Source organism: Podarcis pityusensis (genome assembly GCF_964106645.2).
Source record: "Podarcis pityusensis genome assembly, chromosome: 2".
NCBI classification, from domain to species: Eukaryota; Metazoa; Chordata; class Lepidosauria; order Squamata; family Lacertidae; genus Podarcis; species Podarcis pityusensis.
Window position 1 is genome coordinate 69,435,587 of NC_138029.1, and position 567,623 is coordinate 70,003,209.

At 45.8% G+C, this 567,623-nt stretch overlaps 6 protein-coding genes, 7 long non-coding RNA genes and 1 pseudogene across 41 annotated transcripts; 6 read left to right on the plus strand and 8 right to left on the minus strand.

Annotated features, from left to right (window-relative positions):
• Positions 1 to 20,784: 20,784 nt before the first annotated feature.
• On the minus strand, positions 20,785 to 25,540 carry LOC308468730. Its single transcript, XR_013981829.1, has 3 exons — positions 25,084 to 25,540; positions 24,576 to 24,749; positions 20,785 to 21,989 (listed from the first exon to the last, which is right to left on the minus strand). It is a non-coding gene; the product is annotated as an uncharacterized lncRNA (long non-coding RNA).
• A 9,494-nt stretch (positions 25,541 to 35,034) lies between these two features.
• On the minus strand, positions 35,035 to 40,429 carry LOC308470760. Its single transcript, XR_013982636.1, has 3 exons — positions 40,193 to 40,429; positions 37,705 to 37,778; positions 35,035 to 35,282 (listed from the first exon to the last, which is right to left on the minus strand). It is a non-coding gene; the product is annotated as an uncharacterized lncRNA (long non-coding RNA).
• A 9,455-nt stretch (positions 40,430 to 49,884) lies between these two features.
• LOC308467740 lies at positions 49,885 to 63,631 on the plus strand. The gene is made up of 2 exons (XR_013981276.1): positions 49,885 to 52,297; positions 63,389 to 63,631. It is a non-coding gene; the product is annotated as an uncharacterized lncRNA (long non-coding RNA).
• Positions 57,789 to 58,988, minus strand: LOC308470818 (peptidyl-prolyl cis-trans isomerase B-like; annotated as a pseudogene). Its single transcript, XR_013991592.1, has 2 exons — positions 58,669 to 58,988; positions 57,789 to 58,481 (listed from the first exon to the last, which is right to left on the minus strand). The product of XR_013991592.1 is annotated as a peptidyl-prolyl cis-trans isomerase B-like (transcript).
• Positions 63,632 to 89,318: 25,687 nt separating the features above from the next.
• On the plus strand, positions 89,319 to 181,716 carry UNC5A (unc-5 netrin receptor A). Of its 4 annotated transcripts, none has more exons than XM_080987998.1 (16): positions 89,319 to 89,811; positions 162,586 to 162,807; positions 163,255 to 163,398; positions 163,659 to 163,762; positions 164,212 to 164,392; positions 165,296 to 165,463; positions 166,219 to 166,383; positions 168,453 to 168,641; positions 171,224 to 171,523; positions 174,205 to 174,292; positions 175,901 to 176,069; positions 177,297 to 177,530; positions 177,922 to 178,071; positions 178,463 to 178,627; positions 179,943 to 180,121; positions 180,604 to 181,716. In XM_080987998.1, exons 1-16 carry the CDS (start codon positions 89,709 to 89,711, stop codon positions 180,767 to 180,769), a joined length of 2,727 nt encoding a protein of 908 aa, XP_080844124.1. In that variant the 5' UTR covers positions 89,319 to 89,708; the 3' UTR covers positions 180,770 to 181,716. The 4 variants fall into 4 exon arrangements, with proteins under 4 accessions (XP_080844124.1, XP_080844126.1, XP_080844125.1 ...); XM_080987999.1 differs by lacking the exon at positions 89,319 to 89,811 and adding an exon at positions 159,767 to 160,401; XM_080988001.1 differs by lacking the exon at positions 89,319 to 89,811 and adding an exon at positions 160,635 to 160,766.
• Positions 181,717 to 181,945: 229 nt separating this feature from the next.
• On the minus strand, positions 181,946 to 206,648 carry HK3 (hexokinase 3). The gene is made up of 17 exons (XM_080987947.1): positions 205,683 to 206,648; positions 203,684 to 203,832; positions 202,234 to 202,353; positions 200,373 to 200,471; positions 200,170 to 200,269; positions 199,577 to 199,760; positions 197,957 to 198,112; positions 196,775 to 197,008; positions 195,698 to 196,002; positions 195,023 to 195,171; positions 194,723 to 194,842; positions 193,946 to 194,041; positions 189,614 to 189,713; positions 189,020 to 189,203; positions 183,827 to 183,982; positions 182,759 to 182,989; positions 181,946 to 182,300 (listed from the first exon to the last, which is right to left on the minus strand). The coding sequence occupies exons 1-17, from the start codon at positions 206,311 to 206,313 to the stop codon at positions 182,174 to 182,176; spliced, it is 3,141 nt and encodes a 1,046-aa protein (XP_080844073.1). The 5' UTR covers positions 206,314 to 206,648; the 3' UTR covers positions 181,946 to 182,173.
• Positions 206,649 to 207,454: 806 nt separating this feature from the next.
• LOC308467780 lies at positions 207,455 to 247,096 on the minus strand. The gene is made up of 3 exons (XR_013981285.1): positions 246,991 to 247,096; positions 209,214 to 209,305; positions 207,455 to 208,344 (listed from the first exon to the last, which is right to left on the minus strand). It is a non-coding gene; the product is annotated as an uncharacterized lncRNA (long non-coding RNA).
• LOC308465644 lies at positions 221,324 to 224,483 on the plus strand. Its single transcript, XR_013980525.1, has 3 exons — positions 221,324 to 221,457; positions 221,928 to 222,006; positions 223,473 to 224,483. It is a non-coding gene; the product is annotated as an uncharacterized lncRNA (long non-coding RNA).
• A 9,523-nt stretch (positions 247,097 to 256,619) lies between the features above and the next one.
• On the minus strand, positions 256,620 to 343,150 carry UIMC1 (ubiquitin interaction motif containing 1). 3 transcript variants are annotated; one of them, XM_080988107.1, is made up of 14 exons: positions 342,728 to 343,150; positions 332,187 to 332,326; positions 305,585 to 305,675; positions 299,830 to 299,954; positions 298,321 to 299,454; positions 291,733 to 291,797; positions 288,614 to 288,702; positions 287,037 to 287,116; positions 282,040 to 282,205; positions 269,456 to 269,534; positions 266,884 to 267,010; positions 260,060 to 260,123; positions 257,959 to 258,001; positions 256,620 to 257,084 (listed from the first exon to the last, which is right to left on the minus strand). In XM_080988107.1, exons 2-14 carry the CDS (start codon positions 332,316 to 332,318, stop codon positions 256,871 to 256,873), a joined length of 2,409 nt encoding a protein of 802 aa, XP_080844233.1. In that variant the 5' UTR covers positions 332,319 to 332,326; positions 342,728 to 343,150; the 3' UTR covers positions 256,620 to 256,870. The 3 variants fall into 3 exon arrangements, with proteins under 3 accessions (XP_080844233.1, XP_080844232.1, XP_080844231.1); XM_080988106.1 differs by lacking the exon at positions 342,728 to 343,150 and adding an exon at positions 338,401 to 338,467 and having other exon boundaries at positions 305,585 to 305,672; XM_080988105.1 differs by lacking the exon at positions 342,728 to 343,150 and adding an exon at positions 338,401 to 338,423.
• LOC308467824 lies at positions 272,587 to 275,845 on the minus strand. The gene is made up of 2 exons (XR_013981319.1): positions 274,972 to 275,845; positions 272,587 to 274,601 (listed from the first exon to the last, which is right to left on the minus strand). It is a non-coding gene; the product is annotated as an uncharacterized lncRNA (long non-coding RNA).
• Positions 343,151 to 343,188: 38 nt separating the features above from the next.
• ZNF346 (zinc finger protein 346) lies at positions 343,189 to 372,094 on the plus strand. 6 transcript variants are annotated; one of them, XR_013981142.1, is made up of 9 exons: positions 343,189 to 343,835; positions 348,357 to 348,460; positions 348,555 to 348,650; positions 349,230 to 349,416; positions 349,829 to 350,065; positions 353,289 to 353,374; positions 358,945 to 359,038; positions 368,473 to 368,515; positions 369,096 to 369,191. XR_013981142.1 is itself a non-coding variant. In XM_080988580.1 (8 exons), exons 1-8 carry the CDS (start codon positions 343,382 to 343,384, stop codon positions 369,168 to 369,170), a joined length of 1,290 nt encoding a protein of 429 aa, XP_080844706.1. In that variant the 5' UTR covers positions 343,189 to 343,381; the 3' UTR covers positions 369,171 to 372,094. The 6 variants fall into 6 exon arrangements, 4 of the variants coding, with proteins under 4 accessions (XP_080844706.1, XP_080844708.1, XP_080844707.1 ...); XM_080988580.1 differs by lacking the exon at positions 353,289 to 353,374 and having other exon boundaries at positions 369,096 to 372,094; XR_013981143.1 differs by lacking the exon at positions 368,473 to 368,515 and having other exon boundaries at positions 343,191 to 343,835; positions 369,096 to 372,094.
• Positions 372,095 to 395,726: 23,632 nt separating this feature from the next.
• Positions 395,727 to 442,055, plus strand: FGFR4 (fibroblast growth factor receptor 4). Of its 3 annotated transcripts, XM_080988078.1 has the most exons (19): positions 395,727 to 395,984; positions 396,265 to 396,389; positions 421,802 to 421,942; positions 428,445 to 428,711; positions 430,136 to 430,225; positions 430,713 to 430,879; positions 432,365 to 432,488; positions 433,310 to 433,500; positions 434,457 to 434,595; positions 435,730 to 435,923; positions 436,366 to 436,511; positions 438,018 to 438,139; positions 438,259 to 438,369; positions 438,598 to 438,788; positions 439,259 to 439,381; positions 439,866 to 439,936; positions 440,694 to 440,831; positions 440,950 to 441,055; positions 441,196 to 442,055. In XM_080988078.1, exons 2-19 carry the CDS (start codon positions 396,368 to 396,370, stop codon positions 441,340 to 441,342), a joined length of 2,490 nt encoding a protein of 829 aa, XP_080844204.1. In that variant the 5' UTR covers positions 395,727 to 395,984; positions 396,265 to 396,367; the 3' UTR covers positions 441,343 to 442,055. The 3 variants fall into 3 exon arrangements, with proteins under 3 accessions (XP_080844204.1, XP_080844203.1, XP_080844202.1); XM_080988077.1 differs by lacking the exons at positions 395,727 to 395,984; positions 396,265 to 396,389 and adding an exon at positions 396,229 to 396,249; XM_080988076.1 differs by lacking the exons at positions 395,727 to 395,984; positions 396,265 to 396,389 and adding an exon at positions 419,989 to 420,331.
• Positions 442,056 to 500,228: 58,173 nt separating this feature from the next.
• NSD1 (nuclear receptor binding SET domain protein 1) lies at positions 500,229 to 566,756 on the plus strand. 16 transcript variants are annotated; one of them, XM_080987645.1, is made up of 24 exons: positions 500,844 to 500,985; positions 501,649 to 502,673; positions 524,876 to 525,011; positions 529,102 to 529,274; positions 532,009 to 534,163; positions 539,398 to 539,519; positions 541,040 to 541,328; positions 543,133 to 543,239; positions 545,616 to 545,691; positions 546,908 to 547,026; positions 548,809 to 548,952; positions 549,426 to 549,549; positions 549,819 to 550,019; positions 550,225 to 550,404; positions 551,456 to 551,612; positions 552,212 to 552,417; positions 553,413 to 553,525; positions 554,488 to 554,757; positions 555,857 to 555,973; positions 556,246 to 556,387; positions 557,245 to 557,351; positions 558,049 to 558,250; positions 558,903 to 559,094; positions 566,496 to 566,756. In XM_080987645.1, exons 2-24 carry the CDS (start codon positions 501,669 to 501,671, stop codon positions 566,564 to 566,566), a joined length of 6,408 nt encoding a protein of 2,135 aa, XP_080843771.1. In that variant the 5' UTR covers positions 500,844 to 500,985; positions 501,649 to 501,668; the 3' UTR covers positions 566,567 to 566,756. The 16 variants fall into 16 exon arrangements, with proteins under 16 accessions (XP_080843766.1, XP_080843779.1, XP_080843778.1 ...); XM_080987650.1 differs by having other exon boundaries at positions 500,845 to 500,985; positions 501,649 to 501,686; positions 501,963 to 502,673; positions 558,903 to 566,756; XM_080987640.1 differs by lacking the exon at positions 500,844 to 500,985 and adding an exon at positions 500,229 to 500,393 and having other exon boundaries at positions 501,963 to 502,673; positions 558,903 to 566,756.
• LOC308467763 lies at positions 554,034 to 558,036 on the minus strand. The gene is made up of 3 exons (XR_013981282.1): positions 557,912 to 558,036; positions 555,074 to 555,131; positions 554,034 to 554,304 (listed from the first exon to the last, which is right to left on the minus strand). It is a non-coding gene; the product is annotated as an uncharacterized lncRNA (long non-coding RNA).
• Positions 566,757 to 567,623: the final 867 nt, after the last annotated feature.

The following is a 567,623-nucleotide window of genomic DNA, read 5'->3' on the forward strand; positions in this document are numbered from 1 at the left end:
GGGCAGTAAAGTTCAATTAAAGCTCCACCTCGGTTTGTGGGCCACTATGCTTGGACGACTTCTGACCCAGGTGCTGTGCCTGTGAGAAAGAGACTGCCATTATCATGCTAATCCCTGGCTTGGCGACTGTAATGACCCAACTTCCCCATACTTTCTAGAACTAGGAGAGAAATTCTATAAAATCTTCAGAACCTGTGAAGCCATCTATAACTAGTGTTACCTATTGTCTAGTTGAAAGATTTACACCGATGTTATTGTCACGTTGTGGGAAGGAGACTCTGTTCCAAATTGAAGAGTTCTGTATAATTAGTTGTTGCAATTAGTTGATGTTTATCAAATAGACATGTCTGGCAAAGGAACTCTGCCTCCTCGCTGCCCCCTCTGCTGCCCTCCCCTCCTCATCAACTGGTTATTTGTAGTCGTTAGTGGTTGTTATCAAGCAGAAAGAGCCTCTTTTAATTAATGAAATACCTAATCTCTTTTCTCCATCTGCATGCCTTGGGGAGATCTGACCCAGCTTCCTAGGTGTGGCAGCCCATTTGGGGGCTTCCAGGAGGGCAGTCAGGTATTTGGAATATTTCTGAAAAATAATACCTAGCCTGTTCAGAGGGCTTGATGTATAGTGTCACCGCAATCCTTACAGTTGTAAGGTAAGTCAGTGTCATTGAGTATGGCAGGGCTGAGAAGAGAAGAAGAGTTTGGATTTGATATCCCGCTTTAGCACTACCTGAAGGAGTCTCAAAGCGGCTAACATTCTCCTTTCCCTTCCTCCCCCACAACAAACACTCTGTGAGGTGAGTGGGGCTGAGAGACTTCAAAGAAGTGTGACTAGCCCAAGGTCACCCAGCGGCTGCATGCGGAGGAGCGGAGACACGAACCCGGTTCCCCAGATTACGGGTCTATTGCTCTTAACCACTACACCACACTGGCTCTCAGGAACTTTTTTGGCCCAATGGGTCAGATCTTTACTTCCACCCACTGCATGGGCCATGCTGACTGGTTGAGGGTCCTGCTCCTGCCTCTCTCCACCTAGGGCAGGGCCTGACAGCATACAAAAGGACTGCTGCTGCCCAGTTGAGAGTACTGTTTACATTCTTTTAAACTGCTTTTTATTGTGTTTTTCATTTTTAAAAAACATTAATTGTTTTTAAATGTTTTTATGTTTTTTGGGGGGGTGTTATTTGGCTATTTCTGTTTACATTTAGGTTCTGTATTTTGTGTTCTTATATTGTAATTTTATCTTGTTAACCACCCTGCGATCTGCAGGTATAGGGCAGTATATATATTTTATTATTATTATTATTATTATTATTAATAATAATAATAATAATAATATAACAACAACAACAACAGCAACTTTGAAGGGTGGGCAGGATCACCCACCTGTCAGTCATTTGACATCATAATGACACCATGTGACTGACAGGTGGGTTGCCCCACCCACCGATCAAAGTTGGCCTGAGGGAGTGAAGGGAGATAGCCATAAAGCAGGACTGAGCTCGCCATGCACCAGCTGATGTGTGGGAAGTTTGGCCCTGCTTGCTGCAGGATTTGGGTGTGCCAGCAAGCTCTTTGGAAGTCATCTAGTCCAGCCCCCTGCTCAATGCAAGAATCTTGCACATCCAGCATCCCTGAGAGAGAGAGAGCTGCCCAGTCTCTGCTTAATTACCTCTAGCAACGTAGAGGCAGAGGCAACCAGAAACTTCTGCCTGTTTGACAGCTGCTGGAGCATAGAGGCAATGTTGCTCATTTCCCTTAGTAAACATGTTCTTAAACAAACAAGATGCAGCACCCAATGTGAATCTCAATGTGCTCCCTCTTTTTGTTTCTGGCCACCTGAACGACTTGATGATTGCTGCTGTGATGCGTGATGCAAGACTAGCATTAATGAATGACACCTTCTATAAATAAAGTTAACCCAGAGGCTTCTAAAAAGCTAGTTTGTTTGTGTGTGTGCATGCATGCGCACTTCTGAATTGAAAAAAAGGGTGGTGGGTGCCCCTTTGAAGGACCATCTCTTGTCAGGCCAAGAAACACAAAAGTTCATAGTTAGCCATTACTGAAGCTCTGGGTTTGGGGATGTGAATGGTTGGGGGAAAGAATCTGTGTATGCCTTCAGGGGGTGGCTGTTTCCACCTGCCCCTTGCCCCACCTTCATAAGGGAGCTGCTGCTGGAGGAACTGTGAGGGGGCTTCCTGACCTCTTGCATCTAAAAGTTGGGTGGAGGTTGCTTGGCACTCATGCCACCAGCTTTGGCTCCGCTTTGGAATGTGGATCTTCTGAACTGGCCCATAGATAAGCTTGATGCTCGCTTATATTTTCTTGTATATATTAACTGTTCCTTATTCCACTGCCTCCCTTTCATGGTACTGATATTATGATAGTTATTTGTGTACTATGATTATTGTATTTGGCTGTTCATTTTCTGTGAGCCCATGCGCGCACAAATGCTATTTGCAGACCATGTGGCATATAAATAATCTGACTTCTGTGATCAAGAGATGCGCTGAATCTGCTAAGGGCTGGCTGAGTGCATTGGTTTCAGGTGTCTTTTTGCCTCCTGCGTTGTTCCCAATCCCCCCTCCCCACCCACCCCTCTTTGGCCGCGGAAAGGAAAAGGGACAGGGATAGCACTAAGCCCTAGGCACCTGCTCTGGCATTTTGAAATGTTAAGATTTGCTTGTGAATGCCATGTTACACACCGTCTCTGGTATGTTATTGAAAGATGTCCTTTAAGACCCACTGAAGTAGGCAGGCATTGCCTTGTAATTACAGGGTTTATTCTAGCATGCTGGAGTAGAGAAAGACACTGCGCTGTTATTGTATGGCTGCTTCGGGGATAGCAGCTGCTATATTACTCTAGGTCTCTTCAGGGAAATGGATGTTGCCCTCTTTCAATAGGGCTTGCTCCAAAGTGCTGGAGTAGGCAGGGCTCCATTATTGTTTGTGCTGCAGGTGAAGGGGCGGGTGGGGGTGATAATCTGTAATTATACGCGCGATCAGGGAGGGGTAGTGCCTGGCGATGCCTTCTCTTTGCAGTCTGCTCCGGCGACAGCTACTGGAGGGGATGGAGGAGTGGAGGGCTTGCATGCTCTGCTATCATACAATAGCTTTTCGGGTGGGCAGCACTACGACCAGCATTGCTACTGCTAAGTGGGCAAATGGATGTGTTTGTGTGGAGTGGATGGAAGGAACAGGGTGTAGGAGGAAGAGGATGGGAAAATAGAGCTGGAGTGATAGTTGGAATGGAGAGAGTGGTCAGCAAGGAGAGTGGGGCAAGGAGAAGTCTGGACAGGAAGTGACTGGGAGTCGCTGCAGCTGCTATAGCATCTTCCCAACCAGACTGCCAGTTTGTAACTCATCAATACTAGATGGGCCAATGGTCTGACTCAGAATAAGGCTGCTTCCCGTGTTCGTATGCCGCTGTGCCTTCCTGCTCCCTGCCTGCTTGACCTGCATCTTTGCACATAGGCTGATATTGAAAAACACCATCCAAGTCTCTGGAACTCTTTCCTCCAGCAGAAACAAAAAACACCTGCCACCCTGCAGCCTCTTACAGAAATGCAGGACTCCCCCTGGCATAGGAACATAGAACACTGCACGGGGAAGGGCCATAGCTCAGTGGCAGTGCATCTGCTTGGCATGCAGAAAGTCCCATGTCCAATCCCTGGCATCTCCAGGTAGGGCTGGGAATGTCTCCCTCCTCCTCCTCCTCCTCCTAATTCTATTATTTGCACACTGCCCATCTGACTGGGTTGCCCCAGCCATTCTGGGCAGCTTCCAACATATATAAAAACACAATAAAGCTTCAGCCATTAAAAACTCCCCTGAACAGGCCTGCCTTCAGGTGCCTTCTAAAAGATAGTTGTTTATCTCCTTGACATCTGATGGGAGGGCATTCCACAGAGTGGGTGCTACTACTGAAAAGGCCCTCTGTCTGGTCCCCTGTAACTTCACTTCTCACAGTGAGGGAACCGCCACAAGGCCCTTGGAGCTTGACTTCAGTGTGCAGGCTAGACGATGGAGGTGGAGACGCTCCTTCAGGTTTACAGGGCCAAAGCTGTTTAGGGCCTTAAAGGTCAGCACCAACACCAGGAATTGTGCTAAAAAAGGTAGCTTAAAGCACTACCTTGGAGAGCTCCTGCTGTCCAGGCCCAGCAATACTCAGCTGGATGTCCTCAGAAGAAGACGGCTTCCTAGGGTCCAATAGTGCTGCCTTGCATAAGCCCATATAGCCCAATATTGTTAACAGCAGCACCGCCAGTTTTTTGAGCAGCAGCCCTTCCCCAGTCCTTCTTGGAGATGCCAGGGAATTGAACCCAAGACCTCTTGCACGCAAAGCCCTAGCTCTGCCCCTAAGTTTGGATCCTTCCTCCTCATCCCATGACGAGCCACGAGCTGCCGCCCCTGCCAAACTGATGGGCACAGCCAACGGAAGCAAGGAAGGGGCTGAAGGCTGCTCTGCAAACATTGTACTTTGTTGGGTACTTAATAGCTCTGGATGGATGATGCTGGCTGCCTGGCAAGCAGGCTGCCTCCCTCCCCCCTCCACCCCATCTGGGACAGAACAGGTGGCAAGGCACACACAGAGCAGGGGAGGGGAGGGGAACGGGGCTGCAGCGCTGACGACTGTGCAGTGGTACCCATTCATCAGCCAAGCTATTTATAGGCAATATAACTCCACATGTGCTACCTGGCCCAGCACGGCAGCTGCAACAGAGAAGCAGCCATGAGAATGGGGAGAGCGGGGAGCTGAGCAAAGCTCGCAGCCACCTCTCCCCCCTCCTTCTCCTGTGGCTTTCCACTATGCAGAACAATGAGTTGAAACCTCTTATTGCTCTCCTGCCTCTTGTTTCCTGCACTTGCTTCTAAGGAAATAAGGAGACTGGGCTTATCTGTGTGCTCCATGAAAGTCTTCAGCTGAAGGGATTCCTTTTGGTGGCATTATCGGCATAGCCAGAGCTACCGCACAGTTGCATGTTGAGTTGGAGTCTTAGAGGGCTCTCTGGCCCTTGCCAGCAGGTTCCATGTAGGCGAGAAGGACAGAGCATGGCTTTGCATGCTCCCAGTTCAGTCCCCAGCAACTTGAGGGGTTGCCTGGAACCCTGGAGAGCTGCTGCTAGTCAGAGCAGACAATGCTCAGCTGGGTGGAGCAATGGTCTGACTCGGTATAAGGCAGCTTCCCCTGTTCCTGGCTGTAGGATTTATGAGCTTTCCCTTCCGCCCAGGTTTCTCTCAAATCCTTTAGTAATGCCAGTTACATGTAGGGAGGGAGCAATATTGCTGATTCGGTTTAATGTGCTGAATGTTTAAATTGCTCATTGCCTAGCCAGGCAGAACTGTGCATGTTGCAACACAAGGCTCCCACCCGAAACGGCATCCCTGTGCCAAGTCCTTGGCCCTCTTCCTGAAACATTTGGCCACATGTACCCATGCAGTGATGTCATCATGCTGTGCATTCCCACACTTCACTGGCTGACTTATTGATCTTTAAAGTTGTTCCCCCCCCCCAACCCCCTTTAAAAAGGAATTCCTTCCCTGAACCCAGCTGCAAAGAATAAACCCCAGACAGGACAGTTTTAATGTGGCACTGGAAAGGTTTTTCATTTTCACCATAGAGGGAAATGACAGTTCTGGGGGTATCCTAAGTACACCATATGCAAAACTTGGTAGTTGATTCCCTTCTGCTAAATATATTTATTTATGAACTTATAAGCTGCACTTTCATAAAAGATAATAACAGCAGCAAGGCAGAGTACAACATATAAACACAAAATCAACAGCTCTATCCATAAAAATGTCATTAAAAACATCAATAGATATTGGCCAGACTAAAAAGAAAATTCATGTTGCAAAGGCCTGTCCAAATAAGAATCTGAACGATGGGAGGGATGGTTCCTGCTGAAGTTCTACTGGCAGGGAGTTCCATAGGGCAGGGCCTGCCAACCAGACCTCAGGGGCATTGGGAACCACCAGAAGTGCCCCATCAGAGCATCTCAGTGATCAAGGTGGAGCATAAAGAATTTTGAGCCTGAGTAGTTTAGGGCTTTGTACCTTGAACCTAGGGACGCAGGTGGCACTGTGGGTTAAACCACAGAGCCTAGGACTTGCTGATCAGAAGGTCGGCGGTTCGAATCCCCGCAACAAGGTTAGCTCCCGTTGCTCGGTCCCTGCTCCTGCCAACCTAGCAGTTCGAAAGCACATCAAAGTGCAAGTAGATAAATAGGTACCGCTCTGGCGGGAAGGTAAACAGCGTTTCCGTGCGCTGCTCTGGTTTGCCAGAAGCGGCTTAGTCATGCTGGCCACATGACCCGGAAGCTGTACGCTCCCTTGGCCAATAAAGCGAGATGAGCGCCGCAACCCCAGAGTCGGCCACGACTGGACCTAATGGTCAGGGGTCCCTTTACCTTTTTACATTGAACCTGACCTGGTAGCAAACTGGCAACCAATGCAGCTCTTTCAGCAATGAGGTAACATGTTGCCAGTAATCTGCTCCTATGAGTGGTCTGGCTGCTGCAACATGAAGCTTGAAGAGCAGCCCCACAGAAAACATGTTGCAAGAAACAAGCCCTGAGGAAATAGATGACACCTTGCTCCAAAACTCCTAATGACCACTCCCAAGGGCTTCATATAGATGTTAAATACCACTGGGGACAAAATGGTGCCTTGAGACAGTCTCTGGACACAACCCTGCAGGTAGGACTGGAGCCATGCAGCATGGGGCCATCAACACCCATCCTGCAGAGTCAATCCAGGAGGTATCAAAAGTCGATGAGAGATCAAGCAGGGTTGCACCCTCCATCCTTCTATCTATAAAAGTCATCCATCAGGGCAACCAAGGCTGATTCAGTCCCGAACCCAGACTGGAATGGATCCAGATAGACAGTCTCATCCAGGAATGTCTGTGCTTGTTCCACCACAACCCTCTCAATCACCTTCCCCAGAAACTGGCCAGTGTTTCAACTGGCCAATAGCTGCTCCAATTCATTGGGTCCAGGGCTAGTTTTTTCCTGTAGTGGTTGCACAACTGTCTCCTTTAAAGTGGCAAGTCCTCCCACCCCACTAATGCAAGACATATTTACTGCTCCCTGGACCCACCTGATCAACCCCCCTCCCGGCTCAATTTCACCTGTCATAATGGGCAGGGATCAAGAGGGCATTTAGTTGGACATGTCCCTGCGAGCACCCAGTCCATATCCTCAGGCCCCGTAAACAGAAATGGTTCCCACAGCCACAAAGGCATAGCACTGGAGTGTGGCCAGAACAGTAGCATCTAAATTGCTGTGGAGTCGAGTGACTCAATCCTCAAATTAACCACAAGTCTTTTTTTAAAAAAGCAACAACGACACACTATAAAATGGGGATCTGGGAACCAGGATGAGTGTGTACCTGTGGCTCTGCTGCAGGCGCTTCCTCTGCTCCCCCCCATCCCACCCAGAATGCAAATACAACATCTCCCCCCAACTCCACAAACACACATTTTCTCGGTTCCCTCCAGGATAGCACTCTGTTCGGTCACTGCAGATGATGCCGCTGGAGCTGTCAATAAAAGAGGCACATCCCTGCAAACGGCACAATTGTCTGCGACGTTAATTAACTTCGGAGCCAGTCCTTCGTCTCCAGAGATACAGGTGAAGAGCTGGGATTTAGGTCACCCGTGAGATGAGTTTGGTGGCCTCTGCTGCTTTTTCTTTTTCAGATGTGGCTGTTAGAGGGTTTTCCCCTAGAATTTAACATCGCAAGGCATCCTGATGCAGGATCATAGTCAGTGGTAGGCTCTTCGCTGGCACCAGAATAAGCACAGAAAGGTGTGTGCGTACACACACACACACTGGGTTCAAGAAGCAAGGGCAGCCCTTGATGTGGCGAGAGGAACAGCAGAACTAGGACAGCCATGGCCCATAGGTGCTGAGCCACTAGTGGAAGGTGTCAGCAGTGTAGCCCTGCAAGGGGAGAGAGCCTGAGGGTAAGGGGGGGAGTGTTGGCACTGAGCTCAAGATGAAGCAGCTTAGCTCTAGGTGTTCTCACACTAGAAGAGATAAAAAATTACGAGCAGGGCTGCCATCTGCATTTGAAAAATACACCATTGGTACTGGGCACAGAAGTCAGGACCCAAAGAAGCTCAGCTTTTTATTTTTTAAAAAGCCAGTTTCTAACACTGAAGGCTGTGAAATTAGGCTGGAAAGCCTAATAACATTTCAGAAGGGGGAGAGGAGCATTTCCAGAAACCAGAGAACAGGACCTCAGTCTCTCTACAGCCCCTTGTCCTTCCCCCGTGATGTGCAGAAGCAGAATCAATGCTACAAAATGCCTGCAGATTGGCTTAACTTGCGTCATTTATTGAAGTCCCAGAACTCACATTTTCCCCCCTGCACCTTTTTTTTAAAAGTTCAAAATATACAAAGCCCAGGAGTGAGGGAATCAGAAAGCAGAAGAAAAATGACCCAACGGGGTGAATATTGAGCATAGCACCAGAATCTGCCTATTGGTCACTGGCTGAAATGAGCACCTGGGGGAAGCCACGTCTGGGGCAGCTGAAGAGAAGAGGGCAGGAAAGGGCTGGGGGTGGTCACTGGGGGTGCAAGCGTGTGATCCTAGCAGGGGTGCTGGAAGAGGCACAGCAAGCCGGGATTGATGTGCTGAAGCAGAGCCGTTTCTGTATGTTTGGAGATGGCAAGACTGGAATAGTAAAAAGTGCTGCATTGAGAAGTGCATTGGCAAAGCTGCTTTAGGGAGGGGCTGGAGTGTGACAAGGTGTAGCAGCAGGTCATGGCGCAGACGGAGCCGTGTGTAGGCTGCAGCTGCCAGGGTCCTGCCCTCAGGAATGTTCAGCCTCCTGCCGTCCTGGCCGCTTTTGCTTGGAGCTGGGGGACTTCTCGAAAGCAGCATCTTTCTCCATCTCTTCTCCACTCCCAGCCTTTCTCTTTTGCATACCACCTGGTTATCAATAGGGTTGCCCTCGGAAGGTGCCAGGCAGCAAGTGCCACTTTGTGTTTGTCAAAAAATAAAGCTTCTGCACAGCGCAGAGGAAAGCAGTTAAGGCTGCTGGGTAGCCAGGAGGGGGATAGTTGAGGTAGCTACCTCTGATGAAGGAGGCACCAAATGCTCTAGGTGTTGTTGGACTACAACTCCCATTAGCGCCAGGCAGCATGGCCGGTTGTTGAGGATGATGGGAGTCATAGTCCCATGACACCTGTGGGAGGCGGGCACACAGGGTCCCTTGTCCCTGTTGTACGGGATACTGCCCTCCATCGATCTAAAAACTGACTGAGCCAGTTACTCCTGAATCCTTCCTCATGCACTTACCAAGTTATTTAGGCCTCTTTAAAGGGTGCCTTTAAAGGGAGAGCCATCACAAGGCAGTTTACATAAAATGCATGGTACAATATAAATAATCACAAAATGCTATATTGCATTACAGTAAAGCAACCACTTCAAACAGCAGTAAAAACCAACAACAAGCTTGCAAAATACTGCTGTAGATCAGCTAAAAATGCTTAAAAACCATTTCAAAGCAGCAGTATTCTGAAACGTTTAAGAGAAAGCAACCTGAAAGAAACAGGTTTTTAAAACTTTTTTAAAAGTCTGTATTGATGAGGCCATATGTACATTGATTGAGAGGGAGGGCTCCACAAATGTTGGGCCATCACTGAAAAGCACCTGTCTCTAGAGCTTGCCAAGCTTATTGATCTGATGGGCAGGCTTACAAGCAGGACCTCTGAACTGATCTTCAAGCACAGATAGGTTCATACATGTGAAGGTGACCCTTTAAGTAAATTGGCCTTACAGCACTTTGAACCAGTCAGGAAATGCATTGGCCATCACAAACCAGCCAGCCTCATTCCTTTCTCTTGTGTGAGAAACTCACAGTGAGGGAACCGCCAGAAGGTCCTCAGAGCTAGAACTGCGTCTGGGCTGAATGACGGGGATGGAGACGCTCCTTCAGGTATACTGGGCTGAGGCCATTTAGGGCTTTAAAGGTCAACACCAATACTTTGAATTGTGCTTGGAAACGTACTGGGAGCCAGCGAAGATCTCTTAGGACCAGTGTTATATGGTCCTGGCAGCCACTCCCAGTCACCAGCCACATTCTGGATTAGTTGTAGCTTCTGAGTCACCTTCAAAGGTGATTAGCTGCTCTCCCTGTGCAAAGGTCAGAGGGGGCAGGGTTTCTGTTGAGGCAGGTGATTAGCTGTGGGAGGAGCTTATCAGAGCTTGCAGGGCAGCGACGCGCGCCTAGTGGCGCGCACAGTTTGATCCATCTTTTAGATTTAGGGGAGCTAGTCTCAAACGTTTGTTGGGGGAGACCTAGGTTTTTTTGGGGGGGAGTTATTTGTCCTGTCTTCACGCTTTTTATGATGGAGGACCGCTGTAACCACCCCCATGACACGTTCTCAAGACGGAGGGGGAGGGAATAGCTGCAGTCGCCTGCGGTTCCTGCGCAATGTTTGCCATCTTGCCAAAGGTTGCAGGCAGCTTTACCTGCAGCAATTGCATGTTGATTGCCCTCTTAGAAGACAAAGTCCAGCAACTGGAGGAACGTGTAGCTACGCTCCAAAGAATTAGAGAGCTAGAGCTCTTCTTGGAAGCAACAGAGCACAGAGTTGGGTTTGGAACTTAACTGGTTAAGTTGTTCCCATGATGCCTCAACATTCTGACGTCAGCTTTCGAAGCTGGGAGGAGCTGGGAGGAGTTTCGTTTCTGTTTCCTCTCTGGTCTTTGAGGGAGGAAGGTTGCAGTTCTGTCATGGCTGCGGTGAGCCCAGGAGATTCCTGGGGAATGTCGGAATAAAGAACTGATATTAGACAAACCTGGACTCTGTGTATGTTTGTCTGAAGCTAGGTGAAGCTACGTGACAGTTTTCACCGCTGTGTTCAACTCTGCTGAGGCGTGACTGGAGAGCTACTGGAGACGGAGCTGAGTGGCGCAGCTCGGAGGAAGCGCGCCGGGCATAAAGAGCTAATTGGGGACCGTAAATCAATTAGCGGGGGTCACGCCAAACCAATAAATCAATTCCACAGGTTATGGACCCTTAATCACCGATCGTAAAAGTGTCACAGGAACGCTTTGAAGTGCCGGAATGCGTTTGAAGTCTGCGGTCTAAGGCAGAGAAAGCCGGCAGGACGCAGCGGAGATTTTTGCCTGCTGTTAAGAGGCAAGGAGTAGCTGCGGAGCTAAGAGCAGCTGGCTGAAAGACGCAAAGTGTTTGCCTGTGCTGAGAGCTGAGTGCTGGGAGCTGAAGAGCAGCTGGAAAATCGTTTCCCCACGGATGGGTGCCGGAGGAGCTTGTAATCTGTGAGTACAGCTTGGGGCCCCTTGGGAGAACGGAAGACAATGGCAGGCAGCCAGGTCTTAGAGGACATTGCGTTTCAAAGGCTCACTCTAAGAAGTTGAGCAAGGGCTATCTGGGGATGTGCTGCGTGTGCTGTGAAGCTTCAGCAGGAGACCAGAGCCCTGGAGAAAGTATTGAGAAAAGTCTAGAGATGGCTGGTGCCCCTGTTCCTGATGCTTTAGCCTCAAGGAGTGCTAGTGAGCAGATCGGGGGGGCGAAGGATTCCAAAGGCAAGTGTAAAGGCTTGTCCACTGTGCGTGCTGGAGTGGAATGTCAACAAAGCAGGTTCCCAGAAAGCCGCAGTGGGAGCCAGGCCAGAGGGGGCGGAGCTGGCAAGGAGTGCTTTTCCGGAAGAAGGAGAAGGAGGCCAGCTGGGAGGAGCCCCGGGCAGTGTTTTTCCACTGGAGTTCGTCGTTGCTATGTGTGCAATTTGACGCGACGCTTGCTACGTGTGCCCATGGAGAGCGGAGACAGCTGGGCAAGGAGGTCCCAAGGTCAACCAGCTGAGTTCTCATGGGAACCAGTCTCGGAGAGGAGGCCAGCGTGGGAACGCAAGGGAAAGACGTGGCTCAGACACTGGGGAGGGTTGTTTTCTTATCACTGCTTCTATGGCAACTGTGAAGAACAACTCCAGCCAGGACACGGTGACGCGCTGGGTTTTGAATACTGCTGTTGGTCAGCACCTGCTAAGCGAGCCTGCTGGCGAAATGCGGAACTGCAGGGCTGTTTCAACAGGAACAACTGTGATGTTAGCAGACGGAATGAGAAAGTCGGTTTCTGCTGTGGCTAACATGTTTTTTTCTCCTTTACAGGAGGAGCTAGAGGTCTACGTTGTGCCGGGACTGAATTGTTGTTTGTTATCTGTATCAGCTCTAATGAAGCAGGGATACAAAATTTGCTTTGAAAATGACACCTGTTCCATTTTCAGAGGGGGGAAACAAGTGGCCAACGTGAAAAGGGGGCAGAACAATCTCTTTGTTCTGGAGTCACCTCTGGAGGGTGGTGGGAATGCTGGAAAAGCACAGGCGCAGTGTGCTAAGGTTCCCAGTCATGTGCAAAAGCTGCACAGGTGCACAAAAGGGTACAAACTCCGGAAATGTGGGAGGTCCCTAGGGTGCAGGGCATGCAAGGGTGCACAGGTACATGGTTTTCCCGGGTTTGGGAGGGTAGCCAAAGAGCCCTTTGAGCTCTTTGAGGCAGGTGGTCCAAAGGTTCAGGAAATGATCTTCTGTGGATATGATCCTGCAACCAATAGGTGGAAGTTTGCATACCCAGAGGGTGATCAAACCAAGCTGCTGGTCAGTAAGCAGGCTGAGTTCTGTGAACAGGATGGGTGTTCAAGACTCAGGGATGGTCCTGATTTTCTCTCAGAATGTCTGTCTGATTCTGAGGAGGAAAGGGAGGCAGAGGCTGATCCCGGTGATGGGGACCAGGTCCAGGATCAGGGTTCAGAACCCGGTGATGGGGACCAGGTCCAAGATCAGGGTTCAGGGCAGGTCTGGGCATCTCCAAAGGTTGTGAAAGGAGTGTCCAGGTGTGAGGCTTCATCTCCGGTTAGCGTAATGGAGAAAGCTCACAAACAGGGTGTCAAGTCAGAGGGGGAAGGATCTGACGGAGAAGACACAACTGCTGGCCCAAATGGGTCAGTAGGGTTTCAGGTCACAAGTGCGTGGAAAAGTGTCGCACAGTGTGATTCTGGGAGTGTTGAAGGGGTTCAACAGGTGCCTGGGAAAGATGCCGGGAAGGGGCACAAGGAAAAGGGAAAGGTGTTGAACTCAAAAAGGTCTTGTCAGAATGGTTCGGCAAGAGGGGGTGTTGGGTTTGGAACTTAACTGGTTAAGTTGTTCCCATGATGCCTCAACATTCTGACGTCAGCTTTCGAAGCTGGGAGGAGCTGGGAGGAGTTTCGTTTCTGTTTCCTCTCTGGTCTTTGAGGGAGGAAGGTTGCAGTTCTGTCATGGCTGCGGTGAGCCCAGGAGATTCCTGGGGAATGTCGGAATAAAGAACTGATATTAGACAAACCTGGACTCTGTGTATGTTTGTCTGAAGCTAAGTGAAGCTACGTGACAGTTTTCACCGCTGTGTTCAACTCTGCTGAGGCGTGACTGGAGAGCTACTGGAGACGGAGCTGAGTGGCGCAGCTCGGAGGAAGCGCGCCGGGCATAAAGAGCTAATTGGGGACCGTAAATCAATTAGCGGGGGTCACGCCAAACCAATAAATCAATTCCACAGTCTCCACCAAGGAGGAGACAGGGGACTCCCCTGAGAAGGAGGCTAGTTCACCAACACAGGAGCCAGATATATGGAGAAACGTGACTCAAAGAAGTAGGAGGCCCAGGGTTCGCTCTGATTGCTTAGAAATACACAATCGCTTTGAGGTCCTCTCCCCTAGCATGGAAGACGAAGAGCAGACTGCATTTGAGGATCTCTCCCTCATTACAGTCGATCAGGTATATGAAGACGAGCAGCAAAGTCAGTCCTCAGGGAATGTGCAGGCGACCTTGGAACGGACAGCTCACGGAAGAACCCCGACCAAACCTAAGAGGAGGCGTGTAGTGGTGATAGGGGATTCCCTACTGAGGGGAACAGAAGCAGTGATCTGTGGGCCTGACAAGATGTCTCGGGAAGTGTGCTGTCTCCTCGGGGCTAAGATCCAAGATGTAACTGAACGACTGCAAGGAATCATAAAACCCACTGACAAATACCCCTTCCTCTTGGTTCATGTGGGAACCAATGACGCTGCAAGCAATAGCCTCCAGAAGATCAAAAGAGACTACGAGGCTCTGGGCAGGAAATTGAAGCAATTAAATGCACAAATTGTCATCTCATCTGTCCTCCCAGTTGAACGGCGTGGCCCAGGGAGAGAGGGGAAAATAGTGGAAGTGAACAGCTGGCTTCGCGAATGGTGTAAACAGGAACGGTTTGGATTCTTAGATCACGGACTGCAGTTTCTTGAAGATGGACTTCTGGCAAGCGATGGGCTGCGCCTCACAACGGTTGGGAGGAATGTTTTTGCCAAAAATCTCAGAAACCTCATTAGGAGGGCTTTAAACTGACTAATGTGGGGGAGGGAGACAGTGCTCCTGAAGGTAGGAGTCTATCAATTGATGAAGATGATCATCCAAATGTCATAGACCAAATGGAGCAAACAGCACGCAGACCTAGTGGTGGGAGGAAAAAATCCTTAAATAAGAGCCACAGGGGAATGCTTAATGGACTTCAATGTCTGTACACTAATGTGCAAAGCATGGGAAATAAACAAGATGAGCTTGAGCTCTTGGTACAGCAAACTAAATATGACATAATAGGCATCACTGAAACCTGGTGGGATAAGTCCCACGATTGGAATGTAATAATGGAAGGATACAATCTATTTCAGAGAAACAGACCAGACAAGAAAGGAGGAGGAGTGGCGTTAAATGTCATGGATGTGTATACCTGTGAAGAGATCCAAGATTTAGAACCTCAAAGCCAAAGTGAGAGCATTTGGGTCAAAATTAAGGGAGAGAAGAATAACAGTGACCTCATTGTGGGAGTTTACTATAGATCCCCAAGCCAAATGGAGGACATAGATGATGCCTTCCTGGAACAGATGGCCAAGCATGCAAAAGGAAGGGAGATAGTAGTAATGGGGGACTTCAATTACCCAGATATTTGTTGGATGTCAAACTCAGCCAAGAGCATAAGGTCAAACAGATTCCTCACTGGCCTTGCAGACAACTTCATTGTCCAGAAAGTGGGAGAAGCAACAAGAGGAACAGCCATTTTAGATCTGGTCCTAACCAATGTTGATGACCTGGTTAGTGGGGTAGAAGTGGAAGGATCATTAGGCGCGAGTGATCATGCTCTTCTGAAGTTTACTATACAGCGGAAAGGAGCAGCCAAGCATACTAGGACTCAATTTCTTGACTTTAAGAAAGCCGACTTCATAAAACTTAGGGAAGTGCTGGGTGAGATCCCATGGACAGTAATACTAAAAGGAAAGGAAGTTCATGATGGCTGGGAGTTTGTTAAGAGGGAGATAGTAAAAGCACAACTTCAGGCAATACCAATGAGACAGAAACATAGAAGGTGCCTAAAGAAGCCAGGGTGGCTATCTAAAGAACTTTTAACTGAGTTAAGATTAAAAAAGGAAGTGTACAAAAAATGGAAAAGGGGGGAAACCACCAAAGAGGAATTCAAACAAATAGCCAGCACGTGTAGACAAAGTCAGAAAAGCTAAAGCACAGAATGAACTCAGGCTTGCTAGAGAGGTTAAAAGCAACAAAAAAGGCTTTTATGGGTATGTTTGTAGCAAAAGGAAGAACAAAGAAACAGTGGGGTCACTCAGAGGAGAAGATGGTGAAATGCAAACAGGGGACACAGAAAGGGCTGAACTCCTCAATGCCTTCTTTGCCTCAGTCTTCTCCGATAAAGAAAACAATGCCCGACCTGAAGAATTTGGAGCAAATGATTCAGCAGAGGAAACACAGCCCAGAATAACTAAGGAGATAGTACAAGAATACTTGGCTAGTTTAGATGTATTCAAGTCTCCAGGGCCAGATGAACTGCATCCAAGAGTATTAAAAGAACTGGCAGATGTGATCTCAGAACCACTGGCAGTCATCTTTGAGAATTCCTGGAGAACAGGCGAAGTCCCGGCAGACTGGAGGAGGGCAAATGTTGTCCCTATTTTCAAAAAGGGGAAAAGAGAGGACCCAAATAATTACCGCCCAGTCAGTCTGACATCAATACCAGGGGAGATTCTGGAGCAGATCATTAAGCAAACAGTCTGTGAGCACCTAGAAAGGAATGCTGTGATCACCAATAGTCAGCATGGATTTCTGAAAAATAAGTCATGTCAGACTAACCTGATCTCGTTTTTTGACAGAATTACAAGCCTGGTAGATGAAGGGAACTCAGTGGATGTAGCCTACCTTGATTTCAGCAAGGCATTTGACAAGGTGCCCCATGATATTCTTGTAAAGAAGCTGGTAAAATGCGGTCTTGACTATGCTACCACTCAGTGGATTTGTAACTGGCTGACTGACCGAACCCAAAGGGTGCTCATCAATGGTTCCTCTTCATCCTGGAGAAGAGTGACTAGTGGGGTGCCACAGGGTTCTGTCTTGGGCCCGGTCTTATTCAACATCTTTATCAACGACTTGGATGATGGACTCAAGGGCATCCTGATCAAATTTGCAGATGACACCAAACTGGGAGGGGTGGCTAACACCCCAGGGGACAGGATCACACTTCAAAATGACCTTGACAGATTAGAGAACTGGGCCAAAACAAACAAGATGAATTTTAACAGGGAGAAATGTAAAGTATTGCACTTGGGCAAAAAAAATGAGAGACACAAATACAAGATGGGTGACACCTGGCTTGAGAGCAGTACATGTGAAAAGGATCTAGGAGTCTTGGTTGACCACAAACTTGACATGAGCCAACAGTGTGACGCGGCAGCTAAAAAAGCCAATGCAATTCTGGGCTGCATCAATAGGAGTATAGCATCTAGATCAAGGGAAGTAATAGTGCCACTGTATTCTGCTCTGGTCAGACCTCACCTGGAGTACTGTGTCCAGTTCTGGGCACCACAGTTCAAGAAGGACACTGACAAACTGGAACGTGTCCAGAGGAGGGCAACCAAAATGGTCAAAGGCCTGGAAACGATGCCTTATGAGGAACGGCTAAGGGAGCTGGGCATGTTTAGCCTGGAGAAGAGGAGGTTAAGGGGTGATATGATAGCCATGTTCAAATATATAAAAGGATGTCACATAGAGGAGGGAGAAAGGTTGTTTTCTGCTGCTCCAGAGAAGCGGACACGGAGCAATGGATCCAAACTACAAGAAAGAAGATTCCACCTAAACATTAGGAAGAACTTCCTGACAGTAAGAGCTGTTTGACAGTGGAATTTGCTGCCAAGGAGTGTGGTGGAGTCTCCTTCTTTGGAGGTCTTTAAGCAGAGGCTTGACAACCATATGTCGGAAGTGCTCTGATGGTGTTTCCTGCTTGGCAGGGGGTTGGACTCGATGGCCCTTGTGGTCTCTTCCAACTCTATGATTCTACGATTCTATGAAAGGTAGGCCCACATAGATTGCAGATAGCCAGAGCATGTACCACTCTGGCAAGATGGTGTGTGGGCAGGCAGAGTCTCAGCCAGAGTACCAAATGGAGATGGTAGGCAGCTGCCCTAAACTTCCTGACAGTACAAGCTATTCAACATCAGAGCAGACCTGCTTTGGAAGATTATTTTTTGCTAGGTTTTCAAGCAGGGGGCTGGGCGGCCACCTATCATCAGGGGTGCTATAATAGTGGATCTCCCGCATCAGCCTACAGAGTGAGACTGGACTTTGTAGTCTCTCTCAAGAGCAAGATTAGAGAGAATGTCGGAAGGGGAAAGCCAGCAGGATTGAAATGTGCCAGGTGAGCGCTACATATCAAGAAAGCACCAAGACTCCAAAGTGAATAGATCCAAGTGGGGAGAGATGGAGGGCAGCAGACCCAACAAGTTCTCCTAGTAGGCACTGAGCCACTTATTGTGCCTGGGAGCTGTCTGTCATGGCAACAGCAGTTTCCCTGCTAAGCCCACCCCCTCTTTCGTACGCACAGCCCACCACTTCAAAATCGAGATCATCACCCTTGATGGGCACTTGCCTCGCCTCACTGTTAGGGGAGTGAAGCAAGCTGCACTCTACCCTGGGATGTGTACTTTTCCTGATGTTCATTTGAACTCAGAGCCTCCGGGTCCTCCTCAGATTTCCTGAGTGATTCAAGCCAGCTTTGTTAATCACTTTGCATTCAAGTTTAAGTGGGGTAGTATGCCATGTTCCCATGGCAACCTCCCCAAGCCATATGAGAGATGAGGAGCTGAGTGGTTTTGCAGAGAGTGTGTGAGAGAGAATTATGCCAAGCCTGCAACAAGGAAGTCTAGGGAGAGTGTAGGGAGGGCCAGGACAGAAGCATAACACTCTGTACAAAGGTTGGGAACAGAATGTGCAGGAACTTCAGTTTCTTCTGTTCACATCTGGCATCTACACGGAGAGGGAGGGAGGAAAGAGCCTGCAATCTGAAACAGGAGTGGAGTACTGGGCAAAGTAGGTAACAGAGGAGAACATGCGGGTCCCATATCAGGACCATGGACAGTGCATTGCATGACCCAGAGAGAAGAGTCTTTGGTGACCACTCCTGGCTGAGTAAGAATGTCTTCCATGAACATGGTTTTAAGTGACTGTGAAAGCCAATTCTGGACCCTCATGTCCTTCCACAGTGGGGACATAGGTTTGCAGGCAGGAGTTGATCACGGTGAGGGTTTGTCAAACATGCCTTCCTTAGCTTGTTTCTCCTCTCCACTGAATGATTTCAGCCAGTTTACAGGGCTGTGAGTTTTAGGGGCAGTGTTTGCAGGCAGATGAAAAATTAAAAGCAATTTGCCATGCAGAGGTGGTAGGTTTGAAGGATGCCCTCCCTGAAATACTTAAGCAGAGCAATGATACTGAAGTTGGAATGAGCTCGGGGAGTCAAGCCTGTGGTCAAAGACCCTTCCTGGCTCACTTCATTTTCACCCATGGGGAAAAAAAGAGGCAAGATTGCTTTCTCCAGTGGATGAGAGTACAGTGTACAGTTCCATGGAGAAACACAATGGCTTGTGAGTGACCAGAAAGCGTTAGCAAGAGTTATGGGTTGAACCCCCGAAATTCCTTCTTTCTATTGACAGGGTTTGTTATCCAAGGCTAACAACCCTGGGAGAGTAAATCTAAGATAGCAAGCTCTATATCTTTGTAGAGTAAACAAGCCCCTCCCAAGTCAATTCTTTCTCTTTGCAAGCCCTCATGAAAGCAATTGTGTGTGTGTGTGTGGGCGCGCGCACACACACAGAGGGAGAGAGAGAAAACAATTCCACAGGGATCATAGACAGTACCCCTGGCATGGATATATTATCAAGCTGAATTACTGGGATCTCTTTGTGTGTATGTGCATATTTATTTCTAACCTTCCCACATCTACATGCCAGACAACTCACACACAATATTTCAGACATATATTGTTTTTGTTTTAATTATAATGTAGAAACATTTACCTCCTGTTAGAACTCTGTTCAGTTCCTAAACGCCTTCCTAAAAAGACATCCATGTTGTGCTCTTGCTGTGGCCAATCTAACCTCAAACAATGGGGGTAACTCAAAGCAGGGCGTCCAAACTAGAACTTCACTGGTGGTGAGTGGATAAATAGGGGGAGAAATTAACTCTGGGCTATGCAGAATTTTGACACCAAAACCATAGCATGCAGATTTGGGCCTGGAAACTAACCAGCAGCCAGTGCAGTTTCCACAAAACTAGTTGCATATGCTCCCTATTCTCAAGAGGATGGGTCTCTGCTCACTTTTCCATGCCAGCTTCAGCCTGCCTGGCATTCAAAAGCCAAGTGGCAGCCCTCCTGCCATAGCATCCCACCTGTGTGGAACTCTCAAATTGCTGTATCATCCATACACGATATCCCCGTCTTCCTTTTCCACTTTTCTTCATTGTATGCAGGCCCCAAGTCTCCAATCCTTGGCTCAGCATTAGGTATGGCAAATCGCCATTTCCCTTAAAAAGGTAGGAGATTTATCCAAAGGACATTTCCCAGCTTGCGACCGTGAATCCATCAGCTGCCTTCGCTGGCCCACTCAATCTTTCATAACTCCCAGTTAAGGACGTGGCATGACAGGTGGATAAAGGATGAAATAAGAGGATGATAAGTGGGATTTACAGGGATCTCTCTGTGTGTGGCTAGGGCAAAGTTGTTTTTATGCATTGAGGAAATGTACTGCACCCACAACATACTTTTCCTTGGGCAGAATCACAGCAGGTGGGTTGACCTGGATTAAATATGGAACTGGGGCCTTCCTCATTTAGCCCTCTCCACAGGTTCTACCCACCTGTCCCAAATCTCAGTGGGGAGGCTCCAACCCCTCTTTCCCAGCCCTATAAGGAACATGGCCAAATACCCCCTGTCTAGGGGCCACCAGCCCTTTGGAATGCTGAGCCTGAAACCATTTCCTTTGACACAAACCCAAGTGAGGTGTGTGTTTGTTTGTTTGTTTTTAGCAGGAAGAACAGTGCAGGCCTAGAGTTGGACACCTCATGCACTGCACAGGTGTCTTACCTCTGCCCTGCAGAAGGGGCAAAACCTTGGGCAGTGTGGAAACCAGGGAGTCTGACTGTTCCACCCAACTGCCTTTCCTGGCTCCCACTCAGATCATGACAACAGAGGCTCTTACTTGAGAGAAAGGAAGCGATATTTACCGAAGCTTGGGAGAGACACTTATCTACAATCCTGGAGAGCCACTCTCAGTCACTGTAGACAATACTGAGCTGCTATGATGATGATGATTTATTAATTAAAATTTCTATACCACCCTTCACCCAAGGATCACAGGGTGGTTTACAATGTAAAAACACAAAAATACATGCATACCGTAGTAACAAACAAAAATATCCCCCCACAGTTTCATTGGCCTGACAGTTATATGAATGCAGCCCAAGGGAAGCAAATTTAAATTCCTAACTCTCGATGTGGAGAGTTGCCATTGACAACTTCCATCTCCCCTGTTTTTCTGATGCTTCTTCAAAATCACATGGTCATCAATAAATCCTGCATCAGTGAATTCCATAGGTTATGTGTTAGGTGAAGATGTTATTTTGTCTAATGTCTGAATTGGTGGCTGCCAGTCAATTTCATTGAATTACCCTAAGTTCAAGGAGAGAGAGAGAGAGAGAGAGAGAGAGAGAGAGAGAGAGAGAGAGAGATCTCCCTGTCCAGTAAAGTCAAGACCCCACCTTTGCGGTCCCATTCTTTTTATCCACTCTTCATATCCAGCTGCACGATGTAGTGTAGCCTTTGACTGCCTCCGATGTTTCTCTTCCTTCCCTCAGGATCAGACACAATCCTTAACCCCTCCCCTTTCAATGTGAAATCTTGTACAACCACCGATAGCATCTCCTGGCTTTTTCATACATGGGACATTGTGGCAGACAATGCCTCTGTGTTTCAATCTCCTCTCAGTCACGCTGATTGCACAGCCTCTTCTCTCTGGGTATGCTCTGTGTCTGCGCTCGTCTGGCTTCTGTCAATGGATTGCATTCTGAGTCTGTTAATCATTTATCCTGTGTTTCCAGAATGTCTGTCTAAAGGACGTTCAGGTACGTGGCACACTCACAGGGTTCCCCAACTCTTCTGTGAATTTTGTGTGAATAATATTTCCCACTGTATTCCCTTCTTAGCAAAACAGCTTGGGTTTCACATTTCACAGGAGTGCACCTCCAGAACCCGGATCAATTTCCTCTGTAAGATCCAGTGCTTGGCATTCTTAATTAAATCTCCATTTTATTAGACAACTGGCCCTCTCCTTTATTAACAGGTTGGCTCTATGCAGTTTTATTTAGAAGGAAGTCCTACTGAGGTCAGCAGGGCTGACTCCTCAGCAAGTCTGCATGGTGCAGCCTAAAGCAAGTGCAATGATATAGCAAGACCTTTATAGATGAAGGGAGGGGTCTGATAGTGCCAATGACCACAGTGGAGGAAAAAAACAACAACCCTGAAAGTGAATAGGCTTGTTCAGGAATGGAGTTGCTCCACCAAATATGCACAGCACAGGTTGGGTGGTGGTGTGAGGCCTTGGTGCTCTACAGACCTGCAAAATAAGTGTGTATTGTATTGGACTTTTTGTTCCCTTGGCCAGTTCGTATCTTGGTCCCATGCAGGTAAGACCAAATAGTATGGAATAATACACTAAAAACCAAACAACACCAATCAGGAGACAGATGTGATTTACCCATTGCTATTCTGAACCACTTCAAACTGCAGGTGCAAGTCTGCTGTTTCTCCTATCCTGAATGTGGTGGCTCAAAGATTACTTGATCTTGCTGCACCCCTCACCAACAAGTAATGACTGTTTTGGTGAGCTACAAGGGCTCCCTCCCTACCAAGCAGCATCAGTGCTGCCTGTACCTTTAAGACAGCATCCATTGCTCCTGCCAGATCCAATGGGGTTGGCCACATTGGGGTGTCACCAAGAGACATCACCCACAATCAAACACCAGGCAGTAAGGTGCTTTCTCACATGCCTGCCTGCTGGGCAAGTACAGTCTCAGCTGGTGATTATGGGCTTGATGAAGGGGGAGGAAGCTGGTTTAAGCAGCCCTGAGTTAATCAGGAAGGGGGAGAGCTGAGTCTAACATAGCCTACAACTAGTGGCTGAACTCCCTCCAGGAGAGAAAGCCGCCCTTCAAGACTAGCCCTCACCTCATAGACCTCCCCGGGGAAGACTGAAGGCAGGCACCCTCCCTATCCAGAGGGTTCTAGTCTATTCCCTCCAGTGATCCCATGGCCACACCTGGACTGCCAGGGAACAATGAGAGGCAGTGCTGGATCTCTCCCTGAGGAAACCCTGGGATCAGTGTTGCCCTGCCTCTGGCTGAGGTGGAAAGGGACACCCAGGCGGCATCACTCACAGCTAGGGGTAAACCAGCCTTACCTCCCCAAATCCCAAAGAGGAGTATGAGATGCCGACTTTAAATACCTCCAGCTGGTGGGCCTTAGACCCAGGTGCCAACTGGGAAGGAAACTGTGTGATGAGAGCAGGGCTAGAATTGACTCAAAAGCACTGGTGGACCTACATTTCAGGGCCCTGAAGCTTAAACTCTTATGGGGGTCCCTTTGCAATGAGGTCTGGGTAACCACTCTTATCTTCTTCAATGGGGTTGTTCCATGACAGAGCACCACACCTTTACAACATCTGTGCTACTGACTCTCAAACTTTGGTATTGTTGAAATATATACAACAAAAAATTAATCAATTTGAGCCATGGGACTCAAATTGGGCCTACTAGACCCAACATTTTTAAGTAATGTGGACTTAAGTCGCTTCTGGGGCCCCTCCAGGATTAGGGGCCAATAAGTTTAAGCTTCATTAGTTTCATAGTAGATCTGCCCCTGCTGAAATGGAGCTATCATCTGAAATTACCTGGCTGCTATGGACCTTTGACTCACCCAGGCTTCTGTTCCAAGCACAGAGAATGATTTTATGGAGCTCTGGGGCTTATGTACAAGGAACACAGGAAGCTGCCTTGTACGTTGGTCTATTTTACTCAGTATTGTCTACTTCAACAAGCAGTGGCTCTTCAGTGTAATCTAACCCTAACAAAAGAGACTTTCTTTGAGCAAGCCTGGTCTTTTGGTATGGATCGGAAGAAGTGGGCAATGGAACTGAAGGATCAAGGGGCGAATCCAAAAACTGCACGTGGAACAGCTGTCTGGAGAAACCTTAAGCTGAAATCCTCAACCCACGTACTAGCAGGGAAGTCCCATTAAACGCCGTGGGGCTTAGCCCTGAGTAAACATGACTCTGATGGTTCTGTCTGGCTCCTAACGATCGCTTCCCCTGTGCACACTCCATCCCCAACTCCTTGTGGAACGAAAGCAGCTGCTGCTGCAGAGTGGCATAATTAAATGCTGCCATTAATCCCGGCTCCGGGCTGGAGATTGCTGCTGTTCTTTTCTGCTAAGACAAGGTGGGGGAGCTCAAACATGTGGGGTGCATGACAACCATTGCTTTTGTTTGCAGAGCAAAACAAGTGCCTGCTTTCCCTTGGCTTGTAAGGCTCTCGCTGCAGACAAGTGTGTTTAATGGCACTCCATACTGCGGCAAGAGTGTCCAGCCTCTGTTGTTTTCCCCAGCAGAAAGCGCCATGGGGGGCATTCATCCACACCACAGCAGAGTGTGTCTGCTTCAAAGGATGAGTTTGCCCCCGACGGGAGCCAAGTGTGGCTTGCTAGCCCAGTATTTCCGTGGTCCCTGCACTGGCTTTCCTGTATTGAGATACCCAGTTCTGGTGACAACTGGGGTGTCTTTTAAAACCTCCAATTTACAGAGCTACCTGACCTTCTAGAGGCAGCTGCCTCGATTGTAGCAGAGAGCTGAAACCAATATGCTCCCTACAAAGAATGAATATCACAGGTTTGGTTGCAAAGGGTAGAGTTTTCTGTGGAGGCTAGCACTACACATGCAGGGGATGACGTAGGAAGGATGCCGCTGGAATGCTAAGTACCACTTCAGATTGCAGGGGGCAGAATGCCAATCTGAATGCTCCCCAATTTGAAAAAAGCCTTTGCTGCAAGTAGGAAGCTAACATGTAAAGGAGGAAGTTTCTAGTCAAGGCTCAAGCCTGTTGTGCTGGTTTCTGTTTCAAGGGAAGACTGGAAAAATGGAGTCACTCACCTTCTGTCTAAGACGATCCAGTTTATTCTTTTTCTTCTGCAGCATCTCACATCTGAATTTGGATAAATGCCTCTTTGGGTTCTCTCCATCATTTCCTGTTGCATGCTTCTTGCATCCACATAAGCCCCACTGCATGCGTAAGCCAGGCCTCGGCGACCAGAATTTGAAGAACAACTTTAAAATAACAAAAATAATTTGTCAGCTGTTACAGAAAATAAAAGTATGGGGGAAACTCACAATTTCCAGGTCTCTCTGGCCTTCAGGACATATCGCTCCTCAGTCCCGCTCTCCACACACTCTGGAAGTGCTCTTGCCTGCCTGGAATATGTCCTTATAATAATAATAATTTATTATTTGTACCCTGCCCATCTGACTGGGTTGCCCTAGCCACTCTGGGCAGCTTGAATTGAATTACGCTAAGGGCACAGTCCCTCCCCAGAGTGGCTGCATCCCACAGTTTTGGCCAACAGCAACGGCCTACTCTTGGCAAACAAGCTCCGTGACTCACCTGCCATGAGCAGAAGTTGTGATGTTGCACTGCACGGATCAGATGCTCATGCTGAGGTTTGCTGTCATGCTGCCACAACCGCAAGCTGCTTGTTGCAAGTGGGAAGCCACTTTGAGGAAAGGAGGGGGAAAAGGTGGCTGTGCGAGCAAGGCCACAGGGTATTTGTTGGCCTTGTATGTTTTCCCTATTGCTTTTGGCACAAAGTGTTGCCTGATCTGAGCAGGAAGCCCATTTTTCTGTCACCCAGACTCAGGTAAAGAGAACAAGGGGTTTCCAAGCCAGCTGGCTCTGAAGCCCATAATAAGATGTCTGCAAAACCAAAGAGGAGTTTCCAAGCACACGCTCGTTCGAAGTTAGAGTGGACCCTTCTCCCACAAGCAGGACACAAGCGCAATGGCATTCCCTCGCTCGTGATCACCAGTGTGTTCCTCAAGCGTCTTCTGTCACTGAGCTATAGTTCTTCCCATTCAAATGGTTGCCAAGTACTGCTTCCAGAATGCAATACGCCCATTCCTTGCTTAGACTTAGGTCACCAAGGCTGCAGTCCTAAACACACCTCGTCAAGTCACATGCACTTCTGAGAAAACATGGGAATAAAAACTGGCAGCAGGACAGGAGAATCATATACCTAACCATTATTAAGACTACTCAAGCATGGTACTCTTGGTTTTAATCATATGATCTGACTTGGCATGAGGCAGTTTTTTATGTTCCTTCATGGTCAGCCATTACAGTGCCAGGCAGTAAGTCAACTGAATATCTATCTATCTTCTATCTATCTATATCTATATCTATCTGTCTGTCTGTCTGTCTGTCTATCTAATTGATATCCTACCTTTTCCTCCAGGGAGATCAAGGTGGTGAACTTGGTTCTCCCCTCCTCATTTAATTCCCACAACAACCTTTTGAGGTTGGTCAGACAGAGAGGCATTGACTAGCCCAAGGCCACCCAGTGAGCTTCATGGCCAGGTGGGGATTTGAACCCTGGTCTCCCAGGCCCTAGCCCTACACTCCAAGCACTATGCCATCCTGGCTCTCAGTATAAGGAACAGAAAGACAGGGGAAACGTATTGGTTACACAGTCGCTTTGTAAATCAAATCTGCATAACCCTTGGAGATTCCCTTACCATCGATCAGCATTCAGATTCCTCACAATAGCTCATGTCCTCCCTGGTGCTAATCAAACACCTTTGTAGGTTACTTTCTCCAACCCGGTAGCACATTCACAGAGAGGAGCCTTATGGATTTCCTCTCTCTTGCTTTGTCACTTGCAGTCGCATTGTTCTTCCCAAGCTGGGGACTCAGCATTGATTCTTCTTTGTATTTTTAGGCTGAGTAGTTAATGCTCTGTTGGTCCCACAAAAGGAGATGGAAGAACAGCCCAAAATCATTCTTTTTAAATGGGCATACTCTCTGTTATATTCAGATGATTGTTAACAAAGCCCTGACATTTTTCAAAATGAAAAGCATTCTTGGGAAGCCACAATTTTGAGTGGAAGAGCAGCAGCAGGGAGGGGTGCTTAACCATTTCCCGTTAGCCATTTTTCCTTCCAAATTGCCCCACTAAACAGCTTTTCTTCCTATGGCAGAAAAAAAAGCAGCTTGGGGAGGGAGACTTGAGCAGAAAAACAGGTGGTGGGGAAAGGGTTAAGTGCCCCTTTCCTCTATTGCTACTAACCTTAAAATTAAAGCCTTCTGGTGTTGCTTTTCATTAAAACAAAAAACAGGGCTTTTTTATTTGCATTTGCATGTAGTTTCTCTCTAAATTCCCTAATCCAAATGTATTTTATTGTATCTGCACAGTCAAATACCCAGTCAGCTTGGTGTGTAGGAGGACTTGGGAGAATTCCTAGACTTATGAGTAACTTTTGCTAAATTTAACTGTATAATCTTTGCTTGGCCACCATGGACTTTCAAAGGAAACTGGTTGAGCAGTTTGGGAAGCTTTCCATAAAAAGAAAAACACTTCTTTCCCCCCCCCCATGTGATTCTGAGTAAGAATCAACTCCTATCATTACAGCAATGTCCACAGCCTCATTTCCTGTTTAATGATGTCACAGGTGTCTCTCTTCTTGCATTTTATAGTTTGACTATGGGCAATTACACACAAACAGCTGCCCTGTAGTGCAAGTGCTAAACTCTGTTGTGTAAGACTGTACAATATAGCGGCTGCCTTGTGGTGGGGAGCCTTTCTTCTGTTACAGTCCACCTCCCAGAAAGACCCACAGTTGCCACCGCCCCACCCCCAATCCACCTGTATGCATACCTTTGTGGATCACTTGGGAAGAATGGCTTGCAACGCAGTGATTTAAAGTGGCCACACACGCAGCGTCTGCTCAACATGTGTAGCCATCCAATTGAACAACCAGGCCACACTTGGCAGAGCAGCAGGCCATAATCTCCACTGAGAGCTCTGCACTGGGTCCTGCTGCATCTCCATCCCTTTCCACCCCACAACATTGCACACACCATGCACTGGGAAATGCACTGGCACGGCTCTGACACAACCCGCCTGGCTGCTCCTCTGGCTTCTGTGGTGTGAAAACACAAATGAGTAATTGGTATCACTCTGGAAACAGCCATTGCCCTCTGACGCTTCCCTAATGACAGTCCTGAGTGGCACTCCAGCGTGTGCCAAAGAGGGCTTTTTGTGTCCACATTCCTGCTTGCAAGGAAGCTAAGTGGAACTCTCCACCATGCCAACAATTCATAATCCCACTGGGATTTCTCTTGACATTTGGTCATCCATCCTTGTCATCGCTCATGTGCTCAAACTCCTTGGCGTTCAGTACTCTGCTCCCATCTTCCTCTTTGGGAGTATCTAGGATACGGTAATGCTCTTGGGCATCCCTACCCCAAAAGAAGACCCTCTTGCATCTCTCATGAATTTATCCCATCCCATCCCTTCCAAGCAGAGTTTTGTCTCTGGACATTCCCTCACTGCACCAGCATTCAGTCTCATGTGTTGGTGGAATTCCCCTTTCTGTGGGGGGGGGGTGAGGAACACTCTGTTAGCGACTTATAAGACTGCCCTCCATTCCAGAGCATAGCCCAGCCCAGCTCCAGGACACAGTTCCTACAGCCAGAAGCTGGTCCTGTATCTCTACGTAAGGTCCTCCGACCAATAATATCACCACATAATAATCAGTCATCCTGGGGACCCTGCACCAACAATGAGCAACAACATGGCAGAAATCTTGCTAAATTAAACCTGCTCCCTGCTCCAGTGGGATGATGTGGCTGCTCTGAAATAGTCATCTATCTATCTCTCTCCACCAAGCAGGAGCAGAATGCCCCACGGGAATGACACAGATAGTACCTAACTGCGTCATTTCTCAATTTCATCAAACTCAGGAGAGGCAGTGGATGTGCTAGATCAGCGGCAATCAACTGAACAGGACCAATACACTGGACAAGATGGGCTACTGTGCAGAGGGTGAGGGATTGTCAGTCTGGCCAGGCAGTTTTGATGGTGGTTGCACTCTCCCTAAATTCACAGTTCAGGGGTGCTCATTGATCCAGCACTGGCACTAGAGCCACCGGCTATTTTTATTGTAAGCTGCCCAGAGTACCTAGTTGTTGTGCAGCATATAAAGATTGTAAGTAAAATATATATAGGCCCTGCCTTTGTAGATAACAATCTCCTCTCCCAAGAGGATAGAATCTGTTGGAGGGTCTCCTTGGACAATCTAAGAGCTCTGCAGTGTTATTTGAGAGAAGGCTGCATAGGATCAGACTATGCAGGGGTCTAAAGGACAAAAGCAGAATGTTACATTGCGCCTCAAAATGAACTGGCAGCCAGTGCAAATGTTTCAAAATAGGTGTAATATGTTCTCTCTGACTTTCCCACTTAGCCTTGCATCCAGTCAGAGGCTGAAAGGTTTTCTTTGGGCATACACCACAGCCCTGTTCAGATATTCATCTGGAAGGGAGGTGAGGTAAAGTCTCAGTTGCTGGCCTCTCCCTTATGTGACTGTGCCTTGAAAAAACCTCCCTGGTCTTTGCCAGCACAATCCTGACCCTGGCTATTCAAGGATCTGAGACTGCACAGGCAGAATGCACATGTGTAGGATCTCTGATGAACATGAGAAAGGAGGCACTGGATTAGTGGGCAAAGAGGAATGCCTAAACAGGGCTTGCATCTTTTCTGCTTCACAAATAAGCTGCTTATTCTGCTGACTTGCTCTGCACTGATGTGGTCACAGTGACTTTTTGTTAGGGGCAGCGTTGCTGGTTTTCTCTGGCCAGTAGTGAGGAGTCCGATCAGCATCCCTCCTCCGTCTTCATCCCCACAGCCTGCTCACTTTTTAGAGTTCTTCCTGGATGCATAGAACCAGCCTGATCATCATCCTGCACAGCCGCCTGCCTCCCAAACCGAGTCCCCTGCTGTGTCTCTGCCTGGCTGCACTCAGTGCTGGAGCTGTGCATATTCCTGCTGGCTCCCTGGTTATGTCGCACAGCTGGCACCTGTCCTCCTTCCCCATTCCATATGCCTGTCATGGTCTGAGATGAGCCTGTGACAAGTGGCTGTGTGTGCAAATGTCTCCCTGCCCACACTCCACAAACACACACAAACAGCCATGCCCTATCATGTGTAATCTCTGTATTCCTGTACCCATTCTGGGAGCAGCTCATGCCCAAGAGAATTCAGATCTGAGCAGACTCCTCTCCAGATCACGTCATCTCATCAGGCCAGAGATTTGAGCCTGGTTCCTAGACCAGAACAGCTATTTTTACACATGCACACACTGTGTAAGGAGAAACCTCCCCCAAATTAATGAAAGCAACCCTACACAACAATATGAGGTGCAGAGATATTTCTACAAACATTAACCAAAGCAACAAACTGGTCCTCTCTATTTCTGTCTACAAATACTCAGTGACATGTTCACTAGCTGGACCAAGTGAGGATTTGTCCACGCTTCTGCTTGTCCCCTGCCTAGAAAGCATGGGTCCGAGTAGTTCTGCATTTTCCCCACTGCTTTCGCATGGAAAGCATACTCTTTTCTGCTGAATTGGAACAAACAGCAATCCATGGAAAACCTGACTGCTGTTTGGTCCGATTCAGCAGCAAACCGTGGATTTTCCCGGGGTTAAGTGGTGAGGCAAACAGAGATTAGACAAAACATGCATCTCTTCACCAGCACAATTATGACCCTGCCAATTCATTGATCTGAGATTGCATGGACATAGCCTACATGTGGACAGTATGAACATGCGCTGGTTTTTCTGCTGAACTGCTCCTCTCTATTTCTTTCCATATATACTCAATGATAAACGTTCACTGTCTGGACCAAATGAGACAAGACACCAAAGATTGTGTATTTTTAAAAAGCATCTAGAAAATTGGGGAAAATTGGATCAGGACTCTGGTGTGGTGCTGGGATAAAGGAAGATTTAGCCCTTTCCTCCCCAATCATCGTCTCAATTTAAACCAGCCTCTTAACCTGCTAGATGCCTGGAGGGGGAATGTACAGGTACCAAATGAATAGATATGTTTCCTCCTTCTCATGGGGTAAGTAGCAAGTCATGGGGGTGTGGATGAGGACTAATCCTAGATATGTTGGTGTCTGAAGTGGAGCACAGATGGTGCTGTGCCCACACAAGGGTTATCTCTTCAGACAGATATGCTGTACCATTCAGACACCAATCCCAGCCTTTATCTATGACACAAACCTTTGTACCACCTGAAGCAGGTCATTTCATCCTGCTCCATTGTAGAACTGGCCCTGAACAGTGCATTTCGAATGGGGAATATGGCTAACACCTCCTCCCCCAGCACTATTGTCCCAGTCATATGAAGTCGGGGTCAAAAGAATCATAGAATTGTAGAGTTGGAAGGGACCATGAGGATCATTTAGTCCAACCCTTGCAATGCAGGACTCCTTTTGCCCAACAGGGGCTTAAACCCACAACCCTGAGATTAAGAGTCTCACGCTTTACCAGCTGAGCTAGTTGCTATTAACTTCTTTTGAAGGAAAAAAAGATAGCAATCAGGAGTCTCCTCACACCCAAAGGATTTCTTATCTGGTTACTAAGTCAGCAGTTTGTTATTCAGGTGTGTCATTTTCACTTTATATTAATGAACAAGACAGTCAGGCATGGAGCATAGCTTCCTAAGATCACTAAGTAAATTCCGCTTCAGAAACAGCTAACCATTTTTTTGCTACTTAGAACCCATTTGTAGAATAAACAAAGAGGAGTTTCAGGTCTTGCTGGACGTAAGTGGAATAGACTCCCTCACAAGATGGTAGGGTCTCCTTCATTGGAGGTTTTTGGGCAGAGGTTGGATGGCCGTCTGTCATGAATGCTTTAGTTGAGATCCTGCCTTGCAAGGAGCTGGACTAGGGAACCCACAAGGTTATATAATTCTATGTTCTCCCTTGGACCGTTCCCTATCGCTGGGGTTGCTAATGTGTCACCAGTGGGTGCTCTGACACTCTTGAGGACCTATCCTCAGGTGCATGAAGCCTATGAGCCCCTCTCCTGCTCCCCACATATACACTGCCCCCTTTGTCATGAGATGGCAAGGGTGATTACCACCAGCCGTGCCCCCAAAACTACATAGAGCTGAAGAAGGAAGTCAGAAGAGCAACACTTCCTCTTTCATCTGAATGTGCTTTTCCCAGGCTCAGATCAGCACCTGGGCTGGTGAAAAAGTGTATATTGGACTCCAACTCCCTATCAGTCCTAGCCAGCACGACTAGTGGCCAGGGAAGGTAGGAGATAGAGTCCTATGGAGGGTCACAGGTTCCCCATCCCAGATGTCATGTTTTACTTACTTCTCTTCCTGTCCTGTCTCACAGTTTCAGCCTATTATCTTTATCCTCAACATTTTTGCTTGTGTATCTTTTATTCCCTGCACTTTAAACATGTTACGTGTCTCTGTTTCCCTTCGCTGACTTCCTCTATTGTTCCATTTTAAATTTAAACTTTTGACCTTTAAGCCTCCTCGCGGTCTTGCTCCTTCTTCTTTATCTATCTTCATTGCTTTCTGCCTCTCCTCCTTCTTAGCTGCTCAGTCTATCAAATACGCATCTTACTAACCCTCCTTTAAGCGTCCCCACTTTTGTGGCTTGGGTTTTTCTTGGCCCCTTGTGCACTGAATTCTCTCACTTCAGATACTCAGCTGGCCTCTTTGCCTTGCTTTAGGATATTATTAAAACACTCGCCGTGCTCTCTCTTGCATTTCTGTGTGTTTTCTTCTTTTCTTATTGTTACGATTATTAATTGAATAGTTTTTAACTCTGTCTTGCTTCCTATTGCTTTCATCCAGCAAAGTTCTTTCTTCCCCTCCTTACAACTCCCCTCTCCTTTGGTCTCATGTATTTTAAATTGTGAGCCTCAGGGAAGGAGCTCTGCTCAGGTACAGTTCTTAGTATATATTAGGCATTTTATAAATAATAAACAATGACAACGCTATGTGAGCACTCGATGCAAATGGCTGCAATGGTACAAAGTGGGGCTGGGGCAGAGGGGGTGACTTGTTCCAGGATCACAAAGCCCATATGCACAGACCTCTTTGCTTGAACATGGGGTATTCTTCTAGGTGTGCAATGGAAATGAGGCTGTGTGGCCTCAGAAGTATCAAGCGGCAAAGTCCCAAACCCAGTGCAGAGCTCTTTGGTGGGGTCTTCCAGGTGCAGGCTGCTAGACACAGGGCCACCAACCGAGTGCTGTTACACTGAGACAGAGGTCCCTGTTTTTCCCTGCTCCGAGGCTAGGCGTTTCCTCCGCACCCCCTTTTCCCTGGCAGGGACTTCTTTCCAAGCCTGTCAGAATTATTTTGTCTGATTGTACCTGCTGCAGAAAATCAACCTGATTACCTTCCTTGATGTAGATCTATCTGAACAGCTGGGGGCGGGGGGACTCCATTATCACCAGCCCAGCTCTCCCAGAGTGCATGTAGCTCCTGACAGGTGAGAAGCTGTGCACTGCACAGCGCCTGCAATGGCTGGGAGCCAAAGCCCAGCAGCGCATACAGAGAAACGGAGAGGGAGCTGCATGTGAGAGCTGGAGCCATCAAGGCACGCAAAGGCCAAAATGCTGCTGGAGAGGAGCCAGTCTTGGGAGAGCTTCTACTGGGCACACTGCATGCTGGCATGGACACCACGCAGCCTGCTTTTTGCACACCATCTCTCTTTTTCTGGCCCCATAGCCCATCAGAGGTTCCATGTGGATAGCTACATCTGAGCAAGGGTCCAACACATGCTAGGAGACCACCTGGCTAACTCTTGACTATTTAGCATTGTTAAATGGTAATGAGCTAGTAGCAAAGCCCCACCATGACAGCCAGTAGTTAAATGTGCTACTTACGTAATACCAAAGCAATGCCATTGGAAGAATCCCCAGCCTCTGAGTGAGTAGAGGAAGGCATCCTGTAGGATCGGAGGTCTTCTAGTAGGCAGGGCACTTCCAGGGGTGACAGCTGAGTGTGATGTGTTCTGTCATGCCTTTGGATGTGGGACACCAGTGTGGCTGCCCCATGGATGAACATCTGCTTACAGAGGCTTTCTCTGGAGTTCTAGCCTTCCCAGTGTGGAAATTAAATTTTAAAGAAGACTTCATTAGCCAAGAGAATGCTTTTCATGAGCCTAATTGTGGTGCAGGGAGCAATGGGGTGCAGGTGGGGAGGGGAAAGCTGTGACTCATTTGCGGTGCCCACAACAGTTCCTCCAGGTTGCAGGTGCACCCATGGGCCCAAAGGGGTTAAAGATGCCAGTTTTAGGGGTAGGAGTGTCCTGTCCCCCTGCCTTCTTCCTACCACCAAGAGTCAGGGTTTGCCTTCTCTGGGTCATCTCAAGGGCTTTTGTAAGATAAGTTGGGATTTTTTTTTTAATTTCTGGGCCAGGAGAGCTTACTGCTTGAAGTGGGGCAAGGAGGTATGAGTATTTATCATAGAGCCACAGGCAGGCATTTAATCGTGTTACAAGAGCAGACAGCAGCACTTTATGGGGTAGGTGTTGCATAGCCAGTTGTCCCCCTGGGAAACAAGCTGCAGTTGGTCTTTATCACAAGCATGACCTGCTTCTTATCCCAGCCAGAGACAAAAGCCTGGGAGGGAGGGAAGAGTGTATGTTTGTGGTAGGCAGTGAGGGACAGGGACTGGGGTTAAGCTGCATGGAAACAGGCCAGCTTTGGACTCTGTTAAATGGAAGGAAGGAAAGAAAGAGAAGGGAGGAGGAGTGGAGCACAAAGGGGTACTAGCATCCAGCTGAAAGCACAAAGTGGGGAGGGTGGTATGGTTTGGGCTGGAACAACCCTTTCGCTAGCCTCATTTGCACTCCTGAAATCCTTCCCTTCTGCTGCTCTGCATCTGTATGTTTCCCTCCACCTCTTCCCTGCCACCTCCTGCAAGATCAGGTGCACTTGCTTCAGGGATGGAGTCTTTGTGTTGAACTGTAATGAGATTTCTGCTTGGCTGAGTGGAGAGACGATCCAAAGCAGACGTCTTGCACTGTCTCCCCAAGCCATGCTGCAAGCCTGCCCATTGTAACTCTCCCTCACAAGCATTGGCCCAGCTTCTGTGAGATGAAAAACCATCCTTCCTGATACTGATGTAGGCTGGTGTCAGGAGCAAGCACCATGAGGCTGGCTACCCTAAAAACCTATCAGAAACACTAATATGTTTCAGACGTGATGCTACACCATAGTTTACCATTACCTGCATGAAGCTGCTCCTTCCTCGCACAGCACAGGCACGAGGAGGAATCATCCATTTCCATTTTTCACTAACCACAGGTTCTTGTTGCATCCACACTGCAAACTGCCTTAAGTTTAAAGTGGTTTATTGAACAAACCAGGACCATAAACCAACATTTGAAGGTGGCTTGTTTGAACCAATCACAGTGAAAACTAACTAGCTTGTCCTGGTTCACACCAAACACCACAATGGGTGGGATTCATCTAAGTTACTGTCAGAGCGCATGCTGGTCAGTAAATCACACAAAGTTCAAAGTTGGAGTTAACTCTTTATTAGCAAAACCATGATCTTGGCAGACTTGGCTGAGCATCACACCTAATGAACACAACAGCTCATTCCCTGTGGGTCTTACTCCATGAAATCAGTTGCCGATGCTGAAAGTCCCTGCCTTCCCACAGCTTGTGTCTCCTCCTCTCCAGGGCTTTTCCCAAGCAGTCAGAGACCACGCCTTCATGCAGCCTATCATTGTTCTGCTCTTTTCAGCCCTCTTCTTGTTCTGGGAGACAGGGGGGAAGGGAGCTTCTTACAGCAGGAGGGGGAGACATCTGTGATACTAGCCTGACTCATCTCTTCCTCTTGCCTCTTGGCCTCCCTCCCTCCTTCCACTCTCTTGCTTCAGCATCTGCCTCTGATTCTGGACTTATCTTTGCCACCGACTCTCCCAACTCACTCTCCCAAGCCCTGCTATCTCTTCAGCTTCTGAACCCTCCTCTTCCCAGTCTTCTCCCTTTTCTCCTTCTGACCATTTATTGCTGTCCCACCACCACTCACAGGGCTCTGAACCTTCTTCCCTTGGGTGTTCCCCAGCTGGCTCCTCTCACCATTCCTCTGTGTCCAACCAGTCCATGACAATTACTGTGTGCACAGATTGAAGTCTAGTCATGCAATGGCGCTTCCCTTCCTCCCCTCCCTCACCCCCTAAATCTGTTCTGGGGAGGTGGGGTTGGGGAAACACCAAGAACAGATTTAGGAGGTACACAGGGGGAGCAAATCTCACTTTGTGAATGGACTTCATTCTGTGCACCCATATCCCACTGAGCATGACCCTGAATTCCACCCAATGTGGTTAGCTGAAAATGGAAGAACTTGCCTCTGATTTCTTCACAGGAACTAGCATTCAGAAGCATATTGCTGCTGATACTGGAGGCAATATATATCTAGCCTTTGTGACTAGCAGCCGTTGACAACCTTATCCTCTGTGAATGTGTGTAATTCCCTTTTAAACTATGAAATTCATTACCAAAAGATGTAGTGATAGATGCCATCAGTATAACTCGTGGTGGCAAATTCCATGATTTAACTATGCATTATGTGAAAGAGCTCTTCCTTAATCAAATTTTGACAATATGCTCTGTCAGGGCCTGCCTGTTGCAATGCACACACAAATTCCCATTGCTCGGATGTAGCTGCAAGAATGGGGGTGAGTGGGTGGGGGGAGGTCCTGGTGAACTCCTGCCTGTAATCAAGCATGACATGCAGACTACTATGACTACTCAGCAAACTTAATGGCAGAATCGGGATCTGAACTCTGATCTTCCTGTTCAAAGTTTAACACTATCCACGCTGGCACAGTTTGTCCTTCACTGGAGTCTGAGCAGGGACAGCAATGGTCAGGGATATATTAAGTCAATGTGACAGACAGCAGTATATCTCACCTCCATGTAGTGGATTGGACAGATGACCTGGGATCACTTGCAGCCTCACAATGCTTTGATTCTGCTGTGACTCAGTGCTTGTTAAACTAAAGGGCAATTTATATGGCCATGGTTATGGCTTAATTCAATCTGTGCAGCCACTGTTTTCTCCTAGCACGAATGGAACATGCACATGGCAAACTGGTCATGTGCATCAGACCTCCATAAGCACAAACTGACAGCATGCCATCGATAAGCTGTGGGAAAAAATCCACATAGCTCATTGTGAGCACGCCAGCGATTTGTGCTTGTGCCAGGCCAGTGCACATGACCAGTTTGCCACAAGCACATTCATTCAGCTTATGCAGGATTGGGATGGCAGGGAAGGTGGTCTGCACAGTTTGCAAAACAAGCCCCCAAAGACTTGAGCAAATATGTGTAAAGATTGTTTCTCCCTACACAGTGCTCTGCTGAATTTTGTACAGTGATAAGCAACATGGATTCCCTCTGTCACAATATAATTTCTTTTCTGACAGCCCCCAGGGAGGCCCTTCCATCTGCACGCCTGCCCAATAGGCTTAGGGTGTTCTCACAACTGATGCTAAAAATGGCTTCCAGTCTGGAATATGTCATTTGTGAATGTTATTAATGTGGAATATGGGGGGAGAGAACCATTTTAAAAATGAATGTACATTCTAGCCATTGTATGCTTTGCATTTGTGTTACGGGTGCTTAAACTAAGTGAAGTGAATAGCATCTGTTTTTTTAAAAAAAATTAGCAAAGAGGATGGATTTTTGCAGATACCAAGGAAGAGACTGTAATCATCACTGTGTGTGAGCATGCATGCGATTTCAATTTAGGGATCTGCTCAGATGTGTTTGTGTACTTGTGCGTACATTTATCATTTTCACCCTTTCACTAATTTTCCTTCAATAGAAGCTAAACCAGATTATTTATGAACTGTCAGTCCAGCTACTGCATGATCCCCCCCCCCCAGCTGCTTCCTTCTTCTTTTGGGGTTGGGCAGGAGACATAGGAGTGAACAGGTACATTTGCACAAATTCATAGAATCATAGAATGGTACTGACCTGCCGGTAGCGGGTCCCCCCCCCCCTTTTTGCCCACCTCCTGTCTGCAGGGACCTCACCTGTTCTCCAAGAATTCTCAAAGAATATAGACAGAGGCTTTGAGATTACATCTGCAAGCTCCTTTAGTACCCTTGGATACAGCTCATCAGGCCCTGGAGATCTGAATTCATTTGAAGTAGCTAGGTGTTCACTTACCACCTCTTTTCCTGACTTTGGCTGCAGCTCCCTCTTTGCATTATTCTGTTATTACCAGGTTGGTCACTGCTTTCCTTTTGGGTAAAAACAGAGGCAAAGTAGGTGTTGAGCAGTTCCCTTTGTCCCCCAACAGCATTTCTCCATCTTCTCCATGCAGAGGACCACTTGTTCTTGCTTTTGAACATAGCCAAAGAATCCTTTTAACTTTATTTTTAACCTCTCTTGCAAGCCTGAACTCATTCTGAGTGGCCCACCTGACCTTCCTGAAACTGTTGGCTACTTGTGTATACTCTTCCTTCATGATTTTCCCTTTCTCCCATTTCTTCTACATGCCCCTCTTACATCTGAGCTCATATGCAAGCTCCTTAAGCAACCACACCACTTTATTTAGATGCCTTCCACTTCTGTTTCTTGTTGGAATTGTCTGCATTTGAGCCTTCAATAATTCACCTTTAAGAAACTCCCATCCATCTTGGACTCCCTTCTCTTTTGAGTATTTCTGAGTATAGGATCTCATCCACTAACTCCTTAAGCTTTTTGAAACCAGCCTCCTTAAAGTCCAAAGTATAAAGAGAAGATCCAACATCTTTGATTCAGGAAGGAGGCAGATCATAGGGATAGATTGCCCTCTTTATTACTAAACTGGCATCTTTGGTGAATTTTACCTCATTTCTGCATTACCTCTGTATATTCAGTAGAAGGATACAAAACTAAAATGAAGTGAAGGAAGCACTCTTAATAATAGGAGTGCAGTGCTGGCTGCAGACTTGAGTGCAAAATCTGAAGTGGGGAAACAGGGCCTAGAGAAAAGATACAAAAAAATCTTGTCTGGACTTTGCCACAAACACGGACCCTGCTAATTGTAGCATTGGGACAAGGAAGTCAGTAGCACTGGGGTTGATTTACGGTATGTGCTTGGACACCCACATCCAGCCGGCTGGGTGTCAGCAAAAGCCTTCACCTGGAAATGCCTCCACATCCCAACCCAGCCAAAAAGAACTGCAGGCATTGAGTCAGTGGTTCAAGCATTCATGAACATCCTTTGATTACTCACCAGGATGATTTGCAGCTGAAAGTGAGAACCAACTCCATAAAAATGCAGAGCAACTGATGTGAAAATTCTATGTGGCTCATTCACATGAGCAAGTCCTCATTTGATGCTGCAGTAATGAAGAATAACCATATCTATGTGAACTGGCCCTTAGTTTGCATTTTATGTCTTCATTCATCCAATATTCACCTTCCTGCTATCTTTGCAAGGAGCCCCTAATAATAAATAAAAGGGCGTTGCTTCTAGCTGCTCTTTACACTGCTCTCTGGATTTCTCTATACACAATCTCTGAGCTCAGTGGACAGCCTTTCACTGCTCGCTCACATTTCGGATGCAGCTAAGGCAGGTCCAATGTAGGATTTCCTCCAAAGAGGTCAAAATAGTTTTCAAGGTCCCCACTCCACCTCCTTCATCCTCACAACTCTGGGAGAGAGTCAGAGAGTGACGGGTTCAAGGTCACCAGCAGATTTTACAACAGTGCTGGGATTTGAACTCAGGTTATCCCTCCAGTACCACCCCTGTGCAAAGCCAAGGGCACTGCGCGACTGCCTCAGCCAGCAAAGCATGAGACGTTTAATCTCAGGGTCGTGGGGGTTGGGCAAAAAGATCCTTGCATTGCAAGAGGGATGGGCTGGATGACCCTTGCGGTCCCTTCCAGCTCTGACATTCTATGATGCCAACCCCAGCACCACACATACCAAGCAAGGTATACCAATCCTCTGCAGAAGTACCGGCAGTGGCGCAGTTAGGTACTTTTAAACTCTGGACGCAATTGGGCTTTTTCAGATGTTAAGGATGTGTTCCTTCAAGTCACTTCAGAACGTGACCTACAACGTTTTTGTCCCTCAGGAGTGAGGCTGCGGACAAGGGCCGGATTTAGGTTTGATGAGGCCCTAAGCTACTGAAGGTAATGGGGCCCTTTATATGTCCAGCTGTCCTTTGTCAACAGCAAATTGTCGCTGTTTTTCGTGTTGAATATATGTTATATAGTAATTTATGGACCTGATAGGTATCTAAAGCCATTTTGCACATAACAAATAGGAGCCTACACAACACAAAACACTGTTGCTGTATGTAGGTTTTCTTTTATTTGTTTTTTTATCTTATATTTTGGACATGTACATCCAGTTGTTGTTTTCTGCTTTAAATTTTTGGGGGGGCCCCCAAGAGAGTGGGGCCCTAAGCTATAGCGTGTTTAGCTTATATGTAAATCCGGCACTGCTGCGGACTTGTGGCCCCAAAGTCCTGCGCTGACGCTCTCCCTAGTTAGCCCAAGTGAACTCTGCGAGACGGGCGGGCTTTTCCATCCCTGTAAATTCACGTGCCCCGGCCCGCCAGTCCCTGCCAGCGCGCGAGCTTGTCATTGGCGGCGTTTCCTTCCCCCAAAGCGGGGAGGCCGGGAGGCTGCTCGGGATAATTGGCTTTGAATCTGTTTACCTCAGCACTCGACGTCTCTCTCGCTCTCCGCTCCCACTTCGCCGCGGCGTCTCGGAAGCCACCTGGAGCTGCGCCCGCGTCCCCTTCTTCGCGCGTCGGGGGAAGAGGCAGCGAGGGACGCAGGCAGGCAGGCAGGGAGGAGGAGGAGGAGCCGCCGGGCAAAGCCGCCTCGGGCAAAGCCGAGCCGAGCGCTTTAATTAGCGGGCGCTCCCCGAAGAAGAGAGGCGGCAACGCGGAAGAAGAAACGCCCGGCCGGCAAGGCGGCGTCGCGCAATTGCCGTGTATTTCCGTTCTTACGATTGTTTCTATTAACCCGCCTTGCACCCAAACGCCCCAGGGCGGCCGACAGCAGTAGAACGAATGCAAATTAAAACCCAACCCATCTTGCTCGATCCCGCATATTCCTGCTTTTCAGAGGGTAGAGCTAGATGATCCTCAGGGTCCCTTCCAACTCTACAATTTTATGATTTTAAAAGGGAAGAGTTTATCGGGGTCTTTTCCCCAGCCGTTTCGAACAAAGCAGGCGGTGGGGGAACCCCAGCAAACCACCATGTCAGTTAAATGAACAACACTCTTATTTGTGGGTTCTATAAATTGCCTTTTTTATTTGCGGCCTACAAGAACAGGCGTTTCGCGTTAGACTAGAGGCTCCCTCGCGCCCCCTGCGAGCGCCACGTGCTTCATTAGGGCCTGGAGTGTAGAAGAGGAAGAGAGCAGGGGGAGCGCATCCCGCTGCCAGCGCCGGCCCTCCGCGCGCTCCTAGGTGACCTCCTTTTGAATACCTCGTGGAAACTGGGCCAGATTATATGCTCATCAAACCATCAGTCGCCGCAGGCAGCGAGGGGAGGGGGTGGCTTTCTCGTCACCCAGTTTCCCACCAAGCACACACAGCTCGCCTTGCACCCGCCAACAGTGTCACCGAGCCTCCAAAAAGCTCTTCCCTTTCCTGGCACTTTCTTACTCCTGCGACGGCGTTGCTGGGCATCAGTCCGGCCTGTGTGATTTAGACGGTGTCTTGGCGGGAAGCGGAGAAGAAATGGATGAAGAAATCGCGAGGGTTTGTGGCTGGAGCCCATGGATTCCTCCCCCCCCCCATCTCGAAACGCTGGATGGGCGGCGGCCAACCTGTTGCCGCCGTCGAAGAGCCGTAAAGGGAGGCGAGAGAGGGGCTGTTTCGCCCCTGGCAAGTCTTTCCCTGATGTAAGCCCTCTTCGGCCACTTTTCTCCCAGATCGGCGTATTTCTGGACACGGGCCGGGGGAAAACCGCGGCCGGATGGGCAAGGGAGTGAGCGTGCGAGGTGTGCGAGTAGACAGTGGATTGGGGGCATCTCGGCGTGCTCGCGAGGAAAATGTTGCTGCAGCTGCTTGGCCCTCGTACAAAACCCACGCGCTTCAAAGCGATGTGTTGCACGGCAGACTGCTGTGACCATGTTGCTGGAAGCCAAGGAGGCGTCCTTAATGGAGCCTCGCTGTGTGGCAGGTGCAGGCAGGAACAGGATGATCAGTTGCCTATCTGGGCGTAAGGAAGGAAATGAGACTGCGGCTGAAATCCTGTAAACACACACTTACCTGGGAGTATGTGCCATAGAATGCCACCACACACAAGTCAGCATCACTCTCGGGGTAATGCTTCACCAAACAGGAAGCTCCTTTCACCTGAAGGGGGGGAGAGAGATCAGTGAAAAGAGCATGAGACTCTTGAGCTCAGGGCAATGGGTTTGAGCCCCAAATTGGGCAAAAGATTCCTGCATTGCAGGGGTTGGACTAGATGACTCTTATGGTCCCAGCTCTACAATTCTGTGACTGTGAAACCCAAAGGAAAATCAGAAGAGTTTCCACTTCTCCCTTTGGGAACTTTCCCCCACATTGGTTGGTTGGGTCAGTTTGCCTTCATGAACCAAGAGTTTGCCCTGGAATGTGCCCACCTAACCTGCCTCACACACATTGCAGAGAAGGATGAGTTACAGAAGACTAGCTTTCCAGAAGCTTGTCTTCTGTCACTGAATGTTAAGTCCAGAGCCAGGAGCTGGTCAGTAATAAAACACCTGGTGCCCGTGAAGTTAACTCTTTATTCAAAGAAATCAAAACAGCTCAGAAGTAGTGATCACAGCAACTCTTCCCAGTAGGTCTTGCCCCAATGAGGCAGTTGCAAGGGCTGGAGGACCCTGCCTTCCCACAGCTCTCCGAGTTTCCTCCTTCCCCAGCAACCTGAGGCTCCTTCGTCTTGTTTCTCTTTGCTCTGCCTTCTTCATTTCCCCTGATTTCTAGAAGACCAGAAGGGAGGGGAGCTGGTCACAGCAGGAGCAGGAGACTCCCTGGCTTCTTCAGCAGCCTGCCTCCACTCTACCTCTTGCCTCCCCAGTCTCTGCTTCTGCCTCTGCTTCTGGACCTCTCTCTGCCACAGCCTCTTCCTGCTCACTAAACCCTGTTGCCTTTTCAGCTTCTGACACCTCCCAGTCTGCTCCCACTTCGCCCTCTGACCACTCATCTTCGTCCCACCACCAATCCCCTGGCTCTGAGTCTTTCCCCCTTGGGGGTTCCCTCCCACCACTCCTTTGCATCCGGCCAGTCCATGACACATTCCCTGATAAGCTTCCAAGGGGCCCTAGGGAGGAAGAATTCACTTTCCCTCCCCTCCCCTAGGAGCCAGAGAAGTACCCAAGTGAGATTTCCTGCAAGAGTTGGTTTTGGAGACCCAGTTATCACCGGAGGTTAATTCAGCCATCCAGGCTGTGCTCGAAAATGGCTTCCTGTCTTTAGGAAGTCCCTGGACCTCACTTGCACAGATTGACTTGCCCATTAGTTTTCTCATAGACGGCTTCCCCCACCCTTTTACCCTTTCATGGCTCCCCCAGCTCTTGGAAAGCCTGGACTGGCCACATGGGCTCCACAGCTGTCAGAGCCAGCAAGAAATTTCAGGCCTGATTGATTTAAATAAGGAAAAAATCCCTACCATGTTGACCGAGTGACACAGCATCGATCGCGATGGAGGGAAAGTGGCCATCAATCACCAAGCTGCCTGCCTACTCTGGGCAGTGGGGGGGGGGAGAGGACAGAAGGAGGCCTCCTTCTCCTCTTGAAGGATGCTGCTAAGGGAACAAACCACAGCAGAGAAGGAAGCACACTGGTGTTACCTGAAGATAAGCAAAGCTTGGCATGACATGACAGGGGCAGTTCTGTGTGCTTCGACCCAGAACTGTCCCAATTGCTTAGGAAGAAGGAGGAGTGATATTTCCAATTAAAAACAAAACAAGAGGGGTGTGCAGGTGAAAATTGGACTGTGGAAACTTTTCTCCATATATGTTTTTCTCAGCCAAACGCCAGGTCCTGGAATGGCTGGGAGAAAAGTGCAGAGAGATGCCAGGGCAGAGAATGGAATCAGAGTCCAAGGCCACAGTCTGAGATGAACCAGGAGCTATGGGGTGAAGAGTAGGTCACAACTGAAGGCAAAGTCATAGTGGGGTGGGGGGGGGGTGCCAAACTGGGTCTTTGACCCTGGGGAAATAAAACCTAGTTTTGCCCCTGGTGAAGGTCAAATACAGGGTACAGCCAGGAACAAACCAAAGGCCAACCACAGGATACAGGAACCTTAATCCCTTTCAGGCATTCTCTAATTGTGTGTGGGGAGAAGAGTGGGAGGACCCACTGGATCACCACCCCGTGTCCATGCTGGATCTCCCCATGCTGAGGGATGACAGGATCATCCGCATGCTGGGGGAATGTCTGGAGGAGGAAACTGCTATAGACTGCAAAACACAAACACACATACACCCCACATGCATGAAATAAGGCCATCAGCATATTACCTCACAGGTCACCAGTCAATGTGAAGCACCCAGGTCAAGAGCTGAGCCCAGCAAATGCACAACAAAGTCTGATGCGGTCTTCTAAAGTCTGTTTAATGGTGTGTGTATATAATCTTTTTATAAATAAAAGTAAAAAATCTGAAAGTTTATGTTCCTAAATATCACTGTTGTTTTCTGTTAACCCAAGTAAAAAGATAAACAATGATACCTGAATTCTGCACCAGCTGAAGTTTCTGAACTGTGTTCCAAGGCAGCCCTGCATATAACACATTGCAGTAATCTAGATAGGCCGGTCCCGCCTTTTAAAAATAAGTAGGCAGGCCAGAGATGGGCCTGAACTCCCCCACTGTGAATACAGTGGAGTAGAGAACACCTGTAGAAGGCTCTTGTTGCTCAAACAAGGCTTTATTGGGACAGAAATCCCCCTTCGTGTCCAGGGGTGTGTGTGTCCTATGACCAGCATGGGTGTGTGGGATCAGGCCAGGACCTGAGGATACAAAGCTGCGAAAGGAAATACTATCGTTCAGTGGCTCACCACATGGAACAGCTGCATACAGATCCAAAAGTTCTTAGCTTGAGCCCCACCCAGAACATCCAGACAGATGTTCATGCGTGTGCGCGCACACACACACTTTTTTTCTGGCATGATGGAAGTCATGTAACATTTAATGTACCTCCACACCTAGACTGGTCCTTTCCTCAGGGCTCCCATAAATTCCTCAAGCAATGCCAACCGCCATATTGGCGGCCAGTGGGAGCTGGTGTCCATTGGGGCTGCCTGGGCAGAAGGCAGGGAGGTCAACAAAAGGCAAAGCCATTCTAGTTTTGTCCCCACCCTCCTCCGTGCTGAGCCCTTACAAGAGGCTTAAGTGGAGGAAGCTGACAGACGGTGCACCACCTGAGCTGCTTATAAGGTGGGGTGGGACAGCTGGCTGAAGGCAGACTGAGCTTGGTGGGGCAGTGCCCCCATTTGCCCAAATGGGCCAGCCTCCCCTGCCTGCAGCTTTTGCTTGTGGGCTGCATGGACACCAATGCATGCGGTTCCCTTTATGCCGCCTCCCTTCTGCAAGATGTGCCCTGCTATGCTGCCTTAAGCTGCCTGGAGCAGAAGGGGCTGTGACGGGAGAAGGGGCCACTTTCATGCAAAGCTCCTTGGTGTTCTGAACACAGTCTGGATGATGACTGGTATCCCTGAAAGGGCAGGTCCTTCAACCCTGCAGGCCGTAACTGGGGCCTCCCATTCCCCTTAGCTAGCAAAGCCCAACCCCGCATTATAGCTTCCTCGCTCTGTGTTTCTCAAAGATCAGTTGCTGCCCTATGCTTCATCGTCCTTTAAGGAAGTCCTTTGGTATTCTATCTCACATGGTGAACTGAGGGCAATTCTGGACCCTTGCCAGCAGCCGGCTTGTTTACCAGCAAGACAACAGTAAATTAGTGTCCTCAACCAACATTGAACACCGAGCCAACAGTGTGTGCAGAGGGCAAAACGACTGGGCCGCATGGAAGGGCTGCAGCGGCATTTGCTGCATATTTTAATAGTTGCTTTCCACCCCCAACATTAAACGTATTTAATCTGCTCTTGCAAATGGCTAATTTTGAAAATCCTCTTATCAGCATTAGCTCCTCAGCACTGGTATTTATTTACTGTTCATTTTCATAATCTCCCCCCCACTCCCCTCTACGTTTGTATGACTGAGTTCTCTACTCAAATGGCTGGCTCCATTTCGGAGAATCCTGGTGGAGGAGAGAGGTGGGAGAAGAAAACGGGCTGGCGGAGGGAAGGCATCGTCATGGACTGTGATGTCATCCCAGAGACGCAGAGAAAAAGAGGACAATGGACATAAAAGAAGAGACCGGTTTCTTTTGTGCTGGATCAAGCCAGAAGTACAATGCATAATGGCAACCTTGAATGCACTTGGGTTGCTGCTCACGAATGTGCATTATGTAAATGGAAGGGTGGAAATGCAACATGTTGTTCTTCATGAACAAGTGCATTCATTCTAAACTCTCCCACCCTGTGAGTTTTCTCCTATAGAAATATAATGTAATTCAAGGACAAGCATACTGGCCTTCAGTCTATACATTTCTTCCAGCAGTGGGGTTTCAGTGTATGGCTTCAATGGAAGAAAAGTGGAATGCCTTCAACCAGTTCTCCACGGCAATGACATTCTTTCCTTCTGGCTTAAAAAACCCCCAATCGTTCCTTTATTTTGAATGAGCTAATCTGGACCAGTTTGCTGTAGTACCATTTTTAAACCATCCTTTGACAACTGGGGTGTTTGAAGGTACAGCACTGCTGTTTCCTCACGTGTTTCTGGGAGCACTCTCACAAAGCGCGCCGTTATCAGACTTTGGTTCACTTCATCAGGAGAGTCCTAAAGGCTGATTTCATGGAATATAATAGGCAAGTCAACCTAAATCACACAACAACACTCTTCATTTTGCCATTCTTTAACCACTTTAACCAGAATGCGGGTGGTGCTGCGGTCTAAACCACAGAGCCTAGGTCTTGCCGATCAGAAGGTTGGTGGTTCGAATGCCCGTGACAGGGTGAGCTCTCGTTGCTCGGTCCCAGCTCCTGCCAACCTAGCAGTTTGAAAGCACATCAAAGTGCAAGTAGATAAATAGGTACTGCTCTGGCAGGAAGGTAAACGGCGTTTCCATGCGCTGCTCTGGGTTGCCAGAAGCGGCTTAGTCATGCTGGCCACATGACCCGGCGGCTGTACGCCGGCTCCCTCGGCCAGTAAAGCGAGATGAGCGCAGCAACCCCAGAGTTGTTTGCGACTGGACCTAATGGTCAGGGGTCCCTTTACCTTTACCTTTACCCACTTTAACCACTGCGTGGATAAAGATACTGATTGTCGTTGGGGGCAGTAGACAAGTGTGGCACAATCCTATGCATTAGGCAGAAGCAAGTCCCACTGTACTGAATGGAATTTACTCCCCTGTATGTGTCACAGAAGTCCTATAATCAGAGTTGGAAGGGACCCCGAGGGTCATTGAGTCTAACCCCCTGCAATATATAGGAATCCTGCCCACAGCCATCCCTGGGTGGGCACGAACCACCTGCCTTCTGGTTAACAGCCAGATGCACTGACCCACTGCACCACCTGACAAACAAGATTGCAGCCCAAAGGGATCTTCCGAATGTTTCCTGTGTCTCTGTCCCAGCCAGTTCAGTCCATTCTGGTTGAGTCTTGGGTGATTATAACAAGGTATTCACCCATATGCAACCTACTCCAGTCCTTGTATTTCCTTCCTGGGTAAGTAACCTGGCTTACTGAAGTTGAGCCCCTATTCAATTGTTCCTGCTCAAAGAAGGAGAAGAAAACTGGTAAGTGGCAGGTATACTTAGTAAGAGGCGAGAGTCTATCGTAGGCCTGGCTCTTCTCCTCACTGTCTTGCTGGAGCCCTGCTATTCTGTCTGTGGAATTCAAATGAATGGCAGCACCCATTATTTATTAACTCTCACCCCATGTAGCTTCCTCTCCACTCCTGCCTTGGGTTAAAAAAAAGGAGAAGGTACACCTTGCGTTTCCTGCTCTATTCTCAGTCAGCTTGAAAGAATCAGCCAGTTCCCTGAGCAGCAGAGTGGATTCTGAAATATTAACACATAATCCGGTCAAAGGCAGATCACAAAGTGGTCAGTCAAGTCACCACCAGGCAAAGCAACAACAGCCAGGAATCTGGGGGTTGGGTGGGGAGACAGACACTTCTAAAACATTCCTTGTTCCTTATCTTTTGCTTGCACGATCCCTATCCTAAAATATGCATTTCAGTCAATGAACAAATGCTGCTACTGCCTGCTTTGGGAGCAGGATGATGAGAACAGGGATCAGAAGGCACAAGCCTTACCAAAGCTCCCTAGCTAAGCCATTGGTAATGAGCAATGGTGTGAGAAACACTCTGGCTAGGCAAGTGGTTTAGGAAGGAGCACAAATGATTATTCCAGTGCAGAATATTAACTCGCATTTTCTGCCCCCATCCATGCTATAATTTTTTGAATTTCAGCTGTAGGCCTAACAATGAGGCCAGGGGCTTTCTGGAGGTGGATCTGGAGTTGCATTAAAAGTAGCAGACTGGGAGTCAGATCTGACCCAAAAGGCAAAATATAAAAGGGTTTTCTCCTGCACATGCTACATACATAGTCATAGTGCAGTTGCTATTCGTTTCAGTTAGGCTTGTGCAGGAGAACTTCCATAAGAATATAAGAACCACCTGTTGGATCAGGCCAAAAGTCAGCATCCTGTCCTCACAGAGGCCAGTCTCGAAAACCCATAAGCAAGAACCAGGGTGCAATGGGTCTCTCCCCATGTACTGTGACTATTGTTGATTTGTGTGTATGTGTTTTGTGGGTGGGGCTGCCATTTGGATTTCCACTTCAGGTACTATGTAAACTTTTGTTATTGACAAAATGCACAGATAGACAAACAAACAGAAGCAATTCAAAAGTATTGTCTTTCATTATTACACATGGGTTTTAACAACCTCACATAATAGAATGACTGTTTCTTCACCTTCCTGGTGCCTTCAGCACAAAACAAATTATTGCTTCCAAAAAAAAAAAAAAAAAAAGCTGTGTTCCTTCTTTGCAGCTACCATCAATTCTCTTACAAAAACACACAGCTCTTAGATGTGTCTATAATAAAGCCACGTAGAGGCTTATTTAACAAGGTCTTTGATAAAGATTCAAATAGCAGTAAGCAGAAGGATTGGAAACAGATGGTTACAGAGAAAAGAAAAGGGAGGAAAAGCACCATAAAATGCACTTCAGAGCCCCTGCTTATTAACAAGATTCTTTCCTGACTAATAAGGTATGTCTCATCCAAATGGTCAACTCATACAGAGCTTACTCAGCCAAGTGAACTGGAATCCAGTTTCCCCCGAGTCACGCATGCTGGCAGCCACAACAAGTCAAAACATGTTGTCATCCCACCAGCAAGTGATATCAGATATCTGCAGGCCTGATCCTGCCCACGGCGTCCAACTGAATTCAGTGGAATTTCCTCCCTGTGAAATGTGCATAGAAATTCAGCCTCTGCCTTTTTTTAAACACGAGTGTTTTGTTACAATTCAAATAATCTGCAGTGTGGCTTCACTTCCAGAGTTTGCCGCAGACTCATTTCAGCTTTATAGCTAGGGCAGATCCAGCCCTGTTTAGAACGTAACAGAAAGTAAGAATGCGAGCTAGGAAAACTCAAGGTGGAAAACCCAAGTGAATGGAAAGGGTAGATCCATAATAAATTTATCAGGGCTTAAGGCAGGGGAAAGGTATTGCTCCATCCACAGCTTGCCTAGAGTAGAGCACCTGAGTTGAAGTGATTTGGCTGCCCTATGCTGGAAGACAAAAACTTCTTACTCTACTTTTTACTGTGTCGCACATGACTTCCTTCAATTGCAACAGAATTTTAGATGACTCATCTTTTAAAGAATTTTCATATAATACCCTCATATTATCTATGTCAAAGTGTTATTGATCTTTAGCGGGGGGACGGGACCTCAGGCCCAGGGGCTACAAGTTGCCCTCCAAGCCTTTATATTTGGCCCTCAAAACTTTCCAAGACCACTCTCTCTCTCAATGCCACATCCCTTGCCAGCCCAGCTCTCTGCTCTCCTTGAGTGCTTTCGCCTGGTTGGAATGTGTCCTTGAGCTGTGATAATGACTCTTGCTTACCTGGAGGGAAGACAGACAGATGCAGGTGGCTGGGAGTGTAGAAACCTCTCGGGGATTTTTTTGCAGCTGAAATGTAGCAATGAAAACGAGGTTCTTAAATTGCTCCAACGGGCAAGTGGGTGGTGACCAGACAGAATTTGAGAGGCTAAAAGCTGTTTAGAAACTTTTATTTTAAATACATTATAGCAGAAGACCAGTGAAGGAAGTTCAGTTTATGAAAGATATAAGCATAATAGTATCGAGGAGAAATCAACAGCACAGTATACATGAGTGACTCTTGGGGAAGAGAGAAATAAGAAACAGAAGAACATAGCTGTCAATCCAGAATGAAATTATAGATAACAGGCTCCCATGGATGCATGTTACTAGATGTCAGTGGAGTTTAGGATATGGGATCCAGCAAAATCAAAAGAGAAAATGTGTCCAGGTAAAAATTAAAGAAAAATAAAATAGTGAAGTCTGAACTGCACTGGGGGGGGGTGGGATTATCAGAGCTGTACAAAAAGTATGTGGGAAAGTTATCAGAAAACACTTAACTCAGTGTAAGATTATTACAAGCAGCAAGAATGGAATCTAAAAGCAAAATTTTCTGTTTGTGTGTATGTGTGTGCTCCAGAGAAAAGTTTCAACACAAAAAAGATCAGAAAAAGCTTCTTGTATAGAAAAGAGATGAAGCCCAGTGAGACTTGTTCCTTCTGTTTCCCAGCATCACATAAAACATTTTCTTGTGAGCTGATTGGTTCCTTTTAATTCCCCCATTGTTTGCAACTAAAATTGGTTTTGTACTGGCAAATGGCAGGTCACAGGACAAACATCGGCAGAAGCAGTCACCATTGTTTTAGGGGTTAACATGACCCCAAGCCTTTTTGAGGTTCAGAGAGACTCAAGAAGGTCACCCAGCACTGCTAGTCACATAGAGTAACACATCTTGTACCTTCCTCACACTGGTGCATTGCCTTAGCTCGACTAAGGCCTTGTGCACATTTCTGCTTCTCACACTGCTGACAGAAAAACAGTTCCACCCTCACGACAGGCATTCAGGCCTATTTTCATAATGAGCCAGAGTCTCTAGACCAAAGTTTTATTCTGTTCCATTCCATTCCATACCTTCTGGGGAAATCATCTTCACCATGAACACAGATATACCCCCCAGCAGAGCTCATTAACATAGTGCTGTACCATCGCTGTGCCCCCCATTTTGCTTCTGGCTTCAATTTCCTGATAAGTTCCTGCTCCAAGGAAAAGTGAGAGCATACCTTTATTTATGAAGGATCATCATCGCTCAGTGCTAGAGTGTGTGGTCTGCTAGACCACTGGGTTCAATCCTCACCATCACAAAACGAGACAGGGTTCTCAACTAGCAGGGCTGGGAAGGATCTCTTCTGCAGCGAATTCTGCCTGTCAGATAAAACAACACTGGGCTATGTGGACCAGTGATATGATAGTGTAAGACAGCTTCTTGTATTTACCTTTGGTTCTCATCAATACATAACTCAGTGAGAGAGGTTTTAAGATTCACAGAACTCTTCCTCAGCTTAATGTTCAGTCCAAGAAAAAGCTCTGTGGAATTCAAAAGCTTGCTCAAACTTCTAAAACTCATTCTCTCTAACAATGTTCCATTTTTCATAACCTAAGCCCTTTGCAGCACAGGACATTTTACATACTGCTAAAGCACTAACCTCCTTTGGCTGAATAAACCCACCTCAGAAACTCCAGGAAGATCATTATTATAACAGTATTTATTTATATCCTGCCTTTTTCCCTGTTAGGAACGCAAGATGCACTTGATAGTTTGCAGACCGCCCTCCACAACCAGGGCCAGGAATAGAATCACAGAATGGTAAATAGGGAGGACCCAACGGGTAACTCCCTGCAATGGACAGTGTCTGGTTCCAGCACTGCTTTGATTTGCAAATAGAAACTCTCCCCTATTACCATGCTGGCCTGGCCGGATGAGCCTGAGCATAATTTAACTGGGAAGACGTTTCAGCAGGTAGCCATAGTCATTCCTTGCCTTTCCTTGATGAAGGAGATTCTTCCCTCGCCTCGCCTGCCCGCTCGCAAAGCGGCAGCAGGAGCCGGCGGCCCGTCTGCCCGCATAATACGTTGTTTATTAGCCCGCGCGCCCTTCTCCGCCTGTAACTCCGTCGGGCCGCCTGCAGCAGCTCGGCTAATACAATGGCGTTTAATAACAATATTCCACTTCCTTAAACACCACAAGTGAGTGAGTGAGCGAGCAGGCAGGCAGGCCGGCCGGCAGGCGCGGGGCCGAGCTATTCATTATACATGAGCGCAGATACCTAGTTAAATATTTGATAGGAGTTTAGAAAACCCTCGGCGCTCCGCGGCCCCTTTCTGACCGCCGCCGCCCGAGGGAAGGTAACGGAGAGAAGTCGGGGGGGGGGGGCTGAGGACTTTTCATGCGCGCCCAAGATGCTGAAGTTTGAGCCCCGGCGAAGCCCTGAAGGCCGACATGCGCCTGGGACTTCTCCTGGCTGTCGCTGGCCGCCGAGCGGCGCGCTGCAGAGCCAACCTCCTCCCCTTGAATCCGGTGCTTTGCTGAGGAGGAAGCGGGAGAGGAGACTTCGCGCCATCTGGGCGTCGTGGATGTCGCAGCATTTCCAGTTAAGCGAAAGTGGCAATGACTGGGCCTTGGGACCCGGGGACCCGTCCGCCCACAGGCTGCGCCCCACACAGTTCTGGGGTCTCTGGGGCTGGCTACTCCTTCTTTCCGCTCTCTCTGCCTGCGTGCTGCTGTGGGAATGATAATGGCCTCCTTCTTCAGGGATGAGCGCCACACTTTGCAAATGAGGAGTTCCACATGCATGATTAATAGAGGCTAAACTAGTCAAAGGAAAGGCCAGGAGGAAGGGGCCGCGCAAGACGCGCTAATGAAGGGGCGACCTTCCAGGTTAAGGAATCAAAGGCAAATATTGCTCTAGATTTAAGTCTCGCCCGTAGTCTATAGACTAAACCCAAACGGAGGCATATGTAAATACTCGGCCGCCGTTTCGAAATCAAAAGGCCCAGAGGGAAGTGGCGCCGGTTCAGTGGGACCGGCTCAGCGGTTCAAGCGGAGATGTTATGTTCTGGGGGTAAGTGGGCATTTCACCAATATACTCAAGGCTCCCGATCAATTGAAGGGAGGGCCGTGGGGGTGCCTGGGAGTCTCCAGTATGAGGTAGGCATTCATCCTCATTTAAAAATCCCAGCACATATTTGTGGATATATATTTTTAATCTACCCTTCCTCCAAGGAGTTCAGGCTGACAGGTGTACATTGCTCTCTACCCCCCACTTTTCATCCTCCCAACCTGTCTGGCTGTGCGTGTCTGTGAGTGTGTAATTGTCCTCTTCTCCACCAAGTCCAGTCCAGCATCCAGACATTGTAGGACAGTCAATACTGTATTCTGTTCCTCACTCTTATTGCATTTATTTATTTGGCGCATATTATATCTTTCTCTCTCACCCCTACTTACTGCTACATGGAGTTCCAGGTGGTCTCCCACCACCTGGTGACATTCTCTCACCAGATGGGAGGGGGAGCCACAGCGATAACAGCGGCGACGCGTAGCAACAGCTCTCACAGCTCTCTCTTCAGCCATTCCTTTGTTCCCAGATCCCATCCAGATGCTTACCAGACCCACATCTGCTTAGCTTAGCAAACTGGTAGAGTTACATGTCCTCAGACTTATTTCCTGAGACTGTCACCTGGGAAACCAGCCACTTCTTCTTTGACTTGTGACAAGGGAGCAGCCACTAGGAGAAGCAGCATGCTGTAGTGGTTAGAGTGTTGGATTTTGACTGGGATGGGCTCAGTTCAAATTCCAGCTGAGCAGCAAAGCTTGCTAGGTGAACACGAGCCACTCACTCTCTTCAGTGGTTTCATGTAGATGTCAGACTGGGTGCGGAACAAGATCCTGTCCCAGTTTCTCAACACAGCAGGTTGCTAGTGCTTACCAAGAAGAGAGGGGAAAGGCCTAGGGAGCTTGGCACAATGTGGTCCGTAATGTTGGCATCACTCTGATGGTCTCAGAACCAAATGCTGCACTGGGTCAAGCTCCTTGTGGGACTTCCGGGTTGGCGCCATCGCCGAATGGCGGACTCCCTCCGAGCTCCGGAGGGAGCCTGCTCGGCAGGGGCTGGGTCCTACCGCACCGGCGATGCGGGGACCCTTAAAAACCACGGCCACGAGGGCCGTGGACATGGAGACTCGGCTGGCACCGTCAGCGCCCTCCCGACTCGTGAAGGAGCCTTTTTAAAGGCTACGGATCGGGTGCCGGGGAGAAGCGTGGTGCTTTGAGTCCTCTGCTATCCCTGCCGAGCGCAGCCGCATGCCATCCGGCGGAGAGCGCTGACTTCTTCCATTGAAAATTCGGACTTTTTAACAACAACCCGTGAGTAATTTGAAAATTGGGTTTAAAAGGAGGAAAAAAAGAATTTCTTTTTGAATTGGACACGAGCGGGGGGGGATCCAAAAAGGAAGTCAGTCCCCCCCCCTATTGTAAACCTTCCAAGACAAGGACGGGGAAACCAAGGTCCAAAAAGATTTGTATTGCTGATAAAAATTAAGAATTCCACGATGGGGAATCATAAGAACTGTGCTGGAGGACGAATTGAGGGAGAAGAAACGTAACCCCCCCCCCTGGGAACCGGGGTGATTGAAGAGAGAGCCTGGTGAAAAGAGTCGGAGATTTTGACAGCTGTCAAAGTAGCTGTCAAAGTCGGAAAGCAGAGAGGATTTTATTATGAGAACTTTGCTGGCTAAATTTGTTATAATTTGCTACAACTTGTTAAAACTTGGATACAAAATGGCGAAAATATGGATAACAATCGGACTTTTGGACTAGAGAAAACAAAGTTACAACAATCCCCCTAGAGGAGTTTCGGGACATTACAAAGATGGTCGTAAGTGGAAAAATACCATTGGAATTTTACAGAACTGGTTATCTTCTGGGAAAGCTGCAAAACGGAAATAATATTTTGTCTACAGGGTGTTCAGCTAAAGGAGACAATAGAATTTTCTATTGAAGAAAGGAAGGGACTGAACGCAAGTTTTTGTTCCTGAATAACAATAATCCCTGCAGGCTTACTAAGCTTCTGAATTAGAACGTTTCAGCAGCGGAACAAGAGGAAACTGGACTACAATTTGGAAAGAACAATGGGGGGAGCTTTATTAAAGATCTGAAGTTAAGTGTTTTAAAAATAATTATGAAAGGAAAAAAAACAAAAAACAAAAAAAAACAAAACAAAACCAGCAAGGAGTTGGGGGAAATAGGCGATTTATGGATTGTAAGAATTCCAGGCGGATAACATGGTTTGGTGGTCAGGGGGAAATTAAACCGGGGACAGAGGGGGAGAACTAAAATCCAAAGGCTTGTCAACTTCTTTTTTTTTGAACTGGCTTTGTTTTATCTATTATATCTTTTATTTCTTATTTCTGATATTTCTACTATGTGGGGTGTCTTAATTACTAAAAAAAGGGAAATTGTGGAATGAAAATGGGGTGGGCTCTGGGAAAGAAATTTTTGGTTTTTTATTAAGGGTATTGATGAGGAGTGTAGAAATCTTAAATTCGAATAATGGTTTAAACAAATTATGTTTATAATCAGAACCGAGAGCTTGTGGAGCCAACAACATGAAAAAGGAATATGGTAGGGGTGGGGGAAGGGGGGAGTCCCAGAAAGTGGATATATGAAAATAAGGATCTGAATGTATTTTACTTTTTACTTTCTGTATTTTTGAAACTTTTAATAAATATTATTTAAAAAAAAAAAAAAAAACAAGCTCCTTGTGCCCCTCTCCTTCTTCTCTTGGTAAGCACTAGCAACCCACTGTGTTGAGATGCCGGGAGTGCCCCACTGGCCATTAGAATAATAGAATTCTAGAGTTGGAAGGAACCCTGAGGATCATCTAGTCCAACCCCCTGCAATGCTGGAATGTGAAACTTGTCACATGGGGGATTGAACAAGCAACCTTGGTGTTATCAGCACCACACTCTATCCAACTGAGCTGTTAGTGGGTGGGGGCTTCATTAGTGGTTGTTGCCTATCTTCCGTTATGTCTGCATATTATGTCCCCAGAATATGATTTACCTGAGGCCTCCCACCTATGTTCATTAATTTGGTCCCATTAATAAGTGTGACATTTACATTTAATGCTGCCTGGCTACTCTATTAAAGCTACAAAATCAACTCAAATATCTGCCACTCTAATCTGCAGCACTGCATGGCATCCCAGCATCACATGTGGAGCTATATTTGAGTTGCTGGCTGCATCTGATCAAGTCATTCTCTGTGAAGATATGCCTGTAGACATATGCAGACCTAGGAGGTGAGTTCAGCCTGGAAATCCAGGTTCCAGTCGGAGCACAGTGGTTTCTGGAACCAACTCAGAACCTACAACATTTTGGCAAACTCTGTTTCAATAATAATAATAATAATAATAATAATTTATTTATACCCCACCTATCTGGTTGGAATTCCCCAACCACTCTTGGTGGCTTCCAGCAAAATATTAAAATACAATAATTCATCAGATATTAAAAACTTTCCTAAACAGGGCTGCCTTCAGATGTCTTCTAAAAGTCAAATAATTGTTCATTTCTTTGACATCTGGTGGGAGGGCATTCCACAGGGCGGATGCCACTACCAAGAAGGCCCTCTGCCTGGTTCCCTGTAACTTCACTTCTCACAGTGAGGGAACCGCCAGAAGGCCCTCGGCGCTGGACCTCAGTGGCTGGGCCAAACGATGGGGGTGGAGACGCTCCTTCAGGTTTACTGGGCCGAGTCCGTTTAGGGAGGAGCATGGGAGGAGAGGATGGCCTTTGGCCATGGTTGCTAGGTTTTGCTTTGCAAGCCAGGTGGCTTGATAACGTCGCTGACTCCTTGTCATCTTCATGGTCTCAGAGCATGAGCTGAGAGGGCTTGTGCAAACTGAGAAATGTCACCCAAGTACATGATGCTACTGCATGTCCCTGACTGGAGTGGATTGCTGATTGCATTCTAGATTCCATATTGCATCCCACTCCAGAGAATGAATCAATTCCCAACTCCAGCAAAGCTTTTTAGAGCAGAGCTACAAGTGGTGGCGCTCATCTCTTATGTAGATGAATAATCATTGCAGCATATATTTTAAAAAACCATCAAAATTCCGGGCCAAGAAAGCTGCATCCTGCAACCTGTATGTATTATGCAAATCCAGCACAATTGCAAGGATTTGCTTTTGGGCAAGATTTATTTGGCTTCTGTTCATCATAGAGTAAAAGAGCTATGTGGGGCACTGAAGATGTGCTCGCTGATGACTGAAAATCCTATTCAGATTTTGTCAGATGATTGCTGAAACGATGACGCAGGGCTTCTTTTCTGCGCACAGTGCCTGGCTACGGCACTTAGTGCTGCAATAATGGGCTGGACTTGGGTGAGCATACTGAGGCTCAATCCAGAAAACAGATGAAGGCATTCGGGCGCAATTCTGGGTTTCGCAATGAAGCTGAGGGTGTACAAAAGAAAGCACTTCTCTTCTGGATAGACAAAAGAAAGTAGATTGGTGGTTGCCAACTTGGATGGCTTTAAAAGAGGATTCATCAAATTCATGGAGGATAAGGATATTCGTGGCTACTGGCCATGATAGCTGTGCTCTGCCTTCACCCTTGGAGGCAGTATGCTGAATATCAGCTGCTGGCAATTGCAAGTGGGAAGATGGCTGTTTTGCCTAGGTCCTGCTTGTTGGCTTCCTGGGAACATTGGGTTGGCCACTGAGAACAGGATGCTGGACTAGAAGTGCCAATGGCCTGATCCAGCAGGACACATCTTATGTTGTAACTGTTAGGAGGTGATTCATCTGCTCAGGCAAGTCATGTTCTGGAGGAGGTTGCGCTCATCGTGGACAACCAAGTTTGGAGGTGCTCGTTGATCCATCTTTGTCACTCAAGGCTCCTTCTATCAGCGCCTTCTATCAGCTGCTACCCTACCTGAACAGAGAGAGTGATCTATGGCCTGGTCACCTCTAGCTTCAATTACCACGAGGCATTGTTCACAAGGTTGGCTGTTTTTTAAAATGATTGGTAAGTTTCAGTCGGTATCAATAGGTCTGACTGGGGCTGTGTGTGTGTGTGTTTTACAAAAACACAATGGTCGCGTTTATTGGTCCATGTGCTTTCTTACAAAACGGAATGGGACACCCATTGCCCCACCCCCACCCCTCAAAGCCACTTGGATGACCAGTGGCTGATGGAATGAGTTGTTACAAGAATGGAGATCCCACCCCACCCCGAAGCGTGTAGCTGGGGGAAGGGCGGGCAGAAAGGGAGCAGCAGTGGTGGCAGTTGACCTGCTGTGGGACAGTGATGATGCGAGGCCTCCGTGAGTGTGTAGCCCCCTCGCAGCCCTTTGCAAGCCAGAGTCTGACCCTCCAGCGGCCACCCGGTTATTCTTTGGCAATGGCAAATGGCTTCTCCACCTTGATGACGTTGCAGTTGGCAGTGGTGATGTCTTTGAGAGGCTTGTCCCGACTATCGGTCTTTGTGTTCTCCACTTTTCTCACTACATCCATCCCTTCCAGGACTTTGCCGAAGACAACATGCTTGCCATCCAGCCATGACGTCTTGACGGTGGTGATGAAGAACTGAGAGCCGTTGGTGTCCTTGCCGGCGTTGGCCATGCTCACCCAGCCAGGCCCATAGTGCTTCACCTTGAAGTTCTCGTCGGGGAAACGGTCCCCGTAGATGCTTTACCTCCTGTTCCATCTCCCCGGGTGAAGTCTCCTCCCTGGATCATGAAGTCCTTGATCACACGGTGAAACTTGCTGCCTTTGTAGCCAAACCCTTTCTCTCTCTTTTTTTTTTAAATGATATTTATTAAAAGTTTAAAAATTACAGGAAAAAAACAACAATAAGAAAGAGAGAAAAAAAATAAAAAAAACATATAAAAGCAATACAACAATACAGCAAAAAAGAAAAACAAAGAAGAAACTAAAACAGACATCAAAGAAGAAACTAAAACAGCCAAACCCTTTCTCTCCTGTGGACAAGGCGACAAAATTCTCAACCGTCTTCGGAACTGTCTTTCCAAAAAGGCCGATGACCACTCGGCCCACATCTTCATCCCCGATCCGCAGATCAAAATGCACCTTGGCCGTGACCTTGGGCCCCTTCTTGCGCTCCTCCGTGTGAGTAGCCAGGAAGAGCAGCAGCAGCAGAGAGCCGCCCAGGCCCAGCAAGGCCGCGGCCGCCAGCAGCTTCATCTTCCTCCGCTCACAGCCCCAGCAGCGCCAACCCGGCCACAGAGCCCGCATCCGCCCCCTTCCCCTCTCGCTCGCTCTCGTCCTCCCCTCACTGGGGCTGTGTGTTATAAACATATTGTGCCAGTAGTTTGCTATCTTTGCTGGCTCCCAGTCCATTTTCTCCTGGGCCATGTTCAGAAAGTGGTGTTGGGGGATGAGTGTTCATACCCCCAGGTATGAACTTGTGGGGTGCCTCAGGGTTCCATCCTCTCCCCCATGCTTTTTAACATTTATATGAAGCCGCTGGGAGAGATCATCAGGGGGTTTGGGCTGGGTATTCATCAATATGTGGATGATACCCAGCTCTACCTCTCCTTTAAATCAGAATCAGTGAGGGCAGTGAAGGTCCTGTGTGAGTGTCTGGAGGCGGTTGGAGGATGGATGGCGGCTAACAGATCGAGGTTGAATCCTGACAAGACAGAAATACTGTTCTTGGGGGACAGGGGGAGGGCTGGTGTGGGGGACTCCCTGGTCCTGAATTGGGTAACTGTTCCCCTGAAGGAGCAGGTGTGCAGCCTGGGAGTCATTTTGGACTCACAGCTGTCCTTGGAGGTGCAGGTCAATTCTGTGTCCAGGGCAGCTGTCTACCAGCTCCATCTGGTACGCAGGCTGAGACCCTACCTGCCCACGGACTGTCTCACCAGAGTGGTGCATGCTCTAGTTATCTCTCTCTTGGACTACTGCAATGCGCTCTACTTGGAGCTACCTTTGAAGGTGACTCGGAAATTGCAATTAATCCAGAATGCGGCAGCTAGACTGGTGACTGGGAGTGGCCGCCAAGACCATATAACACCGGACCCAAAAAACCTACATTGGCTCCCGGTACATTTCTGAGCACAATTCAAAGTGTTGGTTCTGACCTTTAAAGCCCTAAATGGCCTCAGCCCTGTTGGAAAAACGCTCTGGGGGTGCCTGCAAGCCCCTGGATCTCTGAGTGTCCTCTGGTACGCGCAGCTCTGGAAAAGGCATCTCCCTTCTCTTCCAGTGCACTTCTAGCAACATACATCATATTGATGCATGTACACTAATCTTCTGGCACAACACAGCAAGAAGAGTGAGACATTGTAGAGCTAATCTACTTATTTACACACTATGTACAGACAAAAGCATAATGGCGTCCATTCTCTCCAGCTCTGAGAGAACAAACAAACAAATAAAAGCGAAAGTACAGTGTAATAGTACCCTCAGCGGAAGAGATAAGTGTATTCCTTTCCCAGAGTCGTCCCAGACAGGCATGTGATTTACAACAATCTCATCTGCAGCACTGGATGAGTGAAATTGCTAACATCCCCTGTATACCTGAAGGAGCGTCTCTACCCCCACTGAGGTTCAGTGCTGAGGGCCTTCTGGCAGTTCCCTCACTGCAAGAAGTGAGGTTACAGGGAACCAGGCAGAGGGCCTTCTCGGTAGTGGCACCAGCCCTGTGGAACGTCCTTCGATCAGATGTCAAGGAAAGAAGCAACTATCTTACCTTTAGAAGACATCTGAAAGCAGCCCTGTTTAGGGAAGTTTTTAATGTTTAATGCTGTATCATGTTTTCAATATTCGGTTGGGAACCGCCCAGAGATGGGTGGGGTATAAATAATAAATTATTATTATTATTATTATTATTATTATTATTCCCAGATCAAAGTGTTGGTTTTGGCCTTCAAAGCCCTTCACAGCTTGGGACCACTGGTGTATCTGAAGGAACACCTCTTCTCTCGTGTAGCTCCTTGAGACTGTCATCCGACAATCTACTCTAAGTGGCCCCTTAGTTGTGGAACGCTCTCCCATCTGACACCTTATTAATGTCCTTCAAAGTGCCATGCAAAGACCTTTTAATTTTCTTGGGCTTTGAAAATTATGTTTATAGTTTGATACTACTTTAAATCTCTGGATTTTAATTTTTCTTCACCTTAGAAGCATATTATCATGGAGTTGGAAGGGATCCTGAGGGTCATCTAGTCCAACCCTCTGCAATGCAGGAATCTCAACACATGGTTCCCCATCAAATTTGAAACCATACCGGACTCAGTTTAGCTTTGCAAATGTGCTAGCAGTTTTAGTGCTTCACCCTTGTTTTAATTGAATTTTGCAGATTCTCTCTTAGTGTTGCTCTAAGGTTTGAAGAATTTTTAAATAGCGATATTGTATTAGCTGTGTTTTGATGTAGTTTTGTTTGTTTCAACCCCTGTAAGCCTCCCAGAGAACTTTGGTTATAGGATAGTCTATAAATCATTAGAATGAATAAGTGTTTCTTTGGCTATTGATTGCTGTTCTCAGGCAGACCTTGGATCCCTGATGCCCTAGTTTTGCCTCATAAAGGCTGATAGGATGTGTTATAGTAGATAACGTCCCACTTGGGCCAAGAAGGCATGACTACACCATAAAGCCCAGACAAGGAAAGGATGGTTGCCAGCCAAATAAAGAGAGGCCCCGCTGAGTATCTCATCAGACCAAGACATCTCAGTCCATGCTCATTTCTCATGCAAGTCCTTTAACAGGCGGTTAATCCCCGTCCAATCTCCCCCACCCGACACAATCCAATTTAATTTAGAGAAAAATCACACAAAGGCTGTAACATCCAGCTTATCCCTTGAAATGCAATCGCTCTGTAGAAAAGAATTAATTTTTAATTCCATCTTAATTACTCGGAGTAATAATCCATTTACACAGACCAGCGCGGTCAGCCACATGCATTCCATCGCTCCGGAGGGCTGGAGTCATGTGACTAATGCCCTTGTCAGCTGACCAGCTGAACTAATCAATCAGAGGCGATTATTATGCCAGGTGCCCTGAGAGAGTCTGGAGCCTTCGATTAGTCCCTTCGGATTGTGCGGCTGCCTCTTCCCCATTGCTCACATTTAATTAGTAATTATTTTGGCACTAAGCAGCCCTGTGAAACTGCCTTTGCTGTGATGACCCAAGCTTTAGCTTTGGACAAATAAACCTTCTCCCTTTAATAGGAACCAGGATTGGGACAATACTATTTCTCTCCTCATCTATCACATCTCTCTATATTGCTCTTTAAACTTGACCACCAGCCTTTGCCATTCTGTTTTTGGATCCTCCAGCTGACCACCTCTGTGAATGTTCTCCCAGGTTCCCTCTCATTCTGCTCTCTTGCTTCTTTGACATGCCGTATTTTGGTTCCTCCAGTTCTCTGCTCACAGACAGGCTGGTAGCTGTGAATGTGATGCAGGCTGATGATTAGGGTCTAAACCAGAACTTTCCAAACTTTTCACGTTAGTGACACACTTTTTAGACATGCAGCATTTCGTGACGCAGTAATTCAGTTTTACTAGCAAACCAAACCAACCCCCTTCCAGCCCCGGGAGGAGCTTGGGGAGCGTTCACGTGACACACCTACACACTGCAGCCTATACACTAACGTGTCACAACACACAGTTTGGAAAGCTCTGGTCTAAACTGAGCTGGACCTTGTTGCTATAGTTCACACCGGCAGGCCTTCGCTCTGGCAAGCAGCCCTTACCTAAATTAATTGTTGGTGGGCCAGGTTCTGACAGCCATATCTGTCAGATGCAAATGCAGAAGGTGTCAGTGCAGCAACCAGTATGGAAGATGTAGCTTTGCCCATTTTTACTTTCTGCCAAGGCTGCTGCAGGCATCTCAACTATGATCCAATCAGTGCAGACTGGAAGTCTCCAGCCCCAATACAGGGGGTTGGTTTAGTTCTTCTGACCCTGTTCTTCAATTAGTCTTGCCCCATGCTTTCCTGATTCCACCTGGCTGTTTGCCAAGGGAGATAAATCACATACAAAATGTGTTGGTGCCTTGATCCCACATCCCCATGCATGCTGACAATAACAGTGAAGGGTATCTTGTTAAGGGAGGAAGGGGGCTTGTTCACTGCTCCCCTACCTGGCCTTGCCTGCTCCATTGCCCTGTTTGACACTCTTGGGTATAGTCCTTAGAGCCAAAGATAAAAAGCAGACCCACATAGGGTAAAAGATGAGAGGTGGACACAAATCTATTCCTGTGACTGCAATTTATTTTCAAAGTTTTAAATGCTGAATTTTAAATTCCTCCGACGTGCCCTATGACATAATAGTGAAGGGTGGGTAATCAATTGAATCATCACTATCATCTGTGACTAGTATTTCCAACAACACCCCTCCCTTTGGAGCAAGCTGGGGGGGGGGTTAGTTCAGGGCTGTGGTGGTGGGAGGAGATTTAACCCTTTCTCCACACAGCTTTCCAGTTTCAAAATTTCCCCTAAAGCTACTTTCCTCACAGGGGCAAACATAACCAATAGCCGAATGTGGCTTTGGATGGGGTGAATTAGATCAGGAAAGTACTCTGTGCAGCATTCTCCAATTCCCCCCGGGGGTGAGAAGTTCAGCGGCAGTGTTACAGGGTTTACTTTCCTTTGGATGAGAGACAGAGCCCTGGAGAGTAGTGGTGTCTTTGTAATATTTCTGTTATTTACAGGAATACAAGCTGCACACATTGTGGAAACAAATAGCCTCCTACAGCACCAGAGCTACAGCTGTACCTGCACCAGTTGATCTAAACAACAGTGTGGATCTCTGCACTCCCACCAGTCTGATTCCAGGCCAACTAAACCCACAACTCTCTCTCCTACCTGACTGAGACTTTCATAGAACTCAGGAGCTTGCTCATTACATTGTGAGGTTTTGGTTGTTGCTGTTTTTAAAAAAGAGTACTGTCCTAGTAGGTTGATTTTGGATTTTCTAATAGACCAAGCAGCTCTGCAGCTTTGCTCTCTGCATCTCTCATATGTCTTCTTCTTTCCTTTCTATCCATGCCTGAGCACTGATTTCAGACCTCCTTGCCATGCAGATAAATTGCCCATTAAGGAAAACATGTCCAATCATTAGCTCTCATTGAGGAAACATTAACCAATCATCCCTGACTAGCAACAAGCAATCAGGTTAACAAAGGATGGACACCCAGAGGCCACAACAACACTAATCCCAGGAACTGGTCTATGGCTGGAAGCACTTTTTCCTGTTGAATTAAAACGTGCTCTGCACTTGCTATGGGTATGTGCATGCAGGAGCAGAGCTGATAAGGGCCAGGAAGCTGTCACCTTGGGTGGCACTGCAAGCATGTCCTTCCCTTCATCCCCACTCCAGGCTGCTGCACAAAACAACTACCTGGATTTCCCATGCATCCCACTGATAAGCCCTCTGAATGCTCTCTGTAAACAGGCAGGCCTTGCTACCAAGGGGGAAGGAAGGTGGGAAGCAGCAAAGGGAGGCTCAGAATGGGCAATAAGGACATAGGGCTTTTGGCCCCAGACTGAAAGTTCCTAAAGTTGTTTGGGGCTGGCAAGGAGCACCCATCTCCTCTGAACTGTATTTGAGCCAGGCTGCCATAGACCCTCAGAGTGCAGTAAGACTGGCACCAGGAGGCCGAGGAAAGAAGATTAAGCATCATTGTCCTCCCCTCTTATAAGAACATCAGAAGAGCCTTTCTAGTTCAGGCCAAAGGTCCATCTATTCCCCACACTCTTTTCAGTGGCCAACTAGATGCTCTAGGAAGTGCCCAAGCAGAACCTGAGCACAATAGTGCTCCCTCTACTGGGATTCCCAGGTATTCAGAGGCAGAATATAGCCGTTGTGGCTAGGAGCCACCATAGTCTTATCCTCCATGAATTTGTCTAATCCTCTAGTTTGTCTAATCCGTCCTTTTTGCTTGTGTCTGTGTCTTCCACAGGAGAGATGGGATGTGGGGGAAGCCAGCTGTGACTCATCTGGCCTGGTCAGGAGACCCCAGTCTGAGCACATGTTGCGGAGGCACTCTTTTCCTTAATTCTAAGACTATGTTGTCCCACCCCTGTTTTGCACCTGGCTGTGATAGGTGTACTTAGGGCTTCTCGTTCTAAACAGATCCCACAAACCTGAAACCTGCCTGCCTCTTGTAAGAAGCCAGAGGAGGAGAGACAGGCTTCTCTGTGCTTGGCACAATGCACAGATCAACAAGTGACAAGAGTCCTGGGCATTGACTGCCATAATGCTAATAAAGAGAATAAAATAACCATGGCGAGAGTTCGGGTAGGATTCCCAAAGAAGCCACCAATTACAGTTTATGGCTGCAGTGGGGCTGGGGGAGTCAGCTGCAATGGAAAAGATAAAAGCCTTCTGCCTCGGTGGATCAGTCTGAGTTGAATTGGTGGACCCAGAGGGAGCTACCAGAAGTGGCCACTCAGGACTTTTCCCACATTGCATGCTGGGACGCTGGATGAAACGCTCCAGCCCTGATTGCGTCTGAGCTATGTGAGGAGGGGGTGGTGTTGGTAGCTGAGTAGTAGTTAATGCTAAACGTTTGCGTAGATCAGCCACTCTGCTGTTTCCATGGTCATGCGCAATATCTGATCAAAATGGATGGCTGCAATGGAGCTCTGCCATCTAGCAAGGTCCATCTGGTTCCTGGCACACTAGATGCAAAGAAGAGTCTCTCCATGGTTCCCCCTCCCCCCCTTCTTCTGCTCACTACAGGGGAGGCAACTGCAATCTGCGAATCTTAGACAAGGATGTTGTTGTTAAGAACAGGAGCAGAGAAAGGAAACAAATTGGAGTTTAATGATGACCTTCTTCGTCATCAAAGTGCCGTCTAGGAACTGCGGGAAAACAGAAGAATTTAAGCAGCCTTTTCACTAAAGGTTTCCCCCCCACAACCTAACACAGGCCCATGGGCCAATTATAGCTCCCTCCTTGCCTAATTGCACCTCACTATGGGAATTCATTGTTTGTGGCCCTTTCCTACAGCTGTTGGCTGGGAAAATAGAAGCTTCTCCAAGGGGGAAAGTGGCTGCACCACTATGTCTGCATTGATTCAAAGGCACATGGAGAATTGGCACCAGTTTATCCAACCTATGGCAGTGTGTGTGTCGGTGTGTGTATTGGAGGAATGGAAATCTTGTGGGCTGTTGCTGCCAGAGAAGTGAAAGTGAGGAGGAAAAGGAGAGATAAGGGGCAGAGGTAAGAAATAGGACCAAAAAAAGCTGAGATAATGCGGTGCAGAGAGACCGAAGGCTAGGGAGACAGCACTATTCATCTGTTTGTTGGTTTCATAAAATTTATATGCTACTTGATTGTAAAAACAAAAGAAAAAGAAAAACCTCAAAGTGGTTTACAAAAATAGGATGCAGTGGGGAAAGAGGGTATTTATTGTGCAGAGACTGTTTTTTTGTTTTGCTGAGCTCCTTCAAATAAACCACAATGTGAAGTTGACATTTGTTCTTGGCATGCCAGAGGAGGTGCAAAACCAGAGGGATCTCCACATTTGTGGTAAAATGTGCCCTCTGAACTCAAGTTGAAGGGATTTTCATTGAAATGTGCAATAAATTTGTGCATTCCCAAAATCTCAGGAGTTTTAATTTCTATATGAATTTACTCTTTTGGAAGAATGGGCTTCTGTACCAGCACACAAATTAGGTTTTAAAGGTTTGTGCATCAAAATTTTTACACTCAAAACATCCTAAACATGCTTAGTGTTAGATCAGTTATGAAGAACTGTCACTGATTTATTTGGTGAAATTTGCCTGTCACTGTGATATTCTCATGAAGAAGTAAAAAATGTTAAAAAGAAATTCTCAGACTTTTAGTTTGCATAATTTACTCATGTAAGGTGTTTGGAATATTTTTGTACTAGATGAAAAATAAGCATAAAGGAAGTGTGGAAGCTGCCTTATACTGAATCAGACTATTGGTTCATCTGGCTCCGTATTGTCTACCCTGGGTGGCAGTGACTCTCCACGATTTGAGACCGGAGATTTGGACCTCAGACCTTCTGCATGCAAAGTAGATAATCTACCACTGAGCTAGAAAAACCCTCAAAGGGAAAGCTTTGGAGAAGGAGGGATTCTTCAGGAACTGCATCATGGTAATATTCTAATCTTCATAGCTCTGTGTATGCCTGCCTATTGTTTAGCCTTCAACATTTTAACTATGACAGATTATTAGTGAGAATGCATATTTGTTTCCTTTCACTCCTGAATTTGTGTCCTGTTTTCAGTAAATAAACCTCTTTTGTCATGCACGATTATCCACTTTGCCCCCGGGAAATTCACAAACTCTGTCCTAAATCCACATAAGCTGTAAACTCTTTGGTTTTCCCTAACTTCAGTAACAGTATTTGACAGGGTGGGTGGTGCAACAGAGATCCCTCTAGGTTAAGGGAGAATGAAATACTTAGACATCAGATCAATTCGGCTCAAGTTTTTAAAGGGAAAGGCTGTATTATTATTATTATTATTATTATTACGTAATTAAATTCAGCAAATCAGTGGTGGAGCATTTGCTTTGCATGCATTAAGTCCCAGATTCAGTCTGTAGCATTTCTAAATAGGGCTGGGGAAGACTCCTCAGTGAAATTCTGGAGTGCCACTGCCAGACACTGTAAATACTGATCTACATGGACCAATGACCCCATTTATTTAGACCAGGGATGGGAAAGCTGTGGCCCTTCAGGTGTCAATTCTGTGGGAAAATTTAAACCTCCCATCCCATGCGTGTGGGAGAAATACAAAAGTAAACAAGCATGTGAAGCCTTTCTAGCTGAGTAAAAACAGTTATGCATTTTGCAGCTTACAAAAGCTAAGGAATTAGGCAGTTATACTTTTTTTTTATTCCCTTTTATATGTGGTCTGCTGACCTTCCCCTCTTCATCCCCCGTTGCGCAGAATAAACCACACCTTTTTAGTAAGATAAACAAAAAGGTTTACTTGCATTTCAATGCAGACAGCAAATACAACAAAGTAGTGTGCAGAAAAATGCTTCTAAGTTACAAATAGAAGTTGGTAGTCTTAGCTAACATGGCTGAAAGCACAAACTTTAGCCATGGCCATCTGGTCAGCTTGGAAGCATAGTGGAAAGAGAGAGTCTCCTCACAGATGGAAGGAAATATAAAGGATTGTCTTACTTGTTACATCAGTGATGGCCAAACTTGGCCCTCCAGCTGTTGTTGGACTGCAACTCCCATCATCCCTAGCTAACAGGACCAGTGGTCAGGGATGAGGGGAACTGTAGTCCCAAAACAGCTGGAGGGCCACCCAGAGGAAGCAAAGGAAGTGGCCATGCACAGAGGGTCCTCTCTAGAAAGTTTAAGAACTCTGTGTACTAGCCCTGTGCTTATCTAGCAAAACATGCATTTGTGATTTGGCTGCAAACCCCACAAATTGGACTCCAGTGCCCATCCTCCCTCACCACTGGCCATGCTGACTGGGGCTGATGGAAGTTGGCATTCAGAAAGGTCTGGAGGGCCTGGATAGCTCACTTGGGACTTCCGGGGAGACGCCTCCGGCAATGGCTGGATTCCTCTGATCGGGAGGAATCCGCTCCGTGGAAATTAGGGTCTGGCCGCCACGGCGAAGGCGGAGACCCATCAAAAACCACAGGCGGGAGAGGCTTGTGGACGTGGGATTCGGCTGGCACCTTTTGCGCCCCCCCCCTACTCACGGGGAAACCCGGTTTCGGGGATCCGGAGCGAGGTGGGGGTGAGTGGCGCAGTGCTTTGAATTGACTGCTTTTTTCACGGAGTGAAGCCGCATTGCCGTTGCAGGAGAGCGCTGACTTTTTCCTGTGGACAATTTGATCTTAAAACAACAACCCGTGAGTAGAACGGAAAATTGGATTTTTAAACGTCTTAATTTGGCACTGAAATGGGGAGGTTTCAAACAGGAAGTCCGCCTCCCCCTTTTGTAAATAGATTGAAGCAAAGAGGCTGCAAACTAAAGCCTTGGAAAGTCTCTCATAAAGGATCAAACTTCCATTGGTTAAATTATTAAACCCCCCCTTGGAAGCAGGAGAAGAGGGGGGAGATTTAAGATCGTGTAGGCCTGCAGGACAGAGTGAAGAAAGTCAAATTACCACTGCTCTGAACCTGGAAACGGGCTGCTAGTAAGCATTGAAGTTTTGGATATGCTCATTGACTGTGACTAGATTGTTTGTTGACAGTAAGTTAAAGAAGGAAAATATCTTGTTTCCATTGTCTCCTTCTGCGTTTAAAAAAGGGTAAAAGTAACTGAAAATTGAAACTAACTTTATTGTTTGAACTGTGCTTAAAAGAATTGATACAAATAGAAACTGTTTCCCCCTAGAGGAAGCCTTTGAAATTGTTACAAGAGCTGAGTTGGGGGAATTTTCCATCTGCAAGATACAAACTGTGAGAAATTGGATTTGACCTTGACTCGCTAAGAATGTTGACAGAAGAAGCCTTAGTGGTTGCATTTTGCAAGATTAACGACTCACTGGAACAGCTTTTCAAGAAGACGGATGCGAGGACTATAAAAATTGATAATTTGGAACAAAAAGTGACTAATTTGGCACAAAAATATTAATACAGAAATTACTCAGGAATCGATACAGGGATCTATTTCGACATGGCAAATCGAGGAGAAGGCGGGGGAGAAAGTTTTTGCTGTGGAACCTAAAGTGGCACAAGTGGAGAGGGAGAGAGCTCCAGCCTTTCAGTTGCAATTGGATGATTATAAGTTGATGCCTTCCAAGACTGAATTTAGAGAAAGTCAGACTTTTAGGATTGGAGCCCCATTTGGAATTGGAATGGAGATTGACCTCTGGGACCCGGACTTGGGTCAAAAGGAGATTGGAGTTGTGGGGACTGCCAGACTCGGAGGAACTTTGGAACACGATTGGAAATATCTTTTGAATTTCAGTTTTAATTATGGAGATTTGGTTGACTTGTTGGGAAGGAATAAAAACATTGCTAGATGGGAATTCCCCGGAGATCTACTTTTCAGCATCAAAGGAAGGAAAATAAGAACAAGATCAGGAGAAGACAAAGTAAAGTGCATGTATAAATATGAAGAAGATCTGCAGAAGGGACCTGGAAAAAAGTTAAGAGCCTCGGACAGAAGATCACCAGGTTGATGGGCTATTCGGAATTGACGGAAATGACTGGCAGAACCCGAGACCAGGGAGAAGAGACGGCGGAAGAATATTGGAAAAAGTTTAAAACCTATATATGGAAATAATGTAAAATTAATGAGTGTTAGAAAAATGTTGGAAGTGAATTATATGGCTTTAGTAGAAATATCTTAAGTAATTAAGTATAAATAAGTATTATAGTATTAATGGAAAATAAGGTTAAAATGTTAAGATAATTATATGACAGAAAATAGAGAAAGATGGAAAGGATTTGCTGAAACAATTAATAGAAATGGAATACAAAAAGGGAGGTGAGAGGAGGTCGATGAAACAAGGGAATGAAAGAGAGGATACTGAGATGATACGATGTGTTTTTTTTTGAATTGTTTTTGTTTTTGTTTGGTTAATGTGTTAATGTTAATGTTGCATTCTGTATTGTTTATATATTGTATTGTATTGTTTTCTCTTTTGCTTTTTTCTCTCTTCCTTTTCTCTTCTTGTCTTTCTTCTTTTTTCCTTTTTCTTTTTGTAAGGTATAAAAGCAATAAATATTATTTTTTTTAAAAAAATGGATAGCTCACTTGGTTGAAGTGTGGTGCTGATAACACCAAGGTTGCAGGTCGAATCTCCATATGGGACAGTTGCATGTTCCTGCATTGCAGGGGGTTGGACTAGATGAACCTCAGAGTCCCTTCCAACTCTGCAGTTCTATGATTCTATGAAGTCCCTGTCCCCTGATTTAGATGCTTTTATTCTGCTTCTCCAGCTAAAAGCCATTAAAGCCAGCTTACAGTTTAGTTAATATTTGTTTACCTTTCCTGGAAGTGAAAGTTCATTGAGCGACGCCGAATGAGGTGCCAATGTAAAAACTCCATACTCCTATTGTTTTAAAAGTCACCCTTGGGCTGGATCAGCTGCTGGATCAATGAGAGCTACATTTCCAATATTTGCTTAATTTCTGTTTGCGTCTGATTTCTAGATGACTGCTCCAAAAGAGGGAAGAAGCTCCAACTTAGCAAGGACAGAATGAAGAGATGCACCACATCTAAGGGCCTCGTTTTAGAATGGCTAGGGAACCTGTGGCCCTCCAGACATTTTTGAATTACGGCTCCTATCATCCCTGACCATTGGTCATGCTGGCTACAGCACTGGGAGCTGAAGTCCTGCAGCATCAGGAGGTCTGCAGGCTCCCTAGCCTGGTTCTGGAGGGAAAATATTTCCCCTTCCTGTCTTGGATGCAGAAGAGGCTCCATGCTGCTCTTTCCCCATAGCCTGGTATTCCACCTGACAATTTCATAAACCAGACTTTTTTCCATGCACTTGATGTCCAATCTCTTGGCAAGAGCAAGTGACACGGATGCCAGTGATGTGCAGGACATCTGACCTTCTCACACAACCTTGGGCAGACAGACCTCTTCTGTGGCCCTTGTGAAAGCCAAGAATGCAAGACTAGGCTGAGTGAAGAGGGCGGCCTAGTTACGCATTGAAGCCTCTGCAGACACTCCAGCCAGCATCCTCTGCGGCTCTTCAGTAAGAGGGAGAGCTGGGGAAATTGAAAGTGATCTCCCCAATCTGTATTAATTAGAGTCTATTAACTCATCAGAGCGCACACAGGCGGCTGCACGGGCCGCTTCTCCCATGAAGGGAGCTGCCACCACCATCTATTGGCAGAGGGGGGAGCTGAGCTGGAAGGAGAGCGCTCGTGGTCATGTTCAGGACAGGGCCTTGCTCTCAGTTAGAGGCAACCTGGACATAAAGCCCCTAGGTGGACTGCAGTGGGGTGGAGAGGAGCCTGACAGGTTTCATTGCCCTATTGCTGTCCACTTCCTGCCATTTGGCTGGTGGGGAAAATGAATGAAGAAAGCAATCTGTGTGTGCATGTGTGTATATACTGTGAGAGAGAGAGAGACAGGAGAAAAGAAAAGAGATGTGCAGAAGAATAGTAGGGTGGGAATGACCTCAAGGTGTGCTGGTCCTCCAAATGCCACCTAGTTTTGCCCAGATGAGGGCAATACCTGAGGCACGAGAGAACATGGTAGGACTGGGACACATTTGGCCCTGGAGAAGTGGATGCAATGGAAATGTCTTGGACAAAAGAATGAAGCAGGTAGCTGGGGGCGGGGGGGCCTAGATTATGAGTCTGGCCTTGAGGAGAAGATTATGGTGTAAATCCACTGAGCATTTTACCAAGTAAGCACATACGTAGAGACCTGCTGGGTCATGCCAGTGGCCCATCTAGTCCAGCATCCTAATGTCACAGTGGCCAACAAGATGCCTGTGGGAAGCCTGTAAGCTGGGCATGAGCAAAACAGCAACCCTCTCCCAGTTGTGATTCCCAGCTACTGCTATTCAGAGCCCATGTCCAGTTTTATGTAGCCCTTGGATTTTTTAAATGAAGGATTTCAGGAACTGACACACAGCCAGAGTTATCCGTCCTCCAACTTCTTTGCTTCTCTTCCTAGGTTTATTTCCTTGCCTCTCCTCAGCCACTTTAAACTAAGGGTGGGAGAGGAAGCTGCCCCCATTGTTTCCTCTCCTGTAGCTTCCTAGTGCCTCCACAAGTAAAGAGAGAGAGCCCGTCCCCATAGAGCTGAGCGCCTCACAGAAGGTACAAAACGCAAGGCCTCCTGAGCAGTTCAGGCCCTCCTTCCTCCTCCAGGCACAAGGGCCCTTGAGAGCTGCTCACAAGGAGCTGGCAAAAAAGGAGAAGCCTCCCTGTAGGCCTGGTTCAGGCCCCTTACAGGTTCTGTGGTGCCTAGGGAAGAGCAGTAGGGATTCAATCTGCCCACAGGTAACCTCCAGGCAATAATAAGCCAGCAGGGCTAAACCTCACATTGAATAGAGTAAGATAGCTGCCCCTCAGGATGCTGCTTTTGGGTGCTGCAAAAGGGCAGCAAATTCTTAGTTATTTAATTTATTAGTGCTGTATTTTTACTGGCAAGGAGCAAAGGAGAAGGCGTTTGTGAGATTTTCTGTTTCAGGGTCCTCGAGCTCATCTGCTGGCCTTGCTTACAATGCAGCCTAACTGTGATTGCTGCTCTGCTTCAGGCAGAAAAATAATAATTCTTGGGCTGGCCCTGGTGGTAAGGAGAGCAGGAAGTCATTTGGGAAGCCACAAATGCAAGCCTGCCACCTAAAACAGAACCAACCTGCTCAAAAATTGGGTTGAGAGCCTCCCCAACTTTTATTAAAAATAAAAAATAAAAAATGGGTTGAGTCAGTCATCTGATCTCATTTATTAGACTATTTTCTAATGGGAGAGGGGAGTCTTCAGCTCAGATCCTCTTACAGCTTTTGTGTCATGCACTAAGGAACAATTCTGTGCCACTTGAGATGCTTGCGTGTGCTTGTCCACAGAAATTGGGAGTGAGAACATCATAGCTTCCATGCTGATTTAGACCAAAGGACCACCTAGGCCACTGGTGCTGCCACTAGGCCCTAGGGGATAGCAAGACGGCCCTGGCAAAATTACAAGGAGGGCGTGAAGGACACATTTAGTGCTAACCACTGGTCACCAGGCACACTGCATCTTAACCCTGGAGTTCTGTTTTTATTGCTCATAGCTAAAAGTCATGGCTGGGGCCCATGGATTTGTCTAGCCCCCTTGAAACCCAGATATCAAGTTGTGATCACCCTATCTTGCAGAAATGGATTCCGCAAGTTAATTGTGTGCTGCATGAAGCTTGCACCTACTTAAACGCCAGCTCCCTTTCTCTCTACCCTCTGCCCCTTGATCCAGTCAGGACTTCTTGGGGGGAACGTCTCCTTATCCCAAGTGTTCATGGCCAGCGAGATTGTGCTGCTTTCCAGCAGACGGAGAACAAAGGTTTGGTAATGGAGCTGTCAGCCTCCAGTGTTGTGTGTGGTAGTGAAGGAGAGCAGGCATGCAGCCCCATTAAAGGCGGTGGTAATTATGGTAACGAGGGGAGCATAAGTGTTCAATTTTCTCGATCAGACACTGTGCTGTCAGCACAAAGGCCTGCTTTGCTGCCCATGCACTCTGTCCTCCTTTCACTCTCTTTCTCTCTCTCTCTCTCCCCCCTCCGCCCACCATTTTCAATGCTTAAAATGCTGGCTCCTTGTCTCCCGGGTTGCCCGTTCAATATGTAGGGAATGAGGCTGGGCATTCAGAGGCATATCAGAGGGGCATTCCGACTTGGCCTGTGAGAAGTCTCAAGCCAGAGGGACACAGGAGGTTGGCGGTGGTGGTGCAGTGCGCACCTTTCAGAGAGCAAGCTTCAATTGCCAGCCCTGTGCCCAACAGTGTTGGGGACAGAAAGCCTTGGCTTTCAGAGTTGCCAGGGTAACAAGGATGGGGTCAGACCAGAATCAAGAAAGGCTATGCGGAATTGACTAGTTTCTTGGCTGGCTGGGCTTTTTCTACCCCTGCCATTCTTGATTCAAAGAAAGAGAGATTAGCTCTCTGAGTGTTGCTTCTCTCCAAGGTAAAAAAATATATATTAAAAATTTAAAAAGCAGAAATAGAGCATGGTTGGTTTGTTTTTAAAGAAAAAACAAACCAGACATGAGTTCCAGTTCCCACGTGAAAATCTCTCTCTTTGTAAGTTCCGAACTCGATCTACAGAAATCTACAGAAACCGTCTGCACAGAATGGAGAGTTTCCTCTCAAAGTCCCCTTTTTTTTTAGCCCAAAGACGGATTTCTTGTCTGAAAACTCAAGTTTCATTGCCTAGAAAGCAACGGTTTGCACCCCAGACCCAGGATTCTGTGAAAGTTGTGATCATTTGCAAGCGCTCAAAATTGAATTATATGCTTGCAAATGAGGGGAATTCGCTCAATTTCCCTTCCTTGCGATGTTTTGTTCAAGCACTAATATAAAAAGCCACACACTTTATCAGTTGTCGGCAAGACGCTGCTCCCGGCGCCCCTCCCCTCATCCCCGCGTGGGGGCGTTTGGCCAGCTCTACACTTTGCTGGGTGTGTTTTTCTTGGCATCGGATTGGCAGCACCAGAAGCCAGAGCGGGAGATCATCCTGAACGGGGGGCGGCGGCGTGCGGAGGGGGGGGGGCGGCGGGGAGAGAGAGAATAATAACAGAGGGGGGAACAGATGGAGTGCTTGAGCGCTGGCCGCTTTGGCAAAGAAGAAACATACCACAGCGCTTTGCCCCAAGATAGCCCCATTCCGCAGTTTGCGTGTCTGCGTTTGGGTGAGGAGCGGGGTATTATGCATGTCGGCTTGGGTGCCCGATGTTTGCATGCAAAGTGTGGACTTTGGGCACGTGTGTGTGAAAAAGCTTTGATGAGTGTATCTACATGCAAAGCCTGTTTCTGTTTATCCTTTTATGTCTGCATTTGATGTGTATGCATTTGCGGGGAAATCTATCCCTAGCCGTGTTCCCTGGTGCCCCCTAGTGGGCGAAAGAAAGCAGTGGGATTCCGCTTGCCCTCTTCCAAGGGCGTCCGGGGTGTGTGGGTGTGTAGCTCGGAATGCTGTCGCAGGACACATGGGGTTCCCTCGAAGAGGTGGCCCACTGGCTCTGGGTTGGCTGCACCCTAAAAAGCACCTAGCGCAGGCCAACCCGACTCTGTCCCTGCAGCCACCTGTTGGCTGAGTGCAGGAGCTGGAATGCTGAACAGCTGCTTGCCTCCCTCCCGCCCTTCCTCAGCTCCGTCGCCTTTGATGGTGCTTTTTCAAAGGCCAGGCTCAGCTGCGCTCAGCAGGACCAAGCCCGGAGGCCAGCTGCCTCCCCCTGTGCACCTTCTGTGCTCGAAGATAGCGAGGGGCTCAGTCTTCGTGCTACGCAGCGTCTTCGAAGGCGGCTCCCATCTTCCCTAGTGCTGCAAGAGCTTGGCGCTAGGACTGGTGAGATAGGCAAGCCAGGGTGCTGGTGAAGCGGGGAGGAAGGTGGTGCCCACCCGGCAACGAAGAGTAATGGCAGGGAACTGTGGCAGTCTGCGACCGTGAAGGAGAGAGCTCTGACGCTGGCTTGCAGGTGGGAAAGAGGAGGGTGAAGAGAGTGAGCAATGGACAAAGAAAGGGCAAAGTATATTTTGAGGGTTCTGACTCACATGCATGATGAGCTGGAAGGGAAATGGCACTCGGCAAGGAGAGCAAGGGAGGATTTTTTTAAAGAAAAAGATGGGGATGGAGCTTGCCTGTTGTAACCACCACCCATGCCCTCCACTACAACTCCCATTGGACCCAGGCAGTCCCAGAAGCAGGAACAGCTCCTACAGTCACCTCTTTCACTCTGGCTCTGGTCAAGTGCAAAGGAATGACCTGGTGTGCAATGAGGCCTGAACAGAAACTTGGAAGCTGCCCACATAGCAGATTGCATTCCCCCTGTGCTTGCTTTTTCATTATATATGTGTGTGTGTGTGTGTGTGTGTATTACATAAGAGAAAGGTCAATGCGAGCTTTACTGGGGAGAGAGTTCCATGGCTCTGGTGCTACCACTGAGAAGGCCCTGTGCCTCATCACCACAATGTTGACATTTTTTGAGCTTTGATCTATAATTTATAATGAAGGGCAGAGAGTGGCAAAATACAGCAGCCTGCATAGGTTTGGTGGGTGCCATTTTGTCGTGTTCCAGTCTACATGAGCATTGGTGTTCTCAGTTGGCTCAGTTGGCTCTGGCCAGATGTGTCTACTAACTCCCCCTTCCTGGTCGAAAGCTTCACTCCTGCACATGTGAGATCACAATTGTCACCATGGCAACCTGCCGTGAGCTCATGCGCAGGGGCTATGACTTCAGCAGGAGCAGATGGAGCAGAGAGCTGCAAAACATCCTGTTTTTATGCAAATGCTGTTAGTAATTCCCCCCCCCAAAAAAATGGAGCGAGGAATGTGCCAGGAGAGGCTGTTTTTCCCTGTATGCATGGCATCTGTGTAGATGCACGCTTGCACACACGCATGTGCAGAATAAAAGAACGCTGCCTGTCACAGATTCCCAAAACTGCACGGGCAGATACATGAAATCTTCCATGTAGTTGGATCTCAGCATCCATATCATGATGCTCTCTGCCTATCACTTACCCAGATCAGCACCCTTCTTGCTCTACATCATTCTCTGGCAGTCACCTCCATCCCACTTCCCACCTTCTAAGAGGGGATTTGGCATCGTTGGCCATCTCTTATTCCAGCTTCCTCCAGCAGTATTGTGACTATGCACCTGTTACCAGTGGGTCGGTGCTGAAGCTGGAGGGATGCCATGCATTAAAGGAAAATATTATGAAAATGATCTACAGGTGGTACATGACCCCAGTCAAGCTAGCAAAAATTTATCATTTGCCTGATAATAAGTGTTGGAAGTGTAAAGAAACTGAAGGTACTTTCTATCACCTTTGGTGGACGTGCCCAAAGATTAAGGCTTTCTGGGAAATGATATATAATGAAATGAAAAAGGCACTTAAATGTACTTTCCCGAAGAAACCAGAAGCCTTTCTCTTGGGCATTGTCGGCCAATTGGTGTCAAAGAAAGATAGAATCTTTTTTATGTATGCTACGACAGCAGCAAGAATACTCATCGCAAAGTATTGGAAGACACAAGACTTACCCACTCTGGAAGAATGGCAGATGAAAGTGATGGACTATATGACACTGGCTGAGATGACTGGCAGAATCCGCGACCAGGGGAAGGAGACGGCGGAAGAAGAATGGAAGAAATTTAAAATCTATCTTAAGGACTATTATAAACTTGATGAATGTTAGAATGTCGAGGTTTTGAGAAAGAAAGGGTTACAGCGATATAAGATTAGACTGAAGGGAAGATTAAGAAGACATATGTTTGACAGAACTATTTAGAAGTTGCTGGAAAATTTTGGACATTGGGATGCAGAAAGGGGAGGTATGGGGGAGACCGAGAAAGAAGGTTTATGAAAAAAAGGTCATGAAACTATACGTGTTTGTATGTCTTTTTATATGTTTGTATTGTTTTAAAAATTTTGTAAAACTAATAAAAATTTATATATATATAAAAAAAGAAGCTGGAGGGATGCCTGCATAGGGGCATCTTATTGCTCCTCCTCCTCTTTTTCATAAGGTGATCTCTGGGCAATCCATCCAGGTGGTGACTAGCATGCCTTCCCTTGCAGAAAGATGGCACAACTGTGACCTGCTAATCAGATTTGCCTTGGAATCTAGGAGCACTTCATTACATCCTTTCTTGGGGGAGGGAGAGGCACATGAGTTTCTGTCTGCCCTACTCCCCCCACCCCCACAACACATCTTCTCCTTGAGCATGGCACAGGCTTCATTGACATTCCATCCTGATAGGTTGTTAGTGATCAGATAATTTTAGGAGAAACGCCTGGTTATTAAAATCAGACACAAAATCTGTTGCAGCTGACCTGGTGTCAGAGATGCTATCCTGTCCTCTCAGAGACTGCATTGCTTTCTGGCTGTGCTCACCTAATTGCTAACACCTTGCCTGGTTTTCTAGTGGTTCCTTCCCATTTTGTTCAAAGCGGGATGCTTGTTGCTGGGATCTTGGTGATAGTTTTGAGAGAGTGTCTGTGAGCCAGCCGCTGCGTGTTTCCACTTAGCTGTGAGAATGGCAAGAGAAGCTGGTTGCTTTACTAGTAAAGGCCAAGTGAGCAGAGGCTGGAGATGAACTGTGGATTGATGGATTCCCCCTGTGAGGCCAGAGAGCGTGAGGAGAGCCCCCCACTCCTCAGCTGCCGCATGGATCACTGTGACTGTAGTGCCCTTGTCTAGAGCGGAAATGGAACTTTGTGCAACTGTGAGTTTGCAGAGGTGGGCCTGGAGATTTTGAAGTGGTAATTTCTGTATGGAAATTAAGAGAGACTTTGGAGCTCCTTTGTTTCAACTCTGATCTGCATAATATGGAAGTGCCAAGCAGATCACAAGCAAAAAGAGACACCCTCAAAGAAGGTCAGAACTATGATAAAGATGGGCTTTCTAGTAACATTTGGTACTTAATGGCAGAGTAAGTGAATACCCCTACTGCTGATACCATTACACACACACACACGTACATAAATCCTTTAAGAAATGTCAGATTTTGGCCTTGAAGTGTGAGCTACAGATAATCATTACAATCTCAACATTTGGGAATGTGAATGAACACCCCCTCTATCCTAAGTGGATTTATTTCAGCTCTGCCCTCCACTACCACTGAACTCAAGCAGTAGGGAGAGACAAATTGTACTCATTGGCCTTGCTAAGGCTAGACACTACAGAGTTTCTGCCTTCCTTTTCTGGTGAATAGCATGCAGGAATTTTTTCTCAGCCACAGTGTTCTTACTGGTGGGGTAGCCTGTAGAGGCAATGTCATGGGCGTTTCTTTTCACCATATCCTCAGTCTGCTGAATCAGGCTCAGGAAGGTCAAGTGCTGATGGCTTTTGCAGTCCCCCAGGCTCCTAAATATCTCCTTGCTTCTTCCCCAAACATGAAGGGGCTGCCCATTCACTCCCGGACCTCACAGTGGCTGGACTAAATTGGCCTTCCTCCTAAGCCAGTTGGACAGGGTTCTTTTTTCATTAAAAAAACTTTTTAAAACAATGTCTGTGAAGAAAACAGAAGGTGAAACTTGAATGGAATCACTAATATTTAAATTGTTGGCCTCTGTCTGTCTCAAGAGACAATGGAGTGTGCCTGGGGGTGAAGGCAAACCGCTGCAGTGGCACCACAGCCTGGGCAGTCTGTATGGAGGGAGGTCCTGGGCTGCCCAGATGCGTTGCTGATGTGGTCCAAAGGAAAGCAGAGCAATACATTTGGCACCACTTGGCTGCAGGAGTTGCTGGAAGGAGGCATACAAGGTGCCTCCCACTATCTTATGGACTCCACTCCTTTGCTTTTTCTTCTCCCAAAGATGTCCTGCAGGCGGTGGAGGTTTAGGGCCAGAGTTTTCCTTCTAGATGAGCTACCTTCCTAGGTGGATGAGCCCCATCTGCCCCTCGCTTCCCTCTACAGCACATGCAGAAACTGCCTTCTTGACCATTGGACCCACTATTGGTCTTGTCCTCTCAATCCACTGGAGCCTGCCTTTGCATGCAGGGAAAGGGTTTGAGACCCATCGGCTACCCTCGCCAGCCAGTCGAAGTCGTTCCCAGGGTGTGGCTGCTGTCGCATGCTGGCAGTTTTAAGGAGCCACAGGTGGGGACCAAAGGTGGACAAGCTACTTCAGAAGGAGCATTTTGTGTCCCCCACCAGAGGTACTACCCCTGAGCTAGCACCCCATACACCCTGATTTAAATATACCCCTCTGTTTTCATGGGAAATAGCTGTGTGTGTGCAAAGGGTGTGTGAGTGTCAGGGGCGGGGCAGGTCCAACCCCTATCAGTACTGGTATATGGCCCAATTCTGGCATGATGCCTCTGGCAACTTTCCACTGGGGTTGTGTGTGTGTGTGTGTGTGTGGAATCTGGCCCTTAGCCTGAAAAAGCTCCCCTCCCCAGCTGCATTAGCTAATCCTCAACAAAACCAGCTGGTTTCGCCCTGCAGTGTTTTGAGAGGAGCTGCCTCTGGGACAAACCGCTTTGGAGAAGGAAGAGCTGGCAGTGGCTTTCTCCCCCTCAAGAAGCAGGCAGAGGGGATAACTGCGCGAACAAAGCCAGTGGGGAGTAGCTTGGGAGTTTGGTCTTCAAAGCAAGTCAGAGAAGTGTGGTCTTTTCATCTGGAATAGTTGCTGGGCTGCCACCTTTGTCATGAAAGAAGAATCCCATCTCCTCCCCTCAGGTAACTACTATATTCTTTGTCGAGCCTGGAAAAATCATGTGCTGGCTGAAATGGCTTCACATTCATTTCCTCTACAACCTTGCCATTCCCTCCCTTCCTTATTCAACTGTTTCCCCTATTGATTTAATTTTTTATTATTGCAACTTGCACTCTGCCTTTTTTCCTTTTCCCCTTTTTTACAAGGAGCTCTGGCTGGTGAATATGGAGCTTTATCCTCACAACAAGCCTGTGAGGTAGGTTAAGCTGAGAAGTGCTGACTAGTCTGACTGAGTGCTTTACAACTGAGCAGGAATTTGAACCTCCCTGGACCACATTGAGCATGTTTAGCTGTCCATTTGGCTTACCGTCATTGGATGTGAAACGCTGAGTGGGACCTGAGGTACACCAGTAAATACAGGAGAAGCTGAATTTAAGGAGACATATCAGTCATTCTCTAATTCTTCTTAAGCCCCCTGAAGGGCTCTGGACTTACAGACAGACAGACAGACAGACAGACAGACAGACAGACAGACAGGAGATATGATAGCCACCTTCAAACATCTCAAGGGCTGTCACATGGAGGTGGAGCAAGCTTGCTTTCTCCTCTTCTTAAGGGTAGGACCTGAACCAATGGCTCCAAGTTACAAGAAAGGAGATTCTGACTAAACACCAGGAAGAACTTTATGTTGGTAAAGTGACCTGTTCGACAGACTCCCATGAGACGAGGTGAACTCTTCTTCCTTGGAGGTTTTTAAGCAGAGGTTGGATGGTCATCTGTCATGTATGATTTAATTAAGATTCCTGCATCACAGGGGGTGGAGCTATATGACCCTCAGAATCCCTTCCAGCTCTACAGTTCTCTGATTCACGAAGATCAGATGAGGGGGGAAACAAATTTTCAGAGAAGTGTCTATTGAAGATACTAACAATTTCAATATGCAAAGAAGCAAAAACATTTTGTAAATAACTCCACAGTCAGACTGTTCTGGAATCGGGCAGTCTGTGTTTCCCATCGGCATCAGTGGGAGCTTTCCTCTCAAGGCAAATTGCAGCAACATACCTATGCACATACCCAATCTGGATGGAGGTCCTCTCCTCCCCACATGCTACAGCTCCAGTCCCTTGCAGCTGCTATTTCAGAGAACAAAAACAGGCATGATGGGCCAGCGACATGATTTACATCCTCTCTAGCCTGGCCCTTAGTTTTGCCATTTTCGCTGTGTGCTAAAGCTTTAACATCCAATTGTCTGTGGCTTCAAGCTAAGTCTAGGTTGAAGTTTTAAAAAGTGTTTCCAGCATGAAGCTTGAAACAACTGGGGTCAGGATGCTGAAACTCAAAGGAGAGGATGCGCAGAGGCTTTTTCAGGCTGGTTTTGGATGAGCAGCAGCTAGTCTGACCTGGAGATGGAGTACTAGACAGACCTGTGGTGGCACCAGATCCTCAGTGGGAAGGTCTAAGGTCCTCTGCTGGCGATGGAGGGGACCTGTATGGAGCATGTGTTATGATAGGGTGAAGGAAGGCAGCAGCTGGCCCAGGCCTTTTCTCGCCCACTTCAGCTTTTAAAGGCATCAGAGCATCTTGTTAATTGTTCATTTCCTGGAGCTACAAATGAAATTAGCTCTGCAGAGCATGCTGGCACATGGCAAGGAGGAGATCATCTCCCATCACAGACTGCAAGGCCTGCCTTTTCTCCTCCACTGTCACCTGCTTCTCCTTAACCCTCTCGACTCACTGTTTCCCCTTTTGCTGGCTTCTTGGCTTCCACCTGGCCCATACTGAACCAGCAGTATGACCGCTGGTCCTGCTGTATGACCACTTGGCCCTCTAGCTGTTCTGGGACTACAACTCCCATCATCCCTAGCTAACAGGACCAGTGGTCAGGGATGATGGGAGTTGTAGTCCAAAAACAGCTGGAGACCCAAGTTTGGGAAACCCTGGTCTAGTCCCAACACTTTAACCACTGTGCCACAGTGGCTCTTTCTCCTACTAACCCACAGTGTGAGTTGCTCTCCAGCACTTGTGGTCCTAAGTAGACTCTTGCTGCCCCAAATGAGCAAGAAAGAGCTTCACTTGCCCTCCAACACACCAGCAGTCCTAGACGGCAAGCAGATTCTCTTGCGCTACCTCAGCCTTAGTTCTGTTTCCCCAGGAATCAGAGAAGCTGTTACATATTGAGTCCTTTTGGATCCAGCTTCTTAGGGCTCAGTTCTCTTGCTTGAGGTTTGAGACTTAATGCTATCATGGAGTCACTGCACCCAGAGTCGGCTGGTCTGCCACACTGCACTTCAAATAGAATTTATAGTGCAATATCAATACGTTTATTAAGGGAAGACATGAGGTAATCTGAGGTGGAAATGAGGTTTGTGCGAAACAAAATGGCTGTGCAGAAATAAAGTGCCAAACAATTTCTAATTTAAGATAGAGATTCCTAATTAATATTAATTTCTCAGAGATGCTCTAAGATTTCCTTGGGCGCCTTCTTGAGTTGCCTGCTGAAAGATCAACTCCTCATACTCCATGCAGTTCAGAGCTTGTTTTTGGTCCTTTGAGGATGCTCCATAAAATTCTTTGTTCTTTGCTGAAATTGGATAGGAAATCCCCCAAACGGGCTACGTCTTCATTCCATGATCAACCACATCAGCCAGATGTGGTGAGAAACTGGTTGTACCTTAGAAGCTCTTTGAGAAGAGGAGATGCTCAACTGCAAAGGACCATGAGCAAGTCCCATGGTCACAGCAGCTGCATCCACACACTCCCATTTGCCGACTGATGGAAGCCCTTAGGGACCACTGTTGGCCCACAAAGCCACTTGTTGCTGATTCCCACCTTAGACCCTCTATCAAAGTCCTTCCTCTTTCCCCCCACAAGAAATTGACAATCAGAGCCTAGTCTGATGGCATATTAAACCAAACCATTGCCCCCCTTCCTGAAGCTAAGCAGGTCTGAGCCTGGTCAGTGCCTGGATGGGAGACCATCTGTACACTGCCCTGGGTCCTATGGTGGAATAAAAGTGGGATTAAAATATATGGAAATTTCAGTAATAAGAGGAACATAATAGAGCTTCTTTAATGGGCACTAAATGAGCTACTATAGCAAGATCAATTTTGATCAGAGAAAGGAAAATGTAAAAACTCCAGTTTCCAAAGAGCCAGGCTGATACAACTCCCCTGCGGTGCATTGTGAAAACCCGTTAAATTTTTTGACTGTGAGCTGTCAGATGAATTGCCTGCACCTATACCACCCTGGAATATTATGTCGTTATCAGAGTTTTTAGTCTGTTTTTATTTTTGTAATTCTGTTTCATTATTGACTCTATATGGTGATGGAGGGGTGATATACTTGTAGCTTTCATTGTTATAAACTACTTTGGATGGGCATGCCTGGAAAAGTTGGCATATAACTATTTTAAAAGAAAAGATATTTTGAAAGAAGGGGAGAGAGAGGGAGAGAGAGAGAGAGAGAATGAGGCTATAAGTTTATGGGGGGTGATTAATAAGCACTATATTGCATATGACATCTTGGGATAGCTCAATTGGTACAAGACTAAGACTGTTAATCTCAAGGTCATGGGTTTGGGTACCACATTGGGCAAAAAGCTTCCTGCCTCACAGGGGGTTGGACTAGATAACCCTCATGGTCCCTTCCAACTCTACGATTCTATTACTTTGACTGTCAAGTTGTTGTGACGGTATTCTGCACTGAATAAGTCCTTTTAACAGAGCTGAAAATGGGAGGCAACATGGAACTGCCCCTTACATCTGCAGAAGCGTTTCTACTGGGTCATCTGTTCTTCTGGTTCCCTCTCTGTTCTGGCAGCCAAGGCCTAAAACACAGCAAGTAGGGGAGAGGATAGTGTCATTGCTAATAGGGCACCTTGACTGCAATGTTAACTGTGTCCAGCAACTGGCGGGGACCACTCTGTACTCCCGGGAAAGAGCTTGCCTAGGCAGCTGCATGACTGATAATAAGCCGAGCCAAGAAGGAGCAAGTGCTGCTGGGAAAGACAAGCCCAGATGTGGCACGAGCATCTCCTTTAGGACTATTTATCGGCTTCATGCAAATAGAAGAGGCTAATGAGTCTCCAACTTCACGCTGCCAAGTGGATGTAAATAAATATCCAAGGGACGGGACTAGTAAAGTGGGAGCAAGTATGGCTTTGTCTCATTCTCTCGCTCTCTTGCCAGCCACCAAAGTGTTCCAGAACAGCAGGGACTGTGCCATGGCTGGGGCCTGCCACATTATTTGCAGGAGTTGATTCCTGGCAGGTATATGGCAAGGTCCCTGAGAAAGGCTTGGCAATTGTACATAATGTTGGAGGTGAATGGGCAGAGGAACGGGGTTCTGGGCATGGTGAACGGACACCCAGAGGGAAGACTCTACAGCAGTTGTTGGCTAGGGAAACCCTTCTGGGGAAGAGGGACTGTGGGTCCATCTGATGGGGTGTAAAGATGTCATCTCAGTGCCCAGGATTACATGGAGACAAAGTAGCACAGGAGAGGCCTGTCTCTGCAACCACGTTCTCTGCCAGCGGACCTCATGAAAGCCACTCTTGATCAATTGTGCCCTTGCAGCACACAGTTCCAATTTTCAACTGGTGACATCTGTACTTATTCCAACAGTAGGGATTTGCAAAATTTGGAATATTTTGGCAAAGACTGGGACAGCAGAAAGGACAAAGCTAGAGGAAGGGTTAACCAGAGAGAGTAAACCGGGCTTAAAGATAAGGGAGTAGGGTTTGATGGGGCAACACAACTAGTTTTTGAGAGCACAGAATCCCCATTTCATTCTGACCAGTGGGAGCCCTGGCCAAGGTTTCGTATATTTTTTTTAAGGCAGAGTTTTGCAGGCACAGTCACATCAGTTTTCACCCCTTGGGGCCAAGGAAAGCTGGAGGCTTGCTCTACCATCTCCTATCACACTCCCTTCAGACACACACACCAAGGTTCTCTGGAAGAAGTCAAATTCCATAATATATCTGTGCTACTCAGTGTGGTGTGTGCACATATACGTGATGTGGGGGGAAAGTGTTGCAGTCCATAATGGTTGAGCCATGGGTAGGCAAACTAGGGCCCGGGGGCCGGATCTGGCCCTATTGGCTTTGAAATCCAGCCCATGGATGGATCAGGAATCAGCGTGTTTTTACATGAGTAGAATGTGTCCTTTTATTTAAAATGCATCTCTGGGTTATTTGTGGGGCCTGCCTGGTGTTTTTACATGAGTAGAATGTGTGTTTTTATTTAAAATGCATTTCTGGGTTATTTGTGGGGCATAGGAATTCGTTCATTTTTTTCCTTCAAAATATAGTCCAGCCCTCCCACAAGGTCTGAGGGACAGTGGACCGGTCTCCTGCTGAAAAAGTTTGCTGACCCCTGGGTTGAGCCCACACACTCTATCCTGGCAGAATAGTTTCAGAGGCCCTGACTTCCTTTCAGCCACTAAACAGTTTTTATAAGCAACCCTCAGCCTAAGCTAAAAGATGTGTTTCACCAGGCCTGTTCTGCCCAGTTGCCAGCTCAGCACAACAGTGAATGCCTGCTCCCCAAGTCTCTCTCTCTCTCTCTCTCTCTCTCTCTCTCTCTCTTTCTCGTGTGTGTGTGTGTCTCATCCTATATTTCCTAAACTGCCTCTAACATTATCAGAATGTGTTTGTGTGGGGGGTGTTATCTGTCACTCTTGGGGCCATTTGCTGTCACCTTTCACTGACATCAGAAGAGCAGCCAAGTAACCAGAACATGACCACAAGCAGGGATCAGTTGTGCATTCACATTTACTTGATACTGCTCAGTACCTGAAATTCCTCTCCCCGTCAAAACCATTCAGGGGATGATGAACACCTGCTGGCTCATGGCCAGATCTTCCCCTCAGCCTCCCATCAGCTCTGGTCAATCTGTGTTGAAAAGAGGGGGGTGTTTCTATGGAAACCCCAGTGCTGGGCAGTGATGTCACTACCGAGGCAATGCCTCATGCAAGGGGGGGGGGCTGTGGCTGCCAGGATGGGCATCCCCTCAGAGAGCATCACCCCTTTTTTCCCTCTGACATTTAAAGTGTTCCTGTGCTGCTGCATGCTCTTTGTAGGGTGCTGAGACCCGTGGTGGCAGAGGTCAGGCAGTACTGACAAAACAGAGCAGGCTCAGGCTGGGATCTGTGGTGGGGAAAGCACCCTCCAGCGAGACTCTGGGGGTAGGGCCTGGGCCTGGCAAAAAAGCTCTCAAGATAAGCACACACACAGCACAAGAGCATTCTGTAGGAGGCTGCAGCAGGAGCAGATTTATTCAAACTTCTATAACAGACAATTCCATTCAAAATGCCCAATGCATTCTGGGCCACAGGGGAGTTGTGTGTGTTAAGAAAATGCAAGCTTTAAATAAGCAGAAGAAGGGTGTATGTGTGTATTTAAAGGTTGTGAACTTCTTAACTTTGGCTAGATCTGCCTCCTGCACCTACCTCCAAATTGCTCTTAGGCAGCCCACCCTGCTTGAGGAGCAGTCGAAGGGTGAGAAATTGGGGTGGGGAAGGGGTTACCCTCAGCCATGTGTTTTGCTTATTCCTTGGAGTGATGGGATGACTGTATTACTGGCAGCAAAATGCCTGGCTGGCGCTTGGTGCTGCAGAGAAGCAAACTGTGGCCAGCAGTTTCCCTCTCCACAAAGTCAGGGTAAAAGATGGAAGCCCTTATGCAGCTGCCAAAGAGATTCCCGGAGGCTGGATTTGGCCCCACTTCCCAGAGCCCACAAGACACACAGCAGTGCGTGTCTTGCAGATGAGGAATGGGAGACTCAGGCACAAAGCTCACTCGTGACCTTGGGCCAGTCCTTGCCCCTCAGTCTGCCCTACCTCGCGGGGTTGTTGTGAGGACGGAATGGGACGGGGAGAACCATGCGAAACACTTTGAGCTTGGAGAAAGTGTGGAACATAACCAAAAGGTGGTATTCCGCTCCGCCCTACTCAGAGAAGACCCATAATGAATCTATGCGAGTTCGGTCCAATTCATTCCAGTGAGACTACTTTGAGTAAAACTTAGTTGCAGAGGCACCCTAAATAAACAAACAAAGTGTAAGGGGAAGGCTCCCGCGTCCTGCCCTCTAGTACCATGCGGTGAGCGTGGGACCTTGTGTGTTGAGCTACGAGCCCCGCTCTATACAAAGAGGCAGCGCTGTCTGTGAGGGTTGTCGCCCTTGCCTCGCGCGCGAGAGAGTGCCCGGGGTCTGCTCCTGTTCCGTTTGGTCTTTCTGTGCGAATTGTCTGTTGTTCTTTGTGTTGCTTTGTCTCCCCGCCTCCCTCCCTCCCTCCCTCCCGCTCCCCTCCTCCTTCGGCGCGTCTCCGCTCGCCGTGTTCATATCCTGCGTTGTGTTGACATGCGATGTGCATGCATGCATGTGGCTTGTGGTGCAAGTCTCCCCGCGATGCCATGTGCCCGCCGCCCTCCGTACGTGCGCCGGAGTCTGCCCGTATTGTTCCGAGCCTGTTTTGTCCCGTCTTTTGTGTCTCTTCCTGCGAGAGCGGCGTCTCTCTCCTCTCTCTCCCTGTGCCTCTCCTTGTGTTGCGAGAGGCGCGGGCTTCTTCCTCGCCAGCCCCCTCGCCTGACCCTGGCGCCCTCCTTCCCCGCCCCCTCGCCGGGCAGGGTTGCCCCGCGGGCTCCTTCACACCCTGCGCCCTTCCTTCTTCCGCCCGCCTCTGCTCCCCGCCCTGCTGCGGCAGAGACGGCACCGGGAGAGCGCGGGGGTCCCAGGCAGCTCCTCAGGGGACGTTTGTCCAGAACATAAATGCCGGTGATTGGCAGTCCCTGCTCCCGACAAGCCCAGGACTGGAGTCCGGGCGAGGCGGCAGCCGGACGGGACTCTCTGGACCCCTTGGGAATGACGCCTTGCGCCCTCAGAGACGTTGTGGCCGCGGGGGGGGAGCGGGGGACTGGAGCCCTTTATGAGGGGAAGGGTCCACTCTCCTGGAGCTGGGGGGGCTTCTTCCTCCCTCCCTCCCTCCTCCCCTCCTCCCTCAGCCCTTCTCCCGCTCTTTCCCTTCTTCTGCGATGTGTGAATGCTGCTCGCTCGCCTCTCAGGAGTGCTGTGGAGGTGTGATGATGTCTCCCAGAAACAGCAGAGATGGCTAAGGGGGCGGCGGCGGGATCGCTGCGAGGGGGGGCTGAGAGACCTTTGGCCCCGTCCTGTGTGAAGAGGGGGCAGGGGGGCAGGCTGGCCGTCGGCTGCGGGGCGGAACTGGGGGCTTCCTTCGAGGAAGCCTGCTCGCCTCGCGCTGCTGCTGCTGCCGCCTGTTGCTCCTCCGGGGGCGGGTAGGGAAGCCTGGGGCCCGCGGGGAGGGAAAGTGCTGTGAGGCCGGCCAGTCGAGAGGATTCAGCCTCCTGCCCCCCCCCCCCGCCGCCTTCCCTACCACGCCATATAAAAAGAAGAGACTAGCAAGCGCCGGGCGCCGTTGGCCCCCGAGCCCACCTCCCTCTCCGAGCCGGCGGCGGGCTTTCCCTCCCTCCCTCCCTCCCTCGCCGGCGTTGCCGAGCGAGCCCGGCGCGGGAGATAGGTGTGCTGGGCTCCGCCTGGCGGCTGCGGCTCCCTCTCCCTCCCAGAGGAGGGCTTGTTTGCGTCTCCGGAGCTTGTCAGTCTGGAACCAGCTGTTGCTCCGTCCCTTCCCGTGGCGGATTCCAGTCCGGGTTTTGCAGCCCCTCGCTGGCTCTTTCTTCTTTCTCTTCTGCATTGCCGCGGACAAGGTGCTTGCAGCCAGCCCGGCGCTGCCTGGCAGTGAGTGGCAACGAGGGTGAGACAGGCAGAGAGAGAGGCAGAGAGAGATTGGCATACGCGGAGAGAGAGAGAGAGAGAGAGAGAGAGAGAGAGAGAGAGGCGCGCGCACACACACACGGGCAAGACGCGCCGCCGCCACCGGCCGGCGAGGGGGTCTCTGCGGCTGCCCGGCACGGAGCTCCAGTGCTGGCGGCCGGATCGAGCCCCTTCTCCTGCCGCCGCCCCCTGCCAGCTGCCCCTCGAAGCCCTGGCGGCGGGTCCGTCCGGCCATGAGCAGCAGATGGAGCGCGCAGGGAGCCCGCGGCGGGCTGGGGTGCTAAGTGCCCCCGAGGTGCCTTGAGGAGTTGTTGCGGCGGCGGCGGCAGCGCGGAGCAGACTCCAGCTGGGACACCCCCCCCCTCCAGTGCTCCCTGGGCCGTCCCCATCCCCTCCTCCTCCTCTCTCCTTTCCTCTCTCCCTGGGCCGGATCCTGCCCGTCCTCACACGACGACCCTCTCTCCTGCCGAAGGATGGCTTTATGGCAGCAGCTGGGAGCCGGTGCCCGCCTGGGCACAAGGCTATGGCATGTCCTGCTGGCTGGCACGATCCTCACTAGCCACATTCATCCCAACGGTGAGTCAGAGCGCTCTTTACGCGCGGTGGCGTCGGTCTGGTTGGAGCAGCGTGAGGGGCTCTCGCGCTCTGCTCGGGTGCCTTCCTTGACGGGTGGCAGCCTCGGGGACGGCGGGGGGGGGTGGCGGCGGCGGCGGCATGAGGGGGCGGCTGGAGCGGAAGAGGCATCTGAGTTCGGTTCGACGGGGAGTACGGTGGGCACTGGCGGAGGATGCGGCGCCGTGGCTTCATCCAGGGGGGCACTGGAGCCGCCAGGTGGCATCGTCCTAGGAGTGGGCACGAGGTGTGTGTTATGGAAGCCAGGGGCTCGGTAAGCGGGAGTGGGCGCGGATCGTCGTTGTCGAGGTGCGCGGGAACCCTGGACTCGACAGGGAGCCACTCGGCATCACCAAGTGTAATCACAAACTTTCCAGCCCGACTGCACCCCCTGCTCTGTCTAAAGCAGCCATTGGGCTCGGTGCCATGTGCAACGCTGCCTCTGCCACCCGCTGCCCTGGCACTGCCAAAGTGTGTCTTGCGTCTGCAGCAGAAGGACCCTCTTTTCCGCGGCTCGGTCCTGATCTCTCAATGCTTGCGCTTCTGCCCATTGCTCCCCCCCCCCCCATTGATTGAGTTAAAACAAGAGCTGGGGAGCGTGGGGGTGTCTGGCTGCATCTCTGCCCCCTCCCCACCCACCTTCTTGCCAATCCTCTTGGCTTCAGTGGAGCTCACAGTCTTATTTGTCTTGCTACTCAGATCTGGCAGGCAGCTCTTTTTTTTGCAAGGTGACCGAAAGGGTTTTTTGTAGGAAGGATGTGAAACAGAGACTGCTTGACTGCTCTGGCCTCAGCAGGATAACTGGGACCTCTCTGGAAGTGGGACTTCCAACAACTATGGGGGCAGTTGTGCCTAGAGGTTGGCAGGGGAAGTTTGTGGTTGGGGTAAGGGGAGAAGATTATGGTACATATATTTAAGCTGAAAAGCCCTGGGTCTGTGATGGGAACCCCAAGCTGAGGATTTGACAAAAGGCATGGGGCCTAGTGGTGCATCTGCGTTCAGTTTGCCCTGTGCCAAAGAGAGGAATATTGATGTGGGAAGTGGTGTGCGTGTGTGTTATTAGGATGACAGAGGGTGTCTTCAGAGGGTTGGCTAATTGTTTCACATTCCTCTCCAACAAAGACACACATCTGCTCACCCAGAGTTCACTGTCCGGCTGGGCTCAGAGGCAGTTAGTTTCCTGATCAGAGCAGCATCCAAAGCTTGAACAAAAACCAACAGTGCAGTCCTCCAGCCTCCATGAGGCCTGGCAGGGCTTTGATTCCCAAAGTAAATTGTGGCGAACTGAGGCCCAGAGCCTTCAGGACATTGCCAAGGTCAGCCAGCAGGTCAGTAGCAGAGCGTGGAACCGAAGAAGGACAGCCATTCTCATTCCTACCACCCTCCTTCTCTAAGCAGGGTCTCGGGGAAGCTAACCTGGCATGCACAGGTGTGTCTCTGGAATTGCTTCTGGCGCCTCATCAGCAGAAGGATTTCCAAGCTACAACCCCAGCCACTCCGTCATAATGCACCAAAGATACACACACACACATGCACTCATGGACGCATACTTTTCAGGATCTCTTGAGGATTAGAAGGGTCCTTTGCAAATTGTTTGCAGCTCCCACCGACCCCATACAGCAAGAGGTTTGAACATATGCTAGGCACTCATGTGCACGCACAACAAGCACAGACACAGACACATTCACAAATGCAAAAGATAATGTGCACATACACACACACACACACACACACACACGGTGATTGCATTGTCAGCAAACAACCACACAGTCACACAACTGCACACATGTTATGCTGCCTTTGATTATAACAACTCCTCTCTAGGCAACACGCCTCCTGGCCGCACACTTGTATGTCACAGAGCCCTTCAGTTACACACCTAGCCAGAACACCTGGCAATGAGAAATACATGCCCTCTACAGAGCAGCCACTACCAACTGCACAAACAAGCTGCCTATTGTAGAGCTGCACAGTGATTCTTTGAAAACCCACACATGCCACAGGCTGCTTTGAAGGATGAGGACCTGGACCTGGCAGCAGAGAGGAGCATGAGTGGATACTGTTTTGTCTTTTCACTCTGCTCTTCTCACTGATCTCAGTGCCAGCCTGTAGGGAGACAGCCAACTTTCAAGCCAAGCAGGGGGTAAGTCTTCCCGTCTAGAGGCACAGTCAAAAAAGGGGCCCACATAGAGGGGGGCCTCTTCCCTGCTGAAGATGGTGGGCATTCCACCTGCCTGGAGGCTGCGGCTCATCCTGGCAGCATAGGAAGCCTTTTGCCTATGGATGAGGGCAATTTGACCCCTTTGCACAAATTCTGGCAATTCCAGAATGCAGACAGTTTGTTCTGTGCTCTTCCAAATCTACAAGAGCCCAAGCCAATTGCATCACCCCACATGCCCCAAGTTATTGTGCTGTTCTGAGGACTCGGGGAGCCATGGCGGTATCAGCTGTAGCCAGGCACAGTGTCAGAGCTGAAACAAGCATTGAAAAACTGCTGGACTAATTGCCTCTCCCCCCTACCAATGCTCCATAATGCTGACTTTCTCAGCCTGCTCCCTTAGGATCACACAACTACCTTTTTCATCTCAGATTGTCTTTGTCCCTTAGCTCTCTTTTTGCTCCCATGCATTTTCCCCAAAGTCGTGTCTCTTGGTTTTCCTCACTGGCTTCTTAAGACGAATGGCCCTCAGTTCAGCTCTATGATCCTCCACTGCCTTGATGCCAATTTCCCTCCACAGTTCTGTTTGTGGGGAGTGAGCAAGGAGATCATATGGGGAGAGGTGATCCAATCACTATCAACACATAATACAATATCACCCCATCTTATACTGCTAGCCTATGGTTGGGTGCATTCCCTGCATAGCACCGAAGTGGATTAAAATCTTTTCCTCCATTTCATTTCCTCCAGAACATGGAAGGGGTCCACCCATTGACTCTCTTGGACTGCCCTGATAGCTTGATGGTTTGGTTAAAATAAAAAGTAGTATGGAGTAACTGATCTCTATTGAAATTGATCTTGTGACCCCAGCATGTGCTCCAACGGAGGGTTGATTGGAAAACTCACAGTGGACTAAGATGTCAGAAATCAACAGCTGTAGATGAAGGACGCCTCTGAGCTGTGCCTGGGGTGGGACATAAGGGGCCAGTGGATGTAAGTGAGAGGGATCTGAAGCCTGCTTTTCAGTTGGTGTATTACTGGACTGCCTCTCCATTAGGCAGCCAGGTCTGTGATTTGCCCTGCCTATATGCCAGTAGTGAGATAAGACAATGCATCATCTGTTTATTTTCACAACTTCATGGTGCCCCCAGAGTGCTCCTTGCCTAAGTTAAGCTACAAGTTAAGGAAGCATACAACCCCACTTCCTTTTGATAAGCAAAAGGAAAGGACAGGGTTGTCAGATCAAAATAAAAACAAAGGACACCCTGGAGATGTGCCTTGTGCTCCGCAGGGTTATGCAGAGGTGAAATGTTCTTAGATAAAAGGGGTGACCTGTCTGCTTGGTGTTCTTGATTTGCTTGGCTGTGAGGTGCAACCCTCTATAAAGCCTGAGATTTGGAACAAGTGAGCTAGTGACAAAAGACAACCCTGGGAGAATCCCATGGCAAATGTCATACGCTACCAGGTCTGGCGTGAGAAGATGTGTTCTCTCATTCACTCACTAGAAGATGCTGTCTTCATAAGGACCTTTGAGCCTGGACTCTGCAAAGGCAGAGAGAAGGATGTAGGTGGGGGAATTCTCTTGGCAGAACTAGAAAGGTGAAGGATTGGCAAGGTAAAAGAAAAGACTGTGGTGGCAGGCGCCAGGTTCCTACGTTCCCATAATTACATAATTAAATACTAATGCAGGGATGTGGAACCTGTGGACCTCCAGATGTTACAGTACTGCAATTTCCATAATCCCTGATCACTGTTCATGCTGGCTGGGGCTGATGGGAGCTGGAGTCCACAGCAGCATCCCAGCCCTGGTACAAACAGCACACAGTGGCCATGGGATGCTGATGGACTGTTGGAGGGAAGGAGAAAGAACAACAACAAAATAGGGAAATGGACTGGAGTAACCTGGGAGAGAGAGCAGGGCTCTAGCCAGCCAGCCAGCCATGAACCAGTGCACTCCATGCTGCAATACTGTATTATCAATCTCTCCATGTGATCATTCTTATGGACATAGGTTGGTCATACTTCGAAGCTGAGTCATGAACCAAGGGCCCTGCTGTACAAGTCCTCAGCAATCAGATGCTACCCCAGCCCAGCCCAGCCAGAAAACCTCAGAGGCATGCTTTGTAGAAAGAAAGGGGGAGCCCAAGAAGATTCCTGATCTAGGGACTGGTCTCAGTGCACCAGATGTCCTTCCACAGTCTTTCACATGCCTTATAGAAGCACCTCTGAACTGCAGTGGTTTGCAGGATTTCCCAACCTGGTGCTCTCCAGGGAGGTCTTGGTTGGACCACGACTCTTGCTATCCTTGACCATTGGTTGTGCCAGCAAAGGATTATGGGAGTTGATACTCAAACATCTGGAGGGAACCAGATTGTGGACGCCAGAGCTGTTGTGCCCATGAATACCAGTTGCTGGCAACTGAAGGTCGGCAGAGTGCTGTTGGGCTCAAGTCCAGCTTTCAGGCTTCACCATCTGGTTGGCCATTGAGAGAACAGGATATTGGACTGGTTGGCCCCTTTGGCTTGATCCAGCAGGGCTCTCTTCTTATGTGGAAGGCAGGGGCTTCAGGTGTGGCACAATATATTCATTTTCTCCATGCCACAGAAACAGAGGCAAGCTCCAGAAGGTCTGATTGCAGCCCAGAGCCATTTCTAACCACTATGGTGGTTTCCACAGTTTTGGAAGCCTTGGTTTTGATGATGTCAGTATGGCTTAGGTAGGATGGGGCAGTGAGAATTGTCAAATTTGCACCTTTCTGGAGTGGGAGGGAGGTAGCAGTCCAAAACCAGGGTGGGCTTTGAGAAGCCTTTCCGATGCTGACTCCCTCCCATTCCCTAGATGAACCTCTATGGGTTTTTGTCACCTCCACCCCTTCTTCCAGCAACCTTGGTGGATCACCAGCGTATAACCTTTCTGCCCCCACAGCTCCAAATCAAAGCCAGCCAGCCTACTCAGACTGACAGCTGAATGTCATCTTTCCCAGAGATGGAACTTGGTTGAGAGTTCTCTATGAGTCTCTCTGAGAAATATATATAAAGATAATTTAGGGGAGCTGTCATAAAGTAACACATTTTTATTCCCGATTAATCACAGTCACCAATGTGGATTAGCATCACCACTCTAGCTTTTAATGCAGACGTGAGGAAACTACCTCTGTCCAATGGCCACATTCCATGCAGGTGGTGGGCGGGGCCAGGGGCAAAAGTGGGAGAGCAAGGGATGTAATTTCTAAATTACATCCTGGACAATTTCTAAATACGCTCACACACCCAGGCACCCAAGAGGCATGATCAAAGCTCAAAGACACATTCCAGCCAGGCAAAAACATTCAAGGAGGGTGTGGAGCAGGGCAGAATCCTGAGGGCCATATAGAGGGGTTTGAAGGGCCTGAGGTTGCCCACCTCTGTTTTATTGTGTGTTCTCAAGATTACGTAATGTGTGTTTAATCATCCTTTTGCTTTGCGTAATTGCAGAAGCTAAAGCATAGTAAATTGATGGACTCCTATCGCCTTCTCTTTCAGTGCATCTTCTGGGGAGGGTACTCCCAATCCCGTGCTAATCTGTGTTTTTTATTCTGGGTTAATTAACACAGAGTGTTCCTTTATAATCCTCAACAGGTAGTACAATCACCTTTCCATTCTTGGAACACTCTTTGTAAGAGAAAAGAGGGGTGGTCCACCTTTTTGCTAGTCTTCAAGCATTCTGGTTATAGAGTGGTTTTTCATGCGTTTTAAAAGTGTGTGGAAGGTTAGCCTTATATTATCTTGTAAACAACCCCTTAAATAAGCAGGGGTCATTGCAGCAGGAATGAGAAGATGGTGACGTTACCTTTGTATGAATCGTGAAGACAAACATTGCTAAAACCTGCATCCTGAGCCCTGCTTATATTGCAGTTTTTTATTTTTATTTTTTAAAAAACGTGTCAGTAAAAATGTGTTCATAAATCAGAGGAAGTGGGGAGAAGCTGTAAGAATAACTGGAGGGCAGGGAGCCCTGCCTTACCAAAGCAGTTCGATCTGTTTAGTCTCTCCAAGAGAAGGGTAAAGGGTGACTTGATCACAATCTCTAAGTACCTACATGGTACGGAAGGAGATTTCTGACGGCAGGCGGCTCTTTAATGCAGCAGACAAAGGCAGAATGAGAGCCCCCGGCTGAAAGCTGAAGGCAGACAAATTCAGACAAGAAATTAGGTGCAGATAAGCTGCACCCTCTTAGCATGGGGAAGAAAGAAAGTAACCACTGGAACAATCTAGCTAGGGAATTGCCAGACTCGCCTTGCTGCTGCTGCTGCTGCTTTTTTTTTGGGGGGGGAGCCCTCCTTCACAATAGCCCCTTACGGCAGAACGAGGTATGTGCAAGATCTTTCATTATCTCTGCGTTCCAAGCAATGTGAACACCAAACGCTTCCTGGTGACTTTGGGATGACATCAGCTGGGCAACTTGCACTGAGCCGTTTCATTTTGTTTCTTACCAGCTCATGCTGGGGTCAGGTGCGTTCAGCTCCTTCCTTCAATATTGCAGGAGAAGGAGACGGGAGGGGCACTTTCTTCTTTTCTTGAACCAGAGAGGCGTTCGTGTGAAGTGAGGGTAAATGCCACCCAACCTTTCCAGGAGCTATATGCCAAAGCCCCTTTGAATGTTTGGGTAAGAATCTCCAGCCCAGCAGGTGCAGAAACTCACAATGGACACTTCCAATGTTCTGATATTGGGGTCAGAGCTCAGTGGTAAAGCTTTGCATACAGAAAGCCCTGGGTTCAATCCCTGGTGTCTTCAAGTAGGACTAGGAAAGACTCTGGAATGCCACTTCCATTCAGGGTTTTCACAATACTGAGTTAGCTGAAGCAATTGTGTAGCTTGGAATAAGGCAGCTTCTAAGCTTATACCTATGTCCCTACAGTTTTCTACAGTTCCAGGGTTTGAGATCGAACGACTTTCATCCTACCTGCAGTTCCTTGAGAATGCTCGGATGAGGAGCTTCAAGTCTTTTTTGCCTGTTATGTAGTTCTCAGCTCCTGGTGAAAGGAGAGAAAGAGAAATGCAGGAATTAGTTCCCCGTGGTATGGTAGGGGGCCTCTGTATGTGTCCGTGTGTGTATGAGAGAGAGAGAAGCAATATCACAACTACGTGGACAGGACCAATCATGCATCTCTATCCCATGATACTGAAACTGGCCTGCTACTGGAGTCATAAGCAATGGGGAAAGACCCAAACAATCAGCTCTACCTGCATGCTTTCTCTTGCTGTTGGCATGGCTGGTCCACCCATGAGGCAAAATGAGACAACTACCCCAGGTGGCAGGATCCACAGGGGCAGCAGATCCAGCCTCCAAGGAATGCATGTTGATTGATTGACCCACGACAGTAGGAACATGGGAACCCCAATAGATCAGACCACTATTGTCCACACCAAGGATGGCCACATTGGCTTTCCCAAAATTGTTGTTGGATTACTGCTCCTATAATCTTCAAGTATTGATCATGCTGGCTGGGGCTTATGGGAGTTGGGAGTCCAAAAATATCTGGAGTGTTACAGTCTCCACCCTTGGTCTACCCTGCCTGGCAGGAGATCTTCGGTGATTCAGGCAGCTATATCTAGAGAGACTGCAAATTGAACTTATGCAAGGGCTTTGTTTTTGCACACCAGGTTTTCCTTGTCCAGGTAGATACAGGAAAACAATACTGAGTGAACAACCCCTGCAGCAACTTCAGGCACTCGTGTTAATATAATCACACCAATATAAGAATAACAGAGATCCTGAAGTGCATCTAAATATGAGAATTTTGCCAGTGGTGTGACCCTCAGTCCCTGCCAGCATCTGCTAGTATCTCCATTTAAGATTCCTCCTATTCAGGCCTTTCTTGTACTGTCACCCCAAGTCTGACCCCCCCAGGGTTGTTCTGATTCTGCACCCCCCCACTAATTAATTATCCATAGTTGTAGCTCCCCCACTTCCGCTGTACCCGAACTGAGCTTCAAATGTGACCACAAGAGCATAAGCAAAGACCCACTGTTCCTAACGCTGGAAACTCAAATGACCTTTGGATCATCACAGGCAGGTCATGATGAAGATTTGTTTGTCCCCAGCATGTGTTAATTAGAAGTAAACTGTTTCTGAATATAGAATTCCTTTATTCATTCTCATGGCTAAGACACATTGATCAAACTATCCACCATTAATTTGACTGATCCTCATGGCCTCCACCACATCTTGTGGCAATAAATTCCACATGCTAATGATGTACTGCATGGCTATATTCTTAAGTATCCTGAGTCTGCTGCCAATCAATTTTTATTTGGATGATCCAGAGGTCCAGTATTTTGAGAGAGAAATCTCTCTATTCATCCTATTCACGCCATTCAAAATTTTATAAACCTCTATTATGTTCTTTCTAAGTCATCATTTTTCCTAAACTAAGAAGCATCTCCCTTTTTAGCATTTCCTTTTAGGGAAGATTCTCCAACTTCCTGATTTGTTCAGTTGACTTTTGCTGCATCTCCCCCAGCTGTGCTGAGGATGTCCCTCATCAAGTCCTCCCTATTTAGACCAAGTAGGCTGTCAGAATTTAGGGCATGTTCCCCCTCCCCTCCCTGTAAGCAAATATTGATTAAGGACTTTTTTCACTCATGACTCAACAGTACATGTATGTTCAGATACATCGGGGTTTCCCAAACTTGGGTCTCCAGCTGTTTTTGGACTACAGTTCCCATCATTCCTGACCCCTGGTACTGCTAGCTAGAGATGGTGGGAATTAAAGTCCAAAAATAGCTAGAGACCCTAGTTTGGGAAACCCTGATATACACAGACACACAATGTATTCAAATGGGGGAAAGGCTCTTTCTGCAAAGTTAATTCTACCTCATACCCCCTCATAAGAGCAGCTCTGCTGGATCAGACCAAGGGCCATCTGGTCCAGCATCCTATCTTCACAGTGGCCGACCTGATGTCTATGGGAAGCCCACAATCAAGACCTCTTACCTATTGATAGCCTCATCCTCCATGAATTTGTCTAAGCCTCTTTTAAAGCCATCCAGGTTGGTGGCTGTCACTGCCTCTTGTGGGAGAAAATTCCCAAGTTTGCCTCTGTGCTGTATGAAGAAGTACTTTTGCCTGTCCTGAACCTTCTAACATAAATTGTTTGTATTTGTTTATTGCATTTACAGTATATCCCACCTTTTTCTCCAAGGAGATCTAAGCGGCATGCATGTGAGGTAGGTTAGGATGAGAGGCAGTGACTGGCCCAAGGTCACCCAGTGACCTTTAGAGCCAGGTGGGGGATTTGAACTCTGGTCTCCAAGATTCTAGTCTGACCCCTCTTAACCACTACACCACACTGGTTCTCCATTAGGGGCAGGTTGCCTTATACTGAGTCAGTCACTTAGCTCAGTGTTGTCCACACAGGTTGGCCACAGTTCTCTAGGGTTTCAGATGAGACTTTGTCCTACTGTCCCAGCCCTAACTGAAGATGTCCAGGACTAAATCTGGAGCCTTTGCCATGGGCCAGGAGTCAGCCTCACCTGCTGAGCAGCAGCCTGAAGGGGCAGAAAGGGGAGTGACTCCACCTGCAGCTGATCAACCTTCAAGGACTTAAGAGAAGGTGCTGATGAGAACCAGCTGGCTTCAGCCTTCTTAAGCAGAGCTTCAAGCAGCAGGTGGATGCTGGTAGCAATGCTAGTAGCTCCTGGCCCTACCTTGCTGTTTCCTGCTTGTTGTGACCCTGGACCCCATGATCAACAGGTTCCCTGATCCCTGAACCATCTGACCCCATGGATCACTGTTCATCCAGCCGTAGGACTGGACCTGACTTTGGATGCTGCCTCTTCCTCCAGGCAAGTACACTTCAGAGACTCTTCTTGTAACAAGACCATGACAACCTTCTGTACGCAATGCAGATTCTCCGTGGTGGAGCAAGGGCCATAACCTAAACATTCAGCTTCACTGATAGCCAGGGTTCTGCTATTATGAGAAAAGCTGCTCTCTATCTGCTTCTTCCACACCTTGCATAATTTTGTGTGCCTCTATTATGTCTCCCCTCACTTACTTGCTCTCTACTCAAGTTTCGGAACAGAGGCAAATCATTCCACAAATACAAATGGTACTGATCGCTTGGGACTGAACCACTACTTCAGAATGCAGGACAATATTGTGTTTCAATGCGCCCCCCCCCAACACGCAATCTCTTCTTGCACATAGAAAATGAGGAACATAAGCACATACAGAAGAACCCTGCTAATTTAAATGGTGTTCTAACCTTTGGGAAAGACACAAGCAGAGCATAAAAGCAGCAGCCCATTTTGTATCCCCCACAAGGAGTATTCGGGGGCTTCTGATCTGTACCATTCAGAAACTGAGGGGAAAGCTTGCGAGAATCCTCTCTGGCATCCCCCCCCCCCGGCAAGAGATGCATGGTGTGTTTTGTTTTGTTTTGATGTGGAGCTTTCACTCCTATGAGCCTCTCACCTGCATTCCAAAGTGGTACACTCCTAGGACAGCAGCACCATGTGCTATTTCTGGAGGTGTAGTTCAGCTTGGAACACTTTCCCGGTCTTTCTTAGGCTGGATCGATCTTACTGCCTGAGGGCCCTTTCAAGTGCTAATCCTGTCTGAGTCTTGGATTTTCCTTCATTTGTCCCTGTATTACAAAACTAGTCCCATGGGTTGTGGGGCTTTGCATAATAGGCGGCTATGGGGGTTCTCTATAGGAGAATATAGGAAGTCAGACCATTGGTCCACCTCACTCAGCATTGCCCCTGCTGACTGGCAGCAGCTCTCCAGGGTTTCAGGCAGGGTTGCAAGGTGGTAAATGGTTATCTAAAGCTTCCTAGGGATGCCCTGGGAGCAGCAGAGCTTCCTTCTCAGACAACCTGACCATCGATCCTCATATAGACGTGGCAAGCCTAGCCCCAGGTCAGACTGGGCTCCCAGGAGGGATCTCCTAGGCAGCTTGCCCTCTGATTTCTGATTTCTGGCTTCCGTATGAGAAACCACAGATGTGCGTGCTGGCCCAAATGCCTTGAACAAGGCAAGTTGGTGTGTTTTGATGTGCATCAGAGTAAGGTGTGTGTGTGTGTATTTGTGTTGGTATGGTGCCTGGGGGTCTGTAGCAGCTTGTGCTTCTATCTCTGAACTGGGCTATGGATTAGCTTGCGGTGCTGAATGTCAGCCCAGGAACAGGGACTGAGAAATGGATACTGCTCCAGAAGGGGGGCTTCTATAATTTCCAGAAGATACACCTCCCTCAGTAGCTGACCCACATGGTAGCAAACTAGATGCCCCACAGCCTCTAGAGTAAACCTAAGGGTTCCCACATCCATAGCTGTTCTCCAGGCAAGGTGGTTGGTTGTGCGCACATGTTTTTGAACTCCAGCTTGCGTCAGCCAACAGGGCCAACGGTCAGGGGTGATGAGCACTGTCATCTGACAGCAGGGTGGCTCGTCCCCCCCCCCATCCCTGCTATGTGTGCATGCATGGTGGAAGCAAGGGCCAGGGAGGAAGGATCAGTGACGTTTGAGAAAGTTTCCTGCGGCTGTAATTATGTGCTTGGGTCATCAGACAAGCGCTGGAGCCAACCCAGCCATTTCGTGGAACGAAGCAAGGAGACCCCCTACTGGGCAACTCTAGACTAACTGGCCTGGAGCTCTCTCTACTCAACCTTTAGGAGTTTCCCCCAAATGTCACTCAAAGCCATTATGCTGCTATTTGTGTGCACATGCGGGCACTGTTTATGCAGGCTTGAAAGCGAAAAAGAAGCATTAACACCCCCCAACAACATCTAAGTAGAAATTGCATTTGAATTGCAGAAGAGATAAATACGCACACATCAGATGTGTGAAAAGGGCCACAGAAGAGGCTGGCTGGCTTTTGCCCTGGAATGGAAAATGAATTGTATGTTAGGTCCGTGGCTGGTCATGCCCGTGTCAGAAATCTATCAGAGCTTGACAAGCCCCAGCCACACATAATAGATCTGTATGGTTTTGCGTTTTTGTTACTGTGACAATCACTATGGCTCACAGAAGCGGCAGGGCTGGAGCAGACCACAGAGACAGAACAGCTGAGGAAGGTGCTAATTGTGCAAGGCCTTACCTGCCAACATTTCCCTACTTCACAAGTCTGCTTGCTAAATAATTGCCCCATCTCCACATGGATGCATTTTGTGAAGGAGGCCAGGAGACAGGAAATGTGTGAGGAGCTGGAAATCTCCCTATCTTGTGGGACACACCAGAGGCTGAACTGGGAGAGGGATTGCAGGGGGGATGGGTTTGTGGTGGTGGTGTGGGGGCACCACCACCTCTCAAAATTACATCTCTCCTTCCAGGCAGGGCAAGTTGCATTGCACCAAACACAATTTGCCTCCAGGGAGGAATAGGCAGAGGCACTCTGTGCAGGGCAAGAAGAGCCGAAAGCCCTCTTCCCTCATTGCATGTTCCTTCTAATGTGGGGCAAGCTTGGGATCCCATTGCTGGGCACTGGCTGTGCGTATGTGGGGAGTATACAGTGGCTGCCTCTGCCTGCTGCATCCCCCCCCCCTTCCTCCTCAAGGCCTCTGTCTCCTCCTCTACTCTGCAGCTGGAGGGACCAGGGCTCAGGGTGACCTTGAGGCTCCAGCAGGAACGTTATTGAATCCAAGCGTTTGATCCTCAGTTGCAATTAAAGGAGAGGCAAAGAATTTGCTTGGCCTCCTGGAGCCACCGTGACACTCCCTGCTGGAGCAGCTGCTGTATGTAGTCTTGCCCCGGAGGGTTGAGAGGAAGGGAGAGAAGGGGTTCACAGGAATTTTCAGTAGTGTGGTCCCTTCCTACCCAGAACCTCAGTTTCTTCTCCTCCCCCAGCCCGACAAATGCCCCACAGACCCCAGCAGGCACACCCCTATAGCTTCTCTTCTTCCACCTAGTCTTGCTTTCATCCTTCTGTCTGAACCTGGCCCTCTCCCGCTCCGCCACCACAGTGATTCTGACTCCGAGCTCCATCCCCCTCCCCATCTCCAACTCTGCAGCGGCCCCTAAATCTGGGACAGGTGGAAGTGGCTGTGGCAAGCGGTTGCTGAGGTGAGTGGTTGCTACGGCAGCACGGCTGATGCCTGACGACCGGGGAAGCATCTGCCATTAATCAGGGCAATAAGTGGGTCTCTCAAGGCAGGATGCTTGGTGCAGATCAGCAATTAGCAAGGGCAGCCTCCCTGTAATGAGCAATTGTGGTAACAAGGGGGTGGGTGGGGAGAGGCAGGAGAGAGGCAGCAGGAGGAGAGTACCCGGCAGCCCCTTTCCCTCCCCTCCACCACCCCATGAAATGCCTCTGTGCTGCAAGGGAGCTGTTAGCGGCTTCTGTGCTGAGCTTGTTGGAGCCCAGCTGCCTCTGCCCCAATTAGCCCAGTGCCCTTTCCGCTATAAGTCGATGTTACCAATGTCGGGTTTGTAGTCTGGCCTTTGAAAGAAGCCGCTTTAATGTATTCAGTGACAACTGGGGAGCTGTGTTAAGATATCGCTGTCAGAGCAGGAACGCAAGCTCTGGATCTTTGTTGACCTAGACACTGCCTTGCACCCCTGGCAAAATAGCAGAGAGGTGAGCTGGTGTGTGAGCGAGGCTGGCAGGCTTATAGATGCTCTTATCTGTTCATCCTTCCTTATGTCCAGGCTCCACTGCTTTCTGCTGCTATTCTTGATGCACACTCCCTCCAACGTATGCTCTGCCCCAGGATTCAACAATGAGTGGGTCAGACTATTGAAGTGCTGTCCACGTCCAAAATACTGCCAGGTTTCTGATCCTAATTTAACATGACATGTGTTAATTCTTGGGCCTGATTCTCTTCCTCAGTCAGGTGATAAATTTGTGTTTACTTCAGGCTTCCTCAACCTCGGCCCTCCAGATGTTTTGAGACTACAGTTCCCATCATCCCTGATCACTGGTCCTGCTAGCTAAGGATCATGGGAGTTGTAAGCCAAAAACATCTGGAGGGCCAAGGTTCAGGAAGCCTGGTCTACTTCAAACCGCAGGCGGGAACTTGAGCAACTGAGTGTCACTATTCCGTACAAAATACTCCCTGCACATAGAAAACAAGCTGTCAAGTAGAGAAGTGTTCTAGCCTAGACTTTTCTGCCTGGCTTCCAGCCCCCCCCCCCTCTAATGTGCAGGCAATGTTAGGAAAACACTCCACAATTTAAGTTCCCCCCTGCAATTTGAAGTGGTATAGTCTAGGCACATGTTCACCATCTTGGTGAGAATTAGTCCTAAGAAAGGTTAGTAGGAAAAAAGCAACAGAAAATGGAGTATGGCTGTTCCTTGGGCACAAGCATAGGAAGGAACGATGGGTTAAAAATGGGAAATGACGGCCTCTACTATCACAGCTGTGTCGCTTCAAAGCGTAGACCAGGGCTCCCACAATGAAATGCTATTCCACACAAACAAAAACTCCCTGTGTATAAAATGGTAGTATGTAAGGGAGATTCCTGTCCTTAGTAGACCTGTTGCCTCTGGCAAGCTGGCTGGCCCCAGCTGTGTGATTGGTTTTTTCCTTTGATAGCTTTTCTAGGATCCAGTTACCAGACCCACACCACTTGGGATGATCATATGGGACTTGGCTTCCCAAGATGCAGAACTAACTCAGTAATTCATATAAGACAGGAGCTCAGTAATTGTCACCATCACATTCCATAATGATGCAGATGCATTTTCCTGTATCAGGGATGAAGAAACTGTGCTCACCCCAAGTTGTTGGGCCCTAACTCTTGTTAGTATCAACCAGCATATCCAGTGCTTGGAGATGATGGAAGTTGTTGTCTTGGTCAAGATAGCAAATTTAATTTAAAAAAAAATTAAAACAACATTTGGAGGGCCACAGGTTTGCTACTCTTACGCCATACATACCCCCAGCAATGCATGTTCTCTTATTTTGCCCTGGTATTGGGGAATAGGGTGGGATCTGATTATGCTACAACACAAGCGTCAAGGATTTCTGAGCAATACACCCTCCATTTTGGGATTCTGGGTGGTCTTTGTAGCCCAGCCCTAGCCCTGGGGATGTGCTTGTTGGCTGGAGGGGCGGCAGCAGAGATCTTTGCAGCCTCTAGTGCTTTGCTAATTGCATGTAATGGGAGAAGTGTTATCAGCTGAAATACTTAATTAGCTAAATTCCATTGTGATGCAAAACCGCCACTGACAAATTCATTTATAACAATCACTGACTTAATCAGCACTTGGCCCTACCGTTTATTGCGAGTACAACATGAGGCTGGGTACTGGGAACCAACTTCAGTCTCATGAGCGCAACTGCGTTTGGCTTTCCAGCCGAGAGCCTGGCGGCAGGGAGTGTGCTAGAAGCTGTGTGTGAGAGAGAGGCACTGGCTGAGGAAGGAGCTCCTAACCTCCTCAGGTGGCATGGCATTATACCTTTGAAACATATCCTTTCCCTCAGAGAATTCTGGGCACTGTAGTTTACCCTGCACAGAACCACAATTCCTGGCAACCTTAACAAACTCCAGTGCCCAGAATCCTTTGAGGGAAATAACATCCTTTGAATGTGCTTCAAGAGGCATAGAATATGCAGAGCCAAAGTTGCAGCATCCAAAATTATGACATTTGGGTCTGAAAAAAAATAATAAAAGGGTGGTGGTAAGACAGAATCAGATACACAGTTCTATGATGCTGGGTAAGCCATGAACTGCTGGGTTTTTAACTATGGTTTTAGGGCAGTTTCCCCCAGCCTGGTGCCCTCCAGATGTATTTCGACTCCTAACTCACATCAACCTCAGTTAGTATAGATAGGTGTGATAGAAGCTAGTGTTTAATAACATCTGGAGGACACTAGGTATGGGGAGGTAGATTTAAATGGGCACCTGGTGCCCACTGAGACTGGTATTGTGAAAGGCAGGGAGGCCATAAGCAGGTGGCGCTAGAGTCAATGAGAGGCAGAGCCAACTACCGTATTTTTCACTCTATAAGGCACACCAGACCATAAGGCGCACCTAGTTTTTGGAGGAGGAAAACAAGGGAAAAAAAATTCTGAATCTCACAAGCCAGAACAGCAAGAGGGATCGCTGTGCAGTGAAAGCAGCATCCCTCTTGCTGTTCTGGCTTCTGGGATAGCTGCGCAGCCTGTATTCGCTCCATAAGATGCACACACATTTCCCCTTACTTTTTAGGAGGGAAAAAGTGAGTTTTATAGAGCAAAAAATATGGTAATTCCAGTAACTTCCTCTTCCCTGCTGAATTCTATAATAGCAACACTAATGGTTTACCCACACTTGCCCTACTCTTTCCAGACACAGGGCCACTCTTTAATGCTACATGCATTGAAGCATTTTCTTTTTTGCCCCAAACTTTCCCCGCAAAACCATACTCTTAAAGCTGAATCAGAGCAAAAGTCAGTTCAGGTTTTCCACAGATTGATATTTCCTCTGATTTAGCTTTAAAGAGCAGGTTTTTGGCAAGGAATGCTCTGGAGCAAACAAAAGGGTGCTTTAACACAGAGCTTTAAACCATGGACTATATCTGGAAAGAGCAGAGGAAAGGCAAGTGCAGTGGTACCTCAGGTTACAGATGCTTCAGGTTACAGACTCTGCTAACCCAGAAATAGTACCTCAGGTTAAGAACTTTGCTTCAGGATGAGAACAGAAATTGCGCGGCAGGAGGCCCCATTAGCTAAAGCGGTTCTTCAGGTTAAGAACAGTTTCAGGTTAAGAACGGACCTCCAGAACGAATTAAGTTCTTAACCCAAGGTACCACTGTATGGATAAGTCCTGAGACTAAGGAGGAAGCTGACAGCCAAGGCTGCCCCCTGGATTGGATGCAAGAAACGCATAAGACTTTCCCAATCTGGGTTCCTTTAGAACAGGCATGGCCAAACTTGGCCCTCTAGCTGTTCTGGGACTACAACTCCCATTATCCCTAGCTAACAGGACCAGTGGTCAGGGATGATGGGAATTGTAGTCCCAAAACAGCTGGAGGGCCAAATTTGGCCACACCTGCTTTAGGAGGAAGCTAAGGGCATAAAATTAGTAGCAACAGCAACAATAATTACTTAAAAGGCAGGCAAGCGGAGGCTGCTTAGGGCAGATTGAGGTTGCTGGGGCAAACCAGCCTCCATTGCTGATTTATTATATGACTCCCAAATATAGGCTCTAGCTGGGGTTAATTTATGTCAGGACCCAGCCCTCCCTCTCAATAAATGTTCAGCACCATGGTAGAATAATAAGCATTTCTTGAGCATGTGCAGAATGCCTCCTCCCCATCTCTCTCACCCACCCCAAGGTGTAAAAGATAAGGAGCTGCTTCAGCCCCGACCTCTGTTTCCAGAAATGATGCACCTGCTCTTGCCTGCTTCCATCCTGGGTGGGCCATGCTCACTCTTGACAAGCCCCTCATGGGAAGCTATATTTTGGAAATGGCACATCTTATCCTGTCAGTGATATTTCTGGCTTGATTTTGATAAGAGTGGGAACTCTGGCCTGTTTTGCATCCGACCTCTGCTGTATGGCTGCTGCAAAGCCCTTTCTCTGTGGCTGCTTCTTACGAAGCATGGGTCACATGTCAAAGTGCCACTCAGTTGGACTGGCCCAGGCCCCTTAGGCACCACACATGCCAGGGATCACCCCCTGATCAGGGCTGCAGGTGCCTGGGACTTTTACATATTTCTAAAAGATTGCAAGGACCAGCCACAAGGAAGCTGCTTTGTGGTGGCAATCACACCTCACAGGGACTTCCTGATGACAGTGACAGTAGCAGTAGGTCTTGGGTAACTCAGACACTGTCAGTTTTGGAGTTGTTTGGCACTGGGATTCTCAGGGATTCCTCCAGGCAGGAAAGAGGTGGAGGTGGGTGAGGGAGAGAGCAGCTTTCTGTAAACCTCTTCATGGCTGACATGTCCTCCCACCCCTTTGATGCTCCTGGCTTCAGTCTGGCTTGTGGGCACAGTTCCAGGTCCACCAGCCAGGACCTCCTGCCAGATCAGCTTGGCCCAGGTGTGGTGGATGTAGCTTGCTGCTCATGCAGAGCCAGTGACATAAGCAGTACATGGATCTTGCAGAATGAGGTTCAGCCTGCCCAGTGCTCAGTGCGTAAAAGGACTTGGGGGAACCCAAAGGACCAGGAAGAGGCCCCAGAAGTAGAAAGATTTTAGATCTTTCTCAATTTTTTCAAAGGAAGACCTGTGTGTGTGTTTGTGTGTGTGTGTAACAGAAGCAAGGAACTTGTTGGGAGGTACTCACGTGGGCAGCTGGGTAGGCCTGTAAACAATGTCTTGCACCTCTCTGTTCTGTTTTTTATGTCCAATTTTGCACAGCGTTCATCACCTAAGCAAGTCTTTTAAAAAATAGTAATAGTCCAGATATTGTTTTTCAATCTCACCCAGTTATGACTTCCCAACCTACCTCTACTCATTGGGGTGGGGACATCAGGTTGATGAAATCTTATGTAGAGAAGAGCCACTTTTGCATAGAGCATGATTGCAACACTGTTTAGAAAGAATTAGGAAATGAGTTATCAAGTTCTTTTCTTTTTGCAAAGGCATATAATAGCGTTTGCAAATAGCATTAGACAAACCAACTGTCCCAGAGGCTACCAGTTACCAACCAGTGCAAGCTCATCCCACTTCCAGTTTATGGGACTGGAATATCCAGAAACCAGCTTGCCCTAATACTGCCCTGATATATCCCAATAGTGTGATCAGGTGTAGTCTCTTCAGCTCCAGTACTTAAGGAACCGAGGACCTACCATCAATATCCTCTGTGAAATGAAAGCCTTGGAGATAGCAGAAATGTTGCCCGTGGACTGCTTCTCTCCTTTTGCATGGGGATCATGCCCAGTGCAGAGTCAGGTCCCCTCCTGGGTTCTCTCCTAGTTCTGGGAGTGTTTTTTTTTTTTTTTAATAAAATATTTATTAAAGTTTAAACATTGCAAAAAAACAGAAACAAAACAAAAGAAAAATATGAGCAATAAACAATTACAAAACCTCAAAAACAAAAATAAATACAGAAATACAAAACATCAACAATACAAAAAGAAAACAAAAGAAAACAAAAGCATTAAAAAGGAGAAGAAAAACCCCAAAAAGAACAAACAAACATACAAAAGAACCACATATTTTCATATCCTTATCTTTCACCTGCCCACCTCGACTTCCTCACACCTCCTTTTTTGTATTCTAGTTCAATTAAATATTCCAGCAAGTCCTTTCCCTCTTTCACAAATTCAGTTCCATGGTTTAACTTAACGCAACTTTAAACTTAAATTTACCTCTTTACCCAACGTCAATCCATTCATACTTGATTCTTTAAAATATTTCCACTAAAGTCATATAACTTCTTTCCAGCATCTTTCCAACACCCATTAATTTTGGAATATTTCTGTAAATAAGCTTTGAACTTCCTCGAATCCTCCTCCACCGACTCCTCTCCCCGGTCCTGGACCCCGCCAGTCACCTCCGCCAACTCCATGCAGTCCACCAGCTTCATCTGCCACTCCCCCCCAGCAGGCAAGTCCCGTGTCCCCCAGTGCTCCGCAACGAGTACCCCCGCTGCTGTTGTAGCACACATGAAAAAAACTCTGTCCCTCTTTGGCACCAACCGGCCCACCACGCCCAGGAGAAAGGCCCCTGGCCTCTTCAAGAAGGTATATTTAAATACCTTTTTCATTTCATTATAGATCATCTCCCAGAATGCCTTAATCTTTGGGCATGTCCACCAGAGGCGAAAGAAAGCACCTTCAATTTCATTGCATGTCCAACATTTGCCACCAGGCAAATGACAAACTCCCGCAAGCCCGACCGGTGCCATGCACCACCTGCAAACCACCCCCACTAAATTCTCTTTTAAGGCACCGCATGCCGTAAACTTCACACCAGTGGTCCACAACTGCCCCTAGCCAGCCATCACAACACCATGTCCAACATCCTGTGCCCACCCAACCACAGCAGACCCCACCACCCCATCCCGAGCACTCCACTCCAGCAGCAAGCCACACCCCCCCGACAAATTCCCAACCCCAGGGTCCAACAACTCTGCCTCCAGCCCCGATTCCCCCACTTGAAAACCCAGTCCCCCGTCCTGACCACATGCCTCCATTATTTGACAACAATGGAGCCAATCTCGCACTCCACTTCCCAATCCCTCAAAGCTCTGCAATTCCAATCTGTCCCCCTCTTGTTCCAAGATTTCCCAATACTTCGGCCACTTGGCCTCCACATCGAGTCCCCTCTGGGCCCCCGCCTCCACAGGTGACAGCCATCCCGGGGTCCTACTTTCCAACAAATCCCCATATCCCATGTTCTGGGAGTGTTTGTTCTGCAGAGATCAGTAACCTGGCTTTTGTTTGCTTCGTAAACTATCTAATGCCTTTCTCATTGATGTACAAACAAGAAATCAGTCTAGAGGTCAGTGCAGTGGGGACTAGATGTCAGGACTCCTGGGTTCTTTCTCTGGACATGGATGGATGAAAATAAAGAAGGGAAGGTCTCTTTCTTATCTTTGGCCATTTTCTGTTATGTGGCTTACTTCCTTTGCTTAGGTTGGGAACGGGTTGTGCACTGGATCGAACTGTGTGTGTTTGTGTGTGGCTTCTGACTCATTGTGGGGAGAGCATAAGTGTTTCTGGAGTTTTATAAAGCTGAACTTCTTGCTTTGGGGCACTTAATTTCCCTCATGTATCCGACTAAAAATCACTTGCCCAATGATTGGCTAAGATTTGTCTCAGTCAACAGGGAGGTTTACATTATTTTCATCGGTTATGCCACAAAATGCTGAGATTTAGACATTAGTTTTAGGTCCTGTGGCTCCTGGCCAACTGGTGTCCTCTGATACTGCCCCTTCCCATGAGCAGGCACCTACTTTCATCTCAACCTCCCTCCCCAACTTGAGTTTCCTTCTCCAAAGGAGCACAGGTGATCCCACAAAGGTACCTCATTTCAAATAAATTCGTCCAGAGCCAACATGTCTCAGCAGTGAAAATTGCCAGTCCTTGTTGGCTGGCCCAGCTAGCCTTTCCTAACCTCACTTCCCAGTGGTCTAGAGACACCAGCCAAGGCTTGCCAGGCCTAGCCTGTCTTTGGCTGCTAACTCACTGGAGCTCAGCCCAGGTAGAATTGGTGCTTGACAACTCCAGCTGGCATATCCCAGTTTTCTAGTATTTGCCCAGCTGGATAGCCATCAATATTGCATTCCAGTGTCATTAGCAATAATGAATCGGACTTCCTTCCTGACAGTATGTATCTCAGGATATATCTTCTCAACTGTCGTGCAGATTTCACTCCAGGTGCTCTACAAGTGATCTGTCTTGGGGTTGGTATTATTGTGGGGCAGTGTGGAATTGGCTGCATGAACGTGGAAAGGCATATATTGGCTAGTGACCATGTCATCATTAATGATTAGCAACACCACTCCATTCCTCATGCCATACATTAGTTGTAAGTACATTTAAACACACCCTTTAGAGAAGGGATACTTACAGTTGTATAGTAGCAGTGAAAAGTCCTCACTCTGGGCCTGTGAAGTGGCAAAGGCCAGCATGGCAAAAAACAGCAACAACCTAATTCTACATATGCATTCACAGAGTCTGAACTGGTAGTGACTGAACAGGAACGAGAACCAGGTTGTAGTGAATAGCTCAATGGCGATATTGTGCATCAGTGTGCATCAGCTGTGGAAACAGTGAATTCTGTGCTAAAGGATCGTTAGGAAAGGGATTGCAAACACACACACACACACACACACACACAATCTGCCAATATCATAATGCCTTTACTGTATACAAATCTCTGATGTTACTGCACTTGCAATACTGTGAACAGTTCTGTTTGCCTAACCTCAAAAGGGATAGTGTAGAACTGGAAAATGTTCAGAATAGAGCAACCAAAATGATCAAAGGGATGGAGCAACTCCCCTTTGTAGAAAGGTAGATTTGGATCTTTCTACTTTAGAGTAAGAGGCGACATGATAGAGGTATGTAGAATCATGCATGGTGTGGACAAAGTGGACAGGGAGAAAGGAGAAGTTTTTTGCCATCGCTCCCAATACTGTGACTTGGGGCCATCCAATGAAACTCAGTGGTGCAAGATTCAGGATAGACAAAAGAGTACTATGACCCACAAGAGAGCAATGGCCATAGACTTGGATGGTTTTAAGAGGATTAGACAAATTCATGGAGGACATCAAAAACAACTATCCACAATGGCTCTGTTCCACCTCCACTGTCAGAGGCAGCATGTCTCTGAGTACTAATTGTTGAGAATCACCAGTGTGGAGAACCCTGCTGCACTTGGGTCCTGCTTGTGAGCTTCCCATAGGCAACTGGTTGGGCACTGTGGGAACAGGTTGCTGCTGTGGGTCCTTCTCTTGATTCAGCAGGGCTGTTCATATGATCCAGATGATACTACTCTTTCTTTCTGCACTCCAGTGATTCGGTTACTTGTTCTTTAGTAAGGTCCCGTCCCCCGCCATCTCCTTGATTATGTTAGAAAGGGATATGATGTGGTTGAGTCTGAATCGTAACAAGCCACAAATGTCCACTCAAAATGCAAAACTTTTAATTCTCTAGGTTTATAGACTGTTCACAAGAAAGCTCAAGGTATCTTTGTGTGCTGTTCTCTGTTTCTTACATACCGTACTCTAGATTTTGTGGCTAAGCCTTTGGAAGGTGGGAAATCAAGTGCGGATTTCTACCTCTATTAAAGGTAGGAAATGGGTGTATTTCTTGCCTCTTCCAGTCCTAGAATGCTATGCTTAATATAAATTATGCAAAGCAGTAATATGTATGCAATAATATGTATGCAAATACCTTTAATTAACATAACTTGCTCAATTGGCATATTTTCTTCTTAACCAAATATTTGAGTATTAGGAGAATTTACAGTTCTTTTGGCAGAGAGTGGTGGAATGGCTGGATGGAATGCATGCATGGGTGGCAATAGGAGAACAAAGATGAAGGGCACAAAGGTGGACCAGGAGGCTAGGAAGAGCCACCCAAACGTGCTCCCCTAAAAAGTGCAGCCTTCTGGAGATAAGTGCTCCAATGCAGAAATTTATTATGGGTGCAGGAAACCTGGCACTCCCCTGGGTTGGCATGTTCTCTCGAGCACATTGATCTTTTCTCTCTACTGAAATTAGTGGGGCAACCTGTGCTTATTCGAGTTCTCTGTGTGCATCACATCTCCAGGCTGTGGCTCAGTGGCAAAGCATCTGCTTTTCATGCAGAAGGTCCCAGGTTCAATCCCCAGCATCTCCAGGTATAACTGGGAGAGACTTCCCACCTGAAATCCTGCAGAAGAGCCACTGCCAATCGGTGTAAGCAATACTGAGCTAGATTGACAATAGTTTGACTAGGTCTAAGGCAGCTTCTTGTGGTCTGGATGGGTATTTTTGGATATTCTCTTTGAGAACTAGACACACGTTTTAGAAAAAAGCTAAATTCTGCACCTGATGCCATACATACTTCTGTCCATGCATAACTAATGATGATGATGATGGAGTCATGTTTATAGTGGATCACAAACTGCATGTGCCAGAAAGTGTCATGTGCGATTGCACTGACTACTAGAGCACCAAGCCTTAGATAATATCACTTCACTTGGCACCGGATAGGTTGCAGCTGGAGGATGGTATGTCCAGTTTCAGTCACCAGATTTTAAGAATGCTGCAAAGAAACTGGAGGGAGTTCAAAGGAGGGTAGCTAAGATGATAAATGGTTTGGAATGCGAGGCGTATGGGGAAAGGTTGAAGGAATTGGGGATGTTCAGCTTAGAGAAAAGAAGATTAAGAACATGATAACAGTCTTCAAATATTTAAAAGCCTGCTACAAAGAAAATGGGAAACAGTTGTTTTCCCTCACGACAGAGCAGGACAGCAGAAAATGGCTTTAAGATGCAGGGAGGAAGATTTGAGTCAAATAGTAGGGGAAATGTCTAAGTTGGGCAATTGAGTACTCCCGAGGAAATAACAGAACATTAAGTCCCTATGTAGGGAAGTCATGGAACTGCTTTCATTTGTGATTTATAGAAAGTGGCTAGATAAACACCAATCAAATATGATATATTGGATTTAGATTGCCAAATGTGGCTGATTTCCCCCCCAAGAATAACAACTAACACCCTTATTCTGAAAGATCACAGCTCCATTAAGCTTAATGGATGTGCCTTAAGTTATTCCAGAACACCTCTATGCATCTCTTAGGAAAGAAACCCAGAACTCCACATGCCTCCTCCTTTTTTAGACTCGCATCTGGCAAGTGTAAAATACGCTCTCCTTCGTTGTGACAGGTGGAGCGTAGACTGAGCCAAACAGTAGGCTGATCCTTGAGGTTCTTTGCAGCCCATTGAGTCTGTGAAGCTGTATGTAGGAGCCCACTTCTCCCCAAAAGTGTTTGTGAAGCTGGTGGGGAGACGGGAATCTCCAAGGCTGCCTTTTCTTGTCAGATCACTTGTAGGGAAGGGGAAGCATAACACTTTCCATCTGGTATTGAAGGTGGTGCTGCAGTTTAGCAGATACCAAATGCTGGACCTCCCCTTCTCCAGCTTCATAGGTCACATCAGAGGGGCACCTGGTAAGAGGTAATTTGTGTATTCAAGAGGAAAAGAAGGTTGGTCCATGTGCATTGCCTCAAAAAGATGGTGCTATTTGTAACAGACTGTGTGAGGCCTGCCTCAAAATAAGGCTGCCTCATATGCCCCAATATTCATCATCTTTTCTAAAACATCTTCCAAGGTGCTTATACTTAACCCCTCTAGGTTACCAGCTGATTAGAAAAAGGTTTGTTCTTGTACCTTCAAGAGCAGCTTGATCTGTAGAAATCAGGAGAAGTGAGGAGGTGCTTTTTGATGGTACAGAAATAAGCACCATCACCCTAACGTCTGTAGATGAAGCTGATGTTAAAGGCAGAGGAGCACAGGATGGTAAAAAAAGTTGATAACCTTATTCCCCCACCATTGCCTATGGCTATTCTACCTGCCACAGCAGGTGAGCAGATCTCAGACAAGACTATTTCCCAGCCTTGGAAGTTTGCTTTGTTTCTTGATCCCCGCAGAAATATGTAAATCTGCAATATGTGCAGATATGGTGCCTCAATATAGCATTTTAATCACATCCAAGAAGACAATTGGGGAAGGGGAAGAAAAGTGCAAAACACAGAGCTGCCTTTTTTGGCAGGGGATAACCTGCTGCAGCATAAACACTGGATGCATCTTTAATTTGGCAGCAGTTAAATGAGTCTGGTTGGATGCAAGAGCAGAAGAAGCCCTTCTGAACAAACTCGTGTCCAACTATGTTTTTGCTTTAGGAAAGTAAGATGAAGACATTCCTAAGCATCCTCTTGGGGCTTCAGTGCTGAGGGATGACAGGAAAAAAAGTAAAGCATATGAGCTTGCTAGGTGAAGCCACTGAGTGACTGAAGCTTACGGGGTCTCCTTGGGCCAATCTGTATTCCTTCTCAGCCCAGCCTACCTCACAAGGTTGTTATGTGGATACCAAGAGAGTAACCACCAGGCCACCTTGGAGGAAGAGATGGCTCAAAATGGAATACATAAGTAAATAGAATAGAGCAACTTTAGTTAAGCCAAATTACCCGTCAGGAGTGGGGGCAGCAGGGCTTTCTTGTGATAGTCAAAATTAGGCACTTACTGTATTTTTAAAATATAATGTCACTTGCACACATCTTACACATTCATTTTAAAGGCAATGTTTACAAAGGCAAGCTTTGGGCGGCGGGGGTGTGATATGCAGTTTGTCTCACATATAAAATAAAACGTATGCTGTAACACATACGTTGCTCAGACATCACTGTCATTCAAAATAGAACGGTTTTCGCGTAGATGAAAGAACACACACACACTGCACTTTTTAAAAATACAATCCTAGAGACTCGCGCGCCAGGTTATGATCCCGCGGGGCCACCGTGGTGGCGGAGCCCTCGCATTTCCAACCTCCTCCCCTCCCGGGTGACTTGGCCGACCCCTCCCCCCACCCACAGCCTTTTCGCTCTGCAGGGTTAACACCAAAGTTTCCTCGTTTAGGAAGCGCCATCAGAAGCAATTATTGCTTTAATTACCTGCTGTCGGCGCGGGCCGGGGAGGTTGTAAAGTGCGCTAAAATCTTTCATTGTAATGGAGTGCCAGCCCCGCGGCGGGAACTCGATTTATAAGGCTCCAGATGGTATCTTTAACTCCGCCGTGAAAACCCGCAGATTCTTAAAGGGGCCCCCGGGAGTGGGCGGGCCCGATCCGGGGGGCGAGGAGGGAGGGAAGGTGGCGGGTCCGGCAGAGTCAGCCAGAGGCGTAGCTCGCGGCGGCGGGGGGGGGGGGTAGAGGCAGGGGGAGCTGGGCACCACACCGCAGGGGATGGCGCTTACCGCGGGCCTGCAGCACGCCCCAGCCACGCGTCTCTCCTGGGAGTGACGCGGTGGCTCGAGCGCCTGTAGGCTCTACGCTGCCCGAAAAAGCAACGAGGGCCTGCAGACAGGGCGCCGGGGCGGAGCACGGTTCGGGTTCTGGGATTCTGGCGCGCCCTGTCCCGTCCCATCCCGCGGGCACCTTGCCCCGCATCCTGTGCGCGCCGACGCGGCTACCTACGCCGCTGGAGTTAGCGGCATTGGGGTAAGAAGAGCTAGGCTGGAGTTGGGGGTGGGAAAGCGGGAGGGAATCCCGTTGCATTACGCTGACCAATGCTTTAACTTCTATCCTAACCTAGAGGGAAGGCTGCTTCAAAGCCTTTCTCCGCAACCCCTAATAAAAGCCTGCAGCCTGGTTATTTATTGGTAAGGTAAATAAATGCACCGCAAGTTTTCAGAGTTGATTCCCCTGATTTATTCTTTCGCCGGTATCCATCCAAATAAAGGGTTATAAACGCTTGTGAATCTTGGTCTCAGTTATGCCCCATAGTCAGCGCTGCTTCTCCACCCAAACATGCCAAGCGCAGCCAGCTGTCAAAAGTAGGAAGGTGAGGTGCAGGCCCCAAAATGTTCACATTCAAGAGCGTGTGGAAAAGGCAGAGAGAGATTTCTAGAAGCCAGCCGTTGGGGAGCTTCTGCTGCCCAGAAATGGAAAGGAAGGGAACTGATCAAGGTCATACTGATCAAAGCAGGAGGGGTGCCAGAGAGAAGGAAGTTTGGGGTATTTGGCCAGGAAGAGGAGCACAGGCCCCATAAGTAAGTGTTGCTGTGAGGTGAGGAGGTGCACCTCCCCATCAAGGATGAAGGGGTGAATGAACTACACTGGGAACAAGGGTGCGAGGAAACCAGTAGTACTTCCTATTCAAACAAGAGGCCACTAAAGGTGGCAGTGAGGGGAACTGCTGAGGAGGAAGCAGATCCGGCCTCCAAGGAGTGCTGCTGCAGTTGCCAGTTCCACCTTGACAGCAGGAGCGGGTAATGCCTTCCATGGAGGCCAGATCTTCTGCCCCTGTGGATCCTGCCTCATCTTGACTTATGGGTGGGCAAGCCCTGGGTATAGCATCCAATGTTCAGTCCCAAGCATCTCCAGGTGGGGCTGAGAGATCCGTCTGATATTTTGTGGAGAGCTGCTGCCAATCATAGCGGTTGTCAACCTGTGGGTCCCCAGATGTTGTTGGACTAAAACTCCCATCATCCCTGAGCTCTGGCCTTGCTAGCTAGGGGTGATGGGAGTTGTAGTTCAACAACATCTGGGGACCCACAGGTTGAGAAAGGCTGGCTGAGCTAGATGGACCAATGGACTGATTCATTAAAGGCAGAACCTGTACTCCTAATGTAGTTTATACCTCACTGAAGGCTCAAAAGGCACTCTGAGCTACTGTTTCTGTGCTGAGAAACGCAAAAAAGGAGGCCTTTATTCCTCCTAGGAGGTGGTAGGAACTGGGGGTGTGAGTGGAGTAGGACATGGGGTCACCCCAACAAGGAAACCTGTTATGTTCCCTGCTTTCCATCCTTGGGCATAGCCAGGATTTTTCTAGGGGGCAGGCCTTTTGTTGGGGGGGGGCAGAACCTCAGTTAGCTATGGATTTCTGTTGATTTAGAGGGGGCAGCTGCCCCCCTGGCTATGCCCATGTTTCCATCCCCAGAGTGTCTCCCCACACCCATAGGGTTTCCTATATGGTTACTGAGCGATGTGAGGTTGGAGGGGTGGTGAATAAGCCTACCCACCACTTAAGGCCTTGGTGTGCTGCAAGGGAAGTCAGTGTTTTGTTACTCAGGTGGATCAGTCTCACTTTATATTAATGCACAAGACAGTCAGGCATTGGGCATAGCTTCCTAAGATCACTAGGTAAATTGCACTACAAAAACAGCTGACCATTTTTTTTTCTACCTATGGCCTTTCGTAGAATAAACTGGGGGGGCGGGTTTCAGGCCATTGCTGGACATGTGAAAATGACCTTTGCAAATCTGGAAATGAGAACAGCTGAAATGCATTGTTTAAACTATGTGTCCAACTACAGGGTACTCTTTTTATTCTATGCTTTCTTGATCCAAAGCCATGAAACAGATAAAATGATACATATTAGTAGTCCAACATCTAGTCCAACACATCCTTTTTGAAGGACAAATAATTCTTCCTCAAGCAGCTCCTTTCCTTTCCTTTCCCATATGAGTTTTGTGGTTGAATATTCTTACACTAATGAAACTTGATATGAACTGGATCTGCTGGAAGAAAGGTACTGTATAGCTCAGCAGCTTGCATATTGCCACATCAACATACTGTAGAGTATTTTATGTGGCATCTATTCTGCATCTTATTCTCTGAGACTAACAGAGCAACCAGCAACAATACCAGTCATAGTATTATGTCCCCAGTAGCATAAGCAACCACTTTGCATCATACTGTCAAGTTGTGAGTTGCACAGTTCAGGCTCTATGTTCTCTCTCCTGCCACATTTGGAGGCTAGCCCAGTACCTATCTGGAATCTCGGCCATGGATCTTGGATTCTTTGGTGCATTCCATTGGAGGCACTATTGATTTATTGCTTGTGAATCACTATTGTCAAAGAACAATGGCATCTTATCTTATCCATTCTTTATAAACAGGTGCACACAGATCTTTCTAGCTGTAAACTGCACTTACTGAGAAATCTTGGACTGTACTTCAAAGTCAGAGGCAATGTTATTTGTCTACCTTTAAATTTTAATTAATAACGAGCTGAACCCCTCAGGGCTGTTTCAAGCCTTATTTTTTGCTAGCAGAAAAGGACTTTGTGATGGAGGTGGAGGAGGTGGATGCTGAGAACATAAGTCTTCATAATGTCAGAGTAGTAAGGCACGCATCTGAAAAAACGGATGTTTATGCGATGTGCAGGTTTTCTTTTTGTTTTTTAGTCATATGAATTTATTCTCTCTGCTGGAATTTTTTATTGCAAGTTGTTCTTTTATTATATTGGTATTTTATGACATTGTATTTTAATTGTATTTTCTCACTTTATGTTTGTGAGATACCCAGGGAACAATGTTATTGGGTGGTCTCTTATACATACAGTAAATAAATCAAATCAATTAAGCTGCAAGCCAGATCTGGGGTGCTTCTGTTCGTAGACCTACCTTACAGTGTTGTTGTGGAAGCAAGCAGGATAAAGACAGTATAGTACTTGTGCAAATTAAGGCAAAGGTAAAGGTACCCCTGCCCGTACGGGCCAGTCATGTCCGACTCTAGGGTTGTGCGCCCATCTCACTTAAGAGGCCGGGGGCCAGCGCTGTCCGGAGACACTTCCGGGTCACGTGGCCAGCGTGACGAAGCTGCTCTGGCGAGCCAGCACCAGCACAGCACACGGAAACGCCGTTTACCTTCCCGCTATAAAGCGGTACCTATTTATCTACTTACACTTAATTGTGCTTTCGAACTGCTAGGTGGGCAGGAGCTGGGACCGAAGACGGGAGCTCACCCCACTACGGGGATTCGAACCGCCGACCATACGATCGGCAGGTCCTAGGCACTGAAGTTTTACCCACAGCGCCACCCGCGTCCCCTACTTGTGCAAATTAGAAGTTCTTAAATAGGAACAGTGGCATAGGTCATTTGTTCGAACCACAGATTATATCTAAAGCAACAAGAAGTCCTTAAATAGGAACAGTGGCATAGGTCATTTGTTCGAACCACAGATTATATCTAAAGCAACAAGTTAATCTCCAGGAAACAATCATAATGTGTAATAACTAAAACTGCAGTTCCTTCCTTAAAGCTATTATACATCATAATGCTGAAACAATAAAAATGATAACCACAAATACAGTCAACAAAATTTAAACTGAAAGGCATCAAGTTACAATTTTCCACATACTGTGCCTTTGCTTTAGGTGCAGCAGCAAATGCCACCCAATAAACAATTTTCTGATCCACAGCAATAAGCAGCTACTTGATTATTTCAATTTCTGCCAGATGCTGCTTGTCTTTTTTTTAAAAAAAACAACCAACAACCAGCCTCCCAACTAAAACAGGAGTAGCAGGCTTTGTAAGATCTGCTAGTTCTATGTCAGTTTGACATTTAACTGCTTGAACATTACAAAATCTCATGCCCACTTTCCCCCATTCTCTATGTCCAGATGAGAGTGGGGAAAGCTAGTATCTGGAGAAATGGATATAGAAGTCCACATACCTGGTTGTTTTTTAAATTAAAATGGTAGCAGCAGGGTATGACTGTACAATGCCTTACTCTAATAATAGATTGGCCTCAAGGCTTAATTTGTGCCAAGGCCAGAATCTATTTCTAACCCTAGGATCCAAGAATACACAAAACAATTAGAAAGCAGTCTGATTCTGAGCACATACAGTGCGCCAAACCCTAATCTGTCCTCACATTCTTAGGCTTGAGGACCAAGGTGGGGACTTTCTTTCCAAAAAGCAAGCACCCGCATCATAAGAGCCCAGGATAATTTTAAAATAAACCCACATTTAAAGCGAGGGAAGGCCTGGAAGACACTGGGATGGGGAGGACATCATCCTCTTCATACATTTTGCTTCGGAGTAGAGACACTTCCTGGCATTCAGAGGCACTGGCCTCCAAGACCAGACTACACCAGTGGACATAATGACTCAAAGTCCATTTGAAAGCGTTCACACGGCCTTCCAAAACCCAGCTCCAGTTTCCACGTAGCGAAGCGCGGCAGGAAGCAGGCCAGGCCCGGCAGGCCTCGTTCCCGGGCAGGGCGCCCTCGCTCGCTTCCCGCCCGGAGCAGGGCCGCGTTTTCCTGCCGCTCTATCACTCTTCCGCAGCTCGACACTCCGGCGCGCTAAGAGATTCCCGCGCGCTTGTCAGGGGGCAATTAATTAAAAGCGTCTGGCCCGCGGGGCTGTCCCCGCGAGGGCGCTGGCGGGAGAGGAAGAAAGCGACCGGGGAAGGGCGGGAGGAGGGAGGGGTGGGCGCTGCGTGTCAGCTCCCCGCTTCTGGTCCCGCGGGAGGCTGCGGCTGCGCTAATAGGCTTCCCAGCTCCAATGTCTCCGCTTCCTTCTACCTGTCTGTGCGCATCGCATCAGCCCGTCTCCCCAGGTCACAGGGGTGGGGAGGGGAGGAGCGGATTGCTTTTCTTCTCCCCCCCCCCTCGCTTCCTGCAGGTGGCATCGGGATATTGCTGAGCCTCCAGTTCCCGGCGTGACTCCGGCTCGCGAATGTTTTGGGAATGGACCTGGCCAGCAGGGGCCACCCTCTCAGTAATTCAGCAAAAGGGGCAGCCGGCAGAGAAGCCCCGGAGGCGTCTTCGGAGCGAGTTTCTCCTCAGTTCGTGGCGCCCCCCGCCCCAGTTCAGCGGCCATGGCCTTCATGGGGAGGGGGCGTCTTAGGGGTGACCCGGGTGTCAGGATGCATGCGAGAGGCCCCAGAGGAACCGAAGGGACCCGCCTGGGCAGGAAAGCAAAGGGCAAAGAGGAGCGTGAACGGCAGGCGGGCAGAAGCGCCTTCGCCCTCATCTTCTGAGCAGCAGGCTTTTCTCTCCGAAGCGGCGGCGGAGCTTAGAGTCGACGAACTGCAGGGGCTGGGGAAGAGGCAGGCAGCTGCAGCGCGCGGCGGCTCCGGGGCCTCCCTCGTGGCTCTCGCCGGAGAAAGCCACGTGCCAACATGGCGCTGAGCGGCCACGTGCGCGTCTAGACGGAGGGCCATTTGTTATCGGTGGTACTGAGGGAGGAAGAGCGAGTTAGGAAAGTGCGCCTGGTGGAAATCATTTGAACTAGATTCGGGCTCATCCTCCAGTGAAGGACGACTCTCCGTTTAAACGCAAGACGAGCTTGAGAGGGGAAGCGGGGCGATTCAAGGACGCCAGACAGGGCGAGCCTCAGGAGGACGCATCCAGGCAATTGCTTCCACTTCAGAGGGGAGAAAAGAACTTATCTTCGGCCTTGTCAGTATGCTCACCTTAGTTACCCAATTAAGCTGCGCTGAATGTTGGGCCCAGGCAGAGCTGAGTGAACAGGAAAGGGCCAAGCTGCATTCTTGAGCCCTCCAACCCCAAATTTGTGACCCACAGGGGTGGCCTTTGGGAACATGGAGCCCTGGGCAAGGACAAAAATTGACGCCTTCCCAAAAATATGTCTTGTTTTCACAATAATTCCTTTTTTATTTTAGTATTTTGCACTTCTCTAAATCCAGTACGGGTGGCTGTGGGGGACTAGGTAGAAGTCTAGGGCGGCTTTTTCAATGCCAGGGAGCAAGTGCAAAGCGCTTTGCCAGTCCACTAGTATGGAGCAAGGAATCTGAGAGAGAGCCTGATGGGAGATGGAGCTGAGGAAACATTGGCAGACAGGAACAGAAAGGGATGATGTGTCAGGAAAACAATCAAATTTGGGGGAGTAGGGGCACCAAGGATTAGCTATCATTTATATCCTACAGTGGTACCTCAGGTTACATACGCTTCAGGTTACAGACTCCACTAACCCAGAAATCATGCTTCACGTTAAGAACTTTGCTTCAGGATGAGAACAGAAATTGTACTCCGGCAGCAGCAGGAGCCCCCATTAGCTAAAGTGCTGCTTCAGGTTAAGAACAGTTTCAGGTTAAGAACAGACCTCCGGAACGAATTAAGTACTTAACCCGAGGTACCACTGTAGTCTCTTGCAGGAAACAACTGTCTGGGTATGGCTATGGGAACATCATCAGGGCTCACAGAGCCTGGTGAGGTGACCCAAGGAGTCCAGTGGTTCCAGAAAGTAGTACACAGAATAGATTTTAACATTTCAGCTTGGTGAAACTTAAGACTGGTGCCAACCTCAAACCTTGCATAACCATTAAGTTTCCTCTAGTGCTAAGATCCTGTCTGTATTCCACAGAATAAAAGTAAGAGTTTTTGTTTGTTCAGGCACGCTAGTACATGCTTTAGTACTTTCCAAGTAGAGAGCAGGAGTCAAGATTTATCTTGCCTGAGGTGCCTATAGGACAAAGAATATGATTGTAACCACCACTCTATGTAAGACTTAAGTGGCTAATGCACTTGCCTACTTGATAATGTTTTGTGTTACGACAGCCATGTGTGTAATTCATGCTTCACTTGGCAGTTAGCTGGAATTTGTTTACCTGTTCCCTGTCTCCCAGAATCTTTTTATCACACACCCATATATTCTTGGTTTCCCCTAGCTCTCCTTGTGTCCTCGCTGTTCCCCTATTAATATCTAACTTGGTGGTCTTTTATGCTGTTCTACATCCTTCTGAGACATCCTTGTGGCTTTCCCAATTCTCCCTCTCAAACATTAGGTGTACTAGTATTGAGGGGACTGTAATCAAGATCTCTGTAACAGAATACTCTACAGCCCATTTATTAGTTTCCTTCTTGTTACAGAAGCACAGCTTTGGATTGGAGTGGTTACACAAGAATGTTGCAAGTGGTTATGCTGAATCAGACCATTGTCCATCTAGCTCAGTATTGCCTACACGGAATGGCAGCAGCTCCCCAGGGTATCAAGCTGAGAATATCTACCTGGAGATGTTGGGGGTTTATTCGGGGACCTTCAGCATACAAATCAAATGTCCTGCCACTGAGCTATGGCTGTTTTTTCAACAGCCAGCTTGTTTCATCAAAAATTTTCAGAGTTTTTCAGACAGTTTAGATGTCATACATCATTGGTTCACGGTCTTGCTTCCTTCCACCTCACCTGCTCTCTGGTTTGGCCAGGCAATGTGCAGTCCACCAGGGGAACCCATTTCAGGAAGATCAACACAGATGGTGAACCTCACCTGTGGACAGCTCACTTCATCCATCCACTGTTGGCTGTTAGTAACTGGTGTTTGCTTGGTTCTGTGTTTTAGTGATGAACTGCAAACAGCTTGAACCAAGCTCCATAGAGGCATGGCTTGGAAGCCTCTTTTTCTGGTGCTGAGCCAGCATGCCTGAGCCATAACCTAGAGGGACATCCCCTCTGTGTGTTCTTGGCTGGGCTTACTGTGTATGTCCAGTTGGCTGCTTCCTTTGTCACTGGAGCTGTCATGTGCTGGGGATCTAGAGGTCTCAGCAAGCCACTTAGAGGACAATGGCCCAATCACATAGATACAGTGTGGAGCCTGCACACTGCCAGACCATATGTGCCTGTTGGGGACAATAGCCCTCCAGTTAATATCCCTGCCAGATTTTCAGAGAAAATGTTTCCTCTCCCTTTATCAACAAATTCAGGGCATAACTGAAAGGGCTGGAGTCTAAAATAAAGATTGCACCAAAGAGAGCACACTTGGAATGTGGCGGCTGGCTTCTCCGCCAGCAGAGACTTCACTTGTGTGGGCAGAGGCCAAAAGAGCCCCAGTTACGTAAATGCACCATGGGCCAGTGACCCATAACTAGAGTAATGAGAGCCATATCAGCACCATGGACAGGTCAGTATGCAATTCCTAGTTTAAAGCCGCTTTCTATGAACCAGTGTCTGGGCATGCGAAATCTCTAGGCCAGGGGAAGGCAGAAGGTAGATTGAAACTGACTGGTAAGGCTCTGGATGGTCTGAAGTAGATTGGCAAGGCTTTCAAACTCCCAATTTATTACACTGCTTAAATTAAGGAAGCCTGGGAAGGGGTTTGCCAGGAGTGGAATTTGTGTGTGTGGAAGGACCATAAGCTCAGTTCAATTCTGGTATTCAAAACCAATCACTTCGGCTCAGATTTGATTTTTTTCTAAGTGAATATATCTCTGGTTGGTGGATCTTTAGTTTCAAGAACACAGCAAAATAGATCTTTCCTTTTTCTAGGCGGAATAGGCGGCTTCCTAGGAAAATACAAGGATTCAGTGCTGAGTGCAGTCAGAGTTCAAAGCCGGTGTAGCTAGCCTGAAATTCACTGAAAACTAGAGGGCTGGTAGTAAGGCACCCTAGAAACCTTATTGAGCTCTTCGAAAGGAACTGTACTCTGTGAACACTTTCACACTCCACTGCCCATGGCAAGAGAGTGCCAAAAACCCTTTCCCCTGACTGGGGAAATCATAATCTTAAGCAGTCAAGGGTGATTTTGAGAGAGAGAACCAAGTGTTGCAGGATGTGTCATGAATGAAGTGTGAGAGTGAGCTGCTTCAAGTAAGGATTCCGGAAATGTTTTTTGGAAGAGAAGTCCAGTGGCCCAGGACTCTTTTCTGTTCTGCATCTGCATGACCCCACTTTACATGGACAGAAATTTGGTGTTTGGTACACTAAACAGCATCCAGAGAATCTCTGTTTATATTTTAAAAGCATGTTTCTAGTCCTTAACAGACGAGATTTGCAAGTGTGGGAGTTATTTTGGAACCCTCAGAAATCAAAGAAGGGCTTTGTAGAATTTCCAGTCATCAGAATGCAAGGCCTTTCCATCGCTCCTTGGGATGGATAGAAACAAATAAATTATGCAAAGTAAGCAAATTGATGCAGATTTGCTCAGCTTGCAAAACTGATATAGGATGCAGAAGTCAGCTTTTCTTGACACAGAATTGGGGGCAATTTGGCATTGAATGTTGAACCTTTCTAATATACATAACCTTACCTATGAACCATATGGTAGAATGATGAACCTTTTCTCCGTTTTGGCTGCAGTGTGTTACTACTTGGAAAACCTCCTGGGAAATTAAGAATAGCTACTGCTTTGCTTAGATGGCCTTGTGACATGGGCAATGTCCTTTCTTCCTGGGCTTGAGTGATGTCAGCTTGGGCACAAGAGAATAATAGGTTCCATTTGAGGGTTGAAGCTTTTCTCCACCCCCTCCATTCAGCTCCTCCAACCCACCCCAAAACAGGCTCCCAAGGCAAGGCTTCCTAGCATCTCCTTTTACCCAGCACATCAAAAGTGGCGTAAGAGGAGCTGTCTGTCCATTCATAAATGGAACATTCCCGCAGTGCTTAATTAGGCTCAGCAGCCGAGGCGAGCAGTGTGTTCCAGGCCTGATCTTTTGTTAACAAAGTCTGAGGGGACAGTAACTGTGGAGTGAGTGATGGCCACATGCCTTCAGACAGCGGAATTTAGAGATGCTGCAACTGCTGTCTACATCAGGGACAGGCTTTGGAGGGGCTAGAGAGGCAATTTGCTTTGGAACAGGTAAAGCGCCAGATTTGTAATTTTGCCTTTCTTTTAATGTCTCTGACTCCTCCTCAATGGACACACACAGAGAAATAGTCCTTAGCAAGCATGGTAACTGCAAACTGACTTGGGAAGTGGATAGGATTGGCTTCATAAATCTCTTCTGCCGATGATGCTATAAAAGGACGCATCACATGTTCAGGTCCCCCCCCCCCCACATGCATGCCAGTAGCTCCACAGCACTGGCAGAAGAAACAAAACACCACTCTGCTGTCTCGGCCACATCATAGTCCTATACTGAGCAATATTACCAGGGTCTTGCTTGCAGCAGAAAGGGCTTGATAAATGGTCTGTGTCAGAGTCGCTCAGCTCTGTGCGCTAACATTGTCACTGGAGTGGACACATTGGGCTCGTATGCTGATCTAACCCATCAGAGTAAAGCCCAACATGGTGTCAAGGCCTGTCTGCTCCCAGAAGCCTCACATGGCAAGATCCTCCCTCCCTGCTGGAGAAGTAGGAAGCTTGTTAGACCATTGCTTAAGTGAAATCCCAGGAAGCTTGTTCTTGGTGAGCTCTGGCCACACATACTAAAACCCCTTTTGTGTTCTCAAACCAGAGGTAACAAGTTTGTTCACATTTTGCTGGGTTTATGACTCTCTTTGGAGTTTCATTTCTGGCTTCTCCCTGGATGAACACTACCTGAGTTCTGGGCTCATGGGGAGAGGGAAGAGGGAGGGAGACATTCTGTTTGTTACAAGTTCCTTGCAGGTGAACTGGGACAGTTTTTTCATTCTCTACTGCTACTCCCCCTTAGATGAGAGGACAGGGCAGTACACTCTCCTGCTCTTTCTCAGATCAGTGGGAGAGTTGCTGCCTTGACTCCTCACGGCTGTTTTCTTTCTCTTGGTGGTGCTGGGCTCCTAGCCAAATAGTGTCCTGAGAGCATTATGCAGGTGGGACATACCTTTTGGGGCAAATCATCATGCTTGCTGTGCCTATCGTAGTGGTCTTTGGAACGTAAAGAGAGCAACAGCTAGATTTTCAGTGCAGACTTTTATCAGGAGAGATCTGTTGACAACACTGGATGATGGATGGTGGGTTTATAGTAGTAAGGGACGAAACCCTCCCAGAATTCCACTTCTTAGGCACTCAGATGTGCCTCTGGAGTAACGGTATGTGTGCAGTATTTCAACCCTTGTCGCTAAAGATTATTTTCAGTTCTGGAGCACATGTGAACATAATAGCACTGCTGGATGAGGTCAGTGATCTATCCAGTCCAGCATCCTTTTCTCAGTGACCAACCAGATGCACCAGCAGGACCCAAGGGCATATCCTGCCCTCTTGCAGTTTTCATCCATTGGTATTCAGAAGTATCCTCCCTCTGGAGGAGCAGAGTATAGCCATCATGGGTAGCAGCCTTATCCACCATGAATTTGTCTAATCCATGGGATCTGGAGAAGGGGATAGAGCAGTTGTAGTATCGTGGTTAAGAGCCTGAACCAGGCTCCTGTGAGCCAGGAAATCTCATGTATGGCAAACCACTCTAGCCCTTTTCATGCATTACTTGCAGGTGGGGGCATTACCATGATTACTCTAGAGTGGGGCTGTGCTTTTAGCCCTCCCTTGGTCAGTGTTGCCCATGGTTGTGAAAGTCTACCATGTGAGATCTTGCTCAAGTATGGGGCTCTGTTGATGTAAGGGTTGCTGAGGCAAATATATCTGAAGTGCTTTGGACTCTCCCAAGCACAAGCTGGTTGGTGCAGAGGAACTTTGTGGTGCCACTATTGGAAAGGTCCAACCACACAGGGGCAGCTGCGACACAAATGGGTATATGAAGAGTGAGTTGTAGATGGTTCTATTCTGCCCTATGCTGACAGCAGAAGGTCCTATGTTGAAAAGGCTTCCCTTCTCCAGGGATCAATGGGCTGCACATCTTTTTTAAGGGGCAGAGGACATTGTTCTGGGCTGTAGTGACTACTGTGTCAGGTTAATGTGCTTCTGGTTTGTTAAATCTCATGAGTACAGCTTGGTGGGATCCAGCTGGTGTAGAGTAATAAGCCAAAGCAGCCGCTGGGACTGGAGCACACACATTCATCACCCTTATCCATCCTCCCCCCCAACCCCTGGTCTCTTCCAAATGCTCAGCAGCTCTTTGAAAATTGGCTGCTGCACTGGCTGCAAGCGGGATGTTTCTGAGGATCTGTGGCATTGTGCCTCTTGTCAGAACTGTTGCTATGCGCTACCTTGATTCTGTCAGATCCCTCATTATTGTGACTGACAGCAAGCGATTGGCCTCTCCTGTCTTTCATTTGCCCCACTGCAGGGGGAGACATACACATGCCTACAAAAGCAGCAGCTACTCACCTGAAGGGTGGGGTTAGTTCCAAAGGGTCTCAGTCTCTTTCTGCCATGATAGCTGCAGTTCTTTTGCTTTGCTAGCCAAAGCCTCTACTCTTCTATCAGATTAAGAATGTGTGTGTGTGCACATGTGCATGTAAATGTTTGCTTAAGTGTGTGTGTGCCTGGCAGGACCCTCCCGCAGTGTGTAGCTGCAGATAATATTTGTGCCTCTCTCACAATGCATCCATTTCCCTAAATGAGCTCACACTCTGGATGGCAGTTCTCTCCCCCTGTCAGGGCTGTAATAATAACTAACTGGGCTGGGAAGAGGTGAGCTTTTTGATGCTTGTTTCCCTTGCTCAGATACATACATTACCATAGCCAGAAATAGCCACATTAAGCAGCCCCTGAAGTGGCAGGATCTCTAGCAGTCTCTGGGGGTTCAATTCCTGAGCCATCAGGAGGGCACAGCAGAGGTCTGTTGAACCCAGATGTGCTTGGACAGCGTCTCTCCTGATTCTGAGACCGAAGTTGCATCTTAGATGAGCATTACTACTACTACTACTACCACCCTATTATTATTTTCACTCATGAATCATTTCCCATGAGACAACCTGAAGCAATTTGATATATCTGTTAAAGCAACTGCATATATAAATACAATTTAAAAAGACATATATAAACGACAACACATACATAAAATCAATTCAAATCAGAAACAGATACCAATTGGGATAAATATCTCCATTCAGAAGGCTGGTTGAAAGAGGAACGTCCTTAGCAGTTGAGAAGGTACCTGTCTGGTTTATAATGGGAAGGACACACTAAAGGCTTGATTCTGACATCATGTGGGACAGAACTGAAAGGATGGGTCATAGCCTCAGCTTAGGGCCACAATGCACGTGGCTTGTTCTTTTCCTCCTAGAATTGGTGTGTTTGTGTGTGTTGGAGCAGCTTTATTGGCACCATGACATTAGGCTGTCAAACTTGAGATGATCTGGTTCAGATCTGAGCTGGGTCTTAACTGTAGCATTAGAGAGGCAAACAAGTCGGTCCTTTCTATGCCCCTGCAATGCAGCCGCCTACTTTCCAAAGTATCTCAGAGAGGCTGGCGCAGATGCCTTGTCTTTCCCATTGTGCAATGGTGTGCAAAGGGGAGGGGGTGATGGATGATGCAAGTAGGATGGCAAGGATGGCAGACAATGGTGCATGCCTGATTGGATCCTGCCAGCATCAATCCAGATTTTGTTCTGGAGTTAATCAATGAGTCACCAGGCTACTAGCCTAGGAATAGGCACCAGGTCAACTGGTCTCTAAATACAGTGGTACCTTGGTTTAGGAACTTAATCCATTCCGGAAGTCTGTTCTTAAACCAAAGTGTTCTTAAACCAAGGTGTGCTTTCCCATAGCAGCGGGGGACTCACTTTACAAATGGAACACACTCAGCAGGAAGCGGAACATGTTCTGCTTCCAAGGCAGTGTTCACAAACCAATACACCTACTTCTGGGTTTGCAGCGTTCTTAATCCAAGTTGTTCATAAACTAAGCTGTTCATAAACCAAGGTACCACTGTATCTCTACCACCAGAGCACCTGCATATAAGAAAGAGTCCCCACCACCACCACAAAGCTTTCTATCTACACTATGCATTTAAAGTATCATACCACTTTAAATAGTCATGGCTTCCCTCCGCAAGAATGCTGGGAACTGTGTTAAGGGTGCTGAGAGTTCTTAGGAGATGCCTTTCCCCCTCAGAGTTACAATTCGCAGAGCTCCCCATAAAGAGGGATTGTCTATTAAACCATATTTGTAGCTCCGTGAGGGGAATCAGGGTACCAAGTACCAAGGCAAACAATGTACCATAAGGGTGGGTGGCAGAGAGCAGTCTTTGAGGGTGCAGAGCTGTAGTGAGCACTCTCTTCACTTACGATTTAAAAACAACAACATGAAAATTAATGTTTCCTTGGACTTGAAGTCTGGTGGGGAGGCATATGATTAAGTGATTCACCCCCCCCCCCCCAGTTTTGTCCCAAACAGTGAGGGCCAGAAACCTATTTTCTGCTGGAAGTGATGAGCACATTCAGGGGATGCCAAGAGCTGGCATCCTACAAATAACAAATGCCAGTCAGCATCTCCATGAAGTTGCCAGAAGAGGCAGCTGTGAGACTCAGACACCCACCCACTTCACTGGGCTCAGCACCCTGGAACCATCAGCAGTAAATGAATTTGGGCCATGCTGTTCCCCTTACTCACCGCTACAAAATGCATAAATGAAATGGGCTGAATACAGAGCAAACAGCAGTGTTGATGCCACACTCCTGGTGCTCATCAAAGTGCTATAAGTGGAATCATGTGCTTTCCTAGGGAAGGTTTGTTTGGGGGAAATGAGTTCTTTAAGAGCAGGGGTAGTCAACGAGGTGCCCTTGAGATGTTATTGAACTCCAGTTCCTATCAGCCCCAGCCAGCAGCAAATCGTCAAAGGTGTTGTAGTCCAGAAACCAGTGGTGGTGGGACCGTATTGGCTGCCTCTGAATTAGGGCAGCTGGTAGCCATTTGCAAGGTGTTTTTGTACTTAGGTACAAATACCTGTGTGCAAAATAGATGCATATTTGCATGCTCTGTTTATTGTTTTCATATTGCATACTGGGTGGTATACATGGGTGGCGCTGTGGGTTAAACCACAGAGCCTAGGACTTGCCGATCAGAAGGTTGGTGGTTCGAATCCCCGCAACGGGGTGAGCTCCCATTGCTCGGTCCCTGCTCCTGCCAACCTAGCAGTTTGAAAGCACGTCAAAGTTCAAGTAGATAAATAGGTACCACTCCAGCGGGAAGGTAAACAGCGTTTCCGTGTGCTGCTCTGGTTCACCAGAAGCGGCTTAGTCATGCTGGCCACATGACCCAAAAGCTGTATGCCAGCACCCTCGGCCAAAAAGCAAGATGAGCGCCGCAAGCCCAGAGTCGGTCACGACTGGACCCAATGGTCAGGGGTCCCTTTACCTTTACCTTTACAAATACCTGAGTGCAAAATAGATGCATATCTGCACGCTCTGTTTATTGTTTTCATATTGTAAACTGCTTAGAATTTTTTGAAATATTAAGTGGTTTATAAATGCTTTTAAGTTAAATAAAATGTTTTTTATGGCCATCCCAAGCATTTTTGGCACTTTCAAAGGACCCAACCTTTCTGTAGCTCATAATTCACAATCCTTTATGGTGCCGCAGATTATTGCCAAAGGTGTAGGGGCTTGTGCTGTATTGGATCTGTTGTGTTGGCTGCTTGCTGAAGGTAGGCGCTGCTATTGCATCCCGGCTTGCATTGTAGGCCCCATGGCTTGCTTTTGAGATGATGTAGATTAAACTGAGTTGGCCAAAGCAGATGTCAAAATGGAAGATTGCTCAAAATGGCTGATTGTGGGAGCTCTGAGAGAGAGAAACCCCGATCAGAGGCAATGCTGACGGGTGACGCAAACAAGAGAGACATAAAGGAAGGACAGACACCTGCTTAAGCTGGGAATTTTGCCCAGTTAGTTGTGGTTAGATTGTGGTAAGATGTTCTGAACTTTGCTATTTGGAGAGATTGCAAAATATATTAGTGGTTTGGCTGTAAAACAAAGGCCCTGTACGAGGACGCTTTGAGATGGTGTGGACTTTGACGGGAATAAGGGTGGCCCCTCTCTTGGCAGAAGGACCTCCTGAAGATAAGGTAGCATAATGATGGTTTGGCCTATGTAAGTGTTTCTGTGTTTTATTTTCATCTTTTGGCTGTTGTTTTTTTCCCCCTGCCTAAAAGAACCGTATATTTGTATAGCTGCTCCCAAACCACACTGTTCTCTGGTAACCAGAGCAACTTCAAGAGGTGATGAACTTGTACCAAGGAAGTAGAGATGGGGAGATGCGCTTACCCAAAATTTGCATGTTAATTGAGACTTACTTCAGCGAGATTTGTAAGAACCAGTGTCATCAATTATGGAGGAAGGAGCTATCAAGTGCTCCAAGCCCTAATGAGGGATCTTTACACTCAAAAGGCTGTCTGAGAGGACCCTTAATGGGAAAGTTAGCCCCTCTCCACCCTTCCTGCCCCCTCCTCAACACCCTGCCTCTAATATCTACTTATACAAAAGAAGCAGCCTGTTAGCAGATGTGCTTACGTAAAATTTGCATATTAATTTGAGTTGTGGTTCTTGAGGTAATTAGTTTTAATATCCACCTGACCCTGTGCCAAGATTAGCTCACGAAGGAAGACGCCTTATAGTGAGTTGGGCAATTGGTCCCTCTGGCTCAGAATTGTGCCCCCTGGCTCTCTGGAGTCTCCCCAGCCCCACCTTGAGATTCTGGGGAGTGAACCTGGGTCCTTCTGCATGCAGAACACATATTCTACTACTGAGAAGCACAGTTTATGGGGCCACCGCCATAAGCTCTGCATGCACTGCCTTTAAAAAGAAATGGTTTTCATAATATTGTAGTATGAGTTTGTCAGTGATCTTCGACCTATGTGAGCGTGTGTATATATATATATATATATATATATATATATATATATATAGTATTTGTCTAATCCTGTTCCTAACACAACTAAGCACGTCTGCTGCGCTTGGCGTAGCAGCCCAAATCTAGCTAGGGTACGTTTCATCATCAGTAGATATATTTTGTTTGTTGGCTTGTTTTCTTCTCATCCTAGTATATACGTGTAGTGAACTGCTCTCTATTGTGCCTGCATCTGGAAAAATTCAAACATTCTGACCTTCTCTGAAATCTCATTTAATTGCTGGCTTCTGCGATAGGCAGGAAGCTCCAAACCCCCTGGTGGCTATGGCTAGTGGTGCAGCAGTAAAACTGCTAGCACATTTGCAAAGCTAAGCAAATTGGATGGGGAACGGTGTGTTGAGATTCTTGCATTGCAGGAGGTTGGACTAGATGACCCTTGGGGTCCCTTCCAACTCTACAATTCTAAGATGAGCTTCTCTTGATATGCCCACATCCCCAGCTCTCTTTTACAGGTCTCTTACCAGCCAATGTATTTGTAATAATAATAAAAACTGTTGTACCGTAAGCGTTAATCAAAATTATGATGCAACAATAATATTTATTATTTATAATCATTATGATTTGCATTTGTTTGCCACTTTGAAGCAACTTAACAGAAAGAAGAAATACAAAACAGGTAAAATGAATGAAAACTTAGTAAGAAAAGGAAAACGATGTACAATACAAAATTCTTAAAATGCCCATCTGACAATACAGTATGAAGGAAATGTTCCATCCCATGCATTCTGCAATGGCATGCCTGATTTTGCCACTGTGGGAAACAGAATGCTGGACTAGATGAAGCTTTGACACTGGGCCTCAAATGGTAGCTGGCTATAATTTTGGTTGGTTCAAGGAAGAATAGGTATGAAATTAGGAATTCCTGGGTACCAAGATCCAGGTTTGGAGCAAGTACTCTTTGGTGAGAAAACCCAAGCAGAGATTTAAAATCACAAAACATGCAGTAAAGTAGTGTGTGGAAATATAGCCTGTTAGACCTTTAAAATATGCCCTTCTGAGTTTCCTCGAAAGTTTCCCTCTTCCCTCAGCACAGGAAAAGACCACACATTTGGTAAATTAAAAATTGGTTTACTTACAAACTCCTCAAAGGTCTGGTTCATGTGCTTTTCCATATATCTGAACAGAAAGGTTGCACAGGCAGTAAAAGTTTGGCAAACGTTCCTAAATTATTGGTATAGGAACTTGAGTGGTTTGTGAGAGGCATGTGGCTAAGCCAAAGCAACCAGCTTTAGTCTCTTCACACTCTGAGCTTCTGGAGGGGAATAATGACTTGATGACCTAGTCACTCCCAAGGTGAGCTAAGCCTGGCAGGACAGCTTACTATAGAGTCTATAGTATTAACCCAGGCATAGGCAAACTTGGCCCTCCAGATGTTTTGGGACTACAACTCCCATCATCCCTGACCACTTGTCCTGTTAGCTAGGGATGATTGGAGTTGTAGTCCCAAAACATCTGGAGGGCCAAGTTTGCCTATGCCTGTATTAACCCCTTCATGTATCAGTTAGACTTAAGTGTATTGGTTATATGAGGCTGGTAAGCACACAGTCTTTTTCTCAGAAGGGTCGATGGAAGAAGATTGGAAAAAATTCAAAATATACCTTCAAAAATATTGCAATATAAAAGACTGTTAGAAAGAGGTTGGAAAAAGAAAATTAGGTCGTTTTGGTAGATATGATATAAAGGATTAAGCAAAAATGAGTTGATGAAATTGACGAAACAGAGGAGGTTTAATTACATTATTTTAAATTAAAATACGTAAATGAAAATAAGGTTAGAAGGATTTGCTGGAAATACAATCTGAACTAGAATACAAAATTGGGAGGTGAGAGGAGGTCATGGAAATAAGTAAAGGGAAAAGGCTATGTAAAGGTTTAATCTGTTTTTGTTTCATTTTAACTTAATGCATTTTTATATTTTTTGTTAAGTCTTCTTTTTTTATTCTATTTTATTGTTTACTTTTATCTTTTTACTTTTCGCTTTGTTAAGGTTAAATTTTTCTTTGTATTTTGTATGGTTTTTTTTCTCTTTTTTGTAACTTTAAACTTGGAATAAATATCTTTAAAAAAAAAAAAAAGCACACAGTCTTTTTCTCACCACTGACCTTGACCCTTGTGGCATAATTTCTGATCACCTCCAGGCCCTAGAGCAGGGGTGTTTCCCATGGGCATCTGGTTAGCCACTGAGCGAAAGGGATGCAGGACTAGATGGAACTTTGGCCTGACCCAACAAAGCTTTGGCCCTTTGCCCGATGTTATGCCACTTTTATGGCCGACTTTCAAAGTCCCTTTGCAAACCACCAGTTTCAATCTTCGGCAAGAGCATTCTCTTTCTTCCTTGGCAGCCCACTAAGCAGGCATGGGGGAAAACCTCTGGCCCCCAGATGTTGCTGAGCTACAACTCCCATCACTCCTAGCCATTGGCCATGCTTGCTAAGTCTGATGGGAGTTTTAGTTCCATAAAATCCAGAAGGTTAGAAAGGTTCTCCCCACACACACCTGCACCAGAGGAAGAGGAAAAGAGAGGGGGAGAGAAAGAAGGGAAGGAGGTGTCAGGAAGAGGAAGGGCAAAGAGAGAGAGGGAAGGGGTGGCTGGCTTTGAACCTGAATGCAGTCAGTACGCAGCCACCAACGGGGTACCCCTAAGGGAATGGGGCCATTGACAGGAAAAAGAGAAAAGGTTTGTCTAGTGCAGCCTTTCTCAACCGGTGGGTCCCCAGGTGTTGTTGAACTACAACTCCCATCACCCCTAGTCTAGTGCAATTGCAAGGGCAAGCTCTAATTCTCCCTACCCTGCAAATCCAAGCTGGGTAAGAGCATCAGGGACCCTTCCTGCTGCACTGAGAGAGTTGCACAAAGCAGTAAAATGCCTCTCTGCTTTCTGAGTGGCTCCCTGTGTCAGATGAGGGAGACTTCCCCATTCTCCTCCTGAGCCTAGAGGAGGGCAGCAGAGTTTATTGAAGCCCATGCTGGGTTTGGGAAGGCTCGTAAAGGGCTGAGACCCCTCTCTGCTTTCCTGTCCATTCTCAAACCAGCACTAGGTCCATGAGGTCCTTTATCTTTCTCCAGGCTTGAGAGAAGGGGCAAGGGAAAATGTTCTCACCAGCAGTGGCAGGTGAATGAGCTCATTTGTGGGGTGCATGACTTTTTATCTACGAGGTTCTTACATTGGTATGGACCAGAGTGCGATGGGTAAGAATCCTGCCTCCTCTGCAGCCTAGTAAGCTGAAGCAAAATGATACATTTCCCAGGTGATTGTGTGTCTTGGGTTTTTCCTTTTCTTTTAGAAATAGCTGTGGGGGCTTGATCCAGATCACTAAAATAGTACCTCAGGGGAAGGGATTTACCCCTGAAGGTGACATTTCCTTCAATAGCACCTTTGAGCCAAATTATAGTTTCAGGGGGATTATTTGGGGGGGGGGCTGCATTTACTGCAGCTCCAATCCATTCCACCCCCTCCTGCCCATGGCTATTTCTGAAAGAAAAACAAGCCTGGAATAAATGATCACATGCCAAGCGTATTGTCTAGTCCAGGACTTAAATTTCCCTGTGGGTTGAAAAGATTTTAATCTTTCTCTCTCTCGTACAGATTTGCTCGCTGATAATTTCTGAATTATAACACACCTGTCTTCCATATCAATATATCTGTACGCTTGCTATCTTTGGAGATAATCAGTTGGATTCAGACTCAGGTAGGTAGCCAAATTGAGGCCCAGTTGAAATCTGTTTGGAAAGTTAATGATGACTCATTATGCCCAATGGACTTCAGTGAGATCTAACTAACTTAGTCTCTTTTTTTTTTTAATAATATTTATTGGAAAAAAATAATTTAGAGTTACAAAAGAAAACAAAGTAGAAAAAAAACAAAGAAAGAACAAAGAAAAGGAAAGAACGAAGAAAAACACAAACCACATCCAACAATACAAATTCAAAAAAAAAACAACAAAAATACACCACAAACTTTTAAAAACAAATCCATTATTCTCAAATCCTCAACTGTCATTACCTTCTTTCTTTGACCACCTCCTCCTCCCTTTTTTTGTATCCTAGTTGTTAATTGTTGCAGCAAATCCTTTCCATATTTCATAAAATTCTGTCATTACATTACCTTAAACTATTTTAATCTTACCTTACTATAAAAAACCTTGAAACTTAAAACTTAAATCTTATTTTTACCAACTTCTCATAACCATGGTATTCTTACATAATTCTTTAAACATTTTTACTAAAGCCAAGTAATTTCATTCCAACATTTTTCTAACATTCATCAATTTTATAAAACAATCCTAGTAGTAGAAAAAGAAATAGAAACAATCCGATCTTCATCCAACGTCCCTTCGTCCTGGTCCCGGGTTTTGTCAGTCCTTATTTTCCCATCGATCTAGCGCATTAACCTGGTAACCTTATATCTGAGGCCCTTAAGTCTCTTCCATGTCCCTTCCGCAGCGCTTCTTCATATTTGTAACTGTATTTTCCCTTGTCTCCTGCTCGTTTCACTCGTGGGAACTCCAGCTTAACAATGTTTTTGACCCTTTTCAACAGATCAGCCCCTTTTCCATAGTCCAAACTAAACTCCATGTGGTATTTACAAATGTGTTTCAGAATCCCTCCAAAATTAAGAGCCCCCACAATCCCAGACATCTCACGGCCCATTGCCAGACTTGGAAAGTCCAAAGATCCCTGCATAGGGGGGTCTATCCAGCCCCCCATTTCCAAGCCAAACCAAACTTTTTCTTTCCAAATCTGGCTTTTTCCAAGTTCATTTGTCAAATCCGAAAGCTCATGTTCCTGTTGGGCCTGTTCTGTCAAGGCACACTCCTGATTTAATTCCTGGGTGGGCTCCACATATTTTCCCACTGCCTGTTCAAAATTTCCCACTGCCTGTTCAAAATTTCTAATTGAATCAGCCATCAAATTCGTCTTCTCATGTAGCTGTTCCAATAGGGCATTTGTTTTATAGAAAGCACACAACAGAGCTTCTGAATACATTGTCCTACAAGGTCAGATGTCTATTCCCACGATTGTAATCTGTAACAGCTGCCAGCTCCCTGGAGTTGGTTACAGTTTCACAGTCTCCCTCTAGGGGGAAAACTTCTATTTGTTCTTTCTTTTAAATACAAGTCTAGCGACAAAGTTTCCTTTTTCAGATATTTTGTCAATATTTGTTCCTTTAAGAAGCGAAAGGGAACAATGGAGTCAAAGTTTCTCTTCTTATAGCTATCTGTCAAAAACGTTGTCTCTGGTCAATGAGCTTCAAAAAACGTCAGTCCTAACACCCCGCTCCAGGATCAGGACGGTGGAAAGTTACTTTACTTTACCCTCACTTCTGCAGGTTTAAACAGTCCGAAAAAAACCCCCCTCTTCTCCTGCTTCTGAAGGGGGTTCAACAATTTTAAATGATGAAAGTTAATCTTTTACAGGCGATTTTCTGAGCTCTAGTTTGCCATGTCTTTGCTTTAATCTATCTACAAAGAAACGGAAGGCTGACTTCCTGTTTAGACCTTCCCGTTTCAGCGCCAAATTAAGGTAAACTTTTAAGTCCAATTTTCCTTTCTGCTCACAAGTCCTTATTTAGAGTCCAATTGTCTGAGTTTAGGTACTCACGGGTGATTATTTTAGAAGCCAGATTGTCCCAGGAAAAAGGGAGCGCTCTCCGGCAATGACTGTGCGGCTTCGCTCCACGGAAGAAGCAGTTGACTCTCAGCACCGCGCCACTTCCCCCTCTTCGCTCCGGAGCCCGTTGATGGGTTCTTTTGCGGGTTGGGGGGGCGCTAAGGGTGCCCGCCGAGTCCCATTGTCACAGGCTTCATCCGCCTATGATTTTTGAATGGGTCCCCGCTTCACCGTAGCGGAAAAGACCCGATTCCCGTGGAGCTGGCCCCTCCAGTTCAGAGGGAATCTGCCATTGCCGATGGCGCCACCCCGGAAGTCCTAACTAACTTAGTCTCGATCCAACCCAATATCTCTTCCCGATTGTGAAACCTTCATAATAAGTGATCCCCATTCCAGAGCTGGTCTTCTACCAGAACACGGCTGTAGGAACAACAGCAAATGAGAGAACATCTACCATATACCTTACTGTTGTTTTTGTTAAGGGAGATGTCCTCTGGAACCACCAGTTTTATCACCAAGGCCTTCATGACCAGTTGTGATAGTGAGTTTGTCGGACAGCATTTCTCCACACAACTGATTCTAGTTATGCACAGCCCCTCTTCTCCCTTCATTCACCAGACAAGGATGTACAAGTTGCAAATGCTGGAGCATCCTGGGAGATAATGGAAGCCAATGACTGGCAGGTGGCAATAAATAACCATCTGGAAGAGTGGAGCCATATATGTGAGTTACACAGTCAATACCCTAGGAGAGTAATAGTTTACACCAGGCATGGCCAAACTTGGCCCTCCAGCTGTTTTGGGACTACAACTCCCATCATCCCTAGCTAACAGGACCCAGTGGTCAAGGATGATGGGAATTATAGTCCCAAAACAGCTGGAGGGCCAAGTTTGGCCATGCCTGGTCTACACAGACTCCTTGTATAAGAAGGGTTAACTTTGAGAATTCCCAGCTTGCTGGGCTGATGGGAGTTGTAGTCTAAACTAGCATGATTCAGATAACCAGTCCTGTCTCTGCCTCCCTCTCTCCCTCACCCTGGAACATGGGTCTCTCTCAGAACTACGAAAGCAAAAATGAAATGTTTGAGAATCGGTGTGTCGTGGTTAAAGTGGTAGAGTAGGACTTGAGAGACCAGGGTTCAAATCCCCACACAATCATGAAGCTCAGTTAGGTGCTTCATGGGTCATTGACTGAACCTCAGCCTATCCTATCATGCAGGATTGCATTTGAGGATAAAATGGGGAGTGGGGTGAGAATTGCCTGCCCTGAACTCCTTGGAGGAAAGGACAGATACACATGTAAAATAAAAATAGCTTGCATGCACCATGGTGATTTAAACAATTAATTGGAAAGTCCAAGAGGACATGGGGGTGATGCCCTGATGCAAAGCAAGACAGCAGGGCATGGATTTTGCTAACAACTTCCTCCCATCTGGGAAGAGAGTCAGAATGAGTGCAGTGAACATCAATATTGGTGAAGGTGAGGAGGAAGAACAATTGGTGTTGCTTTATGGATTAGTGTCTGGTGACTACTGGGGATAAGCTTGGTCCTAGTGCAGAGAAACCCAGCAAGCGTAACCTCAGTCATATAGTGTCTCATCTGCACAATATACGCAGCCTCTATGAGGACTGGATGCTATCCATTTATGGCATGCTGAGCACAGCCCAATATCAAAATGGAAAGGCTGACGCCCAGCTGGAAGATACACCAGCTGACCTTGAAACCTCTCCTTCTCTGTGCAGGGGCTGATTATGGGCTTGTTCAGTGGTGAGAGGAAGGCTCTCTATACATGCTCAAAAGCACACACACTCATTTCAGCAGTTTCCATCTTCCTGGCTCTAGAGGCAAGCAGTATATTGGACTACTAAAATAAACAATCCAGCCTGATTAAGTTGCCGGTCTGCCACTAAGGCTGCTCCCCCATCTTTTACCACCACCCCTGCCCTTGAATGCCTGCCTCACTGGCAATATCCCTGTTCCCGTGTTCCTGGGGGAAGTTCTTGCCCTTGGGCTGCTCCCTCCCTCTTTCCACCTGAGGCTTGGGGCAAGAACAGCCAGAAGTCTCTCCCCCACACCCCACCCTGCAACACTTAAAGGCATCACTTTCTCTATTCAACACTGCTGGGAGGGATAATTGATACTAAAGCCCTAGTTAATGCACTGGCTTTGCTGGGGGATTTATCGCTGCCGATAGCGTCTCCTGCTCCCAATTACCCATTTAGCTGCTGAGATAACAGGCTGCTCAATCAGCCCCATCCCCATGGTTATATACTGCAGCTCGATGCTCATAAATACTGTCCAAGCACAGCTGCAGGCACCTCCTTGCAGGGTCATGGTAGGAGCCGCTGGCATCCATTCTGCAGAGTCTTCCTCCCTTCCACCTGGCTCAGCCCTTGCCCTCCCCCAAGGCCTCACCTCCCTTTCCTGCTCCTTGTCTGGGAAATGTGGCTCAGATCCATCACCTAGGTGACTTCAAAAGCATTGAGCCTGTTTCCATGACAATCCTGATGCAGGTGAGCAGGGCAGCAAAGGCAAGAGGGCAATCTGAGCCTGCCTCCCACTGCTCCCAGCGGTGCAGGCCTCCCTTGAGGGTGCCAACCCTCTGTCCTGGGAAGTCTGGGGCACTGTCTCAACTTGGCAGAGGCTGCAGTGCTGGAGCAAGTCAGTTATAATGCTACTCTTATGTTGCAGGGTTCCCTCCCTGTTTAACGCCCCCCTGAACACCACTGGCACAGTCTCAACCCCATCATCTGTAAAATGGGGATAATTGCACTGATTCCCCCCTTGAAGGATCTAATAAACAAATACAAAGGTTTTCTTAAACACCACAGGAAATGCTGCACAAAAGCAAGGGCATAAAATTATCATTGCTGAAACACTGCCTGCCCCGAATTAAAACTGGAGGTACCCTTCAATCTTATAGCCAAATATATTTATTTTTAAAGTGTGGAAGTGTAAGCATTGCTCACCTGCTGAAGCCTACATCTCATGTAGGAAACTACGGTACCTTCAACCAGGTCTGGCTATTTGCTTATCTAGCTCAGTATTGTCTCCTCCGATTACCAGCCGATCTGCAGAGTCTCGGGGCAGAGGCTTTTGCCCCATTGCATGCTCCTGATTGTTGTTTTCAAACTGAAAATGGCAAGAGAAGAACCCGGGACCTCCAGCACACAAACGTGGGAAGTGCTATGGAACGGTGGTCCCCTTCCTCTCTGTTTCTGCATGAGTCACTAGGATGAGAGCGACTCCTGGTGGGATGAAAGCACAGGAGCTGAGGGCAGTCACACAGACAGCTTCTTCTGAGAGCAGGTAACTCTGCTGAGTCTCTGCATCAGGAGCGATTGGATGAACCAGTCACATGTGATGCCAAACTATACCCCTGCCCTGCCAGTGGAGAATGATCAAAATGAGGTATGACTGGAGCAGTAAATTGTTGCAAGATGCAGCAGGTAACGAATGAATGAAGGCTTTGGGCTCACAAGTGACTGTATTTCCCATGGTACATTGTTTGGGGATCACAATGCTAAGGATAGTGGGTTATATCCAATGCCAGTCCTACTCAGAGTAGACCCATTGAAATGAATGGGCATGACTAGCTTGGGCCTATTCAAACTGGTCTGTTTTTAGGAAAACTTAGCTGGATGCTACCCAGTGACAACAGCTACTGTATACCTGCTACCCAGTTCCTTGCACAGAGCTAATTCAGGGGCCCTTTCCCCTCATGGCAACGAGTCTTTCCTGCTGTCCCAGCAAATGCCAGCTCACCCAAAATGGCAGGCTCCTCTGCAGCAGAAGGGCTGTTTTTGCATGTTTCCCTGCCATGTGTTCGTCGCTGTGTCAAGTGGTACAAAAGGAGGAGTTCACTATTACAACCATTAGTGTAATGAAAGGTGGCAGCCCCTTGATGTTGCAGCAGCCTGGCATAAGGAAGGGATTCGCTGAGCTCCCACTCTCTGCCTCCACAATCTGTGCCCCCAACAACACACATACATACACACAGCCACACGGCCACATCCCCAGCTATTAAAGGGGCTGGGAAGATAATGAGCTGACAGGGAAACACAAAATCAAGGCAGCCCCCAAGCTCCCGTTGTGCTCATAGAAAGAAACAAGATTGTAATTACAGGGACAGCGGGCAATTAAGTGGGTTGAGGGCTAATTAGTACCATCAGGTGGAGGCCTGCCACAAGCGACTTTCCCCACCAGCTCTGCAGGGATAACTGTGATCAGGGCAGTTTACTAGGGGCAGGAGGGGAGGCAGGGGGCTGCACTCCGGCTTGTGCTCAAGAGCCAGCCCCAGAGAGGTCCCTATCCCAGCCCTATTGCTGCAAGAATAAGCCAAGGTAATAGAATCTTTGAATTTGTAGAGTTGGATAGGGCCACAAGGGTCATGTAGTCCAACCCTTTGCATGGCAGGAATATTACGCCCTACGTGGGGCTTGAACCCATGACCCTGGGATTAAGAGTCTCATGCTCTCCTGAGTCATACAAATCTTTTGCCAAGTTAATATCAGGGTGTAGGTATGGACCCAGTCATTAGAGCTCCTATATGCAGGTGTACCCTACGCGGGTGGCGGGACGCAGGTGGCACTGTGGGTTAAACCACAGAGCCTAGGACTTGCTGATCAGAAGGTTGGCGGTTCGAATCCCCACGACGGGGTGAGCTCCCGTTGCTCAGTCCCTGTTCCTGCCAACCTAGCAGTTCGAAAGCATGTCAAAGTGCAAGTAGATAAATAGGTATCACTCTGGTGGGAAGGTAAACTGGGTTTCCGTGCGCTGCTCTGGTTTGCCAGAAGCGGCTTAGTCATGCTGGCCACATGACCCGGAAGCTGTACGCCGGCTCCCTCGGCCAACAAAGCGAGATGAGCGCCACAACCCCAGAGTCGGTCACAACTGGACCTAATGGTCAGGGATCCCTTTACCTTTATGCAGGTGTACCATAGGTGTCTCTCTGTGTGTATATGTGTATGCACTAGATCCACATTTGTTGTCACTGAGGATTCTGTTTCCATGCTGGGGACAAGCTACCATATTTTTTGCACCATAACACTCACTTTTTTCCTCCTAGAAAGTAAGGGGAAATGTCTGTGCGTGTTATGGAGGGAATGCCTACGGGTGGCATGCCTACGGATTTTCCTCCTCTAAAAACTACGTGCGTGTTATGGTCGGGTGTGTGTTATAGAGCGAAAAATACGGTATTCATTGACATTTGAGGCACAACCTTTATGAATTCAAACCTTTAGGATGAATGTAAAGTTACTACATATGCATTCTGCCTCCTTTCCCCTAAAGACTTCAGTGTAGCAGCAACAACGCCCCTCCCCATTTTATCCTCACAACAACCATGCAGGATAGATCAGGTTGAATGCTGTGACCTGCCCAAATCCATCCAGTAAGCTTTGTGGCTCAGTGGAGATTTAAACCTGGGTCTCCCTGGTCCTAGTCTGGCGCTCACACTCTGCTGCATTGACTATCAATGATCTAAACACAGACCTCCCCATTCTTAATCGGCCGCTCAAACTAGTACACTGCAGGTAGCCTAGCATTGTCCTGATTCCTGCCTAAAGAGCATTGGGAATGGGCCCAGAAGAACACAACTTGTTCCAAGCCAACATCCCAGTCTTACATCTGTGTTGGAATTGTGGGTTTGGCATGGATTCCTACCAGGAAATGATTGAGGAACAAAAGAAGATCCTCACAGTTAACATGAGGAGGTGTGAAGGGTGCTTGTGGAAACCTGCCGTTCTATTCATTAATAGTTTGGGGGCATGTCACTGAAATCAGGAATCCGACAGGTGTTTATACTGCAGTATCAGGTGCAAAAGTTCTGGTGGTTAAGGTCCAACTCTGCTAAAAGGAAGGGTTATGAACAACCAATGTACAGTAGCATTGTCACTTGTAGGAGGCTGTCCCTAATTTCTGTACTGAAATCCTGAATTCTGCAATTGAAATGAAATCTGTGAATCCAGATCCATATATGCATATGCATGTGCATATCTGATTTTAGGCAGCTGTCCTAATCCCACTTACCTGGGAGTAAGCCCCATTGAATTCAATAGGACTTACTTTTGAGCAGGCATAGTATCATGCTGTTAGTCATTGAGCTACTCTAAAAACAAACAAACTATAACTATGCAGTGTGCATCATCCTCTCCACCCAAGCAGAAGTATGCCATAAGATCTGTTTAGCTGGCCAAGGGTTTCTGTGAAAAGATTTCCCGGTCTCAAAGTCCATCTGCACTGTTTTGCTGCTCCGTACCTCCTACATTAAAACATTACTGTTGCTGCTGTCTTGTTACATTTATACCCCACCTTTCCCCCAAGGAGCTATATGGTTCTGTCTTTCCCCATGTTATCTTCACAACGACCCTGTGAGGTAGGTTAGGCAGAGAAACAGTGTCTGGCCCAAGGTCACCCAGAGAGCTCCATCTCTGGCCCAAGGTCACCCCATCTCCCAGTCCAGCACTCTGGCTCACTCAGGGTGGTCACACACAGTCTCCCTTTCAATACTACCTGCAAAGTTTTGGGAGTAACCACATTGCTTCATTTCCAGTCAATGCAATTCCTGTAGCTTCTTGCAGAAATCCCATAACTTTTTATACCACAAATGTTCTGGTTTATTTTTGTCCAGCTTTTGGTGCGCTATAGCCCCTCTGGACAGCAATAACATGGTTGCGTTGGGGAAGCACTGCAGAACCAACCCAAGTGGGATAAATCCACTACTATGCATTATTATTGTGTCCAGTGCTTTTTTTCTGGGGATACACAGTGGTACGCATGCCCCTAAACACTTTGTGAATCTAATGGGAGAAGAAGCTAAGTTTCTTCTCTAGCACGGTGAATCTTCAGTTCTGTTGAATAGCATGGTGAATCGTCAGTTTCGTTGTTACCACCTCCAATGGCTGCTTCATTTCCTTTCCCAGTGATTTTCTTGAGTCAAAATGAGAGGACCCCTAAACATTTTTAAGAAAAAAAGCACTTATTGTGTCTATAACATGTTGCAGAGAACACCTGCAATGAAACATCTGTCTTGGGGGGGCAAGTCCCTCTCCAGGCCATGCCCCCCACTCTCCTTAAGAACTTTCCCCTGACTCTTACTAGCCTGGATGTGCAGAGGGGTGTAGGGGGTGTGGGTGTACAAGCTGTTGACTGTGCGACTGAAGTGCAGACTATATAATTGTAAGAATCACCTCCCTTGCTATGCCCTCTTTGGCCTCTGGCCCTGCTTGTCATTGGCATGTGGCACCTGCAGGGGTGCCAACTTGAATAAAATATTTTGAGGGGCAGGCAATCCCGACCCCACATAATTAATCATAAGATGCAGCACACACACACCGCATTTGAATGGCAATGCCCATTAACTTTTGGGCCCCGGCTCCCTCAAATATTTTATTGGGGGGACTGAAGGGACCTTGGCCCCTAGGAGTTGGCTCCTATGGGTGCCTGGGAAGTCCACCACAAGAGGATGCTCCCTTGGGCTGGGAAAAGGTTTGCCACACCTGACGTAGCCTGTCGTATGTGGGAATGGTTAGCGAATTAGTCACCGAAGTACTCATCCTAGAAATTGACTAATATGTTTGAAAACATTTGATACTCTGTTTCTGTAACAGCTCAGGAGGTTGGATCTAGGATATTATCATCTTGTTAATGAAAAGGAATGGGGTGGGAACATTTCTATTATGCTTAAGAATCTCAGAGCCTTTTCAGATCATAAAAATATGGAGGATTACCTGTAGCGCTCTCTTTGCAATAGTCCTGATCCGGTGCCAGTTGCACAATCATTCACCCCCACATAATAGAGGAGGGCAGTCGTTTTGCGGCTGTTTGCCATTTGTTTTTGCTAAGTAGAAGGCTGGGCGATCACTCCAGGGCTGGCTTTGCACAGCAGGGGAGCACACAGGCAGCAAGAAAACGGGGAAAAAATAGCTTCCACGCAAAGGTTCCTGAAATGGCAGTGAAAGGAGGGGGCCGTAGGGGCAGATGTCAGCTTTTGGGATGTTAAAAACAACCAAGCGAGTGCTGGATGAGCTGTTACATCAGGGCTTACTTTGTGCATTGGGGAAACACGTAGCCATCAGCAAGATAAATTATTATCTTTTAAAATAAGAAGTGCCTAAAATAGAAGTTGGCAGAAGGACCCAATCACGAGGCAGAGGAGTAGGGCATTTATTGTTCAGCACTGGCACTGGCAGAGACAGGATGACAGAAGGCAGGTTTGTAAGTAGCCACTCACCTGGTTGCCTGTGGTGAAGGCCAAAATGGATGTGGCAATAATTTACACACTTCAGAACATAATACTCGCACAAAACCAGAAAACATCACAGACAATTGGTACTAGCCTCATCAATGCATATTTTATTCCGAGCCTCCAGATTTGCACAAACCCAGAAAATACACAAGCAACTTTGCAATTCCCTGGCTGTGTGTTTTTGCACACTTCTTGGTGGTGGAGGTTGTTGTTTTAAAGCAGGGTGCATGTAGCTATCTGCACACATGCCCTACTGGTACTTAATAGGCATAACAGAATCAAGAAATTAGAAGGCAGCGACACACACAAAATGGAATGCCTACTGGTATGAACAGCAAAGACAAATCAAGTATATGCAATATACAAATTCATGTGGGTGCAGACTATTCTTTTCTAGTTCAAATGGAGAAGCCCATAGTTGTATGTGGGCTCAGCCCTACTATTTGTCCCTCATTGACTGCTCAAGATTGCTTGGGAGGTCACAGTGCTGCAGAGACCATTGAAGCCATGACTGTCAGAGTACCCTGTTAGGGTTTAGAATCCACATCTAGTACCCTGAAGCTCAGGTGTGAGGAACCTGTGGACCTCCAGATGCTGCTGAACTACAGCTCTCATAATCCTTGGCCACCAGCCATGCTTTCTGGGGCTGATGGGGCTGATCTGGAGGGCCAAAAGTCCCACATATCAGTTGTCCTCTCTTGGCCTCCTTGGTCCAGAGTCCCTGTATCTCCTTCCTGCTTCCTTAACACAAACAGTGTTCAGTCCCAGTCCTGCTTTCTCCTTTTCTTCTACTTGCTTGTCTTCAGCACCCTGTGGCGCCCAATGTCTATGTTTGCCTTCCTTGTCTCTTCAAGGGCCTAGTCAGCCCCTTGGTTCTGCTTTCACTGCTTAGGGGCTCCCTGCACCTTAGCTTTTCGATATCTTTTCTTGTACCTCTTGATTCCCAGCCAAAGTAACGGCTTTCCTTTCCTTCGTAGAAAATGGATTGCAAATTGTTTAGTTCCCCGAGCAGGTAAGCAAACATTCTGAGTAATCTTACCCGCTCAACCAATGAGCGTCAGGTGCTTCTCCATCACAAGTGCAATTCAGTATCGATGTGTTAGTTGAAGGGGAAATGCCGTTTTCCTACAGGCAAAATGCATGCTCCGCAGTTTGGCTAGAGCAATTCTGTTTTCTGGAGCGCCGCCATTCCTAACTTCTGCGGCGCATTGTTACCCCGACTTCCTCTCCCTGCCGCCTTCACCTCTGCTAACACCAAACCCGTTCCTGATCTTTCTGCACCTTTTCCTAATCCCAGGTTTGTGTTCCCATATGCACAGCACTGCAGATATTCCCCACCTTCACCCCCATCTCGCAATCCTTCCAAATAAGGATATATGGGCAATGTTTAGTGCTGCCAATGCACCTACTACCAGACAGCAGCAAACTGGTGGCTTGTATCTGGGCTCCCTCTTATTCTGCCTCACCTGCTTTCCCTCCTTCTGCACTCTCCCCCTTCCACCGTCAGCTTCTGCTAGCACCCTCAATCTTCTACCTCCACACCTCTAAACCTCCCATTTAGAGCTCCCTCTCAACAGGGACCGTTGCTTGCGCTACTGTGCTAGATTGTGTGCATTAGTTTTTGTGACAAAGCTGAATGCCCAATTTTAGAGGCTGCTAAATTCACTTCACCTGGTGGGATTAAAAGCGCAGGGCTCTGCAGCAGCAGCAGCAGCAGCAGCAGCCCTCTTGCATTGCCAGGTGCTCTTTCCCTGTGCCAGGCCCAAGAGGCCTTTGGCTGGGGACGGAGAGGAGAAGAAAAGGGCACATTGCACTTTATTGCCATAATGTGGCTTAATGAGGAGTAAATGGAATAAATAAAGTGGTTTCCAATAAGATGATGTTTCTGGCCGTAGGTGGCTTGCCTGGCAATAGATGAATTGGGCAGATGCACAGGATATGTTTGTGTAAGACCATAGGAGGCTGCATAATCCAGGATTACAACCAGAGTATTTGATATGTGAGTGGAGTGGCTGTCTGGCAAACTGATGTGTATATTTTAAGACACATTTTTGAGCATCTCATGTGCATCTTGCATGGCAATTGCATTTTATTTCACAAGCCTCTCACTGGCATGTATACACAGTGCTGTGTTTGTCGGTGCATAGATTCTGGGTACCATTTTTTGAGTTTGCTGCAGCTAAATGGGTATGAAGGAAGGATGCAATGGGTACTTGATGTATTTTCTGTGTGCCTCTACAAGTGCATTTGCCTGCAGGTACAGCGGCATGCTTGCTGCATGTGTGCATTTTATGGCACATCTGCCTGACAGGCTTAAGTGTGCCCAGTAACTTGCACATGCAGACATACCTGTGCTAGTGTTTGTTGGACCCAGATGCCCCCCTGCTTGAGCTGCAGGCAGCTAGGCTAGGGAGTGGGGTGGGGGGTTGAGAGTTGTTAAATCAGTGAGTTATGAAATGCCTTTATATCCAGGACAGGGGTTTTAATTAAATTAATTGCCAGCAACGCTGTAAAAGTGCTGAGGGGTAATAACCGGAGCGTTATGGCGCCGTTTATCTTCCCCACGTAAATTAGCTGCTGCACCGTACTACTCTCGGCAGCTGGACGTGAGCAGGGTGCAATGCCTGGCAGGTTGAGTCTCTGGGAGCCAAGGGCAGGGAGGGGGAGTTCTCCTGCCCCCGGCTCCTCTTTCCCAGCTGCAGTAAGTGGTCTGTGCCATCGCACATCTGGCTGACATGGGGCCAGTTGTGGCGGGAGGGGGGTGCGTGTTTGACTCAGCAAAGGCATTCTCTCCGCACCAGTCCATACTGCCCTCTTCTGGCTTGCTGGGAGGCTGCAGGGCACTGAGCATCCTTCAGGCTCTCTGTGCCAGCCTGACCGATGGGAGAAGTGGGTGAAAGGAATGCTGTTTAGACAGCGCCTGTTCAGTGGCTGCTATGCCTGGGATGGGGCTTGTAGGGCTTGGTGCAGGAGCAGGTGGAAAGGGCCTTGGGACACTTTGCTCAGTAACAACAGGGACAAGGGAGGAAAGAGGTCTCCTCAGTGTTGCAGGCAGGGCAGGAGGCCAGGGACCCCAAAGGCAGGAAGCCAAGATCCAGGGGGCATGAATGAGGCTCCTAATTGGCCTAAGACTGGACTTGGTAAAAAAATATGGTGGTACACCATCATTTTCAGGGCTGGTAGCTGCATTCCCCTGGGTGGGGAGTAATCTAGGGCTGCATACCAGCAGTGGGCAGAGCCAAATCCAAAAACTAGCAGGGACAGCTCTTTTCTGTCTTTCCTTATCTGTCTGTCTTCTCCATTCATGTATCATTTTATGTATTCTCTCTCTCTCTCTCTCTCTCTCTCTCTCTCTCTCTCTCTCTCATACTCACACTATTAACTTGCGCCCATTTTACATGGATAGACACAGGCTCCCCGCACCCTGCAAGCTTGGCTCCCTCCTTCTGGGACCGTCAGTTTTCACTTGCTCCCAGCCTCTCACCCATTCATTCACTTATTCATTCTCCAGCCATCCATCCATCCTCTCTCCACTCCGCCTCACACACACAGGTTCCCCCCCTGCCCACCAGCCTCCATGCCTGCCAGGTAGGAGGAAGAAAGTAATTTTGGGCACTTTTTTGCCACAGAAAACTGTTGCTACTGAAACTCGCTAGCTTGCTGCCCCCAGATCTCAGAGGCTGGATCATTCCCAACTGCCAAGTCACCTCTAGCCTCAAACTCCACAAGGGAAGTTGATGGGGAAAGTGCAGAGTTGCTGCTCTGACTGCCTTCCCTGTGGGCAAGAGGGTTTCCTCATTGCCTTGCCCTCCATTTTGGGCGTCGCGGTTCTGATACACAGATGAGAAATCTCAGGTTAAATGTGGCCCTCAGGCCTCTTTAACTGACTCTGGTGTCTCTCTGAAGCCAACAGCCTTTCCCCAAGACATGCCCTGTACAGTAGCCCTGCTTTCCACCCCCTCGGGCTGTTTTTGCCTATCTGGTTTTGCTCTGCTAATGCCTCCTGTCTGACTGGATGGAGGACAGGCAGGCCCCATCCACTGCCAGCATGTGGCCCCCAGAAGGTTGCTCAATGAGGAATGTGGCTCCCAGACTGAAAATGATTCTCCACTCCTGTTGTAAAAGCATTATTTACAACAGGGTGTGTGGGCACCACAGGGGTGGAAGCTGAGGCAGCTCTGCTTTTGTGGGAGCTGGTCAGAAGGGGAAGGCCTGGGCCCTGCCCTGCCCATGTCCCGGCCCCTTGCCTTGTCCTCCATTGTGTTCTGGGCTTGATGAAGCACTGGTGGCGGCAGGGGGCTGCGGTGGTGGGGCTGCATGCAGCTCCCTGCCATGGAAAACAAAGCCAGCGCTTGATTTGAGATGGAATTTGCCCCTTGTATATTATTCCAGCAGTTCAGAAATAATTTCCACTTACTCACAGATGATGATTCTATATTTAATCTCTCCTCTCTCGGATGAACATAAAATGCCAGTTTCTACATCTCTGCAATTTCTCACTGTTTAGTCAGCCAGTCTTTCGGTGGCAGCGAAAGAGACTTCCTTGCCTTAGCCATGATGTTTTTTTTTCTGCTGTCAAAAGGTTTAATAAACAATTCTTACCCTCTTGGCATGCATCACTCAAATAAGCCAGAGCTTCTTATCTGCACATTTGACGGAAGGTTTTGTTGTTATATTTCCATTGTGAGTCAGACCCTCCCCCTCCAAAGCTCTAACGTTTAGCTCTTCCTCCAATGGACAGGGTTCTCTGTCTTCTTTCTAGCCCACACTAGACTAGGGGGTTGCAAGACTTTCTCTAATTCCCTCTAGCTGGAATTCTAGGGGTTGCCAGAAGATTCTGGAAAATCTCTTACCTTTGCAGAGCCCAGGTGAGGGTGAGTTTGAGGTGGCAGCTCAGTGGGATCCATGGGGCTCAGCTGTGCGGTAGAAGCTTATTTCTAGACAATGAGCTTCTTTCTTTCCCTCCAAGGGAATAACTGTTTGCTGGGGGACACAGTAATAACTGTGTGCTACTTGCAAAATCATCATCCTCTGGATTCAGTCTCACAAAGCCATTTCTTCTTCTTCTTCTTCTTCTTCTTCTTCTTCTTCTTCTTCTTCTTCTTCCAGAAGAACTGTTAGCATATGTCAGTGGATCTGCTAATTTTGACATCATTTTGCCATTTAGATATGGATTTTTGAAGTCTACGTAGAGGTTTGGTTTTGAAAGCAATGAATGGAATGGGGGAAGTCCATGGTGATGGAGACAACATGGTTGCAGAGGCAAGGGCTAATGAATCATGTTCATCTGAGCCATGCTGTTCTATCATGCAAAATGGAGACAGGGCCCATCTTTGGGGGGCTTTAGTATGTCCTGGTCACTGATGGTGGACAAATGGGAAGTAACCATCAGTTTGTCTCAAAGCCCTTTGTTCCAAGCACCTGAAATGTACCTGGAGTTAGATCATCAGCAGAAACTAGTTTTTACCTGGCAGTGTGTGTGTGAAGGAAGACCTGGCGGGGTCATCTTTTGTTTTAAGACTGGCTTTGCTTTCACTTTGGGACTGGTACTACTTGCACTATGGACTTGCTTCTGCGGCCCTGTAATACCCATTCAGCCTTTACGGATTAGTAAATAAAAAATAATGATTACAACATCACAAGTCTCTAGGGCTCTTTTCTTCAAAAGAAGCTGCCTATGTAAAAGCTGCCCTGAGCATTTTTAGACAAAGAATGCTGGACTAGATAGACCTCAGTCTGATAATAGCAGGCTGGTTAAGAACCTGAGGACAAGTACAAATATTATATTTTTGTGGCGGCTTCCCTCTTTATAGCTGTCTTCAGATTGTTTATAGCTCTCTTCAGTCTCATCATTATGCTTGGGGTAGATTCCCATTTACATCTAGTTAGTTGCTTCTAGCAACAGTTTAGCTGCCTATTAATTTTTTTATATCCTACCTTTCCTCCAAAGAGCTCCAAGTGACATATTTGGTTCTCTTCCCCTCCACCGCCTGCCCCTGAGGCTAAGCTGAGCAAGAGTCTCTGGCCTAAGATTACCCTGTGAGCTTCTTGGCAAATGAGGATGTGAGCCAGGGTCTTCCCAGTCCTAGCACAACCTTTTAGCCCAGGGGTACTGGAAGAGATCTCGGTATCTCCCCAACCCCTCTCTGGCCAAGTTGGACAGACGGGAAGAATCACCTATCAGTGATGGCAGGTAACCTTTTTTGCCTACAGGGGTCTTCAGAAGTCCTTATCAAAGCACTCTCTCAAGCTGCACTTTGAAAGAGCTTCAGGACATCTGACAACCAGCTGATTGTTGAGTCTCCAGAAGCTGCTTTTGAAGGGATGGGCACTTTGAAATGGACTTCTGAAGAACTGAGAAGTCAATCTAGTCTAGCACATATTTTGGTGCGGCAGCCCCAAGGAATAGCCACATGATCATTAAGGGGGTCCAACAAATGCCAGAAGTAATGCCTGCAAGGTATGCAAGAGCTGGAGGTGTCTTGGGGGGCGTCATATGAAGGCATATAGCGAATGTGTGCACATTCTGAAATTTGCAGGTGAGAACAGGACATAAAAGAAATGCAAGCACAACAGTTTTGTCTGTGAAAGATGCACTGGTTTATTTAGCATTTATGGCCCACCTTATTCTGCTCCATGATGGAAACCAAGGTGGCATACTTTGGGTTCCCAAGAGGAGTCTCCCTTCCAGGCACTGATCAAAGCCAGAACCGCTTAGCTGCAGCAAGGTGCTCACCTCATGTGCTTTTAGGCCGAATGCCAGGAGTCTGAGAGGTGCTTGGGGTGGAGCATGAAGGGAGCTCAGGAAGTCATGAGCCACTGTGAGACAGGCAAGCGAGTCCAGGGATATTTGCATTGCACATGTGAAAAGTCTGGCAAGGAGAACCTGTAGGAAGCATGTAGGTGGATCGAAAATCTTGGAAGCCTGACAGGGGTGTGAGGGAAATCACTCTACTGTCAGACTTCCAATCCCTTCCGGCACAAGTGGGCTTTCTGGCATGAGGGGTGCATGTGGGAAGCCCACAGATGAGGACTGGATATGTGGGGGGCTTTGTGGGAGGCAAACGGGTGGGTGTGGAGCATGTGGGGAAGGGGTATATGTGGGGAGCAGGTGGAAAGTGTGCAGGTGGGCGGGGAGCAGGCGGGGAGCAGGCTCGGCGTTAATTCCCCTGCATTCCATTCTGTTTAATTGCTTATTAAATTCTAAGCAGCCAATTATCAGCAGCAATTACAGCTCCGCGCAGTGACACAATCGCCGCTTTAGCATTTGTTAATCAAATGCTTATTTAGGAGTCCGCTTTATTAGCTGTTGTTGGAAGGAGAGCCCAGTCCCTGAGGCTGGGGGAAGGGAGCTTCAGGGCTCCCCCCCTCCCCACATTCTCTTGCCTTCCATGATGCGCCTTGACTCTTCTCTCCCTTGGGGTTTCAAATGCCTCTTCTCCTGAGATGTGGCAGATAGGCAGGCCAATCATCCAGAGTGTGTAGAAACCAAAGCAGCAGCCGCCATTTGGTGCCTCTCCATGAAGGCATCGGTTCAGGACACTGGGAATGAAGTGTTCATGCACCCATCACTGGGGACCGTGACTTAGTGGCAGAGTCCATGTTTTGTACATAGAAGAACCCAGTTTCAATCCAAGTGGAAGAATCCGCCATGCAGCAGACTGAAGCAAGCTGATTCTGGAGGCCAAGCAAGGAGTGGGAGGAATAAATGCGGCAGGAATTTAATGTCTGCGTAGCACGACTTTTAAAAAGTGATGGCTAGGGCATCCTTTGGCATCTGCTTCAGCTAAAGTCTTGGTCGAGTGGTGAAGATCCGGTAGCAGGTGATGGGGAAAGCCATTCTTTGGAAAGCTGATGCCAGTCAATGAACAAAGAGTCTGACCTGGTATAATCCAGTTTCCTATATTCCTATGATCTGGAGTAACGCACATGTGAAACTCTGCTTTATACAGCCGGAAGAAAGGGCCTCGGGGATCCTGACAGAAAACAACAACCCCTGCCCCCAGTCTAGCCAATGGCGTTATTGAACATTCACTTTGAGTGCTGTAGCTGCATTGCCTTGGGGAAGGGCGCTGCCTCATTTCAGCCACATCCAGGTAGCCATAGCCAATCAGGGACAAGGAGATTGTCCCCAGTCAAGAGGCAGGAGGATGAGATAGGCAGCTACTGGCAACTAATTGGCTCCCTTTTTGCAATAACGGTACATGTTTTATGCATCTGGGCATGAAAAGAACCATTCCAGATATGAACAGAGAGATGGGTGAAATGTGCAAAGAGATCGTCCTGTGGTGTAGAAATCGAGTGCATGATTTGATGGTACGTCTGTTCCAGGTCAGCACTGAAACGTGTGTGTGTGTGTGCCCGTGTGATCAGAGTGATTAAATACTCTCACATGAACAAAATGTCAATCTAGGAGCCTCTTAAGGGCAAGTGAAGGAAGGATGTCGCTTCTTTTAAACATGCAGGAAATTTCAGTTCAATAAACAAAACTACTGCTATGTATAATTAGAGGGGGAAATGTATTTCTCTTCAGTTTGGCTTGTCTGCCAAGTAATAATCCCTATGACAGCAACAACCTACAGCCAGCGTGGCTTTGGAGGGGGAATTCAAGTCTCATCCATGCTAAAGACCCAAATTTTAGAAATGCATTGGCACTGATATTAGTTGATCACTACCATTTTTTGTGATTACAGTGGTACCTTGGTACTCGAACTTAATCCGTTCTGGGAGTCCGTTTGACTCCTGAAACTGTTTGAAAACCGAGGCACGGCTTCTGATTGGCTGCAGGAACTTCCTACACTCAAGCAGAAGCCGCGACAGATGTTCAGTTTCCGAAAAGTGTTCACAAACCGAAACACTTACTTCCAAGTTTGCGGTGTTCGGGAGCCAATTTTTTCGACAACTAAACCATTTGAAAACCAAGGTACCACTGTACTATTAGCACTAGGTCAGGGGTGCCCAAACTTTTTTCAAAGAGGGCCAGATTTGATGAAGTGAACATGCGTGAGGGCTGACTGAAGTTGTTGAGCTTTTTACAATTTTACCCCAAAGTTGTTGAGTTTTTTTGGATTTTACCCCAAGACATATACTGCCACAGGGGCCAGATTAAATCGACCAGCGGGCCAAAGTAGGCCCCTGAAATGGACATGCCTGCACTAGGTGGAAAGGCATAGCTATGGAGGTTTTACCCTGAAATGCTAGTTTTGGATACGGACTGAAAGAATTTATTTATAAAACTTATACCCCACCATAGGAAATCAAGTCAGCTAATGAAATCAAGCAAACAAATATCATATACACCCTCATTCAAAACAGCAAGAATAATAAACCCCGTGTTAATATAATGAGCCAAAAATAATGACTGTCATTATGTGACCGATGAATAACATAGAATAAAAAAAATATTCTGGGAACAGCAGTCAAACTGCAAGTAGCAATATCAATTAAATCGCATAGTATTTATGAAGATCCAAGTTTCACCAACTGCTGAAAACATTATTATAGCACCTTGGGGGCCTTGGCAGAGAGGTAGTAAATAATTGCAAAAAAACAAACAAATAAGAGTGCCAGGGCCTGACTGATCTCAGCTGGCAGGGTGTTCTACAGGGTGAGTGTCACTGAAGAAAAAGCCGCATGTGCAGCAGCTAAGCTGTTTGCTTCACAGAGTTAATGAATCTGGAGCAGTGTGTCAGGTGATGACCAGAGCATGCAGGGAGAACCATATGGAAGGAGGTTGGTCCTTCAGAAAAAAACATATTGAAGGTTCTTTTTAATCAGCTTTGCTGCAGGGAGAAAGGTGTTAGTATGCTGATGTGGCTGTGTAGTGCATGTGCACTTTGCAGGTTTTTATTCAGAGATGAAGACTGTGAAACTATCCACACCCCAAGAGGGGATGCAGCAATTGAGCCAGCATCATTCCTGTTCCATTACTCCCTTTTCACCTCCCTCTCTTCTGCTGGGGGCGGGGCAGAAAGATCCCTCCTTCCGTGTCAGTAGGAAAGGAGGCTGCATCTCTCAGCCCCACCAATTTATGTTAATCTTCAATTAAAGCTTTTGTTTATTGATCAATTGATCATATTGATTTAAGCTTGCAGAACTAGAGTGTATTGGACTGAGAGGCCTGAGGTGTGTTAGGGTCCCTCTCAGCTGCAGATTCTCTCGTTTGCCTCAGTTCATGATCTGTCCAATGGAAATTTAAAAAATGACTACCTCACAAGGTTCTTGGATGCATATCATAGAATCATAGAATCATAGAATCATAGAGTTGGAAGAGACCACAAGGGCCATCGAGTCCAACCCCCTGCCAAGCAGGAAACACCATCAGAGCACTCCTGACATATGGTTGTCAAGCCTCTGCTTAAAGACCTCCAAAGAAGGAGACTCCACCACACTCCTTGGCAGCAAATTCCACTGTCAAACAGCTCTTACTGTCAGGAAGTTCTTCCTAATGTTTAGGTGGAATCTTCTTTCTTGTAGTTTGGATCCATTGCTCCGTGTCCGCTTCTCTGGAGCAGCAGAAAACAACCTTTCTCCCTCCTCTATGTGACATCCTTTTATATATTTGAACATGGCTATCATATCACCCCTTAACCTCCTCTTCTCCAGGCTAAACATGCCCAGCTCCCTTAGCTGTTCCTCATAAGGCATCGTTTCCAGGCCTTTGACCATTTTGGTTGCCCTCCTCTGGACACGTTCCAGTTTGTCAGTGTCCTTCTTGAACTGTGGTGCCCAGAACTGGACACAGTACTCCAGGTGAGGTCTGACCAGAGCAAAATACAGTGGCACTATTACTTCCCTTGATCTAGATGCTATACTTCTATTGATGCAGCCCAGAATTGCATTGGCTTTTTTAGCTGCCGCGTCACACTGTTGGCTCATGTCAAGTTTGTGGTCAACCAAGACTCCTAGATCCTTTTCACATGTACTGCTCTCAAGCCAGGTGTCACCCATCTTGTATTTGTGCCTCTCATTTTTTTTGCCCAAGTGCAATACTTTACATTTCTCCCTGTTAAAATTCATCTTGTTTGTTTTGGCCCAGTTCTCTAATCTGTCAAGGTCGTTTTGAAGTGTGATCCTGTCCTCTGGGGTGTTAGCCACCCCTCCCAGTTTGGTGTCATCTGCAAATTTGATCAGGATGCCCTTGAGTCCATCATCCAAGTCGTTGATAAAGATGTTGAATAAGACCGGGCCCAAGACAGAACCCTGTGGCACCCCACTAGTCACTCTTCTCCAGGATGAAGAGGAACCATTGATGAGCACCCTTTGGGTTCGGTCAGTCAGCCAGTTACAAATCCACTGAGTGGTAGCATAGTCAAGACCGCATTTTACCAGCTTCTTTACAAGAATATCATGGGGCACCTTGTCAAATGCCTTGCTGAAATCAAGGTAGGCTACATCCACTGCTACACTGACCAAAAAGATTCTTGTTAGTTTCGCTTATTATGGATTTATTCCACCCTTTTCAACCAGGAATTCAAGGTGTCATACGCAGGTTCTCACAACAACCCTGTGAGGTAGGTTAGGCCAAGAGATAACAACTTGTCCAGGTAAGCCAGTAAGCTTAGTGTCTACATAGGGATTTGAACCTAGACTTCTCTGGTCTAAAGGTCAAAGAAGATGTGATAGCAGAAAGACTTTGTTCAGATTTCTAGTGGTCCCATCTCCCCCTTTAAGGGGGACTGATTCTGAAAAGATGATCCTCTCTTGGAAATGGGGCAAAACATACAAAAGTAACATATGCTGATCAGGTGTATGCGCACAGAATTGGGAATATTATTGCTTTATTATTTTGTTTGCTAGTTGACTAATGCCAAATGGTCTTTAGGTGACTCACAACAATTCTAAAGCTTGCAAAATTTTAGAACAACAAAGATAAAGCAACATTATAACATTTCACCCACCCCACCCCAAAACCAACAGCTCAGATTTGAAATAATTACAGCGCAGAAATTGGCACATCACATGCCTGCGAAAAGAGCAGTGTAGGAGCACTGTTCCTATCCCATGTGGTGTGTGGATGATAGGTAGCAAAGGGTAGGTCAATTAAAGCGTGGGAACTACCTACATATTAGAAATAAATCTCTAGCATAGAGACACTAGGAAGCTTAGGAGGTAGTGGTGGTGGTAGTTGTTGATCATGCCACTGCAGATCCTTAAGGCCTGAGTTGGACCAGGGGAGGAGGAAAGCAGCAGACTGGCCTGGGGCCATGGAGTAGAGAAGCAAGTGGGGAGAGAGTGAATCTAAGGGTGGATCCACAACATATATTCAATGAGCATTTAAAGCACACAAGTCCCCCAAGAGAATCCTGGGAACCATAGTTTGTTTGTTTGCAAAGTTTTAAAATAATTATTTCATTTTATAATGTATATAAAACAAGAGAGAACAGTTATAACAACAGACGGAAATTAAAAGATGAAAGACAAAACTATAAAAGAGGCACGTAGAAGGTGACCAGTTGCACGTGGGTTAAAATCACGAAGTCCAAGTAAAGACTATCGGGAATCATAGTTTAAGGTTGCTTAGAACGGTAGCTCGGTGAGGAGGGAAACTACCGTCCTTAGGCTTCTTTGGGGGAAGTCATGTGTTGTAAATGTGCACTGGGTGTGCTTTAAATGTACAGCAACGGGTGAGACGGAAAGATGAGTAAGGGGAGCAGTCAGGTGCCGAGGAGGACAGGACGCTGCTGTGCCCGTCTTCAGTGGTGGTGTACATACAGTACAAGACGGCACTTGGGCGGCTGCAGCTTATCTCACTATTGTAGTGCTGCAGGAGTGAAAATCCCCTCTTGTTGCGCGCAAACCTGAGAGGTGCGGGAGCCTGCGCTGCGCTAAACCGGCCCTTCCTGCTGAAAAAGGGAGGAGGAGCAGCAGCAGCAGCAACAATGGCAGAGCTTCCGAGGGGGCTGTTGAAATGGGATGCAGAAGGGAGCGGCGGGGCAGGCGAGGAAGGAGGCCTGTCCGAAAGGGGCGCGCGTGTTGCGGCTAGAGAAGCGGCCACGCGAAGTCCCCGCGTGTTTTGCTCCGGCTCGCCGCAATCCTGCTCCCGCCAAAGGAGCAGCGCGGGGCCTCCCTTTCGCCGCGGCCGGTTTGCCTCGACGAGCAGGCCTTGGCCGGCCTCCCCGCACGGGCCGCGGGGCCGGAGCTGGAGGCCTCGGGGTTGCCTGCGGTGGCGCTGCCCTTGCGGAGAGAGGCGCCTCGAGGCCCGGCGAAAGCGCGGCTGGGAGGCGGAGGGGAGGGAGCGGGATCAGCTCAGCGTGGCATGACGAGACGAGGCCCCCGGAGAAGTGAGCTATGTCCCTTATTGGTCACACTACATTTCTTTTTCATTAGCAGTTAAATGCAGACATGAGGGATCGGCGCAGGTTCACTGGGCGCGCGCCGTGCGGTATTTCCGGCCGTGATGGATTAGCCCCGGTGGAGGCGGCGGCGGGGACGAGGGCGGGAGGGGGGAAAGCATGCTGTCAGCAGCCCCAGCTGTGGACGCCTGTCATGGGGGGAGGTGGGGGGGGACACCGTGACACACGTCTCCGCAAATAGGAAGGACAGGGAGAAGAACCAGGGCCTCGCATTAGCGTCCAGGGATGAGGGCACAGTGGCGGATGAGGTGGGACAGGCTGGGCAAGGAGTAGGTTGGTTGTATATATCACAGGCAAGTGTACCTATTGGCATTTCCCCGTTGTGTCTGCTAGTTGCCGGCACATTCTCCCCATGTATGTGTTCGGCTGGTGAGCACTACTGGCTTGCTTGTTTTGTGAATGAGTCTGGAACCGTCCTCAGCATACACTTGTGCTTCAGAAATTCTGGAATTGTAGCATCCAGGCACGTGGGCGAAGCAGAAGAAAATGTGGTGCTTTAAGCATTTGCATATACATTTTAGATGATAGGGCAATTGACATTTTGAAGTGAAAGATTCCAGAATCCTTAAGTGTCAGACAAACTGTGTGCTGACCCTCACACTGAAGTGGATTGTAATCTCTATGTTAACACTTTTTAAAAAAAGAATACATAAATGCTATCAGCATCTAGCCCACCCCATTCCCAGGACAGCCAGCAATGTGCTATTTTACTGCAAAATCGCATCGCTTTAACCTCATTTGTGCTATCCCAGCTCAACACAGGCCAGTGACAAATGGGAAGCAGTGCAAACATTATGAAGATTTTTACCTAACACATATTGGAGGATATGTGGGTTGACTCTAGTGAGACAGAAGGCGGAGGGTTCTAGCTCTCCATATCTGGAGCAATGTGAGTTACATCTAATAGCTGGTTTTATCTGAGCCGATCATCAGATGGGGCTTCCTGTTCCTCAGGTGTAGGAAGCTGAATTTAAGGCATAGAGGAGGGAATTTAAACCTGAGCACTGTTCCTATCCATACATCACAGGCTGCCCGCTTGTCCCAGTAAGAAACTAAAAGGGTATTTTTAGACTTAAGTTTGAAGAAGGAACCCCAAGTTCATCCAGGAACAGTATTAACAAAGCAGTGATATGGGGTGTGTGTGTGATTGTAGGTTAAAGCCAAAGGGCATTGCCAGTATTTTGCTTGGAAACATACACACAGGCAAGTATCACAATTGTTAGTAGCATCAGGCATAACCAAAAGTTATTCCATATTGTGAACAGTCAGGAAGTAAAACAAACCTACACACAATCAATGAGCATCTGCTTCGCATGCAGAAGGCCGTGGGTTCAGTCGCGGGCATCTCTACCTAGGGCTGGGAGAGTGTAAGCAGTTTTTAACTAGATGACCCAGTGGTCAGACTCAGTATAAGGCAGCTTCTGACTACCACACCATCTGTAAGTCTGCATTCCTGTTGAAGGCAGTATCTAGAACTATCGCCTCTGATTATCCCTGTTAATACACAAGCGTGGGACGATGTATCATGTGGCATTGTAATGCTCTTAACTTACTCCTCTGAAAGTGTTTTCTGACATCTCCCACCAGCCTCATAAAATCTTAAAAGAGTTACTGGTAAATGTCAAATGATGGTGAGTTTTTGACACTTGCCGGAGCATAGTACTTAATAAAGAGGAAGTACCTAGGGGGGCTTTCTGTTGGCCCTTACGCCCAGTGGTGTTTGGTTGGATGCAGCAGGACTGAGAACATGGCCATCTGAGTTGGCTGTGGGGACAGCAGCATGGCTGAGAGCTTTTGCTGCAGTTGCTTTCATTAATGTTACAGACCAATTAACTGTGTAATTAGCCGAGATCCCCAAAGAGCTGCTGCTGCTCTGATTACAGTGAAGGAGAGTTGAAGCCTTGCCCTTTAACTGAAGAAGTTTGATCTTAGAGGACTGCGGGGTTTGGTGGCCAGCAGAGCAAAGGCATTTTGCATGTACTGATTTAACCTTGAGGTTTGGAATGAAATCCACCTACGCAAGGCCCATGGTGGAAACCTGACTCTTCATGGCCTCTGTGAATGTTGTGGTTGCTAGTGTGCCAGTTTCTAGCCCCTCTCCTCTCTGCCCAGGTGCCCAGCAGAGTGCCACAGTGCCCATCCCTGTGCCTGGCTCTTCCTCCGACCTGCTCCCTCACTTCCTGCTGGAACCGGAGGATGTTTACATTGTCAAGAACAAACCGGTGACACTGGCCTGCAAGGCCACGCCTGCCACCCAGATCTACTTCAAGTGCAATGGCGAGTGGGTGCACCAGGGCGACCACATCATACAGCGCAGCATGAACAAAACCACGGGTGAGTGCTGAAAGGGGTGGGGCATCAAAGGGCAGAAGAGGAATCTTGTTTTGATGGCTGCAGGGCTGATGCTCAGCTCCTGTCGCACTGCTGACCTGGAGTTAGGAGGCCTCATATTTATACTGTTAGCATAGCTTTTGTGCTTCTTTGGTTGCTGTGGTCTCCTGAGATTTCACCATTACATTTTAAAGTTTTTTAGAGATTTCTCACATGCTTCTGAGCATATATTTGCAACAATCAGAGCCAGAGACATGTTTGGGTTGTCCCCCCTCCCCTTTTCTCTTGATACTTGAGCTTCTCTGGAAACTGAACACAGCAGCGTTCTGCACACTTACTGCACTTCCACAGAATTGTGACACCCATTCATGTAGAGCTCCTCCACCCACTGATCTCTCCCCCCTTCCCTGCTTTCCACCCTTGCCTCTTTGCCCCCTGGTGTTTTGGCAGGCCTGCCCCTCATGGAAGTGCGGATCGACATCTCGCGGCAACAGGTGGAGAAGATCTTTGGCTTGGAAGAGTACTGGTGCCAGTGTGTCGCCTGGAGCACGTCTGGCACCACCAAGAGTCAAAAGGCCTACGTGCGCATTGCTTGTGAGTGGCGCCCTGCTTACCATCCTGTCTGCTCAGGGGACCCCTCTAGGACTTCAAACCACCCATCTTCCCTCTCCTAGAGCCTCATTGTCATTCCCCCCACCTACAGCTGAAAATCAGAGCCTGTTCTTTCATGTCTGAATCGACTATGATCAATTGGATGCTCATGTTGGCAGGCAGCAGACAAGGCTGTGGCCTAGTATGACCTGGGGGGTCTTCGATGTCATCTTGACACCACTCTAAGCCTCTCTTCTTTCTAGATCTGCGAAAGAATTTCGAGCAGGAGCCCCTGGCCAAAGAGGTCTCCATTGAGCAGGGAATTGTGCTGCCTTGCCACCCTCCAGAGGGGATCCCACCAGCTGAAGTGAGTACTGGCCCTGCATGCTTAATCCTGGGCAGTACTGAGGGGGCCATTGGGGAGAACGGTTGAGGAAGCCCACCAGTAGCACAAAACCAAACCAAACCACTTCATGGGGACCACCCGATGTTGGAACCTGCATCTCCCCAGCGTTGGCTTTGCCACCCTGCAGTTCCTGCAGACGATCTAGGTTGGGTTCGTGGTAGCCCATTCGCCCTCACCCTCATTGCAGCCACTTGATTGACGCCGGCCTGTCTCTCTGCAGAGCTCATTAACGCACATTTCGGAGCCTCCCTGGGCTGCCCTGGTGCTGAGTGGCCTGTCAATCTCTGTCCCTCACTAGGTCAGTGCCAGAATGTGTTTTCTTCTGAGACAAGTTGCAGTCGCAGTGTCCTTAAAGGCTACGCGGCCTGACCCAATCCTCCTGCCCTATGTGTGGCTTGTGTCTCCTCAAGGTCGAGTGGCTGCACAACGAAGACCTCGTGGACCCAGCACTGGACCCCAACTTCTACATCACGCTGGAGCACAGCCTGGTGGTGAAACAGGCCCGCCTGGTGGACACGGGCAACTATACCTGCGTGGCCAAAAACATTGTGGCCCGTCGCCGCAGCTCCCCTGCTGCTGTCACTGTCTATGGTAGGGCCCCACCAAGCGATGGGATGGGTGGTCCCCAGGAAAAGGGGACCAATGGGCGAACAGCAGGTCTCTCCATAAGTCTTCAGGGTTGGGGGCAAGGGCAGGAATCTGGTTTCTTTGGAGGCTTGGCTGTAGCTCAAAGGGGAAGATGAAGCAGTGACGGGGCCGGCTCTACCATTAGGCAGAGTGAGGGAGCCGTCTCAGGTGGTAGATGCTGGTGCAGAGGTGGGGAGTGGCAGCCTGGTGTTAGGGAACAAAGCTGGGTGTGCCTCTAAGATCACTTGCTGCCCTCAGATGGGGTGGGGGATGCTAGCCCACTGCCAGCACTGAAGGAAGATTTGAACTGCCGGAGCCAGCCAGCTTTCATAAAAGGAAAGGGGAAGAGTTGTGTGGAGGCCAGCTTGTCCTTCCCTTTGGGCAGCACCATTTCTTGGGTTGGCCCAACTGTTTTGGGGTGTGATGAAGAGGGGACTTTGCTAAGTACATGCACCTCAAAATGGGGGAAATATCCATCCTGGAGGGAGAGAGGGGGTGGGCGGGGGAGCCAGGCTGTGTCAACGCGACATCGAGAAAGCGATGCTCCTGCAGAATCTCACAGGAGAAAGTGGCATGACCCCCCCACCCCACCCCCTCCTCCAAGTGTCCGCCCCTCTGCTTGTGACTCCTCCTGCATCCCCCCATGTTTTCCTGTGTATTCTCCCCAAGCTGCACACACATACCAAAAGCAAGAGGGAAGCTGGCACCCCAGAGCCGGCCGTTTTGCCCCAGGAGAACCCTGGAAGCGCTCGGCTCCTTCTCTGGGCCCAGAGAGAGAGCCCCACCTCCCTCCCTGCTGCCAACGACTGGCCCTCCCAGGGTGCACCGTCGTTGGGAGCTCTAGCTGATGCTGTCCCTTCCCCCCAGTGAATGGCGGCTGGTCGACGTGGACGGACTGGTCAGCCTGCAGCACCAGCTGTGGACGGGGCTGGCAGAAGCGGAGCCGGAGCTGCACCAACCCAGCACCACTCAACGGGGGGGCCTTCTGTGAGGGCCAGAATGTGCAGAAAAGTTCTTGCGCCACCCTGTGCCCAGGTACTGCCCTGCCACTGCTGCGCACCTGCTCCGGCGGCTCTGTTTTGCTGTGCTCACTCGCACCCTTGGCCCCTGCCCCACCACCCACAGCAGCGGGAAAAGACTCGAAATCTAACACATAGAAAGCCCAGAGCAGGCTGAGCCACACACGTCTCCCACTCTCAGTCCACTCCAAGCCCCCCCCCCTTTTCTATTTCAGCCCAGAGTTCGCTGCTCACACAGCTTTGCCTATGCACTATCCCATCACTGTTTGGTTGCCCCTTCCTTTCCCCAAAGCAACCTCGAGCCCAGAATGGTGCTGCATGTTCCTGGGACTTGTTTTTTCAGTGCCTTCAGCTCTGTTTGAGCTACTGGTCCCAAGAGAGCAGCTGGCCTTTGCCTCGCCTTCCCCTCTTTGCTCTACCTGTCTTCCCCCACCCATCCATGTGTCTGTGTTTGTCCCTTCCCATCTCTGAGCCCCTTCCAAGGCATGTTACAAATATGGGAGGGCCCCCGTTGCCCCATTAGAAGTGGCTTCTGTGGTGGCCAGCAATGGGTCAGCCCTGAGCTACTTCAGCCCGGTCCCTCCTCTCTGTAGCTGACATCGCCCAACAGTGTCCTCTCGACCCACCAAGCTGCTGCAAGCATCCGGCTAGTGAGATATCTGCTTGGGCTTGGCGGGGTGGGGAGGTAGAATTTATGCTGAGGATGAGAAACCGTTTGAGATTTGGGATTTTGGTCCCTAAGCCTCTGTACTGCCTCCTCCTGTCTGGCAGTGCCTGGCGGTTGGTCAACCTGGAGCATGTGGTCAGTGTGTGGTGCAGACTGTACACACTGGCGAAGCCGTGAATGCTCGGATCCGGCGCCCCGGAATGGGGGGGACGAGTGCCAGGGGCCTGAACTGGAGACCCGCAACTGCACCAGCGAGTTATGCACTCACGGTGAGTTCCTGCTGCTTTGGGGGAAATATAAGACTCATGCCGTGGGTGGAGATAGAGGGGAGAGGTGCAGGTGGTGGCATGAATTTGACGAGCATCTTTTGGCACAGGTGTGCCTCTCCGGGGTGGCCGTGGACATAGGCAACTGGTGCTGCCTCCTGTTGCGTAGCTTCTTTTGAGCGACCTTCCGTTGCAGGCTGATTGAGATGTAAGGGCATTGAGGCCTGTCAGTTCTGGTCTGCCTATCTGTCCACGTAGGAACTAGCAGCCGTCTGCCCAGCACAGATGGAATCTCTGCTGCCTGGTTTAGCGTTGCTTCATAGCCACAGGCTAGAAGGCAGAAACCCACCTTGTCAGCGGCACCCCCTGGCCCATGCGTCCCGCCACAGGCTCCGTCCCGGAGGCCCCAGAGCTCTCCTGAAAGATCACAACTGGTGCGCACTGGCCCAGCAAGCAGGCTGTGTGCCAGCCCCACCCCAAGGCAGGAGAGCTCTGCGCTGGCCCTGCCAGGGCGGAAGAGTGAGTGACAGGCCCCATCCTGGCTCATTAACTATCCTAGCTTGTTAGGCCTCCTAGGGGTTTTCTCTTCCTTTTACATCAAATTAACCATTCTCACAGCTGAAATGAAGCAATGGCCCCCTGCCCTCCCCAGGGGGACTCAGGCTGACGGTTTGACCCAGCTGGCAGTGGGGGTGGGGAGGAGGTGCGTGAGGGATTCAGAGGGACAGCAGGGCAAAGTGCTGGTTCAAAACACACACACACACACACACACACACACACACACACACACAACTGGTTCATTCTTCCTCCCTTACATACAATTCCCTGTACATATGTTGCCTCATAAACCAGACTAATGCTTGCTTCTGTTAACACAGAAGCCTTGTTTGTTCTCTCTCACACACCCACACCAGGCCTGCATTCTTTCTTTCCCCCCTTCCCCCTTCAGCCCCCACCAACCTGCCTTCTTCTGTACAGAGGCTTCATACAAAGGACAACACACGCTCACACTCTTCTGCACAGCTGGGATTTTGGCCATGGAGCTTTGAAGGTTTCTACTTACTCAACCTTCAGAGATCATAAGCAAGATCCCAATTCTCCCAATTAAAGACTGTCTGCCTTTACTTAGAAATTATGAGACAGGAGCAGAAGGGCTCCTTTTAACCCAAGCTGCAGCCTTACTAACCCTGCCCAAACCAACCTCTGCCACAAAACTTTTCCTGCAGAAGCACCCTTTGTGTCTAGTCTGTGTCTAGTCCTCCCGGAATCACATTTCAGATCCCCTTCTGAACTATTATTTCTATAAACATAAAGATTTTTAGATAACACACTGGTTCGACAGACAGGGTTATTGTTCTTATGAACAATTAAATGGGCTTGTGTCCCAGGCATGATCCCACACTTACAAGACCCCTTTTCTGTTTCAGTCCCAGGTTCACCATTCACCCAGCTTTGCCTGTGCCTCAGCACCCACTGTTCCCCAGAGCAGCCCTTTTCTTTGATAACATGCTGGTAACATGGCTGTAGTTATTATAAAAGGGAACCACAACAGATGCTCATAAAATACGCTGCTTGTTTTGAATGTCATCTTGCATTTATCTAAAAATGGGTTGAGAATCTTATCCTGCCACCACCACCCCGCCTAATTCAGACCCTGATTCCCAAAGGAATCTCTCATGCTTTCCACCCATTCCTCTCCAATATGGATTTTGCATCATTTTTAAGACCAGGACTTGAAGAAGGCTGTGAGTTTAATACTCTGCTCAAAAAGGAGGAGGTTGGAAATGTGACTTTGCACTGAAAGACAGGGAAAGGGCAGGGGTTTGGGGCGGGGTTTTTTTAAGGGATCACAGGATTTGGTTATCAATTCCTTGATGACCCTCATTGCAAGAAGGCCAATGACGTTTCATTCAGTGTCTCTTCCATCCCTAGAGACATTGGCGGACTTCCATAGATAATTGCGCACCATGCAGATGAGCTCCTTCTCCAGAAGGGGATGCCATTATTTTATACAGGGCAACAACTGGCTCGGAATTGCACACCTCTCTGTTCTCTCCTGCTTCCCCTTTTAGGAACGAATGGCTCTGAGGATGTGGCTCTGTATGTGGGCCTGATCGCTGTCGCTGTCTGCCTGGTGCTGCTGCTCCTAGTGGTAACCCTTGTCTATTGTCGCAAGAAGGAAGGGCTGGATTCTGACGTGGCTGATTCTTCTATTCTCACTGCTGGCTTCCAGCCGGTCAGCATCAAGCCAACCAAAGCAGGTGAGCATCACACCAGTCTTGGGGCATCCCGGGGATTTTTGGAGTCCTTTGCATTGAGTGCAAGCAGCCTTCCTGGAGCCACGGTCAGCTGCCAGGTCTCGATGTGGAGACGGTGTTTGTCTCTTCCACGACTGCAGAAAGGTTAGGTAAGATACAGCTGCAGTGTGTCTTACCTTGTAGCAAAATAGGATGGTGTCTGCCATTTTAAGAGTCCCGTGACTACTGTGCCAACTCTTAATGTGCTCTTCGGGTTTCCTCCCCTACTCTGTTTCTCCTTCCTGCTGTTACAAGTGCTACAAAAAATAAATATGAAATTGTAGTATTCAACACGTACTAGCTCAAGGGGATTTCCCATCCCTCTATTCCATCTGCACTATTCTCAAATTTATTCCAGAGGGTTGGGGGAAACCCCAGAACAGATTTAGAGGGTGGGGGAGAATGTTTCATTGCACACACACACACACACACACACACACACACAAATCATTTGACTGAGAGAACATTCATTGTAGTGCTACGTTGAACAAAAACCACAGATCTTAAAAGCACAATCGAACCTGGTGACAACTAAAAACAGTGGTTTAAAGAGTTTCGTTGTTTAATAAATGGCTTCCTGGAATAAGCTCAGCTGGTTAAAGCATGGTGCTAATAACGCCAAGATTGCAGGTTCTGTCCCCATAAGAGACAACCGCATCTTCTGCATTGCAGGGGGTTGGACTATATATGATCCTCAGGGTCCATCCCAACTCTATAATTCAATTCAAGTCAAGTGAGCAAATGGGGAAATTTCTGATAACAGAAGACTAAAACTGTTTAAACACCTGAAGGCTTCCTACAGTAGGCAGCGTAAGCAGAGGATATCTGCAGAGGACTACGTAGGAAAAACCACAGAACCAATAAACACACCAAAAATCTCTTACAAAATAATTATAGCCAGAGACTCACCTCTAGCCATGCATCTCTACATTACTGATCATCGCCTTTGCTAAAGAAAGATGCAACACCAGAGGGTTAGAAATATGCCATCTGCATATTTTGTGAGAACCTGCTAAATTACCCTTTCCAGTTGCTTCCTGCCAGCCCTCGCTGGACTACAGGACACCAACCAGTAAGGGCAGCCCAGCACTGGTCAGAACAGGAGCCTGTATCAGGAAGGGTTTTCTAATCATCCCACCCCCAGCTCATCTGCCAGGCATTCTTCAAGTATTTCTGAACTAGTTAATTAAAGTTGGTTCCCCACTAATCAAGAAACATGAACTTCTAGAGGAAAAGTAGTTGCTGGAATGGAAGATGCAAGAACTTGCTGGCACATCTCTGTCACAATGACTGTCACAGCCCCAGGAAGTTAAAAATGTAGGGAACCTATTATGTAATGTAGAAGAAGTCAGTAAAATCAAATGGCCTTGAAGTCATCATAGGTAGTTGTATAGTAAAATGACACTTGTGGATAAGCACATCTTACATCCTAACCAATCCATTTCTGTCATTTTGGAACCAGTTTACAAAGACCCACTAGCCTGGTTGGCAAAGCCATGGCCCAAAGGTTATAGGCCCTAAAACAGACCATGGTTTATTTTGAACACAGAGCCATGGTCTAAAATGGCTGATCATGAATGAGCAGAATGCTAGAGTGTGCTGCTCTTCCTGCTTGCCCCCTTCCTTTCATGTGCTGCTTAGGAGCTGAAAGAAACCAGATCCCTGGCCTCATATTGCATGCAAACCAGCACTTGTGGTTTTGTTTTTCTCCAAGCAAACCATGAGCAGTAACCAATGTTTTTTCTTAGCTTACTGTTTGTGGTTTGCTGGGAGGGAAACAAACCACAACTGTTAATTTGCATGTAAGACTAAGCCAGTGCTCTGGTTTATTTCTACTGCAAGGCAGCCCAGGGAGGAGAGAGGCAGGCACAAAGAGCAAGGGCTGGTCTGTTTTAAACAATAGCTTCACATACATGTGGACTGGGTCATTTATGAGCATCTAGGTGTGGGCGGAAGAGGTACCCTACCACCATTCCATCAGCCACTCAACTTTCTCATCACCTCATGATGCGACCTTTGGCCTTTGAGGCTCACCTCTTTGCACCCTGACAAGTGGTGGGGCATTAAATAGACAACTGTGTCATGCGGCCAACTCCCTTAGTCAGTCTGCATTTGGATATCCTGCCCGGATAGGTTGTATGAATTAGTCCGGACTCCTGGGCTCTGCAAGGGAGACGGTACTGCATCTTTAGGAAGCTGTCTCTGGGAAATAAAATGCATAACCTTATTAATACAAAAAGTGATGGTTTTGAACAGGGATCTTTGTTTCTCGGGTCATTGCAGCAGTCTGTTACCCCTGCTGGTTAATGTATTTTGTGCAACATTATCTGATGAGATGATGTTTTGTGATTAGGCTGCTATCTACCTGAGGTGACTGAAAATATCTGCATTTGCATCTGTAAGCAATATAGGTCTGTATATTGTGCTAAGAATGAACTCTCTTTTCCATTCTGCCTAGAGAAGAGCTTTCAATACGTTCAAACAGCACATGTATTTTGACTGACTCAGTTTGTTGGGTTATTGACATAAATCTCTCTCCTTTGCAGATAACTCCCACTTGCTTACTATCCAGCCTGACCTGAGCACCACCACCATGACCTACCAGGGCTCGCTCTGCCCACGCCAGGATGGACCCAGCAAGTTCCAGATTGGCAATGGGCACCTGCTGAGCCCCCTGGGCAGTGGGCGCCACACCCTGCACCACAGCTCACCCAGTGCTGACCCTGTGGACTTTGTCTCTCGGTTCTCCACCCAGAGCTTCTTCCGCTCCTTGCCCAGGGGTGGTGCCAACATGGCTTATGGAACCTTCAACTTCCTGGGTGGACGTTTAATGATCCCCAACACAGGTGAGATGGGCAGAGAAAGAAGGCTGGGGATTTGGGAGGCTGAGCTAGGTAGGGAAATGTGTAGGTTCTTTATGATGCTCGTAAGGACTTCCGGGGTGGCGCCATTGGCAATGGCGGACTCCCTCTGAACTGGAGGGACTAGCTCTGCGTGAAACGGGTCCTTTCCGCTACGGCGAAGCGGGGACCCTGTTAAAAATCACAGGCGGATGAAGCCTGTGACCGTGGGACTCGGCGGGCACCCTTAGCGCCCCCCCAACCCGCAAAGGAACCCACTAACGGGCTCCGAAGTGAAGAGGGGGAAGTGGCGCGGTGCTGTGAGTCAACTGCTATTTCCGTGGAGCGAAGCCGCATAGCCGTTGCCGGAGAGCGCTGCCTTTTTCCTGGGACAATTTGGCTTCTAAAATAAGCACCCGTGAGTACTTAAACTTTGAACAATTGGACTTTAAATAAGGACTTGCGAGCAGAAAGGAGTTGGACTTAAAGATTTATTTCAATTTGGTACTGAAACGGGAAGGTCTAAACAGGAAGTCAGCCTTCCGTTTCTTTGTAGACAGAATAAAGCAAAGACAACGTAAACTAGAGCTTAGAAAATCGCTTCTAAAGGATTGGCTTTCATCATTTAAAATTGTCGAACCCCCCTTCGGCAGCAGGAGAAGAAGGGGGATCTTTTTTTGGACTGTTTAAACCTGCAGAACTGAGTTTAAAGTAAAGTAACTGTCCACCGTCCTGATCCTGGAGCGGGGTGTCAGGACTGACGTTTGAAGCTCATTGACCAGAGACAAACGTTTTTGACAGATAGTTAAAAGAAGAGAAACATAGTGATTCCACTGTTTCCTTACGCACTTTAAAGGAACAAATATTGACCAAATATCTCAAAAAGGATACTCTGTTGCAAGAACAAATAGAAGTTCTCCCCCTAGAGGGAGACTGTGAAATCGTAACTAATTCTAGGGAGCTTGCAGCTGTCACAGATTACAATCGTGGGAATGGACTTGTGACCTTGTAGGACAATGTATTCAGAGGCTCTGTTGTGTGCTCTCTGTAAAATAAGTGCCCTACTGGAACAGTTAAGTGAGAAGACGGATTTGATGACTAATGCGGTCAGAATTTTTGAACAGGCAGTGGGAAACTATGTGGAGCCCACCCAGGAATCAGATCAGGAGTGCGTCCTGACAGAGCAGATGAGAGAAGAGGATGTTGCTGAATCTTGGGCGCCAGAGATGGAGGGAGCTGCGGCCTTGCAGGAACATGAGCTTTTGGATTTGACAAATGAACTTGGAAAAAGCCAGATTTGGAAAGATAAAGTTTGGATTGGTTTGGAAATGGGGGGTTGGATAGACCCCCCTATGCAGGGATGTTTGGACTTTCCGAGTCTGGCAATGGGCCGTGAGATGTTTGGAGCTGTGGGGGCTCTCAATTTTGGAGGGATTCTGAAACATGTTTTTAAATACTACATGGAATTGAGTCTGGACTATGGAAAAGGGCTGATTTGTTGAAAATGGTCAAAAACATCACCAAGCTGGAGTTCCCACGATTGAAGGGAAAATATGAAGAAGAGCTGCGGAAGGGACATGGAAGTGACTTAAGGGCCTCGGATATAAGGTTACCAGGTTAATGCGCTAGATCGATGGGGAAAAAGGACTGACAAAACCCGGGACCAGGAGGAAGGGACGCTGGATGAAGATTGGATTGTTTTTATTTCTTTTTTTCTTATTACCAGGATTGTTTTATAAAATGGATGAATGTTAGAAAAAAGTTGGAATGAAATTACTTGGTTCTAGTAAAAATGTTTAAAGAGTTAGGTATGAATATTATGGTTGTGAGAAGTCGGTAAAAATAAGATTTAAGTTTAAGTTTTAAGGTTTTTTATAAGATAAGATGAAAATAGATGAAGGTAATGTAAAGACAGAATATTATGAAATATGGAAAGGATTTGCTGCAATAATTATTAACTAGGATACAAAAAAAAGGGAGGAGGAGGAAGTCAAAGAAAGAAGGTAATGAGAGTTGAGGATTTGAGAATGATGGATTTATTTTTGTCTGTTTGCGGTGTATTTTTGTTTTTTGAATTTGTATTGTTGGATGTGGTTTGTTTTTTCTTTGTTTTTTCTTTTTTCTTTTTCTGCTTTGTTTTTTCTTTGTAATTCAAAAAATTTTCAATAAATATCATTAAAAAAAAATAAAAATATGATGCTCGTAGTTCCCTTCTGGACCAGCATTCAAGCATACACATGCAAGAGACTGAGGCTTCCTGTTTGGCCTGTATAGGAATACGATAAGTGATTGTTTTGTGGATAAATTCCAGATATAAACTGCATATACCATTTCCCCACTTTACGGGGAAATTGTCCTGATCCTGAGCAGCCCCTTATTAATGCCCAAGGGTCAGCATGCCCAAGAGAACACGGAATGTTTCTTACAAGCCTGGACCCATAGGAAGGTCTGACAAGGGCTAGTCCACCCACGAGGCGACTGCCCCTGGGGTCAGGATTCGCAGGGGCAGCAGATCCTGATATTGATCTTCCCCCCTTGTTCCTGGAGCTGGCTCTTCCCTCACATCTTCTTCTCTGTTGGGGAGCGGGACATCATTTTGGGGTCTGCCTAAGGTTCAAAAATGTCTTGGGCCATCCATGGACACTGTATATTGCACCCCCTTGAGCAATAATGTCTGTGTCCTTTAGGTGTCAGCTTGCTCATCCCACCTGATGCCATCCCGCGAGGAAAGATCTATGAAATCTACCTGACGCTGCACAAGCAGGAAGATGTGAGGTACCCCTCTTACCCCTGAAATCCTTCAACTACCCCGTTAGTGGTCAGTGGGACCCCTAATTTCTCATATACCAATTTGACTCCAGTCCACTCTATGCCTGCCCCATCACCTGTGGCACATAAGGGCTCTCCTACAGGTTCCTGTAGAATCCACACGGAGTTCTTGGACAACTGCATCCCTGTAGACCTTGACATGCAGATGGGCTGCAGAAATTTGCCTCCACTCATGAGGTGGAGGGAGCAGCATGAATTGAATGTCACTGTGGAAGGTCAGCTACAGCATCCAGGAAGGAAACAAAGTCTTGACATACACATTACTCCTCTTGCTGGAAAATTCTCAGTGTAATTCTATCCCTTCAAGATCCACAACTCCAGATTATCCCATTCAGCATTTCAATCTCTTACCAGGCACACACTTGCCTGAAGGAAACAAAACTGATTGGAAATAGGCAATAGGACTCATCTACTTGTTCTACATGTACAGAGGCTACAGGGCCAGCAGCACCCCAACCCTGAGCATTTTACATCAAAGTAATACCAGTCTAGCGCTTCCCACCTCATGCTCGTAAGATTGAACTATATAATCAACAGAGATCACCCACCATTTCTAGGCAGATTTCTCTGTCGCAATCTTAACTACATCCTAAAATGCTACCGAGCATGTTTCTGATTTAATGTTTTTGTGCTGGCCCTTGACAGCCCACTCTTGCCCGCATCCCTCTGCTCACAGCTGCATCAACAGCAAATGGAGAAAGCATGCTTCTGTCATGGCACATTTAGTGTCAAGAATCCCTTTGGTGCTGGTTGAGGATTGAGGTGGGAGATTTGATTAGGACATCTAAAGCAACCTGGCCTGGAGCATGAAGGATAAGTCATGTTAGCTAAGCGGGTGAGATCTGCCAGCCAGAAAGGACCTTGCCAGGCTGCTCAATGGAGCATCACCCTCTGGCTAGTCATCCTCTAAGGAACTTGACTGCTGCACACTTGTACAATTCCTGCCCCCGCCTTGTCCCTGCTCCCTTCCAAAGAAGGATACCTAATGCAACTTATTCATCGTGGATATATTCTCAGAAACATTTTTGGAGTTCCCACTTTGCAGATAGCTCCAATAACAGCTGTCTGCCATAACTGAGGCATTTCCACTTTTCCCACGAGCCTTACGCCAATTCACACATCTAGCTCAGCACTCAGAGTCCCATCTAGCTCAGCACTGACTACACTGATGGGCAGCAGTTCTCCAGGATCTTCCTGGATTACCCAGAGATGCCGGGGATTGAACCTGGGACTTTCTGCAAACAGACGCTGTGCTATTGAGCCATGATCCTTCCCCATTCCCTTATGTCAGCATCCATTTCCAATGCACTTACTGAAGACTGCCAGCTCCAATTCTCTGCTTGGATTGCCAGTAGTACATGCTGACTATAACCCCACCCAATTTCTCCACTCTGCTTCCACCGCCCAGTGGTGAGAATGCAGATCCTGTTTGCTTTCTGTGCCCATTGGAATGATAACCAAGGGAAACTAGCTCATGGCAATAGTCAGAAGCGTCTGTGCTTGGCTTTGTATGCCCCTTCTCTTTCCAACTCATGGTTTTCTCTCTTTTTTGAGGCTGCCCCTGGCTGGCTGTCAGACCCTGCTGAGTCCCATTGTCAGCTGTGGGCCCCCCGGGGTGCTGCTCACCAGACCTGTCATCCTAGCTATGGACCACTGTGTGGAGCCAAACCCGGAGACCTGGAGTCTCCGCCTCAAGAAGCAGTCATGTGAGGGCACATGGGAGGTGAGTGCTTGGCCTCAGGCAGTTGCAAACCAACCCGAAGGCTTTAAACAAGGCTGTATTGTACTTTTTGCTTTACAAAACAAACAACCTTCCAGGCCAAAGTAACCTAAATTCTGAAACCTGCTTAAATTATGCAAATCAGTCATATTGTTCATAGCTTTTTTTGCTTGCTTTGCAAACTCTATACTGTTTCTGCTACTTCTGAGAAAGAGGAGGAACTATGCGTGATGCTGAAGTCTCATCCTTGGGAAACAACGGAAGTCTTATTCAGCTATCCCTGTAGCTTTCTCAGGGCTTCGCCATACACTCTCAAGCATATCTTTGCATCCAAATGTTATAGAAACATGCTTTGTAATATATATATGGAAGCTGGATTCTGCCTCCAGTATTACAATCTTACATTTCCCCCCAGAATTGTAGAATATACATTGCCCTATTTTCAATATTAGCAGAATCTGATGGAGTGTTTACTGCCCAGCACTGGCACATTTGATTCTGATTTGTGTTCTACAGTAGAGGCTGTGATGGATCCCTCAGACTAGCTGAAAATAGCTCAGTCAGTAGAGCATAAGACTCTCAATCTCATGGTTGTGGGTTTGAACCCCACCTTGGGCAAACAATTCCTGCATTGCAGGGGGTTGGACTAGATGACGCTTGTGGTTCCTTCCAACTCTACCATTCTATGATTCCAGCTTGAATGTAGTGCAAATGTTCCTATATGTGTCCAAAGAGCAACAATCCTCCTACCCTCTCAAGCTCAGTACTGCATCCTTGGTCCTATATACTAGCTGTTTCCTGCTGATACCCCACCCATACAGATTCATTCTCCTTGTGTGTTGGCCAGCCATTCTTGCTTTATTTTTTTTCAGAATTCATAAACTGCTCTGGATTCAAGGAACTACCCAAGCACTGTACTTCTAGCGTATTAGTCAGCCTTCTCCTTCTGACACTTGTTTGTTTGCCAACAGACCTTTGCAGCTGCTTAATTTTTGATTAGCCGGTCACCTTAATGATTATTTGTTCTTTTAAAATGCAATTTAATTTTTTTAATTGATGCTTTTGCAGTGTACACCACCTTGTACGGTACAGAAATGCTTCTAAAAATAAGCCATAATCTGCACTGGCTCCCTTGTGCTGCTGCTTCTGCGCTCATTGTGCCAATAACGGTTGATCAGGGTGGTTTTTCTCTCTCTGCCCACCCCTCCACCGCCTTTCCCGTTTCCTCAGGATGTGCTGCACCTGGGTGAGCCCGTGCCCTCGGAACTCTTCCACTGCCAGCTGGAGCCCCAGGCTTGCTACATCTTCACAGAACAACTAGGCCGCTTTGCTTTGGTGGGGGAATCGCTCAGCATGGCGGCTTCAAAGCGCCTCAAATTGGTCCTTTTCGCACCCACTACCTGTACTGGGCTGGAATATGATGTCCGCGTGTATTGCCTCAGTGACACCCGTGATGCACTCAAGGTATTACCCCACAAGGCCAAAATGCTGCCCTGGAAATGCCCCAAACATATACACCTTGAGCTTCTTTCTCACAAATTTCCCACCTGCTCCAGATATAATAGCCCATTATTTGCTCAAGAATCACAGTTGACCAGCCTTAATGCTATAGTAGTACAGCCTATGTTTCGCTTCAGCGACACTGACCACATGCCCAGTATGTTGCTCTATAATTGCAGGGTGTCCGGCCTCACCTAGGCCTCTCCCCTTCTCCACCTTCCAGTGATTTTGTCACAACAACCCAGATCAGTCCCTTGCAACACCACACTGCGCCTCCGCAGAAGGCGGGAGGCCCCAGGAAATGGGTGTTGATGGTTCTAGTCACTCAGCCCCTGCTTTGTCCGTGCAATTCCAGGAAGTGGTACAAGTAGAGAAGCAGATGGGGGGGCAGCTGATTGGCGTGCCACGGATCCTGCACTTCAAGGACAGTTACCACAACCTGCGCCTCTCCATCCATGATGTGCCCAGCTCCCTGTGGAAGAGCAAGCTTCTTGTCAGCTATCAGGCAAGTGTGCCCATGGGCGCTGGGAGTGTTCTGTATCCAGAGTAGGCGCCCTCTTCTCCAGCCTGCTGTCATTGCGCTATGTCACCTCCCTTTTTCGTCTCTTATTTACTGGGATTCAGTGCAAAGCCCCATATCCTCAGGACCAGGAATGCCCCATGTGAAAGATGCTAAGCTCTTATGAAGCTCCATCCCCTAGCTGTAGTTGTGGGAGGGGGGCAGGTATTTATCAGTCTGCTTCTATAGTTTGTCTAGTTCCTAATTCTACTGGCAGTTGCTGACATCATGGGCCTGATCATCATGCTCCTAGGAGCCTCATTCCTTACCACTGAGGAAATCCATACAACCCCAACCCAAGCCTGCTCTCTTTCTCTCTCTCTCTCTCTCTATACAGGAGATTCCCTTCTATCACCTTTGGAGTGGTCTGCAGCCTTACCTGCACTGCACCTTCACGTTGGAGCGACTTAGCACCAGCACTTGCCAGTTGGCTTGCAAAATCTGGATCTGGCAGGTGGAGGGTGATGGGCAAAGCTTCAATATTGACTTCAACATTGCCAAGGTGAGAGCAAGGACATGGCCATGGGAGGATTGGCCAAATGACTTCTGCGGTACCCTTCTGGGTGGGAACCTATCTAGCTTTTGAACGGGTTTTAAATACGTTATGCGCACTTGCGGTTATTGTGTCGAGGACTGTTTCATAGAATTCCCATGGAACAGAGTCAAAAGTGGAAATGCAAGGCAGGGTGGCGTCAATAGGTCTTTCCATCCTAACATGAGCATAGAAAACAATCGCAGGCTGGAATTGTGTGCATGTTCAGAAAAAGCATAGAATGGGCCAGTTCGGACATAGCTTTGTAACAAACCATAGTTTATGAAGCCAGGTGGAGTGTTGGCTCTGCATGTCCCCATCCCATTCACCCTTCCTTCCCTTGCACACAAGCTTTGGCGCAGGGGTTCTAGAACTAGGGCTGCCCATTCCATTTGAAATTGGGGTTTACAATTGTCCTTTTTATTCTTATTGCACCCTGTCCTGGGACTTTTTGTGAAGGGCAGGTAACAGGTATTCATAATAAATAAATACTAACTAGAATATTAACCAGGGTCAGAGCTTGCTTTAATTATCCTGGTTAACAAACCAACACTGGTCCACCTCCCCATTTGAGACGTTATTAGGGAACTCTTAACTCTGATCTGTGCATCAACACCAACATGCAATGGGAGGAGGAGAGTGGCAAGGAAGAAGCATGTGGGCCCATTGCTCTGCCATGGCTTATGAGACTACATGTGAAGCAGCCCAGTGTTATGTGAGGTGTGAAATTTAACATCTTAAGAACCTTCTTTCATAAAAGCAGGTTTTTTAGTTACTTTAGGGCTGTGAAAGTGTGGCCAGTGATTACTGGAATCTCAGAAGCCGGAGACGTGGCTAACTAGCAATTATGCTCAATTTCCATAATCTGTAGAAGTCACAGGATCCCATTTTTTCTTGGTGCAAAATACACCCGGCCCTGCGCATCGCTGCTCTTTACGTCAACAAAAGCCTCCTTTCCCCCGCAACACTGAGCCTACCCTTTAACTTTTCGTTCCCCTTCACTCCTCCTTTCCCAGTCAAGCGGGAGATATTCTTTGTGATCTTTAGGTATCCTCCTTCGCTAAACCTGTCAAGTAGACAGAATTACCCTTCTGGGGAATATCTGGGAGAAAATCATATTGTGTCAGGGAGGCCTCTCCACCTTACTTAAAGCAGCATCAAACTGAGAGAGAATATAAAGCAGAAACAGCCTTGTCTTCACGGACACTCTCTCCTCCATTGCCTCCTCTCACCATGAAGACTTTGTTTGCCTTATAGGTCCTAATAGCTGCTCCTCTTTTCCCAGGATGCACGGTTCTCAGACTGGCTGCCCCCAGACAATGAGGCTGGCTCCCCTGCCCTCGTGGGCCCCAGTGCCTTCAAGATCCCCTTCCTCATCCGCCAGAAGATCATAAGCAGCCTGGATGCACCAGGGGCCCGTGGGGCTGACTGGAGAGCATTAGCCCAGAAACTGCACCTCGACAGGTAAATCTCTCTACCAGGAGAAACAAGCTGCAGCTGGCGCAGACCCTACCAAGTGGATGAATTTTGCTTTAGCAGGAACAGGTGACTAAGGTGGGAGGAGGGGTTTCTGTAAGGTGGGCCAGCAGGAACAGATGCAGTCACATTGTTTTTTCCTGTGACATAGTGGGGGCAAGGAAGGAGAGGAAATGGGGGGGCTCATCTGGACTTCTTTTTGTGCTGCATTTCTAGAAATGTGTCCCTGTGAAAACCCGTTCTTTACTGCTGAATTGGAGCAAACGGCAATCTGCAGAAATCCCAAATTGCCATTTGTTCCAAATCAGCATTAAAGAGCGGGGGTTTTGCTGGGGCAAAACAAAAACGCTCAGACAGAGTTTTAAAGAGCAGGCCTGTGCCTAGAAAGCATGGGGCAAAAGGTGTGTGCGACTAAGTGCTGCCTTGGGGCTCTTTCTCCTGGGTAATAATGGCCTCTCCTCTTTCCACAGCCATCTAAGCTTCTTTGCTTCAAAACCCAGCCCAACGGCCATGATGTTGAACTTATGGGAAGCCCGTCACTTCCCCAACGGGAACCTCAACCAGCTGGCGGCTGCTGTGGCGGAGGTGGGCAAGCAGGACAGCTCCCTCTTCATGGTGTCGGAGGCTGAGTGCTAAGGCACTTGGTAGGGGCAGCACAGGCCTTTGCTGGGGGGTGGCAGAGGGCATCTCCGCTTGAAGGAGGCAGTGTTCCCACACTTGTCCTGCTTTGAATACGCCTGCGTGCTCCGTCGGAGGCATCCTAGCCTCACGCCCTCTGTTCCTTGTGCCAAATACAACTAGAAGGCAAGCACACCGGGCTCAGTCTCTAGTAGCCATGGGGTGGTGGGGGAAACTACTGAATGCCTGCCCTGCCACTGCCATGGAAGCTCTGGGACTGGCCGAGGGAGGCTTGCCCCATATTCTGCAGTAGGCTGGCAATGGATTCTGATGTACTTCTGTTGGGCTTAGTCATATACCCAGGGCCCTCTTCTTCCCCAGCATGGGAAGAAAGGGGAAAGGAGATGGCTGGCTTGGTGCTTGTGGGGAGTGACCAGGACAAAAAGGTAAGCTTGGTCCTGGAGCCGAGAAGCCCGTGCCTCTCCCGCTGCAGCCCCTGGAGTGTCCCATGCTGCTGTGAAGCAAAGGGGGGATCCGACAGGTTGTTTCCAGAGCCATCTCTGTATATTTTTGCTCCAGCCCAAGAGATACCCGTGACTTGGTCATAGTGGGCCGCCCAGGGGTTGGTGGTTTGCTGACACTGGGGACCCCGAGGGGACAAGGAGAGGAGATGGTCAAGGGCAGCCCAGGGAGGTGGACCATGCTGTGCTGGATGACAGGATCTGTGCCTCCTTAGTCCTTGCCCAGTGTATATGCAAAGGGAATTGTGCGTGTGCGTGGCAGTCCAATCCGTGCAGTGAACGTGTGCTGGGCCAGGCGGGCCCATGCCGTATTGTGTAAAGATCGTTTTTTATTCTGTATTCAAGTGCATTCAAGTATTTACACTTGGCCTTATGTACATATAAGCGTCCCGCACAGGGTTTTAGCGGGCATGAATGTAAATAAATTATATATATATATTGCTACATGGGACTTCTTGTGTCTGTACTCAACACTAAGCCAATGGAAGCATTGCCAGATCTGGAGTAAAGCAGAGAGAGTCCAAAGTCTCTGCAGAGCTTCCCTGACAGCTTAGTAGGTGTAGAAATGTCCAGGGTTATTAAGAAAGCACCTCCATTTTAGCACTCTCAGTCGGTGTTATCTTTGGGCTTGGCTTGTTGGGAAATATATATATATATAACTTGGAAAACCAAGTGGCAGCAGGAATTTGTTTTATTGTTTTCCTCGCTCGAACATGAATCAGAGATGGTAAAGAGAGCTATAAAGATGGAGCACCACTGCTAACACAACTTGCCTTTCCTGCAGTTTGGCCACAGAGGAGGGTGGAACACATTGCTGTGGGTCAAGGTCTGGACATTGTAGAGAATGGCTTGGTGTCCTGGTTACTGGGACATCTTTATTCAAGTCAAGTGGATGGTTTGGTTATTTATGGGCGGCCACAGCAGCAATCAATGCAGCCCCCTTCCCTGAACCATCCTCTGACAGCAAGAACTTGACGTTGCAGTTTGGAGCTATCAGAGCCGTTGTCTTATGAAGCTTTGTTGCAAAGCTGAGAACAGAAAGGAAGAATGTCCGTGAGCAAGAGAAAGCAATGTTCAGCCAGCATCACACCCTCCCCTGGTTACATGGTACTTGGACACACGTTATTCCAGCTTTCTCCTCTTTCCCTCACCCCAAACAGGGGCAGCATTCAAATTTTCTAGGCAGGTGCTGCAGAACCCCATACTCCAAAGAAAACCAGGTACTGCCCATACAGCCATACCGCAGCTTAGGAAGAACCACCCTTTACCATGCACTGTGTCTCCCAAGAAGTACTAAGGTCCTCCAGCCTAGCATGGATTAGTAATGGCTGAGTTTCTCCCCATGCATCAAAACACAATTGTTGTCATGTCTGCCCAACCTGATCTTGCCATCCATTGGGCAACTGAAGTTTCCATTCCCCTCTTTGCACTCTGTTGGGTTGAGGCCTTGCTTGCCCCACAGTTTAATGAAGCAAAACTGACTCACTAAGGATGCATCTTGTAGAGTGTCCCATCCACGCCAACTGTTATATCCAGCTTTGACGCACGACGGTTCTCTCGGATCTTCTCCACAACTGCAGATATTCCCACTGCACACATCTTAGCGGCACGTGATGACACGGCACGGCACACATCCTTTACCACCAAGGCATCCTCTGTAGATACACTCAACCCATATTCTTCCAGAATGTTACACACATAATGGTGACCAGGAGTGCTGCTTACAGAACATTATAATCAGCAGTGGAACTGCTTGAGGCACCTATTATATTCAACAGGAGCTGTTGCCCTCTTAGAAGCTAAGCATTTCTAGTCTTTCAGTATTTGCAGATGGGATTCAATCACAAATGGGTAAATTCAGGCTGCACAATTTAAGTTGATTTGCACAACAAACCACCTTCAATCCCAAATCACTTTTGTTTTTTGTTTTGTTTTTGCAATATGGAAAGTGGGAGATTGTCTGGTGCAATGTTGTATAACTTCCCCACAAATAAAAACGGATGCTTAAGAGCCAATGTCATCTAACCTCCCCACAAACTTTGTGCAAACAAATCATCATGGATGCTGTATAAACAGGTGGTCTGGAAGCAACCACATTCATCCGGAAAGAACCCATTGTTCCCCAAAGGGTTCATGTGCCAGATCATGAAGGTTTTCTCATTCTAAAAAGGGGGGATGGGAATCCAGGCAGTGCCAAATTACTGAGTATTCTGCATCATAAAGACTAAAACTTGGTGCTCAGAATGTATTATTAAAATAAATACAATATATAAAAATTGGCTTGCTTTCCATAAAATCGTTTAAGTTTGCATGCTTGCAATATAATCTGGGACAAGGGGTACTTGCTTGTCAGAAGGTGATCTAAGACTAGGTAAGGTGAAGTTAAGGAACTTAATCAAAGAATGAGGGGTGGACAGATAACCAAGTAGGACTTAGAGACACCTTGAACAATAGAGTCTTTTACAGGTAAAGACCAAAAGTAGCCTCAGGAATTTGATTTCTGCACCAAACCTAAATTCTACATGAAATGAGAATGTTACGGATACACACTTACTCCTCAACATTTGTTAGGAATTTGGTGGGGAAGATGTTTTTGGTCTTGAGTACTTCTGATGGGCGACCCCTGAAGATGACCTTGCGCATTGTTAGCTCCAGCAGAATATAGCGCACAATCTCGCCCAAGTACATGCCACTGATGAGCTTTTCATACCTTTAGGGGAGATGGAAATGAGTGTCACACAAGGAGACTGTTATGTACTGAGTTGAATAGGATCCAAACTGTAGCAGTCTGATTGGTCCTAGAACAATAGGATCCAAAAGGCAGCTGTCTGATTGGTCCTAGAACAATAGGATTCAGAATGCAGCAGTCTGATTGGTCCTAGAACAATGCAGCAGTATGATTGGTTGGCAGGAACCACCCAATCCTGCTCCAGATAGAAGTGAATCCACAACCTGATTGGCTTACAGTAGAATTCCAGAATTAGCCAATCATGTGCAGCCCATTGTGTAAATAATGTATATAAAGCAGATACTGTGAGGGGACATTCATTCATTCCTCCTCACCACTATGAGCTGAATAAAGAGCATGAAATCACTTTGCGACTCTGAGTATATTTCACTGGCGACGAAGGTGGGATCCCGCTGAGCTGACTGCCACACACAGCACCGCAGCACCGCCAACTGCCGCACCGCTGCCTCGCACCGTGTATCCAGGCTTCAGCTCCGGGGCACAAGGAACTCAGAATGGCAGCCAACAGCAGCTTCTCGCCATTCAACCCAGCATCTGGAGACTGGGAAGCGTACGCCTCCCGTTTCACCTTCCTCCTAGAAGCCAAAGGGGTCACCGACGAAGAAGACGCCAAGAAGAGGGCGATATTCTTCAGCGTCTGCGGAGAGGAGACGTTTGAAATCGCCCGGGCTCTCCTTGCGCCTGAAGACGTCGCTACTGTTCCATACAAAACAATAATGGAACAGCTGAAGGGGCACTTTTCGCCGCAGCCCTCAGTGGTGGCTCGTCGAAATGCCTTCTACGCAAAGCGGCAAGCCCCTGGGGAAACCATAACTGGGTTTGTGACCTCTCTCCGCCAAGCCGCCCGGTTCTGCAACTTCTCAGAGCTGGAGAACATGCTTCGTGACCGCCTCGTCGGTGGCCTGAAGGATGAGAAGCTGCAACGACGCCTCTACGCTAAGAAGGACCTAACGTTCCAGGTCGCTCTGGAGGAGGCCCTGGCAACAGAAGCTGCCGAGAGGTCGACCCAAGAGGCACGGCCGAGCCTGCCATCCCAACCGAGGGTCCACCATGAAGACCTCACCGACGACTCAGGATCCGACAGGGAGGAGGTGCACCGAGTACAGCAGCGCACTCAAGCAGCGCACAGACCACAGCTGCCTCGACGAGAAGGAGGGAACTGCGCAAGCTGCGGGGAGAGTCACGAGAGGAGGACCTGCCGTTTCCGCAACGCAGAGTGCAGGCAGTGCAGAAAATCGGGACACATCGCCCGGGTGTGTCGGGCTCGGCCCACCCGACACCAGGCATCAGATGACCAATCCAAGAGCCCCAGGTCCCGGGGCCCAACGCACCAAGGCAACTCGACGGAGCTCACGGACTTCCAGGTATACCAGTTGCCCCACCCCAACGTAGAGAAAATTTATGTAGAGGTACAGATAGAGGGGGCCCCATGCCGCATGGAGCTTGACACGGGTTCAACTCTATCCATAATCTCGGCAAGGACCTTAAGGAAACTGTGTCCCACTGGGGGTCCCAAACTCAGGCCGGCCCCATTCACCCTCCGGGACTTCCAGAAACGTAAGGTCCCCACAATGGGGGTGGGGACCTTCAGGGTGCAATACCGAGGGCGGACGCGGCAACTGGACTTGCTTGTGGTCAAGGGCCCCTACATTAGCTTACTGGGATTGGCATGGTTTGGACCACTGGGGCTAGCTGTCACCGGGGTGAACCACACTAGCTTACAAGTGGACGTGGACGCCATATGCAAGGAATTTCCAGGGGTTTTCGATGGGAAATTGGGACAGTGTACGGGCCCCCCCATTGCGCTACAGCTTGACCCCGCAGTACGACCGGTCAGGCTCAAGGCCCGCCGGGTCCCGTTCGCCTTGAAACCCCGTATAGACGAGGAATTGGACCGACTCGTAGAGCAAGGAGTGCTGGAGCCGGTGCCTAATGCTCCCTGGGAAACCCCAATCGTCACACCCGTCAAGCCTAATGGTTCGGTCCGCATCTGCGCAGACTACAAATGTACCATAAACAAGGCCCTCACGGCCCACGCATACCCAGTGCCAGTGGTCAGCCATGTCCTTGCCACCCTGGCTGGGTCGAAAATTTTTGGCAAGCTGGACTTGGCCCAAGCATATCAACAGCTGCCAGTAGATGAGGCCACAGCAGAGGCACAGACGATTGTGACGCACAGAGGAGCGTTCAGGGTAAAGCGGCTGCAATTCGGTGTCAGCGTGGCACCAGGCATATTCCAGAATATAATGGACTCTCTCCTTAAAGGGATTCCTGGCGTCACCCCCTTCTTCGATGATGTGTTGATTGCCGGCCCCACACCAGAGGAGTTTGAGGACCGCCTCCGCACCGTTCTGCACCGTTTCCAGACGGCGGGTCTCAAGGTGAAGCGGGAAAAATGTCTACTAGGAGTGCCTCAGGTGGACTTTCTGGGATTTATGGTGGACGCAGAAGGGGTCCACCCGACTGGGGACAAGGTACGGGCCATTTGTGATGCCCCAGCGCCCAAGAGCAAGACTGAACTTCAGGCCTTCTTGGGACTATTGAACTTTTACCATTCCTTCCTTCCCCACAAGGCGGCGGTAGCGGAGCCCCTACACAGACTCCTGGACAAGCGGGCCCCTTGGGTGTGGGGCCAGCGCCAGGAGGCCGCATTCCAGGCAGTCAAGGACTTGCTTGTCTCAAACTCGGTCTTGGCACACTTCGACGAGAGGCTGCCGGTGGTGCTAGCATGCGACGCCTCACCCTATGGCATTGGAGCTGTCCTGGGGCACCAACTCCCGGATGGAAGAGAGGTACCGGTGGCGTACTTTTCCCAGACACTCAACACAACCGAGCGGAACTACTCGCAAATCGACAAGGAGGGTCTGGCAATCGTAAAGGGAGTAAAAAAATTCCATGATTTCTTGTACGGGCGGCCCTTCACCGTGGTGACTGACCACAAGCCGTTGCTTGGCTTGTTTGCCCCCGAAAAGCAGACCCCCCAAGTGCTGTCTCCTCGCGTCCTCAGGTGGTCAATTTTCCTTGCCAGCTACCAGTATGCACTGATTCACCGACCTGGGAAGGCGATGGGCCATGCGGACGCCCTCAGCAGGCTACCACTACCGGAAACAGGCCCTGACCCAGCACCTGCACAAGAGGTTATGAGCCTGGAGCTGCTTCCCGACCGCCCCATTCAGGCACAAGAAGTTGCACACCATTCCAAGAAAGATAGGGTCATCTCCCGGGTCCTGGACTGGGTGTGGAGGGGATGGCCCAGCAGCAGCCCCGGGCCAGAATTCGCCGGCTACACAACCCGCAAACATGAACTGTCGGCCCACAAGGGGTGCCTGTTATGGGGAAGCAGAGTCGTTGTTCCCCAGCCCCTCTGCAAAAGGGTCCTCACAGCCCTACACGAGACACATCCAGGGGTAGTAAGAATGAAGGCCCTTGCCAGGAGTTATGTGTGGTGGCCGGGGATCGATGGAGAGATAGAGGCCTGGGTCAAACACTGCCAGGCCTGCCAAGAATCCCGCCCAGACCCCCCAAGGGCCCCAGTCCAGTCCTGGGAGTCCGCCCGAGCACCATGGTCACGCCTGCATGTGGATTTCGCTGGCCCCTTTCAGGGGAAAACATTCTTCATAGTGGTGGACTCCTACACCAAATGGCTGGAAGTCGCACTGGTACCGTCCACTTCCACGTCCGCAGCCATCCGGGTACTACGCAGGCTGTTTGCAACCCACGGGCTCCCTGACACTCTCGTCTCAGACAACGGGACTGCATTTACGTCAGGAGAATTCCAAACCTTCACAGCGCAGAACGCCATCCGCCACATCCGTTCGGCGCCGTTCCACCCTGCCACCAATGGCCAAGCAGAACGCATGGTGCGGACCACCAAGGACACCCTTCGCCGCATGACGCAAGGGGACTGGGAGTACCGCCTTGCCACATTCCTTCTAGCACAGCACAGCACCCCCAGCTCAACGACTGGCCGGAGCCCCGCTGAACTACTAATGGGTCGGCGCCTTGCAATCAGATTGGACCGCCTTCACCCCGATAGAGCTCAGGATGAGGTAGTGGTGGGGGAAGGCAGGAACCCCCGGACCTTCGAGGCCCAGGACCCAGTGTACGCAAAGAATTTTGGGGCAGGCCCAGCATGGGTACCCGCCACAATCACCAGGGTCACTGGCCCCGTGTCGTACGAGGTGCTAACGGATGGGGGGCAATGCTGGCGCCGCCACTGCGACCAGATACGGCGACGATTCCCGGGAGAAAACCAGGAGGAGGACAGGTCAGAGGAGTCCCAAGGGAACAGCGGGGCAGTGAGGCCCATAGAGCAGGAGGGGCCAGCAGGAGAGGCAGAATCAGTAAATACAGAGAGGACCCGTGAGGCCGAAAGGACACCGGAACCAGAACCACGACTGAGCGAGCCGGTTGCACCAGACCAAACAGCCGCATCACAGCCAGCATCCTTGGAACACGAGCCAGAACCCGGAGCCCGGACCAGGGAACACCCCAGGCCACAACGCACACGTAGGCCGCCGGCATACCTTGAGGACTATGAATGCGACCTCCCGGGCAGGACTGGAACTTAGAGGGGAGGGGTGTTATGTACTGAGTTGAATAGGATCCAAACTGTAGCAGTCTGATTGGTCCTAGAACAATAGGATCCAAAAGGCAGCAGTCTGATTGGTCCTAGAACAATAGGATTCAGAATGCAGCAGTCTGATTGGTCCTAGAACAATGCAGCAGTATGATTGGTTGGCAGGAACCACCCAATCCTGCTCCAGATAGAAGTGAATCCACAACCTGATTGGCTTACAGTAGAATTCCAGAATTAGCCAATCATGTGCAGCCCATTGTGTAAATAATGTATATAAAGCAGATACTGTGAGGGGACATTCATTCATTCCTCCTCACCACTATGAGCTGAATAAAGAGCATGAAATCACTTTGCGACTCTGAGTATATTTCAGAGACCCTGGAGGCAGCCACCACCCCAGATCACTCCCAGGTACTCACCTTTGCTGGCCAGCATTGATGGATTCTGCATCCACTTTATCATCAAACTGTGTTATGTAGTGCTCGAGGCAGCCATTGTCTCCAAACGCCCCCCATTCCATATTAATACACATTCTGCCCTCGTCTCCCTCCACAGTGCCCACATTCCTCATCTCCTCCATGTAGCAGGCATTGGTACCCGTACCTGAGAGAAAGGGATAGAAATGAATCACTGATGAAAATGGACTGTCATATTTCCCCCTGCTCTGATCAAGGAAAGTCTTGGGATCAAGCCTGGAGGAAGAATCTTCAGCCCACTTGGCGGTCCATTCCAAATGTCAAAATTACAGAGAAAGGCTTACCTGTCAGGGAGCAGCCCAGATTCTGGTTGTAGATCCCCCAAAGAAGGTAATAGCTTCAAGAAGAAGAGTGCAGGAGGGCATCCGCCGTTGGAAATATATTCCCTTGGAAAGCACCACATGTATAATCCCAATGCCCCTAAAAGACAGATCCCGCTCACCTATTCCCAACCACCCTAGGAATTTTATCAAAGGGCAAAGCAGTATACATTTCTAGAAAATAATAATTAAAATAATGCTGCCGCAACCATCTTACCGACGATGAGTCCAATCTCACAGTTGGGGTCCACATAGGCACATGCCATCATGGTTCCTACAGTGTCATTCACTATGGCAACCACATCTATATCAATGTCCTGGGAAGAGAAAGGGAGGGAGAGACAGAGAGCAGCAAGATGTGTTACCAGGCAACACGATTCCCTATCACCACAGTAACCAGCAGAGACCCATAGGCCCTGTCGCTTGGGAAATAGGCCCCCTCTCCCCACCCCCTTCTGAAGGCCCCTGGGGGCATCAACCCGAAGGGAGCTCTCAAGCTCTGTCACTGCCATCGGGCTGGCTTACCAAATGGTTGCTGTTACGCCTTCCACTTTTCTCAATGGGCTACATAGCAAGTGACCCATCATCACAGAGTAGACCTAGGGGTGGGGGTGGGGACTGAGAATATGGAGCACTGTAATGCTTTGAACACGCAACACAAAATTCTTGGGCCTGCTTGACATACAAGTTGGTTCGTCTCAGAGTCGTGAGGGGCTCCTTACGCCATATCCAAACTGAGTGAACTCTGCCAGACACATACCCCATTTCCCAGGTCTGACAAGGAACAGAGGCGAGGCCCTTTTCTACCTGATGCACGCTCTCACTCGCTCACCTGGGAAAGCTGTTGTTAGACTAGAGGTAGGCATCACACGTATGCAAGGGAAATAGACATGCAATGGCTGCTTTTCCTTGGGACTGAGGAAAGCAAATGTCTGGAGGCATGCTTGACCATTTGCCTGCTGCCTCTCTGCTTCAAATCGTTGCCTGCAAAGTCATTCCTTCCCAGGGTTCCACATAAGGCAAACCCAGATTTGGTGAGGGAGGCATTTGGAGCAGAGAATGAAGAGGCAAGAATGCGATTAAGCACCCATTCCTCCTCTCCAAAATCACACCCTTTTGAAGCTGGATTTCCCTGAGAAAAACAGGTGCCAGGCCTGCCTTGCATGGATATGCATGGTTAGTACCTACAGTATATGTATAGTATATGCATGGCTGGTACCTAGAGCTAAGGTGAATAAAAAAAAGAGGCTCTATCATTATAAGCTTCAAAATTCTATAGCTTCATAAAAATGGTATCTGTTTGACTAATAACTTCAAAGCTGGCCTACCTGATTTGCCTGATGAGGTATACAAAAGTGCCAACTTCCACATCAATCTGATAAAAATTGCCAGCATACAGCAAGTTTAAAGGATTGGAAACTGACACTTTGGCCCCCTTTCCCCCAGTTAAGAAAGCATATAATATATATTCTTCCTAATTTTCACAAAAACTACTGAGAGTGGTTATTCTCTTCCAGTATTTAATACCACAATGACCCTATAAAGTAGGTCATGGGGGGAGTGGATTAGCAATGCATACCAATGAGATGCATACCTTGTGTTTAACCAAACTACTAGAAGAGACTACACCCCATAACCACACATATACCCTTGCGCTGAAAACCTCTGCCCCCACCCCATGCTGCAAGCCGCCAAATGCCCAAATGAACCACACCCAAAGCCCCTTGTACACATTCTGCCCTAAGCTTGCCACACACTCCACCCAACACAAAAACCCAAGACGCACCTCGCCCCCTGCACTGAACCCCCCTCAAACCCCCCTCCCGGTCACATACACACCACCTCACACTGAAACCCACCCTATACCGAACCCGCTCCCACACACCCTGCCCCACAGTGAACCCGCCCAGGAGGATTACAAAGAAGACAGCAGTGGTTCGCTTCCATTATTTAACCTCACAGTGACCCAGGGAGATAGATTACCGGTATGTGTCGAGATAGCAACAGTGGCCATGTGTTTAACAAGGCTCCTGTCCAAAACCGAGATGTGGGGTGGCGGCTAGACTATTGGACTGGGTGAAAACAAATAATGCATTTCACAGGGATATATCATCACAGCCGCTATCTCTGGAACAGAAAGGGTATACTTGTCTATATGCAGGTGGAAGTGGTCAGAGTGTTGGCAGAGGGGAAATGGATGCATCGAGAGTTAATTAAGCTGGAACTGATTAGAGGGTGTCCCTTGTTTTGTGACTGGACAGGTCCGGCTCTGGCAGCCATTTTGTGCTGTTGTCTATGAGCTTTTCAGATGTCCAGATGTTCCCATGGGTCTAGAATGGCTAGTTTTTGCCAAGGTCTAGGGGCCAGGAGACAGATGTTAGAGAGCTGGGGATGTTTTTGTGAGTGTGAATTAGCCAGTAAATTGCCTAAATGTCATTGTGATTAGGTCACAGGTTATTTTTCCCTGTGGCCCCATCTCTTCAGATCAATGGAACAGATCTAGAGCTGGCGGTTTTAGGAGTGACAGTACTACTGCCAGTTCAAGGTAGCAAGGACCCCCCCCCCCATTGTGCAATGAAGTAGGTATTATGGCATACGACTTAGGCCCAAGCTATCTGAAAGACTATATTCCCTCAGATGAACCTGCCCAGGTTATGAGAGCTTTGGGGGAGGCCGTTTTCTTGGTCCCACCACCCTCACAGGCATGCGTGGTGGGGATGCAGGAGAAGGCCTTCTTGGTGACTGCTCCCAGATTTTGGAGCTCCCTCACTTGAGAAGTTAGACTAGCTCTCTCCTTACTGTCCTACTAGCAAGTGAAGATCCTATTCCAACAGGCTTTAAGGAACTGACTGCTTTTAATTAATTGGGGTTTTGTTTGGTCTTTTTTTAATGATGGGAGGCAGTTATTTTCTATGTTTTAAGCTGTTCTTATTTTATCTGTAAGCCGTCTTTAGTCCCTGATAGTAGATTTAATAAACCAAGAGGAACAGAGATCAAGGGGGCACATGATCAAGCATATTGCTGCACACATCTTATTCATATTATAAGTTGCATTAAACAAAAGACAGCATTGGACACTTGAGTTGGAAGGACTGCAACTGCTGAACCAAAGTCTCTCTGAAGTAGTTTTGAAAATAATCCACCTGTTTCATAGATTTTAAAGAGGCAACAATAAAAGCTGCATTTTGGCAGTGTGGAGGAGGTGAATGCACTGATTCTGAGTAGGAATGAATTGTTTTCATTCATTTCATGTTATTTCAGTGAATTTGTAGGGCAGTGCCTCTTTCACACAAAAAAATAAAAGAGCCTCCAACAGGGACTTATATAGAACATCATTAGACAATTGAGCTTACAAATCTTAGCCCACACATCTTTTCTATTACAAACTGGTGTTGGGAGGGTGCAATCTGAAGCAAAGTGGTGTGTTGGAAGACGGCGCTTAACCCTTTCCAGGCACTGGTCCAGGCATAAAAGCTCTGTGTCTGAGCATTGTTGTTGTCTGCCCTGGAGATTTCCCAACGAAAACCTGCTCTATAGCACTCAATCAGAGCAAATGTCAGTTTGGGTTTCCTGTAGATTGTTGTGTGCTCTTATTGAACTCTAAAAGATGGGTTTTCATGGGGAAGGCACTGGAGCAAAAAAAAAGAGGGGGGGGGGAGGATGCTTGAACACAGAGCATTAAAGTGTGGGCCATGCCTGGAAAGAGCAGAGGAACGGTAAGTGTGGATATGCCCTTATTGTAGCGACAATTTTCTTGTAAATTGCTTAGAGATTTTACTACTTTGAACTGGTATATAATTTTTGATAAATGATTATAAAATAGAATTTTAAAAACCCTCCTCCCCATCAGGATTTGGGCTTGAAAGACCAAGGAGAAGTGTGGGTACTTAGGGGTGAGTTGTACACAAGTGCAACTTGTGTCCTTGAACAACAACTTTGCTGATTATGGGGCACATCTGTTAGCATTAGCCTCAGCTTCCAGTTTTCTGGCTTTGTGGAGCTTGAGCCAACGTGAGATAGTCTTAACTCTGATTTTAAACCAGCAGGTTTTGTGATAATTTAAAAGCCTTTCATTTTGATAAATCAGATTAAGTCTGAATAAAGGTAAAGGTAAAGGTACCCCTGCCCGTACGGGCCAGTCGTGTCCGACTCTAGGGTTGTGCGCCCATCTCACTTAAGAGGCCGGGGGCCAGCGCTGTCCAAAGACACTTCCGGGTCACGTGGCCAGCGTGACGAAGCTGCTCTGGCGAGCCTGCACCAGCGCAGCACACGGAAACGCCGTTTACCTTCCCGCTATAAAGCGATACCTATTTATCTACTTGCACTTAGGGGTGCTTTCGAACTGCTAGGTGGGCAGGAGCTGGAACCGAACGATGGGAGCTCACCCCGCCGCGGGGATTCGAACCGCCGACCATGCGATCGGCAAGTCCTAGGCGCTGAGGTTTTACCCACAGCGCCACCCGTGTCCCATACAAGTCTGAATAGTCCAGCCCAAACTATAATCCCTGGCAAATCTATCCAGAGCTCGTGCCCCATATCCCACACATACCGTTTGACGCTTTACAGCCTCTCTTAGCAACTGCACGACATCTTCTCCCACACAGCCTGTGGCACTGAACCCCTTGGTCCATCTCAGCAAGATGCCCTGTGAAACAGAGAAACAAGGAATTGTGATAAACATGTAGGTGCAACTGGACTGCTTTCTCTGAGCTGCTTGCCCTTCACATGTTCATGGATGATTCTACTGTAGCTAAGCTGCAACAGAGAGATGGCAGTAGGAGACATGCCGATAATGCAGGGACCTGCCTCTGCAAAAGTTCTGCAGGTCCTCTAGTTTCTGAGTTTTCTTTAGGCATTGCTCACCCAATCTCAAGTTTATCCTTGCAACAATATGGGCTAGAAACTTGCCAGTGCCAAATTGTGCAGCTTTTCTGCGCTTCCACAGAATTGTAGCATACACACTAGGACAGAGACTGGATCTATTAGAGAGAGATGCCTAACTAGTGGGGGCAGGGGGTTCAACAGGAGTTTTTTGCAATGGACAACTGAATTTCACAATTTAGAAATCCTACAAGCTGAGCTTTCATTTCAGGTTATTTGTAAATGGTTTGAAAGCTATGTTGTTCTCATAGCGTTTGGAAATTTTTCTCTTTCTATCTTGGGGAACACAAGGTAGTTCAACCCCATTTCTCTCCCTTCCCATCTACCACAAAAATACATTCCCAGCAGGGGGCTCCACTGGCTAATCCAGGTAAGGGAGGCAGCAAAGTCCTAATTCCCAGCATCACCACATGAGCAGCAGATCACTTCCATAGGTGCTTCATACCTTGTCCAGGTTCGTCTGACTGCAGGGAAACGAAAAAGTGAAGCCCAGTGGTAGTGTTCGTCCCACAATGCTATGCTTGCTATGGAAATCATTAATGCATTGAACAATGTGATCAAAGAGCTGCAGGAAAATGGGAGAAAGCATGAGGCCTTATGAGGTAAAGACAACTTTGGAGAGGAAACGCCATCACTAACAGTATCGCCCATCCCCACAGTTGCCAGTGTCACAGATTTAAGACCCAGCCAGTCTGTAATAGAGGCCAGTTCAACCCAGCCATATCTTCCCCTTTCTTGCACCTACCTCTATTGCATTACTCTGGGCCACTTCGGGTGGAATTGTGTAAGACTCAGAGACCATGTGTACACCACCCTCTTCCTTGCTTTTCACCTGCACCATAAGCACTCGGAAATTGGTTCCGCCCAGATCCAATGCAAGGAACTCCCCTCTCTCTACAAAATGTATAAGGGACAAGAGCTTGAGTGACATAGACTCTCAACTACAACCCAACACAGTCACTGCAAGGGTCTCCTTCTTTGGCTTCTTTGCCTGAGGCCAACATCATTCCCACCAGTGCTGGCAACTTAAACTATAAAGCCTTGGGAAAGCATCTCACCAGCCCTCTAGAATATTGGTTGTCAACTGAGGGGTCGAGACCCACTGGCACCATACCAATATTTGCTAATAAAAGAAAATGCATATTTGTGCTATAGGCGGGTGCAGGATCTGAAAAGGTTGGAGACGCCTGTTGTTACTAGCAGTGGTTATGCTGCACCCTTCTCAGTGAGATGAACGTAAGTAACAATAACAACAGCCCCATATCAATTAAAAGATTTGGGGCCCCCCAAAACTCGGAAGGTTTTCTCTGGACCAAACACAACTTCTCTGAGACTTTTTTTAAAAGCCCCCTTGAGCTCTTCAAAGCTCTTCCCTCCCAAGATAAAGGCCATTCCCAAGAGGTTGTTCTCTGGCTCTCACCGCTGCCGTCAGGCAAATGGCGGACGTAAGTGGGCAACATGCGGACGGTGGCTGTACTGTGTGTCTCCTTTGACAGACCCCTCTCCATTTCCTGTCTCATCATGGTCCGCAGTGTGTCCATGTCGGACAAAGAAAGTCGGAAAGGCGCCAGGACCTGGGCTACTCCTTCCTGTTGGTGTTTGAGCCTCAATGTCGCAGCTGCTACCCTGGCAGCCCCAAAAACACAGCCATGTTCTGATGTGGCAAAGGTGACAGTGCAATCAGGAGCCAGTGATTTCAATGTTTCTTGCAATATCTGACCATACCTGGAGGGAGAGGAAATGTCAGAGGCCTTGAAGCAGGGTGACTGGAAGTAACCTTTCTGGCCTTTCTGCACCTGTCCCCTAGCTTACTATGCCTTTGCTCCAAAAGGAATGTGAAAATTTGCTGGATGAATGAGTCTTTGGGTCTGTTTACATTATCCACATTTTCTAAAATGGCTGAACTCCCTGAAGTTAACAGCCTCCTAACTTTGGACATGTAACAGACCCCCTAGCCTGGGAAACCCCAGTAACCAATTTGAGAGATTCAGATGGATGGATGGATGGATGGATCCATTTATCTGAGTAGTATAGATGGGTTACTGTCCTGGAAGGAGCTGTTATGGCAAGAGAGAGGATATAATATGCTGCCTACTGAGTTTCTGGCAACAATGAATAGCTAAGCTGACTTAATGGTTCTCTGGGTTGAAGGAAAATATTTGTATATCTGGAAGAAGACACTGGAAGAAATGCTTTCTTGGCCAGTGATTTCAGTCCAGGAGAAAGCTTGCTCCAATAACCTGCTCATGAAAGGAAGTCAGGGAAAATATGATGGTTAGTCCAGTGGTCCATAGGAAAGTGGGATTGGTGGGTTTCTTGGTTTTGATTTAGATGAGGGGCAGCCAATATGATGCTCTACAGATGTAGCTGGGCTACAGTTCCCAGAATCCTTGATCATCGACCATGCTGATGGCCATTATAGTCCAACAATATCTGGAGGTCATCGCACTGGCTACTCACGACACGAACAAATATTTATATGCCTGGTACTCCTTACTGTGGTCGGCTCTTGTACATGTCCCCGTCCACAGCCACAATGATTTTCAGGTGTGGCAGCCCTTGACTGATCCGGATATGAGTAAGAACGCCAGCCAGTCCAGCAGCACAGAGCTTGGCAGAACGGACATAGACCGCTTGGCATATTTGCTGCACGTTGAAACAGTCTTGGTTGCTTGCCACCATTCCCAGGCGGACAAGGAAGTTCTTGGTATTGGCCAGGCCAACTTTTTCACTGCAGTTAAAGCATACATGAGTTAAAGCAGGGTGGCAGCAGCAAGAGGCATGAGGGAGACTCTGGTTAACTGTTAATTGATCTCAGCAAAGAATAATATTGATTCCAAATTGAAATCACTGAACTCTCCATCTATAATGAACTAGCACGTGTGTGTGTGTGTGTGTGTGTGTGTGTGTGTGTTTAGTTTTGTTTCTACCCATGCTGACTTTTTAGAGACGGACACAAGAACTGTAACAAGATAAATATTTCAGAAAGTGGACGCTGTTAACATCTCGTTGATATTTAAGGTTTTGTTTTTAACGTCTGTTACTTGATTATGCTTTGTTTTATTTTCTTCTTTTATCTGCACTGCTGTACAGGCCCTTCTTACAGCCAAAAAGCATTATAAAAATTGTTTACAAATAAAATAATACCACAAGGGCCATAGCTCAGTAGTATAGCCCTTGTTTTGTATGCAGAAGGGGGCAGGCAGAATGGAAATGCATCTGTTGGTGCTGAATAACGCAGAGTATTAAATGATTGTACTGGGGGAACAAACAATGACATGTCACATTTACCAGTTCTGATTCTTAGCCTTGTGACACCTTTGCTATTCCCTCTTCCTACCTGATGAGAGATATACTTAATGAATGGCCCACTACAGACACTTTTCTTTAAAACCTTCTTCTTTTAAGACATCTTACTTGAACAAATATCTCTGGCAGTGTATCTCTGGGTCATCCTACGGTGTATTTAAATGTGCAAGTTGATTCAATCATTCATTCATTCACCTGCTTCAGTGTTGTTGTTTTTTATGGGCTACAGATGTAATTATTTATGTGGGTCCATTCCTCTTGGCTGTTTTTCTAGGGCTAGGCTAACAAGGCATGCCAAGACTCACTCTGCTGCTACTGAGGATATCAGGTTGACCAGGTCTCCCAAGACGCATTTGAGGAACTCACTTACTCTATGATGTCCACAACATCTTGGAGCTCCATTTTTCCCCTGGTAAGCAGGGTGGGAGTTAGGACACCGCTGAAGATATCACCTTTCTCAGCCAAAGTAGCCAAAGTAACACGGATAGTATCACACAGATATATGCTACTGACCAACTTCTCAAACCTGCCAGTGAGAAGAAAGAAGAAAATCAGTGCAGAAAGAGAAGGAATTGAAGTGAAAGGGTGGTTGGCAGATAACTGGTCAAGTCACCCTGTCTATAAGAGAAGTCTTGGCCATTTCTTACAACATTTGCTGCTAAGACAGACAATATCATAGGTTGCTTGTTTGTAGACCACCTGTTCTATAGGGTATTCATGCTGACTGCACAAAGTTCACATAAGGTTACACAATGTCAGCATTCATTCAGGACTTATACAAGAATGACCATTCCCAGTGGCTTCATGTCACCCTAATCTCTGAGCAGAGCACGATTCCAAAGGTACCAAGTTTGCTGATCAGGGTCTGTGTTTCCTTTCAGACAACAAGGCACAGCAGAGATGGTGTTTTCTTTATGATATATGGCTTGCTTACACATATATGCAACCTGAACCTGGGATGGAAGGGCTTCGAGCATTACTCTCCAAGCGGGTTCCATTTCTTCCACGGCTGCCACCTTAGATTCAATCTGTCAACCCACATTGCTCTGACTCCCCACCTTCTCCAGCTTGCAAACACAACCATTTTTCCTCCGGCCTACACCACACAAACTGCAATCCTCCAACAACTGCTTGCCTTCCTTGACTTTGTATTTCTAACTAATTCTGAGTTGAGAGGGAGGGGGCTTCACCCATTTCCCAGCTGGCACAGTCTTAGCTTTGCTGATTGATTTCTTAATGGGTCACCCTTCACCTTTTGCTCTTTCAATGGCCCATCTCTCCAGTGGTGTCCAAACTTTTTCAAAGAGGGCCAGATTTGATGAAGTGAAGGGCCATGGGTGCCGACCAAAGGGCCAACCAAAGTTGTTGACCTTTTTTAAGGTATAAACTGCCACAGCAGGCCAGATTAGGCCCCTGAAATGGACTTTGGACATGCCTGCTCCAGACGATTACTTCATCAGGAAGCCAGCCTGGCTTATATTGTAACATGCTAAATTCAGCGCCTGACACCCAGGAATTAGAAGGGGAGTCTAGGCACCCCATAAATGTATGACAATGTTAAATAGCATTGGGGATATAACTGTGTCCTGAAGCACCCCATGGTGTAACCACCAGGGGGCTGAAAAGCACTCTCCCAGTGCTCCTCTCTAGACCCAGTACTGTAAACAGAACTGGAACCAAGGTAGCACAGGGCTCCCAATTCCCATTCCATGGAGTCGGTGGTCAATGGTATCAAAAGCCACAGTCAGATTGAGATGCAGGAGCGAGGTGACCCTCCCCTTGTCCTGCTCTTCGTGAAGGTCATCCATCAGGTGACTGAACAAAGATGGGTACTGAACAATTGCAAACACAAATTTGGAGTTTGATTATGCAGAAAATGTGTTTTTGGACACGGAGCACGACTAACCTTGATTATTCCAGTGAATCCCGGGCACCAGTAACCAATGACTCATTTTTTAAACAGATTGTTACTTCCTTTCCTGTGACTCACTTGTTTTTGCCTCGGTCCATGGACTGCTTATCCATTTGCAGGTCAAACTCTGTCGTTATGTCATTCAACTCGCCCAGCTTCCCAAAAGAGCTCCATTCGGTGTTGATACACATGCACCCAGCACCATGCTCCAAGCCTGCTATATGCTGCAACTCCTCCACATAACCGCAGTTAGTGCCAGCATCTACCATACGCAGGAAGGCAGGACACAGGGAGAGAAGCTCAAAACAGGAGAAACAGCATTTTAATAAAGCCTCCGGCCGCACGGCAATGAGAAAGTGCAACTGTCCTGCAACTGGCCGTCTATATGCCAGTATCCTAACTCTCACAATAGTTAGGGCCTGCCATTTTGATGAAATGCAACATCTTCCTAGAATGTGTGCTTAGAATCCAGCTCCCTAATTCTTAATCACCAGGGAATTGGTTTCTAGCCCTGTGATGTGGCTACATACTATGCTGAGATTCTTCCAATCTAGGAAGAATAGCCAGTTTCTTGGCACCCCTGCCCCCCACATCTACTATAAGGCATACGCAAGCCTTCCAGCTCAACAGCTTGCTAGCAAGTCGCCAGCACCATGCAAGGTTTTGCTTACCTATCACCAGCCCAACCTCACATGGCTCTTTCTCAGAATGGCAGCTCAACAAGGTTCCCACAGAGTCGTTTATTACAGCAACGACCTCAATCTGGTAGTTCTGGAGAGAAAAAGATTAAAGCGACTCTCTCGTTTTCTCACCAGAAGCACACCCCCCCCCCAATGCATGCTTCAGTCACAGCTGACGCAGCCGCTGTCCTCACCTTGCAAGTCTGGTTAAGAGCTGTTTGGAGCAGTTGTGCCACATCATGCCCCTCCACACCTGGCCACCGGCAATCCTTGCTCCATCTGATCAGCTTACACTAAGGGGAAACCAAGCAGGAAGGCCACTGAGAAACCTCAACAAACCACTGAGAAACCCAGCCCTGCTTCCTACAAGCAAAGTATTCAAGTAAGAGGACCAACGGGGTTATTCATGAAAACATGCCCTGTGATCTTTAAAAAGTAGAAGAATCCAAATCTGAGAATGACTTTGACAATTCATTTACTCTATATATTCATTCAGTAACAAGCTCTATATTGGTTTAATCAGCTGCCACCAGTTTTGTATTTGGATAATGGGTTTGTGTATTTTCTAAAGAGCTGTGTTATGTTTTATTCTTTTTATGTGGGTTGCCTTGGGAGGATTTTCCCTCTGAGGCAGTGTGCAAGTTCTGAAATAAATGAATAAAACAAATAGCGCAAAATCAGTATGCTGATGACACCCAGCTCTATCTCTCTGTTCCATTTGAATTTGCAGAGGCAGGGCAGGTGCTGGGCCAGTTTGGAGTTGGCAGCGAACTGGATGTGGGCCAATAAATTGAAAATGAATCCAGACAAGACCAAGGTGCTGTGTCTTCCAGGTTATTGAGATCTGGATGTGGGAACACAGCCTGTTCTGGATGGGGATGCACTCTCCCTAAAGGAGCTGGTACTTTGCCTGGAGGTGCTCCTGGACTCAGCACCACCAAAGGAGGACCAGGTGGCTTCAATGGCAAGAAGCACCTATTTTCAGCTCTGGCTTGTTTGACAGCTAGTCCTTCCTAGACAAGGAAAATGTGGCCACAGTTACGTGTGTTCCGGTAATTTCCACCCACCCAGGTGGACTACTGCGATGTACTGTGCATGTGGCTTCCCCTGAAGGTGGCCCAGAAGCTGAAACCGCTGGAGAATGTGGCGGCCTTGCTACTGACAGGTATCACTGGCCAGATGCACATTTTATCAGTTTTGAAAGATCTGCAGTGATAGCCAGTTTGCTTCCAGGCTCAATTCAATGTGCTTCTGTTAACACAGAAAACCCTAAATTACTTGGGTCCCAGATATCTGATGGAGTGCTTCTTCCAATGTCAATCTGCATGAGCATTAATATTTGCAGGGGAGACTCTAGTTATGCTGCTGTTATGGAATGTGGTTTGAGAATAAGTGGTAAGCAGAAGGACCTTTTCAGTGGCAGCCCCTAGGCTTTAAGAATGTGCACCCTTCAGAGGTGCATATTGCCCAGATACCGTACAACAGCAGTGAGGAACTCAATCTGGCCCATGAGTCAGTTTTCCCCAAACCCAGTGCCAGAATTAAGTATAAATTAAATAAGCTATAGCTTAGGGCCCCCCAAAAAATTAAAGGGGGAAAAAAGATATACATTTCCAAAATATGAGATAAAAAACAAATAAAATAAAAGCTACATACAGCAACAGTATTTTGGCTCCTATCATGTAAGTAATGGACCCCGCCTGCTAGCCTGCTCCCTAAAATATCACATATAAAGGCCCCATTACCTTCAGTAGCTTAGGGCCACATCAAACCTAAATCCGGCCCTGCCCAAACCACGCCCATATGCTGCACCTTTGACATCATGTTATGTCAGCTGGGGGGCACATAAAGACATGACTGCAAAGGGGAAATGGGGAGTCTTAAAGTGCACTCCTGACCATTCCTTGGCAAACAAAGCTTGTTCTCAATGCCAGCCAGCCGAGTGAAGTGGGTCAGGAAAGTGGGTACAAGATCATAGCTTTAAAGTTCCGTTTGGATTTCCTTCCTATCTCCAGTCTCCCGTACTGCCTGCTGCTGGGCCAACAAAGTATTCACCTGGTTCAGCGCAATATGTTCACAAGGAAAGGGAAAGCAGAAGCACAGCGGCAAATTTTTGATGTTGAGGCTAAGTCCATCCAAAAACGTGGCCACACATTTTGCAAGGAATTCAAAAAGCTGGAAAAGAAAGCACGGTATTATGAGTACATTCCACTCGCCTGAGGGCACGATGCCAACAAATGACGACAGCAAATATTTGCTAGCAGTGTAGAACCTGAAATTTCATCAGTAGTGTGATCTCACCAAATCACCCAGTAGGGTTTTTTATCAACCTCTTACCACTATATTATTATTATTATTATTATTATTATTATTAATTTAAAAACAAATGCACACAAGATAGAAACAAATATTTTTAAAAGGGAATGGCTCTGACGATGCTTAAGCAGTATAACTGAAACCAGCATCAAGACAGGTTCTGCTAGATACACCCAGAATCTGACTCAGTATAAGGCAGGTTCTGATGTACGTGGCAAAATCTGTCTTTTTCCTCTGGGGACAAATACCTGTTTTGGGTAGGGAATTTAATTCAGAAAAAATTATTTGCGGGGAGAAGGGTTAATCTGCCCATTACCCAGTATCACAGTCATAATATGATGGGGGGGGCAGTTTGTAGCTACTTTCCGCATTTAAATGCAGGAGATACTGTTAACTGCCAAGGTTAGGGAAATTGTAGGGGAAATTAATAAGGTAAAGGGTGTAGAGCAGGAAGAATAAGAAAGAGCAGGAGTAAAAATAGAGGAGAGGAATCAGAATACATGTTAGCCCCTCACTGTATTCAGTGGGGCTGATTCCTGTGTGTGTGTAAGATGGCAGCTGAAGGGCCCCAGGATGAGTAAGTCAATTTTAAGGAGCCAAACAGCTGATAGGCTACAGGGAGGAAAGGTGCTCTCAGGGCATTGGGCAGAGAAGAGTGCCAGAAGAGTAAAATGATCAAGGAGGGACAGGGTGAGATGAAAGAGCAGCTAAGTGGGAGCATGAGAAAGAAAACATCTGAAAATCAATACAATAATTTTAAATTCAAGAAAACGAAGAAGCTTGTGAAGAGAGCAGAAGGTGCATTCATGATTATTTGTGCTCATGATGGTAACTGGTTGGATATACTGCTTCATTTCCAATCAGCGCATGTCCCATAGCTTTCCGTTGTCATCCTGTAATTTGTCATACCACAAATGTTTCAGTTTTGGTTTGTCTTGCTTTTGTTATGTTATAGCTCAAGAAAGTGCCTTCCCAGGTGGCAATAATGCAGTAACAGTGCAGAAGCACTGCAGAGCAACTAGCAAAGGGGTATGGTGTGCAGACTGTCCAGTTTCAATCCAGCACTAATGCATTGCTATTCCATCAAAGACATACTGCAGAAGACATCAGCAACCCAACCCAACCCAACCCATAATAACAAGCAAAATGAATTAAGTAAGCTGAAGAACTCGAGACAGAGGAATGATACCTGCTCCCCACTGCCGTTGACAATATTCTCAGTAATGGGAAAGTCCTTTTTCTTCATCACCGCAGGCTCATCCTTGCGATCTGATAGTTGCAAGAGCATGATCTTCACTTGATCCTTCTTCATTTCTAAACCCAAAAAATCCCCCGTCTCTGAAAAATAGATGTGAACATTAGGATATCTAGTGATCAAGACTACCCATGTCTCATTCATATGGTTGCCATATAAATTCTTTTTAAATTGCTATGGGGGGGGGGGAGAGCTGGAACTGAGGTGGGGGGGGTCTGTCACCAGGACTGTTTGTTTGTTTGTTTAGCCCAGCTTTGCTGCTAATCAATGGACAATCTTAAATTAGAATGTGAATGATTATATAGTCAATAAACACTGATAGATTATTTTCCATGAGGGAGAGGAAGCAACTGTCCAGGGTTTCAGTGGCACACAATAACAAATACAAAATGCAGTAGGCCAATCATCACTTAGGTTCATGATCATCATATGTGACTAGGTGCTGAACGGTGATAGTAATTCAGAGTCACCAGGCTCCATGCATAGGTTTAGAAACTAAAACCAGCTCAGTTGGTTAGAGTGTGGTGTTACTGGAGCTAATAACACCAAGGTTGCAGGTTCGATCCCTGTATGGGACAGCTGCACATTCCTGCATTGCAGGGGGTTGGACTAGATGAATCTCAGGGTCCCTTCCAACTCTGCAGTTCTATGATTCTATAATTCTGCTGAATTATGATTCTATAATTCTTGGCTAGTCTGTGGAAGTGATTTCAACCTAGCTGTTTCTGCTGTTGGTGCAAAGGCAGGAGCTGTCACTGCATAACACATTATTGTTACGATTATTATTACTATTTATATCTCACCTTTCCTCCCAAAGAGCTGGTAGCAGCACTGTACTTTAGAGGGTATCTATGTGTTTTTAAGGATTCTACTGAGCTTCTACTACAACACAGTTCTGCCCCTGAACAAGAAGGGTCATAGCTTAGTGGAAAAGCACCTGTGTTGCATGCAGGGGGTTTCAGGTTCAATTCCCGGTATTTGCAGGTAGGGTTGGGAGAGTAGGTTCCTTGTCTGAAGCCCTGGACAGCTGCTGCCAGAAAATGTAGACAATACTGAGCCAGATGGACCAATGGGTCTGACTCAATGGTCCAAGAAATGTACAAAGGTGGCAGGTGCTGCTTGGCAATCTGTGCTCAACAAGACCGCAGTTGTATGTGTTAGCCTACCAAACCTCACAACCCTAAGCAGAACCCAAGCCCTTCATCCTCAACTCAGATGACTGCCTGCTGTCTCATTCCGCAGGCCACCTCTCAGCCAACACCAGCATTGTTACCACCAAGCTAGACAGGCAAACTGTGGACCAGTAAATTGCTCCTTCGCAAGGCTCTGTGCATGATTTAATAGCATTTCATCTTTCTCTTTGTCCCCCCCCCTCCCAAAAATGTGCATCCCTGTGTGTGCTCAGAGATTCACAAGCCAGTACTTGGAAGTTTTGAAGCCAAATGTGGCAATCGGGAAGCCAGGGTGTTGTGGAAAATAATGTGGAGCAGGAACAAAAGTGTGGAAAGGAATGGTATTCAAAGTACAGCTACATGGGCTGTTTAAAAAAATTGGCAAGCCAGTGCAAGCTGTAAAGGAGTCTGGAGTCAGCCATTGGTTTTCAACTGGTGGGTCAACTCAGGACCCACTCAGAACCCCTAATCCAAGGTGGACCACAACAGCAGCACTATCACCAGTGGGTGATATATTGGGCGGAAATTAAGAAATGGGCTCCTCAAATGCATGCTTGGGTTAAAAGTAAGTCCTAGGTCTGAAAAGGTTGAAGACTATGGGTCTAGACTAGGTCTCCAGCTGTTTTTGGACTCCAACTCCCATCATCCCTAGCTAGCTGGATGGTGGGAATTGTATTCCTAAAACAACTGGAGACCCGAATTTGGGAAACACTGGTCTAGACAACAGTTCAGGCAAACTGCCAAAAAGAAAGCACACTTACCAGTGCCATCAGTCAAGGTACAAACATAAGAAGGCAGCATGGGTAAAGGGAGGCCATCTTTAACCTTCTCCTTGAGGCCACTCTGCATGGCTGAATACACAGAATCCCTCACATGTTGAAGCTGCTCCTCGGGTAGATGAAAGGCCTGTACGTGTTTCTGGATCTGGTCAGAAACAGGAGCGTTTTTAGAGGGAGCACGGTGGGGAAGCAGTTTGTGATCTTCCTTGCCCTCAGTACTGGATGTGCCCACAAACAAACTTCTCTTTAACCTGGGAACAAAATTCATCTCCCTGGAGCTTTGTGGTGAAGGTGAAGCTGTAGGTGTAGATGTGCGTGATTGTGAAAAGGTGACAGCTAAAAAAGAGGACTCGCTGGCATCAGAGTCCCGCTGCTTGGGAAGAGGGGGAAAGCCTGAATTACGTCTGGAGTCGAAGGAACTAGGTCCTGAATTAAGAGCGAAAAATGTGTTGGAGGCCGAGGTGGAATCCAGCGAGGAATTTACCACTAAGGAAAACCTATGACGGTCCTCGGAAGCTGGATTGGGACCTGACATGGAATTTAGCAGAAACGAAACTTTAGAACACAGATCATCGTCACTGTCTCTCCGACTGGCTCGGCCCCGGTCAGACATGGTGTCATCGGTCACAAAAAGCCCTCGTCTGTCAAGTCAGCAAAGGGCGGAAAGCGCGAGGGGAGAGCGGGGGCGAGGCAGGCCAGCATGTGGGGCTGGGAGTTGAGTCCGGCTCAGGGTGGGGCGCAGAGTGAGGCCGAATGTGAGCAGGCCAGTTTTGAAGCTGCGCGAGCGAGGCATGAACAGACACAGGAGGCAGGGTGCAGGAGGGAGAGGTGAAGTAGAAAGAAAGCAGAGTGGGAGGGAGGGAGGGTGGCAGAGGAGGAAAGGAGAGAGAGAAAGGAGAGGAGGGCTTGGAGCAGGAGGCAGTTGGAAGATTCCTCAAGCGAGAGAGTGGAATGGAAGCGGGGGGGGGGGGAGTAGAATGTGGGGCCACAGAGTTATAAAAAGGGCAGAGGAGACCATATAATTGTCTGCATAGGCCGTTTCATGGTTCATACTGAAAAGCCATTTTTTTAAATAGCCTCTGGAGCTGAGGGCTGGGGAGAAGAGTCCCCTGAGGGGATTTTAACCTTGCTGTGACTAGACCCCAGTAGTGCCCACCTCCAAATAAAAGATAGCTGTGGAGTTCACACACTTTCTAATTCAGGTCTTATCTTGTAAGAAGACCTTTCTTTCTTTCTTTCTTTCTTTCTTTCTTTCTTTCTTTCGTTCTTTCATTTGTTTTCCTCACCATTGAAAAAATAGCCTTGCCAATGGAAATTCCAATGCGAGTGCAGACTTTTGTCCCAATTGGTTGGTGGGGCAGAGTGGCCCATGACTAGGGACAGAGGAGCAATTTTCATTTTGCATTTAAAGCCAGATTTATCAAAGTTGCGCTTTCCAAAGCAATATGAGGACTGAAACATAGCTATCCTTCAAGCTTCACACTCATCTGAATTTTGTGATGCAGTTCTCCAGTCAAAAACATTCACAAAAATTCATATGTTAGGGGAAAGGGTACATAAAAAGGAATTTATATACAAAAATAACACACAAAAATAGATTCCATTAGGGGGAAATGCTAGTTAAAATGTGTACACCAGTCAAAAATGCATATAGAAATGTATTTGTTAGGAGAATTCACACTATAATAATAATAATAATAATAATAATAATTTATTATTTATACCCCGCCTATCTGGCTGGGCCTCCTCAGCCACTCTGGGCGGCTTCCATAGAAACCAAAAATACAGTAAAATATCACACGTTAAAAACTTCCCTGAACAGGGCTGCCTTAAGATGTCTTCTGAATGTCAGGTAGTTGTTTATCGCTTTGACATCTGCTGGAAGGGCGTTCCACAGGGCGGGCGCCACTACTGAGAAGGCCCTCTGCCTGGTTCCCTGTAGCTTTGCTTCTCGCAATGAGGGAACCGCCAGAAGGCCCTCGGCGCTGGACCTCAGCGTCAGGGCAGAACGATGGGGGTGGAGACGTTCCTTCAGGTATACTGGACCGAGGCCGTTTAGGGCTTTAAAGGTCAGCACCAACACTTTGAATTGTGCTCGGAAACGTACTGGGAGCCAATGTAGGTCTTTCAAGACCGGTGTTATATGGTCTCGGCGGCCGCCCCCAGTCACCAGTCTAGCTGCCGCATTCTGGATTAGTTGTAGTTTCCGAGTCACCTTCAAAGGTAGAGTGCATTGCAGTAGTCCAAGCGGGAGATAACCAGAGCATGCACCACTCTGGCGAGACAGTCCACAGGCAGATAGGGTCTCAGCCTACGTACCAGATGGAGCTGGTAAACAGCTGCCCTGGACACAGATTTGACCTGTGCCTCCATGGACAGCTGTGAGTCCAAAATGACTCCCAGGCTGCGCAACTGGTCCTTCAGGGGCACAGTTACCCCATTCAGGACCAGGGAATCCTCCACACCTGCCCGCCTCCTGTCCCCCCAAAACAGTACTTCTGTCTTGTCAGGATTCAACCTCAATCTGTTAGCCGCCATCCATCCTCCAACCACCTCCAGACACTCACACAGGACCTTCACCGCCTTCACTGGTTCTGATTTAAAAGAGAGGTAGAATGCTGAAGAATTTTCATGAGGGTTTTTCCTTTAAAACAACAAAAAAACCTTCACAAACTGATGCTGTAATGTGGAGATTGGAGTTTATGATTTGAAAAACAAGAAACAGAGAGAACCAAAATTGACAGATTCTTCCGTTCCAAACTATGTCAGCCCTTCACTGAGGTTCACTTTGGATATCACAGGTTGAGGATCAAGACTGAGACTAAGCCTGCTTCCAGACTGTCACCATTTTGTTCCAGTGCATTCCAAAATTTTGGCTTGCAGTATTAAAGCAGATTAAATAGTTGTGTCACAGACCACTTTTAACAATCCCTGTTTCCCCTTAGTGCAGCCTGCTCTACCACTACAGTACCAACATCCTAAGTGCAGACCTTACTGAGCGTGAAACTGTCTGCTTCAGGAGGCAGTGGGCTTTTCACCACTGGAGGCCTATAAGCAGAGTTTCCCATCCCTCAGGTGAAATGCGACTTAGCATCAAGTGGGGAATGTGCTTACTGAATGAGGTCTGATTGTGCAACAAGATTTTCACCTCCTCTCCTCTCTCTGCACACACCCTAAACTCATAGCTGTCAACTTTTCCCTTTTCTTGTCAGGAATCCTATTTGGAATAAGGGAATTGCCCTTAAAAAAGGAAAAACATTGACAGCTATGCCTAAACCTGCCCTGGGGTGTTCTTCAAATCCACCAGAACAGATTTAGGAGGCCTACGGAGGAGGAATGGCATGAAGTCATGCTGCACAAGAAGACCAGAGCATGCAACAACTTAGTTGAGCGCTGCCCAAAGCAACAAGCCCAAATTTATGGCAAGCTTTGAGAACAATGACAGAACAGCTAACCAAACAGGTCCATGCTTTTATTACCAATTGATTGGCAGCTAGAGAGAAGTGCTCTTACCTTAGACTCATTGCACTGGCTTCGCATAAGAGCTGCTTCCAGGAGCTTTTTCCGCTCAGAGTTCATTAGAACTGAGCACCTGGCAAGATACCCTGTAAGGAGACAATGGACTGGGTTGAATTCAGCATATGCTTTGCATGCAGACAATCTCAGATTCAATCTCCAGGTAGGAATGGGAAAGGTTGAAGCCTTGCGTGGTCTAGACCTGTTCTTGGCTTCCTGCTTGTGGTTCATCTGTCCATGAGTCCAGGTTCACCTGTCATGACCAGCCAGACTCTGATTTTTTTCAAGTTTGTTTCCTCTCCCATGGGGGATGAGCAAAACGTGCTTTAAAGAAACCACAGTTTAATGTTGTGTGCGGACCACCTTATTTCCATTGCAGTAGACAATACTGCTAGATGGACCAATGTCTGATTAACCCAGCAGATGGCAGATTCTTCTGTGCTTCCTAGTCATCCTACCAATTCTAGATGCTGGTATCCATTTTGAACAGCTCAACAAGAGCCTTGTAAACGAGTGATTGACTCTGTGTTGGTTTTGCTGCAATTGGATAATAGCATGACTACATCTGGAAGTTATTCCAGTTCCTTGAGTCAAGGGCCTGTTGCATTAATACATTTTTAATTTTTAGAGATGCAAGTTAAGGCTAATTGTCCAAGTTCTGGTCACAACAGAGCCATGGCAGGTCTGTGTGGAGCTGTGCCACTTTGATATATGTTCACCCTTATCCGTATAGGATGCCTGATGGTAGCCAACAGTACCCTAGCTGAGATCATTTTCAAGGATGGCCACTGGTGTCAGCCAAGATCTCATCCCTATGACTTGCACTCAGCAGGAGTGCAAAACTTCACACCTGAATGAAGCACATGGTAGTTGCAATTACCCGCTGCTCCACCAACACACTGCAATTAGAAGCAAATGCAAAACACAGCTAGACAGAGTCACGCTGCTATGCATACCTTAGGATATAGATAATGCATAGTGAAGCAGAATTATCTGGCCACACTATTGCTGGGTGATCTGGCTCATTAAAGACAGTTATGAGGTGGCTTTCTACCATAACCGGCCAATTATTAGAAGGGATGAGATGTAAAACGAGCTGCAAGGACATGAGTCTCTCCGTGACCCAGTCCACACATAATGTTAAGCGAAACCATGGCTAAGCATGATTGCACAAACGTTTCCCAAGCAAAGATTGCTGAGGTGGGACCTATCAGGCAACACTGTTCTTTCCTGATGAACCACAATAATCCAGAAAGCTGAGCGTATCATTGGTTGCCAATGCAGCTATCGTGAAGACTGAGAAACCCACAATCAGTGGCCAGTATCCAACTAAACCGTTTCACGAGTGCAAGGACTTTCAGGTGTATAATGGAACTTTCTTCTCCCCACTCAAACCCTAAATCTTTTCTGGGGAGTCCCCCAACCCTCAGGAGCATGTTTTTGGAGAAAGTAGGGAAGTTCCATTTTGCAGCTAAAGGTCACTGTGCCAGCTTAATAACGTAAGAATAGCTTGCTGGGTCAGGCCAATGGCCCATCTAGTCCAACATCCTGTTCTCGGCCTACCAGATGCCTGTGGGAAACCCAAAAGCAAGAGCCACATACAAGAGCACTCTCCCCTCCCGCGGTTCACAGCAACTGGTATTCAGAAGCCTTAGTGCCTCCTACCATGGAGGGAGAGCATAGCCATCGTGGCTAGTAGCCTCACCCTCCACAAATTTGTCCAGTCCTCATTTAAAGCCATCCAAGTTGGTGCCCATTACTGCCTCCTGTGGGAGGGAGTTCAATAATTCAACTACACACAAGAAGAAGTGCTTTAAAAAAAACAATCTGTCCTGAATCTTCCAACATTCAGCTTCCTTGGATGTCCATGAGTTCTAGTGTTATGGAAGAGGGAGAAAACTTATCTCTATCCACTTTTCCTCTGCCATGCATAATTTTATAAACTTTCAGCGTGTCACCACTTACTGAAATTTTCTCTAAACTAGAAGGTCCCAAATGCTGCAAACTTCATAGGGGAGTTGTTCCATCCGCTTGGTCATTTTGGTAACCCTTTTGGGTGCATTTTCCAATACTACAATATTCTTTTTGAGGTGAAGTGACCAGAACTGTATACAATACTCCAAATGCAGTTGCACCATTGATTTGTATAACCAAACAGTTGCATACCAACCAGAAATGTGAGAGCTCATTTATATGAGAATAGACACTAGGAAAGGATACAGTGGTACCTTGGGTTAAGAACTTAATTTGTTCTGGAGGTCTGTTCTTAACCTGAAACTGTTCTTAACCTGAGGTACCACTTTAGCTAATGGGGCCTCCCACTGCTGCCGCCACCGCCGCCACACGATTTCTGTTCTCATCCTGAAGCAAAGTTCTTAACCCAAGGTACTATTTCTGGGTTAGCAGAGTCTGTAACCTGAAGCGTCTGTAACCTGAAGCACCTGTAACCAGAGGTACCGCTGTATATTGTTTAGTTATTATCCTTCCTTGCTCATGACTGAGAGTACCATCCTTTGCAGCTTTAAACTTGGAAGCTAAGACAAGGTTGATTTAACCTTCTAGAAACAATAATCCCAGCTGTATTAAGGCAGACTGGATTTTCCTTGATGTTACACCTTTTCTCCCTCTTAAGAAACAACAATCAAACATACATTGTTTTGTGAATAAATAAAAGTATTATTTACTTACATAATCTAAGTCTTGAAGCAGCAATAACAGTAGCAAAATGAAAGCAGGTTTATAACTAAGTTACAAAAGTACACAATGTAAATTCAAAAATAGTGTCTGAGATGCAGAGCTCAGACATGCACCTGCGGTCAGCTTGGAAGCATAATGAAGAAAGTGAAGGCTGCCCAGACAGGAAGTATGTAGTGTTACAGCTCCCTGACAAGGCAGACAAAGGAAGTGATCTCACAGAGTTCTCTCTATCAAATTTTAAAGGAAAGGTCTGTGAGCCTCAGCCCCTTCATGTGCCTATCTAGCAAAGCATGAATTGTTGCTTTGACTGTAATAATGTCCCACAATTTAGGCTAGTGACTGAATGAACCCTGAGTTCAGAAGTTAATGGTTTGTTTAGTCCTCAGATGAGCTACATCCTCACTTGGCAAACAACTGCATTATGGGGGGAAATAACATTTGGTCTCCTTTATATGCTGTTGCAATGATTACCAAGATACTGTATGTGAAATACTATCAACATTGAAATATATTGTTGTAGTCATGTTACACTTTAAAGGTTACTTTATGTTCTCTCCATGAAGAAAAGGAAAGAACCAGCCAGCAATGAATGACCAAATTCTGAAATCTATAAGAAAGGAAGGTGATCCTAAGAGAGACATTAGCAAAAGGCATCCGGATGGAGGAAATGTGCGACTGAGACGGGGACAAGATACAGGGTGGGCACCTCCAGCTGGAGATAGGATACTTTTTTCAGAGGATGGGAGGTAATTTATAAGAGAGATTGTGTATACTCATCCTATCTTTGCCTCTGGTAAACAAATTTTGCAGCTCTATGTTTTTCCAAAAACTGAGAATAGGCTATAATGAACGATATTTGATTTAGTCATGTTTTTTAAACTGGGTATTGGCATCATTAAGCATTTGTTTTATTTGTTCCAAAGTACTGGAACCAGTGCTATTTTGTGTGGTTTTTTAAAAGAAATGTCAGTGCTCAAATCTTGATAAAAGTGCAGTGGGAGCCAGTACAAAATAGTTGCCATGGGAAGCAAAAAGAAAGGTGACAGCACTCTGCACAAAAAAGCTCTGATTGCAAGGTTCAGAAATCTTAGTTTACAACTGAAATTATATATTTGCGGTAAAGGACAAAGTGAAGATCAGAGGAGGGGCTGCACCTCAGTAACAGAGCCTATGCTTTGCCCCAGGTTCAATTCCTGTAAGAGACTCCAGACTCCAGAGGGTCCCTTCCCCTCCTATGATTCAGTCAGGAGCAGAGGGTCCTGATGGGTGCCAAGGTGGTGTTTGAGGAGAGGGTGGTGCCCATGTTTGCCACAGTGAGGCCTCCTGTTGTAGTCTGTTGTCAGGTCATTGAAAGTGCTTGACCAGAAAATAGCAAGCAACGTAACAATTAGATGGGGACTTTATGAATGCTACCTTTATGTCTGACTATTCTTTTAACTGCATCTGGATTACAACTGAACCCTGTTTAGACAGCATTAGACTATCCTGCGTCAAGAGAGCTGTTCCCAGCTTTGGCAGGGTAATTTTCTTCCTTCATCCAGTCGGCAATGGTTTGACTTGTTGTCACCTCTGTAGAGCATCCCTTTTACGTTTTTTTTAAAAAATAATCTAATGGAGAAGCGCGCACTTACAAAAAACCAAAGCAAAATAAAAACATGGATAAATCTGACATGCAATTGCAGAAATCACCTTCTGCTGAAAAACCCAAGCAAACAACAAAAACACCCACCAGATGGAAACAAGTCTTGTCTGGTATGCTTGGTGGAGTAAACAAAGACAGCAGAAGAGAAAAAGAAGGGAAGACTGACAACACATGAAAAGCTAGATTGATGGTCAAGTACCATGGAGTCCACTTCCACACACTTTTGTACCTTGGAAAGAACAATAACTGTTAACGAGGCATTTGCCCTTTTGCCAAAGTGTAGTTTGAACTGTTACATGCCACCCCAATCTCTGAGTGGTGAGAAAATCCAGGCGTTCCAGGCACTTTCCCAGGGGTCTGCTTCCTTGGAATGATGGAGAAACTATAGCGTCTTTAGGACAGGGGTCAGAAAACTTTTTCAGCAGGGGGCCGGTCCACTGCCCCTCAGACCTTGTGGGGGGGCAGACTATATTTTGGAGGGGGAAATGAACAAATTCATATGCCCCACAAATAATCCAGAGATGCATTTTAAGTAAAAGGACACATTCTACTCATGTAAAAGCACGCTAATTCCCGGACCGTCCGCAGGCCGAATTGAGAAGACGATTGGGCCGGATCTGGCACCTGGGCTTTGGTTTGCCTTCCCATGCTTTAGGATATATGTTTTTATTTACCCATATTTACAACCTGAGCATAAGGTGGAGCGGCTCACATCATTAATACTCCAACAGATATTGCTTCTCCATTAGTCACAGCTTTGAATCCAGCACAGAGCAAACATGTCTATGTGCCTCCAGCTTCCAGCCTGCTTCCAGCTTAGCTCTCACACTGACAATTGTTGTCCTACCTAGCAACTAGCTGAAGGGGGTGGAGGAAAGGCCCACCCAGCAGCCTGGAGGGCACAATCACTTAGTTGTAGCTCTTGCAACCTAGCTCAAATCTTTTGGGATGTTGAAGAGGGCCAGCTGAAGTCATTGTCTTACAAAAAAGCTTGTCTGACCTCTATTAGATTCTAATAAGGCTATTGATAGTCACAATGTTCTACCTCAACTGTCAGAGGAAATAAGCCTCTGTACGCCAGTTGCTGAGAATCCCAAGTCGGGGAGGTGCTGCATAGTTTGGGTCCTACTTGAAGGTTTTCCTTAGGCATCTGGTTGGCCACTGTGAGAAGAGGATGCTGCACTAGATGGACCTTCGGACAGATACAGCAGGACTTTTCTTATGTTCTTAAGGGTAAACTTCACCAAAGCCTGATGATCTAAGGGATCCCAGCCCAGGCTACAACCCTATTACCAGGAGCAAAACAACTGAGGCTGAACTACAAGCTTAAGCTCATACTTGAGGATATTTATGGAAACTTTATTTTCCTGTGTACCTATCGTCCATATTTTATGAGATTTGCTGGAGCCAAGCTGAAGCAGGGCTGGAACAGAAGAAGTAATGTTCTTCACAATGACTTGATGGCGCAGGTCCTTTTCTGTAACAGAATGTTCCCTGAGTGACACACACTCTCAAGAACTCAGGAATGAAATGTGTTTTGCCTTGAAAGGTACTTGTTTTATGAAATAAGATTGGGGAGGGGGATTAAATAGAAAAAAGAGCTACAAGTGATAGAATTCTTTTGCACTGGCAGGAGCGAGGGACATCTGGTGAGAGAGAGCGACCAGTAGTGGTGCATGAGGAAGTGTGCTGCTGCAGCTGCGCCACTGTCCCAGTGGCAGCAGTACTGATGCTGACTAGGAATGGGATGTGATGGGGCAGGGTGGTGGTGACAGCAGAAACGTACTAGCCACTGCCGCTGCTCACCCAGTGCTTGTGCAGCTTGCTGCCACAGCAGCCAACCACCCTGGTCCAATGAAGTAGCTGTGCCCAGGAGGGCAGTGCAATGATGGCACTCTACTTCGCACACCATGACTGCAGCGACAGAGGAAGCCATTGCTGTGGGCAGGATTAAAAGCTGCATTAAGGCTCATAAAAAGCTGCAGGTGGGGGGGGGGGCAAGGACGCTTAAGCTGCTAGGTATCTTATCAAATGATGAGCTTGCAAGAGAAATGGACTTTGGGGAGATAATTGCTGCTTTTGCAATGGAAAAGGCCAGAAAAAAAATATTGTTTTAAAGAGAATTATTCTGTTTATAAAATGTTTGCAGCCATATTGGTCTATTAAACATATAAAATAAAAATATTGATGGGATAATATCTATCTTAAGGTAAAGGTAAAGGGACCACTGACCATTAGGTCCAGTCGCGGCCGACTCTGGGGGTTGCAGCGCTCATCTCACTTTTTTGGCCAAGGGATCCGGCGTACAGCTTCCGGGTCATGTGGCCAGCATGACTAAGCCGCTTCTGGCGAACCAGAGAAGCGCACTGAAACGCCGTTTACCTTCCCGCCGGGGTGGTACCTATTTATCTACTTGCACTTTGACGTGCTTTTGAACTGCTAGGTTGGCAGGAGCAGGGACCAACCAACGGGAGCTCACCCCGTCACGGGGATTCGAACTGCCGACCTTCTGATCGGCAAGTCCTAGGCTCTGTGGTTTAACCCACAGCACCACCCATGTCCCTTAATATCTATCTTAGGAACAATCAAAAGATTAAACAAAAATAGTCTCACCCAAAGTGGGTAGAGGCTTGGTAGATAAGACCCAGTATTGGCTTAGATGTCATGTCAGAAATGTAAAGAAAGTAATTTCAGAATTAAAATAGAATTTTTTCTTTCATTATTTATGAGACTATATTTATGGTATCATGGCATGCGTGTAGGAAGGGGTGCATGTTAAAAGTTTGTACTATGCTGAGGCCCTGCTTAAATCACAAAACCCCTGCTCCAGAACTTGAGAGGCTCAGTGGACCAGTGGTCTGAATCACTTTATAAGGTGGCTTCAGACTGACTTTAAATCAGCAAAGATCCACAGTAGGGTTGTAATCATATTGCAAATAAGTCCCAAGGTAGTAAAAGCTAAAACACAATTCCCCCCCCCCCCGCCCAACACAACCATAATGATGAGTTCAATTGTCCTCATATGGATTAGGCAGGTGATGCTAGAGAGAGAAAACTTCCCGAACTTGTAAAAAAAAAAAAGATTCCCAGAACTCCTAGTTCTGGGACACACGCAATGAACATTAGTTCTTGATTTAGTCTTATGTGAAGCACAGAGATTGGATCAATAAATAAATATAGCTGAGCTGCTAGGAAACAGCAATCATAACATTGTCAAATTCAACAACTTGGTGGGGGGGGGGAGAAATGCCTCTGCAAAATGAAAGAACGGGGAACTAAGCAGGAATTAGAGCCTTTAATAACGCAAAGAACGCTCTGGTGCTATTTAAAAACACTGGATTGGAGGCACCAATATAAATATGAATAAATGTGCAAAATCAAAAGGGATTAAGGTGTATGGCTGAAATAAGGTGTTGATGATTTCTCTCTGAGGAGACAGGTAAACAGCTGGGTGTTCTAGTTATCTGTATTGGGCTCTACTCCTTCCAACATATTCATTCCTGACCTGGCAAAGGGAGTGAAGGTGTGGTAAAATAGGTAGGCGCATATGATGCCACAGTGTCAAATCAAAATTGGAGATTTCATAACACTGTGAGAATGGTTCTGCCTTTGCCACGCTATTTGGATTAAGGCAATAATAGGTTGGCTTAGCATTACGGCCAAACCCAGACTCATGGTTTGTCCCTCCGAGACAAATCACGGGTGGTAAACCAGCAATTCTTGGTTTATCTGGAACAGGACAATTGTAGAAAGGCAAAGACCTCAGATTGGTGCAGAGTTATGTGGACTTAAGTTCCACTGATTTAAATGGCACATAAGCAGGCCAGGCATGGCTCATTGCTGGACCATTGCTAAAGACTTCATATGAGAGGAGGCTAAAAAAACCCCAACTGTTCCTTGAAGCTTGTGGGAACTGGTTTAGATTTTAGCCACACACCCCACACAAGACAAAAGCATGTATGTACACTTAGGAGAAAAATGTACCTCTCTATAATACTATTTTTCAGTTGTCTTTTAAACACACACATACCCCTACCTGTGCACATTCACCCTCAAACACTCTCCTGTTTTTAGCGCGCACAATGATATCCACCTCTATCCAGTGGAAGGTGGTCTATTAGGGTGAATGAAGCACTGCCCCACTGACCTCAGTCTGCTCTCAGCCAGCCCCCACTTGCTTGCCTCCTTACTTACAAACAGTCCAAGTGGCGGCACAGCCTGTCAATTCCCTTCTCCATAGCCTCAGTGTTGCACTTCTAGACCTCAGCAGGGAGGAGGAGGGAGACAAAACTAGAATTAGTTGGCTTTCGCTCACTCTGGCTCCACCTACTGTTGGCCTCCTGCCTTCCACCCTACCCACCGCGAAGGGGCACCAGCCACCACTGCCTCTGTTGTACTGTTTCCAGGTCTCACAAAAACAGTTGTGGGAGCCCAACCACAGACAGTCTCCTGCTCTTTTCAAGGAAGTTGCAAACTGAGGCACTGCTTTTGACTTCCACCTTCAGCATCGGCTGCCCAGTTGACTTACGGTAGGTTGTTTAACTTTCTAGGAAATGTGATCCAGACTTTAGGAACACAGGAGCCTTCTCTTGTTTATTTGGCCTTTCTGCTTCAGGAGACCAAACTGCTTCTTAATGCCGCTATTCCTCATGTCACAGGCACTTAATCCAACCTCATGCAAAACTCAGAACAGCAGTTAACTGGAATGGGCCAGCTCTGTCCTTGCTGCCCCTTGCTGTTGGCACACCTGCCTCTGGACACGTACATAACTTTCCCAGTCTCTGCTACACACTGCGGTTTTTAACAATTTGCTTAGCACCCACAGTGCACTAGGCTAACTTACCAGCAACCCACTCGTAATACGGAGGGATGAGAAAATGTCACAGTACTTCTGGGGTCAGGTAAGTTACCTCTCATGCTGCTTCACACCGTTGAAGATTGCAGATAGCGCAGGTTGTTCTTTCAGGAAGAACTTTGCATTCTAGACAACCTAATTTCCTTTCTGGCACGCAGAAGGCAAGGTGGGAGACAGCTGCTGCATCTCCATTTGCATAGATTTGGCTCTGGACGGCAGAATACAAAAAACCTCCCTGTTACTACCCAGTGTGTGGGAACCATGAGAATTTAGGGCCAGATCCCATTTATAAGATAGTACACATGATCTTAGCCAAAAGGCCGAGAAGTGATCCAGTTCCCAGTTATAAGAAAGAATTATGGTGTAGGTATCATGCCTGCTTTTGAACAGATGTAAGATTAAAGACCTGGGTGGCGCTGTGGGTTAAACCACAGAGCCTAGGGCTTGCCGATCAGAAGGTCGGCGGTTCAAATCCCCGTGATGGGGTGAGCCACCGTTGCTCGGTCCCTGCTTCTGCCAACCTAGCAGTTCGAAAGCACGTCAAAGTGCAAGTAGATAAATAGATACCGCTCCGGCGGGAAGGTAAACGGCATTTCTGTGCGCTGCTCTGGTTCGCCAGAAGCAGCTTAGTCATGCTGGCCACATGACCCCGAAGCTGTCTGCGGACAAACACTGGCTCCCTCAGCCTATAGAGGGAGATGAGCACCGCAACCCCAGAGTCGTCCGCGACTGGACCTAATGGTCAGGGGTCCCTTTACATTTACCTTTAAGATTAAAGTGCAAGAAAAGCAATGTATTTAGAGAACATTTGTTTGGCTACTTTTTATACCTCATAATAACTACTGATATAGTTGCTCCAGATATCACTAGTCAGAAGCACAGGTGAAGCAATGGTCCCCCTTCCTCCGGAAAGGAGACAAATGCCATAATACCTTGGTGCAATGAGGGCAGGATGTTGGGGCAGAGGTCCAAGGCATCACTCTGCAGAATGAGCCACAGGGCTCCCAAACACAGAAGAGCTGGCTTGTCACATTTTAGCTGTGCACATATTATACATTTAAAGGACATGAGTGTCTCCACCCACCCCCCCACCCAAAAATTATAATTTGTTAAGTATGCTGGAAATCATAACTCTGTGAGTGGTAAATTATAGTCCCCAGGATTCTTTGGCTCAATTGGTTAGAGTATGGTGCTGATCGATCCCCATATGGGACAGCTGCACATTCCTGCATTGCAGGGGGTTGGACTAGATGATCCTCAGGGTCCCTTCCAATGCTACAATTCTATGATTCTACATTATGTGCTTTAAGTGTGCTTTAAATATATGGTGTGTATACAGCCTCCAAGACGAGTAAGTGATGCACATTACCATCAAAAGGGGATCCCCTATAAAATGAAAGAGGGGATAACCCATAAGACTAATGCACATTTCCACCCCACCCAGTAAATCCAGTGTGTAAAATTCAAAGCAAAGTCTAAAATTTAGGGCTGGCCCTACAGTTGCATAAGTTGTGGAAAGAAATTATGACTCCACTTCATAAAGTCCAGTTTGCAGAGATGGACAGTGCAACCTACTGACTTGATATTACAGAAAATGAAGATGTTAAACACAGAAAAACATCTTACATGTTTCTTCCTTAGACTTTTGATATCTTCCTACAGGAATCATATGCTACCGTAATTTGATTTAGACTCTTATCTTAATTAGCTTCATCTCAGAGCCAGTTCTTCTTTTCCTCACATAGATATCGGATGTCATAAACATGCCTTTCCCATTGGCAAAATCAGCCTAGAAACCCTTAACATCTCTCCAGTGGAAGAGTGCATTTGAGAACCCTTGTACCTCTCACTTGAGCACTTACTATGCAAGCCTATACATGCATAAGAACATAAGAAATGCCTGCTGGATCAGGCCAATGGCCCATCTAGTCCAGCATCCTGTTCTCACAGCGGCCAACCAGGTGCATGTGAGAATCCCCAAAGGGGGACTTGAGTGCAACAGCACTTTCCCCTCCTGTGGCTTCCAGCAACTGGCATTCAAAAGCATTGCTGCCTCCAACTGTGGAGGTAGAACATAACCATCAATAGCCTTCTCCTCCATGAATTTGTCCAATCCTCTTTTAAAGCCATCCAAGATGGTGACCATCACTGCCTCCAGGGGGAGCAAGTTCCAGGTATATATATATATATATATATATATATATATATATACACACACACACACACACACACACACACATATTTGCCAGAGGTCAGTTCCAGCACCTCTTGGGTGGGCGCCATTGCCATTCTAAGAGAACAAGGGAGAAGTTCGTGGTCAGCTCTGGCACCTCTTTTTCTAGAAAAATAGCACTGATTTCAGTGCCTCTGCGGAAGACTTTTCTTTCACTTCCAAAGAGGTCAGGCCGTAGTAAACCTCTTTCTTTTATTGTACAGAAATTATTCTAACCATTGCTGTGCGAGCTTTCATAGGTAAGGGCCTACTACATCAGATTCATCATGATTGTCCTTCACAATCCACTTCAACGCTTCTCATCAAGTGAGTGTTTGCCAAGAAAATATCTCCTTATATGGAGGATTCATCTGACAATCGCAATGTGCACTCTGCTAAAAATCACCAAGCACAATAATGATATCATTGTTGGTCTATTAAGAACGCAAGTGCTATATTATCCTTTTAGGGATGTTCCCATCATCATCATCATCATCATCAAATCCACAACAGCAGCAATTCCAGTTCTTCATGCCTGGCTATAGTCTTTACTGGGAAGTTGGGAACATAATTATATTAGCCAGGCATGTAGAACTGGAATTGCTGTTATTGTGGACATTTAAATACAGAGGGCACAGACCATAGGCAGCCATTTTAGAAGGGCTGTAGCTGATTCTATTTCCCAGACATCGCTAGGCAGCAGGTGGCTCTCCTATAACAATAACTCTCAAACAGCAAGACACTTCTGCACTTACTTTCCTACCTCAGGAAAGATAGGAGCTTGATGCCCCCTGGATCTTCTTGGACTACAATTCTTATCAGCCCTAGCCAGCAGGTCAGGGATGATGGGAGTTGTAGTCCAGCTACATAGCCCATTAACCAGTTTCCAGCTGTGACCAGCCACATACCTCCAGGAAGCTCAGAAGGACATGAAGGCAATGGCTCTTCCCCACTGTTTGTCCTGGGCATCATTGCTGAATGAACCACTAATTAATGACCTATGCCTTAGGACTACCTCCTCCACCCACCCATCCCACTCGCTTCCCATCCTTTCTGTGGGGTCTTTTCTAACAGGCAAACAGCTTTGGGAAACAACTTGGGCATCCTCGACCCATCATGAGGCTTTAGATTTTCACCTGGCTCTCAGAAGAAAATTTTCCTGGGTATGGGACAGAGCCAGATAAAAATGGTTGCGGTGAAGCTTTCAGAAATGGTCTCCACTTCCTTTGTAGCCAAGCAGTGTTGTTTCTGCAGCTGATGCTCAGTTGGCGCAGCTTCTTGACTCGGGTTTCTTATATTCAACAGGCTGCTGGGAAATAAGGAAATATTCTGCATGTTCCTCAGTTATGTCAAGATTGGATTTGAGCACTGGAGATGGAAGAAGGTGATAAGCTACACTACAAGAACTGGATTTAGTTAAGTGTGTGATTGTGTCTTTAAGGGGACATTGTGTGTGTTAATTAGTTAGTTAGTTAGTTAGTTAGTTAGCTAGCTAGTTAGTTGGTTCGCATAATTTATATACTTCTCCGTATTTCAAAGAAATCTCTGAGCCATTTGCTATTATTATCATCAAATAAAACAAAGTCTGTATGATTACAAACAGCTTTTAGAAAGCTTTTCCAGGATCAGTTTTCATAATATCTACATTAATCACAATGCTCTGTATTTAGGAAAGTGCTTTGTCCATTTGTTCTCTATATTGCCACCAAATGGCACAAGGCTTCGCAAGGTGGGGATAGTGGTCTTCATACACATTGGGATGCCATGTGCCATTTTGAATCAAGATGGCTGCAGCAATATAGGGAAACCAAAGGAAGCTGGTAGGGCTGCTCTGCTGGATCCTTTGAAATCAGCTGACAAGAAAGGACTGTTTCACACTGACTTATTTAACCCACTCCAATGAGATATGGTGCTGGGCAACTAGCTAAGGTGGCTTTTTAAGGGGTTAGAGTCCACCGATGGCAGGAGACTTGAGAAGCACTGTGCAGGGACTTGGCTATTGCTGATCAGTGGTGCCTGCAAAAGCCCTTTTCGCTCAAGCTCTGCCTTCACCTGCCCCTCACCTGATGTCAGGCAAAGAGCAGGTGGATGTGGCTTGGCCAAATCCACTTTGTGGGCAAAATGGGGAGGCCTAGTGGGTCGCCAACCCTGAGGAGCAGTTTGGGGGAAGCACATAGGGCTGAAGTTGGGGCAAGGGAAGCAGGAGCCAGAAAATCCCCCATTGCATGAGCAGACTTCTGATGGATCTTCTCTGGATCTGGTCCAGACTGGACTGCCCAAATTCAATTTCCCCCTCTCTTGGCACACAACTTCCCAGGCAGAACACTGCTTTCAGCCCCGCTGTAGCTAGTAGGTGGGACCTGTACTCCTAACCAGTCTTGATGACCACATAGTTAGTTTTCATGTTTTGTGGCCTGGCCAAGCCGAAGCTGAAATGTAGGCTTCTGCTGTGTTATTAAGCTCCCTTTCAGCTGAAATCATTTGTTCAAAAAGAGAGAAATTTATTAGGGTGTATGTGCGTGTGTGTGTGAAATCCAAATAATTTCTCCCATTAGAGTTCATTCTGTGCCTAAAAATAACTAAGCAACAGCTCTTGGAAGCGACTGCACAGAGCATCTCTCTCAAAGAGGGGAAGCTCCTAGCAGGGGTACTATACAATTAAACATTCACACACACACACAACTAGCATTTATACAGACACAAAGAAGGTGGGCATAGGCCCTGCCTACACATCCCTTTCATTACAACAGAAATTATAACAGAAATGTCATAGCATCCTTTTTTTTAATTAAAGTTCTTTAGAAACAAAAGCATATGTGTGTCTCAAACATCCATTTATTTTCTTTACAGCTTTCATCTTGTTTGCCCCCACAACCATCCTGCAAGGTAGGCCAAGACAGCGCTGTTCTACTATATTGACGAGAGACTGAGAGAACAAGATTTGTTCTAAGTTCCCCCGTGAGTTCAAGGCTGGGCTGGGATTTGAACCTGAGATCAAAGTCAACATTCAAGGACTGCAGATGTAAACAACCTTTTCTCCACATCTGCAAATATACTCTAGTACCCTCTTTTAACTTTAGATTGGAACAGCTCATCTGAGACCCCACAGACTCAGAACAAAGCCATTTTCTAGGGGCTACTGAACCTACCTGCCTACTTTGATGTCCAGTCCTTGCCACTGGAGCACCAAAGCTGCAAGAAGCCTTGCCAGTATGATCCTCTAAAATATCTAAGCAAGTGGAGCCTGTGCATATCTGTGCAGGAAAAACCAAGGTAGACCAGTCAAAGTTGGCAGGGTTGTGGCGGGCTAAATTCCCCCATGACCAACAGTGAAGAAAGCCAAAGGAAGTTCACCCAGCCCAGAATACCCTGGACAGGAAGATCAAAGTCAAAAGCAAGAAGAATTGCTACAGGCAATCCTACTATAGCAAGCTGATCACCTGAAAAGAATGAAATGTGCAAAATTCAAACGGACTCCGTCATGACATTCTTGGTGCTGAAAGTGGAATGCCCCAAGCTCAAGGATGTATCAGATGATAAGCTACATGTTGAGTTTAAAAAGCATCGTCTGTTCCAATGTTCCCAATATCAAGGAGTGCAACGTATTTGTGACCATGCGTGATTCCCCATCAGTGATGCTGAAAAAGAACACAGCAAGAGTCATTCTCCTACAGAGCCACCACCTGCCACTGGGTTATAAATGAACCGTGATGAAGCATGTAAATAAAAGTCTCGTCCCAACCATGTGATCCAGGCCACTATGGACTGCCACTCCCTGCTCCCCGAGTTTCCATGACCTCACAGATACTTTAATTACCCATCCTTCCTGTATTCTTTGTTGTTGTTTAGTCATTTCCGACTCTTCCTGACCCCATGGACCAGAGCACACCAGGCACTCCTGTCTTCCACTGCCTCCCGCAGTTTGATCAAACTCATGCTGGTAGCTTCGAAGCTACCTGTATTCTTTAGCAAGAGCTATATACTTGTCATGCCAATTAAATGTAATTCAAGTGTAGTGGACTTCCTCTTTTCTTGCCCTCCCAAGAGATTGAAATTTCATGCTGGTTCTGCTTACTAATACCTTTGCAGACCCTTCTGTGGCTGTCCTATTCCCCCCCGCCCCCCATGCAGTAATGTGGCATAGCCTGGCCTTGCGAAACAGGGAGCCTTGCAAACGTATTTTCCCTCTAGTCAATTTCAGGGGAGGATCACTGGCATTTTTATGGAAGAGCCAGGATAGGGACCCTCCAGAAGTTATTGGCTTCCAACTCCCATCAAGAGTGACCCACGTGGAGCGGCACCGCCACAGAACCAGCCTCCTGGCAGAGCAGTGGTGAGGTTGGCACAGCATGGGGACGCTACCAGGATCACCAGATTGGCTCCACTACCCTGCTCTGCCCTCCACACCATCCCAGGAAGCAATGCCACAACTGGGTGGCCCATTTCATGCTGCCAACCCACTGCACCGGCTGCTCCTGACCCCCCATTATTCCTGACCTTGGTTACAGAGACCAACCACATGCGAAGGCCCACAGATTCTTTACTCCTTAGTGGCCACGTTGGTCAGAAAGCTGGACAATAACTTCATTGTCTCTCTTTTAAAAGTACAGAATAGCAATGGAGAGTTTCTGGTTCCACCCAGGTACAATTAAGTCCAATGCCCAATGAAAACTAATAAATGAATAGAAAGAAAATCTACCCATGTGATGCTGACATGAAAACCCCACACATACACTATGTAAAAGAATGTAAAACTGTCCAGTAGCACCTTAGAGACCAACTAAGTTTGTTCTGAGTATAAGCTTTTGTGTGCATGCACACTTCTTCAGATACACTGAAACAGAAGTCACCAGACCCTTATATATAGTGGGAGGGTGGGGTGGGGTATTTCTCAGAAGGGTAGTAGGAGATGGGTGATTGGCTCAATGGGTATGGTAAACCTGTGGACGACTGTTAACGACTGCAATTAGTCCTACAGGAAAAAGCAAGGGATAGTATGCAGATGACCAAAAATGGCTTTAGCATATGTGATGAGACAAGAATCCAATATCTCTATTCAGATCATATATCTCCATAGTTTTCAGTTTAGTAATAAGCTGTAATTCAGCAACTTCTCTTTCAAGTCTATTTCTTGAAATATTTCTTGAAATATGTAAAGGGATGAAAGTATACTACTCTCCCCTGCTTTCTCTCCCCTCTCTTCTTCCCCAACCTTATACTGCCTATAACATTAGTGTCTCACAGCAAATATAACTGATCTGTAGAACTGATCTCTATGAACCAAAAGAAGAGAAAATCTTTAATAAAAATGTTTTTTAAAACAATTAAGTCCAGTGCTGCCTAATGACTAAGCTGCAAAGACGCTATCCACACAGATATTTTTGAAAAATGGCTCAGCTGCACTGGGCAAGTACATCACAAATGCCACTTTGCTAGATCAACACAACTATTTGGTGAGCCTCTTTGATGAGAACAGAGGCAAGGCTGCAGAATGCTGGTCAACTATCAGTTGAATGCAACATTAGAAGTATTAGTTGAATGCAACATTAGAAGTAAGACCTTTTCTTCGTATTTCTGAGGCAGTCAGTGACATGAGTAAGAAGGTTGGTTCAGAAAAGGAACAATTACACAGTGTGTGGTACGCAACACCCCCATCCAACTAGCGCAAGGGATGTTGCACTATCAGAATGGAGCTTTCCCCTTGTCTCCTCTGCAGCCCCCTGTACCCCCTCAAAATTAACTCTGGAGGGTTGGGGGAGCATCTGGAGAAGATCTTGAGCGTGTGCACAGAGAGGAGAGAAAACAGAAGTGCTGCTGTGCCAGAAAAACTGTGTTGGTGCTACTCTGGATACAACCCAGAGTGAATAAAATAGTTCTTGTGGGCGATATCCAGTTAGTCATCCTCAGAATTTAACTTAGTTGGATATAATCCTATGACTTGTAAAACACATCTATGTTTATGAACTGTGAGGATAAGTACATGGCTTATGGTAGATTTCAAATTAATTATTAACTATATTAGTTATATAATTATACACTATTATTAACTATATACAGTAGCATAATTTGTGAAGCCTTTTAAGTCATTCACAATTTATGGAACTACTGAAATTAACTTGAGTGTTGAGTTTCATGGGATTTATTATTCAAGTCAATTTGAATTAATTTATATGCACAGACTTCACTTTATGAAAAAAATAATCATTGAGTAATCAGCAATTTTAGATGACATCCTGAATGAAATTCAGCATATGATCTGTGGTAGAATTTCTAAAAATTGCACTTCATAAGCAGTTCAAGTTATAATTTATATAATAGATAATTTCAGTGAATTTAGGAGCACAACAACTATACTAATTAATACTTTTTGTATCAACTGGAATGACTGTATGATTGGATTTAGGCACGTGTTTGATGAGAAAGTCTAGATGTTTGGGGCTAACCTAATATATTGCACACGATGAGTAGTGAGCAAGAAGGTGTTGTGTTTTAGAATGAAAGCAAGAACTTCCAGGAAACAAAGCAACGAAAACATAGCAAAAAGATTACTCCTGAATAAATCTATTTGTAAAAACAGTAAGTGATTTTCAAGAATGAAATGTCCATGCATTTAGGCAAGGATGAGGAGCAGTTTGGGGGAAGCACATAGGGCTGAAGTTGGGGCAAGGGAAGCAGAAGCCAGAAAATCCCCCATTGCATGAGCAGACTTCTGATGGATCTTCTCTGGATCTGGTCCAGACTGGACTGCCCAAATTCAATTTCCCCCTCTCTTGGCACACAACTTCCCAGGCAGAACACTGCTTTCAGCCCCGCTCTAGCTAGTAGGTGGGACCTGTACTCCTAACCAGTCTTGATGACCACATAGTTAGTTTTCATGTTTTGTGGCCTGGCCAAGCCGAAGCTGAAATGTAGGCTTCTGCTGTGTTATTAAGCTCCCTTTCAGCTGAAATCATTTGTTCAAAAAGAGAGAAATTTATTAGGGTGTATGTGCGTGTGTGTGTGAAATCCAAATAATTTCTCCCATTAGAGTTCATTCTGTGCCTAAAAATAACTAAGCAACAGCTCTTGGAAGCGACTGCACAGAGCATCTCTCTCAAAGAGGGGAAGCTCCTAGCAGGGGTACTATACAATTAAACATTCACACACACACACAACTAGCATTTATACAGACACAAAGAAGGTGGGCATAGGCCCTGCCTACACATCCCTTTCATTACAACAGAAATTATAACAGAAATGTCATAGCATCCTTTTTTTTAATTAAAGTTCTTTAGAAACAAAAGCATATGTGTGTCTCAAACATCCATTTATTTTCTTTACAGCTTTCATCTTGTTTGCCCCCACAACCATCCTGCAAGGTAGGCCAAGACAGCGCTGTTCTACTATATTGACGAGAGACTGAGAGAACAAGATTTGTTCTAAGTTCCCCCGTGAGTTCAAGGCTGGGCTGGGATTTGAACCTGAGATCAAAGTCAACATTCAAGGACTGCAGATGTAAACAACCTTTTCTCCACATCTGCAAATATACTCTAGTACCCTCTTTTAACTTTAGATTGGAACAGCTCATCTGAGATCCCACAGACTCAGAACAAAGCCATTTTCTAGGGGCTACTGAACCTACCTGCCTACTTTGATGTCCAGTCCTTGCCACTGGAGCACCAAAGCTGCAAGAAGCCTTGCCAGTATGATCCTCTAAAATATCTAAGCAAGTGGAGCCTGTGCATATCTGTGCAGGAAAAACCAAGGTAGACCAGTCAAAGTTGGCAGGGTTGTGGCGGGCTAAATTCCCCCATGACCAACAGTGAAGAAAGCCAAAGGAAGTTCACCCAGCCCAGAATACCCTGGACAGGAAGATCAAAGTCAAAAGCAAGAAGAATTGCTACAGGCAATCCTACTATAGCAAGCCGATCACCTGAAAAGAATGAAATGTGCAAAATTCAAACGGGCTCCATCATGACATTCTTGGTGCTGAAAGTGGAATGCCCCAAGCTCAAGGATGTATCAGATGATAAGCTACATGTTGAGTTTAAAAAGCATCGCCTGTTCCAATGTTCCCAATATCAAGGAGTGCAACGTATTTGTGACCATGCGTGATTCCGCATCAGTGATGCTGAAAAAGAACACAGCAAGAGTCATTCTCCTACAGAGCCACCACCTGCCACTGGGTTATAAATGAACCGTGATGAAGCATGTAAAGAAAAGTCTCGTCCCAGCCATGTGATCCAGGCCACTATGGACTGCCACTCCCTGCTCCCCGAGTTTCCATGACCTCGCAGATACTTTAATTACCCATCCTTCCTGTATTCTTTGTTGTTGTTGTTGTTGTTTAGTCATTTCCGACTCTTCCTGACCCCATGGACCAGAGCACCCCAGGCACTCCTGTCTTCCACTGCCTCCCGCAGTTTGATCAAACTCATGTTGGTAGCTTCGAAGCTACCTGTATTCTTTAGCAAGAGCTATATACTTGTCATGCCAATTAAATGTAATTCAAGTGTAGTGGATTTCCTCTTTTCTTGCGCTCCCAAGAGATTGAAATTTCATGCTGGTTCTGCTTACTAATACCTTTGCAGACCCTTCTGTGGCTGTCCTATTCCCCCCGCCCCCCATGCAGTAATGTGGCATAGCCTGGCCTTGGGAAACAGGGAGCCTTGCAAACGTATTTTCCCTCTAGTCAATTTCAGGGGAGGATCACTGGCATTTTTATGGAAGAGCCGGGATAGGGACCCTCCAGAAGTTATTGGCTTCCAACTCCCATCAAGAGTGACCCACGTGGAGCGGCACCGCCACAGAACCAGCCTCCTGGCAGAGCAGTGGTGAGGTTGGCACAGCATGGGGACGCTACCAGGATCACCAGATTGGCTCCACTACCCTGCTCTGCCCTCCACACCATCCCAGGAAGCAATGCCACAACTGGGTGGCCCAGTTCATGCTGCCAACCCACTGCACCGGCTGCTCCTGACCCCCCATTATTCCTGACCTTGGTTACAGAGACCAACCACATGCGAAGGCCCACAGATTCTTTACTCCTTAGTGGCCACGTTGGTCAGAAAGCTGGACAAGAACTTTATTGTCTCTCTTTTAAAAGTACAGAATAGCAATGGAGAGTTTCTGGTTCCACCCAGGTACAATTAAGTCCAATGCCCAATGAAAACTAATAAATGAATAGAAAGAAAATCTACCCATGTGATGCTGACATGAAAACCCCACACATACACTATGTAAAAGAATGTAAAACTGTCCAGTAGCACCTTAGAGACCAACTAAGTTTGTTCTGAGTATAAGCTTTTGTGTGCATGCACACTTCTTCAGATACACTGAAACAGAAGTCACCAGACCCTTATATATAGTGGGAGGGTGGGGTGGGGTATTTCTCAGAAGGGTAGTAGGAGATGGGTGATTGGCTCAATGGGTATGGTAAACCTGTGGACGACTGTTAACGACTGCAATTAGTCCTACAGGAAAAAGCAAGGGATAGTATGCAGATGACCAAAAATGGCTTTAGCATATGTGATGAGACAAGAATCCAATATCTCTATTCAGATCATATATCTCCATAGTTTTCAGTTTAGTAATAAGCTGTAATTCAGCAACTTCTCTTTCAAGTCTATTTCTTGAAATATTTCTTGAAATATGTAAAGGGATGAAAGTATACTACTCTCCCCTGCTTTCTCTCCCCTCTCTTCTTCCCCAACCTTATACTGCCTATAACATTAGTGTCTCACAGCAAATATAACTGATCTGTAGAACTGATCTCTATGAACCAAAAGAAGAGAAAATCTTTAATAAAAATGTTTTTTAAAACAATTAAGTCCAGTGCTGCCTAATGACTAAGCTGCAAAGACGCTATCCACACAGATATTTTTGAAAAATGGCTCAGCTGCACTGGGCAAGTACATCACAAATGCCACTTTGCTAGATCAACACAACTATTTGGTGAGCCTCTTTGATGAGAACAGAGGCAAGGCTGCAGAATGCTGGTCAACTATCAGTTGAATGCAACATTAGAAGTATTAGTTGAATGCAACATTAGAAGTAAGACCTTTTCTTCGTATTTCTGAGGCAGTCAGTGACATGAGTAAGAAGGTTGGTTCAGAAAAGGAACAATTACACAGTGTGTGGTACGCAACACCCCCATCCAACTAGCGCAAGGGATGTTGCACTATCAGAATGGAGCTTTCCCCTTGTCTCCTCTGCAGCCCCCTGTACCCCCTCAAAATTAACTCTGGAGGGTTGGGGGAGCATCTGGAGAAGATCTTGAGCGTGTGCACAGAGAGGAGAGAAAACAGAAGTGCTGCTGTGCCAGAAAAACTGTGTTGGTGCTACTCTGGATACAACCCAGAGTGAATAAAATAGTTCTTGTGGGCGATATCCAGTTAGTCATCCTCAGAATTTAACTTAGTTGGATATAATCCTATGACTTGTAAAACACATCTATGTTTATGAACTGTGAGGATAAGTACATGGCTTATGGTAGATTTCAAATTAATTATTAACTATATTAGTTATATAATTATACACTATTATTAACTATATACAGTAGCATAATTTGTGAAGCCTTTTAAGTCATTCACAATTTATGGAACTACTGAAATTAACTTGAGTGTTGAGTTTCATGGGATTTATTATTCAAGTCAATTTGAATTAATTTATATGCACAGACTTCACTTTATGAAAAAAATAATCATTGAGTAATCAGCAATTTTAGATGACATCCTGAATGAAATTCAGCATATGATCTGTGGTAGAATTTCTAAAAATTGCACTTCATAAGCAGTTCAAGTTATAATTTATATAATAGATAATTTCAGTGAATTTAGGAGCACAACAACTATACTAATTAATACTTTTTGTATCAACTGGAATGACTGTATGATTGGATTTAGGCACGTGTTTGATGAGAAAGTCTAGATGTTTGGGGCTAACCTAATATATTGCACACGATGAGTAGTGAGCAAGAAGGTGTTGTGTTTTAGAATGAAAGCAAGAACTTCCAGGAAACAAAGCAACGAAAACATAGCAAAAAGATTACTCCTGAATAAATCTATTTGTAAAAACAGTAAGTGATTTTCAAGAATGAAATGTCCATGCATTTAGGCAAGGATGGGGGGAGGGGGGAGAAAATTACAGAAGATTATACAATGTGAACATGATTTAGATTTAATTAAACTGTTAATCAAACATGTTGACGTTCACAACTTGTGTGCAGGAAAAAACAGAGATTGTGATCAATATGAAAGAATGGACAACATTATCTGAATCTGATTTTCAGAGGACTACCTGAAAAAAATAGTAAAAGAAAAATTAAAGTAGGATTCTATCATTAATTTTGCAAAAGAATGCAATCCAGTTTCATTAGTAATGCCTTTAGGTCTTTAGAAAAAAGACCTTTGAGAATGTCTCGATGGCTGTGTTTGAGACTTTCAGTAGCTTTTGATTTTGGCCGAAGGTTTTAATTTTCAACTAGTATTTATTTGGCTAGATGTATAGACCACTTTAAAACAAATCTGTAAGCGGTTTATATAAAATAATATTAAAATATTAATAAGAAAATATAGCTTTTAATATATGGCTTCAATGGTTAGAATTCTGCTGCTGCCACCACAAGCAGAGCAATCCTACTGAGGGACAGAGACACTCATTTCCTAAGCCCTTCCAGGGTAAGATAAGGGGGAAGTTGTTTCCTAACTTCTCTGAACATTTTTGACCACTTCTCCAGGGCTGTCACAGTTGAACGCTTCTTTAGTGTTGGGAGGTGAGGACAAAGGAGTACAGTGGTACCTCGGGTTAAGTACTTAATTTGTTCCAGAGGTCCGTTCTTAATCTGAAACTGTTCTTAACCTGAAGCACCACTTTAGCTAATGGGGCCTCCTGCTGCTGCCGCGCCGTCGGAGCCCAATTTCTGTTCTTATCCTGAAGCAAAGTTCTTTAACTGAAGCACTATTTCTGGGTTAGCGGAGTGTGTAACCTGAAGCGTATGTTACCTGAAGCATATGTAACCCAAGGTACCACTGTATAGGATCCTGTGAATCCTCAGCCCCCACTCCCTCTCACACAATGTTGGCTCCCAGTACATGTCCAAGAACAATTCCAAGTGTTGGTGCTGATCTTTAAAACCCTAAACGGCCTCAGTCCTGTATACCTGAAGGAGCTTCTCCACCCCCATCGTCCAGCCTGGACACTGAGGTCCAGCTCCGAGGGCATTCTGGCGGTTCCCTCCCTGCAAGATGCAAATCAGGAAGAAGCCTCCTCGGTAGTGGCGCCCGCCCTGTGGAACAGCCTTCCATCAGATGTCAAGGAAATAAACAACTATCTGACTTTTAGAAGACATCTGAAGGCAGCCCCGTTTAGGGAAGTTTTTAATGCTTGATGTTTTACCATGTTTTTAATATTCTGTTGGGAGCTGTTCAGAGTGACTGGGGAAACCTTGCCAGATGGGCGGGGTATAAATTTTTTATCATCATCATCATCATCATCCTGTTTCCCTCCTCACCTCTGGCGGAACACTGTTGGTGGGACATTCACACCCAGAAGTTTTTCCATGGGTGTTCTAAGGGACTTCCAGCATCCTAAGTGCTGCCTAAACCAAGCAGGCTTCCCTCCATCCTGGCAGAGTGGTACACATGCCACACTGAAGGGTCCCTCAGCCACCCTTTAGGTGATTTTAGGTTTGCGCCCTAAACCTCCTGCTGCAAAAGTTTAACAAATTAGGTTAGAAAAGTCAATTTAAGAGCTTCACAGCAGTTACTATAATATTTTCTATGAACAAAAAAAAAGAGAGATTGAATTTTGATAAAATAAAATAAAAGGTTGATAAAAGGAAAGGAAAGCTTGGGGGTACGTGGACCTGAATTACACCATCATGCACATGGTTTACCGTGATATTCAGAAAGGTTGTATGAACCACGGAAAGCTGAAGGTAGAGTGGAGCAAACACATTGCTCTGTCAATTTGCAAGTTGTGTAACAGACTAATAATAGATAATGATAAAATGCTGTTAACAGACTCATACAATTCCTAATTTGTTAAGAAACTAGGACATATTCAATTAGATAATTAGTTCAGCTAGGCTTCCCGTAGTCACCATTCTATATTGTTGCACGCCACCCCGATCTCCGAGAGCTGCGAGATTCCAGGGGTTCCAGGCGCTTACCCAGGGTTCGTGTTTCCTTTGGGGAATGAGGCACAGTGGAAACTATGGTGTCTTTATGCTATACAGTGTATTTACAACCTGAGCCTACAAAGGAGGGGTTCACAACATTAATACCCCTGTGGCTACAGGAGAAACAAGGGTCTTGTTTCTCCCGGAGCCACAGCCTTGGAGTCCAACAAACATCCACCTTTGCTCTGTCTCTCTGTCTTCCCCCAGCTTGCTGCTTTACTCTCTAGCTCACATCACTGCAACTCAGGTCTAAACTCTGACGTCATCCTTCTAACAACAAGCTGCTGGGAGCACCCATTTGCCATCTCACATAGAGCCCCTTTCCTTTGTTTCCCTTAATGGCCCATCACCCAGCCAATCACCTCAGCACAGGAAGCTATCTCGGCTTATGTTTTAACACTTGCTGGATCCAAGGGTTAAAAGGATCTCACATACAGCCTACAATACTATATTTATTTTATCAGAAATGGAAATTTGGGCCTCTTTTAATCTGCAGAGGAAATATAATTCATTCAGCCAAATTCAGTTACAGAGATAGGATGATATCAAGCATCACATAAATAATCAATCACTTCCATGGTTTCAATATTTACAACATAGGGAATGTATTAAGAAATTAAATGAGGAGGCTAACATGTAAGACATCTAACTACATTTGAAAGTGCTGCAGCATCTGAAGATAATGATAAAAAGAATTGTATTTCCCAAACGTAAGAAGTCCTTTTAGACTACTGCTGCGAAGTGGGTAAACTACCGTATATAAGCAATTAGGGACAGGGTTTTGGAAAGTCTATACAGATTGGTATATGGGATTATATTTGTAAATATGGAAATAACTTCTTGTTATGTGCCAACATGAGAGGAGATGGTTTTAAATCTGGCACAACATACAATATATTATCTAAACAACAACCCCACAACCCTCTATATGATAATAGGCATTAATTTGTTGAAAATCTAAAAAAGAAAGAGGAAAACTGTTTCCATTAATGGTGGACATGTTTGGTGGCTAGGAAATGTTTGAATTAGACAAATAAAGACATAAGGCTACCATCAGATCACCAATTTTTACCAGAGAAACCCGTTCATTTCTGTAAACATATTTTTATACTATAAAGTAAGTTGCAGGTAGGATATGCAATGCAAAGCACTGGAGAATCTGACCTCTCTGGTACAATTAGAAAAATAAGTTACATTGATATGCCCTCATGTCAAAATGTACAAATTATATTTGGGTGAAGGAAGGGAGGCAGCTCAGGAATTACTTTGCTCAAAACTGGAATAATTTAATTGCTTACTGGCAACAGAACAAGTAGGGCTCTAAAACAGCAGCCACACATTTCTTTTGTTGCAATAAGTTAGACAGACAATAAGTGTATTGTAAAGTACTCTTCAGCTCATATTCTGTCATTTATAGTTGTATGTTTCCCTGTCTTGATGAGATTAACTTCTATAAACGCTTAAAAATAAAAACAAACATGAAGCTGAGTGTGAAAAAATACTATGCCCATATGGTGTTCCATGCTCCCAGTGTCACATTTAACGAGACTGCCTCACCTGCATATACCATTCCTGCGTGCCAGAAATCTGTGGCAGTAGTGGGCACCCTGCGGACATACTAACATAAACAAACTGACTGAGGGCCCGGGTTAAATATGAAACCAGGCTTGTGGAAACACAGCATAGGTAAGTTTTTCGTGCAGACCCCAAATCTCTTCTCCCTGCCCCCCCAGCCTTTTAAAAAATTGAGCCTGATGCGCTTGTGTGAAATGCCAGCAAATCCTTCAGCTCTTGCATGAGAGGATCTGGCTAAGCCAGATGGGCGCATCCCAGATCCAGCACTCTCTCCGACCAATTTGCATTTATCTTTCTCTCTCCCAATTAGCACATGTAGGTTTTAATTAGTTCAGAGACAGCATGTGCCATTAATTAGGCACCCGCATTAATAAGCCCTTCTACCTCCTTAGGAGGAGTTTTGGCACCACAGAGATAGTGGGGCTGATGCTCCCCTGAATGTTGCTATGGCGAGGAGGGAAGGTACGGATTCTCTGAGCTGACCTCAGTCACATGATACAGCTCAGAGTCACTGAGGTCACATGGGCAGGTTTGGTGCTAAGGAAGACTCAGAACTATAGTCAGAGAGGGCTTAACACAGGGATGAGAATAGAGCCCTTGTGTGAGAGAGGCTGTTACTCTTCCTAAGTTAGCTGTCTGTCTCACACATTGTGAGTGAAACTTGCCCAACACATTGTGAGTGAAACTTGCTTTTTCCTCCAGCCACTCTATGGCTCTCTTACCAGCCTGAGGATAAAAATTCCTCATGATTTAAGAACACAGACTCAAAAGTGCAAATTCGAAGCTTTTCTTACTTACACAGAGCAAAGTACAACAAAACATAGCATACATGAAAAGTAAGTCCTAATTTGTTTGTAACTTCTGTCTAGCACTAAGCAAGAAAACAAATAATTCTGTGTTGTTGTTGGGAGACAATGGAAGAGTGCACCTTTGGGGGTGGAGTCAAATCATTGGAGAGTTACAGCACCTGCTGTGGCTGTAGAGACCGATATGGGAGAGACATGTTTTGTTACAGCTGGGACAGATGATAGCATTGGTTGCGCTGCTGCAAATTCACCATGCCATTTCTTCTCTCTGCATTCCTCCCAGTGGTCATTCTTCCTCTGGTCATTGCTGTGGATATGTTAAGTTGTGGGCGAACATATCAGATGACACAGCAATTCTTCAAACAGCTCTTGTTTATTCAGAGGCCAGAACAGAACTGAACTGAAGGGCTCAGCCAGCCTGCTTATACAGAGCTCCAGAACAACGTAACTGTAGCAACTTTCTAAAACTATCCAATCACTGAACGTCACTTTCGATCCTTCATTTGCATAACTATCTACAGTATTCCCCTGCTGGCCCAGGGTGAGAACTTCAGTACATAACAGGATACATGACCTAACTGTCTGTCTCCAGGCACTGTGGCTATTTACAAGGGATTCCCACACAGTGGGGTTGATGCTGCCAGCCTTCAAGTCTCATTTGCAGACATCTTTGTAACACAGAGTTAGTCTGCCAGCAGGCCTGATGCCTGAAGTCAGCTCCCCTTAGAGCACATCCTTGGGGATCCTGCCATCTTCCATTCAGTGGAAATGACCAAGCCGGCACAGGTGTCACTGAGACAGGAGAGCAGACATGCTGGGAATGTGGGCTTGGGGCAGCACAACGTTTGCATGAGACTCTGCCCTGCAATGTGATGCCCCCAATCTTCTTTTTTAAAAATAATAATAATAATAATAATAATAATTTTTATTAACCGACCAATCAAATCAAATCAAATCACATCACATAAATTCCGAATTACAAAGCCGAATTTTAAATTTTTTGTTGGGGGTACCCATATTTCAAGTTCCGAAGGGGATTCCAATCATCTTCTTACTGCTGCGTTAATATCCACAAATCTGTCCAAATAATGTTCATATTTCTATCCAGTCCTATCTTGCTGTTCCCACGTCTCATCTTATATTTTTCTTTTTTCTTTGTGATCTCTTCTGATAATCTCCTTAAGCAAGTAAACACCAGTTATAATCCTGTGTGAATTTTTCCGTTCATCCAATCACCATATCGAGATGGTTTCCATATATCATCACTTCCATAAATAAAAGCAGTCTTTCCATCATTAATCTTCGCAAATCTGTCGCCTTCTTTTAGTCCTCCGAAGAGGGTCGCCTGCAATATGAAAGCAGATCCATTCCTCCTCCCAGACATAAGTCTTTCAACAGAACTTGCCAAAATGGCGACACTGTTTTTTACTGCGTCATCTCAAAGCTCTTATACTTTCCATGATCTCCTTAAAACATGCTTTTGGTTAGAAAATTATCTCCACACAGTCTTAAATCATCAGCTTAGGTCATTTAAGCGGCATTTCTGACTTGTGTGGGGGGCGATTCTTGGTTAATCACATAGAGAAAAGAAAGGAAAGTTCCCCCCCCCCATCCAGTCCCGTTGCCGACATACCGAGCCTTGGTGTGTCTTCTCATGATATATTCCTGCTTATCCGACCCGTCTTCTTTATCAGAGATCTCTTCAATTAGCAGTCTTTACTCCCCATTCTTCCTTGAAATATGTGCATTAGCTTCCTCCTAATTGTTTCTTTTGAAGTTGCTGCAGCTAGAGGCGCGAATCAGAGACAGCGTCCAGGAGAGCCGAGGTCCACACAAGGGCTTTCTGCCTAGTGCCCCCACCCCCTCGAGTTCGGGGGTGGTATAGGGCACAGCAGGCAAGGGCAGTCCCCCCCCCACTCGCTTGGGGGGGCCGGGAGGCTGCTTACTCCCATCACAGCCTCTTAATTACCTCGTGTGGGTCGGAGAGATGTTATTGTCGGCCATCTTCCAATGCGCCCCTAGTGGCACCCCCCGTGGTGCTCCCAATCTTCACACAGCACATGTGGAAGGCATTGAGGCATCGCTCCTTGCGGGTGCAAGCTGCCCACGTCTCACTACCACAAAGCAGCATGCTCATCACACAAGCCTGGCAGACTTTCATCTTGGTATCGGTTGTTGGCATCGCATTTATCTCTGCAGAGCTTCCTTGGTGTGCTTTGTTAAGGCTGCATCTTCTGCAAACAACACACTTTTGCCTTGGCATGGAGATGTGCTAGGTTGAACAGACCCCTGTTGCTCCTTGAATGAAAGTACACATTGTCTTCAGTCAAGCTGAAGGCATATGAGAGAACCAGGAAGAAGAATGTGCCTAGGAGAGTTGGGGCGAGAACACCGCACTGTTTTGCAGCACTCTTTATGGGCAAGACATCTGAAGCTAAGGCGTCATACTGGGAGGTGCTGTGCACGTTCTCTTGGAAGGACATAATCATCTTGGGAAGCTTAGGTGGGCATCCTATCTAGCTGAGCAGGGTAAAGAGGCCTTTTCAGCTGACAAGCAAAAAGGCCTTCATCTGGTGTATGAAGGCAATACAGTATCTCTGCGCTCAGCGTTTCCCCTGCAGCTGAGGCCATGAGAAAAATCATGTCAATTGTTGACCTCTGAGTTCTAAAGCTGCACTGTTACACAGGATAGATGCTGTCAGCGAGTCACTGTAATCTGTTGATTACAAAGGCTTGCCCCACAGTATTCAGTAGGGAGATTGCATGGAAATTCTTACAGTCATTGCAGTCACCTTTGTTCTTGTAGAGGGTTGCAATGCTGGAGTTACGCATGTCTTGTGGCACAGATCCTTGTTCCCAACACTGCAAGAGAAGGCCGTAGAGTTGCGTCGTGAGGGATTCTGTCCTGTCCTGGGGCTTTACCACATGCCTGAGAGTTGATGTTCATCAGCTCGTCAAGAGAGGGAGGGACATCCAGCTCTTCCAAGACAGGCAGAGTCTGAACACTGTCAAACAATCTCAACTGAACTGCCTCAGGGATAGCAACAAAGCAAGCAGGAAACTACATCAAAGAGGCAATCTGCAACACAGCTATGTCCTCCTTTGGCAAAAGAGAGTAACAGATCCCTGTCTGGTTTGAGACTGGCATAAAGGACATAGAGCCTTTTATGGCTGCAAAGCACAAGGCTCTTGCGAACTACAAGCATGCGCCTTGCAAAAGGACTCTTGCTACACTGAGAAAGGCAAAGAGCGATGTTCAGCAGATGGCCAATGACTACTAACGAAAGCTGTGTCAGAACATTCAGCTCACTGTTGACACCTGCAACACTCACAAAATGTATGAAGGCATGAAGAAAGCCTTTAGATCAACAGTCAGGAAAACTGTACCACTGAAAACTGTCTACAAAGCTGCTGTGTTAGGAGCTCTTTTTCTCTAGACTGGCTTCTGTATTGAGTACCATTCTATTACAGCCTGACTGATATACTCCTCTGTTATATGCATGGTTTTCCAAACAGTTTAATTTTCCTTTTTTATGAATAGTGGTATGCAAATATTTTTCTATATAAAGAGTAAATGAACGTTGTTATCTTCCAATAACCCATGTAATAAAATCTTCTTTTGAAACAGTAAAAAAGAAGAAGTTTGCTCTCTTCAGAATATGGCAACATCCTGGCTCAGTTCGCATGTCACATAGAATTATAGTGTTGGAAGGAACCCCAAGGACCATCTAGTTCAACCCTCTGCAATGAACCTCCAACCTTCTGGTTAACAGAAGGTTAGCTGATAACCTGGGCCACTGGGGAGGATTAAACCCTATGGTTTAACGGGCTGGCACATGCTGCTTAAAAGTTTCAAAGGTGGTATTCTGCCACTGTACCATGGGTGACATAAGCCGGAGTTTGATTTGTGTTGTCTGCCCTCCCCACCCCAGGTTCATGGCTTGTTTCTCTCCCAACCAGCCATGTTCTTTGCTTGCTGCTTGGGGTCTGTTTTGGAGTCAACATCATGAGACACTTGCCAGCAACAAAAAACCCATGGGGGCCCCAGGACTACCTCCCAGAAATCGCTGACTCTGCTTCTCTTCTTTGGCATTGCTGCAAGCAAATGGGCATTTGTGACAGTGGCAAGGAGGTGAATGCTCAAGGCATTTGTCCCAAAGTCCCACAAAACCTGGAGATGATGTGTGCTACCTCGTCTCATATCCAGATCTCTGTTCCATTGTATTTTACATGTTAGGTATACTCCGAAGATGTGATAAGGGAATACCAAAGAATTAAATGTGCAACTATGAAAAAATAGGTTACTGTATGCGTAAATTGACTGGAGATGGTGGTTTAGAAGGCAATTAATAAATCAGCTGTAATTATAATAATAATAATGCTTTCGGATACAGCCATACTCAACAACCATCATCTAATGTCTCCACCAAGGAGGAGACAGGGGACTCCCCTGAGAAGGACGCTAGTTCACCAACACAGGAGCCAGATATATGGAGAAACGTGACTCAAAGAAGTAGGAGGCCCAGGGTTCGCTCTGATTGTTTAGAAATACACAATCGCTTTGAGGTCCTCTCCCCTAGCATGGAAGACGAAGAGCAGACTCCATTTGAGGATCTCTCCCTCATTACAGTCGATCAGGTATATGAAGACGAGCAGCAAAGTCAGTCCTCAGGGAATCTGCAGGCGACCTTGGAGCGGACAGCTCACGGAAGAACCCCGACCAAACCTAAGAGGAGGCGTGTAGTGGTGATAGGGGATTCCCTACTGAGGGGAACAGAAGCAGTGATCTGTGGGCCTGACAAGATGTCTCGGGAAGTGTGCTGTCTCCCCGGGGCTAAGATCCAAGATGTAACTGAACGACTGCAAGGAATCATAAAACCCACTGACAAATACCCCTTCCTCTTGGTTCATGTGGGAACCAATGACACTGCAAGCAATAGCCTCCAGAAGATCAAAAGAGACTACGAGGCTCTGGGCAGGAAATTGAAGCAATTAAATGCACAAATTGTGATCTCATCTGTCCTCCCAGTTGAACGACGTGGCCCAGGGAGAGAGGGGAAAATAGTGGAAGTGAACAGCTGGCTTCGCGAATGGTGTAAACAGGAACGGTTTGGATTCTTAGATCACGGACTGCAGTTTCTTGAAGATGGACTTCTGGCAAGCGATGGGCTGCACCTCACAACGGTTGGGAGGAATGTTTTTGCCAAAAATCTCAGAAACCTCATCAGGAGGGCTTTAAACTGACTAATGTGGGGGAGGGAGACAGTGCTCCTGAAGGTAGGAGTCTATCAATTGATGAAGATGATCATCCAAATGTCATAGACCAAATGGAGCAAACAGCACACAGACCTAGTGGTAGGAGAAAAAAATCCTTAAATAAGAGTCACGGGGGAATGATTAATGGACTTCAATGTCTGTACACTAATGTGCAAAGCATGGGAAATAAACAAGATGAGCTTGAGCTCTTGGTACAGCAAACTAAATATGACATAATAGGCATCACTGAAACCTGGTGGGATAAGTCCCACGATTGGAATGTAATAATGGGGGGATACAATCTATTTCAGAGAAACAGACCAGACAAGAAAGGAGGAGGAGTGGCGTTATATGTCAGGGATGTGTATACCTGTGAAGAGATCCAAGATTTAGAACCTCAAAGCCAAAGTGAGAGCATTTGGGTCAAAATTAAGGGGGAGAAGAATAACAGTGACCTCATTGTGGGAGTTTACTATAGATCCCCAAGCCAAACGGAGGACATAGATGATGCCTTCCTGGAACAGATGGCCAAGCATGCAAAAGGAAGGGAGATAGTAGTAATGGGGGACTTCAATTACCCGGATATTTGTTGGATGTCAAACTCAGCCAAGAGCATAAGGTCAAACAGATTCCTCACTGGCCTTGCAGACAACTTCATTGTCCAGAAAGTGGGAGAAGCAACAAGAGGAACAGCCATTTTAGATCTGGTCCTAACCAATGTTGATGACCTGGTTAGTGGGGTAGAAGTGGAAGGATCATTAGGCGCGAGTGATCATGCTCTTCTGAAGTTTACTATACAGCGGAAAGGAGCAGCCAAGCATACTAGGACTCAATTTCTTGACTTTAAGAAAGCTGACTTCATAAAACTTAGGGAAGTGCTGGGTGAGATCCCATGGACAGTAATACTAAAAGGAAAGGGAGTTCATGATGGCTGGGAGTTTGTTAAGAGGGAGATACTAAAAGCACAACGTCAGGCAATACCAATGAGACAGAAACATGGAAGGTGCCTAAAGAAGCCAGGGTAGCTATCTAAAGAACTTTTAACTGAGTTAAGATTAAAAAAGGATGTGTACAAAAAATGGAAAAGGGGGGAAACCACCAAAGAGGAATTCAAACAAATAGCCAGCACGTGTAGACACAAAGTCAGAAAAGCTAAAGCACAGAATGAACTCAGGCTTGCTAGAGAGGTTAAAAGCAACAAAAAAGGCTTTTATGGGTATGTCCGTAGCAAAAGGAAGAACAAAGAAACAGTGGGGTCACTCAGAGGAGAAGATGGTGAAATGCAAACAGGGGACACAGAAAGAGCTGAACTCCTCAATGCCTTCTTTGCCTCAGTCTTCTCCGATAAAGAAAACAATGCCCGACCTGAAGAATTTGGAGCAAATGATTCAGCAAAGGAAACACAGCCCAGAATAACTAAGGAGATAGTACAAGAATACTTGGCTAGTTTAGATGTATTCAAGTCTCCAGGGCCAGATGAACTGCATCCAAGAGTATTAAAAGAACTGGCAGATGTGATCTCAGAACCACTGGCAGTCATCTTTGAGAATTCCTGGAGAACAGGCGAAGTCCCGGCAGACTGGAGGAGGGCAAATGTTGTCCCTATTTTCAAAAAGGGGAAAAGAGAGGACCCAAATAATTACCGCCCAGTCAGTCTGACATCAATACCAGGGAAGATTCTGGAGCAGATCATTAAGCAAACAGTCTGTGAGCACCTAGAAAGGAATGCTGTGATCACCAATAGTCAGCATGGATTTCTGAAAAATAAGTCATGTCAGACTAACCTGATCTCGTTTTTTGACAGAATTACAAGCCTGGTAGATGAAGGGAACGCAGTGGATGTAGCCTACCTTGATTTCAGCAAGGCATTTGACAAGGTGCCTCATGATATTCTTGTAAAGAAGCTGGTAAAATGTGGTCTTGACTATGCTACCACTCAGTGGATTTGTAACTGGCTGACTGACCGAACCCAAAGGGTGCTCATCAATGGTTCCTCTTCATCCTGGAGAAGAGTGACTAGTGGGGTGCCACAGGGTTCTGTCTTGGGCCCGGTCTTATTCAACATCTTTATCAACGACTTGGATGATGGACTCAAGGGCATCCTGATCAAATTTGCAGATGACACCAAATTGGGAGGGGTGGCTAACACCCCAGAGGACAGGATCACACTTCAAAACGACCTTGACAGATTAGAGAACTGGGCCAAAACAAACAAGATGAATTTTAACAGGGAGAAATGTAAAGTATTGCACTTGGGCAAAAAAAATGAGAGGCACAAATACAAGATGGGGGACACCTGGCTTGAGAGCAGTACATGTGAAAAGGATCTAGGAGTCTTGGTTGACCACAAACTTGACATGAGCCAACAGTGTGACGCGGCAGCTAAAAAAGCCAATGCAATTCTGGGCTGCATCAATAGGAGTATAGCATCTAGATCAAGGGAAGTAATAGTGCCACTGTATTCTGCTCTGGTCAGACCTCACCTGGAGTACTGTGTCCAGTTCTGGGCACCACAGTTCAAGAAGGACATTGACAAACTGGAACGTGTCCAGAGGAGGGCAACCAAAATGGTCAAAGGCCTGGAAACGATGCCTTATGAGGAACGGCTAAGAGAGCTGGGCATGTTTAGCCTGGAGAAGAGGAGGTTAAGGGGTGATATGATAGCCATGTTCAAATATATAAAAGGATGTCACATAGAGGAGGGAGAAAGGTTGTTTTCTGCTGCTCCAGAGAAGCGGACATGGAGCAATGGATCCAAACTACAAGAAAGAAGATTCCACCTAAACATTAGGAAGAACTTCCTGACAGTAAGAGCTGTTCGACAGTGGAATTTGCTGCCAAGGAGTGTGGTGGAGTCTCCTTCTTTGGAGGTCTTTAAGCAGAGGCTTGACAACCATATGTCAGGAGTGCTCTGATGGTGTTTCCTGCTTGGCAGGGGGTTGGACTCGATGGCCCTTGTGGTCTCTTCCAACTCTATGATTCTATGAGATTTCTATGAGATTCTATGAGATTTCTATGAATGTGTGAATTGGCTCATAGCGGTTCCTTGCGGCTGGTGGTTTGCCGGAGAACATTTGAAATGTGGCCCATAGCTCCAGTGCAAGGAAGGAACATTCCAATGGAAATGAAGTTATTTCTATAAAAGAACTTCAGGAACATGAGGCCAACTATTCAAGATTAATTCTCTTGTGAGCCCCATGACTGCACCCCTCTCTCATCCAGCACAGAGCTGGCATATTCAAGGAGGTAGAGTAGGGTGGAGCTCACCCTCCCCTCTCCAGAATATTTACTGCTTCCCAGAGTCTCACCAAGCCCTGGCTCTTGCTTTTGCTCTGCTTTTTTATAGCTGACAGCAAGCCCTCCGTGGTGATTGATACTCGCTTGTTGTATAATGGACATCAAAGGACTGCAGGGAGTCCCTAGGAAAAATGAATCCGTCAAACACAATAGGCCACATGGGACATCCCCTGGAATGTGCCCTGATGTCTCTGGGTTAGTACTGGTTTCCGTGAGGTCAAATAAACTGAAGTCCAGCGCTTGAATGTGTTGCTCTGTGTCTGTGTTTGGGACTGGAGAGAAAAAGGTTGTAAGTGCTGTGCAACCACTGCGCAGGAATGCATTCCGGCAGCTGATCCAATGCTCCTCTAAGGTGCAGAACAGCAAGCTAAATTATGAAAAGAGGGCCCTACCCATAGAAGCCCCATACTGACCCCCCCCTCCAGCTTCAGGGTGGGGAAAGGAGGAGAGTTTTAGCTTCCCCCATCCACCACCACTTCTCCCTGGCCTTATTAGTTTCATTTTTTTTATAAAAAAAAGAAACCTAAAGGCATCTAGGGATGCGGGTGGCACTGTGGGTTAAACCACAGAGCCTAGGACTTGCCGATCAGAAGGTCGGCGGTTCGATTCCCCGCAACAGAGTGAGCTCCTGTTGCTCAGTCCCTGCTCCTGCCAACCTAGCAGTTCGAAAGCATGTCAAAGTGCAAGTAAATAAATAGGTACTGCTCCAGCAGCAAGGTAAACGGCATTTCCGTGTGCTGCTCTGGTTCGCCAGAAGGGGCTTAGTCATGCTGGCCACATGACCCAGAGGCTATACGCTGGCTCCCTCGGCCAGTAAAGTGAGATGAGCGCCGCAACCCCAGAGTCAGCCACGACTGGACCTAATGGTCAAGGGTCCCTTTACCTTTACCTTAAAGGCATCTAGCATCTCTGGGCATTGTCCAGCCAAACCCCTAATCCACAATGAGCAGAAGGGCTGTGGCTCTGTGGTAGAGGATCTGCTTCAAGTGCAGAAGGTCCCAGGTTCCATCCTTGGCATCTCCAGGTAGGAGATTCCTGTCTGAAATCCTGGAGAGCTGCTGCCAGTCAGTGTAGACAACACTGAGCTTGATTGACCAATGATCTGACTTGGTATAAGGCAGCTTCCTATGTTCCTAATGGTGGTGGTTCCATTATTCAACTGGACAAGGCACTTGGATTATCTCGACATTTGGAGCTTTACAAATCTAGGATTTGGGCACAAGAGTTTTCCCATTTATCACATCCCTGTTCCACTTCTAACAATTTTTGCCAGCAAGACTAAACGCACTTTAGATGGCTGAAAGTCTGGAGGACTTATGCCCAGAGTTACACAGGGTCAGTTTTCAGCTCTCTGAAAACACTCTGACCCAACTCCTTGTCTGTACTCTTCCATGAAATAGCACATTTTCTTGTTTTATGGAAGAGGGAATGCCTTTTTTGAACTATTTTAAAATATATTATAGTATGGATTTGAGCTATGAGCAACAGAAGTAATTAGTGGTTGTGATTTGATAGAAGATGGAGCAGAAGGGGTTAAAAAACTCAATCGAAAAGGGGATGGGAAGTAAAAAATAAAAGACAAAACTATGTTATGACTGCATGTGTTTAAAATGTTGAAACTTAATATAATTTTTTAAAAAGAAAGAAATCACGCATGTGCTTATTGCTTTCAGTCCAAGGAATCTTCCCTTCCTCCTCACTCTCCTCCGCCCCCTGCATCACTGGAAAAAGTCAGAAATGTCCCATGATAGGAGACAAGATTGATAGGCCAACTCTGCCTTGCCTCCCTCCTCTGCTTCAGCTTATCGTTCAATGACAGAAGGGCTCTGTTGCCCCCAGCGAAACATAGGAAGCTGCCCCATACTGGGTCTGGTCCACGTAGCTCAGAACTAACAGGGAACTCCAGGGATTCAGGCAGGCTTATCTCCTGGCCCTACCTTGAGATGCTGGGAACTGAACCCAGGATCTTCTGCATACGAAGCAGCAGCTCTACCACTGGACTACCGTTGTTCCATGCCTCATCCACCCACCAGACCCTGGGAGATGCAGAGAAGGAGGCTTTCTCTCTTGACATCAGCTGCCTGAGCTGCACTAGATGCTGTTGCCACCACCAGCCGCACACATTGCCCTGAACAGGTGCTGTGGGTTGGGCTGAGTGTTAGCGATATAAGCAGTGTCTTGGCCACAGTTCCATACTCCCTGGCATGGTTGCAATCTGGCAGAGAGGCTTATCTGACAGCACAGAAGCTGATACAACCAGGGAAATGCCACTTACCAGGGACCAGGTGGGCACTAAGGTGCGGATGCTCCTGGCTGAGCTGGGCAGGTGTGTCCTGTTCTCCTGACTTCACTGGTTGCTGGAGAGAAGGCTGTTGGGGAGCCCACACAGATGGGACACTAAAAATGAAAGCAGCTCACAGTCAAGTTATAATGTAAGGCTTCCCTGCGCTCCACCCTCTTTCGGGCCACCTGCCAACAAGCAGCTGTCCAAGGGAGAGGAAAACCGCTGTCCTTGGCTTCCCTTCCTAGAGAGCAAGAGATCCACGCTTATCGCAAGGGTTAGGACAAGAGGCATCTCTACCCACAAACGAGATGGGAAGCCACAGTTTTCAAACCCCACACTTAATCAAATAACTGGGATCATGCAATCTTTATGCAGTAAGAAACAGCAGGGCCCTTCCAGACTGATGTTTTATTGTGGGCATATCCTGCAACATGCTTTTTGCCACAACAGTAGCGCATCAACGGTAGGTTCATTTTGCTTTATTAGTTGCTCTGTGATGCTTCCCCAACGCTACCACATTATTGCTGTCCAGAGGGGCTATGGCGCAACAAAAGCTGGACAACACCCCCCTCCTAATATTGTGGTATGAAAAGTGACTGGATTTCAGCAGGTATAGGATATGCACTGATTCGAAATGAAGCAGTATGACCACCCCAAAACTTTTGCAGCCACAAATATTATTGAAGATGGGATCGCATAGGACTGCCCCGATAAGATCACGATTAAGCAAGGGAAAGGGTGTCAGCGTCTTAAGGTTCCACAAGACTGTTATTTTTCCTTACACAGATTTGCAAAGCTATCCAAACATTTTCCACATCTGATGAAGTAGCCTCCAGTCCACAAAGCTTGTGCCATTAAACAAAAGTGTAAGTCTTTAGGCTCACTTGGTAGAGCATGAGCTTCTTAATCTCAGGGTTGTGAATTCGATTTCCACATTGGACAAGAGACCTGCATTGCAGGGAGTTGGACTAGGTGATCCTTGTGGTCCCTTCCAACTCTACAATTCTATGAATCTATATGGTACCACATCTACCGTATTTTTCGCACCATAGGACGCACCGGCCCATAGGACGCACCTAGTTTTTTGGGGGGGAAATAAAGGGAAAAAATTTTTATTTCCCCCCCAGGTGCGCTGTGCTAAGCCCGAAGCTTGGGGCGTGTGGAGCTCAGTGCGCCCCAAGCTTCTGGGTGCCGGCAAGGTCTCCGCTAGCCCTGGGAGAGCCCCGTGACTTCGCGCGGCTCTCCCAGGGCTAGCAGAGCGCTGCGCTAATCCCGAAGCTTGAGGCGTGCAGAGCTCCGCGCGCCCCAAGCTTCTGGGTGCCGGCAAGCAGTCCGCTAGCCGTGGGAGAGCCCCGTGACTTCGCGCGGCTCTCCCAGGGCTAGCAGAGCGCTGCGCTAATCCCGAAGCTTGGGGCGTGCAGAGCTCCGCGCGCCCCAAGCTTCTGGGTGCCGGCAAGGTCTCCGCTAGCCGTGGGAGAGCCCCGCGACTTCGCGCGGCTCTCCCAGGGCTAGCAGAGCGCTGCGCTAATCCCGAAGCTTGAGGCGTGCAGAGCTCCGCGCGCCCCAAGCTTCTGGGTGCCGGCAAGGTCTCCGCTAGCCGTGGGAGAGCCCCGCGACTTCGCGCGGCTCTCCCAGGGCTAGCAGAGCGCTGCGCTAATCCCGAAGCTTGAGGCGTGCAGAGCTCCGCGCGCCCCAAGCTTCTGGGTGCCGGCAAGCAGTCCGCTAGCCGTGGGAGAGCCGCGTGGCTCTCCCAGGGCTAGCGGAGCGCTGCGCTAATCCTGAAGCTTGGGGCATGCAGAGCTCCGCGCGCCCCAAGCTTCTGGGTGCCGGCAAGGTCTCCGCTAGCCGTGGGAGAGCCCCGCGGCTCTCCCATGGCTAGCGGAGCGCTGCGCTAATCCCGAAGCTTGGGGCGTGCGGAGCTCAGCGCGCCCCAAGCTTCTGGGTGCTGGCAAGGTCTCCGCTAGCCGTGGGAGAGCTGGGTTTCCCATGGCTAGCGGATAGCTTCCTGAAGCCTGGAGAGCGAGAGGGGTCGGTGCGCACCGACCCCCCTCGCTCTCCAGGCTTCAGCGAAAGCCTGCATTCGCTCCATAGGACGCACACACATTTCCCCTTCATTTTTGGAGGGGAAAAAGTGCGTCTTATAGAGCGAAAAATACGGTATATGGTTGCTTTTGGAATCATTGGACATCCCAGGTTTTGTTCTTCCTGGTGCTTCTCTTTCCCCCTGTCCTGTGCATTTCCCCCTAAAGGCTACTTGTAAAGAATTTAGCAGAATTTTACTGAACAACACCTGAGACAACACTACCTTCTTCTCACTCTGCAGATAATTAAATGCACTTGCACTCAGCCCCAGACGACATCTCTCTCCGCTGCACGTACTGTGGTAGATGGGAGGCATGTGTGCCTTTGCAAAACAGAGCACAGCTCAGCCACTCCACATTCATCCCCCTGGAAATCACACTCTAGTAAAACAACTACTATTTATCTTTTATACAGCGCCATCAATGTGCTTTACGGAACAAAGTAAGAGGGGCTCCCCTGTTGAAAAGCGCTTACAAGCGAAAACGGGGCAAAGAGGCAGGAGGGAGAAGGGGAAGTGGATCTATATAGCAGTGCACTCACAGGTGCACACACATGGAGCAGTATAAGTTGGAGTAGGAAAAACGAAGATGTTCAGAGAAGGGCTTTGCTAAAGAAGTGGGCTTTGAGAGTACAACACAAAGATGACAAAGTACCTTATAACGACTGTCCTTACAAGACACTCAGGTTTGTACGTCAGTGAATCTCCAAAAGGTTCGCTGCTTTCTGGACGCAGTGGAACATAGGAAATCATCTAATATTGAGTTGGACCAATGTCCCCTGTAGCTCACCATTGTCCACACTGCCTGCCAGCTGCCGCCTAGGGTTTCAGGCAGCAGAGAAACTCGATTCACTTTGCATTTTAAAGGCACATCTATCCAAGCCACCCTTTCCAAAAACGACTTGCAAACCGAAAGACTGGGGGGGGGGGGAGAAATGGAGAGAACCGAAATGGATGCCAGGGACTGAACTTGGGGCCTTCTGCATGCAAACATCTGCTCTGCCACTGAGCCACGGCCCTTTCTCCTTGTGCCATAACGCTAAGATAGTAATATTAAGAGGGTTTCCCTCAACAGACTTAATGGATTCTAATGGGCAACAGGGGAGGAATGTTGTGGCGACAGCGGGGACTGGGAATCAGAGTTGGAAGGGACCGCAAGAGTTATCCATTTCAACCCCCTGCAATGCAGAATTATTTTGCCCAACGCGAGACTCGAACACATGACCCTGAGATTAAGAGTCATGCTCTACCGACTGAACTATCCCAGTAACTCTATGAAGAGTACACAGTTTAATGCAAATCCCCCCTTTAAAAAGAGGAATTCTGGGAAGTGTAACTTGTTAACCACGCTGGGAATTGTAGCTCTGCAAGGGATAAACTACAATTCCCAGATTTTTTTGTGTGGGGAGTGCAGTTGAAATGGATGGTGCATGTGCAGCCTCCATGGGAACAGATATTTTTCTCTCCCTCTTGGAAGGAGAGGCTGTGGGAGGATGCAGCTTGGTCCCCGGCTGACCTGTAGCAAGTAAGGTAAAGAAAGGGAGATAACTGATAACTGCCTGATGCTCATCTGTTGCTGCCCAAGAAATCTGCAGCCATTTCCTACTGGGCGCTGTTCCTGTCAGCAGAAACATTTGATAAGAGCCTCTCAGCTGAGACTGAAGTCAATGCATTTCAGATTAGCATGTACTTCTCCGCTCTCGTCTTCTGGGGATCAGCAGCTACCAGTTCTCAAGATCGGTTTCTCTCATTACCACCCTGCTACTGCAGAGAGCATCCAGGCAAGGGAAGATGGCTATGCTAAGCAGTTATTCCTGCCGATGGGGAGAGAGCGCCTAGTAGGAAATGCCTATGGCTTCCTGTGCAGCAACAGATGGGAATCAGGCAGCTCCCAGATTCCTATTTTGACCAGGTTCCCCTCCCTATTCAGATCAGGGGAGGACCTAGGTACATCCTTTGCTGAGAAAGGGGATTTTTCGCACATGAGCAGGCTGAGGAGAGGTCAGCCTCATCGCTGCTCCCTCATACGGATGCCTTCGCTTATTGCGAGCTCCCTTTCTGCGAAGGACAACCCTGCCAGCGGGCTGAGGGGTGGGGGAGGACAGCCTGTCTGTGCAAATGTGCTGTGTGCTGGAGAATGGGGAAAGGGAGATAGTTTAATGAATAATAAAACATATTTGAGGCCTCCGTGACAGCTGGGCAGAGGTTCAACAGCAGAGACCGCCACAAGCTGTCTTTGGGCAGCAGCCTCTCCGTGACCAACAAGGGTGAGCACAGGACCTGACAGCAGCTTTTCTGGAAAACACACTTGCTTTCAGCCTCTGTTTCGAACAGAGCTGGTGAGTGAAAGGTTGAGGCTCTGCCATCTCCCTCCCTGTCCCGTCAGCCCCAGGAAACACACTTTCTCCTACCCTGTCAGCTCTTTGCAGCTTCAGCAGCCAAGGGTGGGCAGACCTGAGGCCTGCATAGTCTTTGGTCTGATGTCATGCAGGTGGGTAAGGAGTTGGGGGTGGAAGCTGGGGGGGGGGGAAGGGGGTGGCAGAAAAAGAGGGGAGTCCTGCTTACTTTTGGCTCTGGTTCCAGACACTTTGGGCCCTTGCCCCTGTAAGAAATGGAGAATGTCGCTTTTTCATAAAAGGCCGAAGGCCTCAGAAAGTTGCACCATCTGAGCAGAAGGTTTCACAGATAAGGAACCACAGACTCGCTTTGGGACTTATCTTTTCTGGCTTGTGGCTACAATGCCCCAAAACAGGGCAGCTTGCTGCTAGAATGTGGTTTATCTAGACGCTTCAACACGCTTCAGCAGGGGGGAAACTTGTGTATGCCTAAGGGGTGGTCAGGATGTGGCTTCATCGCTTGAGTAAATGTGTAAGACCATAGGAACATGCTTCCTTTTAAGGTCGAATGTCATTAAGGGTGATGGTCTCTGAATTCAGAGGAATGGGAGATGTCAACAGAGGTGGAGAATTTAGTATTTTAATTAGGCACCCCCCCCAACCAATGGGGAAGTGGGGAGGGAATTTGCACTCAGTTGAAGGGAATACAGTCAAACCTCGGTTCTCAAACGGCTCCGTTTTCGAACATTTCAGCTCCCGAACGCCAAAACACAGAAGTAAATGCTCCGGTTTTCGAACAGTTTTGGGAACCTGAATGTCTGGTGTGGTTTCTGCTTGAGTGCAAGAAGCTCTTGCAACCAATCAGAAGCCACGCCTTGGTTGTTGAACGGTTCGGAAGTCAAACCATCTTCCAGAACTGATTATGTTCAACAACTAAGGTTTGACTGTATATGCTTGTGTTTTACTGAACTTGGGTGTGCGTGCTTTTGGGACAGCCCCTTCTTGCAAGAAAGATGTAATCAATAAAACTCTTTGCTGCTTCACCAATTTTGCTCAGACTTTATTTCAAGGGTCTCGGGACCCAGAGTCTTGGGACTGGCATTTTTATATCTCACACCCCACAGCCCTGGCCACCATTGGAACTAGCCCTGCCCTCCTCCCACCTGCAGCAGAGTGCCCCCCCCCCCGCTACTTCCAGTTGTCTTGAACCCCTGGCTTACCTGGCAGCAAGTCAGTGTGCCAAGTCCAAAGTTCAAAGTCTGAGGGTCAATCCATACAAGTGAAGTCCAAAGGTCAGGAAACGATTCAGGGTCAATCCAAGCAGCCAAGTCCAAAGACCAGCAGTCAGGATACAGTCCAGAGTCAAACCTGAACCATGGAGGTCCAGGAGCCTCCAAGTCAAGGTCCCTCAACATGGGCAGTTGAGCAGACACAGCCCCTCAGCTCTGCTTCCCCTTTGTCCTTTGCATGCTTATTGGAGGATCTGGCTTGATGAGGCATGTGACCCTCACCTGTCCTGAGCCTACTCCAGCTGAGGAATCACTTCTCCTCCCAGAGCTAGTGAGCTGCACCTGGCCAGCTAGGGAGCTGGGCTCTGGGCCCTTGCCTGCCTTAGCCACCCCTCCCCTGCTCCCTGTGCTTCAGAGCCCTCCATGTTCAGGGAGACAGCTTGCTCTGGTGTAGCTAGACACCCTTTGTCAGCATCCTCTTCTTCCTCTTCCTCTTCCTCCAGCCCGTTGTCCTGCCAGTTCATGACACCAGGCTGGACAGGGTTGGCAGTCCAACATGAGATTGACAGCAAGTGTTGAGAAAAGTGACCAAACAACTGAGAATGTTAATTTGAACTTTGGGGATTTCAAAACACCAATTTCATTCTGGAAGTTAACATTTAAAATTTAACAAATGAAACCATTGTTACTATTACCGTTATTTTATTACTACTACTATAACTATTTATATACTGCCCTGCATCCAAAGATCTCAGGGTGGTTCACAAGAACCTTAAGGCAATGTTAAATTGCTCACTCCAGTGTTTTACACCTTCACAAAAGCAAAGCAGTATCTGGAACGTGGAATGTCTGGGCTTTCCACAGCCATATTGCTACCGCCAAAACTGCACTTCCCCAATTGCACTGGGGGGACAGACCTGGGAGTGATTTGGGGAATGGTCTCTGGGAATAATCTTGAGGTCTAAGTATACATGGGAGGTGATTCTTTAGGTGGTCTGCATTTTCTTCATTTGATTGCTTAAATGACATATTACGTGTCGGTGATCTGCTCTCAGATCCCAGTTTCTCTACCGCTATTGCCACATATTCCCTGATTTTGCCTAACACTATCATACTCTAAAATATTCCTTAAGGAATTTGTGTCTGATGAGTCCAGAAAAGTACCCAGCTAAGAAATAAAAGTGATGCGTAAACCACCACATAAGCCCTATACTACTACTACTTGGTGATTTCTCTATTGGCTTGGAAAATAAAATAGAACTGATGGCTGGGTGCACCTTAGTAGCTCCTGTGTGGAGATCCCAGTGTTGGCACCGGAGAACTTCGCCCAATGCTGGTTTTGTATAATGTGCCCAGTACCATGCCAGAGTGTGGTCACCCTAGTTCTGCGACACCTGGGATCAGGATGCTCAGAACATCCTCTCCCTCTTAGCTTCTTTGAAGCCAGTCTGCCACACAAAAGGAGACAGACACGGCTGCAGAAAAAGGTGCAGCCAGGCTTGCAAAGCAGAGATTATTGCTGCCCAGGCTACCGAGCCAAGCTTTCCTTTGTTTGCTCACTGCTATCAAGTACCCTGAGTGAAAGTGCTCCAACTGAGCGGCAGTACAGGCTGACAATTTCCGTGAGACGTCCGCTAGACACTGTGCAGAGAGACGAGTGGCTCTGTCCCAAGGTGACACCGTCCGCCACACGCCCTGGGACTGTGTCAGCTTTGCCTGGAAGGAGGCTTGTGGGAGAGGCTGCTGGTGGGATCCCCAGCCTGCCGTGGTTGCTTTCGTTGGTGTCTCCTTGAGCCGACCCTGAGCATTGGTGACAGCTGAGCTTGGGAAAGTCATTCTGCTTTTTCCTTATCACCAATTGAAAAGATAAACAAGGGGTTTTGCTTCCAGCAGCAGGCCTGCAGTGGATTGACAGTTAACGAGGAAGAAACCAGGAGGGTTTCTTTTATGCAGACATCTTTTATGCAGTGAAATTGGAGAAAGATCTCAGATGCACTGAAATTTGGCGAGGTAACAAGGGAAGGAGTGCGTGCCAAGGCAGTGGAGGACATGGCAGCTGAAGACGTGGCAGCACCAAATACAGCCTATTGCTTTTTTATTCATTTTTTACCTTGCCTTGCCATCAGCTTCAAGCAGCAAGCAGAGTGATTCTAAGCAGTTAAGTTCCGCAGAATTTAATGGGCATCACTCCCTAGCTGAGGCTGCTTGGATTACAGCCGCTGGCTCAGGGCCCATTTATGCACTGCACAGAATCAAGAGGTGAAGCTTTTCCTATACTGCCCCACCTCAGACAACAGGTGGCAAGTCATATCTGAATCCTACACATCTAATCGATTGTAGGAAACAATAATGTCAAGAAGGGTTTATTGAGCCTTTCTGCCCCACAATGCATTTTTTCCTCCGTAAAGAGAGGTGGTTCCTCACAAAAACAAAACATCTCTTTTTTACAGAGGAAAAAACTGCTTTGGACATGCAACCTCCTCACTTTTCCATAGAGAGCCAGAAGTGCCCAGTTCAAACAAAGCTTTCTCACTGAATATATGAAATGGGTTCAAACAAAACTTTGAGGAGTCCACGGGACTCGGGGAGCAACAAGGCTCCCTATTGTACTGGGTGAAGGGTAACACTACCACTGTTTTGGCCATGGAATGGACAAAGCCAGCAAGCTCTAAATAAAGCCCCCCTCCCCCCCATTCTTCAAGCCAGGTAGGGTTGGAACTCAAGATGCCTGAAGCCCAGATAAAGGAAAATCCATCCTGTGTCATGTTTTTTTCTGAAAAGGAAACCCCTTCTACACCTTCCTTTCTCTTCTGCACACGCAGAATGCACATACGCCTTTGCAGGACACCTCTAGGCCACTAAAATCCTTCTGTCTTTAGCAGGAGCCGACACCAGCCTTTTCACAGTAGATAAAACAATGTCCCATTAAGATAGCATGTCATCCTTCCTTTAGTTCTCCCTGGCCTCTGTAAGCAATTTAGAGACAGGGATTTCTTTGTTTTATGTGTAATTGCTGTTACCTGTAACCTGCCCTTGAGCTCTTGCAATAACGCAGGCTCTGCATCAAAATAAAATAAAGTCCCAAGAATGTACAGTATTTTGTAGGAACATGGAACAATTAGGTAATAACAGAACATCAAGGTGTGGGCTGCTCGCTTTTGCTGTGCCACAGGCCATGTTAGATACCCCTTGGGCCTAATTTTTAGATTCGAAGCTCTTTCAGGCAGGGACTGAATGAATTATATTACGGTACAGTACCCAGCACAACAGAGCTCAGGCTAAATGTGGCCTTCAATTAAAATTAAAACAGCAGCCGAGAGGGGATTGATCATAGGACAAGCAGGGGAGCCACACCATTGATACCACAGCCTCACAGACCTGCTATGTGTGCGTGTAACTCAGGGTAGCAATTGGCAGCCTATAGACCCCATTTGATACCTGCCTTGATTTTTCCTTTCCTATGCCAGCTTGGAAATCTACCCCAAAGCACTTTGGCCAGGGATAATCCAGCCTGCCAGATTTAAGAAGTTGGCCATTTCGGATTTAATTTAATCTAATATCTTAGGACAAAAACCCAATTTTTGTCCTCTTTTTCTCTCCTCTTTTATATTTATTGATCTGTGCTCAAGTTATGGTACCTGCTTGTGTAGAACGTAAGCCGAAGACAGGCTAATCTTGTCCATCACACTCATATTCTGTCAGTGGTATGAAGTTAGTGCAAAAGAGGGCAGGCTATAACCAAAGCTACACACACCTCTAAAGAACCATTGTTTTTAATGGCAGAAGCACACCTTTATATCTCTCTCACTCATATAACAGGTCTTAAAAATGCTCAGCTTTGGCTGGACTACTCACCAAGTTTTTGACGTATGCAATAAGATGCCTCATACTGACCAGTGGGCTTTTTTATGGACACATAGGTTGTGAAGTAATAAAATAAAACAATAATAAAAAGGATTCCCAAACAGCAGAGGATTGCAGATTATAAAAACATAATAAATATATTTCATTTTCTTTTATAATTGAAAAGCAAGGTTGAAGAGGCATCTATAAAGTACACAACCAATTCAATACATGACAAATCCTGTATGGTTCATACAATATGTACAGAAGAGGGATGTCTGAAGCTGGTAGAGAAGTTGCGCTCTTCCTGCCAGACAAAGTCAGTGGAATGGAAAAGCTTGCTTCCTATTCCGTTTCCAGGCCCTTTTTCCATTGTGCAATGCTCAGTATTTCTTCCTGCTCCTGAGGCTGGCTTTGGCTTGTTTCTGACTGCCAGAGCCAATGGCAAGCTGTTTTTTGAAGTCCACTAGGCAGTCTTTGGCTTCAGAAATGGAGGTGAAAGATTTAATTGGAGAGTCACTACAACCTGCTTGGGGATAGGTGCTCTGGACATTGTGGCTGCACTCTGCTTTCTTGCCCACCTCTGCCAAGCTGCACCTGATAGGAGGGAAATACAAAAGAAAACAAAATGTAAAACCAGACAGCTAGTCTTACAACATGAGTCTGTAAGCCATAGTCTTACAAATGCAACTCTTCCAACTTCCTCCTCTTTATTTATTTAATGCATTTTACCCTGCCTTTTGGTCCCCTTCAAGGTGGCTCACAACCTAAGTTAAAAAGTCCTACAAAACACATGCAGTAATAAAGATAAAAAGAGAAGAGAAAGAATATTGCACAAAATAGAGCAAACATATAAAACAATGGGGAGGAAGAGGAATTGTACTAAAGGCACAGTTGAACAAAAAAGTCTCAGCAACTTGTCTAATCACCAATAATGAAAGCCCACTGGGACACCCTGGAGGAGGAAGCCTCAGACTCTGGGCACCAATGCAGAGAAGGCCCTGTCTATGTCAATTTGACCTGCAATGACAACAGGGTGCAGAGCAAGCTTCCCATTATTAATGCAGCAAGCAGGGCAAGGTCATGTAAGAGAAGGTGATTCTTCAAATATTCTAGTACCGTTTAGGGCTTTTTAGGCAATCAGTAGCACCATAACCTGTGCCCCTATGCATACTGGCAACCAATGAAGAAGATATAAAATGAGAACTCTGCTGTCTAATGTAGTCAACACCTCCTAGTGTTGAACTCAGAGTTATTTCCTTCCTGCCTGCACTCAAAGGTATTTCCTTCTTACTCAGAAGTGGCTGAGTTCCTTGTCCATCAACGGCAGAAACTAATGTTACATACAGTCAACTTTCCACCTTACTAAAGCCTTTCCTTTGGCTTTGCTGATAGCACGGTGCTCAAAACCTGCACTAAGGTGGTCATACTTTTGCTACGGCAGGTGAAAGACCCTGTGGCACTGGCTCACCTTGAGTCGTCTTCTCCAGATAGTGCGGCAGCCTCCTCTGCATCTGAAATGAGAGTGCATCACAGGATCTTAATCCCACCAGCAGTGGTCCAAAATTCCAAGTCATAGGAAGTGCAAGTTCCATTTTATTTTGCACTAGTGACTGCTTAGAAGCCATTATGGCAAGTATGAAGCTTAAATACAGAAATACATAAAACCTCATCTGGAGTATTAGTTGTCCAGTCTGAGCATTACTCTTTGAGAAGGATTTTGGAGACAAATGAGAACAGGTTCAGAGGAGATCAATAAAGATGGTCAGTGGTGTGGAAACAAGGCCTGTGAGGAAATGCTGAAGAAACGAATGCTGTCCTGACCCCTGTACTCCTGTTTAGAACCCCATTGTGAAAGAAGTAGTCATTTTTCTGTGAAGGAGGGGAGAAGAACTTCAGTTTTGTTGGGGGGGTTGTCTTTTATCATGAAGTAGCCTTCCTCAATCTGATATCCTCCACATGTTTTGGACTAGTATTCCCATCATCCTTGACCCTTGGCCCCAGCCAGCACAGACAATAGTCAGGGATGATGGGAATGGTAGTGGGCACAATTTTGATGAAGGGTGCCTTAAGGGTTCATAATGTTACAAGGTGACTGGTGTGTGTGTGTGTGTGTGTGTGTGTGTGTGTGTGTGTTCTTGTTTAAACAATCATTGTTCCCTGGAGGCCTTTCTACCCCTCCTCAAAGACAACTGGTCAAATTAAAAAGGGGCAAATATACAGACATGACCTTAAAAGGAACCGGGTATATTTAGCCTGGAGAAGGTTGAGGAGAGACGCAGTAGCACACTTCAAATACCCAAAGGGTTGTCACACAGAAGAGGGCAAAGCTTTGTTCACTGTTTCCCCATTGGGCAAGAGAAGATCTAATAGGTTTAAGATTAAGGAGTGTAGAACTCAGCTGAATGTTTGGGGAAGCATCCTGGCAGCAAGAGCAGCTCGACAGTGGGACAGATTACCTAGAGGGATGGTGGGCTCTTCCCCTTGCTAGAGGTCTTCAAGCAGAGATCTAAAATGTCCACCTATTGATGATGCTCCAGTTCTGTATCATGTGCACTGAGCAGGGGGGTGGACTGGAAGGCGTAGAAAACCCCTCAAAACCTACAGCTCTGTAATCATGGCTGGCCACTCTTTCAAGACAACATTCATTCCAATGAGAAGCTGCATCCCTTGGAAAACACTGCTCAGCCAAACTGGATTTGGCAGAGGAGGGGGAACTATACCTTTTCTGGTGTTGCAATCTTGGAAGGAGCCCCATGGCAACAGATGGAGCTTTAAAAATGATTTTGTTTTAGACTTCTATCACCTGAACCTACGCCTTTTACAGAGACAAACTAAAACCAAATGTTAGCAGAAAAACTGGTAATGAAAAGATTTTTTAAAATATAGCTGAATAATTACTATGCAGGGGAAAGGAGGCAGATGCATTTCTGCTGCCTTGTTTCAAAAGAGACCTCTCACAAAGCTTCTGGGGATGTTCCTTCAAGAATCAAGACACCCAGTAATGACCTTTCCCCTCATTATGGCCAAACAGCTCTGCTAAGAGCAACAAAATTGTGGTGCGCAAAGGCCTGGGTCTTTCTTCAGAAAAAACATGCATGTGGGGGAGAAAAGCAGCAACCAAGGCTGAGCTATGCTCTATAGACAGAAGGCAATCATGTGCTTATGCTATGTTAGGGAGCAACGGTAGAATCACTATATCAGCAATAAGGCAAAGGTCTGGTGAATCTCAGGCCTGGGGGCCAAATGCAGACCTCCAGACATATCTATTTGGCTCATATCTCTCGCCAGCCCTGCTCCATGCCCTCCTTAAGTGCTTTTGCCTGGCTGGAATGTGCCCAGGAATGAACTGCAATGGCTGCTCTTCTTTGCTTGAATGGTAGATGGAGAGAAGTGCATGGGTGGCAGGTTAGAAACCTCTGGTGATGTAGTCTACTGTACAAAGAATCTAATGCTCTACCCATTTTTGCCTCTAGTCCTGCCCACCACTAGCATGTGACCCATGAAGGGATGTAGCCCTCCAGCTGAACAAGGTCTCCCACCCATGCAATGAAGTGTGTTGCCTCTCCTACCTGAAGCCTTGTGTTCGGATTGCTCCAGCATGCTCAAGAGGTGGCCTTCCATTCTTCCCTTTTCCTGTGGCAAAGTAAGAAAACATCCTCATTAGGTCCTGCACGAACAGAGCTCCTAAGGCAGAACATTTCCTGCTATGTATTCTGGACAGAGGCAAAAAGGCATTGGGAGAATGTCACAAAGAAGACTACCTGAGTAGAAGGCACTTGGCAATGTAACACTGGTTTCAAAAGTATGTCAATCTGGAACACAAAACATTTTGGAAACTGTACCTTATTTCAAAACTTGCACATCTCCTGTGGCTCAGGATCCGTGGTCTGGCTTTGCCAGAGAATGGGAAAAAAGGGTTGGGTCTCATAGAAATCTGGTGTGTAAAAGTAGGGGGGGGAGGAGCAATGAACAATTTGCAAGCGAGCTGAGCAAAGAAGGCCATCCCTTTGATCACTACCTTTCCCATTTTATCTTCTATTTTTTTTAGTAGATATTGGCACAGTGTTTTCAGGCACTTCTTTGCAACCCTAATGTTCAGGAACATGTGTTGTTGTTTTTAAGACATCCTGTTTGTAGGTGCACTAAATCGGATAAGCAGAGAATGCTCTACTGGAGGTGTGCCATAAGGATCAACAGGCAAAGGCTCCAAGTCTAGCCTTTGCAAATAATCTTGTCCCTTGTTTTATCAACTTTTGTATTTCATTCTGTAGACTGAGGATAACCTCAACCTCTTGTCTAAATGAAGCACCATTTTGACATATTCTCACTGAAGATGTCTAAAATATGCACAAATCAAGCCAGGTAAAGAAGTTCCATGAGCCGAGATGAAAGGAAAAACAGAGAAATGATTATTTGCCCAGATCTTCCAAGTTTTTAACAGCTTGTGGGGAGAGAGATGACATCTTCTAGGCTTTAACACTCTAGCTGCAAACTACTTATTAAGTTTAGCAGGGCTAGGTAGAGAGGCAGGACTCCACAATCAAGGTGAGACCTCTATGCAAAATCCCTGCAACAACCTTAGACATTACTAATTCTAAAGGGATGGAAGAGAACATGATCAGGTTACTGAAAGGAGCTGCAATCTGTTTTGGACCCACTGGCCTCCTGTGACACCCTTTGCTATGCAGATGAAACTTCCCTAAATGTCTCTGTCACTTCAAAATGTTAATTGCCATGGAAGTCATCCCAGTTTATCTGTCCATTTTCCTCTCTACCAACGAAATCCCCTGTCTGCCCATCCCAGCAGCAGCATACAAATCAAAAGCCAAAGATGGATGGGAGCATCTAGCAGTGGCCAAAAATGTATATTTGGCTGTAACAAAAGAAGGGCTTAGTAAAACAGATTTGGTGAGAGGTTCACAAAAAAGTCACTAAAGATTAGAAAGAATTTGGGGATTTATCATCTGGATTACATGCTATGGCAAACATAATTAACATGAAACAGACATACACACACATCCCATGATGGTATGCCAGGAAGTAACAAACAAGAACCGTGTTGTTATGTTAGAACTGGGATGAGATGTAATGAGAGGTCCCTGTCTATCACAAAAATATAAAATCACCAGGCCCAGCAAAGGGAATGATGGTAAAGAAATGCTAAGTGTAGTGATGTTGAATCCTACATTTTAGATTATTAGCTGTGCTGGGGGAGTAAGAAGGCAGAGGGGTTGTAGGATTGCTGCTTTTGGTGGTAGCTGTAGGACATCTAGTTTCAGTCTAGGAATCAAATGGAGACCAGAAACTGCATTCTGATTCTGTTATGCTGTGCATCTGTTGGCTAACTAAATACAATCCACCATTAATCAAACTCTTCTAGTTTATTTTAATTGCTCATCAAGTTCTATGTGGTAATCAGGTAGAATACTAAAGTAAATTTGTCAACTTTGAAGATTCCAGATTCTTTAGAGATTATGATTCTTTCTTTTAAAAAAAAACTCAGAAAAATCTTATGTACATCAAAAAATTCTGGGCAGGCATTCCTCTAGCTCCCCAAGGAATACAGACAGGGCGGGGGGGGGGGGGGAGAGAGAGAGCGAGAGGGAGGGAGAGCGAGCCTCAGGAGAAGCACACTTTCAGTTCAGAACATGCAATGCCCAGGTCACGTGAGAGCATGTGGAAGCTCCTTTGTGCAGGTACTGAGGAACAAGGGAGAGGACCTAGACCCGGAACGCCAAAGGGGTGTGTAATGCCTCCTGTTTTAGTATAAGACAGGCTCTGTCCACATCGGAAAAAAGAGATTTGAAGTCAGTGGCATTAACAGAGGCCTCCCACAGTGCTGGAAACTGCATAACGCTTGGCTGTGTCCCAGCCAAACTCATCAACAGGCAATCTCGTCATTTGCATGCGAATCCCCGAGGGCCTGGGGTATGTGATGGATTTAAGGGATTAGACAAAACTGAGACATCATGTTGCATCTTCCTGCTGAGAAATCACATTGCCTTAGCACTTGCGCTGCTGCCATGGATTACAACCTCCCTGTCAGAAATAAATCAGCAAGGAGGCTGAACGCAGACCTCTACCGCAAACAAGATGGGCAGTGCGCACAAGGTAGCAGGCAAGTGCATCAGAGGGTGCCAGGGCACCAGGATGCTGATCCTTATTTCATATGCCGGAGGTTAAATGTCCACAAGGCATTAGCTGGAGGAACATCAGTGACCAATGCGAAGGGAAAGGGCCAGCTAAATTATCATATGGTAAACAGACCAGGTTTAATAGTGTTTTGACAAAATAATTATATACCCAGTTTGTCATTACTTAAAGATGATAGTATAATTGAAAACTAAGGGCTGCAGCAAACTGGGGCCCAGTGAATGATTCAGGAAAAGTGGCCTGTCAAAAATATCTGAATGTCTGCATTCCAGTTAATACTGGGAACACCCATAAATTTTAGTTAACTATGGTTTGCACCTATGTAGCGTAGGCTTCGTGGCAAAGGGGTTCTCTGTAACACATACTCTGCGCTCGGGGGGGGGGCACAGTTACCTTTTGAAAGAACAGGATACTCCTGAGAAACAAGCTCTAAGAGGTACAGATGTGTAGTATAGACCAGTGTCTCTTTTTGCCAAGGGAGAAGTATAAAGAGTTTGGAACCATGTATTTGCATCTCTCTCTCTCTCTCTCTCTCTCTCTCTCTCTCTCTCTCTCTTTAAAAGAATATGGCACTCTAATGCACACTCTTCTAAAGAATGTCAACTCAGACTCTTTCATGATGCCTGCAGACTTAATGTGAATGAGGCATAATGTGAATGAACAGGCATAATGTGAATGAGAGCTTGCCAGTGTCAATACCTTTATTCTATGTTTTTGCCTGTGAATTTGGTTTTAAATGTGTCATGCCTGAATACTGCAATGTAGTACTTTTAAATGTACAAATGTTCCTGAAAGCAAATATGTAAGTCACTTTGGTTTGCCCTGGGCAAGACAAAGTGAGACAAGTAAGTGTAACAAATTTAATAAACGATGGTGGTAATGATGATGGTAAACTATTTTTGCAACTGCCCCTTCATGGCCTTTGGTGTGCATGGCATGGCATGATATGGAAGCATTATGAGTTCCTGGATCATATGTGAAAGATGCTCCCCCAATTCTCATTGATAGGTTCTGCAATCTGGGGAAAAGCCTGCCCTTTCTCCTCAAGGTCCCAACTTTGGGCTAGATCAAAACATATTTGCATTTGCTGTCTGTGGCACTGCAGGAAACAATGTATTCTTCTATTGTGCTGTCTACAAAAGGAAAGGCCATAAATGTTCATAACAGACAGCAGCACAGAAATGATAACAGCATGCATTTTCACAATGTAGCTATGGTGCAGCTGAAACAACAAAATATACAAATTGCAGAGGAACATGCAGGTAGAGAAACATATAACAAGAACTCAAAAAGAGAGAGCTGTCTATTTGGGGACTGAAGGACAGCAAGGCATGCCTCTTATGGATATTCAGGGATAATCAGGGATTTGGAATCAATTTTGACTTAGCAAAATCCATTCTTTTGGGATGAGACAAATATGTTGCTCCAGCATTCAACTTGCTGGTGTGGCACACAACTTCAGAAGCGGAAGCAAGTACATTGGTTGTGGGAGATGCAAAGGCGGAGATGGAAACTTATTCCTGAAACAGACATTGTTTTGTTCTAGCTTAGCAGTGAAAATCCCAGCACGCACCACTGAGAAATGGAAGAATTTTGGTGCTAGGAAAGGAGATAAAGACTTCCTGCTCCTGAGAGACAAGTAGGGGTCCTTGAGGCCCTCCCTTATCAACTTCTGCAAAACTACTAGAGAAGGGTTGTGGGCTGGGGACCAATATTGGGCCTCAGCCCTTCAGCTTGCCCCTTGGTCATGCAGTGACCTTTCGATTGGCAGGACAGCAGCAGCAGCAGCTCCACACATGTGTGGTGCATAGGAACTGGTCAGAGAACGAGGCTGGAACATGGAGAACCGGAAGGGAAGAATGGAAAGAGGAGAAATGGACCACATGGCTGGCTGAGCATGAGGGAAGGAAGAGAAAGAATGGAAAGGAGGGAGATGACAGGGAGAGATGGGCCGAGGGACTGGGAAAGGGGACGCTTTACAGACAAGCTCCAATCTCCCTTCCCAACTGGTCACCAGCTGAGCCAGGAAGCCTCTCCTCCCTCCTCAGAAGGGAAAGGGCAAGAACAGGAAGGAAACTAGAAAGATATAAAAAAAAATTCAAGTAATAATATGTGACTAAAGAGAGGGAAGCTGTTACAGGTGGTGGAGAAGGAGGATTGCTGAAAGCTGGCAGTATGGGGGTGGGAACAGGATACAAGCTAACTGTGGAAGGAGAAGGGTAGAAGACATGACAGAGATTGATAAAAAATATTTGGAGAGACTTGGGGAGGTGGAGGCGGGGGAAAAGGGAACTATGAAATAAAAATACACTTATGGAACTGTAGGAAGAATTTTTTTCTAAAACTGGATGGCAGGGATGAGTCCAGACGCCTCCAGAGCGAACCCTGTATTTAGCTTGAGGAAACCTGACCTATGGAACTCCTTGCACAAGGAAATTGCTGTGATAATGAATCCAACGATTTACAGAAGAGGGGACGTCAATAGAAAATTGTGCCAGTTTACTGTTGGCTGATTATGCCAATCACCACTGTCATTTCATCACTGGCTTTGCCCACACACTGCCACTTTGTGACTGGCGGGTGTCAGTAAATGTTAACCTTCTCAAGTGGGCTCAGGGGGGAGAAAGTTTCAGAGCCCCTGTACTACGCAGAACAATGTATATACTTTGTAAGCAAATCTTCATCATCTCAGGGGAAAGTGGTGATCTGAGAGTCACAGATTTTACCCATTTTCCACATCCACAAGGACTAGAAAGATACTTAGCATGCAGTGCCAAGTCAAAAACAGGAGGGGGCCAGGAGAATCGAGACTTCTCATCCCATTCCAAGAATTCAGGGTGAATTACAACACAGTCTAATCTCAGGTGCACAATCCTGCAAGAAAGATTAGGCTGAAGAGACAACTTGCTAAAGGGCATTCACAGAGGCTCACGGCTGAGCAGGGATTTGAACCTCTCTACATGGGATCATGTTGTGGAAGAGCAGCTCTCAAGCAGCAGGTAGTAAGTCTGAATAGCATCATAGCCAAGCTTACTTTTGTTGTTAGAGATATCACATTCAGCTGCCCCACAGAAAGTTACCTCCTCTCCCTGCTGACCATTTAATCCTCACCCACTGCTCCCCACAGTTACACTATGATGCTGAGCGGGGTGTTTCATTTTTTTGATGCACTGTAGTAAGTCATGCTAGGTATAGTGGACATGTGCTGCATCTGATTGAGGCAAGGTTTGGGTCAAACTTCTAGAATATCCACCCTCCTGGGGTGCCAGGTTCCATGCAAAAGGCCCATGAGAGCACGGCATCTGCACAGTTACATCAATTGTGTTTTAAGGTTGGGACTTTAGGGCAAAGGGCAGGTAATTAGCAAATAATAAAACCCAATTCAAAGTGCTGGATTTGACCTATAAAGCCTGAAATGGCTCTGAAAGGCAATATCTCAAGGACCAACTCTCCCCATATAAACCGTCCCAGACACTGCAATCATCATCCAAGAGGGTGGCAATACAAGAATGGGCCTTTTCTACATTGGTTCCCCATTTGTGGAATGCTCTCCCCAGGGAGGCTCACCTTGCACTTTCACTATACATCTTCATGTGCCAGGTGAAAATGTTCCTCTTCAACCATGTCTTTGACCAATTAATATTCTACAGACTCTAAAGGGTGCTTGTGGGAGTGGGGCGGTTACTGTTTTTGTTTTAACTATTTATTTTGTGCTTCTATCCTGTATTTTTCTCTTGTGAAACGCCCTGAGATGAAGGGCAGTATATAAATTTAATCTCTTCTTCTTCTTCCTCTTCTTCTTCTTCTTCACCGCTGTGTGGGGTAAACTCAAGGAAGACAGTCCTAGCTGAGTGGCAGAAAAACTACTCTGCATGCAGAAGAGCCCAGATTCAATTTCTGGTATCTTCAGATAGGGCTAGGAGAGACCCCTCTCTGGAATCCAGGAGAGACACTGTCAGTCGCTGTGGACAATGCTGAGCTAGATAAACTAACAGTCTGACTTGGTATAAGGCAGTCTCTTAGGTTCCTAAGAGCAGCTTTTAAGCAGCTGGGGTAAGTCTTACTTTAATGCACAGCCTCCCTTTAGAAAATCATATGCACTAATGCATATGACCTGCTGGAACAGATATGCAATAATGTATGCAATAATGGGACAGGTATGCAATAATGCATAGACCTGCTGGAATAGATATGCAAGCATGAGAAAATAAAACTGCTTCATGAAAGAGTCTATTCTCACCTTTGTGCGCCTTGGTCTACTGTCACCCTGGGTTCCATTAGCAGTCCGACTCCAAAGACAGTCGTCCACATGCCTGTGATACTCTTTCCATGGCACCAGAGTCTTACAGAGGTAACACTTCTCATACCTACCAGGCCAGAAGAGAAAGAATCACATTAGGATTCACTCTGCCTTGAGTGCTTTTTGCTTCTCCAAGCCATTCTGTGGCGAAGGCTTGTCAATGTGCACAGCAGGATGACCAATAAAACTGGCCTGATGCCAATCAAAAGGATGGAGTGATTAGTGGTTTTCCCCCAACTGCTTTTCTGTGTCCTGCTGCTGCAGCAGTGGGATGGTAATGAAATCAGCTCCTCTAACTATCTCAAACAATGCCCGTTTCCCTTCAGACATAAAACACCCTGTCAACACAGCTGAAATGAAGTGTTATGCTTTTGGAAAAGGGAGTTACATTTTGCCTATGAAGCATACTATGTGCATTAAATCAGAGATATGTTTTCCTGAGTTTGAATGAACTCATCTAAACTTGCACATCAAGTCTTCCAGGGCACCGACTGCATTTTAGACCTCGCAAGATTTAGAGGGGAGAACTGAGTGTCGGCCAATTTCCAGAAAATCTGGCAGAAATGTCATCCTCTCCCAGCTCCTTTCACTCCAACCTCCTAAACTGTGTGCACATGTTTCCGTGCTGTGAAACTGACTGTGCCCACCAAGCAGGAAGGACAGCTAGATCACAAGAACAACATGAATGCAAGTGCAGAACTGGAAGAGGGTGCAGCTGCTGAACTGTGGGATCCTGAACTGGAACAGCTCAACAAGCCTCTGAAGAGCCCCCTCCATGCTAAATTCTGCAGTACTTTTCCATATTTTCTTTCCAGTCGTTGCTGATTACCAAGATAATGTGTCTAAACAGAAGCTGTCCTCTCTATAATTAGCCTAATTCCATTAGTGATGTTGCCATCCAGTGTTTGTAACAGCAAAATTACTTCCATGGCAGGGATTTTTACTGTCAGATCCTTTCTTATGATGCTGTGTGGGTGGGAGGGGGAGGAGGGGTGGCAGCAAGAAAGATTAAACAAAACCATCTCCATCTGAACAAAGTCTAATTTCATTAAGGATATCACTGCAGGTACCATCCTTGCCAGCCTTCTTCATCAAGCATCTCTCTGACATGCAGATCTGCCACTCAAAGCTAACTCACTCTTTCAACAGCTACCTGCTCTTAGAGCTTGTCAACAGCCCAAGGTTCTGCTGCTTGCAGGGATTTGATATATGCTCACTTTAGCAACTGTAGCCAATGAATTATAACTAAATTGAAAGTTTTGTCCCAGGGCAAACAAACAAACAAAAAAAAATGCTGCTCAAGCTTTGTGGGGGCAATTTTCTACCACTATAGGATTTTGCTTGTCAGCCACTGTAATAGATTACTTTGAAAACAACAACAACACACAAAAGCAAACCTCAGAGCAATTGGAACCTGCTCATTTCCACCACAATGAAACACCATCATTACAGATTTGTGCAGTTGTACAAGCAATCCCCTCCAACACCTTGGTAGAAAATGGGCATACTTGTTGTATGATCTTTCTTTGAGACATGGAATGGAGGGAGAGGCAAAGCAGGGCGCAAGGAAATGCAAGCTCAGATGAAACATGGCAGCCACAACAGGCAAGTACGGTGTTAGCACTTGAGTGGCAGCTCTATGTGGCTTTTTGCATAATGAAAATGGTTAGAAATTTTGACTTATTCATAATGGTTTGACTTGAACCATGCAAATGCAATCCCCAGTGGCACTGTCTGATTTCCAGATGATTTCACTGTATAGTGTACTGCAGATCACCAGCTGGTTGAATCAAAATGAACTCAGCCATGATCTGCCAAACATTTATAAAACTTAGATGCCAATCCTAGCATTTCATGATCCCTGTAGTGCTGAAACGGGCAACCTTTCTTCTGTCTAGGGCTGCACTCTCTCAGGAGTAATTTGTGTGTGTGGTGGGTGGGTGTCTGTGTGCAGAGCTGAAGACACCAAATCAGATTGTCAGTTACCCCCTTTCCTCTCTCCTCTTCCTCTTCCTCCCTGCCCAAGAGATTGAATGTGACAAGGACAAAGAACCAAGGGCAGGGATCTGAACATTCAGAACCAACCTTCATATCACCCACTGAGTTTTATGGGGGAAAGTATTGTTCCATGTGTGGCAATGGCTTTGGAGATGAATGGAAGGGTGGGAGAGCTGGGGAGAGCAAAGCGCTAAAACAGAGAGTAGCATATCAAAAGCGCCTCAGCAAAACTTGACAGAATACAAACAGAACACAGAGCCAGTCAAAAATAAGTGAAAGGGAAGCCAAAGGCAAAAACAGGTAAGAATCAGCTGGGCTTTCCTTTCACAGGAGTCTCTCAGATGCCAGAGTGAAGGATGGTGGAGGCAGGCAGTAATGCAATCACCTTCAAGCAGAGAGAGACAGTGCCAAAGCTCCATGGGCTGGTGCAGCAAAGGGACCCACAAATGGCCCCAAAGAGGGTCTTCAAAGGAAAGAGGGAAAAGTGCTGTAACATGGCAGAATATCTACTTACCTGTCAGTGTCAGCGGGTTCTAACGACTCTTTGCAACTGGTGACTTTAGTCTTGGCTGCTCTCTGTCGTCGGGTTAACACTTCAAAACAAGAACAGAACAGTTGTTCCACCTCACTTCTTAAGAACCTGAGGAGGCTTGTCAAGAGTCCCAACAAAATACACAGTGTGCATTTGGAAAGCATTTTCAAAGCTCTCCTACCCAGGCAGCACCAGTTCGTTTGGGGACATCACAGTGGGAAAAGTAAAAAAGAGGACTCTTTTTTTAATGGCCTAGTCTTTCCTACTGTGAAAGCTGCAGCTGTAAAGCTTCCGCCCAGAAAGAATATTTGCTAACTTCTTTGTCCTCCTGACATAATATAACATAAAAAGATAATGACAGCAGCATTTAGATGTTACTTGCCTCAGCTGACATAAACACTTTTTTGAGCAAATAATGTATAGCTCAGTTTCAACATTCACATGGCCTCTGTTGGCAGCCTAAATAATTAAGCTAAAGAGCTGTTTCAATGCCTGAAATAAAGATTAGGTTTTCTTACTTGGCTGCACTACATAGAACCTATATGGAAAACCACAAAACACAGGATTCCTGTATGTAGGTTTCAGGCTCTCCAGCTCTTCCAGAACCATGATTCAATCTGAGGAAGTGCAAGACCCTTGGGCTCAGTCAAGGCTTGGCTGGATAACCTCACTGAGTAAAGGTGAACACTATTACAGAGGCTTTCTATACACTGCATAGCTAAGCATTAAAAGTCTGGGAGGGAAGGGGGAAGGCTTGAACTGTGGGCAGGATTTGTTTATTCAGTGTGTAATCCAAAAATATCCTATTTCTATATTCAGAAAAAACCAGGCACATTTGCTTGCACTGACTTAAGGTGTATCGTCTATTTTGATTGCGATCCTGGTTGTTGTTTTTGGCAGACTTTGGAATCCTTTGGCAAAGATTCAGTAGCGGAAGGAGAAGATTGAGAATAAGGATGAAGATCCATAGGGGCAGAGGGGAAGACAGGTAGGCATTAACAAATGGCATAAATCTTTTGCCTATCACTGGTCACTAGACATTCTGCTCATTTTGCTCTGTTCCATTTAGATTCCACACTTCCAGCTGAACTAACCATGTACTTTGAACCTGTAGAATTCAGGATGGATAAAATAAAGTACTCCTTCTTGCAGTACATAGTTAAAGTATGGAGCTCGCTCCCCCAGGATGGCCACCAACTTGGATGGCTTTAAAAGAGAACTTGGACAAATTCACAGAGCAGAGGACTATTGATGGCTAGGAGTCATGATGGCTATGCTATACCTCTACAGCTGGAGACAGCAATGCGTCTGAACACCAGTTGCTGAAACCATGGTTTCCAGTTTCTGCTCCCTGGTTTCCCACAGGCAACTGATTGGCCACTATGAGAACAGGATGCTGGACTAGATGGGCCATTGGTCTGATCCAGCTGGCTATTCTTATGTTCTTAGCACCCACGAGGACCAGGAACAACAAAACAAAAGGCAGATGCTAATTAAGCCAAATTTTACACTGCACTTAAGTACACATACATACAGCCCCTCAAACAATGGTTGACTTCTTTTTTTCAATCAGAACCGGTGATGAGGGTGACCCAAAAAATAAAAAAAAAAGTGCTATGTGTTTGTCAGCAAGCCCAGCCAAATGCTCCAGCTTTTCTTACCAAATATATATAAGGAGAAACTTAAAAGTGCTGTTCCATACAGCTGAATTCCTTTCAACATATTCCTGTTGACAGGCCACCAGCTATGCTACTTGGGGAACATATCAGATATCCTCAGCCATTTCCACCAGGGTGCTGGAGTTTCTAATGCAGAAACAGATGTTGCTTTAAGCACTCTTGGGCAATTTAGTGGAGGGGACAGTGTATTAGAACACTTTTACAGCCTTGTATCAGATCTTCCTGTGCTCAATATTCTCATTAGGAGAAAGGTCTGAATCAGTGTTATAGGCACTATAAAACTGTTACTGTTTGCTCAACATCTGCTGTAAAGTGGGTGCCCACAGAGTTCAGACTAGAAAGATGCCTTATTGGTGCCAGAGCAGTCTGGGGCCTTGAAACATACATTTTTGCTCCACAGTTCTTTTGTCCCTGTTCCCTTGCTGGTTGCTATAATTGACTGGTTCATCTGCTACTTTTCATGAGTGGATTTGCCCCAATATATATACTACAATGACCAGTGTGTAGTTTGTGCGCTCTCTGGGTTGAAGCTTGTGTTTGCAGAGGATTCTGGGGTGCCCACTGTGTGTAAGACAGAGTGGATCTGCGCTCTCCCTCTCTCTCTTTTTGAAATGCTGACCAGTCAGTTATCAAAAGAGGGCACCCTTGTTTCCACCAGCCTGGCCTGGATATGAATCAGTGACCTGGGTGCATGAGGCTTCCATGCCCTGCTGTTAATCCCCGAGTCACCTGACGCTCCCAAAGGCTTTTTCACAAGCTCGTTTGCAGCAAAAGCATATCAGATATCTAAGCCAGTGCACAGTTGTTAATATTCCTGTAACAGTCTTTCTCAGAGTGCCTTGTGCACAGCTCAGGTGTTAATCAGTGCTATTTTTTTCCAAGAGAAAGGAACACATCTGGCACAGCAATCCTGCTAGAAACCTTTGGGACTGGGGCTACAGAAACACCAGAAAAGACCTGGTGTGACAGCTGTGCTGCCAAGAGCAGCAAGAGAAAGTGCAGGGGTGGCATCACCGGTTGGCTCAGCCCGTCACAGGTGAGCTGGCCTGCTCCCGTTCCAAACGCTCAACCCAAGAGTGCTATTGCCGGATTGCGCCAGCAGAGCTCAACTCCAGCAGAGATAGCAAGCCTAGAACAAGGTTCCCAAGGAGGAAGCTTAGTGGGGGGAAATCTTAACAGAAGCTACAAGATAAATCTCCTCTTAGAGCAAGAAAAGGAGTGGGCAAGCATGCCTCTCAGCCATCTATACAAAATGAGCACAGCATCTCCCCTCAAAACATGCTGAGCTAAGTCAGACATGTTCGCAATGCTCATTGTAGTCAAATTAAAACTTTATCAGCTTCAGATTTCTTCTTGTCAGTACAAAAGAACCTTGGCATCCTCCTGACTTCTCTAGATATCATCTAAACCATTTTTTTTTGGTGAGTGTGTGTGTGTGCATTCCACATTGCCTAGGCTTTTCTGTCCATACTGAGATGGTCCAGGAGCTCAAGGCAGCACATCACAGTAAGAATACACCTTGAGGAGTTGATACGCAGCTCCCCTGCAGCGATTTGCATAACTTGATGGGTTTCTGAGGATTCCAGCATTCTTTTCTTTAAAAAATTGTGTACATTTTGAGCTCTTTTGGTTGCTATGAAACTTGACAGCTCAAACTGCTTCCTGAGTTATAGAAAAAGATAGATCTTCCAATATGGCCTTGGGCAAATCATATAACTGCAATGATTTCCCATGACCTTACCTCCTTGAAAGTACATCATCTTATTACTTAAGAGTTACAGGTGATCTCTTGGAAATCACCTTCAGATTTGAGGAAACAAGAAACCACAAGCAGAGAACTAAATATTGTCTCAGGGTCTGCATAGCGATTTTGAGGGAGCCAGCAGTCAGGGGCACAGCAAACAGACAACAGGACTCCTGTAATCCACACTGCAGCTGCATGCAGTCTGTGCTAGTCACCTGCCTATCCACAGTGCAGAGAGAATGGTCAGGGAGCTAACTTAAGTGATGCAACCCACACCACCCAAGAAATGCAGAGCAACTTTCCATTCCTACTTTCTTAACAACTTGGGACCAGTTTACACATGAGATCGCCTTACCCTACATGTTTCCACTCAACCACTTCGGCCAGAGGAATTGGCACTACTACAGGCGCCACGTAAAACATTGGTAAGAACTCAATTGTTAAGTGTGCCATCACCTGAACTCTGAAACTCCCTGCCTATTGAGATCAAGCAGGTGCCTTCACTGTACTACGTTTTCGGGCAGTTGCTTAAAATATTCCTCTCTAGACAAGCCCACCAGATGCTTAGAAAGTTGAGGTAATTTTAATCTGCTTTAGTATTGTGACTTCTGTATGTTTTAAAGCAGGGTTGTAAATTTTTCTTACCATTTTATCTTTTGGGTTTTTTTAACAATCTACTGGTGTATAAATGTTATATAATAATCTATAAATAATACTTTCTCTGAGATTCCTCTCTGCACGACTATTTCTATGATAAAGCACTACAGCCAAGAGTGCAAGAAATCCCTCAGAAGATACCCTTTGGCCGAGAAGTGGATCCTTTTGGTTCAGCATATTTTCCTAGCATCAAAACCGAGTATAGCTCACATCCTTTACAACTATTGGGGAACCATAAACGAAACAGATTATATCAAGTGTCTAGGAATACTGCTTACATTTTGCAGCAGACTTCCTATTGCCTTTATCTAGGGCTTCCTCCCCACCCCGCTAAATATCTATTCTCGTTTACCAGCCATGCTATTTTTTGTGCGAAGGATCCTATTAATGGAAATAATTTATTGTACGTTGGCCCTTCCAAGAAGTGATGAAGCTTTTCCCTGCGCCAGTTCTGTTACTTTTTTATGCTGCATCAGTGCCACTTCTCTCAGTGTTGAAGCTTTATTAAAAAAAGCAGCACCAGCACCAGCATGGCTGCAGCTCAGAAAACTGAAGACTGTGTCACTCTGTGCACCTGAGTTGTGGCTGCAGGAAGAAAAAGAATGGTACCCTGCCTTGACCTATTATAGAGCTGGACAGCTTTAGCTTTGTGGTCACTGCGGCGGAGGAATAAAGCTGGAGGGCATGTTGAGAACAAAAAGGCTTGGGGAAGGTAACAGCCAGTCTGTTGCAATGTTCCTGTCTGAACAGTCCTTGGAAATATCTGCAGATTGGAAGGGAAATGAAAGGCTTCTTTCTGTTTTATACCGAGGCTGGGGCAAGGCATCAGGGGGTCTGAAAGGGAAAACTGCAGCTGTGAGCCCTAAGTGTCTTGCTCTCTGCCCCAAGGGGGAGCTTGCCCAAGGGGGAGCTACTGGCCTGCACTTTGCTGCACTTCAGCATCACTACAAATGCTCAGAGAGAAGAGCAAGACTAACACACTTGCTGCCCCAAATGGAGAAACAAATGGTGCCTGCCCACACCTTACCAGGCAAACACTTTAAGAGGACTTACTGCACCGTTCATGGGACGCGGGTGGCGCTGTGGGTAAAACCTCAGTGCCTAGGACTTGCTGATCGTAAGGTCGGCGGTTCGAATCCCTGCGGCGGGGTGAGCTCCCGTTGTTCGGTCCCAGCTCCTGCCCACCTAGCAGTTCGAAAGCACCCTTAAGTGCAAGTAGATAAATAGGTACCGCTTTATAGCGGGAAGGTAACGACGTTTCCGTGTGCGGCGCTGGCTCGCCAGCTGCAGCCTCGTCACGCTGCCCACGTGACCCGGAAGTGTCTTCGGACGGCGCCGGCTCCCGGCCTCTTAAGCGAGATGAGCACGCAACCCTAGAGTCGGACACGACTGGCCCGTACGGGCAGGGGTACCTTTACCTTACTGCACCGTTCAGATATTTACAGTGGTACCTTGGTTCTCAAACGTAATCCGTTTTGGAAGTCTGTTCGACTTCTGAAAGGTTCAAAAACCAAGTATCCGACAGCCACATCGGATGTTCAGCTTCCGAAAAACGTTCAAAAACCAGAACACTTACTTCCGGGTTTTTGGCATTCAGGAGCCGATTTGTTTGTCAACTAAGCCATTTGAGAACCAAGGTTCCACTGTATTTTATTTCATAAAATGTATACATAGGATTGTTTTTTTAAATAAAAAAACCTTCAAAGCCGCTTACAGAAAGATAAAGCAAGAAAATCAAGGAAAAAATTACAATCCTACTTTAAAATATGCAAAAGTTATAATACTAAAATAGATAAAAATTACCTCAATTTTTCTAAGTACCTAGGTAGGCTTTGTTAGGAGCATCCTACTCTTGTGTAGAACCCCAGCAGAGACACATGCCTGACTGGCATGTTCTCTCCCTCCTGGTCGGTCGGGAGCTTCAAGAGCTTTCTCCAACCCGAACATCACAGCGACTGATGCCTTGGAGACATCAGCACACTTAGGGATCCGAAGAGTCTTCGCAGTTTGTGTAACAGAACCAATAGCACAGCATTTTGGCTAATCTACTTTATTTACATATAATACACTTGGAGCATTCTGACTTAGCTCCTTCCTCTTTCTCATCAGACAGCGAAGAGAGAAAGAACAAAAGACAATAGTACCACCTCACGGAACACAGTAATACCAAAACATCCTGTCTCCGTCACTTCCACAAGGTGGAATGAAAACATACACTGTCATGTGATAGACAACAATCCCATGACTGCAGACGCAGAGAATGAATCTCCAACATCCTCCCCCGATTCATGAGTGTAACTGCAACAAACATACAGATGTCATGCACACAGTATACCCCTGTATCATCTGTTCCACCTTTGGAACTACCTGCAACTGGATTGGCCTGGGGCCATACCATCTCATACTTCTGACTAGTCTTGGCGTCATAGCTCTCCTGACTATCAAGAAGTTTCACACCTGGCTTTGTTGGGACTCGAACCCTAGTCTCGTTCCTCTCTGAGGAATCAGTGATGGCACACACGGCCTTTGGATGTGGTCCAGCTTCCTTGTCCAAGGAAACAGTGTCCAGTCCAAGGAAACAGCATTTTGGCTAATCTACGTTATTTACATATAATACACTCGGAGCATTCTGACTTAGCTCCTTCCTCTTTCTCATCAGACAGCAAAGAGAGAAAGAACAAAAGACAATAGTACCACTTCACGGAACACAGTAATACCAAAACATCCTGTCTCCGTCACTTCTCACACTGTGGAATGAAAACATACACCGTCATGGGATAGACAACAATCCCATGACTGCAGACACGGGGAATGAATCTACAACAGGCTTGTCTAAACAAGAATGTTTTTAGTAGGTGTCAAAGAAAACACAGTGAAGAAACTTGTTTGATGTCAATAGGCAGGGAGTTCCAAAGTGCATACACTGCCACACTAAATGACTGAGTTCTCATGAATGTAGAACAGATATTAAGTGGCACCTGTATGTTCCACCAATTGAAGCAGTCAAGTGGGCACATATAAGGTAAGGCAATCGTGTAAGTAAACTGGTCCCAAGTTGTTCAGGGTTTTATATACTAATAGTAACACCTTGAACTTGGTTTGGTAGCAAATTGGCAACCAGTGCCAATCTCTGAGCACGGGCCTTGTATGCTGACAAGGCCTCACTCCGGTCAGCAATTGTGCTGCAGCATTCTGCACTAACTGCAGCTTCTGAATCAAGCATGAGGGAAGCCCCGCATAGAATGCACTGCAGTAATCCAGTCTAGAAGTAACCAATGCATGAACTAGTGTGGCAAGGCTTTCCTAGTCCAGGATCAGCCATAGATATCAAACAAGTTACAGTTGGGAAATAATGCTTCTAGCCACTGAGGCTTCCTGAGTGGCAGAGTTGGATCCAGAACATTAGTTCCTGCCTGCCCTCATCTATTTCCACATGATAGGTGCTTTGCCCTGCTAAATCGAAGGGCCATTCATGTCCAAGGGTGGAACTGCAGCTACCTGATCAGCAGAGGCCAAGTCGCACAAGGGGCTAACTGAGCCCCACCTGGTCCTGTAAGGCTGCTGACTCCAGCCTGGCTGCTCAGTTTGAGCATTTCTTTTTACCAAGCACAGACTATGCTGTCAGGTGGTTTATTCTGGTACACCTGCTTTGCTGTCTGCTTCCCAGCTTGCCTGCAGGCTTGATGAATTGCAATAGTGTCTATGAAGGTGCTCTGCATGTTTCCTAAATATAGATTCCAGATAGACTTGCCATAGAATAAATGGGTCAGCTTAGGGCAACATCTCCAAACAACTTAAATGGGCAACCGTGCCTGTGCTCTGAGCCACAGCAACAGTGTGCAGACAAAAGACATACAGCTGCAACTAGTGAACAAATGGCTCTAAGTATCATCCAAGCTGAAACAGCTTCTTTAGGTTACAAGCTTTAAACAAGAGCCAGCAAATTTACCCTAAGAAGTAACAGAACTGTAGACGGATGGCCACAGAGGTTCCTTTATAATAGAAAACACTGAAAGATGATAAGAGTTTATATAGTACCAGAGATCTCTGGAGTAAATCCAATTAAGAGGTCCTGAAAGTGGATCACTGACCCTTAAGCCAACAGAACGGAAGAACTACAGCAGCCCTCTTGAAGCAAATCAAGAGGGAGGATGGTGCACAGAGCTTTGATTTTCTCCCACACTGTGCTACTGGCCTGATCACAGGGCAGCCAAATATGAGCATGTAATTCTGAAGGAACTAATCAAGTGGCGGGGATGCAAAACAAAGAATACCAGTCAAGCTCAGTTCGGCAAGCTTCAGGCAAGGCTGTGCCAGCTTTTCAGGGAACATAAGAAGCTGCCTTGTACAGAGTCAGATCACTGGTCCATCTTGATCAATATTGTCTTCCCTGACAGGCAGCTGCTCTCCAGGGGTTCAGGCAGGGAGCCTCTCCCAACTCGACCTGGAGATGCAGGGGATTGAACTCGGGACCTTTTGTTTTGCAAGGCAGATGCTCTACCACTGAGCTATGGCTCTATGAAGGCGCCCCAAGTAACTTCATAGATGTAAGCTTACTGGGATGGAGGAATCCCAGCCCCCCGCATCCTCAGCTATTCCATGAAGATTCCGATTTACCAGATTACAGATACAGGTGACTCCCCACTTACGCGTGGGTTATGTCCCCGTGCCCCGCATCCATAAGTGGAAATGGCATAAGTGAGGAAGCACCCCCTGAACATCCTTTAGATGCCTTCTCTGCCACTCTCTCTTAAACCAAATCAAAAATACTGTACCAAAAATATCCACAACAGGAATTGAAGATCTGGGGCTGGCTGGAGGATGCACAGGAAAGCAGCTGCTGCTGGTGTACTACCACGCACATCAGCAGTTAGGCGGGGAGGCTGAGCAACCTAAACAAAGCCCCACTGTGCCTTTGGTCTCTTAGGGGCTTCCTCCACCCTCACCGATGTCCTCTCTGAGCTCCAGGGAGGTTCTCCTCATGAGCCACAAGAACTCCCCAGATCTCTCCCTCCATTTCCTGGTATGAATTGAATTATTTAATTATTTCCAGGCACTGTGCATAGACACGGTTGCGCACAAGTATGTGTGAACATGCTGGCATTGTGTGGAGGACCAGGAGGATATCTTTGCTTTCAGCCTTAAGGGAATAAGTAGTCAGGAACTAGGGAGGTCATGGGAAGGGTTAAGAGGCACAGTAGCTTTAGCCTCTTCAAAGAAGGGAAAGGGGTGGTATTAGGTGGAGAGAAGGCAAAGGCTCCAGGAGGGAAGAAGAAATGGGGGCAGGGTTTGTATGAAAAGGAGTGAGAAGTAGATTGGATTCTATTTTGGTTTGGGAGATAACTTCTTAATATTGCATTTGCCTAATTTCTCCGATTTCCAAGATCCCAAACCCATGCATTAAATTTCATTCTCTGCATGTGATTTGTTCTCATTACTATTATAGCACATTGTTTTAGGAACCATCAATATGCTGATGACACCCAGCTCTCCCTCTCTCAAGTCTATCAGTATCAGGAGAGGCAGTGAAGGTGCTGAGCTGGTGCCTGGAGGTGGTAGTGGGTAGGATGTGGACAAGCACATTGAAACTGAACCCAGAGGAGATGAAGGTCCTATGGGTGGGGTTTTGTGTGACAGCCTATTGTGGATGAATTTGCACTGTCCTCCAAGGAGCAAGCTCACTGTGGGTGGGTGCTATGCTAGAATGATCATTCCTAGGTGACCTCAGTGACTACGACTGCCTACAACCTGCTTTTGTTGGTACATTAACTACAACCTTGTCTGGACAAAGATAGCCTAGCTATAGTTTTCTATGCTCTGGTAACCTCCAGGATGGACTACTGTAATGTGCTTTAAGTTGAGCTACCCTAGAAGATGACCTAGAAGTTGCCACTAATGCAGAATGCAGCAGCCAGGGTGAGAGTAGCTGCATATAGCTCATATTCCTAAACAGCTGCACTGGTTGCCACTTGTTCGCCAGGCCTATTTCAAGGTTTTTCTGTTGACATTTAAGCCCTGAATAACCTGATCCCCAACTATTTGAAAGAATGCCCTGCCCTGGATCAAGCTGCTTCTGCATTAAGATCAGCGAGTAAGGCTTTCCTTGTGGTCCTTGCCTCAAATTAGGTCTGTTGGGGGGGGGGGTTCCATGGGAGAGTCTTTTTGGTGGCAGCTCTGCATCTGTAGAATGATCTCCCCAACTTTATACACCAGGTAAAACTCACCTTTTTTGCAGCCTTTTAGAAGCTGATGCATTAGGCCACTTTGTAATTATGATACTGCTAATTATGTTCCTTATATATTTTATAAGAATTATATTTAATATTCTTGCTTATTATGTAGCATATTGTCTTATTTTATTGCAAACTGCCCTGTGACCATTTCTGGTGAAGAGTGGAACAGAGTGAAACTGAATAAATAAATGTTGTATTAATGGTTCCAACGAAGACCTGCTTAGATGCTGCACAGCTTCCCCAGGCATGGTGAAAGTGAAGACTTCCTTTGTGTTGCAGTTGGGATCTCTACCTGCATCACAATCTGTGCTTAAGGTCTTAGAAATGATAATGCTACATAACTAAGAATTGTTTTCCCTGTATTATTATTCAATTTATATACTGTCCTTTATCCAAAGATCCCAGGGTGACATGAATATCAGCGAGCCTGTGTTGTATGCAGGGCATAAAGGTATACAAAAGTACACAAGATGCCTCAACAGCAGGAAGGCAACAGGGAGGCAATGTGACCCAAAGCCACCTCCTTAGAGCCCACCAACACTTGTTAGGATTCCTTTTTTTAAAAAAAAAAATTATAATATTGCTTTTATTAGAAAATTCCTACTCCTTATTGCCGCAGAGAGATATCTGAATAATTAATGGCAAATGAGTTTAATGGCAGAAAGCAAAGTATAAAAAGCAGCCCCAATTCACTGCATTTAACATTCGCGATGTCTAATTTTGCACACCAAGGTGTTTAAAGGTGAAGTCAAGTTTTTCACATTTGAGGTCAACAATTTCGGAATAGGAATCATGCCTACTAATAATTTATTTCAGCTTGGCTCAACAAATTTAACAAAAAAAAAAAAGGCTTTGCCAATTATGTTAATCACTTGCTATTAAACATGCAAACTGGCAACAGGCCTTTGGCTTATGATGTATTTCTAATGTGGTCCTCAGGTTTCCCCTACCTTAACGAAAGGAAAGCCAGGCACTGCATTAGCAGATTTCATATAGCGACTAATAGCTCAACATAAAATCGCCATGTCTGTGGGAAAACGGGATTGATATCCTCGTTAATTAAAACACAAAAAGTGTTACCCCATTTGAGGTAGATAATTAATAGTGAACAGTCTTTCTGTGTACGCATTCGCATTCAATCTGCTCAAAGCTATATTTGCTGGGGTATCCGAAAGCATTTCCCAGCATTCTACAAGCAGAAAGATTACATGAGCCATAAAGGATGTTGTCTGTTTCCAAAGGGCACAAAGGAAGTGAAGGAGTCTAAAGTTGCAATCCTAAGCACACTTGCAAAGGAGTAAGAGGTTCTGAATAGATATGCCCAGGACGGCACTGGAAGTATTGAGGGTGCTCTTTGTAAGAGGCAGAACCTGTGTGCCATACTACTAGCCACTGCCTAGAGAAACTTTTCACAGGGGGTAGCTCTTTTACCCCACCAGCAGACACTGGGGATTTCTGCCAGAACCACGGGCAACATTTCTCATGACAGGAGGAAGTGACTGGCAAGAGGTTCAGTGGGCCTGGAGCCAGACGTGAGCTGTGAATGAGAAACAGCAGCCAGCCAAGAATGAAGCGCCAGGGCTCACTAACAGGCACAGCAGAAATGATAGGAGAGGATGTGATAGAGCTGTGTTGAACAAATCACAGGGCCTGAAGGGTTGACTGAGATGCTGGGCCTCGGAGGCCCAGAGCAGGATACATGGATGTGGGCATGCAAACTGTCAGGTGCCACAGGGCACTGGCTCCCTACACCACCAGGGCTTCTGGTCAGAGGAGGGAACTGCAGGCTGAGAGGTTCCCTGCACAGGAAGCCAGGCAGCACTGGACAGCCAATCTGCTGCCACTGGTGTTTATGAAAGATTCTCACTTCCCTCTGTGTGCGCAGCTTGTATCTGAGGGAGGCTGCTCAGTCCTTCCTCTGCACACCCAGACTATGGCCCTTGTCTCCATCCTGCCTACCTCTGGGGTACTTGCATACCCTTCAGAACTGAACACATGACACACACACACTCATGATTTGTCAGGATTTGTGTTTTTTTAAGTACAGAATATGCTGCGCTAGGACAAGCCATCAGACTGGGTGACACACTAGGTCCCTTTTGATTCTCTGATTTTAAGAATTTGCCCAAGACTAGTCCCAAATGGACTACTCTAGCTAATTCCACAACTGACAAACAAATACAGATGTGTGGGGCAAGATCTCCAAATGACCAGCATGAACAAACGGCATATAAGAACAGGTGTTTAGCAAACCTGGAGCATCTTCAGCTGGGTCCTCTCTGGTGCCATTACAATACATGGCGTGCACCTCAATTTCCGAAACTGGGAATGTGCGATCACACAGTGGACACGGAATAGGTTTGTCACCAAGAAAGCTTCCTGCAGACACTGTTTCCCCAGCATCTTCAGCTGCATCAGCCTGAAAAAGAGAGGAAGAGAAGGGGCAAGTTGATCTAGTTGCAGTTTCAACAATCATCCTAGTTCCCTCGATCTGCAGTTTCTAAATCTCTCCAGATTCTGGGCTTCCATCACCAGTTTTCATTTCTACTGAACAGGTCAGATCTAAGAACCCTGCAGTGATGAGCACACTCAACAGACCTAATATCTTATGCTTACTTCAAAAGGCACCGTGCCCTCCCAAATCACTATGATGCTCCCTCTGGAGAGCCGAATGTTCTATTTAAAGCATAGATCACCTGCATCGCCACTGTGGCTCTCTTGGGAAAGCGTAAAACACTCTTAAATTGAGAAAGTCTGAGTGCCAGCGAGGAAAAAAACACACAACTGACAGAAAATTAAAGCGCCCAATTCAGAGTCAGTCAGTCCCTTGTTGGCAGTACTGCCTTCAGAGTGTGGCCCCGTCCAGGATGAAAAGAAACTGCCAACTTCACACTCATGGCTAGCTTGAGTCAGTGAGAAATGTTCACCGAGTTAGATCATGGTCTGCATAGCAGCAAGTTGCATGTGTATTCATGAGGTGGAGGCGTGTTGCTGTTCTATACACAAGCTTGGGCATTTTATTTATTTTTACCAAAGTACAGCCATCTTATACGATGTCGGGTTTCCTAAATCCAAAGGTTAAGCTACAAGACTGAGATTGTTGCAATGGAACATACACTTGAAATTACTGGCTAGTCCTTTGATCACAATTCCATTCAGTGATGTTTCTTGGAGGAAAAGAGACTCTGGGTATCTTGTGGCTTCCACCTGTAAAGTTTCCCTTTATTGACTCCCAGCTAGGTTCAAATCATATGTACAATTTTTGAAATGTTGCTAAAATGCTTTCTCAAAGCAGCTTGACCCAGAAAACCAAGCTGTATCTAATATGGGAGATTCCCCAACCAGCCCACAAAAGGAGAGTGTGGCTTTGTCCCTGGGAAAACAACACCTGGACTTGAAATGCAGCTTACCGAATGTGGTGAACAAGTGGCTCATTTGGCCCTCTGATGGAGATCACTACCAAGGGACTGATAATTTAAAGAACTCTGGTACCTAAGAATTGCATGTGCTATTTTTACACTTATTTTGTTACATTTTACGTTCGAGGATTTTCTCTCAATAAACCCTGTTTTAATATGATCTTTTTGTTGCTTTTCAATAAAACATAGCTGCCACTAGAGAGAGAGAGCTAGGTATCATCTTGGGGCTGTGCTACTTGGATATTCTCAAGGCAGGAAACTATGAGGGCTTGGAGCACAAAAATGTAAAAATTGTCGTGCAGGATCAGGCCAGGTGCTGCGGCTGCCTCCTGCCCTGTTGGTGGGTTTCCTAGAAACATCTGGAAAGTCACTGCTGAAAGTAGAAGGCTGGATTAGATGGGCACTTAGTCTGATCAGCAGAGCTTCTCTCACATTCTTAGTAACTGTCCAACTAGCTCAGCAGCCTGAGCTTCCCATGGGCATCCGGATGGTCTCTGTTAAAGCCAAACCAGACAAGACTGAGACAGCCACTGCTGCTTCTCTTAACAGCTGGTAGTCATAATGAACTGGCTCTGGATATCATCTACAATTGTGTCTAACTGGAGTTGCAAATGTTTGAAACAATCCTGAGGTCAGTAAGTAAGGGAAGCATAGTTTTCATGACTGTTCCAGGTACGCCTGTTAGCCTATCTGGCTGTATACTTTTCACCTTTGCATCCCAACCTTTATCCCAAGCAATTCAGGGCTGAGTACACGGAGCAGAGGTTCAGCTTGCCCAAGGCTATGCTGTGAGCTCTGCGGCAGATTTGACTCAACTCTCCCTAGTCCAGGTCCAGCACTCTATCCACCCCACCGACTTTCTAGTGACAAATATGTGGAAGAGTTACAGCAGTTACTTTGAATTAACTCCCAAATCCTCGCTGGGCCTTGGGTTTGTGAGTGAGAAGCATGCTGGTCCAACCAGATCAGCCCCTAGTTTTGTGGCAGGGATACAAGATGAGAGCAAGAAAACACACGGGAGTTCTTTCTTGGCTTTTTTGTAGGATAAAGTTAAGTACTATTATCTGCATGTCATTAAATACACCCATTTTTTTAATATCCCCAACAGAGTCTCAGAGCCACCGTGCATTTCTGCCTCTGAAACGCACAGCCTCTGCCTTGAACTATTCATGTCTGTAAGAGGCAGAAGGCTGACTACTGCCATCTTATTTCTTAATACTGGAAGACTTCTACATAATGTCAGCCTATCTCAAAGGTTCCTAAACATTCAAAAGCAAAGAAGATTTGCCAGAACCATTAAAACGTCTGTTTAAATATTAAACCAGCTAGATGGAACCTGTGGGAAATATTCTAGGATTGGTGATTTTTATTGGGGTGAGACAAGCAGACACACTCTCTCTCTTACACATACACAGAAACTGTCATCTGTGTCCTTATAACTGCACAGTTCCAAGGAAACCATCACTAGACGTGAGCCTGACTGACTGCTTAGGCATGCTTCATGTTTTGTTTTATGAGTGGTCCCCATTATGTAGGCCTGTTGCTTAGCAGCTTCATTGCAGAATCTACATTGTCAAGCAAGAGCCTAATTCTATGTGAGGAATTTCATTGACTTATTGAAGACTGCTTTGTATATGTGGGGGTGTGTATGATTGGCTGGTGTTTTCTTAAAGCCCAATCTCATATGTGCCAAATTCCCTGCTGACAGGTGATCAGTACCAAACTGCAGGGACCGTCAACAATTGTTTCAGGCAAAAGTCATTTTTTAAAAATCCTTTTCTAAAGAGACCTGACTCCAAAGTGGAAAAAATTGCTCTGTGCATTCTGCAGTTATTAAGCTACACTACAGCTACTACTGCTATACCATACATTCCTAGTATTTTGCATCTCGGCATTGCTACATCTTGCTAAGTGCTTTGAGGCTGTGGTATGTTGTGAAGACATGCCAAACACGAAACAAGACATGCCAACGATAAGGAGTTCTGATCAAATCGGTGTTAATCTAATAAGATGACACATCTACAGATGTGAAGAGCTCTCCGCTCCTTCCCATTTCCACTTTACACAGCCTTGCAGATCACATCCTTTGCAAATACCAGGTGTCCAAATAAACTGCTTACACTCCCACAGTAAATAACTCAATTGTAAATGTAAATGCGGCATTGTGGAGCAACACATCAGCCCCCTCTCCCCACCCCCCTCCCCGAGAATGACTTTTGACAAGCCCTGGGAGGACGGCTGAGAGAAGCCTTAACCGCATGACTGGCTGCCCACCCAGCAAAGGGGAAAGCAGAACCATCCCACGCCGGCGCTTACAAGAAGAGATGCCCTGAGCGACTGAGGCCGCCTCCATTCAAACAGGGCTCGTGCCTTTGGGCCAGCAGCAGAGGCAGGAGATCAGGCTGGCTGGTGTATGGCTCAGCTCCCATTATCCACTGAGCCATATAATACAAGGTTCAAATCCTGCCACAGCGTTCAAGTCCTTCTGATCACCCAAGTTAACACTGGGAGGCCTAAAATGGGCTACTGACCTATCCTTAGGGCCTTTCTGAGCACTTGCTGTCTTTCTGCCTGGATAGGTTTTTTAAGGCACAAATCCCACCCAGGAACTAGTCCCATAACACAAGAGACAACTCACTAGTTCTGGTTTCCCTAGAGGTCCCTAAGTTTCATAATCACTATGCAAACATAGCATAGGCTGTGAGAGTTCAGATACTCACTGGGTGCACTATCCCACTCAGTGACACTGCCTAACTGATGAATGGCACACAACGTAAAAAACCTGAGCTATTAGGAAGTTCATTAAGGTACCTGTTACAATGTGACGCTGCTTCTACATGTTAACAGTCATCATCATGGAGACAGACAACCCTGTACAGGCTGAAGACTCCAAGAATTAGCCTTTTACATATGAATCATCTTGTCAAGTGCTCTCCCAATTCACCTAGATTTATGTATCCTGCCAGAATAGTACTTGAAAATCCCTTTTATATTCCCACCAGCAGCAACCTAAATAGGCATTATTTTTATATTACCAGAAACAGCCATTGAAGTCAGATGTCACTGTTGTGACAGTGGCATGGTGACTGCAGCACAGGTGTGGTGATTCAGGAAAGCAGAGCAAAGACAACAGCATTCATTTGGCAATGAGACAAGCAAGAAAGGCCTTTCTCTGGATTAATCTAGAGGCACATCCAAGATAAATCATGACTGCGAAGACTTCGTTTAAGGTAATAGTCAGAAGGCCCACACGAGCACAGTGAGCACCCCAAAATTAAGCAGCAGCAGCATTCAGACCAGTGCCAAATCTTAAAGCCCTCTGCCCACTCCCCTCTTGTGTACACATGCTCTACTGTCAAAGCCTCAAAGCTGTAAAGAGCCAATAGCAACAGCTTAATCACACTGCAGAGTCACAGTTTTGCCAACATGCTTGCAACCTCTTTGTTCAGTCAGACACGTGCAGCTCGGGGACAAGCAACTAGCTCCCTTTCCCTCGTTGGGCCCAGTGGTGTCCTTTGGCACATCGCAACCCATGTAGCACATTGAATAGGTGTCGCCCGCAAGATGACAAACGTGAGAAAGTCAACAGCAATCCCTTCCGCTAACAAAGGTGCTAGGCTTGTAGTCCATGGCCGCATAGATGGAGGAAAAGAAACGAATTGGGAGGAGTTGCTGACAAAGGGAGGGAGAACAACAGGAGGCCACACACACACACACACACACACACACACTGCATAGTTTGCAAGGCAGCTCATTTTGGGAGACAGGCAGGAAACGAGACTCTGCATTCCAGACGCTTCACTGGCTGTTATCCCTTAGGGATTTGCTTACCTGCAGAGAGACATCTTTGCTGGATGAATGGATTTCTCCACTCTCAGGCTCAATAGCTTGCAATGGACTCGGCTGGGTCTCTGTAACAGAAGCCTCCCATGTTAGCAGCAGCTCAGCCCCTCCCTATTATTCTCCACAAGCCCCCCTCCAACCCCCCAGCACATTCCACACTAGCTGATAAAACTTATCCCATTTGCTTTACAGTGTCTTCACAGTTTCTAAACATTTTTTAGACTTGTCACAAATGTTAGCAGACAACGTGCAACAACATAACTGGAGTAGAAGTTTAAAGCTATAGTGCACCAGTGTGTGGATAAGGCTACTGCCATGCTGCAGCTTAACAGGGAGCAGGAATCAATAGGGCATGTAGGTTGTGCGCCAGGGTAGGTTTTGCTGGCGAGCAGCACAATGCAGGAGCAAACGCTTCAACTCGGGAGAAAGGCAACACACCTATTGCTGTGCTGTACAGCTTGCCTTTCCTTTGTACCCGCTCTGCCTCTTTGTTAGAACACCACCCCTCAGTTATTACCAACAATGAAAACCTCATCCAGTCTCCTGCAGGGAACCTCACAATTAAACCTGTTCCTGTATGAGATGTGACACTGAAAAAAGGTTTGCTTTAGAAAAATAATTTCGAAATCAGATTGGGTCTTGAAGAGAACAATTTAACCTTGAACAATTTTCTTGCTTACTGAATATAAGAAAATTCCTTTCCCCTAGCGTGATTTTGAAAATGTATGCTCAGGGCAGATGGATTTGTAAGCATTGCTGTATGACTGATTTGCTCTGAACTGGAGGGGGGGCGGGCGGGGAAAATACATCATTCAGGATGTCACTGACAAACCCAGCAGGTGGGGACCGCTGGCTCTTCTAACATGAGGTAACCCTCCTGTTAGAGCCGTAGTAGTTGACACCCCTGGCTTTGAGTGTCCAAACAATGATTAGCAATTGCAGCTTCATTAAACACAGGACTGCAAAAGGCAGAGGAAGAAGTTCATTTGCTCATACTGAGAGGAAGACATATTTCATTCAGTTTCTAAAAGATAAGCTCAGGAGTCCTTCTCCCAGTATGTTTAACCAAGGAATATAAACTAACATAAACACTTACATAAGTGGTTCTAGGACAAAACTAAGAGGCTCAGCAGGCGGTGCTCAGTGTCACCCTTGTTCTACGGCCAAGCAAATAAATGATGACAGTGCCAGCATACTAGCAGCATCCGTCATGGTGCTCCAAGGGAGGCATTCCAGTGAAGCAAGAAGTCCACAGGAAACAGCATGAAGCCCCTCTCAGGGTACCATTAATGCAACCACCCAAATGAAAGAGCAGAAAGGGAGTTGAGTCAGCCACCTTCCTCCTGTCTGCATCTGGACACACCAGGGCTGGAATGGCAAGGGACCAGCAGGATTTTGTGTTTTCCTAAGGAACTGATCAGGCCTTTTTCAAGGGATCCACTTGCCAAACCTACCAGTTTGACCTCATGATTTACAACCTGCCAAGCAGCATAGCTTTGTCTGCAACTAAAGGATGTTGATTTTCTTGGCTCAAAACCACAAATGAATTGTTAGAGGGCTCATACCAGGGCAAAGAGTGATTTCTTCCTCAGCTTGATTCTCTGCGGCCATGTCTGGGCTTCTCCTACTGTCCAACGGGGTCAAGGCAGAAATGCTATTGAAATGCAAACACAGAATAAACCAGTGTCACAACATGCAGGCCTGTGAAAGTCAGCTGCAGCCTTGGCAGCTCTGATTATCCAAGAAAGGCAGCAGGAGAGAATGCAGAAAGTTACAGGCTTGAAAGAAGCATCCCAAACAAGACGACTGTGGAGAAGCCCTTCTTCCCTAGAGACGCTTTCTAAAGCAAAAGAAAGGGTCGTTGTGTCATGCAGGAGAAGTAAGAATATCTACTCAGAACTGCAAAGGCTTCTTTGATGCTTTCTGCTTTTGGTCACAGGAGTACTGCAGGTAGCAGAGCAGCCTAATCCTTAGCGAGGAGTGGGAAGAGGTGGAGATCTGTTTGACACTGAACTCTTCTCTCTCCCATCCTTTACTGCTATTCTCTCCCCCCCCCCCATTTCATCACTGCACACTGCTCTCTAAAGCAGCAGGAATCTGACACAACTCAAAGCTTCCCTACAGCAAAGTTCTGCCAACACGAACCAAGCAGCTCTTTTATGCAGCATTTAACTGTGCTTGGCTCCTCTCATTTTGACCTTCCAGTGCCGCCATTTTCTCTGCAAAGCACAGTCGCTCCACGTCATGGGAAGACACAGGCTGAGCCACTGTGACATTGCCACCCTGTCAACCTTAGAGTTCTATGTGGCTTTCCTATTGGATTGATCAAGTATGCAAGTGCACACTTGAAAAACACGAATCTCCACACTGACAAAAGGAAAGATTTATTAAACTCAGCTATGAGCCTCGGAGAGTAGGGAACAGCCACCACAGATTTATGATAAATAAGAAAATCCTGATGGGAAACCACAAGTGACTTCTCTCGCTCTCTCGCTAAATAAACCATCTCAAAGCATTTGTTATGAGCCCAAGCTGAGGACAGCTTATGCTGTGTAAACCATCAAGACTCACTTCAAAAGGCCTCACACTAAACAATTTGCTATGACATTTATAAAATGGGCTAATCAATTTGAAGTCAACCCACATTGCTTGCTACACCAACTATCTCCCAGTAACAAAGCATATAATCATTTATTAAAATCTCAATCTAGCATACTTTGCACAACACAGGAAACAACAAAGCTGAGCGGCCAATGGAAAATGGGGGAGGAAGATGCCGTTGGCTAAAGCTGCTTTCAAAATTACTCCGGCAGCATAAGAACCAAAGAGCATCTGAAGCCCGCTGACCAGGTTGCCTGTGCTCTGCCCAGCGCAGGGCTCTGCTGGCAAACTGCCAGGTGCCAGATGGCCACACTTAATGGGCACAAAACTGAGAATACTGCAGCCACTGTCATCTTAATGCAGATGTGCCGTCTGATCAAATTAGATGTCACAGCACGTAATGGTCAATCTTGATCCCAGCAGCCTGATGAGGGCAGCCGCCGGCTGCATTGCAAAGTTCCCGGGGTCACAGTGTGGCAAGTGGGATGTACTTTGAGATCCCTGCTTGCGGCTTGAAAAATGTGCAAGGCACCCAATGTAAACAGAGGAGACTAATCCTATTACCTACAGTCTGAGGGGGAAATGGAACAAGCCTTAAGGGTAGAAGCCTCACACCAGTGCCACTTGTTGTTTATATGAGTGCTGTCCCTGGATGGAGCTAGGGGGATTTTTTCCAATCAAGCTCTGGCTAATGAGTACTTGAAATATTACGCCCTAGTGAGGAAACAGGGGCATTATATCTCTCTCTCTTTCCCCACGCAGTCCCAGAACCTCCTGACAGCTGTGATGGCAAAGAAAGGCATCCACACTTGAATCTCTCCTCCCAAGTATGATCACCATAAGGGTGAAACTGCCATCCTCCTTATTAGACTATGTACATAGGAGAGCTTACCCCACTGCAGGGTGGGAAGAGCTATCACATTAGTCAGTCTGCTCCCCTCATTGAGCATTCAGCCAAAATGCTGTTGGATCAATGAGAAGAGAGGATATCAGGCAGAGAAAAACCAGTGGCCTCATGCCAAGAGCATTTTAATTATAAAACCTGGGAAAACTAACCCAAGAATCAAGGAACTTCTCACAGCTAGACTTGTGGCTGAGCAGCAAATATTGAAATCTTCCTGGCAAATTACTTCATGAATCTTCCCCTATCTGCACCATCTCCTACCGTTTCCTTCATTTCCTGATCTCTACTGCAAGCCATCCCAGCCAGTATGCTTTACTCCTGGGCTCTGGGAACCTTTAAGGCGGCAGTCCTCCCAGGAGGTATTCCAGAAATGGCCACCATGCTGTGCCCTGCCAGAAAAAGCAGCAGCAGCAGCAGGGGCCCAAATGCGAGACACAGGCAGCAGCCTCCCCAACTTGTTATTTAATCATCTGAAGCAAACAGGGTTTGGACCCTCCCCAACCACACATGCTACTTGCTCATACTTGAATTGGTTGTTCTCCCGGAACATGGCTTGCTGTCTCAAGGAGATAAATGTGCTGCCACTATTACGATATGCTTTCTTGGTCTTGTCTTCTGTTCTTGCCTCTTCAAAGAACTGCATATATATATTACATATTATATATATTTAAATACTGCTCCGCCATGCTGTTTGCATACCCGCTGAGACTCTTGCTGAAACTCATCTTTCAACCAGCCACAATTTATTGCTTTGTGGTGTCAAATCAAATTAAATTAGCTCCTTAGGCCAAGGATTGAACTTTATTATCTTTACTGCAATGGCTACTTCTTGCTTTACATTTTAAAGACACAGGTACTGTTGAGGGTCATACTTCTCTGTTTGACATTAGACACAAATATACTGCAAGAATGATAATGCATGCTGAGATTTTGGGCAGAATATTCGTTCAAGGCTCTGAGTCGCACACATTTGACACTATACAAACAGAAATTAGGTTCCTTTGCCCGCTTATCACATTCCAGCACAGTATAGTTACAACCTGAAATATACAACAGCTGCAGGCATCAAAAAACTAAATTTCTGTGCAACAGCTTTTGAAGAAGATCCCAGTAAGACCAGGTCATTGCAGCAGGCTTATTATCTCCCATAATGAACTACTCTGATATACACCTACTTACCTTTGGGTAATCTGCATGGGCTCCCTTTCTTCAAGCACATCTTCTGCAAATAGCACTTGGGTGGCCTAAGAAGAAAGAAAATAATCAAACCAGCCAATCTTTCAATGGCAGCTCGATACTTCTAAGCTAGCACATCCAATGTAAGAAAAAAGTAGGGCAGCAGCAACATAAAGTCCTTCAGAGACCGGAAATATATCTGTGCAATAAGAATCAGCTAACCGTGTAAACGTGCATTTAAAAGGGTTTGAAGGTCATTTGGTCATAGAATCATAAAATTTGGAAGAAACCAGATAGCTACCATGACCAACCTGTCACTGTAAGGTAGGATCCACATACCAGCCCATATCCAGACAGACTGTGCCACAAGCAAAGAGTTGCATCAAAAAAGGCACATTATGCTGCATGAACCAGGAGACAAAGGCAAAGACATTAGGCCCTATGAAAGCATTAAGCTCAAAGGGTTAACTTCAGAAGCAAAACACTTACAAAATTCACAGCTGAGACAGAAGCTGTCAGGAACACACTGAAAAGCAAAGATGTTGGTTGCAACATTGTCCTTAGCTGGAACATAAACAGAAAGAACTATCTCGCAAGATGTTCTGAGAACTCTTAGCTCAGAACTAACTGTAAACTAGTCCAATGCCAGAATTAGCCAAGTAATTACATTACTGGGAAATGCATTACCGTTACATGTCAATGGAAGCCACTGAAACAATTAATTAAGTAGCACTCTAACTCTATAAACCGTGTGCAAATGTATTTTACTCTAAAAAGCTGTGCATTAAATGGCTCTTTGAATTTCAGAATCCTACCCATCTTCCTGCAAAGAGATCCAGGTGTTGTATCTTCCTTAGGTAAATAAAAAATTGAATCACACCTGTCCATGCTCTCTCACATGCCACTTTCTTGATATAAAGGGGAAAGAGGGGGGGAATCCGTAGCTGGAATCTGTAAGGTTCTTCGGCATAGTAATGTTCAACCTTTTAAGACCATCTTTAACCTCATCTGGCAATGCAAAACCAACTTTTAATTTTTGACTGTACGGTAGTTTTGCCTCTTTCCTTTCTACTTTTCTCTTTCGCTCTTCCTCTCACTTTCTCTATATCCCATCTTTTTCCTATTCTCTTGCCTACTCTTGGATCAGGCACAAACCACAACTGAAGTTTAATGTTTTTGCCACCACTTGGTGCTCCTTCCCAATATGCACCAAGGTTTTTAAATAGCCAGCGGCATTGTAGGAGTGCAGGAAGTTGCCTTATACTGAGTAAGTTGCCTTATACCTTATACTTATACCACTGCTAGTTAGCTCAGTATGGTCTACATCAGGCATAGGCAAACTCGGTCCTCCAGATGTTTGGGACTACAACTTCCATCATCCCTAGCTAACAGGACCAATGGTCAGGGATGATGGGACTTGTAGTCCCAAAACATCTGGAGGGTCAAGTTTGCCTATGCCTGGTCTACACTGACAGGCAGCAGCTCTTCAGGGTTTCAGACAGAATCCCTGCCAGCCCTGTCTGGAGATGCTGGAGATTAAACAAGGAACTTCTGCCTTAAAAGCAGATGCTCTACAACTGAGCTACAGTCCTTCCCCAAATAAAAACTCAGATAAGTTGCCACAGGAAAGGGGTCAAGAAATGAAAGAAAGGGGATGCTGGTAGACTCCTCTAATTTTTTTCATTCTTATATTTTGCCCTATTCTTATATCAAGCCATCCGTCACTGAGACATCCATCACTGAACTTCCTATTTCCTGTGTTAGACTCCAAATGCAGTTGTCATGGGGTTTTGCATTCTACTCCTGCTCATTCCATATTAAACTAACTTCATCTCTCATACATCATGCACAAATAAATATTTCCAGACACATCAAGAGCATCTAGCCACACTGGTCTTCAACAGGTGGGTCAGGACCCACTAGTTGCTCATGGCTTGATCGAAGGTGGGTCGCAATAGCAGTACTACCACCATGCAAATAGAATCACAGAACCATAGACTGGAAGGGACCACAAGGGTTAAAATTGGGTCTCGGTGTGAAAGGTTGAAAATACCTGATCTTCTACAGCTTTCTTCTACCGATGTTTCTATCTTATTGGTGGGTCTCCCACTTTTGCCTCTGGACCCCAATAGATTTTTCCCATGAGTCAATAGAAAAAAGGTTCCCCTGAGCAAAGGCACTGTATATATATAAGAATTATATATAAGAATTTATGCAATCTTATTACTCCTACTCTGTTAAAAAGTAGGTGCATATTGTTCTTCAATAGTCACCTGTAGGAAATATTGACCTGTAGATGAAATATGAATTAAGACAAGAATGCAATGTTCTATGCATTGCTTTAAATAATTGTTCTAAACATCCCAGCTACCATCCACACAAGCATATGTTGACTGCATTTACAGCAATCTCACAATAAACCTGTAATGGTCTATGTTTATGTTTATTTTGTCCTGAGAACATCTGGTCTTATGTGTTGGAAGACCCTCCCATCCAGTGTATGGTATATGGGGTGTATGATTTGGGTTGGGTCCAGAGTTTATTGCGTGGTGCACATTCCAAGATTTGTATTCCTTTCTACATACACCAGATATTATTGGAGCACCGTGCTAGACCCAAATGAAGCACTGGAAGCTGGGAAGTGATGCTGCGGCAACCATAAAGACACAGCACAGGAGGTGTGGGTAATCACACAAAGAACTCTGGGTCTTGTATTCCACCCTGGTATGGGAATGGCTTAAGCAGATAGCCTCACCTCGCTGCATGCCAGGGCTTGCACTAGATAAGATGTATATAAATTGTGATCATACACAAAGCTACGTGATTGCTATAAATCTCCCACTTGTTTCCAACTTTTGGGGTGTTGACTTTACCCAAAATTGTATTGAGGATTGTTTGTTATTTATGGGAACAACAAGAAGCGGTCAATGAAGTGGTGGTGGTGGGAACTTGAAGGTAATGATGTTACATCAGGCGTGCAGTATCCCTAGAATTTACGAACAACAAGAAAGGAAGAGACAGAGACATGGGGTTGTTGTTTTCAGTAGAGGCCCACATCTGCCATAACATCTAGTTTCAATCTATTCTAGGCAATGAATCATGAAAGCCGCTCATCTAAAGAGACAACAGAGGTATATATCGTTTCCCAAAGAACAGCGGGAAGCAGAGTCTGAAGGGGTAGCTCAAGCACACTGTCCATTTTAGCAGCATTTCACCGTAGCAGGATGGAGCGAGGAACCACTAGGGAAGACTTGAAGGAAACGGTAGTTACTGTCTTGATTAACAGCTTTGCAATTCGGCAGATGCAGGGGGCATAGTCAAACAGGCTTGCCAGCAGCTCAAACCGCCAGGAAAAGCACGATGCAGATTTAACATCCCAGGCTAGAACGGATTCAGCTGTACTGGAATAGCAACAAGTCAGAAGCGGGGGGGGAGGGGAGAGGTAGCAGCCGCCCGGACTCAACAGCTAAGGAGACACTTTGGCACCTTAAATACATTAGGACTTACACTACTGTCAACACAAAGGGTGCTGAAACAGTGACAAAGAACGCCGGTGGGTAATTATGGCGGAGAAAAATGTAGTGCTCAAATGAGGCTTAAAACATGGAAAAGTGGTCTTTGAATTACCTGCCATCAGCTCCATGTTCCATTACATGGCGGAAGAAAGAAAAGGGGTGTTAAGAATCACCTGCCGCAAAGCATATTGTCATACTCGGCTGAAGCCCTGCCTTGGCTTCTCTGCTATACCTTAAGGTGCTTTAGTGTATATTTATGAGTTGGAACTTGAGCTTTTTACATTTTAATTGTGTTTTCAGGTTGCCCCAACAACCCCATTTGTTTCTCACGGCCCTAGAGCCATTTTAAATGTCAAATCTATTACTCTCCGTTTTTGCTGGAAGACTGCTTAAGACTTGTGCACTCAACACCTGTATTCCTTGAGGATGTAGTCGAAAGGGACACTGAATCTTGCATTATGGTGCGCCTTCTTCCAGGAACTCATATAGGGCTTAAAAATAGAAAGGCTGTGGCTCCGTGGTCCACGTAGCTCAGCATCGTCCACACTGACTGGCAACAGATTTCCAAGATTTCAGACAGTGTTCTCTCCCAGCTCTACTTGGAGATGCTGGGGGCTGAACCTGGGATTTTTTGAAAGCAGAGCAGATGCTCTACTACTGGGTGGTGACTCTTCCCCAGCTGCTTTGTGTACAGAAGGCCCTGGGTTCAGTTCTTGGCATCTCCAGACAGTGCTCAGAAAGACCCTTATCAGAAATTCTGGGGAGCTGCTACTTCATAGTGTAGAGCAGCAATGAGGAACGTTGGTCCTCCAGAGGTAGTTGAACTACAATTCCCACCAGCTGTCGCAAGCACAAGGTTGGGAGTTGTAGTTCAGCAGCCCCTAGAGGGTCAAAGGTTCCCCACATCTGATGTAGACAATGCTGAGCTAGACGGACCAATGGTCTGACTCTGTATAAAGAGTCTCCCCGTGTTCCTAAGAATGGCTTTGAAGAAGCTGGGGTATATCTAATTTCTGTGCTTAGATGTATCAGCTCATCACAGTCTCCCATTTGACAGCTTCCTATATTATTAATTCCCTTTTTTGGCTACCAGTGCTATCAGGCCTTTGGGGTTTTCCTAGATTTTCATCAGAACTTCACATGCCACACACACACAAAAATCCAAGCTAAATAAGGCCTGGATTTCCAACAACTGAGGCAGAGAGATAAAAACAGCTTTGACACAAAACCACTCGGTCATCTCGGTCATCTCCATCTATCATAAACGAGCAAAAATAGGGCACAAGTCCAACATTTTCTCCTTCGCAGGTCACCTTTAAGGTGTGTTTAAATATAGCCTCTCTGGATCCAAAACTGTGAAACCAGAAGCAAGGCTGCACTGCACTTTTGCTTCTGAAAGAAAATGCAGACATGACAGTTTTTCCTCAGCGCGTTCAATATTACAAGACAGAATATAAATATCACAAAACAAGTTAAGTATCTTTCCATCACTAGGGTAAACAATCAAATACACTTGAAAATAGTAACAACAAGGTTGAGCTTCAGTCAGAGCGAAGATAAAGTTATACAATGATCAAGCAGCGAAGTCATTATGAAAAATGAGGGTTGGAAAAGGCTGACACAAACCTAAAATACAGCAGCAATAAATACTTCATCTGACTAGCAATCTGTTTAAACAGCAGCAATGACCGAAAGCTGCTTCCAGCTCTTGAAATGAAACAAACACTGACACCTAGTGGCTGTCCGGCAGCTTGAAAAAATGGCACACAGAGACAACAATTAAAGCAAGAGGAACAGGTTAATGTTTGGCTTGGCTGCGCATGCCACACCAATGAGGAAGGATTATAACATTCTCCCTGTCACATCTCATCCTCTGTTCAGTGACATGATAAACACATAGGAAAGCTTGCCCATTAAAATCAATCACTGCTGCTTAGGCGCCCTTAAAACCTAAATTGTGCAACTGGCTAAGAAGCACAGAGAAATCCTAAGAGACTGCATAGTCTTATGAATGGTACATCTCCCAAAGAGCAAAATAATGTAAAAAACTCAGTGCAAAATAGCAAATGTTTTCCTGCTGAAAATGTATTTTAGAACTAGGTCACATGGCATTTTACTATCTCTGGTAGCATATGGATTTACCTAGTAAGGCAGAGAACAGGCCAAGCAAAACAAACAAATTTTTAAAAAAATACAACAATGCTCATGCCAGCAATAGGAGATGACTTGCTATACTAGAACTCTTTGTGTATAAGCCACAATACGGTTGCCTTCATAGCTATTAGCATAACCATCAAGAGCTGAAAATTTTGGCTGTTAGATACATTGGTATATGCTTTCTAAGATTGATCTTGCAAAGGAAAGTCACATTTGTCACAATTTAGAAATCAGAGAGCACAAACTGGGTTTCAAGTGTATTATTTAATCTCTTGGCAGAAACAAGCTATCTCAGTGATGGGGAACCTCAAGCCCACTGGCTCAGACGCAGCCCATGAGTCCTCCTCATCTGACTGCAACATGCCCCATGCCCCCAATATTCCCCAAGTGACAATTAGACTTGAAAAAATGACTTCCATTAACTCCAATGCTTTTTTTCAAGTCTGATTGCCACTCTGGGAGGAGAGGGCAAGTTCCTGGAGACTGAAGCTACGGAGAACGCCTGGAAGTGTTTGTGTTCATGTAAAGGAGTGTGTGTATACCCACTTTTTGCTTTGGCCCTGCACACACCTGGCATGTGGCCCCCAGAAGGTTAAGCCACAAGGTTAGCTGGGGGCTGAAAAGTTTCTCCACCCTTGCTTGAGCAGCCACCTACTAGAGATTCAATTCACTATAATGCTAGATCCTATAAATTTCTGAGTTGTCCACTATTCTTTTAAAAAGCTGCAAAGTTCACCAAATCTCTTTGACCTTAGAAGTGTGGTAAGTCGTAGTGAACCAATGTACCCCTAAATACGCACCAACATTCTTTGGGGTCTAGTCTGTTGTATAGATCACAACATCAAGCAAAGATAACTAGCCACTCCCCCTCCTTCATTCAGAATTCACCAGACCGACAAAGAAAGCGCAGCAAATTTACCTGAAATGAGCTGCTTGCTGGCTCATCATCACGCTCAGGGTTTCTTCCCCCTGCCATGTTCTGCTCTCCATTTATTGGGGACAGAAGCCAGGCTATGCTCTCAGGCTCCTTTTTCTCATCCATTTCTTCTCCTTCCTGCTCATCTGTACCTTCATCTCTCTTAGATGCTTCCTTTGCTGCTTTGCCACGGTCACTTCGCCTCAAGGGACACAAATTGGGGACAATGGGCTCCCCAAATGGTTTCTTGTGTAGAAGCTGTCGCTGAGCCTGTTTCAGGCTTTTCTGGTAAACCTCAAGCTGACACAGGATGACTTGGGTATATTTGTTGGGATCCACACCTTTAGGGCAGAAGGGAACACCCCAGTAATAGTGCACCATGTCTCTCTCTTCGCCTTCTTGGCACTCCTCGTCACCCCTATGAAGTGTGCACAGTGGAGGAGCGTTTCTGGGCAATTCAGTCCTTTCCACCAGCCCAGGAGAAAGACATGCCTTCTTGATGGGATCCAACCGATGTCCAAGCTCAGACCCTGGTCTGCTGGAGTAGTCCAACATGCTGTGCTCCAGGGCCACTTTCTCCGGAGCTTCTGAGCAACCAGGAAGGGAATCTCCTTCCATGTAATTTTGGGAATGCTTTTCAGTTTCCTTGCCTCTTGGCTTTGGAGGACTAAACCTTCCTGCAAAAAGTCTCTGAGGTGCCAGTGACAAAGTGCCCCGAGGCCTTTGGGGAAAGGTGGGACTTAAGGCAACTGACGTCCCTTCTTCTAGACTGGGTGGTGTATCGCTGGAACTGCTCCTTGCTGACGGGGAAGGGTTTTCATTTGACCTTGCAGAAGGTTGGCTCTTCCCTGGAGATACAATTATGCTAGAGACTAGTGAGCTCTCAACTGTTGCTTGGCTTAACCTCGTCAGTACTACTAGGGGCCTCTTGGCGACATCTGTCTGTCCATTCTTATCAGTTTTGTCACTGTGTGAGAGGGAGCTGTCCTCGGAGCAAGGAGACTCAGGGCAAGGCAGTAGAGCTGCAAGGAGCTCAGGATCCTCTTGCCCAGCTGGGTAGCTTGGTGCTGAAGACACTAGTGCCTTGGAAGGATGGGGCACAGCAGCTGCAGCAGAAGACTCAGAAGGCTGGCAGCTCTAGAAAGGAGGGTGAAAAATGCACACAAGTGATTTGCCTTCGAAAATGTACGTTCCTAATTATTAAATCAAACTGACTGCTGCTCCACAGAGTAAAATATATAAATGGACACTTCCATGTTAATCTACAAAATGATAGCTAAAGGTGAAATCATTCATTAGCCGTATTTGGGGCTGTTAACATGGTGAAGATTAACAAATGTATTGTGAGCTCACCTTGTCAGATGCATTTATGCCTTACAGAAGACTGGCTAGAATTCCAGATGGAAGCCTGTCCCATAACAAACACCTCATTTGAACTGCAGAGGGGGAGTACAGGGCAGGGAAAAATGTGAACAGGCAATTCTGTAGCCCAAGTATTTCTGCTTCACTTACACCAAGGCTCTCAGCAATGGCCTTTCTCAGAAGCTCTTCCTCTTCCTCCTCTTGCGAGTTCAACTGCCTGGCTTCTTGCTCGCTCATTTTCAGAGCCAGGGCAAACTGTTCATCTTCCGTCATCTCTGAAAAAAGTGAAAAAGAAAAGCGTAACACAATACAATGCAGCAGGCTCTCATTCCTTATGCCCTGAAGAAGGTGCCTGGGGACTTTCACCTTCACAGGGAAAAAAGGCCAACTAAATTGGATCAAAGCTGTTACATCTCAGCTTACCTTGCTGTGTGCCTTCAAAACTGGAACAGACAGTGCTAAATGCAGAGTAATGCATTTTGTGCAATATCAAATCACTGAACCAAGTCAGGGCATTTAGTTAAGGTTCCCATAGTGATCTCAGCTTTGACTCTTTGGTGAATTCATCACAATGAAATATTTTATCACATAATCATCTGGCAGCGACCCTGTTTTGTACTTCCACATGCAATACTATCATCAAAGGGCACAAAGGAAAAGCGGTAGACTTTGAACACTGAACTGTGCATGAACAGACTTTTTCTAAAAGGCACAGTCTGCTGGTAGAGCACAGTGAAGTTAGTTCCTTTCCACTCAACATTATTATTAACTTTAAAAGTCATAGTGCTCTGTGGTGTATACTGCCAAGCCTCCTGAAATGTAAACGGGCAAAGGTCATGAGCCACATTCGCCTGGACTGGTGCAAAAAATTAAAAAAATAAAATTAGAAGAACAACCTGGAAAAGGCAGAGAATGATCTTCAGATCTGCACGCTTTCCTACCCGAGATGAGACCACTCTCTCCCTACCTATACAAAGTTATTCCCTAAATGATTTTCTGGGACATACTAAAAATCACAAGCGTTGCGAAAACAAAAAAACAAAGCTGTTCTGGAAAACACCAGGGTGTGTGTTTTTTTAGATTTCTGACCCACCACTTTCACTTAGCTAAAAATATCCAAGCCTGAAAACCAGAATGAAAAAGAAACTCCAGCAACTCCCCTGCTTTCTGAGAATTTGAAGAGCACATTGAAATGCTCTTCAGTCAAACCATTGTAGGTTGATTCTGAGCAGCACTTTCTGAGAAATCCTCTCTCACACATAACAACTCTTAACCCAACAAGTGCACCTGAGCACAAAACACCATAGAAGAAACTAAAGAGAAGAGCTTTGAAGAAACAGATCACCTTCCAGACACGGTGAATACCTCAGATTCCTTTACTGTAAAGTGTTTGGACACCAAAGCAATTAGGACGCCATCACAGCCTCCTCAGGAGCATCTTCTCAACACATGAGAAATGCCTCCAGAGGAAAGCTCATTTGTAGATTACTGAACCTCATCACTCCCTCTTTCCAAGAGAAAAGCAGCAGGTCTAAACTGAAACATGGACTTTGCAACACCCCTTGGATATGATCACAACTATGAATAAGCAACTATGTGACACAATGCAGTTTCATTTTGCCCTGCTTAATGGGCATTAGCTTTCCTACAGCTGAGTTTAAGACAGGGGGGTGGGGGCAATGCCCCACCATGGGTATAGTATCAGGGCACAATAGCCTAAGTTTATTTATTATTATTTTCTTAAGAAAATCTCTAGCCCTCCTAGAAAGAAACCTATGAAGCAAAATATGCAGGTATCCTTCTAAGCAATTTCTGTGAAGTGAGCCAGCCTGGCTGCTCCCAGCTGTCTGTGGGTTTAGCCTATGAGTGATGTCAGAGCTGCGATTGATATGCAAGTTGTTTGGACACCAGGCAGGAGGAATATCTGGGGTTCTTTAGTGCACTTTCCTGCTTCTGTCTTATTCTATAGTAGTCCTTGAGATTTCCAGAGTTGGCCCTTCCCTTTTTCCTGGTAACCAGGATGCACCTGTGGTGGGTTCATATGAGATCAGGTGATGATCTGCAAATACTACTACACAGTAAGTGCAACTGGTTGTTAAAGAATCCCTTTCCTGAATAGCAAATGCAAAACGTACAAATTTTTCAAATACAGTATGCTTAGGTGTGTCTCCTGCTGTGCAGGGCCTAAAGCCAGACACTCATTATGTTAACTTTCAGTACAATGCTATACATGTCTACTGAAAAGTAAGTCTCTTTGGGATTAATGGGGCTTATTCCCAGGTATGGGTCTACAGGATGACAGCGTAGGCTTTGGTTTAAGTTTGGCACTAAGAAAACAGGGTTCTTGTGCCTTTAATAGCTGTATGCAGAAAGAAGCTGCTGAGTTATTCCCCCCCCCCCCCTTCTTAAAAGCAACAGTGCTTTGAGCAGCCATATTATAGCTTTACCACTGGAATGTGTATTCTTGTACATATACAGTACAGGGGCCTGGACATCCTCAAGAACCAGCAGAATATTTTATAATAACTGGAATTCATATAATAAGATACTGGCAGCAAAACTGCATTATCTGATTGCAAGGGATCTAAGCAGAAATTAATGGACATAGGATCACAATCATCAGTTACCTGTTCTCAATCTTTCACTTAAAAAAAAAAAACAACCAATGACTGCATAACCAGACTGTCAACAACTATAAAACACAATGCAAATGAAATTCCATCTAAGAAGCAATATGGTGTATCACGCTGCCAGGGAGTGAAAAAAAGGGCATAGTAAAATGGAACACGGAAGAACTCTAGACAAGAATCCTTCTGGCATATCAGAGAGAGAAAATAAACAACATTTATTCCACTTTCCAAATTCACGGGTGCATTGAAAAGGATAAATCTTTGCCCCCCACCCACCATGAAATACATCCAACTTGCACGACAGTGAAAGGAGCAAGCCATCTCCCTGAGAGAAGCAGGGCATCTGTTCTGTCAAAGCCATGCTGCGTATCTCTGGCTATCATGTATTATTCTGCTTAACATCTGATCATTTCTAAACGCTGTCTGCAAACGCTCACAATTTGTGTGCGCTTGATGTTGATTACATTGGTCATAATTTATGATGATTAGAAATTCTAAGTATTGCGTTAGCCTCCTACTGGTGTGGGCAAACAGACTATTTAAGAGCTCCAAGACACAAAAATAGAAGCTGAGCTCTCAGAAGCAAGCACTGTCTGAATGGTTTGGCAGGTAGTCTATACAACCAACGTCTAGCAGACAGAAAACCATTTGCATGCCCTTTCGGACACAAATTATGTGCTTGCACATATGTGCCCACGAATTCTGAATAGCTCCATTATAAATCTTGAGGGGTTTTTTGTTTGTGTGCTAAAGTCAGCATAGTTTCATTGTTCCAAAGCTAGGCTCCCACTACACTCCTAGTTCCATTGATAGGTAGAAATGTCAGTGTCATATGATCAATCCCACCAAGAAAACATGAGGAGGGGGTGTACATACACTGTTTTTAAAGACATTACAGCCTTAAACAAATTAAACTAGTTCTGAGCCTTTTTACATGCTAATATGCCAATTTACTACACAATTCATGTTTCAGTTGGACGTTTGAAAACGAATTAGATGCAAAGCACCACCAGTTCCGAGTTCTCTTGCTAACAGATTCCCCACCCCCACCCCCAAAAATGTTGGCTGTATTACACTCACAATCATAGTGAAATTAATGTACAGTGAAAAGAGGTTTACTGTTCTAGAAGACACACATCAGAAACATTCCAAAGAAAAGGATTTATGTAGGTTTGTATATTTTAATCTTAGCTTGTTGAGAATATAACGTCACGGGTGTATTTGAATTATAGCTCAATGTTAAAAATGATTAAAAATTACAAAGTCAGAAAAGAACAATGTGCCTTAAACACTAACAATATGAGAAATGTTCCAGCTTTGGAAATTGGCAGCACATGCGGGCCTTATTTCTCCACATAGGATGAAACCAGACGTGACATTATTCACGGATTAGTAGTTGGGTGAATGTTTGTTTTAAGTAAATAGTGGTCATGGGGAAATGCCAACTGCAGGGAGGGGGACTTTAACCTTTTGCCCATACCCCAGTTCCAGCCCCTGCCCCCAGTGATTGCTGTTTGCATTGGGAGGAAAACAGCCTTTTCTTGAATAAAAACATCACTACCACTATACACAGTTATTAATTGCTTGAATAAGTCTCAATTGGCCTAGATAGGAGGGGCCAAACAATCCCACCCTCCCTAGGCAGCCTCATCTCCAAGAGGCCAATTTGTCATAAAACCCAAGCAACCCTTTAAAACACTGACAGTGGTTTATATTTCAAAGAAATGAACCTTAATTTGCCTAAAAATAAACACTAAAAGGCTAATTATAGTTCTAATAAATAAAAGAGCAGACATGTAAGTGGATGTGCCTAATTAATTATTGCTAATTGACTGCTCTAATGTAGTAGGTATGAGACCTGCATCCAAAGGAGCGAACTGATGAGGAGACTCACTACCTTTGCTCATGCCAATTATCAAACGCAGTTCTAAGACCACATTCTGCTGGATGCTGGACTGAGGATCTAGCCTTGTGCTGCCAGCGGCAAATGGATTCTACACATTACAGTTTCAACACGAAACATGGATGGCTTCACGTTAATCTCTCTCCTAGGTATTCTGTACACACAGAGGATTTCAAGCCTTCTTGCTCACATCTGTGGGCCTTTAGCTTGTTTGGAGTACTGAATATGCACTTCTTTCTTCCTACAAAGGGATTTGCAGAGAGGGCTATTTGCAACCTACTTCCCATCTCCTCCATTTGGAGTTTATCAGGTTACAACCACTGCTTGGGGTCCATTCAGAAATGTATTCCATTATATTTCCAAATCAGACGCTCCTTGTAAAACCAGCACCGCTCACAATAAATCTTGTGAGTTGGAGCATACTTATAAACTGCTGCTGCAAACTTACAGCAATGGGCTCAGCTGAGGAGATCTAACCAAGACTACCTCTGTGAAACAGCATGTTTCTAGAAGAACAAGATCCTGGAATCACAGCAAAGAATTTCATTTCACCAATAAAGTAAGTTACAGCCAGTGTGGTGTAGTGGTTAAGAGCGTGTAGTGTAGCCAGTGTGGTGTAGTGGTTAAGAGCGGTAGTCTTGTAATCTGGTGAACCGGGTTCGCGTCTCCGCTCCTCCACATGCAGCTGCTGGGTGACCTTGGGCCAGTCACACTTCTCTGAAGTCTCTCAGCCCCACTCACCTCACAGAGTGTTTGTTGTGGGGGAAGAAGGGAAAGGACAATGTTAGCCGCTTTGAGACTCCTTAGGGTAGTGATAAAGCAGGATATCAAATCCAAACTCTTCTTACAGAGTCACCCAGAAGGCTAATTACTGAATAAACCGCATGTACTCTTGCCCTAATAACCAATCAAGCTACAAGCAAGAATATTCTGTCCGTGAGACACTCACTGTAACTCTACACACCAACTACAGTTGTCTCTGGATAGAGCTTAGCTTCAAGGTCTTCTTATCCTGTTTCTCATCTCACAGCTGCCATATAACATAGCCCTTGTTCCATTGTCTTCATAGAGGAAATGGATAGTAATGTCGTACTTTGCATAAACAGTGACAACCTTGGCAACCTTACAAGGCTCTTCTCCTTTATGCCAATAGATATGCACAATGACACTTAGCTGTATCATATCTATATGCATCTGTGGTGACATTGTTTATCCGCATACAATGTCAGACCTCATACAAAGCGGCTACTTTTGACTTGGTAGGCCCTGGCGTATGTGTTGTGCAAAGGCATATGTAAGAAACTCCATACAAAAAAACCAGTGTACTGCTCATTCTCCAGCTCCCACATTCCCCTGCGCAGATGAGACCTACGTGCTATTTTCCTTTTTGCGGCAAACTTCAGTCTATCCAGCTGCTGCTTTGTTCTTTTCTTCTGCAGACCATGTTCCTCCTTGGACTCCTGCTGCAAGAGAAGAAATATGGTAAATACATAAACTACAGAAGATGCTACCATTTGCCACCCTTCCCCCATCCCTCCTGCCTCAACCTTCATCCAAATCTCCAAGCCCAGGGAAGGGGGAAAAAAGAAAAGGAAAAGCTGGCACAAAGGCAGACTCCTCGACTGGTGAGAAATGTGACTTTCAGACACAAATAAAAGAGTATTCTGTAGCTATTAAAGGAGCTGTGTGGTAAGTATAATGAGCAACGAGGGATGCAGGCAAACGTGTAAACAGATTAGCAGCAAAGGACAATAGACCTCATGTCAGTCACTCTCATGCAGAGTACCAGCTGCATAGGATTTTAACAAGAAGTTGTTTGCTTTTACATTCAGGAAGTTATAAAGAGTGAAAATGCAAAAGAAAAACTTGATGAGATCTTCCAGCAGGGACATCTAACAGGGCAAGGTGCTTTCTTAGTACAGCTGGAAAGGTATCATCCAGCAAAGTTGATTCCCCAAAGGCAAGGGGCACTTAGTTAATAAGGGGGGGGGAGAACTCCACAATCTAATGCTGTTCACTATGAGACGTCACCCTCCTATGTATCATACTTTAGACTGATAACTTCTTTTATTTCCCTCTGAAGGAAGGGGGGATGGCACATCCATCAAAATGGCTATCATGCTATGGCCTCCCTGAACTGACAACTAAGTACATTTTTAAAAGTCAACAGTATGAGCATTTGTCAGGGACAGTTAAGATTTAAAGGATGCAACAATGGAAGCACAATTGCAAGCCATATCCAAGCAGAGAAAGAACAGGAGAAATTGAACATGACACATAACGGCGACGCAGGAATCTTTTTAATGACTGAAGAGACTAAAATGGAAACTGACCAAAAGGAGGAGAGACAGATTGCTAAGGTCAAGAATACTGATCCAGCACAGGAGTGTAAGGCTGGACAAAAGTCAGAAAAAGAAAGGTACACAATGAGTTGCAACCAGCCAGAGACAGATATTTTTATGTTGCAAACGAAGAAAGGCATCTCAAGTGTGTTGTTTACCTCAGAAAAAGATACCAACAGAGTATACAACAGAGTGCAACATCTATTTTAAAAAAGGTGAAGTACTGAAACAACTAATGATATTAATAGAAACAAAAATTGAAGAGAAACATGAAGTTAGTAGCAGAAAAGAGCATGTAAAATAATATTTGGGCAATATGAAAGGGACATTCTACACAAATTTGAATTCAGAGAATTGATATGATTCACAAAGCCTACTACAGTGGAACCTCGGTTGTTGAACACTTCAGAAGTCGAACGTTTCGGCTATCGAATGCCAACAACCCAGAAGTGAATGCTTCCGTTTTTGAACGCGCCTTGGAAGTCGAATGGCTTCTGAGGCGTTCTTCTCCATTTTTCTCAATGGAATTTGCCGACCGGCAATTGCACCTCGGCTGTTGAATGTTTTGGAAGTCAAATGGTCTTCCAGAATGGATTACGTTCGTCAACCAAGGTTCCACTGTACAGGGTTGGTTTTTTAAAAGGGCTAAAGAAGATAGAACTAGGGATTCAAAATGAGGCAAATACTGGTAGAATCGTTTAGCGAAAAACAAAGCCAACTCCTCATAGCAAGTGTAGTGATGTTACAGAAGAAATTATGGCAAACTGATGGGCAAAGGGTGATGAAGTAGTGGATGATCCACCACTTCCAAAGCCCTGAACGATTGCACTGATCAGGACAGGACGTGTGTGTGTGTGTGTGTGTGTGTGTGTGTTTGTACAATATATTTCCTGTTTTGTTTTAAAACCAACAACTTCCCATTGAAATTAATGGCAAGGGAAATGACTCAGCTGGCTGGCCTAAGTAATGGGACTGATCCTGTGCCTCTTAGGAGAGCACTGGGGCTTTAGATCCAGTGGATCCCAGGCTGACTGTGTCCCACTTCCATCTGTCCCCATGAAACCAAATATTGGGGGCTAATAATGGCTTCCACTAGCCAAAACGCCACTGGCAGATCTACAACCATGGGCACGGCAGGACCTCTGCGCTGAGCGTGGTCCTCCCCTTGGCTGAGAGGTACCTCTGTCTCATCCTAAACCATCTCTAGCCAGCAGACCTGGGGATTAGAAATGCTGTTAGTTCTCTTCTCTTGTCAGTTAAGTATACAGGTGGAAATTATCTAGGCTGCAATCTACAGCCCATAAATACACAACACCAGCACCACACATACAAGGATTTCCTCCCACTCTTCAGCCAGGAATTGGAAAGTCCTGTTAGTGTTCACTAAGCAGCCTCACAGCCCCAGATATCAACAAGGATATTGATCCAGCCCCAAATCGCATCCTCTTGAGCAAGGATGAATTATGTGGACTAAATGAAACAACCATAAAGTGGGTATGCAAGTGTCTAAAAATAACTGCACTCAGTGGATAATAATGAATTGACATAAAAGAGAAAAGAGGTGGCAAGTGGAGTTCTGCAGTGAGTTCTGGGGCCTGGGCTGTTTAGCTTCATAAATAATGTCAGGGAAGAGTTTCCAGAGGAGCAGTAGTATTCATCTGTTGTAGTGAAAAACAACGAAGAGTCTTGTAGCACCTTAAAGACCAACGCATTTATTATGGCTTAAGCTTTCATGGACTACAGTCCACTTGGTCTATGAAAGATTATATCTTTGTCTTTGAAAAGCACTACTAGACTCTTTTGTTGTTTTTGATGCAAAAGACTAACCCGGCTATCTGTCTGAAAAGGTTGAGGCAGTGGCATTGCTGAGAAGGCAGTCTTAAGGCAAGTAAGAATACAAACAAGAAAAAGTGGGGAGGTGGGGGGATGAAAATTGCCTGGAACTCCTCAGGCAGTCGTGTTCCCCTCTCAGCATCTGGCAAAACTCATCTCTGTGGCTTCCCTGCCCACCCCCTCTTCAAGCGCTGGGCCTCACGGGCCTCACCATCTTGGCGCAGCAGATGCTTCAAACACAGGCGGTTTCAAACATGGCAACAGCGCCACCTGCAACAAGACAGGGCTGCTGTATTTTTAATACAAGCACTACAGGAGGAAATCCAGCAGGTGAAGCTCTTATGACCAGGACTTGTAAACAGGGGCATTTGCAAGGTTGTTTAGTTTGAAGGGGAAGTCTGGAGCTTTCTCACAGTGTGTGGGGAACCAAGAGACCTGGAGAGTAATGGAGCTGCTGCAATTACCAGCAACATCTGTGCCATGTTTGTTTTCCTGCCTAAGATCGGGCAAAACTACACATGTAGCAAGTGCAAGCTGACTACCTTGCTGGAAGAGAAGGTACAGCAACTTGAGGCCTGCCAACCACATTCTGAGCTATCAGGCAAGATGAGGAAATTCTCACTAGACCAGAGTAGACTATCTTGGAGCAGAGATGAAGGCAGGGAACCCTAGGGAAGAGCAGGATCACCCAATACAGGAGGCAACCCCCTGAAGGAACATAACACAAAGAAAGCAGGACTGTCAGGAGCCATGTTTTGTCTCTGGAATGGCAAAATCAATTCCATGCCCTCACCCTGGACACCGATTCTCAGCCAGAGCAGCAAGAATAGAAGTAGAAAACCCAAAACACACTGAGGTGGCAGTGAACAGAACAATTCCTGCTGCTCTCCATAGAAGAAAGTGATGTGTGGTGGCAGCAGATGATTTCCTACTGAGGGTGACAGAGGCAGCAGTGTGCAGAGGAAAGACTCATTGTTTCACTTGTCTCTACACTAATGCACAGAGTACAGGAAACAAGCAAGAAGAATTTTCACTCTTAATACAGGTTGGCAAATATGATCTTTTAGGCATTAGTGAAACCTGGTGGGATGAAACTCATGACTGGAATGTAGAAACTGAGAGGTATACCCTATTCAAAAGGAATAGCCCATACAGGAAAGGAGAGGTAGCAAAATTATATGTAAAGAATGTGTACACTTATCAAGAGATCCATGACTTGAATGATAGAATGCAGACTGAGAGTATATGAGTAAAAATTGTAGGAGAGGGAAACAACAGTGACTTGACTGTGGGTAGAAATATAAAAATAAAATAAAATAAAATGTCCAGTAGCACCTTAGAGACCAACTAAGTTGTTCTTGATATGAGCTTTCAGGTGCATGCACACTTCTTCAGATGCACTGTGGGTTCCTAACAACAAAGGGACATGGCAAAGGGATGGTATCTGCAATATACAAAATACTACTCTAAAATCCCACGAACACGCTAGACGTAATAAAAAAACATGGGAAGACGAAATAGGCTATGAGATTAGCCCCACTCAGTGGACCAGAATGTAGCCTAAACCCCCCTTTAAATCCATATCAACGAAAAGAAAAGAACTCACTCTGAAACTTACCTAAGGGTGGTACCTAACACCAAGGAAACTAAGCTAATACGCTCAGGAACCTCACCAAAATGCTGGAGAGGGTGCACCTCCACGGGCACATACCTCCACATGTGGTGGGAATGCCTCCAAATCCAACTATTCTGGACAACAGCCATACAAGAAATACACATACATTAAGCAAAATAGAAATATCGCCTCCCACCCCCACCCCCACCCCCCATGGCCCCCTCTGCCTCTTCCACCCTTTTTCTTCCTAATGTAACCCTAATGTCTCAACAAATGAAACTGACCTATGGAAAATGTAACTTGAAAAAAGAGACATTGTGCATACCTTTGTAAACCAAGAAAACTTTAATAAAAATATTTTTTTAAAAAAAAGAAGATTACACTGTTGGTGACTGTGGGTAGAAATATATAAAAAGAATAAAAAGAAATTGTCCAGTAGCACCTTAGTGACCAACTAAGTTTGTTCTTGGTATGAGCTTTCGTGTGCATGCACACTTCTTCAGATACACTACATTCTTCGGATACTACATTGCCTGCGAAGCCAGAGTGAAGGCTTGGATGATACCTTCCTAGATCAGATTACCAAACATTCAGTACTGAGAAAGTGATCCTGTTCTCTTGGGTTTCATTATACAGAGACAAGGGAAAGCTGAGTGTAGTCAGACATGCACTCTGGAATTTAAGAAGGCTGGTTTCAAAAAGCTTGAACTACTGGGTGAGATCCTATGGTCAGAAATATTCAAAGAGAAGGGAATGGTGCTTAATGTATTGCTGGTGCATAATGCATTGGTCACATCTATAAGCTATATTTTTGCAAATCATGCTTAATTTTGTGGAGTTCTGTTCATGTTTTCTAAGTACTCCTGGCCCCTTTGGAATGTGAACCTGCTATGGTGTGTGCTTGCAGCTTCTCACTATTTAATCTCATCTATGGATTTCATTAGTGCATAGATTTTGATAATTAATTTAGACGTTAAACAACAGCAAACCCAACACCAGTCCCTTACTCTCTGTGCTGTTACTCAGAACTGAATTCACTGCTGTTCTATGCTACCCTTTGTTTTGAGCTTTTAAAAAATTTCATCCCAGGAGCATGCCTCACAAACTAAGTGCAAGGCATAGTATTATACGATTCTCCAAGTCCCAATATGCATTTTCTTTCACTGCTTTTAAAATAATCAAACAAGCAAGCCATTTAGTACAGAAGTAGTTATTCACCACTCCCTTTCCACTCACTTAAGAGATAGCACTTCCATTTATTTCTCACAGTACCTTCCAGCTTTAATACTAATGCTTTTTAAAAAGGCCTTATTCCCTGTCATATACAAATTCAAAATATGGTTCATTCACTCTCTGAAAAACAGGTTCTTCTCCCAACACAGTTTACACTCCATGCCCTGCTTAGTCCAAGAGTCTTCAACCCGGCATCCCTTGTCCTCTGAGCTGAGCTGCTTAATCTCCCTACCAGACCTGGTGACACCACCCTGCTTTCACCTGCTTGTAGGCTGCACACTCACAAGCTCTAGTCCCCCATTGGCTCTCCTCTTCCTATGGTTTCTAGAAATATTTCCCCAGCCATTCATTTGCTTTGACCTGAATAAAACTGCAGAAAGCTTGCCTTCGGGACTACTTTCTTCTGCTGCTTTATTTTATTTGTTTGATTGTTTATATTCTACTCTTTAAAATATTTCCTCCAAAGCAGCTTAGAAAAGTCATAACAGTTAAAAACGGGGGGGGGGGGGGAGGAGGTAAAAACACATCAGCATCTCTGGTATCTGCCACTCAGATTTTGCTAATCAAAGGCGAGAGAGAATAGCCTCTGATACTGAGCTCTGGCAAACTAATATTGGTACAAGCAGTTCTTGCACCAGATAACCCTTCAATACTTAAATGGCCTAGACAGTGGTTCCCAACTAGCTAAGTACTACAGAACCCAGTTTTTCAAAAGCCAAGCCATGGAACCCCTACTTTTGAAAGTGTTCTATCTGGGGTAGTTTTTGTTATGTGAATGTTGCCACTATACCCTCCAACATGTCCCAGTGCAAAACTGGGAAGCCCGTCTTCTGGGCTGCATGCCCACATGAGTCACGTGACCCACATGTTTTGGCGTTCCATGCTCTCACACGAGAGCATGGCTTCCCAAAACAGAATGTCCCAGACAGTTGACGGATATGTGCCACGGACCCCGAGTGGGTTATGCAGACCACCAATTGGGAACCACTGACCTAGAACAAAATCAATACCAGCTCTTAAAACTGAGCCCAGAAAAACTGGCAACACATGTAGTTGGTATAGAATCAGTGTAATAAGTCCCGACTGCCTTGCTGCTACCACATCCTGGCAGGTGTGTTCTGAAACAGTTCTGGCTTCCCAGGCCATTTCTAAAGCCAGCCCCATATAGAGAGCACTGCAGTGATCCAGGAAGTTACATAGGGGCTTATCTAAACATATGCCCCCCCCCACCTTCCACCTGCAGTCCTAATGTGCAACAGTCAAGGAAGGACTGTATTACTTGCTATTTCTGCATATTTGAATTGACCCCTGTTTGGAAGTAGGTAAAGGATTCTCTGAAAAACCAAGTAGATTTGAAAATCCATGCAGACTGAACAGGTAGTGACTGCTGATCCTGCAACTTGGAATTCGGTAAGTATGTAATGCAACGACTGGATGTTCACCTAGTGCACATCTGATCCCTTTAAAAAATTTGCTTGCAGACCACTCAGAGTCTACCTGCTAAAAGGATTAAGAGAGCGCCTGGAGGTACGTTTGCTTTCCATGTTTAGCTTAATGCGTTAAAGAGGACAGGCAGCCCAAGGGCCTTGGTTCTATCTACGGGGAAATATATTTTTATGACATAGAACTAGAAAGAAAAATAAAGATATGCTTTCCTAGAATCAGATGATTTTGGAGCAGAAAATGAATATGTAATCTATTTGGGTGATGGAATAACAACAACATATAATCTGTAAGTTGCATACTTCTTTGCTTTGACCCCCCACCTAAGAAGCAATTTATAAACAGGCAGTGACCATTTCGCACAAGAATTCTGCTCCCAACCTCTGCCCCACCTTCCATTCCATTCTGCTCTGCCCCAAGAGGACCCATGAGTTGGCAATTGCATGGCAATTGGACACACCTAAAATGTACCTACCTACCTGGGATATATACAGTGAAATGATCTGTCATTTCATTGTTGTTGATTGATCCTTGACTCTAGCGGACCAATAAATGAGCATGGCTCAGTAGATAGCAGATGAGTTGGTTTTAGTTACCCATCCCTGATTTAGACCCATGCCTACCTTAAGTATGATCATTTCTACTTTAACTGCCCCTAACTGATCTTTGTCTCTACTGAAAAACATCCAACGGACGAGGTATTCCCAAACCTCTCTTATTGAGTTCTTAACTTTTCTCAGTTTTGAACGTGATGTTAAAAATCTTCCCTCCTTCAACAAAAGTCCATTACTTCCTGTCAGTTGCATTTCTGCTTGAACAGCTATAGAAAAAATGTACATCTATTAGAAAGTGGTTGTCATCTCCAGGCTCCACCATCAGCCTTTTCTACTAAGTCTTATTTTCAAAAGCTTTACCCTTTTTCTGCTCTTGATTTTTCTCCCAAGTCCGTACTAAGGTCTGACTAGTATGGAAGAGAATGAAACAATGATTTTCTGTCATATGGAAGCAATGTTTAAAATTCTGCTAGTTCAAGTTGCCTTTTGGGCATATCAGCATTGCAACATACTTATTTAGGCTATACAGTAGTTCCCTAGAACCATGCAGATTTTTCTAAGTGGAGCAATTATCTAACCAATTTTGTTAATACGACATTGATTTTTCTCTTGTTCATATAATTATGCTTGTCTTAGGAGAATTTTGACTTCTGCTCTTCCATTTCCCAATGTGTTAAGAACATTTAGGGCCAGGATATTGTTTTGGGCTTGTGGTTGGCTGAGCTAGTATAGTAAACCAAGGACACTAAGCCAGCTATAGTCTAACTTCTGTGAGGGAAAGTAAAGCTGTCAGTTTTGCTGGAATCAAAAATCACTTGGGTAGGCTGAGGACCCAGGACAAAGACAAAGGGAGCCCAGAGGCAAGGCAACTGAAAGAATGATACAGAGTATAGGGAATAGACTTGAGAAAGTTGAAAGTGTGGTGTTTTGAGAAAAAGGGCAGCGACGACACAGAACTGATGCAAGAAGAAGTAAGTCAAAGAGAAGATCAACAGGGGCAGTATGCTATGCAGAATGACAGGAGGAGTGCTAGGGAGGACTGTCAAGAAATAAGGCATGTCGAGGTAGTGGTAGAATCTTAACTTTGATGGGGGAATTCTGTCAATGGTGACTTCTACTAGAAAGCAGGGTGGTGAATAGTCATGTGGAATTTATTCTGGCTTTGCATTATCTGAAAATACTTCAAGAGTGACTATCTATCTACATTTTGGGCTTCCAGATATTGTTGAAGTCCAGCTCCCATCAGTCCAAGCCAGCACAATGGGAGGGCCACAGGGTAGCCACCTCTGCTCTACTTCATCTAACAGCCTGCCCCTTTAGAATTCTGCAATTCTGTATTTCCTCCAAGCCATGATCAGATGTACAACCATAAGCATCTACATGATTTTTTTCCAGGTGAGGGGCAAAGTAAATATTCCAAATAAATGAATAGCACCAGAGAAAGGGTCTACTATTTCTGTTTTTTAAAAAAATAATATTTATTAAAAGTTTAAAGATTACAGAAAGAAGTAAAAAAAGAGAAAAAGTAAACAATACAAATCAATACATTACAATACATAAAAAACAAAAAACAAAAGACACAATACATCAAAACAAAAACAAAAGCAAAAACAATTAAAAACACATCCAATATTTCCATATCTTTGTCTTTCATTAACTTGTTTCATCGACCTCCTCACACCTCCCTTTTTTGTATTCTAGTTATTAATTATTTCAGCAAATCCTTTCCATCTTTCACTGTTTTCTGTCATTTAATTGTCTTGATTTATTTTAACCTTATCTTACCATTAAAACCCTAAAACTTATTTGAACTTAACTCCTTATAACGTTTCTACTAAAGCCATGTAATTTCATTCCAACGTTTTTCTAACACTCATAAATTTTACAATATTTCTCTAAATAAATTTTAAACTTTTTTCCAATCTTCTTTCACCGTCTCTTCTCCCTGGTCCCGGATTCTGTCAGTCCTTTCTATCAATTCCATATGGTCCATCAACCTGGTGATCTTCTGTCCGAGGCTCTTAACTCTTTTCCATGTCCCTTCTGCAGATCTTCTTCATATTTATACATGCACTTAACTTTATCTTCTGCTGATCTTGTTCTTAATTTCCTTCCTTTGGCACTGAGGAGTAGATCTCGGGGAAACTCCAACCTAACAATGTCTTTATTCCTTCTCGACAGGTCAGCCCATTCTCCATAGTCAAAACTAAAGTCCATAAGATATTTCAGAGCGTGTTTCAAAATCCCTCCGAAGCTAAAGGCCCCCACAACTCCAATCTCCCCCTGACCCAAATCCAGATCCCAAAAGCCAGAGCATCCCTGCATAAGGGGATCTATCCAACTTTCCTTCTCCAATCCGAGCGGGACTCCATCCCTCCAAATCTGGCTTTCTCTAAATTCAATCGTAGAAGGCAACAGCTTATATTCATCAAATTGCCTCTGAACAGCTGGGGCTCTCTCCACTTGTATTACTTGAGGTTCAACAACAGCTTTCTCCCTCGTCTTCTCCACAACTTGCCATGTCAAAGTGGATTCCTGAATCGATTCCTGAGTAGTTTCTGTATAGGTATTCACTTTTTGTCCCAAATCAGTCATTTTTTGTCCCAAATTATCAATTTTAGTAGTCATCACATCCGTCTTCTCATGAAGCTGTTCCAATAAAGCACTTATCTTGCAAAATGCAATCACTAAGGCTTCTTCTGTCGACATTCTTGTCCAAGGTCAATCTCTGATTCTCACTGTCTTTAATCTCTGCAGCTGGAAAATTCCCCAGCTCCACTCCTGCAACAGTTTCAAAAGCTCCCTCTAGAGGAAACAATTTCGATTTGTATCCGTCCTTTTAAACGCAGATCCAGCAACAAAATTAGTTTCAATTTTCAGCTACTTTTGCTCCTTTTTAAGTGCAAAAGGAAACAATGGAAACAATATATTTCTCTTATTTAACTGTCTGTCAACATACGTTTTATTCACAGTCAATGAACTTTCCCAAAACGTCGATCTTACTGGCAGCCCGTTCCCAGGTTCAAAACGGTGGTAATTTATCTTTCTTCACTCTCTCTCCTGCAGGCTTAGGCAATCTAAAATTTCCCCCCTCTTCTCCTGCTTCCAAGGGGGGTTTAGTAATTTTAACCGATGGAAATTTAATCCTTTAGAAGAGGCTTTCCAAGACTTTAGCTTGCAGCGCCTTTGCTTCAATCTATTTACAAAAGAGGAAGGCGGACTTCCTGTTTGAAACCTTCCCATTTCGGTGCCAAATTAAGATGTTTAAAGAGCCAAATTTCCGTTCTACTCACGGGTAGTTGTTTAAAGTCCAACTGTCCACAGGAAAAAGTCAGCGCTCTCCGGCAACAGCAATGCGGCTTCACTCCGTGAAAGAAGCAGTCGATTCGAAGCACCGTGCCGCTCGCCCCACGTCGCTCCGGATCCCCGAAACCGGGTTTCCCCGCGAGTAGGGGAGGCGCAAAAGGTGACAGCCGAATCCCACGTCCCCAGGCTTCTCCCGCCTGTGGTTTTTAGTGGGTCTCCGCCTCGCCGTGGCGGTCCAGACCCTGATTTCCACGGAGCGGATTCCTCCCAATCAGAGGAAATCCGCCATTGCCGGAGGCGCTAACCCGGAAGTAGGGTCTACTATTTCTGGTAGATCTGGTGAAATAGCAGTGGAGAGCCCTTGGGAATCCAGGGGATCTGGATCTGGAGGAGGGAACGACCTCCCTAGCAGACACTTACAATCCATATTTTCCTAATTGCTTATGAGAAGATATGGTGGGAAATATACCAAATATCTTAACATGATCATGGCATAGTAATTGCACTGGCTAGAAAAACCACCACTTTATTAGAAACAAACAGCATTAGCTCACCATGATATGTGTGTGTTTTCTCTCCAGACAAATCCATCTAGCCTTCTTTTTGATGATCCATTTTTATCAAGGCGCTCACAAACTGACTGTTTTGTTATTGGCTGTAGTAACATGACAGGTGTTAACCATTCCAGAGACTCCCAGATGGTTCTTTACAGCATGCCTAAAACAGAGCAAAGTTGCTGCTGCTGCTGCTGCTGCTGCTGCTTGATGCTGTGTGGGTGGGTTTGGACAGCTACACAGCCATCCTGTTTTATCCCCCTTGCTTTGCTCTCCCCTCTCGTTTCCCCTGTTTACACTTTAATATTCTTTTTACAAGCTTCGTCATTTTGCAGTTGCGTAAAAAGGAAGAGCTAGCCCCTGTCAGTGCCCTATATTTGTCACTAGAAAGCTGGTCCTCTTTAACAAACTACGGTCGGATAGGCAATTACCCAGCATGGACTCTAAGCTTGCACCTATTCTTCTCGCGACAAAGTTCAGAGAAACCCCTTGACACTTTTACTCCTGGCAGTCAGACTTCTGATTTTGCCTTGATACTTTAGCTCAACTCTCTGCCAAGGTGACATTAACAAAAGGCTTCTTCAGACTCCCTGTGAAACAAGTCAGTTTCAGCTCACTGATGAGTCCTTGCTGGTGGCTTCTTTTCTAGGGCTGCCATATTTCAAACAGTGAAAATACGGACAGAAAAGTTGTTGAGCTTTTTTAGTTCTGCCCAAAATCACAAAAAGCCGTTTTTGAGCAGTTTTTAGAGAGAGTCGGCAAAAATGGCACTGCCAATATAGGCTGCCATACGTCTGGATTTTCCCATACATTTTAGTGATTTCTGCCCAGACAGGAACGTATGCCGATCCTATTCTTTTCTGCTGCACTGGAATACAGGCCTGTCTTAAGAAAAATACAGTCATATCTCGGGTTGAAGTTGCTTCCGGTTGAGCACTTTCAGGTTGCGCTCCGCGGCGACCCAGAAGTAACGCGTTATTTCCGGGTTTCGCCGCTCGCACATGCGCAGAAGTGGCGACCCGCATTCGCTTCTGGATGCAAACGGGGCTCCGGAACAGATCCCGTTCATATCCAGAGGTACCACTGTACAGTGGAACCTCAAGTTAAGAACTTAGTTCATTCCAGAGGTCAATTCTTAACCTGAAACGGTTCTTAACCTGAGGCGTGCTTTCACTAATGGGGCCTCCTGCTGCCGCTGCGCCGCTGGCGCACGATTTCCATTCTTATCCTGGGGCAAAGTTCTTAACCTGGAGGAACCACTTCCTGCTTAGCGGAGTTTGTAACCCGAAGCGTTTGTAACCCAAGGTACCACTGTAGGTGGTGAGAAGGAAGCAGCATGGCTGACTTTCTACACAGCAACAAAGCTACCTCCCTGCTGAAACATTACCCCCACCCTCATATTGCCCCCAAATTGGAATGTTCAGGAATATCCTGCAAAAGTTAAAATGAAGTAAGGTCACCAGAGCAAGACAGTCTGAGCATATAACATCAATCCTGGCCTGACTGACTAGCTGCCCATTAGTTTTTGGGCCCAATTCCAGGTGTCAGTTTTGACCTATAAAGGCTTAAATGACTCAGGACCACAGTACCTCAAGGACTGCCTCTTCCCATATGAACTGCTTCATAAGGTCTGGAGGGTGACAACACGAGAATGGGCCTTTTTTGTGGTGGTTCCCAACTTGTGGAATGCTCTCCCTGGGGAGACTCACCTGGCACCTTCATTAGAGATCTTTAAGCAACAGGCAAAAACATCTATAACCAGGCCTTTGGCTTTTCTCTGTGTTTGTGGGAAAGAGGTTAGTGGTTTGTTTTATTCTGTATTTTGTGTTCTCATTTTGTATTTTTATGTTATGGACCACCCTGTCATCTTCAGATGAAGGGCAGCTTACAAATTTAATAAATAATAATAAGGCATGGTGTTACTACAAAAGTTGTTTTGTCACTGCTCTCTGCTTATCCGTATCTCGGATGCGCCCGAGCTACTGAAATAAATTTGCCTTAATCTCCCCCACTATGCTTGGCTTGTCATAGAGACTTCTTATTTCTTCTTTAATCCTTCATCTGCAGGTTTCATTTTCCTGATATGACCAAAGATTTTCCTGATAATTTTGTTTTCAGATATCATCAATGTGTGTTTCTCATTTTTTCATTGTTACCCAAGATTCTGTCCTATACAGCAGTACTGGATGTATTAATATTGTGCACATCTAGATTTTAGATAACTGAGTTATGTAGGCTATTTAAGATGATTTCAATGGTCCTTATTTTCTAGTCACTGCACATAAGGTTGCTTTGTAAGAATTCATTAACAGTTTTCAAATCATCTAGCTTGAAACAGTGGTAAATTAATCAGTCCCTTTTGAATGAAAATGTATGGAGTTTTTGAGAACAAATCTCTTTCTGCAGTCTTTGGACAAAACTGACGCTGCAGTTGCTTGTAAGCATAAATTAAACTGCACATCCCTATTTGAAAAAAGCAACACAGATGATGATATTCTGAAAGCTTTTTAACCCAAAGAAAGGGAAACTCTATCCAGAATTCTTCCTGTGAACAGAGGAATACAGCACAGAGATCAAATCAAGCATAACTATTAGTTTTCCTTGTAAGTTTTGCATTAGGAATGACCTTGTAGCAGTGCTGGAGATACTTAATTGATTAAGATTATTTTTGGACTAGCAGTCTTATTAAAAAGGCAGTTGGTTGAATGGTCCCTTGAGTAGTTGATATTCTCGTAGGCGGGTGAGCATTATTAAAAGGCTGGGTCAGATTAGAGCAGCCCCACTGCCTTTGTTGATTTCTTTCCTTCTCTGCATTCAATGAAGGTATCTCAAGGCCATTCTCGCCAGCACAGATATAGAGTACTTCTGGATTAAGGGGTTTGCTCCCACTAGAAACAAAATCTTCCCATGAGCAGATCTAAGACCTAATTAAATAGTGTTTTTCATTTTCTGGTTTTATTAAATAAGTATGCTTTTAAAAATCTGAGTCACTGAAAACCGTGCGTGTGTGTTTAGGCCATGAGGATTAATTGGATTCACTGCAGAAGCTCCCTGGACTGCAGCTATCCAATAGAGCAAATCATACATAGGGTCTATTGAGGCTATCACTATTTCGCTCACTTGTTTTGCACATTTCAGGGGATTTAAATGTCTTTCCAGTATTGTATCTTCCCAACACCCAAAGAACTTTATATTCTCATTGAGAAAATGATATTTCCCAAAAAAAACTCTCCTATTCTAATCACTGGAATCTTCATGTAGCCCTTTTTCAGAAGTGGCAAATACCAATAAGTCAAGCCCTCTCTCTGCAGCTATGAATTGTACACTTCCTTCTAATGCATAGGAGTCTTGCCAGCACAGACCATCTAGCCCAGCAACCTGTCCTCACACTGACCAGCAACCTGCCCACCAAGCATTGCCAGGTACCAACTTTAGTTATTATTATTTTTGCACCAGCTGAAGACTCTCCCCTGCTTCAGGCCTTCTGAATGAGCCATTATATAACCCAAAGATACTTGACTGTTTATTGTTGTGGGCCCAAGATCACATATGATGGGTTCAGGATATAAATTATATAAATAAAATATAAAATAAATAAAACTAAATGCTTATGAGAAGTCCACAAGCAGTAAACATGCTGGACCAATGCTAGTGGAAGAAAAGTGAAAAGTGTTCTATATATTCTGGAATGACCAGTAGTCTTGACCTGTTCAAGATTCATCCAATGTATTTCATTCAAGCACTTTGACTTTTGAAGTTCATAGCTTCTGTACTGAAGAAGAGTAAAATAAGTGCCTGTACCGTATTTTTCTCTCTATAACACGCAGATTTTTTCTCCTTAAAAGGAAGGGGAAATGTCTGTGCGTGTTATTGAGCGAATGTGTGGTCCCTGGAGCCGACTGGCGCGAGTGGAGGCAAAAATCAGATCGCGCGTCTCGGAGAAGGGAAACCTGAAAAGAGGAAGCGGCTACTTTCCTGCATTCCGCCTCAGGGTCTTACTGCCCACCCTCCTCTGTTTCGTTGCTGTGTTTGCTCAAACGGAACAAAGAGCAGGGAAAGCCCCTCCCCTCCAGGCAAGAAGAGGGGAAAGCAGAGCGTCGTGCCTTCTAATTCCTCTCCGTGCTCCAGCCGGAAAACATGCAGGTGGGGGAGAGAGAGAGAGAGAGAGAGAGAGAGAGAGAGAGAGAGAGAGAGAGCTGGCTGGCTTGGGTGGGTGGGTGGGTGGGGGGAACTTTTGCCTTCCTTTCCTCCCTCCCGTTATATCCCTCTCCTGCATTCTTAGCCAGCTGCTTCTCTGCACACCCCTCTCGTGCTCCTTGTCCCTTCTGTGTTTTTCCTTCCCTCCCCACTTAAAATGTGGTTACAAAGCATGGATCCACATGGATCCTCAGGATCTTTGCATTGGGTCAGCCCAAATTCACCATCAGAGCACATAGCATGTCCATGGCTACAGCCTGCCCCCCCAAAATCACGCGCCCACTGTTGCCTGGGGCTGCAATGGTGCAAAAATGTGGTTAAAAAGCATGGATCCACATGGATCCTCAGGATCTTTGCATTGGGTCACCCCAAATTCACCATCAGATCACATAGCATGTCCATAGCTACAGCCTGCACCAAAAAAATCACGCACCCACTGTTGCCTGGGGCTGCAATGGTGCAAAAACGTGGTTAAAAAGCATGGATCCACAGGGATTCTCAGGATCTTTGCATTGGGTCACCCCAAATTCACCATCAGAGCACATAGCATGTCCATCGCTACAGCCTGCCCCCCAAAAATCACGCGCCCACTGTTGCCTGGGGCTGCAATGGTTAAAAAGCATGGATCCACAGGGATTCTCAGGATTTTTGAATTGGGCTACCCCAAACTCACCATCAGATCACATGTCTGTGGCCACAGCATGAAGCACAAAAATGATACATCCACTGTTTCATTCAGAATGTTTTTTCCCTTATTTTCCTCCTCTAAAAACGATGTGCATGTTATGGTCAGGTGCGTGTTATAGAGCGAAAAATACGGTAGTTCACTGATGTAGCTGAGAGATTTCAATAGTCTCTCCTCTGTCACAAAAACCTGCACTCCGCTTGGGCTTGCAAATAATATGTAAGATAAGAAGAGCCCTGCTGGTTCTGGCCAAAGGCCTACCTAGTCCAGTATCCTGTCCCTACAGTGGCCAACCAGATGCCTATGGGAAGCCCACCAGCAGGGCCTAAGTGCAACTATAATCTCCCTGCTTGTGATTCCTAGCAACTGGTATTCAGAAGCCTACTGTTTCAAACAGTGGAGATAGAACATGGCCAATATACTGAAATCGTATCCTGGCAAGATGAAGGCACTGCTGGTAGGTAGTTTGTGCATCCAGGAAACTGGCTATTTGCCTGTTCTGGACACTCCCTTAAAAGGAGCATGTTCGTAGTCTGGGGGTACTCACTGATTCATGTGTCACTAGAGGCTCAAGTGGCTTAAGTAGTGAGGGCTGTTAGGATATTTCCGTTCCACCTTAAAAGGGGACAGGCTGTTGTGAGTCACAGCCTACGTATTTCCTGTTCACAGGAAGTTACTGTTTTGTATATGCTTTCGTTTTCTCTCTGTGTCTGAACATCGAAGCAGGCAGTCATGTTTTTCTTTGTTCTGATCAATGCTGAATAAAGTTGTAAATAATGCTCTCCTGAGTGCACCTTTCGTTGTGCGAACTCTGCTGATAGAGCGTGCATGAGCTCTGGAATGTGGCAAGCTATTTCTGAGGCTTCGTGTCGTTAATTGACTGATACTGTATCTACGGGAGATCGATGGATCGTCCGGAGGCGACGTGGAACCAAGATGGCCTTTGTCTCCCTGGCAGTATCCCAACAACAGGTTATGGGCCCAGCACGCTTCCGCTGCGCCACTCTATTGTGAGGTATGTGGAGAAACGTCAAGGCTTTTCGTTGCCGCGGCAGAGTCTCTTTGAACTCCGGCTGGCTAATTGGCCTGGGAGTCGACCCAAGCAGGCTTCAAGATTTATGGGCTGCCGAGATAAAGGCTCAAGTAAAAGCCTGGAATGGAGTTTTTCCAAGCCTCTGAAGGCACTGAGTGCCCAAAGTTAAATCGGCACAATTATGAGACCTGGGCTGTGTGGTGTGAAAGTTTACTACGACAGTTTGGAGTGTGGCATACTGTGTGTGAAGTCCCTCTTGTTCCTCTGACAGACAGATGAAGGGCCCAAGATTCAAGGGCCATAGACGTAATTGTCTTGTCTGTCTCTCTGGAGGAAATTGCTACGCTAGCTGGCAATGCGACAGCACGTCAGATGTGGAATGCTTTGAAAGTAGCCCATCTGCCAGTCATCCCAGCCCAGAGTTTGACTGCATCGGAGGTCCTGGCTGTTTCCCAGAATGAGAATGTTTGCAGGGATGCTGAGGGCACCGGTTGCAAGCTGCAGGGGGAGCTGACTGTGATGTCATCCCAGGCAGCATTCCAGCCTCCAGGGGGAGCCAAGGAGTCGGCAGCTGAGAGCTCTGTTTCCATGAGAACCAAGGTCATCGTCTTTGCAGAGGCCGGAAGGCCAGAAGTAAACAGAGACAGATGCCTGCAGATGGCTCGAAGCAGAAGGGGGGTGGAAAGCCCACGCCAGTGGAAAACAAGGCTTTGTTTACTGGCACAGCTTCACCAAAGGCTAAAGGCAAGTTTGATGGCCAGGAGCAGGGGGGCAAGCAGCAGCAGCCCAAGCCAGTGGAAAACAAGGTTCTGTTTGCTGGCACTGCGTCCCCAAAAGCCAAAGGAAGATTTATTGTTGACTCTGGTGCTAGCCGCCATTTGGCAAAAGACCGGCATCTCTTTATCTCCTTCACACCTCAAGATGGAGAGATCCACCAGGCTGATGGAAAGACGTTGCGAATTGCAGGAGTCGGGAATGTGAGACTGGCAAGTCTGCACACTACCATCAGAGATGTACTTTATGTTCCAGATTCTGCAGACAATTTGCTCAGTGTCCCACAGCTGACTGGGCGTGGCTTTGAGATTTCCTTCAAGAAGAGCGTCTGTGTCATCAGGAAAGGCAAAGAGGACATTTTGCATGCAAAGTTTATAGATGGTTTGTTCTGTATAACTTATGATGACAATGGTGCTGCTGTGTCTAATGTTGATTCTTGTTGTGTTGCACAAACTAACAAAGTTCTTCATGCAGGTTGTATTCACCAGGCACACAGAAGATTTGCTCACATGTCTTGGCAGGCGCTGGCCAAGATGCCTGAGTTGGTTCAGGGTTTGAACATCAAGCCCTGTAAGTTTCACATGAAATGTGTATCTTGTGCAGAGAACAAGGTGAAGGTTGCTCCAAAAGGCAAGGAGTCTAGCAGGCAGGCTTCCAAACCCTACCAGCTAGTCCACGCAGACCTGGTTGGTCCACTTGCGCCCTCTTTGGGTGGAGCGAGGTACTTCATGGTTCTAATTGATTCTTTTTCCAGGTACATTCATGTGTTTATGCTCGAGCAGAAATCGCAAGCGTTTCTTAGGTTCAAGGCATTCTGTGCTTGGTTGGAGAATGCTCACAGTAAACGTATCGGTTGTTTGTTTACTGATCGAGGTGGGGAATTCACTTCTCAGCAGTTTGAAGCTTTCCTGACTGAGAAGGGAATCCAGCATGACCTCTCAACGCCTAGATCTCCATGGCAGAATGGACTTGCTGAGCGAGCAAACCAGACTTTGCTTCAAGGCCTAAAAACCTTGTTGCATGATGCCAATCTCCCTGAGAAGTTTTGGGGGGAGCCTTTGTCCACGTTCATTTATTCCTATAACAGGAGACTGTCATCACCTATTGGTTGTACTCCCTATGAGAAGATGTTTGGTAAGAAACCTTACGTCAAGCACACGAGAATCTTTGGTTCTGACATGTGGGTACACACCCCACAGAGCAACAAGCTTGGGAAGCGTAGGGCACATGGTTTGTTCATGGGGTATGAAAAAGGTTCATACAGGGTATGGATGACTGACTCTAAGTCCATTAAGTTCACAAAGAGTGTTGAGTACAATCCTAAGTGGGGGGGAAATGTGTGAATTTTCCAGAGTTACCCAGAGGAAGATAAAGGTGATGTGAAAAAAACAGATGGTGTTGAGGAAAAAGAGGAAGCTGAGGATGATGATGATGATCAGAGTTCGGATTCCAGCTCAGTGGGCAGCGCTGCTGCTGGTGTCAGCGACAGTGATGACACAGCAGACTACAAGAGCGCAAAGGCCTCAGTCAGACCATCTGATGCGTCTGACAATGAACTGGAAGAACCACTGTTCACCATTGGTCACTTTTCTCCTAAGAAGGAGGAGATGAGTCAAGAAGACTTGCGTCTAGTACGCAGATCTGAAAGGGCCACAAGAGGCAAACCTCCAAAGAGATTTGCTGATGAGTTTGCTAAGACGGCAACTGCTGTTCTTAGTAGCTCAGAGAAGGTATGGGAACCTTCAAGCTTCAAAGAGGTTCAGGAGTTAACCTCTAAAGATGCTGAGCCTTGGCTTAATGCCATGAAGGCTGAAGTTGATTCCTTGAACAGGAACCAAACTTGGGAGCTGGTATGGGTAGTCCCAGGAATGAGACTGGTTGGCAGCAAATGGGTCTTCAAGGCCAAGACAGACCAGAATGGCAAGGTTGTCAGACACAAAGCCAGATTGGTTGCCAGAGGTTTTTCACAGGTACCAGGACAGGATTACCACGAGACCTACTCACCCACCGTCAAGTATGAGAGCATCCGGCTAATGCTCAAGATTGCTGCAGAGGACAAACTGCACGTTTCCCATCACGACATTAATACAGCTTTTTTGTACGGGGTTTTTGGGGAGGAGCTGTTTATGCTTCCACCTGATGGAATGCATATACAGAAGGGAATGGTCTGTAAACTTCGGAAATCCTTATATGGTCTCAAGCAGAGTGCCAGGTGTTGGAACACAAAACTCACTGAGACGTTGCTTTCTCTAGGTTTTTACCAGGGCAAAGCTGATCCATGTGTGTTTGTCAAGGAGGAGGGGCAAAACAAACTGTATTGTTTATGTTTTGTTGATGATCTTCTGATGTTTTGGAAGAATCAGGCTTTGTACCAAAGCACCCTAGCTCAGCTGAAGGAGCACTTTGACATGAAGGATCTTGGTGAGGTATCCAACTATCTTTCTCTGCAGGTGGAGAGGGACCAAGCAGGTAATTTTCTGGTACACCAAACACAGAAAATTGCTGATGTATTAACCAGGTTGAATTTGGTTGATGCAAACCCAGCAGACACACCGATGGTGACAGGTTACCAGGTAGATAGTACTGCTGAAGCGTTTTCTGACACTACGCTGTACAGATGCATTCTAGGCAAGCTGAATTTCATTGCTAGATGCTCAAGACCTGACATAGCTGTAAGCACTAACCTGCTTAGCAGACATGCCAACAATCCTACTGTTCAGGATTGGAAAGCTCTGAAGCGCATAGCCCGCTATTTGAAAGGGACTTTGCACTACAGGCTGAGGTTCTCCAGTCAGAAGACTGGAGGTCTTGAAATATTTGCAGATGCTAGTTTTGGAAGTGACACCACGGATGGTACAAGCACTTCTGGAGTATGCTACATGTACAACCACTGTCTGTTTGATTGGCTGTGCAAGAAGCAGACGACAGTAAGCCTAAGTTCCTGTGAAGCAGAACTCAATGCTCTGTCATTTTCACTCATGGATTGTGAATGGTTGATGCAACTGGTTAAGGACATCAGAGTTTCTGTGAAATGTCCTATGCAAGTGTATCAAGACAATAGATCCTGTTTGGCTTTGCTGAACTCAGAGAGTTGCAAGCAAAGAACCAAGTACTTGCAGATTAAGCTACATCGTGCAAGAGAGTGTATTGAGAAAGGACTCATTCAGGTGTCCTACATGGCAGGAAATGAAATTCCTGCTGATCTGTTGTCTAAGGTTGTTAACAGAGAACAACTTACGGTTTATGTACAGAGGTTGCAATTGGGTTGAACCACAGGTACTACAGGTTACACGGAAAGGGGGAGGATGTTAGGATATTTCCGTTCCACCTTAAAAGGGGACAGGCTGTTGTGAGTCACAGCCTACGTATTTCCTGTTCACAGGAAGTTACTGTTTTGTATATGCTTTCGTTTTCTCTCTGTGTCTGAACATCGAAGCAGGCAGTCATGTTTTTCTTTGTTCTGATCAACGCTGAATAAAGTTGTAAATAATGCTCTCCTGAGTGCACCTTTCGTTGTGCGAACTCTGCTGATAGAGCGTGCACGAGCTCCGGAATGTGGCAAGCTATTTCTGAGGCTTCGTGTCGCTAATTGACTGATACTGTATCTACGGGAGATCGATGGATCGTCCAGAGGTGACGTGGAACCATGATGGCCTTTGTCTCCCTGGCAGTATCCCAACAAGGGCTGCCTTCTACCAGCTTAGCTTGGTATGCCAGCTATTGACAGTCCTGGACAGGGATAATCTCACGACTCTGGCACATACACCGCTCACTTGATTACTGCAATACACTTCATTGGGACTGTCCCTGAGGCTGGTTCAGAAGTTGCAGTTAGTGCAAAATGCTGTTGTGAGCTTGCTGTCTGGAGTTAACTGCCATCAATATATGACACCTTTGTTGAAGCAGCTGCACTGGCTGACCATATGCTTCAATCTAGGCCATGTTCAATGTATTAATTTTATTGATTTATTGTTTATTTATTCATTACAGGTGTATACCACCCTTCATCTGAAGATCACAGGCCAGTTCAAAATACAAAATACAAAACAAGAGCACAAAATACATAATAAAACGAAAACAAGCCAATAACCCCTCTCCCATCAACACATTTAAAATACTATAGAATGTTAATCAGCCAAAGGCCTGATTACAAAGAAACAGTTTTCACCTGGCACCTAAAGATGAAGGCCCCAGGCAAGACTCCCTGGGGAGAACAGAGCATTCCACAAATGGAGAGCCACCACAGAAAAGGCCTGTTATTGTGTTGCCACCCTCCAGACCTCTTGTGGCTCCAACAATCTGCTGTTTCCTATGCAGCCCTTTTTATTTACCCAGTTTCTGAATGCGATTTTTAATTATTGTCTGCTGATCATCTCCTGGAGTTATACTGATATTTTAATTGTATTATTTCTGATGTGTATTTTATACTTATTTCTGGCTTTCTCTGCGCTGCTTTGATATTCTATAATGTAAGTGGTGTGTGTGTGTATATGTGTGTATATATATATATATATATATATATATATATATATATATACACAAAAACAGAAAGTCGCCATGTGGAATGGTTGAGGTACAATTCCTATCCTCTCCAATTGAAAGGATGACAGCAACAGAGTAGGGAGTCACTGCAAGTTGAAGGAGATTGTCCTGAGCTACATGGACCAAAACGCTGACCCAATGCCAGCTTCCACATCTTCTTTCTTATACTTTGAAAGCTGTACAGATTCAGCTCAACAAGTTGTCCTAATGAAATATGTAAAACTACAGAAGAAAGTCAGTATAAAGTGTTGTATCCAACAAAATCATCCCATTAACACAGAGACCTCTGCCCGTGAAGCAGAACTTCCTTTCCCTCTCAGTCTAATTTATTTTACAAGGTAGCACTCTTGAGTTCTCTAAAGGAGGGTGTGATAAATATATAATGAATATGTTAGAGTGAATTCAGCTTAACATCGCTTCACAATCTACATACACTCTACTGAGAAAAGAAACCATTTTTTGTCGATATCAGTAAAAAGCTGATAAAGGGTCTAATCACATATGCACAGATAGCACAAGTTGAAGACAAAAGCAACTCGAGCCTATGAGGCAATCAGTATTGATTAGACAGGCCACTGGGCAGAAAAGTTGCTTCAGATTAGCCTCAACAGATGCTATGGCAAAGCCCACTGCAAGAAGAAGTTTGCAAAATAGCACAGAGGAGTTTGACAACAAAGCATGACTGAGAAACACCAGGGAGACTCAGCCTGCCAGAGATCATCAAAAGCGAGTTGCTGGAGACTTTCCAGCTGCAACTGCTACAAAGCATCCTGGCGCAAGAGGAGGATGGGAGGCTTGTTCTAAAGATACCTGTCAGGAGGTTGCCAAAGAAAGAGCCCAATGAACTTCTGGTTTCCAAGCCTGCCTTATAAATCTGTGTATCATAGGGAACCACATGTGAGCAGCTGCCAGAAGAACTGAGAATCTACTCCTCTCTAAAACTGTCGTTTATCCAGACTATTACATGCCTTTTACTTTAATGCAACAATGGAATTCAGGACTTGAATTTTGTATTGCATGCCTGGCAAATCTGAGGAAATGTTTCAGGAGTCAGACACATTTTTCACAATTCCCAGGAAAGGTATTTTTTGCAGGAGAGAAAATGAGAAGGCAGGGTTATAGCCTCAGATCTGAAAACAGAGCAAACAGAATAAATCCATTTACTCAACTGGCTGTGAACTGTTTTCACTTAAACAGAACCTAATTGGCTCTTTAATGGCCTCCCTGAGCATATCCTGTACTGTAATATGAGAGATTATGCCACCAGAATTTATTGTTTATAGGTCTGAACGTACAGTCAAGTGAAAGTGCCTATTATTTTTACAGATTCATTTTAAGAGTTATTTTGTTTCTCTATTTTCAAATATATGCACACTGAGATAAAAGATTGTGGCCAACAATAGGTCCTGATCTTGCATGCATTGTAGACTCTCTTGTCATTATTGGTTTTCCTTCCTTGCAGATTTCAATATGAAGATCTCCACACAGCACAAATCTGAAGTTAGCTTAGCATATTTGCCGAGATCAGGGTTTAACAAAAAGGAATAATCACTGCTGTATGATGTATTTCTTTAAAGAATTTTCCCAGCAGGGAAGATCTCTAATAAGGATGCAGATGTAATTTTCAATATCATCAGATGTAAAGGTCCCCCCCAACCTCTGTTTAGCTTATGTGGGATTTTTTGTGTTTTGTTTTATGTTTTGTTTTTGTGGTTTTTGCTTTGTTTTTAGTCTTTGCACATAATAACTATCTGCTTATCAATACTGGCCACTAAAGGAACTACGCACAAGATCTATAATCAGTAGGGAAGTCAAGATCCCTTGGTATTGTGTAAAATGCTATCCTGAAATTTTAAAAGTACTGTGTGAGGATGTACCGTAAAAACTGCAACTATACAATGGCAAATGAGTTCCTCTGGTAGTCGTTTTGCTGGACTTGGCTTTAGCTTACAAGGATTTGGACCTTCCCTAGAATCAGTAAGCTGTGTGAATAATGCTGCTATCAGCACTTATTTAATAGTAAAAGGTTGTCATTAGGGAATTCTGTGGAATGCCCCCAAGCTTGACATTTGGTTTCTATTAAACATAATTATGTCACACTGGACAGAATGAGACTCCTGTCTGAACAGGGTCATTTGTTAATCTTCTTAAAGTTCAGCTGAACAACACTTAGCCATCACTACAGCATATTTTAAACAAATAGATATCACAACTGGAATAACTTTGGAGTGTCATCCCCAACACCTCAGACACCTACCATCCTCCTTCAGCAGCTTACAGGGCAAGTTCTCATAACATGGGAACATTTTTAGGGGTCATGTGCACTTCTGTTTTTCTAAACCACCCTGGAAGGGTGGCATCTAAAATATTCTAAATAAATAAATATAAAATGTTGTACTTGGAGAACAGGGTATATGGGGAAGCTTTTCTCCACCTCCGGCCACAACCTTTTTTTTACCTATTTATATCTACTGGCCTTTGTTCATCCCTTCCTAAGCTTCCACAGGCATCTGGTTAGACTGTGAGAATATGATGCTGGACTAGATGGGCCACTGGCCTTCTCCAGCAAGCTATTCTTAGATTCAAAGCAGGCTCCTGTAATTAACTGTATACAGAGAATTGAGGACTGCTGGGTGACTGCAGCTGATGCAGAACACATTCACCCTCCTGACAGAGGTGTTTCAACTCAGCTTTCAGCTACTTTCTGCATAAAATTCAAAGTGGCAATTTTGAGCTATACAAACTAGGATTTGTCCTGTCAAATTACATTTCTTCCCCCTATGAGGATGCAGCTATTTTAGTTTAAAGTGTTTTGTTTAGTGTTTAAAATATACTGCAAAGAGCCGTGTGTGTGTGTGTGTGTGTGTGTGTGTGTGTGTGTGTGATAATAATAATAAAAAAAATACAAACCAAAAAAAGGATATACCATATTGGCCCGAATATAAGCCGCACATTTTTTTTTCCAAATTCCGATCATTAAACGTTAAAGTGCGGCTTATATTTGTGACCTTACGCCACCGGCAAAGTGGTGTGGCTCCCCCCACCCCCCACCCCGTGAGCAGCCTGGGAGCACAGGGCAATAGTGCCCATCCCTTCCGTGGCTTCCAAGTCTCCCCCAAGCCACCTAATTTTAAAGGTGCAGCTTATTTGCGGATGCGGCTTATATTCAGGCCAATACAGTAGTGAGAGGAAACTGGGGGTGTGGAGAGTTTATTTCCAATGCCAAATGCCTATTCTTTCCAAGTATGACAATATGATTACTTAGAGAAAAATAAATCAAAGCTCTCCTAAAAATACATTAAGCAGAATAGACTATTGTGTCAAAGTCCAGCTACCTAACTCCAGATAGAGAGGTAGAATAAACTCTTCCATAAAAATAAATTAGCAGATTGATTAAATCTGAGGGACCATGATTATGTATGAAGTTGCTCAATAAGGAAGCAATTGTATTGGGGGGGACAGGGCGTTCTGACACCATGGTTTTTGTTTATCTTATCTCCTGTGAAAGCCCATCAAACACCTGACTGCATTCTAATCAAATACAGATGCATATTTCTTTTCTAACTGTAGTTTGGACATCCAAACTCATCCAGTAGTTAGTGACCCTCTCCCCAGGCTGTTATACTCTAATTGTCCCAGCAGCCCACGCCTGATATACCAAGGCCAGTAATCAGTGAGTTCCTTTTTCCGTTTCCTCTTAATTAGTGATCATGATATAATATTCTGTGGTGTTCTTTCATTTTGTTGCCTGTATTTCCAACTTTATTTCAAAATAAAATTTTATGGGGGAGGGGAAAGAAAATGCACTGGTATACAAATAGAATTCAAGTCAGAATTTGCATTGTTTGTTCTTGACTACTCACCTCTCCATCACTGTCAGATATGACAATGCATGCATCCACAACCATGGCATTTGACAATTCCCTTGACTCTTCTCCCTGATCCTGGCTCTGGGAATCAGGCCCATCTGAAGTTTTCCGCTTTTTCTTTGGCATCCTTTCCACTGGAACAAACAGAAATATTTATTTGTCCGACTGATCCTGGTTCAGTTTCCCCTCCTAATTGATTACTTGGAGGTAGAGCACCCTAGGCAATCCATTCTTGTCTCATAGGTGTGGAGACCTGAGACTTATTCAGAGGCACATTCATAAATCCCCACTCGCCCAATTAAGACTACCTTATATAGCTGATTAAATCAGGAAGAAGCTAGAAAACACCGACTAACAGCAGGTTCCAAAGCAATGAATAGCAGCTACAAAAACACATTTCCAACTTGCCCAAAGTTATTCATGCAACATCAGAAAACATCAGCCTGCCATCCCAAACCCCTATTAGCCTAAACCTGGCTCCACTGCTGATGCAGGAAAAACTGAGAAAGGGAAGCGGATCGTGCTAGACTCAGCACTACAGAAGGGGGAAACCAAAGCATCAGAAGCAGTTGCCAGCTTTCATATTCAATTAGGCACGGGAAAGGAGCTGCATTTTTCAAGTAATATGCTCACAGAGCAACAGCTTGGAAGTGTACTGTAGGAATAAGACAAAGGTCAGAAGAACGGCAAAAAGACTAAATGAAAACGAGAGAGAAAAGTCAAGGACACTTGGCTCTCCTTTTATAGCCTAAGTCACCCACTGAACAGCATGCTCATAGTGCCCTCTGCTGGGACAAACCATGGCTACCTGTTCCAGAAAGGGCATTCTGCAGCTAGAGGGGGAAAACTGCTGAAAAGCCAGAAATGCTAAGAGTTATGAGAAACAGAGGGGAGGGCAGGTGCAAGTGCAATTAGAGCTGGTGCTTCCGGCAAAGTCCTTCATTGCCACCCTATACATAGCAAGAGAGGTACATAACAAGCTTCAACAGTGAAAGCACAGCCAGAAAAGCTGATTAGGGCTCTTGGCCAACTGAGAGATGCAGCAACACCACAAATCCTCCCCATCCCCACCCCCACCCTATGTTCTCCAAAGCTTTTCTGGCTATCAGCTCAGCATCCTAAGTGATAACAACACAAACAGGAAACCAAAAGAATGCGTAGAGAAAAAATCAAGGTCCCACTGCATGAAAGCTATCATGGTAGGAATAACTTTCTGGGTTATCTTACAGCCAGCAGAGATATTTGCATGATGATGGTCAAGAGCCATACTGGTTAGGTTTGGTTCGCAAAGGGCTGCCCTGGTAGGGCGTGTTGAATTTTACAACTTTCAAATTCCAAAAATGAGGGGTGCTAAAAAGTTGTAGCATCACTTGGGAATTTAAATGATATTTTGGTTAAATTAATGTAATTTAGTTTTGCTTGGTATATAGCTCCATAGAAAATAATGACTTTTTAACATTTTTGTGGAATTTCCAATAATTTTTAAATTGTCATATTAAAAAACAAATGGGAATCTTTTAAAAAATTGCATTAAAATCATTAAAAATGATTGGATCACATTAGTCTGGCTTGCCAGATCTGCCTGGGTATAAGAGACAAGTCAAAAAGCAAGTGGCAAGAAGATGAGAGAATAAGTCTTGCTGAATATAAGCAGAGAAGTAAGCAGGATGCTTCAATACCATCAAATGAAATTATTTTCTCTGCTGATTAAAATGAAGAACAAATAGCTGATGCCCAAGATGGAAATGATGGAAGTTATTAATTGACATTAGGAAAACCAAGTATACCGTCCACTTCTAATACTTCAAAAAATAACATTTTAATTAGAAAAATGTATACAACACATTTGAAATATATAATGTTGCTATGCATAGCATTAGATAGGGTGCTGGCCTACATGCAACAGCTGCCATCACCACTGCTGCCTTTGTGGATGCTGGCTTGATCACTGAAGAACACAAAGGACTTGTAATTGATCACAATAAAGTCAAGAGGGACCAAGAAAAAGTAACAAAATCCCTGGATCAGGAATTTGATTATCTGTGTCAGAAGGATGAAACTGACTACATCTTTTTAGACGTCCGCGAAGATACAACTAAAGATATGCTGAAAGAAGACAATTCAGATCAGCAGTTCCTCAGCAGCATCACAGAACAGCATTATTCTGTGTGCAGTGAGCCAGGTGGAAGGTATCTCTACCACTTCACTCCAGAGAAAGGTTCAAATAGGGCGAAACCAGCTGACATTACTGTATTGCTAATTATACTGTAGATTTCATGAAGAAGGGCATTGATAAGAGCCTGCAGGCCATTGGAGGTGATTCTACAAATGCTAACACTGGCTGGGTGGGTGGTACCATGCACTGGGTAGAGGTCAAACCAGGTTGTAAGCTGCTCTGGTTGGTTTGTGTCCACACCCCTGTGACACTTGATCACAGCATTTGATGGGAAGACCTTATCTAACAGCAAGTGGACAGGTAGCAGTGGCAAGATGCTAGACACAGCTGCAGAACTTGAATTTGATCCTTCATTCACCCAACTCTCAATTGGAGAGCCTCTTATTTCACTGAGTGACAATGTTGTTAAGGATCTGTCTACTGATTAAGTGTACGAGTATCAGATCACACAGGCCACAAGGACAGAAAAACATCCCACAGGTCTGGCTCTTCTAGACATTGGTCCAGTGAACTATTCAAGGTGGTAACAGCAGCAAACAGGCTTCGTTGCATATGGGTTTCAAAAAAGACTTAAAGGCAAAACCCTCAACAATTTAAGACTGAGAGTGGAATACATTGTGTATACTACCCCTGCTGGTTCAACATCACAGTAAAACACTATTGGGTGGAAGGCGCACGCTGCATCTTGTTTCAGCTACAAAAGGCGGCTGTAGTGGATGCTGTTTTGCCAACCACTTAGTGCTCAGCATGGTATGCATTCAGCGAAATGATAATCCAGACACTCTTGTGCTCAGATGACAGTAAAGAGAGGATATTTTTTTTCTTGATTTCCCCCCGTAAAAACTGGGTGTGCCCTATGGTCCGGTGCGCCCTATGGTGCGAGAAATACGGTATACTTGTTTGAGGATTTGTAGGAAGTTGGGGCCAAATTTCATGCTAATTAGTACTGCTAATAGGTATTTCCATTCTAAGCAATCAAAAGCTTTGAGGATGTCTAGGGACATAATTGTCAGTGGGAGTTTAGTTGCCTTGCTGTGTTTGATCAGGTTCAGTAATATTGTGACCAGGGACAAAGCCAGTCTGGTCTGGGGCTATTAACTTGCATAAGATTTTTAGGCGGTTGGCCAAGATTGTTGTGAATATCTTGTAGTCTTGGTTTATTAATGAGATTGGGCGATAGGATTCTACTTTGAGGCTGTCTTTCAGTGGTTTTGGGATGGAGACTATTTTGGGGATGGGCCCCCCTTTCATGATGTCATTGAATAGGCGGGTCATGTAGGTCATCAGGGGTTCTTTGAATTTCCTATAGAATTCTGCTGTGAGGCCGTCTGGGCCTGGCGCTTTGTGTGGTTTCAAGTTTTTGTTCCTCTGGCTCTGAGGTCCCTCCAGCCTCGGAGCTCCACGGGGTTGTTGGGTGGGAAGGGAGGCTGTGGCTCCCTCGGTAGGTGCGCCAGACACCACGGTTTCCCTCTGGCGTCGGTGCTGGCAGCGGTGGAGGCCAGCCTGGGCTTTTTCTGAATTCGGATCAAAGCTGGTTCAGATCAAACCTGGTGTATACCACTTCCAAAATCAATGGTGGGAGTGTATTGGATGCGGAATAAACGGGAGTGTCTGATGTCTGATTACTTTCTAACATTGTCTTATGATTACAAGGTAATGTTGTATGCTTAAAAGGATATGTTTTATGCAGAGAAACAAAAAATTTTATAGCACTTCCTGACATTTTCGGAAGGCAAAATGAAAGTTCTTTGGCTTTCCAAGAGCAGTTTATGTGCTTTCTAATCAAACATAATTTACCAAGCTAAATGTTACTCAATCAAAAAATAAGAAAAATTGAATTCATTAAAAACATATTTTAAAGACCCCTCACTGAAGAAATTTGCGAAAGTTAAGTTTCACCTCCTAAAATGACACACCCTACTGCACTGGCCAAGGGGGGCTTTGTGCACCTCACCATATATCTAATGCAGATGTTACCAAGACAGTCTCCTCCCATAAAAACAGCTACCCCAGTACAGGTGTTGGTCTTTTCTCAACCATCTTCCTGGATGTATCCCTATAACTCTACATCATAAAATGCAATGAGAACCGCTAAGAATTAAACCAATTCCAAACTGCATAGCTCTGCTTTTCATTTCCTGATCATGCTACAATGCAATGAAATGTTGGAAATTGCTTTTATATGAGAGAATGTAGCAATAATGCAAATGGTGCTTTACCGCATAAGTAGAAATGAAAGCAGCCAGGGCAGGAGCCTACACTCTAAAGCAGGGGTGGTTAACCTGTGGTCCTCTAGATGTTGTTGGACTCCCGCCTCTCATCAGTCTCAACCAGCATGGTCAATGGTTAAGGATTATGGGAGCTGTAGTCCATAGACCTCTGTGGCTACCACCTCTGAACTAAAGCTCAACAATGGAAGAGAATCGATAGGAGGGGCAAGGGCAATAAGAGCTGAAGTTGAGCAAGGGCAGTAACACACATTTAAGGATGACTGGACAGATAATCAAGAACTATATGGAGGAAGGATTTGGAAGAAGAGAGAGGTAGAACCAGAAGATTGTTCTGGAGGGCGGGGAATCCATGAACAAGGGACAGCAAGGAGAAACACAGAGTTATTTGAGAGAACAAGATACCTTCAGGCAGCAGTGAAAAAAAGGAATAGCTGTACTAGTTCTGTCTGAGCTATTGCTTTAGCAATCAGGTTATTAACAGAAAGAAATAGGATAGAGATTTGACATTAGGAAAAGAGGATTAATGGAGCAGACTCATGTACTCTACTGGGTTCAGAACCAGTGCTGTCTGCACTGGGTGCTCCAGCTCTCTATCCTTTTCTCTGAAATTGTGAGAGGAATTTAGCAGAGCCTTTCAGTTTACCAGATGAAACAATTCCCTTTCTCCTTCTCCCACAGGCTCCAGACTAGGGCTGTGCAGCTGAATACCAGTATTGAAATAACATTGTGATAAGTGTTTCAACAAGGCAATATACTGGTGAACAAAAGGCTAAGACTTGACAGCTTCCCAGGGGATAGCTCAGCTGAACCAATACTTTACAGATACTTTGCAGATAGTGTGCTGGCTTTGTTTGCTCTCTCCCTCCTCCCTCTTAACTGATAAGAAATGAGGATAAGCCCTCACATAAACCAGCAAACTCTTTCAGCTTCACCTTTATGTTTCTTGCTACTTTCCTCAGCAAGAAGACAGTCACCTGTCTCCCTGCTTTGTTGTCCTCCCCTCCCTGATAGAAGCTCTCCGCTGCAGCCAACTTTAATCCCCACCTCTTTCAGCAGAACTTTCTGCTCTCACCCCAAAAACTTTCAGAGCTCAGCTAATTATGCAGAGCGGGCTAACAATCCAGGAGCAAGCTAGACAATCAAAGATCCAGCGGCAAAGTAAACAAAGAACTAAAAAGTGCTGCAGATATATATAGCGATATAGACTGCCCCACAGCCAGTATCAGGCTCTGCATAGAAAGGAAAGGAGGGGAAAGATCTGGTGCACTAGCAGAAGTCTCTGTGCAGGCTTCTGTTAGAATGACTTCTAATCCTGCCCTGTATGTTTGTTTGTAAATACAAAGACCCACTCCAATGCTCTCACTCTGATGGGAAAACAACCACTGCCATTCTGAAATTTCCACTGCTTACAGAAAGGGAAGCAAAAACACTCAAATATTTACAAGATACACACTTTGGAGCAATAGGCAAATGCAATACAAAAGACAATTCAGAAAGATTTGGTTGTGTTATTATTTCATATTCAATAAATCAGATCATGTATCTTAGTATGCCTGTGAAATACATGGAAGCAGATTGGGGAAGAGCATTTGCAAGCCTGCCAAAAAAACAACATTCACACCAGCACTCAACTTGCTCAGATTGTGCAGTATATCATCTGCCTGACAGATCACATTCAATATGGGATTGCTATGAAGCACAAAACACAGGTAGGATGACGCACTTGTCCCTAACATTTTAATAGAAGCAACACTATACATGTCTGCTCAGAAAAAGTCCCATTGACTTAAATGTGGCTTACTTCCGAGTAAGAGGATTTAGGATTGCATACTCAACCACCCAACTGTCACTGGTGCTCTGAAGCCAACAGGGCTGATGTCCCTGCAAACATAAATTAAAGAAACCAATTCAAGTCAGGAAGCATTGAAAATTTTGTTTTGCTTTCATGCCTCCATCTTACTCTCTTCCTGGGAGTCTGCTGTTAACTAATTCTGCAAGTTAGCTCACAGGCTGGTTTTCCAATCATCTGGGTTCCCAACCCCATCTCTGGATGCTTAAGAACATTTCTTTCTTTAAGCTCAGACAGTAAAGGTGACCCATTAATAAGCAAGCCCACATGTGTTTCAATTCAGAACTTGCACTTTTCAGGGGCATCCTTGAAAATTCCCCATTTATGATTATTTGCCATTTTCTTTCATCATCATCTATCACTTTGATGAATCAGAAAACAATTACCAGCAGGATAATTCACAATCTTGACATTGCAGCCACTAGACCTGCCAAGCAGTGACAGCTTAAAATGCTCAAAAATAAGGCCAAAAATGAATGACTCTCATCCCCAAATGAGTTGGAGAGGTTCAAGCTACAGACGGCTCTTTGTAAGCTGCTATCCCAAATTTAGGTATGAGGAAAAAAATTATGAGAATCAACACTATGGACTCAAAATTTGTGGTTAAACACAATACATAGTGCTCTCCTTTAAAAATTCTGTTCCCAACAGTTTACCATGTTTTCTGAAAACTAACAAATTTACAACAGCCCCAACAGATTGGGTTTATTGTACCCACTGTTCAGAAAACTCCTAAAGAGGACCTGCACTGCAGGAGCCTGGACTAAATTACCCTTGGAGTCCCTTCCAACTCAACAATTCTATGAATTTATGACCTGGGTTGCAAGATGAAAGGAATACATAATGTTACAATTTTTTCAGAAAGGATATACACTATTGCACTCTGAATCTCTGCTGATGGCTCAAGATTAATAAGACTCTTACAAGAGCCAATTGCAGGTCCTTTTGTGTGTGTGACTTTTGTCTGCATCAAAGGCAAGAGGAAGAACCAGAGGGTGTATCATAAGGTTGACCCAAATCTGGTAAAATCGAATGGATCAATTTTTAGATGCACTCAGCAGTTAGAAGGAAAGATGAATTCAGCCTAGTCTCCCAAATGTGGAACAGATCTGTAGAGTTCACGTCGGTGGTTGCAAGCACAGGTTCAAAGAAGAAATACAGTAGTAGCAAAGTGGGAATAAGGATTCAGAAGAGCAGAGTTGCAGATTCATACCTTATGCATCAGACAAGTCATTTTTATGCAACGACTGAGAGTCTAAGCATACCTTGAAAGTACCACTGAAATCAAAGGGACTTGCTTCTGAGAAAATGTGTTTAGGTTTAAGATGGGTTGCTTGTACCAAAAAAAAATATCTCTCTGGCTTGAGGCTGTTACCTTTGAAAACACATGCACCAATAATCAAGTCCGCCTCTAGGGGGGCTGCAACTATTCTGTGCTGATTCAGATCTACTAAGACCACAAGCGGAGACTAATAAAATATATCTGTGACAGCACTCCGCACAGGAGAAAGTAAAGTTTGTATTAGGCTCAGCACCTCAGTCATTCCAATTGCATGCAATGTCACCATATCAGTGTTACAGAGCATCTAATATTGGCATGATGTTCTATGAGATTCTGCCAATTTGGTATGTACAATATGAACTTTGAATGCCACATGGAAACATTTCATCCATAATGAGCAAGTAAATAATGTTCAAATCAGACCTGACCCTATTACAGTTCTGATGCAGACAAAGACTAGATACAGCAGCAAGAAAATATTTCCTGTTTGCCAGGAAATAAGGTTCAACTTGAAAGTCATCAATTATTGCATTGTATTCCTGTACAAATCAACCTATGACCAAGTTTAATGATTGCCATAAAGGAGTCCATAAAGGAGCCCCACCCCAAGGCACACTTATGCTACCCTATTCAATTATACACAGCTCTACAGAACAGAATTTTGACAATTTCCAGTTTTCCAAAAATCCACGGCTTTCTAGAACACACTTTTCATATGGAACACCCAATCCCTTATATTTCATCCTGACCAAAATAAGAATGTTCCATGTTTAAAGGGGGGAAATTACGCTAAAATTCATTCAAAACCAATCATGCTTTTGTTTGAATACAGGTTGCAAACCTAAAAGCTGCCCCAACTCCATTATTTTTTCCTCTGCACTATTTCCAGTTCCCATGGTAAAAGTACCTGTATAGATGTGGGGTGCTTTGCTCCAGAATACTGCTTGTTGTTAGAAGACAGCCATGCTGCTCTGTGTCTCCCCCTTCTGCACATACGGTACATGCTTTACTAACCTCGTATGTGATACCATAAGCAGATGAGCAAACTAGACAAGACTTTTGTTTAAAAAAATAAAATAAGAGAGCTTTATAACCCAGAACTGGGAAGGCTAATAACACATAAAGCATGGAAACAAATCTAAACTAAGAAGGAAATGTGAATATAATTATGGCCAAAGAATTGCAGGGGAGGGGCACGGCAGGAAATGCAGAAAGCTTTATTGGTATTTTGTCACTGAGAAATTGTTTCTTTAAAGGGAATATTATTATTAATAATACTAATTTATTATTTATATGCTGCCCATTATTTATATGCTGCCCACTCTGGGTGGTTCCCAACACAAAATAGTAAAAGCACAATACAACATCAAACACAAAAATTTCCCTGAACAGGGCTGCCTTCAGATGTCTTTTAAAAATCACATGGCTGTTTGACATCTGCTGGGAGGGCATTCCACAGATGCCCAGTTCCCTGTAACCTCAACTCTTGCAATGAGAGAACCACCAGAAGGCCCTCAGAGCTGGATCTCAGTGTCCGGGCTAGAAGATGGTGGTGGAGATGCTCTTTCAAGCATACAGGGCCAAAGCCATATAGGGATTTAAAGGTCAGCACCAACACTTTGAATTGTGCTCAGAAACATACTGGGAGCCAACACACTTCTTTTAGGACTGGGGTTATATGGTCCTGGCAGCCGCTCCCTGTCACCAGTCTACCTGCCCCATTCTGGATTAGTTGTTGTTTCCAAGTCACATAGAGCGCATTGCAGTACAGTGGTACCTTGGGTTAAGTACTTAATTCGTTCCAGAGGTCCGTTCTTAACCTGAAGCACCACTTTAGCTAATGGGGCCTCCCACTGCCGCCGGAGCACGATTTCTGTTCTCATCCTGAAGCAAAGTTCTTAACCCGAGGTACTATTTCTGGGTTAGCGGAGTCTGTAACCTGAAGCCTATGTAACCTGAAGCGTATGTAACCTGAAGCGTATGTAACCTGAGGTACCACTGTAGTCCAAGCGGGAGTTAACCGAGCATGTACTACCCAGGCCACACAATGCATAGACAGGTCTCAGCTGGCGTATCAGTAGTATTGTCTCAACTTTACTGCATTTGAGAGAGCACTCATCCTCTAAGGACAGAGACAATGCCACAAATAAATTCTGGGAGAATTATGGCCCTGTGATCATGTGTCCACACAACACTCAAAACTGTAGAAGACACTAAAGTAGGGATGGGGGTAGCAAGAGCTGAAGATGCTGTTTCTATGAAATATATATGGTAGCTTGAATAAAGATAACTATCAACAGTGACTTCCAAAATATTGCAAAAAAAAAAAAAAATCCTGGTAAGCACTCCTATGCCTGTTTGTGGGCTCTTTTTATACAGTCTGTTCTGAGGAATACTCAGTTATCAAGTACAAACATGACTAATCTACAAAGCTGCGGACATAAGCAATCTTTTTAAAAGTTCTGCATCCTATAAGATCAAGAACCTGAGGCAGAAGGTACTTCTAGAGGAGTGCATAAACTAAACAGAGAAGAGAACTGAAAACAGACACATTAAAAAACCTGCAAAAGATAATCAGAGCAGGCAGGCCTCCTGTGGAGAGGCAGGGCCTTTGGGGAGAGAACGAACTTTTTGTCAGATTTCACTCTAAGGTTGCAAACTTTTGAAAGGGTTCCTGAAGCTCTGCCAGCTTGGTAGGTATCTCCAGGCCATGAAAAGCGTCCCATGACGATTTCTGCATATTAAACGGCTGTTAAAAAAGTGGAAGGACAGGCCAGCCCGGGTCCTACTGAATCCTCCCCTACTTTAGACGGAAGGGGTGGGTTTAGACCACCAAGACTCCCTGCGAAGAGGCTGCTAGACCCATGGGGAGACCCTGCGATGGGGGGGGGGGGAGAGGGAGTGAAGAGCCCCAACAAGGGAAGCATGGAAAAAGGTCCTACGGGCCCCATGGAGGGAGGCAGGCAGGCAGGCGGGCGGGCGGACAAGGCTACTCACCGGGGCCGGCTCCTCCCCAAACCGGGCCACTACCCCGCCTTCCCCTCCCACCAGCTCAGCGGCGGGGCAAGTCGGCGGCTCCGCTGCCCCTTGCTGGGAGTGACGGAGGCTCGGCAGCGGATATTTTGCCCGCACTCAAGCTGGCGCCAGCAACTTCACTTCCCGGAGCTAAAATGGAAATAGTCGGCGGCCTCGCTGGAGGGGAAGGGCGGGGCTTGCGGGGGTCACGGGAGCCGTTCTTCTTCGCGCCGTCCCACAGCCCGGTCCTTTGGTGTCATCCTGGGTGAAGGCGGCTCAGCATTGGACAAGCAGGCGGGCGGGCAGCTCTGTCTACTTCTCCCCGGGCCTGGATAGCATCAGCGCCGCCGGCCGACACAGAAGCCCTTTCGGCTTCTTCTAGGGGTCACTTCGCTCGACTCTCAGGTGTGATTTCCTGCACGCGCGGCCTTTCCAGTCACCCTCTGCCTTTTGTTTCCCGCCAACCGGATTGAAATCGGGTTTTCCGCGAGGGGGCTCTCCATTTAAGAACACGCATGTCCTGCAGCCTAATTCGGCCGTAGCGTAATTATTAGCCGCCTGCCATGTTCCCCAAGAGAGGCGTGTGTGGTTTTAACAAAACTGCTACTCTCTTGTGCACAGAAATGAGGTGTGTAAATGCGACATCATAGAAATGAGTGGGCACATACACACACAGCAGTTGGAGGCGTTTTGGAGCAGGCGGGGGGGGGGCGTGCAGGTCGGCGCCTCCACACGACAGCGGCCATGCCGCCAGGCTCCATCCCCATAGCAACTGCTCCCCTCTCGGCCCTCCCAGTGCCCTCAAGAGAAATGGACGCCCAGGGAGAGGCGGCTTCGATCACGTGCAAACCAAATATCGCGAGGGCGTTCGATTCTCCTCGCGCTTCCCGATCTTTTCGGTTCCCGGGCTGCGCGGGGCGGGGGGGGGGAGGTCTCGCGATACGTGTCTTGGAGAGAGGAGCATCTCGCGGGATCCACGAGAGGTCCGGGGGAAGGCGGGTACCTCGGGGGCGGCGACGCGGGGATAAGATGGCGGACGAAGCGGATAGCAACGGGGACGCTTCAGCCTTACCGGTGGGGAAGGAGGCAGGTGAGGCGGGGGCGCTTCTGTCATCTTCCTTCTGAGGGAGGCGGGGGTTTGCCTCCTCCTTACTCTGCCCCGCCCGGCTCTGCTTTACTGCGCTGCATCAGGAGCGTGGGGGGTGGGGCCTGTTGGCCTCTCTTCTCCCCACTTCGACCCGCGTGTGGCTGCCAGTGGCTACCGATTCTTTTGACCCACGGAGGCGGAGCGAGCGCCCCTTTAACTCTGCGTTCTTTCCGCCATCTCCAAGAAGTCCTCCGCTGCTCGTTTCGCAGCCTGAAGCTTCCGATTCCCATCGATCCTGGTTTTTAATATACACACACTCACAAAATGTAAGATTTTTTAGGCTAGGTCCCACAAAAGCTTGCATCTTACATATTCAGGTCTAGCCATCACTTCAGCTGCTTCAAGGCTTCAGTGTATGATCTTCGTGCTTATTGAGCGGGCGTAGAAGAATGTGTCGTCCTCCCCTTCCTAATGAAATCCTCGTTAAAGAGTGGCTTTAGATCTGGCTTCTCTGTCCCCTCACATGCCATTTGTTCCTTGCTCTTCTGTGTGATGTGAGGGAAGTGAACTGTCATGTCTGCTTTATGGGACAGTGTATGATTCACAGATTATGGTACATATGCAGCTCTCCCCCTAGTATGTATGGTTTGAGAATGTGTGGCTGTGTGATTTCCTAAATCCCCTTGGCTTGTTTTTTTACGAATGGGATTAGATTTCTATCCTTCTAATGGGTTGAAAATACATACTCTCCTTTCTTCCTTAAACTTCCAGAGTGGTGTCTTAAAGAAATAACAAACTTTACAGTGTCCAAGTTCTGTGCCATACATTTCAGTTATTGATGTGCATGCAGTTCCCGTTCAGAACAATAAAATTTATGAACAGCAGCAAAATGTTCTTGTTGGGATGTGGGTGAAGGTGGATGAACCTAGGATGAGTGAGTACCAAGAGTACTGCAGAGAACTCTTGATTTACTGCAGCATTACTGTCTGTTGGTCTGCAACCTGTGTAATACGTGTTCTGTGGTCACAGTAAAGTTAGACAATTTGCAAGAAATTGAAAATGTTGGTGAAATAACAGGAAGGCATGAGAATGGGGGGGGGGATATGGAATGGGGGTGATAAACATGTGGGTTGGGTGTGCTTCCTCATCCCTTAATCACTGAAATCCTAACCCTGTGCTTTCTGAATCTTTGTCATTCAGTGACATGTAGGTTTCCCAGATTATGGACAGTGCAAATACTCAGCTTGCAAACTTTCTTCTGTTACGTTATACTGTACTGCCTTGGACAGGACTCAAAAATCTGTGGCCTTCCAAATGTTGTTGTACTTCCAACTTCCATCAGCCCCAGTCAACTTGGCCAATGGTCAGGTATGATGGGAGCGGGAATCCAGCAACATCAGGAGGGCCACAGGTTCCCTATCCCTGCTTTCGATGCTGATTTTGTATTTTTATAGACCCATTTCCTTAAATGTAAGTCTCACTGGAGCATTCCCCCTGCCCCCAGTCAGCTTCTTTTTAAATAGCTGTACAAATATATATTTAATGCAATATGGTGGTCTTAGGGCAGCAGTCTTACTCTCATTCACAATTGCTAAAATTTTTAGAAGCATTTTGTTTACTGTAGAAAAGGTGAAACAGGAGTCTCTGCCCAGCTGTTACAGGAAAACTACTGTTTATAATGTGCTCAAAGCTCCCCCCCCAACTTTGTTCTGTTGTTACCATGTCCAGTTGTGAACCTTTTGGTAGAAATGTGTAGTGAGTACAGTTCTGTTTAAAGTTTGATGTTTCTTGTTAAGCCACCGTATGTCACTAGGCTGCAGAAAATACTGAATTACAACTTATTACTAAACTGAAAACTATGGAGAGACCTGGTCTGAATAGAGATATTGGATTCTTGTCTCATCACACATGCTAAAACTATTTTTGGTCATCTGCATACTATCCCTTGCTTTTTCCTGTAGGACTAATTGCAGTCGTTAACAGTCGTCAAATTCTGTTTCAGTGTATCTGAAGAAGTGTGCATGCACATGAAAGCTTATACCCAGAACAAACTTAGTTGGTCTCTAAGGTGCTACTGGTCAATTTTTTTATTTTTATTTTGAGAGTAATATTGGATATCTAAGTAATGCTAAGTAGTGCTGAAAGTCAACTATTACAAGTTGTCTGTTTTATTAAATCACTTCTAACTTTTGACTGCCTCTGCAAGTAAGGTATTTCTTACAGCGTAAATTCAAGATAAAAGCATCACTAACTGCTTGTTGGAATGATATTAACCTAGATTATATAAAATATGTGAGTTTAGACTGAGTGTTACTTTAGGAAATGACCTTAATTTAGTAGTAATTTTTTTTACTTGGTTCCTCAAGACGTAAGAGTTGTATACTTCTGTGTGAGATGGGGTGGTAGTGGAATAAACTTATTCAAGTTCTGTATATGCTATGCAAATAATGATAATGAGATTAAATGCACGTGTGGATTCAGCCAAGGTGCCACAAGTCTTCTGTCACTAACCTTCCTAATTTGATACTAAGTTTTCCCTTTCATTTTTTTTTAGTAATTTAGAGCATTTTCACCACATACTTCAGCCAAACAGAGTCCCAAAGTTACTTCTAAATTAGTATTTTTTAAAAAAATATCTTTGCCTTCAGACTTACAATCTAAAAGACACAAAAGGAGCTGGTCTCTCAGCGGAGTTGGTAAAATAGTTATGCTTCCCTTGTCTCCCTCTGCTGCAGCCTCTATGATTATGCAGAATGGGCTGGAAATCATTGAGGATATATGATTGAGAGTTTTTATCTGGGATGTATAGATGAGGCAGATAGTGGTGATGAGAGGCCTAATAGACAAAGTAAGAACTGACGAATTGCCAGCTCCAGGTGGCAGCCACCTGAGAGTTCTCAAAGAACTCATATGTGAAGTTGCTGATCATCTAACAAAAATATGCAGCTTGTCCTTCACACCCAAGGACTGGAAAGTAGCCAATGTAACGACAGTTTTGAAAAAGGAACTCGTGAGGGGAGAATCTCGGAAATTACAGAGCAGTTAGCTTAATGTCTGTACTGGGGAAACTTGCTAAAATAACCAAGCATATAGAAGAGCAAGCCTTACTGAAGCAGAGCCAGCATGGCTTCTGCAAGGGCAAGGCCTGTCTCACAAACCTATTAGAGTTATTTGAGAGTGTCAGCAAGCATGTGGATAGAGGTGATCCAGTTAACATAGTATACTTGGATTTTCGAATCCATCAAAGAGTCCTGCATAAGTCAAGGAATAAGAGGATAGCTCCTCTAGTGGATCAGGAATTGGTTATGTTGCAGGAAGCAAAGAGTAGGAATAAATGGACAGCTCTCCAAATGGAGAGATGTAGAAACTGGAGTCCTACACGGTTCAGTATTGGGACTTGTGCTTTTTAACTTGTTAATAAACAATCTAGAGTTAAGAGTGAGCAGTGGGGTGGCCAGGTTTGCTGATGATACTAAGCTGTACTGGGTCATTAAAACAAAAATAGATCTTCTTCCCCAGATGTGCCTAATGGCAGTATTTGAAATGCACTTTGTCATGTCAATATAATGATTTTGAAGGGTTTGTAAAGTGAATGTAAGGGAAGTGTTTTGAAGACAATTACAAATCAATCACAGCTGTGAAGATTTTCTACCCTCACATTTGTATATTTCCAGTCTGCCTCTTAATCAGTGTGTAAATAGCAACTTCTTGCTTGTAAGATCATTGCCTAAGAGACCTGCATACATGCACACCACACTGACCAAGCTGCTGACCACAAAGTGATACTTATCATCTTGACACTGTTGAGGCACTAAGCATTGCAACTTTGGAAATGGAAAACAATTCCAGACATTCTGTGCGTCTCTAACTGAAAGACCCATTAGCCAATTGACTGTTTAGCTGAAGACTAATGAAAGCATTGGCATTGTACTTAAAATTGGGCATGGATCAATGGTAGGAAGAAATATCGAGCCTTTCTGTGTAGTGTTCTGTGCTGACTTAAACGACATTATTTACATGGTAAATCATTAATTGCAGTTGTTGGAAATGGTTTTATTCTGCAGCGGACTCCTGGCATGTCACTTAACAGTAGAGTTACTTCTGCCTTTGCATGATTCCTTATTGTTAGCCTGTCCTTTATGTAGCAGTGTGGAAATTGCTCAATCCTATACTTCATCCCTGATGGAAAATATGCTGTGCAGCATATCAAAGAAACAGTAGACATCTCATTCTTTGCTGTGTTCTTACTAGATGACTCCCACCTCATGTGCATTTTCACCCTTCTTTGAATGTGGGATAAGAAAAAAAACTGCTTTCATGTATTTACATGTTTTAAATTATGTCTCCCCGATTGGGGAATTAGATTTGTCATTATCTGCCACAAGACCTTTATTTAACCAGTGTTCTAAGTTGGTGCAAACATTTGTGTGATGCTGGCAGAACCCCTAAGAGGTGATAGCTGGGCCCTTGGCAAAGTTTCTTGTTGTTTTTTTAAAAAAATATTGATGTGCTTGCTTTTTGCAGTGGATCGTATGATCAAAGAGAACAGCCACATCTTCACAGATGCCCATTGTAAAGTGTGTAGTGCAGTGCTCATCTCCGAGTCACAGAAGCTCGCTCATTATCAGGTATGCTTAAATCTACAGGCAGTTACTGAAATTTGCCCTGAGTGTGTGGGATTCCTGAGATGGTTATCTTGCTCTTCTATGCTGTTTCCTTCAGAGTAAGAAACATGCCAACAAAGTTCGTCGATACATGGCTATCCATGGTGAAGAGGAGGTCTGCTCAAGCAAGAAAATAAAGCTGGATACAAAGCAGGTAATGCCAGTCAGGCCAGAAATCCAAGGACAAGTAAAAGAATTTAATGCACTAGAAAGTTTGGCAAATGGTGTTTCTTGGATTGTGGAATAATGCACCAGTGAGGATTTTGAATATCAGGCACTGTTTGCAAGAACAGTCTATGCATTATTCTGCTTGGGCAAATGCACATTTAAACTTTGCCCACCTAATTGTATGTACCTGTACACTGAAAAATGAAGAAGCTGAGTGCAAGGAGATAACTCATTCAAAAACCATTGGGAATGAAATGGTTATATGATCTACATAGAATAAGCCCTTTTCATACTAAATTTATTTGAAAAGTAGAATTCAGCCTTGGCGCACTATTGAGAATTCTGTTTGTAGTAACAGAAACTACTAACTGAATGGCAATTGTATCTTGCTACATAACGTGTCTTGAACAGCTTTAATAGTCTTCTCTAGCTTCTTTCAGTGTGTTCAGTAAAGGATAGGGTGAAACTGAACAAAAGAAATTCCAGTTACTGAACTTGGAACACTTTGCTGATGAACTTTCATTCTGCAGCCCCAGTAATTTTTTTCATTCCTTCTTCCAAACAGGAGGGCAGCAGTGAAGAAGACAGGAACAAGTGCTGCCCCATCTGTAATATGACCTTTTCGTCGCCTGTTGTAGCTAACTCCCATTACCTAGGCAAGACCCATGCCAAGAATCTGAAGCTGAAGCAGCAACCTCCTAAAGCAGAAGGTACAGAGGAATTGTCTCCTGGTGCTGTGCTGAAAAGTCCAGGTCAGAATAGGCTGCTGGGTATATATTGTACAAACACAGAAGAGTGAACCCTGCTTCACATATATGATAATGAGGCAGACACTGAGGGAGTTCAATAAAACATGTTTTTCAATTGAAATTTTGCATTCTGGTGTGATTAATTTTCTTGATGAACCTGGTGGTCAAAGATAGATAGACATAACAAACCTTACACCAAAATATATCTTTGTTATCTTTGATCACTGTTTTGGTAGCTAATATTTATGTATATGCCCACAGTAAGCTCATCCAAATCTTATGTAGAAAATAATTATTCTAAGTGGGATGTTTTGGCACAATTGAGATTATTGTGCTTGTTCTGATTACATGAAATTGTGCCTTAGACTTTTCTGATTGGATTTTCTTCATATGTTTTGGGGGGTTGATTTTACAGGAGCTGTACCTGCTCAGAAACAACCAGCTAATCCGCCTCCCACTACTGTGCCCTCTAATGAAGAGAACCAAAACACTTCTGACCCAGACAAATTCTGCAGTCTCTGTCATGCCACATTCAACAATCCCCTGATGGCAAAACAACACTACGTGGGCAAGAAACACAAAAAGCAGGAGACCAAACTTAAGCTAATGGCACACTATGGGAGAAGCCCCGATGAACCTGCAGCTTCAACAGGTGAGTTTTTAACAGCAAGACTTTCCAGAATAAAGCGCTTGAAGAGTTGTAAAGGTTTGCAAAGCCACAACTTGCCTTCTGTTGGAAATGCCCTGCATGGAAAACAAGCTCTCAAATAATTCACTACAGGTATACCAATAATTCACTATAATTCACTACAGGTATACCAATAATTCACTATAGGTATACCAGTTGGAGAGGGAATGGGCTTGAATTGACCACTTCAGGTGGGGACATGCAGAAGTAGTCAGGAAAATCTTGGTTTGGGGTGGGAAAGGCTTCCAGCTCCCCACAAAATCCTGAACACGAGGAAGAACCTCCAGTCACACATGTGTACTTGAAAGGAGGGAGGCGGTTGAAACTTGGAAGGGTGAGAGGAAAATGCAGAGTGCTGGATGAATGTGAGTGAAGGTGAGACAGTGGAAGACTAGACAAGAATGTAGGAGTCGCAGCAAGGCATGACCCAAGTTATGGGCAAGAGTTTTTGCTGAAGGGGCAAAGAGAAGGGCCCATATTTTTGTAATGTTGGAAAGGGAGAAGCAAGATGACTTGGAAATGAACCGACTTTGGGGGGCAAAAGTTGAAAAGAAAAGCAACAGTTTATGCCTGTGGGTGGTGACAGTGCCAGTTGAAAAAGCACGTGAATGGAGAAATAAGGGCTTCTGAGAAAGTATGAGAAGTTGTCCAGGTTATATTGAAGCATTCAAGCGGAATTGCCAGGTAGTTGGAGGTGTTGGATTGACACCTCTCTCTCTCTCTCTCTCTCTCTCTCTCTCTCTCTCTCTCTCTCTCTCTCTTTTTTTTTTTAGTAGTCTGTCTACACCAGGCATAGGCAAACTGCCCTCCAGATGTTTTGGGACTACAACTCCCATCATCCTTTGCTAACAGGACCAGTGGTCAGGGATGATGGGAGTTGTAGTCCCAAAACATCTGGAGGGCAGAGTTTGCCTATGCCTGGTCTACACACTTTGAAAAGGAAACTTTCTGAATTACATGAGCAATGGGGGGTAGGTGGGAGAAAGAGACAAAGCTTCACTGGCTCTGTGATAGTTATACTGTAATCAATAGGTCATACAAAATACTGAAGACGTACAGTACTGCATATCCAGCAGAGAACATTTCTCCTTGGCTTTGGATAAAAATCCAGCTCCCAACATGACATAGTAGTTCACAACATGATTGTATTCAGTACAAAGAATATAGAAGACATCAACCATGGCAGTAAACAGTGCTATTACACCCATCATTTCCAACATGCTCACCTGTGTTGAATACCTCATCAGCATGTAAGATGTAAGATGTTGGATGCAGGCCAGGTTTAACTCCTTGCTTGATTAACAAGATGCTAGCTTAGGTCTGATCACTTTAGGGCTAACCACTGAGGCACTCAAAGAGGTTAGCCCTAAAGTGGTAGAGACAGAGAGAAAGCAATTGGTCTTGGTACCATGTATGGAGTCTGCATTAAGATGGAATGTGGGAAGAGCTAGTAAATGAAGGTATGATAGATGCTTTGCAGGTTTGAGGTTGCATTTACGGCAGTTAGAAGATGTATATTCAAAATATACATCTGTAGAAAACAATGAGAACCCGTTAAGGTTTGTGAAGTATCTCTCTGGATTAGGAAATGGAATTTATTACAGCTTGTATCAAGCAATGATACGCAGTGCAAAGCATCCAAGAAATTTCTTTCAAAGTAGTGACTTAGCTATGCATTAGCTTTTGTTGAAAAAAAGACATTGTGATGGTATTAAGGTTCATTAACACAAAGTGGCATAATAAGTGGAGCTCTCAACTGTGTGTTTTGAACATATACAAAAATTGTTCACTCTTAAAGATTGCAGAATAAGCACCTAAAGATGAATACTGAATATGTATGCCAGAAACCTTATTTATTCTTAAGTGCATTTAATTGGGAAAGTAATTCCCAAGTAAAAAGTAATTCTCAATTAAAAACAGCCTCTGCCTTTCAACTTTAATAATGTGTAGTGTGATTCTGTACAGAGTTGGATGTGAATAAGTTCCATGCCACACAATAGATTGGCATGGACAACTTTGCACAGAGTAGGACTGAATAGGAATATAATGATTAGGAGCAGGGTATTTAATGTGCCAATGTGCTTTCACATGCCTGGGAGATAGCAGGTGCAGAAAGGAGCAGTTCAGCAAAGGGTAGAAGCAGGGAGAGAGAACTGAAACACAGAAGGAGAATTTGGTATCTAAATGAACACAAGCAGATTATATAAATTTAATGTGAGTCAAAACTAAAAGGCTGAACTAAAATAGCCTCTCCATATGCAGGCTACCATACGGACTCACTGTTAAGACCATGTTCATGGAAGGCAATATTACTGTGCCACGAGCGATCACCACAGAATAAAGAAGAAGGGTGGGTGGGTTAATGTTTCAGAAGTTAGAGGGCAAAAGTCAATGATGACAAGTCCTTAGATGCCCCTGTCAGAAAGATGTTTCATCATCGCATATTTTCATTCTAGCAGCTCTGGGGATTTTGAAAGGTAGCTGGCATTACCAAGAGGAGCATTGCTGAGTTTTGCCACCTAGCTTGAACTTTGCTCATCACATCCCCCCCCACCAGTCCTGCCCCCCTTTAGCTCCTTGATGCCTGCAATTTGGGGGCCGTGTTCTCAGATAAGAACTTTTGTCTTAAAATATAATATATAACTTATAATAATATAACTTTATTGAGGTATTTGGAACAGTGGAGAGGTTTGGTAATTCTACATTTGTGCTGATATTTTTATTGTGCACTATCCTCAGATACTTTTTGAGGGTGTTTTTTAAAAAAAAATTGTTAAGAAAAAAAAAATGGGTGACATCCGCCTGCGTCAGAACAGATTTCCAATTGTGCAAATGGGACTTCTTCTACCTCTCCAGCTGCTGCACATCCCGGGAATCTCTTCCAGAGGGAGGGGGACCCTCTGGAGGAGATTGGGGAGTACAGGGGACTGTGGGAGGGAGAAGAAGACACAAAGTTCACTATCCCCCATGTCCTGTTACAAAATCCAGGCAAACTAACAAGCTCCTCAAACACATCCTGAAGAAGGCGGGAAATAAAGCAATGCATATTTAAGAGAGAGAGGGAAACATGGTCAGCAGAGTATGTAGAACAAATAATACGCAAACAATGTATGCATAGAGGGTAAGTTGCAGATCTAAATATTTTTTTAATAAATAGAAAAGTAATAATAACCTTTATTTAATATAGATCAAACCCAGGGGGAAACCCAGAACCAAAATCTTACCAAGGACCAGGGAACTTATCTATGGAAGGAGAGCACAAAAATACTCTTGGTAAGAATCAAGGGGGGGGGAATAGATATTCAAGAACATTGATACAGGTTATACTATTTTCAACAAATAGCTAAAATGATAATACAATAGCAGCAATGTTATAGGGCATGGAAGAAGTGGTGAAAGAGAAAAGAGAATTCCTAGGGACAGTGGAGAAAAGAAATAAATATGTTATAAAAAGCAAATGATATGTGATCGCCAATTCAAAATTGCTTTGTTTGGAAACAAGCAGAAGCACTAGAAGAGTTGAACAGTAAGGATAAATAAATAAATCCACTGGATTCTACCCGAATTAAGAGTCCTGGTTTTGACCTTCAGGGTTTTAAAAGGACTTAGATCAAGCTATCTTAAAGACCACCTCAAAACCTCTCAAGCTGAGCTCATTAGAGGTCCTGTTCTAGATGCCTCCACCTTCAGATGGATGGCTACTATAGGCAGGGATTTTTCCAGTGGAGCTCCTTCCTTAGAACACCCTTTCCAAGGAGGCATAAATGGTATGCCCTCCCCTTCCAAAGGTCCCAAGACTGATCTTCCCTGGAAAAGTCCCTTGAGGAAAGTGCTCTGGGCTGTAGTTCTTCTTACTACTGCTAGCACTATTGATAATGTTAGGGAAACTTGTTTGTGATTATAGCTTTCATTGCAATTTTCTCTTGTTAGCTGACGTAGCGGCCTCTTGCTTGGCAGAAATGTGAAACATACAAATGAAAAAAAACGCTGAATTCAAGAAGAAACAAACATTTGTATGATGTGGCTGTATTAGATGTATACAGTTGGTGTCAAGTTTAAAGGATATTGGTAAAGTACAGAAAACGTCCTTACTGAAGAAGAAAAAATAGCAGAGGATATGAATGATATTAATTACCAACCCATCACCCTAGCATAACAGTGCAGGTTACAACATTTAACCACAATATTTAAAAGAGTTTAAAACAACGTGGGCCCTAAAAATATACATCTAAATTTTCAAAAGCCAGGGTAAAGAGGTGTGTCTTCAGCATTTGCTGAAAGCTGTATAATGATGGTACCCACTGTGTGGCAGGAGCTCCACAACATATGGGCCGCCACAGAGAATGTCCTCTCCCAGGCCGCCACCCCCACTTGAAGTCTCCAAGTCATCTTCAAGGGCAGCCCCACGTAGAGTGCTTTGCAATAATCCCATCTTGAATTTAGGAAGCATGGAGTACAGTAGCCAACTCTCTGTCTGAAAGGAGCTGTAGCCAGCAAACCAGCCAGTGCTGGTCTACATGACTATATATGTTATACAAATATGACTACAATGCAAGATCATACGAACAGGCTTCCCCCTTATTTCCTTCCTCAGAAGCCCCATGCACCATTCAGAGCTGCTCTGGAGGGGTCCCCCAACCCTTTGGAGCAGTTTTGGGGGAGAATGCAGGAAGAAGAAAGAAAGAGGAAGTCTTGTTGTGCAAGTGGGAAATCTGCTGCCCTCTTGCAAACAGATATCCTGTATATAAAGGCTGTGAAAATACTATTCAGTGTTAATGAAGCAGACCTTGGTATCAGTTGCTTGGTTACAGGGAAATGGCAGCAGAATGGTGTAGTTGGAAGGTAATCATCTTGCCCTTTCCCTCTCTGACAGCCTTTTAAGCCCCCTGAAAAGCCACTGTCAGTGGTTGGTAGGCACTCCTGAATGCAGTAGGCTGTGGTGTAGTGAGCTGGAGGAGGAAAGGGTGGGTAGAGGCAGTACCCCTTTCCCCCACTGCATTCAGAGTGTCCTCCAACCCATTTGTGTAGGTTTCAGGAGGCCTAGAAGGCTGTTGATGAGAATTGCCGTATAGTAACCAAGTGTGAATGACTTTTTAATTTAAGGTATGCAGAAAGGCATAGTAGTTTGACTTTGGCATTTCAAAATAAAACCAACCATCATCATCTGATTACCTTCACTTCTGTGGCACAATGTAGCAGGAATAAGAATTGCGTGTCATTTCAGTAAATTCAACTAAAACCCCAAATCTTCCTCCATTGAAAGACAGTGAAGTTTCACAGTTCTGCAACAATATTGTTGTACCCATGCCCGTTTTTTGTTCATTTAGAAATCAGTAGATTTTTTTTCATAGGCTAATAGTTCACCTTCTCTTCCAGTACATACAGAATGAATCCTTTGTTCTTGGTGTTTGGCTGCTGGGGCGGGGGGATAATTCAGTGATGGGGGATCATTAGGAAAGGAATTGAAAAGTAAAAAATGTAAGTATCATAGTGCCTTTATATAAGTCTATGGTGTGATCACACTTGAAATACTGTGTACAGTAGTAGTCACTGCACGTCAGGAAAAATGTTGTAGATCTGGAAGACGTGCAGAAAGAGGCATCCTGAATTATGCTGGTGGAGGAGAAAATCCCCTATTAGGAAGGATCACATTTGTGGTTTCTTAGCTTGGAAAAAAACGGTGGTGTGAGACCCATGAATATAACAGAGGTGTATAATTTATGCATGGTATAGAGAAAGTGGATAGGAACGCGTTTTCTCCCAGGGTCATCTAACGTTGAATGGTGGGAGATATTTCAAGTTTTATGTGTGTTGTTTTTTGTTGAAACCTTTAATGTATTTTGTTCCTCCTTGCTGAGAATGCTCCTCTTGAGTCTTTAGCAGTGTGATTGGTGAGCCAATGTACAGAAGCAGTGTCATGAATTCGCCATAGTACGTTCAGTCCTTTTGAGAAGAGTTTTCATCAGGCTGTTTACAATGTTTGGGTAAATAGGCCTTGATTAAGCCTTTAGTGTTGTTGTGTTTATGATAAATTGACTCCCCTTCTAGCTGACTAGAGAACTTTATTTTACATTTCCCATGATCCTTGAGTGAAAAGACAGAAAATTCATTTTCTTGGTTTGGATTTATTTGATTCATTGAAATGGGAACAGGTGGGAGTTAAGTCAGAGGCCCCAAAAATGTTAGTTTTATTAAGATCTGGAACTCCCAAACTGTCAACACTTGCAAATTAGAACTGAGAGAATTGTTCACAGAAATTGCTTAAAAACTATTTCCAGCTAAGATAAGTTGGGGGAAGTGGAAGGGTGCCTAAGACTGATGTCTGCTGTTTCATAGTCATACAGCATTAAGTAGCCACATGACACACTTGTCGACTATGCCTCTGTGTGTGTTGCACCTCCTTTCATGTGGATGCCCATTTTGGCTCCTATATTCCACACAGGGTAGCATGGTAGACTTGTACTATGGAGGTGGGTTTACAGCAGGGGATTAGGCTTTTGCCAGTGAATGCCTTCCATCCATTAGCCTCAGCCAGCATGGTCAATGGCTATGGTTGAGGAGAGCTGTAGTCCAAGAACCATCTGGAGGACACCACATTGGCCACCCTTGCCTAGACGAACTCAAAAATTTCCTAATACCGCTGTGTAAAAAGTTGCTTTTCCTAACCATTGGGGAACAGATATTCCAACAGTGTTCAAGTTACTTACATAACTGCATTTCCTATAATTAAAGCCCATTGAGAGAGAACGTTGGGGCTGTTGCAGCAAAGGAGATGGTAGTTACAGGCAAGAACACTTTAATATGCTTCCCAAGTGAGAATTCTGAGGCATCAGATGGTTACAATCTGCATTTCCAACCAAATTGATTCTACAAGTGGCTGATCCAGTTTCACAGTTAGGAACCATTCTGGAATGTAGCCTTAACACCATTTTTCTCATCTAAGCAGATGTTTTGAGCCTTGGAATTCTCCAAAGTGCACAGTTGCCATTATAATATACCCATTCTTCATTCTTTCCTGCAATGTGGCATCCATACTTGTGCAGTATTAGCATGAAGACACTGGTGTATTCCTTGCCTCTTAAATTCTCCTCTCACTGATACCAATCCCCTAGATGATAAAACTAGTGTCTTTACTGGAGAACTATACTGAAGAAAATCCACCAACATAGCTTGAATACACTATATAGCATACTTACAAAAGGTGGTTCAACAGTACAATCCTATGTATATCTACTCCGAATTGGGTGTCAGTGTGTTCTTTGGGACTTAGTGCCATGCAAGTTGGTTTAGGATTGCAGCCTCAGTAACTATAGATGACCTGAAGCAGATGAATCACAAAATGGAATACTACTGCATTATGAAATACATTGTGTCTCACTTTGTTTCTTTGCTTTAAAATATTCTACTTTTCTTCTGGTACAATTTAAGCATCAGAGCAAAAGGGACAAATATAGAAAATAAAATTGCAGTGGGAGTTCTGTGAAGAACAGGAGATCGGTGATCACATCTTCCTGTATTTCTGTTTCTACTTTTTCTAGAAGGGCACGTACTTGAAACTGTTGCAGCAAAACCAACAAAATGTATTGTGACACCTTAAAGGGTAACATTTATTAGTACATAAGCTTTTGAGAACTAAAGTGCTTGTGCCGTATTAAATTTGTTATTCTTTAAGGTGCCCCAAGACACTTGAAGTGGAATTCAGCATCACACTGTGCCAGTCGTTTGTTAGTGCAAGCATTGCTTGCCAAATGGAATAACCTCCTCTCCCTCCCTCCCTCCTTCCCTCCCACCACACCCTGTTCTGGTTATTTTTATTTTAAATGCCCCCCCTAAATTTAATTGGAGCAGTGGCCCTAGGAAAGCAGGTGGGTTAGGCCTAATACCTTCCATGTCATTTTCTTTATCTAACACACCCCCATGTATTGCAGCAGCAGCTGCTGTTTACCATGCAGGGTGAAAGATACCTGTGTATTTTCCCCCAGTGGGGCAAACAGCAGCTGGGGCAGAAACGTTTAGATAATAAAAATGGTGTGAGGGAGAATTACTCTACTCAGATTTTGAAACTCCCTTCAGTAGTTGTCAGCAAAAATAGATATATTTGGAGATCTAATCATGGATCCTCCCACATCTTCTGTAATTGACCCTGAGTCAGAGGAATGTTCTTGGAAACATCGTTGATTAAGCTCACTGTGTGCTGAGAGATCATTTTACCGTGCAACTTAAAAGTGGCAGCTTGGAGCTGGATAGCAATGCTTAGAGCAGTGGTGGGGAAGCTCTGGAACCATGAGCCTAATATGGGCCTAATTAGGCCCAGCAAGGTTCCCCCAAATCAAGCCCACCTGCCCCACACTTGATATCATATACGGCATCGGTTGTGGGGTAGGTACAGATGTGCACTCCTGGTTGATAAGCGGGGCTTGTATTTGACACCTTTTATATTTGGTGAACAATGCAAGCCATGCTGTGGCTGATTGCACTCAACTCCTGAGTGGAGCCTATCTCTGCAAACTCTGCTTTGGCAGGAATCTTCCCTTGCAGCCCAGCTTGAGTTCAAGCTAGGCTAGCGGGGGAAATCATGAGTCCCTCAAATTTTTCCTTTGAATTTTTGTCACCTGCTGTCATGATGACCTGCCATAGGGTGGCCCTTTCCACCTGTCAAGTGACACATGGGGGAACTCACGATCCAGCTATTTGGCTGGATCCTGTTCCTCTCACCTGGCTTAGAACTCCTAGCATCATCTTTGGCTTAGTCACTGTGAACAACACTTCACAATTGGTAATTGACATTGGGGTGTTTGCTTCAGTGAATTTGGTGCTCACACTTGTTTAACCCTTTCTTTCAGCTGGGAAGGGATATCCATGTGAAAGCTGTAACATAGTACTGAACTCCATAGAGCAGTACCAAGCTCACATCAGCGGCTTCAAACACAAGAACCAGTAAGTGTTTAAATCTTCTTCTGTCTGTAGTAGCTACATTGTATAACCTGCCACTGAATAGGAAGCATTGTCTCGCATCTGGCTTATAGTCTGGATTTTTACCAAAAAAAAATCAGATTCATCTGCAGGCAGCTCTAATGTTTAAAAGGTCTATTTTGCTACTTATGTACCAAAGGTAATAAGCTGAAAAAAGATTTAGAAATCTGGTCAAATTTGAAGCTTTCACTGTTGGGTCGTATTGCTGTGATAAAAATGAATGTATTGCCTAGAATGCTGTTTTTGTTTCAAACATTGCAAATTGTGGACAAGATGGACTGTTTCAAGAAGTGGCAGAGAGATATTTCTAGATTTGTCTGGCAGGGCAAGAAGCCCAGAATAAAATTTAAGATATTAACTGATGCAAAGGAAAGGGGTGGATTTGCCCTGCCAGACTTTAAACTTTACTATGAATCAGCAGCTTTTTGCTGGTTGAAAGAATGGCTACTTCTTGAAAACACAGACATTTTGGACTTAGAAGGTTTTAACAATGTATTTGGAAGTTTTAAATGAAGTAATTCATAAGGACCAGGCTGGCTTTCTCCCAGGAAGACATCTGTTTGCTAATACAAGGAACATTATTGACATTTTGGAACTTTTGCAAACAGATATAAATACAAAAGCAGTTTTAATTTTTATAGATGCGGAGAAGGCCTTTGACAATATCTCCTGGAAATTTATGATGGGAAATTTAAAAGAGATGGGAGTGGGACGGGGTTTTGAGAATGGGATTGAGGCGATATATTCAGAACAGAAAGCTAAACTGATAGTTAATAATGTGGTTACAGAAGAGTTTAAAATTGAAAAAGGGACACGACAAGGTTGCCCTATTTCCCCTTTGTTATTTATTTCGGTTCTGGAAGTGCTATTGAACATGATTAGAAGGGATCAGTTGGTGGAAGGAATTCAGGTCGGTCAGAAACAATATAAATTAAAAGCTTTTGCAGATGACCTGGTTTTGACCTTGCAGAAGCCAGAGCCCAGCACGAAAAGAGTATTACAACTGATTAATGACTTTGGTCGGGTGGCTGGATTTAAATTAAATAAACAGAAAACTAAGGTTTTGGGGAAAAACTTGACTAATACAGAGTCAGAACGGTTTCAGAATGAGATGGAACTTAATGTGGTTAAAAAAGTAAAATACCTAGGGGTAAACATAACAGCAAGAAATCTAAGTCTATTTAAGGACAATTATGAAAAATGTTGGACAGAAATTAAGAGAGACTTAGATAGTTGGTCAAAATTGAAACTTTCTTTGTTAGGCCGAATTGCTGCTATCAAGATGAATGTATTGCCAAGGATGTTGTTCTTATTTCAAACACTTCAGGTTTTGGACAAAACGGAGTGCTTTCAGAAGTGGCAGAGAGACATTTCTAAGTTTGTCTGGCAGGGCAAAAAGCCCAGAATTAAGTTTAAGATAGGACTTCCGGGGGCGGCGCGAACGACAATGGCGGTCCTCTTCTGAACGGGAGAGGAGGCTCCGCAGGCAACGGGTCGTCCGCTACGGCGAAGCGGAGACCCACATCGGAAAACCCCAGGCGGCAAGAGCCTGGGGTCTTGAGGCTCGGTGGGCGCCTAGAGCGACCCTCCAAGTGCAGAAGGAACCCCGTAAGGGGCTCCGGAGCACGGAGGGGGGTTGCGGCGCTGTGAGCTGTTTCGCAGCCTGAGGAGCGAAGCCGCGCTGCTGCTGTCGGTGAGCGCTGATCCCTTTTCCTGCCAAATTACGGATCCGGACGAAAAAGCAACTAATTTGTGAGTAAAAGACTGAATCACTCGGAATTTGAGACTTTAAAAGGGAAATTTAAATTGGCTTGAACTTGGCTGTGAGCGGAGAGACGTGGAAGCAGGAAGTCCGTCTTCCGCAGCCATTGAACTTGAAAAAAAGCAATCAGCTGGAGGAGTGGAGGCTGAAAAGAAAGAGACTTTAAGTCTTACAGATCTAAGCATCTATTTGAGCTTGCATTTTTAAAGTAAAGACTTCAAGTTAAAGATTTGGGATTTCTATTTGTACTTGACTTTCCTCCTCTTATTGGATTACAAATTTAAAGGTGAAACCCAGAGTCAGGAGCTGCCTGAGTACTAAGGGAGCTGTCAGTACTGCAGATTTGGATACAGCACATTGGAACTGGAAACAATCTGAGGGTATTGATACCTTTTAAATTTGAAACATTCTTTTTGGAAATAAATAAGCACTGTCTGCAACAAGGTAATCATTTATAAACTCTGCTAAGTATTTGTATCTGAAGGTTCTTGGACATTAATTTAGACTCTGAAAGATAGATCAAGCTCCCTCTAGAGGACTGGATTATAACAGTGATTTTACATACACTTTTTACTTTCGATTCCCTTGCTGTTTGCTTGCTCTGGACCTTTCCATTCCCATGGGAACAACTCAGTGTGACCTTGACTGATAGATAACGTTGGAATGAGTGGCACAAGAAAAAGAGGGAGAGCTAAACAAACAACTCTAACAACTCTAACCTCAGCCTTACAGACACGCAGATCATCTGTGCCTGCTTTGCCCTCAGAAGTGGAGGGTGAGGGCGAAGCAGAGCAGTTACAATTGGAAGATATGGCCTCAGGAGCATCTGCCTCTATACTAGATAAAATCTTTGAAAAATTGGAAGCTTTGGACAAGAAAGCAGATGCCCAATCAGCAAAGATTGACAAAAATACAGAATGTTTAAACAAATTAACCACACAAGTGACACAGAATGCACAAGCAATTGGACAGCTAACTGAGGCCTCAGCAGAAAATCGGAAATTGACTGAGGACACTAGACAAAGATTTGAAAATTTAGAGCAAGAGGTAAGACCACTCACTAAACAAGTTGGGGAACACCAGATTTATCTCTCGATGATAGAACTGCGAAACCGTGAGAATAACTTAAGGATTAGATCACTACAAGAGGCAGAAGAAGGAAATCTAACTGAGTTTTTGACTAAAGAATTCTCCAAGTTCTGGAACTTGGAAGAAAAGGACTTTAAAATTGTGTCAGCTTTCAGACTTGGAAGATTCATAAAGAAGGAGAGGCCCAGAGACTGTTTGATAACATTGAGATCAAAGGAGGAAAGGGATAAGATTCTGGGATTACACTTTGTAAAATCACTGGAGGTGTTGGATAGAAGAATTGAAATTTATAAAGATATCCCAAGACTACTGCTTGACCTTAGAACCGCCTATTCTGAACTTGTTAAACTACTAAGGAGCAACGCAATTCCATTTAGGTGGGAATTTCCTCAAGGATTATCTTTTACCTTTAGAGGGAGAAAGGTTAAAGTTAGAACACTGGAAGAGAGAGACAAATTCCTGTCTACACACGGAGAGGACCTTCAAAAAAGAATTGAACTACCTGTTGGGCCTGAGGCAACGCCAACACCAACATCAGCACCTGTGGAACCTGAAGTCTCTGAGAAGATACCACCCCTTGAAAAATAACCAGATAATTCAGGATGTCTCTGCAACTGTTGAGCTGGAATATTAATGGTTGTAACATTCCGGAAAAAAGGAAGAAAATATTTCATATATTAAAAAAAGAACAATTGGACATTATTTGTTTACAAGAAACACATGTGACGAGGCTCCACAGAAAAGTGTTAATAAATAAAAGATTGGGCCAGGAATTTGTATCTTCGGACAAAGTTAAGAAGAGAGGCGTAGTGATATATGCAAAAGAGAGCCTGTCACCTAAATTCCTATTTAAAGATGAACATGGAAGAATTTTGGCCATTGAGATACAATATCAAGGAGAGAAACTGCTGATATTAGGAATTTATGCACCTAATGAAGGGAAATCGGAATTTTACAAGAAGTTGCAGGAGACAATGCTGGATTATCTAGACTACAACAACATCATAATGATGGGAGATATGAACGGGGTCGTATCAACTAACATGGACAAGTCACAAAGCCAAAATGTTACAAAAGACGGCAGACTACCTAAAACCTTTTTTGAAATGACTGACAATATGGACTTGATTGACATTTGGAGGACAAAGAACCCACTAGGAAGAGAGGGAACATTCTTTTCTGAAGCCCAACTGACCTGGACAAGAATCGACCAAATATGGATTTCCAGAGGCCTGGCACCTAAGGTTAGAAAAGTGGAAATCTGCCCAAAGACCTGCTCTGACCACAATGCAGTAAAGATGGATATGACACTATTACCAACTGGATCCTTTAGATGGAAGATGAATGACAATTTGTTTAGAGATCAGGAAATTACCAAGAAGGCCCAAAAAGTTTTGAAGGACTATTTTGAGATAAACATGAATAATATGGTGGAAAAAAGAATAATCTGGGACGCAAGCAAAGCTGTAATGAGGGGATTCTTGATACAACAGAATGCAGTGAAGAAAAGAACATATAATGAGAAAAAAGATAAGATCTTGGATAAAATAAAAGAATTAGAGAAGAAATTAAGAGTGAATCCGAAGTCACAGCCAACTCTGAGAGAAATTAAACTTTATCAAACACAATATTCCAAGTTGATAAATCAGGAAATTGAATGGAAGGTTAAATTAATGAAACAAAAAACGTTTGAGTCGGCGAATAAATGTGGAAAACTGCTAGCTTGGCAGTTGAAGAGAAGACAAAGATTAAACACTGTTACAAACTTGGAGGTTGATGGAAAAAACATCCAGAATCCGGTGGACATTAGAAAGTGTTTCCAGAGATACTTCAAAAAATTATACACCCAAGGGCCGCAAGATGATGTTGAGATTAAACAATTTTTGGCAAAAAACGGATTATCTAAATTGTCACAAGAAAATAGGACAATCCTGAATTCTAAAATAACACGACAGGAGATCGAACAAGCTATCCAGAACATGCAACTTGGCAAATCTCCAGGACCAGATGGGCTGACCTCCAAGTACTATAAGACATTGAAAGACTATTTGATACAACCTTTGATGGAGGTCAGCAATGAAATTATGGAGGGGAGGAGGGCACCGGAGTCGTGGAAGGAAGCATTTATCACATTAATACCAAAGTCGGAAGCTGAAAAGACACAACTGAAGAACTACCGTCCCATCTCTCTCTTAAATGTGGATTATAAAATATTTGCAGACATTTTGGCAAATAGATTTAAAAAAGTTTTAAATGAAGTAATCCATAAGGACCAGGCTGGCTTTCTCCCAGGAAGACATCTGTTTGCTAATACAAGGAACATTATTGACATCTTGGAACTTCTGCAAACAGATATAAATACAAAAGCAGTTTTAATTTTTATAGATGCGGAGAAGGCCTTTGACAATATCTCCTGGAAATTTATGATGGGAAATTTAAAAGAGATGGGAGTGGGACGGGGTTTTGAAAATGGGATTGAGGCGATATATTCAGAACAGAAAGCTAAACTGATAGTTAATAATGTGGTTACGGAAGAGTTTAAAATTGAAAAAGGGACACGACAAGGTTGCCCTATTTCCCCTTTGTTATTTATTTCGGTTCTGGAAGTGCTATTGAACATGATTAGAAGGGATCAGTTGGTGGAAGGAATTCAGGTCGGTCAGAAACAATATAAATTAAAAGCTTTTGCAGATGACCTGGTTTTGACTTTGCAGAAGCCAGAGCCCAGTACGAAAAGAGTATTACAACTGATTAATGATTTTGGTCGGGTGGCTGGATTTAAATTAAATAAACAGAAAACTAAGGTTTTGGGGAAAAACTTGACTAATACAGAGTCAGAACGGTTTCAGAATGAGATGGAACTTAATGTGGTGAAAAAAGTGAAATACCTAGGGGTAAACATAACAGCAAAAAATCTAGGTCTATTTAAGGACAATTATGAAAAATGTTGGACAGAAATTAAGAGAGACCTAGATAGTTGGACAAAATTGAAACTTTCTTTGTTAGGCCGAATTGCTGCTATTAAGATGAATGTATTGCCAAGGATGTTGTTTTTATTTCAAACACTTCAGGTTTTGGACAAAACGGAGTGCTTTCAGAAGTGGCAGAGAGACATTTCCAAGTTTGTCTGGCAGGGCAAAAAGCCCAGAATTAAGTTTAAGATATTAACCGATGCAAAACAAAGAGGGGGCTTTGCCCTGCCAGACTTAAAGTTGTATTACGAAGCCGCAGCGTTCTGCTGGCTAAAAGACTGGCTACTTCTTGAAGACACTGATGTGTTGGATTTGGAGGGGTTTAACAATACCTTTGGATGGCATGCATATTTATGGTATGACAAGGTTAAAGCAAATAAGGCCTTTAAGAACCATATTGTCAGAAAATCATTGTTTAATGTCTGGTCAAAATATAAAGACTTGCTGGAAAATAAAACACCAAGGTGGCTTTCACCTTTGGAAGCCAAGGCCCGAAAAAGACCCAATATGGAGGCCAAATGGCCAAAATATTGGGAAATACTAGAAAAGGATGGAGACAAATGGAAATTGCAGAGTCTAGAGAAAATGAAAGACAAAGTGCGAGACTGGTTACATTACGCTCAGATCAAAGAAGTTTTTAAAAATGATAAGAAATTAGGGTTCCAGGTGGAGAAATCGAAACTAGAAACAGAATTGTTAGAACCAAAGATTAAGGTACTTTCAAGGATGTACAACTTGCTGTTGAAATGGAATACACAAGACGAAACGGTTAAATCGGCTATGATAAGGTGGGCACAGGACATTGGGCATAATATCATGTTTGAGGACTGGGAGAGGTTGTGGAATAAGGGACTGAAATTTACTGCATGTAACGCCCTGAAAGAAAATGTAATGAAAATGATTTATAGATGGTACATGACCCCAGTCAAACTTGCTAAAATTTACCACCTGTCTGATAATAAGTGTTGGAAATGCAAAGAGTGCGAGGGAACGTTCTTCCACCTCTGGTGGACTTGCCCTAAAGTGAAGGCGTTCTGGGAAATGATCTATAATGAACTGAAAAAGGTATTTAAATATACCTTCACTAAGAAACCAGAGGCCTTCCTTTTGGGTATTGTCGGCCAAGGGGTGGCAAAGAAGGACCAGACATTCTTTATGTATGCAACAACAGCAGCAAGGATACTTCTCGCAAAACATTGGAAAACCCAAGATCTACCCACACTGGAAGAATGGCAGATACAACTGATAGATTACATGGAACTGGCTGAAATGACCGGCAGAATCCGCGACCTGGGAGAAGAGAGGATTGAGGAGGACTGGAAGAAATTTAAGAACTATTTACAAAAGTATTGTAACTTGAGTGAATGCTAAATAAGATGCTAGATCAAAATAACTGAACACCACTAAATTTAGAAGTTTTTAAGAAAATAAGTAAGACTGTGAAATTTAGCTCCTTTTGAGAATTATGATTATGAAATATAGAAGGGATATAAGAATTTAAATAAGATGATAAATTGCTGACAAAATGTTTCAACGATGAAAATGGGAGCGGGAGATGTGAGGAAGTCCAAAGAAAATGTGAAAATATGTTAAGATCAATGTTACATTGTTTATCATGTTTATTTTTATTGTAAAATTTAATAAATTGCTTTAAAAAAAAAAAACAATGTATTTGGATGGCATGCATATCTGTGGTATGACAAGGTTAAAGCGCATAAAGCATTTAAAAACCATATTGTCAGGAAAGCACTGTTTAAGGTTTGGATAAGATACAAGGATTTGTTGGAAAACAAAACCCCAAGGTGGCTGTCACCGATGGAAGCGAAAGCTCTGAAAAGGCTCAATATGGAGGCCAATTGGCCGAAATATTGGGAAATTTTGGAACAAGATGGAGATAGACTGAAACTGCAGAGTTTTGAGAAACTAAAAAATAAAGTGCGAGACTGGCTTCATTATTATCAGATAATGGAGGCATATAATTTGGACAAGAAAATTGGCTTCCAGGTGGAAAAATCAAAATTAGAAACAGAACTGTTAGAACCCAAAACTAAGAATTTGTCAAGAATGTATAACTTGCTGTTGAAATGGAATACTCAGGATGAAATGGTGAAATCTGCTATGATTAAATGGGCACAAGATGTTGAACATAATATTATGTTTGCTGACTGGGAACAGTTATGGACCACAGGTATGAAGTTTACGGCATGTAATGTCCTAAGAGAAAATATTATGAAAATATTGACCCCAGTCAAGCTTGCAAAAATCTACCATTTGCCCGACAATAAATGCTGGAAATGTAAAGAAACTGAAGGTACATTCTTTCACCTTTGGTGGACGTGCCCAAGCATTAAAGCCTTCTGGGAAATGATATATAATGAACTGAAAAAGGTATTTAAACATACCTTCTCGAAGAAACCAGAGGCCTTTCTCCTGGGCATAGTCGGCCAATTGGTGCCAAAGAAGGACAGAACTTTTTTTATGTATGCCACAACAGCAGCAAGAATACTCATTGCAAAGTATTGGAAGACACAAGATCTACCCACTCTGGAAGAATGGCAGATGAAGGTGATGGACTATATGGAACTGGCAGAAAAGACTGGCAGAATCCGAGACCAGGGAGAGGTGTCGGTGGAAGAAGATTGGAAGAAATTCAAAGATTATCTACAGAAATATTGTAAAATTAATGAATGTTAGAATGATGTTTGATAGTAATTAAGTGGTTTCCAGCTGTAATGCTTTAAGGGAATAAGAAAAAAGGGTTATAAATAGGTAAAAATTTAATATTATTACTTTTAAAGGATTTGCTGAACCAACAGATTGAAGTGGAATACAAAAAAGGGAGGTATGAGGAGGTCCGGGAAATAAGTCAAAGGAAAATAAGTAATGGAAAATTGTGTGTTTTTAACTATTTTTATTTTGTATTTTTGTCATTTTTTCCCCCCTCATTTTTATTGTAATATTTTTAAAAAATCTTAATAAATATATTATTAAAAAAAACACAAAGGTAATAAGCATTTTGGGGAAAGAGAGGTTTATGAGTCAAATGACACATTGCAGGTTTTCCAAATGATGCTGTCTGGTGTGGATCCCCTCCACTTGGTCAGAACCAAATCGATGAAGCCAATTTGGCAACTGTAACCTCTTATTTGGTTTGGGCCTTGTCCTAGTAGCCTTTCCATAGATGTGCTTCAGACATGTAGGGGTCAACAGCCCTCTTGACTTCTCTTGTTATTCGGGTCATTAGCATCAAGTTCCTAGGTACCATACCCAGCATCTACTACTCAAAGTTCTGTTTTGTTTTTTGTTTGTTTGTTTCACCTAAGCATTTTTAATTTTGATAAAGTCTGTAGAGAAATTTTGAAAAAAAACTTCCAATATATGTCGCTGTCAAATGGGTACAGGTTTTCTTGGAGAACTCCATAAAGCAAAATATTTTACATAGATCATGTCAAGTGGTGTGTTGCCTGTCTTTGAGACCGTGGGGGTGGGGTGTTGGCAAGGGAAAATATTGTATCATTTTAACACACAGATCTGCAGATTGTTCTATTATATTAATTTTGTTTTTGTGGGACCAGTCAAAGCACCATGGAATCGCCACAAAACATGAAGACTCACAGGGTATGGCATCAAAGAAATCTTACGACCTTTTCTGTATGGCATACGTTAAGCACTCGGGTGATGCTATATTCTGGTGGTGGCATTGGTCTTTCCAAGTCTGTGCAAGCACGTGGATGCACTCAACTTGCTGGGGAAACTCTGTTTGCCAAATGTGCTGAACATGGCATTTGCATGGCAGTTTACGTGACAAACAAGTTTTAGGGCTGTGGCTCTGTCTGTGCTGCAGGTTAGGCATTCTGCCAAAAGTGGACAGTACTCTCTTGTTGCATATAATCCTGTTAACTTTTAGCAGAAATCATCCAAAAAATTTATAATTCTTTTCTGTTGGTATGAAGTTAAATCTACAGGTGAGGCCATTTTTGTATGCTAAAACTGTAGATCTTGTCGGATTGCTATCCCCACCCATCACTCACTTGCAAGGTGTTTTATTGTGGTGAATGGAAGTGGGATTTTTCAAGACAACTGGATTTTGCACAGCTTGAGATTCCACAATAAGCAGATGCTCATTTTCTGTACACTTTGCAGTGATAATTTTTGAAGCGGTTTCAATAATCTGTCCCATCTCTGTCTCAATCCACAGTATACCAGGAGGAATACCTGTTACAGCACGGTACCAGAAGCAGCTGTACACACGAGAGGAGACAACGGGCCCTGATGGCTACAGCTATTTTAGCCAAGACCTCTAGAGAGGAAGCTCCTGCGCTCTTTTTGGATTGCCGGTGGCCCAAAAGTGAACATCGCTTCTCAACCCACTACGGTTTTATTGTTCTTCTGGCTGAATGAAACCCTCCTATCCCACAGTGTACAAGTTTAGCTGATTCAGAACTAACTATTGGCTAAAGGATCTAGAAGGGACAGATATACTAGTTGGCATTTGCAAAGACCTTTAGAATAGTTTTCATTGTGTAATCTCTTGCTGTAACGGCTGATGGGTGAGGTGGGAAGGAGTAGGAGTTGTGTCTGGCACAAGTAAGACTTGGCACCTACCTGTGTTCTATCTCGAGCCCATCCTTTCCCTCTGCCCAGAAGAAGCAGATGGGAGTTCTACACCCACTACCAGCCAGAGAAGAGCAACTTTTGGAAGAAAGTTCATAATTCTTGGTTATGGGGTGCTTGTTAAATGTGAGGTGTGGAATGGGCATAATGGACAGACTGATGATCTCCTCCTTGCCTAGAAATGGGGTGTTACATCGCTGTGTTTGTCGTGCCCCTTTCTGAATTAACTGAGTTTGTGTGCAGAGTTTCTTAGGTCACCAATATGCCATTTGCATCCTTTTTGTAGTTCTGCAGATGTTGGTTCTGGAACATCTGGTAATCTGTTTAATAAAAAGCTGTTTCTGTTAGTAGTATGCATAATCTGCTTCAGAAAGGCAAGCAGAAGGAGTGCCTCCAGAAAACTGCACTTCTCCCTCGGTTCCTGGCATACTTGTGGAAACTTGTGCTTTTGAGCCTCACTATGTACAGCTTTCTGTTGTGTTAAATGTTCATCAGAAATGTTTTTTTGGTATGATGGAAGGTTTGAAAAAATGTCGTTTTTCAGAACCTTAAAGCTTTTTAATTAATTTGTACAAAGGTTTAGCAAGGGTGAAAGAACAAGCAGCTATGGTCTGACTTTGAGGCAATTCTAAGCTGAAAAATAGTGCTTTGCATAGCATTGTGGGCCTTCCACTTGTGAACTTTGCAAGTCCAAGAACTAGTTTCCATCCATGTGAAACCATTTCTCAGAGACAAGACATTCTTTCCAATTGCTTCCTGAGACTCGGAAAACAACATAGGTAGCAGCTGGGAATGCTGCTTGAGGCAAACTGACTATGCTTTGTTTGGACAGAGGTAAAATTAGTTTGCGTTTTGGTCATTTCCTTTTCCCTTGTATGGATATAAGATGGTAAGCTTGAAGTCTCCTAACATCTGAGTTTGTTTCAAGTCTGCCAGATGGCCTGTTTCCAAAACAATCAGTTGAAATGCTAATCTTATTTGTAAAAAAAAACTACTCACATAAGCATAAAGGCAAGAGATGTGAGATACTCCTCTCTTGCTTGGCCCATCGTTAAACTGCTTTTCTACTCGTGTTCAAAACAGGATGTGGCTCTTTTTTCCTTAGTGCTTCTCCCTTCCTACCTAATTGCTTCAGTGTTATTGATCAAAATGGACATTCATTAAAATTGGACAGCTTGTACTCTTGAGTCTTGACTGACTACAGCTTTGGAGTCGTCCCTGCTTATAAGTTTGTTTAGCCCATGAGTCCCCGTAATTAGCAGCAAACCAGTATTCTGTGTAGACATTTCAATTCTGTGTCTCATAGGGCCTCTCATTCTTCATTACATTCCTGACCTCATCTTCTGGGTGGCAGTTATTTTTGGAACCTAGGTATGGGAGATGGACTGTCCTGTCCTCTACCTTATCTGGTGGCTTTCATTGTGATTTTGCTCCCCTTTCCATTCTGACTACAGGAGTGGGGCAGGGTACTACAGGAGTGGGGCAGGGTACACTGGAGACACACACTTTCTCTCTTTTCTGATAGCCTCTGTGCCTCCATCTGCAGTATTGCTCCAATGGAAATGAGTGAATATTGCTACTGGTATTTACACTTAACATGCAACTCCTCTTAGATATGTCTGTGTACTCAGTCTGTACCACCCTAGAACACTTAAGAGAGTCTTTGTCTGTGCTTTCCCAGCAGTATTGTTAGTCAGGGTAAGGTTCACGTCAGACCACACCAGCGGTGCATCTTCTTGCATTCCCTCTTATCTTCCCTACAGTGACGATTCATTACCACATTCCAAGTAAGCAGTCTTTCTTACAATAAAAAGCTTATCTTTCTCCTTTCACCAATGACAGGTTTTTGTGTATGAGATATTCTCTGCATGTAGAACACAGGACAAGCATAGATGATTTATTTTTATATATATATATATATATATATATATATATATATATATATATATATTGCCACTATGTACTGGGGTGGAGTGATGAGGCTAGGTGTCCTGGATATACATCTCCCATTTCCAACAGACTGAGCAGTGTTTGTCCTGTAAGTCCCTAAAATTGCTTTATTTCTTTATCTAGCCTCAATCAAACACCATGACTAAGGGGGAGATATTGAAGTAACCTTGTGCATAAGGCTCTGCTCTTACAACATGTGGTGAAAAGCTCTATCTGCATACATGCACATGCTATGCAGCTTTTCTGTAAATAATTGATGGGGCAAATAATGTATCTTCTGACTTAAACAGTAGCTATGTGTGCCTAACCCTTTATTTTAAACTTCATATTTTTCCTGCATTTGACTTTTCTGTTTTGGCGTTCTCCAGTGTCTTGTGCTGTACTTGGATTTTAGTCTTTGACCTGCCCAATGAACTTTCGCAGCCTAGAGTAGAGATTTGAGCAAGATGATTGCCTCCATGAAGATCTAACCTTATAATTTGATTTCTGTTGTATATTGCATTCTGTTACAGTTGCTAAGAACAGATATTTTTGGCAAGTCCAAAGCTGAGTAAGTACTCTGTTACATCATTAACATGATGACTATGCTGGCTCAGCCTGATATGGAAGCGTCATGATAAATTCATGAATTTCCATTTGTCTCTTGCCTTTTATTTGGGTTGGGTTTATATATATATATATATATATATATATATATATATATATACAAAAATAGCCAGGTACACTCCGCCTTATTCTAGAGATTAAAGTTTTGTTTTTCTATTCATATTAGCAGTAGATGTTCTGTTTCGGTTTGTGTCAAGTTTTTACCCTAGGAGCTGGGTATCAACATACAGGGCTGGTCTTAACATGATTCCAGGAAAACCCAAATTCTGCACTTAAAACAAATTATGTAAAATGAGAACTTAGCATAAATACCATAATTTGATGTGTGTTAATTGCACTGTGTATGCTTGAACAGCCTGCTAGGGGGGCAGCATTGTGGATTACAGGGAGAAGGGAGAGAGACTACTTTTAGCCACAGCCACTGGAGCTGAATCTTGCTTTAAAGCATGCATAGAAGTGAAACTATGGCAGTGTGTGCTATAGCCCATGAAGATCCACTTCTCAGCACAATATGCAAAGAGGTTACCATGATCTAGTAACAGTAGATACCTATTGGGTTTTTGTTTTGAAGGCTTGGGATGAGGTGCAATAGAGTTGAACTGAAACAGAATTGCTGACAATATTAACTACTGACAGTATAGAAGTGGCAGTGCAAGGCCTGTTGATATGTTTGTGGCATATTTGAAGGATGCCAAGAAACTTCTCATCTGTCTGGATGCTACAATGTCCTCTACAAACACTGCTAAAGTTCTGGCTTTCAAGAAACTTCAGTGAGCTACCTGAACATTGTCCTGCTTCTTGGTTGCTTCTGTAGCAAAAGACTAGCTACTATAGTGCAAATTCATATTTTGATGCATAGAGACTCAAGGAGTATCTTCGACAAGAACCAAAGATACAAGTGGTCAAATTCAAATCAAAGAAGTTTATGATTATTAGCAGAATGGTTCCTTAAATGTGAAAAAGCTTGTCTTATGGCAGGTAAAACTCCTGCAGGGTTCGCTGTGCCTTTCCTAACTTTTCCAGTGATACACAAGTAAATGAACTTTGTAAGAATGTAGGGGCCTGAGGTTAGTCTAGTACTTGCTTGCTTCCTCTCTCCCTCTCTGGTTTTTATTATTAATATGATTTAGAAATAATTGAATCACTTGTCCTAATCATTTGTCCTTTTTTTAAAATAAACTCCCCCCCCCCAAAAAAAAACCTATCAGATAATATATGCTCTTGCTATGATAGAAGTGTGAAGATTCAGGATAATGGGGGAAGGAAGAAAAAACAAAGTGTGTGAGAAGCAGCATATTTTACAGCAAAGGCATATGTTCTGAAATGGTTAAGAGTTTGGTAAAAGCAAGCACTAGATTAGATGACCCAGTTATATTGTCGCTTGCTAAACTCGCTGTTCCGTTGTACCAAAGAACCTAGCTGTTCCTCAGTGTGGTGTTTCCTCTGCCTGCAATAGACACTCATTGTTGAAACTGCTGTGGAAATATATATATTCTGAGATCCCTGAATATTTCATGTGCCTGCAAATTAGAGGAAAGTGTCTGCATATATTATGTCCTGGGGCAAGTTTTCCTCATTATGAATGGAGCTTTACCATCAGGTGGCAGCACAAAGCCTTGCTAATGCATGGCTCTCTGTGTCACATTTAATCGCGGAGAAGGAATCTTTGGATCTTTGCTGAATCTCCCCAAGTAACCATAAATACTTCCCAATTTAGAGAGAAATTGACAAGCAAAGATCACGTGCATCCCAGGAATTAGGCCAGATGGATTACAGGGGAAAGAGTCAGAGCAGGGGGCGATCAGGGAGGATTTTGCATCCGTCTCTATTGGGGTACCTGTAAGCTAAAAACCATGGTCTGTCTGGCTTCTGTTGCTGTTAAGCTCAAGGAAAAAAGCTTTCTGCCCATAGCATAACTTGACTGTCTGCTTGAACAGATACATTTGGTTGTATTTGGCTAAGTGATACACAGACACATTAAAATTAATGAATCTAAGTCATCCATTGATGTCAATGGGTCTACTGTGAGTACTCCTGTGGGTCCGCTATGAATACTACTATCTTCAAGGCTGCTGTTGCACAGAGTGGAGTAGCCATATCATCATTCTATTTCAAGGACACAGCCCTTCTGTCTGAGAAACAGCAGGAATGACAGAAGCTTACTGAAGTGTAAGGATGATTTGGAAGCACAGCATGGCCCTTTGTATACTATGAAGAAGCACTTCATCCATGTTGTAGAACCTGCTGTAGCACGGCATTCCCAGAGGGTTTCCACATGGATGCAAGGTGTGTAGATAAAATACATTTTCAGAATGACACAATTCTGTAATTGTGAGTGCTGAGAAAATATGACGGTCCTGCTGCGGAAGCATACTTTGAGGAAAGACAGCTGGATGCCCCTCAAAAAACAAGTTGACTGTGGTTTTATTGCATATAAACAGACACCAGTTGTTAGGCATGGAATAACAATTATTCCTGTACATCTGAGGGCAAACAGGATGGTACCTACATCCTTGTAGGGAGCCTCCATGTTTTCTCATCCAACATTCCTTGTGCTTAGGAGTTCAGTGTGACAGCTTTTGCTGTGGAGGAAGAGGTCCTCATTGCAAAGGACCTGGACATCTTTCCCTGGAAGAAATAATGTTTGCCTACCTGACGTCCTCTTAAGACTGGAACACTGGTTCCTTCCTATGTCAAACACTAAATTTACCAGACTTGCTCACTGAATTCAAGTCTTGTACACATCTGGAATACTTACTGCTAGCACTAGATTTTTATTAATTTAGCTGAACAAAGTTGAACTTCATTGCTTTCCAAACTTGTGAAAATCAATTTTGTCCTGTTCAAATCACACCTCTTCTGTGACTACGCCTAGAATCTAGGGCCTAGATCGTAAAATGTGTGAGTTAACTTAGGAAAATGTGGTCTTCCTTAGCATTTGCAAATTCAAAATTAAAAAAGAAAAGCTAATGTGTTTTCAGCAATCATGCAATAGGGTCTGAGTCATGAGATACTTATGAACAGGTCTTCAGGCTTTTTAAAAATTTTGCAACTTGTCTTTGGGCCTCTTGTAAAGGGCTCCTGGAGAGACAGAGGTGTGTGTGTATAAAGTCTATATTCAACTGGACAAACATGGTTTCTCAAGGGAAAATCCCCATTGCTGGAGCTTGGTAAAAAGCTGGAGTCATTCCTGTTCATCTGTTACAGTTTTTAGGAGCACATGAAGGGGGGGGCAGCTTACACCTAAAAGCAAACACAAGGTGTTTATCCTACATGCACTGGTGGCAGCCCAGTTTGGCTATGGCCCCCTCTAATATGTAGATACGGTGGCAAACACAGTCTTGCTGTTGTGTAATATGTGAAATAAGCTCTGTGTAAGGGTCACTTACTGAATATAGTTTGAAAGTTATTTCCTGTGATCTTTCAGCCCTTGAAAGCTGAGTGTTGCTTCCTTGACATGCCTGGGTTTCCATGCGCCTCCCTGGTGAATAAGGCAGACCAGAAATTGACTTATTTCAGGCCCTCCAAAGCTTCAAGCAACAAACACATCAGAACATCAGCTTGGTGATACATAAGAGCTATTTTATCAGACGAAGAACTGCATAGGGAAAAGGGGGGGTAGGAGAGAAATATATGGCCTACTACGGTGTTTTTAAAGCAGGGGTGGGAGAATCGGGTCTTCCAGATGTTGCTGGCTGTTGGCTATGCTCACTTCAGATTATGGGATCTGAAAGAACAACAGTTTCCTCCTCTCTGTTTTAAGGGGCAGGGAATGCCTTTGGTGTCTCTGTCCTTCTGTGCCTTATTACAAACTCGGAAAACAGAACTACGGTTTCCAACTACGACCTCACAAAAAGCAAATGAGGTGGGACGCCTCCGTCTACATTGGTCCACTTCATGCAGCAGCTGGGGGGCTTACATGATTGACTACTTCTCTACATATAGAAAAGAATGTTTCTGTGTATAGAGAAAGAGCATTCTGCCATACCGCTATGTTTGTGATCTGAAAACAGTTCCATTTCTTGCCGATGAGTCTCTTCATAGGCTTACCACCTCCTCATCTGTTGGCAAGCACTAGTCCCAAACCATGTTTTGAGTTCAGAATACAGTGTGTTAAACTGCTTTCCGGCTGCCTGAACAGAAGAATAAATGCAGAATTCTGGGTTTTTAACATCTCTGGCCACACGGGGGTGATGAAGGAGCATTCAGTCGCCCACAGCTTTAAAACTGCAATCCAAAACATGCTTGAAAATGAGCACCATTGATTTCAATGTACTTCTGTGGAGTAAACAAACTCACTGCTGTGCTAGCTTCCTAATCTGATGTGGGCTGTTTTCCTTGGCTTTGTTGCATGGAGCACTCTCCTCACTGACTAGCTCAATGATTCATAAAACGTAGTTGTGCTTTTCATTGCTGCAGTTTTCTTTCTTGGAATGAAGTGAGTAAGCTGGGACTGGAAAGGGGGAAGGTGCTGCAGGTTAGGCATTTGTTATGTGTTCTCCATTTTACAAAGCTGCTTGGTCCTCTGTGCTGGATTTGTTTCTAGAATATGGTTACCAGACATCCCCGTTTCCTGGGGACAGTCCCCGGATTTACAAATCTGTCCCCGGACAAAATCCATCCCCGGAATGTCCCCGAATTTCATTTTATGTCCCCGGATTTATATTTTAAGTGTTGTAGATTTATTAGTAGGGAATGAATGTTGCGTGATTGGTTCAACGGCACAAGACACATCATATGGGGACTTCCAGCGAGGCAAAATGGTGGGCGCCATGGCAGCGAGCAGCTCCTGAAGCCAAGCCAGAGCCAACTGCGCTACCAGGCTGGCTCCTGGCTGCTGAGACTGCTGCTGCCGCCGCCACTTCCTAGGGGGAACCGGGGACGCCCAGCACATCAACTGGGGCAACCGCTCACACACACACACACACCCCACGACCCAAATCGAGCCGGGTGTGAGAGCACCCAGCCACCTGACCGACTGCCCAGCAACACTCCAGGGTCAGGAAAACCCAGAGCCAACGCAGGGAGAAGGAGAAGAGGAGAAGGAAAAGGAAGAGAGAGAAAGAGGAAGGAGAAAAAAGAGGGGCGCCCTGACCTTGCTGTGCTGCTGCCGCCACTGAGGAGGAGAGGTAAAAGAGCACCGGATGGGCAAGGACACGTGGCCGAGCCCAGGCCCGACCCAAGCCTACTCCATGGCGGCTAGTGCTCCAAGAGAGCAGACCAGGGCCCAGAGGAAGGCTGTGCAACAGAGGAGACCACAGAAGAGAAGATACTACTTTTTTAAAAAAGAATAACTTTTTTCTCTTAAAAAAAAAGTGTCCCCAGATTCTTTGAAAAAAATCTGGTAACCTTATTCTAGAAATATCTGACATTGTGACTTAAAAGTCATTGGAGGGACAACACCTCAGTGGCAAAGCATACCAAAGATCCCAGGTTCAGTCCCTGACATCTCTAGTTATAATAGCTAGAAAGCTACTGCCTGACAGACTACGCTGCACTAGATGGGCAAACCAGTCTGAGCTGCTTACAAGGCAACTTCCTCTGCTGTGCTCTTGCCCTATCCTCTTGCTTTTTCCTAGCTTTGGCACATAACTACTGTTGCCGCAGCTCCAGCTGTGTTTCCTGTTGTTAGTGACATACACACTAAAGATTGTGGACACTGCAGGTAAACAGTTATATCCATGCATATCTGGTGGACGTGCTTGTTGGCTCAGCAGGCATGTGGATGGAGTCTCTTTTGCAGAAATGCAGGGTTGGTAGATAACAATGCCTTTGTGTCAAATGTTAGTAAGACTTTCCTAGTGCAGTTTTGTTGCATATGTGGTTGGAGCCACACTGCGACAAAAGTGCCACCCTACCATACATTCTGGCTCTGAACGAACCTACCTTTCCACTGCTAGATTTCACAAAAGGTTTAATTTATTTATTTGCCCACACTTTCCCACCCAGTGGACACACAAGGCAGTTTATAACCACAGAATGTGATCTGAACTCGTTACATTCAAAATATCATATTGGTCTCGCATCCTAAAAACAACAGCAACTCAGAGTTATAAAATAAACGCAAACAGGTAGTGAAAAATATTTCCCAAAAGTTTGATGAACCAAGAATGGCTAAACAAATGTCCTACATCCCAGCAGAGAGGGAACCACACTGCTGTTATGTGAAAACATAGTGCTACCATAAAGGTTTTCCATAAAGCAGGGTGAAAGAACTTGCTTTTTAGATGCCACCTGAAAAAGTGGTGGGTGGAATATATGAAGAGAGGATTTGTGTCTAGGACAGCATTTTTTTAAAAAAAATCTGGGGATGGGAGAATTGAGCTCCAGGTCAGGCAGCAAAATGTCCTTGGTTGGCAATGTTCTCTTGCATCAAATAAGGAAGTCACCTGACCATGCATCTGAAATAAGTACTTTTTTCTATAAGGCAACCTGGACTGAGGGCTGCATCCACTCTTTTTGAGCCTTTGTCACAAGTGCCCCTCCCTTTTCCTGGAGCTGCTTTCCTCTTCTTCTCCATGAAACTAATTCCCTCTCTGCTTCTGAATTGCTTCTTGGCATCCTCCTCTCCACAAAGCCTTACCTCCTTCACTTTCAACTTAGCTACAATGTTTGCTCTCACTTAAGCCTTTACCTCCCCTGTTATTACATGGGCAGTCATTAAATAGTTTTCAGAGCACAAGGAAGTAAGCAGTGGGGTTCCCCTAAAGACCTGTCTTCAGACCAGTGCTATTTAAATTACACATAAATGTTGTGGAGCCAGGGTGATCAGTCAAGTAGCCAAGTTTGCAGATGATACCCAAGTTATCAGGATGGTGAAAATTCCAACAGACTGCCAGGAGCTCCAAAAAGAGCTCTCTGATCTTGGAGTTACGATAAACAGTTCACCAAAAAAAAAAAAAAAATCAGTGCTGTGCAGAGCAGTCAAAAAGTCACACTCAATATGGAAATTATTAGGAAAGGGGTTTAAAACTGCTACTTGATATCATAATGCCTTTATAAATCTATGGCGGAGCCACATTTGGAATACTGTGTTCAATTCTGATAACTCCACCGCTAAACAATAATCTTGTACTGGAAAGTTACGGAAAAGAGCAATTAATAACACTCATCAGCACAACGCAGCACTCTCTGAAGAAAGAAAGTATTTTGCATCCTTCCGGTTTAGAAAATGGCTTCAATGATAGTAGAGGCTTACAAAATTAGGAATGTTTTTGAAAAAGTGGTTAAAGATCCTTCTCCCCACTCCCAAAGGAGGGGGGGGGGTCACTCGCTTAAATGGCTTTTAACAATATAAATTAATCGTACATAGAAAAACTATTAAATTAATAGATCAGTCAGTGGCTCTTAGCCATCACAGCTAAAGAGAATCTTCACATCCAGAGACAGTATATATGTAAAAACAAGAGCTTGAAGAACATTAGTGGGCTGATACCTGCACCCACTGCTCTGCACTAGGTGGGCCCTAGTTCTGTTCTAGTAAGGATCTCATATTCTTGCTGCCTTAACATTTTCACACCTGCCATCATCATTTTGGTTGTGTCCATGTTGGTAAACTTGGTAAAGGTAATGCAAGACCTAGCATACTGTTGGTTCTAAATCAGTGTTTGAAACTCCCATTTTTCTAGACACATTTTGTGACGGGGAATTTCATTAGTGCGAGCAGTTTCTGAGCTCTGGGCGCAGTACTGCACCAAAGATTTCAGATTAAAACTGCAGGGTGGAAGGAAAGGAAGACCTTTTTCTGCCTCCCCACTTCCAGCTACTCTCTGCAGACTGGAGAAGAGACCCTCTTAAGAATATTAGGGGGGTAGGCAGGGGAAGGGCTAGACCATGTGAAAAATGAACATAATATTTTAGCTGCAGTTTATTTTCAGCTTTGTATTCTTGTTATAAAAAAGCATGCCTAGAATTCTGTTGTTGTGCACATAACCTAGGTTTAAGGTGCCATTTAGCTCCTAGCTTTCATATCTCAGTTTCTAACACTGTTTTAAATGGATATTTACAACAAATAACAGAGACGTGCGTGTGAGTCCGTAACTGTCTAACTCAAGCAGTCACTCCAGATTGCATTTTACTCCACCTAAATGCTTCCACTTCTGGTGCCTGGGACTGCTTCCTGTTTTTGTTTGTGTTTTTCAGCCAGGCAGCTGCAATGTGACTTTCAGCCACTACTATACCACTCTTTGTCCTACCTTCTGAGCTTCATTCACAAAATTCCAGCCTCTGAAAACTTCCAGGAGCCAGTAAGAAATGCAGCTGCTTAATACGCTAACCTCAAAAACTGAGTGGGAGTGAGCTGAACTCTCTAGCTCAGCCTGTGTCAAATCCCAAGTGGTGTTGACGAAGGCTTTGGACTGTCAGGTTTATGTATGCTGAGCACCTCTTAGCAGGTTGGGCAGACAGTACTCTAAATTTCCCTAAATACCTAGGATCATGAATGGGGAGAATGCTGTTGCATTCTCCTGCCCTGCTTGTAGGATTCCTGGAGGCATCTGGTAGCTGCCTCTGAGAACAGAATACTGGACTGGATAGATCTTTGGTCCGATCCAACAGGGTTCTTAGATTTTTATGACTACAGTGGTACCTCGGGTTAAGTACTTGATTCGTTCCGGAGGTCCGTTCTTAACCCGAAACTGTTCTTAACCTGAAGCACCACTTTAGCTAATGGGGCCTCTCGCTGCTGCCGCGCCACCGGAGCACGATTTCTGTTCTCATCCTGAAGCAAAGTTCTTAACCCAAGGTACTATTTCTGGGTTAGGAGAGTCTGTAACCTGAAGCGTATGTAACCTGAAGCGTATGTAACCCGAGGTACCACTGTATAAGCTTCAAGAGCTGTTGTACTTGGGAGCAGTGCCTGCATAGAGCCAGGACAAGTAAATCAAATCTTAATAATGAAGCTGGTGGCTGATGCAAGAGGTGGAAGTGGCTTGGGTTGGGTCTGCCTGAAAAAGGAGCTATATATAGTGGTACCTCAGTTTACAAACTTAATACGTTCCAGAAGTCCGTTCTTAAACCAAAACCATTCTTAAACTGAGGTGCGTTTTCCCTAATAAGGCCTCCTGCCGCCGGTGCTCTTCCACCATTCGGATTCCGTTCTTAGACCAAGGTAAAGTCCTCAAATCAAGACACTATTTCCTGTTTTGCGGAGTTTGTAAACCAAATCATTCTTAAACCGGACCGTTCTTAAGCTGAGGTACCACTGTATTCACAAGGGCATGACCTCGCTAGTGAATAGGAAGCTTTAAAACTTCCACTGGGCCAGATGTACTGCAGGAGGGCCATATATATTAGCCAAAATAGCAATGAAGCACTTGCTCACTTTGGCCTGTGATAGGTTTTTGCCATTTTGCCCACTGTGGAATTTGCAGTCATGGTTCACTAATGATTCCTCGCTAGATCCTGGTCTAGTGTTATGTCCTATTGATAATTCACACAGCCATATGTCACTGATAAGAGCTAATGGCAACAGATGGGCATGGTGGAGCTTCCAGGTATGACTTGCTGCACTTCGCTCTGAAAAGTCAGTATTCCCACCACAATAGTAGGAACCTCAAGGCAAGATCAGTAAAACCCTGGGCAGACAATAAACAGTAAATGCACGTTTATTGTGCCGCAAGCTGAGTCCCATCGTGGTCATGGTCCTCATTATTCCCATTTTCCACACTAGTGTTCCTCTCACATTGTGCTATTGCAATGGAGTCTTAAATTGCTTCGGCCTCTTTCTATCTCCTTAGTCTTTTGCTTGCCCCAAGCCCTAGCCCTTCAAGTGCCTACTGAGCCCACATAATGCTTTTGTCTTGGTTCTGGAACTTTCCGCACCCTTCCTGTTGCCTCCTTTCAGCACCCTAAAGCATCCCGGAGCACAAGCCCCCCCACCCCCCGCATCCCATGCCTGCCTGACCTCTTCCCAGAGACGGATCAGACAACCCCTGCTCCTGTCCGTGACTAGAATAGGCCGCCTGGATTAAACATTCCTTCGGCTTGGCTGGGAGGGGGATGGGCTGGGGTTTGCAGTACTAGGAATGGGGAGGCCTGACAGCTACTCCTGGAAGGAATGGAACAAGCTCTTAATTTCTGGCCATTTCTGCAGTGGGAGAGGGAAGAGGGATTAGCATAATCACCTACAGCATTTCCCGGGTAGGCACAGATCAGCGCAGGCATGTGGAATAAGGAGCCCAAGAGGTGCCGCTGGCTGCTGGTCACTCTGAGTCACTCAGTCCATTAGAAACGGGGAGAGGTCAGGTCACTCTGCCAGCTGCCAACTCCAGGCTTCTCCGCCTCAAACGTTCCTCTTTGCGGAGGCCCAGGACTGTGGCTGCAGTGACTGGGGAGATAGAGCCAGTCTTTGGCTTTCGCAGGATGGGGTTGTGTACGGTGGAAGGTGGAACATAAAGCTCCCTTCTGTGTCTTGGCGTAAAGGGTTGCATAAAGCAGTTGGCTGGACGTAGAGGAATGTGCAGCCTGGCTTGGGGAGGGTACACACAAGGGAAGTGGAACACTTTTCACGCACGAGGGCCACATTGTCTTCTGGGCAACCTTCCAAGGGCCACATGCCACTGGTGGGTGGGACCATAGCCAAAAGTGGGTGGAGCAACAAATGCTAATTTTCTCTCTGCAATAGGCTAGTTTATACACACACAACACCTCTGTCTTCCATTCAGGCAAACGGGGTGCCTTCCAGCTAAAAACATGCAAGGAGGGTGCAAAGAAGGACAGCTGAGGGGTGAGGCTGCAGAGAATCCCACGGGCCACATGGAGGGGGGGGGGTCAGGTTCAGCCCTGGCCTTAGGTTCCTCACTCCACCCCACAAAGCAGACTAGAAATCTCTTCAAAAACAATACATCAAAAAGGCTGAGAAGCTCTTCCAGTTAATAACAGAAATACAAAGCACAAAGATGCATACTTGCATCACCACAATTAATTAATTACATTTCTGTCCTACCATTCCTCTCAAAAGAGCCCAGGGCAACACACACATATGTTAGAACAATAATGTGGGGGGGGGGGGAGAGGGAGGGATTTAAAAACATATCATTTGGGGTGTGTATGACATTTGTTTGAGACTAATGGCTGTGCTGCTAATGTCTGATGAAAGTGTAGGAAGGCAGACAGTGGGCCTTCAAGTGTATGTATCCTGTGGGCAGGCAAGGCATACCACACTGGAAGCCAAATGTAAAATGGCCTTTGGCAGAGTAAGTGGAGGGTTTTTTTGGAGGGGGGGACCCTCGGTTGGAGCGCTACATTCACAGACCCTCCAAGTGTCCCTAGTTTCCAGAGACATCCATGATTTAGAGAAGCCGTCCTAGTTTCTGATTTGATCCCGGAATGTTTCCTTAGGATGTCCCTATTTTCATTGGAAAAATGTTGGAGGATATGGAGTGATCCGACTCCCAAGCCATCTGAAGGCAATCCTGTATAGAGAAGTTTTTTTAATGTTTAATGATTTATTATGTTTATATATATGTTGGAAGCTGCCCAACGTGACTGGGGCAACCCAGTAAGATGTGGGAGGTATAAATAGAAAAATTACCATTATGGAATGGGACGTCCCTATTTTCATCGGAGAAATGTTGGAGGGTATGCATTCAGCATTCCTTCTCCCTACTTAAAGGGGAGTCTTGCACCTGACAGCAGTTGGGAACTATGGCTGAGTAAGTGGAACACCAAAACCTCTGGGATAACTTGAGGCACATAGAATAAATATATCCTTCCTGTTTCCTTTGAGCTTTCTGCTCTAAATAGCAATGGAGCTGCTGGACATCAGCCACTTTGTTGATGGTTCAGGCCCCAAAGTGGCCTTCATTACCATTAACTGTAGCTCTGTAAAGCCAGAAATACAGGAACACACACAGGGAAAGACTATTAAATTGTAATGAAAGAGCTTTAGGGAAGAGTACCTTGCAATGAGGTACGTTTGAGGGCTGTATCTGAGGCTCCTGGTAGGCTATCTATTGTATAGACATCAAGTTTTTGTACTTGTCTAAGCTTAATTCTCTAGCATTCCAGGCGCTGATGGTGCTGATTATGTTATTGGGGGGGGGGGGTTTACACAGTAGAGTAGAGCTGGCGTGAAAGAGTGATCTGTCCCCCAAAATATGACAGTGACCCTTTAATTTGAGGAGCAATTGTTTCATGAAATCATCTCAACTTTGTTTCACTAAAGCATTTCACCAACTCACATTTATTTGGAACCAACTTCATTGAATGCAATGGGTCTTGCTGCTGATTCCATATGCAGCTGATGCCCTCCCACATACATCCCAAAAGTGGGCAATGAACTCCTTTTAAAGCTTGGAATCTGCTTTTAAATAAGGTTATCTTTTGGGGCATTGCAAGGCGTTCTTTTATTTTCAAAATCCAAAGGCAATACAACTCCCATCCCACCCCGTACAATTTCAGGTTTCAAAAATAGTGTGGCGTGGAGCAGCATACTGTGACTATGGATTGTATCCAACTAACATTGTGCATGCTGAATAACTTCCATGAACGCTGTCTCCTTCCCTGCATCCCCCAAATTTGCTCAGAGGGTGTCTCATATCCTCCAGAGCAGTCATTGGGGGTGCAGGGGGACGAGAGGAAGGGGACATTACATTGCACTCATGGGTATAATTCCATGCACACAGTGATTTAGCTGAAAAATAGCCTGCTTCATTCACTTCTCTTTCTTTTGGAGAGGTATTTAACACTGCACCACTCAAACAAAACAGCAAGTGCTAGCTAGAGGAACGATCTACCCACTCTATAAAAATGGTTTTCTGTATCAGCAGCTGATCTTTATAAGGATGGCCTCCAGGGGAGTGGTAAAAGAGGCAACCATTTTTTCCCCAAATTTTATTTATTTTGTTTAAGTAAGTAGTATAGAAAAAAAGAAAAGAAAAATAGATTGAAGACAATCCAAAAACATTGAAAGCAAATATTACATACTTACCATATAATACTCCCCCCCACAGCTTCCCTTCACCACAATTCGACTTCTTTGAATCTCTATTTCCACCTTTATCTTTGCATTCTCCAAATGTATAATTCTTTGTATTTCTTTTATCTCTTCTCTTTTCCAATTCATAGATATACTTTACATTTTTATTCTAGGCATATTAGCATATCTTTCTTAGAACAATATTTTAACATATAATCTTCGAAACATTTCCATTCCTTTTTAAATTTTTTATTTGACTGATATCTTATGATTGAGGTTAGCTTTGCCAGTTCTAAATATTCATTTAATTTGCAAATCCACTCCTCTTTTGAGGGCAAGATTTGAGATTTCCATATAGAAGCAATCACTACCCTGGCTGCCGTAGTTGCATATAGAAAAATTCTTTTTTTTCACGTGCGGCATATCTTTCCCTATCAAGCCTAGGAGATATGCCTAAAAGAGGCCACCATTTTTTGTGGTGCGGCCATTTTGACTTTCCTAAAAAAAAAAAAAAAAAACCCTTCAGAACGGGGATTTCCGGGGAAACAAAATGGGAGCTGTTCCACTTCTCTACCTCACTCCGCAAGGTAGGTGAAACCAGTGACGTAGCATGGGTTGTCAGCACCCGGGGCAAGGCAAGTAATTTGCGCCCCCTAACCCGTGGATTTTAGCAGGGGGTAGAGAGCTGCGAGTGCGAGCGCCGCCCCCCCCAGATGTTGCACCTGGTGCGGCCGGCCCCCCCTGCACCCCCCACGCTACGCCACTGGGTGAAACAGCTGAGAAATGTCCCCTGTTGGTTCAGTACACCCCCACTGTAGACTGGAATGGACATCAGTCTGAAGCAAACAACCTTCCCCAAGTGTCTGGTCATGTCCCTGCCTTCTGGCTATCGCAATTTATAACTGTGCTGCACATTGCTTCTCCCTCTGATGCTCTTCCCCTTGCTCTTCCTTCTGATAACAGTTACTGCTATTTGACAAACAGGTCGTGTTTACAGTGTGCCAGACACCATATGAAACTGGGCCTTTCCAGATTCTGTGGCTTATGCGTCTGAGGATTGTGTAACTGTCACTAAATCAGCCAGATGATCAGCTCAGCAAGCATTTCTGATATGGTGGAATTGCTGATTGCTCAAACCCTACCACCCTAGAATAAAGCTGAACTATGGTGGCTGCCTCAGCAGGTGAAATGCAGTTATTTACTAGCTGCTGAGTTTTGGTGGGGAGGCAGTTACCCAGTATGGTAGTCAGCACAGCAATAGACATTCCGACTAAAATTTAAACAGCTTTTTCTATTCTTCAGGCATTCAGGTGCAATGCGTCGTAGAGCAATATCAATAATTACTTGCTACCTTACTGACAGCCTTCAGTGTTACAAGGACCAGGGTTATTGCTAGATAACTCTCATAGAACTCTCAGGTGGAAACAAAACTGTTGGTCTATCTAGCTCACCAGGTTTTCAGACAGGAGTCTTTTTCAGCCTTACTTGGAGAAACAGTGGGGCCTTGTATTATTCCCCTCTGGGAAGTCATCAGTCTGGACCCTGTGCTCCCTTTCTGTGCATGATGAGACTTAACCAACAGGAAGCACATTTGCAGAGCTAAGCAGGGTTTGGTGTGGTTTCAAATTGGATGGGGGACTGCGTGTGGAGATTCCTGCATTGCAGGGAGTTGGACTCGATAACCCACAGGTCCCTTCCAACCAAGGGAGCCAACTTGCCCCCCACATTGCGGGGGGACATCACATGACACTTCAATGCGCATGTCACGTGACGTGTCCTGCCTCCAGCTAGTGCGCGAGTGCTCATGCGCCGGGTTGGGATGCGTGGGCGTCCTGCCGCCGCAATGCCAGCACTCGCGCCCCAGGTGGGGAATAGGGAGCGTGGAGCTGGGCTCCTCCTCCCTGCACGACATCAACCGGGAGGAGTAGGTGGAGTAGGGCCACAGGATTGTGGGGGAGCCTAGCCCCTTCCTTGATAAATTTGGAGGGGCTGAAGACTCCTCAGCCCCCAGCACTTGGCATGCGTGCTTCCAACTCTATGACTGTTGAAGAAGATTGGGAAGAAGGTCACACAGAACCCTGGTGCTATTTCAGCCAGCCTTGAAAGAAGAGGGGGAAATGGGGAACAGCAGCAGCAATCAAGGAACGCTCAAGGCAGTGGACCTGGGCAGCTTAAGAAAATAATGAAGAAAAACTTAGAGGGCTATGGGAGAAAGGTCATCTGTGAATACCCAAATCTGGTATCATTCCACTGGGAATAGCATGAAAGAAGTATGGAGTGTGTATATTAGTCTATGTAAAGGAACCCAAACTCTCTTCCATCTCTCACCTGCTGGGACACAGTAGTGCTTTTAAAAATAGTCACCATTGTTAGCTACACTGCTGCATACACTGTTGTGTATTATTTGTGAAAAGGGATTTATCAAAGGGGTGTGTTTGCACATCTCCATGCATATACATACCTGGGGGAGAACATACGGACAATCGCTTGTGTGGTTTTTTTGCACACATGAGCGACAGAACCTCAGATCCTGAGCATAGTTTCTCCTCACCACTTTCTAAAAGAAAAATTATGTGCAGACTCTGATCAGTTGACACTGCATTCCTTTTTATTTCCTGCATTTACTACACTGGGACAGGGAGTGTCTCAGAGTTCAGACTCTCCTCTCTTTTAAGATTGGCTATAAGCTGCCTGATTTCAATCAGCATTCTTGTTGCAGGAAGTGTTTGAGCAGGGATGGGGAATGTGTGGCCCTCCAGATGTTGGATTCCAGCACCTACCAGCCCCAGCTCTCATGGCTAGCCATCGGGGATATTGGGAGCCCCACAGGCTCCCTGTGTTAAGAGGATGCATTTAAATAGAAGGAAAATAACATCTGCAGGACTGTTTATAATGTTCGTGCAGGGGTATTTACAGAATGAATTTGAGCAAAATAAATTACCATGAAAGCAGTAAGACAGCAGCCTGAGCAGCCTGGGGAAATAAAAAAAATTGCCTGACTCAAAAAGGATATCAAGGTGGCCAGCAGGCAAGTCCTCATGGGGTCCTCTAGCTGGAAATGCCCCCTCCTTAATCACCACCTGCACTACCCCTTAGATGGAGGGTATAACTGAAGGAGAACATCAGCTTTGGTTATAATATTGAAATGGTTGCGTTGGAGAAGTTGTGGAATATCAATTTAAAATTCACAGCATGTTGCACACTGAAAGAAAACTATATGAAAATGATGTGTAGATGGTATCTATTTCCTAGGAGACTTGCAAAAATGTACAAATAAAAAACAACTCAAGCTGGAAGTGTAAAGAAAAGGAAGGTACTTTCTCTCATATGTGGTGGTCCTGTAAAAGAACAAAAACCTTATGGGAAATGATTTATAATGAATTGAAGAAAATGTTTAAGATAACCTCTAGTAAAAAAACAACAACACAACAACAACCAGAAGCTTTTCTTTTAGGGATTGTGAACATAGAGATTCCGAAGGACCTTAAAAAATTGTTATTGTATGCCACAACAACAGCCATAATCGTGTTTGCCCAGAGGTGGAAAGAAGATGCTATACCAACCAAGAAAGAGCAGCTGATTAAATTGATGAATTATGCCAAAATGGCAAAACTAACGTGTGTAACAAAAAACCAAGAAAGGGGGGGTATGAAAGAACGGGGGGAAATTGTAGAATATCTGAAATGTTCTGGCATACAAATAAGTTCATTAGTAGGATTAATTTAAAACAAGCAGTTAAAAATATTACTAAGACAAAAGGAAGAATAACTTGGAATAAAGTGGAATATGCAGTGTTAAAAATCTAAAGTAGAAAAGTAACCACAAAAGGAGGTCAGAGGGAAGTCAAATATGTAATTGTATTCGAAATATGTGTTTGTAGTGTGTATTTGTAATCTTGTGAAAACTGGAAAATAAAATTAATTTTTTTAAAAAGAGAGAGAACATTAGCTGGTTGATATGGGAGTCAGGGTTCCAATTCTTTTTGGTAGCAGATGCTTGACAACCTCAAAGTACCTGCTCAGATATGAACTACCAGCCAACGAATACCCTTTTAACACTGGCATGAGAGATACGTGCCCAGTGAGTTGCCTAAGTTGAAAGGCTCGCAGCATCTGTGCTAACTGGTTTCCAGGAAGCAGCCAGGCTTGCACACTGTGATAGCAGATTCCGTGCTCCAATTCGTGGGTATCCCACAAATGCAAGATTAACACTACTGTGGGAGCTAAGCTCCTTTCAGCAATGCAAGAATACCTAAGTCAGGCTGGGACCCATGGGAGACTTATTTGCTTCGTGTATATATGGTTGCGGGGCGGCGGGGGGGAGATAGGTTCTCCCACTCTCACCCCCTCTCACCCCAGTGCTAAATTGAGTTGCAAGGCATGTTGGTCCCATCTCCGGTGAGAGCGACGGGTGAACAATGGGGGCTTTTCAGCTTGACATCTCAATGAGCAGGAGATGGAGAGAGAGCCCCTCCCGCCCCCTCAACTCTCCCCGCGCCCAGCTTTGTTTGGGGAGCAGACAGCAACCTCCATCCCCGGAGCTTTTCAGTACCTTGGGGCAGCCATTCGTCATGGATTAGAGCCCCCTCCCCACTCCCTCAGCTGGTCGTCTGGGCAGGGAATTCACACACTTGTCAGGCCTGGATAGGGAGAGGCGCCTTTGTGCTTAATGGGGCCTGGACCTGGAGATGGGTGAGATGGGTCAGGAGGTTGGGGTGGGTGGGGAAAGAATAGAGGGGAAAGTGGGGGGGGGGGAGATGGGTCGGGGCTGATCCTGATATTGTACGGGAAGCGTCTTGGAAGAAGTGGCTTCTGGAAAATTACTCTCTTTGACTATTGACAGCTAAATCCATCAAAGAGAGGAGGGCTGTTTCTGATGACACTGACCCTCGGATTATCTCTAGGACCAGTGGTGAAATACGGCTTCCTTTGTGGAGGACAATGCAACACACTCTCTCTCTCTCTCACTCTCACTCTGAATATGATATCAAAACTGACTATAGCTGTAATGATAGGTATGTCCCTGAACACAGCTGGATTTACTCCCAAGTAAACATGCCTAGCCTTGCTCTGTGAGAGGGGCAAAAACCCCACACTACTTAGGCCTGGGTTTGTGGGGTGCAGCAGGAAGGCAGGTTGCATTAGCCGGGAGTCTACAGCCAGGTAGATTTCAGTGCACAAGTGTACTCTGATGGGTAGGAAGCTGGACCAGGCGGGAGAAGTGCTGGGTTCAATTCTTCCCTCATTTCACAATTCATTAGGCAAGTCTGAGCAAGTCATTGTCTCTCTGCCTTTGTTTCTCCCATCTCATCTGCATAATGGGAATATTGATGACCTTTGCCAGAGGCGGAGTCACGAGAGTGAACCTTGTAGAGTATTTTGCATTAAATGTTCCATAAAAATGAAAAGTTTTACAGTATTAAATCAAAAGATGGGAGGGGCAAGCTGCTCGTTAGCTTAGTTTGCGAAGCAATAGGATCTTCGCCTTTACAAATGACAAACCCAGGCTCGCAAAGTCAACAATTTGAGCCAACCAATAAATTCCCTGCAGATAAAATCTGGTCCAGGTCCCCCATCCTGGCTTCCTTCCCCTTCCTCAGGCCTGCAGGAATAGATTATTGCCAATTTCCTGAGGAACAAGAAAGGAAGGAAAACACGCTGCACCCAGGACCTAGGCGGCCTTCTGAAGCTTCCCCAGCAGGGACAGTGGGCTCTCTGGCTCATTGTCTGACAACCGCTGCTGCTCCTGTGAGATGGCAGCAAGCCCTCCCACCACACTATCCCCTCTTGGCAGACAAAGCTGGGGCCCAAAGAGAGGCGGGGGCTGCAGACGGGACAGTGTGCCAGAAACACTCCTGTCCCTTGTGGCTTCATCGTCGCCAGCATTAAATTGCGTGCAGATGTGTGTGCAGGGGAGGGCGCCTGGTTGTGATTAGAGCCTTTAATTACAGGCACCCGTGCATCCCGAGCTGGGCCCTGCCTGGATCGTCAGGAGCTGGGTCCATGAAGGATCCACCAGGGGGACCAGGCCATCCCAGGAGCAAATGTGTCTCCTCAGCCATAACAGATGGGACAGGGGTCCCACAGATGGGCAGCCAGAGGCACACAGCCCCCAGCAGACAAAGGGGCATCTCTCTAGCGGGTGCAGACCCAAGAAAAGATCGTAGTCCTGATTCTATTAAGTTGTCCTTTGCGTCATTCCTGATTGCTCGAGTGGGTAGGGACAGCTAATCTCTGTAGGGGATCTGGGATATGCCAGATCTATTTCCCTCATTTTCCTTTTTCATGACGCATGACCAGACTCCAAATTTTATTGGCCTCAGTCCCTGTGACAGAACAGTTCAAACAGTGGGTGCAAACTCTGGATCCAGATTTATAGCTAAATTTTTGTTCACCTTGTCTTCCTCCTCAGCTTGGAAATGTCAACACAAAAACTGGAAGGAATAGATCCGGTTCACGTGTGCAGACCAGCTTGATGGGGAAATGATTTGAACAGATCTGAATGAGTGGGATGGCTGCATCATAGTTCGCAACTCAGCCCACACTGACTGCACCCACATTCAGCTGCTTTTGGGTGAAAAAGACTCAGGATGAAGCAAACAATCACATGGTTGTAGATTTCAACAGGTGAAGCTCTCCCCATCATTGCATCTCCAAACCAGGAAGAGATTCAGCTGTTGAATATCTGTCACACACTTTTTAAAGGAGCAGCTTGCTTGCTTATTTACTTACATGTCTATCCCATGGATCTCAAAGCACTGTGCATGATTCTTCCCCCACTGCCCTCCACTTTTACCCCTACAACAACCCTGTGAAGTAGTTTAGGCCGAGTGAGTGGTCCAGGGTCACCCAGTTAGCTTTATGGCTGAGTACATTCCTGGGCTGACACTCTAACCACTCCACCATATTGGACTTTCACCTCGTCTATGAATTCTCGAGACTACTAACAATGAATCAAACATGTTCTATATATTTCTTTCCCTCTCACAAAAACATTTTCAAGACACTTACATATAAAAAATACCAATCAACAAAAAAAATTTTTTTTTAGAAATCACAATTCTGCAGCAGGAGGAACAAAATCAAGCATAACCACCTAGGCAGGGAACCCAAGGTCTTGGCCCTGATAGCTGGGGTAAAAATAATCAGAATAAAATTAATCCAACAATCAACTTCCATACATATCAAAAGAATGTTCAAATAGTAATGTATCTTCCAAACTGGCCGATAAGAAAGGAACCACATGGATACTTAGAGATGAAGAGTTCACAAAGACGAGTGCAGTCACCAAGAAGGTCCTTCTTTTGCATGTCCAGCCATGGTATCTCAGTCAGTGGTGGGACCCAGAGCAGGGCCTACAGGAAGCTGCTTTGTTCCAGGCCAGACCATGGTCCATCTTGCTCAGTACTGTTGACACTGACTGGCAGGCGCTCTCCAGGGTTTCAGACAAGGGAACATTCCCAATCCAACCTGGAGATTGAACCTGGGACTTTCAGCCTACTAACCAGATGTCCTACCCCTGAGCTTCATCCTTTCAAATTGTGCAGGTGGAGTCATTGGGAGTACTGTCAGTATTAAAAATATCCAGGGGTTTCCGTCATGGCGCAAGAAGCCTGCCACGGGGGTGGGAGAAGTTGGCAGCCCTGTTGACCACCATGCATGGAAATACAGCCGCTTCTAGGAACGGCTTGACTTTTTACAGCAACCCGAAGGAACAAAGCGATAGAAAGTATGGAAATGTTCAAGGACAGGATGTGGAGAAACATTCTGTGTTCCCAGAAGAACAGCATATATGGTTGCCAACTGTTTTTTGTTTATTTCCTAGCAGGACTCTTCTGTAAACAGAAATTCAGTTGGGAGATGCAAAGCATCACCTGCTGGGTTTCAGCTTGTCATGCAGCTGCTATAAAAGCCCTGTTGGGGCGTTATCATTCTGAACAACACAGGAGCAAGGAGTGCGGCCACACCAAGCGGTCCTGTCCCCAAAACCTGTGTGTACTGTGCTAATGTCTCCCCACTGTGGAAGGATGTGCGGATCCAGAATTGGCCTCCACAGTCCTTTACGGACACACTGCTAAGACCATATTCATGGAAGACAATCTTACTTGGCTATGAGTGGTCACCAAAGAAGAATGTCTACTAAAGCAGGGACCCTTCGCGTGTATAGGTGTACACTCAAAGTCCTCCCTGGAATATGAAGCCTTCTTGCATACAATTATATGCACAAGAGCCTCCTCCATTTACGTCAGACATGCAGACTTTAGGAAGGCATGCAAAGCAGGGGCTACTTAGCATGGCCCCATTTGACTAAGGACAGCAATACCGCAAGGACTGCCTCTCCATATGAACCTACCCGGACCCTGAGATTGTCATCTGAGACCCTTTTTCATGTGACCCCTTCAAAAGAGGTCCAGAGGACGGCAACACAAGAACAGGCCGTTTCTGTAGTGGCTCCCCATTTGTAGAATGCTCTCCCCAGAGAGGTTCGCCTGGTGCCTTCATTATTTATCTCTGGGTGCTGGGTGAAAACATTGCTCTTCAACCAGGCCTTTGATTGATTAGCATCTTATACCCCTTTTAAATGTGTTTGTTGGAGGGGAAGGGGAGGGGGGGTTACTGGTTTGTGTGTGTGCTTTGTTCTTATTTTTGTCAAGGATTTTTTGCTTTTATATTGTATTTTTATGTTGTGAACTGCCCTGAAATCTGCGAATAAAGGGTGGTATACAAATGTAATAAATTAATAAATAAATTCTTCCTCTCCACCCCCATCATTCAATACAGGAGCAAACAACTTCCAAATACAGCTAAAGCAGGGATAGCTGTTTCCTCCTCCCTCCCTGCACCCTTTCCTCTTCTGTTGTGGACTGCACCTCCATCAGCCCCAGCCAGTATGGTCAATAGCCAAGGATGGTGGGAGTTGTACTCCAAAACATCTGGAGGGCACACCAAGGTGGTCCTCCCTGGGCCTAGAGGCAGGAGTTCTGCCAGGAAAAAGTGCTGTCCACCCCAACAGGGGGTTTCAGCCCTACTTTGAGAGCTAGCTGTCTCTTCTCTGGGACGCAGAGGGCTGTGGCTGCCCTGGGTCATGCTGTATGAAAAGGCATGAGGTGATGGGGGATGAGGAGGCTGACATGGGTACCAAAAAAGAGAGCCTGTGCCTAAAAACAATGGGTTTCAGAAGAGGCCAAGAGAAACTTCCAGAAGGAAAGAGCCCTCTAGTGCCGCTGTTCCACCTACAGGTGCAACCCCGGTGGGATTCAGGGACACAGGCAGCCGGAGTGAGTCTACTACAAGGGCTCTGTGTTCCCTGAAGCCCGGCCACTGGCCAAGAGAAATATTGTTGGCACCAGGCAGGCTCACTACTTTGGCAGCCAGACACGGGGGCTTTCATAGCTGGGGGCAGGCACTACTGTACAGGGGCAGGGCTGAGTGGTTAGCCCCCTCCCCACACACAGTACTCTGTTCCAGGCTGCCTTCCCCTTGCATACTGATCTGAATAAAACACACACACACACACACCCCTCTGCTGTTCCATCAAACACAAGCTAACTTAGGCCACCACCACACATCTATACACCCCCACAGAGGGTGATGTGCTTACTTACCCCGTATGTGTACACTTGAACAGAGATGTACACACACACACAACTGCACACAAAACACTATTCCTTTTCATGATGATACACAGGAGCATTTATATACAGATATATGCATACATACAGAAACACCAGCATAAAACCACATCTAACTTATGATACTCATATATGTACATGGTCATGTTCTTATAATTATGTTTTAGTTAAAGTGGAATAATGACCATATCCTTATTCTGTACTGATTTTTAAAAAGAAAAAAATCCAGCTAAATTCATTACTTTAACAATTATAGGTTTTGTTTTGTTTTTTGTTTAAAGAGAATTCTAATGTGGTTAAGCCAGGTCTGTAACTGCCACCATACACTGGCGCTTTTAACACACCACTGCCAAGCTCTCTTTGGCATGCAAAGCTAAACCCTGTGCTCTCTTATGCCAGCACCCAGCCAGAACACCATGGGCAGGCAGCCAATACAGGCGTAACTTGGTAAGACTGAGAAAGTCATCCTTGAGAGTGTTTCATCTCAGATGTGGGACCGGCTGGCTGTGTTTAAGCAGTGGTGGCAGGGAAGCACTCATCACATGTTCAAAGGCACTCCTTTCGGAATAGCTTCACAGGAAAGGTACCAGAAAGTGGTTGCAGGTGAAGCCTGCAGGAATCCCTAGCTGCAGTTACATCCTTGGAGTTGGAATGTCTTTGCCAAAGAAAAAGCACAGCTTAACCTGAGGAGGATCAGATCCAGGACCCTGTATTACTTTGGAGTGACAATTCACCCGGCAAGCATGCAGTGTCACATACCTCTCACTCAACCTTCAGGCTGTTTCCCTGACCCACCCCCGTCCGAAAACTAAAGCAGGGGGGAATTGGTCATGTGTGGTTGTCCCAGGCTGGAGTTGCACCATGTGTTGAACTTCTGCCTGCAGCTGTTTTCTGGGGATTGGAGCGGGAGGGAAGAGCTGAGCGAGTGGAAGTCCTAATGCCCTCCCACTCCTGCCCTCAAGAAGATCAATCATTGCAGAGGCTGCAACCCTAAGCACCCTTCCTAGAAAGAAAAGCCTCACTGAGCACAGGATCCCGCTGTGCGATGCACACGGAGGAGACCTAGTAGAGTGGTGGTGGGCAAGGGCCCCGATTTGGCGCAAAGAAAACACAGAATGGAGCTTCTCTCTGCCTTACTCACCTACCTACCCCCAACTTTGTCCTTCAGAACCGTCCGTCTGGGTTTCATCAAGAGCCCCCACGCCAAATCTCTCGGCTTTGGCGCCCCCCTTTTCCCGCACTGGGCCTTCCTCCTCCTCCCCATATGTGTGGCAGGCGAAGCCAGTCCCCTCCGAGCGACCCCCATCCCGCACGACAAGGCGCCTGGCTGCGACTCCTCCGGTGCCGGAGACGCCGTGTCTCTCGCGGTTAGTGACACAAGCGTTTCAGCATCCTCAGCTAGGCCTCGGCCAGACGCTGCCAGCCCGCCTCCCGCCTGCGCGGCCCAAGCGCGTCCCTAGCGCGGGGAATCCCGCGCGGCTGCTGGCCGAGGCCTTCGAGGAGGGGACGGAGGGGAAGCAAGGGCTCGTCCTTCGCGCGGGGACCGGGCGCCTGGAGGGGGAAGGAGGAGGCGTGGGCGGGATGTGCGAGCGAGCAGGCAGGCAGGCGCGCCGGCATGGTTCGTTGACTGAGGTATTTATTTTGCAGATTTATTTCCTCCCCGTCGGCCTCCAGTCAATCCAAGCATTTCCAGAGCGGCGGCCCACAGGCAGCAATCGCAAATGAAATCAATAAAGCCGAGAAAGAAACGATGTCGGAAGTGAAAACAGCAGGTACAACAGCAGCATTTGGGGGGGAAAGAGAGAAATAAACATACCGCCTTCAAGAGGCTTAAGAGGAGTAGTAATTAAGAGAGTCACACATAGGAGCCAACTCCTAGGAGTCGAGGTCCCTTTGCATCCCCCAATAAAATATTTGGGGGGCTGCCTGCCCCCCAGTTTATGGGTATTGCCATTCAAGTGGTGTGCATGCAGCATTGCATGTGAACATTTACGTGGAGCGGGGCTTGCTTCCCCGCCCCCAATATTTTATTCAGATTGGCACCCCTGGTGTCACACTAGGACCCGGGAGACAAGGTTCAAATCCCCAACTAGTCATGAAGTTCACTGGGTGACCTTAGGCCAGTCGCAGGATCTCAACCTAACCTACCTCACAGGGTTGTTGCAGATATAAATTAAGAGGATGGAGAACTATGTATTATTACACCTTGAGCTCCAGCTAGGGAGGAAAGAAGGCATTTGCAACACATTACAGTAGTCTGATCTGGAGGTTTGCAGCACATGGCTTAACTTGGCTAAGTTTTCTCTATCTGGGATGGACTGTACCAGCTTTAGATGGTGGAAGGCATTCCATCCCATGAAAGGCACATGAGCTTCCGGTGACACAGCTGGATTTGTCAAACACTGATCAAACACTCATGTGTCAAACACTGTCCAGAATTCATCTTCTTTGAGACAATGACCCATAATGCTCTCTCTGCCAGTTTATTAGGCCACATCCAGTCCCATTACTGATGCTTGATGCTGATTTAGCACTTCCACTGCCTCACTTAAATCAGATGTAAAGGAGAAATAGGTATCTGCTACGTACTCCATGGTACCTGATTCCAAATTTCCAGATGACCTCATTCAGCATTGTCATGTAGATGTTGTAAAACATGGGAGACAAGATGGAACCCTGTGGGATGCTACAGAGCCAAACAGCAACCACCTAGCATCACGTTCTAGAATTTGGCTTGCAGGTAGGACTGTGTGTCCAGTCCAAACAACCTATGCAGAAAAATAGCATGCCTGGTGGTTTCACGAGCTATTGTCAAAGAGTACACGGTCACACTTGCCCTGTACTTTTCCGAGTAAAACAGGGTGACTAAAGCAGTTTGTGGGCACATTTCTGATTGGGTATACCTTTAACTAGTAGAGAAAAGGAAGAACCTATCAGTCCTTGAGCCTGTGAGGAGTGTCTTTGAGCCTGTGCAGAGTACTTTGCCCTCCATACATCCAAGGTCAAAGGAGCGGTGTCAAGGTAGGTTTCAGCCCTAGCAACTTTCATTTTGGAAATAAAACATCAATCACATACTGGATTTCAGGACACTTAAGGTCTATGGAACCCACAAGAGATCTCACCTTGGATTGCAAGGCCAAGTGCAACCCTTTCACATGAAAATTCATTTGTAGCTTTTTCTTTTCCTTGAAATCATGCGAAACAAAGGATTCTGTGTTATTTTAAAGTTTACTTGTATTGTCAACATTATTTACAGCAACTCTGTACTTGTCTACTCAGAAGAAAGTTCCATTGAGTTACCAGGACAAGTGGGAATAGAACTGCAGCCTTAGTCCCAATAAAGTTATGATCCCCCTGGCTCTGCATTTTCAGATCTGAAAACATTTATTTGTTTATGTTTGTTTGTTTTTTCTGGCAGCGAGAGAGTTCTCACTGAAAAGAATATGTGTGTGAGCAGAGGTACTTATGAGATGTTTGGGGACAGAGGTGCATAGAATTTGTGCTGGACCATAACGTTATTTAGGTGGGCGGGGGAGAGAGGGAATGATAGATCGGGATATGAAATTTGTGTTTGTATTTCAAGGAGGAAATATGAGGCTATAGTGCAGGATTGGCTGCATCTTGGGAAGTAGCAGGTCTGACAACCTAGAAAGTGTTTGGATAGTCAGAGGAGAGTGTTTGGTATTTGAGGGCTGATGTTTGGGTGGGATATGGAGCTTGTGTAGCAGCAGTGAGTATTTTGTTTGCGAGGTGGGGTTAGCTGTTTGCATCTGGGGAGAGCAGAGAGTAGATGGAGGGTCTCAGTGCACAATTCCCTGTTGTGCTGAGCTGTGGGACACGGCAGGGGGGTGCACGGGAAGGGGGTTGTGGTCAGAGGGATGTGGTGACGCTGGTATGTGCTGAAACCAGGGAGGCAGCAAGCTTGCGGCGCTGCCATGAAGGGCTTTTTGTTTGACTGCAGTTATGTACTATAAATCAGGAGCAATGCCCCAGCCCTGGCCCCTCTTGCAGGGGAGGAGAGAGGAAGAGACCACATCCAAGCCCTGAGCCTGCAGCATCTAGAGCTAGGCCCTTTGCTTTGCTAGACCCTCGCTGGGTGGCCTGGAGGCAGAGGTTCTCGGCAACGCAGTGTGCTGTCGACAGATGGGATGCCTAAGCTGAGGGAGGACCCATTGCAGAGCCGAGGAAATGGCATTAAGAGGGACTCTGTTGGCACTATACCAAAAGGGAGTATGCTGGTGGGGTTGCCAAAAACTAGCAGACAAAGCTGAAGATGATAATCTGCTAATGTCTGCAGATCAAGCAGCCCTTAATGTCACAAGATCAGGGACCAGTCAAAAAAAATTGGCAACCCTATATGCCAGGGGTTGGCAAGTCAAGTGGCAGTTCAGGAACTGCAGGGAAGGGATCTGCACACTCTTTCCCATGGCATTCATACAGTAGCTCACAGCAGTATCAGTCACATTATGAGCTTGTTCCACCCACCCACATTATTAGGCACAGCAAGTCTTCGTTCACACATACACACCCTTTTGAAGAGTCTTCCCCCACCTGGAAAGTTTGCTTTACTTCTTTATGGATCCATTACGACTAACAATATATAGAAGACTGGTTTCCATCCCCAAAAGATTTCTTGCAATTAAGGTTGCCAACTGATCAGATGCATAATTTGCCTAGACAGTTCCTGTACTCTAGCAGCAGTTTGATCTGCAGAAATGTGAAGAGCTAAGCATGACCTCCTGCTAATGTTTGCAGGGCAAGCTGCTGTTAATGGTACAGGAGCAGAGGCCAATAAAAAAGCTGGCAACCCTGCAAAGTCATGATGTTCTTTTTAAGTCTGCTTTTTACAGCGACTATATCCTCCACGATGGGCTATACAGCTCAGGAAGGGGAATAACAAGCCCTAACAGTCACATGGACAAACAGTTTGGGGAATATGGACATCCGCTCCTACTTTACGCCACCCCCCGCCAGCATGGGTGTTTATTAAATTGGAGGCGATTTTTTTTTCCATTTAAAGGAGTCTAAAATCACCCACTGCTTCTGACTATGGCCCATTAACTGGCTGTAAAGCCAGAGTGAGAGGCCAGCAGCAATGCTTAGAGCAGGCTCTCCATCACAGAGTGAAAAATTAGTAAGGGTGGAAGCAGCTGGGCTGGGAGCCCACATGTCCCACTGGGGTGAGGCCCTAAGGGTAGTGAGCGGTAGCCAGAGCTGGCTGGTCCAAGGAAAGACTCCAGAGCCACAAGCAGCCTTCCTCTCCCACTCCCAAAGAGCAGACCCTTTGCTCCTCCCCAGCCAGAGTGGCAGTACCCATCCAAGGGCAGGCATAGGCCATACAGGCAAGAGAAAACTCAGCCACTCTGCAGGCAACAGCAGCAGCAATCCAGGAAAAAGAAGAGATGGGGGAAAGCACCCCCCCACTCCCCTCCTCGCGTGCCCCCCTTTCTCTCCCACCCCTGAGCTCAGCCACAGGCGCCTGGCTTCAGCTCCAAACAAATGATTAGAAAGCTGGTTATAATTGGATAGGGGGAAGGAGGAGGGGCTCGCCTGCTGAGAGCCACTTGGATCCAGGATGGGAGAGAGACAAGGGCTGCTGGCAGCTTCCCGAAGGAGAAGGAAGACTCTCTGATCCTCCTCTAGGCAGAGACGGAGCCAGCCACAGGGTGACTGAGCCGGCAATTGCAATGGAAAAGATGCTGGCTTGTGTTTTGGCTTTCCCCAGCAAATAGCTGTGCTCCCTTAATTTCCTCCCCTGAGTTGGCGGTTGCACTGGGAGCCTTCGTGTAAAGGCCCCAATTATCTGTTTGAACATAACGGCTTGGCTGCGGATGCCCCTCTGCGAACTGTGCAGTTTGCAAATCACAGGATGCAATGCTGTCTCCAGGGGCACAGATAACATTCATACCCAGCAGCTGCTGTAATCCAGAAGTGCATGGCTACATCCGCAGGCAGGCTAAACCACCCTCTGGTGCCAGGGAGTGTTCTTTCTGTAATGAATAGGGGGTCATTGCTTACCTAAAAGAAAGGCTTGTCATCTTCCGCTCATGCCAGTTGGGCTGTAATCACACCTGGTGCAAAGCAGCTTTGCCCAGGGATTCAATAAGCTGAAATGCCTAGCCAAATTGACATTGCTCGGATAGCTGGCAAAGTGCTAGATTTGCCGCTGGTTTAAATTTCCTTCCGCTGGTGTCAACCAGGATTGCATTTTGTAGAAGTCAGGTGGAAGTCTCCAGCATATTCAAGGTACGAGTAACACTGCTCTTGGAACCAGAGAGCCAAATTTGCCACCTAGTACCCTGAAGTCATTTTCACAAGTGGCATGCACCACTTGATCCAGTGAACATTTACTCCAAAGCAGGCCTTACTTGCTCCCGCTTAAGTGTTCACAAAGGATTGTAGTCTTCAAGCATTTTTTCCTGCTTCTGTAACTTGAATGCACCAGCTCTTCTGACTATAATGTACATATGTGCATGTAAAAATCAGCTTTCCATCACACAATGACAGCATTGGTGACTTTTGACTAAAAGGTGACTTTAGGATCAATTGTGAAAAGTTGGGAGCTATCCCAGTAAGTCATTTGACCCAGAGCCACACATTCATTCAAGAGACCAGGACACGGGCTGCATCTATTTTATTTTAATTCTGAAAACTGATGCCTCAGGATGGTGTAGTTGAAAGCCTCCATGTGATGTCTTTAATGATGTCAAGCCCAATTACATTGGTCATCTCGCTTGGCTCTGTTTCTTAAGTAAAATGCCAATGTCAGTGCGAGTCCAGCATTTTCTCGAGACCTGAGAAAAGACATCCCACAACTGCCATTTAGGTGGCTTTTTCTGCAGTTAAACCCGCCTTAGTTTTCTGCAGCTTAACCTGCCTTATTTAGCGAGGTCTCCCCTCGCTAAATCTGCATTCCTGCTGTTTAAACCTATTATTTTCTTTCCTGGCCTGATAAACAGTGTCCCCTCCTCCCCATGACATCCTTTTAAATGCAGAGCCCCAGTCCAGCTGTGATCATCAAACCAACCCTTCCAGAGCAGGCCTACTGTTTTCTAAAAGCCTGCTCCAGAGCAAAGAGACAGAGCTGCCAGTGCACCCATTAGATTCAATGAACGGGGTTGTGCTTAGATGTGCAGGTCTTGATTAATGTTTAACAAAGCTCCTTGGATTATCTCTTGCCGAGGGGTGTAGCCTAGTGTAGCTTCAGTTCCAAAGGCATTGTGGTTTGACCTGGTCAGGACTGACTTTGTCTCCCCCCCCCCCCCGCTCTTATTCTGTGGTGTTTCATTCTCTGTTCACATGGCTTGATGTATGGGCTGCCTTTTGCCATAAGATTTTTGTGGAAAGAAGGGTCTTCTCTCAGGGGTCCCTGATGGACAAAGGTGCCTTGGGAAGCTCTTGAGCACATGAAGGCTGCTGCTGCTGTGTTGCAAAGGGATCTGGGTTGCTCTGAATGGATGCTGGCTGGCAGGGATAAGGGCAGAGTACAGGCCAGGCTCTTTCTAAACCCTTTCCCCTTATGCCGCAGCTTGAGAGCACAATCCCCAGAAGACGATGCAGAGCCAGACCCTCCCTGAGCAGCCTGTCCTCCTCTTGGCCCTACTCGCCTCTGAAGATCGCCAACAACTTAGGGCTTTGAAGTGCCTCCCACTATCCCCCCCTCCACCCCCATCCCATCCACTTGTCACAGCAGCTGCCTGCCCTTTGCTCTGCTGAGGTCAGAGTGCTGGCTTAGGGCGATGATGGCCACATCTGCTGCTCTCTGCGTGGCCCGAAAGAAAGTGAAGCAATGATTTTATTTTTCATTTTAAAAAGGAGCGGGGGAGAAGCAACCGAGGATGGTGTTTGTTGTCCTGCAGCTGGACTGCACCCAGTTCTCTTTGCAGCCCAGCAGCATCTGTGGGACAGAAAAAAGTTCCAGCCCTAGAAAATGTACACGGCATGAACAATCCCAACCTTTTGGGGAAACTGTGGTTGAAAACCTTTCACATTCAGAACTGGGAATTAATGGCTAGGGTGCTGATGCTTTTGGCTTTGAGCTTCTGCTCCTTTGATTTGTGTTCAGCTTGTCTAACCAGGAAAGACAGAAACATTAAATTACTCTAGACGTGCGCTAATATCACAAGAGTTTGCAACGCCAGTATTGCACCATGATGACATCATGGGGCATGAAAATAACATCGTCTTTCAATCTGCTGCTTGGCAACAGGAACAAAGTGCTCGTTAAACACTTATGTTCAACAAGGATCAGCAGATGGGAAACTTTGGACGAACACAGGGGAACCTGCTTCTTACCACTTTCTGACTGTTTCCCAACCTTTGCCAACAGGAAAACAGTAGCAGAGTCTCTCTGGGACTGAGTGCTACTGTCCCATCAAGCGAGTGCTGGGAAAAAGTCGGAGCAGAAGCCTCGCTCTGTTAAGCTGAATTTTAAAAAGAAAATAAAACATGTTTATTGTAGTAAGTGCTGGACTAAAGAGCAACACCTCCCTCACATTAAATCAGGAAGATTTAATAATACTGTAACTGATACCCACATTTGGAACAGTGGAGGAAAGGAGTGTTAAGAGAAACCACATCTTTATCCTCAGAAAAAAAGGAAAAATATGGGTTTTAAAACACACCCATGATGTGGGGATCTGGCTCACTAACTCTTTCTTCTTAATGCATACTGTCCTGCTTTATACTTTTGGGGGAGCCATGATGGACCAATTTGCTGCATTGCGTAGAATGGGCTGATGAAGGGACTCACACCAGACTATAATGCAAAGGGGAGAGCAAGAGGGGCAGATTATATACAGTATTAACTGAAAAACAGCTTCAGAAACTTGCCATTTTGAGAGCGGGGATGAAAGGGAAGGCTGCTTAACAGCTGCATGTAATTTTGCTCCCATAAAGAAGTAGTGGTGGCCACCAACTTGACTTAAAAAGAGGATTAGACAAATTCATGGAGAATAAAAGCTATCAATAGTGATTGGCCACATTATCTTTGTTCCACCTCCACTGTTGGTGGCAGGTTGCCTCTGAATACCAGCTGCTGGGATCACAAGTGGGGCGAGTGCCGTGGTGCTCAGGTCCTGCTTGCAGACTTCTCATGGGCATCTGGTTGGCTGCTGTGAGAACAGGATGCTGGGTGAAGCAGGCATTTGACTTGATCCAGCAGGGCTTTTTTTCTTACATTCTGAAGGGTGTTAGTTGTCTGGGGAATGGCTGCATCTCAGTGGCAGATTAACCTGGGACCTTCTGCATGCACAGCAGGTCCCAGGTTTAATCCCTGACATCTCCATGTAGGGCTGGGAATGCCCCGGGTCTGAAACCCTAGAGAGCCACTGCCAGTCAGTGTGGACATTGCTGAGCTAGATGGACCACTGACTTTGTGAGAGGCAGCTTTCTATATTCCTAAAACTGTTTCCAGTAACTCATGGTGGGAGGGGTGGGGAAAAGAGATCCAGAGACAGCGTTGGAGCGGAATCAGGTTAAGCAGAGGTTGAATGGCCACCTGACACAGATGCTTTAGTTGAGATTCCTGCATTGCAGGGGTTGGACTATATGACTCCCAGAGTCCCTTCCAGCTCTTTAGTTCTATGATTCTATAAGTAGCTTTCCCCTGTACTCCTCCATCTCTTGAGGCTGCTTTAAAAAAAATATCCCTCCAACTTGGTTACATCTAACATGTATGTGGCTCATCCCAGATACCTAGGAAGGCTTCTGTTCCCACTTGGGAGTGGCCTGCTAGCTTCCTAAACTGGCTCAACTTTGCTGGGAATGACTGATTCAGTGGCAGAGCTGATGCCTTGTGTGCAAAAGGCCCCAGGTCCAACCTTAGTAAAGTTGTGAAGGATTCCTGCCTGAAACCTCAGAGAGATAAGACAGTACGGAGTTGGTGGACCAATGGTCTGACTCACTATAAGCCTTTTATCTTATCTATCTTCCCCACCCCACATAGATATTTGGGAGGTCCACTGATTTATTTATTTTTTGCTGTAGAAGGAAAGCCAGCTGAACCCCGGGATTATCCACTAGGCCCTGCATTCCCTCACACACTCTGTCCCCTCATGTTCATCCCAATGGGGTGTAGATAAATACAGATCAGGGAGAGAGATGTTAAAGGAGTGTGCTTTCCCTACCCATCCCCTCCCCCACTGTCCCCCTCCCTGGTTGTTTACACTGAGCTGTCCGAATCAAACAAATTCCATCCAGTTTAAGACACTCCCCTCCCACTGCCCCTCAGCAAACACCCAGCCTTACTTGCCCATTGCCTGTTAAACACTCAGGAGGGAGACCTCCTGCAAGCTTTGAGTGGCCTTTGTGAACGCCTAGAAGGGCCCAATTTCCCAGGACTTCACCAAACTGACCAGGTTTTAGAAAATAGGTCCTGTAAAGGACCTATTGGATTGTTAAGATGAATTTGGACCATGAAAAATGCTTGCCAAGGTCAAGCTTTGAAAAGTGGACAGCACTTAACAGTGAAGAACTTAGAGGTGGGTCCATATATCTGTGTGGTGCTCACTTCTCCAACTCTTCTTGTAGTATCCCAACAAAAGTGGAGGCCTCCTCTTGGGTGCATTAAGCTGTGGGATTTGCTGCCACAAGACATAGTGACAACCACCAACGTAGATGGCTTTAAAAGAGAATTAGACAAATCCATGGAGCATTGGTTTGTCAATGGCTACTAGCCAGGATAGCTATGTTCTATCTCCACTGTCAAAGACTGCATGTCTCTGAATACCAGTTGCTGGAAACAGCAAGTAGGGAGAAGGCTCTTGTGCTCGTGTCCCACTTGCAGGTTTCCCTTAGGCAGCCCTGTCTTACGATGTCTCACTAGCAAGCAGTTGGCTGATATTTAGTTCTTCTTCTGTTGTTAGAGCATACGAGCCAACCCCCAGTCATGTTCTTTTTGTTTATTTTATTTATTGAAAAGCGTGTATATACCTCTCCACAAATATCTAAGTGGTCCATGTTTGCTCCTGCAGCCATCCCACATAACATCCTCGTAATGTTGCATTTGAAACTTGAAGTGGAGCGTGGAAACACATCCATTCTCCACAGCCGCCTTTACCATCTCAAATCATAGAACCATAGAGTTGGAAGGGACCAGAAGGACCATCTTGTCCAACCCCTGCAGTGCATGAATCTTTTTGCCCAACGTGGGGTTGGAACTCACAACCCTGAGGTTGAGAGTTTCTTGCTCTAACAACTGAGCTATCGTAGAATAGAGGAAATGCCATATGGACATTTGTACCAGTTAACTACAGTGGTACCTCGGGTTACATACGCTTCAGGATGAGAACAGAAATCATGTGGTGGCGGCACAACAGCAATGAGAGGCCCCATTAGCTTAAGTGGTACCTCAGGTTAAGAACCGTTTCAGGTTAAGAACGGACCTCTGGAACGAATTAAGTTCTTAACCCAAGATACCACTGTAGTTTGAAAGTATGCCCATTTGAAATTACTTTGCATATCAAGGATGAAACAGAAGCCAGTTTGGAGACATAAAGTGGTGGGGGGTGGGGCTCCTGAACCTTTCATATATATATTTGCTTATTAAGCTCAATGGCAGACCACTTCCTATCCAAGTATCCTGAAATGGTTTACAAAATAAAATTCCAGCATTAACATGTTAAAAGCATATCAAATCAAACAAGTATTGAAATATAAAAAAAATCAACAGCAAACAATAAACAGCATCAGGGAGATGCACAATGAATCACCTTCTATGCTCGTCTGATCCAGTAGACCTACTGAAATTAATGACATTAAATTTCTCATGAATGATAACTTCAGCATGTCTACTCTGAGTAGGACCTGCTTTGGATACAAGCCAATATCTAAAATGGGCCAATAACCTAGTCTGGGAAAGCCTGAGTAAACAAGTGTGTTCTCTGTGGGTGCCTCCTGTAAAGTGGGGGTGAGGGGAGTGTTCCAGAGAGCGGGCACCACTACAGGAAGGCCTGTTTCTGTGTCGTCGCCAAGCAACATATTGTAAAATGCAGTACCGCTAACAGGGCCTCCTCTGAATATTGGCTCAGGAGCTGACAGGCAGCCACCAGTGTAACATGCAAGTACAGCCAGGTACAACACACAGGACCCTTGCTGCTGCATTCTGCACTAGCTGCAGTTTCAGAACCAGTCTTAAGGGCAATCCCATGTACAGCATGTGATAGTAACCCACATGGGAAGTTCCCAGTGCACAAACCACAGCAGCTAGGCTATTCCTGTCCAGGTAAGAGCAGAGTTTTGACACCAACTGAAGCTAGCAATAGACCCTTGCAGCTACCGAGATTACTTGTTCCTCTAGCGACACTGATCGTTCCAGAAGCACCCTCAGACACCCGCTTTCAGAGGAAGAGTAACCGCATCCTGAACAGTCTTCCCAAATTCCAGATCTATGAACCACCCAGCCACAAGCATTTAGCCTTACCAAGATTCAGCTTCCCTTCACCACATCCATCTCACCGCTAGACCCAGAAAACAGCTCATGTCATGCACAACCTCTACTGACTCTGAGAAATAGAGCTGAGTGTCATAGGTGACATTACACCCCAGATCTCCTAATGACTGATCCCAACAGCTTCTTATATATGTTAAATAGCATTGGAGTCAAAATAGCAGCCTGAGGCACCCCACAACATAACAGACAGAGCTAGTCTGGGAACGCAGCCCCACAAGTATGAATGGAGCCGCTGTGAAACTACAACATACAGAAATGAAGAGGAGGAGAAACTTGTATGCTACCTTGAGCTCTTTGGATGAAAAGTGGGATATAAATACAATTACAACTGGTGTGGTGATGATTCAAAGTGAGCATTACACACAGAGAGGCTAGCTCAAGTATCCAGACGTGCAAAAAAGATGTGCCTATTTCCCCTTTGTACAAACATCACAGGCACTAGCCAGGACTAAAACTTCTTGAACGCTAGCTTGATCCCATTAGATCCTTGCTATAATTCCTTGTGCTCTCCACTCTGAGGCTGTTTTTATTGTTATTATTGCGTCTGGCCCCACGGATATAATCCTCCTATAAGATTGTTCCGTTCTGCTCAGCACTGGTTAGACCACAGCTGCAGTACTCTGTTCAGATTTTGAACGTTTTGATTACTTGAGACTTCACCACAAAGAATGAGTATAATGATAAAGAATTTACCAAGGAAGGAAAGAATGAGGGAGCTGGATGTCTCTAGGGTGCATTCACGCAGCACTTTTCTCCTGTGGCAACCATCCTCTGCTAGGAGGCTGAAATACCCAGATGCGTAGCTAGGGGTTGGGGGGAGTGGGCACACTAGGGGGTGGCACTTATCATGGGTCATGCAGTGCACCCAAGCCACACATCTCTCCTGGGAATGACACGGTGGCTCCGGTGCCTGCAGGCTCTGCACTGCCCGAGATAGCGTGAGGCTTGCATCAGCCCACCATCTCCACCTCAGCCGTCCTACAACTAAGGGGGCAGCGGTGGACAGACTCCTTGGAGGCTACGTGGTGTGCATCACGACCAAGCGGCTAGCTATGCTGCTAGAAAGGCCCCTCTTTGATTCCCAAGAAGTCCATGAGCCAATGACTTCAGATATTCAAAATGCACAGGATTCTCAGGGAGAAAAACAAGGCTACTGCTTTCCTTTAATTTGGCAACCCACACCATGCATGCTATCATAAGATGAGTGTGGACTTCAGGTGACTAAAGGAGACAGAGATTGTGCAAAGGCATCTTTTGTGAAATCTGAAAGCCTCACCTCTGACTCCTGACAATTTTAGCTAAATCATGTCCCCCCCCGCCCCAGCCTTCTTAAAAAAAGTAGCTAAGGGAACAGTAAAAAAAATGGCAGGGCTTTGGCCCACTCTCAGTTTAAACAGCCACCCCTCCCGGAAAGGATCCTTTCTGAGATGCCCTTCCCTCAGTCCCCCATGACCTAAGAAATTGGATCTTTGATCAGGACACCAACCAACCAAGATAGAGCATCCATTATGGCTGCCCATTATTCTATTTGGTACCCCCAAATCAAGATCAACCACTTAAGGCACCATTACCTTGAGACACAGACTTTCCCACAGCTGCGTAGGGTGCTTGTTGAACTAAGGTTCCAACAGATGCCCTCAGCATATTTAGAGGGGAGATACCTGGGAATTCCCCATATGGGTGCATTTATGGATGCAAAAAGGTTGAGGATGTCCTACATTACCTGCTGCTTTGCCCCTTATATTCAATGCCCAGAGGGGGGGAAATTATCACTTGTTCTTGACTGCCTCTCAGGCCAATTCACCCCAGGAGGTGACAGTCAAGTGCCTATCTGATAAAGATCTACAGATTACAGATTACCTGGTAGCCAAATTTGCTCTGGCTGCTAAGAAACTCCTTTCCGAATACGTTAATGCTGTCTAATTTTAAAATTTTATGCTGTAAACTTTTTATGCTGTAATTTTTTTATAGGGTATGTCATGCAATTTCAGAGGAAAACCTTGTCTTGCCCTCTGCAGTACATTGTAAAGGCCTTTGGCTATGCACAATAAATTGACTGATTGATTGAGATGCCCTTGCATATCCAAACTGGAGGGTCTAACTCTCCTATGAGGACATGTGGGACTTTTTAGTTTACAGGGGACAGTGATAAAGCTGTATAAGACTATGCATGGTGTGCAGAAAGTGGCTAGAATCAGGTGTAACATGTGCACATCCAGATCCTCCACTGGATCCTCCACCTGGGAGCTGTTCCTTTGCAGCTCTTCCATGTTCCTCTTATTCTGTCCAGCTGGTCTTTCATATCCTGACTGTACTTCCTGGACTGACACAAATTCGACACAGACTGTTGTGTTGTTACCTGGTACGGATGGAAACTGGTCAGCTGTAGAAATTCTGACTATGGAGGCAGAGATACTTAGGCATCTTAAGGTGCTCTTGGTTCAGGGCAGACACTCCTGTGCCACTGCCCCCACCACCACCACCAAAGGGACAGAGCTAGAACAGTCTGAGTGAAGTTTGCTTGCAGGCTGTGGTGCTGCTGATGTCAAAGACCTGAACTTGAGCAGCTGATAAGGTATAGTGGAAAAGAGGAAACGAATGGTGTGGAGCTCTCCAGTCTTGAGCATCTGAAAAGGGACCGGTAGAAAGCAATCACTTTGATGGTGTCTTCTAAGACTGTGCTAGCTTGAACAAAACCAGAGAGGTTTCCCCCCCTGAGGAAATATTTGTGGGATCGGCTTATGTGAATCCCAGCAACCCCCAAACAGAAATTTCTTGCCACCTTGCATGTGTGCTAGAATAAGTATCAAGCTCTTCTCCCTGCTTTACACGACAGCAGTTGAGATGCTGCAGGATGGAAGGGAAACCTGGTCTGGGTGGTGGGAGTAGAGGCACGAGCCTGATGGTACTGGGTGGTGTCCAGGGGGTTGCTGCATCCAATTAGCCCAAGCAGAGAGCTCGGAGCTGTAACTGCTATGACAGGAAATCAGCCTCAATGTGTTTACTGTGGGGGGATTAGAGCTGTTTAACCCCAGGCTCCCACATTTGCCTAGTTTTTTATGGCAGTCTTTAAAGACCCTCTAATGAGGGTCACAGCCACTTTATGGTGTTGCTGGCAGTGATAACACCCAGCTACTTACAACAGCAATTTGCAAACAAGCTGCCTCCACCACAGGGCACGCCATAAAGGACAGGAAGGATAGGTAGACCTGATGCGCAAGACCTTGAATCAGAGCAAAGGCAAAGAGACAGATATAATGTGAGCAGTGTGCTCTTTCCCTCCCAGATCACCCTTCTTGCTATTCTGCTAGTAGCAGCTTCTTTCCCAGGCTGGAGAAAACTGTATTGGCTGTGGAGCGAAATGTTCACGTGTTAGAGCAGAGCTCAAGGTGACCTGCGGTTCAGCTAACACACAATGTAATTTCAAAGCTAGGCCTTAGCCCTGAAATATGTGGAGAGAGGGCCCCTGGGCATGTGCAGAGTTCATCCCATCAGCATGGACTGTCCATAGCCCATCCACCCTCCATCCAGGGATAGCTGTCCTGGGAGGAGCTGGAAAAAATGGATTTATTCCATGAACTCCTTAGTGCTGCTGAATCAGATGGGTTCTACACTGAGAATAAGGCAAATAGGGTTCTCTGCCCTGCCCAATAGAGGACAAAACAGAACACCAAGAGCAGAGCAGAGAAAGTGAAAAGGCAGAGGCGGATTTAGGGGTGTGTGACTGGTTTGCTTGCACTGGGCGCAGAGCCTTGGGAGCACCACAACTATGATGAAGAATGGAAGGCACGAGGCGGGATGGGTGCTGAATTTTGGCATCACACAGGGCACTGTTGAAATTTGAGACCCCAAAGTCCACCACTGGAAAAGGGAAGTAAGGAAAGATAAAGGAGGAGACATCCCCTGGTCTACACACTGCATGGTCATGTAGCAGTAGACTGTACCACTTTGGAATGCAAGTGGGAGAATCACACTCTGAATGCTCCTATATAACAAAACTGGGGCAGGGAGATTTCCTTGCAAGTAATAAATAGCTCACTGGCAGAGCCCATGTTTTGCATGTAAAAGGTCCCAGGTTCAGCACTTGGCATCAGGTGGTGGGAGGAAAGACTTCTTCAGCCTAAGCCCCTGCCCGTCAGAGTGGAGGAGATGATACTGGCCTAGCTGGACAGGCAGGCTGATCTGGTGGAGAGCAACCTCCTGTGTTCTCAGCCTTTCCCCTAGATGTTCAGGGGACAAAGAGCAGGGTTGTGTTCTGCTTTACCTGATGGCGCTTGGAGTGGTTGGTTGGTTGACTGCATCTATGTCCCAGTTTTTACTCCAATGAGCTGAAGGCAGCATACACGGTTCTAGTTTTCTTTTAAAACGATCTAAGTGGGCAGCCATCACTGCCTCCTTGTGGGAGCGAGTTCCATAGTTTAACTATGACCCCAGTCCATGGACTGATATGCTTATGGGACTCAGCATGCATTACACACATCAATCTTGCAGAACTATATGATCATGAGCAGGCCAAGGGTTGGAAATATATAGCCTTGAGTCTGAGATTAGGATTGCGATAGATACCAAAAGGGCAGCACTTGCAGGATACTGCTGGGTATTGTTCAGGAACAGGAGCTACGGTTGAAGCCATGCATTTGAGTATTTGCTTGCTAAATTTGTATCCTACCTTTCCACCCAGTGGAAGCTAGTGACCATGATGCCAGTACAATTAAATATAACATAATGCATGAAATGACAATAATATGTGATGTAAGATAACATACAAACATAGTTCATAATGGTTTTGTAACTGATACAATAATTGCAAGTGGGCAGTGCGCTGCAGGGATAAAAGTATTCTGGAATGCTGAAGCTATGGCCCAAAAAGGCATGCATGTGTGCATATATATATGCAGGGAGATATATATATAAATATATATGGAGATATATATCTCCGTTCCTGCATCTGGCACTGACTGTTTGTGTGCTCCTGCCCTTTCTGTGCCTAGCCTCAGAGTAGTTCACTGGAGGCCCATGCAGCGTATCAAGCCCAGATGGCGCCCTGTGTGCTGTCATAATGTCTGATAATAATAACAAAGCAGGGGCTGTTTACTGCAGTGCTTTTGGCGTGTCAGGCCACAGCACTTTAAAGATCACAGGGAGGAAAAACAACCCACCATGCACCATCTACCCAGCGGAGAGATTGCACAGATCACTCTCCTATCTAACACCCAGAGTCTGGGACATTTCCGTAAATAGTGCTTCTATTCTGGAGAGCGCGGCAGAGCATGTGCGCCCCCGATGTCTGCGTGCGAGTAAGAGTTCCTGAATTTCAAAGTAATTATAGCACTTAGCACTGTATAAACTTTTTGTTTTGGAACATGCACTTGCTGAGAGATTGTGCCGCGCCAGTGTCAAACAGTTTATATAGCTTGAGCTTTTCCACCCGGGTTGCTTAAGCCGAGGAGTAACACTGCAGGCTGGTGTTCTCTCCACCTTTTCCACTGCCATTTGCTTCTGGATCCCATCCCCAACCTCCTGTGTCAGCTGACCCATGTGTGTCCCCTCCCTGAGCCACAGTTTATGCTCAGCCCTTGCCCTTGGCCTTCCCCCTTTCTGTCCTTTGCTGGCGTGATCCTTGAGGTAGGGATTGTGTTTGGCTTTCTTTGTAGCATGCAGTGCCCTGCCACTTGAGTGCCAATCTCAGCGGAGGCCCCTCGGAGCTGCCATAATGTTTGTTAATAATAATAAAGGGCCGCTTGTGTTGAATTGCTTTCTGTGTGTCAGACCCCTACTGGCAGCGCAGCACTTCCTGTGGGATCAGAGCAAAACCATGCATGGGCTCGGATTGCCCCAGGGCAATGTATGTGGCTTTTATGAAGAAAGTGATTTGCATAACCCGTGGGGTAATTTGCATTGTAAATCCAGGTTGCTCTCAGAGCTAGTGGACAATGCATGCGAGCAAGAGGGCTACGCTGGAATGCAGAAGGCAGCCTCAGAACAAGGCCTGCAAGCTTTGCTGTCCGGACGCGATGGAACTTCCAGCGGCAAACACAAGCCCTGGAGATGAATATGAGCACATTATACGCTTCTCTGCCTCTGTTATTTCTCTGCCTAATTACACAATCCCCTCTGCCTCCTATCCATGTCCATCAGGCAGCTGCTGCGGTTCAGGACTCGCATCAAGAAAGCTCTTCACTTCCAGCAGACCCAGAAATGTTTTGCTCTTTAAAAAACAGCAGCAGCAGCAGCAGCAGCAAGGGCTTAGACCTGTTAGAAGCAGTTGATGGGGGACAGCACAAGATGCAATGCAGTTTTGCCACTGACTCCATAGCCCATGTTTAGCAGCATATTTTTACTAGCAAAAGGATTATGAGGAACAGATAACTCTCCAGACAGAGGGGTTTTAAAAAAAAGATTTTTTAGTGCTGGAGGTTGCAAGTCAATTTGGTCTCACCTGCAAGTGTTTTCCCTCTTAATCCCAGATGACTGCTCTTATTTACTCAATGGTGAAAGAAGCACACTACAACATTGGGAACTCAGAGGCATTATGACGATTTTTACGCATGTTCCAGAGTTAAGCCCTGGCTGCAGATTCCAGGGCTAAGCCCTCTGGCCCCTTCAGGGAGGCCAATATCACACATTTAGGCTGGAGGGGGGTTATTTTCCTTCTCTCCTCTCCCCCCAACAGGCTTCCTCTCGGATAAAATCACTTCATATGTTCCATAATTCCACCATGGAAGGCAGTTCTCCTTAGAAAGGAGGTTAAAACCCACATGTGGATTGCACAACATGTCAGGGCTGAACCTGCAGGATCTTCAGTGCATGTGACGATGACATTCAGCTCTTATCTCTCATTTTCATTTGATCTGAGGGAGTCAGTCAAAAGCCGAATGGCTGCTTGGTAGCTAGGAAGGACTGGATGGGACTGAGCAAGCTGAAACTTAATCCAGACAAAGCTGAAATGCTGTTGGCGGAAGAACCATCTGCCATAGGTTTGCATTTACACTCTCGAAAGGGGTTCTGCTGCCTCTGAAAGATCAGGTTCATAGCTTGGGGGATACTCCTTGGCCTGGCGCTCTTGTTAGGCATGCCAGTAGTGTTAGTCGTAAGGGGTGCCCTTTCCAAGCTTTGGCCAGTTTGCTGTGACCTTTCCTGACAATGTCAGACCTTGCTAGAGTCATTCATGCCCTAGTGACCTGCAATACACTTTCCATAGGGCTGCCCTTTGGGAACTGCAACTAGTGAAAAATGCTGCTGGTGGGATGTTGACAGGTGTTAGGCACTGAGTCTATTGCACCAGTTTTCTGCGACCTGCATTGCCTGGTGAGTTGTTTCTGCACTCATTTCAAGGTGCTGCTGTTAATCTTCAAAGCCCTCTGTCACTTGGGACCTGTTTCACTGAAGGACAGCCTTCTTCCACCTGCTCCAATCATCCCCCAGCTCAGGGTTTCCCAAACTTGGGTCTCCAGCTGTTTCTGGACTACAGCTTCCATCATCTATAGCTAGCAGGACCAGTGGTCAGGGATAATGGAAACTGTAGTCCAAAAACAGCTGGAGACCCAAGTTTGGGATACCCTGCCCCAGCTCTGCACCCCTCACAACTATGAGGCCTAATTGGCTAGGGCCTTTTCTGTCCTTTCCCCACCCTGTAGAAAGCCTTTGCCAAGTGAGCTCTACCTTTAGATGGCTGGTGAAGATGTGTTTGTTTAAAAAGGCCTTTGGTTGAATATTTCCTCCTTAGGATACAGTATTTGGATCTTTCAATTCAGATGGCTGTTTCGTAATTATTATTGGGTTTTGGGTTTTCTGCTCATGTTTTATTGTGAATTGCGTTATATTTTGTGACTGTAGTTTCTGATTGTTAGCCACCTTGAATTCCCTTGGAAAAGTACGCAAGATGTCATTGTTTATGGTGATGAAGCTGTGCATGTGACAGAAAGGCACAAATGACCTCACGTTCCTAGGGTGTGTATAACCCTGCAGCAAAACAACAGCAATAACCTACACATGCAGTTGAGACTCAGTATTAACGTTTCATGCTAATTCACAGACAGACACACCTAAAATTTGTAACCCATAATGTGATGGAGGCGTTTGCACTTGCCCTCTTTCATAGAATCATGGAACTATAGAGTTGGAAGGAACCCTGAGATTCATCTAGTTCAACCCCCTGAAAGCAGAAATATGCAGCTGTCCCATATGGGGATCAAACCTGCAACCTTAGTGGTTATCAGCACCACACTCTAACCAACTGAGCTATCTCTGCCTGAATACAACCATTCCCTGATCTCAGGAGGGTGTAAAGGGGTGGAGGGCATCTTCCCCATATTATACCCCAGGTAAAACTATTGAGCCAGTTGCTCTTACCCTTTAAGAAAGGAAGAAAACCCAAGGAAGGCTGTGCGGGCAAGCAAGCTCATCCCCTAAGCCCAAAGGCCACAGTTACCTGGGGACTGGGGAGCCATAGCTAATCCCCCCATTCTGGGAGCCTATTGATATGGAAAGCTTTGCCTGAAAGGAGGATGCTCCACAGATGAAGATCTGCTCAGGAAGAATAGCTGGGGAAGGAGGGGGGAGTAGTTGCTTTGGAATGTTGAGTTTGTTTGGATGCAACTTCACTTTAAGGGAGAGATTTAATCTGCAGTTTCAATAGCCCCTGTTCAGCATGGAAAACTGAGTTGGGAGGCTGCCACTGCTGTTGATTAATTAGCTATCTTGTGATAGCTTTTCCATGACAAAACAGGGCAGGGGAGGGGCAGCTTGCCCCTGGCTCATTATATTAACCAGCCTTACTGTTTCCTCTGTCCCCACCAGTGCTTCCATCTGCAGTTTGCCACCAAGAGACAATGGCTAATGGGCAAAGGCAGCAGCAGAGAGCATATTGGCAAGTTGCTCCAAAGGGTTTTCCTACAGCCAACCTGGAAGCTTCGGAGCTGCTGTTGGATAGATTATATATATCCCAAAACTGGGTGAATCCATCCATGTTGTGCTTGCCAAGCAATGCAGTGTGAGTGTTGTAGGAAAAATGGGGGTTGGCTTTTACAGCCCAACTCCCCATCAAGGGACTCTGAGTCCCCCAAGTCCATGATTGGTCAGAGAAGAATGGATGGAGGCAGGATCCAGTGAAAGCAAAGCAGATTTTTATTTTTCTGTTGCACTAGAGTTCCCCGCTTCCTTGCAAGGAGGTGAGAGAACAAGAACCAAGTGTGCAGGAACCTTTAAAGACTTTAGACATTGCCCAACCCTTTTGCCAAGAACCACCCTAAAAGCATCATACATGCATCACAGAAAGAGGTGGTCAACCACAAAAAATTGAGAGTTAGGCTTCTCTCCTGCCTGCCAAGATACCTGATAATGATTGCATTACCTGGGCAGTCTGGTCATTGTTTTGAGATGATAAATACTTTAGTTCTTGAATCCAAGTCACAGGCCCTCCCTATTCATGCACAAAATATGCTCTTAAGACAGGATTTGAATGAAAGAACTATTGGGAAAGGTTTCTCCAAGGTATTTCCTTCTGCAGAATAAATATTTAGAGTCACTAGGAGAGCCAATATGTCTTTTTTGGGGATTGTTCTGTATGCTAAAATAATGTGTAATTTCTCTCAGGGAGTATTCCCTAAATTTTGACGGGTGAAAGATTGGTTTTCTGTGGAGTGTGTGTCTGCTATATGTCTGCACCCTAGTTTTTTATAACACAAGGAAGATGTGGGGTGAGAAATATGGATGGTTCATTGCTTAGCTGTTTGGGAAGAGCAATGAGGCAAATTCCTTCATGTGGATAACCGTCCCCACATTGTGATAACAAGCACAGACAATGTGGCTCCTCTGGAGGCTTCCTGGTGTGATAGAGCATCAGAGAAAGCCTCTGCTGGTGTTTTTCTTTTTCTTTTGAAAAGATTGTGTGTGGTGGGGGGAGGGCGGGGTCTGATAATTCACTGTCATCCCATTGTTTCCCTTTCCAAACATGCATCTGAATCTCAGATTATTAGCACCTGGCCATAGACCCCAAGTGTAGGATGGTTCTTACAGCTCAGCATCTGAGACCATCTTTCTGGCCCATCATGGAAAGTGGTTAGTTGGTGAGTACCATAGAATCCCAGAGTTGGAAGGGACCATGAGGGTCATCTAGTTCAACTCCCTGCAATGCAGGTATCTCTCTGGTCCACTGCTGAAAGTGGTTAGGTTGGTGAGTCTAGAGAATCATAGAATTGTAGAGTTGGAAGCGACCATGAGAGTCCTGAAATGCAGAAATCTTTTGTCCAACTTGGGGCTTGAATCCATGCCCCGAGTTTCATGCTTTACTGACTGAGCTATTCCAGAAGTGCCACGGACAGGGACTTCTTTCTGGTAGTCCCAGTTTCTTCAACTCTCTTTCTAGGAAAATTAATATGCACACCTCTCCATTGTCCTTTAGGACCACACATAATGCTTTTTATATATCTAAAAATCCAGTCTACACATGGATGATTTTATGGTGGTTGTGTTTAAAGAACTATTTTCCATTGCTGCTTTAACATTGTAATCCCCCCCCCCAACTGTTATTTGGTATAACAGGAATAGTAATGTTTTTTTTAAACTGATTTGTTTGAATCTGCCTTGGAAGGGTATATTCTCCAAAAGGTGGGGTAGGAAACCATTAAAAGAAGGCTTTTGGTGGCAGCTAACCATGCAGGCACTGTTCAGCCTCCACTGTCTAATGCGGTATGTTTTCTGAATGTCAGGTGCTGGAAATCACAAGTGAGAAGAGGGCAGTTGTGCTCAGGGGCTGCTTTTGGGTTTCCCATAGGCATCTGGTTGACCACTGCAAAAAGAGGATGCTAAACTGGATGGGTCATTGGCCTGATCTGGTAGGCTCTTATGTTCTTTTTAAAGCAGGGGTCAGCAATGTGCGGCCCATGGGCCAGATGCGGCCCACAAAAACTGTTTTACCGGCTTACGAGCCACCCCAAAACCGAGCTGCCTGCTCAGCAAGTCCCCCGTGTACTGCGCTAAACCAGCACGGTGCAGGGACTCGCCGAGTGGCACCGGAAATGGCATCTGCGCACACACAGATACCAGAAATCACATCTGCGCATGTCCAAATGCCGAAAATCGCTTCTGCACAGGTAAAATTTCCTGCGTCTGGGCATGCGCAGAAGCGATTTCCAGCATCGCGCTGCACCAGTCCGGCCCACGGACGATCTCCATTGGAGAGATCCGGCCCATGGCCAGTAAACCTTGCTGACCCCTGTTTTAAAGCATCATCCTCTCAGTACATGCCCATCAGAATCAAAACAAATTTTGCCCAATCCAGATTTTTGAATGGGGGGATAATGTGTGCTGCCAGAAACAAATATATTGGTGATGTTGTTGTATGGAAATGTGATGCACTAATCAGTGTGATGCAGCGGCAAAAAAGCTAATGCTATTCTAGGCTGTGTCAACAGATGTATAGTGTCCAGATCAAGGGAAGTATTATTCAGCCGACTCCCTCAAGAGGTTGTGGACTCTCCTTCCTTGGAGGTTTTAAGCAGAGGTTGGATGGCCATCTGTCATGGATGCTTTAGGTGAGATTCCTGTATTGCAGGGGGTTGGACTAGATGGCTCTTAAGGTCCCAACTCTACAAATCTATTATTCAGTTTGTGATCCTGTAGACCAGGGGTGGGGTACCTGTGGCTCTCTGGATGATGTTGGACTCCAAATCCCATTAGCCCCAGCTAGCATGGCCAAATGGCAAGGGATGATGAGAGCCTTGATGTAGGTTAGAGGTATATCTCACAACACCACTTTAAGAAAGAAGGCCCAAAGCTTGAAAGTAAAAATCACACTTTCTACTCCAACTAAGCTAGACACAGTCGCTTATATTGTATCTGTAATAATGGGGAAGCATTCTTCACACGCTCTGACACACAATGCTCTTGTGTGTGTTGAGCTCTGCACTAAAACAACTTCTATGCATCTTTTCCCCACCAGAACTTACTCTCCCAGCCCTTCCTTGCCAAAGCCTAGAATTCCTGGTTGGGTTACAGAGGGTCTTGCAGAAAGAATCAGTTAGCTGTGTCCATGTGCAGCTGTCTGTGTACATATTAACCATTTGCTTCCCGGTAACTGCAGCTGCTTCCAAGTTCCCATAATGATTTTTGGCTTAACATGCGACAAGTCATCTCTGACACATCCTCCCACTAAGCTAAGTGATGCAGTTAATTGGGTCCAAACTTTATGCAGCGTTCAGAGACATGCTGGCATCAAGCTGAGGAGCTTCTTTTCTGTGTTGCCTCTATCTCTCCATATGGAATAACACTCATGTCTCTCACAAGCAGCAGATAACAGGTGTAACTCTGATCCTGGTTCCCTAGAAACTTTATGGAGTTGGTAGGTGAAATCTGGATATTCCCAGCACCCTTAAAGAAAGACAAAAGAATCGAATTTATCTCCCTTGCTTAATAAAAATCATGCAGCTGTGAGTTCCACAGGTCGAACTCCATTCTGGCTACAAATGCAAGTTCTTGCTTTTTTGGCGGCCAGTTAAGAAACGCTTTATTGAATGTACACCAGTGCACAATCCTTTTTTTCCCCGCCCCTCCCCGCCGGGTTCCATGGGGTTTTAATTATTTTCACACACATCCCCGCGCAGCGTTTCTGTCTTCCGAGAGGGCCCCCCCACCCTCTCCACGACGCGCTCCTTGTGAGCAGGAGTTTAATGAGTGGTGTCTCCAGTTACCGCTGCCAGCAGAGAGGAAGCAAAGCCCCGGCAGAGAATGAACTCCGCTTAATCCCCTTTGCCGGAGCTTTGGGGGAGAGAATTTAGCTAATGTGAGTGTGAAAAGGCCCTGGCGCGGGCGGGGGAGGGCGCAGGGGAGGGGAGGGGACAAGGGGCGGGGCCCCTGCGACCCTCCCCCTCGGCCCTGGCTCTTTTCGCGGCCCATTGTTGGCTCCGAGCGGGCCGGCGGCGCGCGGCGCGGGGGTGTAACCCGAGAGCTTTCGCTACAAAGTCCCCGCGCCTGTTGCTGGAGCCGACAGAAGGCGCGAGGGCTGCAGGCGGAGAGAGCCGAGCGCGGCCGGGCTGATCGCTCCCACCAAGCCGGCAAAGAACCTTTGTGGAGCCCGCCGCGCTCGGCCGTCGGATTTATTCTTCGGCCACTTTCCGCGCGACTCGCCGGCACCGGGGAGCGAGCGAGGGAGTGGAGGAGCCTCGCTCCCTTCCCCAGCCGGCTTGCCCAGCGAGGGATGGAGCCCGGGCGGAGCGCGCCGCAGCACGGAGCCGCGGGACAGCGCTGAAGAGGCGGCGGCAAGAGGTGAGGTGGGCTCCGTCTACGTTGTCCGCTGCGGGGCTAGGAATGGCCCCCGGGGAGAGAGATCCGGGTCTCTTGTCCGCCGCGACCCAGGAGGCTCCCCGGGGTGTGGCGGGGCGAAGGGCTGCTCTCCCCGCGCCCGGGGAGGCGGTGGACTTTGACCGGGAGGGTCTGTAAATCTGTTACCAAACTGTCCGGGCGCGCAGAGGTTCTTTTGTCGCTCGGATTAAAGATTAAGCTGCCCCCGGGAGCCTGTTCTCGGGCGCTGCTCTCTCCACTCGCACCACGTACGCTCCTTTCCCAGGGAACAGGCGCCCAGATATGCAGGTTGCACGCAAGACACGCGTCCACAGGCGCGGTGCACTCACACTGTTCACACCGACACGCGCGCCCTGGACGCGCCTGCCCATCCGCGCCAATCCACGGCCGCAAGCGCAGTTGGAAATCTTGCGTTAATTGAACGGGGCTTGTGCCCTCGAACCTCGTGGTTTTCGGCGGCACTTTTAAATCGGCTTCTTAACTTTACTTTGGACTGTATGCTGTGTGCAGCTGGGCAGTGGAAGTGCCTTTACGCACGCACGCTCCGGCCGTGAGTTTAGTACCAGTAAGCACCACGTGTTCAAATTTAAACTCGCTTTCGTCCTGCACGAGAATTCCTTTCGCTGCCCCACTTTGTATTTCTTCTTCTCCTCCCCACCCCATGGTTTGTTCTGCTCCTTGGGTCATTATCAAAGTGCATGAGAAGGTTGTACCATTGAGATACGGTGGGAAGAAAGGAATAGGAGCAGGAGTTGGCCAGCAAGTTGGGGTGGCAGGGTCGTGCCAAAGGCCAAGAATCCTGATTTATTTATTTACATTTTTTTATCCATGGGGGCTGTCTTTTCCAGGCAGGAACCATCATAAGATAATCTGGTGGACTTTGGCCATGAAGAGCTGGCTAGGTGACACCCAGCCCCTGTGGTGCATCTCCCTGAGAGGCCACCTAATGCTCAAGATGAGGGTTGTAGAATTATAGTGCAATGCTGTAGGCAGTGTTCTATCCAGGAAATGAATTTGTTTCACATTAACATCTCATAGGAAGCTGCCTTTTACTAAGTCAGACCCATTGGTTCCTCTAGCTCAGTATTGTCTACACTGACTGGCAGCATCTCTTCAGGGTTTCAGACAGAAACCTCTCCCAGCCCTACTTGGTGCTGCTTGGCTTTACCACTGAGGTACAATGTCTCACGAGCAGGACTGGGCATCTTCCGGGATTGTTGCAATCAGATTCTTCTGTGCTGATTGGCAAATCAACTCCCTCCTTCCAAAGAAAATGTCCAGCAGCCTGGAATGGCTACAGGTACTGCTGTACCTCTCCCCCAATGTATTATTGCGAGTTCTAGATGGTTGTGGACATAGGACACACAATTGTTTTGTTCTGCACTGCAATGGAAAACTCTATGGAGTGACAACCCCTTTCCCTTCTCAATCTAGGCTTGGAGGATCCAAGTGGGAGCCGCGGGACAAGAAGAGACAACAGGATGACAGCCCTGCTGTGTGGCCTTCTCAGGTTCCTGGCAGTGGCAACAACATGTGCTTGGGCAGCTGCTTCTGCTGAAGGAATGATGGAACCAGGTGAGCAGAAAGATTAGGGTGTGTTTGGGTGCAAGAGTCAGGGTGGCCATCTATTCAGGGGCTATGACTGTTCGGTGTTTATAGGACACTTTTCATTTTCTGAGGCTTGTATGGTCTTCTCCTGTGTTTGCCTTGACATGGGAATACAGAGAGAGAGAGAGATCTGTGGCAGAGATGGAAACCAGCCCTCCCACATCCAATACACCATCTACACTGGCCTAAGTCATGTTATACGTGTAGTGCCTCAATGTGTTGCAAGCCTGCTCTCCTCTAACCTGCTAGCCTTAACTTCTCTGTGTGATCAGCACGTCCACCCTATTCTGGGTGTGGTGTGTGTAGGCGGCGGCATCGGCTTGGAATCAAATCTGAATGGCTCACGGTGCTTTTGAGTTCCCAGCTTCTTCCTTCCCTCCACCCCTTCCTTGCGCTTACACAGAGCGCGGGCAGCGGTGATGGCTGCAGAGTCGAAAGTACAGTTTGAAAGGCTGTCCTTGTGCTGGTGGAGGGGGCACAAAGAGCGCTCACATAGGTGTTTGCTTTGTGCTCCAGCGTATAAGAGATCCCAGCCTCAAACAGAGACTACTTGTACATTAAGGCACAATCTAAATACCAATTTCCTCCAGATTAGCCCGAATTCCCTGGGAACACTTTGTGCCAGGGAAGGGGAAGATTTTTCCATAGTAACCAGCCTGTGAGAGCAAGGTCTTGATAGGGCCTAATTTCCCCTTGGCTGCCCTGGGTGTCTCTGTCATGTGCTTTCCTGCTTTACAAACCAGGACCATAGCTCTCCCTTGGGTCTAGTTTCATTTCCCCCCTCCTGATTGTCTAGTCCTTTATTCTGTTTATCAGTTTTAAGTAGGTAACTACAAGATGGAACTAAGTGCAGCCGAACAGCTTTGTATGGATTTGTGTATGATGGGAGTATAGTACAAATACGTTGTTAGACATATATAGCAGGGTTGATGTTGCTTGTGCAAGTTGTCTGAACTGGTGTTTTGTCAAAATAACTGAAGTTGTTCTGCTTTGTGGAGCCCTTGCAAGGGAGCCAGACACACAATGCAGGCATTCCTCTTGTCAGATAAACCCTGTAATAAAGGCAACATTTGGAATTTGTGTAGTTTGGTTTTGTTATTTGGCCAATGTGGTCTGTGTTTTTGATGACTGGCCCCTTCCGAGTAATCAGATTTGCTAGGACTGCTGATCCTTCGGTCTAGCTTTGTACTTTCAGCATCCCCTGGCAGAATGAGGGTAAAATGCCATGCCAGGGACTTGGCACCATCCCTGAGAAAAGGCATTTATCCTGCTGTTGGCCCTGCCACCAAACAGACGGGGATATTATTATTTGTGCCTATGTGCCCCTGCTCCTGCTGTCACCCTGAGCATTGTAATGCTCTACCATCACCTACCTGGCTACCTGGGGAGTGGGCTTAAGCTTATTGTAGCAGTTGGCATATAGGCTATTCTCTGTATTCTGTTTTAAGAAGGCACCATATATACTCAAGAGAAAAAGGTGGGTGATGAAAAGTGTGGGTGATGTTCTGGACAGGGGCTTCAAATGCCTATCCTATGTATTAGCACTTGAAATTCCTTGAAGTCATTTTGGCCGGGTGTTTTTCCCAGGTGTCAGTATCTAGATTCTCTTAAGCACTCTTCAGATACTACTCTGTGAAGGAAGGAAGCATTGTGAAAGTGGCTACAGGGTTGCATGTTTAGCCCCCATCCCTAATGTTTTGTGGTTTCTCCTGCCATGCTGAGCCATAAGCTTCTGAAGTGGGGAGCCTGTTTGGCGTGTGAAGGCTTCCCATGTGACCTAGAACCCCATGGTCCTAGGGCAGGCTCCCCCCACTTCTGATGTTTATCCCCAGGGATAGGAGGAGCTGTGTCACACAGGAGGCAGGGCTAAACATACAACCTTTAGAAGATACCTTTAGCGTATCTTCACCCTTTGTGCAAGTTATACCTGCGGAACTGGGAGGCTCCATATTTGTTCCTGATTTTTCTCATGGGGGCAAGAGGCCCACCAAACTGTTTAGAAGGATGCAGACCCTTCAGTGAATTAAAGTGAGCTATTCTCAAGTGCGATTTTGATTGACAAAGGGTAGAGAAAGGATGGTATCTTTGCCATCGGGTCCTCCAGTTGGAAATCTTTTCCAGATTTGTTCAGGATGCAAACTTTGTTGTTTGAACACTCTTCGCCCTCTGAAATGCCACTCTGGAAACAGCCTCTGCTTGCTCTATGGCTCTATGGGTCTCTTAAAAGACTCCTAATCAAATGGGCTCTGTATCTATTTAAAGCTCTCCTAAAGGTGGGGGCTTGCTTCCCTTCCAATCAGAACGGTTTTCTCAGTCTGAAGCCATATTCGTAGAAAACTCTTAAATTACCCTTGGCAATTACATTAAGTGCTTCAGTAGTAAAGAACAGCTGTGGGGAACATATTCCCCCCCCCCCCCCGTCTCTGCACAGGAGCATATTCTCAGGGTCAGTGATGAAGGCAAGCAAGCGAGATGTCCACTCCAGGTAGTTACATTCACAAGGTTGCATTAGTTGCTGATTCAAAGCCTCCCAGTCCTGGTTGTGCAAGAGTTTCCCTAAATTGGGGATAGATGTGTCTATGGAGTCCCCCCCCCCTACACACCATTTTTTCCCTTAGAAGTTTCCAAGTAGCATCTTACCCAGCTACCAGCTGAAGCTGCCCAGTATGGCTGTTTCTTTTAAAATGAAGAAGCCACAAGGTTCAGGGTGGAAAGAAGAATCTTTGCTGTCCAAGATTTGCAGGGTTACCTAGGCCTCTGATGCTCCTGGAGGGACAGTGATGGTGGATGTAAAGTAAGAAAGAGCCAGTTCTATGATAACAGCATTCTCACGGCTTTCTCTTCTGGTTGGCAGCATTTTCCTATCAGGGTACCCCACCCACCTCCCACCCAGAGTTCTGTCCCAGAGCATCATGAAGGGAGGCCAGCATTCATCAGCTGGGAAGACCTAGCATCAGTCAAACTTGGGAGAACAGGTCTGGTTTGTGAGTGAGCTGGTTCGAGGCATTGTGGGGAGGGGTGGGGAGAAGGGGGAGCTGGCAGGGCTCCCACGCAGCCCAGGCTAACTTTGGAGAAGGAGGATGGGTCACCAAAGCAATTATAGTTCAAATCCAGGTTAGACAAACAGGGAGGTGGGAAGTTGTGGAGTCAGCTGAGTGTGAAACCTCTCACTCCCACTCATGCCATGGGGAGGGGGGGAGGGAAGGCCTTTTGTGTTGAGCATGAGAGAAGCGAGCAGGAGGAATGGAGCTAAATGAAAAGGGGAGAGGGGAAATGAGTCTCCTGTTGGCGAAGAGGGTGGAGGGGAGGCTGCTTATCTCATTCCCATCCTTCCGGCTCTCCCCCCCCCCATGACCATTCGCCCAATCCTGCAAAGGCAGAGCCCCGTCTGCTGAAAGGGGGACTGGCCCCTATTGTAAGTCGGGGCAGAGAGAGCACGGGAAAGGAGCAGTATGGCTGGGACAATGGTGATTGGGGGAGAGGGGCTGGGGGGGGAGGGGCAGCGGTCATGGGCTTCCTGACATGTTCATTTTGGAATCTGTCAAAACAGTCACTCTGGGCGCTGAGAGTGACCACTCAATTGAGGGCCCCCACAGAGAGAGAAGGGGCGGGGTGGGATGTGGTGCCGGGGGAGAGAGGGAGAGCTAAGCAGAGAAGTCATGCATCAGTGTCTGCCAGGATCCTTTCTCCTGTCCAGGACTGGAAGGAGAGGGGCTTTGATGACATCATTGCTCCACAGAACAGGAGGCGAAGGAGGGGGCGCTGGACAAAGGGGTTTGTGAGCTGGGCTCAGAGGATCCCCAGGAAGGTGGCAAGTGGGGGGGGGGGGCGGCACGCATTGTGACTGCATTTTCCCTCAACCTGTAGTCCATACTTTTAGCGATTCCTACCTAGTCCTTAGAAATCCCACTCATTCTTTCTCTGTCTCGGTCTTTAGCAGTCGCTCTCCGCCAACACCCTGTGAGCACCAGCCCCAAATATATCGCTTCGTGATATCGCTTCCTCCGCCCAAATCAACATTTGTAGAATCTGCATACAGTCACTGGCTTTTGTACACCTGGCATCCTATGTTCAACCAGTCACAAAATGTTTCTAGCACAAGCTAAAATCCCCCTAAAATGGAGTATTTCCCCACAGAGTCAGTAATTGTCAGGGATGAAACAGGAGAATCTTCCTCTGAGCCCCTGCCCCACTTTTAACATGGTTTTTGGTAAACTTGGTGTTCTAGAGTTATTTCAAAGGCTCCCAAATAAAATTGCAAGTTTTTCAGAAATCTTGAAGCCATGTGTATATTTTGGGGGAGGGAGAGTTGGATCTTTCTTTGGGAGGAACTGAAATTTGGGGGGAAATTGAAGGGTATGTGATACTTTAATATTGAGCCTAACCATCAAGGATCAAGAGTGCAATCCAGTACACACTTACCTGGGAGTAAATCCCATTGAACTCATTGGGACTTACTTCTGAGTAGACATGAATAGGACTGTGGTGTAAGGATGTAAAATATATTGTATATACCTTGCTATGTAAAATACTGCTGTTTGGTACATATATGAAATGCCTTGGCAATAACAGTATTATCTATGGGTTACAGCTCTCATTGGCAGTTGTTGCACCCAAGTACAGTATATCTTTTTGTCAGCTGGGAAAATAGGAAAAGTTGTTAATGGATGACATCAACATTTGAGCAAATGAAAAATAGATTTTATTATCGGGACTTTTGAACAATATTATCATGCAGAATATCATGCACGCTATCATGCAGAAACAGAACTAACTCATATTTCTAGAGAACACAAACACCCGTAACATGCAGTTTGAGGACTAGCAATATATTTGGACAGACACATTCTGCAATTTCCAGAATACTGAAGAAGTTAATGTTATTTCATTATCATACACAATTGTTTGCATATTTACCTGGGAGTAAGTCCCTTTGAACTTGCTTGTGACTGAATAAATATGTACAGGGCTGCGTTAAAAGAGTCATAGTCACTGTAGATAAAAAGTTGTCCTTATTTATTAGTTTCCATCCCAGTTCATATCATATCATTGATGACAACTTAACTTCATCTCTCTAAGCAGAATCAATGTCTGAAAGATCCATGGTTTCTTATTCTGACCTTATTTCGAGTGTCATATTCAGAAAACAGAAAAATTGCAGGAATTGAAACAAAAAGCTCAAAACAGTTTTGCTGCTAGTTCTGTGTGTATGTCCACATACAAGCAGCAGTTTATTTCCCAATGTAGAAGATACAGAAATCTGAAGCAGGAAACGTCAGATACTTTGTTGTGCAAATGCCTTGCCACCATGTTGCAGAAGCACTGGGCTCCGTAGGTTCCCAGATTGCCCTCCCGCATTAAATACCTGATCACATTCTGTTTTGTGAAGCATTTGAGAGTTTGAACTTACAGTGTTGCTTCTTTAGTAATTCAGTTGAAAGTGGCACCACTCCTTTAGAATCTTGGATCTAATAATTTTGCCTGTGTAACGATTTTAAAACACAGGTTTGAGAAGTGTTTCACTTTTCATGTTGTTTAATGTGAAAATACTCCGCATAGAGCTCCCCTGCCCAAATCACTAATATTTCTAGTTGAGGCCAGGGGTTGAGGCAAAGTCCAGTTTCCCCTCCCCCCCTTACTCCAGACCTTCCCATTTCTGCTCCAGAGCAAGCTGCTCTCCTGTTGATCAGGTCTGCTCAGTGCACAGACACTCCCAAATTGGATCAGCTTCCAAGTGCTAGCCCACTATGGGAACATTGAAGATCCGCCTGTAAGGGGCTCGACCTACTTGTGTTCTGAGAACAAGTGAGACAGCAAAAGTTATGGGCATGCTGGCAACTCTCTGTTTCCATGGGGGGGGGGTTTGAATTCCTGGTGCCTGCGTACATCAGCAGAGCGAGCATAAGCCTGCCCCACCCTGTTGTGTCCCATTGCACCCCATTTCCAGGCCACTTCCGGGTCTGCCGCAATGAGTGTGCGCATGGTCACACATCAATCAGATGCACGTAAAATGGTTGATGCCTTGTATATGCAGAGTACTTTCCTCTCCCAAATGAAAAAACCAATCCTGTTCCATGTGGGAAAGGTCAATGAAGCTTCCAGGTTACAGGATGGAGAATTCAGGCAGCCTTGAGCTCTGGCACTTGCCCTTTGGGTGCCCTTGGGGTGGCACAGTTGGTGGCTGGTTTTTCTTGTGCACAGGACAACCAGAAGCCTGTGAGACCAACTCATTCAACCATCTCCCAGAGGGTCACTCTCCTCATGCTCCAACACTTTCAAGCAAGCCTTCTGGTGGTCCGGCGAGAAAATGGGGGTTATATGTTGGTGTCTTCTAGCATCTGCCTAGGGTATAGGGAGTCCCTACTTATCCCATATTCCAGAGCATTTGAGATACGGGTGTTAAACACGCGCTGTTTCTAAAGTGAGCTCACACTGTCATTTGCACTGACCCTCTTCTTGCGTTGGACAGAGATGCTTGACAGCCACATGGTGGAGACGGAGGAGGAGCACCTGCTACTGGACCCTGGGAGTCTGCTGAAGCTCTACTGCAGCACCAACCACAGCCTTGCGATCATATGGTATAAGGAAGCCAAGCAGCTTTTCCCAAGCGGGCGCATCCACATGCGGCAGAGCATGCTGGAGATTGTGGAAGCCACCTATGAAGATTCAGGCCTGTACTCCTGCCGAGCGCAGAGCACCGGGGAAAGCCTGCGCAACTTCACCATCTCTGTTGTGGGTAAGAGATGTTCCAGCCTCTCTTCAGAACGGTGGCAACCCTTTTTTTTTTTTGTTTGAGGGAAGGCCGCATGGCACATGTTTGCTCAGTAATGTTTCTGCTCCTCAGGGCAAACACTTCTCCTCCTAGTCCAATGTGGAATGGAAAAATGAGAAGCGGTGTCAGTGGAAGAAGGTCTTAAGAGCTGAGGAAACAGCTCTATGACATTCTTGCCATGTCAGCACCCCAGGGGGAGAAGAGGTCCCTTTTTAAGAGTAAGAAGGGGACGGAAGTGTTAGGGATACCCAGAAACAACCCAAACAGCTAGCAAAGACTAGTATGTAAGAGAAGTAAGCAGCAAACAGAGGTGGGTTTTTAAAAATAAAATAAAAAGGGCAAAAAGTCTTAAGGGACAACTTGGAAACATTTATGAGGCTTGACATGACCCACAACTCACAGGTCAGCCACCCTTGGTTCATAGTGACTGGCAGTGGGTCTCCAGAGTCCTTCCTCGCCTAACTTGGAGATGCCAGAGAACCAGGGACCTTTGGCATGCAAAGCATCTGCTCTGCTACAGCTCCTAGTCAACACAGACCTTGCCACACTGCCGCCTCGCATGTCCCCTGGTCAAAGCAACAAGAATTTATTTAACTTGGCGCTCCTCCTAAAGGACACTACAATAGACGCCTTGGTTTTCACAATGAAACTAGACGGTTGCCTGGAACAGCTGGTAGATCTCAGATTACACCCCTTCTGTGAAGGTTGCGCGAGCTGCTTAATCACTTCCGGGCCTGTTCAAGGTTTTGTCTTCAACATGTAAAGCCCCAAATGACTTTGGTTTAAAAAAACAAAACAAAAACAAACCCTGATAGATTGCCTCCTCCTTTGTATTCTGCCCTGGGATTTAAGATCAGCAGGAGAGGCCCCACTGGTGGTCTGCTGACACCCTCAGAGGTCCAGGGGACAGTGTCACATGAGAAGGCCTTTTTTGTGGTCGCCCCCAAACTTCGAAACTCTCTGCCTCCTGATGTACTCCTGATATCAACGCTGGGGTTTTGTGCAGGCTTGTGCACGGTGGTTCTTTCTGTATATGCTTTTATTGATTGGTGGTTGCTTTAATTTTTTGCTATCGATTGCATTTTACTGTTCGTATTGCATTGTCCACCTGCCCAGGGACCTTCGGTGAAGGGCACATAATTAAATGTACTAAATAAAGAATAAGCAAACAAATGAGCTAGAACTGTAGCAGCCAACAGTGTTTCTCCTCCTCTCCCCCCAGTCACCTTTGAACACACTCCAGTTAGCATTTCGCCTGCTACTCTACACTCCTGCTAAGAAAATGCTGGTCCACTGTAGCCAGGTGCTCCCTTGATAACTGCCACTTGTTCAGTGCCCTGTGGTTATTTAAGAAGCAAGACTACAAAGAATGACCATTTTGTTTTCAGATTCACTGGCATCTGGTGATGACGATGAAGACAGTGGTGTGGAGAGTGCCCGTGCCGATTCCCTTGAGGAGCCCATACATACCCGGCGAGGTCAGTATGCCTACTTGGCTGTGCTTCACTCAGTTCTGGGTGCTGCTGCATGCTGGGAGAGGGAACTGGGTGAAGAAGGGGTGCTTAGTAAGTACTTGGACTCACGGTGGCCAGACATCTTCCTTTCTTACTTCCCAAGCCTCCTCTGCTGTCAATGTGTCCCAAAATTGTTTGATAACGGTTGCCTGCAAACTAGGGATCTCTGCTTGAGATTGGAGCATATCCCAAAGCACACTCATTTCTCGTGGGACGTTGAGGTTCCCCAGTGGAAGGGTTGCCGTCGTGCATTTTGGCACATCCCTAGGTCCCTATGAGACACCTGCTCTTCCCTTCCCATATCCCATTGGCGCATCCTTTCTCTGAGAGCAATCCATGGTTTGCTGCCACCATCAGTTAGAGCACCGAGCACCGACCTTTGTCCCTAAAGTGTGAGCCTCTCCTGAGCCTGAATGAAAAGCTGGAGCTAATAGTGTGATGCCTTTTTCAGCACCTTACTGGACGCACCCTCACCGAATGGACAAGAAGCTGTATGCAGTCCCGGCAGGGAACACAGTCAAGTTCCGCTGCCCAGCCTCTGGGAGCCCCAACCCGACAATCCGCTGGCTGAAGAATGGGAGGGAATTCCGAGGGGAGCACCGGATTGGAGGGATCAGGGTAAGTGCCCAGCCCCTTAGAGGTTTGCCATCTCTCCCCTTGCCCTCCTTTCCCTTTTCATCCACCTGGCTGGGACCGCAGCTGCCTTGCCCACCAGGTTTTTATGAGTTAGGATTTGAGGGGTATGTGTGTGTGTGAGAGAGAGAGAGAGAGAGAGAGAGGCACAGGGGAACATGCTATAAGGAATCCACAGTATTGCACAAGCCACTCAGCAGAGAACCAAGGGTCACCTCTGTGAGTTTGGGGAATTCAGCCTGCTGTCCAAAGACTCCAGGACCCTCTTCAGCACTTGCTTTGCCCCTGATCCCCTTTTGCTCTGGCTGCCCTAGCCTTGCCAGATCAATCTATTAATTTGCAAAAGTTTGCTTCCATCAAAAGAGCAGCTGCTAGATGTTTCCACCTCTTTTGCCTGCATTTCTCCTCCTTCTGCTCCCTAGCTCGATTCAGTGCATTGTTAAAAAAGGTCAGCCTATGGACGTGCCCCATTCCTTAACAATGGAGCATGAACACATAATGCAAACACCATTGTTAAAATATCTACACCGGCTGCCCATTTGCTACCAAGCCAGGTTCAAGGTTGATTGGTATTAATCTACAAAGCCCTGAAGAACATAGGTCCAGGGCACCTTAGGGGCTGCTGAAACCCTTATATGCCAGCACAATCACTGAGATAAGCTGCAGGAGTTTTGTTAGTTGCCCCTTGCATTGGCAAGGCTCATTTGACACCAACATGAAATAGAGCCTTTAGTGTCATCAGCCCAGGCCTGCGGAGTGTTCTGCCAATAGATTCAGCAGGCTGCTTCTGCCCCAGCCTTTAAACACCTATGGGAAACTTTTCTATTCTGCCATGATTATGCAGGCAATTCAGAATACAGTCGTACCTTAGAAGTTGAACGGAATCCATTCCAAAAGTCCGTTTGACTTCCAAAATGTCCAGAAACCAAAGCGTGGCTTTTGATTGGCTGCAGGAAGTTTCTGCAGCCAATCGGAAGCCCTGTCGGACATTTGGGTTCCAAAGAACGTTCACAAACCGGAACACTCATTTGGGAGCCAAAACGTCCGAGTACCAAGGCGTTCAGAATCCAGGGTATGACTGTACGTACATCTTTTCACAACAGTTAGCTGATGGTCTCTGTTTTTTAAATTGTTACATGTTTTTTAATATATAGATACTAAACAGCTTTGATATGTTACTATGATACACCAGTATATAAATAGTTTTGTAAATGAAGAAATATTTGCTGGCCTTATTATATAGCTCAAAGGATTTGTGTCTAAAACAAGGGACTTTTGTTGGCCTATGAGCAGCTGTGCCCTGAGCTTAGCAGTCAACTTTTCCCTTTTCTTGAGAGGAATCCTATTCGGAATAAGGGAATTTCCCTTTTAAAAAGGGAAACGTTGACAGCTATGGCCCTGAGAGAGATGGACAGCTCTTTTAAAAGAAGGTGATAACCTTGGCTCCTGCCTTTTCCTCTTTCCACCCAGCTAAGGCATCAACACTGGAGCTTGGTCATGGAGAGTGTGGTGCCTTCGGACCGAGGCAACTACACTTGCCTGGTGGAGAACAAGTTTGGCAGCATCCGCTACAGCTACTTCCTGGACGTGCTAGGTGAGGTGAACTTCTCCCTGCCATACAGCTCCAAATCTAGATATGTGACACCCCCCCCCCCCGTAGCAACATGTGGAAAAAAGACAAGGGAAGTGGGCTGCCCCCCCACTCCCCCACCTTCAGCCTGAAAAGCTCCTTACTCCTTTGCCGATGAGGGCGTCTGAGTCTGTGTGGGATGCCAGACCCCAGTTCCCTGGCAGCCTGCCAGGTTCCTGTGGGAAGGAACAAGGCTCGCCACCCTGACCTCAGGCACCCCCAAAGAGAAGGAAAATGCCCCGAACCCGCTTTTGACTTCAAAGGGAGTTGGAGATCTCCCAGGCCATAAAGTCAGATGAAATTAATTAGCCCTGCCTAGATCTATAGGACTAGCTCTAAGCCTTTTGCTCCCTTATCTCTCAGCCCCTCATTATCTGTCTTCTCTGGGCTTACTTGTAATCACCGGAAAGAGGCTCTGGAGCCAGTCATGGGTGGGAGTTCAGCCCATGGCATTAAGTAATATCAGATCTGCTGGGCTGGAAGGAGATGGTGGGCAGTGGGGGGTGGGGGTGGGAGAGAGACATTCAGATCCCACCAGGCCTTTAGGCAGGACTGCGTATACTGCTGTACTAGGGAGCTTTGAGAAGAAAGTGCTGCGCTTTGATAGATGGGGTAACTCCCTGACAGTTGGCTGCGCCTCTGCACTCCCGGACGGCTGCGATAGCACTATCAGCTCCGTGTGCAGTGATTTATGCACTGTAGAGCATGACCTTAGCTCCTCTGGGGGGGACCTGGCAGTCTTCAGCTGTGCTGGACAACAACTTTCCCTGCTCTCTTCCTGGCAGAGAGATCTCCGCACAGGCCTATCTTGCAAGCCGGGCTGCCGGCCAACACCACCGCAGTGGTGGGCAGCGACGTTGAGTTCTTCTGCAAGGTGTACAGCGACGCCCAGCCCCACATACAGTGGCTCAAGCACATTGAAGTGAATGGCAGCAGCTACGGCCCAGATGGAGTCCCCTATGTGCAAGTGCTTAAGGTAACCAGAGCCCCCCTTTTTTTGCAGAGATTTTCCATTGCCAGAAAGGTCGCTTTTCCCCACACTTTTAGGCAAACAACAGAGGTCACAGAGTGGGGGGAGCAGGGGCTGGATAGGAAGTGGCACCTTTCAGTGGGCTAGATTTAGACCAGGGGCCCCTAGTTGCTGACCCCTCATCTGTGGAGCCAAGGGCACATATAGCCTATTACCCATATTAAGAATTGCACATTTTGCAATATGTGCCTAACATTTTCAAACCAAAAGTTTATCTTAAAAGAAGGCTTTTACAAGAGTGATTGCTGTGTTTATTTGCAAAGAAAGAGAGGAGACTGGCTGAGATGCTACTTTCAATAGCACCAACTCTGTGAGCTTAGAGCAGAGCTTTCCAAACCTTTCATGTTAGTGACACACTTTTTTAGACATGCATCATCATGTGACAAAGTAATTCAGTTTTGCTAACAAACCAGAAGTTACACTAACCCCTTTCCAGCCCCAGAAGGAGCATAGGGAGTGTTTGCACATCACACCTACACACTGCAGTCGAGTGTCGTGACACACAGTTTGGAAAGATGTGGCTTAGAGTATATGTCCAGAAAACAAGCAAACACGAAGAGCTGCATCATCAGTCTAGCACTGTCCCAGTTGGGTTGCTTATTCTCACAGCAGAGTTGTTGTGTCTCAAGCCCAGAGGCTTCATACATGATTTTCTGTAGAAGAGTTGCTTGGAAGTAATAAAACTTAGCAATGGCTGTGGTGCACGTATTTAGGACATCCTCACCAGAGATTGGGGTACATGACTATCAATCAGGCATTTATCAGATAAAGATGCACCCTTGAAATATATATTGGCAGCAAGCAAGATGTTCCCCTTCCAATGAGAAGCTTGAATAACCTTTTTGTGTCAATGAGAACTAATGCTTTTCTCCCTGCCTCCCACTGGCAACTTATTTTGGCAGACGGCAGATATTAACAGCTCAGAGGTGGAAGTGCTGTACCTGCGCAATGTCTCCATGGAAGATGCTGGGGAATATACCTGCCTGGCAGGGAATTCCATTGGCCTGTCATACCAGTCAGCTTGGCTCACTGTGCTTCCAGGTGAGAAAGGACGGTGGATGATTGGATGGGAGGAAAGATGGATAATGGTAGTAGGGTATTCCTTTGCAGAGCTAGAAGCAGAGATTACCTTTCCTAATAGAGACTCTTGGGGGTTGGGGGTGGGACTATACTGTGCATGTCGTACCCCTGTAGAATATCCAATGAGATGAATGTGCTAAAGAGACAGACAGAGAGATAAATGGCTGAAAACAAATTGCAAGACACACTGCCCCACTTGCATTAAGTTGCCAATCAATCAGTCAACATGACAGATCTATTCACTGTAGATTTATACAGAACAATCTACTGTTGTCTTTTGTCAGTATATCAATCACAATATGACAGCTTCAGTCCATCAGAAGAGATGCTGCACTTCTCAGTGTATAAATCCTGAAAAGACAGACTGGATTTTGGCCACTTTTAAGTCCCTTGATTTGAATGGAGAATTAGGACAGGCAGGTGAAAAATCAGACAGGGCCCTTGCAGCTTGAATAGTTGTGTAGACCAACACTCCTACACAGCTATTAAAGATGCAGGTAATATAAATGGGTGGAGACTAGGTGCTGTTTTTTAATACCCACAAATTAGACATATTCCACTGATTAAAAACAAAAAGACCTAAGTACATCTTAAGGGGTGGGGTGGAGTGGGGAATTGTAATGAAATGAATTCTGTCTAGACTTTGAACGGATAGAGCTTAAAAATAGCACATTGTATATGTAATTAAATGTGGAAGAGATACTGCATGAAATTCCAGGAGCTAATCTAATTTCTGTTTAGCAAAGCTCTAGGTTTTCACTGAAAGGCAACTGCCTTAAAACGGCTATGTGATGGGTCAAGGATGGCTCAAGGATGAGAGCATGATCTAGCCAGAGTTAAGTTTTTACACCCCATTTATGAAAGTCAAAGTGATCTAAACACATGTTAGGCTCTCTCATTGAAATCAGTGGGGTGTCTTTTGTTCATGGTACTGATGGGCTCTGCAGCCAGGTCCAGACAGGCTGCTTTTGCAGGCCGATGTGCACACTGTGCAGCCCAGCCATGTTCCCTCCAGCCCACCTGGCTGCCTGCTGTGGTCAAAGCAGGTTTAACCACCCTGACGCCTGCTAACTGCGGATTTATTTGCTATTGCAGAAGAAGAAGAAGTGCAAGAGGCAAATGCCCCTGAAATCAAGTATACTGATATAATTATCTACACTTCGGGATCTTTGGCCATCGCGATGGCTATTGTCATTGTTGTCTTGTGCCGGATGCAAACCCAGCCGAGCAAGCAGCCCTTGGAGCCCATGGCCGTACACAAGCTCTCCAAATTCCCGCTCATTCGGCAGGTAGGTACTGAGAGACCCAGAACTAACCTTAAAGTGGGTCAGAAGGCTCCATTGTGCCACTGCAGTGGTTTTCAAGGGCCCACAATGTTGTCTGCTGGCTCGGACCAAGAGTCAGCAATGGACAAAGTGAGGTACTCAGATCCTCGGAGTACAACAAATTATTCAGGGTAGTAAAATCCCAGTCAGACCATGCAGATCTCTGAAAACAGCTCTCCCAAGTTCAGTTAAATTCACCCTTCCCTGTTCACTGTCAGGGCAGCGTCTGGTTGGCTAGATGGACCTTGTTCGCATTGTAGATGGCTCTTATTGGTGTTAGGTGTGCGTGTTCTGCCCTGTCCCTTGTTTCATTGTGTCCTTTGTGCCCTTGTCTAGTCCGTTCTTGCTCTGGAGTAAAGCAGCGTCTGTGGGCCAATCTACTTGAATGTTGGGTCTTTCTCCACAGTTCTCCTTGGAATCCAGCTCCTCAGGGAAGTCCACCACATCACTGATGCGTGTCACCCGCCTCTCCTCAAGCTGCACACCCATGCTGGCTGGGGTCATGGAAGTGGAGCTGCCTCTGGACTCCAAGTGGGAATTCCCACGAGACAGGTAAGTCTTGTGAAGTGCAGCATAGCTTTCTTCTGCATGTGCCACTGAGGATGCTGGCCAGGCTCTCGCGTGACTCACACAAGCCCAGTGTCAGAATGGCAAAACCGCCTTCTCACCAAACTTGTATCAAAATGTGTGTTTATTAACACAAAGGGCTACTTCCCACATGATGTACAGCTGCCCAATTAATTGATAGTGTCCTTAGGTCCAGGCTTGTCTGTGTTCACAGAGAGGAAGCAGCAGGTGAGCTGGAAGTTCACGTGTGCCTGGCTGCACAGGACTCTCAGTGGTTCCCACCAGCACAGTGGCTCCAAAAATGGCATCACAGCCGTCACATACCATCTGGTACGCATGTGCTTCAGTTTCACATGTTATTTCCCCCTCACAAGTGAGGGCAAGCACAGCAAGTAGAGTGGCCAAGTACCACAAAGAGGGAAGGCAGTAGAGTGAATGAGAGTACCGCTTTCTTCAAAGAACAAAACTGGAGAAGAGTCCATTGTAACCCTGCTTAGCTCTGTGACTAAGGGGCTAGCTATAAAAATTGTCTGGTATCAAAAGCCGTGCAGTTTGTCTCTTGAATTGCTGCCTGTAGAACAAAGGTGGGGAACCTCAGACTGAGGGGCCAGGTGTATGTGTGTGTGTGTACGTCAGCTACTATACAATGGCAAAATTTACACCCATTGCCTCACTCACTTTTACACACACATAATTTTATTGTATGCTGCCTTTCCATAGGTCAAACCATGCTCAAGGCAGCTTACAACATGGAACAAAATACATAACTACAACACAACAAAAGTAGTCATAAACAATAAATTAAACAATAAAAAAACACAAAACCAAACTGAACAATTTCCACATAAAATGCAACAAAATCTAAAATAAAATGCAAAAAACTAATGGCAACAACCATCCTCCCAAACAATACTCCAGGCCAAGAGTCTGCTCAGCAGCCTCAGCTTTTGTAGCTGGAGTCAGTCAGGGCCCCACCTTCCCAGGCCAGGTGGAAAGGGCAGACACAGCAGGGAGCAGGTCTTCCAGGACTCACAGACAAGATGGACCTTTGTCTCTGGCATATGGCCCTCAGAAGATTGCCTCGAAGGGAATGCTGCCCTTGTGCTGGAAAAGGTTTCCCACTCCACCTGCTACGGTCTCTTGGAAATGAACTTGTTAGCGAATTCTTGGAAATGAAAGGAATTTGTTAGTCAATGCACTGTATAGACATTGAAGAACGCCCACCAATGATGCTTATATGTATCACCTCACCTCACCACTTGGGATAGTTCATGCATGGGCCTGGGAGAGAACATTGGGTCAGATTTCTCTGTTGTGGTTGAGGTCCTGCAAATGCACCTGGTGCTAACATCTGATTCTGCCCCACTGCAGGGGACCTGCCAGCTTTTGGATACAGCCATGAGTTTAGGTCCCACCCACCCAAATGCATCTGTACCCATGACGACATGGATTGTCCTTTTAAGGAGGCTGTCTACCCTTCTTTTTCCCCAGGCTTGTGCTGGGCAAGCCACTGGGTGAGGGCTGCTTTGGGCAAGTGGTGAGAGCAGAAGCCTACGGCATCGATCAAGAACGGCCAGAGCGACCCATCACTGTGGCTGTCAAGATGCTCAAAGGTAACCACAATATACAGGGCTAAGAGAGCCTAAATCATTGGACTTCAGTTCTTCCACTGTTGGATTCTAGTCTTGATCATGGGACACCCCAGTCTGACCTCCTTCTGTTGCCTTGCCAGATAATGCCACTGACAAGGACTTGGCTGACCTCATCTCAGAAATGGAAATGATGAAACTGATGGACCAACACAAGAATATAATCAACCTGTTAGGAGTCTGTACACAGGATGGTAAGTGATGGCCTCTTTGGGCTGGGAAGCAGAGAATACCAGGTGCTGTGAGGAAAGAGGCAGGGATGTTTGGGAAGTAAGGAGAAACCAGAACCTTTGTGGGGCCAATAGGAGGATGCTGCAACTGAACAATGGAGCTCTGATGTTCCAGGATAGGAGCAGACATTGTGTGGGATTTATGAAGGCTGCACCTGAGAGCACAGGCTCACATATAACTCCTGACTGCAGGGCCTCTCTATGTGATTGTGGAGTTTGCTGCCAAGGGGAACTTGCGGGAGTACCTGCGCGCCCGTCGCCCTCCCACGCCAGACTACACCTTTGATATCACCAAGATGCCTGAGGAGCAGCTGTCCTTCAAAGACTTGGTCTCCTGTGTTTACCAGGTGGCACGTGGCATGGAGTATCTGGAGTCCAAGCGGGTAAGAGCAGCCTCACCCAAACAGCTTCCCTCTCACCAACCCTAGCAGGATCCTTGCTTAAGCAGAAATGACTGGTGCCCAATGGGCAAGTGTCATCTGAAGCGTTGGCAGGTCCTGTTGGAGTGCCAACAGTGAAGGCTCTAAGCCAAGCATTGGCACTCTAAAGCTTTTGCTGGGCTCTTAACTAGCCTGCGAGGGTCAGTTACATGAGGGTTAGGTGTACCAAAGGAGAGAGGGGTGTATGTACCAGGCCTGGGCAGCCATCATGTGATGAAGGAGTGAATGGCAAGGCAGAGAGGCAGTGAAGCTCCTGACTCTCGTGGTAGATGCAGCTACAACCCACTCGCCCAGATGTGTCTGCCATTGGACTGTAGTCTGGGCTGCAGTGGGCTCTCCTGATCCTCAGAGAGGGTTCATCTCTTCTCTCTCTCTCTCTCTCTCTCTCTCTCTCTCTCTCTCTCTCTCTGCAGTGCATTCACCGGGACCTGGCTGCTCGCAACGTCCTTGTCACCGAAGAAAACGTCATGAAAATTGCGGATTTTGGCTTGGCCCGGGGTGTTCATGACATTGACTACTACAAAAAAACCAGCAATGTGAGTGAGATGGTATTTGAGAGGCACAGGAGGGGAAGACTCAGAATTGCCAACAGGCTTTGGAAATACGCAATGCGGTTGGGAAAAAGAGAGGAGGGTGGGCACTGGGGGAGAGCAATTACTGTGCTCTGTATTTCTTAACAATAAATGGTTAACAATGTATGGAAGCCAGCTTGGGAGGGTAGCTACCCTGACAGGTGGCATATCAACCTTTTAAATAATTATGTAGTATAAAGTAGTAGAGAAACCTTCATAGCCCTTTGTGTGTGCATACACACGTTCTTGCACTACCCTGTTAGTGAAGAGAGATATTTTTTTTACTTTCAGTTAATTCAGGGTCTTGTAGGAAAGTAGGATGAGCACATCTATGGGAGTGGATATGTGGCTATTGCTCAGTGGATGCTAGAGGGTAGAACTCAGAAGAGGAGACATTGTCCAGGGAAAGTGTCAATGAACTGAGAGCTTTTATTTTTTCTCCCCACAGGGTCGTCTACCTGTAAAATGGATGGCACCAGAGGCTCTTTTTGACAGGGTGTACACCCACCAGAGTGATGTGTAAGTATGACTCTGCAAAGCTCTTGCAATCACATCAGCCTGCACACCTATATCTGGCAGAGCAGCTGAGCTACTGTGTTTTTAAAAGGGAAAAGTTGCCTTATACTAAAGCAGAGCATTGATCCATCTTGCTCAGTACTGCCTGCCAGTGTTGCTCAAACTTTGGTCCCCGGCTGTTGTTGGACCACAAGTCCCATCATCCCTAGTTAGCAGGAGCAGTAGTCCGGGATGATGGAGGTTGTACTCCAACAACATCTGGAGACCCACATTTGAGAAACAGTGACATACACTTAGCTCCCTGGGGTCTTTCCTACTTTTACTTGAAGATACAAAAAATTGAACTTGGGGTGTTTTGCATGCAAGCTACAGCCCTTTCCCAACCATCCTGGCTGTATGGAGAACAAATGGGCCTATTTGTCAGTCCTACTAGATGAACCATAAGTGGCATGGAAAAGCCAGGGCACAATGGCCCTACCTGCCTGCATAAAGATGACAAGAAGCATAGAGTTGCTTGCTCCCTGTAAAGTGGTCCATCTTTGTAACCTGTCTCCAGCATATGTAACTTCAATACATTCCACCTCTGTGGTCACAAATCCATCTTTGTGAGATTTTGCTGAAGTAGTGCACATTCCACAGGGGCAAGGCCCACCTTCTGATGCTTTGTGGTAGTGTAGGGCTAATCTGGACATATCCACCTCGAATTTCTTTATGGCTTTCTTGCCCCTTTATTTTTCCTGACCCTCAACTGTGCTTTCAGGTGGTCCTTTGGCATTCTGATGTGGGAGATCTTTACATTGGGTGGTTCTCCATATCCGGGCATCCCGGTGGAAGAACTCTTCAAGCTCCTGAGAGAAGGTCACCGGATGGACAAGCCCTCCAACTGCACCCACGAACTGTAAGTGCCGCCGTGTCTATGCCTCTTGTGGGCTTGATCTTAACCACAGCACTTGCATCCCATATTATGGAATGCTCTAGCCTGAGGCTGAGATGTCCCCTCCCCTTTTCCCAAACAGATACATGATGATGCGCGAGTGCTGGCATGCTGTGCCTTCCCAGCGGCCCACCTTCAAGCAGCTGGTAGAGGGACTGGATAAGGTCTTGGTTGCTGTCTCTGAAGAGGTAGGTTCAGACCACTAGGAAGAGGCACGAACGCAGCTGTTTCAGAAACTCTTTTATGTTCCCTGAAACAGAAGTAGAGGGAGCCAAGCCTTTGTCCCTTGTGAATGCTGACAGGGTGTCCTTTCTCTCTTTCCCTCCAGTATCTGGACCTGTCAATGCCCTTTGAACAGTATTCTCCATCCTGCGAAGACACGACCAGCACCTGCTCCTCCGACGACTCTGTCTTCACCCATGACCCTCTGCCCATCACCCCCTGCCTCTTCCCCTACCACAATGTGCGGACATGAGGAGAGTAGCAGGCAGTGGACCCCAGGGCAGGATTTCCTCTCTCTCTATTCCTAGAGGATTATGCAGCTTGGGAGCAGAAGTTCTTACATTGTCCCTGGTGGAAGAAAATGCTGGGAGCCATATCAGCAGGGGCTGAGAGTGCACCTCAGGGTCCTGGAGCCTGCTGGACACCCGCAACTTAAAGGTTCCCTGGCGAGGACTGGATGCCTTCCTTGTAAACTTCTGCAGGTGCTCCCAGCACTTGTGCTGGTGCCTTCTTGCCCTATAATCTCAGGTTCCCTCAAAGCCGTTGCTCTAGCTGAGCCTTGGATGCTACCAGCTGTCTGAGGAGAAGTAGGACCAGATAAGCAGGGAGGAACCTAATCCCAGGGAGAGCAGCACTCTCGACATGCCTGGGCTCCCCCTTCTCCCAACCCATGGGACCATTCCCCCCAGCCATGGGGCGCCCTGCTTGTTTGTTTGATACTATTCCCAATTTAATAATATTTTTATGAAATCTCATTATTTGGCAGGAGCCAGCCAGCTTTCTCAGGCCCACCCCATCCGCACCTGGACACACGACCACAAGGACAGACGTTTTGAGCGGGGTGTGGCCCTTCCCTCCTGGCTCCTGCTGTCCCCTGTACATAACCCTAGAGATAAATATTTATGTACATATCATTTCTAATGCACATGAATTATCCACACCCATAAATTATTTTTTTGGAATAGAGCCTTCTGCCTAGGCCGTTTCTTTGCTCCAGGGAAAGGTATGGCCTGCTTCCAAGGAAGTGTTAGCCTCTGCTGGGACCCATCTGCTAGGGAAGTGGATCTTGAAGTACCACCATCTCTCCCATAGGGCTGGGAAGGCAGCTCAGACCACTTGGGTCTTGACTTGCCTGGCTGCATCAGTCATATGTCAAGGCCAAGTGGGACTACTGCAACTTAACTGGGCTTTTGTCTAGATGGATGCTGTGGAAGTGCTCTCTATTTGATGGACAGCCTGTGGTTCTTATCCTTTCTGTGATAACTGCCGGAGAGAAGTTGATTGGCCAGTTGGATCCTTCTCTCAGTGCCCCCATCGAAGCCTCAAGATCATGGCCAGATCTTGGGCCAGCTGTAAACCAAGGAAGTACAGTGCTTGCAACACCCCAAAGACTAAGGAGGAGGGAATATAAGCACATCTGTCTAGCGGTGGTGGTGGTGAATGAAGCCTTTGACCCTTGGAAGAGTCCTTCCAAGCCTGTTTTGCTGGTGGCTGGCTCTTCCTAGCAGTGAGCGCTGGCACAACTTATGCCACATTCAGCCTATGAGGCTTCAGCTTCTATGTCCGTCATCAAAGAATGGGTGGATTTGAGCCCAAGCAGGCACCTGTACTGTCTGCTTGCATGCAGAGTGTGCACCTGTGTACTTTTCCCGTAGTGTGGAGCAGGCCAAAGAAGGGGGGGAGAGGCAGGGGCATCACTTCCATTCCTGCTCAGCTTGCTCACGCACAAAGCACTCCCCCATCTGTTCTGCATTAGCCGCTGTTCCGTTTAAGCCACCGTGAACTCTGCTACCAGCATCTCCCTGAAATTGATCCAGCAACTGGCCACTCTTTCAGAGCCTGGGAATCTATCTCTGGATACAGCAGAGCCCAGTGGGAATATTCCTCCCCCTCCCAGCTATTGGTCTGAGCACAATGATCTCAAAGGGAGCCCTCAGAATCCTCCTTTTCTGCTTCATCGTAGTTGCAGAGGATCTGGCATGCCAGGAAGCTGGAGAAGGATATTTAGGGGAAGCGTTTGACCATTTATTGCTTCCGACTCCAGCGCCCTTTGCATGCGGGATGCCCCGGTGCCTGCCCGCTCTTCCTCCCGCCACTGAGCTATGCACAAAGCATGGGCTCAGCCCCAGGAGGTAGCTGCAGCTGTCCGTCTCCCCCACCCTGCCCCATCCACTTGGTTTAAAGTTTCACAAGAGACCTTGTGAAGGAATTGCAACCCCTGCTGTCCCAGTGGGGATAGGGTTTCAATGGGCCATTTCCCCCTGCGCTGCTTCCTCTCTCCCAGCTGTAGCCCATCGTTCCCCCTCCAGCTGGGTTGAGAAGGGATGAGAAACACAGCGCCAGAAGCAGCCTGTCGTCCTACGCTTCATTCCCATCAAAGGGGGTGCACTGGAATGAGGTGGAGCATGCATCTGTATGCTGCTGCCATGATTGTGTTCGGGCAGCTGGATCATGTATATGGGCCTCGGGGCACAGACTCCAAAGGGCAGCACAAAGGCTTTTGCCCAAGGGCACAGGAGATGCTGCGACAGGTGAAAAAGACATGACTCCTTGCTAATCCCGTCAGCATCCTCTGTTACTGTCTTCAGACTCAGTCCTGCACGTACACCAGTATGGGCCACTGCAGCACTTGGGGAAATCTAACCCTGAGCTTCTACTAACAGCTTCCAGAGGCATGTTAATCCAGTTGCTTCTTTGCTCACTCTTGTAAGCCAGCATGATGGATGTTTCAGCTTGTCCCATGCTATCTTCCAAGCAAGACACATGGAGGACATTGGAGGCTGAGCTTAATTGGTGACAAGCTGCAGGGAGGAGGGAGAGAGTCGAAATACGTGCAGATGCAACTGTGCTTCATCCTACACACTCCGGTGCAAAAAAGCTAGTACTCTGGTGGGGCTCTTAAAGAGTCAACACTTCCATTATAATATATGTTTGGATCCCCTTTAGCAGATAACGAATCCTGTGAGGAATGTACAGCGTCAGAGTTAAGTTACATTTGAGCCAAATTTTGCAGGTGCAAACAATTGTAGAAGCACAATTCATTGGTGCAAAAAGTTGCTTTTTCTATTAAATTCTAATTTTTATACTGCTGAACTTCCCGATTGTGGAGTTTGGCATATCCAGTGCAGTAATAACATGTCCAAGTGGTCATACTTGCAAATTGTTGTTTTCATCTCATACTTATGATGAGCGAATGGTTTAATTAAGTTGAATCCTCACTTGAATGCAGCCCAAATGGTCCTCTATCCTGCCTAGTCTCCCCCATGTGTTTTCCTGGATTCCTACCCCATGGCTGCTATTCCCTATTCAAACCGCTGCTGCCTGCCACCATCCAGGGCAAATGTATGGCTTACCCCCGTGAACAGACTGGCCTTGAATGGGACAGAAAATTAGGTCAAGGGCTGCTCCTTGGAGGAGGAGGTATGCTGTGAAACTGGCAAGTTCAAAAATGGTTGGATGCCTAATCCGCTGCAGTAGACGAGTACCGTAGTTTGCTCAGCTTGTGTGTCTCGATGATGTCCAGGACCAAAACCAGCAAGAGTCAGAGAGGTTTGGGGATGAATGGCGACCAGAACTGGTACAGCAAATGCCAGAGGATGTTCACACTCTTGTTTCCAGGCACCTACTAGTAGTTAAAATGAAGCCATAATAGGGGCAAATTATCAAACATCTGCCTGGTTACAGTGTGGAGGGGATTTGGCACTTTCCTGAGAGGCTGGGGCCAGCAACAGGCGACTCGCTGCTGGGATCTGTGAATGATCCAACTGGCAAGGTTGCTCTTCCTGTGACTTTTCACGTCTCATCCAGCGCAGATCATACCAGCTCCTAACAAGTCCTTGGAGGCCCTTTTCCCTGAGATGTTGACAGCTCTTACATGGCTTTTTCTGCCAAAACAATGGAACTAATCTGAAATGGAACTGACAGGGCTTCTGAAAGGCAGACGTCCTCTTTGCCCTTGGTGCTAGAAGAGACATGTTAACCTATTCAGAGGAGTCGGTTGAGCATGCAGCCCCTGGCCGATGCCAATCCTCTTAACCACGGAAGCCACTAGAAAGGCTGATCGGAACCAACCAGCTGCCAACCCGTCAGGAAGCAGTGGGTGTTTGGGATAGCACAGTACAAGGAATTAATGGGGCTTTTGCTCCTGTTTCAATGGTTTGAACTGACAGCCGGGTCCCAAAAGAGGACCACAATATATTAAAAGCAAGGGAAGCACTGGCACTGGGAATCAGAAATTGTTATTTGAAAAGCTGGAACAGAGTGGCACAGGATGCCAAAAACTGTCCAGGGTTGAGGGCAGAACAGAGCTGATTTCCTAGAACTCACACGTTTATGCCACCCACCAAAAACTTTGAACCTGTGCACCTGGGTGGTATTCCAGACTTGGCGTTTGTCAGCAAGTTTCAGCTTCCTCAAGAGGCTCCCCACAAGATGGAGCGTTAGCTATTTGTGCCATGTGGTCAGACACATGGCACATCTTTCCCTTTCTGGTTGGATAGTTCTCACCAGAGGTGTGCAAATGCTGAGGGTATGGGCCCCCTGAACAAATATTCCACTTGAATATTTGTTCAATCAATCATAGGGCCTCATCCAGCTGTGAGGGGGTTATGTGCCTAAAGCACATTATTACCCTCCTCTGAATTTTCCTGGCAAGTGAGTGAAACAGGCAGAGTTGGATCCTTCACCATGTGCCTTATTAAGATGTTAGATGATACCTTTTGGCAAAACTGATAATGGTGGACTCTAGCTTCTGCAAGAACCTAGATTGATTGATTGATTGATTGATTTTACTCCAGAGCCTTCCATTATAAACACACACACACACACACACACACAAATCCATTTCAGATTCTATAAGCCCACTTTCCACAATAAACATCTTAAGATCCTGACACGTTTTGCCTAGATGCAAAGTATTGCTGTGCCACATTGCTACAAGAGGCTATGGCATGTATGTGGGGAAGCCTGTAGAATCTGCAACATGGCGATGGTTTGTGATTAAACTACCCAATTCCTATTAATTCCTTGACCTATAGAACTGCAGGTGATGCAGCAGCTAGGCATTTTAAAATTGCCATTATCATTTAGCACTTGCACGCTTTTTTGCACGCTTCATGTAAACAAATCTTGCAAATTTTGCTGCTTGTTTATAGTGCAGATTCTTCTTAAAAGAGCAGAAACTCAAGAAGCAGAAGAAGAGGCGCGAAGGGAGCAACTACTTGCAACAGCTTAGCATCATTCGTGATCAGACAAGTATTTGGTATCGGCAGCCCTGTTCTGCCTAGGAGTGGCCCCATACTATGGGACCTTGGGGGACTGGAAACTGCTTCGCCTGCAGACCCATAGGCCCCTTCTCTCTCCCCCGCCCACTGCCCCTTGTAAAGCAGACAGACCACCAGCAGGTGTGACTCCTGCCATGCCCCAGCAGCCTTAGTGGCCCAGTGAAAAAGCCCAGCTGCCTGCTAATGTGCCAGAACCAATGCATTCATCACAGCCAGTGAATGAGTCCATTGAGCAAAGCTGGTGAAATTGCTGCCAGTAGGGGCTTTCTTGCCCGGCCCTGAACAGCTTGCTCCAACCTCAGGCACTCAGGATTGAGGGGAGCGGGGTGAGGGGCTCGAGGGTGTTTGCTTAAAGCTTTCTGTGCCATTTTATAAATTTCTGTATAAATAAACTTAACCGTGAAGGGTGGAGGTGAAGAGGAAGGTATTGGGGAAGGAGATGGTTCAGTATAGCATCTCATTCAGCATCGTCTTTGCAAAATTGCGCCCTTGTCCCTAAGCTCCTCATTGCCACACCTCTTCCCGCCCCGCCTGGATCTTTGGCCCCCTTTGTGGCACCTAACAATGGTGTCTTGTCCCAGCTTTGCGTGGGCCCAGGTGAATAAATGATCTCTATTTCAGGGGAAGGATGTGGTTTTCGAAGCTCGCTCCGCTCACCCTGTTGGTTTGTGTTATTGCTTTCTTTTCCCTCTTTTTACATCCCTTATTCCCTTTTTCTCCACCTTGCCAAAACCCCTTGGAAAACAGCGCCATGGTCAATTACAGAGGCAAGGAGGAGAGTTCATTAATATTGAAGGCAAGCTCCGAGCCAGGTGGAGGGAGACAAGGAGGAGATTGTGTGTGGGGGAAGCTTGCAGGCCACCAAAGAGTGTGGGGCTTGTGCTCACACTCTCCCCATTCAGACCTATCCTGTCCCTGCCATTTTAAGCACACACAGACCTCGTCTTTCAGGAGCGATGCTGGAGAAAGGACGCCACTGACTGGGGAGCTGCTCAGCATCCTCTGCCCACCCAAGCCAGAGGCAGCCAGGACTGAAATGGGACCCGTGTGCCTCCATGACTCAGAATAGAAGGCAGTTTGCCACCAGCCCAGGAATAGAAATGCTATCGAAGCCCCCGCTGGCGCCATGAAACTTGCCCCATGCGCACAGATGTGAAGTATTGACTTTGGCAACATGGGTCCTCTGCCTTGTCCCGATTGTAAAGAGCAAAGCGGAACAGAAGGACCAGTTTATAGATTTCCTTGTGACAAAGCCCATGGAGTAAAAAAAAAAATATGCCAGCATTTTACGTGCAAAAGACAGAAATACAAATAGTCTATGTTAAGAGAGGGTTCCAAACTAGAAAAGAGAGAAACTCATATGCCGTGGTCATTAAAAACCATTTTGAATTGCTAATTTTAAACTTTCGGGCCTCCCTCCAATTTATAAAGCATGTGTTCATGTTTCAATGTTACAAATCAGCGCATTTCTTTTACATCCCCTCACCCTCAAAAATGTTCAGTTGCAAAATCCTAAATGCAGACCCTCCAAATGTCCCTGTTTTCCAGGGGCGCTCCTGATTTAGAGAAGCCATCCCAGTTTCAGATTTGATCCTGGAATATCCCACTTTTCCTTAGGGTGTCCCTGTTTTCATTGGAGAAATGTTGGAGAGTATGGAGTTATCCAACCCAACAGCTGTCTGAAGGCAATCCTGTATAGGGAAGGTTTTTTTAAATGTTTATTGCTTTATTATATTTTTATATATGTTGGAAGCTGCGCAGAGTGTCTGGGGCAACCCAGTAAGATGTGTGGGGTATAAATAGGAAAATTATTCTTATGGGATGGGACGTCCCTATTTTCATCAGAGATATGTTGGAGGGTATGTAAATGCTTCTGAATCATAGCATTCAGTATTCACCATCAGAATGATCCAATCTAGCTCCCAAGGTAGGCAGGTGGTATTGGATGCCTCTCTAAATATTACGGCTTGGAGCAAGTAAGCTCCAGAATTGGGTAGAAATTCCAGAAGCCTGTGCTGTTCTAAGGAAGCAAGTACAGCTGGGAGAGTGCACGGGATTGTGGTTGGTAGAGCTCTGAGATAAGAGCTCAGCAGAGCAGGTCTGGTGCTCCTAGAAAGCAGAGCAGATGTTCTTTCCCTGAATCCCTCTGACCCTGGGCCACAGTTAGGGCAGGAGGGAGGCAATCCCAGCTGCTCCAAGCTGGACATCAAATTAGCTTCCTTGTTCAAAGCACTTTCTCCTTTGTTTCTGCTCGGAGGCACTGATTACTTCTTTGTAGAATATTAATGAGGTGTGAAGAGTAATTTGTGTGGAATAAGAGCAGAGTTGGGCAAAGGGGCCTGGGACTAGAAGACTTGTCTACAGAAAGACCAGGAGATCTTTTATTCATTCCCAGAGTTTGGCAGATAGATTAGTTTATATACGCAGAGTACAAATCGCACATAGACAGGCTATGCATGTGCAGCTTCCATGTTTGCAGAAAAGCTAATCAATCCATGGAGGTCAGTAGCAAAGCCAGCAGGCATGATCCCCATCCTTCATTCATGAATGGTACCCAGTTTATAATCATTTGCATAGGCCTGACTTAAATGCAGCTTTATGTGACACCAACACATCTGCCCCATTTTGCCCAAATAGTAAGCCCAAATGGCCAGCAGTTAGACCTTACTCTGTCTGGGATGTGGGTAGCTAATGGCAGCATTCTTCCTGGGCAAGATTCAGAGGGAGGTGATTTTAATCAAAATTGCAGCATTGTAGGGAGGGGTGTTAAAAACAACCCCCCCAAAACCTGCCCGCCTGCCATGATCCAAATCCTGATTACCTACGCACCTGCTGTTTTCTTTCTTTCTTTCTTGCAAGACATGTGAAATGCGATCACACATTTCTTGTGTTGTCTACTTTGGCCCGCAGAACCTGATGAAAGTAGGCAGGAAGGATTAGGTAGGCACAGACTATCAGAAAAGCATTCTGAAGTTTCAGACAAATATTTTACCCAAAATGAATCACAGAACTTAGAATACCAGAAAAAACACCACAGGAGTTCCAGGAAGGGGTGGGTGGGAAACATGCTCCACTTTCATCAGTGAGTGAGGGAAGTTGTGTGTGTGCAAATGCTGCCCTTTGTACATCAATGCTAGCAAGATGGTTCCAAGGCATGTGGCTTGCAGTCAGGCACACTGGAAACGGTACACTGATCCAGAAGTACAGCCCCACAGTAGCCATAATAATGTTTATTTATTTTCATCCTGCTTTCTGCATTCACACCAAGAGTGGCATACCAAAACAAACAGAAATACACTAATTTGTGGTGTGTGTTTTTTAATGCAACGAAACAATCATTGAAGTTATGTTAAAGGGGGGAAAACTTAGAAACCGAGACCATAGCAGCAACATGATCAATCAACCTTTAAAACCTTGCCAAAACAAATGGGTTTCATCTTCCGTCTAAAAGGGCTCGGAGAGGGGGCCAAACACAACTTAGTTGGAAGGGCATTCCAGAACCAAGCCAGAGCCGCTAAAAAAACGGACCCATCTCTTGGCCTCCCATGCTGATGCCCACACGACGGCTCTGATTGCAGCCTCTGAAGATGCTCTTGGGGACCCCATCTCTCTTGCCCTTAGACTAGAGGAAACTTTGCTGGAGGGCAGAGGGCTGTGGAAGCAGCCCTATCATTGATATCTTATAGTTATAATTACTGCTGCGGTGGGAAGGTAAATGGCGTTTCCGTGCGTTCTGACACTCGTCACGGTGTTCCGTTGCACCAGCAGCAGTTTAGTCATGCTGGCCACATGACCCAGAAAGCTGTCTGCAGACAAACACCGGCTCCCTTGGCCTGAAGCAAGATGAGCGCCACACCCCATAGTCAAATTCAACCACTGCAGGTTGCGCTCTTTTCATGTTGCAAATGGGCCTCCGGAACGGATCACATTCGCAACCGGAGGTACCACTGTGTGATGCATAGGGAATATTAGTCTAGATGTTATCTAAGGCATTGCTCACAGTACTGTGATTCTTGGTTGTAAGACAGGGAAGGGTGAATGGAACAAGCAGAGCTGCTGGAGGTTATCCCATGGCCCTGGGAAAGTAGTGTGTAGCTCAGGGGCACAGCATCTATCTGGAACCCGTGAAGAACAACTGCAAGCCAGTGTTGGCTGTACTGAGCTAGATGGACCACTGCTAGGCAGCTTCCTGTGTGTCCTTGACCCTCCTTTGTTAAGGAGATGCCTCTCAATAGATGGGGAGCTTATTCTGAAAGGAGAGGACCACTTGGGAATCCGGGCCAAGCTTAATTCCCCATCAGGATGAGTGAAAGGAGAATAGCCAATCTCATTCCAGCTGGAACTGGGAAAACACAGAGGCCTGATTTTGCTCTCTGTCAGAATCCAGATGCCTAGAAACCTAACAAAGGATTAGTATCTTTTGTGGTGTTATTGCTGCAAGTCCTTCCATCTTGGATGCAGCCTCAACCTGTATGTATGTATACTGTATATATACACCACATATCACAAAGACACCACTTTCTCCAGCGTCCTTCCTTTTGAGAAAACCAAACCCATGTTATACACCAACACCTCTGAAATCTCTCACCACACTGAGGCTGGGGTTCATGTAAAAATAACCTTGTAAATAAATCAGTTAAGTTACCAACACCTGTGTTGAGTCAAGGTTTAACAGACAACAGATGACTGGGCTTATGTTTCATCAAATCCTGGGCCGCTTCTGAGGCAGCTCAAATGGAGCCTTAATGCCGTAATGACTGAAGGGCCTGCAACTCCACATCAGCCAGTAGAGAACCTACTATCTAAATTCCACTGATTTAGAGTAATGCCCATTTCTGACTGAAGGCATATCAAGGCCTACAGGTGCTTTACAATGTATTAATTTTATTATCAGAGTTTATACACCACCCAAGACAAATATTTTCTGAGAAGAAATCCTACTTGCCATAGGCAACCAATAAACTTCCTGTTTACTAATCTGGCCAATGGTGTGAAAATGAGAACACCAAGATGTGACTTCTGCCTCTTCCATTTGCCATCTTTGGCCACCATTTCTCTGACCTAAGTTTGTTTTCAGAAAGTGAAAGGCTTGTGGTTGTCTATGTTAATCTAAGACTGCAGAAAAGTTTGCCAGGCTATTCAGCTCCTTCTTGAAATAGCTCTGACTTCCATTCTGCTATTCCTAAATTCCTTAGGCAAGCAAGGAGCAGAAATAAAGTGATGCCATAGGACACCAGACAGAATTTGTGGATAATTAATGACTAGTTGGTGTGAGTAACTCCCAAAAAACTTTCGCCTCAGCTGGAATTTCTTCCCATGAAACCACTGAGTGATTCCAAACAGACCTGGCTTGTTACAGTCTACTACAAATAATTTACTAGTGAGCACACAACCTTCTCCCAGCCATTTGCCTGTGCTGCTCGCAACTTGGGAGGGGTGTCTTATCTTCTTGATCTGCCTTTGTTTTGAATATTAGTCTTTCAGAAAGCTCTGATATAAGAGAACTTTGTTTTTTGTTTCAGTTCCTATGAGGAAGCTGTTAGTATAAAAAAAAACAAAACAATGGTCAACCAAATGGTACCTTCACATACTGTGCTATTGCTTTGATTTCTGTATCTGGAAGTCCACATACTAATATGCTTTATACAATTAGCCTCAAAAGTCACAGCTGTAAGTTTAATTATTATGACCAAGATTCAAGAAACAATTGGCTAACAATTGACTATCTGCTTTATCTGGGAATTTCTCTCACAATGTTACACTAAATCTTTTTTTTTTTTTTTTTTTAAAGAGTAGCACTAATGGAATCTCATGTACTGCATCTTAAAACTTTGAACATTTGCATATTCTAGGTTATGAGGAAGTTCAGGTTTTGTTTTATCATGCTAACACCAATGACAAGATAGTGGTTTTCTATCTGGGTGGCCATCTAGCTAGCTAACTATGACTGTTTTGCAAATGGTTCCCTGCCCCACTACAGCTTTTAATACACTAATCTCAGCAATTATCACCAAACTGCTGCTCAGTAAAGGGTGAAAGGTGTGGCTATTTAACATATATTCAAGCTCTAGTTATCACCAACTAATTTTTATACCTCATTGCCGCTTAACTCTCACTTTACAACTGTCTCCTTTATAAACCTGCCAGCAAAGATTGCACTTCATACATCTAGTGAAGTGGGCATGTATCCATGCCATAATAAATTGGTTGGCCTTTAATGTGCCATAGCACTCTTTTATAGCTTTTGTTACAGAATGTACACATTTATGGCACCCAAATACAAATACTTGCTTTCGGGGTTGTCAAGAAAACCTATAAACTAACGTTTCAAAAATTATCTAGCAGAGCAACCTGACCCCATTATTTGACTTTCTTATTACCACTTAATGAACCCTGTCATAAAATAAATGTACCTATATTTCCCTGCCAAACACTGGGACATATTTGACCCCTCCTCTTTGGTGGGTTCACTTGGAAAAAGTGTGCACATTCCTCCTCTGAAAGCAAAAAGAAGAAGAGAGGAGATAAAAATCACTTCTCTTTCTCTCAGCGCAATATAACACTTCCATAGGTCCCACTTCTGCAAGAAAGACTCCAGTGTCTGAGCAATACCTCTCACAATCCTTTGCTCTCCCACACCCTTCAGCAGAGGGGCTACACACCGATTAGCTGGAGGCTGACAACAGCCGTGTCGCCAGGGTAGCCCATGCTGCTACTCAGCAAAATAATCAGTAAACCAAAAAGAGCAAACGCTGCCATGCTTTCCTAGTGGAAGGGCTACAGATTAAGCAGAAGCAAGAGGCACATGTGGGGCCTGCCCAGGATAGCGGGGGGGGGGGGAGGCCCCTCCAAGCCCACAACAACTGGAGGCCGTTTTATTGTTTAACATTCCTGATATTTTCTGTCAGGGCTGAACCAATTGTCCGTAATCCACCAGGCTCTACTGGCCAAACAAATGCAGCTGAATCCTCAGCATCCTGTTCTCACTGAACAGGCATCTTTTGTGAGGGGGGATTTAGAGCGTAGCCCAGTAAATCCAGCTAGTTTCCTGAGTTGGGGTTCCCACACACACACTCTCCCAGCTGCCAGGCCCTGCCCACCACAAAGGGAACAGGGATGCCCACTAGCCCCACAGAGCAAGGGCCACAGGCATTTTTCCTTCTCACAAGACGCTCTTGGAGTGGAAGGGGTTGGGCCTTATTATATATCTCTTTGTCACACAGTAATCTGCAGAGTGCTTTGTTATGTGTGCTTCCCTCTCTTTCCTTCACCATCACACCCGCCAACGTGTCAGTTGACTCTTCCCACATCTGTTCTTTCAAGAAGCAACTGCTGTGCTTTTTTACGCTGTGCTTCCCTAGAGAATGGTGGCCAGTGGGCAGGGCAGCCATTTTCAATCCGTATAACGCACGGCCTATGCACACAGCAAAGCTGCGATTTCAAAGCTCTCACCAAAGGATGACCCGGTGAGGTAGCGAAAGCGGGCGGGAGGAAAGTGCTTTGGGCTCTCTGAGAAATAGGTTGCATTGACACAGACTAGGTCGCTCCGCTCTTTGGGCGATCAATCAGGGTTACCCCCTGGGCAGCAGGAAGTTCTTTTCCAAGCTTTTTGGCAGGAGGCTGAGCCCAGGCACCCATCCAAATCACTGCAAAGTCAGCAAAGGAGGCAGAAACACGGTACTCAGAAAACAGGAAGCGGCTGCTTCATACATAGCATTTTTCTTGTAGGACAACTTACACTGATGAATACAGATCCATACATTGATAAATGATAATAGAAGGTGCCCTGCCCATTGTGTTGAACTAATGACCACTTAAGACGACCCCATGATTCTCACGGAACCGATGAAATCCTGTGCCAGCATAACAGCTGCGCCTGTGTGGATGTTGTCTTCTGGGGGCCCTCTAAAACCACACCAAGCAATGGTCCACCCATGAGATCACCTCAGCCAGCTCACTCAGGGTGGTTGATAGGCCAGTAGCATCCCCAATCTGTCTTCTTTCAAGTCCATGATCTATCCTAAGCTCTAGGCCGTCTGGTAAAGGGGATGGTGCTTCTATGGACAATAGCAGCACACACCCCTTGCCCGCCTGCCCAAGTCTTGCCTAGTAACCAAGTACTCAGAGTTAGGTCAGGCCCACCCAGCTCACCCATCCAAGTGTCAGTAATGCATGCCAAGTCAGCCCCTTCAACTGCAATCAAGACATGGATGGACATGCTGTTATTGTGGACTGACCTGCCTTTCATAAACATAGGAATGGGAGGGCTGAAACAGGGGGTGGCCAGCAACCAAACATCTAAGCCTCCACCATGATTGTGGTAGGCCTCTCCACTCAGAGGGAACAGCCCCAAACCAAACTTCCCCTCTTCCCCAGTAAGGTTCATAGGCCTGTCACCCAGAACATCTGGCCCACAATTCCACAAAATGGTGGCAGTCCAAAGAGAAAACACCCTTTGGTGTCAGCCCCTTCAGGGACTGCACCTGTCCTTACACCAAGGCAGGCTGTGGGCCACACCCACACTCCAGCTGTGTCCACTCAGTCAGCAACCAAACAATGCCACGCACTGCAATCAGCCCGAAAAACCTCTTACCTGTAGACAGGCATCAATCACACTGAGAAAGACAAACTCTCAGACAAGACTGTTCCTCTCTGCAATCCAGGTGTGAAACTTTCTGAGGTAAAAATTTAAAAAGTGAGGTCCCCAGCACCTGCTCTGTACATATGTCAGGCTGCGATGTGAAGGGGCCACCTCAGAATAGATGCTTGGCCCCAGAATGGGGCAGAGGTTGGGGCAAAGGTGCTCATATCAGCGGAAGGGCTATTTGCAGTTGCCTAGTTATACAAATACAATTCAGCAGCCCCTCATGGCCAGTGAATGAGCCCATTGTCCCAACTGCTCTCCACATATACACATCACATATACTGCACATACTCATCTGGCACCTTTCTGGTTTAACCCTTTCCAGTCCGATTAGCTTCTTCCTACTGTAATGTCTCTTTCCTGATTTTAAATTGACCCCATTCATTCTGACTGTCTTTTTAAATTGAGGATGTGCAGCCAGTTCTGACACCATACCGCGTGATCAGGAGCCATTTTAGAGGAGGTACAAAATTATTCCTCAACACAGAAAAATGCCACCAATGTTGACCATTTATTTAGTAGGTCTTCGCTTTGGCTATTTCTGGAGGCCTGGAAGCTAGGAAAATAAAACTGGGGAAGGTGAGAAATGCATTGGGGTTTTGTGGCATGTCATTAGGCTTTCCACATTAGCAGCTCTTTCCCTTACAAGCCTCTCTTCTACGACTTGACTGGTGCCTTGGTCACCAGGAAAATGTTACTAATGTCAATATAGTAATAAAATTGAATTCTGCTTGCAAAATCTAGTTGTGCCTATAGGCTAGGCCAGTCTTTTAAAGACGCAGACCAGTTGTCCTGGCCCAAGAAAACTTCACCTCCAGACCCATCTTTGGATATGGTGCCCTCCCCTGAAATTGACCATTTCTGTCCTGTCCATGAAACTCTCTGGCAACCCTTGCTTTGAACCAGCTTCTTTGAGGGCAGGTGCCATTATGGCCTCTCTAGCTGGTACAGGTCAATAGGACCTGGGGCAGCTTTCCTCATTGGTTAGTATAGTTTGCATACTGGACTAACAATAAGTGGTCTGTCTCCAACCTGACTGCAGACAAGGATTCGCCAAAGATCTCTGACAAAAACCAACCTTTACCTGTCTAGTCCACAGGTAGCCAACATAATGTCTTCCAGATGTTGTTGGACTCCTGCTCCCTTCATCCCTCAGCATTGGGCATGCTGGCTGGGGCTGATGGGAGTGTGAGTCAAACCGCCATGTTGGCTAGACCCCTGGTGTAGTTCAGGTTTCACCAACGTGGGCTCCGACTCCCATCAGCCTCAGCCAAATAGCCAATGGTGAGGAACGATGGAAGGTGGATTCACCTGGAGGGCACCATGTTGGTGGAGGCTGATCTGGTCCAGTTTGATTCTAAGGTAGCAGGCAGCCTGTCTTTTGCTTGTGCTTTTCATGTTCTACCACGCTGTGATGGAGAGGACATGAAAAGGGAGCTCTTGCCCCAGTGGCATCCTGGGCTTCCTTTGCCTTCCCTGGATCTATAGCATCTCCTTCATCAGCACCCCATTTCTCTGCAGTGCAAGTGATGTTCCTGTGAGCCTGCCAGCCGGCACTATTGCCCTCGCTTTGCTATGGCAGTGTTTTCACATGTCTCGTTGCCAAAATATATCCTTGCCGTCATCTCAGATGGCTTTCTTGCCATTAGCCCCTTTGTACAAAGTTTCAGTACGACCCCACTCACCATTTGATTCCTCCTTTTATAAGGTGCCAGTGGTGCCTCAGGCACAACCACAGCTGCTGGCCTCTGAAGAAAGTACACAGCTCTTCTTGAGCAGATAAGAGCCAAGAGTTAAGTCAAGAGATGCCCAGTCAGACTTTGGGAGCCACAATGCGGCTGTGAATGACAGGCAGCAAACACCAGGCAGCCACCTTCTCCCGCACCTTGCGCTCTAACTTTGTGCAAAAAAACAAAAACCTTGCGCACTTTCTCCTAAAGCCTCTGCCCTCCACCTGCCATGCCTGCATCCTTCACCTCTTGGCACAGCTTCAGTAGGTGCCTTGTGCTGGATACTCAGGCAGTAAACCGAAAGGAACGTCTGCATCTGTTGGAGGGGAATTAAGCTGAATCCCAAGGAATCTGTGTTGCAAGGAAGCATTGGGAGTAGTGGGGGGGGGGGGGGAGGATGCAGTTGTGTTGCTCTCTTTGGGAATGGGGCGGGGGAGGGTGAAACAGGGCCATTAATCTGAGGAAATATTTCTTTATTTTCCCAGTGCAGAAATTTGAACTCGGGCAGCACCTGGGACAACAGGCTGTTGATTGCTTCAGCTATGCCTCTGGCACCCCCCCTCCTTTTTGGCAAAAAGAGCCGTTAGTTAATCCTGCTCCAGTGCCCAACAGGGAGGAGAGAGAGTGGCTATTAAATAATTAAATCCTGAAACCCGAGTGAGGGCTTGCTGACCTCTCTTGGGCAGGTAACCCCAGCCCAATTCCCAGGACTCACCCCCCAGTCAAAACACAGCAATTTCTGACACTTTTGTTTTCATAGCTGGAGGGGCGACTGTGCCTACACCAAGCAGAAGGACCTCTCTTTCTTTCTTTCTTTCTTTCTTTCTTTCTTTCTTTCTTTCTTTCTCTCTCTCTCTCTCTCTCTCTCTCTGCTCCTTTCAATAGGTTCTCAAGGCTCTTTCAGTGGCCAGCAGCTAAAGTGGCCTGCAGAGGATTTATGACCTCGGAAAACCAAGAACTTAAGAAGAACATCAGCTAAGTAGCCAATATGCAACTCTTCAGCTGTTGGAGAACTCCAACTCTCATCAGCCTTAGTCAGCATGGCCAATGGTAAGGGATTATGGGAGTTATAGTCCACCAACATCTGGCTGGGACACCATCAACTCCTTTAATTGCACAAGCTGGCTTTTCCGGTATTTTGTTGAATCCCACCTGAAAATAGTGCCCAAATGGCTCCTGGTTTTAATAGTTCTCTGAAATCCCCCTTCCAGTACCACTCCCTTTTTAAAACCACAATAAATAATAATTTCAAAAACATTTTATTTGCCAAAATAATTTAGATAAAACACAAGGAACTGTAGGGAAAAACCTCAGGGAGACAGTGGGGAGTTAAGAGGGTAGGGAGGCATACACAAGTGCCAGCATAAAAATATACATCAACTGAGTCCGGACTATCCCAAACCAGGTCCATTGTCCCATCAGATCCAGCCCCTTTTAACCGTAACAAATAGTGTAGGAGAATAAGGCATGCAGCTTAAGCAGCTGACTGAATCTGCTCACTTTGCCTCACCGACAAGTTAAAAAGTAATAAATTGCCAGGGTTGGGTGGTGACTTTGACTCAAAGCGTTCCTCAAAGTTCACATCTGTGTGTGTGTGTGTGCGCGCTCTTATAAACATAAAAAAAAAGATTATGAGACCACAGACCTCAATGCTTAACTTCTCAGATCAGTTGGTTAAAATGGTTGAAGTTTTAATGTCCAGGTACGTGTGGGCAACACTACTATGATGTGGCCTACCCCACAATACAGGCAAGAGCGAAGCCCACCACAGAATGGTAGGATAAACAAGGAGGGTCAAGCTGAATGAGGAGTTAGCAGGAAAGCAGGAACCATGGAATTGGGGGACAGGGGACAGTTCCTCCCCAACCCTGCTTAGCCACCCCAGGAGAAAGGGAGAAGGGTCCCTCTGGTGGCACAAAGCAATTAAGAACATCAGAAGAGCCCTGCAGGGTCAGGTCAAAGGCCCATCTAGTCCTGCATCCTGTTCCCACAGCAGCCAACCAATTGGAGCAAAGTCCTTTTGAGTCACGGTAGCAATAGATATATATAGGCTTCCCAAAAAGTGAGGCAAAATGTGGTTGGGGAAATCGGACAAAAAAGGCAGAGAGAGGCCTGGGCTTAGTCACTCACCTCATCCCATCCCATGGCTAGAGAAGGAGCTGGTATTCTCAGAAGAGAAAGTAGTAGGGTGGCAAAAGGACTGGCTTCCTTCCAGCTGAGTGGTTTGCGGCTGCACCCCACCCTATAGAAAGAAATAAAAAAGAAGCCTTGCTGAGGAGGGATCAGTGGATCCTCTGCAAATAATTAGATACCATTTTTAAATAACGTTGGCATCTATCTGTCTCAGGAAACAATGGAAGAAGTATTCCTTTGCGGGTAAAGTCCAACTGTTGAAGAGTTACAGCGCCAGCTGTGGCTGTAGAGTCCAATATGGAAGGGACATGTTTTGTTGCAGCTGGGGCAGATGAGGGCATCCAGTTTTGCTGCTGCAACTCTCTGTGCTCCTCCCAGTGGTCATTCCTTCTCTGGTCATACTGTGGATGCACAACCTGACTGCCCGTCTCCAGGCACTGCGGTTGCCATTGAAAAAGAAGTGATTGATTCTTGAGACGAATCCAGGTTGACAATGCTGGAATCACAGCTGCCAGGTCTGCTTCAGTGACAATTCCTCACTGTGCCTTGATAAGGGAGATGTTTAGAGCTGCCCTTTGTCATCCAGGGCAGCATAGCAAAGGGGCCCTTCCTTTCACTGAGCTTGGTGCTTCATGTTGCCCTGGGGGCCTCAGAGCTGTGGTTTTGGCATATGAATAAACCTCCCCTCCCACCCCCACAACATAATGAGCCGCCAGAATGGCCCATCAATCAGCCACGATCAGGGAGCATAAAAAGGCATCCTTTCCTCAAGGACCATTGCTGATGGTCAATTTTTGAAGGTCTGCTGTTGCTATAAAGCCCAGGGGCAGCTTATACTCCCTACAACAGTTCATTGTATGTCCTTTTCCATTTCCACCTCCGATTTGGACTCAAGTAAGTAGATCACCTTATAAATGCTCAGAAATACTCTTTCAGGCATTAGCCCTAGGCATTTCCTCACCTGGAGTGAAAAGTGGAAATGACTCCCCTCCCCTCCTCATGTTTTAAATGACACACTTATCTTGGGGCTGAGGTTGGAATCTGGAACATAGCACCCCTTGTGGACTGTGCTGCAGATTCACATTACTTTTTGCTAGCAGGAGGTCCTGGCCCGTTCTCGCTTTTACTAAGGGAAGGCAGGCAGATCTCTCTCTCCTTCTTGCTCATCAGGGCTAGTCCTTCCATTGGCCAACGTGAGGAGGCTGCTTCAAGCAGCAGGTGCTGTGAGGAAAAGGCAAAGCTGTGTGCGCCTTGAGCTGTCTAAGCTGCCCTCAGGTCCTATGGAGGACATTGTCCCTTTAGATTCAGCTGCCAGTTGATTCATCTAGGGAGGTGCCACCTTGTCCTTTGCTTCAGGCAGCCAAATGTATTGTACCAGCCCTGTTGTACATGGTGCCCATCCCTCAGAGATCAGGGGTCTCACAAATATTGAAACTCAGAATAAAGGCAGAACTCTTTAAGAAAAACCCTTCTAAATGATTGATTCCCTTGGTCCTAATAATAATAATAATAATAATAATAATACCCCACCCATCTGGCTGAGTTTCCCCAGCCACTCTGGGCAGCTTGCATAATATCTAAAAACATAAAACACCAAGTGTTAAAAACCTCCCACTACAGGGCTGCTTTCAGATGTCTTCTAAAAGTTGTGTAATTCTTTGTCTCCTTGACATCTGAAGGGAGGGCGTTCCATCTAGCCTAGTACTGAGCTATTACTTCCTTTGATCTGGATATTATGGGTCTTTGAAGGGTGCAGAAAAGCATAACAGCTCATGTACTTGCTTGGAAGTAGGTTCCATTGAATTCAATGAGCTTTACTCCTACTCCTTGAATGAAAGGCTTACCCTCAATCGGACCGAGGGACTGGAATCCAGGTGGAAAGATGACCAGGTTCCTAAACCAGACCTGGAATGGGACTCCATTTGTTTCACCAGTTTGGTGTTATCTCAGATACGGTGCAGCAACTGATACACCTAGACCCAATATGAGGAAGCTATAAGGAAAGGCTGTAGCTCAAGGGCAGAGCAGCTGCGTTGCATGCAGAAGGTTCCATGTTCAATCCCCAGGATCTCCAGGGAGGGCAGGGAGAGAACCCTGCATGAAACTCTGAGGAGCCGCTGCCAGTCAGTGTAGACGATATTGAGCTAGATGGACAGATAGGTCTGACTCAGTATATAACAGCTTCCTATGTTCCTATGTTATTCCTGCTCATAGCAGCAAGAGTGGCAATGGCTAAACACTGGAAGAACCCCCTGAATGCACAGGTTAGAGCTTATTTAAGAGAACCTGGCAAATACCATCAGTGGAGAAACTAACAGTAGACCACAAGAGGCCTAAAGAAACAGGATATTTTCCTAGACACACGGGTCCTATTTCTCATGCATATCAGCAAAGTGATTTCTAAGTTTCACCCCTCATTGCATCCCATTCCGCCTGACTCTTATCTGATTTGTGATAACCATATATTGGAAAATTTTCTCTACTTTTCTCAGTTCCTTTTAAAAAAATAACTTTTTATTGGGTTTTATAAACAAAGATAATAGGAATACTAAATGATACAAATAAATAGACCAAGCGCCATGTCATTTGCAGATCACAAAAATAGCACAGTAAATTTGCAGTAATACCTACAAGACATTACTAGTGGCCAATGTATAAGTTCTTGGTTTGTGAATTGATTTGAACAAATACAATAACAAAGGGGAAACAGGATAGAACAGTTAATGGATAGCATTCAATGTCACATAGCCAAACGCCTAATCAGGAGTCCTTGTGGTTGTGCTTAGATGAAATATGAGTAATAGTCATTTTTCCTCTTATGTTACCAATGAAACAATATAAAGTGTTGGTATAATTATGAACATGGGAGTCGGGGTTCAAGTGAAGATAATAATTTATGTTTAAATATAAATCAACCGGATTGATTAAAACGCTGATGGGGGAAATTGTTTTCTCAGTTCCTTTTTATTATTTACATTTCCATGCTATTTACTTGCATTACATGTTTTCAAAAACCAATAAAAATACTGCCTCCTGAAAAGGCAACTAACTCTTATATAAGTGTGCCAAAGGTTGGGCTGTAAAGATGGCTTCATTTAAGTCAAGGCAATTTTAAATCACTGGTCTAACTCACCATTAAATTAAATGAGACCAATTTCAATAATTGATTTCAACCAAGGTTTCCCATTTCAGTGCACTGAGCAAACACGCATACTAATTTGTTGCTATAACAATGAACACATATTGGTCGGCAACATATTTCAAAAGTGGTGATTCCACAGCCCACATGACTTTTGCACTGTGGGGACTAATATATAATATTTGGTTAGAGACACGAGGAGGTGGGAGCACAAATGCAAAATGACAACAACCGAGTCCAATTTTGCTTTCTCTGTGAACCAAGACCACTTTGGGTGAAACTACCAAGTTACATGTTGGGGGGGGGGGGGAGGACTTCCCTCCCTTTTGTACATGGCAGCCACTAAAGCTACCATTTGAAACACCAGCTCAGAATAAATATTTTAAACTTATCCTGCAATAGGTCAATCGGCAGAGCATGAGACACTTAATCTCAGATTCGAGCCCCACGTTGGGCAAAATGGTTCCTGCATTGCAGGGGGTTGGATTAGATGACCCTCATGCTCCCTTCCCACTCAGCAGTTCTATGATTCTCTGATTAGCAAGGGGATGGCAGACTACAAGAAAGAAAAAGGGGCAGTCACCTTTCTGTCATTTATGGCTACGTTGTCCACAGATATCAAACACAGATTCAGGTTAGAGCGGGGCCCTGGATTGAAGACACACTCTTTTACCTGACTTTAACAACACAGGTTTCTATAGGGCAGTCTTTCACCTAAAGCCCCTTGAACTGATTAATCAAATCAATATGCACAAGACTATAAAACAATATATTTCAACAAGGGGGAACAGAGCCCAGGCTTTTGTGTGTGTTCTGAAATGGCGGATGCCATCTTAGATGGAAGCCTCCGAAATAAGGGCAAAAGTGGGCTGCCTCTTCTACCTGCTGTATTATCATTTAATGACCGATACTTATATTAAATTATTTTGCATTATTTGGGAATGTCTTTTTAGTCAGCCAGAGGGTGTTTCAGTGGATTAATTGAGCTGACTAATCAATTAAAGGTGTCTGTGTTTTTTGAGAGGCAGGGCAATGCCTCCTCTTAACATCGAGAGCCTGTCCTCCTCAATATTTTCTTGTATTTTTGCTCCACTCTTTGGACAGGCTCACTTTGCAGCCACGTCCAGCTTCCCCGTGGCTGCTGATGGGCAAAGTTCTGGGAATCTACAGGTCTTAAGCTCTGACTCCTTCCTTTCCAGACCAACTGCTGGAGCCCTCCAGGTCAGAACTGGGCAGGCCGGGAGGGGGGAGGCATTAGCAGGAGACCTGCCGTGGCCTCAGAAGCCTGGCCAGCTGGTTTGCTTCATGCCAGCACCCAGACCCCATCAAATGCAGGCTGTCACCAGAGCTGTGATCCTCAGCAAGCACTCAGCACTGTGATCACAGCATCCCCTCACACTCCAGTAAGAGCTCTGCGATGGGAGGGTGTGGGGCCAGCCCTTTAGCAACAAGATACGGCAAGAGAACCGGAATGTCTACAAATACTGATGACTTCCCAGGCTGGGTTCTTCAAGCACCCACTTCCTAAGCCACAGGATGTGGGGAGCGTCACAGCTTTGTCTTTGACTCAATGTTGATCCTCCACACACAGCCTCTTGAGCAAGAGGCTGTCTGTTTCTTGAGGAGAAGGGAGCACGGATGTGTGGCCCGCTGTTCAGCTCCTGCTCCCGCGTCATTGGGAGCCAATAATAACTGAGCAATTGCATTGTCGTGTGGAGTTCCCATTGTCACCTGCTGAAACTAAGGCGTCTTGCCCTGAAAGTCACCTCCTGTATGGGAAACGTGCCCAGGGAGCTGTGCAAAAGCCGCTCTCAGCTCTTCAGGTAGTAGTATAAGAAGTATTAGGAATATACAGTGCTATTTTTCTAGAAAAAGAGGTGTTGGAATTCACCCTTGCACTCTTATAATGGCAACGGTGCCCCTACATATAGTAAGTAAAATAGAAACATCGCCACCCAACTCTACCCCCACCCATCTTTCCCCCCCTCTACCTCTTTCCCCTTTTCTTCCTAATGTCTCAACAAATGAAACTGATTCGTAAAAATGTTATATGGGGGGGGGAATACGAGAGAGAGACATTGCACACACTTTTGTAAATCAACAAAATCTTTAATAAAATATAATAATAATAATAATAATAATAATAATAATAATGGCAACGGTGCCCACCTGAGAGGTGCCGGAATGGAGTTCCAGCTGAAGAAAAAGCCCTGGAAATAAATTATAACAACTCCTAACTTCACATACTTGGTTGTTGTTGTTTCTTCCAGTTACACTTGTGTAATTAATGCTCCAATATCCAGCATGTTAACAATTGTAGTCAATGGACATGTGTGTGAAAGAGCAGGACTATTTGGGCCCAGGCCACAAAAAACTTCCCTCCGATCTCTTCTTTCACCACTTGTACTTTCAACAGAAACTTCATTGCCACGTTGGCAGTAGCAGAGGTGGCTAAAGCGAAATTGCCAGAAGGAGCCAAATTAACGCAACTTAAATGAAATTAACACACACTCTGACAAGCCAGCAACATGACACACTGATTATTGCATCCCAATAGCAATTAACACTTAATAAAGCATCTCGCATCTAGAGGCAGCCATGCAATTTCCAGGGGGGAAGGGAAGCACTTCCTTGAGCAAATAATTAATCTGCTGAGAGGAGAAAGCCCAGTCTACGGAAGCAACCTTGTTTGTACCTTTCTGGGAGCCCCTTGGAAAAAGTGGGGCTTGCTTCTGAGGAATCACAACGCAAATGAATTATGACCCCTAAATCTGAACACACACAAATAAATACCATTTGAAATCATGAAGTGGCAATAATAAATCAAAGGAACACAAGTGGTGCATTGTTATTGGAGAACTTCAGTTTCCCCAGTTCTGTTTTATGGAGCCAATGTTTTCTTCTGAGTTTTCATTTCAACTCTCACTTTAAAAAAATAAAAAATAAAATAAAAATCTTATGCCTCGCTGGAGCTGCTGAAGAAGCAGGCTGGACCAGGTTTGAGAGCTACTGCTTCAGTAAAGAAACCATAAGGAGGGGGGGGGTTGCTGTGGAAGCAGCATCCGGTGGTGGCCCATGCTCTGAGCACGTTCCTGGTTTTATTGCACACACCTCCTCAATAGCTCATTCAAACATTTTTAAGGGTTATTTCAACCTTGTTGTTCTTCTAATAGTTTGCACCAGGGGGCGCTAGACTCAGGCTGAAGGACCAAGTACCGTAATTCTTTAAAGCAAAAACCTCATCCATCAGTCACAATGGTTCCTGGGGAAAAACCTCCTGCAAGGGAGGCCTGTTTTGTTGTAACATAGGAAGAATGTGACGCTAGTTTGGTTGTCCCCTAGAAGTGGTTTGCTCCTGAAATGGCATGACTGCTGGTCCTGCCAACAAGGAAACCAGTGGCTTCTCTATGTGCTTACAAAGGGGATTACAGCAGTTGAAAACTGGAACACAAGTACGGAGCTATTGACATTCATGGGTGCTTGTTGTTGTTGTTTAGTTGTTTAGTCATGTCCGACTCTTCGTGACCCCATGGACCAGAGCACGCCAGGCACTTCTGTCTTCCACTGTCTCCCGCAGTTTGGTCAGACTCATGTTTGTAGCTTCAAGAACACTGTGCAACCATCTCGTCCTCTGTCGTCCCCTTCTTCTTGTGCCCTCCATCTTTCCCAACATCAGGGTCTTTTCCAGGGAGTCTTCTCTTCTCATGAGATGGCCAAAGTATTGGAGCCTCAGCTTCACGATCTGTCCTTCCAGTGAGCACTCAGGGCTGATTTCCTTAAGAATGGATGCGTTTGATCTTCTTGCAGTCCATGGGACTCTCAAGAGTCTCCTCCAGATGGGTGCTTAGGACAGACTAAAACTGGTTTAATAGACGCGGCTTCTCTAAATCAGGGAGATCCCTAGAAAACAGGGAAATAAGCAGCTCAGTGGCAGGACATCTGCTTGGCATGCAGAGGTTTCAAATGCCAGCATTTCCAGGTAGGGCTGGGAATGTCCTCTCTCTGAAACCCTGGAAGGCTGCTGCCAGTCGGCATTGATGGTGATGATTATTTATGATTTATACGTCGTCAATCTGCTTAGGTTGCCCCAGCCACTCAGGGTGGCTTCCAACAAATTATAAAACCACAGAAAAACTTCAGACATTAAAAAACCTCCCCATACAGGGCTTCCTTCAGATGTCTTCTAAAAGTCAGATAGTTGTTTATTTCCTTGACATCTGACGGGAGGGCGTTGCACAGGGCGGGTGCCACTACTAAGAAGGTCCTCTGCCTGGTTCCCTGTGTAACCTCACTTCTTGCAGTGAGGGTGTGGGAATGCACAGGGGGAACCATCAGAAGGCCCTCAGAGCTAGATCTCAGTGTCCGGGCTGAACGATGGGGGTGGTGATGCTTCTTCAGGTATACAAGGCCGAAGCCTTTTAGACAGTACTGAGCTTGACGGACCAATGGTCTGACTTAGTATAAGGCAGCTTCCTGTGTTCCTATGTAAATCAAAGGTGGCCAAGGTGTGGCACTCAAAATCTTGTTGGACTCCTACTCCTACCAACCTCAGGCAGCATGGCTGATGACCAGGGAAGATAGGAATTGTAGTGCAGCAGGATCTGAAGCGCCACAAGTTCCCAACTCCCTTTGTAAATGCTCCCCAGCACCACATTCCCATTACCCTGGCAAATGGAGGCCTTTGCTGCGATAACATCTATCTCAGCCTACACAGTCTCACCTACCATAATTGCTTTTTTAAGTGTTCTGTTACAGAGGCTGCATACGTAAAGCCAGATTATAAATCAACTGCATGCTTGATCAATGTACTGTGAAGGCAAATCCTCACAACACGGGCAACAGAGAGTTGATGCAGAGGACTCCAGGTGCTCCACTTGCTTTCAGGAGCTCACACACTGTGCACAGAGTGGGTGTATCTGAACAGTTTGTGGCGGTATCGCTACTGACACAAGCAGCCCATGACAAACTCATTTGAGCCTGGATTTCAGGTAAGCAGATGCCAAGTTCATCTGTCAGGAACACAATGTTCTGTTGCAGCTTTCCTCAGGCGGGGGGGGGGAGGCACATAAATCCACCTCCATGTCCTTTTTTTATTTTTAGGCAGCATTTCTCAACCTGTGGGGCAAAGCCTGTGAAAGTGGGGTGCAGGGTTTACAAGTAAACTCCAAATAATAATTTATTGTAATCCATAACTGGTATGAGCTATACCTCTTACGACTTTCTGATTCGTTAACATAGTGTAATGTTCCATAACACTTGTAACTGAATGTCAAGAAGGCTCGAGTCTTACATTCTGACCCTGGGGAACTGTTGTCTGGGGGCAGAGAAGACCTATGATCCAAAATTCATGTGACAATAAAGCAATAGGTCATCGTACCAAGTAAATTTGGGCTTGTGGGTTACCACACCAACAAAGTTGGGAACCTCTGCCTTAAGCAATGGAAGCAGCTATTGCACAAGTTTCATAGTGGCAAAATTCAACGTCCCTTCATACTACTTGTATGGTTGGGAAATGATGCCATCTGCTGGCAAATAGTCTGAACTGAAGAACATAAAAGTCGAGCGGGACAAAGCCCTCACTCTCCATTCTTCCCAGATAGTGCTTATCAACACTGATATCGTTTCTTTCATTATCATTACTTCATCCGGCTTCTGGGTTGTCTCCCTTCTCCTGCTCAGTCTTCAGTAAACCTGGCTGAAGTTTCAAGCAAGGGCATGTCCTACCTACCAGCCCTAGGTGTAGCAAATGAAGCAAGGAAGGTAGATCTGCAAAATGTTGGTCTCCCCTTCTTCCTCCATCCACCACATCCTTATGTATGATTATTCACTACTAAATTTCAGTGATAATAAAGTGCACACAGGCTACTAGTCCCTGACATTTCTCCTTAACCTGTGGGCTGAGTCTTAGCTCCTATTGCTTATTACAATACAGAAGGTAGGACCGTAGGTATCATGGCGTTCTTATTTGATCTGCCATCTTAAGGGAAACTGAGAACAAACAGAAATGTGGTCCCAATACTACCAGGACCATCCCAGTTCATTCCACTGAAGGAGAGTTGCTTCCTGCTGAATTTAGTCCCCTTATTTCACCACCAAACTTGCGCCCTGCTTGACATGATAGAACTGGAAACATTTCCTGCCCCCCCTGCCCCCCAGTGTCAGAGGTGGAGGGGTGTCGGTGTTGTTGAGAGGGTGATAGCCCTCAATGGCTTTTCCATCTGTTGATTTAAAGGGTCAAAAGTCAACACCTAGTAACATCCTGAACGGAAACAGAAATAAAAACAAGGACTGAACTTGGTGCGTGGGGTCAATGGGGTCAGGGCTACAAATAATAACTTCCTGCACCCAGCGCATGGTCAGAGAAAGTGCTCGCCAACAGATTAATGACCAATGACATCTGCCTTTGTCCCTCCTGCTGCAAATATTAGTGCCATAGACTCTGGGAATAAGTCTCATATCTCTCTCCTGGGCATTGCCATTGCCCGTCTGGTGGAACACCAAACCTTTCCACCATTGGATGCATGAAAAATATTTTGTTTCTCCACACCCAATAACACAGGAAACTGACTTTCCCCCAGGCAAATGAAATAGTCCTTTTAGATCAGTGTTCTGTGGCAGAGGCTTTTTTCAAGATTTCAGTCTACTTGGAGAAACCAGGATTTGAACCTGGAACCAAATGCAGATTTAGGGCAGCACGACCAGTTTTCTCACACTGGGTGCTGAGCCTAGGGGGCACCGCAGGGCATCACAATTATGATGGTAGTGAATTGAGCAGAACGGAAGGTGAGAGGCAGGGCAGGGGCACTGAATTTTGGCCTTGCACAGGGTACCACTGAAATTTGAAATACCAGAATCCCACCCGCCGCCTCCGCGCTGGGACCTTTTGTGTGTAAAAAATGAGCAGTACCACTAAGTTGTAGCCATTCCCAATCTTAAGTCAGGGACACTTACTGTTGGTTCCCCCCCCCCCAATATTTTATTAAGGATTTTCTTGTTTTACAGAAGTGTAATGCCTCGTATTTTTTTTCCATGTAACATTTTTACAAATCCATCTGTTGACGTGTTTCCCCAACCACATGAGACATGCTCTTCTCTCCAATGAATATATTTCGCAATAATGTGTTGTGTGTGGAAAGGGATTGTATCACTGATGCTGGTTAGATAGTGATAAGCAACCCAGTTTGTTGTTCTCAATCCCCAGACCATTTTACCTGGGGGTGCACAGGATAAATATTTAAATTCTTTACTGAAAAAGTGCCCATTGTTGAGGCTGAGCTGTTGGCATTAGATCAGGGTTTAGCTTATCATGATAAGGAGGGAAATTGTGTGTGTGTGTGTGTGTGTGTGTGTGTGTGTAATTAGATTAGAACTGAAAGATTAATTGGATGTCCATGAGAAAAGCTTTTCTCTACCCACTTTCTCCATGCTAAGAGTGTGCTTCTGAAAACAATGCGCTCTAGGGTGCATTTCTACAAAGAATTGCTTTAGCCTTTCTTGCAAAAACAAAACTCCACCAAAAAAATGGACAAGGAAGAAAAAAAAACAGAGCTCCTGGAGCCTCAAATATGCTAAGAAGGAGGGAGACAACATTCAAAGCAAATTCCAAGCTAGGAAATAAGTGGCATTCTTAGTGTCTTTAGCACATGGGTAGGCAAACTAAGGCCCAGGGGCCAGATCCGGCCCAATCACCCTCTAAATTTGGCTCAGTGTGTTTTTACATGAGTAGAATGTGTGCTTTTATTTAAAATGCATCTCTGGGTTATTTGTGGGGCATAGGAATACATTCATTTTTTTCCTTCAAAATATAGTCTGGCCCCCACAAGGTCTGAGGGACAGTGGACCAACCCCCTGCTGAAAAAGTTTGCTGACCCCTGCTTTAGCATGTGTGTGTGACGAACTGGCGGGGGATGAGAAGGAGAAGCCCCAAAGGAGAAGTAGTTCAGTAACAGAGAACATGCAAAAGATCCCAGGTCTGAAGCCTGGCATCTCCAGGTAGGCTCTCTAGAAAACCCTCCTTGGCCTGAGACTCTAAAGAGCCACTGCCAATCAGTGCCAATACTGGGCTAGATGGAGCGGCTCAGCATAAGGCAGTTTTCTTTGTTCCTGGGTATAGCAATGGAACGCTGCCCTCTGCTGGAGACTGTTCAATTCAACAATGCTTTCCATATGATGCTGGTGCCACCAAAGCATAAGAAAATAGCTATCGTCAACATGCTTTCATGCTTTCTTTCTTTCTTTCTTTCTTTCTTTCTTTCTTTCTTTCTGGCATTTATACCTCACTTTCCCTCCCAAAGAGCTCTGAGTGACGCAAGTGGTTCTTATTCCTTTCTTCCATACTTCATCCACACATCAACCCTGCAAGGCGGGTTAGGCTCAGAGCGAGTGACTGGCTGCCCTGGTTACTCTGTGATTTTCATGGCAAATTTGAACCCTGGACTCCCAGATTCTAGTCTGACACTCCATCCCCCCCACACACACATCACATGGACTCTCCAAACCACACTGGCTCTCTCATGATTGCTGAGATCTGGTGTACTTTAGCAGCAAAGGACACAGAGCTAACAACCATGCAATACTTTTCCTCTTAAAAAAAACAAAAAAACTACCACCATGCAATACTCAGTTTGATTATCGCCCATACCCTGAATTCTCTAACTTGCGGGTGGAGGGCTATTATTCATACTTTCTGTTTTCTTGTTTCATGTTTGGCTACTTCACTGAAAGGTGGCTACTCCACTGAAAGGTAGGCGGCTGGAATGGAGATAAGACACACTTTGAGAAATGGGGCCTTTTACATAGCATAGTGTTTTTGTGTGCCAGACCCCTATAATCCTAACAAGTGTTAAAAGCTAATTAAACCAGGCTAGCTTCCTGATGAGGTAATCTCTTGGGTGAAGGGTCATTAAGAGAACAAAGAAAAGGGGGCCCTGTGCCAGATAACAAATGGATATGACCCCTCCTCCAGCTGGTTAGAAGGACAAAGCCTTAGTTAGAAGGCAGGGTTTGTTGTGATGTGACCTGGGGGAATCTGTAGGCTGGAAAAGCAGGGAGAGAGCCATGACTGATTTCTGCTTGAATTCAAAGCTGCAGCTATGGGAGAAAGTGGACTTTCATGGGGTGTTGATACTGTGAGACCCTCCATTGTAGGCTCAGGTTGTATATATAAACCATATAGCATAAAGGCACCACAGTCTCCGCTATGGCTCATTCCAAAATGAAACACAAACTCTGGGTAAGTGCTTGGAAGCCCTGGAATCTCATGCTGCTCGGAGATTGGAGTGTCATGCAACAACAATGTTGGGTTTGGAACTTAACAGGTTAAGAAGTTCCCATGATGCCTCAGCATTCTGACGTCAGCTTTAGAAGCTGGGAGGAGTCTGGGAGGAGTTACGTTCTGTTCCCCTCTTGGTCTCTGAGGGAAGAAGTCGCAGTGTTTAGTCATGGCTGCGGTGAGCCCAGGAGATTCCTGGGGAAAGTCGGAATAAAGAACTGATATTAGACAAACCTGGTCTCTGTGTGTTTGTCGGAAGCTAAGTGAAGCCACGTGACAGTTTTCACCGCTGTGTTCAACTCTGCTGAGGCGTGACTGGAGAGCTACTGGAGACGGAGCTGAGTGGCGCAGCTCGGAGGAAGCGCGCCGGGCATAAAGAGCTAATTGTGGATCGTAAATCAATTAGCGGGGGTCACGCCAAACCAATAAATCAATTCAACAGGTTATGGGCCCTTAATCACCGATCGTAAAAACTGTCACAGGAACGCTTTGAAGTGCCGGAATGCGTTTGAAGTCTGCGGTCTGAAGCAGAGACGCTGGCAGGAGTTTTTGCCTGGTGTTAAGAGGCAAAGGAGAGCTGCGGAGCTCAGAGCAGCTGAAAGACGCAAAGTGTTTGCCTGTGCTGAGAGCTGAGTGCTGGGAGCTGAAGAGCAGCTGGAAAATCGTTTCTCCACGGATGGGTGCCGGAGGAGCTTGTAATCTGTGAGTACAGCTTGGGGCCCCTTGGGAGAACGGAAGACAATGGCCGGCAGCCAGGTCTTGGAGGACATTGCGTTTGAACAGCTCACTCTAAGAAGTCAGCAAGGGCTGCCTGGGATGTGCTGTGAAGCTTCAGCAGGAGACCAGAGCCCTGGAGAAAGTATTGAGAAAGGTCTAGAGATGGCTGCAGCCCCTGTTCCTGATGTTTTAGCCTCAAGGAGTGCTAGTGAGCAGATCGGGGGGGGGCGAAGGATTCCAAAGGCAAGTGTAAAAGTTTTCCACTGTGCGTGCTGGAGTGGAATGTCAACAAAGCAGGTTCCCAGAAAGCCGCAGTGGGAGCCAGGCCAGAGGGGGCGGAGCTGGCAAGGAGTGCTTTTCCGGAAGAAGGAGGGCCAAGCCAGCTGGGAGGAGCCCCGGGCAGTGTTTTTCCACTGGAGTTCGTCGTTGCTGCCCATGGAGAGCGGAGACAGCTGGGCAGGAAGGTCCCAAGGTCAACCAGCTGAGTTCTCATGGGAATCAGTCTCGGAGAGGAGGCCAGCGTGGGAACGCAAGGGAAGGACGTGGTTCAGACACTGGGGAGGGTTGTTTTCTTATCGCTGCTTCTATGGCAACTGTGAAGAACAACTCCAGCCAGGACACGCTGACGCGCTGGGTTTTGAATACTGCTGTTGGTCAGCACCTGCTAAGCGAGCCTGCTGGCGAAATGCGGAACTGCAGGGCTGTTTCAACAGGACACAACTGTGATGTTAGCAGACGGAATGAGAAAGTCGGTTTCTGCTGTGGCTAACATGTCTTTTTCTCCTTTACAGGAGGAGCTAGAGGTCTACGTTGGGGGGAAACAAGTGGCCAACGTGAAAAGGGGGCAGAACAATCTCTTTGTTCTGGAGTCACCTCTGGAGGGTGGTGGGAATGCTGGAAAAGCACAGGCGCAGTGTGCTAAGGTTCCCAGTCATGTGCAAAAGCTGCACAGGTGCACAAAAGGGTACAAACTCCGGAAATGTGGGAGGTCCCTAGGGTGCAGGGCATGCAAGGGTGCACAGGTACATGGTTTTCCCGGGTTTGGGAGGGTAGCCAAAGAGCCCTTTGAGCTCTTTGAGGCAGGTGGTCCAAAGGTTCAGGAAATGATCTTCTGTGGATATGATCCTGCAACCAATGGGTGGAAGTTTGCATACCCAGAGGGTGATCAAACCAAGCTGCTGGTCAGTAAGCAGGCTGAGTTCTGTGAACAGGATGGGTGTTTCAAGACTCAGGGATAGTCCTGTTTTTCTCTCAGAATGTCTGTCTGATTCTGAGGAGGAAAGGGAGGCAGAGGCTGATCCCGGTGATGGGGACCAGGTCCAGGATCAGGGTTCAGAACCCGGTGATGGGGACCAGGTCCAAGATCAGGGTTCAGGGCAGGTCTGGGCATCTCCAAAGGTTGTGAAAGGAGTGTCCAGGTGTGAGGCTTCATCTCCGGTTAGCGTAATGGAGAAAGCTCACAAACAGGGTGTCAAGTCAGAGGGGGAAGAGTCTGACGGAGAAGACACAACTGCTGGCCCAAATGGGTCAGTAGGGTATCAGGTCACAAGTGCGTGGAAAAGTGTCGCACAGTGTGATTCTGGGAGTGTTGAAGGGGTTCAACAGGTGCCTGGGAAAGATGCCGGGAAGGGGCACAAGGCAAAGGGAAAGGTGTTGAACTCAAAAAGGTCTTGTCAGAATGGTTCGGCAAGAGGGGGTGTTGGGTTTGGAACTTAACAGGTTAAGAAGTTCCCATGATGCCTCAGCATTCTGACGTCAGCTTTAGAAGCTGGGAGGAGTCTGGGAGGAGTTACGTTCTGTTCCCCTCTTGGTCTCTGAGGGAAGAAGTCGCAGTGTTTAGTCATGGCTGCGGTGAGCCCAGGAGATTCCTGGGGAAAGTCGGAATAAAGAACTGATATTAGACAAACCTGGTCTCTGTGTGTTTGTCGGAAGCTAAGTGAAGCCACGTGACAGTTTTCACCGCTGTGTTCAACTCTGCTGAGGCGTGACTGGAGAGCTACTGGAGACGGAGCTGAGTGGCGCAGCTCGGAGGAAGCGCGCCGGGCATAAAGAGCTAATTGTGGATCGTAAATCAATTAGCGGGGGTCACGCCAAACCAATAAATCAATTCAACAATTTCTGCTTGAATTCAAAGCTGCAGCTATGGGAGAAAGTGGACTTTCATGGGGTGTTGATACTGTGAGACCCTCCATTGTAGGCTCAGGTTGTATATATAAACCATATAGCATAAAGGCACCACAGTCTCCGCTATGGCTCATTCCAAAATGAAACACAAACTCTGGGTAAGTGCTTGGAAGCCCTGGAATCTCATGCTGCTCGGAGATTGGAGTGTCATGCAACAATATTGCATCTGAAGTAGGGACAACAAATATATACACACAATGTTGTAACTCTACACTTTTAATATGGAACTATTTCTCAAAATGATGGTTTAAAATAGTAATGGCTGGATTGTGAATATGTTATTGGAATGTAAGGGGATAAGGAACACCAATTAAAAGACAGAAAGCCTGGGATTCACCTTAAGCAAAACAATATGACCAAATTTTCCAGCAGGAAATGCATCCCACCCTCTCCAAAAGAAAAAGAGGTCAGGCCACTATTCTATGTGGAAGGGGAAAATGGCACCCTATGCCTAAATCAAAGGGGTATACATAAGATCATTTGAAATTTGAAGAGAATGTGGTTTTGAAAAACCCCTACAGAAGACTTACAATATTAAAGGAGATTCATCTTAAAGATGAAGTAATTTAAGATTTATGGGGGTGAAAGCAGAGAATGCAAGTAAGTTGGGAAATATGGGACAGCAAGGGAAGGGACTTAAAAATATGCTTTGAACATTTGGTATAGCAGATGTGTGGCAAGCAGTAAAGCTGCCTCACTGAGCCTTGTCTAGCACTTCTACATCAGAGCTCCTCCTTGGGCTCCCCATTTAAAGCCTTACAAAACAGGTTCTGTAGCAATTTCTGACTACGCCTCCATTATGGCTACGTTCGAGTTTGCCAGCCGCAGCAACCCAAAGCCCTCCTCGCAGCATTTTTATTACAGAGTTGTTGCAATATAAAAATAACAATGGAAAAACCATTATGGAGATATTGACTCCTCTGCATGGCTTTCTGTGGAAGGTGGTTCTGGGCTGACATATTGAGATGAACATTCCTGACACCCCAGTAGCTGAGGCTCCTAAAACATATTTCCTCACATCTCTTTTTTTTCTTTGATCTTGCTAGGTTTCACTGCATATTACAGGCACAACTGAATATTGTGTGTATTTACTTAGAAATTAAGTGCCACTGTGTCCAATGGAAACTTAACTCAAGCGCAGGGTCAGCGGGTCCTGTTTTGCTGCCCAAGGTGGCTGCTTCTTGTCGACTCATGGCTAGGCCAGGCTTGCCCAAGTGTGGGTTCATAAGACAGTGCCATAGCTAGCAGGGTTTTGTGTCCTGGGTGAAGCCTCCAGAGGGGTACCATTGAGGCTCCCAGGCTGTGTGTGTGCATGCGTGCGCATAAATGAGTGTATGTGCTTGATTTGTTTTGGAATTCAAGGCTATGACTAAGGGAGAAGCAAGATGATGTGGTGTTGATGCTGTGAACCCCCTCCATCTTAGGCTCAGCTTGTATATACAGTGGTACCTCATGTTACGTACTTAATCCGTTCCGGAGGTCCGTTCATAACAGGAAACTGTTTGTAACATGAGGCACTCTTTCGCTAATGGCACCTCCCGCAGCTGCTGCACCACCGGAGCACGACTTCCACTCGCATCCCGAGGCATCTACTTCCTGGTTAGCGGAGCGCGTAACCTGCAGCATTCGTAAGGGGGACAGTACATAACATGAGGTACCATTGTATGTGTAAATAAACCATATATCCTAAAGACACCACAGTCTCCGCTGAGCTTCATTCCAAGGAAACCGAACCCTGGGTAAGCACCTGAAACCCCTGGAATCTCTTGCCACTTGGAGATTGGGCTGTTGCATAACAATATCACCCTTCCAGCAATCCACCTTCTCTTCTCAGCTCAGGTAAGGGAACAGATAAAAGACCAATATCCAGACCACAAATGCAGGCAATATTCAAGCATCGTAATATTATGTTTGCAACATTGTGTAAATAGAACCACAATCATTTGCCTCAGTGTGCATTTTTCTCCACTGAATTCCAGCAGAAAGTGGTACTGGAAGTGTCCCAGTAATGCTGAAATTCTGACTCTGCATATCCTGGCATACCCCAGTTTTCAAGAGTTTCCTAGGATATGGGGGTGAGTGATGTCAATCTCATTATGTCAGAGAAATTGCCAGAGTGCTTTGTCAGAGATCTCTTTGGCACGCTGTCTTTAACTTTCTGAAATATCCTCCCTCTCTCTGCTATAGCTGCTCAGGTATGGGAGCAGTAGAGAAAGCTTATTGATTTGATGATTTATTCTGATTACATTGTTGCCTGTCACCCCAGGAGTGTAATACAGAGGAAATTTGTGGCCATCACAAAAGGAAGATACTTTTGCTTATAAGGTCAGGAAAGTAGCATCATGCCACAGGTGGAATCAAACATTTTCAAAAGTTTGCACATGTGTACACACAAATGCAGTGGTACCTTGGTATAAGAACAGCTTAGTTTATGAACAACTTGGATTAAGAACGCTGCAAACCCGGAAGTAGGTGTTTTGGTTTGTGAACTTTGCCTTGGAAGCAAAACATGTTGAGTGTGTTCCATTTATAAATTGAGTCCCCCATGCTATGGGAAAGCACGCCTTGGTTTAATAACACTTTGGTTTAAGAACAGACTTCCAGGATGGATGAAGTTTATAAACCAAGGTACCACTGTACACACACACAAACCCATATCCTCAGAGATGCTGCCCTTCTGCTTTGAGACACCAGAGGGCAGCAGCTTCTGACAGCAAAAGCAGCAAAATTGTGTGGTGTGTTCTGGTCTCTATAAAGAACTGCACAGTAAGAAGCTGTCACAAAATCCAGGATTTGCCGTTTCCTCAGCTCCTGCCTGTGACCAAAACACTGATTCTTCCCCCATTATATGAGCAGCATAATATATGGGAATAGTTTCTGTTCTGGACAGCAGCACTGGATGAATTCCAAGGAAATACAGTGGAAACTACAAAAAGCAATGAAGCGCATGCCGAAGAGACAAGATGCCGAAGAGACAATATTGAACTGGGAGCAGAATCTTACTCCAGAACCAGTGAAAGGACAGCATCTTCCACTGCACTTGAAGGCTAGCATAGGGGGCACAGGGCAAGCCACATGGCACTCCCAGCTAAGTCCACTCTCTGCTGCCTGAGACAGCGGCCTCACTCTGCCTCATTGTAAGGCCAACCCTGCAGTCAGGTAGCTTCTAAAGGCACAGGTACTATTCCAGCGGGTGTGCATGCATGCAGACAGATGGCAACAGGGTTGCTGAACTGTGGCGGTACAAATATTTCTCCCTCTGTTTAAAATTAAGCACTACACATCACCCCCACACTGTTGATAAAGATCAGCAGGTGCATTTCAAATTTGAGGATCACTAAGCGAGTGTGTGTACAGACTTAAGACTAGAAGCTGTAACCCCTTGAGGAGGTGGTAAAACCATTTGTTTTGCTGCAAACTACACGGCCTACCCCATCATAACCTTTGCCTAGTGAACTGTGCTGGGTACATAACTTATTGTGTTCTCTTACATTCTTCAGCCAACTGTCTCACAATATTTTTTAGCTTGTTTACGACCCAGACAAGCTTGAGTCTAAGGCTGTGTATACTATTAGCGGCTTGAAGCACAGCAAGGTTACTCCTTGCCACCACCCCAGTTGCATTTCAAGTCACTTCCCCCCCCCCATTGCTGTACACACCAGAAAGAGGGAAGGGATGTTTTTACCCAGTGCCCAATACCAGATTTGTTCCCCCCTCCCCTGCTGAACTCCAATTCAGCAAAGCTGTCCTCTGTGCAAGCAGTGCCATCTGGGCATGTGCAATGGCTGTCTGAAATGTACACACCTCAGCTTCACCACGGCTTCCATCTCCTATTTGAATGGAAGGTGGTTTGAGGGAAAGCATACCAATGCAAGAGTATTTCTCAAGAAACTACTGGGTCAAATGGACTGTGGTGAACATCATGTGTCCTCAGCTTCAAACACTAACTGTGGGAACATGCTGAAGCCAGAGTACAGTGGTACCTCAGGTTATGAACTTACTTCATTCCGGAGGTTCGTTCTTAACCCGAAACCGTTCTTAACCTGAGGTACCACTTTCGCTAATGGGGCCTCCCGCTGCCACCGCACCACCACTGCACAATTTCTGTTCTCATCCTGGCGCAAAGTTCGCAAGCCGAGGTACTACTTCCGGGTTAGCAGAGTTTGTAACCTGAAGCATTTGTAACCCGAAGCATTTGTAACCTGAAGCGTTTGTAACTCGACATACCACTGTAAATGGTAATGTGTACACAGCCTAACTCTATAACCTCATGGGCTAGAAACTTGCTTTTGAAAGAACAAATGCTGACATCTTCAACACTCTGAATTCTGTGAGGATACCAAAATTATGCTGAGCCAGATTACCCAAGAGAACACACCCCTGTCAGGTCACAACAATCTGTAAGTGTGTAACTTGTGGCTTGACTTGCCTTTAAATGAAATGGGGTCTTCAATGTAGTGGTGTGTTTTTGGAAGTTACTGGTACTTCCTGTTGAAAGAAGCCAGCAGGCACCTATGATCCTGAGCTTCCAGCACATGCAGAAAGTATATGCCTAGAGAAGGCACAATTTGTTTTTTGTTTTCAAGGCACTAAGTGTGCAGCCTCATCCTATGCATGTTTACATGGCTGCAAGTCCCAATTTATATATGCAGTGTAATTGTGTTCCCCACCCCACCCGACCACATTTAGGTGCAAGGTAAACAGTTTTCTATTTGTCCAGGCCTTTGTAATGTAAGTAAATAATAACAATGCAGATTTTACTTTTCATGCTTTATTCTGTTTTTATATTTGGATCTGGTGTGATGTTTTAACGATATATTCCTGTATATAGGATGAGATTTGAGTAGGAGGAAACAAATAAAAGAACTAATCAAATCAGCCATTAGGATTAAATCAGCTGAGTTCCTAGGCAACAGAGGTGAAAGAGAGATTTACGGTCATTTAAAATATTCTCAAGAACCATTGGAAGTTCTCAAAAGCATGAGAACAGGTTGGGGTTGGCCTGGCATCCAGAGGATGAGCATGTTTAAGGAAAGCATTCTGTAATTTGGGTGCCATCACGGAAAAGAAGATTTCCCTGGTAGCTACTTACCCGATTTCTGAGCATGGGGACTTTCAGAAGGGCTTCTGGCAATTATCATAATTAGTGAACAGGTATGTGTGAAAAAGGGACGCGAGTGGCGCTGTGGTCTAAACCACAGAGCCTAGGGCTTGCCAATCAGAAGGTCGGCAGTTCGAATCCCCGTGACGGGGTGAGCTCCCATTGCTTGGTCCCTGCTCCTGCCAACCTAGCACGTCAAAGTGCAAGTAGATAAATAGGTACCGCTCCAGCGGGAAGGTAAATGGTGTTTAGCGGTACTCTCATTTTGACTCAATAAAATCACCATTTTATAGTTCAAATTGGGGGAAATAAATACAGTAAATGGACAAAAGTACAAAGATTCACAAAATGTTTAGGGGTATGCATACCCCTGCATCCCCCCCCCCGAAAAAAAGCAATGGGTATACCCAGGAAAAATTGTTATCACACACTTGAACATGCTGCATATATAAACTGGGTCTTTGGTTGCTTATCCATTAGAGCCCTTTAGTGCTGCAAAAGCAGCACTCCATTTCCTGCTGCTGTATCAGAATTAAAATGAAGGTTTCATATAGCACTTTTAGCATACCCTCCAACATTTCTCCAGTGAAAATAGGGACATCCTATTCCATCATCATCACCATCATACCCCATTGCTCCAGCTCCTCTGGGCGGCTTCCAACATATAAAACAATTTTAAAAATTAAACTTCAAAAAAGCTTCCCTATACAGGGCTGCCTTCAAATGGTTTAGAGGTTAGATAACTCCATACCCTTCAATATTTATCCAGCGAAAATAGGGATGTACTAAGGAGAAGTGGGCCATTCCAGGATCAAATCAGAAACTAAGATGGCTACTGTAAATCCAGGACTGCCCCTTGCAAAGAGGGACACTTGGAGGGTTGGTTGTAGAACTATATCAACCAACAATGCCTTTTCCCATAGTCAGGATCCTGTATATGGCTTAGGTCCACACTATTTGAAAGAGCATATTCTCTCACACGAACCTGCCCTTGTTTCTGAGATCTTCGGGTGATGCCCTTCTCTCGGTCCTGCCACCCTCACAGGCATGCTTGGTGGAGATGCAGGGGAGGGCCTTCTTGGTGGCTGCTCCCAAACTCTAGAATTACACCCCTCCCAAGCAGATAAACTGGCTCCCTCCTTGTTGTCCTTCCCCTGGTAAGTGAAAACTTTTTTGTTTCCACAGGCTTTTGGGAACGGACTGCTTTTAATGAAAAGGTTTGTGCTGTGCTATCTTTATTGTAGTTATCTGTATACAGTGGTACCTCGGGTTACATACGCTTCAGGTTACATACGCTTCAGGTTACAGACTCCACTAACCCAGAAATAGTAACTCAGGTTAAGAACTTTGCTTCAGGATGAGAACAGAAATCGTGCTCCGGCGGCGCGGCGGCAGCAGGAGGCGCCATTAGCTAAAGTGGTGCTTCAGGTTAAGAACAATTTCAGGTTAAGAACATATTGCGAAGTATTGGAAAACACAAGATTTACCCACCCGGGAAGAATGGCAGCTGAAGTTGATGGACTATATGGAAATGGCGGAAATGACTGGCAGAATCCGAGGCCAGGGAGAAGAATCGGTGGAAGAAGACTGGAAAAAGTTTAAAGATTATTTACAGAAATACTGTAAAACTAATGAATGTTAGAAAAACGTTGGAATGAAGTTATATGGCTTTAGTAGAAATGTTATAAGGAATTAAGTATAAATAGATTAATAGAGTATTAAAGGGAAAAATAAGGTTAGAATGTGTTAAGATAATTATAGGATAGAAAACAGAGGAAGATGGAAAGGAATTGCTGAAACAATTAACAGAAGTGAAATACAAAAAGGGAGGTGTGAGGAGGTCGTGGAAACAAGTGAACGAAAGATAAGATAATGAAATGGTTTTGTTTTTGTTTTATTAGTTTTATGTGTTAGTGTTTTGTAGTGTTTTTGTATTGTATTGCATTGTTTTGTTTTGTTTTATGTTTTTTCTTTTGTAGTGTTGTGTTTAAATTGTTGGAAAATTAATAAATATTATATATATAAAAAAAGAACAATTTCAGGTTAAGAACGGACCTCCGGAACAAATTAAGTACTTAACCTGAGGTACCACTGTATTTTTAATATGTCTCCCTCACTGAAGCTCCTTTCCTTTTCAGTAAAAAGCAATTGGTTGTCTGTATGTGTTTCAACAGATAAACATGGCTAGCCCACTGGAAATTCCTTTCCAATGTTAATTGGAAAATCAGCAGTTAATCAAATTACAAATCCTGTTCATTTTACTGCTTCCTGTTGATCAAGGTTGAGAGATGAGTTAATAGCCTCTATTAATGGCCCAATGTCACACACTATTTCCACAGCAGAAATAAAAAAATAAATTATGCTTAAAAATGCAAGGAAAATGGCTGCTTTCCTTGCATTTTTAATATTGTTTTTAATAATAATAATTGCTAACAACTTTCAGTGTATCTGAAGAAGTGTGCATGCACACGAAAGCTTATACCAAGAACTAACTTAGTTGGTCTTTAAGGTGCTACAGGAAGGAATTTTCTTATTTCAACTGAGAGGAAATCAGTAAATGATCTCCCCCACCCCACCCAGTAAAAACGAAAAAGGCAATTAAGAGAGTCTATTCATTGCTAATCTCTCAGCCACAACATGCTTGTATGATTCAACAGTATTGAAATCAGCGGGATATACTTTTGGGTATTTGTGGATATCACTGTACAAGAGTAAGCTGTAAACTGGAAGGTCCCCAGGGCAGTTCTCACTTCTCTTAGCATCAACTCTATTTGTGCCCTTAGACAAGTTTTTCCAACCTGGGTCCCTTCATATTTTGTTGAACTAAAAGGGAAAGGGCCCCCTGACCACTAGGTCCAGTCGTGGCTGACTCTGGGGTTGTGGCGCTCATCTCGCTTTATTGGCCAAGGGAGCTGGCGTACAGCTTCCGCGTCATGTGGCCAGCACGACTAAGCCGCTTCTGGCGAACCAGAGCAGCGCACAGAAACACCATTTACCTTCCCAACGGGAACTCACCGTCGCGGGGATTTGAACCCCCGACCTTCTGATCGGCAAGTCCTAGGCTCTGTGGTTTAACCCACAGGGCCACCTGCTGCCCTTTTGTTGAACTACAACTACTTATACTCATAGAATCATAGAGTTGGAAGAGACCACAAGGGCCATCGAGTCCAATCCCCTACCAAGCAGGAACCACCATCAGAGCACTCCTGACATATGGTTGTCAAGCCTCTGCTTAAAGACCTCCAAAGAAGGAGACTCCACCACACTCCTTGGCAGCAAATTCCACTGTCGAACAGCTCTTACTGTCAGGAAGTTCTTCCTAATGTTTAGGTGGAATCTTCTTTCTTGTAGTTTGGATCCATTGCTCCATGTCCGCTTCTCTGGAGCAGCAGAAAACAACCTTTCTCCCTCCTCTATGTGACATCCTTTTATATATTTGAACATGGCTATCATATCACCCCTTAACCTCCTCTTCTCCAGGCTAAACATGCCCAGCTCCCTTAGCCGTTCCTCATAAGGCATCGTTTCCAGGCCTTTGACCATTTTGGTTGCCCTCCTCTGGACACGTTCCAGTTTGTCAGTGTCCTTCTTGAACTGTGGTGCCCAGAACTGGACACAGTACTCCAGGTGAGGTCTGACTCAGAGCACTCTCCCTTGCTTCAAATACTTTTTCTCCACAGCCCAATTCACTTCTGGCATGGACCAGGAGAAAAGTACTTGGGGTAATGGTATACAGTAAGATAAACCCGGGGAGCACAGAGGGTTGTTATTACAGTATTACTATTATTTATTAAATTTAGATAACCCCCATCATCTGAAGATCACAGGGCAGTTTATAGCATAAATGGATTACTTTCTCTCTCCCATGCACTTCTGTAAAAAAAGGGGCAGGAAGAAGGGGGAAATATCCTGTTTTATACACAAACTAGACAGACATAGGCATAAAAAATACCCATAGCTGCCCTGCTGTCACATCTTACTAGGCCGTTTCAGTATTATCTGCTTCCTGTCTACTCAACCACATCCCCAAGTCAAAGTAACTAGTCTGTATTTTCCTGGATGTGTCATTTTTCAAAGCCGGGTATATTACTTATGCATTTTTGCTCTCTTCTGGGATCATTCCAGGTTTCCATGAATTCGCAAAAGCACGGCTTAGCTAAATAAAATAGTAATTTGGATTACTTGAGGAAAATCAGCAGCTGACACAGACAATCTGAATTAATTAAATCTATACAGAATAAAATATATTGAGTTGTATCCAGTGGCTTTCCCTCCACAGATGGAAGGCTCTTTGATCCACTGGAAACTTCTGTTAGTGGGATCTTTAGTGATTCCCCATTGCCCCTGCACCTCACCACAGCCCCCCACATAGGAGGTGGCATGAGGGGCCAGAAGGAAGACAGGGAATTAACAAAGATCACCTTGATCCCTGTTACAGAAGGCTCCACCAGATCAAAGAGCCCTCCCTCAGCAGAGGGATACCAATTGGCTACAACCCCAGGAGAGAGAAATAACAATCAATACCACAAAATTAGTTAAGGTGCTCTATTTATAGGAGTTATCCATTTCTCCTCTTGTTGGTATCATCTGAGCAGTTTATGGCCAAACAAGGCATTATCCCAACAGTTCTCTGTTGTTGGCATTTGTCCATCTCAGGAGACAATGGAAGAATGTGCCTTTGGGGGTGAAGTCAAATCACTTGAGAGTTACAGTACCTGCTGTGGCTGTAGAGACCATTATAGGAGAGACATGTTCTGTTGCAGCTGGGGCAGATGAAGATGTCTGGTTGTGCTGATGCAGGTATACCATGGCATTTCTTCTCTCTCCTCTCCTCCTAGCGGTCATTCCTGCTCTGGTCACTGCTGTGGATACAGCAACAGTTCTCTTTTAAACTGGACAGGCCACTACTAGAGGGGCAATTGGGAGTGGAGATGCATGTGTGAGATGGGAGCCCTTAACCCAGGTTCTCTCAACCTCGGCCCTCCAGATGTTTTTGGCCTACAACTCCCATGATCCCTAGCTAGCAGGACCAGTGGTCAGGGATGATGGGAATTGTAGTCTCAAAACATCTGGAGGGCTGAGGTTGAGGAAGCCTGCCTTAACCTTTCTCTGCGTTCTGTTTCCCCACTCAAAATTATCCACAAAAATCACTTCTTCCACCCCACCCACTAGGGAGACACTTAATTAAGGGATTTGCAAGAGGCTAGTGAAATGTTAGGAAAAGTTAAGGGTTTGTTTTTTAAATAAAAAACATCACAAACATAAAAAGGCTTTTCTTTCTTTTTTTTAAGGACTTTTAGATATGTGAACTTGATGCCATTTAGATAGTTCCTCTTTGTCCAGGGACACCAATTTAAACCATAGCTGCTTACACCTTCATACAATACCACAACACAGGCCAGAACAGATAAAGATCTTAAAGATCCTCCATCCTATCTGCTTGATATTTCCATTTGTTTTCTGTTACAAGGCACTGTGTTTTGTGGAAGTTAAATTGAGGAAAGGTTTAACCTCTCCCTCCTCTACAATAAAATTGTTCCAGTCAAGATTTTGGAGTCTGCAGGATTGATTTTAGATAAAATTGAAAACGCTGGGGGATCTGATCATGGATTTCTTCCGTCATGTCTGTATTGGGAAATAGCATGTTATATTTAAACCACTTACTCTAAAATCGCAATGTAGGAAAGTGGCATTTACACAGATCTTTTTTTTGTTGTTTATATATAATTTAACACTATTTTTAAAAGAGCTACACTGTTTAAAGACACCAAATTTAATACTGTTGTTTTCTGCATATATGGATAAAAATGGATCCATAAATGGATAAATAATTGGTCTTTCACAGCCTTTTATTGAAGGGAGGGGTGGCTTTGAAGAGATTGTTTCTATTCTACAGCTTAAAAGGAGTGACATGGTGGTGTGATATGGGGATCCTAGAGGTCTTCTGTCTAGGGTAGCCTTCCCCAACCTGGTGCTGTCCCGATTCTTTGAATTCCAATTCACATCAGTGCCAGACTGATCTAGGCAATGATCAGGCCTACAACTTCTTTGGCTCAGTAAAGAGGTGACCTGGGTGAGTCATTTTCTTTGCTGAAAAGAGCCATACAGTGGTACCTCGGGTTACAGACACTTCAGGTTACAGACTCTGCTAATGCAGAAATAGTACCTTGGGTTAAGAACTTTTACTTTAGGATGAGAACAGAAATAGCATGGCGGTGCAGCGGCAGCGAGAGGCCCCAGTAGCTAAAGTGGTACCTCAGGTTAAGAACAGTTTCAGGTTAAGAACGGACCTCCAGAACGAATTATGTTCTTAACCTGAGGTACCACTGTTCTGGGATGAGGGAGGAATTTGGATTGAGGCCACAGCACTCAGTTTTAATTCTTTCCCCTGCGCTATTTAAAACCATTTCTGAATTTGCTACTATTCACGGCAGGTGTAATGGGGACCTGTTCCCTCTGCCCCATGACTAACAGCAGGTTGAAGTACAGTGGTACCTCGGGTTAAGAACTTAATTCGTTCTGGAGGTCTGTTCTTAACCTGAAACTGTTCTTAACCTGAGGGACCACTTTAGCTAATGAGGCCTCCCGTTGCCGCCGCGTGATTTCTGTTCTCATCCTGAAGCAAAGTTCTTAACCCGAGGTACTATTTCTGGGTTAGCGGAGTCTGTAACCTGAAGCGTATGTAACCCGAGGTACCACTGTATTTGTTATGTACTGAGTTGAATAGGATCCAAACTGTAGCAGTCTGATTGGTCCTAGAACAATAGGATCCAAAAGGCAGCAGTCTGATTGGTCCTAGAACAATAGGATTCAGAATGCAGCAGTCTGATTGGTCCTAGAACAATGCAGCAGTATGATTGGTTGGCAGGAACCACCCAATCCTGCTCCAGATAGAAGTGAATCCACAACCTGATTGGCTTACAGTAGAATTCCAGAATTAGCCAATCATGTGCAGCCCATTGTGTAAATAATGTATATAAAGCAGATACTGTGAGGGGACAATTATTCATTCCTCCTCACCACTATGAGCTGAATAAAGAGCATGAAATCACTTTGCGACTCTGAGTATATTTCACTGGCGACGAGGATGGGATCCCGCTGAGCTGACTGCCACACACAGCACCGCAGCACCGCCAACTGCCGCACCGCTGCCTCGCACCGTGTATCCAGGCTTCAGCTCCGGGGCACAAGGAACTCAGAATGGCAGCCAACAGCAGCTTCTCGCCATTCAACCCAGCATCTGGAGACTGGGAAGCGTACGCCTCCCGTTTCACCTTCCTCCTAGAAGCCAAAGGGGTCACCGACGAAGAAGACGCCAAGAAGAGGGCGATATTCTTCAGCGTCTGCGGAGAGGAGACGTTTGAAATCGCCCGGGCTCTCCTTGCGCCTGAAGACGTCGCTACTGTTCCATACAAAACAATAATGGAACAGCTGAAGGGGCACTTTTCGCCGCAGCCCTCAGTGGTGGCTCGTCGAAATGCCTTCTACGCAAAGCGGCAAGCCCCTGGGGAAACCATAACTGGGTTTGTGACCTCTCTCCGCCAAGCCGCCCGGTTCTGCAACTTCTCAGAGCTGGAGAACATGCTTCGTGACCGCCTCGTCGGTGGCCTGAAGGATGAGAAGCTGCAACGGCGCCTCTACGCTAAGAAGGACCTAACGTTCCAGGTCGCTCTGGAGGAGGCCCTGGCAACAGAAGCTGCCGAGAGGTCGACCCAAGAGGCACGGCCGAGCCTGCCATCCCAACCGAGGGTCCACCATGAAGACCTCACCGACGACTCAGGATCCGACAGGGAGGAGGTGCACCGAGTACAGCAGCGCACTCAAGCAGCGCACAGACCACAGCTGCCTCGACGAGAAGGAGGGAACTGCGCAAGCTGCGGGGAGAGTCACGAGAGGAGGACCTGCCGTTTCCGCAACGCAGAGTGCAGGCAGTGCAGAAAATCGGGACACATCGCCCGGGTGTGTCGGGCTCGGCCCACCCGACACCAGGCATCAGATGACCAATCCAAGAGCCCCAGGTCCCGGGGCCCAACGCACCAAGGCAACTCGACGGAGCTCACGGACTTCCAGGTATACCAGTTGCCCCACCCCAACGTAGAGAAAATTTATGTAGAGGTACAGATAGAGGGGGCCCCATGCCGCATGGAGCTTGACACGGGTTCAACTCTATCCATAATCTCGGCAAGGACCTTAAGGAAACTGTGTCCCACTGGGGGTCCCAAACTCAGGCCGGCCCCATTCACCCTCCGGGACTTCCAGAAACGTAAGGTCCCCACAATGGGGGTGGGGACCTTCAGGGTGCAATACCGAGGGCGGACGCGGCAACTGGACTTGCTTGTGGTCAAGGGCCCCTACATTAGCTTACTGGGATTGGCATGGTTTGGACCACTGGGGCTAGCTGTCACCGGGGTGAACCACACTAGCTTACAAGTGGACGTGGACGCCATATGCAAGGAATTTCCAGGGGTTTTCGATGGGAAATTGGGACAGTATACGGGCCCCCCCATTGCGCTACAGCTTGACCCCGCAGTACGACCGGTCAGGCTCAAGGCCCGCCGGGTCCCGTTCGCCTTGAAACCCCGTATAGACGAGGAATTGGACCGACTCGTAGAGCAAGGAGTGCTGGAGCCGGTGCCTAATGCTCCCTGGGAAACCCCAATCGTCACACCCGTCAAGCCTAATGGTTCGGTCCGCATCTGCGCAGACTACAAATGTACCATAAACAAGGCCCTCACGGCCCACGCATACCCAGTGCCAGTGGTCAGCCATGTCCTTGCCACCCTGGCTGGGTCGAAAATTTTTGGCAAGCTGGACTTGGCCCAAGCATATCAACAGCTGCCAGTAGATGAGGCCACAGCAGAGGCACAGACGATTGTGACGCACAGAGGAGCGTTCAGGGTAAAGCGGCTGCAATTCGGTGTCAGCGTGGCACCAGGCATATTCCAGAATATAATGGACTCTCTCCTTAAAGGGATTCCTGGCGTCACCCCCTTCTTCGATGATGTGTTGATTGCCGGCCCCACACCAGAGGAGTTTGAGGACCGCCTCCGCACCGTTCTGCACCGTTTCCAGACGGCGGGTCTCAAGGTGAAGCGGGAAAAATGTCTACTAGGAGTGCCTCAGGTGGACTTTCTGGGATTTATGGTGGACGCAGAAGGGGTCCACCCGACTGGGGACAAGGTACGGGCCATTTGTGATGCCCCAGCGCCCAAGAGCAAGACTGAACTTCAGGCCTTCTTGGGACTATTGAACTTTTACCATTCCTTCCTTCCCCACAAGGCGGCGGTAGCGGAGCCCCTACACAGACTCCTGGACAAGCGGGCCCCTTGGGTGTGGGGCCAGCGCCAGGAGGCCGCATTCCAGGCAGTCAAGGACTTGCTTGTCTCAAACTCGGTCTTGGCACACTTCGACGAGAGGCTGCCGGTGGTGCTAGCATGCGACGCCTCACCCTATGGCATTGGAGCTGTCCTGGGGCACCAACTCCCGGATGGAAGAGAGGTACCGGTGGCGTACTTTTCCCAGACACTCAACACAACCGAGCGGAACTACTCGCAAATCGACAAGGAGGGTCTGGCAATCGTAAAGGGAGTAAAAAAATTCCATGATTTCTTGTACGGGCGGCCCTTCACCGTGGTGACTGACCACAAGCCGTTGCTTGGCTTGTTTGCCCCCGAAAAGCAGACCCCCCAAGTGCTGTCTCCTCGCGTCCTCAGGTGGTCAATTTTCCTTGCCAGCTACCAGTATGCACTGATTCACCGACCTGGGAAGGCGATGGGCCATGCGGACGCCCTCAGCAGGCTACCACTACCGGAAACAGGCCCTGACCCAGCACCTGCACAAGAGGTTATGAGCCTGGAGCTGCTTCCCGACCGCCCCATTCAGGCACAAGAAGTTGCACACCATTCCAAGAAAGATAGGGTCATCTCCCGGGTCCTGGACTGGGTGTGGAGGGGATGGCCCAGCAGCAGCCCCGGGCCAGAATTCGCCGGCTACACAACCCGCAAACATGAACTGTCGGCCCACAAGGGGTGCCTGTTATGGGGAAGCAGAGTCGTTGTTCCCCAGCCCCTCTGCAAAAGGGTCCTCACAGCCCTACACGAGACACATCCAGGGGTAGTAAGAATGAAGGCCCTTGCCAGGAGTTATGTGTGGTGGCCGGGGATCGATGGAGAGATAGAGGCCTGGGTCAAACACTGCCAGGCCTGCCAAGAATCCCGCCCAGATCCCCCAAGGGCCCCAGTCCAGTCCTGGGAGTCCGCCCGAGCACCATGGTCACGCCTGCATGTGGATTTCGCTGGCCCCTTTCAGGGGAAAACATTCTTCATAGTGGTGGACTCCTACACCAAATGGCTGGAAGTCGCACTGGTACCGTCCACTTCCACGTCCGCAGCCATCCGGGTACTACGCAGGCTGTTTGCAACCCACGGGCTCCCTGACACTCTCGTCTCAGACAACGGGACTGCATTTACGTCAGGAGAATTCCAAACCTTCACAGCGCAGAACGCCATCCGCCACATCCGTTCGGCGCCGTTCCACCCTGCCACCAATGGCCAAGCAGAACGCATGGTGCGGACCACCAAGGACACCCTTCGCCGCATGACGCAAGGGGACTGGGAGTACCGCCTTGCCACATTCCTTCTAGCACAGCACAGCACCCCCAGCTCAACGACTGGCCGGAGCCCCGCTGAACTACTAATGGGTCGGCGCCTTGCAATCAGATTGGACCGCCTTCACCCCGATAGAGCTCAGGATGAGGTAGTGGTGGGGGAAGGCAGGAACCCCCGGACCTTCGAGGCCCAGGACCCAGTGTACGCAAAGAATTTTGGGGCAGGCCCAGCATGGGTACCCGCCACAATCACCAGGGTCACTGGCCCCGTGTCGTACGAGGTGCTAACGGATGGGGGGCAATGCTGGCGCCGCCACTGCGACCAGATACGGCGACGATTCCCGGGAGAAAACCAGGAGGAGGACAGGTCAGAGGAGTCCCAAGGGAACAGCGGGGCAGTGAGGCCCATAGAGCAGGAGGGGCCAGCAGGAGAGGCAGAATCAGTAAATACAGAGAGGACCCGTGAGGCCGAAAGGACACCGGAACCAGAACCACGACTGAGCGAGCCGGTTGCACCAGACCAAACAGCCGCATCACAGCCAGCATCCTTGGAACACGAGCCAGAACCCGGAGCCCGGACCAGGGAACACCCCAGGCCACAACGCACACGTAGGCCGCCGGCATACCTTGAGGACTATGAATGCGACCTCCCGGGCAGGACTGGAACTTAGAGGGGAGGGGTGTTATGTACTGAGTTGAATAGGATCCAAACTGTAGCAGTCTGATTGGTCCTAGAACAATAGGATCCAAAAGGCAGCAGTCTGATTGGTCCTAGAACAATAGGATTCAGAATGCAGCAGTCTGATTGGTCCTAGAACAATGCAGCAGTATGATTGGTTGGCAGGAACCACCCAATCCTGCTCCAGATAGAAGTGAATCCACAACCTGATTGGCTTACAGTAGAATTCCAGAATTAGCCAATCATGTGCAGCCCATTGTGTAAATAATGTATATAAAGCAGATACTGTGAGGGGACAATTATTCATTCCTCCTCACCACTATGAGCTGAATAAAGAGCATGAAATCACTTTGCGACTCTGAGTATATTTCAGTATTATTATTCTATTTATTTATACCGCACCTTTTGGTCCAACAGGGGCTCAAGCTGGCTTTCAGATAAAAATAAGAAACTGCTAGAACTGTGCAGGGAATAAGAGTAAAAAAAATAAACCTTTATTCCTACACCACAGGCCCAATCCCTTCTCCTCCCCTCCCCTCGCTGCTTTAAAGCAAACAACAAGTTGCAGAGAGATTGAAGTCACGTGGGCCTTCAGCAGGGCCACTGCTTTAGGACTGGCGCTCCCAGAGCTATCACAGGGTCCTGGCTTACCTCTTTGTCTACTGCCTATCTTCAGAGTGATAAAGTTCCTAGCATTTCCAAAACTGGTCTCCCCCTCCCCCCCCCAATAACAAACGAAAGAATGAAGCTGCTCAGAGGATCCAGTAATGTAGACACTTGAAATAAGCTAATAGTAGTATCTTTTGACATTACTGCAAAATTGGTGATGAGAAATGCCTTTAAAAAAAATACAATAAATGATTACAGTTACTGCTGGATGTATTCTATTTTTATTTATTTATTTAATTTATTAAAATTTCCATTTTAACATTCCCTCCCCCCCCCTTTTTTTTAAAAATATTTTTATTGAACAATTTTAACAAAACAAATTATCAATCCATATAACCAATTACATTCCCCCCCTTTTTATTCTCTCCCATCCCTCCCTCTCCCACCCTTCGAAGACTTCCCTCAGCTCCCTTCTCTGATTTGTTTATACATATTATTCTCTGCATGTTATAACATTGTACATATCATTGCCTTATCTATCATATGTTCTACTAATAAATTTGTGAATGTTTATTCAAAACCTGCCAAGGAGTCCAAATAATTTTGTTGTCTTTTTAGGTAGTTTGTAAAAAGTTCCCATTCTTCCTTAAAGTCATGGTTGTCCTTCTCATGTATTTTATATGTCAACTTTGCCAGCTCTGCATAACTCATCATTTTTTCTTGCCATTGTTCTTTCGTTGGGACTTCCTCATTCTTCCATCGTTGTGCCAACAAGACTCTTGCCACTGTTGTAGCGTACATAAATAAATTCTTTGTTTTTCTTGGCAGGTCTTGTCCTAAAATAACAAAAATGCTTCTGGTTTTTTTACAAATGTCATTTTGAACATTTTCTTCAATTCGTGATATATCATCTCCCAATTTTTTTAAACATTCCCACCACATATGATACATTCCCACCACATATGATACAAAGTACCTTCTTTTTCTTTTTCTTTTCATTTTAACATTCCAATCAAATCACATCATACTGTATATTCCAAATTATACAAATTATTCAATAATTAAACAATCCAAATATTATGCCAAATTATAAATTTTTCGGGGAGACTTCACCATGCTCTGAGGTTGGAGGGGATCTGATCATCTCATACTTCTACTGCTTCTCATGTTCATTACTGCTGGATATAATGCAGTGGTCACAGACTGAAGTATAATGTGTGAAAAATAACGCTATTGCACAGGTAACATTGTTTGCAACAAAGATTCACAACACAATGGGACTCCTTATGGCTTTGCAGATATAACTTGTCACACAAGAAGCCATTTCCAAGGGAAATTTAATTTTCCATTCGGGCATCATGTGTTCTAGGTCTGCTGATGGGGTCTTCCTGTTTTTGTCTCTATTCCATTCCTAGTGGTACTAGATGTGACCAACTCTTACTGAGTTTATGGCTGTCCTAAAATCCTGGGGTTCCAACCTAGTTATCCAAGTTTGTCACATGCTTCACAATTTTATGTGGAGGTCCCTCTCCAAAAGCCTCATGTATCAAAAGCATGCTATTCAATTTCAAGGGAGAGAGAGTTATCATCAATGATTCCCAATTATATAATTTTTCTAGTACCATACAAAAGCATTTTCATTTACCCGGACACTCTAATCTGCTGTAATTTCCAGTTCTGCTTTTATGTGTTGCCTTATTAACGTTTTTTGTTTGTTTGGTTGTTTTTGCACACAATCCTTGCAAAGAGGATGGATGGCAGTATGTAAATGTTTTAAATAAAAGTGCACTGGGGAGACAGGGTGTCACTTGAAAAATATTTATTGTATAAATTGGTTGGGAGGTGGTGTCTGTGTAGCATGTACACTATTGTTTCATAGTTACAAAACCCAAAAAGTGTCACATATAGTTAATAAGTAGCTCAAAGCTGAATGATTGTTCACAAAAACACCCCCCCCCCTTTAGTTGGTTTCTAGGCCAGTGTCATAAACCATTTCAGATTGCAGATATGTGGCCTTGTAATACAGGCTTGCAGTTTGGTCTCAACACCTTCCTTGCATTCCTCATCTTTGACCTGTTGCTGCATAGCTTGTTGCTTAATGATGGCACTCTGGTCAAGTCTGGGGTGGCCTTTGCCACAATACTCCCAGCCAGGGTAGGAGGCTATAATTTAATCATCTCTATCTTACAGAAATTTGTGATGCCACATCTTTACCATGACATGCTTAGCTTTCCCTATGACTGATATGAACTTGATCAGCACAAGGTTAAATGTATACACCTCTTATTAATCAGCTGGGGCCATTTAAATGTAACACAATTCAGAGGCAATGCAGGGTTCCTTTGGCTCCTTGCAGGCTCTGATTTATTATGGTACCCTGCTATGAGAAGAGATGAAGAGAACACACCCATGCACAGACTGGAACCATTTGTCCATTTTTAGTAGATTTCCAACTTGCTCAAGAGCATGTTTTGCAGCAATATTTCCAAGGATAGTTAGGAACCTGCCTAATTCAACCACCAGAGTTATCAGACCAAATATATCACTTTGCTTCTACGACAGCCTTCCTCAACCAAGTTTGTTCTAGGCGTTTTGGACTACAATTCCCATCAGCCACAGCTAGCATGGGCAATGGTCAGCAAGTTAGAGTCGAACACATCTGGAACACACCAGGTTGGAGAAAGCTGCCCTAAATCATGAAGGCATGTGTGTCCTGGGCATACACTAGGTTTGTGCCCTTTAATAATGAATCTGCAATATAAGTTAGCATAACTCACAGGTTCCTTATTTTGTAAAGAAGAGATTTAAACACTGAGAACTTCATTTGCATGGGGGCTCACAAATGCCCTATTATGCATTCTGTTATGTTGTGAAAGACTAATAAGCCTCAGAACCCTAGAAGGACTTAGATATTAAACTATTTTGCAGTGGCATCTTGGTCAATGCGCATGTAATACTGTAATACACTTATTATTCATCACCTGCTAAAACTAAGGCTAAATACATGAGACAGAATGGGACTCTCATTGTTCCCTCATTTACCCTCATTTCCACGTTTCTCCCTTCTGCTGTTGCCAATGTCCAATTTCAGATTGCAGGCTCTTGAGGGCAGGGACCTGTCTTTTTGCTGGCACTCTATAAATCAAGGGTGAATATTCTGTGACCATCCAAGACGTTTCTGGCCTACAACTCCCATCAACCCTGACCACTGGTCATGCTGCAGGGACTCCAACAACATCCAGAGCGCCCAGAGGTCAGTCACCCCTGCTATAAAACACCATGCACTTGCCATCATAAACAAATAAATAGAGATCAGACCGCACAAGCAACCCCATTGGTTGCTAGAGCCAGCAGTGCTTTTTTGGGATTCAGTGAAGCAGGTTGCTTATGTGGAGGCATTCCCTAGCATTTATTGCAGTATTGCAGAGGGTAAAATTGCATAATTTGGGATTGCAGAGACATCCAGAGGCACATCTCCCAGAAGGCACAATAATGCAGCTACTTTGGGCAGCAGAGTGTGTTAGGCCTGCACTGTTTGCACTAGAAACTTAAAAGGCCATACTCCTTGCATATTCTTGTGGGATACACTGAAATATAAATTCTACTTTTCTTAAAGATTTTTTCTCCTCATCTAGGGAAACAAAACATCTATAGCCCTAAAAGAAAGGTCCCATCCAAATACTGTACCTCCATAATGTAATACAGGCATAGGCAAACTTGGCCCTCCAGATGTTTTGGGACTACAACTCCCATCATCCCTGATCACTGGTCCTGTTAGCTAGGGATGATGGGAGTTGTAGTCCCAAAACATCTGGAGGCCCGAGTTGTTGTTGTTATTTTTTTAAGTGGTGGAGGACAAAGGAAGTTTATTGGAAGGACTGAGGGTAGCTCATCACTCTTTGACCAGGCTCGTACAAACACTTCACACAGGAGAGTTTTGACCCAACTTGGCTACAGCTCGGTGCGACTGCTGGGCCTCGCATTCAGACTCCAACAGCTTGAGCACATCCCCTTACTGGACTGGGCCTTTCACACGGACCTGGGTGCACTATGGGGAAAACAGGCCAGTGCCTATTCTGTAAACTACTGTTTGCTGCAAAGTAGCTATGCTCTCTGTAACAAAAGCCCAGCTTGTCCACAAGAACACTGAGCTTGCTGCCCAGACCATCTTACATTTTCCTGTTTGTATATTGGATAACTTCTGCACCTTTTCAAGTCTGCCATTAGGCCAGACTCTCTCCAAGAAAATCCTAGTATGTGTTAAATCAACCATATTTTTCTTTCACAACAACTCATCCCTAAAACTTTCTCTTAGTTAACTCTACCGGAATGTCTTTGACTTATTCTAAATCATATAGCTTGTGATGTCATTCTAAATATCATACCTTAAATCTCAACAGGCCTTATTCTGTTAAAAAGGCCATACCTCTGAATCTATTTTTATTTTTGCATAGAGCCTGTAGCAGTAGTACTATGACACAAACATGGGCAGGTGATATTCTGTTTTCTTCTAACTTCAACATCAGTTTTGATTTGGGCATTTCCCCAACTCACTGCAGCTAAGTTGGGACACATGTTAATATTTCCTTCAGTTCCTAAAGAAGAACCTGCCATCTCGGCAAAGCTATATTCTGCACTCTGGGCACTCTCATCTTCCCTGAGAAGACACAAGTCCAGGCCACAAAGCTCATGTTGGTGGCACCATGGGAGCTCTTGCAGCAGCCTCCTTCTCATACTGCAACCTGGCCTATCTCTGGCCCCAGTGCAGCCTGGGAGACAAGGCTGGCACAAAGAGAGATGGAGACTTTATGGCCTTCCTTTGGATGGTGGCAGTAGCAGGTTCTGGCATAGTAGCCTTCCTTTTCTTAATCATGACAGGCTTTTGCTGTGCATAGATCCCTCTGAAGTACTGCATCAGAAACTAGTAGGAGCTGGGAACTGGAACGTGTGACAGACTCATATCAAGTGTTTGTTTTGAATCATTCAGAAGCCCTAGATCTTGAGAGAGGTGCATGGGTGAAAGCTGGTTTTACCCTGCCCTTCTCCTGGCATTTTAAAATAAGCCCTGGGCTCGGCCTGCTCACAAGAAGCATGATGGCTCACCTGGATCAGTTCTTGGATCCTTGACGGTTACCAAAGCTCTGTACAAAATAAGGCACAACTAGTTTACTCATCTTACAGATAGAAAACCGAAACAAAGAGGAAATGAGGTCAGAGACAGGGGAGCTGCTACTGAGCACAGTTGCCTCACTTCATTATCTAAGGATTACTGAGGGTTTTAGAAACAATAATTTCTGTACTGTTTCTCAATTACAAGGTGTTTTGTGTTCCCTGTCTAATTTATCACAGTGTGTTTGCCAGTTCCCAGCTCTCAGTGGAGCCTGATATTAATGGGATGGATTTCCACAAATATTAAAACTTATTCAGGGGAAGTTTCTGTGAGGAAAGTGAAAAGGCATTTTGGGCTGAAGGGAAGACCTCACAGGGCTCAGAAACAGGAGGCCAGGATGTGGCCTAAATAGGAAAGAACATGTAGAGACAAAAGTTGCTGCAGGCGGAAAAGCTGAGGTAAAAGTGGGCCCAACTGGAAGAATTAATGTATGTTAGGGCTGCCATACATGTCTTGGTTTACTTTTTGAAATATGGCAACCCTAATGTATGTGGGGCCCAGGCAGTAGAGGACAGGAGACAGGCTGGCTGAAGGAGGGAGTAAAGACCTGAGGGAAGAATGGGTAAATGAAGGAGAAAGAAAAAGGGATTAAGTCAGGATGGGGCTGAGGGAATAAAAGGCCAACAAAAGGAGAAAGAGGCAGTGCAAATTCCTAGCATAGAGCTGAGGCAGATAAATCTGAAATTAAGGCAGGGACACTGAATTGGAGGAAAGTATTGGCCATGTTCCTGACATCCTCCATGAAGAACGAGAGAAGTAGGTACGCATCTGGACAAGGACAAATGCCAATTAGCTTCAGCAGTGGTTATGAAACTATGGCCCATGGCCAAGGGAGCCTGAGCAGGCCCAACTCCTTTTTGTGAAGCCACAAGACAACACCACTTGGCCTGCTCAGGCTCCTTGATTAGAAATAACCAGCTTCATTGTTGGTTGTGTTTCTCATGAGCACTTAATACAAACTGAAGTGGGCAGAGTGGTCCCGTGAAGAGTTGCTCTGATTTACAGCAAAAGTTCTCAAAGATACTTCTTTAGGGATGAATGGGCTGTTGCTGGAGAGTTGCTATCTCCCCTTCTCCTTCCAATGGAAGGGTATGTGCGTTACTGAGGTGGTGATGTGAAGCAGTATGAGCATGTAAAAGCGCTCTAAAAATATTATGTATGATTATCATTATCCAGTGTGTCAGGAAGCAGTGTGAAAACACACACACATCCAGCAGTTCAAAAACAAGGAGTGTTCCTCCTTATTCCTGTTGTGTCTGCTATCTGTCCCTGAAAATAATGCAGATTTTCATTTCCTGCAAAAAAAAAAAAAAAAGTTGAGGGGTGAGGAGGACTGACATAAGATTCCTGTAGCTCCTGAGAACATAAGAAGAGCCATACTGGATCATCACCCATCTAGTCCAATATCCTGTTCTCAGTAGCTGACTGTGGGAAGCCTGCCAGCTGGACATCAGCACAAATCCATTCTGCCCACCTGTGATTCCTGGCACCTGGCATTCGGAGGCATGATGCCTTTGTGAAGGTAGAACATAGTCCAAATTGTTGGCCATCACCAAATCCCCTAGGAGTGGATTCCATACTTTAACTATGTGCTGTGTGAAAAAGTGCTTTCTTTTGTCTGTCCCGAGTCTTCCAACACCTCCCATTTCTCCTTTTTTTGGTTAGCCACATTTGAACCCTGCCTAAGGTCACCAGGGAATGCTGCCCAGCAAATCATTGTAACTGCTTGTGCTTCTAAGAAGCTACCTAACTGCACCAGACCACTGGTCCAATTACAGCCCAGTATTGCCACCCTGAACACTTCTGGAAGGGCAAGATAGAAATTCAAGAAAGGGATAAAAAATACTCTGACCCAGAAACTCCAGCAGCTGTTCCCCTTAACTTAGGGGCACTCAGTGATGATCAAATTTGACCACCTAATTGCGTGAGGGCTCAATGCAGCACTTTCTGTCTCTGATTTGGACTACACTATCCCACAGTAGTTTCAGAAGTGATGTTTAAGTGACCTGCCCAGGCTTGTTCAAAAAGACTGTGGCGAAGGAAGCCTGCAAGTGCACCTTTTCCTAGTTGCAGATTTCTGTTAATATTTTAGCCTGCTTGGTCCAAGACGTTGCTATGCAGCAAGTTGGCCAGTTTCCTGTACACCCCCTCCCCTCATTTCCACTGTGCCTGCCTGTTCTTGGATGGCGAACTTCTCAACACACACACACACACGACTCATCAGGACAGTTTTCTCCCTGCAAAACATCCTACACATTAGTAGCGCTATCCTAAACAAACGGAAGACGGCGATGGCCTTGGGCCCCACAGCCCCCTTTCTCTCTCCCCCCCCCCCACCTCTGCCTGACTAGATTCTGACGGAGGAGAGTTTTACTGAAGCCGAGGACGTGTGTTTTTTTTTTTCTAGAAAAAGGAAAGAAAAAGAAAATAATAATAAACTGGCGATCTCGGTTCCCTCAGCACAGGCTCCTTGAGGACAGATCTGTGGCGAGGATTGCAAGGTAGAATGAATGAACCAATCAACCACTCCCGTCTTCAGCCCTTCTGGCGGGGGCTCCCGCTGCACCGGGGAGGGTGGGTGCGTGGCGGGGGCTTGCCCCGCGAAAGGTTCGGTTTGCCTGGCGGCTCTAATGGCCGCTTGGCGAGGCAGGTTGCACGGAGGGAGGGGAAGCGCGCGGGGTTGGGTGCGGGTGTGTGTGGGGGGGGGGTGACACAACTGCATTCTGCTCTTACAAGCCGAGCAGGGGCTGCAGCAGGAAGCGGGAGGGTGCGCCGCACGGCTGAGGCCCGCCGCTCCTGACCGATGTCAAGGCACCGAGCCTCCTGTGGAGGAGCTGGCAACGGGACGCGCACGGGGGAAGCTAGGGCGCTCGTTCCGAGCTCGGGCCCCCCGGGCTCGAGGCTCGCCTCGCCTTCTATGGCTGATCTCGTTACGCTCCCGGCCGCGTTGCCACGCAAAAGACGGTGCGGCGGCGGCAGCAGCAGCCCAAAGCAGCTTGCTCTAGGGAAGAGCGCGGACGCCGCGTTCTAGCTGGCCCTGAAGACCGGCTAAGGGAGCCAGGAGGTGGGGGCGTGTGGAGGGCCGGCCTCGCAGTGCCGGGGAAAAAGGGAACAGTGGGCTTCTTCCCTCCCGGGGCGAGAGCAGCTGCACCCAACCCGACGCGGGAGGAAGAGGAGCGTGTGGGAGCCTCCTTCCAAGCTCGCTGCTGGGCTAGTCAGTGGCCAGGGGCTGCACCCCAGCCTTCCCCGCTCTTGCAGGATCTGGGGGAGCGGCCTGGTTTCCCTCGGCGTCGAGGGGAATCGGCCTCCCCGGTTGCGCCCGGGACGCGGGTCGGCCCTGCCATCGCCCCTCACGCGCTGACACACACACACACACACACACACACACACACACACACACACGAGAGAGTTTGGCTCCCTTTCACTGCGGGGGCCACACAGCAGCCATTTCTCCCTTCCTAGTCCTGCCGTTTGTTTTAGGAGTTCGCCCCCCCCCTTAATCGGCGGTGCGAGCGGGGGTGGCGGCGGAAGAAAGACCGGACGGAGCTTTTCTTCCTTCGTCACCCCCATTGTTGGCTGGAGATAAGGGAACAAGCTGACCAGTCTCCCCTGTTGTTTGGGCAGGAATATAGGGATGACCTGGCTTCGTCCTTCGGGCTCCCAACTTCAGTGGCCGAAAAACCCTCCCCGTTTCCCTCTCCCCCGTTAGAGAGGGGGACGAGGTTTGCGAGGTCGCTTAGGCTCCCAGGACCCCACCGTGCCCGAGGTGAAAAGCAGCTTAGCCCCAGGCGCACCATGTGCCTGGGAGAGGACACCGAGGCAGGACTAAGCCCGGTTGGCTGCTGGTCACGGGGCGTCTGAGGGGCTCCCCCCTCCCCTCCTTTGGGCTGGCAAAGAGAGCGGCGGCGGCTGCCCAGCGGGTGGGTGGGCGAGCTCCACATCCACCATCTTTGCTCGCTCCTGCTCTCTGCTTGCAGCGCTTGGCGGGGGAGCTAGCAGAGGCCTGGCCTCGCAGGCGGCGCCCTGCCGGGGTGACTTGGTACGAAGCAAGGCTGAGGGGAAGGATGGTGCTGGGCGCTGGCAGCGAGAGGCAGGGCTTGTCCAGCGCGGGCAGAGAAGGGAGCTGCGGCGCCATGTGCAGTGGGAAGGGAGGGAGGCCGAGGCCAGGCCGGGCAGGACGGCAAAACGACGCCAGCCCTTTGGAACAGGCTGAGGAGCCCAGGGCAAGGAGCAATAGGTGGGGCAAGGGAGGGGCGGCCGCCCTGAGCGCTAGGGGGCGTCCGAAAGCGCAGGGGCCGCGTAAGTGCCCCAAGGAAGGGGGGAGGCCATGCGTAGCGACGGGCAGACGCGCACGCGCGCGCTGATTGGACAGCGCAGCCTTCGCTGGCGCTGCTGCTGTTGCTGAACCCCAAGAGTCAGTGAGGGGGCGCGCGCGAGCGCGCACAGGGGACAGCCGCGCGGGCGCGCGTGCAGCAGCGTCGCGCGGGCGCGCGCGGGCGAGGAAAGGAGCTAGCAAGCGAAAAGAAGCTGGCAGGCAGCTGGGCTGGAGACGGAGCTGGTAGGGACCGGAGGAGCCAAGTCGGCTCTTCCCTTTGGCCCTCTGCTAGGGTGGGGGAAACAGAGTCCGACAGGTAAACTGCAGGAAAGACTTTCCTGTTCTCCCCCAAGGCGGAAACTGGTGTCTGCGGGCAGATTCCACCCGGACATTGCAAGGGCGCCGCAACCCTCACCCGGAGGGCCTCTGGAAACGGGGTGGGGGTGGGGCAAGGCACGCCAGCCGGTGTCTCGGGCCTAGTGCAGAAGCCGGGTGGTGGCAAAAGGCGGCCGGGGTGGGGGCGGGGGCGGAAGAGGATGAAAGATCCAGAAGCCTTTGCTGAAGCGATCCCTGCTCAGCAGCTGCAGATCTCTGAGAGGCGGGGGCGAGGAGGTAGGGGGAGAGTGCGAGGAGCCAGGCCAGGCCAGGCCTGCTCTGCTGCGCTCCCTGCAACCAGCAGCGGCAGGATGGATGCTGCGCTATTGTGAAAGGCGACATTAGGCTGCGCCGCTCAGGAGGCAATGTTGCCTGGGTAGCTGCGGGCCGGTGGAAGAGGCATGCAGCCGGCTCGGTGCAGGCTCTCTGCAGCCCCAGAACCAGGAGCGGGAGGCGTTTGCTGGGCCTCTGCCGCCGCCGCCGCCGCCGCGGAGGAGGAGGAGCAGCAGCAGCAGCAGCAGCAGCAGTAGAAGTGGCTGCCATTTTGGAGAACAAGGCCCTGGAGGGTTTGCCTGACCCCATTGTTGCTGTGTTTGCTTCACAGGTTGATGCCCGCCGCACAGGATGGATCAGGCCTGCGAAGTGAGCAGGAGGGGCTACCTGCCCCCCTTCGCCAGCCCTTTGGCGTTAGATGTGCCGGAGAACGGGGACGGCCCTTACGGGGGGGAGGGTCAGAGCCGAAGCCCCGAGCCACCTAATGGGTGCACCATGCAGTCAAAGGCTGCTGCTGCTGCTGCTGCTGCCTATGGCCCAAACCCTTCCCCCTGCTACATCCCGCTGCGCAGGCTGCAGGATTTGGCCTCCATGTTCAGTGCCGAATATTTAAATGGCTCAAAAGATGGCTCTGATTGTTTGCAGGAAGTTGAAAGGAGCGACTCCAGCGCCGAGCTCTGCGATTCTTCAGTGTTAACCGACTCAGAAGACTTCACCCGGCATGACTCGGCAAGACTACTGGATTTTGATTCCATCTCTCCTTGCTTGGAGGACGACCCGGAGGTGGATTCCGAAACATCATTCCTAAAAGCAGATGAAAGCCCAGAAGAGGAAACTGAGTTTATGATGGAGGACAGAGACACCGGCACCTACAGTGAGGAGGGAGAGCCCGAGGATGGAATGGAACTGATTGAGGAGATCCAAGGAGGACGCTCCATAGAAATTAGACACAATGAGACAATGTCTACCTTGTTCCCAATCGGCTTTCCTCGAGAGCAAATACAAAGTAACACTTGCAAAGAGGCTGCAGTAGGAAATAGAACTGAAAAACTAGACCTGCGCCCAGTGTCTTATTTTCCTGGAGATACAGATTTAAAAACAGAAAAACAGTGCAGCATTACGAAGAAGGTATCTGAAAAAGAAAATCCAGCCCAAGGTCCCATCATACTAGGAAACTTGATAGAAAGGCTTGAAACTTCAATTACTGCAAAATCATCATCCTCAGCAGCAGCAGCAGTGCCACCTGTAAGCAGTCTTGGGGTACCCGTTAAGTTCTCTGCAAATTTATTTATGGGGAAGTGTTCTACATGGTGTTCCTCTGGTCTGTTGCTGTTACAGAGAGAGCGAGAGTTGGAGGTGGGTGGAGTTAACAGGTTGTAGAGTTTCCATGTGTTTTGTTTCATTTGCAAAGCAAAGTGCAGATAATTTAAGCAAGGTAGTTTGAACAAGAGCTTTGAAAACAAAATGTTTTGTGGTCCTTCTGCCTGGCATACAATCCTAGAAGCTGACACAGTGAAAAAAATTCCTTATCACAGAAGCTGAATTGAATATAATTCCCCTCCACACATTTGAATATAATTCTCCTAAACACATGACTTGTCATCTTTCTCTGCTGGTCGTAACAAGAATTAAGATTTGGTAACTTTATAAAAGTGTTTGAAAACATGCACCCCTCACAAACTCCTGCTCCTTATACTTAATTTTTGCACTGTTAGCTGAGATGAGGTACTGTATTAAAAAAAACCAACAACTATGATAGCTGGAAAGCCAAAACATTATTCAGACAGAAAACCTGCTCTTCAGTTTTCCTTTTCAGCAGATTCTTAGTGGTTTTCTTTTTAAAAAAGGTTTAGTCTTTGATTTCTGGCTGTCTTTGTAAGGTTAATAGGGCTGTTTCCCACAAGGTAATAGTAAGAAAATGTGTATACTTTTCTGCATATATTTTTCTGGATGCATGTGCACTCTTTAGAAACTTGCTATCAGTTGTGGCTTTTCAGTGCATTAGTATTACACCCACCCATCCATATATATATAATAGCAGCCCTTGAAATGCACATGCATTGCATTTTACATGTGGTGTGGAATGCATATGATAATGCGAGCAAGTGTTTACATCTTATGTCCTGGTATACATTTGCAGTTAAGATAGCATGTGTGAAGTGGCCTCAGTTAAAACAAAACACTCCATTACTAAAATGAGATTTCATTTAATAGTTTAAGTGAAAAATGTGAAGACTTCCATTGTTTTCTGTTTTGCAGAATGAACTGGTGCATGCAGAGTAATTTTTTATGGTTCTGAATTCTTTTAAGAGGAGAACTGAGGTGTGTTTGTTGACTTTTAATGGTGGTGATATTGGCCTGGTTTGTACATAAAGCTAAACAAAGCCATGGTGAAATTTCTGTATGTTAGTGTGTGAGTACTCACAGTAAAAAAAATGTGGCTAGTTCTCCCTTGATCTTCCTGATGGTGTGCTACTGAAATTAAGCCATGGTTTGGCTCAGCATTACATCTTAATCTGGGCTTGTGGTTTGTCTGAGGAAGAAAAACTGTGAGTCTGAATTTGGAAATAACGTTAAATTAATCTGTACCTTAATCTCCAGGTAGTGTGGCAGTAAAGAAGACCAGGCCATAATTACTATTGTGAGTGCTTGCACATTCACACTTAGCAATGATTTGGCTTAGAGTTACATGTGAACTGGGCCTACTGTAGTTTGAGAATACCTCAAGTCAAAAGACTTACATTCAGGTGTAACTTTGTAAATAGTGCATGAAGTTGTAGTCCTGTGTACATCTACCTGGGAATGCACACAGTGGAACTGACTTCTAAGTAAACGTGCATAGGATAGTGTTGTGAAATTATTTTCACAACGTTTGTGAAACAACCTGTTGGAAAAGTCTACTAGAATATTTTGTACCATGGCAAAAATATATATGGTATTGTAGAACTTTAAGTGTTTTGTGCAGTTACATTAGAATTTACCTGGCTTTGGTATTTCAGTTACTGAGAGACCTCTTCTCAAAATAATGTCACTGCCAAATGGCTCACATCTGATATTATTTCTACTGATAGTTACTAATTCCAGAGTATTGTGTAAAATATTGCCTAAATGCTTGTGGAGCAGATAGCATTGTGCAGGTGTTAACACACATATGTGCATCTGAATACTGTACAGAGAAGAAATGGGTTGTATCCAACTTAATATCTGAATCCATGGAACAGCTTCCAGAAGTGCAACAGAACGTTTACTTCTTTCTCCTCCCTTACTGCATCCTTAACCCTCTGGAGTTTTCCCCAACATTCTGGAGTAGATTTGGGGGTGGTGCAGGGGGAGGAGATGGAGGGGAAATTACGGTATGTTGCACTCACAGGAGTCATTCTGCATGTGCAGTTATTTAGCTAAATGCAACCCATTTTTTTTATTAAGGATATTGTCCCATTAAAGAAATCTTAATATGATCTGAGTTTAAGCCTATTACTCTAGCAATTACATTTGCATATATGTAAAATGAATGGTACTGAGGCTAGCAATGTAGGCATTGGGTGATATCCAACTAAGTCATACTCGATGAGTAGTCTCATGGACATCAATGGACTGATCTAAGTATGAGTAATGTTGGATATCCCCTTTTGGTTTTGGATATTGCATGCATGTGTCGTAGCAAGCATCATCTTAGAAGAAGCATCCCCTTCTCTCTGGGACTAAAGTGAGAATACCTCTTAAGTGGTGCTATAAAAAATAATAATCTGCATGATTGATTGGGGCCCCAGTGAGGCCATAAGTGATATCAGAGCACTTTGCAGATAGTTCTACTTACCGTGTTTTTCGTTCCATAGGATGCTCCGTCCCTTAGGACGCACCTACTTTTTGGGGGGGGAAATAAAGGGAAAATAATTTCTTTTATTTCCCCCCCAAAACCAGGTCGGGGAACAGTGGGATGGCGGCACTGCGCCTCCCCGCTGTCCCCCGAGCTTGTGGGGCTGGCCGATGTCTGCCCGGCACGATGGGCGCTCTGCTTCAGGGCGCCCCACGCGCCGGGCAGCAGGCTGCGGACACCTGCGCGAAGCACGGGGCGTCCTCCGGAGGGCGCCCCGTGCTCTGCGCTGCAGGCTGCCGCCCGCAAGCCTTGCGCTCCTGGGGGGAGATCCCCCGGGTGCGCAAGGCTTGCCGACACCTGCGCGAAGCACGGGGCGTCCTCCGGAGGGCGCCCCGTGCTCCACGCTGCAGGCTGCCGCCCGCAAGCCGTGCACGCCCGGGGGGGATCTCCCCCCGGGTGCGCAAGGCTTGCCGACACCTGCGCGAAGCACGGGGCATCCTCCGGAGGGCGCCCCGTGCTCCACGCTGCAGGCTGCCGCCCGCAAGCCTTGCGCGCCCAGGGGGAGTTCCCCCGGGCGCGCAAGGCTTGCGGACACCTGCGCGAAGCACGGGGCGTCCTCCGGAGGGCGCCCCGTGCTCCGCGCTGCAGGCTACCGCCTGCAAGCCCTGCGCGCCCGGGGGAACTCCCCCCGGGTGCGCAAGGCTTGCGGATAGCTTCCTGGAGCCTGGAGAGCGAGAGGTGTCGGTGCGCACCGACGCCTCTCGTTCTCCAGGCTTCAGCGAAAGCCTGCATTCGCCCCATAGGACGCACACACATTTCCTCTTCATTTTTGGAGGGGGAAAAGTGCGTCCTATAGGGCGAAAAATACGGTAATAACAGAATCAGTTTTACTTCCAAAATTCATTATTACATTGAGTTACAGTTGAAATGAACAACCATTATAAAACATTTTCGAAGTGTATGGCATCTAGTTTCTGTTAGGAGTTTTGTTGTTGTTGTTGTTTTTAGTTGTCCAGAATTCTTTTGATTGTCTCATCGTATAATGGCTTTTTAATGCAAATATTAAAAAAATAGAATGCTGGTGCATAAATATTGATGGGAAATGCATTTCTTGAAAGGGGGTATTTGGAAATCAGACCTTTTTTTTGTAAGGCGTGTAAAGATGGAAGAGAGGTTACCGAAAGAATGACATCAGAAAATCTCAGAAAATAATTTTGTTTGTGGTTATTTCATAATTCTGGTCTTGCAACAGTCTCTGAGCAATGGGTCCATTCAAGGTTTAAAAGCAAGCAAGAAAATGCTGTTGGCTACTCTAGTGTCTGAGGCTCTTGTGTCAGGGATGGTTTAAGCCAAGGGAGCTATTACAGAAATACCTTAAACAATAATTCTATGACTAATTTTGGTTACGTTTGAAATTATTGTTCTTTGAAATTAGCTCAAGTAATCCAGTGATCCTATTATCGCATGTTATTTCGTTATTGTAGCCATAACATTCATGTGTAGTTCTCATAGATGACCATTGCATCTTTGCAAGCTGCTAAAACCTGTATGCATTTTGGGGGTTAGGTTTCTCTCCCACCACAGTTGAATAGATCTTCAAGTCCCAACAGCATGAATCAGTATCTCTTGTGTTCTCAAGCACTCTTCTTCTAGGGGTGAGAGCACATGACAATTCATGGTGTGATTATTGCAAGATAAGAGTTATGTATGAGCTTCTATGCCCATCAGTTGGTGCTGCTTGCATGTGATGTAGTTAAAATGGATAAAAATTAATGAGCTAAGAATAGTAATAATTAAATATTGTTGCAAGGGCTCCCACTAGCACAGTTGGGCTTTCCCTCTCCTCCCCCAACACTCCCTCTCCACCTCCCCCAGATCCGTTCTAAAGAGTCAGGAGAACCTTCAGAACACCCCATGGGAGAAGAGGGGTATTGTTTCATCTGACAAGTAAAGATACTTGCACTGATGGAATGATCAGAAGTGTGGGATTTTGAATTGCTCCCTGTAAGTTTCTCTTTTTAGAAGTAGCCTAGTATAATCAGACTAAAAAAAGCAAGTTAATCCTACAATTATTGGCTCCATCCAGCTATCAGATCATACCATAGTTTGTTGTGACATGGGCATCCTATGGCGACTCTCATACATTTCTCTTCTTCCTTCCTTTCTTTGGGGTGTATGGAGGATTAAGGCTTCCATTGCATTTTGAAACAAACTTTAGCTTCTCATTTCATCTGAATATGGAAAATAGGTTCGTATAATATCGCACAATCGAACTCCGGCTTGCTATGATTTGTGCAAACCACACTCTCCCATGTGCTTCAAAAACTGGGAAAATACAGCTTGCTTCAAAAAGCAAGAAAGCTTCCATTAGACACATGAGGAAAGGGAGGCTTGAAATGGTGCATCTGCATTTCCAAAAACTCTGGTTTGTTGCAGTTATTATTATTTATTAGATATCTTCCCTGTTTTTCACCATGAGGTCCCATGGTGCATTACAACAATTTTAAAAATACAATATTAAAATAATTTAAAACAAATTACAGTCAGTGGAATATATTGTAAAATTTCTCAGGTGTCAAAGGCCGGGGTTAAGAGGTGCATCTTCAGCATATGATGATAACCACAAAAGTAGGGTGTCAGATGCACTTTTGTGGGGAGAGCCTTCCACAGTTTAGGGGTTGCCACAGAGAATGCCCTCTTCTGAGCTGTCAATCTCCAAACTTGTGAGGGTGACAGAACTACCAAGAGGGCCTCCTCTGTTAATCGTAATGCCCAAGGGGGTCTGAATGGAAAACTGCCTCAAAATTGATAGGGCTTTATACTGAGTTAGGCAAGCAACACAAATGCAAATAAAGAATCACATGGAATACTGCTGTTAATGGCCTTGATGCTAGGGGCAAAGAACTAGCAGGTCATCACAGGTGATGATTGCCAACCTTTGACATCTGAAGATGCCATCCTGTTTATGGCTAAGATACTTCTGTATCCTGTAATTATATTTTTCCCCATACCAAATTATGAATATTTATAAACAAGGATATTTCCTTTTCATCTTATGAAAATGAACTGCTCTTCCCATAACTACCAGCACTTTTGACATATGAAATTGGGGGGGGGGGGGAGGAAATCAAATAAGCGGTGCACCATGTATCATTTTATAAAATTATGAAAAATATCGAGTGTATATATAATTATACAAAGTATATAATTAGAGTGTTGATCCTAGTTGTAAGCCAACATGGACAAATTATTATACATTATTTTTAAAAATATATGAAGCACCAATGAGAAACTACAATCAGAAATTTAAACTGGCCTTTTTGTGATTTAAAACACATTTATTTAAATTAGTCCACCCTTGATGTAATGAAATAGCTGGAATGTAGGCCAGATCAGGCACCGGTGTATCAACCCCAACTGGACTCAAATCACAAAAGGTAGCAGCAAAAGGAAGAGTTCTTGTTCCTTCTTACTGTTATTTTTTTAGTGTGAAACACTTTTTTTAAAAAATTGCCCTGCTAATGGAAGTTCCAAAGCAAGTGCAATTCATTGGAAAGGCTGTGAGAAAGTAGTTTATGACAGCCCTGTAGTGTAGTTCACGCTGAATACTGAAGGCTAGGCTCTGAGCCATTTACATCAACTTGTAGTCCTGAGGTATTAGACCCCTAACACCTCAGGGAAATCTGAAAGAGTAGCTTACAACAACCATGCAGTAAGGTATACCTCTGTTGCAAGCAGTGATAGAAATTAGCCAGGCGTCAAACACATTTTGCAACTGACATGGGTCCAATTGCAACCACTTGGAGATCTTTGGATGCCAGGTTGGCGACTGGGGAAAACAAAACGTCACTTAGAGAAAGATCTGAAATATTTTCCTTGAAGCTTGAATTTGTTTTATTCTGGATTGTTTTATTTTATGTTTTAATATGTTGTAAACCACTTTGAGATTTGTTTTTTAAACTATAAAGTGATATATAAATGAAGATGATGATAATAATAATAATAATAATAATAATAATAACAACAACGATAAACTGCATTGCAGAAAAGAAGAAGAAGAAAGGCACCTAGACATTCCATTGTGGTGACCGTCACCTAGGTTTAAGGTACCATTTGGCGATTAGATTATATATCTGAGTTGCTAACACTGGTTGCACGTTGGAATGCTATGCTGAGAGAGAAAAGCTTACAGCAGCTCTGCAATGTAGCCTGCTGTTAATATTGAAGGTCAGAAGTGAAGCTGAAGCTTGTTTGGATTCCCAGTCAAAAGCCCCCTATACCTGTCTGGTTGCAGTACAGGTTGATGCATTAAATTGCCCCCTTCGATCTCCTTCCAGTCAAATCAGCCACTCAGTTGCATTCAGAAGCCTCATTGGCTTGCGTGAACACTGCTTGTACTTTTAAATGTTTAAAACCCAAAATCATAAATTTAAGTTTTGTGCATGAAGCAAGAGATTTAATTTTAACTTTTCTTTTTCTGAGATCCTTCAGCCACATGCATAGATAACATGCACATGTAAGATATATACTGCAGCATTTAGTCTGTAGTGACATATGGAAGTTCTGTTAAGCCCACTTTACTTTTTAGAGATTTGCTAATCTCTATCAAGGGCGCTATATATTACCGTATTTTTCGCTCTATAACACGCACCCGACCATAGCACGCACATAGTTTTTAGAGGAGGAAAACAAGAAAAAAAAATATTCTAAACGAAACTGTGGATGTATGATTTTTGTGGTTCATGCTGTGGCCACAGACATGTGATCTGACAGTGAGTTTGGAGTAGCCCAATGCAAAAATCCTGAGGATCCATGTGGATCCATGTTTGTAACCACGTTTTTGCACCACTGCGGCCCCACGAAACAGTGGGTGCGTGATTTTTTTGGTGCAAGATGTAGCCATGGACATGCTATGTGATCTGATGGTGAATTTGGGGTGACCCAGTTCAAAAATCCTGAGGATCCATGTGGATCCGTGCTTTGTAACCACGTTTTAAGTGGGGAGGGAAGGAAAAGCACTCAAGGGACAAGGAGCACGCGTGGGGTGGGTGGAGAAGGATGCTGCTAATAATGAAGAAGAGGGGTTTAAGGGGAGAAGAAGCACGTGTGGGGTGGGTGGAGAAGGATGCTGCTAATAATGAAGAAGAGGGGTATAAGGGGAGAAGGCTCCTCTCCTCTCCCACTTTGCTCCTTTAAAGCAAGCAGGCTCTGCTTTTCTTCCTCCTCCCCGCTTTTTCAGCTTAGCGAGCTGAAAAACTTTGCTGCTATGTAGCAAGCTGAGTGGGGAGGAGAGAGGGACAGAGAGCCCGCTTGCTTTAAAGGAACCAACCTGACAGGAGCCACTTACACTCGTGTAAGCGGCTCCTCTCCTCTCCCGCTTTGCTCCTAAAAAGAAGCAGGCTCTCTGTCCCTCTCTCTTCCCCACTCAGCGGCTCTTCTCCCACTTTGCTGTTTCAAAGCGAGCCACTGAGGAGGGAAGGAAGGGGAACCATGGATCCTCTGCTCACGACTGCAGCAGATCCCGCCCCCCGCCACCCGTAGGCATTTCCTCCATAACACGCACAGACATTTCCCCTTACTTTCTAGGAGGAAAAAAGTGAGTGTTATGGTGCAAAAAATACGGTACCTTATCCCCCTCCCCCCAGTGAAACTGGCAGTCTTCTCAGTAGTGTTCATTTGTAGCAGAACTAATGGTCCTAATTTAACCCAAAAGCTTTAACCAGAATAGTCTGCCACATGCAGAAGGACATTTTGCAGTACAGTCCCAGGCATGTTTCCTCAGAAGTATCATTTAAGTTCAGTGGGATTTACTTCCTGGTAATTGATTTTAGCATTGCCGCCTTAATTCAATTTATTTCAATGGGCTTAGGCCGTCCAGCTGCATCTAGGATAGCAGTTGATTTATTGGTGGGAGGCAATTTTAATTTATGTAGACAAATGATGACCAGTAGATCAGAGAGTTTATCTTTGTTTATTTTTTGGAGGTTCCAATGTGTTACTGTTCATAGAAAATAATATATTTGTTTCTTTGTTTCTTTCCAGCAATGAATAGTAGCTTTTGCTAACTTATTAGTTGCCTCACATTTCTTTCAAAAGCTCAAATAGTATCTGTCTCAAGGTTTTGCTTACACTCACATGTAAACAGCTACAGAATTTTAACTGACAGAAATTCAGTCAGTGCATAATCTTAGTTCATACCCTTTAGAATCCCAGATCAGCAACAAATAATAATAATAATAATAATAATAAATTTTATTTATATCCCGCCCTCCCCAGCCGAAGCCGGGCTCAGGGCGGCTAACAACAATCAAATAATCAAAAAATCAAATAATCACACAATCTAAAAATATTTCATTATAAAAATTAATTAAATCAAATTGATGGCAACCAATTAAGCAAAGTTCTGTGCAGGTTGCCAGAGGAGGGAGTCAGGCTGCGCCCTGATCAAAGGCCTGGCGGAACAACTCTGTCTTGCAGGCCCTGCGGAAAGATGTCAAGTCCCGCAGGGCCCTAGTCTCTTGTGACAGAGCATTCCACCAGATTGGAGCCGCAGCCGAGAAGGCCCTGGCTCTAGTTGAGGCCAGCCTAACCTCTCTGAGGCCTGGGACCTTGAGGATGTTATTATTTGCAGACCGTAGGTTTCTCTGTGGGGCATACCAGGAGAGGCGGTCCCGTAGGTACGAGGGTCCTAGGCCGTATAGGGCTTTAAAGGTTAAAACCAGCACCTTAAACCTGATCCTGTACTCCACCGGGAGCCAGTGCAGCTGGTATAGTACCGGATGAATGTGATCTCGCAGCGAAGACCCCATAAGGAGTCTCGCCGCGGCATTCTGCACCCGCTGGAGTTTCTGGGTCAGTCTCAAGGGCAGCCCCACGTAGAGCGAGTTACAATAATCCAGTCTGGAGGTGACCGTCGCATGGATCACAGTGGCTAGGTCAGGGCGAGAGAGATAAGGGGCCAACTGCTTAGCTTGGCGGAGATGAAAAAATGCCGCCTTTGTTATAGCTGTAATCTGCGCCTCCATAGAAAGGGAGGTATCGAAGATTACACCCAAACTCTTAACGGACGGTGCTGGCACTAATTGCACCCCCGCAAGAGATGGGAGTTGCCCCCTCAATCCCATATCGTCCCGCCCCAGCCAGAGGACCTCTGTCTTCGAAGGATTTAACTTCAACCGGCTCCCACGTAACCATCCAGCCACAGCTTCCAGACATCTGGTCAGTGTGTCTGGGGCCGAGTCAGGATGGCCCTCCATCAACAGATAGAGTTGGGTGTCATCAGCATACTGATGGCAACCCAGCCCAAAACTCCGGACAAGCTGGGCGAGGGGGCGCATAAAGATGTTAAAAAGCATCGGGGAGAGAATCGCACCCTGAGGCACTCCACACACCAAGGAGTGGCGCGATGACAATTCCCCCCCAAGCGCCACCCTCTGTCCCCGACCAGAGAGAAACGAGCGCAGCCATTGAAGGACTGTGCCCTGGATCCCCACGTCGGCAAGGCGGTGGTCCAGGAGTTCGTGATCGACCATGTCAAAGGCTGCTGACAGATCTAGAAGAATCAGCAGCCCCGACCCACCTCGATCCAGCTGCCTGCGGAGATCATCTGTTAGGGCGACCAGAGCCGTCTCGGTCCCATGACCAGCGCGGAAGCCGGACTGGAATGGATCCAAAGCAGATGTTTCATCCAGAAACCTACCAAGCTGTTCAGCAACCAGAGCCAAATCCATCCCCCTACGGAATACTCTCTGATCCCAGCCTTGACCCCCCCACTCAAGTTGCCAACTTGGAAGCTATAAAAGATGTATGGAGAAAACTGCAGTTGTGGCTGTGGAGGTGAAGTAGGATTTACCTCTGTCACTACATCCAAACTATATCATTATTACAAAATTTATTACCCTCCCCTTTACCAGGAGGTCCCATGGAAGGTTGTAACATGAACTATGGTCAGAAGAATAGGATGAGTCCTGAAAAGATATACCTCAAGTGTCAAAGGCCAGGATAAAGAGATGGGTCTTCAGCGTGTCAGGTGACAGTGCTGGATCCAGGAGTACATCCAAGCTTCCTTCCTCCTTCTAAGGAAGTGCAAACCCATCAGAAAAGGTGGGCTTTCCACCTCCTGGACTTGAGAACACATAGCACTTTGTTTCACAGTTTAGTTTCACTTTGTTGGCCCCCATGCAGCTCATCACTGCCTCCAAACACCTGTCTTGATGCCTCAGCCAGCTCTTCTGATACAGATGGGAGAGAGAGAGAGAGAGCGCTGGGTGTCATTCATATATTGGTGACACGTCACTCCAAAACAGCTGATGACTGGTCCTAGTGGCTTCATATAGGTGTTAAATTGCATGGGTGATAAGAAGTATAGTGCCCCAACGACCACTTCCTTGAGCTATTCCAGAAGGATGCTATGGTCAATGGTATCAAAAGTCACCAGAAGGTCAAAAAGAATGAGCAGGGTTGCATTCTCCTAATCCCTCTCCTGACAAATGACATCAGCCAGGGCAGTTTCAGTGCCCTGACCAAACAATGGCTTGTTGCTGATTAGGATTTTAAAAATGGTGTTGTTAAAGCCATTAATTTGGGGGGAAACTATCTGAAATTATTTACAGTACAACAGGCAATCCCTGCTGCTGCAGATTGGTGAGTTACATTAAACTTCTATGTCACATATAACCTTAAACTGTAGCATAATTTGTGAACAAGTTCTGGGATGTACTTGACAGATGCAGTCCTTGCTAGAGGCCAATTACTTTCCTTTTAGGGATATTTCTTTTCAGGGAGAAATAAGCTTGGCTTTTGGAGGTGGTGCTGGTGTCTTTGTATGGAAAGATCCCTTGCTTGTCAAGAAGCAATAAGGTACGTCATACTCAATCGGGATGAACACTTCTAAGGATGAAGGATGACCATGTTTTTTTTTAAAAAGAAACCTAATGACAGAACTTTCGTAAGTGGTAATTATACGACGTAAACAAGCAGTAGTGAAGTATCAATCATGCCTGCGCTTTCTTTCATAGGTTATTTAGAGGAGGCTCCTTTTCCAATTGATTAGTTATTACTAACACTACTACACAGTATTCATTAGTGTTTTAAGTTTCTTCACGATGCTCTTATCTTGCAGTTGTGTAAAGGGAGATATTATCAGTGAGTTGCTGCATCCTTTAAATTGGCTCTTGAATGTCTGTGTGCCTCACTGTTCAGAAATGTGATTGATTTCATAGTACAATTAGGTGGCAGGAATGTATGCCTTTGAAGAGAAAGGAAACATCTTGCAAAACCAGGAGTGAGGAACCTCAGGCCCAGGGACTCAATACAGCTCTCCTGGCCTCTCTGTCTGGCCTTTGAGACTCTTCCTAGGCCATGCCCCACCCTTGAGGCCCCACCTGTCACTGGCCCTGCCCCACGATTGCCTTACTGGAATATGTTCTAGATAATGTAATTTGCTCGCTCGGTTGGATGGAGAGGTGGTTGTGGATGTGTAGAAATCCACAATTCGTGCTTGGCTGGAATGTAGCCTATGGAGGTGTAAGAGTCATTGTATGTGTTACACAGAGCAGATTTAGAGAGGAAAGGGGGGAACCCCTGTAGCATACAAGGAAATCCTTGTACTGATGGGACATCGTAGTTGACTACCACCCATAGGGATTATTATTATTTATTTTTTGTTTATTAAATTTGTCAGTTGCTTCACCTGGCCCAGGACAACCCAAAGTGTCTTACAACCCAACAAATGGACAGTAAATCACACATAGATACATTAACACCAAGAGGAAAGAGAACTACAACAAAAACTTCTCACCCACTTTTTAAAGGCCAAAGACAGTGTAAGGCCAAAGGCCTAGTTATAGAGGAAAGTGTTGGCCTAGTGCATTAGTAACCTGGTCATAGCTGGATGCCTTCTATTCCATTTTGATAGCATTGGTTAAGGCTTCAGTTGCAGTGAGAGAAGATCAGATTGTGCCATAGCTCATCAAATAGCGCTATAAGACTGGGCTACTCTGTTTAATACGTACTTTGATAAGGAATATTATCAGCTATCTTGAAGCTGTAAATATTAGTAGTTGTGTGAGTTGAGAATTTCAGCTTATTTGAGAAATAAGGGTTCTGTATCTGAGAGACAAAACTGAAAATTATTAAAACTACATTATGTACTGCTATTTAGGTACTGGAGCATATACTATACACTCCTTGTGATAAAATCACCTGAAAGCCATGCTTGTCATACAAACAGGTTTTGCATTTCCTGGTTTCTCTTGTGTTCTGGATAGAATTAATGATGGGCTAACACAAAGCTCTACATCTTGGAGACTATCATGCTGATAATCCCTTGTCAATTGGATATTGTTGTGGAAAGTAAGGAGGCAACTATTCAGGGACTAGTTGTTTTTCATGTTTGGAAAACAGTAAAATGTTATTTGAAAATAAATAAACAGGAGAACTTTGCTGCATTGAAAATATAGGAAGTGTGTCATAGAAAGTGCCATAACAATAAAGATACCAGATGCTGAAAAAACTTATTTGCTAACCAAACAGATAAATGTTTTAAATAATTAATAGTACATATTGATTGATACTGGGGAGAAACAACCCCGTTTCCTAACTTCTATGATGAGAATGTTTTGGAAATTATTTTATTAATTTTTATCTAACCAAATTTCTCATTTCATTTCATTTCATTTCATTGCATTGCATTGCATTTAGTTACAATAAGCATGGCCTTTTTGTCTGGAGCAGGGGGCGCTATGAGAAAGGTACCGTACAACATTATGGGGAAAGTTTAAAAAGAGATTTAACAGCAATCATAATAGCCTGAACAGTCTTTCTAAATTAACACAACCTTCTTTTGAGATGTTTTTGAATGAAACAATGATATGCTATATAACAAAGGATAGGAGGAGATTATTTACTTAAAACGTTAACACCATACTGAACTTCAGGAAGCGGTAATTTCTTTATCAGTACAATGTAAATGGAGACAGTGCTTCTAGAAATCTATTTTGTTTATATCCTGTTTCTTTTTATGTTGAATAATATCCCCATTTTGACATCATGGCTAATTCTCAAAGTTTATTTATCCAATATTTTGAGCAGACAACATACTTGCTGTGACTATCATGGAAGAAGTTAATTTTCTGTTTTCTCTGTTTATTGAGATGTATAATTTAACAACAGTAATAGGGAATCTGATAGTATTCATAGAGTAATGTTTTAGATATTACATCTTGTGCCTGTTTACTCATACAGTTGTTAACCTGTTCCGATTCATAATTATTATTCAATAACAAAGGATAAAGTTTGGATAAATGATCTTTAACTTTATAAAAAGTCTCAAGTTTTGTTAAATTCCTTAACTTCCAAATTTCAAAACAACATGGTTCAAATAATTTTTTTAAAAAAAAGGTTTCGAAACAACCTCCCCTTTTTGAAAAACATTGAACCGTGCCAAATCCTCTGGATAATTTCAGGGTTGGATTGCTGCAATTGCTGTGTTGGGCTATCCTTGAGGTTTATGTCAAGGCTTTAGTCGGTAGAGAACATGGTGACTGGGTTATTTGTGGGGACAAACTACTGCCAGATAACAACATAACACAATTCTCACCATGAAAATTCTTCCAGATTTGTCAGCTCTTCTAATTCCTAATATAGAAAATCATAATAATTTATGTAGAATTCATATAATTCATTAGTGTCCTTACTACTCAGATATCATACAGATTTTTATTTGTAGCTTTATGCAAATTATTTTACTTTTTAAAAATCTGTTTTATATTCTTTTGCTTTATCTTTATATCCAGCTAATGAGCTGTAATCAGATATTAGCCTTCTAGTCCTGCCAAAGACTGAACTGAGTTTGATGGGGATATTTCTGTGTCTTGTTCATGTGTTACTATTCATAGGAACATAGGACGTTGCCTTATACAATGTTAGACTACTTATTCCATCTGTTCCAGAGCACTGTCTATGACTGGCAGCAGCACTCCAGGGCCCTGGTACCTTCCAGATGTTGTGGACCAGGCATAGGCAAACTTGACCCTCCAGATGTTTTGGGACTACAACTCCCACCATCCCTAGTTAACAGGACCAGTGGTCAGGGATGATGGGAATTGTAGTCTCAAAACATCTGGAGGGCCGAGTTTGCCTATGCCTGTTTTGGACCATCAGCACAGCCCTTCTGAGTGGGCCCAATGGGAGTTGTAGTCCAAAACACCTGTGGGGCAACAGGTTGGCAAAGGATGATCTAGAAACCTGTTGCTTACAAATGAAAGAAAGGAATTCTGTCATAGGTGTGGGTCTTGTTTTCTTCATGGTAAAGAAATGGGAGGATATTTTACACATTGGTATGTGTGAGTATTCAAATGCTTGGACTGTGTTCAACACCAAATGATTTTGTAAGGAGAAAGCATTTTGCTGTAATTAGGATATGTATTTTTGGGAATGTGGGACAACAGAAGGTGTGTTGTTCAATGTCTCTACCCTTTATAAAGAGGGATATTGAATGCTGTGCAGATATAGCAGATAGCTTTATATGCAGTATAGCAAACTGCATTTCGTTCTGCGTTAAGTAGGCTAGGTGAAGTCCTCTAATTACACGAATGCTGTTAAGATTTAACAGTAAATTAAATCACTTGTTCATACTTTTGCCATTACAACCCACCCTCCGCACGAACATACACTATTACATAGATTCATTACAAAATGATCAAAATCTTATCTTTCGTTTTGCTTCTGAGAATGTTCTGTAATTGAAAGAATTGGATTGTACACATAATTCCAGTACTTTCCCCACAGGGCTGTTAATGAAATCACATCTGCCTATAAAGGCAGCAAAGAACCACCATGGCTTTAGAGTGCTGTGAGAGTCAGGGCCTCATCCCTCTTACGACTGTGCTTTTTTATTTTAGTAGGATGATGCATAATACTGTCCCATAGTGGGAGGGGTTAGAGTGGGTGGGAGGGGTTAGAGTCTGACATCCTCTCAGATGGGAGCTGGAAATTTTTGACTAGGGGGAGAGCTGTGTAGATGATAACTCTGATGGAGTCCTGGACTAAATTTGGTATTGGTACAGTATCAGGCTGCCAGTATTGTTGTGGGGGGGGGGTGTATATTTTCCTGGGGACTTGTTGGAATAGGTAAGTGTTGGAGATTGTGTTAGTGTTTTTGTGTGTGAGAGAGAGTTTGGTTAAATGTGTGCAGGTGTTTGATGATTGGGAAGATAGGGCTCTGTTAGTTGATGTGGAATTTGTGTGGGTATTTGAGTAAATGGGACCATATTTTATGGTTATTTATGTTCCATATGCTGTATTATACTTTGTAATATATTATATACTGTACCTTCTGCTTATCAGTGGTTTCTGAATGAACCACCTGAAAAGCAGGTGGGGGGAAGGGTTTCTGGATGTGGCAGGGCTCAGGTGGTGGGTGATGCAGGAAAGGAACATTCTTCCTTCATTCTCTTGGATTTCTCACTGTGTGCTGAGAAAAGGGAGCCCCTTCAGCAGCACATGGCAAGGAAATGCAGAGACAGAGATCTGTGTGTGGCATTGGCTCCATCCACTTTCAATTTGGTATCACCTTGTGTTGGCACATGACTTCCATAATGTTGCTGACAAGGGAATACAGTTCATCACTTGAGCTGGAAACTATTCCCCACCAGTAGGTGACCTAAAAACAAGTCTCACTGTGTCAAATGGACCTTACACCCAAGCATATGTGTGAAGGTTGCAGTCAATAAAACTTATTCCCATCCTTCATCTCCCAGCCCTATTCCTTTACCTTTGCTATGGGTTTTATTGACTTTGCCTATTTTCCCACCCTTTTGTTGTGTCCTCCGTTTCCCACTTTCTTCCTGCCTTCACCCCATCAGCATTTTCCATATTGACTTCCATTTGCTGTAAGGAAACAGGCATGTTAGTTCTGGGGGAACTAAATTAATAAGTGGACTTGTGAAATGCAAGCAGCTCTTTTTCTGGATCATACCATGTGAAACATTCCAGTTTACACAGTCAGCCTTTCTGCCTAAACTGAGTGCCCTGTTTGCAATGTGTGGTTTGCACTCTGGTTTTTCCCTTCTGCAGTCTCCATACCCTGAGCACTTGTTTATCTCACCATTGCCTGTGAAACATCCTTATGGTTCAGAGCCATAATGAGCTAAAATAAATACTTTTAATTTATTTTATATGGCCACAACATTAATTAAATACAACTGCAGTCATACCTTGGTTGTCGAACACCTCAGTACTCTGACGTTCTGGCTCCCGAACGCCGCAAACCCAGAAGTGAGTTTGCGAACGTTTTTTTTTGGAAGCCGAATGTCTGACGTGACTTCTGCAACTTCCGAATGAGTGCAGGAAGCTCCTGCAGCCAATTGGAAGCTGCGCCTTGGTTTTCCAACTGTTACGGGAGTCAAATGGACTTATGGAACGGATTGAGTTCGACAACCAGGGTATGACTGTACTGTATTTCACAAACACACTACTAGGTGTGAACAGAACAGAGTTCATGCCCTCTGAAGCAGGGCTGGCAAACCTGCAGGCCATATATACCCCTGCCCCAGACATTTTCAGTAGCTCACAGAGAGCTCTTGGCATTTGCCCTCCCCCTTTAATTTTTTTATTTTAAAATCACAAGTCAGTGCTGTTTGTGCCTAGGAGACCTTCCCTGCTGAGTAACTCAAGTGGTAGTGTTATATTCACTGTCGCTTCTTGGTTCTGTAATACCAAAATTTGTTTTGAAGGGCAGGATGCAGTCCTCTTGACCTAGCACAGCCATGGTTCTGGCCCTCTGCCTGAAATATGCAGGGGGAAATAGGACTGGGCTTAACTATTTTTATAAGGTAGTAGTGAAGATTGATGAGATAATGTGGATTAAGCACTTTAACAATTAAGGCACTGTGCAAATGTTGTTGTTATTGAGAGACCTGGAGAACACCTGAATCATAGCTACAGTTCTGTTTCAAGTACAGTAGAACTAATCTCCTCCTCAGCCAAAAACACCAAAGCAAAACTCTCACAGAAAGGGGTGGGGAGGTGCCAAGGCCATTTAAAGCCATTCTTTGGATTGCTAGGGAACTAGAAAGCGCCTGTAATCTTCCCATCACTTTCTTAATGAGCAAGGAGCATCACAGTTGTTAATGAGATGGAGAAAAACTACAGAAATGATATTTGCTGGAGACAGAACCCTAGTGTTAATTTGTGCAAGCATGTGATTTATTCTGCTGCTTCCAATGAGACCAGTGGAGCTGAAAACCGCTTTAAAGTGGCTTTATGAAAAAGATAGTTATTGGATATGTGCAATAATTAAGACTATTAATAGTATGACTGTTTCAAAAGGGAGCTTTTGACTGAGCTTGATATGTCTCTGCCATGACTGAGCGCTTGTGAATTTAATATAATTTGTTTAGCAATTTCTTCACTTAGTGTGATCATCTCTATAAGCTACCTTACAAGGAGAACTGAAAATTAGAATGGCGTCTGTGTTTATGTGTTGGGTTTTGAAATGTAGGAAGTGAATGTGTGTTCCAAAGAAAGAGGTCTCTCAATAAGACGCAATGACCGGTGGGGGTTTAAATTCTTTTTTTAAAAAATATTTCATTTATTTATTTTTCTTAACTCTTAACTTTTCTTGAGAGTCCCATGGACTGCAAGAAGATCAAACCTCTCCATTCTTAAGGAAATGAGCCCTGAGTGCTCACTGGAAGGACAGATCCTGAGGCTCCAATACTTTGGCCACCTTATGAGAAGAGAAGACTCCCTGGAAAAGACCCTGATGTTGGGAAAGATTGAGGGCACAAGGAGAAGGGGATGACAGAGGGCAAGATGGTTGGACAGTGTTCTCGAAGCTACTAACATGAGTTTGACCAAACTGCAGGAGGTAGTGGAAGACAGGAGTGCCTGGCATCTCTGGTCCATGGGGTCACGAAGAGTCGGACACCATTAAACGACTAAACAACAACAATGCTTCAGCAGCTTCGAGAACACTGTCCAACCATCTCGTCCTCTGTCGTCCCCTTCTCCTTATGCCCTCAATCTTTCCCAACATCAGGGTCTTTTCCAGGGAGTCTTCTCTTCTCATGAGGTGGCCAAAGTATTGGAGCCTCAGCTTCAGGATCTGTCCTTCCAGTGAGCACTCAGGGCTGATTTCCTTAAGATAGGTTTGATCTTCTTGCAGTCCATGGGACTCTCAAGAGTCTCCTCCAGCACCATAATTCGCTTTGCTGAAGCATAGTGTTAGAGTAATACTGTTTGGATAGTATGTGGCGATGAGGTGGTGAGATGTGGGAGACAGTGAAAAATGGATGTATTTTGTAGCATGCTTGCCCTGTCCCCTTACTTGTTTGTCCTGCCATCCCCAACTGTTAAGAGTGCTGTGAGGGAGTTGCTGCAAGGTTCCTGTGAGGGTTCAAGGAAAACAAATGTTCACACTGTGCTCCAGTTCCTGGCAGGGTTCTGGGGACACAAGTTGTTTGTGCAAAGAACTCCCTTTGTGTGCAGAGCACCGTTTCTTCCTCTTTTGTATTGCAGGAGTCCTTTCTTGTGAGCCCTGTGTTGCCAGAGACAAGAGAAATAAGCCCCACGCTGCATGACTTGTCACCTTGAGTTATGACCTCCCTGTATGTGGTTTATATACCTGTGGTGGTAGGCTGCATTTGGGCGTTGAGACTACACCATAGCCTATGTGAGAGAGGTGCTCACTGAGGTGGGGCGGCGGCTTTTTTTTCATTTGTTTTCCTCCCACTGCTGTAAGTGGGAGGAAATTTCTTGCATGTGGTCTGGGGCTGTTGTAAAGCTACGCTGTCACTGAGGATGTGGTAGTGGTCTGTGGGGAAGTGCTTCTTCCCTCTGCCATTTCTGTGCCAGTGGAACAGCTGCACTTCCATGGTGCTATGCTGCCATATCTGTTATGGCACCAGTGTCTCTCCTTCCACAGAGTTCCACGTAGCCCCTCAGCCAGCATAACTCACGCATAAGAGTGTTCTCTTATGTGTAGTGTCTTTCCTAATGTTGTATTAGTCTAAAACTGTGAATCATAATGCATCATGGTTTTTGTTTTGTTTTTAATAAAAAAGTTAAATATTGCTTGTTGGACTAGAAAAGGTCAACATTTGGGGGACTTAGATTATGGTTTTATAACAATTTTAAAAACATTGGTCTGTTTCAAAAAAAGGGCGTATCTTTCATTTTGAATCACACTTTAATTCTTAATTACAGTAACTTTGCGAGCACGAAGTCTTCCTAACTGCAGATATGTGCCCTTGGCACTTCCTCTTTCTCTGTATTCTATGTAGTGGAAAATTGAAGTAGATGACTAGTACAATTGTGCTCTGGCTCCAATAATTTAATGTTGAACTCACAACTTTTCACTTCAGAACTGATGATAAATTACACGAGAGCTAAATTTCTGTGACAGATTTTTATCTGAGGACTTGGGTTTCTGCTAAAGAGTTGAAAGCAACGTAGGAAGCAGCTTTATACCTTATAGGTCCACCTAGTTCAGTGTTTTGCTACTCTGACTAGCATCAGAGGTCCAGAGTTGTCCTTCTAAGGCCTACCTGGAAAGGCCATGGATTGAACGGCGGACATTTAGTATGCAAAGCAATTGTTCTAAATATGTGTTCTACCACCTTGCTCTGGAAGGGGGGGGGGGGGACACAATTTGGAAGGGGAGAAGGAGATGCTTTTCTTCTGAACCTACTTTCCCCAGTTTATTTCCCCCCCACCTTGGGTTTCCAGGTGTGTGGTTTTCCTGTATGCTAGAGAAAACAGGTTAAGAATAAAGCACCCCACACTATCTTCCACATCTCCATCAGTCACTGCCTCTTCCTTCTGCTTTTCAGCTGTTCATCCTCACATATTAAAATTTAGTTAAAATCAGCATCCAGCATTTTTAACTGGACATTTAAGAAGCACAAATGTAGTCTGTAATTATGGTTTCTTGATTCAGGCATCATGCTGCACCACCATTGTTTTCGAAACCATGGTTTCTGATTCTGCATTCCTGGTTGATTGCAAATCATGGTTTGGCAATCCGTACATCACAACAAGCATTGTTTTTAATATGTTTACAAATTCAGTTTCCCATTTTCTATTGCTTTCTCATACATACATCTTTGCACTGTTCTTCTGGGGACTGCAAGATGCTCACCCATTCATTCTGTCTTTGATTTTGGAGCGAGCTGAAATGAATCAATTTAGTGTTGATATGGGGAGATTTTTAATCCATCAAAGAAAGTGGGTGTGTCTGGATATATAGTTTGCAACTATCTCTGTGTCTTACCAAGAAAAGTTGGTGCTGTTTTAATAAAGCTGTATTTAGTCTGAGGAGCTAATTTTCAATATTGGCTTCAAACACTTAATAACTTTTGTGTAGCACTTAGTTTTAAAATTATAAATTTACTCCTATAATTTTACATGTAGAATCATGGCTAGAATGCAAAGAGGAACACACATTTTTGGGTGTTGATATTTCTGTTTGGAAGGATCCCTTCACAGAATGCTGCTCTGAAAGGTCCTCCAGTCTTTGAGAGAGAGAGGTGGCCTTTCAGAGAGTGGAAGGAGAAGTTAGCCCCATGTGTTCCACCTTAAAAGCAAGTCTAGAGCTTGATTCTTTGATCACATTTTGCGGTCACTAAGAAACATTAGAACTGAAAACGTTCCTCCTAACGGCAAGGGTATCCAAATCCTCAATTTTAGCAATAACATCTCATTTCCTCCCTTTTCCTCCCCACCCTTTATTTTGCCTAATACCAGTTTAGAACTTTAGCTGTTTCCTTGACAGGAAAGGGCAGCGATTCTGTTTTTCCATTAGGAGAGGTGTGTTCAACTCATCCACATTTAGAGTTCTAAAAACAGCTTATTTATTAGTGATATAAGTTTGCCCTAAGGGACGCGGGTGGCGCTGTGGGTAAAACCTCAGTGCCTAGGACTTGCTGATCGCAAGGTCGGCGGTTCGAATCCCTGTGGCGGGGTGAGCTCCCGTCGTTCTGTCCCAGCTCCTGCCCATCTAGCAGTTCGAAAGCACCCCTAAGTGCAAGTAGATAAATAGGGACCGCTTTCTAGCAGGAAGGTAAACGGCGTTTCCGTGTGCGGCGCTGGTGCTGGCTTGCCAGATGCCGCTTAGTCATGCTGGCCACGTGACCCGGAAGTGTCTCCGGACAGCGCTGGCTCCCGGCCTCTTAAGCGAGATGAGCGCTCAACCCTAGAGTCAGACACGACTGGCCCGTACGGGCAGGGGTACCTTTACCTTTAAGTTTGCCCTTGGCAAATGTTTGGTTTGATGAGGGAAAGAGTCAGGGTTTGCTGCTGGGCCTGCACAAAGTGTAGGTTGTAGATCTGTTAACTGATTGGAAGAATGTTAAGTTGATCTGTCTTTTAACCAGTTAGCTGATTTAACTTTTTTTGTTTAGATACAAGCTACTGTAATCTCAATATTGTTGCCTTTGTTGCATTTCCAAAGGAAGTGTAAAATAACTTGTTTATAAATCTTCACATTATAACGTTGCTATTTACAGTTCAGTACACAAGAACCTTGGTAGAATAAGAGAAGATTTGTGATATTTTCTTTCTCAATCCTTATTTCAGCAATACCTCAAAACCAAAAATAAACAAGTGTGCCCTTCCACTCTTACCCTTTTGCAATTAATCAACAGATTTAAGCCAACTGCAGTTTACAGTCCTGGTGGCTCAAGCAGCTTCCACTAGAGTGAATTATATATCAATGCAGTTTATTGTTTTTTCTCCATAGGGTCGAAATAAGAAGAAACCTGCTCCGGTGAAGTATGAAACTGGAGATCTTGTATGGGCAAAGTTCAACAGACGTCCATGGTGGCCCTGTAAAATTTCCCATGATCCTGTGCTAGACACACATTCAAAAATGAAAGGTAATAATATATTATTTGCATTACATGATCAGACTTTTAGTGATTTGTATTATCCATACACAGCTCACTTTGCAGATTAGCCTCCATAAGTGTGTATTGACCAGGGTGGCTGTCAAATAAGCTGCCTGGGTGAAGCTGATGATATTGAGGGGGGTGGGCTGTGTATCTTTAATGTTTGTATAGCTTGTCAGGCAAGCTGCACCAGCTGCAGCTTCCTCTGTCAAAAGTTCTGGAGTCCTGTACTCACTCTCTCTCTCTCTATATATATATTTGGCTTGGTCACCCTGCCATGAAAAAGTGAAAGGGTAGTAACAGGCATCGCTGTTTTAGATTGCAAGCCCTTCATTTCTTATTTTAATTGCATACATAACCATGTGCATTGATGGCATTACATGAATGCTAATGATAATAATAAGGCCCAGCCCTAACCTGGGATAATTAGAATGTTTCATGGAAATCAGTGGAACTTGTTTGCTTAGTGGTTTGTTTAGGATTACAGGTAGGTAGTGGAAGCCTATGGCTCTCCACTTAGAAGCAAGCCCATTGAGTTAAGCTGGACTTACTGCTAGGTAAAGGTATATAGAATTGCACTTGGTTTCATCCTGTGCCCACTTTCCTCGGAGCAAGTCCAGTTAAACTCAAAGAGCTTATTTTTAAGTAGACGTGCGTAATACTGTTCAAGTATTCAGTACTGGGAGATTGTGAAGAAGGGCGTTCTCAAAGTTCTGGAGTTTAGGAGGTGCAAGAGGAAGCCTTTGGTGGAAAGAGAATATAGTTCAGTGGGTGGGTTTGCTGAAGGAGTATGTCATGAAGTGAAATATTAAGTGGTGAGAGAAAAATGTGAAAATGTTAGAAATCAACCAAGAAGACAGGAGTAGGGAGAGTGGACCAAGAGCAAGGAGTGAGCGTTATTTCTTCACAACAGATAAATTATTGCCTCTTATTGTAATTTAAAACGTGTGTGCCACCATTGCAAAGTCTCTGGTATTTTGAATTAAATCCACTGTCCTTCAGAACCCCATATCCCCCCCCAAAAAAAACCCCCACTATGCTTGCATCCCTGAGAACTTCAACCAGGAACCAATTTGAAGAGTAAAACTGTTCTTCTAAAAATGAAAATTTGAAGTAGAATAGGCAGTGGTTGAGAGAATGGTACCCAAAGACGCATTGACCTCCTCTCCCAGACTCTTGTCCACATAGTGTCCAAATAGCTCCCTAACAGTATCTGAAATATGTATGCTGAAGTAGGAAAGAAAAAGAAATTAAAATTTGTGCTGTTTACTCATTCATAAGATGTTTCTCTTTGGGGAAACAGTTGCTTATCTATCCTATGATGACAGCTTCTGAACTCCTTTTAACCCATGGGTAGGCAAACTAAGGCCCGGGGGCCGAATCCGGCCCAATTGACTTCTAAATCCGGTCCGCAGATGGTCTGGGAATCAGTGTGTTTTTACATGAGTAGAATGTGTCCTTTTATTTAAAATGCATCTCTGGGTTATTTGTGGGGCCTGCCTGTTGTTTTTATATGAGTAGAATGTGTGCTTTTATTTAAAGTGCACCTTTGGGTTATTTGTGGGGCATAAGAATTTGTTCAACCCCCCCCCCCCAAAAAATATAGTCCAGCCCCTCACAAGGTCTGAGGGACGGTGGACCAGCCCCCAGCTGAAAAAGTTTGCTGACCCCTGTTTTAACCCCTGACTCATTCAAAAAGTAAAACACAGGGAGCAGTGAATGCAGAGGGCCAACAACCTCTAGCAAAATTTGGAACTTTAGAGTTCTCTCCAGAATTTCAAAGAAAAGACTGATTTAATATTTAATATAATTCTCTCTGAAAAATGGGTTCTAAATTAAATCTGTATTAGTTAGCTTCAGTGAGCATGTGGATAGGACCAAAAAGCAAGAGCCACACCAAAAGAAATACAGTGGTACCTCGGGTTAAGTACTTAATTCGTTCCGTAGGTCTGTTCTTATCCTGAAACTGTTCTTAACCTGAAGCACCACTTTAGCTAATGGGGCCTCCCACTGCTGCTGCGCTGCTGGAGCATGATTTCTGTTCTTATCCTGAAGCAAAGTTCTTAACCCGAGGTACTATTTCTGCATTAGCGGAGTCTGTAACCTGAAGCATATGTAACCCGAGGTACCACTGTAGTAAAAATAACCGACACATCATGAAAAATTGTGTATATTTATTTAAGACAGTGAAAGCATAATACAAAATGAACAGTAAATTATATTAAAAAAAATACACTACAGATGAAATGATTATAATGGGGCAACCACATGCACTATATGCACTATATGGGAATATGAAACAACTTGCACTGACTGCTTATAGTACATAAGTTATTATAGGTAAATTACCAGTTATCCTTCTAACACTCTCCCTCAAGTCCAGCTAACTTAAAAACAAATGCAGTAAGAATGTTTCACTATTTTATAAAGGTCTGCTTAAACAATATATGAAAATTACTCAAGATTTGAAAGAGAGTGAGATGTAGGGATATTCGGATAGACTTGAGAACTTGGGAGGAATAATGAGTACATAAATGATTTTACCAAAAGCTCCATATCTACCAGACTTGTTGTGGTGAGGTTTGTTGGTTCCAGATGGAAGATTCCTGAGCAAAAAATGGAAGTACAAATCTCAGTAAACATACAAGCTTGCCCCAAGAAATGCAAAATTCACAGACCTGTTCTACATCTCCCAACACCACCAAGCCAGCGTGCATTTCAGGCAATGTGCTGTTGGGGGAGGGAGAAAAAGCAATATAAACTAAAAGCTGTACGGAAACACTGAGAGAGAAAGAGAAGAGCACCCCCCCAGTCTTACTTCTCCGTTTTCCTAATTTTAAACACCTCCCATTTCAAATCCCTAGCCACACTCTGGTTTTCTCTGGTAACCCCCTTAAATAAGTTTACCCATTAAAAATCAGTCCATTAAATCATGACTTACACCAAAATTCTCAGACTTCTTCATTACTCTTCCTTAATTGCAACCCTGAATCTCTCAGCTTTCTTTATCAAAACTAGAAGTCATTTCTGCCAAGCCAGGAAGAAGAACCTTGAAAGTACTTGGTTCTGCCCTGCTTTCTTAAGCTAATTGTCCAAAACAAAGACTTCAGTCTTTGAAAAGGAAATAAAATGTTGGTTGAAAAAAGAATGATCTTCTAATGTGACACACATATAGAATAAAGGCACATATGCAGACAATTACCAGATAACAGGGGGAAACTTCACTCTCATTAAAATGCCCACTTCTTATCCTACACTCCTCTCCCTCTTCCACCCCATGGTTTATAATTGGGGTATTTTCCCTTGAACAGCTGCTTCCCAGTCTAATCATACAGAGACATAACTGTAAAACCTGAACAAAAAAAAAAACACATTTCACATCAAAAGGTACCTAGAGTTATTAGTGTATTGAAGTAATAAGATACTTCTTTCTTAATTCAACAAAAGTGCTGTGTTCTTCCAGCTCAGGCTTGAATAGATTACAGGAATACATTTTGCCCTCCTCCTTGCTTTTAATTAGAATAGCAAGTAACCAGAATTGGGTAATCTAGGGGCACCTTTGGTGTTGCTTTCAGAGAGAGGTTAACCCATCTTCATAGGTTCCATTGCCGTATTTATCACAAAGCTTTTGTCGTAGGAAGAATGCTCCCGTTATTCAAGGATGCTTAGCCAGCATCTTTTCTGTTCCTGCAGCCATCGACCTAGGCATAGCGATCGTCATGGCTTCCTGAAACCAAAATTTGGTGCATACAATATGTGGATCTGCTTCTTCCGTACGGCACCCTGGAACCCAGAAAATAAGTCCAAAAGGGACTAGACTATCACCCTCTAATGGTGAACTCAGGTGGTGAGTGCCAATAGAAATAGAGCCAAATTAATGCATATGACAAACAAGAGGGCAGGAACCAGTGTGCTCTGGGGAATCCTGAGTGAAATACAAAACAAGGGTGCAACCCCCCCCCCCATGTTGCATCATTTATTCCAGGTCCCATTTGTTAGATATGTTTTAGAAAATACTTTGGGGGCATTCCTACACCTTGACACCAAATGCTAATCTTGCCAATTTTGTCTTTGATAGTGTCCAATCGCAGACCACATCGAGAATACTATGTGGAAGCCTTGGGAGACCCATCTGAAAGAGCTTGGGTTGTGGGGAAAGCTATTGTAGTCTTTGAAGGAAGACATCAGTTTGAAGAACTGCCTGTCCTTCGGAGAAGAGGGAAGCAAAAAGAGAAAGGTTACAAGCACAAGGTAAATCTCATGTTCTCATTTGGTTTGTTCTTGAGTCTTCTCATCTGAGTGCGAAACCTAGGTGTATGATCTAGTGGAAGTGAAGTACTTCTTAAAGACCATGGATCGCAGTCGGAAAAATTTAAACTCATGCTCAACTCTCTCACTGAACTCCATCAGCTTACAAAGTTGTTCCATTTTTTGGGATTGCGTTTCTTATACTTTGAAGCTGCTTTAAAAATGACTGATATGATTTGAGACTTGGAGGCTGCTGCTAAAGGAATGTCTTTTGCGTTGACTTGTCCATATAGCTACCTGAGAATAGACTGGAAATATAATCGTGTAAATCGGGCCATTATGTTAGATACAGGTATATAAAGAGAACTTTTGCCAACACGTTTCAATGTTATTAATAGAGAAAACATTGTATCTGAAGGGCAAATGTGGAGTAATATGGGCAGGAAGGAAAACCTACTGTATTTCAATATCTTAGTCTACAGCTTGAATTCCTTCTGGAGCCAGCATCCCATTTTGTGGTCCTAGCTCTGTGTTAATATTTCCAAAACTGAGATTCTGGCATAAAACATCCAGGCAACCATTTTCTTGAGGCTAGGATCAGAAGGATTCAGCTATATTCCAGTTTTGGAACTTGTTAAGCTCTCGGAGAGCCAGAATGGAACCAGACTGTTGGTTCTTAAAATAAAAAAAGGTGACAGAGCAGCTTTTAAATTGATTGTGTGGGGGAAGCTGAAAGCAGCTGCAGAGTCCTGTTCAGAACAAATCGTGGCCTAGAGAGGAAGGGGGGAATTATTATTATAATTTAAATTGGGGAGAGGGTAGAATGTGTCACTGAGAGTGCAGGGGCCCATGATAGCAACTGAGAGGCAAGCAGGTGTCAGAGATATTTGGAGATGGAGATGGAGTAAAAAGCCTTGCGAGTTGATATATTTCCCAGTGTGCATATGTATTTGAATTGTTTTTAAGATGTGTAGTGTTTTATTCCTTGTTGTTTGCCACTTTAGACTCCTTTGGAAGGTGTGTGTGTGTGTGTGTGTGTGTGTGTGTACACACTGGTGCTGGAAGCCTCTGAGTCAAGATGAGTGAGCTGGAGTGCTTGGCCTTAGATGAGAGCATTGATATAGTGGACATAATGGAAGCCTGCTATAATGGAGAGAACCACTAGAACACAGTTACCTCTGGGTACAAACTCTATAAGAAGGACCAAGAAGGGCATACTGGAGATGATGCCACTCTGTGGGTGAAAGAAAACATAGAGTCCGACAAGCTAGAAATCCCCAAAGGAGCAGACTCTTCCTGGACTTAAGTGGCATGCAGGACCTGGTGTGAGATGTAAATGTTATAGTACCTATTGGGAGCAGTGACCATAGTGCTATCTAATTACATACATTTGTAAATGGACAGTTGCCAAGAAAATCCAGCACAGTCACATATGACTTCAAAAGATGAAACTTTCCTGAAATGAAGGGATTGGGGGAAAGGAAAAGGAAGTTGAAAGGCATAATCAAGAGAGCCAAATCTCTCCAGGTCAGGAAAGGTGCCACCAGGGCCAGGAGGATACCAGAGTGGTTAATGAGCAGAGGCAAAGAGCTATTAGAGCCAAGAAGGTTTCTTTTGTCATTTTTTATGTTATCAACAAGGCCTAGAACATCATCTCTTGTCACAACTGACTCAGTTCATCAGACTCCCTTCCTGTGAAAGTTAGATCAGGCACAGAGATCTGCTATATATAATCCACCAAGGAAACAGATGCAAATAATTTATTCAGCTTCTCTGCAATCTCTTTATCCTCCTTTAGCATACCTTTGAATCCCCAGTCATCTGAAGGTAAAGGTAAAGGTAAAGGGACCCCTGACCATTAGGTCCAGTCGTAACCAACTCTGGGGTTGTGGCGCTCATCTCGCTTTATTGGCCGAGGGAGCTGGCGTACAGCTTCCGGGTCATGTGGCCAGCATGACTAAGCCGCTTCTGGCTAACCAGAGCAGCGCACGGAAACGCCGTTTACTTTCCCGCTGGAGCGGTACCTATTTATCTACTTGCACTTTGATGTGCTTTCGAACTGCTAGGTTGGCAGGAGCAGGGACCGAGCAACGGGAGCTCACCCCGTCACGGGGATTTGAACCGCCGACCTTCTGATCGGCAAGTCCTAGGCTCTGTGGTTTAACCCACAGCGCCACCCACGTCCCAAGTCATCTGAAGGTACAAGCGCCTAAATGATCTGCTATTAATGTATTTAAATAATATTCTATTGTTAGTATTTATGTTTAAGCAATGTGCTCTTCAATTGTTTTATAGCATCCCTTATTGCCTACTTAGCAAATGAAAGTCTTGTCCAATGAGGAAAACAAAAAGGAGCACAAGTTTTGGCAAAAGTAATGTAAGCAGGCAATAGGGGATGCTATAAAACAATCGAAGTAGCAGAATATCATTTAGGCGCTTGTACCTTCAGATGACAGGGGATTATATATAGCAGATCTCTGTGCCTGATCTAACTTTCACAGGAAGAGAGTCTGAGGAACTGAGTCCGTTGTGACAAGAGATGATGTTCTAGGCCTTGTTGACAAAATAAAAAATGACAAGTCACATTCATGTTATCCATGAATCTAGTTTTGATCTGGGGTTATGTGCTGCAGTTACATTTTGTGAAAGAAGATAATGCTCATATCTGTGTGTAATTTCATCTTTTTGTGTATTATATTTTTTTTGTAACTTCTTTTCCCCTTCCTTTACTTTCCAGGTTCCTAAGAGGTTTCTGGCAAAATGGGAGATCAGTGTTGGCCTTACAAATGATTATTTAAAGCAGAACAGTGCTCAAAAATACATCCCGACTTCCAGCAAACCAGACAGTGAGAAGGATGTGCATTTAATGGGATCTTGTACAAAGGACTCCTTAAATGAACAGAGCAGACAACTGAATGGATGTTTGAAATCACTAACATTGGACTCCAAACATTTGACCCATGATAAGGGGAAAGTGTTCACCAAATCCCGAAACAAGAAGAGCTCCGACACCCGGAGGAGAACTAGAGTAAGAAAAAGTAGCACCAAACTGGAGGCATCCAAGAGAGAAAGTGGGGGGAAAGGGCCAATAAGCAAAGCTAAAAATATGGTTGCTGCAGATATGCCAGAGAAGCAGGCTTCTCATGAACTTTGCAGAATAGCAAAGAGCCTAATGGGATCCAAAGGCAGCATGGAAAACTACTTGCTCTCTTCTTTTGGAGAAAGACAATTCGAAAATAAATATAAGAAACCAGGGTTTGATAATAGCAGCTGCCAGCAGGAAACATCCAAAGCGGACGTGAAGAAAAAGAGAAATCCAGCAGGCTTCACATGCAGTTCAAAGCTACAGCAGCACTATACCAGAACTGATGCTGGAGCAGAGAGGAAACAAATAGACTCTGATTCATCAGATAACGGTACCTGTGATCTAGACTCCCTTGACCAAAGTTTAGCAGCAGCAGCAGCTTATAGTATCTTGAAGAATAGTGACTCTGTAAATAAAAGTGGAAAAGAACTGTGTTCAGGGCAAAGAGATATTAAACATTCTGCACCTGTCTCAAAAAGCAGCAATCGAAGCTGCAAACCTCCAGAAGGTTCTCTAGACAGGAATATCAATGTTGAAACAGGAGGTGAGGAATTCCGTGAGCCATCCCTTGCAGCTGAGGTGGCTTCAGTTTACAGGAATGACAATCTTATCAATGTAGATAAGCACACTACACTCCAAAGTAAGGGGTTTATAAGTCAAATGGATGCAAAACAGCCTCAGTTCAGAAGTATAAAATGCAAGCATAAAGAAACTGCTGCTGGGACAGACTCCTCTCTTAAGGAAGATGAATGTAGCCCCGACTGCTGCTTTTCTGCTACCAAAGGTTCTCCTGGGTCTCAGTTAGATATGCCTAACAAAAGTGGGAAGGCTGATGGCCCCAAACTGCTGAACAGCACAAATGAGAAACCCGGTGATTCTGCTGAAATAGAAACGGCAGTTGTGAAACACGTGCTTTCAGAACTGAAGGAGCTGTCGTATAGGTCCATGAATGTTGAAGCGAAAGACTGTGGGCCGCCTAAGACCACAGTGCCCTTACTCTTTTCATCTGTCTCTGGGCAGAACCATTTGCCTATTGAGCCCGATTATAAATTCAGCACCTTATTAATGTTGTTGAAAGATATGCATGATAGTAAGACGAAAGAGAAGCAGATCATGACTACTCAGAACATAGTCTCTTATAGGAGTTCTCACAGCGATGATAGTTCTGGAAGTAACACTCCAAGTGATTTGACATCTTTGCCTACAATGGGAACCACTCATAAATTAGAAAAAAGCCAAGATAGTGTTCGAGAACCAGAGTGTCAGAAACCCAAAGAAGGTCAGTCCTCTTTTTCACATGGTATCGCAACCAAGTTGATCGATCCCGGTGCTAACAAAAGGGAACTCACAAACGCTTCTGTTTCTGGTACAAACTGCACCGCAAGGCGCAGCTGTCCAAAATCTAAGCAGCTATCTAAACTAGTAGCTAATGCAGCATCAAAGAGCAAAACACTAAAGCGGTTGTCTAATTCAGCTGAGAGTGTGCCCCGCCAGGATAGAGCTGCCCAAGGCTCAGTTGCTAGTGCTCTAGACAATGCAAAGGAAGATGTTGCAAGGAAAGTGTCTTGGGAGTTGATGGGACACTCCCCTGACGAAGACTCTGCAAGTTCCTCTGATGACAGTTTAGTTCGTATAAGAATGAAGTCAGAATATGATAAAAAGAGAGAGAGCTGCAACTCCTTTGAAAATGGGGAGTTGGATTCAGGACTGAATAGAGAAGGCTCCTTGGGTGATGAGCCTAGAGATGTATGCCACGTAGCGCCCAAAAAGCGATGGCAGCGTTTTAACCAAAGCAGTGCTAAAGCTGGTAAGCACATCAGTAGATCTAGGGAAGCAGAACAGTTATGTGCCTTTGACCTCTACAGAATAAAAGCAAGCTTCAGACTGTAGGCTTCTCCTCACTCTTTAAAAAGGGAGCATGCATTATAGGCAAGAACTGTGAGAAGCACTTAGTTAGCTGGGCAGCATTTTGCAGAATCAGAGGGATGAAACAAAAATACAGTTCTTACAGAATTGAGAGTTTTACAGTTTTGAGATCCTAGTTTGAGTTCTCTGTACAAGGTAAGGATTCCTTGTGCTGCGCCACTGCAGATTGGGGGAGCTGGAACCACATGGTGAAATCTTCCACCCTATAAATAAATAGATAAATAAATAAATATATATGGAGTATTACTCAGTAATGGGCAAGATCCTACCTGAAGTCTATAAGTGGTACAGCTCATAAACTCTTCAGCTGTCTGCATCTGCAGGTTGTGAGAACTAGCCCTTAAGAGGTTTTGTGCCACGAGTTGCAGTGCATAAAAATCTTAAGGTTATCCCATTGAAATGCTGGTTGTTACTCTAGCTTTTCTCTTCCACAAATTTTAATACAGGTTCACTTTAATCTTTTAAAACTAGAAACAGCGCTTAAGAAGGCATAGTGTGATTTGGAAATAAATATTTATGGTTTCTCTTACCTTGTGCAGAAGCTTTATTTATAAATTAAAACATGATGGACCCAATTCTAGCATGAAAGTATAATATTTACTGCTCAGTATTACAGGAGACTCATGAGAAGGAAAAATTGCAGATAAAAGTTTAGTAGTACCGAATAATGTGTGTTTATTTCTCTCTGTGGAAAGCAAGTGGTCTGCTAAACTGAGTGTATTGCCAACAACACAATCCTCAGAAGTAAGTCTGTTGGCTTACTCATAGCTAAATAGGTGCAGAATTGCAGTCTAACACAACTTTACCTGAGAGTAAGCCCAGTAGGACTAACTTGCAAGTAAGCATGTCTACGGTCGTGCTGCATGTTGGGTTAGGACTCAAGAAGTCACCACCATAAACTGCAGCAATTTAAACTTGAATCTTACATTCTATAAACTTTTCAATCTTGTTTTGCTGTTCCCCATTAGTAGTTTTTGATCAGTGATTGTGCATTGGGTGGCAACATGAACTAAATTTCAAAATGTAGAGGGCTGGCCTACCCTGTTTGCGAAATGCAAATTGCATGCTATGTGAAATACAAGATAAAGCAAAAGGTGTGAGCCAAGGATGGCAGTCCTAGTTCATGACTTATCTCTGTGTACACTTACATAGCATAAATTAACTGCACTCCCATTTAACTTTCTGCTAGATCTGAGACACATACTCTTGAATGGTAATGGCCCCACCACATTTTGAAAACAGATTTTGCAACATGCTGTGAAGAATAGGTATATTTGATAAAGGATTGCAGTAATGTTTGTGGATTGCAGTAAAACGCAGGGAATGTTGCAAGATGAGCAATAAAGTATTCTTAACTAACTTTTATGAGGAAAGTATCCAGATCTTGCCTTCTGCAGAAGACAAAAGGTTAATTTGGCAAATACACAATTATAATGATTTTTATTCTGGCCAAGGGCCAAACACGCTGCATTCAGTTTAGCTTCTCCATACACCTGTTCAGAGCATTTCAGATTCCCCCTTCCAAGGGCAGCTATTCCCAAAGATTTCCAGGGGTTGGGCAGTGGCAGCACTTTAGAGTAAAAATAGGTAAGATCATTCTGTTTCAGTTTCCATGTACTCACAGGTCCATTCTGTTCTGTTTTTAGGAGGGGGAATTGATTGCATTTTAATAATATGCACTTTCCTGTGATATGCATTTTCTATGCATCTTTCCTATAAAACACATTTCTATATGATTTACAGTGTATCCCCCCCTGCTGCAATATGCATTTTTGTAAACATTTCCCCCATGAAACATGCATTTCTGCATGCACTTTTTGAAAACCAAAACTGCATCGCTAAGTGGGCAAACTGATAGCTGCATTCCAACCCACCCATAAATCCAGGGACAGCCAATCTGACACTAAAAAAACTCAAAGCAGTTTATAAAAAGAATAAAGAGGGGGTAAATAGTCTGTGTTTAGCTTATTTAAAAAGTTAAAAAACAGATTACAACACCTGTAAACATTCTACGTATCTGAGTAAGCATGTCCAAACAAACATGTTTTTTAGCTGATGCCAAAAGGAGTACAGCGAATGTCCCTGGCCTGATTTCAGTAGGCAGGGAGTTCCAAATTGTGGGTGCTGCTGCTAAAAAAAATTCTTAGAAATGCAGAATGAGTATTGTTTGGCACTTGTAATGGTGTCCATTCCACAGATTGAAGCAGCTGAGTTGGCGCATATGGAGGACAGCGATTTCACAAGTAAACTGTGGTTCTGAGTTGTATATACTAATAGTAGCACATTGTAGCTACTATATACTAATAGTAGCACATTGAACGTGGCCCAGTAGCAAACCTGCAGGCCTCTGAGAACAGGTGTTATATGTTGACGGAGTCTCACTTCTGTCAGTAATTGTATTGCAGCATTCTGCACTAACTGCAGCTTCCCGATCAAGTGCAAGGGAACCCCCCCCCCAATAGAGCACATTGCAGTAATCCAGACTTTCTTACTGACATTGCTTCTGTTTTTCCCTATGCACCTCCTCCTTTTTTTCTTAATCATCTTTACGTATTATTGTAAGCAACCACAGTAACTCCAGTGTTAGGAAATGCTTTGATTCACGATGATTCACTATGTGGCACTCCACCACAAAAACCATGAGATGTTACTGTACAAATTCAGTAATCCAAGTTACAGTCTCTCACATTGGTATCAAAATAATTTTTACTCAATAGCTACAGCCAGAATGAGGATGGGTACTATTTGTGTTATGCTGTGAACCTTACAGAGATAGATAAGGGATAGCCAGCTTCCTTCACCCAAGAGATTGATGCTCTCTGTTCTTGTTGTGGCCGGAGGAGGTTGATGCTAGAGGAAATGTCCATAGCTGCTCAGTGACTTCATCAGGGTTCGGCAGGTGCCTCTACAGGTCCTCCTTTCCTCTAGTTTCAGCCTGATGACTCCCATGCATGTTTATGGTAAAGACAGAAGGCAGTTTGGAAGAAGCAGCAGAGGCATTTTAGCCCTTACATCATCTTTCCTTCTACAGAGGGGAGAGTACTGCTATTGTAAGGGATTGAGAGAACCAGACACCATTCTGTTGCTTATGGACTACCAGTTGCCCAGCTCAGAGATATTTACTCTTCGTTTACAACAGAGTAATCAAAGCTTAAAATGAGAACTTTGCACAATGCTATTCAGTTAAAAAAGGAAAAAGTGGAAAGTCAACAGGTGTAGCAGACAAATTTGTTAGAATGAATTCATACACCTCAATCTGCAAATATTTCAGGCACTTTACAGTTCGCCTCTATAAAAATTAGTTACCCTTATGGAAGTTGGAGCTAAAGTTAGCTCTTTTGTTACCCCCTGCTTAAACTATAGCCGGGTTCAGATTCATTCTTATAAATTTGTCTGTCCCTACAGGATTCCTATTTTTTTCCAGTGCTGCTTTAATCCTACCCAGTGTCTATGGCTAAGCAGGGAACTCTGCTTTTCTGAGTTCCACTTATAAGCACTAGCTGCAGTGCTTCACTGTGAAGATGATATATCAGATTAGACATAGAGTCTTCTTTGGAGATCACTCATAGCTGAGTAAGATTGTCTTCGATAAACACAGTTTTAACAATGAGTCCATAAGTGACTGTGGAGGCCAATTCTGGATCCACATGTCCTTCCACAGTGGGGACATTGGCTTCTGGGCAGGAGTTTATCACATTGAGGGTTTGCCAAGCATGCCTTCCTCTTAGCATGTTTCTCCCTTGCATCCTGAGTTTGAGTGTCTTCAAAGACATAGAGTATAATACTGTGTTCCACATACTGATTTAGATCCAGCATTCTCATGAGCAGAACTCCATTCATGGAATGCTACTGCTAGAGGAGGAACCCATTTTTTCCAGTTCCACCTTCCTTCCTCAACCCCCTGAAAAGCTGAATCTCTGGGACAGTTATGGGGACTGCAAGGGGAAGGGGAAATCAGGAAATATCATTTACCCAACTTCTTCCAGTGAGCCTTTGCAGGATCTCAGTAGTCCCTCCACAAATGGAAAAGCTTATCTATTAATGGAAAGGACACACTGGATTCAACATGTTGTAGAAATTATTAATAATAATAATAATAATAATAATAATAGAAATGTACGTTGTAAATACTGCAATTCACATTGGCTGAACAGGAAAAGGGACTTCTGAGTTTTTTCTCTGGATATGTAGCCACTCTTGTTTCAGGACCAGCTTTATTTCAGAACTGCTTCCATACTGTGTTAGGAGGAGCCACCTGTTTTGCTTGTTCGCAATATTGATGTTTATTGTTTTTCAACACAGGATTCCCTTGTGGTTTTTTTTTTTTTAGCAACAAGCAAAAACCTTTAAAAGAGGAGAGAGAAAAAGATTTCCTAAGACACTTATAATGGACTCATTTGTACAATCCAGTTTGAGAGTAGGTTAAAAAAATGTTGATTTTTTTAATATAAAAAAGACAAAACTCAGAGGTTTAGGAGAGTATCCTAGAAGAAAGTCATACTACAGTTTTACAGATTTGACTTAATTCCTGCTTCAACCACAATATTTCAGTCCTAGTTTCTTACCCTCAAAAGGGGTAATGCAGTTTTCCCTGCTTGACTTGCACATGGCACTGCTAGGCCAGACTGGGCACAGTTTACTGCACTGAGACCCAGGCAAGAATAGCCTGCTGACACTGGGGACAAGATGTTGATGGCAGTCGTTGCAGCTCACTTGCTTTCCATAATTGGGCAGGAACCAGGTCCTTTCCCTTTGTGGGGTGACGGTTGTGGGGTTTGCATGGATTAGGATCACTGTGTGGATTCCTACTGAATAATGAGAGGTGGCACGATGGTCAGGGAAGAAGCTTTTTTATGAAAACCTGAAGGAAAGGGCTGCTTTTGAACTATTATGGCAGAAGAGGATTGCTTAAAAACTTAAATGACATAGTCAAGGAGTCTCAAGCATCTGAGCTATGCACCTCAGATTCATGTGATCATCACTTTGTTGAGGGCACTGGAAAATGGCACAGGAGCTTCAGCAGACCCTGGCCATCATGAAGGGTTCTATCCCAGCCCTTCTGATCTTCTCAGAAGACTAATCCTGAGGCTCTTTCTCCTTTTTTTATCTTCTCAGTAGCTCATTCAGAGAAGAAACGCCTTAGGAAGCCAAGTAAGCGGCTTCTGGAATATGCAGAAGAATATGATCACATATTTGCACCTAAGAAAAAGAAGAGGAGCCAGGAGCCATTTCGGAAGGTGGGTATGAAACAAAGAAACAGGTATAGGCACCCGCCAGAAATTGGGAAACTGTCATCTTGGTAGTTTTCTTTTTTTTAAATAGGGTTTTTAAAACTAGAACTGGGATCCAACATGTGTGTATGCTTTGGGGGCAGGGTAGTGGAATTCCACTTCTGGCTGAGGCCCCTTCCATCACATGCAAATGCCACCTGAGAAATTGCCTCAAACTTTAGGAGTAGCTTATCAGAGGGCAGGTGGGTGATTAAACAAAGGAACCCCAAAGAACTCTGGTGCTTTTTTGGAATGCTGCAGGTGACTCTAAGACAGGGCAGAAGCTTAGTGTTAGAGACTCTTGCTTTCCATGCAGAAGGTCCCATGTTCAGTCCCTGGCATCTGAGAATGTCCCCTGTCTGAAACCCTGGAGAGCCACTGCCAGTCAGTGTGGACCAAATTGCGCTAGATGAACCTATTGTCCAGTTCCATACAGAGAGCAGCTTCCTATGTTCCTTCCCAAGGATCCTAGCCATTATGAGCCAAGTTTTTTGAAACAAAAAGTACAGACATCTCAACAATTCCACCCCACTTTTATATACCTTCATGTTGTCTCGGAATGAGCAAAGTGATTGAAGGAAAAACAGAAGTGCCTGGCTGGGCCTTGGACTATGGCTTTGGCTCTTGCTTTTCTTTGACTTTCTTTTTTGCTCCAGATGGGTTGGCTTTGAAGCACACACATCAGCCAGGATTGTTGTTGCTAGTGTTGTAGTGGACCTTGGTTATCTGCCTCAAGAACATCATGCTTAACCTTTATGCTACAGATTCCTGTAGTACTTTGAATTACAAAGCATATAATTTAAAAAGATATATATATTCCTGGTCATGACTGAAATAAGCAGGTTTTGCTTTATGATTTCAATTCATCACTGTTTCTTACTTCAGTTGTGAGAAGGGCTATACCTTGAATAGGTTTCTTTTTTAAATGAAGGCTCAATAAATAAATAACTATAGTGCATTTTCAATATTAGAAACATCGTATTTCATCAGTGCACATACATAACTTAACTATGGGTTATACAGCTGCCAATGAAAACAGCATCCCCATAGGCTAGTTGTCCCTCACTCCCCAGTGATGTCTAGTGATTCTCACTCAGTGGCATGAAGTCATCAGGCTATTCATTTTCCCAACCTTGTCAAACTGTACCCAGCGATGGTCTGTCGGGCAAACACTGCAACTGATGGCATGGGCTGGTGTTACTTGCGGGGAGGGAAGCTAGACAAAGGCAAGCCATTTTCAGCAGCAGCACCATTACTTACACTGTGTATTTTGTAAAATAAAAACTTGGTTGTGTGTGCTTGCGTAAAATGCCAAAGATGTGCCAAAGCACAGCCAAAGATGACCAGTTTTCTTCTCCTTGTTTTTCACCTGCTGCAGAAATGTAGCCATACTTCCGAGTAGCTGTATGCTCCCCATTAGCCTTTTCTTCATGTATTGGTTGGACCAGGATCTTGAGTATTTTCTGTTTATGTCTGGCTGCTAATAGGCAAGTTCTCTAGAGAAGTCTGAAATAAAACAGGATTGCAGCACTGGCAAGCAAGCTCGTAACAAACATCTAGAAAAGAAGCCTTTGGATTCAGTTTCGTCTGCTTCTTCGTCTAAAGAGTCTCCTCCCGTTCTTGAAGCTGAGCGGTCTTTGTCAGATGAGCCCGACTCCCATGCCATGGAACCAAGATCAGAAATGCCAGTTTTGACATTGTCATCACCAAATGTTTTGGAAGGTGCTGCTGCTGCTGCTTCTCCTTTGCAGGGAGAGAGACAGTTAATGAAGTCAGGTAAGACTTGTGTATCATTAGCATCTTCACCAGAAATAAGCTCTAGTTACTAGAAACAAAACAGGTGTCTTGTTCCTTGGCCCTTGATTCCTATTTCCTGATTCTAGTCCCAATTAACTTTATACTATACTGTACTATACTATACTATACTATACTATACTGAAATGTTTAAACGTTTCTTTGATTATCCTTGAATCTTGCCACCATACTTGCTATCCTCTCCTGCCACACACTTTGAGAACCACACACAATATGCCATTGCTCTTTGGTCTGGACCTGAAGCTTTTGGCGCTGTCTCTCACAAGGATGGAGGTGGGGGATAATACATGATACTGAAGTTTTTGTTCCCCGTGAGATCTAAATAGCAAAAAGGAGGATTTTTTTATTATTAAATAAATAAACTACAGGTCTTTAGGCTTCCAAGCTCCTGATGTCTTAGATCTCCAAGTGGCTTATTACACTAAAAATATACAAAGCCAAGACAAAACCGCAAAATTTTAAAGCTCAAAACATAAAATTTTAAGCCACAAGAATTTTCAACCTCGGAAAATTACCGTATTTTTCGCCCTATAGGACGCACTTTTTCCCCTCCAAAAATGAAGGGGAAATGTGTGTGCGTCCTATGGGGCGAGTGCAGGCTTTCGCTGAAACCTGGAGAGCGAGAGGGCTCTCACTCTCCAGGTTTCAGGAAGCTATCCGCAAGCCTTGCGAGCCCGGCAGGAGTTCCCGCCGGGCTCGCAAGGCTTGCGGGCGGCAGCCTGCAGCCTGAAGCACGGGGCACGCTCCGGAGCGCACCCCGGGCTTCGGGCAGATATCGGGCAGCCCCACAAGCTCGGGGGACAGCGGGGAGGCGGAGCGCCGCCATCCCGCTATTCCCCGACCTGGTTTGGAGGCTGGCGCTGGGGAGAAGCTTGCTTCTCCCCATCGCCAGCCCCACAAGCTCAGGGGACAGCGGGGAGGCGCAGCGCCGCCATCCCGCTGTTCCCCGAACTGGTTTGTAGGCTGCCAGCCCCACAAGCTCGGGGGACAGATATCCGCAAGCCTAGGGAGACCGGGGCGACTTCCCGCCGGGCTCCCTAGGCTTGCGGATAGCAGCCTGTTCTGGGGGCTGGGGTCGGGGGAAGCTCGGGCATCCCCCTCCCCAGCCCCGCACCTGGGGGGAAATAATTTTTTTCCCCTTTATTTCCCCCCAAAAAAACTAGGTGCGTCCTGTGGGCCAGTGCACCCTATGGGGCAAAAAATACGGTAAAACAAGTTAGCTATAGTTGGGGCTTGCTGGGTTTTACATCCTTCTTAAATTATGGTGCCCAGAATTGGACACAGTATTCCAGGTGTGGTCTGACCAAGACAGAATAGAGTGGTACTATTACTTCCCTTGACCCGGACACTATACTTCTGTTGATGCAGCCTATAATAGCATTAGGGGTTTTTTTGCTGCTGCATCACACTGTTGACTCATGTAAAGCTTGTGATCCACCAAGACCCCTATATTCTTTTCACATGTACTGCTAGTAAGCCAGGTGTCCTCCATCCTATATTTGTGCATCAGTTCTTCTTGCAGAACCTTTCATTTGTCCCTACTGAAAATCATTTTGTTAGCTTGCGAACAGTTCTCTGATCTGTTAAGGTAATTTTGAATTCTGATTCTGTCTTCTGTGGCATTAGCTACCCCTCCCAGTTTTGTTATTTCTTGGTTTGGGGCAGATGAGGTACAACAAACAGTACTGGTGTTATTATACTGATTCTTACTTGGTGCTGATAAAACTAGTTTGTTTCTAGTGAGGAAAATTCATTTTTATTGTAGGGAGTTTTGAGAGTAAGCGCCAGAGGAAACCAACAAAAAAGCTGTTGGAATCCAATGATTTGGATACTGCATTCATACCAAAGAGAGAGTGGACTTCCATAAAGAAGGTAAGTTCCTTCCTTCTGCTTCAAATGTTACCAAAGATCTGCTATGCTCCTGAATGTAAAATTATTTCATCTGCAGAGTTTTTGATCGGCCTTCATTAGGTACCAAAGGGTACCTAATAGAAGCACTCAGTAAAAAATAGTAGTGATAATCAGAGCTTAGCCTATAAAGTTCTTGTTGCACTTTCTTTTCAAAAAGCTGTCATTGTCCAAACTGAGAGAACATTAGGCCCATAAGCCTTTGAATCTATGGCTCTTTTACAATGACCAGAGTCATGCTGTCAAACATATGCACATATCTCATTATTTTCAGTTGGAAGTCTGTAGGAGTTCTTTTTACTAGAGAGTGCACTCTTTCAACAAATTGACAGTGGATTGGCTGGCTGTGAAGAGAAGAAATTCTCTGATGTACAAAATATCTCTCTGTGTGAGCACGCATGTGTTTTAAAGTAACGTAAGCACCTGCTGGAACTCCAAACCAGGACTCTTCTCCAAAGACTCTTCCTGTGCTAGAGATCAGGCCTTTTCTATAGGAAATTATGGTTTTGAACCCCTTTGTTAAAATGTATCCAAACAGAGTCCTTAGAAGATTTTTTAATTTACAGTCGTACCTTGGAAGTCGACTGGAATCCGTTCGACTTCCAAAATATTCGAAAACCAAACCACAGTTTTTGATTGGCTGTAGGAAGCTCCTGCAGCCAATCAGAAGCCGCAGAAGCCCCTTTGGATGTTCACATTCCAAAAGAATGTTTGCAAACCGGAACAATCACTTCCGGGTTTGCGGCGTTTGTAATTCAGGACTTAATTTCAGTTTGTTCTGTAAAACCTGTTGTGATATGGACAACAATAGAATGTTTGTTCTACATTTTATGAAAATTGAATTCAACTTGTTTTTCTTTTTGTAAAACTGTTAAAACAACCACATCCAATATGAAAATGCAATAATCATTTGTTTATGTATTGAAGCATTTATGTCCTATCTTTCTCACAATAACAAAAGTTAATCCATCTGTTGATAAAAATTAAACAGTAACTATTAAACAATAAAACCAGCCCCACACACACAAAAGAAGAATTTTGCAGCAGAGCAGACATTAAGAGCAAAACCCGTTTGTTAAAGGAAAAAGCCAAATTTTGACTGCAAAAAATCACAGAAGTGTTGATTTGGAAGAAACTCCAACAGTTGCCTAGTCCAAATGCTTGCAACACAGGAATCATGGCTAAAGAATCCCTGACAGATTGCCATTCAACCTTTGTTTTAAAATCCTCCAATGCTTGTCTGCATGCAAGAAGCAAAGAATGATGTACTCAGCAATCTGTGGGGCCTCAGGTGTTGAGAAAAACTCCTGAAAAGGCTGATACTAAAATAGGTGGTCCTTGGTATATTCCGGTTCCAAACCATTTAGTTAAATCTATTTTTGTGAACTGCCCTGAGATCTACGGATGAAGTGTAGTAGACAAAATAAAATACAGTGGTGCCCCGCAAGACGAATGCCTCGCAAGGCGGAAAACCCGCTAGACGAAAGGGTTTTCCGTTTTTGAGTTGCTTCGCAGGACGAATTTCCCTATGGGCTTGCTTAGCAAGACGAAAATGTGTTGCGAGTCTTGAGATTTTTTTTTCGCTCCCCCCCCTTTTTCTAAGCCGTTAAGAGCCTTTTAGCAGCTAAGCCGCTAAGCCTTTAATAGCCGCTAAACCGCTAATAGCGCTAATCCGCTAATAGGGTTGCTTCGCAAGACGAAAAACCTAGACGAAGACACTCGCGGAACGGATTAATTTCGTCTTGCGAGGCACCACTGTAAATAAATCTAAATAAATAAATGAATAAATAAATAATAAAGTGAAGCCACAGGCATTTGGCATTACTATTACTATAATTAATTATAGTAATAGTAATGCCATATGCCTGTGGTTTCAATTTATTTTCTTTTGCTGCTGCCTTCATGATAATTCATTAAATATATGATTATATTGCTGTAAGCTGCCTTGTGAATTGTAAAAATACAAAAGAAGGGTCTAAATATTTTGAACTGTGAAAATAGTATAATATGCTGCATTTAGTGGAGGCCCCTTTAGATTTGTTAGTCTCTTACTGTTTTTGTGAAAGTTACAATTTTTCTTCTGCTTCAGCTGTGCAGAAAGATTATTCAACAATTATAACTAAGTAAATATGATTCTTCCTACTTCTTGCTACCCAGAGGTTCAGACACTGGGCAATTGCCTCCCCATCCTTCTGATTATGGAAATTTGAGATGCTTCTTCTTCTTGTTGTTTGTCAATATGTTGAAGGTCGAATTGCCATTGATATGTGGCCAGGGAAACACATCTTGTTGTAGGCGTGCGAATTTGCTTGGTAAATTGTCCCTGTTGCTTGTTCGCAGTGTTCTGAGGCTGGTCCTTTGGATACTGAAATGTCTGAGTTGTACTCCACATCTCAGCTTCTGGACGCTGGTGAAGGTAGGTGGTGCTCCTGTTCTGTAGCATGAAGCTGGCAGTTTCCTGTGAGTGAACATTAATAATAAGCTAAGCAAGATTCTTCCGTCAGGTTACATAATCATCAGCCCATTGCAGTGTAAGCAGATATTTCCACATAGAGACCAAGTCATAAATGAACTGGGTCCAGATCAAAAAGAAGGAATTGCATCTTTGTCTAATAATAATAATAATAATGGTGGTAATAATAATAATAATAATAATAGTAATAATATATTATTTATACCCTGCCCATCTGGCTGGGTTTCTCCAGCCACTCTGGGCGGCTTCCAACCAAATATTAAAAACAATACAGCATCAAACATTAAAAACTTCCCTAAACAGTTGTCTTTTAAAAGTAAAATAGTTGCTTATTGTCTTGACATCTGCTGGGAGGGCATTCCACAGGGCAGGCGCCACTACCAAGAAGGCCCTCTGCCTGCTTCCCTGTAACCTCACTTCTCGCAGTGAAGGAACCACCAGAAGGCCATCGGCGCTGGACCTCAGTGTCTGGGCTGGACGATGGGGGTGGAGACACTCCTTCAGGTATACAGGACCGAGGCCGCTTAGGGCTTTATTAGTCAGAGTCAATTTAAAAAGGAAAACATACTGGAATTTGTGGCAGCAGTGAGTGTAGTGATGGAATCAGGAGCACTCCAAAGATGAAAAAGGTGTGTGGGGTGGATCTGGCCAGAAATCTGTTCAGACAACAGCGGAGTGATAAGAAACAACGTGAGACTCAAAGGTGTCCTTCGGCTTGCCTTTCTGAATTTTCAGTGCTCACCAACCACATTTTTCTTCATGATCATGAGGATGAGAAACTAGCTGTTAACCAAGGTTCTTAGACGCCAGTAACTCTGCTGTATGGTGTTCAAAGGGATACCTGGAACCACCCTGTTTATCAACTCGCTGGTACTTTCTTCCAACTTGTGGCATTTGGGTAATATGGAACAAGGGTGACTTTGTCTTATTTTTGTGAAAATATACTCAACAACACAATATGAATTTTCATTCTAAACTGTGTAGTCCTCAGGGGTTTGCAGACATTTATCTGGAATTGAATTACGGGTTAAGAATGGGTATGGTGTGTCCTACTCATCAGTGCTGAATTTTGGGGTTTAAAATTTGAGAGCCATAGTTGTCAGAATTACCTTAGGTGCAGTTATTTGCTTACAGTCTTGAAACATCTTCCTTGCTGCAGCTCCTGAAAAGGTTCCAGGCAAACAGAGAAGGCGAAAGCGGCAACGACGTACTTTTGCTTCAGCGCCATACAAGAAAGAAAAGGGTGAAGATGTACTGGGAGAAAATGCAAACTCTGAGGTACTTCTGGGCTTTGGATTCTGTAAAAGGATACATGTATGACGTCTTTTTGAAGTAGCATTATATTTTTAAAAATGCGTAAAACTATTGACTGTGTTGCAAAAGAAGGTATAAAAGACTTAGCAGCAAACAAAGGCCGGACTTCACAAGAGTATTGTGTATAAACTAGTAGCTCATGTTTAAAAGATTTGCGTTAACCTAAGTAATCATACACACATACATTTCTGTGCCGCTAAACCAAGAAAAATGTATTAATTATACATACAAACAACAATTCAAGGAACTTGTTCTCACAATGTGTATAAGGCCTGGAAAAACTCGCCGCAGCTACAAGCTGAATGTCACACCAACTGCCCTGAAACCCTTCAAAAAAACCCCTCCCCTATTCAGAAAGTGGTGTATATAAAATCAAAAGTAAAAACATAAAAAGGCAAAGTTCAGAAGCACATAAAACCAGGTTTTAGGGATATTGTTGTGATACTTACATGGTTGGGAGTCAGTTTTAGATTACAGTATACTGAAATTCACTGGACAATCGGCTTTAACATTTGAAACAGTATATTCTAAAGCATGTCTCTGTCATAGGCTTCCAATTTTACAATACTATATTTCCATGCACATACAGGATGTGGAAATGAAAGCTACACGTTTTGTACTTCACATACTGTGTTCTTTCCACAAGACCTAGTATGAAATTGCTTTTCTGCTCTGTGACACTTTCATGGAATAGAAATATATGCTCTTTTTCTCTGAAACCACTATACTACAGTCTTCTTGAACATCCACCAGTTGTTTGAAAGTATACGCCCACAACTTTTTCTTGGTTTAGCACTGACAGGAGGGTTTCTGTACATCAAGGTTTTATATATTTATTTAGTGGTTACATTTATAACCCATCCTTTTCTCACAGTGACCAACGTGTTCATATGAGCAGAAGAGTTGCACCTGCTTCTCTTAACACAGTCATTTGCAATTGTCCATTTGCATCTCATTATATAGTCTACACTGTTTGCTGAAGACACACTTCTGTACCCTGCCCTTTGACAGCTGAACATTTGTGTGATATTTGTGAGACCATCCCTATTATTCTTTGGTTTGGTTTGAGTTGCTTTATTTGATTTTGATATTGTATGATTTTATGCTTGCAACCTGTCATGGGATCTTGTGAAGGGGGGGTATGAAATCTAAGAAATCAATAGCATTGTGTCAGATACTGAGGTTGCGCCCTGGAGACAGTGTGGTGTAGTGGTTAGCGTGTTGGAGCAAGACCTGGGAGACGGGGGTTCTAGTCCCCACCCATGAAGCTCACTGGGTGACTTTGGACAAGTCGCTGTCTCTCAAATCTACCCAACCTCTCAGGGTGGTTGTGAGGATTAAATGGAGATGGGGAAAACCATGTATTGCTCTTGAGCAACTTGGAGGAAAGGCAGGATATAAATGTAATGAATAAATAATGGTTGTGGAGATTCCCAACAAAGGTGTTTAGGAAGTATACTGCCACAGGGCAGCAAAATAGTCATAGTCATGTGTTTTGTTAAAGTTCAGAATGTTTCTTTCCCTCAGTGAAACCTTAAAAGTGGAGAAGTGTGAGGAGAGTTAGCGCCACAGCATGAGGCACCTTCTGCAGGCAGAGTGATTAGGGCTAGAGGCGTTGCATGCAGCTCAGCAAGCAGGTTGGCAGAACACCCCTATGTATTGTACCCAAACTATAAGAGCAGCCCAGAGGAGGGGGTAAATGAAAGGGAGAATCTGACTGATCACAGTCTTTCCTTTTTTTTAAAGGGAGATAGGACTAATCATGGAACAGCTGGAAGCCCCAAGGAGACTATTGAGGAAGGGTCTGAAAATGACCATGGAGTGCCTTCATCCAAACGGATGCAGGGGGAGCGAGGAGGAGGAGCTGCTCTCAAGGAGAACGTGTGTCAGGTAAACGTCTGAAGTGCTTTGCTTGAATGCTGGTAATTGTGAAAATGACTTGAAGCAGCCAGACTACTTGGGGACAGGCCATGTTAGTAGGAACCAGATCTTTGCAGAGCTTGCATCCAATGCTTTTTTAAACTCTTGAGGTTTTTTTTTTTTAAATTTTGACATGAGGGCTTTCTGTCTACAACCCTTATTTTGTGTGCAGTCCCAGAACCATTTTGGGTAGACAGGAAGTGTGGGGGGTACAGGATTGCAAAAGTGTGCTTAAAGTGTGACTTGTAAGGAGCTTCTGAAGTAGTGTAAATCACTCGAAGTTCTAATGTTTGAGCCAAACAATTGGACCACAGCAGCTGTTGCTGAAAAGTACTTCTGAAAATGTGTTAGCTGTGGTTTAGTAGGTACGCATAAACTAGGATTCCCTACTCCCACCTCTATAATTTCAGCCCTTGACCATGCATTGTTTAATTCCTTTGCAGATCTGTGAAAAGCCAGGTGAATTGTTGCTCTGTGAAGCCCAGTGCTGTGGAGCTTTCCACCTGCAGTGCCTCGGGCTCTCAGAAATGCCCAAGGGCAAGTTTATCTGCACTGAGTGTTCCACAGGTATGAAACTGTACTCACTGATGGTGTGGCGAGCTCTCGGGTTGCTTTCAAATGTTGGAGCTTGTTGAAAGCAAATGGCTTTGCAGCATGGAGCAGAATGGCTCTGCTGTTTACCAGGCTGGAGCAATCCTGGTTTTGTATGTTGTTGCCTCTAGCCATGGTGACTGCTTGTAACTCCCCCCCCACCCCCCCCCCCGCTGCTGTTCAGGACTCTTGCACCTTCTGTTCTTTGATTGTGTTTCTTCTACTTTGCTGCCCTCTCCTATTAGGGGTCCACACGTGTTTTGTATGCAAGAACAGTGGAGAAAACGTCAAGCGGTGCTTGCTTCCCTTATGTGGGAAGTACTATCATGAAGAGTGCATACAGAAGTACCCTCCCACAGTCATGCAGAACAAGGGCTTTCGCTGCTCACTGCACATCTGCATGACTTGCCATGCAGCCAACCCAGCAAATGTCTCCGCATCTAAAGGTACAGTAACCTTTTCTTGTGCCCAGAATGGAAGTGCATTTCTACATTCATTTTAACTGTGTTTACAATTCATTGGTGTTTCCCCCCCTGTTCTTGGATATTTTAAAGGTGGGGTTGGTGTCTAAAACTTGAATCTTAAAAAATGATTTTTTTCCAGATTTTATTATTATTAAGAAAATGTAATTCCAATATATTTCTCTGCTAGGTCGCTTGATGCGCTGTGTCCGATGTCCTGTTGCATACCACTCGAATGATTTCTGCCTCGCTGCTGGGACTGTGATCCTTGCTTCCAACAGCATGATTTGCCCAAATCATTTTAGCCCTCGAAGGGGCTGCAGAAACCATGAGCATGTAAATGTCAGCTGGTGCTTTGTTTGTTCAGAAGGTAAGACGCTTTGTGCTGGGCCTGGTACGTTATGAGTGTTGCCATGTTTTGAATGAGTACAAGCATAGGAGGATGTTGTTGAAGAAGTGAGGGGGCAGCCTAATCTATCAGCTCTTTACCACAACATAATACAAATGATCACGATGCTGTCCTTTGTCTAAGTGAAACATATTGCCGGACTGAGGTATACAGTCAGGATCATCTCTGGCCGGCCCTACTTTGGACTTAAGGGAGAGGGAAGCAGCCAAAAGAAGGCAATGGGCCTTCCATAGAATGCAGTACAGTGGTACCTCGGGTTAAGAACTTAATTTGTTCTGGAGGTCTGTTCTTAACCTGAAACTGTTCTTAACCTGAGGTACCACTTTAGCTAATGGGGCCTCCCGCTGCTGCCGCACTGCCACCACGTGATTTCTGTTCTCATCCTGAGGCAAGGTTCTTAACCCAAGGTACTATTTCTGGGTTAGCGGAGTCTGCAATCTGAAGTGTCTGTAACCTGAGGTACCACTGTATCTAAAGGCAGTGGTCATGTTAGTGGGATGGGCCACAGTCATAAAGCCACTAAAAAAAAATGTAATATATATGTTTGCTAAGCTTGCTGACATAGCAGGGACAGCAAATGAGACTGAATATGGGGCTGAAGCCCTTCTTCCATAGAGCTTAGGGCCGTATACATGATTGACTTCCTCCTTTTCACCATCCCCCTTTCTGTGAGCGAAGACTGGCCTAACTGCCTCCTTGTCATATATAACACCTCAGACGAAGTAGTGGAAAAAAGTAAATGTTGTGGCAAGTAGATACAATTGGGTTTAGTACTGACATATTGTATTGGCTTTGACACAGTTGAGACCTTCACAATAAAATTGATACCGGGGGGTGTGTGAAATTAACCTTATTCTGGAGACCAGCACAACCCTCTTTTGACCCATTTTCCATTTAAAGAACTGAAGTGGGATTTGAGGTCTGGATAGGATGAACTCCCCTTTTAATGTGATGCTGTTCATGGGTGTTCCTGTGGTTCTGTCCCTGACATACCTGCCTTTCTTTCTCACAGGTGGAAGCCTTCTGTGCTGTGAATCCTGCCCTGCCGCATTCCACAGGGAGTGTCTGAACATTGACATGCCAGAGGGGAGCTGGTACTGTAACGACTGCAAAGCTGGCAAGAAGCCACACTACAAGGAGGTGGTCTGGGTTAAAGTGGGACGTTACAGGTGAGAGTGAAAGAAGGCAAATTCTGTTATATTTAAAAGATTTCAGTTGTCTCTTGTGAAAGCTTGTTGCTACTGCTCAGTTTTGTTTTGCTAATGTTATTAATACAGTGGTACCTCAGGTTAAGAACTTAATTCGTTCTGGAGGTCTGTTCTTAACCTGAAACTGTTCTTAACCTGAGGTACAACTTTAGCTAATGGGGCCTCCTGCTGCCGCCACATGATTTCTGTTCTCATCCTGAAACAAAGTTCTTAACCTGAGGTACTATTTATGGGTTAGAGGAGTCTGTAACCTGAAGCGTCTGTAACCCAAGGTACCACTGTATTCACAATGTCAGGAGGGGACCGCTCCTCACCTTTATGTGTATTCTTACCAGCATGGCTGCTGCTGCCCTTACCGTTGTTTCCACAATGTTAATAGAATACGCAAAGTCTTCTACTAATGTGGGTTCCTGTTATGCCATGGTTAGGTTAGCAAACGCGCACGCACGCACGCGCACACACACAAATTATTCATCTCCAAAGGAGTGGATCTAGGAAACAGAAATTCCAGAAATTTATCCATGGGCTCATCTGTTTTTCTTGCCTTTGTTCATTTCCAGGTGGTGGCCAGCTGAGATTTGCCACCCTAGGACCATCCCTGTCAACATCCAGAAAATGAAGCATGTCATCGGTGAATTTCCTGTGCTTTTTTTCGGATCAAATGATTACCTTTGGACCCACCAAGCTCGAGTATTTCCCTATATGGAAGGAGATGTGAGCAGCAAGGACAAGATGGCAAAGGGAGTTGATGGCATTTACAAGAAGGGTAACCCATTTTCTTTTACTCTAATGTAACCATGAAAGTTAGCAATTCAGAAATAGCCCTGGCTAGAATTATAGAGCAACTTTGGTTTGTCATGATGTCTGAATTGAGGAACAGTGGTTTGTGAATGGCCGGCACACCAGAATTGGAAGCTGTGGTTTGAAATAGGTTTGCAAACCATAGTTTCTGCTAAGCAAACAAACTATAGTTATAACTATTGCTTTGCCTCCAAAGGCCACTGGGCCTAGACGCAGAAGCACTAAGCAGACAAGTAGTTCTAAACTATACTTTGTCCATCCAGAACCTCAAACTGTGGGTGCATTTGCATGTCATGGTAAAGAATGTTTAATTCTTTACCATGCGTGTGCAGCTTGCTCCCCATTTTTCCCCTTCTGCTAGTGAGCAGGAGCAACAAACCACAACTCTTGGCGTACATGGTTGAAACATAACACTAAATCAGGGATTATAGTTTGTTGTTCCACTTGCTACTGGATGGAATAAAGTGGGAGCGATTTCCATATTCCTGGTGAACTATTAGCTGTGGTTTACTGTGACATACAAATTCAGCTAAAGTGTGTTGAGAGGTCGGAACTGAGTCCCTGTTGTTGTTGTTGTTTTTAATCTTTCCTGAAGTGAAATTTCTTGATGTAAGAACTCAGCAAGGAGTAGATGGGGATTGGTGTCTATCTAGCTTTAAGATGTAGGGATAAAACAAATTATTTCAAGAAGCTTGAGTTACACAAAACAATGTCTTTACTTTTTGCAATCCTGAAACAAAGGCATGCTAAAGTTTTCTGGCTACTGCCTGGGAGTATGGAAATCTCAGTACTGTTCTCAGTTTTGCTACAGACTGTGAATCCTAGAGAATCCTCTTTGTGGCTGCTGTTTCCTGTCCCGTCTGTTACTGGTGCCTCACTTCAGCATATTTTCATGTAAGTGCATATTTAAAAGCGACTGAATGTCTGTTCATATATAATGAGGAAGTTTTCTTAATTTAGCTCTGCAGGAAGCTGCTGTGAGGTTTGAAGAGCTGAAAACACAGAAGGAACTGAGGCAGCTACAGGAAGACAAAAAGAATGATAAGAAGCCTCCTCCTTACAAACATATCAAGGTGAGGATGCAGGACATGATAGCAGATGGTGGGCCTTGTGCACATGTGTTGCCCCCAATCCCTTGAAGGTGGTTGGGCCATGGGACTGTGTGCTCCATCCTTAGACATAATGAAGGCACAAGTCTTAACCATTGTTAATGCTGACCAGGACGTGCTCTTAACTATACACTTCCCTTGCCAATCTTTTTTTCATATCTTGCCACCTGCCACTACACCACAAAAGCTGAAACCTGTACAATCTGTCCACTGTGAAACATTTCCTTTAGACTTTAAAGGAAGCACACAAGCTGTTTTTCGTGGTACCACAGATTTACATGGCAAGATTCACCTAACAAGTCACGTCAGTGCAAGCCCTGTGTGAGGATTTCCACTTGCACAAGGGGACTTTTCCCTCCTCTCCTCCCCCTCCACACCCGCTGAATTGGGTCTAAGGGGGTTGGGAGAACCCCCAGAAGTGCTGGGGGGATCATTCTGTCTGGCAAGGTGCAATGCTTGTGTTGATGGGGTGTTCACTGTAGTGCAACATTGAGTTTTACCTATGTTTTAATCCCAGTGTAAACTATGAGGTCAGCTGTTGGCCACATGAACTTCAACTCTTTGCTGACCTGCAGTAAATCTTTGGTGTATAAAATCCTGTTGAAAGGAAGGGAGTCTCCTTGCTGTGTGAACTTGTATGTTCTTTCTGTCCCACCCTGGGAAAGGATCACTTCACACTATTGAACACCATTACAATAGCTGATTAAAGTGGTGCATTTTCTATGCTGGTAGAAGAGTTGCAGCTGAAACAATAATAAAGATTAACAATATACATGAAAGTGCAGTATTGACCCATTTCAACAAGTATCTCCGTAGCAAAAGTTGTTTCTGATTTCCATGTATGTAGTCTACATTTCTGCATTCCAGTGATGTAAAATTTAGCTAGGCCAGCCGATTTACTTGGTGGCTTATATCTGTATTTAAAGGTGAACCGGCCTGTAGGCAAAGTGCAGATCTTCACTGCAGACTTGTCTGAGATCCCACGTTGCAACTGCAAGCCGGCTGATGAAAACCCCTGTGGCCTAGACTCCGAGTGTATTAATCGCATGCTGCTCTATGAGTGTCACCCTGCTGTCTGCCCTGCTGGGGAACGTTGCCAAAACCAGTGTTTTACCAAAAGGCAGTATCCTGAAGTGGAAATATTCCGCACACTGGCAAGAGGCTGGGGCTTGCAAGCCAAAAGAGACATTAAAAAGGTATGTTTGTTTTTTGCTGTCTTAATTCTTCCCCAAGTTTAGTTTCAACATCCCACACTTTCTATAACTGAATTTAGTTTTCCTTTCTTAAAGCATAAAATTTACAAAGACAAGAAATGAGTCATTATTCCTGTCTGAGACATACATACACATGTGGTAGGAGTTTGTTTCCCATGGTGACCTAAATATATAGTCAGTCTTTGCCTTCCCATATATAAGCTGGGTTCTGTGTTAATGGAACCTTGAAACAATCTGAACTAGATTTAGCAGAAATCAATATATGTCAGGATTTCCCCAGATAAGTAGTATTGCTTACCTCTCTGCTTTTCATCCTACTCCACAAATTCTTGAGTGCCCAGCTTTTCATCACACTTCTGTGTTTTACGAAACAGATGGAAAGGACTGCTCATTAGTCTGTTTCTAACCCCCACATTTTCTTACACCAAAACCATCCTTAATTAATACCCATCTAAGTAAAGGGATCTTAAACCCCATATTTAAACTGAGTGGATTACTAAACAAAAGTTCTATCAAGGCGATGTCTGCATTTGCAGTTTTTACTGTTGTAAAAAGTAACTACTGTAAATGCTTGAATGGCTGAATTTCAGCTCTCCTAGGCAAACCATGAGCCCTAAACCTTGGCTACTTCTTGTGGTTAATTATGATTTAGCTCAGCACAGCAGTAGGAAGGTTAGGGAGGCACTAAGCACTCACAGTTTTCTTTTTTGGAGGCCATGGGTTGGCATAGTGTGACAGGCATACCAGACTACAAAGAGCAGTGGTCTAGGTCAAAAGAAACCAGTTTGTAATAAAACTGATAGTTATGATGCTCTAGTATGTTTTATTAAGGAATGCAGTTCTGTACCTAAAATAGAGATGGTGCCTCCTCAGGCTCGCCTTCCAAAAAGCAGTAAAGATTTTGGTTTCCATGAAAAGCTATGAATTAGTAACTTTAGTTTTAATGGGTGTGTGTTTTGTTCATTTGTTTCCTATGTGTATCCCTTCCCATCCCCAAACCCCCTGAGTTTGGTTGGTCTTGGCTTTGTATTCAGAGTACTATTTGTTGTTCTCTCATCTCTTCCCACTTCCACACTTTCAGGGTGAGTTTGTCAACGAATATGTGGGAGAGCTGATAGATGAGGAGGAATGCCGGGCCAGAATCCGCTATGCCCAAGAGCATGATATCACCAACTTTTATATGCTAACTTTGGACAAGGTGTGTGAAAACATTCCTGTTTTCTGTATCTGAAGTAAAATACTGCTAGTTCATGTACGTTTGAAACAATAAATTAAGATACTGTGCCTTCTGTTGGCATTGGTTTTAGATTGCAAGACCACCTGATTTGTGTGTGTGTGCTTTCTTGGAAAGACATCTCCCCCAACCCTCAAGTTTCTTAGAGCATTCCATATCTGTATTGCACTGCTTATAGCTAAGAATAAAGTTCTGGCTGTGTTTTGAAAGGCTGAGTTCTTTCCTGTGCTTTTTAGGATCGAATAATTGATGCTGGACCAAAAGGCAATTATGCTCGATTTATGAACCATTGCTGCCAGCCAAATTGTGAGACACAGAAGTGGTCAGTGAATGGAGATACTCGGGTTGGCCTTTTTGCGCTCATAAATATCAAAGCTGGTAAGGAGCCCTAATGATTAGTAGCCTTGTTTCTGATATTTTGGTGTATGTATCAAGAAATGAAAGTCCGCAGCCTGAGGGCAGGTTTAACTAATGAGTCCCACTAATGGAAGTCTGTTCAAGGACTTCTGCTGATTCAGTGGCACTTCCCTTCTTTTCCCATCCTCTCACTGAAATTGGCTTTGTGGTGGGGGGTCAAGAAAACCCCCAGAACTGCATGTGGGGGGAGCAGAGGGGGGGTCGTTTTTGTCTCACAATCTGAAAAGCTTGAGCTGATGGAACAATTGCCATAGCACTATGTTGGATTCCTCCCTGAGTGTTTGCATGTAAAAAGTTGAGATACTTCTTCACAGTGAGCGACACGTATCTCTGTGTTCACCATACATTATATATAACAGAAAGCTTTAAAAAGTAGTGGCTGTCATAGAATCAAAGAGTTGGGAGTAGTATTTTGAAGTCATTTCCCAACCCTCTGCTCAGTGCAAGATACAATACAGCATCCCTGACAGGTGGCTATTTGGTGGAAGGTATGTTCTTCTATCTGTGTATTTGTACTATATTCACAATGTAGGAAATTTCATCCTGCTTGTTGAAATTTCATCCTGCATGGCCCTCGGGAGGTAAGGTAATGCAATTATACTAAGTCATAGACCTTTGTTGCAAGCGTGCACTGGAATTTCAGCACATGCAAGGGAAAGTAGAAGCAGCAGATTCTCCTCAGCATTTACACATCTTTTTTTGGGGGGGGGGGTGGTTTTTCTTGTTTGTTTTTAATCTTTCATTCCAGTTCTAGAACTTCAGGTTTAGCAAAGCCTATTACAATCCAAATGGGTCTCATTGATTTCTCTGATTACCAGGGACTGAGCTGACTTTCAACTACAACCTGGAGTGTTTGGGGAATGGGAAGACAGTTTGCAAATGTGGTGCTCCAAACTGCAGTGGTTTCCTTGGAGTAAGACCAAAGGTATTTCAAACCCTTATTTAGATTTCTTCCTTCAGCTGCCCTTTGAATTGTTTGGGGTTCATTTTTTACTTAATTTAAAGGAATCTTTTTCTCTTCAGTATACTCCTCTCCAAGTTACTGTGTGATTGCTATTGCTGTTGATAACAATGACACCCCTTTAAGACCCACTCTGCATTGCTTAAATCAGATGAAAATGGCAGGGGGGGGGGGTTGCTGGAAAAAAGCCAACGCCAGGAGAGATCTGTGCTAATAACATTAATCACTGTATAGGGAAGTTTTTAATGTTTGATGTTTTACTTTGTTGGATGTTTTAATTTGTTGGAAGCCACCCAGAGTGACTGAGGCAACACTGTTAGATGGGCAGCATATGAATAATACATTGTTGTTGTTGTTGTTGTTTTCCTGACACAATGGTCAGGATGAATGTAAAACTTCCAATGTGTCCAAAATGAATATACATTTGTTAGGAACTTTCATAGCTGGGGAAACTCTGGGTTTATTCATACTAGGAAAACATAATCTTATCATATGGCCTATTCAGAATTGAACTGTTTACTTACCCCTCAAGAATTGTGATTGCAGCTGTTTTCCTTGGGGTCTTTCATCAAGTCAGCTAAAGAAGTTTAACAGAAAGAGGTATGAGGACAGGGATTTGTTCCCTTTGAGCATTTACTCAGTGGCATTGTTTTGTCTCCAGAACCAGCCACCTGCCTCTGAAGAGAAGTCCAAGAAGTTCAAGAGGCGGCATGGGAAGCGCAAATCCCAAGCAGAGATTATGAAGGAGCGTGAGGATGAATGTTTCAGCTGCGGGGATGGAGGGCAGCTGGTTTCCTGTAAGAGGCCAGGCTGCCCAAAGGTGTACCATGCTGACTGCCTCAATCTGACCAGGCGTCCTGCAGGTCAGTCACGTATTCTCACTGTTGTTCATAGAAACTTAAGTATAACAGCTGCATCGATAGCACTAGCCTCGAGCGAGAAATGATGCCTCCCAAACTTAGCAGCTGGTGACAATTCATATAATAAAACCAGGAGGAGAGCCCAGCTGCATCAGAACAAAGGCCTATCTAGTCGAGCATCTTGCTCTCACAGTGGAAGCCCAGAAGCAGCACCTGAGTGCAGCAACACTCTCCTCATTCATGTTCCCCAGCAACTGGCATTCAGAAGCATACCATCTCTGAGTGGAGTGCTTGTTTGGTGTGGACAAAAGACCAAAGAAAAGGAAGTTCCACCTTCTCAGTTTGCTAAGTTTGAAAACTTGATTTAAATCATTACTTTTGTTGTTGTTGTTGCTTGAACCAAAACTAACTTGAAACACAGTGGTTAGAACTGAATGAACAAACCAGCGTGCTGAGTGGGGTTCCTGCATTTTACATAACTGCAAAGTAATTTATAATGGCAAATGGATGCCTGGTAAACTAGAGCTGTTTTGGATGATATTCCCTTAGCAACCTCCAGGGTTAGTCCAGGCTTGCTTTCTTGTTGACTTCAGCCATTCGCTGATCTGACTTTCTCACCTCCTCTTAAGCTGCGCCTTTTTTTTCTGTGCTGCAGGGAAATGGGAATGCCCTTGGCACCAGTGTGACGTGTGCAGCAAAGAGGCAGCTTCCTTCTGCGAGATGTGCCCCAGGTCCTTTTGCAAGCAGCACCGAGAGGGCATGCTCTTCATCTCTAAACTGGACGGACGCCTGTCCTGCACAGAACATGATCCATGCGGACCTAACCCTCTAGAGCCAGGAGAGATTCGTGAGTATGCGCCTTCCACAGAATCGGCAGCTGGCTGCCAAAACACTCAGCCATCAGACGAGCAGCCTGCGGCTACAGGCCCGAAATCTCAGCCGTCAGAGAGGCTACCTCTGACTGTGGCCCTGAGGCTGCAACCCTCAGATAAGCCACCTTCCTCTTCAATGGCTCTGAGGCTAAAGTCCTCAGACAAGCAGCCTTCCTCTGTCGCGCTGAAGCTGCAGTCCTCAGATAAAGCACCCTCCACCGTGGCACTGAGGCTACAACCATCAGACAAGCTGCCCTCCACCCTGTCCCTGAGTTTAAAACCCTCAGACAAATTGCCCTCCACCCTGTCCCTGAGGTTAAAGCCCTCAGACAAATTATCCTCAGCCCTTGCCCTTAGGTTGCAGTCGTCAGATAAGCCGCTCTCTGCCGTGGCGCTCAGGCTACATCCCTCAGAAAAATCGCCCTCCACGGTGGCCCTGAGGTTACAGCCCTCTGAAAAACAGGCTTCTGCTGTTGCCCAGAAGTCACAACCGTCAGAAAAGCTATCCTCCACAGTAGCTCATGAGTCACAGCTATCAGACAAGCCGGTCACTGGAGAGGCACCAGGCCCTCAGGACAAGCCACCTGCTCCGGAGGCATTGGGACCTCAGACAACAGACAAAAGCTCCACAGTGAAACCGCCAGGATCCAAGAAGTCAGAACTGTCACCTACTGCAGGCATACCCAGGTCTCAGAATTCGGAGGAACCTCCTGTTGCAGAGATACCAAAGCTCCAGGCATTGGACAAGCCTGCTGATCCTGAATCTCCAAGGCCTCAGCCACTGGACAGGCCCATTTCTCTTGGCCCAACACCCAAGCCCTCAGGCAAGTCTGTTGCTCCACTGAGCCTACGATCTCAGCCAGTGGTCAGACCAGTCACCCCCATAGCCCTGAGGTCTAAACCATCAGAAAAGCCAGCCACTCCTGTAGCCCCACAGCCACAGCCACCCAACAGGGTTTCTACCCCTGCAGATGCTCGGCCCATGCCATCAGACAAGCCTTCTACTACCACAGGTCTGAGGCCTCAGCTTCCTTCCCCACTAAGCCTGAGGCCTTTGCTTTCAGAGAAAGCACTGAGGCCTGTTGACCAGAACGCTCAGCCAAAAGAAAGAGGCTCTGTGACCGTGGAGCAGACTCCTCAGCAGAAAGAGCGGACATCTGTATCCGAGGAGCAGCCTTGCAGGCCTACAGGGAAATTTTCGGGCTATGTTGGGCAAGCAGCCCGCCCTCTAGAGAATTTTCAAATACACGAACAGACCCCTTGGCATAGTGCGAAAGGACTGCAATCGGTGGAGCAATCGCTTTGGACAGCTGAGAAACTGCAGTCTCCTGAGCACAGTCTTTGCTCAGGCCAAGAAGCCGCATCTGCACCTTCCACGGAGCAGCCATTTTGGCCCACAGATAGATTGTGTGCATTTGAACAACCCCTTTGGCCTGTGAAAGAAGCTCCACTGCCTTCTGGACAGGCATCGTGGCTGCCCAGAAACATTCAAACGTTGGAGCAGATCTCTTGGCTCTCTGGGAAAGCACAAACACCTGTGGGGCAGGACATTTTGCCTTTGTCTGAACAAAACGTGGTGCTAGTACTGAACCAGGATTCCCCTGGCCATGAACCTACTGAGTCTAAACCTTAGTGAAGCCAGTTCGAGGCCAGACGGGTCACAATTTTTGTTTTGTTTGTTTTTTTATTGTATGGGGAAGGGTATTTTGTTTCTTGGGTTGTTTTTTTTTAAAAAAAATTCACTTCCCCAGATCCTTGACCTTCCAACATCCCACCCAAACTACCCACCTACATTTACTTAAATCCAAACGATGCCCAGCCAAGCAGCAAGAATGTAGATGGCCTGTTCCGTCTTCATTTTGGAAACAATAAAGCTGAAGTAAAGGAATCCACTGTGGATAATAATCTCTAATTCCATTGAAATAATCAAAATTACTAACTTTGCATGTCTGAGTGACAGGCGTGCATTAATGGTGTGTCTCCTAGATTTGCTCCTACACCGTTCCAAAGAAGTAGCTTCATTCCATCTCACTAGTTGCAAGCCAGCCATTCTGTACTGGCACCTTACATTTCCTAAACAATTCAACTGATGGAATCCCGTCACTGGAGAAGCGAAGCGAAGGGACCTGACAGTTTCCTCCCTAGTTTTCATTTCTCAGCATTCTGTTTTAGGAGAGTGTTTTGCTTGAGAATATGCTGCCAGGGCACAACAAATACAGGTGCTTTTTGAAGAAACGTTACTTGAAGTTAGCTGAAAAGCCCAGTTCCACTAGGTGGAACTGTCTGCTCCTCTGTGAACAGCTGAAGCTCCTTCACAGACCTTATAATTGGAGGTGGGGGGGGGAAAGAAATTCAGAGCTACCATCTGCTAGCATTCTTATCCTGGGACTTGGATCTCTAGCACAGTAAAATCAGAGCCCCCTCAGAGGCAGAATTTTGACCACTAAAGGCAACAGCAGGTTAGACAAATGAGTCAATCTCTCTTCTGGATTTTTGTGGTGCATCATTGCTGTTACCTAACTTTTTTCAGTCTTTGCAACAAGAATTATTAGTGTTTTTGGACAAATGAAACTAATTCTCCCCCCCTCCACTACAAGCAGTTCGCTTAGGAATCATGTTTGCATTGTTTACAGTAGTCCTAATTATTTGGGGTGCATTCCTCTGGCTAAAGTATATCACCTCAGAGGGCGGAACAGAACTAATAGCCCATTTGAGAATAAATGTTTCCAGGATAGAAAGCGTGTTTTATTAATCTTACTTTGATTAGTCTCCAGCTTAAAGTATTTCCCATCTTACCAAAAAATACTGAAACAAAAACTTGAATTTAACTGGGCTACACTGAAGAATATCTGCATGTCAGAAACAGAGGTAGCTGAGGTCATAGTTCTCACACTGGAACACTAAGGGCTGCAGCAGCTGGCTTAGATCTATCTCCCTTTCTTCATCTCTCTTTCCCAGTCAGTGCAGCGCTTTATGCCTGGTGCCTAACCAGGCTGGTATTATGCATAACTCTGGTGGAAGCAGTTATTGTTACCCAACCAGACATAAATGCAGCTTGTTATGGTGCTGGTTAGATATTGTTGATGAACTATATTGAGGATCAGAGAAGTTACTGCTTACTTGGCCCTGAATATGTCTAGGTTTCTTCATATCTTGGCTGTAGGAGAGGCAAGCAAGCATACCATGCCAATATTTCACTTGATGGTTTCAGTTAGACACACTGATGTCTGGAAGCAGCTTAACAATCTCTCTCTCTCTCTCTCTCTCTCTCTCTCTCTCTCTCCCACACACACCCACACACACCCTTTCCTTCTAACTTTTGCCGCCTCTTCATGTTCTGTTGGCCTGGATAGCTGAAGTCGCACAGTCTGTCATGCTTCAGCTTCAAGCAGCAAATTTGGCCAGCTCCTAATTTGCCCTTTTTAGATTTCCAGCTGTTGTTGTTTTTTTGCACAAAGCAGAAGTTCTGGTTTCTATGTAAACCCTGATCCTCTTACTTTGAAGCATATATCATTGGGGTATTCAGGTCCTCTGTAGAATTGCAATAGTGCTACAGTTGATCCTATACAGTGGCAGTTCAAATTCTGACCCAATACTTTTTTCAATGCTGGCTTTCCACAATGATGGTACCTGCTGGGCACTACAAAACATTCCCCCCCCCCAACCACTGTGCATCTCATCCTCTCCCCTGAATCATTTCCCTCTCTCTCTCTAAAGCTAGTGACTTTGCAAAGCGTTATAGCTAATGGAATCTTAGTTCTTAACATTGGTTTTCCTCAAAGACCTGCAGGCTCAGCGGTTGCTTATTGCTGAAAATGGGGAAATGCAAGTACATTTTGGTTTCTGCGTGACTCCTGCACAAAGGGAAACAGGACAACTCTTCTGAACGAGACAGAAACAAGAAGCCAAGGGCATTTTACTAAAACCTTTTTTAAAACAAAACGATCACCTTTTTAAACAAGCAAGCCAAACCAATCACGAGGTTCAGTATGTTAAATATTTCTCATGTGTGGAAAATAATAATAATAAAGCTCTAAATTTTACATATTTAGGCCTTCCCGTGAGCTGGACTTTGTCGTGTAGATTGTGTGTTTAGGGCTTCCTTTGTGCCAGACCCCACCCCAAGCCAGCTGTACCTGTAACAAGAAAGATGCCTGCACTGCTTTGTCCAACTCTGTTCTTGCAATGTCATGTGTTTTTAACTAGCTATTTGTTTCATGGAAAAACAACAACAATAAACTGTGAATATTTTTGGTGGAGGCTGTTTTAAATCTTTAAAACAGAGAAAAGTCCATTTTGCATTAATTCTCCTGAGTGTAGGTGCTAGGGGTCAAGAATGCGTGACACGGTAGGGTATCTGTGCAGCAGCACATTCAGAATCTCTATCTAGGAACTCCTGCTTAAAGTCAGTTGGATTTTTGCATGGCATTTCAGCCCCTGTTGTCTGCTGCCGCCCTGCTTTCTCCTTTTCCCCCAAGAGCCTCTCTGTACAGATTCAGTTTTGCCGCCGCCTCCCTCCCTGAAGGACTTGTTTTGTAGAAACAAGAAGCTGATCAATCAAACTGGGCATCTGAAGTAGAAAGTGTCACGGATGTATGTGTGGAGTGTGTGTACCTGCATGCCTGTAGCACAACTTTATACTGATAGCATCTCTCCAAGTCTGGAGGCTGGTGTCTGGTTTGTTATGGTAATTAAGGAGAAAATCCCAAGGTGCAGATTAAGAGAAATGCTACGCAGGAACCTCACCCAATCGGCACCTTCAACCCAAAGCAGGGGTGGTTTCCTATGTGAAATGGGAAGAGCCAGTCACTCCCATAAGACACAACATTCAATTGGGAAGGGACACTGGCCAAGCAGAAGCCAAGTGCTGTTTGATTCTGAGGGATCCAGAATGCAAACAGACACAGGCTAGGAGAGATATTTGACCTGAATGCTTCCCCTGTTGTGTACCCTTCTACCTAGTGTGAATCAGCTACCTTTCCAAGAGCTGGGCTGCCAGAAACAAAATTTGATCCTGCTTCTTAAAATGGTCCAGGCATGTTCTATTCTGCTGTTGCTTATGTGGTACTTTGCTAGGGGTGTGAGCATGGCAAGCGGCTTCTGGTGTGCAAATCTTACATACTCCCCATCGTGTTTCTATATTTCATGCAGAAAATAAGGTGCTATAATGCTTGGGGTCTAGTGGGACATAGAGCTTTGCACATTTTGTGCTTGAAAATCTGTGCCAAGAGGCCAGATCTGTGGCAAGAAAAGCTTAACTGAATACTGTGACATTTGGATCATGCAGAAAAACAGATTTGTGTATGTTTGCTTATTTCATAACTTACTCTGTTTCTGTTAATCATGGGAAGGGGCAAAGAACTAGGTATGACAACAAATTTTGCCCAGCAACTCTCCTCCACCCATGAGTATCTGAAATTAAACCAGGAATCCCCCACCCCACCTTTTTTTTTTTTACACAAAACAATTGAAAGATGATTCAGAAGCATCCTGAACTTCTCAAGTGCCAGATTCTACACTAGCTCCATAGTTTCATGGAATAATAGACTATAGTGGAGTCAGGTAGTTGTACTTGCACCCTTGACTGGCATTGTTTACAATGAAGCTAACAAAATACAATTTCCACCCCATTTATAAAATATTCACAGGTAATTAAAATTTTGCCACATGAAAAATATGTAGTTGCTGTACAGAATGGTGCAGATCATTCTCCAGAAATCAGATGTTCTGTCTCTGTGCTTTTCCCCATTGGATGTATCTCCAAAAGTTAGGGCACCAAGGGGACTGGGATTAGATCAACTGCAAGTGCCTAGGTCTGTTAAGAAGCTGTTCATGTTTATTTTTGAGCAATTGGGGTATTTATAGCAGCTCAACAGGGTATACCTCTATTCAGTGCTTCCCTCTGCCCCTCTCACTTTAATGTTGCAAGAATTACTTCCCTTTTCCGACCCCAGGGTCGTGGCCTGAAGAGTGTTCTTTATGTTAAAATATTTGGAAACGCCTCGTCTGTGCAATTGACTAACATGCTGCTAAGAGCACCTGTGATGGGACTTTCCTAGAATGCATCACCTTTTGCATTATGCTGTGGCTACTAAGGTGGTTATTTGATTGGTTTAGGGCAGGGGTGAAGAGCAGATGTTGAACTCTAATCCCCTCACCCTGGCCTCACTAGCTCGGGCTGATAGGAATTGTATGCCAGTGTCTAGAGGGGACACAGGATCCCCACTCCTGGTTTAGGATGAATACTTTGGAATGGAGGAGCTGAGCTGTAGGCTTTTGTAATAATAATAATAATAATAATGGTGACAACATTTGGAATAGATTTTAAACATTCTGCAGCCTACGTAATTGTGCTGAAATGGAATAAAGCCTTTCCCCTTTCCGCCAAATCTGCATGACTGGTAACATACAAGAATTTGTTAACAAATGCATTGAGTGTGGTGACATTTTGCAGTATTGATGGATTCCCTTCCGTGGGAGTCAGAGGGCTAGGGATGCTGCGAATGTGATGATTTTAACAAGTATTGGATTTCATGTCTGAAAGCAAGAGATGTCAGAGCACATTTCTCAAGTACTGACAGAAGGCAGGAATAGAAGTTATATTTTAAATGGCCACATTTTTGCCCCCCATGCTCCCAGACTCTGATTTTCTGGAAGATGGGATCAGTGTACAAATGACACTTAGTTCCTATTCTCCCTACTGAGGCAGTGTGGTCTCTTGAAAGTGAATGCTTGCAAGGGTATTTGTGCATAGGAAACCACTTCTCAGCCTACGCAGAGCATCATATTGGAAACATCTGGAATTTCACTAACCCTATTCCCTTGAGTGGGTGCTGAGCAGATGTGGCAAGGGGCAGCTAAGTGCCATTCCTTCCATTTCTCAGCAGCATCACAGGGCATATTCCTTTGCTGTAGCAGCTTATTTCAGTAATGTATGGTGTGGTGCTTTTGAATTGTTCAGGTCTGTAATATGTTGGGAGAGAGAAACTCTTCTCTAATCGCTTGACAGTCCCATCCCCCCCATTTTGTTCCAAAGGGGTTTGGGCAGGGCTAAGACTGGAGAGCTCTCCCCACTCATTTAGCTGCTGGTACAAAAATGGAGTAGTGTGTGGTGCTAACGGAGATGAAATATTGCATTTCTTCAAGCTGTATTGCTTTGCCCTCAGCCAGTATACTGCATGCTGACTCTCCCAGACACTCTGCTGGGAGTTGTGACTGAACAGAGCAATTGCAGGAGAAGGCCTCTGGGAAAAGTCCTGTTCTGCAATGACACTCCAGTGCATAATTGCAGTATTTCTGCATGAATAATGGGGAAGGAATTCTTTTCAGTGCATCTATTGTGGTTACCAACAGTCAAGCATAATGTCTTTTTACAGAGCTATCCTATTCTCATCTACATTCTCTACAAATGGCCGGCAAGGGAAATGCTTTACAGTATCTACATTAGAAGAAGAGGAAGAGTTTTGGCTCGTGGATTCTTATTTTTCCTCCCCTGACTCATTTAACTGTGTGTGTGTAAAAACTATGACAATGAAAAACAAAGTTGTCCTACCCAAATGTTCCCAAAATATGTACTGTAATTCTTTGTATATAAAAGAAAGCAATTACTGTAAAGTAAAGTTTAACTTTGCTCTTGACTGTGTGTGCTATTTTATTGACCCTAGATATGGCAGATTCTAATCTGCTTTTTAATCTAAAAAACAAATTGAAATCTCTGTAAGTTTGTATAGAGATACGGCTGCCAGGAATAGTTGGGACCTTGAATTTGTGGTCTTCTGTGGGTCACAGCTGGGGCCTTGTATACAGCTTGTATAAACAGTAGTTTATAGCTTAGAGAGAAGTGGTTTTTCAGAATGATACAAAGTCTGAGATATTGCTCTCAGAGGTGCATCTAACCATTTAGCAACTACTTCTGAAAACTCAGCTTCCATAGAGACTTAAAGGTTTGGTAAATCAACCTGAGAATGGACCTTTATTACCAATGTAGCAAATAACTCTTAGGAAGCTTTTGGGCTCTTGCTGCTTGTATAAAGCCTTTGAAACTTGACACAGAGGTAGATGTCAATGGAACTACAGCCCGAAGATCACTTTCAATACTTTTGCACCCAAATTTTAGTGCACTGAGTGAGGGGCCCTACCTTGTGCCTACCAATTGCTTCTCCCCCAGCCACAGGCCACTAGGTTAGCCAAGACCAGAGTTGCACTATGGCAGTTACCTGTAACGATATAGTAAAAAGACATCCAGGCATATATATTTAAAGCCATAAAACACACTCCAAAACATCTAAGGGAAGAGAGCATATGTTGGAGAAAAACCATCGGTATATTCCATTCCACAGAGATGATCATGTAAAGGGAAACTGATAGAAATAGCCTACTCTGTCAAATGGCAGAGTATTGTGCAGCTCTGTAACCTTTTCCATTCAGCTGCCGTGCCATGCTTCAACAGTACAGGCCAGCACCGTCCTTGGCACAGGGATCCCCAGCTGCATCTGCCTTTCTGC

Excerpts from the sequence above, each read along its gene's own strand:
- HK3 (XM_080987947.1), bottom strand. The coding sequence starts at position 206,313 with ATGTCTGACCGGGGCCGAGCCAGTCGGAGAGACAGTGACGATGATCTG. Across the intron at positions 202,354-203,683 it reads TCAACGGCAGTGGGGAGCAG|CTTTTTGAATTCCTTGCAAA; the intron begins GTATCATTCCTC and ends TTTCTTTTCCAG. Across the intron at positions 189,204-189,613 it reads TGAGATTGGACTCATCGTCG|GTACGGGTACCAATGCCTGC; the intron begins GTAAGATGGTTG and ends CCTTTCTCTCAG.
- ZNF346 (XM_080988580.1), top strand. The coding sequence starts at position 343,382 with ATGCGACATCATAGAAATGAGTGGGCACATACACACACAGCAGTTGGA. Across the intron at positions 350,066-358,944 it reads TGAACCTGCAGCTTCAACAG|CTGGGAAGGGATATCCATGT; the intron begins GTGAGTTTTTAA and ends CCTTTCTTTCAG. Across the intron at positions 359,039-368,472 it reads GGCTTCAAACACAAGAACCA|TCAAAGCACCATGGAATCGC; the intron begins GTAAGTGTTTAA and ends TTGTGGGACCAG.
- UNC5A (XM_080987998.1), top strand. The coding sequence starts at position 89,709 with ATGGCTTTATGGCAGCAGCTGGGAGCCGGTGCCCGCCTGGGCACAAGG. Across the intron at positions 164,393-165,295 it reads TGCTGCTGTCACTGTCTATG|TGAATGGCGGCTGGTCGACG; the intron begins GTAGGGCCCCAC and ends CCTTCCCCCCAG. Across the intron at positions 177,531-177,921 it reads ACACCCGTGATGCACTCAAG|GAAGTGGTACAAGTAGAGAA; the intron begins GTATTACCCCAC and ends GTGCAATTCCAG.
- FGFR4 (XM_080988078.1), top strand. The coding sequence starts at position 396,368 with ATGTCGGAAGTGAAAACAGCAG. Across the intron at positions 432,489-433,309 it reads CTACTTCCTGGACGTGCTAG|AGAGATCTCCGCACAGGCCT; the intron begins GTGAGGTGAACT and ends TCTTCCTGGCAG. Across the intron at positions 439,382-439,865 it reads ACTACAAAAAAACCAGCAAT|GGTCGTCTACCTGTAAAATG; the intron begins GTGAGTGAGATG and ends TTCTCCCCACAG.
- UIMC1 (XM_080988105.1), bottom strand. Across the intron at positions 299,955-305,584 it reads CGCAAAAAGGAAAATAGCAC|AGATGACGGAAGATGAACAG; the intron begins GTAGGTCTCATC and ends CACTTTTTTCAG. Across the intron at positions 291,798-298,320 it reads CAGCAAGCAGCTCATTTCAG|GCCACCCAAGTGCTATTTGC; the intron begins GTAAATTTGCTG and ends CTTTCTTCTTAG.
- NSD1 (XM_080987647.1), top strand. The coding sequence starts at position 501,669 with ATGGATCAGGCCTGCGAAGTGAGCAGGAGGGGCTACCTGCCCCCCTTC. Across the intron at positions 525,012-529,101 it reads CACACATTCAAAAATGAAAG|TGTCCAATCGCAGACCACAT; the intron begins GTAATAATATAT and ends TGTCTTTGATAG. Across the intron at positions 548,953-549,425 it reads TCAAGGAGAACGTGTGTCAG|ATCTGTGAAAAGCCAGGTGA; the intron begins GTAAACGTCTGA and ends ATTCCTTTGCAG.